This window comes from Podarcis melisellensis (assembly GCF_964234715.1).
Source record: "Podarcis melisellensis genome assembly, chromosome: 14".
Taxonomy (NCBI): Eukaryota; Metazoa; Chordata; class Lepidosauria; order Squamata; family Lacertidae; genus Podarcis; species Podarcis melisellensis.
Window position 1 is genome coordinate 43,708,537 of NC_138546.1, and position 576,716 is coordinate 44,285,252.

Below are 576,716 nucleotides of genomic sequence, written 5' to 3' on the forward strand. Positions count from 1 at the left end.
CTGTAACATTTTCTTAAAAAATAATTAAAACTGAACTAAAAACAAACTGCAGAGCTCAGAACAAAGCAAACTGTCTCACTGCTTTCTGCTTATGATAAATACCGTAATTATTGGCCTGTAGAAGAGGCGAGCTGACAGCAAAGGATTAACTCGGGGTCGGCAAGGTATACCTCACCTGGGCCGGTTCAATCAGTGGCGTAGCGTGGGGGGTGCAGGGGGGACCGGGTGCAACATCTGGGGGGTCGCACTCGCAGCTCTCTGCCCCTATCTGGCTCACTCACTCTCACTGCAGTGCTGGCTGTGCGAATCCGATCCGAACCGCTGGGTCACCGGCCACTGTGGAGGGGGTGGGTGCCAGGCGTGCGGTGCGGAGAGAGAGTGAGGGACTATCTGGGGGAGGGACAGTGTAGCGGCTGCCCAGCGCAGCGCTGAGCGCGGAAGAGAACCACACCAGACCAGACCAGGCAGCAGCAAGAAGAAGCTGGCAGCGGCAGCAGGTTAGGGGTTAGGGGGCGCAAATTACTTGCCTTGCCCCGGGTGCTGACAACCCACGCTACGCCGCTGGGTTCAATCCAGCGGAGATCCCTCCGTGGGCTAGATCATGGGGGTGTGTGAGTGCTTGCGATTACCTGCATCTGCTCAGACACAATTTCCGGTGCCGCGGAAGCAAGTTGCTGCGCTGCGCTGCACCACTTTAGCGCAGCGTGTGGGAACTCGCCAAGCAGGCCGCTCGGTTTGGGGGTGGCTCGTGGGCCGGTTAAACGACCCCTGGGGGCCGCTGGTTGCCGACCCCTGGATTAAGGCAGGACCAATCGGAAACGATTTGATCTTCCTGAAGGGGCAAATGTGGGATGGGCAATGGATGGGATTTTTACCTTTTGCAATAGGCTGCATTCCAGACAGGTTTCTAAACACACCCCAAGCAAGAAGCTGTATGCCCTTCTGAGTTCTCTCTGACAGGCCATTCCTTCTGTGAAAGAATAAATGATCGCAAATCTAACATTAGAAATGGCAGCACCCAAAAGCAAGTAGGGGGAACATTTCTACCTTCCAGGAGACACTATATGATCTAAAAGTAGCCACCCTAGGACAAAGTGTAGCCTTATGAGGCTTTGCCCTCGGGTGGGAAAAATATTGCGCCTGGGAAAGGGAAGTGGGAGTCAACAGACACTCAAGGAATAGTTTCGGAGAAAAGGCTTTTATTTCTACCATCCATGAACTGGTAGAAGGAGCAAGTGTGATAGTTCACAAAAAGCATGCACAAGTTCACAGTGATGTGCACAGAGTTTATATACCCATTCCAGTTCCCTCCCCCTTTCTCCTCCTTTTCCCAGGAGTCCTGCCCCATGAGTTCCTCTGAGCATGCACAGAAAGCTGTCTTGGGACTCTTGGACTCTTGGCACCCTTCCCAGGAAAAGGGGAATGAGAGTGGTTCAGCATGTCCAAGAAGTTGCAACTAGAATGAGTTAAGATTCATTTCTCAAGCCTGCTGTGAACAGAGCCTATACATTAGCCTTTAAAAGTAACATTTTGCCTATGCACAGCATCTTGTGAGAATAAGCAGAGACAAGCAGAGAAAAGCTGTTTTGGATTTTTAGAAGACAAAAGGAGTTTTGGACAGTTTTGAGGCCTGGGGTGATTATTGAAGCCTGGGGTGATTTCAGACAGGATTTGGGTATCCTGTCCCTTCAAAAGGAACATCAAAGGAAGACAGCAATGTGAAATTGCTGTGTGCTTGTGTATATATACACCTATTACTCAGGATCATCTGATGAACCAGACTGTAGACCATGAAATGTTATACCATAATAAATGTGTTAGCCTTTAAGGTGTTATAAGACTCGTTTTAACACACCATATAACCCACAAAAGCATATTCTGGGCCAACATCTACAGTTCCAGAGTGGAGAAGGAATCAAACTGATAGTAAACAACTGATTTTACCAAATAAATATGTTTTTCGAACACCTTATCACATGCAAGGCAAAAGTGGATTTTTTTCTGCATACATCAGTAATTATTGACCATGGAGAAGCATACATCAGTAATTATTGACTATGGATACCATGTGAGAGATATTTCTGGTTATACAGCATAAAGGAATTGGACAGCAACGCTGAGGAAAGAATAAAAACAGGCCTGTTTTGATGGAAGTTAAGCTTTGATCTCATCTGCAGAGCCTGGTGGCTGGATCTGAGAGCAAATAATTTCACTGGAACACAGATGGAATCTTCTGGAAGAGGAAAACAGTTGGTGAGTGGCAGTTATCAGCCAGGACGGCAAAGCTGTCTAATGAGATAGGGTGGAAGAGAAACAATAGCTCCTTGAAACACATTGTTTCTGGGAAAGAGGTGAGTTGGGAATAAATCGCTTAGAAAAATGATGGCAACAGGAAGCTATTTTAATATAAAATGCCACTCTCAATCTGTCAGTAATTTTGAAAGGGAGATCCAGAGCAGGAAAGTGGTATTGATACTGACAAAAGCTATTTTCCACAAACAACAATTCCTGGCGATACTGTGTATGTATTGAGTAAACCATACGCCTTGTGTGAAGAGGCTATATTCATCCCAGCAGCAGTAACCTTATTGCTGGCACCTGTCCTGTCTTGAGAGTAATGGAGTGTGCCTCCAGGGTGAAATCAAACTGCAAGCCTGGGCAATGTGGATGGATGTCCTGGGCTGCCCAGACGACGACGACCTTCTGGGCCCTAGAGCCCAGCCTGGTCTTGCCACAGTGCCCCTGACCCACTCACCGAATGGCTGCCCACCCAACGTTGGAGGGATGCGCCCACCAAAGGCTGCATTGACTTGCCAGCTGGACCTCCCCCTGCGTGGGCAGGCAGGCAGGCAGGTGGCGCATCGCAAGCCCCATGAACCCTCTGTGCCCCACACTTACCTGGCAGCATTAGCGGTGACCGTTACCAGACCCAAGGTGAACACTACACTGGTTGCCCATATGCTTCCGAGCCCCATTAAAAGTGCTGTTTTTGACCTTGAAAGCTCTTTACGGCTCAGGACCCCAGTATCTTCTAGAACATCTCTCCTGATACAAACCTACCTGGACCCTTCGACCAGGCATAGGCAAACTCGGTCCTCCAGATGTTTTGGGACTACAATTCCCATCATCCATAGTTAACAAGACCAGTGGTCAGGGATGATGGGAACTGTAGTCTCAAAACATCTGGAGGGCCGAGTTTGCTTATGCCTGCCTTAGACCTTCCTCTGAGGTTCTTCTCCAGGGACTCCTTCTGAGGGAGGCTTGGATAGTGGTGACATGGAAGAGGGTCTTTTCAGTTGTGACTCCCTATTGGTGCTATGTGCCTGGTACCTTTCGTGACATCTTTTCAGCATCATTTAAAGACTTATATTTCCCCCCAGGCTTTTGATTGACTAAGACAATACTGTTTGTTATTACTATGCCCCAAAGCTTCCTGTGGCTGCTATAGGAGTTGTCTTGTTCCTTTTGCTTTAAGTCACTTGGAGTTAATTGGGTAACACATGGCAAACTAAATAATAATAATAATAATAATAATAATAATAATAATTTATTATTTATACCCCTGGCTGAGTTTCCCCAGCCACTCTGGGCGGCTTCCAATCAAGTGTTAAAAACAATACAGCATTAAATATTAAAAACTTCCCTAAACAGGGCTGCCTTCAGATGTCTTTTAAAGAGAAGATAGCTGCTTATTTCCTTCACATCTGAAGGGAGGGTGTTCCACATGGCGGGCGCCACTACCAAAAAGGCCCTCTGTCTTGTTCCCTGTAACCTCACTTCCCGCAAGGAGGGAACCGCCAGAAGGCCCTTGGTGCTGGATCTCAGTGTCCAGGCAGAACAATGGGGGTGGAGACGCTTCTTCAGGTATACAGGACCAAGGCTGTTTAGAGCTTTAAAGGTCAGCACCAACACTTTGAATTGTTTTCGGAAACAAATAGCAATGATATTGCCCTGGGAGGGAAGACTCTACTGAAAGATCTCACATCGAGTAGAGTTTTGCCACAGTGCAGGATGTCCTCACATAACTGCCGCCCAGCCTTGATTATTATGCTTTATGATAAGCTCATTTAACTCCTTTTTCATCTGACAGGATGGCCCTATCTTGACTGCTGCCTTAGGGCATGTCTTTCTGCTATAATGTCCACACCCGCAAGCAAAAACCCTTCAACTACCTCATTTACTACAACTGAAAAAGAAGCCCAACCTGCCGGCGCCAGTTCTTCTGAAACCTCTTGGGAGATACATGCAGATGATTTCACCAAGGAGTTATCCTGTGCTATATGTCTAGAGCTGTTTAAGGAGCCTGTCATTCTGCCCTGCGGCCATAACTTCTGCAAAAATTGTCTCGAGGCAGTATGGGGGAAAAAGGGAGTCTTCTGTCCACAATGCCACGCGAGCGTTCCAGAGCGAAAGTTCATAGCAAACAAAACGCTGGAGAAAATGGCGGAAAGGATTAAGACCTTTCATGTGGGGTGCCAGCAACAGAAGTGCATAGAACACAGCGAGCCCTACACCCTCTACTGGAAGCCGCAAGAAAAGCTAGCCTGCTTCAGCTGCCGAGAAACTCAACAACCCAAAGAACAAAGCACCCAGTTTCTCCTTATCCCAGATGCCGTCCAGATTTATACGGTAACCATTTTACCAAGGCCGGATCAAAACATGGGAAATGATCCAGCCAAACTCAAGTAGCAGTATTCAATGCTAGTCCTACTCAGAGCAGGCCCACTGGAGTTAATGGACACTACTAACTTGGATTTCTCAATTTCAGTGGGTCAACTCGGAGTAGGGCTCTGGGCTGAATTGCACTTACCTTTTTGACCCAGGCACTGTTCTGTGCTTTAAAGCTCTGTGTCAAGCGTTTTATTTTCGCCCCAGATTTCCCTGCGAAAACCTGCGCTTTGGTGCTCAGTTGGAGGAGCAAATGGCAATTTCAGGCTTTCTGCAGGTTGCCATTTGCTCTGATTCAGCTTTAATGAGCGGGTTTTTGAGGGGAAATCTCAGGAACAAAAGAAGAAGAAGAAGAGGTGCTCAACACTGAGTTTTAAAGTGGATGCGCCCCTACCTGGAAAGAGTGGAGGAAAGGTAAGTGTGGACAAGCCCTTAGCTAAATACAACCCAAGCTTTTTAAAACTATGCTGGTTTCAAAGGGAAACACCTAAGTACCTACTTATCAGGTCCATTGAAATCAAAGGTGTGTATATATGTTTTAAAGCTAGCTGGGCGTTGCTAAGGACTTAAAAGTACCTACCTGTGACACACATTTTCATGAATGTATAGTGTTCCTCTGGGGAAATGAAGATGGGTGATTGAGGTCCCATCAGCACCTTACTTTGCAGGATGTTCAGCTGCCCTATAAGCATTGTTTTAAACGTTTTTGCTTTGTTTTTTAAGGTGGAAGGGTCAGGAAATTGGGGGCCCAGCTCAAAAGATCCAGTTTTTGGGTCACCTGCTCCCTGCACCCACAACCTCCTGGCTGGTTGGATAATGTTTTAACAATGGATGGAGATGATCCTGCACAAACATTTTAAAATGCTTCCATTCAGTAAGCAGGCCTCTAGCTCAAATAGACTTTTCTGCTAACTGGATGCAGCATAGAGCCTTACAAAACAAACAAACAAACAAACAAACAAACAAACAAACAAACAAACAAACAGCTTTATCACACACAAGTGGCACAGATTAGTTGCTTCATGGACTGCTTTTCTCATGGTTGCATTTTGTGCAGAAGGAAAATTCCATGTACCCAGGACAGCCTATTGCCACTCATGATGATGTATCAACTGCAACTGTGGCTGCCCTGTGGAGAATAGTGTGGAGTATCACAAACACATGTTGGTTAGCACCCATGTCACTCCTGATGATGAGCAAAACAGCATCTGTGTCAGAAAACATATTTTTTTCTATTTTAAAATATTTCTAAAAAGAATTTCTCCTCTTTTTTTAAATACGTGGACGAATCTGTCAAATATGATTATTCCAGTTGCAAATTTAGTTTGCCATATATCTGCATCAGTTTGCAATGAATATTCGTCAGCATTTTAGTGCACATTTCTCCGGATACACACATTTTTTGTCTAGTCTATGTATTTTTGCAACCAATTTTCTTTAGTACCATGCATTTTTGTACGTTATTTTGACTAAATTTTGTTTATGCTTTCCCCATATATGCACATATTTTTACACCGTTTTGGGTTGTAGAACTTTATCACAACACTTGAAGAAGTTGAGGGTTCAAGTTCCCACGTTGGGGGAAAATATTCCTGTGTTAGGGGGTTGGACTAGATGGCCCTTGTGGTCCCTTCCTATGATTCTTCCCCTCCCTATGGTTCTAGGACTTTCTAGGACTTCAGTTCAATTTTTTCTGCGGGGGTGAATGGATGACATGTGAGTTAAAGTTGCCCTCTAGTGCATGAAGATGGGAAATGCTGGTCTTGCCCAATCCTGTGCATATATTTACAGTACTTGGAAGTTGGCTTACGTAGTATTGCAATTTAAGTGGTTTTAGTTGCAGATGGCATTACTATTACATCAAAGAATCTCAGCCATGAAGCAAAGATACTTCCTGATTGGCACAGCTCAAAAAGAACAGAGATGGTGCCAACATAACAGCTTGCATCCTGCCAATGATTTTCTAAATTTCTAGCTGTACTAAAAGTAACACTTTTCCAGATTAACTCATCTGCCAAGGAATGTCTGCCTCTCTGTCATGGACTCCTTGCATGTTGCAGAGAGTTATAGGAAGCACATATTTACAGTATATGCCTACCCAGTGCTTTTTTTCTGGGGGTACACAGGGGTACACATACCTCTAAACATTTTGTGAATCTAAGTTTGGCCTCATTGAGGGTCAGGGGTACCTTTACCTTTTTATTTCAATATGAGTAGGAAAAAGAGAGTACCCCTAAACATTTTTTTTTAAAAAAGCACTGTGCCTATCTATATAGCAATATGCTTGTGAAAGATGTGAAATGCAGTGACAACCATGGAAAAGTTTCACGCAACTCTGGTAATGCGGCTAGCAAACTTAAATGGGACTGATCACCTTCCTTGGATATAGAATGACTGAATTATTTTTTATAATTATAGAATTATTCTGTGGATTATAGAATTATTCCTATCCCCCTCCAGGAAAAACTGCTCATGATGAGAATGCAGCTGAGGTCCATCATGATGAAACTCGAGATGTTGAAAAATGCTCAGGAGGAGAAGATTTCCAATCATAAAGTGAGTAGCATTAATTTGTGTTTAAGAATAGCAGCAGTGAAATTACTTTGTCTATACACCAGAATGTTAATGCTCACGTGGGTCTCACAGATCCGATTTTTTCCTTGTAGCTTTGGTGCATGTTTGTCCACACACGAGCTCTTTCAATTGATTTCTGTCTGAATGCTTTCCCATCCACACTTGTGGGTGGTGTTTGATGATGTCTGTTTGCATTATGAGCTTCCGACTTCTCCTTTCAGTTAACACTTCCCAACCCTCCCAGAGTTCTGGAAGCCTGAGGACCATAGTGGGCATGCCTTCATGTATTTGTTTACCTGTGCATGACCTATTTTTTATTTTTGAGGTACAAGTCATCAGATATACCAGACTTGCACAAAAGAGGCAAACAATTTCAGACCCTCCGTGTCCCTATTTAACAGGGGCATCCTTGATTTAGAGAAGCTGTCCCGGTATCTGATTTGATCATGAAATGTCCCGCTTTTCCTTAGGATGTCCCTATTTTCACTGGAGAAATGTTGGAGGGTATGGAGCTGTCTGAAGACAACACTGTATAGGGAAGGGGTTTTTTTTTAATGGTTAATGTTTTGTTTTATTATATATTGAAAGCCACCTAGAGTGGCTGGGGCAACCCAGTAAGATGAATGATGTATAAATAGTAAAATGGTCATTATGGAATGGGACGTACCTATTTTCATCGGAGAAATGTTGGGGGCTATGCAATTTTTTAAATGTACATGTGAGCCTAGCCACGCCAGTAGTAGGCCATTAAGGAGTGCCTCACCATTGGACATAGTGGTTTGTGGAAATAGATGGGACCAAGAAAAATGTCATACATGTAAAAAATGCCCCACTCGGCCACCCATCTGCAAAGTGAACTGCAGTACACCCACAATTGGGTAACACGAGATTTTATATTAGATTCCACCCCACCGCTTCACCGCTTAATCCATAGTTCAGGAAAATTCAAATTATAATTAGGGAAAGTATAGGCTGCCCCTTGGATGAGGATAACATTGTGTGAAAAACAGGCACACATGGAATGCACTGAATCCACTTTAAACTGGATAATAATAATAATAATAATAATAATAATAATAATAATAATTTATTATTTATACCCCGCCCATCTGGCTGGGCTTCCCCAGCCACTCTGGGCGGCTTCCCAAAAAAATATTAAAATACTGTAATACATCAAACATTAAAAGCTTCCCTAAACAGGGCTGCCTTCAGATGTCTTCTAAAAGTCTGGTAGTTGTTGTTCTCTTTGATATCTGGTGGGAGGGCGTTCCACAGGGAGGGTGCCACTACCGAGAAGGCCCTCTGCCTGGTTCCCTGTAACTTGGCTTCTCACAGTGAGGGAACTGCCAGAAGGCCCTCGGAGCTGGACCTCAGTGTCCAGGTAGAATGATGGGGGTCGAGACGCTCCTTCAGGTATACTGGACCGAAGCCGTTTAGGGCTTTAAAGGTCAGCACCAACACTTTGAATTGTTCTTGGAAACGTACTGGGAGCCAATGTAGGTCTTTCAAGACCGGTGTTATGTGGTCTCGGCGGCTGCTCCCAGTCACTAGTGTTTTCCATACCTACATTAAATCAATTGAATGAAGGAAGCTAACTAACTAACTAACTAGAATGCTGTGCACATACTTCAGTTTACTCTGAACCCAATGTGCTCCCACCACTGGTTTGTGAAACCATATACACATGCTGTTAGTCACAATCCACATCTGTTCTGTAGTTTCTTGAGAGGTTTTGTGTTTTGATGCATTTCCCCCCAAAGTACCTTCAATCTTATTTGAACAATATCAAGACGCCTGCAACGTCTCTCCATCCAATGGTGTCAACAGACACCAGGCTACTTAGAAACACATCCAGCCATACTGAGGCACTTAACAATATGTAATGGAATTATCACCATCATCATTATTATAATTATCAATGATGTGCAAATGCCATTTGAAACCCAGTGGAGGGGAAAGGCCCAAGCTAACTTAGCCCAAGCTAACTGAGCTCTGTTCAGTTCTGGTACTGAAAACAAATTCTAATATCAGGATGTACTCAGAGATACACCTTGTTCTTTAATTGCACAAGGTCTGGTTGACAGATCCTGTGATTTTAGTAATAAATAAATAAAATAAATTTGACATGCCTGAAGTCTGCAAACCCCTGATATAAAAGTAAGCTTGTCTGGAGTTGTAACTCGATGCACTTCGAATTTGCTCTAGATTGCCTATTATTAAAGAGGAAAAGAAAATCTAGAGAATCCCCCCAACAATAATGTTGCTATTTTAATAATTGTGTGCTTCCAGATGGGGTCTTAATACTGCGAAAGGGTCACTGAAATATTACAAAGCAGTAATAGACAACAGTTTTCAAAAAAAGAGAAGATCTTACTTATTTATAAAAATACTTATATCAGCTACTAGAGTACCCTTTGCTTTGTCTGATAAATTATTTTTTTCCAGGAGAACAGATTGCAATTTCAGTACCACATTTCCTTGGAATTTCTAAAACTGCACCAGTTTCTTCATGGCAAGGAGAAAATGTACATCAATCAGTTAAAAGAAGAGGGTGAAATTCTCCTCCAAGAAATGGAGGCAAATCTAAACAAACTCCAGGACCAAACACAGAGCGCTAAGGATACCCTGGTCTGCATCCAGGCCCGTCTGTACCAGCAGAATTCTGCTGGCTTCCTGAAAGTAAGGAATTTGGACCTAACTGTACAGCATTGTTTGGGTTATTGTCCATGGGTTATTTCAGAGATTTCTAGCCCAGTCACTGTGTGCTTAGTATAAGGAAACAGCCCATAGTAATAAGGGATATGTTAATGAAAAAGGGAGTTTTCCAGCTCCAGGAAATGATGCTCTGAGTTGCATTACCCTGTGTTTCCCCTTGACTGCATCACTTGAGCTCTGAAGGTCCTGACCAGGGAGATGCAAAATGTCCAGCAATTTGTGGCACAGGAAGAAGCCCTAAATTTCTATGAGCTAAAGCACAAATCGTATTTGGGCCCTCTTACATGGAGGTGAGGCAGGAAGCCAGTCAGCCAAGCTAATAGTGAGGTGAGCAGTGGCCTTGAGTGTGTGTGTGTTGTGTGCCAATTCACTACTCCACAATGCCTGCTGCCAGAAGGCTTTGATACTCAGGCCTTAACACCTATGCTAGCCTGGAGCTGATAATAGCAAAGATTTAGGAGGAAATTCACGCTAGTTGGCCAGTAGGATTTAGGATGCGACAGTTAATCTACTGCTTTTCTTCCTCCCTGTCCCCACATAGAGTTGTTTTGCCCCTTTAGTAATGGAAGCTGAAAATAGAAGAAGGGAATATGGGATACAGCAACAACAATATGTTTTTATAGCCTCGCAAAGAGATTTGGTGAAAGCAGCTTTTTAGATCACCTTGAACATCTGCGAGAAAAGAAACACCTTCTGGGAGAGGAGACAGGCAGGCTGTGAGGGGCATCGATTGGTTTCCGGCGCAATGAACCACCTGTCCTGTTTGGGTTTGCTAGGTTCCACATATGCTGAAAGTGTGTCCCAAAGACCATTAGTAAATAACTATTTTTTCCCCTCTCTCTCCTTTCCTCTGACAGGGAATAAAAGCTTTCATGGAAAAGTAAGTGTGAGTCTGTGAGCAAGTGTTATCGAAACAGTAAGGCAGGCTTTCTTTAATCAGTCAGGGGACAAGCCTTATTCAGGTGTGGGTACCAAATGTGAGTGTGATAGGGTGGGTAGCAGGAATGAGCATACTAGCCATGCCCTTGAAAGTTGGCATATGTTCCAGTGGCAGGATGTTCTCCATGGGACCAGGCTATGCATTCTTGATACCTTGGTTCTTGGTATCTTGCATGGATGCTAAATAGCTAAATAGGACTAAATATTGTAAGTTTCACCATATGTAATTAAGGGCTATATTTCATATTACAGAAGAGTAGGGCCTGGTTCAGACATAACACTATACAGGTAACTCATAACTTATGCCTATTTAACTTGTGAACATTGAGGCTTGGGTTCCAGGCACACAAACACATAGTGGGTAGGAAGTGGGTGATGTTTTTTTTTTGGGGAAACCTTTGGCAATTTCCCCCACCATTGCACCCAATGTCTTTTGACTATACTCAATTTTTGCAATGTGTGCTGTGTCCGGAACGTAAGCGTCACATAAGTGGAGAGCTGCCTGTAGCATAATTTAATCTTATAGGAATGATGTAGCATGAGCCTTTGGCTCAAGTGTGCCCTTCTCTTCTGCTGGCATATGTCAGAGTGTAGGGATGGAAGAGAAATTTGATTTTGTTTGCATTTTGAGGAGAGTCTACCTCCGTATTTCACATTTTATGAAACAGTTTCTGAACTGAAACACAGCTAGCTGTCAAAATTTACACTACTCTGAATTTTTCAGTGCAGTTCTGCATCCAAATTAAACATACATTTTAGTTAAAATAACATGCAAAATAGCATTATATTAGGGGCCATTAATTGCAAAAATATGTACATTTGTCAAAACTGCATACAAATGTGTGCTTAGTAGGAGAAATGCACCCAAAAATGCTGGCAAATTTTAAAGAACTTTTTTAGGGGGCGGGGGGATGGACAGAATATTAAATTGCTATAGAAATGTGGAGAACTGAATTTAATATTCGGAATATGAGAAACATAGTGAACTTATATTTTAATTGGTCACAAATGTATCTTCAGGCAAATTATGGCTTAATGTGAACATGAAGCATACTAGTACACGCTGCTGAAATTTTATCTTTCCGTTCCTCCCTTGCTCCAACTACTGCTGCACCATTATTGTTATTGTTATTTTTATTCATTTATAGGGTCCTATTGTAGCCATTTCTGCAATCCCTCTTACAGTTTTTAATCACTGTCAACAATACTGAATATAGTAATGCATTATCTTATACAAACATGTTTTAATTATATTTTGAGCAGTGCATCCCACATTGTCATTATACTTTTGAATGCTTTGATGGCCTTTGGCTAAGCAATGAAGATTTGTTTTGATATGTGAACCACTACAGTGGTTGTTTACAGAACCTTTTTTTCAGGCAGTATCACTGCCTGCTAACTGGAATGTGAATTCATGATTTGTGCAGGATGGAACAGAAAACAGAAAATTCATCTCTGGGTGAACTAGTGATCGGAACTCTGAATGCAGGGGACTACAAAGGGCCCATACATTATGCCGTATGGAAGGAAATGAAATCCATCCTCAGCCCAGGTAAAGCTGTGTCCTGTACCACTTAAAGTAAAGGTAAAGGGACCCCTGACCATTAGGTCCAGTTGCGGACGACTCTGGGGTTGCGGCGCTCATCTCGCTTTATTGGCCGAGGGAGCCGGCATACAGCTTCCGGGTCATGTGGCTAGCATGACTAAGCAGCTTCTGGTGAACCAGAACAGCGCACGGAAACGCTGTTTACCTTCCCTCTGGAGCGATACCTATTTATCTACTTACACTTTGACGTGCTTTTGAACTGCTAGGTTGGCATGAGCAGGGACCGAGCAACGGGAGCTCACCCCATTGTGGGGATTCGAACTGCCAACCTTCTGATCGGCAAGTCCTAGGCTCTGTGGTTTAACCCACAGCGCCACCCACTTACTCATCTTTAAATCAAACAAAAGCTGCAGCTCTGTACACACATGGGAGTAAGCCCCACTGAACTAACTTCTGAGTAATTCTAAAGATACTGCAGCAAGGCATTAGAAAATTTGGCACTGCATTGTGGTCAAAGGCAAGAAAGGCACCATAAATTTGTATAGGACCGTGCTGTAAAATGGTTTAAGAGAAAAGACAGGCAGTCACTGAGCTTCACATAAGTGTTCTGATTCCTCTTTCTCACCACAATAAGGGCTTGCAGGATCATTTGTTGTTGTCTCCTGTTAGTCTCCCACAACACAGGAATATAATTTAAGAGAGTGCAAACATCTACCAATCAGTTTCCTCAAAACAAAGTTAACATGAACAATAATTTCTAACCTAAAAGAAGATACCTCAAAGAGGTGTTTTCAGTGTTACATCACCAGCATCTGCCTGAACTAGCAAATTCCTTTCTCTAAAAGTGTTGTGGAGTCCAATATACATGGAACATCATTTTTTGCTGAATTAATCTCCGTTTTAAATCTCTGCTTCATCACTACATATAGATGCTGAAGCAACTTTTCAGTGAATAGAGGTGAATGGAATGCTCTATTCATTCATCAACAAGTTTCTGAAAATCCAATTTACAACATTTCCAAAAACATTTCTCAACAACCATTACACAAATATCCAACTATTTCCTTTAGCAATATTGGAGATATCTAGTTACTCAATGCCTACAGTCTATAAATAGACACTAAAAGGTGCTGTAGCTGAAGATACTGCCGTTCAGCATTAGTGAGTTAAGTGGCATTTGGACTGCAAACTTTAAAATGAAAGTGGCAAAATTTAAAATGACATTGTATTACTTTTTTGTTGGGACAGGGAATGCAGGTTTTCATGAATAACTTGCATATCTTTACATCTAGAAAAAAGTTTTTTTTTAATGTTTTTAATGTATTTATATCTCATTTTTCTTCCACTATGGAACTTAAGACAGCCTTAACAGAATTATTAGTGGTTTCCAAACTCAACATTCACCAAACCCAGACTTGCTTAGCTTCAGCAAAGCTGTTGAATTAAGACCTTAGCTGGTGCATTAAAGAGAACATCATACATTGAGGAATCAATTTTTTTGCATAACACATTCTGACAGTAGGGTCTTATTTATTGGGTGTATTTACACTTTTACAATTGTCCTTAAATGTCTCCAATGCTACAATAGTCATGTTTTTCTTGCTCCCACCAGACATTTCCTTCCTGACTCTGGACCCCAAAACCGCACATCCAAACTTGGTTCTCTCCGACAGGATGACCTGCGTGAGACATACTGACACAAAGCTAGTTTTGCCGGACATTCCAGAGAGATTTGACTGCAGCGTTTCTGTCCTGGCGGCTGAAGGGTTCACCACTGGGAGACACTACTGGGAAGTGGAGACATGGAACAAGACCAAATGGACCTTGGGGGTTGTGAGAGAGAGCATTAACCGTAAAGGGAACTACCCACTGTCCCCCAAAGAGGGGCACTGGCTTATAAAGCTAAGGAATAAGAATGAGTTTAAAGCTATAGACATGGAATCAAAACCTCTGGCCCTGTCCAAAATTCCCTCTAGAATTGGGGTGTTCTTGGATTATGAGGGTGGTCAGGTATCCTTTTATAATGCAGACAATATGTCTCACATCTACACTTTCATGGACAATTTTGCAGAGAAACTCTACCCATACCTTTGTCCATGTCTGAACGATGCAGGACAAAACAGTGAGCCCCTGAGACTTGTTGCTTTTCACTTATAGAGCCAGGGTGAGAAGGAGCACCTAGTGTAAAATAGATCTCTTTCACCCTGAGCTATTAGATACAGACTCATATGATCCAGTGCTAAGATCCCATTGTCAATGAAAGGGGACGGCAGGTGCCCCTGGACTTCTTTTGGGACTTAACTCTGGCCCTATCATTGGGACCTGCTCTGGTAGCTATCCTGGCCCTTCCTGTGGTCCAGCTTCAATTATGCTACACAGCCCTGCCATGTCTGAAAAGTTAGCAGGATCCCACGTAGGTCCCTAAAAGTGGCATCGCAGTTGAGGCCTACGGCATTCTTACACTAACCACTTCTAATTGTAAACTTGTAAGGAGAGATTAATTATATATTTTTCCCCTGAAAGGCAAAAAATTAAAATTATTATTAATTTTTTTAAAAACCCTCTCAAGTTCACAATGTAGCACAAGTTTAGCACATGTATAAAATTGTCCACATGTATATTTATTAGAAAAATATTCAGCTTCGAAATGGCAATGAGAAGAAGCAAAGGTTAATAAGTAATAACTCTGGGATAAAACTTGTTCCCCAACAAAAATGTTTTGGTGTGTCCTTTTGTATTTGTTTGATGAAATCCAATAAAAAGAATACTCATATCAATTTCACAGTGTGTTGCTGGGCTCTTGAATAAAGTTCAAATAATAGTCTTAATAAAGGGTAAATGTTTGTGTCTGTAGACCATTATTATCTGGCTTACACAGGTTTTGCACTCATTACACTACCCTACTGCAGGGCTAGCTGGGATTGAAGGGTGCTATTTTTAAGGAGAAAGTCATACAAAAATGCTGATCAATTTCTATAAGGATTTTTTAAAATAAAAAACCTAAAACATTTCCTGCAAAAATGTGGAAAATTGAATGTAAGATTGGAAAAACGAGAAACTGGGGAAACTGGCCGATTCATGCATCCCTTATTGTGATAGATGTACATAACTGTCGGTGGAAAATCAAGTCCCTAATTTCACCATGACCCCATGTTGTAAGATGTTTTCAAGTAGGCTTTCCGTTTTATTGCCCTTTATGCTACCAAGACGGGCACTAGCAACCAAAATATATCAGAAATCCTCTTTCACACAATTGCAACCTGCCATAGCTGGGCAGTCCCAGCAAGGCCCACCAACAGAGCAGGGGCCTAGCAATGGAGACTTTGCGCACAAGCCTTCAAAACCTAGATTTGGCCTTGTTCGCGATTAATTGGTAGATTTGAATTCTGACAGGAATGCTGGAAAGTCAGTAGCATCGAAATAGCCTATATTGGGGTGGGGGCAGAGACTGCCTGGGACACCCTCTGTGTGCAAAACGCCAAGAACTCCTGTGAGGAAAAATGCAATATTTTTTGTGGGTTTTCTCTCGCTTGTGTTCATTACACTGTGGAAAACGTGTGCACGTATTGGTCAAATGTAGTTGTGGAAAGAGGGTGGAGGCATATTCCTCCCTCCTTCGCTCTGCAGGATTTTGGTTTCACTGTATCAAATAAAAAAGGCGGGAAAGTGGAGGCCTGTCAGGACCACCCTTTACCTCACAACAGGATGTTCAGGGGCTGCAGCGCTTGGTTTTCTCAAAGCGTCAGCCATGAGCTCCATGGCCTTTGGGGTGAGGGGAAATCACGACACTCTGAGGAAGGAAAGGGGGAGATTTTATATCCCTCAGCCTGAGGAGAAGGTTGAGGGTGAAAGTCAAACTCTGTGTTTTCACTGAGGGCAGAGAATTGGCAGGGGTGCCAAATTGAATAAAATGGTTTTTCTGTGGGGGCAAGTAAGCCCTGACTTGCAAAACCAATCCCATGTCACGGAGCACTCACATCATTTGAAATGACAATGCCCATATACTTTTTTGGGGTAGGGGGCAGCCCCCTCAAATATTTTATTTTGGCTCCTATGGGAAATGGGATCGAGAGGGGTTGGTGGGAGCAGCTAGCTTTGAAGGGAAGGAGAGCTCCAGCACAGCAAACATTTATCTATCTTTCTATCTATCTATTGGTATAGAAAAAATAGGGGTGGTTGGCTTTTGCTGCCCAAGGGACTGAGTCCCCTAAGTCTATGATCGGTCAGAGATGAATGGATGAAGGCAGGAGGCCAAAAAAGCATGGCAGATCATTATTTTTTTTCTGTTGCAACCGAGTTTTCTCCCCTCCTAGCAAGGAGGCAAGAGAGACTATACCAGTGCAAAATGTCGGCCCCGCAACCCTCAATATAAACTATGAACCTTTTGAGTTATCTCTTCACCTTGGACTCTGTCAAGAAACGCCCTGTAAAGAAATTCCTGTGAAGATAACATAAAGGAGAAAGTATTAAGAATACCATTATGTTTCGTTATTTTTTTTAAGAAATATTTATTGAAGGTTTACAAAAACATAAGTACAAAAACACATGAAAAAAGAAGAAAGAAAAATAAAAGTACAACATACAAAGGGCAAAAAGAAAATAAGAAAAAATTAAAAACAATTCCGTTTTTCATAACTTTAAACTCATTTGCTTGTTTCTTTGACCTCCTCACACCTCCCCTTCTTGTATTCCCATTTACATAATCAAATCAGCAAATCCTTACCCTCTTTCATTTATCTTAACTCTATATCTTAACATTTTATAACTCTATATTTTCATCCATTATCAATTCATTTTTGCATATTCTTATTAACTTTGCCTTAAGCCTGTTATGCTAATAACTCACCCCTTGATTCTGATTTGCTTCATTTTTAATTTGCATCTTCAAAAAAGTTTAATAAAGAATTAGTAAACAACAATAGTTTGATGCAAGGGATGCATGTTTGCAAATTTCAAAACCCATATTTAAAGGAGTAAGTATATTTTGAAGAAGAAAGATTATTCCCTTGTGGCATTTTTCTGCAGTTGCCGAAGGAGGAGTGATCACAAACCAGGATGCTGCTGATTATCTATTCAGCAGTGATGCTTCCCACCCTGACACAAAAAGGTATATTTTGTAGCTGGCTTTATAGCTCAGTTTTTATCAATACCATACATGGTCTGAGGTCTGGGCATTGTACACTAGAAGCTTCTGCTTCTACTGCTTAATTTCTGGAAAGAGAAGTGTTGGGAAGTAAATCAGCTTTAAAATATCCTTCTGTATTGGAAATGCAAGAGGTATCTCACAGATATTTAATAGCTTGGGGATGGAGGATATGCATATATTGTGGATTATATTGCCTATTTACCTGAGAATGGAGATGATGTAAGGCTGTGGTTCCCAAACTCTCTCCCCCCCCCCCACTAGCACATGAAAATTGCTGAGGCTTTTAGTGGACCACTTAAGGATTTTTCTGGATTACTGTAGCAATTGTCATGTGCTGCCTGTGCTAGATGCTATATCGTTTTATGTATTTTATAGTATTACAATTTGAATTCCATTATCTTCAAATTGGAAAACTGTTAAATACAGTGTGGGAAATAAACAATGCAAATGCAATTAAAACTCAATATGAATATTTAATGTGCTGGATGCGCCGGTCTCCAACCACAAATCCACATACGGGCTGCAGAACACCTGAATGAAGCTCATGGACCACAGTTTGGGAACTCCTGATCTAAGGCATTTTGCTGCCAAGGCAAAATATCCTAGCAGCACTCCCTTGTGGTGGTAAAAAATATAGCAACAAACAAACTAATTCTATTTAAGGATGCCTCCAAATCCTCTCTAACTTGGCTGATTTTTGGAGGAATTCGTCCTGCTTGAGAGTTAATTGACAGCTGTAATTAAAACAATTGTTTGGATGTTTCATATTCATTTCTGTAACCCCCTTCCTTTTCCTCTAGAATACACCAGAGCTTAGATTATCTAGAAGACAGAGTCACTGTTTTTCATTCTTCTTATCTTACGGCATGTGTCAACTCTGAAACAAAAAACTCAACAGCATTAGGGCACTTCCTCCTTCTACCTGCCTGCTTGCAGCAAGGTGTGTGGGCACAAGTATTCCCCCCCCCATTTCAATATTAAACTTGTTTTTTAAGACAGGGATGGAAACCTTGGGCATGGTGTGTGTGTATGTGTGAAAAGCAGTCCTTCAGTTTTCTCTGTCCAACCCTTGGCACTCTCACCAGGCCACACATCCCTCACCAACCCAGCTGAGCACCTGCCTCAAGTGCTTTTGCCTGACTAAAATGGGTCCTTGAAGTACTTCAAAGGCAAAGATTGTTAGTTAAGTGATGGCCATTACATTGCATCAAATGATAAAGCTGCACTGAAAGCCTGATTCTCTTTCCTTTTGTAATCCCGACAGAAATTAGAGGAAAAAATGGCAGCTTCATATGGGAGCAGATTTCCAACCCTCTGAAGTTGCAGGTAAGAAGAATATCGAATGTACATTACATGATTTTGATTTTAATTTAGTTATCTGTTTTGGTCTGTAACTTTTTTATTTTAGATTTTCACATACAGCATTTGTATGTACAGTATGGAATAGTACTCCAAAATGAAATAATTGAAATTTGCTGAAAGCATGAACTTGGTATGTAGTTTCCTCCTTCCTTTAGAGCTGCCATTTTTTTATATCCACAGCCCAGTCAACCTGTTGATGTAAAGTGCCACAGGGTGGAAGAAGAGACAAAGGCCCAGAGAGGGTTGGATAAAAGGTATATTTTGTATCAGATGATATTGTTGGATGTCTGTAGTTTTATGCAGTAGCTAAAATACACTGGTGGTGGCATGTGTTCAGTGATAGTGTCGATTAGCTAAAGTCAGTTCTCACAGATAGTTCTCAATTCTTAATTTTTTATTGGAAATGTCCAATATCATTATCACTCCACCAACAGTAATTTTATCAACAATGCCCAGAGTTGTATCCAGAGTTAATCATCACTGGAATTAATCAACATGATTAACTTAAGTCTATTAATTTCAGTGAGTCTACTCTAAGTTGAGCTTGGATACCCGATATGAAAGCATTAATTAGCTCCCCTCACAGAAGGGAAGTAATTTGAACCAAAGAATGTTAGTCTGCCCAACTGAGCTCCCACAGCCAGAAAAGATGTCTACATCAGGTTACTTAATGCATCTTGTTCCATTGCCTTGGCCTATTATTTTATTTATTTATTGAATTTATATACTGCCTGGAGGTCTCAGGGCAGTGCATACTAGAAGTCATACAGGGCGGTCTCTACTAGAAGTCAGTTATATTGGTTTTATTTTATTTATTTATTTATGACTGGCAGAATCCGAGACCTGGGAGAAGAGAGGGTTGAAGAAGATTGGAAGAAATTTAAGATATACCTACAAAAACATTGTAACTTGGTTGAATGTTAAGAAGGATGCTGATCATAAATAACTGTCCACCACTAAATTAGATTTTAATTTGACGATAAGTGAGATTTAAGAAGATTACATATTCTCTTTTGTTAGAGAACTGTTAGATTGTATTAAAATGAAGGGATATAAGATGCTAAATAAGATGATAATTTGTTTGAAAAAATTTATTTACGATGTAAGTGGGTGCGGGAGACGTGAGGGAGTCCAAATAAGTGATGAAAGTATGTTATGTAAATGAAGTTGGTTGTTATTTATGCATTTTGTATTTTTAAAAAAACCTTAATAAATTTTCTTTAAAAAAAAATATATTGGTTTTATTCCACTTTATCATATGGTGCTTCTGGACAGGTTTTGTTTGTGGGAATAGTGCTCCTCATGAATGCAGGTTTGTTGTTTTTTGTTTTTCTGTATCTGCAAGATGTTATTGGCATCAAAATGCCAGCTTGTATGCTCCCCCACTTCATCTTGATTTTCCCATTTTGGGGGAAATCCTGTAAGTTAAAAAATCTGTTTCTGGCAACACATTTAGAATATATCGCTGGTTGTGTACACCGGTGATATATATTGGCATGTGACTGCCCAAAAGACTCATAGGAACTGCAGTTTACGTCAGAACTACAATTCAAAGCCCTCTTAACAAACCACAGTTCCCAGCATTTGTTGGGGAAATTATGTGCTTTCAGTGTATGTTCCATATGAAGTCACAACCTGTTCACAGTAGTAAGCTCCCATGACTTTCAACCAAAGTAATTCCAGGGAATTGACAGTTCCAAGAATCTTTATGAAGAGAGGATGCCTTTTAAAAGTTTGAACCTGTTTGCTTCATTAATATAAATGTCTGATGAATCATAGCTGGAGGCTGGGTCTAGATAACACAAAGCAGCACAAGTTAAAAATTATGCTCTTATAAATCTCTTTCTTCAGGGCAGTGCACAGATTCTTGTCCCTTGAGTAGCAAGCTGATGGAAAACAAAAATAATAATCTGGAATTAAAAGACTTCTCTGATGTTATATTGATTGTTGTAAAAAACAAAATGCTTTTGAAAGTGTAAATAATAGCAAAATTTCTGTCTGAAATTACAGTGAAGACAATCAAATCCCAGGGACAGTAGAAACAGTGAAGATGGCATATATTCCACTACAAGATTATCCAGCAAGCAATATGGTGATAGGTAAGAACAAAGCGTAGTTTAGGATTTATCACTATTAGGATTTATCACTACAGTATTATGCACATGGCCTCAGTTTTAAGGACAGCATAAAGCCAATACAATAAAACACAAAACAAAGATTAAAAGCAGCACATTTTAATCTGATCTTCATCAATGAATGGCAAACTATAACTTGCTCAGCTAGATAAGTTAAAAAATCTATTTAAAACCCTGGTTCAACAACTGTGGTTTCCCTAGAGACACAGGCTCTATACACAGTACAGACCATACATTTAAAGCAAATTGAAAGGACATTCTTTCTCCCAGAAAATTCTGAGAACTGTGCTTAATGGCTCACAGAGCTACAATTCCCAGCACCCTCCACAAACTACACTATAGGTATGCATCCTTAAGTGCATTTGAATAGAACTGGTGGGAGATATGGGACAGCCTGGCTTAGAGAAATGGCAGAAGACCAGAGTCCTTTGTGACAGCTACTTCTTTATGAATTCAGGTCTCAATTTAGTTAGATAAAATTCAGCATCTTGAATTGGGCCCAGGAAAGAAGGCAAAGAATTAACCTTTTTAGAACTGGTGTAATGTGGGTGAATTTTCTACTAACTGAAGCTCCCAAACCTCCTGCAAGGGTGGTCCCACATAACTCACATTGCAATAATCCAACCATTGCAATAATCCAACCATCACTCTAGCCAGATTATTGCTGTCCAGAAGTGGTCATAGCTGGCAAGCCAGACATTTCTGGTAAAATGCACTCCATGCCACAGAGGCAACCTCTATCTCTAGTGACAAGACTGGACCTCAGTGAAGTGGTTTAAACTGTGAAGTGTGGGTTTAATTAGTCTGATTCAATTCATTTCATTTCATCTGTTTTGCCAACAGTTTCTGACAGGGCTGAAGTGAATTTGTTATTGATTTCAGATATTAAAATTGAATTGGATTTACAATCCAGAAGCAATCCTTTTCATCCAGTTTTAATAGTTTTTAAAAATCTGCAGTCAAAATAATATTACATTTATTCATGCAAATACACACATTTAAATTAATGATCTCTCTCTCTCTCCATATTTCTGTCCTTGGGTTATGACATCAGATCATAGAACTGTAGAGTTGGAAGTGACCCAGCCAGATCATCTAGTCCAACCCCCTGCAATGCAGGAATATGCAGCTGTCCCATATGGGGATCAGGACAAAATGAAATATGACACTGGAGAGTTATCCCTGAATTTTCTGTCTCTCTTTGAAAATTTCATTATTTTAAGAGCAGGTGTGTGTAGGATTGGATTGTTGGGCTAGTGGAGGACTTTTTAAAAACTCTTTCCCTGTTCCTCTGTGCTGTTTAAATCACCTTCTCTCAAGTTGCTAATTGTGTCCCATTAGTGGAAACACAAGGGTTCCCAAGCCAACAAAAAAAATTGCTTTGTAATTAAGCAATTTTTAAGGCCTTCCAATATTTCTTTCTGTGCTTTGCAACATTTATTTCTGTGTTTTTTAAAACAATATTGAGATTGTGAAATGTGTACCTTTTAACCTTTACTTCACAGGTTATCCTTCTGCTAAAGAGATGAACAAATTCCTTGGAGAAATACAGGATTTCATTCCTGGCTGCTCTGATTACTTGGCATACTGGATTCCAAATGAAACAAGTATTTTCTCTGATCGGAAATCAAAATTAAAACGGAAGTTATAAGTAACATTTAACAAACACTCCCTGCCTCTGAATATTCTTCCTTGTGATCCTCATTCTTAATTTTGCCAGATGTGCTTTACTCTGAATTTTATCCTGAAAGGATTGCCAAGTTTACATTAGAACATTTTGTCCTGCACGATACCTTATAATTTGAACAGTTAAATTCTGTAAATAATTTATAATTTCAGAACTACAAAGATTTTATTTGATTTCTGTTCTATTACTAGAACTTACTTAAGCCAAATAGCAATGGTTTCAGTACTACTACTTCTGCATAGATGTGTGTGTCTACTTTTCAATGAAGCTGCTTTGGTTGCTTGCAAAGGTCATCTAGATTACAAGGAGAAGCATTCTGAATTGCAGGGTGATAAGTTTTAGCAGCCCAATCTTAGGTCCTGCTTTCAGGCTTCCCACTTGCATCTGGTTGGCCACTTTGAGAACAGGCTGGTTGACTAGATGGGCCGGCAGCCTGATCCAGCAGACCCTTACATTCTCATTCCTGGTACAGCTTGTGAGGTAGAAATATGCAGTTGACAACACATCCAAATGTGATAGTAGAACACATATTTCCATAGAGAGTGTGAAAAGTTTGCACCTTGGCACCTTTCACTAGGGCTGGGAAAAGGTCTCTGTCTCAGATCCTGTAGATCCACTGCCACATGTGGTGCTTACAGATTGAAGTTTACTGTGGAATCGGAGCTGCTCATGGATGTAAGTTTGTCACACTGTCTACATCAGGGGTCAGCAAACATTTTCAGCAGGGGGCCGGTCCACTGTCCCTTAGACCTTGTGGGGGGCCGGACTATATTTTTTGGGGAAAAAGAACAAATTCCTATGGCCCAGAAATAACCCAGAGATGCATTTTAAACAAAAGCACACATTCTACTCATGTAAAAACACACTGATTCCCAGACCATCCGCAGGCCGGATTTAGAAGGCGATTGGGCCTGATCTGGCCCCCGGGCCTTAGTTTGCCTACCCATGGTCTACATGGTTGTAATCAGCCTGTTTGCTAAATCTACCCCAGGTTTTTTTGTTTTTGTTTTTAAATCAGACTCAATTTCTGTAGACATAAAAAACATAAGCAGGATAAAGAATGGATATTCAGCTTTAGTTTAGCCTTTCTGAAGATTGCCTGAATGGAGTTCATGGACTTCCAGTGGTCTGCAGACCACAGTTTGACAACTCTTTGCTTTATGTATGCCTGAGTTTGGACTGTATTTCCACTCTGAGCTGCAAAGTTTTGGTTAAGTTGAACAGATGCATGTTTTTCTTCAGATTCATAGTAGTGCTCTTTAGATGGTAACATATGCCCATAGGCAGCTGGGCTAGGTTCAAGGCCGTTGTGTCACTGTACAAAGCCTGGGACAACCTGGGTCCAGGATACCTTAAGGACCACCTGAACCCTTAAATCTCAATCTTGTAACAGAGATAAGCGCTGTTAGTTGTCCCTTGTGTTATAGAGTCCTGACCAGCCTCAACCAGAAGCTGGGCATTTAGTGTTGCTGGTCCCATGTTGTGGAACACTCTTCCAGCAGAGATGTGGCAGGCCCCCTCACTTTTGATTTCCAGGTGTCTCTTGAACAGGTGTTTTATTTTTAATATAATGTTGGCAGGCTTATGCAGCTTTTAAAACATTCAAACCTTGTTTAAAGTTCACCATTTTCTTAAGTGGCCGGTCATTTTAATGAGTGTTCTGTACTGATCTTAATGTGTATGTTTTCTAAAAATAATGCGCTTATATTGCTGATATTTTACGAGAGGGCATGGTTTTATAAATAAATGTGCACGTCAGAATGCGCTAAGCCAGCCCTTCTGCTTGGAGGGGGCCTGCTCATTCCGCTGAAGAGGCCCTGAAGCCTGGTACTGTAGGCACCAGCAGCCTCGCATCTCCTCCGCCTTGCATCCTGGCTCCTCCTCTCCGGCTGCTCGCCGCACCCAGAGACGTTTCAGCACCGGGGACAGCGGCAGCACCTCCGCCTCCGCCCCGCCCCTCTCTCATCCGCCGGAGCCACCCAGCCCTGGGTGCGTGCGGGGCGGGGGGAGGAGAAGGAGGATCGGAGGAGCCTCGCGAGAGCTGCGGCCGCTGCAGCAGGAGGCGCCGGTGGGCGCTGCGGGTCAGGATCCGGGGGAGACGTTCGGCGGGGCCCGAGGACCGGGGCAGCGAAGCGGTGAGTCCTAAAAGCGGGGGATGGAGAAGGGCGGAGGCTTCTCCCGTTGGACGCCCGGGCAAAGAGGCCTCCTCCTCCCAGTCCGCTGCCCTCCCCGCGCTATGTTAGCGTGGTGCCTTCGGGGTTGTGCCTATCTTTCCCCGGGGCCGAGCAATGTGGCCTTCAGTGCGATTTCCTGGAGAGGATACGTGCAATGGAGCCTTTCCCCGGCGCGTCTCTTCCCCTCATTCTCCGCACTCCACCCTTGCAAAAAAAAAAGGGGGGGACCGTGGATCAGGGGAGCCACCTCTTGGCTTTCCCTTTTCTCTCCGAACCTTTGCAAGATGCATGCATTGGACCCCGCTCCCTCCCCCAACAGGAGCGCCGTGCAAAAAGGAAAAAGGGATTAGAGGCAAAAGACTGTGCAGGTTCCATCCGCAAGCTGTTGACATTGATGGTGCTGGTGGGGAGCGCGGGTTCCTGCATTTTGAGGCCTTCCGGTAGATACGTGTCTGTGGTTAGTGTGTGTAAACTGTTCTGCTCTATATGGGTTATATTTATGTAAAACGGTAAGTTCCTTCTCTTCCCACCCCTCCTTCAATGAGTGCATGAGTGTGCAAAGATATTCCAAAAGAGACAAAATGTGTTTGCTGAGTGACCTCAGCTATGGTATTGTAGAACCAAGGGCTTTGCTGAACTCCATCCAATCAGCATCTTCCCTAGGGCAGTTGTCCTCTTCCACGGTTAACCCTGAACATTCCAAATTTTGTGGGTTACATCTCCACTATGCTATAACCAATTGACTGCCAGTTAACGCCACAGAAATAAGCAAGATTTACTTTCAATAGGTAGATAATAGGATGGCGCTGTCAGAGAGTTTAAGGGCAGGTTTGTGTTGGGAAGGAGTTATATTCATGTAAGAAGGCCTTAGTAAGTGTGTGTGATCTAATGATCTTGGTTGAACATTAGGAGGAACTTCTTGATGGTAAGAGCAGTTGACCAATGAAAGCAATGACCTGGGCAGGTGTGTTCTCCATGGCTGGAGGTCTTCAAGCAGAGGCAGAACAGTCATCTGCTGGAGATGCTTCAGCTCTGGATTCTTTAACTGAGCAGGAAGTTGTATAAGATCATCTAGATTCTGTATTATCCAGAGTCACAGCTCAGTGATGGAGCTTCAGCTTTGCATACAGAAATTTGCAGGTTCAGCCCCTGGCATCTCCAGGTAGGTCAAGAAGACATCCCTGCCTGAAACCTTGGAGAACCTCTGCCAGTCTCATAGGGAATATGGAGCTGGGTGGACCAATGGTTGACTCAGGGCTCACCCAGACTCCCTTTTGTGCCATGTTTCTAGGCACAGGTCCGGACTTTAAAGCTCAATGTCCAAGTGGTATTTTTTTTGTCCTGGTGTTTTCCTTGGGAAAATTCACATTTTGGCACTGAATTGAAGCAAACAGCACTCAAATTTTATGTGGATTGCCATTTGGTCTGATTCAGTGGTAAAATGTGAGGTTCCCTGGGGAAAGTGTTGGGACAAAAAATAACAACAAAACCCTGGTCAGACACAGAGCTTTAAAGCACGGACCTGTTCTTGGAAAGCACAGTGCAAAAGGAAGTCAGGATGAGCCCTCAGTATAAGGCAGCATCCTACACCATACCTTTAAAATACATTCAAAGCACATCTCCTGTCCTCGGGAATCCTGGGGATTGTGGTTTACCCTTCACTGTGCTATAATTCCTAGCACCCTTAACAAACTACAGTTCTCAGGATTCTTTGTGATGTGTGTGCTTCAGATGTGCTTTAAAGGTCTGGTGTGTACACAGCCTGTGTTGACCTTCTCTTATGCATCATTTCTCGCTTGGAATCTTGGCTGCAAATGCATCCAAAGCCAGGGACTTGATACATAATCTTGTCGCCTTTATGATGTGGCTGCTCAAGTACGAGGTTCATTTCTTTCAAGCTGATTCTTCTGTTTTGCTAACAGAGGCCTAGGATCTGTGGCTAACCTAAACATATTGTTGTTCAAGGCAAGCCTATCCAGATGCTTAGAAATGCTTATGTGAATTTTGATCTGTTTTAGTATTTTAACTTTCTGTCTGTTTATAGCATTGTATTTCCCCCCCCCTTGATTTTCTTGTTTTTATCTTTTTGTAAACCACTTTGAGACTTGTTTGGTTTGTCACAATCAAGCAGTGTACAAAATTTATGAAATAAATAAATATAATTAATGATATATAGTGGTACCTCGGGTTAAGTACTTAATTTGTTCTGGAGGTCCGTTCTTAACCTGAAACTGTTCTTAACCTGAAGCACCACTTTAGCTAATGGGGCCTCCTGCTGCTGCCACGCCACCGGAGCACGATTTCTGTTCTCATCCTGAAGCAAAGTTCTTAACCTGAAGCACTATTTCTGGGTTAGCGGAGTCTGTAACCTGAAGCATATGTAACCTGAAGCGTATGTAATCCGAGGTACCACTGTAACTGTTTAACAGTGTTATTTAGTACAGACTTGAACACGCCAGCTAGTACAGGTCACTAAACCTACGTAGCTGCCTTGTGTTGAATCAAGCATTGGCACTTCTAACACAAGGCTTACCTGCACTTACATCTCCTTACTTTCTAGGCATGGTCTATGCTTATAGCTCCCATTTCCAAGCAACATTTGCAGGGCACCAGGTTGGGGAAGGTTAGTGTAGGATGATGTTTTCTTTGGGAAAGTCATTCAGATGGACCCATTCTCACAAAAGTATAAACAATTGTTTCCTGGGGACTTCAAAAATTGACTTGAGAATCAATGTACTTGTGTATATGTAGAAAGAAAACAAAAATGGCATTGTTTTATAACTAGATTTTATCTCCCAGAAATATGGGCATTTATTTGCATTAGAAAGAGAGATAGTAATAAGCAGAGAGCAACCCTCAGAGAGAGAAACAACCATAAACTCCTTAGGGTAGATGTTCAGGCTCCATTCATCTGCAAATGGCAGATAATGTTTTGCATGAAGATGGGACTTCTATTATTTATAAGGTCAAAAGTGTTGGGTCCAACCAATGCTGAAATATCTGCTTGGGTTGGACTGAAGTCCTAAAATATACACAAGCTCTTCAGTCCAATCCTTTGCATGTTTACTTGTCCTCCTGAGATGAACGGCCGTTGAGTGTGCATCAGTCAGTTTGAAACCCAGCCTAGGGGTATTGCATTTGGAAATTAGGTAGCAGCAGAGTCTGTCTTTCTCAGCTGGAAAATGAAATGCCTTTTCTTATTATTTCTCTGACACAAGGCTACCAGGGGTTCCTTCACATTCCTCAAAATAGGGTCTACTCCCAGTGGTGCAGCTGGCATTTTAGACCCTAGAAGACTTGGGTGTGGGTGGGTGCTCTTTAAGTGGCAATATGTATTACTTCACTAATTTCAAAATACAGTAAACCAGTTCTGCTGCATTTGCACCCCCCTTGCTTATTCTGTTGGACAGGCCCTGGACGTGTTTCTGCCCCAAAGTCCTTCCTTGGTGGCACCATCTCAGGCAAAGCGCCATAGCTTCTTCATAGAGCATTTAGATGACCTGAGGTTCAATCCCTGGCATCTCCGGATAGGGCCACGAAAGACTGCTGTCTGAAACCCTGGAGAGCCACCGTCAGGATGGACGGTACTGAGCTAAGTGGATCAGTGGACTTACTGTTCAATGCAGCTTCCTCTGTTCCCAATCCAGTGACCTGGCTGGAAGCAGAGAGGCTGCTGTCACCTGTAATATGAGAACAGCAGAATTTGTGGGCATTTGCAGATTATTGTCTTACACTTTCGACTGGTGGCAAATGTATGTGGAAGTTTCTATGCTGTAGCTATTGTAGAGCTGGAAGAGGTGCAGAAATCACAATCCAAATGATTAAGATGGCAGAACATGTTTCCAGTTAGGCAAGCTGAGACTTTCCAGCTTAAAGAGAAAGAATATTAAGTGGAATATGACTATGGTTTACAAAGTTATGAGTTATGAGAAAGAAAACTTAACTCTCGTTCCATAACATCCATAAAATTAATGAGTGGAAATTGCAGGGAAGCCAACTTTTGCTAAATTCCAGGAGAAACTTCCTTAGGAAAGGGATGTAGCCACCTGTCTTGCATACAGGAAATCCCAGGTTCAATCAATTCCCAGCATCTCTAAGTCGGGCTGGGAAAGATTCCTTACCTGAAACCCTGGAGAGCCAATACTGAGCTAGATGGACCAATTGGTCTGACTCACTATAAGGCAGCTTCTTATGGACAGAGTTGATTTCAGAGTTGGAGGCAAAGGGGCAGGAGATAGTTTTGTTGTCAAGAACCAGGCACCCCTTTCCTTGGTGGGATTAGATGCACCCACTCAGAACAGATACGTGCACACTCAGCAGCCTCGTATGACAAGAGTCCCCCCTGAGTGAGCTCACCCCATCCTTTCTTTAATAACTTGACACAAGGGATGTGTCAACTCTTGGGACATCGGTGTAGTTTCCATTTGGTTATGAACCACTTGCCTTGTTTGTGCATCTTGGAACCTTGACCTCTGGACCCCCTGCTTCCTGCTGAGCTTTTACGACTATTAGCCTGAGAAGTTATCTCTTCCTCACTTACAACACTTACAATTAAGAGTCGTTGCCATCCATGTTTTGGGATAAGAACCTGCCACTGATTTGTTATAAGGCAGCTTTCCTATGCAGCTTGTATAACTGTGCCTGAATCATTCACATTTTAAGATTCTGAAAATGCCCATTTGCACAAGGCTTGGTATTTATTCCAGCCTTTCCCAACCTGGTGTCCTCTATATGTTGTTGGATTCCTGAACCCATCAGTTGCAGCAAGCAGGGCTAATGGTCACAAGGGATCAGTTCTAATAGTGACGTGGGGAAGAAAATTTCACAGTGCTTTTATTTTTCCTTGGTACCTCGGGTTAAGTACTTAATTCGTTCCAGAGGTCCGTTCTTAATCTGAAACTGTTCTTAACCTGAGGTACCACTTTAGCCAATGGGGCCTCTTGCTGCTGCTGTGCCGCCGGAGCACGATTTCTGTTCTCATCCTGAAGCAAAGTTCTTAACCCGAGGTATTATTTCTGGGTTAGCAGAGTCTGTAACCTGAAGCGTATGTAACCTGAAGTGTATGTAACCCGAGGTACCACTGTATTAGTAACAGTGAATGGATTCTAAGTGAAAATACCTTGTTAGACAAACTTGGCAGTTTCAAAGTGTTTAGCTTTGTTTACTAAATGCCGTTTGAATAGACATGCTAGATTAGATCATTCCTTTGGGCAGCACTGAGGAACCTCCAACCTATTGGCCTAATTATACCCAGCAAAGGTCACAGTTGGGTCCCCCAGGCCATTTCCCCTTAACCACACTCACCTGCCCCACACCTTACATATGTGATGCCAGGTGTGGGGCAGGTAAATATTTGGCTGCAAATGAGCAATTGGGAACTTAAACTTTCCTCCTGATCATGTCTTGTTTTGAATTGATTTAACACCTGTATTCCATTTCTTGGTGAGTGGCACTGATCTGTGAGACCTGCTGGGATTGGCTGCACTAGGGAGTTTCCTACTGGGAACTTTCTAGCACAGCTGATGGGAGTTACTCTTGGTGCTGCCCAGCACATGAAAGTTTTTACAACTGCCAGTTTGGGGAGGAAAAATGTCCATTTGCAAGAGCATTTTGATACAAATCACCCCTGTAAGCTGACATTAAAAGGGCATACCGTAACTGCCAGTCAGCTGCTTCGGGGTTACAGCAAGCCTCACTGAATGCATTCTCTCAACCCAAATAAGCTGATTAGCCATCTTCAAAGGGGTCCAATCAGTTGGTTAGTGAGTCCCTCTAAAGTTGTCACCTAATAAGATGATTGGAGGTGATTGACAGGGCTGCAGCCCAATCCATCTTCTAAAGGTGGCCTGGGGATCTGCCCCACTGGTCAGATTCAGTTCCCACCCCTGCTCAGAATCATTTCCTGCAAACTGAAAATTCTCCTATGCAACTTTGACATTTTTCAGAAAAGACACATCACTTGGGTTCTAGTCCAAAACACTCGGCTGGTATCAGGTTGGGACAGCCTCCCATGTTGCATTTATGGAACACTCTCCCCAAGAAAGCTTCCCTGGCACTGAATTTAAAATCCTTTTGCCACCAAGAGAAGACCTTGTTTGCTCTGGCTTTTTTAAAAAGCCACTTAATGCTAATTTTGTTTTTGTTTTCGCTTATTGTTTTGTGCTAGCTTTAATATGGTTGTCATTAGTTTTTAAGTGTTAATTGCAAAGTAGGGTGTGACATTAAAACATTTAAGTAAATAAATGAAATGGAAACATTAGTTCTCAGAAAGATCTGTAAATGGTTTTTCATGCTAATCAATGTAATGTATAAGTTCAAATCTGAGAACCAGTTCTGAAAACATTTAGTATGGGATAAGCACATATAAGTACCATATTTTTCCGTGCATAAGACTAGGGTTTTTTTTGCCAAAAAATTAGGTTTAAATTTGGGGCTCGTCTTATACACGGGTAGTGCTGAGGGGTGTTTTCTTAATTTGGAGTCCCCTTAATTTGGAGTCTTATACATGGAAAAAATACAGGATTTGCATATTTTGGTTCTGTCATCCCCCTCTCCCCCACAGTATCTTCTTTTCTTCTGGTGTATATTTTGGAAAGTTGCTGTTTGCCCCTCTGTCTATTCTCTATACATTCAGTCACCTCTTGAGGTGTATTCAAACCGTGGTTTGCAATCCTGGTTTGTGCTGACCTTGTGCAGAAGACTCTAAGCTTAGCATAGGTGTGTCCGTGCACCATACATTTAAAGCACATACAATAGTTCCAACAAAGAATCCTGGGAACTGTAGTTTGTTCAGGAAGTGCTAGGCATTGTGGCTCTATGTGGGTAAACTACAGTTCCCAATATTCTCTGGAGGAAGCCACATGCTTTAAGTATATGGTGCGTATGCAGCTATAGAGTCACCTGCTCTAAGTCCTTGGGAATGCACCAAACCAATCCCTGCAAGAAAACAGGGAGATAATCCTCTATGAGGAACAATGCATTCTGCTGTATTTTCATCTGGATGTCATAAGGCAGAAGCTTGGATTTTTTGGATACATCCTTCAGAAAACATGAGCCAAAGACTGGGACTGTAGTGCCACTACAGTCAAGCTGGCTGTCCTTGTAGATCTATTCTGGCTCTTCCTGTCCAGGTCTGCATCTGTGGATTACAGAGTAGTGTGGGTCAATGTAGGTCACTCATAGGTTACTCAGGAAGAGCCAGAGGCTAAGTATGTCTGTCCTACATTGTCGAACCTTTTTTAACTTCTTAGGCTAAAGCTGGTTTGTTTAGCAACACAGGCTTCTGCTGGATGCTGGCTATGGATGCCTCTAACAGCTTTGCCTGTCTGTTGCTAGTCAGATCTTGTGCATTTCCAATTTATCTACCTAGGAAAGGGATTCTAATTGACTGGGAAAGAATAGGAAGATGAGCACAATTATTCTTGTACTGTTAAATGTATATTCCCCCTGCCTGTTTCTCCCAAAGGAGCCCAGGGCGGCAAATACATCAGGCTTAAAATAGCTAAGAAGGCCTTACTCTTTATATAATGGTTTGGAAATAAATGTGGCCTTCCAGGCTTCTATATCTGGTTCCCTGGGAATTCTCTCCATGCTGTATCCCTTAATGGTCCTCCTTTGCCCCCCAAGTGTTTTTGCATGGTTGGAATATGTCCTTTGAATAATGCCTCTTGTTTGTCTGGAAACTAGAGAGGAGTGTGTGTACAAACTATAAACTTTGCATTCATTTCTCCACCCACATTTGTGTCTGGCCCTGTCCACCACTGGCCTGTGACTCTAAGAAGCTTGCCCAGAAGGTAACGTGGCCCTCACGTTCCCCACCCCTTATTTACATTGTTCTTATGTTTACTGAGGTGGTGATGCTTTTGTTTCGAGTGGTGCCAAGACACTACAAATGTTCCCTTGGATTTTGAGCCAGCAAAGGAAGCAAATTGCATGATTAGGCCTGGTCTATCAGAAGTGGAAAGGCTTGCATGTCAAGGACATGTTTATCTCATGTGTCTTCCTTTAACATCATATCTGTTGTCATTGAAGTCTTGAGAGCACACACAAGTCATAAAGCTAGCCCAGTACTTGATTGTTTCTCTCAAACAAGCAGGAAGTGCGTGGCTCCAAACAGATACAAACAGTGTCATCTGGTGGCAAAACTATATAATTATGCTATCCACATAACTGTTCCCTGATTTCTTTCAGCTTTATTGGTGGTGTGACAAGTTCTTCTGTCTATCTGTGGAATAAAGACTGGGCGACATCATGGGAGGTAAGATTTCCTTGTGTGAGGAAAAGCTTTCATTGTGTGAGGAATTGATGCTCTGAGCAAAGCCTGATTCTATCAACACTTTTATCCTGGGACAGTAGTTTGTATATTCCCATGTTCCAGGGTGAACTGGGAGGCTGAAGTGAGTCAAGACTTGATGACAAGATCCGTACTCCTGAGATGCCTGTGTTTGACACAGCAACAACTTTTGATGGACAGAGCTCCCACTTTCATAGCAATTCACAGTGTTGATCTGTCAGTGGTCTTCCAAAGGCCAAAGATAGACAGCAATAAGTGGGACCAGACTAGAGATGCCCATCTGTTGCTTCACAGAAACCTCCAGTCACAACTTCTTGTACCCATCAAAGGTATCTGGACTTTGAAAAGAATACGTAGTGGAGATTATTGGCCCCATATGAATGCAAACCATTTTGGTATTCCACTAGGATTTTTCAATTTAGCTAAATAATCAATGAAGCCTGACCAAATGGTGCAAAACTTGGCTTCTTTGATTTGATCATAAATGTATTTTCTTGGAAGTTAAGCCAAATCTGCTATTAGGCAGAAGGGCTGTTGACTCAGACCTGGGATATCATTGTCATTCATTTAATTTATTATTGGATTTTTACTGCTGGGAGGTGATGGCATGAAACAGTGCCATTTAGATTTTATATCTAAAGTGCTGAATTGTCTTGGGCAGGCCCTTCTTAGGAATAAATCCTCTTTCCACAAGTTCACCTCCAGGCAAATGTTCTTAGGATTGCATATTGAACTGCTCCTGTTCACCTCAAGCAAATTGTCACAAATAAGATGCACAGCTCATTGTCTGGGGATTCTGAATAATTAATTTAGTCATCGCAACCAGTAATGGTTTGTTAGAATTCTCTCTGCTCCCCCACTGTCTGGGGCATCAGCTTCTGTGTTATCTTTGTCACAGAACAGGTGCATAGGAGGCTGCTAACTTTATCTGTATGTAAAGTGTGCATTGGGGATGGGGGACAGACCAAAAGAGAAGTATTTAAATTATTAATGGAACTGTCCTTGGGAGCAGAATGGGCAGTACTTTTTAAAAAATGCAGTCACTTCTGAACCACATTTCAAACTACTGTACATTTACGCTCACATTCTCATGGACAAAGTAAGTTCAGAGGGTCTGCAATATGGCTAGTTGAAAGTTGCAATGCTGTAATGTTCAAGAGTCTCAGCTGTACACCAGGAAGTCCCTCAGTCTGAACATATGAAATCACTGAGTGACTCAAGGCAAGCTGTTCTATCTCTGCTTTTTGCTTATAACAGGGCTTGGGAACTTGGCACTCTATATATTGTTGGACTCCAACACCATTTGTCCCCAGCATGGTCAGTGGCCAAGGACCATGTGAATGCTAGTTCAGCAACATATGGGAAGCCACAGAATGCCCAGCCCTTGCCTATAGTATTTTCACAGTAGGGTTGTTACGAGGGTGGCAGAGATATATGCTGGGTTCAGACATAATGGCAATACCATGGTTTGTTTTTGCTAAGCCATTGTTGTTTAATATGGTTAGCGCAAGCCATGGTTTTGTGCTGAACCATTCAGAAACGTCCCTGCTTAAATACTGAATATTACTTGCGGAGGGAAATGGAAAAGAAACAACTTGCCTTCTGTTTTTCTTGCAGAAAGAATGAACAATTTCCCTCCTCTCCCTCATTTCATCCCATTGAAACCGTGCTTTTACCAGGATTTTGATGAGGAAATCCCACCCCTACACCGAACCACAGTCAAACGTCTTTACTACCTCTGGATGTGTAAGTTGTGGAGGTTGGAGGGTTAAAAGGGCAAGCCAGCATTCCAGTGGGTGTAAGTGGGGAAGCATGGACCAGAAGTAGTAAGGGACCCACTCTTTCATTTCCCTTTCCACAAATCTGAATTTAAAATTTTAATTTATTTTCAACATTGATAGATTGTTTTGGCCAGAGAGGCAGAATTAGGCTCACAATGTGGAATGTGGGGCTCCTGGCAGATATGAGCCAATCTTAGCCTTGGCTCCAACAGATATACCCTGAAAGACCCTGGATATTGAAGGCATCAGGTGGTCCTAAAGGCATCCTGGATTCAAGTTGTTAAAGGTTTTGTAAATTAAGACAAGAACTTGACATTGGCCTGGTAACATATGGGCAGTCTGCAAGATTTTAAGCACTGGAGTGATGTGGTGTCAATAGTCTCTCTGCCATTTGCTATTTAATTGCTATTTAAGAAAAGGGCCACAATGGCTGAAGAAAAGGGACATCAGACATTAAAAACTTCCCTAAATAGAGTTGCCTTCAGATGTCTTCTAAAAGTCAGATAGTTGTTTATTTCCTTGACATCTGATGGGACGGCATTCCACAGGGTGGGGGCCACTACCAAGAAGGCCCTCTGCCTGGTTCCCTGTAACTTCACTTCTCACAGTGAGGGAACTGCCAGAAGGCCCTCAGAGCTGGACCTCAGTGTCCGGGCTGAACGATGGGGGTGGAGACGCTCCTTCAGGTATACTGGGTCAAGGCAACAACTTTTGTGTCTGGATTTACACCCTTTGAAATATGGCAATCCTAGGTTATTATTTGTAGACATACGTGTGGAACCAAGTCCAGATAGAATCTTAATTCTTCAGATCTGGACAAAAGGTTTTGGCCAGCATGAAACAGTTTTCCAGTCCCAGCCTTCATCTTTGTTCCTGGTTTCTGTTTCCATTAAGGGCCAACTCAGTCGTCAGTGTAGTCTCAAAATATTTAATAAAAACAATTTAAAACAACAATAGTGTAGGTAGTTGTTGACTGTTAAGAGGGTAGATTTATTTGGTTCCTTTTTGTTGTTCTACTCCTTGGCTCTCTTCCTTGCCTTTCCCAAAGGGAACATGAGAAACCTGACTAGGGGCACTTCCAGACGATGTGTGTTTGTAGAACTGATTTGTTTGTAAAAGGTTTGGGAGGCTAGGTTCCTGTCATTTTGGAGAAGTGGGTTTGTTGGGCAAGGCCTCTAACTCAGCTTTAATTGCGTAACCTGAATTTGCCAGCATGTGGTTGAATCATACCTGAAAATAGCTATGGTCTGGAAACACCCCTGGAAAATCGTGGAGGTGGCACTTATTATTCTTCATTGAAGCTCTGAACTCGTTTATCTTTCCCATTCTCAGCTTGTCCAGCTCTTCCTTTGTGATCTGCTACTTTTGCTCCTCTCTCTGTGTGTCTCTTTCGATAAATGTGTTTGCAGTGAATAGCATCACCTTGGCAGTGAATCTGATTGGTTGCCTTGCGTGGATGATCGGAGGTGGTGGAGCAGTTAACTTTGGACTGGCAATTCTCTGGCTCATTCTCTTTACGCCTTGCTCCTATGTCTGCTGGTTTAGACCCATTTACAAAGCCTTCAAGTAAGTGATAGGCACAGCTTCTATCTTTCTCTCTCTCTCTCTCATTCTCCAGCCCCACCCCAGTGTGCTCCTCAGTTCTTTTGGCTAGGTCCTACTGCACAGATGGGAAATCCTTGGCTTCCACTTGCTGTTGGACTCTCAACTCCCATCAGCTCCAGCTAGCCTGATCAACAGTGTGAGATGATGGGCATTATAGTCCGGCAACATCTGGAAGGCCACAGGTTTCCCACCCCTTTGCTACTGCGTTCAGTAACCCCTCCATATCCACCCATTTCTTAGTTGCTGTTTTATTCTCCTGTGCACAGACAATAACCGATGGTGGTCTCCAGCTTCTACCACACATTTCTGCTTCTGTAGTTCTCACCTGCGAATCACATCACCCTTCCTTCACTTACCCCCGCCCATGACTTTAAGCCATGTGTCTGATCACTATCACTATAAGGAAAGGCAGTGTGGCAGTATGTCCTCTCCGTTTCCAAGCAGTCCTAGTCATCTTCAGTGTGTGTTCGATGTTCTTAGGCATGCAGAAATGGGGGGAAGCTTTTTAAAATTAGCACTGCAGCTTAATGCTAGCTTGGCCATCCTTTCTCTGTTCAGCCATCAATAAATAGGTGCTTTCCCTCCTGTCTTTTCCTGGAGGCTGCTTACATCCTAGCTGGGTCATCTTGTTTGGTGACAGGTCTCTTTTCAAAGTACGGGAGAGCACTCTCTCTTTCTTTTTAAGTCTTGACTGCTGGTGGGAGACCTGCCTAGTGATTGGACTGGTTGTCAGTAACAGCAGTGGAGAAAACAACAATGATGGGCTCTTTTCTTTTGTAGGACAGACAGCTCCTTCAGCTTCATGGCTTTCTTCTTCACCTTCATGGCTCAGCTGGTGATCAGCATCATCCAGGCAGTCGGGATCCCCGGCTGGGGAGTCTGGTAAGTTGGACATCTAAGGTGTTAACAAGAGCAGCCATTCACTTAAAATAAATATTTAGGCAATTAACTGTATGGCCTAGATCAGGGATAGGGAACTGCCCTATGATCACATTAGCTGGAGATGCCGGGGATTGAATGCCCTTTCTGTCCTTCATACCTGCTGTGTAGGAGAGGGGAAGGTGGCTGCTGAATGCTTGAGGCAGGGTTTTGAGCTCTAAGGTCAACTGTAAGGCAAGTTTCTGCTCTATAACCAACCCATAGCATTTGTTTTTATCCGCTCTTCCATTTTATTTCTTAACACCTTTTAGTGCTTCGTTTTGTTGTTTTAATTTATTGTTTTATCCCATTGTTTTATTGTTCTAACTCCCCTAAACTGTGAGGCTGCATGAAGCTGGAGCACTTTGCTAGACTGTGCCAAATGCAAGGTTGAGCCAAAGTTTACAAAGTTTACCTTGGGTTACAGACACTTCAGGTTACAGACGCTTCAGGTTACAGACTCCGCTAACCCAGAAATAGTACCTCGGGTTAAGAACTTTGCTTCAGGATGAGAAGAGAAATTGTGTGAAGACGGCAGTGGGAGGCCCCATTAGCTAAAGTGGTGCTTCAGGTTAAGAACAGTTTCAGGTTAAGAACGGACCTCCGGAACGAATTAAGTTCTTAACCCGAGGTACCACTGTACTAGTTATAAATTAAGGAAGAGAAACATATTGATTATCAGAACTGTTGGATGAGCGAGCCCAGGTGGCAGCTGCAGAGAGTCTCCAAAATGCTTCCTTCTGCTGGATGGCACTGACGCCGAACTCATAAATTCAAGGCCACCACATATGGAGATAATTGACTTCTGCAAACTGCCGAAGAATAATCATAATTATTATGGTACTTACTAGAAAGAACTGCAAAGTTCTGGGAATTATGCCAGATTTGTTAATCAGCTCCCCAGAACCCTGAAGGAGACAGAGCAAAATCACACATTATTTTCTCCGAAAGGAGGGGGGTAAGAGGGGGCTGAATGAGTTAATTCTAGATGAGGCCATTCCTCCTCCTTCCACTCTTCTGGATTGGTCAACTCATCTTAAAGGGCTCCAACAAGATTCTGAAAATATTAACTACCCAACAAGCTTGGCTCAAGAACTGGCCTTAGCTGAGAAATCCTATAAGGCAAATATAACTGATATAACGACCTAGAGGCCACCTTCTGAGCTTGGAACCTGGGACCTTCTGCATGCAAAGCAGGCTCTCTGCCGCTGCACTGTGACCTTTCTCCAGGTTATGACTCAAAGGAGTGGTTCTGAGTGGTGGCAGTAGTAGCACCATAGCTTCCTCACAATGTTTCCTCTCACTCGCATTGTTTCTCTGCAGTGGCTGGATTGCAGCAATATCTTTCTTTGGGACGAACGTGGGGTCGGCTGTCGTGATGCTCATCCCCACCATCATGTTCACAGCCATGTCTGTCTTCTCCTTCATTGCCCTCAGTATGGTAAGATGTGGGAAAGGTTTTGCATGGGGATGCTACATAGATATATCTCACACTCTATTGGCTGAGAATGCCCAGGAGACTCCTGTTGGCTGATCCTTCTGTTTCCAAAGGCCAGAGTTGACATGACTGTGTTCACACGTGACGTGCAGTATGCATGGATTTTGATTGGTGTATATCAGTCACCAAGAAGCTGCTTTTACATTTTTTTCTGTGTGCACCTCACACTTATATATTTAATGTTTGCCTCAGAAGTATCTATCCACGTACTTGGAGAATCTTGGGCAGCCACCAGCAAGATTCAGGTCAGATAAAAGAAAGAACTTTTTCACATGTTGTACAGTTAAACTATGGATGATCACCAACTTGAATTAAAAGAGTATTATACAGTTTCATGGAGAATAAAGGCTTATCAATGGGTACTCAGAATACTAGTTACTTGGATTCAGAAGTGGGGAGAGTGCTGATGCACTCAGGTCCTGCTTGCAGGCTTCCCATGGGGGTCTGGTGAAAGCAGGGTTCTGAACTAGAGGGACCCTTGGCCTGATCACGCAGAGCTCTTCTGATGTTAGATGGCTACATGATTTCCCCAAAGAAACAACTGTGAGCTTGACTCCTTTGTTTGTCCTTCCAAGGCTCAACTGAGAAAGGTGATGAACGACCCTGTTTTTCTTTCCCCCATTCCAGGTCCATAAATTTTACCGGGGAAGCGGTGGGAGTATCAGCAAAGCGCAAGAGGAGTGGACGACGGGAGCCTGGAAGAACCCCCACGTGCAGCAGGCAGCTCAGAATGTGGCGGTCGGTGCTGCCCAGGGAGCCATGATGCCACACGAGACGCAGTATTCGGCCACTCCTAACTATAACTACCCCAATGACATGTGAGGTGTGACCTTCCCCACCCAACTAGAACTTCCCGAGTGAGATGTGAACCTGAGAGGGTTGTGACTTGAAGTGGGCAGGAAGAACTGGAGGAGAGCGTGTGTGTTTCTCTGTGTATGTAAATTCCACTGTATAGGAGGGTTGGCGCAGGGCTGGCTGTATAATAGCCTCCTTGATGGGATGGAGGCATGTCAAAATTGTTATTCTTCCTCCACCCTTTGACTTTGTTCTAGGATAATTGTCCTTGGAGATAATTTGTTCTCTCTCTCCCACTCCCCCCAATCTGAAGAAGCTGTTGCGTTGACATGCAGGACTATTGTGCCGTGCTGTAGTGACTGTACATGTGTGTGCTGGTCTCCCTCCCCCTTTTGTGAAACTATGTACAGTGGTGGTTTTTAAATTTTACTGTGGTGGTAGATGATATTATAGCTGCATCAGCCGGGGTGAGCGTGGAGAGCCCAAACATTCAAGAGCTACTAAAGGGACACTCTGGGGGTTTCATGAATAACCCAGTTCACAATAGCTGCCTGTTGCAAGAACTTTGTCGGGTTCATTCTGTCTCAGCTATTTGCAACTTATACTGTATAGAACAGGGTTAGGGAGCCTGTGACCCATTGGGTGTTAAGGTCTCCAGCTCCCATCAGCCCTGGCCAGCATGGTCAGAGATGATGGGCGTAGTAATCCAACACCTGGGGGGGGGCTGCATGTTTCTGACGTAGGGCATTGCTGGCTTTTTAGCGTTTAAACCCTGCTCTTTTTCACACTCTTTCTCCACTCTCAAAACCAGAGCTCAACCTTTTCATTCCATGCTGATCCACCAGAGGTTACCACTTACCTTAATGTGCGGTATTATAAACAAGTCCATTTACTCTTCCAATGTATCGATAGGAAGGCAGTGCTAGTGTGTGGCTTAAAAAACAAAGTTATGAGCAGTGCTGTAGAGCTGCCCTGTTTGAACTGGAGCAGACCTCTGTGTTCAGTGTGAACCACATTCCACATTCCAAACATGCCCCCAACCCCAGAAGCCCCATACCTAGAATTATGGAGAGGATCTTGTTCCCTTCTGGACAAGCTTTCGAGGGCCATGTGTGGAGGTGTGCAGGGCCAGAGGCAAAACCAAGTGGAGCTATGAATGCCTGTGTTACTTTTGTACAGCAGGCTAGTTTCTCTCTGCCTTCCATCTAGACAAGCAAGAGTTCAATCAGAGTTCAAGACACATTCCAGCCAGGCAAAATCATGAAAAGTGTGTGTGTGTGTGTGTGTAAGTAACAGGGTCAAGTGAGGGGTGTTGCCTGGGGGAAGGGCCAAAAGGCCTGAGGTTCCCCACCCCTGTTGTGTGGGCCATATAGTTCCCACCCCTGCTTGATGCCACAAACCCAGATGTAGAGCATCACCAACTGGTGGTTGTTCAACTTGTTCTCGAAGACCTCTGGTCAGCGAGAGCCTCCCCCCAACCAGGCAATTGGTTCCATAATTTTACGGAGACTGAGAGGAGATATGATAGCCATATTCAAATATCTGAAGAACTATTGTGTGGAAGATGGAGCAAGCTTGTTTTCTCCTGCTCTGGTGGGTAGGACTTAAACAATTGGATTCAAGTTACATGAAAGGAAATTCCGACTACACATCAAGAAAAACTTTCTGTCAGCAAGAGCTGTGTGACAGGTCTCCCGCAGGAGGTTGTGGACTGTCCTTTCTTGGAGGTTTTTAGGCAGAGGTTGGATGGCCATCAGTCATGGATGCTTTAGCAGTTATTCCTACATTGCAGGGGATTGGACTAGAGGGCCCTTGGCATCCTTCAAACACTACAATTCTATGAGAGCCAGTGTGGTGTAGTGGTTAAGAGCGGTAGACTCGTAATCTGGTGAACCGGGTTCGCGTCTCCGCTCCTCCAAATGCAGCTGCTGGGTGACCTTGGGCTAGTCACACTTCTCTGAAGTCTCTCAGCCCCACTCACCTCACAGAGTGTTTGTTGTGGGGGAGGAAGGGAAAGGAGAATGTTAGCTGCTTTGAGACTCCTTCGGGTAGTGATAAAGCGGGATATCAAATCCAAACTCCTCTTCTTCTATGAACAACGTTCCAAATTCCATTGGCTCACTGATACATGGCAATTCTCAACTAAATATAAAGAATGGAGTTTTTTCTTTCCTTGGCCGAAACATTGTAGTACAATTCCTAATGTTTCTGAATTGTCTGGTAGTGGCAGAAGGCCCAGCATCCAGTAATTGTATTTTCATTGATTTGTATCAGTGTTTCCACAGAGCCGCAAGGCTGCTTTATCGATTTTTGTTTTTTAAAAAAACATGCAGGCACAGAAGGTGCTTCTGTATAGGAATTAAGGTGAAGCTTGTCTATAACAGGCTGTCTTGTGTGAAGAGCCACCACACACGGACAAACGCTTTTCGGAACATGGAAGCCTCTACTTCATCCTGAGCAGACTTTCACTTCAACCTCCAATGCTTTTTCTTGATCTGAGTATGGATCTTGTATTTTATCTTGTATTTTAACTCACCCTGAGATCTATGGAGGAAGGGCAGCATGTAAATTTAATTAATAAAAATAAAATAACCAATAATATGGCAACTCATTCTGGTTTCCTTGGCCAACACACCCTCTTCCCCATCATATCCAACATCAGAACATAGGAAGCTGGTTCATACCAAGTCAGGCCATTGGTTCACTGGCTCAGTATAGCCCACACTGACTGGCAGCCACTCCCAGTCTCCAAGGTATCAGCTAGGAGTCTCTCCCAGCCCTACTGGGAGATGCTGGGGGTTCAACCTGGGACCTTCTGCATGCAAAGCAGATGTTCTGCCACACTCATGGTCCTTCCCATGGTGAAATACAGTGCTACACCTGAACAGGAAATATAACCCAGGTAGGAGGCAGGGGGTCATGTGTGCAGGCCCTGCTCCCGATGCCCCCCATGGACCCTGCCTCTCCTCCCCATGGTTCCCAACCTTTGCATGTTGAGCTGAAAAGGTCTGGGGGGGTGACTTCTACTTGCATTTGTCTCCTCCTGATCTTTCCAGGTCAATGCAGGAAGAATGTAGGGACTGGATGGATAAGGATGGAGTTTTTGGGAGATGGGTTCACCATATTCACCCCCTTGCTCATTAAGTGGGTTGGTACCCATGGTGCTTGAACAGGGCTATTGTTTGTTTGCTTTATAGGATTGTGTGCTTTGAATAAGAGAATGTGATATTCCCTGGTGTTCAAGTGGCTGTGAAGTATGTTTATGCCTTCCTCTGTCCCTGCATCTTACCTTGCTGTGTTCTCTGTCACTAGATCATTACTGTTCGGCCTCACAAGTGTGTGTGTGCGCGCATTCAGGGTTTATTAAAGATTGGCAGTTCCACTGAATCAGAGACACTTAAAAGAGTCTTGTCTGCCTTCAGAACTTAATGTAGACTTTTGGCAAGAGTACATTATTTTCACCTTAATTTTGGTGGGTCCTCCAGAATGGAGTTATTGTATGGGCAGCCATTCTCTTTGGCTACCTGCAGCAACTTCTTCCTCTGTTGTGTTAGATCTAATAAAAGTGGGCTAATCCCATAGGATTAGAGACCCCCAAAGAAGAATGCTTTCAAAACTTGTTCAGGTTGGTGGCGTGCTTTTCCTCCCTTCTTGAATCTTTTTACTTCCTTTTCTCCCCTCACCTCCATCACCTGCAATTTCCTCCTCCTGCTTCACAAGAGCATATTTCCTGCTCCTGTGTTGGTTCTGTGAAATGGGTTAATGTATGTATTGGTGGGGCAGGGGTAGGGAAGCAGCAAGGGTTTTTAAACTCTGCTATTTTTAAGCATCCCTGTAGAAGTCCACCCACCTTCTCAGTGCATGCCTGTTTCTCTCGTTAAAAACTGCAAAGGCCGGCCTGTTCTCAAAGATGGCAAGCCAGCTTTGTCATTCTGAGCAGATGGAATCAGTTAGAACAGCTTGGCCTCTGTTCATCTCGCTCATCAGTCGGAGGAGTCAGACTTGAGAAATTCAGGGAGCCCTGCTTTCAAATGCAGCAACAAGAAGGGGGGAACTTGCTTCCCATTGAGTGTGCCTGGCAGTGCTCTGTAATGATCCTTGAAGCTCTGGGATTAGAGAAGTTGGTCGAATCTGTGAAGGGAATGGGGGGGACAATGGTTTGAAGATGATCTGTAGCTCTTGATCCCTAAGAGAGAAAATGCCCTTCAGGTATACATAATGAGCAATTCTCTCTGCAATGGTGAATTTGTGTTGGGGAAGTATTACTTCAGCTTGCACGTAAGGGCTCATAAGCTTGAATCTTGAATGGTAGAATCATAAGGAGTTATAAGGGACCTCAAAATCAAGTAGTTCAGCCTTCTGCCATTATTATTATTATTGTGGATAGCTCAGCTGGTAGAGCATGAGACTCTTACACTCAGGGTCGTGGATTTGAGCCCCACATTGGGCAAAAGATCCCTGCATTGCAGGGGGTGGGATTAGAAGACCCTCGTGGCCCCTTCCAACTCTACTATTCTGTGATTCTATTATTTTTACATGACTATCTCTCACTTCCTCACTTCCTCTCTGCAGCGCAAGGTGGCACACACAGTTCTCCTCTCCATTTTAATCCTCACAACAACCCTGTGAGGTAGGATAGGTTGAGAGACTGTGACTGGCCCGAGGTCACTCAGTGAACTTCATGGCTGAGTAGGGAATTTGAACCCTGGTCTCCCAGCCCCCAGCCCAATACTCTAACCAGCACAGTATTTGAAGATGGCTATCACATCACCTCTTAATTGTCTCTTATCCAGCTAGAGATGTCCAACTCCTTCGAACTTTCTTTGAAGGACTTGGTCTCCAGGCCTCTAGCCATCTTTCTTGCCCACCTTTGGACATGCTCTGTTTATCAGTATCCTCTGCAGTATCTAGAACTGAACACAGTACTTCAGATTCAGGTAGGTAGCCATGTTGGTCTGATGTAGTAAAAAAAAATTAATTAAATATGCTACTTTTAATAAATTAATTAAATTAAATTGTGAGAGCCAGTGTGGTGTAGTAGTTAAGAGTGGTAGACTCGTAATCTGGTGAACCGGGTTCGTGTGTCCGCTCCTCCACATGCAGCTGCTGGTTGACCTTGGGCCAGTCACACTTCTCTGAAGTCTCTCAGCCCCACTCACCTCACAGAGTGTTTGTTTTGGGGGAGGAAGGGAAAGGAGAACGTTAGCCGCTTTGAGACTCCTTCGGGTAGTGATAAAGCGGGATATCAAATCCAAACTCTTCTTCTACTGGACAATTTTTTATTACCCCCCCCCCGACAGTACTTCAGGCAAATGTTCCTCCTTTAAAAAAAGAAAAAAATCCCTGTACACAGAAAGCAAGCAGTGAGAAGGCTAAGCTAGATTTTATCTCCCTGATGTGCTGGTTTTCTTCATGTAGGGATGTTGTTGTTTTTGAATCATGTGAAATCCCACCCGCAGCTGGAAGTAATACAGTCCCATCCCAGGTTGACCAGCTTGGTGATAACAGGACCCAAATGATATCAGCTCTAGGGTGTGTGTGTGTTAGCATCTATCCTCCCTTGTTCACAGGTTTTGTTGTAAGCCAAAACGGCAGGCGCGTTTTTAGTACAGATAAATCTTGTGCCCGAACTGCATCTCACGGATTCTAGGCTAGATATTTTGTTCATTCTCTGTGCCCCTCCCAAATGGAGACCATGCAAGTGGGGAATGACTGTGGGCTCTGTGCCTGCCAGCTTGCTGTTTGCAGGGATTGGGGAATGCCTCCTTGAGATGGTTTGGAGAAGAGGTGCGTGGAGCTGAACCAGAAAGGATACCCCAGAGACAATGTAACTGTGAATAACAGTTGCTGGGGAACAAGAGTGAGTGAGTTCTGTTGTATTCATGTCTTGCTATTGGGGTTTTCATATGCATCTGGCCTTGTCGCTGTGAGAGCAGGATGCTGGACTTGATGGGCCTTTGGTCTCATCCAGCAGGGCTCTTCTGCTTGTGGTGTCCTATCACCTGCAATTATATATTGTTCCATTGCTTGCTGTCATCTCCCAGCACCTATGGTAAGCCATAGATGTCTTCTGCTAGATTCACAAACCTCATGCACCAAACCTCACGGTTACCAGCACCAGCTTCTGTTCATCTGTCCTGACGTTTAGCTTCCCATTGCTTTTTCCTCCTTAGTTGGGTTTTGGCTTCTTGTCCCTCAAGGCCATCTTGCAGCTGCATTTCCAGCGTCCACTGTGTGCTGAAATGGTAGCACCAATAGGCCTTGAATCTTAGCCTGGATGTAGTGGGTGTTGCTTATGGGCTGCCACTTGAGACAGTAACGTCTTAGAAGGGTTTTCATTTGCTGGATGCTGATGGCTGGACTGAGTTACTCATGGAAAAAAATTCAATCTGATAGGGAACAATTGTGGGCTGAATGCATTTGTAATAATTTATTTTTCAAAAAGGGAATATAATGGCTTCTAATCATTGTGCATTGAATTCTTGTGAGTTTCCCTTGCTCAGGCAGAGCAGAGGTTTCTCCTCCGCTGAGCTCCTGTTTGGTAAAGAAGAGAGAGACACTGGCGATCCTGTTCTGCATTTCTTTTCAGAGACTCCTCAAATAGCTGTGGTGCCATAAGTAATCATCTCAATGTATCTAATTCACAACAGAGTTTTTAAACAAATGTTATATAGAGAACAAATGGGAAAAGCAAGGGGTGGGGTTTTTAAATATGGGGACCACTTGTGATTATTCAGTCATTCCATGTCTGTCCCTGATGAAATGGTGTCAACCTGGAGACTAATTAATAAAACAAATTATATCAAAGGTTGTGCTTTTGGTTTGGTTTTGTATTGTGATGGTGCAGCACCACAAAAAAATAAAAAAATGTGTGCATCGTTGGAGAAGAATTCCTCGGAAAGAAAATGGCAAGAGAAAAGAAGAGTCAGATGCAGAGATGGTGAAGAGGAATACAAAAATGTTCGAGAAGCTGATATAAGAGAGAGGGAGAGACTGCCAGATAGCTGTGACAGACAGGCAAGAAAGTGGGTGGATATAGATTCTTGCATGGGTTGCTAATTGGGTGAGCAAGTGTATGGTTGCAGGGCTGGGGGAAGGGGTTTTTTATAGTGTGCAGTTGGAAAGCTGATAATGTGCAGTTTGAAAAATGGGGGAATTAGACACATTAGGTTTATGTGTTTATTAAGCACTTAAAAACAGGCAACATCAGGAACAGCATGTACACAAATTACATAAGGGTAGTATGCCTTCAGTATCCATTCTTAAAACAAAATACCTTGGCAATATTGAAACACCTTAATTTAGACCATCTTCATTTTCAAACAGGTAATCCTCTGCATCTTCATAAATACTTTTAAAATACTCCATGCCTTTTAGTTACTTAACTAACACAGTTTCCTAAACTAATCATCACTGAGTATTAGATTAGTTCACAAGTTTATTGTTCTAGCCAAAGGCCATGACATACTTGTAGCAATAGTACCAATAAAAACAATACAGAACATATACCCATAACATAAGCCAACATCCATTATGTAAGAGAGTGAAGACACAGAGAAACCAATTTGCCAAAATCTAGCTTGATTTCAGATTAAACCTCCAAATCACTGCAACAATTTACAGTGATTTTAGCTAACTCCTTTTTCCTGAAGTTTTTTTTTTGCGGTTTTCGCATAGAGTCACTGTGTGTTACAAAGCTATTATTGTCACTCAAAAAACCCTGAACCATTTCTGCCAAGGTGTGCCTGCCTGCTTGTGTGAACAAAGGTTTCAGAAAGCGATCTTTGGGATCTCTATATAAGGGGCAGGTTAACAGATAATGATGTATTCCACCCAAGGTTAACCACAAATACAAAGTCTGCCTGCATACAGGACCTTGTAGCAGCCATCCAAGACTGCAGTGGACATCACTTGGAAATGCAGCTCAATAAAGACAGTTCTTCAGGGAATGTAAGTTTGTTCAGATAACTAGCACTAAAATGCTCTGTTCTCAGTAGTGCTCTTTTTTTTAGAAAAAATGGTGCCGGAACTCATCATGAACACCTCCCTCCTTCTCTTAGAATGGCAATGGCACCCATCAGAGGTGCCAAAACTCAACTGAGAGATGCTGGGACCGAGTTCTGCTGAGTTCCCCCTGAAAAAAAACTTGCCTTGATGGAGGATGGAGAAATTGTTGGAGCTTCTGTGTGTTTAACTTGTAACTTGTGTGTGACTGAAATGTAGCCTATTGCCCAAATGTAAGAGACATGTCTGCTGCTCTGCCCATTCTTTTTTTTGGGGGGGGGGCCTGCTCAATGTTGGCATTGGGGTCCAAAGAAGCTTGGCTATTCAGGGAATGTGGCCCCTTGCAGAATTCCAAAGTCCATAGTAGCTCAGTACCTTTATTGGGCTAATTAAAATGTCACAAAATAGTGAACAAATGTCTTGAGTTCTCATCATCAAAGCCTGGTGTTAAGCAAGGTGTTGAGGGCAGGAGTGGAGACTGGTTTGGCGTTAAAGCCATAAAGTCTGCATTGGTCTCAGTCTTAAGATGGATTGTGAGCAGCAACAGAATTAATAGGCATTTGGAGGGCTTATAGTAACTTAAGATGTATGTACTGATGATTATTGCATTCAGCTTGTGAATAGATGATTGCTATGTTTTTTGTTATTATTAGCAGTATTTAAATAATATTTTTAATTTTATTTCTGTTTCTTTGTTAAATTTGCGAATAAAAAAATCAGTAACTAACTAAAAATAGTTGTGGGATTTCCTATGTCCTATGCAGGCTGCCCTTAGAGATGCTGGGATTAAGAGATACAACACCTGGCTGATTTGTTTTTTTCTTTCCTTTTTTAAAAAAAGCATCTCCTAAATCCTTGAATCATCCATTAAATGCCATGAGCATCTGCTGCTTCCTCTATTCTGGGGGGGTGGGGGGGAATGGAGGAGTAAAAGTTGACGCTTGCGCGCCACTCTACTTTTAAGTCTATGGTTACATTCGTTCGAGAAAGGAACCGGAAGTTGAGCCGCACCGTTCGTCATTCTGTCCAGTAAGTCTATGGAAGGAAGCGGAAGTGGTTTTCCGAGTACCGCTCAAATAAATGCGCCTGCAACAGCCGTCTAGGAAGCGGAAGGTCCGTTCCCATTAGTGTCCGTGCTCCTGCGCCCCTCGCTGGAAGGTTCCGAGGACGGGTCGTTCCCTCAGGTGAGTTTGGGGGAAGGGAAGGTCGAGAGTCGCTGCTTATTTATATGCTTTTTAATGCTAGTTGCATTTCCTCCAGGAGGCTGAGGGCATCGTACCCCGTTCTCTCCTCGCAACCCCCACCTCCCGTTTTAGGTTGCAGTCCTAACAACGTCTCCTTGAATTCAGTGGGACTGACTCCCAGAGAAGCGCGGTTAGGATTGCATTCTGGGATTCACGAAAAACAGCCCTGTGAGGTGGGCCAGAGTGAGAAAGGGAGGGATCGGGCCAAGATAATGGTTCCCTGCGGATTTGATCCATCCTCGGATCAAACACGCCCTGACATGCATATATACATACACATGTATACCTCGCCGTGTGCACATGGCGTGGCTGCTGAAAGGCGTAATAACAATTTTATTTTAATAACAATTTTATTTATACGCTGCCCATCTGGCTGGGTTTCTCCAGCCACCCTGGGCGGCTTACAGCACATTAAAAAAATGGTAAACCATTAGACATAAAAAAATTCCCCATCCAGGGCTCCCTTCAGATGTCTTTTAAAAGTGAGTTGATTATTTCCTTGGTATCTGAAGGGAAGGCGTTGCACAGGGCGGGTGCCACTACTGAGAAGGCCTGGTTCCTCTCTTCTCCTGTAGGAGTGAAGAGGCTTTAAGGAGAGTGGCACTTTTACCTGTAATCCTCACCCTGTCTTCCTAAGAGTAAGCCACTCTGAATTCATTGGGAATTATTTCTGAGTTGACATGGTTTGCATCCTTCGTTGGCTGATTTGCAAGGCAATGTTCCCATGCTGAAAAGATAATTCAACCACAGTCTATCTTGCCCCCAAATGACAACTAGACATCCTTTTGGTGCCTAGCTTATATTTCTGAGTTTCTAACACTGCCACACATTCTAGAAAATATGGGGGTTAGAATTCCCTTTAGTTGCACAAATGTGGCATGCCAGCTTTTGTCCATTCTCTGGAGTACCATGCTTCAATGTTCAAGCCTGATGTGTACATTCATCAGGTATGTATTTTTGTTTGTATGTCTTTAATGAGCTGGATATTATCCTACTTATGGAGTTATTGGAATGGACTAGAAAGATTGAATGGAAAGATTTAAAAGAGAGCAGCCAAAAATTCCTGATCGTTCAGCAGATTACATGGAGAGGTCCTGCAGTCCCATCACTCTCCTTCTCCTATACACACCTGCCATTTCAGAGATTGTTTAGCCTGTGTTTGGTCCTGAATTGGCATTTTCTGTAGGAAAGTAGACTAGTAAGTCATTGTGCATTGAATCCACTGTTGTCCCTGGGCTGGTAAACTGCAGGTTGTATTTTGGCAGTGTGCTGTATGTGGGGCTGCCTTTGAGGTTGGCCCAGAAGCTGCGGCTAGTGCAGAATGCAGTGCCTGAACTGCTCACTTGGGCTGACTATCATCATTGTGCTATACTGCTGTTGAAAGAATTGCACTGGCTGCCAATTAGTTACCAAGCTAAGTTTGAGCCGTTAGTTCTGGTACACAAAGCGGTATACAGTTTGGGACCAGGATACCTAAAAGATCAGCTCACCCCTTATATATCCAATAGATTACTATGCTCTTCAGGATATAATCTCACCAGGAGGTCCATTCCATACAATATAGGAATTGGGCCTTTAGCGTGGTAGTACATACCCTTTGGGACTCCCTCCAGACAGGCACTGTCTCTATTGTCTTTTCAGTCCCTACTGAAGACCATCCTTTTTCAACAGGTAAGTGGAAACCTTTATGCCACTGTGTTGGAACTTGTCCTTACATATGGAATTGCTTTTAGTTGTAAATGTGGAGTTATTTTTTCATATGGAATTGTTTTTGTTGTTGATGTGCTTACTGAAAATAAAATATCCTTTCATATATTTTATGCGAAGCGATTCATACACGGAATCAAGGAAATAAATAAATCTGGCCCTACACAGATTCCTGAAATGATGTTTGAAAGCAACAAGTCCCATGTTTTCCTTGTTTGCATACAGAATGTGATGGTTCCCAAGATTGAAATGGATCCCATGCAGAAGAACACTCACATCCTTGTTGGTGTTACTGGAAGTGTGGCTGCTTTAAAGTTGCCTATTCTTGTATCAGAGCTTCTAAAGATACCTGGGGTGAGTAGTTGTTACCTGGGCTGATGTGAGTAAATTGCTGGCTTTTGTATTTACAATGGGTCATTGCTTCTTTTTCTTTGTCTCCTTTTGCATTGGGCACAAACTGACTTAATAATTAGGCAAAGAGTTTCTCAAAGCACGATGTAAAAGAACATAACACGCCGCAGCAAAAATATATTTCCTATATTTCTAGGCTACCTTTATCCAATTCATCTACCTATTGTTCTTGATTAGTGCCTGTAACATGTCTAAAATTGTTGGAAGTGTTATGTAGAGTTTAAAATATAAAGATAGTCCCCTACTTGCAGACTCACTAACATGATACAAAATAAATGGAGAAGGAAGAGGAAAGCAAGCAAATTCAGCCACCAGTAACCTCAGCAGGATCCTCTGATCTGGACTAGTGACCTTCTTCCTTTTAAGTACACATGCAAGGCAGTCCATAGACCACAGGCTCTTTACCCTGACTTTTGAAACTTTAGATGTATATTTTAGGACCCACTTGATTTCCTGTGATTGTAAGTTGTTTTAAACTGTTTTTAATGTTGTGTTTTAATTGTTGTAACCAGCCCTGGGACCTCAGGGTGAAGGGCAGGTAATTGATAATAATGGCAGAGGCCAGAGATCATATCCCAGTGACAGAACAGGGTCTCTGATGTTGATCAGAAGGCACAGGCTAAAGCAACCCTTAAGGCAGGGGTCAGCAAACTTTTTCAGCAGGGGACTGGTCCACTGTCCCTCAGACTTTGTTGGGGGCCGGTCTATATTTTGAAAATAAAAATGAACGAATTCGCATGTCCCACAAATAACCCAGAGATGCATTTTAAATAAAAGCACACATTTTACCCATGTAAAAACAAGCTGATTCCCGGACCGTCTGCGGGCCAGATTTAGAAGGCAATTGGGCTAGATCCGGCCCCCCGACCTTAGTTTGCCTACCCATGCCTTAAGGTATCCAAATCCCAGGATTTTCTGTCAAGTTACACCTCATACAGTTCAGGGTTTGGAAGGCTACTCTGAATAGAGTTGGGAGGTTTCATGGGAATAATAATAATAATAATAATAACAATAATAATAATAATTTATTTGTACCCCGCCCATCTGGCTGCTTGCCGCTATATACCGTATTTTTCGTCCCATAGGACGCTCTGTCCCATAGGACGCACCTAGTTTTTTTGGGGGGAAAAATTTTTTCCCTTTACTTCCCCCCCAAAAGCAGGTCGGGGAAACCAAACCAGGTCGAGGAAGGGCGCTGCACCTCCCTGAGCTTGTGGGGCTGGCCGATGTCTGCCTCAGGCGGCAGGCTGCTATCCGCAGCGTGGGGAGCCCTGCGGGGAACTCCTGCAGGGCTCCCCACGCTGCGGATGTCTGTCCGGCGCGCGGGGCGCTCTGCTTCAGGGTGCTCTGCCCGCCCGGCGGCAGGCTGCTATCCGCGGTGTGGGGAGCCCTGCGGGGAACCCCTGCAGGGCTCCCCACGCTGCGGATGTCTGCCCGGCGCACGGGGCGCTCTGCTTCAGGGCGCCCCACCCGCCCGGCGGCAGGCTGCTATCCACAGCGTGGGGAGCCCTGCGGTGAACCCCCGCAGGTCTCCCCACGCTGCGGATGTCTGTCCGGCGCACGGGGCGCTGTGCTTCAGGGTGCTCCGCCCGCCCGGCGGCAGGCTGCTATCCGCGGTGTGGGGAGCCCTGCGGGGAACCCCTGCAGGGCTCCCCACGCTGCGGATGTCTGCCCGGCGCACGGGGCGCTCTGCTTCAGGGCGCCCCACCCGCCCGGCGGCAGGCTGCTATCCACAGCGTGGGGAGCCCTGCGGTGAACCCCCGCAGGGCTCCCCACGCTGCGGATGTCTGTCCGGCGCACGGGGCGCTGTGCTTCTGGGTGCTCCGCCCGCCCGGCGGCAGGCTGCTATCCGCGGTGTGGGGAGCCCTGCGGGGAACTCCTGCAGGGCTCCCCACGCTGCGGATGTCTGCCCGGCGCACGGGGCGCTCTGCTTCAGGGCGCCCCGCCCGACCGGCGGCAGGCTGCTATCCGCAGCGTGGGGAGCCCTGCGGGGAACCCCTGCAGGGCTCCCCACGCTGCGGATGTCTGCCCGGCGCACGGGGTGCTGTGCTTCAGGGTGCTCCGCCCGCCCGGCAGCAGGCTGCTATCCGCAGCGTGGAGAGCCCTGCGGAGAACTCCCACAGGGCTGCCCAGGCTGCGGATGCGCTCCCGATGCGCTGGGCGCTCTACTTTCAGGGTGCCCGATGCTCCGGGAAGCAGGCTGCTATCCGCAGCCTAGACAGCCCTGCTGGACCTCCTGCAGGGCTGCCCGGGCTGCGGATGTCTTCCTGAAGCCTGGAGAGCGAGAGGGGGCGGTGCGCACGCACCCCTCTCGCTCTCCAAGCTTCAGCGAAAGCCTGCATTCGCCCCATAGGACGCACCCAGATTTCCCCTTCATTTTTGGAGGGGAAAAAGTGCGTCTTATGGGGCGAAAAATACGGTAATCCCAGAACAGACATGCTTGCGGCTATATCATCCCTTGAGCTGTTGTATGTAGTAATGCCTCTGATCGGTAGATGTCACTGTTAGCCAAGGCTGAGTGAGTTTAATAAGATGTGTTTTTCCCCCTCTTTAGGCTCAGGTTACAGCCCTGGATTTTGCAGTAACCTGCAAACCTATTTATGCCCATCTAAGATGATTTGCGTTCCATTTGAATGGATGCTAGACTGCATCTTTTGAAAGAGGTGTACTGTACATCCTCTGAGAAATTTCATTGCTCTCCTGGTGCCTTTGTGGTAATATAACAAAATCCTTTGCTAATTTCAATTACTAGAGATGCCTGAATTCATGGCTGACAACTGTAGCTCATGAGACTTGGTTCATGAGTTACTACTCCAAATATTTGCTTGAAATACAGTGGTACCTTGGGTTAAGTACTTAATTCATTCCGGAGGTCTGTTCTTAACCTGAAACTGTTCTTAACCTGAAGCACCACTTTAGCTAATGGGGCTTCCTGCTGCTGCTGCGCCGCCACTCCACGATTTCTGTTCTCATCCTGAAGCAAAGTTCTTAACCCGAGGTAATATTTCTGGGTTAGCGGAGTCTGTAACCCGAAGCGTATGTAACCTGAAGTGTATGTAACCCAAGGTACCACTGTACAACCCTCAACTAGCACACACACAAAAGTCTAATGGCACCTTAAGCACTATAAAAAATGTATTGTTTGCCTAGGAAGCTGGCTTACCCCAGTCCAAGCAATTTGTGTCCCTTGTGTCTCCAGGATCTCATGCAGAGAAAGTGTTTCCCATCATTTGCTAACTGATCCTTTCACCAGGAATGAACCTGAGACCTTCTTCATGTAAAACAAGCTATGGCCCTTCCACTGAGGTGTGACCTGTCTTTACTCCAGGGCCTTAAAAACATAAGATGACCCTGCTGGATCAGGCCAACCTAGTCCCCTATCCAGTTCTCACTGTCAGCAGCCAGAGGCCTGTGGGAAGTCTGCAAGCTAGGCAAGAAAGCCATTTTTCCTAGTGGCAGCTGGTAGCCTTGTTCTTTCCTTCATGCACGTGTCTTTTCTTTTAAAAGCCTTGTTTATTAACTGAACACAGGACACTTTGCATCCAACAGGAGAATTGTGCCGTTAAACCCAGAGGTGTATAAGATTCCAGCTTGGTACTGATGTAAAAATTGGGGTTTGGCGATTGCTGCCCAACTCCCCATGGGACTCGGAGTCCCCTAAGTCCATGATCGGTCAGAGAAAAATAAATGGAAGTAGGATCCAGTGGAAAGCAAGGCAGATATTTATTTTTCTGTTGCAACAGAGTTCCCTCTCCTCCTTCCAAGGAGGGAGAGATCCTGAACAAAAGTATGCAGGAACCTTTAAAGACTTTTGACTTTGCCCAACCCCCTTAGCCAAAGACGACCCTAAAATCATCATCATACATACATCATAGGAGGCATCTACAGCAGAAATAGCTGGGATAGCAGGCTTGTTGGTTTTTGAATGTCTGATGTAGATTTTTTCAATTTTGTTGTTCTGTATGAGACAATGACAATAAAGATTATCTTATTTATGGTATTTAAACCCTGTCTGCCAGGATACTTGATAATGTTCGCTGGGCAGCCTGGCCATTCTTTTGTGATGGATACTTTAGTTCCTAAATCCAGGTCACAGGGTCACCCTATTCATACACAAATATGCCCTTAAGACAGGATTTGTAAGTGAAAAGACAATGGGAAGGCTGTCCCCATTTGCCTCCCTTACTGCAGAGGAATATTTGAGGTCATTAGGAGAGTCAAAATGGCTTCAGGATTGCTCTCCTGTACTGTTATGTGTGTATTCATGCATATTTATGTTATTTTTGAGAACTTAGAATTCTTATAACAGTGCAAAAGACATACACTTAGAATCAAAGATTTCTGACGCTTAGAAACTGTGTCTAAGAGCCAGAATTGAATGGCACTCAGTGGTCTTCCACACAAAAACTTATTTGTGGTTATTATTATTATTTTATTATTATTTATTATTTATACCCCGCCCATCTGGCTGAGTTTCCCCAGCCACTCTGGGCGGCTCCCAATCAGTGTTAAAAACAGTACAGCATTACATATTAAAAACTTCCCTGAACAGGGCTGCCTTAAGATGTCTTCTGAATGTCAGGTAATTCTTTATCTCTTTGACATCTGATGGGAGGGTGTTCCACAGGACGGGTGCCATCACCGAGAAGGCCCTCTGTCTGGTTCCCTGTAGCCTCACTTCTCGCAATGAGGGAACCGCCAGCAGGCCCTCGGCGCTGGATCTCAGTGTCCGGGCTGAACGATGGGGGTGGAGACGCTCCTTCAGGTATACAGGACCGAGGTTGCCCCTTGTAGCAGACCCACCACTTAATACCACCAATTAATAATGCAGCGGATGTGCTCCCGCTAACTTCCCCCAATTAAATATAGTGCACCCACCTCATGGTACACCAATTGCACAAATTTATACAATTTACCACAGATTATCTAGTGGGGACTTGTGTGATGGAAAACTTAATTTTAAAAAGTAATGAAAGCTCAGAGTCTGGGACATCTGCCCAGGGACACCAGTGAAATCCTTTGTGGCATTGTGAACCCCTGCTCTTAAAAATACTTTCACAGTCCGAAGAAGGTATAATAGTTAGCTTGTTAGTTAATACATGCAAACCATGTTTCACTAAAAGCTCCCATCCCCCCATTTAATATGGCAACAAAATTTCATTTTTAAAAGTTATTTTGAAGACAAGTACAGTACTTATTCCATTCCGAAGGAAATCAGGCCTGAGTGCTCACTGGAAGGACAGATCGTGAAGCTGAGGCTCCAATACCTTGGCCACCTCATGAGAAGAGAAGACTCCCTGGAAAAGACCCTGATGTTGGGAAAGATGGAGGGCAGAAGGAGAAGGGGACGACAGAGGCCGAGATGGTTGGACAGTGTTCTCGAAGCTACCAGCATGAGTTTGACCAAACTGCGGGAGGCAGTGGAAGACAGGAGTGCCTGGTGAGCTCTAGTCCATGGGGTCACGAAGAGCCGGACACGACTAAACAACAACAACAGCAGTACTTATAAAACAGCAGGTGGCAAGCATTATCTTAGAAGAGGCATTCATTCCTGTAAGAGTGAGAATGGGGAATAGCTATTCTGAGATGGTACCTCCTAATACACCTGTGTGCATCATCTCAAACTCCCTCTTTCCCTCACCTCCCAGATAATACACCAGAAGACACATAAAGCTCATTTCCTAGATAAATGAGAAGGGTTTTTTTGTTTGAGAAGGAAGCAGGAGAGAGATTTTTCTAAATGAAGCCCTTTTTCTGCTTATGCTAGCATAAAACATCCTTAGCCAACTTGGTGCCCTCCAAAAATTTTGGACCACAATTCCCATCAGCCCCAGTCACCGTGTGCTGGTTGGAACTGATGGGAGTTGTACAGTGGTATCTCGGGTTACAGACGCTTCAGGTTACAGACTCTGCTAACCCAGAAATAGTACCTCAGGTTAAGAACTTTGCTTCAGGATGAGAACAGAAACCGTGCAGCGGTGGCAGGAGGTCCCATTAGCTAAAGTGGTACCTCAGGTTAACAACAGTTTCAGGTTGAGAACGGACCTCCAGAAAGAATTAAGTTCTTAACCCGAGGTACCACTGTAGTCTGAAATAATCTGGACAGTGTCGGGTTGGCAAAGACTAGCATAAACTTTTGCAGTTAAAGACTGATGGGGAAACCAAATACAGTGTTAGTTGATTCAAGATGGCTCCTGTTGAGCTATGATTCCAGTGGCTGCTTAATTTGTTACTGCCTGCAGACACGGGATAAATTTTCATGCATACAAAATATACCTCAAGAAATGCCTTAATCCAGGGATTAGAACCTGCAACCCTCCTGAAGTTGTTGAATTCCAACTGTTGTCACCTCCAGCCTGCCTGACCAATGGCCTGGGGTTATGGAAGTTGTAGTCCAATTATACGTGGAGTGCCACAGTTTTTTCATCCCTGCCTTAATGTGCCATCAGACTCCTTGATTTGCAATCCGGGGGTGCCCCCCCCTCTCCACAATATAAAGACTATTTGTATATAGGATTGCAGTCTAAGAAAGTCCATCTGGTTCTTTCGATTCTGGCGTACTGGGAAGAAAAAAGGCTTCCTTCATCCAGAGTTTATTCTGAACCAGAATGTTGCTCATCAACAGTCATGATTACATTCCAGCTTGGATAGCAGAACTGAGCCTCCCTCGACCTTGATGCTGGAATGCAAGGGAGGCTGATTAATGGCTTTAATTGGCCCTGTTCCGCCATTAAATAATGGACTAGGATGAACAACAACAGCAATGTTGTACATTCTCTTTGGTCAGCAGCAGCTGGGAAATCTTCGTGGCTTTGGCCTGGAATGTTTCCCTGATAAGACACCTATAATGTGCCGGTCTCCCTGCTTTAAGCAAACAAAGGGAAACTTGTCCAATTCAGTTTCCCCCCAGCCCTGTGGTCTCCAGATACTGTTGAGTAACAACTCCTATCATTCCTGGCCATTGATCTTGCTGTCTGGGGTTGGTGGGGGTTCTAGTCCAGCAGCGCCCGAAGGGCCGGAGGGTGAAGAAGCCTGGTCTAAATGATGTTGCAAAATTGTCATAGCCTGGCAATTGAGCTGTAAATGTTGGACTACAACTCTCATCATCCCTGATCGTTGGCTGTGCTAGCTGGGGCTGATGGGAGTTGGAGTCCAGCCACAGCTTCCCCAACTCTGATCTATACAGAAATGAATTTTAATTGGGAAAGTGACTTATGGGAGGGTTGAGAAAGATAGACAAAGGAAAGTATAGAAAAGGAGAAGTCATTTATTCACCAGATCTCACTTTGTTTTTAAGGCAGTTGTGGGGAGGGTCTTTTTGGACTCCATTTTTTTTGCCATTTCTCTTACAGAGGAGAAAGGGGCTTCAAGTTTTGATTTTCCCTCTTGCTTATTATACATGCCCCGGGTAATGTTTACACTGGAGTAGTTCTTGGAAAGCTTCTGTTTTCTAGGACTGAATGTTTTGTTTCTTTTTTCCCTCCAGTCCTTATTGCTTCCTTTTTGGCATTCCATTTCCTTCTGATTCTTTGAAATGAGACCTGTTTTCAGATTTTTACTAGTTTTCACCAGAGGACCACTTCTATGTTCCACTACTTCTTACCTGAGACCCACATGAATCTTTCTCCTCCTTCTTTAGGTCTTGAATGGTAGCTATACATTTCTCTTGATATTTATGTTAAAATGACGGGCTGTTAGAACAACTAGGAATTTATAGTGTGATGTTATACATGCATACTCAGAGAAATAAGTCTCATTCACCTTATTGGGACTTACTCCCAAGTAACCGTGGGAGCCTTAGAAAGATTCTGTACCAGTATAGGAGGTGGCAATGAAGGATGGCAGTATTCAACTTGTTGCTGTTTTTGGAAAATATGCTGTGCTGTCCTGTCCCTCAATTCCCTGTTCTTTCTGCATTATGCAATCCTATGCATTCTTAATTGTATATATTAGTCATATTCATCTTATGCTTTAGTACAGTGTAGTCTTTCATATACAGTGGTACCTCTGGATACGAACGGGATCCGTTCTGGAGCCCCGTTAGTATTCAGAAGCAAACGCAATGTTCGTCTGCGCATGTCACAATTCGCCACTTCTGCGCATGCACGTGACTTCATTTTGACCATCTGCGTGAGCGGCGAAACCCGGAAGTAACATGTTCTGTTACTTCCGGGTCGCCGCGGAGTGCAACCCGAAAGTGCTCAACCTGAAGCACATTTAAGCCGAGGTATGACTGTACTTATTTCATCTTTCATGGACATATTATTCTTTTGTGCTACGTTTCTATCATGGTCACAAGCTTATACATATTTGCCATTTGTCTACAGGGGGAACCTCAGCCCAGGGGCCAAATCCTGCCCTCCAGACATCTCTGTTGGGCTTCTAGGACTCTCCCTACCAAACACTTTCCTCAGCCACCTTCCTTTCTGGCTTTGCTTTTCACCCTCCTTTACTGCTGGAATGTGTCCTCAAACTCTGTTCACGCTTCTTGCTTGTCTGGGTGTTAGGTGGAAAATGTTGAGACTAGCCTACCGTACAAAGATAAAGCCAACACTCACACTTGTCTCTGTGCCTATTTTCACCTCTGGTCTTCTTCGCTACTGGCACGTGGCCCCCAGAAGGTATGAAAATGGTTCTCTAACCCTGGCCCGCCGTGATTTCAATCCGCCTTGGAACCAAGTCCACAGAAGTGACTTAGCCTGCAGAGAAATGTTCTCGTCTGCTGGGGACTATCTGAAGAGGCATGGAGAATGCCATCCCTTCGTCAGCAGCCCTTTGCAGTTCTTTGCTGTGCACAGAGGGAGGGTTGGGGTGCTGCTCCATTGCTCCTCCTTCAGCCTGCTCCCTCACCTGAATGCCAGTTCCTTTTCACCTACCTAGTCAGGCAAGTGCTTAATTGCAAGGCTGATGGGAATTAACTTTTCAGGTGTGTTTCGCTTGGAATCTGGTTCTGTGGCCCTATCTGACTACACCTCCACTAGCTCAGTGGAGTACAAATAAGACTTAAGTTTCAAAAGAGTTAAACTCTTTATCTAAACGGCCTTGGTCCAGTATATCTGAAGGAGCGTCTCCACCCCCATCATTCTACCCAGACATGGAGGTCCAGCACCGAGGGCCTTCCGGCGGTTCCCTCACTGCAAGAAGCCAAGTTACAGGGAACCAGGCAGAGCGCCTTCTTGGTAGTGGTGCCCGCCCTGTGGAACGCCCTCCCATCAGATGTCAAAGAGAACAACCACTACCAGACTTTTAGATGACATCTGAAGGCAGCCCTATTTAGGGAAGCTTTTAATGTTTGATCTATTACAGTATTTTGATTTTTTTTTTGAAGCTGCCCAGAGTGGCTGGGGAGGGTATGTATGTATGTATGAATGAATGAATAAATAAATAACTATCTTGAATGGCTTCTTTTCTTTCCTCCTTCTCCGTGCTTTCCCCACCCCCGCTTTTTTTCTTTCCAGGTGGAAGTGCGGGTGGTGACTACTGAGAACGCAAAGCACTTCTATAACCCCCAGGAAGTCCCTGTGACCCTCTACAGCGATTCTGATGAATGGCAGGTTGGTGTTCAATGCCACTTAACTTTTCAGTTAGGAACATAGAAAGCTGTCCTATACTGAGTCAGACCACTGGTCTCCATTTAACTTAGTATTGCCTACTCTGACCGGCAGCAGCTCTGCAAGATTTCAAGCAAGATTCTCTCCCAGTCTTACCTGGAGATGTCAGCATGTGTAGGGCGAAGCACATGCTCTACAGCACCTCTCCCAAATCAGCATCCTTTTTTAAAAATGAAGCATACTGGTTTTTTTAAGCGTGTGGAGGGAAGTAGAGAAAATGAGGCTGTCAATTCATTCCTGTCCATCCCCAAAAGGCTGCTCAGAAGCTCCTTGCCACACTCTTCATGCCAGCCTTTGCAGGGCTGCGAGTGTCCTGCCTGGACACCTTTGCTCTTGTAAAGAGCAAAGTGTTGCTTGCGTCTTCAGGTGTTCAAGCCTCGCATGATGAGTGAGAGAGAGGAGAGGAGCCCATTGCCTCTACGCTCTTGATTGCATCCCTTTCTTGGGTTTAAGCATCTTGCCATATTGAAAGGACATCCCTTTGCAGCGGGCAACCCTTTCCGTGTGTGGAGATTCCCTGCATGATTGAGGACCCTAGAAGTTCAGAGTTGCAAATCACCTGAGAATCCTCTACCGGTAGGGCAGTCTCCCTACAATTAGCCCTCCAACTCTTGGAGGGCGACAGGGTCAGCATTTATATGCAAGTCTGCATTTATATGCAAGTTGTTCACACGTTGCGAGTTTGTATAAGTCTTCAATCATACTGTAGAAGAGAGCTGCATTTTTATTTTTCCAATTCATCAGTATCAGTCTTTTTGTTGTGATAAGGGCACGGAGAGTCTACTTGTATTGTCCTTTTGTCTCTGTTCTGCATTTTTCTAAGGTGAGAATTTCCCTTGCCCCTAAACATTCCAAATAACCTTCAGATATCTTGCAAGGTGCAGTGGGGCTTAGTGTCTGTTAGTGTGTTGTACCTATACATACCAGGTGATTTCACTGATTTGAGGGTATTTTCTGCAGCTGTGGAAAAAGCGTGAGGATCCTGTGCTGCATATTGACCTGAGGCGCTGGGCTGACCTTCTGCTGGTGGCTCCTCTGGATGCAAACACCCTGGCCAAAATGGCCAATGGCCTCTGCGACAACTTACTGGTGAGTTTCTGCAAGCTTCGTCTGATGCTTCATGCAGATGTCCCCATCACTGATACCTGCCTGTATCTGCCAAGCTTCTGTTTCTGTCCATTTGCTTGAGGCTCAGGTTTACACTCTCTTGTATTGAACTGGAAATCCTAGAATGTGTTGCAAAGAAACTAAATACCGTATTTTTCACTCTATAAGACGCACCAGACCATAAGACGCACCTAGTTTTTCGAGGAGGAAAACAAGAAAAAAATATTCTGAATCTCAGAAGTCAGAACAGCAAGAGCGATCACTGCGCAGTGAAAGCAGCAATCCCTCTTGCTGTTCTGGCTTCTGGGATAGCTGCGCAGCCTGCATTCGCTCCATAAGACGCACACACATTTCCCCTTACTTTTTAGAAGGGAAAAAGTGAGTCTTATAGAGCAAAAAATACGGTAATTTGCTTCAGATTCATACCTCCATGCCTTTGTTCTTTGCCTGTGTGCCCATTTCATCATTTTTGGTGGAATAAAGCTACTTAATTTCCTTTAATGCAAATAATATTTTGCTAAATTTATATTCCGCCCTTCCCAGAGGTGCTCAGGAGGGTAAACAACAAGAGATAAAACAGCAAAAACATATTGAAAAACATTTCCAATACAGGTGCAGACTAGGAAAGATCTCTACTTAAAAGGCTTGTTGAAAGAGGAAAGTATTCTGTAGGTACTGGAGAGGCAATAGATATGGTGCCTTTTTAAGGGGAGGGTATTCCAAAGGTATGTGGGTGGCGCTATGGGTTAAACCACAGAGCCTAGGACTTGCCGATCAGAAGGTTGGCGGTTTGAATCCCCGTGACGGGGTGAGCTCCCGTTGCTCGGTCCCTGCTCCTGCCAAGCTAGCAGTTCAAAAGCATGTCAAAGTGCAAGTAGATAAATAGGTACCGCTCTGGTGGGAAGGTAAACGGCGTTTCCGTGCACTGCTCTGGTTCGCCAGAAGCGGCTTAGTCATGTTGGCCACATGAGCCGGAAGCTGTACACCAGCTCCCTTGGCCAATGAAGTGAGATGAGCGCCGCAACCCCAGAGTCGGTCACAACTGGACCTAATGGTCAGGGGTCCCTTTACCTTTTTATTCCAAAGGGAAGGGGCCACCATAGTACAGGCCCAGTTCCTACATTGTGTGGAAAGCACTTCCTGATTAGATGGAATCTGCAGGAGACCCTCTTCTACAGAGAGCAGCGATCAATTGGGTATATATGGGGTGAGACAATCTTTCGGGTACTAATGATTACATGATGATTATGAGTAGTGTTCAGCTAAGTTTGACTCCAAGTAGATCCACTGAAATGAATGAACGTTGCTAAGTTAGAGCCATTAATTTCAGTAGGTCTAGTGTAGTTGAATTCCATCCTGTGAGTTTAATACCATGTTTCTAAGCAATACTTCCAAGTTCTTGTTTTGACCCTTAAAAGCCCCAAGCCTGCCCTCCCCAACCAGGTGCTCTCCAGATGTTTTGGTCTTCAACTCCCATCAGTACCAGCCAGCACAGTACCTGCATCAGTACCTGCCTGCACTTTGGTTGTATCCAGCGTTTGTCATCCTCAGGGTAGACACATTGAAATTAATGGGCATGGCTAACGTAACACCATTATTTTCAGTGGGTCTACTCTGAGTCACACTAAGATGAAGATGACTCTGGGGTGGGGGCTATTCCGGACAGGGCCTTTTCTGTGGTGACACCCAAGCTCTGGGACTGCCATGTCCCAGGTGCCTACATTTGTTGGCTTTTAGACGCCAGTCGAAAACTTTGCTTTAATTTCTCAAGCTTTTCAGGGAGATATGTCCCAACTAAGCTCTGTTACTTCCTTCTTGGCTGCATTCAGATACTCAACTCACATTTCAGATTTCATTCTTGTTTTGCTCTTTCTCTCCCCCCCCATTATGAATTGTTTTCAGCTATTGTCGTGAGCCAATTTATTAATATGGTGTTCATCGCTTTGGGGGTCTTTGGGCCCCGAAGCCCCAGCGAACAGTAGCATGACTCATCTGTGGTCGTTTCTAGTTTGTCAGCCAAGGAATGGGATGGGTCATTCCTTCCTTGCTTGCATTTGTGCAGATGCACTACCCATGTGGCAAGAGAGGCTGTCCAATGCTTTGCCTGCCTTTGCAGACATGCGTCATCCGCGCCTGGGATCTAAGCAAGCCGCTGCTCTTCTGCCCCGCCATGAACACCGCCATGTGGGAGCACCCCATCACTGCTCAGCAGGTGGATCGGCTCAAGAGCTTTGGCTATGTGGAAATTCCTTGCATTGTGAAGAAACTCGTCTGTGGAGATGAAGGTTGGTAGATAGCCAGCACACTTTCCCTTCGTCCTTCCTTCCCTTTAAATGAAATTATGGGGATGGCAGGAGGTATGCCCTGTGGGCTGGTTCCCATGCTGCGTTTCAAAGATGCTGCTGGGCTCCTTTGAGTCACTCCAGGAACATCCAGAAATTGCTACACATTCTTTGGAAGAAAGCTTCCAATATTTACAGTGCAATCTTACACGCATATACCTCTGAGTAAGTCCCCTTGAACCCTGCAGAGCAGACATGTCTAAGATTGCACTGCCAGTCACTGGAGCAAGATGGTTGGAGCATATTAAACCTATCCTGGTCCGACTGCACTAGCTACCAATTAAGCTTCTGGGTCCAATGCAAAGTGCTGGTTTTGCCCTATAAAGCCTTAAACGGCTCAGGACCGCAATTTCTCAAGGACTGCCTTTTTCCATATGAACCGACACAGACCCTGAAATCATCTTCTGAGGCCCTTCTTCGTGTGCCGCCTCTTTGAGTGATCCAGAGGATGGCAACATGAGAACGGGGTCTTCTCTGCAGTGGCTCCCCATCTGTGGAATGCTCTGCCCAAGGAAGTTCGCCTGGCGCTTTATTATACACCTTTAGGTGCCAGGCAAAAACGTTCCTTTTTAACCAGGCCTTTGGTTGATTTGATCCTATGTCCTTTTAAAACATGGTGGGTTGTTTTGGTGGGGGCGTGTTATTGGGTTGTTGTTTTTATTCTGATTGTATATGTTGCGATCTTTTCTGTGAACTGCCCTGAGACCTCCAGGTATAGGGCGGTATATAAGCTCATTTAATCATCACCATCATCACCACCATCAGTTTGATTATCTGATTAATAATTTCAAAGGTGGTCCTTCAGTTGTTGTTCAGCTCCTATCATCCTTGATGATTAGCCATGCTGGCTGGGGTTGATGGGAGTTGGAGTTCAGCAACATCTCGAGGGCTATGGTTGCCCAGCCCTGGTCAAAAGGAAGGTGTATTCAGCCTTGGAGATCAGAGCTGGAGGAGAGAACCATCTCTCCCTGTGAAGGAGCTTGGCCTCACCCTGCTTCTGTCCTCGCTTTACAGGTCGTGGCGCCATGGCAGAAGTGCCAACCATTGTGGCGAAAGTAAAGGCGATCCTGTCAGAGCGGGGCCTGTTGGCACACAGCTGATCCCCAGGAACGGACAGCATTTCTTTCTCCTTCTGGGGACTATGAAGGTAGAAAGAGCAGGGAGGGAAAGTGAAGACCACAAAAACTGGATCCTTACTGGCAGCTGTCTCTGCATGGTTGGAGACCTCCTGCACTTGAACTTGAGAGTTTTGATTGGGTGGGCGGAATCCTCTGTAATTCCTTTTCTGCAACCCCAGTGTTTGTTCCAGCTTAAAGAGGGAGTTGTAAACTCACAATATGCCAGGCAGTTTTAATGGTGTGGCATTTACCTTGCAGACAAGAGAGGGTGTTCATAAAAAGTCAGGAGAGCAGCTGTAGTAGAGGTTCATAACGGTTTCTTAGGTCTAGCCTTTGTACCAGGGATTTCACAAGATTAGAATGGGAGCTGTTTCACAACTTTCCTGGGGTTTGGCTTCCATCAGTAAGTCTGCTTAGGGGCCCTATGACTTTAGCTTTTGCTGCTCCCCATGTCCGCTGATGCTCAGGAATGCTGACATCAAAGACACAAGGAAACAGACCCTCTGCAGGAGAGGTCTTGTCAAGTTCGCTACCGCTGTGTAGTGCTTTCGGCACCTTGATTCGGGGCGGGCGATGGCCTGGGAATTTCTTTGCTGAGAAACGGGCTAAACAAACACTCACAATTGATTAACAGCTTTGTTACACAAGAGTTGGGGTGGTGCAGTCCGGGATTGGATGGTGGGAAGAGATCCATTCCAGGCCCGTCTCTATCCCTTTGATCCCTGCCGGTGGGCCAATGTCAGGTGGGGTCGGTGGACTGGCCTGCCTGGTCAGTGGCCTGTCACATAAACACAGCAGAGTTTGCTCTCGTGTCCTTAGAGTGCATTTAAAACCAAAGCTGGTTCCGCACAAACAGGAGTGGTTGGTACAAAACGTACATGGCGCATGAAGGGCAAACTTTGAACTGCTACGCACAAGAGAAACATTGGATCCTTGTCAGTCTCCTACAGATAAAAAGCTCTTTGTAGTTTTCCCACCTTGCCTTCCAGCTTGTCGCAGGGGCACTACTTCCTGCGTGGGGATGGAGGACTGGGGTTAAGGGCATGAGATTCACCATAGGTCATCATCTCTCGGAGACGGAGCACAAACTTTGCGCCCAGAAAGAGCCTCTGGTTTCTCAAGTCGGCAGCTTGGCAGGGGTGGCCTTGAGAGAGCCATGACCAGTTGGAGTTAGATGGAACAATGGAGGGTGATTTCTTGCCCTCAATCTTTGGTTCTCAGACTGCAGGGATGGCATAGCTGAAGACGGCAGGGAATTCCAGGGAGAATGGGTTCTTTGCTCTGAAGCATACAGTGCCTTTTCCCCTCCACCAGCCGAAACCTGGGGGGCTTGAACCCCTGACTGAGGACCCTCACTGATCCACATTGAACTTGTGGGGGCAAAAGTATCATCATTGCCCTATCACCCCACCCAGCTGCTCTTGGAAGAGCTGCTGCTTTGCCTTAACTAGGAGAGGACAAAAAATGCCCTGGTGTACAGTGGTACCTTGGGTTACAGATGCTTCAGGTTACAGACTCCGCTAACCCAGAAATAGTAAATCGGATCAAGAACTTTGCTTCAGGATGAGAACAGAAATCGTGTGGCGGCAGCGGGAGGCTCCATTAGCTAAAGTGGTACCTCAGGTTAAGGACAGTTTCAGGTTAAGAATGGACCTCCAGAACGAATTAATCTGTATTCTAAATTTGCTGCTGGATTAATTCCCCAATTCACTGCAGCAATTGGAAGCTGACCCGTAGACACAACTTTCTTTGCCTATACAGGCCATATATTTCTTTGTGCTTTTGGGGACAAAACGGTTGGATGGAGTCTCCCTCTGGAAGACAACCTCTGATTTTGACTGGAGCAATGGCATGGCAAGGGGTGTCAACCAGTTTTCTCTTCATGATCACCTCCCTGTCCTCCCTCCATTGAGCCAACCCAGTGCCTGCATTGTGTCCGTATTCTCCCCCAACCACCAAAGTGGTGCTAGTAGCTTGGGGAGTAAGACAGTTTTGATCAGGAAATGGGAGAAAAGACCAGACACATTTCCTATTAGTTCAGTAGGTAGAGTAAGTATTTTGCATACAAAGAGTCCCTGTTTCTAATTCCTGGCACCTTCAATGAAAGGGATCTTGGACAAAAAGGGTGATGGGAAAGTCCTGTCTCCTGGGGAGAATCTGCCTGTCAAGGAAGATGGACGAATAGTCTCACCTGGTATAAAACAATTCCTCTCTCCCTATGTACATGCGTGTTTTGCTTTTAAGCCAAACCAGCCATGGACTTTCTGTGCCAGAATTGGCTGGACCAACGGTGTTTCCAGCAGCGCTGCTGCCGTCAGTTTATCTAACGTGAGCCGCCGAAGAGGGTTTTTATAGGCATTGTGCAATGGCTGCCGTCCAAAGCTCAGGGCCAGGGGAAGGCGGTGCTTTCTGACAATTTGCATGCGCAGCATCGATGTTTGCAAACTGGCCTTGCAGATTGGCGACCAGCTGCATTTATAAACATTGACAGAAGCTTGCTTGCCTCACTATGCCCAGCGAGGCCAAGCAGATAAAAGTCCTGGGAGACTCCTCTGCTTTGCATGTTGCATGGCAGTACAGACACAGCATGCAGCTGTGCACTTTTACTCGGGCTTCGTCACTGAGGGATTCTATGCCCCGTGGTGTCTGCCCTCCTGCCACCGACGGTGGAGGCCTGGCAACCTCCAAAAATAAATTTTGTCCAGTCCACACAAAAAAATCCCACATCTGCAAAACTCCCAAGTTAACATCTGAGATTGATCTTTAATGCGATTGCTCTTGTACGTTTTCCATGGAAGTGTCTACCACTCGTATCCGTTGTATGAGTTGAATTGTTCAAAAGTGCAATCCTGCGCATGTTTGCTCAGAAATAAGCCCCTCTGGGCATCATTGGGGCTTACTCTCGTGTAAGTGTGCATTGGGCTGCAGTCTCTAGTTCAGGCATAGGCAAACTCGGCCCTCCAGATGTTTTGGGACTACAACTCCCAGCATCCCTAGCTAACAGGACCAGTGGTCAGGGATGATGGGAGTTGTAGTCCCAAAACATCTGGAGGGCTGAGTTCGCCTATGCCTGCTCTAGTTGCTCTCTTCTCTGCCTTTTCCAAGAGAGGCTCTTGTGCAGGGTCACATGATGTGGGTTGACCACTTGTGCTCTGTCATGTGACTTGAAGACCCATTTAGATGAAGTGTTTCAGCTGATAAACCGGTTCCAGACTAACCCCACTAAGCAGGTGGGTGTGACTCCAGGTACATTCTGTTTGGCTGACAACCCAGCAACTCAGAGAAGAAAATGTTGCAAGATATCGCTGTAGAACAGACAGAACAGGTAGCTTAGAGTTCCTTAATTGAATTGCTTCTTAGCAAAGGATGGGATAGAAATACTCCCCTATGGTACTTTTCACCATCATAAACAAAAGGGGCAGAGGCTTTCTTTTTTATTTTCAGTGAAAGCTGAACATTCAGGGAAAGGTCCTGGTATGTCCTTAAGGTTCTCAGGCCTCCACTGGGAGCTTTGGCTTTGCCATCCAAACAGTCTACAGTGGTACCTGGGGTACATACGCTTCAGGTTACAAACTCCGCTAACCCAGAAATAGTACCTCGGGTTAAGAACCTTGCTTCAGAATGAGAACAGAAATTGTGCTCTGGTGGCGCAGCAGCAGTAGGAGCCCCATTAGCTAAAGTGGTGCTTCAGGTTAAGAACAGTTTCAGGTTAAGAACGGACTTCCGGAACAAATTAAGTACTTAACCCGAGGTACCACTGTACAGTGATCTGTTGGACTGGTTGCCTGTTAAGGGTATAACATGCTGTAAATTTTAATTCCTTTTCCCACAACCTTAATTCCTTTTCCCACAACCTTTCCCATGCACTCAGTTCTATATTATGTCTCGTGTCTCTCACCTAGTTAAGCTTAACCATCGACTTAACCATCTCGTCCTTTGTCTCCCACTCCAACAATAATTTATACATCCTGGAAATTAACTTTTATGACAATTCTATAAGCTCCCTTTCAAATTGTGAACTTTGTGTCACAAACCCATTTTTCTTGTCTTTAACTTTAAACAAGGTTAAAGGAGTAGATAATGTTGAAGAATGCACACATTTTAGATCTTGAAGGACACGATATAAAATTTGGCTGGCATGCATGTCTATGGTATGATAAAGCTGAAATATATAAGAGCTGCTTGAATCATGTAGTCAGGAAGAATTTGTTTAGAGTATGGGATAAATACAAAAACCTGCTTGAAAGGAAAACATGGCGCTCACCCGCGGACGCAGAATCCTTGAGAATATCGCCAATGGATAACATATAGAGATTTACTGGACTTTTCACAATAAGAGATCAGATTGAAGAAGCTGGAAGATGTTAGTTATGTGGTAATGGACTGCTTACAATATTATCAAGTCAATGAAATTTATTATTTGCCTTTAATTTGTAAGCTGCCTTGACCATATTTTATATTGAAAGAAGGGATGAAAGAAATAATACATTTAAATGAGTGGAACTAAAAATTGACTGGTGTTCTAAATAAATATTAGAGTCTTTCTCATGCTGTGATGGCCCGGGGCAGGGTTATGATGGCTAATTTGTTATGGAAGCTCATGATAATTAAGGAAGTGATTAATTTATTATTATTATTGCACTATCATCACTGGAGAAGATGATGTATCTGTCAAGGGTATGTGGACTTCACATTTGGTACATGGTAATGAATAGCTGGCCGCATCTCCCCCCGGGGTTGACCTTTATGTATATGGGAAAAAGCCGAGTTTTAATTAATGCATTGCCCGGCCTCCTGTCCTGCTTTGCTAAGGACAAATTAAGTCTTTGAACAGAGCTTGGGAGTTCTGTCTTTTATGTTGTGAGAACACAGAACTGAGTCAGCAGCATCGTCCTAGAATAATAACCCACAAACCCCAGAGGCTCTCTGGCTTCTAGTCCACCCAGGTCTTGAATGCATGCAAGGCAGCAACCTTGCTGAAGCTGAAGAGGCCTGGGTCTGGTCAGCACCTGTGTAGGAAAGTACCTGGGCGCCCTCTTTACCCTGCCCTGAGTTGCGTTGCTGTGGAACAAATGGTAGTGGAGAGCTTTTCACTGAATGTCATGCTGGCCAAATATTTTGTTGCTCATTAGAAGAAGAGCTATGCACCCAAATGAACATCAGGATATGTGTGTGCATGGTTTTTGCACCTTCGATATTAATAGTTTTTATTAAGTTTTCTGTTTTACAATTTAAGATACTCATTTTACATCCTTAAGAAATCAATGATTTCCCTTCTTCTCTTTCCATGGTTCATTTTGCATATCTTATATCCCTGCATATTTTACAAAAAACTATACCAATCATTTTCCATTATTGCATCCATCAAAACTTATTTACACTGTTGAATTTATCTTAATGCCACCAGCATTTTCAGCTGTGCACAATTATTTTCCATATATTCAATAAACGTTTTTCAATCTTCTTTAAACGTATGCTCTTGTTCTCTTATTCTATATGTTAAGTCTGTGAGTTGTGCATACTCTGTCAACTTAAGTTGCCAGTCTTCTTTGGTTGGGACCATGCTTGCTTTCCATTTTGGGGCTAGCAAAACACAGGCCGCAATAGTGGCATACATAAATAACCTTTTTTGACACCTGGGAATTTAGTTAATAGTTATTATACATTTTTCCAATACATGGGGGAAAAACCCCCAGAACCCTCAACATCCTCCCCCACTTTAATATATATGCCACCCTGCCCCCTCCTCCCAAATAGATACCGGTAAGTCCCTCTACCCATCAAAGCTCACAGGCACTTGGTGCCTTTTCATGTTTGCATGCTTATACTAAAAGTCCAAATTTCCAATTTGTAAGATTTATTGCCGTTTTTAGCGACACTGATAGTGGTGTCATACCTAAAGGATGGAGGAGGAGTTCAGTTCAGTTCACATTTAAAGCTGAATCCATCACATTCGGATGGAATGTGTGAATTGAAACACAGTTACCCCTCCAGCGTTTGCACATTTCCGATCATTTTGATGCAGTTCCCCAGCCAACATTTGCAAAACAATGCCTGTATTGGGGAGGGTGTGTGTAAAAAATGAATCTTTTAGTGAAAATAGCATACCAAAATCCATTATATAATTTGATTGCGTGCACTTTGTGTACAAACGTGTACACTTCACATAAAAATGTTAGTTAGGAGGCATTTACTGATGAATTTTCATGAGGATTTTTTTTTTAAAAAAACACCATTATGCAATTTGCTGCAAAATGTGGAGAACTGGAAACTTCCATCCCATAGCATACCTGTGGAAAGTCTTGCTGGGGGTTGGCTCCTCCCTTGGATGGATTTTGCTGGCTACCTTGAGGAACAGGATGTGTGGACTGGATGCAACTCTTTTTTTTTTAAAAAAATAATGTTTATTATCATTTCTAAAAGGTACAAATAGTAAAACTGAAAAACATAAAAAGCACACAACATCCAAGAAAACAAAACAAACACAACAAAGAACAAAAAAGAGAGAAAAAAACCACAGAAATTCCACCTTTTAAATCTCATTTTCAGTAACTTCTTTTCTTGACTTCCCCACACCTCCCCTTCTTGTATTCCGCTTCCCATATTTGTTCAGCAAGTTTTTACCTTAGTGGATGCAACTTTGATCAACTCTATCTGGAGTGTTCATATTTCCTCCTTTAGATGTCGTTCATCAACGAAACACGCGATTCCAAGCTTGCGGCAAAAACAATACTGATAAAGAAAACAAGAAGAGAAGATAAAGGACTTGGCCGTTGGCAGCCTAATTCTTAGGAACACCCTTAGATGCTCTTGTAAGATGCAGGCACGTGTGGGTGGGTGTCTTGTGGGCACAGCCAGGAAGCGCAAGAATAGAAGTGGTTTGAGGCACTTGGGCCTTGCGGGTTGGAAAGGGCGATCGAAGAGGAACTGAAACAAGATCTTGCAGCCCTGTGCACCTTTCCTCAGGAGCAAGTCCTGCTGAACTTGGGGGGACCGAATTCTGAATAAACAGACAGAAATGTTGAGCTGTCGGATTTCACAAGCCGGAACGAATGCGTGGGGCGGAAGTGAAACTGACTGTGATTACAGACAACTCCGGCGACGTGGAAGAAAGGAGAAGGCTGGGTTGCACTTGTTGACCCTCTGATCTCAATCTTCCGTTGCTGTGGTTGCCTGCCAAGCCTCTCTCTCTTTTTATTTAAGAGCACAAACCACTCAGATCTAGGGCAGCACCCAGTTTCTCACAGGAAGCCCTGGTGCAGGTGATAACCCTACTCTACTGTTGCTTCCCAAAGACTGGTATTTGGAGATAACACTGTCTCAGAACATGGAGAGTAGCCTTTTGGCTATCATCACCATCGGTTTGTTTAGCATGAGCATTTTCTTCCATCCCACTCTTCAGCCTCAAGAAGGGGCTCCCGAAGTAGCCAGAAACTAACAAAAAGTCAAGACCTTGCCCTCAGACTCGCAATCTGAGGGACAATCTCAGGTGTGACTTTTTAGGTACAGAGATATTGTGGTGAGAACCAGAAATGGTAAAATTTTGGAGAGGAGCCAAAAGTTGCTGTTTTTCAGCAGAGACAGTGGTGAGGTCCTGCAGTGCCAGCTCCCCCTCCCCCATCTGATGGAATGGCTGCCAAGGGTAACAGTTGAGGGAGGAGCACGATGCAACACGTCTGTGCCACTGATAGGCATGTTCTCTGCATTTATCTAATCCCGTTGAAATCTAGTGATGCCACCTGGAAGTGTGGTCAAAGATAGCCCAGCTATCAGTAGCAGCAGGACTCGTGGGGAACTTGTGGTCCTTCAGACGTTGGCAGACTCCACCTCGCATGTCCAGTCGCCAGGGATGCTGGGAGTCCAGCCATATCTTGAGAACAATGGGTTCCACCATCCATGGGTTACAGAATCTGGGTCTGAAGCACTTTTTTGAGTAACCAAGCTGGGTCTGAGCTGTGACAAGATGCTCTCACAGACGTGGAATTCCACTGGAATGCATGGAATGCCGTACTGAAAGGGAAATGCAAAATCTCAAAGCTTGCATAGCTTTGCATAAGCGTTTCCCAAACTTGGGTGTTTTTGGACTACCGTTCTCATCATCCCTGACCACTGGTCCTGCTAGCTGTGGATGATGGGAGTTGTAGTCCCAAAATAGCTGGAGACCCAAGTTTGGGAAACACTGGTTTAGATGAACTGGGAGTTTTGCCTGCTTAGAAATCTTCCTATTAACTACACAGAAAAAAACAAATAGCCATCTCTGCTGATTCTAGAATTTAATGTTTGGGTGCCTCATATCTCTCTCTCTGGTGTTCTTCCTACTTCTGGAGTTAGAATTCCACCCTTTGCTACCTCATTGAAAAAACAATACCACGTTTTTGCATTTGCAGAGCTGCACCCTAGTGAAATGGGGAAACTTGAGAGGGGAGGGAGGAAGTGAAAGTACCAGTGCATATACCACAGGCTGCTCCTTAAATCTACTTGCCTGTGTCTGCAGCTCATTTTACCACCACCACCCATGTTGCCCTTTCCTGTGGAGTGAGGAGTAGAAAGTTGGCATCCGTACCACCTTCTCCCATAGTTGGAGAAAGGTGGTGGCAGTCTCTGAGATTCAGAGAGAGGTAGGGTGACTTCACATAGCTGCAATTCCCAGGAAAGAAGAATTGGCTGTAAACAACTCTGAGAAATGTATCTTTATGAAGGGAGCAGGGATCTCCTATCAACTTTCAGCAGCCTTGACAGACTACAGTTCCCAGGATCCTTTGGGGGAGGTGATGACTATTTTAGAGTGGTATGGTACTGCTTTAAATGTCTAGTGCAGATGGGGCCTATATCTGGTCTTTATTGAGCATTCCTCCTTATGTGTTTATAGGATGGTTATATGATGAGTGCATTTATCCTGATTTACTTATGGGGTGTTTACTTGCCTTCGCCTTAGTCATTTTTTCTTTACACAGTAATGAGTGGTAGCTTCATTCTGCTTTCTTAGTTGCTCTGTGACGCTTCTCCAAACGTTACTGCACCCCTTGCACTAATTTCATGATGAAAGTTGGACAACCTACCCCAACCAAACAGTTCCGGTAAGAAAGTTTTGGTAAGGTTACCAGACGTCCCCGTTTCCCAGGGACTGTCGCCAGATTTACAAATCGGTCCCCAGACAAAATCCATCCATTCCGACTGAAGTTGAAAAGTCCCTGGATTCATTGATTTTTTTTTTTGCTAACCTTAGGTTACTGGATTTTGGCAGGAAGTTATGGGATATGCAGATTGGAAATGAAGCAGTTTTGACCAATGTAAACAGTACTGAAAGCAGGATCGTGTATGACTGCCCCATTGGCACCACAAGCACAAATCATCGTGAATGTGCAATAGAAAGGTTGCTAGGTAAAGGTAAAGCTACCCTGACAATCTGCATTCAATTTCCTGTATCTTTCACTATCCCTCACATTTTGCTTGCCTTCTCTCCCCCGCTATTTGTAAGGCCTCGTTGGACAGCCACTTTGCTTTCTTGCATTTCCTTTTCATTGGGATGGTTTTGTTGCTGCCTCCTGTATAATGTTGCGAGCCTCCATCCATAGTTCTTCAGGCACTCTGTCCACCAAATCTGAATCCTTAAACCTGTTCCTCACTTCCACTGTGTATTCATAAGGGATTTGGTTTAGATTGTATCTTACCGGCCCAGTGGTTTTTCCTACTTTCTTCAGTTTAAGCTTGAATTTTGCTATAAGAAGCTGATGATCTGAGCCACAGTCAGCTCCAGGTCTTGTTTTTGCTGACTGTATAGAGCTTCTCCATCTTTGGCTGCAGAGAATATAATCAATCTGATTTCGATGCTGCCCATCTGGTGATGTCCATGTGTAGAGTCGTCTCTTGTGTTGTTGGAAAAGCATGTTTGTGATGACCAGCTTGTTCTCTTGGCAGAACTCTATTAGCCTTTGCCCTGCTTCGTTTTGATCTCGAAGGCCAAACTTGCCAGTTTTTCCTTTTATCTCTTAATTCCCTACTTTAGCATTCCAATCCCCTATAATGAGAAGAACATCCTTCTTTGGTGTCACTTCTATAAGGTGTTGTAAGTCTTCATAGAATTGGTCAATTTCAGTTTCTTCAGCACCAGTAGTTGGTGCATAAACTTGGATTACTGTGATGTTAAAAGGTCTGCCTTGGATTCGTATCGAGATCATTCTATCATTTTTGAGTTTGCATCCCAGTACAGCTTTCGCCACTCTTTTGTTGACTATGAGGGCCACTCATAAGCGCCATTCTTATATAAGGGCCATTCTTAAATGAGCATTGTAAAGAAATAGAGGGAAACAACAGAATGGGAAGAACCAGAGACCTATTCAAGAAAATTGGAGATATGAAAGGAACATTTCGTACAAAGATTACCATAATAAAGGACAAAAGTGGTAAGGACCTAAGAGAAGCAGAAGACATCAAGAAGAGGTGGCAAGAATACGCAGAGGAATCATACCAGAAATATATGGATGGCTCGTACACCCCAAGTAGTGTGGTTGCTGACCTTGAGCCAGACATCCTGGAGAGTGAAGTCAAATGGGCCTTAGAAAGCACTGCAAATAACAAGGCCAGTGGAAGTGATGGTATTCCAGCTGAACTATTTAAAATTTTAAAAGATGATGCTGTTAAGGTGCTACACTCAATATGCCAGCAAGTTTGGAAAACTCAGCAGTGGCCAGAGGATTGGAGAACATCAGTCTACATCCCAATCCCAAAGAAGGGCAGTGCCATAGAATGCTCAAGCTACCGCACAATTGCACTCATTTCACACGCTAGCAAGGTTATGCTTAAAATTCTATAAGGAAGGCTCAAGCAGTATGTGGACCGAGAACTCCCAGAAGTGCAAGCTGGATTTAGAAGAGGCAGAAGAACCAGAGACCAAATTGCAAACATGCGCTGGATTATGGAGAAAGCTAGAGAGTTCCAGAAAGACATCTACTTCTGCTTCATTGACTATGCAAAAGCCTTTGATTGTGTCAACCACCGCAAACTATGGCAAGTTCTTAAAGAAATGGGAGTGCCTGATCACCTCATCTGTCTGCTGAGAAATCTCTATGTGGGACAAGAAGCTACAGTTAGAACAGGATATGGAACAACTGATTGGTTCAAAATTGGGAAAGGAGTACGACAAGGCTGTATATTGTCTCCCTGCTTATTTAACTTACCATACTGCCAGATCTTAATTGAATTCTAGCACCTATAAATCTGTAACAATACTAAGAGGCAGCCCTTCTTCCATAGGGGTCAGTCAGGCATGGGTGGTGCAGCTCAGCCATTTCCTTGTTCCAAAGCACATGTCCCCAAGGAGCTTCTCCACCGCCACCACTGGGTTTTAAAGGTTGGGCAAAGGTTGGTTGGTGCTGGAGGAGACTCTTGAGAGTCCCATGGACTGCAAGAAGATCAAACCGATCCATTCTGAAGGAAATGAGCCCTGAGTGCTCACTGGAAGGACAGATCCTGAAGCCGAGGCTCCAATACTTTGGCCACCTCATGAGAAGAGAAGACTCCCTGGAAAAGACCCTGATGTTGGGAAAGATGGAGGGCAGAAGGAGAAGGGGACGACAGAGGCCGAGATGGTTGGACAGTGTTCTCAAAGCTACCAGCATGAGTTTGACCAAACTGCGGGAGGCAGTGGAAGAAAGGAGTGCCTGGCGTGCTCTGGTCCATGGGGTCACGAAGAGTCGGACACGACTAAATGACTAAACAGCAACAACAATGTTGGGAGAAATTACTTCAGGGGGAAGGTGGCAGGGAAAGAGGTTATTTACGGCAAGGAAATGTGCCTCTTCCTCCTCTCCCACCAGGGCCAGATTTAGGTTTGATGAGGCCTAAGCTACTGTAGTGAATGCCATGTTTATATGGGCCGCAAGATGGCCCATACAAAATGGATGCTGTGTTGATCAAAGAGCTACTGGAATGTGCATGTTGTGGCCAAGTGAACGGCGCATGCAAAGCAGCGTAAAGACTGGCTATGCAATGCTAGGCTCAAACAATGAGTGTTGTAACATGCTACAAAGTACAGAACATCAGGTTCGAACAATGAGAGTTGTGATATGCCAAGAACATGCTAAGGACAAAGGACTGCCAAGAACATGCCAAAGACAGTCAGAAATGCTAGGATTCAGATGAACACCCAAAATATATAAGATGAGACTTTTCAGATAGGTCTGTGTGCCGGACATACGACAGCGCTGCCGTCTGCCACCCATAACTCTTGCTGGAAACTGATCAATTCCAGTGAAGAGTGGTGAGTATGGATGAGTGGTTGTGTGTGTAACTAAGTGCATGTTCCCTGTCTTGGTATATATTTGTTTGTTAATAATAAATTTTGTTGTAGAGAAATTCCAATATATATTGGTTGTCTGTGCTTACTTGCGTTTTCCCTGGAGCATGTTGAGTCTCATTTATGCTAAACACCTAAACAGATTAAAAGGACCTATATTTTATTGATAACATATTTGGTACCAGGAGTGGGGTACCAAAGGTAATGGGGCACTTTATATATCCAGCTGTCCTTTGTCAACAACAACAGGTATCTAAAGCCATTTGCACCTGTTGCCGTGCAATTAGTCCATGCAGAATGTAGGTACCCTATATATAGAAATGAACAAACCAGTGATATTTTAGGGAGCCGGCTAGCAGGCGGGGACCATTACTTACATCATAGGAGCCTACACAACACAAAACACTGCTGCTGTATGTAGGTTTTATTGTATTTGTTTTTTTATCTTATATTTTGGAAATGTACATCCAGTTTCCCCCCTTTAATTTTTTGGGGGGTCCCCAAGAGAGTGGGGCCCTAAGCTATAGCTTTTTTAAGCTTATAAATAAATCTGGCACTGCCCTCTACCTGTGCTGGACACTGGTACAAACAATTCACTTTGGCCTTTTCTGCCAGAAGTTGCTTTTTCCCATCCAAATGGCCATTGGGCACAAGTTCTTTTCTTTTGTTGTTGTTGTTGTTTATAATTTTTATTAAATTTTCTGTTCTACAATTTAAAATACAGTCATACCTTGGAAGTCGAATGGAATCTGTTCTGGAAGTCCGTTCGACTTCCAAAACATTTGGAAACCAAAGTGTGTTTTTCTGATTGGCTGCAGGAAGCGCCTGCAGCCAATTGGAAGCCCCATCAGACGTTTGGCTTCCCAAAATAGTTCACAAACTGGAACAGTCACTTCCGGGTTTGTGGCATTCAGAAGCCAAAACATTTGAGAACTAAGCTGTTCGAAAACCAAGGTATGACTGTATTCATTTTTACATCCTTAAGATATTAAGGACTTCCCTTCTTCTCTTTCTATGGTTCATTTTACATATCATAAATCCCTGCCTATTTTACAAAACCTAAACCATTCAGGATTCCATTATTGCATCCGTCAAAACTCATTTACAGTGTTGAATTTATCTTAATGCTGCCAATGTTTTCAGCTGTACACATGTTTGTGGCACAAGTTATTTTTGTATTATTCCTTATTAGTTGCTTCCCACAAAGCACCCTGAAGTGATTTACAATTCAATAAAAACATGCACAGAACATTTGCACATAAAAAACAACAATTATACCTCTAAAGACAATATAAAACACCACACCATGTAATTCGCATGCAATACTGGTGCCAGATGTGTCCACCGAGAAGGCTTGCTGAAAGAGAAATGTTTTCATCAGCTGCCAAAAATAGAGACTGCACCTGTTTCATATCCAGTGGGAGGGAGTTCCAAAGGGTAGGCTCTGCCACACAAAAGGCATGATTCCAACATTGTGCAGAACAGATCTCCTGACAGAATGATCTCTGCAGGCTGCCTTCTGCAGAACATAGTCATGGACTGGGTGTATAGGGGATGGAAAAATATTTTAGGTATTCTGGTCCCAAGCTGTATAGGGCTTTGTGCAGCCAGTGGCGTAGCGTGGGGGGTGCAGGGGGGGCCGGCCGCACCGGGTGCAACATCGGGGGGGGGCGCTCGCACTCGCAGCTCTCTGCCCCTACCTGGCTCACTCTCTCTCACTGCAGTGTTGGCTGTGCGAATCCGATCCGAGCTGCCGGGTTGCCGCCCACTGTGGGGGGGTGGTGGTGCCAGGCATGCTTTGCGTGTTAGGGGGCGCAAATCCATGGGTTAGGGGGTGCAAATTACTTGCCTTGCCCCGGGTGCTGACAACCCACGCTATGCAGCAGTACCTGCACTTTGAACTTGGTAATGTTAGATATGTGGACATGTAAAGTCTGGGCCTACGAGTCATTTTGGCTATGCCATGTCTGGCATGGTACAGTCCTCTCACGGGATTACCATATTTTTTGCTCGATAAGATGCACCAGACACAAGATGCACATAGTTTTTGAAGGAAAGCAAGAAAAAAATATATTCTGAATCTCAGAAGCCAGAACAGCAAGAGGGATCTCTGCGCAGTGAAAGCAGCGATCCTTCTTGCTGTTCTGGCTTCTGGGATAGCTGCGCAGCCTGCATTCGCTCCATAAGATGCACACACATTTCCCCTTACTTTTTAGGAGGGAAAAAGTGAGTCTTATAGAGCAAAAAATACGGTATATCCCCTCAGGCTGAACATGGGAGGCAGTCTATGTGAAAACAGCAAGGCATAGTCCAAGCCATGGGTAGGCAAACTAAGGCCCGGGGGCTGAATCCAGCCCAAACACCTTCTAAATCCGGCCTGCATACGCTCCGGGAATCCGCGTGTTCTTACATGAGTAGAATGCGTGCTTTTGTTTAAAATGCATCTCTGGGTTATTTGTGGGGCATAGGAATTTGTTTATATCCCCCCCCCAATATTGTCTGGCCCCCCACAAGGTCTGAGGGACAGTGGACTGGCCCCTGCTGAAAAAGTTTGCTGACCCCTGGCCAAGTGTTCCCACCTAAGAAGACTGGATAAGCAAATTAATGGACTATGCAGAACTGGCAAAATTAACAGCAAAATTAAAAAAATCTAATGATCAGTGTTTTATGGAAGAATGGATGCCTTTTTTGGACTACAGTGGTACCTCGGGTTACAGACGCTTCAAGTTATAGATGCTTCAGGTTACAGACTCTGCTAACCCAGAAATAGTAGCTTGGGTCAAGAAATTTGCTTCAGGATGAGAACAGAAATCGGCTGGCAGCGGTGCGGCGGCAGCGGGAGGCCCCATTAGCTAAAGTGGTACCTCAGGTTAAGAACAGTTTCAGGTTAAGAATGGACCTCCAGAACGAATTAAGTTCCCGAGGTACCACTGTACTTTTTTTTATTATTTATTTTATTTTTAATTTTTTTAAAAATTATTTATTTATACAACAAAGAAAAAAACCACACACAAAAACACAAATACCAAATTACACACAAATTACACATAAATTACAAAAATAACCATAGAAACATAATTTTCTTGGCAAACAATAAAACATCTATCTTTAGTGTTAAGACCAATAGATGAGGTACCACTGTACTTGAATAAATATTATAGTATGATGAACTTGAGAGCAGGATTTGAGCTATGGGCAACAGAAGTAAGTAGATCATAGTATTGTGGTTTTGATTTGTTTATTATTTTTCTTTATTTATTTATTGAATTTATATACCACCCTATACCTGGTGGTCTCAGGGCAGTTCACAGAACAAGATCAGCATAGGATATAGTTTGAGTTCCTCACTTGCAGTTTTACAAATCATTTAATGTGTCAACACAAATAGAAGTTATTAATATTGCAGTTGTTGTATAAGGGATTATTATGATGACCGGAATGCAATGGAAATTAGTAAGATTTTGGAATGTAGAAATGAAACAAATAATCAAGCCATCAATTCTAGCATGTGAGAGGGCCACCTTATCTAAATTATATAATTTGGTATTTGAACTATTCGTGTTAATAATTGTATTATAAATTGGTATTGTTATAATGAGGCTATTATTGGATTGTAATTGAAAACTAATAAAAATTATTATTAAAAAACCCAGAACAAGATCAGCATAAAAACCACAATATATAAAATCAAAATATTTAACAGATAGAAGGTAGGGTGTAGCAGAAGGGGAAGAAAAACAACCGCTTGGAAAAAAGGATTGGGAAGTCGATAAAATAAGAGAAAGAGAAAAGAGAGAGAGAGAGAATAGCAATTCTTAGTCCAAGATATCCTCATCTAAATGGACTATCATTTTTGTCCGGTTTGAATGCTAGAGGCATACTGATCCTGGCTTGTTACCAACTAAATCCTCCTTAGAGCTGACTCTCTGAAATTAACAGGCCTTTTTTTAGCCATGCCCATCAATGGGGCTCCTCTAAGTAACATTGCACACAACCCTCTGACATGGCACCAGCCGTGGGGCCCTTTGAGATTGGTAGGGCAGGAAGCAGAAGGCCAACTTTAGGTGGAGCCAGAGCCAATGGCAGGCAGGGGCTGTCTGCGGGCTTCTTTTCCCCCGATCCCTTGTAACAGAGTAAGATTGTCTTCCATAAACAGTTTTAACAAGGAGTCCGTAAGTGACCGTGTAAGCCAATTCTGGATCCACACGTCCTTCCACAGTGGGGACATAGGTTTCCGGGCAGGAGTTGATCACGGTGTGTATTTGCCAAATGTGCCTTCCTTTTAGCACGTTTCTCCCTTTCGTCCTGAGTTCGAGTGTCTTCAAAGCCCATGACACCTTTGGTAAAGGCTGTTCTCCAATTGGAGTTCTTGCAGGCAAGCGTTTCCCAATTGCTGGTGTTTATACAACATTTTTTAAAATTTGCCTTAAGACAGTCTTTAAACCTCTTTTGTTGACCACCAGCATTACGCTTTCCATTTTTAAGTTCGGAATAGAGTACTGGTAGTTGCTTTGGAAGATGATAATCAGGCATCCACACATGACCAGTCCAATGAAGTTGATGTTGAAGAATCATTGCTTCAACACTGGTGATCTTTGCTTCTTCCAGTACACTGGTATTAGTTCGCCTGTTTTCCCGAGTGATGTGTACAAAATTTTGGAGACACCTTTGATGGAATCTTTTGAGGAGTTGGAGATGGCGTTTATAAGTGGTCCATGTTTCACAAGCATACAGTAAGGTTGGTAGTACAATAGCTTTGTAAACAAGCATTTTAGTTTCCCTGCAAATGTCCCGGTTGTCAAACACTCTGCACTTCAATCGGGAGAAAGCCGCACTCACATAGCTCAGGTGATGCTGGATTTCGGCATCAGTGTCGGCCCTTGTGGAAAGATAACTGCCCAGGTAGGAGAAGTGATTGACATTTTCAACGTTACACCATTGAGTTGGATTTGTGGAGCTGCAGAGGGGTTATTTTGTACTTGTTAGTGCAGCACTTTGGGTTTTTTTGATGTTTGTGGATGGTGGGGCTGTGACCCGCTTGCCCTATCAGACCAGCTTCCACAGAGTGGTACAGTCCTCACATTGACCTGTGTTGTCCCAGGATGAGCACAGGGGAATGGATGGTTTGAGATGAACCAAAGTATACCAAGGATCTGTGGAGTTCGGTGTGCTGCGCTTCTTAAATCCTCCCATTTGTACTCAGTTTCAAGGAGCTATATTCGAAGCCTGGTCCTTTGGGCTGATTAATTATAGGCACACCTTGGCTGCCTGGCAGGGGCGGGATGGCAATTAGAGGTGGAGAACTCTGCCAGCCTGCCGGCCTTGTGGGATTGTGTATTATTTTCCCCAAAGACTTGCCACCTCGTGGCAAATTCCAGAAGGGCAAGCAACTGGCTTGCAGGGTTTCATCAGCCATTAACCCCTTAGAAAGGCGCTATAGTCTGTCAAGAGCAGAGCCCAATATATGCAAGCGGTACAGCAAGATGCAGAAAGTGATTTTTTAAAAAATTAAAAAAGCAACTAAACTCTGAGCTAATATATTTTGATGATATTAACTTTAAAAAAAGTAATAACCTTCCATGTGGTATGGCAGCACTCTTTTTAGAATAAAGTTTTGTTTTTCGGATAATATTTTTTATTAGTTTTCAATTACAATAATCCAATAATAGCCTTATTATAACAATGCAAATTATAATACAGTTACTAATACCAATCATTCAGATGCCAAATTATATAATTTAGGTGCCCCCCCCCCGCATGCTAGAATTGATGGTTTGAAGATTTACTTTATTTCTGCGTTCTAAAATCTTATTAGTTTCAATTATACGCCAGTCAAAATAACAACCTCTTATACAACTGCAGTTTTAACGACCTCCATTTGTATTGACGCATTAAATGATTTATAAACCTACAGGTAAAGCATTCAAACTATATCCAGATACCATGATGGCAAAATAAAGTTTTGTTGAGACATTTATAATTCATTACAACAGAAAAATCAACTAATCTAAACAAGAACATAAAAAAGAAAGAGATGAGAGTGCAATGTCCTCTTTTACAGGTATATCTTAACTTGTCCCATACAGAGAACAGTCCCTTATATAATGGGTCAAGGGAAAAGTTCTTTTTTTTTAATAGATATTTATTAAAGTTTCAAAAATTATATTAAAAACAAAACATAACAACAATACAAACAAACACAAACAAAAAACAAGTATAATTTCATTCCCTTATTTTCTTGTACCTTACTTCCCCGACTTCCTCATACCTCCCCTTTCTGTATTCCAATTTCTAGTTATTAATTCAGCAAATCCTCACCCTTATTTTTCATCTAGTTTTTAACCTTTCTTTTCTATTTACTTAAACCATTACAGCTGGAAACCACATAATTTCTAAACCAACGTCATTCTAGCATTCATTGATTTTGCAATGTTTCCTAAGATAGTCCTTAAATTTCTTCCAATCTTCTTCCGCTGTCTCTCTTCCCTGGTCTCGGATTCTGTCAGTCATTTCTGCCAGTCCCATATAGTCTATCACCTTCATCTGCCATTCTTCCAAGGTGGGTAGATCTTGTGTCTTCCAATACTTTGCGATGAGTATTCTTGCTGCTGCTGTTGCATACATAAAGAATGTTCTATCCTTCTTTGACACCAATTGGCCGACCATACCCAGGAGAAAGGCCTCTGGTTTCTTCAAGAAGGTATATTTAAATACCTTTTTCATTTCATTATATATCATTTCCCAGAAAGCCTTAATCCTTGGGCACGTCCACCAAAGGTGAAAGAATGTACCTTCAGTCTCTTTACATTTCCAACATTTATTATCAGATAAGTGGTAAATTTTTGCAAGCTTGACTGGGGTCATGTACCACCTGTAAATCATTTTCATAATATTCTCTCTTAGCGCATTACATGCCGTAAATTTCATTCCGGTGGTCCACAACTTTTCCCAGTCAGCAAACATAATGTTATGACCAATATCTTGTGCCCACTTAATCATGGCTGATTTCACCGTTTCATCCTGCGTATTCCATTTCAACAGCAAGTTACACATTTTTGACAAATTCTTAGTATTGGATTCTAACAATTCTGTTTCCAATTTTGATTTTTCCACCTGGAAGCCAATTTTCCTGTCCAACAAGGGAAAAGTTCTTAGGACAATTGCAGCTCCCCCTTTAAAACAGGGATGGTGGCTCTCCATACTCCAACTCCCATCAGCTTCCGCTAGCATGGCTAGTTGTCAGGGATCATGGGAGTTGTATTCTGGCTAATGTCTGAAGACCCACAGGATCCCCAATCCTGATTTAAAATGACAATCTCTTCCAATCAAGAATTCCAATTTTATTTTATCTTTAGAAGATTTTGGCCTTTTTGTGGCTGTTAAGGTAATAAATCAGTGGCAATTCACTTCTAACATTAGATTAGTGATAGGGAACCTGTGGCTACCTAAACGTTGCACATAATATCTGAATGCTGTGATGGGATTTGGAGGACCATAACTTCCCTATCCCTGCTGTATCTTCCCCCACCCGGTAACTATTGGGAAAGAAAGTTCTTAATTCTTGGGGGAGAGATTTCCACATGTTAGGGATGCTAGTTAGCAGAAAGCTCTGTTTGCTTATCTTTTTTGGTTATGAATTTGAATACTGCTCTCCATGGTAAAATTCTTGTTTCCACTCCTCATCAGTTGATGTGACTTGTTGGGCTGCAAGATTCAGCTGGACTTTATCTGGTTTTTTTGCAGACAGAAGTGGTTTAGTCATGCTGGCCACATGACCCAGAAGCTGTACGCCGGCTCCCTTGGCCAGTAAAGCGAGATGAGCACCACAACCCCAGAGTCAGCCACAACTGGACCTAATGGTCAGGGGTCCCTTTACCCTTTACCTTTATTCTCAAATTAATTTGGGTAACTTTAATCACTTCTTCTCCTGTTAAGGTGATAGATTCATCACAAATATTTTTTAGGACAAGAGGATATGTATTGCATTAAAACTGCACTTTTATAAAATTCAAAATTTGAATGCTATGATTATGATTATATTAATTAGATTGAGGCACAAATTGTAATTAATATATTGGTTTTCTTCTTTTCTCTTCGTCTTTTTCCTTGCCTATGTAGATTATTATATGAAATCAAATAAATATAAGGGTTTTTTTCCTGACAAAAAATGCCCCATCCCAGCCAGCCAGTTCCTGCAGCCACGGTCAGCAACTACTTTTTCATTGGAACAAATGAGAAATCAGGCCAAGTCCCTTCTCCCTTTCTGTTCCCAGATTCAGGTACTGTCCTCTCCTCCCTCTTCATTATCTACATAGGTTTTCCCAAGAGTTTTTGTATTCCCAGTGCAGTTAGTTTCTTCTTTTCTTAGAGCAGAGCTCCCATGTCACATCACAGAGAACTTTGAAAAAACTCTGTCAAGTTTTCCAATGCAGTTTGCTGTCCTGTTGCTGTCCCTTGGGCAAAGCTGCTGTTTAAGAGCTGCAAGTTCAAAGTCTTTCTTGGCACGTGGAACTAGTTGCTCAGTTGGCTGAGTTTTTGGATTAAAAAAAAAAGTTTGGATTTGATATCCTGCTTTATCATTACCCGAAGGAGTCTCAAAGCGGCTAACATTCTCCTTTCCCTTCCTCCCCCACAACAAACACTCTGTGAGGTGAGTGGGGCTGAGAGACTTCAGAGAAGTGTGACTGGCCCAAGGTCACCCAGCAGCTGCATGTGGAGTAGCGGAGACGCGAACCCGGTTCACCAGATTACAAGTCTACCGCTCCTAACCACTACACCACACTGGATACCTTTCTTCTCTCAGAATGAACGCTGTCAGCACTGAAGCTTTTGTGGGGGGCAGGGAGGGGAAATCTCTGAGACGTGAATAAACTCCCAAATCAGCACCTATATCAGGAAACATTTTATCCAATTTTATCCATTAATGACAGGTTACACTGTGTTATACCTATTTTGGGAGCAGCAACAAAAAGCTGCTGTGCTTGTTCTCTGCCCCAGCCAGTCAGCTATTCTTCCTCCATATTATTCCAGTCCATTCTCTCTTCCACCCTACCTGACACCAGCCACTCCATCTCAGTCAGCCCACGTCCTATGGCCCCCTAAACACTTCTGGGGAAGGGCCATAATTCAATGTCAAAATAGTTAGGTCATTTATGTATGCAACAACTGCGGCCCGTGTTTTGTTAGCCCCAAAATGGAAAATGAGCGAGGTCCCAAGAAGACTGTCAACTTAAGTTGACAGAATATACAACTACAGTGCTACATCAGGTTACATATGCGTCAGGTTATATACGCTTCAGGTTACACACTCCGCTAACCCAGAAATAGTGCTTCAGGATAAGAACAGATATCGGGCTCTGGCAGCGTGGCAGCAGCAGGAGGCCACATTAGCTAAAGTGGTGCTTCAGGTTAAGAACAGTTTCAGGTTAAGAACGGACCTCTGGAATGAATTAAGTACTTAACCCGAGGTACCACTGTACAACTAATCCGGAATGCGGCAGGTAGACTGGTGTCTGTGAGTGGCCACCGAGACGATATAACACCGGTTTTGAAAGACCTACATTGGTTCTCAGTACGTTTCCGAGCACAATTCAAAATGTTGGAGGAAGGGAAGGAGAATGTTAGCCGCTTTGAGACTCCTTTGGGTAGTGATAAAGCGGGATATCAAATCCAAACTCTTCTTCTTCATTGCGTCCAAGCACATGCATAGAGACACACTAACCACATTATCAAGGGATCTGACAGCAAAATGCTCAGGGTCCCACAGGAATATCCCTAGGAATAGTGATTTGGAGTCCTTACCTAAAAATAATGTGCGACCTTTAAATGTTCTGAAGCACTGAGATGCACTGCCATTCGTCCATTATTAAGGCTCCCATGGTGGTTTGCAATATGCAATTTTTGCCGCACAATTCGTATGCACCCCAGATTTTCCGAGATACATGTGTAAGAGAGTTAGGTAAGGAACTTCTTTGTTAGAAATGTTGCTGCTGACTCTCTCCCGATACTTTTCTAAACACCCTGGTTTTCCCTGGAGCCTGCAGAATGGGTGAGGGAAGTGGGAGACGACTATCTGTGGGAGGGAATGAAGAAAAACTGCCCAGCATCTGTTGGTTTGACCTGGCTGTTATCCCTGCGAATGCCTTCTCCCAAGATGGAATGTCAGGTGGGAACTACTGGTATTTGCTGGAGACAAATGAGTCAGGAACTGGAAAGGGGGACAGATCGCTTTTCACAAACCCAGGGAAGTCAGAAAGGAACAGCCAGGAGGAATCTTGAAAAGAAAGGAGGATGGTGAAACTAGTCTCACCCTCTGTGGATTTTGGCTGGAATCCTGGGACAGAGGCATCCTTAGTACAGACTGAAATGAAGGGGAAGAGAAAAGAGCGAGACAGACAGGAAGCAAGAGAAGAGAAATAGCTTGAATGTGGGAGAGACAAGGAAAGGCGCAATAAGGTTGATGAGTCAAAAACCAGAGTCTAGGAGGCAATAAATTACAACCCACTGAAGACTGAATCAGCACAAAGGTTATTTTTAAAAATTGCATTGTATGTGAATTAGCTTTTCAATGCCAGGATGTCCATGGTATCAATAAATTGGGTTTGTGTTGTGAACGGCCACTGTTAATAATGCAGTTATCACCATCGGGACTTTCTGCTTTTCATTTTCTGCTGCTTATAATTCTCCACCCCCAACCCAGGGTCCTCTCTGGGGAGGGGACTAGGGGAAACTGCCCCAGGGCCCATGCTTTGGGCACCCACCCACCCCAGGCGCAGTGATGCTGGTGTCTATGACTTCTTCCAGCAGCTGTTCTGCATCTCACCACCTGGTAAGGATCTTCACCTTTTGCCTTTGTAGATAGACACCGAGGGAGAAGGGGAAGGGCTCCTTTGGGGCTGGCACTGCTAAAACAATGGCAAACGGGGGAAGGAGTATGTCAGAGGGATGGGAGAGAGGTCGCCAACATTAAAGACAGATCAAAACAACAACAAAAAGTAAGCTGGGTGAGGCGCCATCGACATGAGGAAGAGGAGTGGCAGCGATGAGAAGGGGGTGGATGAAAGCAATGGGAGGGAATACACAGTGGGATTTGCCCCAGGCCCTGTGCCACCCTAGGGGCAACCCTGCTCCAAGTAGTGTGGTGCAGTGGTTAGAGCATCAGATTAGGACTTGGGAGGCTAGGGTTCAAGCTGCCACTCAGCCATCAACCTCACTGGGTGACCCTGGGCTGGTCACTGTGTCATGGCCTAGCCCAACTCACAGGGTTGTTCTTAGTTTTTAATATTTTTTATTAGGAATTTTAACAAAACATTTTATCAAAAAACATATATTCCTTAATTCCCCCTATTTCTCCCTCCCCGCTCCCCATAAAGTAACCCCTCCCCTCCCCCCACAGACTTCCCTCAGCATCTCTCTGGTTTATCAAATGTTATTCTCTGCATGTTACAAAATTGTATAGATCCTTAATTTATCTGACTGGCTATTATCACAAGGTTGTTCTTCGGATAAAACAGGGAAACGGAGAACTGTGTGTGCAGTGACGGACCTTGGGATCTAAGAATTTCAGCAGCACCCTATGTGATGCCAAAATTTGGATCCCACCCTCACCTCTTGCCTTCCATTCTGCATCATAATTGGGGCGTCCCCTGAAGGTCTGCGCCCAGTGCACCCGAACTGGTAACGCTACCCCTAAACATGTCTCTGATGTTTGCCACCTTGAGCTAATTGAGGAAGGTGGCATATAAATGCCGTCATTGTCCCATAACTGAGAATAACACTTCCTGCATTTGATGGACTGTGGCCAATTCGTCCAGGAGTCTCATTCGAATGGTTGGTAGTGTACCTGTGGATTTGTGGTTGAAAACGTCAGGTGGCACATCTGTCAAAAGTTAAATATCCGTACTGATTTTTAAATGCATATTACTTGCTTCTTTCATCTATTATGTTGCATTTTGTTATATCATGATTTGAATTCTACGGAGTGCAGAAAAAAACACAATTTATAAGAAGTAAAAGAAGCAATAAAAATGCAATTAAAAATAAATCATACAGCCTCTGGCACAGTGCATTATGACTGAGCTTGACAGACAGCATAGGCGCCTAATCTTAGGGGCCAAGGGCCCTTTGCCCCCCCCATAAAATATTTGAGGGCCTCTGCCCCCAAAATTGATGGCAATTGCCATTCAAATGGTGTGCATGTGCCGTGTCTTGCGATCGATTTTGCAGGTTGGGGTTTACCTGCCCCATATATTTTATTCGAGTTTGCACCCCTTTCAGCCATTTTAAAGCGGTCAGTGGTGAAAAGGGTTTGGGAACACTTCCATAATAAATTGGGTAGACTTTCAGGTGCCACTGGACCCTTTGTTCTTTCTCCTGCCACAGGCAACCTCGAGTCTCTCTCTGGAAATGAGGGATACAGTCTCTGAGAGGCGGCCGGGCAAATAATCAGAGGTGGAGGGTGAACGATCTCATCCTTGCAGAACACAATCGCTTTGTGTCTCCCCACCCTGTCCCTGAACAGGAAGTTCCTGGGTACTGGTGGTTGCAAATGCGATGTGTATATACAAGGAATTCATTTGATCCTCTTGGCTCACAGAGCAAAAATGACACAGATGTCTTGGAGCTACGAGATCAAAGGGCCATTGTGCCTGGCATCTCAGTGAACCCTGGCGGAAGATGGGCAGGCCGTGTGCTTTACCCAAAGACACAGGAATGTGAGCCGCAGAGCTCTCCCGCGCCAGGGGAAAACCTGTGGCATCCAGGGAAGGCCCAGGAAAGTCGTGCTCATGTCAGATAATTTGAACCCCACCTTCCCTTATCAAATCAGACCAGGGCAGTTTACAAAGAACATTTGGAAACGAAGGAAGCATAACGTTCCTGTTACAAGAGACAAATATCGAAATGGCAGGGCAATTTCCTTCTTCATCACCACCCTGCAAAGGAAACTGAACAAAGCTTCAGTCAATCTTGGCATAAATCAGTCTGTTATTATTTGTTCACTTATTTATTTTCATTACTCTTGCCCTGCCCCCATTGCAAGATTCCAGAGGTGCATTGCGCGTCTCTTTGAAATTATAGTAATTATTTCCAAATGGCTTCTACCCATATAAAATAGCGTATTTGACATTTTCTTTCAACCCGCACCGTGCCCCCCCCCCCGCACTGGCGAAATGCCCCCTCCAGGAGATGCCAATCTTGCCAATGTTTCAGTGCCAGGCAAAAATGCTTTTGTTTTCCTGGGCATTTTCCTGGGCAGCACTAGGGAATTGAATTGTTTGTTAGCTCTATTTTTTTTTTAACACATTTCTCATAATTGTATTTTTCTAACTTGGTATTAAATTGTTTTGGGACCTTTTTGTGGGAAATGATATATAAATGCAATAGAACAAGCCTAACTCTTCTTCAAAACTCTGTCTTCTATTTTTGCAATGCCTAAGTGGCCACACAAAACTCAGTGTGTTGGGAAGAATGAGCTGATTTATGATCAGCTTATAAGTAAGCTCAGGCCAACTTCTTCTTGCTCTCCTGTCCCCAAACTTACCCACCAGGAGGGCACAAGTCAAAGAGCTGCTCCTCAGACCTTTATGAGTTTCCAAAGCCTTACCAATGGGTAGTTCTCTGCGCAAAAATCCTTGTGAATTGAAGTTTGCCAGAATTTCAGGGTCCTTAAACTTGGCAGCCTGGACAAACTTCAGTTCCCAGACATCTTTGCACTGGGATATTTTGTTGGTAAACCTTTGATGCCTAATGAAAGCCCAAGGAACTTATCTCCCTTTCACAATCCAGTCACCACTACTCAGAGAGCAGGGATGGAGGAGAAATTTGATTCAGTTCGCATCTAAAGATGAACATACTCAATTTGCACTTTCTGAAACAATATGCAAACTGAAGCACTGCCTTCTCCCAATTTGCACTTTTCCAAATTTTGCAATACAAAAAGTGCACACTCTAGGTTAAATAAATGCACATACGATTAAATAAGGTAAAGGTCAAGGGACCCCTGACCATTAGGTCCAGTTGTGACCGATTCTGAGGTTGCAGCGTTCATCTCGCTTTATTGGCCGAGGGAGCCGGTGTACAGCTTCCGGTTCATGCGGCTAGCATGACTAAACCGCTTCTGGCGAACCAGATCAGTGCACGGAAACGCCGTTTACCTTCCCGCCAGAGCGCTACCTATTTATCTACTTGCACTTTGACGTGCTTTCGAACTGCAGATTGGCAGGAGCAGGGACCGAGCAACGGGAGCTCACCCCGTCACGGGGATTTGAACGCCGACCTTCTGATCGGCAAGTCCTGGGCTTTGTGGTTTAACCCACAGCGCTACCCGCGTCCCTTATGATTGAATACAACATGTAAAAAAATGTATAATATTCAGGAAAATTCTGGTGAATTTTCATGAGGACTTAATTTTTTCCGCAAACTGATATGGAAATTGGAGAACTGAATTTATGACTGGAAAAAATGAGAAATAGAGAGAAGCAAAAATTGACCACACTTATAACACCAGTGTTGCAGGTTTGATCCCTGTATGGGAAAGCAGCATATTCATGAACTGCAGGTGGTTGCACTAGATCAGGCATGGGCAACTCCCAAGAAACTGTAATCTAATCTACCCATTGGATTGACCAACATAGTTGAGCTTTTTTTTTGGGGTGGGGTGGGGGGTGGAATCAACCAGGAACCAGGGATGCTCCAAGATCGACCGGTAGATCACAATTGACCTGTTGGACATCCCTGCACTAGATGATCCTCAGGATCCCTTCCAACTCTAGAATTCTATGATTCTCTGACATATTCTCCCATCCCTGTGGAGGTACAGTTTCCAAAGGCAAGGAGGGGATGGGATCAAGGGGAAATTTGGGGTCCCAGGTAGATGGAAAGCAGTAGAGGGCTGGCAGGGCAGAATTGGAAGAGTGCAAAGCTCTCAGTAAAACCCTGCACTTTCCCTGATATTTCTCCAAAAAAGTTTGGCACGAACGAGACAGTTCTGAATCAAGTCATTTCAGATTCCCTGTCATTCTGAACTCAGCTAGTTCAGATTCTTATCCACTTCCCCAGTCACTGCTGTGGCCCTTCTTGCCAAGCAGAACTTTGGGCAAAACATGTCTGCTTTGAACAGGACCCCAAACACTGCATGCCAAAGTGTTACTGAGGTCAAGATGCCTAGAACAGATTTCTATCCAGCCAGTTGCACAAGAGGCTGCCAGCAGCGACTTGCTACCAGCTGGTCTTTAGTGAGCAAGTTTATGAAATGGGTTGGCTTCAGAAAAACAGATGTTAAGGCTGTCGCAATCCAGCAATACTCCAAAGGCATTTTTAGGCATGATGGAATGACGGGTGGGGGAGCCAAGTGCGGAAGGCTAGAGCAGCTTCCTCCTCAACATACGTGGCTGTCACGGCCACCCAGGACGGGTCCCAGCTCACAAGAGACCTCACTCCGTTGCAGTTTATTTACAGGAAAAGTTTATTGAAGATTTCTGCTTCTCGTACAGTTCAGCATCGTGGCCGTACGTCTGTCACGTTAGACCGCTGAAGTCCCCTCTGACTCCTCCCCTCTTCCACACCAACTTAATAGCCTGGCTCTAGACCACCTCTTCCTCTCCTTTCTTTTCCGCAGGGTCTTCCTGCCCCCCTGGGTTCCCTCTCTCCGTGACTCGCCTGAGGCTGAATCCTCTGCCGCCTCTTCCCCCCTCCTTCTGGCTTTAGGGCCGGGCTCCTCCCCTGAGCTCTCTCCACTTCCGCGCGCCTCTACGTTTGAACTTGGCGCGCGTACGTTGCTGCTGACCTTTCTTTCGACCGCTACACCACCCCTTGTTCTGCTCTCCACCCTTTCCGGCTGAACACCTTGCTCCAACCCCCTTTCTCTGTTCTCTCCTAATCCTGCTCCCTCCGAGAGGCTGACGACTCCACCCCCTTTACTCCGTTCCGGCTGAGACGCCTCTTGCTGCGTCTGTCTTCCACTGGGCTCCTCTCCGCTTCTCCCTTCTCCTCCCTTTTGCTTGATTAAGGTAACCCCCTTTTGAGAATCCTCTGACTCGCTGCTCAGACTCGTGGATTCCCTCAGAATTCCGTCATCTTCTTCCTCATCCTTCTGCCCCTCCTCCCACTCGCTCTCCGTCTCCTCTGTCATCTCCTCCTCTCTCCCAGAAACCCTGACAGTGGCTCTTTCAGAAGATAACATAAAGGAGAAGTTAGCCAAAGAGGATTTGTTCTTGGTTTTTGGCTTGTAGCTTAAACCTGAACTGGTAAATCCCTGCTGAGTAAGCGAGCAGCATGGGTGAAAATGGCAACTCTATAGGAGCTGGCGTGTCAGAGGCAGACTTGGGTATTAATCAACATGATTAATCTATCATAATTTAAGTGGGTCTACACTGAGTACAACTTAGCTGGCTGTAACCCAACTCCTCATTTTGACCTGGCAATATATTGCGAATCATTATGTGTGTGTGTCAAAAATCACATTATGGGAAAAACTGTGAAGCCAGTCAATGCCTCTACAGAGCTCCATCCTTATTTCAGACATTGTGATATATCAGTGTATCGCAATGTTTAGCTGGTGATGTATCACGATGTTGAAAACCGGATATCGGCCAGCCCTGCATGATCCTAGCTCATGTTGTAACTAGCTTGAACTATCTTGGAGAAGAAGCAGGAAATTTAAAGCTTGAAAGGAAGTGATCTGCTTTACCAACCAGTAGTTAATTTAGGAGGTTTGGGTAAGTGATTGCAAGTTTTGCTCCTGATAAGGTCACTGTGCGTCCTGCCTGCATTCCAGGCCCATCTGTGCTTGTCCAAAACAATATGGCACCATCCCTCAGAGGGCTGGCTTCTGTTGGAAAGGCACCAAGACTTGCTGGAAGAGCGTCAAAACCAGTTGGAAAGGAGTCAAAGCTATATAGAAGAAGGATTGCTCTATTGTTAAGGCCTAATCGGGCTAATTAATTGGGGACTGAATCATTTGTATAAGGAAAGGTATATAAAGGGAAAAGACTTTCTTTGTGGCAGGCACTAAATTTTGGGATTCCCTCCTTACAGAGATGCAACTAACACTTTTTTTGTGCAGCTTCTGTTGTGTGCTGAAGGAGTACCTCTGTTCCCTGACCTTGGGCAGTTTACGGGACCCACCATGTCTCTTTTGTTGAATCTATACTCTGCTGCTTTTGTCTGAATTGTTTCACTTGTTTTTCTAATTGCATATAGGAATAGAAGGGTTTGTCCATTTCTGTTCTCTCTGTTACTCACTTTCCCCCAGCCCTTAAATTCATCTCTCCACATTTCTGCAGCAAAAACCTAGAGAGCCATTGCCAGTTAGTGTAGACAGCACTGAGCCAAACTGATCAGATTTGAATTCCTATGTTCCCTCTGTATTCACATAATCTGGGGGTGGCAGGGGGGAGGAACATGAATTCAGTTTATATTGATGGGGATTAGTGACTGACTACATAAAAGTGAGATGAGCACTTCAACCCCAGAGTCGTCCATGACTGGACCTAACGGTCAGGGGGTCCTTTACACAAAAGCCTTCCTGCAGATCACGGCTGATCACTTCCCAGACTCTGAGCCAGGCTGGACACAACAGTGGTTGCAGTGTGTGTTTTTTTCCTGCTCCGGCTTGGCTGGCTGGAGGAAATGCTCTTCAAGCTGCAGCCTGTCTGCCAGACAGGTTGCAACCTGAACCTTGCTGAGATAATAGAGACCAAGAGGGTCAAAGCCTCCAGCTGCCCCTCTGGGTCCCGTATTTATACAAGGGCACCTTTCCTTCCAGCGCTCAACAGAGGCAGCATCCTCTTACTGGAATGCAGAACAACAACAGCAAGTGTTGAAAGAGAAGCACTCTGCAACCCACTCACCTGCTTTGGGATCATTTGGGATTAGTCTGAGCACAGCCCCACAGCGTTTGGGTCACAAGGTGGCCCCGAAGGAAGAGCCCTGCATTCCCCCCAGCTTCCCAAAGCATGAAAGAAAGCAAGAGTCCATAGGCAGCTGCCCCATACTGCAGACTTCCACAACTGCCCTGATTTTACCGGGACATCCTGGATTCACAAAACCATTTCCAGATTTGGATCTGGGAATGTCCTGCTTTCCCCCTCCAGAACAGCTGTTGAGCTCTGGGAGTAGGATGAACCTGTTGAGCCTCTCCATGGCCGCTGCTGCCCTTTTGCAGCTCATAGCGGTTGCTGGAGAATGGGCGGAAGACGATAGGCTGCCATTGTGAAGCCCAGTGCCCAGTGACTGCAGCTCTGGCCCACCTGCTGCAGGAGCCACGGGCATGGCAGGTGCTGCAAGGGTTATCTCCCTACAGAGGCTGTCCGTACCTCCCCTCACACACCAGAGCCCAGCGGAGGAGAGATGCTCCTTCTCCCCTTTGCTTCCTGTCAGTTTGCATTTCTTAGTACAGAAAGTATTGATCTGATACTTGTAGAGAACCTTCTGCTTGGTTCAAGAGTATATTGGAACGTTTGGAAAGTTTCCTATGTGAAAGAAACAGGCAGACGTTTCTTGTTTTGGTTACTCCTTCTGAGAAGCTGAGTGCAGCTGGTTTAAATCAATTCTGTTATCTTTCTGCCAAGGTCATGCTGGATATAATAAGAGGCCAGGGGGGTTCTGGGTCTTTTACTTTCTCTTTCTGTCTCTTTGATCTGGTGTTCTGTATGCTACAGTGTTAAGTTTAAGTCTTATTATAAGCATTGTAAGTTTTATTGTAAGTGCTGCAACTGGATTTCTTATGGACAGTGCCAATCCTGAACGTATTGGATTTGTGACCATTATGCTCATTTGCTTTCAGTAGCAGTAAAGCTCTGCTGGATGAAGTACAATTGCCTCTGGTCTATTTTGTGGGGAACTCTGCAACATGTGTTTAAGTTTAAGTTTAAGAGAGCCAGCGTGGTGTAGTGGTTAAGAGCGGTGGACTCGTAATCTGGGGAACCGGGTTCACATCTCTGCTCCTCCACATGCAGCTGCTGGGTGACCTTGGGCCAGTCCCACTTCTCTGAAGTCTCTCAGCCCCACTCACCTCACAGAGTGTTTGTTGTGGGGAGGAAGGGAAAGGAGATTATGAGCTGCTTTGAGACTCCTTCGGGTAGTGATAAAGCGGGATATCAAATCCAAACTCTTCTTCTTCTTCTTTTTCCTCCTCCAGAGATGGCATGTCAGTTCCGCCCCATTGATGTCCCAAGTGAGAAGGTTTGCAGGTTTGAAATGGACCATTGGTCAGTATTGTGTACACTGACTGGCAGAGGCTCCCCATGGATAAGGAGTCTCTCCCAGTCCTATATGAAGATGCCAGGGATTGAAACTGGGGCTGTCGGCGCATGAAGTAGATGCTCTACCATGGAGCTACGACCATCCCCCACTGAGATGCTTTCGAGTATTCTCAGAATTTCACATACATTATCTTGTAAACCTCAGAGTAACCCTGTAAGGTAGATTGGGATCAGTTATCTCCATCCTGCAGACGGAGGGCTGCGGTGGAGAGATTGACGCTTGCCTCGGAGTCGCCACGTGACTTCCTGCCTGCGTCGTCGACAGGGCTCTCCGTCTATGTCCGCCAGCAGTTTTAAAATATTTTCACTGGGCCCGCCTTGACTATAAAGGAACGTGAAAGCCCGGGCTTCAGGCGTCAGTCTCAGCGAGTGGAAACCTTTCGACATTTGCCTTGTTTGCCACCTGCCAGAAAAGAGGGAGGACAAAGGCTGCCCACCCAAACTGATTTATGGATTAGCACACTTTGCAGCCAAGTGCCTGCAGGCATTGTTAAGGAAAACAAACAAGGTCCACAGAATGGATGAAAGCTATTTGCTTTAGAGCTGTGGATTGCTATGCTGCCCAACCCAGTATGTAAATCACGGGTGGGGACTGGGGACCAAATGAGGCCCTCCAGGTAATAATAATAATGATGATGATGACGGTTTTATTATTTGTACCCCACCCATCTGAGCGGGTTTCCCCAGCCACTCTGGGCAGCTTCCAGAATATCCAGAAACATAATGAAACACTGAACATTAAAACAGGGCTACCTTCAGAAATTTACATAAAGTCGTATAATTGACATCTGACAGGAGGGCGATCCACAGGCCTGGTGCCACTACTGAGAAGGCCCTCTGCCAGGTCCCCTGTAACTTCACTTCTCGCAGTGAGGGAACCACCAGAAGGCCCTTAGAGCTGGATCTCAGTGTCTGAGCTCTATGTGGCCCTTGTTCCTCTGTCCAGGCAAACACCTGTTCTCGGCACCCTCCTCTGGTGGTCTTGCCTGGCTGGAATGTGCCTTGAACTCTGATAACATCTCTTGTTTGTTTCAGTTGAGGATGGAGGTGTGTCTGTCTGTCCGTGGACACTTTTGCTACCCCTACCATAGCTACCAGTGTGCCCCCTCCCCCTGCAACCCAAAGCATTGCGCAGCACAAACCCTTCAAGTTTCCCTATTTTCCAGGGACGTCCCTGATTTAGAGAAGCCATCCTGGTTTCCTGTTTTGATCCTCGAATGTCCCGCTTTTCCTTAGGGTGTCTATTTCCTATTTTCATTGGAGAAATGTTGGAGGGTATGGAGTTTTCCGACGCCCGAGCTCTCTGAAGGCAATCCTGTATAGGGAAGGGTTTCCCCTCCCCATAATGTTTAATGTTTTTATATATGTTGGAAGCCGTCCAGAGTTGCTGGGGCAGCCCAGTATGCTGTGTGGGGTATAAATAGTAAAATTATCATTATCAAATGAGACGTCCCTATTTTCATTGGAGAAATGTTGAAGGGTATGTATGCCACCTGGGAACATGGTCCTTCAGATAGAAATGATTTCCCACACTTGGTACACAAAGCACCATTCACCAGTTGCTTCAGAAGACTTGCAAAGACATAACTTCTTTGCCCAGGCTTTCCCCTGACTCATAAGACTGGGCCCTGTTTTCACGGAACTTTTTGTTTTTAATCTGATTTTGAAAGACCGTTGGGGTGACGTTTGTATCTCTGTTGTTAGGAAACGGTTGTGTTGTTTTTCCCATGTTGTGTTCTTGGATGCCTCTTAAAGATATTTTTTTTATTAATTTTTTAAAAAAATATGAAGCGGTTTGGTAATGCTTTTAAATAAATAAATAACTGAGCTCAAGCTATGACTGCCAGCAGGTCCCAGAAAGATCTCATAGCCCACAAATTATGAACCACACAGTGCCTGTAGTCTATACGTTCATGGTGTGCCTACCTGTCCGAACCCCTTGAGAGAGAGTCATTGCAGACAATATTGAGCAATGGTTCCCTATGTTCCTAACCTGAAGCACCATAATTTATTTACTCAATTTCAAGCTGCACCCGAATATAAGCCGCACCTTTAAAATTGGAGGGGGGGCAAAGAAAAAAATGACCCCCCAATTTTAACCGCTCCATTCCTCGCTGCTCCTGGGGGGGGGGGAGCTGTGCTGTGTTGCCTACGGCCTTTCCCCTTCCTTGCTCTCTCCCTTCCTGGCTTAAGACAGCCCTGGTTCCCACAGAACGGCAGACTTCGCATATGGGGGGTGCTGCTTTGCTGCGTTCCTGGTGCTGTTCTCCCCACGCTCCTGGCTGCAAACTGTAAGGTCGCGAATATAAGCCGCACTTTAACTTTTCACAGTCGGAATTTGGGGGGAAAGTGAGGCTTATATTCAGGCCAATACAGTATGTAAGAAATGCTTAAAGTCATAATAATAATTTGCTCGTTGGCACACCGCATTCCAAATTGACGCTGAAAGGAAAGCCAACTAAAACTAGGCCAAATATTTCACATGCTGGGAGCGTTTGCCACTGTGATGTCCCAATCCTGCTCTCATTCCCTGTTCTTCTGGCCTTCCTGTTCTCCTGAATCAGCAGCTCTTAACTTTTGATGTTGGTTCCACAGAGAAGCCTCTGGTCTTAGACGCCCTTTCTTGAGTTTTGGGGAATTGACCACAATGTTCTCTTTACCTCCCACTAGGCAATGCCAGGGCCCAAAACGTGATGGTGGAGGCAGCAGAAAGTCGTGTCTGGCAATTGCTTGGCACTTTGTGTAGCCCTGGTATTCTGGACAATTGCCTTGAAGTGAAGGCAGTGATAGGAATGGAGATATAAACTGAATTGTTGTTGTTGTTCTTCTTGTTAATCATTACCGTCGTCTTATTTATTTATAAACCGCCAGCTCATTAAAAACATTGTTGTGGTGTGCTGTGAAATAATTGAAACTTTGTAAGATTGTAAATAAATAAAAAACAGAACAAATGACTAACACCCTATCAAATAAATTAATAATAGCATGTTGCTATTTATGTATTAGATGACCCCAATTAAATTCATGAGACTCGTGTTATGGATGGCATTAAAATATTGTGGTGCGGAAGGAATTTATTTGCAGCATCTGTGCCACTGATGAGATTAATGCGAGTTGAAATATTTACGTGCCATTATTAAAAAGGTATTTAATTATGTTATTTTTGTGCTGCACTTGTCATTTATATGAATGATAGTAATTGAGGTATTGAGGTTTTCTACAATCAAGCAGTGTATACATCTTATGAAATGATAGATATAGATAGATAGATAGATGATAGATAGATAGATAGATAGATATAGATACAGTTGTTGCTATGGTATAATATTTGACATGGGGATATGAGCACTTGTTGGTTTGTATTTTGTGTAACTATAAATGTGTTTTGTGCCCCATGTATTCTAGGGAGCCATTTTGAATCAAGATGGCGGATCCAAATGTGACTTTGGCTTGACTTCACACGACTTTTGGCTTGACAGGTCCAAACTCACAAATTACTCTCTCTCTCTCTCTATATATATATATATATGTGTGTGTGTGTGTGTGTCACATTCCCCTCCCCCCATAAAATACCTGGGCAGCACCTGGCACTACCTGGTTGTGTGTGTATGTTTGTGTCTACACCCACACCCATGTGCTTGGTAGGGTTGCCCGCTTTCTTCTGGTAAGGCATGGAGATAAGTACGCTGGGGAAGCTTCATCTGTTGAATTTCCGACCGGCACGCTACCATTAACGGCATTCTTTGGAACCTGGCCAGGGTTTCCCCTTCTTCTTCTGAAGGCGGCAGCTCTAGTGCAGAGCAACATGAAAAGAACCAAATTACACATGAAGCCACAGCCTGGTACAAGGAGATCTCAAGTGGGTCAAGGACAGGGCGATGGAGGAGCTGAATCGTGCTCTGAGATACAGCTTCTGCTGATAGGCTGGCCTGGCAGGCTTCCAGCACTTATTACTTTGCTACAGTGCCCGTGATTAAAAGCTTTCTTATCACTGGAAAATGACTCAGAGACCGATTCTGGTTTGATTCATTTCCTCCCTTTGTAACAAAGGCATTGAGTGCCTTTGATTCTCCTGAGATGGTGGGGATTCCCACGTCTCCTCGGGCTCCTTATCTTGTTTCAGCTACCGCTCTTGACACCTGCACACTGGTTTCAGCTTCTTCTACAAGTGCCCAGCTCAGCTTGATGTCAAGAAAAGATGTGCGGCCCCCACTTGCGGTTGCTCTTTGAGATCTGCTTTGCAGAAATATACAGGATCCGTCGTTTTTGCTTTTATTCGTTTTCATTGCAGAAATTGGACGGTCTGAGAACTGTCGTCGTTCAGAAAGACTCTTTGCGGGTTGCTGTGAATGGGCAGAGGGGCATGCAATGAATGTAAGATTTCTCATAATGACTGCGCTGGTGATCACAAATGCTCCTAAATGTCCTGGCAAGGCCTTATGCTTTTGAATTCTGGTGCTGGAGGAGACTCTGGAGAGTCCCATGGACTGCAAGAAGATCAAACCTATCCATTCTGAAGGAAATCAGCCCTGAGTGCTCACTGGAAGGACAGATCCTGAAGCTGAGACTCCAGTACTTTGGCCACCTCATGAGAAGAGAAGACTCCCTGGAAAAGACCCTGATGTTGGGAAAGATGGAGGGCACAAGGAGAAGGGGACGACAGAGGATGAGATGGCTGGACAGTGTTCTCAAAGCTACCAGCATGAGTTTGACCAAACTGCGGGAGGCAGTGGAAGACAGGAGTGCCTGGCGTGCTCTGGTCCCAGGGGTCACGAAGAGTCGGACACGACTAAACGACTAAACAACAACAACAACTAAGCCTTTGAGATTTATGGCAATGCCAAGCATATTTCATTAGGCATTTGTGAAATCAGATTGACTGGTGGACCCAAGGCAAGGCCCTGTTGGTGATGGTGCCCCCAGAAACCACCCGGTTGGCGTTGACCCAGGACAGGGGCTTTTTGGTGGCAGATTCCCCACCTGTGGAACGCTTTGCCTGGTAATTATGCAGTATCTTCCTCATCCTAACATTCCTGTTAACGTAAGGACCCACAAAGGGGAGGAGGGAAGTTGATGGGAATTTATGGAATTCTCTTTTTGTTTTGGTCGCTTGACGATTGTAAGTTTCAAAATCTGAAAATTAAATAAATGTATAAATAAATAAATAAATAAATAAATAAAATTCTGTTCACCTGGGCATTTGATGGCTGAATGATATTGTTCTTGGCAACTTTAAAATCACGGGTGGAAATATATTATTATTATTATTGTTATTACTACCACTATTATTATTATTATTTATTGAATTTATATACTGCCCTATACCTGGAGGTCTCAGGGCAGTTCACAAAATAAATAAAATACGGTTTCTAACTGTTTTTAGAATGTCCTTAACTGGTTTTGGAATGTTTTTAAGTACTGATACGTTTGCTGCCCTGAGCTCCTTTGGGGAAAAAGGCAGAATATAATTTGAATAATAATAATAATAATAATAATAATAATAATATGAATATGAATATGAATATGAAAATGAATATACCATGCTTATTCTTATTTGTGGTTGGTTGCAAGTTGCTTTGGGTTGCTCAGGGCAAGGCGACTAACAAATGTATTAAATACAGTGGTACCTCGGGTTAAGTACTTAATTTGTTCCAGTGGTCTGTTCTTAACCTGAGACTGTTCTTAACCTGAAGCACCACTTTAGCTAATGGGGCCTCCTGCTGCTCTCGCGTCGCCGGAGCACGATTTCTGTTCTCATCCTGAAGCAAAGTTCTTAACATGAGGTACTATTTCTGAGTTAGTGGAGTCTGTAACCTGAAGCGTATGTAACCCGAGGTACCACTGTAAATAATTCCTATCAGTGCTATTTTGCTAGAAAAATAGGTGCCAGAACTCACTATGAATGCCTTCCTTGTTCTCTTATAATGAGAATGGCGCCCACCTGAGAGGTTCCGGAATGGAGTTACAGCAAGTTACGGCAGGAAAAAAGCCCTGATTCCTTCTACATCAAAGTTCAGGAGAGTGTGTGGATCTTCATGTAGATAAAACTATTATCCATAAACAAAAAGGTGGCATTGATTTACTTAGGGGGAACTTCAGGGTTTGCAGAAGTCGAAAAAAAAAATATTTAGAAGCACAACTGTGCTAGACCAGAAACAGCTCAATAAGTAGTGGACATGAAATGTTGGAGGGGTGCAATAGAAAATGGGTATGGAGCATTGGAACAAACACTTGACAGGGTACATACCATACTTTTAAAGCATATGACTTCCCCCCAAAGAATCTTGGGAACTGTAGTTAGCACCTCACAGAGCTATAATTTCTGGCACCCTTAACAAACGACAGTTCCCAGGATTATGTGGGGGAAGACATGTGCTTTGACTATGTGGCACGCATGCACATAGCCAGTGTGGTGTAGTGGTTAAGAGCGGTAGACTCATAATCTGGGGAACCGGGTTCGCGTCTCCCCTCCTCCACATGCAGCTGCTGGGTGACCTTGGGCCAGTCACACTTCATTGAAGTCTCTCAGCCCCACTCACCTCACAGAGTGTTTGTTGTGGGGGAGGAAGGGAAAGGAGAATGTTAGCCGCTTTGAGACTCCTTAAAGGGAGTGAAAGGCGGGATATCAAATCCAAACTCTTCTTCTTCTTCTTCTTATCCTGGAATAGGACTTAACTGCCTGACTGGAACCCTGAACAGGATTCTGTGCAGCTTCCATATCTGAGTCCCACATGGCCTTCTTATAATGGTTGTTACAGGGCAGAGGAGGTCCGTGTTTGTGACCTACCAGAACATCCTAACAAGACCAATCACTAGAGAAAGAAAAAAGGAGAAGTAAGCTCTCATTGCTGTTTTACCACATAACCAGCAAAATTTTGTGACCTGACCTTTTGGTTAGATATTTCGATGAATGGAATTCCCAGAAGTGCAAGTAGTTAGCAAGATGTACTCAAGATACATCAAGGACTTGGGGAGTCTTGATTAAAACAGAGCTTCCCACGAGCCTTCTACTAAACAAGTGACTCAGGAATTTTGTTCAGGAATGGAGGCTGGGCAACAGAAATTGTCTTATCAGAAACCGTCACAGACCTGGGTGTGTTTCAGCCATAACAGCCTGGAAGCTTCAAGGTCAGGATGCAGATTCCCAAGGATGTTTCCCAGCAAGTTGGGACATGTTGTGAAAGCAGGCTTTGAAAATGGAACTGCACATTTTGCATCGGTACTTATTATAGATAACCCCATGCGATTCTGCCCAGCAGTTGAGGTCATTGTCCAAGCTGTGAGGGTGATGTGCTCAGCGACAGAACACATGAATTGCATGCAGAAGGTCCTGAATTCCATCTCTGACGTCCTTACTGACATGCCGGTCAGTGTAGACAAGGGACAGCCAACATGGCGCCCTTCAGATGTTGTTGGATCTCACCACCCATCACTCTTAGCCATTGACTATGCTGGCTTGGGCTAATGGGAGTTGAAGGCCAAGAACAGCTGGAGGGCACCACGTTGGCTACTCCAGGTGCGAACAATGCTGAGCTAGATGGAGCAGTGGCCTGACTCATATAAGGCAGCTTGCTGTGTTCCTATCACCCATCTCTGGGTGCCCTTGCCTGCAGAGGCTGGGTGGGTGACAACCAGATTGAATATGTTTTCTGTAGTTCTTCTCCAAGTGGTGCTGTCCCTCCCAAGAGATATCTGCCAGGAACCTTCATTATAATACTTTAGGAACTGGCAACACCTGCCCTCGTGACTGCTAGCCTTCAGTGGAACTTCTGTGTTTGTTTGCTGGCTCTTTGGGCAACCAGGGATGTGAGGAGGCGTTTATTTCCTTTCCAGGCTGTGTTCACTGCATGCAGCACTGTTTCTGTTCTGCTGCATTTTGGCTTCCAACCAAAAAAATGCCATTACAGTGGTACCTCGGGTTACATACGCTTCAGGTTACAGACACTTCAGGTTACAGACTCTGCTAACCCAGAAATAGTACCTCGGGTTAAGAACTTTGCTTCAGGATGAGAACAGAAATCGTGCGCTGGCGGCGCGGCGGCAGCAGGAGGCCCCATTAGCTAAAGTGGTGCTTCAGGTTAAGAACAGTTTCAGGTTAAGAACAGACCTCCAGAACGAATTAAGTTCTTTTTTAATGTATATAATTTTTTATTGGTTTTTTTCAACACAGATTTAAAAACAAAACAACACACAATACATAAACAAACAAACAAAACATATAAACAAGTATAATTTCAAACATCTTTTTCATAACCTTACTTCTCAGACTTCCCCTTTTCTGCATCCCTGTTTTAAGATTTTTTCAACAACTCCTCACACCAATTGTCTAATTACTTATTTTCTTTTTTAGCTTCATCTCATACTTAATCAATTACAGCTATAATTCAATATTTTCTTTTCCCTTGACATTTTAGCACTCTTCAATTTTACAACAATTCTTAAGATATACTTTAAATTTCTTCCAGTCTTCTTCCACCGTCTCTTTTTCTTGGTCACAGATTCTGCCGGTCATCTCCGCAAGTCCCATATAGTCAATCACCTTCGTCTGCCATTCTTCCAATGTGGGTAGTTCTTGTGTCTTCCAATACTTTGCTAAAAGAATTCTTGCTGCTGTAGTAGCATACATAAAAAACGTCCTGTCCTTCTTAGACACCAGTTGGCCGACCATGCCCAGGAGAAATGCCTCTGGTTTCTTATGAAAAGTACATTTAAGTACCTTCTTAATTTCATTATAAATCATTTCCCAGAAGGCCTTAATCCTCGGGCAAGTCCACCAAAGGTGGTAGAAAGTACCTTCAGTCTCATTACATTTCCAACAAGAACGAATTAAGTTCTTAACCCGAGGTACCACTGTAGTCTCATGATCCTGTGTGGCAGAATTTCGCACCATTAATTGCACCGTTATTACATTATTCCACAACGCATTGTTAAATGCCACCCCAATCAGTGCGCAAGACTTTGAGGATTCCTGGCACTCACCCAGGACTTGTGTTTCCTTTGGAAGATTAGGCACAATGGCGACTGTGGTGTCTTCATGATATTTGGTTTATTTACACATGTATACAAGCTGAGCCTGCTTATGGAGCGTCATACAGCAGCAGTACCCAAAAACACACCAGCTTATGCCATCGCAGCAGCAACAATAAGCCCAGCACCATTTTTTCTCTGCAGGGCACAATACAACTTTCTGGTTACATCACTCCAGCCCTAACCCCACAACTTCTCCCCCTAGTCAAAATTCTTGTCTCATAACCCAGGGGAAGTTCCCTCCTTTGACGTGCTAAAGCTCATTACCTCACAGGAGATTAGCTTTTCATACCTATTCACACTTAGCCCTTTCAATGCTTTGAACATTAAATGGTTTATCTCCACAGGAGGTTCCTTCAGGAGGAAATTAGTCTTTTGAGTTAACACTTTTTTATATTGGATTATTTACTTTTTTATACTGGAAACTTTTCATTTACCAAGAAGGATGATGCCATCATACTTCTGCTGGAACCAACGGATGGCTTCCTCCTTGCTGATTCGGCGCTGGACCCCAATGCTACCAGTTCGGTGCTTCTTGTCAGCAAGGCCTGCCCAGAACCAACACTAGGATCGTATTTCATCCCTAGATCAACGTGCTCCTGGATTCCAAAGCCAAAGTTGCCGGTGTCAGAAGAGTTATTCCTCCTCAGCTCGTATTCTCGCACCTTCAGCCCTTTCTCTAAGATCTCCTCAGCTTTGGCCCCCAGCATATAGTGCAGTGAATGGCTATCTTCTCATTTCTCCTGATCCCAAAGGACCTGGCTGTGTATCAGGCTTTTGAGAAAACAGGAGTCTGGCCTATGAGCTGCTCCAGCACTTTGGCTGCCCGGCTGAGCCTGTCTCCACTTTCCCCAACACAGATGTTCAGGCAAAGTTTGTGGGTGTGCATTTCCCGCATGGGTTTCTCCTTCTCCCCCGGTCTTGTTGCGCCATCTTGGAGGCGTGGAAGAGATCATGACAGCCCCAGAACCGAGTTAAAACTTGTTGATTGGCTAGGATTACTGTCCTAATATAGTGGTACCTCTGGTTACGAACTTAATTCGTTCCGGAGGTCCGTTCTTAAGCTGAAACCATTCTTAACCTGAGGTACCACTTTAGCTAATGGGGCCTCCCACTGCTGCCGGTGTGCAATTTCTGTTCTCATGCTGAGGTAATGTTCTTAACCTGAGGTACTACTTCCAGGTTAGCGGAGTCTGTAACCCGAAGTGTTTGTAACCTGAGGTGTTTGTAACCCAAGGTACCACTGTACACAACTTCAGAAATCTGCCTAATTTAATTTGTGTTTATGCATGCTAATTACTGATTCTTATCAGTGGGTCAAGCACACTTCCTACTACCCCTAGTACACACCTGAGTGTGCCTACTTCTCAGATTCGACTCTAATTAAATCCTAACATTTATGAAACCCAAGCGTTTAGTAAGGGTCATTGCAAGTGCCGTTCTTTTCAATGGTAAAGAAACACAATGAAAATGGGGAAATTGTAAATATGTACAATTTTTCTGGCAAAGGGTGTTTAAGGAGATAACAGAAGTCCCTGGGCTAAAGCTAACCAAAAGTGGCATTATTATCAATTCACGATGGGGTGGAAGGTTAGCAGGCTATGAATGACTTTCTCACAAATTTATTAACACTAGAAAAATGCAACCTGTGCTGTTGATAGACGCAGTACGACTCATGCAACACGTTGGCAACTAATATACACACAATAATTATACATTCTTTATCAATTTTCTGAGAAAAATACAAAACCTTGTGCAAAGACACAGAGACTTATGAACTACTCAACCAAAGATGAGCTTATAACGTCTGGTTTCAATGGATTTTTCAAATGCTTAACTCAGTCTTTTGTTTTCATTATCTTTTTAGGTAAGTTCATGAAGATACCAACAAAGGGTAAGTTCGGTGTTGTTCACAATACTGAGAGATGCTAGTGAAGTTGTAGATGGATGTTAGTGAAGTTGTGACAGGGTGCCGGCGTTTTGCACCTGTTTCGCCCTGGCAGTCCAAGTAAGGCTGTTGTTTGCCCCCGATGGGGCCTTTTTACTGGGGCTTGAAGGTAGCACACTCCCAAGGTAGTTTTCCGGGCTTCTTCAGTGGTCTAATCTCAAAGCCTTGATACGTATATTGATATTCAATTTCATAAAGAATACTATTTCTTGGCGTAAGCTTAAGAGACTGATTTGCACGCATTATTATAGCTAGGAAGTGGAAGGGGCAAGCAAAATATAAAAAGGAAGAAAGGTACAGTGGTACCTCGCAAGACGAATGCCTCGCAAGACGAAAAACGCGCAAGACGAAAGAGTTTTCCGTTTTTTGAGTCGTTCCGCAAGACGAATTTCCCTATGGGCTTGCTTCGCAAGATGAAACGTCTTGTGAGTTCTTGCGAGTTTGTTTCCTTTTTCTTAAAGCCGCTAAGCCGTTAATAGCCGCTAGGCCGCTAAGCCGTTAAGCCGTTAATAGCCGCTAAGCCGCTAATAGCTGTTCTTCGCAAGACGAAAAAACCACAAGACGAAGAGACTCGCGGAACGGATTAATTTTGTCTTGCGAGGCACCACTGTATAAAGAGGTGTGGGATATAGCTATTAATGATAAATTAACATGTGCCATTAAGGTAAGACGGGGAAATATGCAGGAGAAATGATTCTGAGGAAATATGGAGGGTGTTTGTAGATTTGTACTGTTAAAAGGGAAAGGGGGTCAAACCATCGCAAGAGGTGTTGAAATTTTGGGAGGCTGGATAATTACACTGGAATGGTCTCGGTGGTGGGGCGCACATTTTTATTCTTAGTTACTGGTATGTAAAGAAAATTTTAAAAAAGAAAAAAGAAAATGGGGAAAAGTCATGGATCAAGTATTCCTTGCAAGCCAGTAACCACTGCAGTACACACTGATCATATTTACTGGATTCCAGAGATAGCACAAATCAGCAAACACTGGAAATTCCTGTTCCTGTTTCCACTGGAATTCCCCAACATTCCAGGAGGGAGAGTGACTGCCCTCCTCCACCCACAAAGCAGATTGCCTCTCCTCCTCATTGCTGGACTCCAGTGATTTCTTAATATAAGAGGAGGCCAGCAGAATCAGACCAATGGCCCCTCTAGTCCAGCTCTCCCTGTTCTCACAGTGGCCAATCAGCTGCCTTTGGGAAACATGCAAGCAAGGACCTGAGCCTAATAGCACTCTGCCCACCTGCAATTCCCAACAACTGGTATTCATAGAATCATAAAATCGTAGAGCTATAGAGTTGGAAGGGAGCCCTTGCAATGCAGGAACCTCAACTCAAGAATTCAAGATATGCATTACAGTAGAAGCAATTGCTTACAATACCGTGTGCATGAGTCCAAACTGCATGTAAAAATGTGTTTATTAGGAGAAATCCACACTAAAATGCTGGTGAATTTTCAGGAAGGTTTTAAACACACACACACACACACACACACACTGTAGAATGGTAGAGAAACAAATTTTAAATGGGGAAAAATGAGAAACTGAAGTTGGCAGATCCATCTCTTCATCCCACCAGCAAATCAGGGTGAATTCAGGTTGAGGACTTGTTGTTGTAGAAATCATAATTGCCGCTGCAAAAAATAATAAGAACAAATGCTCAGTAAAGACCAGATATAATCCATCTAATCTCCATGTCACTTTGTTCCAAGCAATTCAAGGTGAATGCTCAATATATTTCGTGGAAGAACTAGGGGAGGGCCAGAGGGCAGAGGATGTATTTAACCCTAGGTCTACTACCTCTTAATTATTTTACTGCATGGTACTCATACTGGTAACCTGCCTCAAGACCTTTGATTACTGGACTCCAGAAAAACACGATGCTCCACGTGTTGGGGGAGAAAATGAGCTGCATTTGTTGCTGAAGGAAGAACTCAGTGCCAATGAGCAGCAGCACCAGGAGGCGAAGAAGTTGATGCCGTGCCTTCGCTGCAACCTCCTGCAAGCCTCGCTGAGAGTTTCATCATGGCCCTCGTTATCAAGAGGCTGGAGAATTCCCAAGGTCCCTTCCTTGTTGTTCCTTATTTGTCAAGAGAAGGATATCGAGCTCTGTAAAAGGCTCCCCTCAGGGACACTTTGGGAGCTGTTTTGATTATTGTTTTTCTTCACCGCCTGGTGCTACCTTCTAACAAGGCCATGTGCAGAATTAATTTCATCTACATTTATTACATTTCTCCGTCTCGGGCACCAGGAAGAAAGCAACCAACAGTGTGTTCTTGTAACAAAAATTCGCCCGTCCAGAGAAGCTGCAGAAACTCAAAACTGCTGTCAGATCATCAATGTATGTGTGTGTGTGTGTGTAAAAATATATAATGACTGATGATCTGAAAATCTATCATCTATCTATATCTATCTATCTATCTATCTATCTATCTATCTATCTATCTATCTATCTATCATCTATCTATCTATCTATCTATCATCTATCTATATCTATCTATCTATCTATCTATCTATCTATCTATCTATCTATCTATCTATCTATCTATCTATCATCTATCTATCTATCTATCATCTATCTATCTATATCTATCATCTATCTCTATCTATCTATCATCATCTATCTATCTATTATCATCTATCTATTATCTATCTATCATCTATCTATCATCTATCTATCTATCATCTGTCTCTATCTATCTATCTATCTATCTATCTATCTATCTATCTATCTATCTATCTATCTATCTATCATCTATCTATCTATCTTTCTATCATCTATCTATCTATCTATCTATCTATCTATCGTCTGTCTATCTATCTATCTATCTATCTATCTATCTATCTATCTATCTATCTATCATCTATCTATCTATCATCTATCTATCATCTATCTATCTATCTATCTATCATCTATCTATCATCTATCTATCTATCTATCTATCTATCTATCTATCTATCATCTATCTATCTATCTATATCTATCATCTATCTATCTATCATCTATCTATCTATCTATCTATCTATCTATCTATCTATCTATCTATCTATCTATCTATCTATCATCTATCTATCTATCTATCTATCTATCTATCTATCTATCTATATCTATCTATCATCTATCTATCTATCTATCTATCTATCTATCTATCTATCTATCTATCTATCTATCATCTATCTATCTATCTATTTTTATAATAATTTTTTATTAGTTTTCCAATACAAAATAAAAAAACAAAACAATACAACATACACACATAAACAAACAAAAACATATAAATATGTATAATTTCAAATCCATTTTTCATGAACCTTATTTCTCAGACTTCCCCTTACCTCCCCATCTCTGCATCCCTATTTTAAATTTTTCCAGCAAACCTTCGCACCAATTAGATAATTACTTATTTTCTTTTTAGATTTCTTCTCATAATTAATCAATCAAATACAGCTGTAATTCTATATTTTCCTTTCCCTTGACATTTTAGCACTCATCAATTTTACAGCAATTCTTAAGATATACTTTGAATTTCTTCCAATCTTCTTCCACCGTCTCTTTCTCTTGGTCCCGGATTCTGCCAGTCATCTCCGCCAATCCCATAAAGTCACCTTCGTCTGCCATTCTTCCAGCGTGGGTAGTTCTTGTGTATTCCAATACTTTGCTAAGAGGATCCTTGCTGCTGTAGTGGCATACATAAAAAATGTCCTATCCTTCCTTGACACCAGTTGACCGACCAGTTGACCGGTCGGCTATCTATATCTATATCTATCTATCTATCTATCTATCTATCTATCTATCTATCTATCATCTATCATCTATCTCTATGATTTTCAGGTTTATACATTTCAATAATTTTACAGTCATTCTAACATTTCAAAACTCGACTTCCTTCCTCCTCTTTCTGCGGTTCCTGAAATTTATTTTTTAATATTTTCTGCATGTCCAAATTAACAATTTGTTCATTTAGTCATCTACTTTAACTATATCCTCTTGTGAAACTGCAGGTTATTACAATTATCCTGCCAATGTTCTTATCTGTTTACAGTTTGCTTGTAAATATTCCATAAACCATTTCCATTCTTTTATAAAAAGTTTATGATCTTTATTTCTTATTTTTCCGGTAAATTTCGCCATTTCTGTGTATCCCATTCTTATTTCGCTGGGACTTCTTCTTCTTTCCATTTTTTGGCAAGTAACATTCTTGCCGCTGTAGTCGCAAAACTTCACCCATCCAGAGAAGCTGCAGAACCTCAAAACTGCTGTCAGATCATCAGTCATGGTCACGGTCAAAACCTTCTGTTGTTTTTCAAAAGCATCTGCTGAGAGTCAGGCAGTATAAAAAGTCCTGGTTGTATCCAAGGTCAGTCCTTCTCTTAGGAGACTCACTGAGCTTAACAGACACACTACCGGTATCTCGGGTCCTTTAACGTCAACAGGTCAACTCTAAATATGGCATAGTTGGGTACACTGGGAACCTTTGCTAGTCTGCTGATAGGACCTATATTTTATCTGCTGCCCACTGAAATGAGTTTTATTATGATGTTGCTATTTTGTGAATTGATTCCTATGAAGAATCCTGAAATTTTGCAACACAATACAGTGGTACCGCGGGTTACAGATGCTTCAGGTTACAGACGCTTCAGGTTACAGACGCTGCTAACCCAGAAATAGTACCTCGGGTTAAGAACTTTGCTTCAGGATGAGAACAGAAATTGCACGGCGGCGGCTCGGTGGCAGCGGGAGGCCCCATTAGCTAAAGTGGTGCTTCAGGTTAAGAACAGTTTCAGGTTAAGAACGGACCTCCAGAACGAATTAAGTTCTTAACCCGAGGTACCACTGTAATATATATATATTACTAGGGATTGGACCCCTAACTCACTATGTACACCAACCCCTGTACCATTCCCCCCACATTAACCCCCTAGAATTTCCCTTCAACATGTGCTGTCCCCCACTTTCTCCCCCCCCCCTAAATCCAGAGATTCCCTATACAGTGGTACCTCGGGTTACATACGCTTCAGGTTACATACGCTTCAGGTTACCGACTCCGCTAACCCAGAAATCGTGCTTCAGGTTAAGAACTTTGCTTCAGGATGAGAACAGAAATTGGGCTCCGGCGGCGCGGCAGCAGCAGTAGGCCCCCATTAGCGAAAGTAGTGCTTCAGGTTAAGAACAGTTTCAGGTTAAGAACTGACCTCCAGAACGAATTAAGTACTTAACCTGAGGTACCACTGTACAATCAATGTAGTTCTCCTATTCAGATTTTCAAAGCATAGGGGATCTCTGGATTCAGTGAGGAGCAAGTGGGGGGCAACAGCAGTTGGAGGAGAACAGGGCATGGATGAGGGGGAATCCAAGGAGGTGGCGGGTGTGGACAGGATTCCTGCATTTCAGGGGATTGGACTAGATGCCCCTCGGGATCCCTTCCAACTCTACAATTCTATGAATCTAAGGTGTTCATGATCCACATGAAGCCATGGTATGGACAGGCCCTGAGTCGTATACATGTGCCACTGGCAGATGTTTTGCACCAATGTAAAGTAGTTTCATAAGCAAGTTGTTGGTAACTTTGTTGCACAACAGATTACACCACCCGTTGTACAAAAGAGTTGCCGCTCGCACAACATGAAAGCATTAAAGCACACCTAGGGTTGCCATATGTCCAGATTTCCCCATACATAAGTGTCCGGGCAGAAATCAGATAAATGTCCAGGAATATCCGGATGTATGGCTGTTTTTCAAAAAAATAAAAATGAAATAAAAAAAAAATAAATCTCAAAACCAGCATTTTTTAAAGTGTACTTGTCCGAAAAGCTCAACAACCTTGGGTAAAACTTCAGAAAGCTTAACAACTTTGCTGAAAAAAGCTCAACAACTTTTCCGTCCGGATTTTCACTGTTTGAAATATGGCAACCCTGAGCACACCTGCTTTGTGAAATTTGCTTTGGGCTAGCAGACAGCAGTGGCGTAGCGTGGGGGGTGCAGGGGGGGGCGGCCGCACCGGGTGCAACATCTGGGGGTTAGGGTTAGGGGGCGCAAATCCACGGGTTTGGGGGGCACAAATCCATGGGTTAGGGGGCGCAAATTACTTGCCGTGCCCCGGGTGCTGACAACCCACGCTATGCCACTGGCAGACAGAGAACATTGAATGCAAACCCAAATACACAAAGGGAGAAAAAAGAAACCAATTTGAATAGGATATTTAAATAATATTACTGATTTAACTAATCTATTTAGAAATCTACAGGTTGAGCCTTATAGGGTCCTGATGCCAGTACATGGCTTGCATCAAGGTGAGTCAGCACTTGCCTGTCAGTGTTTGTATCAAGGTGAACCCAACACATTAAAGTAAAAAAAATCACCCTTCGCCCTCCCCCTCCGCCAGGCAAAACTTTTAGCCCCCCCCTTGCAGGCTGCTATGATGCAAGGGATGAATAGCTGATTGTGCCCATTGACTCCTACGAGATAATGATGCGATGCCTGGTTTGTAGAGGAAGCTGTTTGCCCAATTTGCATTAACGGGGCAGCGTGGTTAATAATACTGTTAGATTAAATCTTTATGCATGCATGAGCATGAAATGCTTGTTCAAACAGAAGAGCCTTACATTACCCCTAGAAGGTATTCAAGGTTTTTGGCAAACCTCAAGGGGAAGGAAGGTTCCAAGCTGGTGAGCAACTACCAGGAACACCTCACTTTGTACCCATTTTGTTTGCATAGGTAGAAAGCAGCAAGAATCACAATTAGCCTCAACTTTGGGTAGAAACTGAACGCCGGGACAGTATTGGCTTTTATGGGCATCACTCAGCCTTGGCACTGAGGAATATAGGAAGTTGCTTTACACAGAGTCAGACCATTGATTCATATCGCGCAGGGTTGTCAACACAGAGTGGCAGTGGCTTCTGTAGGGTTTAAGACAGGCAACATTTCCAGCCCCGCCTGGAAAAGGCAGGGATTGAATGTGGGCCCTTCTGCATGCAAAGTCAATGCTCCACTACTGACCTTCCCTAAATTCATGATACATAGGAGCAAAAGAAGACGCCTTATGCTCAATAGCGGTCTCCCAAGCTGTGGTCTTTCTATTGTGAAAATGATTTGGACTTTGTGTGGATAATCCGAGTGGACAATCAGTTCAGTTTTATTTCGTTATTCGTAGTATAGTGGTACCTCGGGTTAAGAACTTAATTTGTTCTGGAGGTCCATTCTTAACCTGAAACTGTTCTTAACCTGAGGTACCACTTTAGCTAATGGGGCCTCCCACTCCCTTTCCCCCCTAATGGCCATTGACTCATGGAAAAAACCAACCAGGGAGTCAGAGCTGTTGGTGAGTGAAGCTCATATCTCCCTCCTTGCACCACCCTATTCCTTCTCCACTTCTTGGGTACATGCACAGTTCAGAGAGCAAGTGTGGGCCTGCAGTATCCTGAGAGTCAGATGATGCTGAGGGCCAAAAGAAATTGGGTTGAGGTCCACCTATGGCCCTTGAGCTGCAGGTTCCTCACCCCAGAACCAGAGCCTGAGTTGAAGTGGCCTAGTCTGTGATAGGATGCAACCATCTTCCTCTCTTTGACTTGATGCATTGGGGTTCTGATTTCTGTGGCTGACCTGCATTATCACTGACCTGTGTTTTTGTTCAGGGGAGGCAAAATGCAGAACCTGCTGAGACTGGAGCCCAATCTACACGTCTAGAAAAAGCTTGTGGGGCAACCACCCCTGTGATTGTGCCATCCTGGAGTGTCACCTGGCAATCATATAGTAAAATAGACCTACACATCGCACATTGCAGATGGAAGGCTAACATATTGGGGAGAAGAGTTATTGCACAGCAGGAGGGGGGTTAGATTGGGATCTACTGGTAGATCTGTTTGGTAATTTGCAGTACGTCAGCAAGGATTTATGATGCCCAATTGCTTAACAACAAACATGGCCTTTTCCACTCTCTCCTTCTAAATGAGGCTGTTGAGATCAAGGGTTTAAGGGCGGGGACCAGGAATAGATTTTTGTGTGACAGGCATGTGAACTCAGTTTTGGTACTGAAAACAAATTCTTGGGTTGAGCATGTGCTTAGAGGGATAACCAATGTGGTGACTTCAAGATCTTGGCCTGCAGTTCTCATCATCCTTTGTTCATTGGCTAAGCTGGTTCCAGCTGATGGGAGTTGTAGTTCAACAGCATCTAGAGAGTACCACCTTCTCTTTCCTGGGCTGAAAGGCAGCCTGGTCCTTAATTCTATGTTATGCCCTCCCCCCCCCATTCCCCGAGCCTAATTTTGCACCTGGCTCTGGTCAGTGGATCTTGAAATTTCAAATCTGAAAAACTGGGCATGGTTCAAAAGTATCCTGAAGAGGAGGCCACACAGAGACTGCACAAACACACACAACTTTCATACAAATGGTTTGCAGAAGGAAAACCCAAGCTTCAGGCTGCTGCTTGTCATACATAAACGAAACTGAAAGCAGAGTGTCCAATAGTTGACTTGGGTAGTTTTTAGAATGTCATGCCAGGAGGGTCAATACACTAAGTTATTATTATTATTATCATCATCATCATCATCATCATCATCATCATGAGGCATCTGATCAAGGCCTGTATTTTAAAATGAGCTTAAAGATATATTTGCAAATGTTTGTATGTTTCATGCCAGGCAGAAAGCAGCTGGCTAAGTACTTTGGCAGTTGTTTATCCTCCTGAAAAGCCCCCCCCCCCCGATTTATAGCAGTAGCAGGAGACAAGTTTCTCAAAGCTGTAAAAGGGAATTACAGGCTGGGACCAAAGGTTATACTGACCCTACATATTACAGAATACAATCTCTGTTTAGATAGAATTTAATACCACAAGCCATTTGTTTTAGCCATTTGTTTTGGAATGCAGGGGCAACAGGGGCAAAAGGTGATCTGGTAATTAAGGTGCCTTGTTGAGGCAAATGTAAGATATATGGCTACTTGTCTGCCATTTATGGATAGAAGGAAATATAGCTCTTTGTCTCCCATAAAAGGTAATAGGAAATGGGTGTATCTTTTATGATTGGTTCTAGCAAACAGCCAATAGGAATTTCAACCAGGCTGATTGGACAGAGGCAGCCAAAGGAGGAGCAAGGGGGCTGGGCTGAGGAAATATAAGTGCTGACAATCAGGGCTGGAGTGGGCAGAGCTTTGGTAACCATATACCACTGTGCCTATCATTTATTTGTCTGATAAATAAATTATTATTTTAATTTCTCTATTGCTGCGTTGAATATTTCATTCCAGCTAAGCGTTAACCACAAGCAGGGTGCTACAATCACTATCATCATCACCATCATACGTACTACCCTTTATCAGAAGATCCCTGGGTGGTGTACAACATTAAAAACACATTACAGAACATCAGTGATAAAAAACATTAAGGTGTGAAGGTCATCTGGGTGTCTTGGCAGGAGGAACATCATTCACCTGCTCAGGGAAGTTTTCAGTGTTGGATGTTTCCAATGTTTGATGTTTTATTGTGTTTTTAATATTCAGTATACCTGAAGGAGCATCTCCACCCCCATCGTTCAACATGGACACTGAGGTCCAGCACCGAGGGCTTTCTGGTGGTTCCCTCACTGCGAGAAGCCAAGTTACAGGGAACCAGGCAGAGGGCCTTCTTGGTTGTGACACCCTCCCTGTGGAATGCCCTCCCACCAGCTGTCAAGGAAATAAACAACTATCTGACGTTTAGAAGACATCTGAAGGCAGCCCGGTTTAGGGAAGTGTTTAATGACTGATGTTTTCATGTACTTTTAATCTTTTGTTCGAAGCCACCCAGAGTGGCTGTGGAAACCCAGCCAGATGGGCGGGGTATAAATAAATGGTTGTTGTTGTTGTTGTTGTTGTTATTTTGGGAGCTGCCCAGAGTGGCTGGGGCAACACAGTCAGATAGGCGGCAAGTAAATTATTTATTTATTTATTTGTTTATTTATTATTATTATTATTATTATTATTATTCATAAAAAATAATAAAACACAATGACAGACAGCCTAATAGTAATACAATCATCGTAATACCAGTCCGCTTCCCCGCACTTTCACAGGCCATAGATTATTTAATAGCCATAGTCCTGGGTAAAGAGGAATGTTTTTGCCTGGCACCTAAAGACATGCAGTGATGGCGCCAGGACATGCTCTCTCTGGGGAGACCATTTCACAAATGGGGAGCCATCACAGAAAAGGCCCATTCACTTGTTGCCACCCTCTGAACTTTTCTGAGAGGGTACACATAGAGTAGAGTCTCAGTTGACCAGCGCAACGTCCAGGTCAGTTCATATGTGGAGAAGCGATCCTTAAGTTATTGATGTCCTGAGCTATTTAAGGCTTTATAGGTGAACCACCAGCACTTTGAATTGGACCTGGAAACTATTAAGCAGCCAGTGCAGTTGTAAAGTATACAAAACAGGGATGTCCTAAGGAAAAGTGGGACATTCTGGGATCAAATCAGAAACCAGAATGGCTTCTCTAAATCAGGGGCACCCCTGGAAAATGGGGACATTTGAGGGTTTGAGGTGGGCAATGCTCCGGGCTGTGGGAGGAGGGGATGCACTGATAGTAATGGTAGGGGTGGCGAAAGTGTCTTCTCTAAATCAGGGATGTCCCTGGAAAATAGGGCATTGTAGGAGATGATATCAATAGACAGGATTGTAAGTTGTTTTTATATGCAACGACAGCATATATCAGAATTTATTGGCACAAAAATGGAAGCAATTTTATTGGCAGAATTTATTGGCACAAAAATGGAAGCAAGAAGAACTACCGATGAAAGAAGAATGGAGGATGAAGTTGATGGACTACGCAGAATTAGAGAAATTAACAGGAAGGATTCTAAACCTGCGGGATCAGAGATTCTTAGAAGACTGGAGTAAATATATGAACTATTTGAAAAGTAACTGTGATGAACCGATTACGCTAGTAGGACTGCAAGAAGTTTTGTAAGGTGAATTATTTGAAACATTGCAAGAAAGACTATGAAGGGAATTATTAGTTAAGGATAATTAAATGTAATATAGAAATTAAGAAATGCATAATAAGTGATAAAGAACAGAAAATCATCAGAGGTGTTGATGGAAGTCTAGAAATATTGTATAAGATGAGAAGTTATGTTGTATGACTGTTGGAACTGATATGTTTAAAAATTAATAAAAATGTGTATATATATATATATATATATATATATATATATATATATATATATAAAGGAAAATAGGGACACTTTCAGGGTCTGTGGCTCATCCTGTTCTGACAGTGGCCCACAAGATGCCTGTGAGCCAGCAAGCAGAATTTGAATGTATTATTGCCTCCTTCTCCATGTGCTTCCTCCTGGGCCATTATCAGAGTGTTGATATTGCCACATATTTTGCACCAACGGTTGTGGCATTCCAGAAATTGCTGAGAATATTACCTGGAAACTCAGCTGCTCCTCCTACTTCAGCAAAAAGACAGAAAATGTCATGTGTTCTCTACTGCAAACTACAGGCAGCCGGAAATGGTACTTAAGAAGCAGTTTAGCATCTTGAAATTTGCATAGATGAAAAGATTGACTGTTAAAGGAAGGTGCTAGGTGCCATTCCAAACAAGTTCTGGACAAAGAGCAATATAAAAGGAGGGAACGTTGGGCAGTAAAACTTTATTGCTCAAGATTAAAAGGTTTTCCTGAAGTTTGCTTATCTGTGAATGATCAGTAAATAATATTGTGTAAGGGAAATGTTTATAAACTATAAAATTGATATATCCTCCTGTTAAGATAATGGTATTGCTGAATTAAGGCCTGTCTTATCTCTTCTAGAAGAAGAAATGCAGAAGTTAATTTAGAATTTATATGTGACAGTCTCCTTCCTTATGTTTAATCTCATAGGAGTTTTCGGCAACAATAAAATAATTGCGATTATTTATGGGGCAGATGATTTAGGGGACAGTTAAGCTATGTCATCAACATGATGTACTTTTAAAAACAGAAAGGGTACAAAAATGCTGTGCTTTCAAGGTTAAGTAGCTCTTTGACATCCGAGTTCTCTCGCTTTGTGAACCAGCCAGCTGGATCAGCCTTTTGCAAAAGTGGCGTAAGATTTCTGGTATTTCCTTTTGAAATTTTGAGTTTTGTATAAATAAATCTACAGGGGTGAGGGAACCTGTGGCCCGGAAGATGCAGATGGACACTGTCAGTCCCAGCAGGGATGCCCAGGGGGATGATGGGAATTGCAGACCAGCCCTCAGCCATATGGAACTAAAAAAACTCAGACTAAAAATAAATAAAACTAAGGAAACACATGTCCTTAACAAGATGCAGAAATCTGCTGGGGACCCTGCCTATAGCATAAACCTAAATGCTATAACTTGCTAGCTCCTAGTAGCAGGTCATCTATAGATGCAGTTGTATATACAGTGGTACCTCGCAAGACGAAATTAATTCGTTCTGCGAGTTTTTTCGTCTTGCGAGTTTTTTCGTCTTGCGAAGCACAGATCCTGTGCTGAATTTCTTCCTCAGTCGCTCAGGCTCCCCCCCCCCCGCTTCTACGTGGGCAAAAAGTCCGCCGCGCTGCTGGCGCTGCTCTTGGCGCTGCTGGTGCTGGCTAAGGAAACAAACTTGCAAGACGTTTTCGTCTTGTGAAGCAAGCCCATAGGGAAATTCGTCTTGCGAAGCAACTCAAAAAATGAAAAACTCTTTCGTCTTGCGAGTTTTTCGTCTTACAAGGCATTCGTCTTGCGAGGTACCACTGTACATCCAACCAGCATTTTCTTCATTTTAATATCTTGCCCAGGCTGTCTGTGAATCTTCCTAGTTTCTCTTTTATTCTCTTTTATATGTTTTCTTTTCTGTGATGCTGTTTTACTGGTTTTAGGTTGTGCTCTTGTTTTATGAATATATTTGAGGTTTCTTCTAGACTTTGCAGCCCTTAAGAGTTTATTAAACTATTACACGGCATATAATTGATTTTAAATAAAGAAGAGTTTGGATTTGATATCCCGCCTTATCACTACCCGAAGGAGTCTCAAAGCGGCTAACATTCTCCTTTCCCTTCCTCCCCCACAACAAACACTCTGTGAGGTGAGTGGGGCTGAGAGACTTCAGAGAAGTATGACTGGCCCAAGGTCACCCAGCAGCTGCATGTGGAGGAGCGGAGACACAAAGCCGGTTCCCCAGATTACGAGTCTATCGCTCTTATGCAGGATTCTGTTCCTTGTAGGGTGTCCAGGACAGGGCTATCCCAGACCTCTGAGATTTCAGGACCTAAACCTGAGGGTCAGGCTCTGGCGATGTCAGTAAGCATAACACATTAAGCATTAACCACAGACCCTCCAAGGTGTCCCTATTTTCCAGGGACAGTCTTGGATTTACACCCCCATTTCTGATTTGATCCTGGATTGTCCCGCTTTTCCTTAGAACGTCCCTATTTTCACCCGACAAATGTTGGAGGGTGTGGAGGTATGTGAGCCCTGAGCCTAGGAGATAAGTAGCTATACAACCTTTAGAAGACAGCCCTGTATAGGGAAGTTGTTTAATGTTTTATTGTGTTTTTATATGTGTTGGAAGCTGCCCAGAGTGGCTGGGGCAACCCAGTCAGACGGGTGGGGTATTATGATGATGATGATGATGATGATTATTATTATTATTAAATATGGCGTCCCTATTTTCATCGGAGAAATGTTGGAGGGTATGCGTCGCTGAGCATATGTCATTCAAATGACAAACACAAAGCCTAACAGATGAGCCAATGTGTCACTGGTATGAAATCACAATTGAAACCTTAGCCTAAACGGCCTCTGCCCAGTATACCTGAAGGAGCATCTCCACCCCCATCGTTCTGCCCGGACACTGAGGTCCAGCACCGAGGGCCTTCTGGCGGTTCCCTCACTGCGAGAAGCAAAGCTACAGGGAACCAGGCAGAGGGCCTTCTTGGTAGTGGCACCCGCCCTGTGGAATGCCCTCCCATCAGATGTCAAAGAGATAAACAACTACTCGACATTTAGAAGACATCTGAAGGCAGCCCTGTTCAGGGAAGTTTTAATGTGTGACATTTTAATGTATTTTTAATCTTTGTTGGAAGCCACCCAGAGTGGCTGGGGAAACCCAGCCAGATGGGCGGGGTACAAATATTATTATTATTATTATTATTATTATTATTATTATTATTATTATTATTGCAGGAGGAGCTGTTTCCAGGTCCAGCTGCAGGAAGGGGATCATTCCTTTCTACCTGCTTAGAGATACTGGGTGGAGAAGGCTTTCCTGCCCACCTGGAGACTTAAGCCCTCCTCCAGCCACCTGGGAGAAGGCGGAAGAAACCTGGAGATTTCAGGGTGGCCCTGGGGGTACGGCAACCCTAGCTCCCCACATGAGCCACATCAGATAAGACATGGCTGTGCATCATATTTTAAAATGTTTCAAAAACCACCCATGTTCGTGTGTGTGTGTGGTGGTTTTTAATTTAGACTGGGTGCTGGGAGAAGCGGGGTTTAGTACTGGGGCGGAATGAGGTTTCAATAAAAACCACTTAGCAAATGGACTTTGAAGCAAGAGCAGCCGTCTGCTTCACACTTGATGTCGGGGCAGGGCAGGTTGGTGTAAGTTTTTTTGGGGGGGGGTGAGGAAAAATGGCCTCTGTGCTCCCTGCTTTACAAGGGGCTCAGATTGTGCTTCTTTAACAGTATCTTTGGACTGGCAACACGATGACAGAACCTCGTAGTCATTAAAGACATACTTCTCACCAGATTCCACCAGATTCGCTGTCTGATTAAATTCTGCTGGCTTCTGCAAGGTCAAAACATATGAATACACACTGAGGTTTCAAAACCCATGGCCTAGATCATGGGTAGGCAAACTAAGGCCCTGGGGCAGGATCCAGCCCAATCACCTCTAAATCCGGTTTGCAGACAGTCCGGGAATCAGTGTGTTTTTACATGAGTATAATCTGTCCTTTTATTTAAAATGCATCTCTGGGTTATTTGTGGGGCATAGAAATTTGTTTATTTCCCCCCCAAAATATAGTCTGGCCCCCCACATGATCTGAGGGACAGTGGACTGGCCCCCTGCTGAAAAAGTTTGCTGACCCCTGATAATGCATCAGGGGGAAAAGGTCATCTTTCCTGTTCATTACCCCAAACTTTCTAGCCTTGTTTCCAGGATATTTGGTTTCCTCTAATGAATCACTATATACACAAGTAATTTATAATAATCACTTCATAATGAAAAACACCTGACCTTTCCCCCCTTACCATTGTCACACTGCTCCATTTATTATCCAGCTCCCAGGAGCAGTCTAAAAGTACTTAAGGTTTTAAATGCTCTGTGCTAAAGTTCAGTTTCAGAATGGAAGCCCTTGTAGGGCACATATGGCTACCAGACCGAAGCTAAATTATAATGCAGATCATGATAGAAAATGTATCTTGCTTTTAACATGTTGCAAAATCCCTTATAGAGTAAGAGACCATGCCCTTATGTCGATGCTGGAAAAACTGTAGATTTGTCGCACGTGCTGTGGGATTGCGAACTTATTTTGTCCGTCAGAAACCAGATCTCACCTTCCTTTGCAGTCAAACTCCTGCTTCCATCAGAGACTTGTGTAAGAAGCTAGGAGGAGTCTTGCGGGTTCATCAAACCCAGGTCTTTGTTTCCTACAGAGGCCAATCTCAACGATGCAGTTGAAGCACTTTTATATTTTGGATTGAATGGTCTGGTCTTTAGATGTTGGTCTTTAGATTTACTTAAAAGCATTTATATACGACTTAGGGATAATCAAAGAAAATTGTTAAAATAATGCCATATCAGAGAGGTGCAAGACTAAAAAAATCAAGGAAAGAGAGAAAAATAAATAGATGATCCAGAGTCTTGAAACCAAGCCTTATGGGGAACAGTTGAGGGAGTTAGCCTGGAGGAATTAAAGAACCTCTTAATGAGGGTGAAAGAGGAGAGTGCAAAATATGGTCTGAAGCTCAACATCAAAAAAACGAAGATCATGGCCACTGGTCCCATCACCTCCTGGCAAATAGAAGGGGAAGAAATGGGGGCAGTGAGAGATTTTACTTTCTTGCGCTCCATGAGCACTGCAGATGGTGACAGCAGCCACGAAATTAAAAGACGCCTGCTTCTTTAGAGAAAAGTGATGACAAACCTAGGCAGCATCTTAAAAAGCAGAGACATCACCTTGCTGACAAAGATCCGTATAGTTAAAGCTATGGTTTTCCCAGTAGAGATGTATGGAAGTGAGAGCTGGACCATAAAGAAGGCTGATCACCAAAGAATTGATGCTTTTGAATTATGGTGCTGGAGGAGACTCTTGAGAGATTCTTTAGATTCCGACTAAATATCAGGAAGAACTTTCTGGTATTAAGAGCTGTTCAACAGTGGAATGAACTTCCTTGGAAGGCTGTGCATCTTTGTATGATTATCTTCACTAATATATGCATTTTTGCTTGCACATTTCACTAATATACACACTTCTTGCACACATTCATTGGTTGGAAAACTGCATCACAAAATTTGGAGTGCGCAGATTTTGAAAAAAAGCTATATTTTGGTTTGCATATTGGTTCAGGAATTCACTGGCAATGCTTAACCTGCAAACCTTTTAGGGGGGCAATATTAACAAGGTTCCTGTAAGTTACAGATACAGCCTTGAAATATTGAAGAGTCAATGTTGCATGTTCTTTTTTTAAATGTAGGGTTGTTTTCTTTTTAGGAGAGGACGAGAGAAACTGATATACCCTGTTCCACAGTCTCCAGGATGATTTTCAGAGTCTCTGTTGACAATTTTGTCCGAGGTCTTTAATTATTTAACCACCAAGCAGGCTGCAAAATTTCTAAACTTTCTCATTTACATTGACAGTTGTCCTATGTTTCTTACAAGGATCAACAACATTCCATTCCATTTTTGCTAGGCAGTTCAGAAACTTCCTTCCTTCCTTCCTTCCTTCCTTCCTTCCTTCCTTCCTTCCTTCCTTCCTTCCTTCCTTCCTTCCTTCCTTCCTTCCTTCCTTCCTCCCTCCCTCCCTCCCTCCCTCCCTTCCTCCCTTCCTCCCTTCCTCCCTTTCTGTTTTCCATTGACACAAGGTGACATTGCTAGGCCATTTGACGTACTATCTTCCCAAGGTTCTTGGCTGATAAGCATTTCCCCTTAACTTTTAATTTTGTTTTATTTAGGAGATTTGTATCCTCCACTATCTCTCTCAAAAGTTACTGATGTCAGTTTGAAAGACAAGAAATTCACCAACAATTAAAACAATGAAACCGTAACAAATGGCTGTTAAACGGAAACAGCAGATAAGAGAAACCATATGTTCTATGAGAGCATAAAACATAAAACAGCAATCCAGAAAGCTTGTCTAGCCCAGCATCCTGTTCCCACAGTGACCACCCAGAGGCCTGTGTGGAGCCTGAAAGACGGACTCTTCTCATTGCCGGTCCCAGGAAAGCATATGAGCCTCTTGGGTTCAAATCCCTGTGATGGGTTGAGCTCCCGTTGCTCTGTCCCAGCTCCTGCCAAACTAGCAGTTCGAAAACACGCCAGTGCAAGTAGATAAATAGGTAGCACTGTGGCAGGAAGATAAACAGCGTTTCTGTGCACTCTGGTTTCCGTCATGGTGTCCTGTTGTGCCAGAAGCAGTTTAGTCCTGCTGGCCACATGACCCAGAATTCTGTCTGTGGACAAACACCAGCACTCTCGGCCTGAAAAGCGAGATTAGCACCGCAACCCCATACTTGCCTTTGACTGGACTTAACCATCCAGAGGTCCTTTACCTTGACCTTTTTTTATTATTGCCTCTGATATTGGAGTAAGGACACATACCCTCCAACATTTCTTCAAAGAAAATATGGGTGTCCTATATAATAATAATAATAATAATAATAATAATAATAATAATAATAGTAATAATAATAATAATACTTGTATTGTTTATACGCATGAGTTTGACCAAACTGCAGGAGGCAGTGGAAGACAGGAGTGCCTGGTGTGCTCTGGTCCATGGGGTCATGAAGAGTCGGACACGACTAAACGACTAAACAACAACAATTATTTATACCCCGCTCATCTGACTCCGTTGCCCCAGCCATTGCTGTTGAGAAACTTCCAACATATATTAAAAACATAACAAAACATTAAACATTTATTTTTTTTAAAAAAAATCCTAGACAGGGCTCCCTTCAGATGTCAAGGATCTACTCAGACTGAGTAATCCTGCCCTCACTTTTTTGGGGAGCAACTCTGCAAGACTTATGCCTGAGTGAGCATCCCTCAGACTCTCACATACACAGGCAAACATGTTCCAGTAGGTTCATATGCAATATGAAGATAGGCAAACTAATGCCATTGTACTGGAAGAAGCAAAGATCACCAGTGTCGAAGCAATGGTTCTTCAACATCAACTTCTTTCGACTGGTCATGTTGTTTGGATGCCTGATTATCATCTTCCAAAGCAACTACTGTACTCTATTCTGAATTTAAAAATGGAAAGTGTAATGCTGGTGGTCAACAAAAGAGGTTTAAAGACTCTCTCAAGGGAAATCTAAAAATATGTAGTATAAACACTCACAACTGGGAAACACTGGCCTGTGAGTGCTCCAGTTGGAGAACAGCCTTTACCAAAGTTGTCATGGGCTTTGAAGACGCTCGAACTCAGGACGAAAGGGAGAATTGTGCTAAGAGGATCAGCTCCTGTTCAGAAACCAATATCCCCACTGTGGAAGGACGTGTGGATCCAGAATTGGCCTCCACAGTCACTTACGAACTCACTGTTAAAACTGTGTTCATGGAAGACAATCTTACTCTGCTACAAGGGATCGACAAAGAAGAAGAAGAAGAAGAAGAAGAAGAAGCAGCAGCGATATGAAAACACACAGGTGACAGCGCGGAATGGTTTGTACAAAATTTTCCTGGAGTGGCAATCATCGGAGCGTAAGCTAACAAGCCAGGTCAGCTCAGTTTACAAGGAAGGTACTCGGAGAATGCCTGCAAGGCAGGTGACTCCATCTGACATTACCTGCCCTCCCCAAGCGGGCGGAGAATGGTGTCTGGTATCTGAGTCAGTTCCCCCAGGGTAGCTGTACAGGTGGGGAGACGTCAGCCTGCAGCTTGTTTGTCTTCTGCCTGGTGCCTTCCAAGAGAAGCGTGCTGCTTTCTCTGCGGAGGAGGGTGGGCCAAGGCGGGGACATAGCAAGGGTTTATGGCTTTAAAAGAACAGCATTCTTGCGGCAGGCGAAAAGGAGGTGTGGTTGGTGCCCATCTCCCCGACTGAAGGCCAATGGAAGCAGCCCAGCAGGTCGACTTCTCTGCACCTTCTTAAAGGAATGACATTGCAGGCATCTCTTCGTCTGCTAGCAAAATGGCCTTTGGTGGCTGGTGGCCTCTAGCACCCACCTGCCCCCCAACCAACACTCCCCACACCCACCCTACTGGCTGGGGTAGAGTCTGAAGAACTACCAGAAGTGGGGGGAAAACCCTCTGGGCTTTGCATCTGACCAGGAAAGAGGTCTCTGTGGCGATCACACAGGGTCCCCGGACGTTTGACGGTCTATTGATCCCTGTGCCGCCACTGTGATTGCTTCCCCACTGCCACCAACCCGTTTCTCTCAGGTACACACAGAGTCCAGACAGTTGTTAACATTAAATCAAATAAGCAAGTTTATTTTATAATCATTAACAAGTTTATGGTTTCAGATAATTCTTCTTGTCAGTTTCTTAAGCTTAGTTTCTTTACCGGCCTCTACCTTCCTAATAACTTCTAACTGATTATCCCAACTTTCTCTCCTAACAGTTTCTCTCACTCTCTCACATCAAAACTAGACCAACCCACAGACTTATCTTCCCTCTTCCTTCTCCAACTCCCAACTGACTTCTAAAAACTCCAACTCCTCCCCTTGGGTTCCCACTGGCCAATCACTTCACACTCATTTAACCCTTTCCTTATGACCCACCTAGGAGGGCAAACGCCACAGTCTCTTGACGTCATTCTGCTTGCCTTGAGGGAAACTCTTGTTGCTTCCGCTATCTCTAGATAGTTTCTAGGACCTTCAAAAGCAGATATTAGAACAACAATGATGCATCAGATTCTGTGATCTTTTTGCGTCACAGGGAAACCTGCCCTGCCAAATCTTCCAGAGGGTTATTTTCTGGATTTAAGAGATTCTTAGCCTTCTCAAAGCAGTTTACAGCCATATATCCCATGCAAATTCATGAGGTAGGTCGTGTTTGCCCACAGCAGCAAAACAGTAAAAGGGCTCTGTGGTGCCTCTTTTGAGGCATAATGTACTTCTTGTGGCATATGAGTTTGTACGCCACAATATGTAAGCTGCAGCGTTTAGATATTTCTCAGGCAAATTGCTTCCCTCTGTGGCAGATTGTATGCAAAGTGGGGGAGATCTCTGTGGCAAATTGGATGCAAATCACCCCCTCTCTACTCATGAGATTCATCAAGTAAAAAGTGTTGAGAGGCGAACCATGATCTGCATGGATGAGCTGGAGGCTGGACTGTGCTTAATTCACACTTCCTGAAACGATGCATGAACCAGAATGCAGCTGTCCCTCAAAATCCCCAATTCTCAGAATTTTGCAATGCAGTTCTCAAACTAGAAGAATAAATAAAAGTGTGTGAAAAAGTGTATGTCAGCATGCATAAAAATGCATATATTAATGAAAATGCATTTTAGTAAAGCACTTTGAGGTCTTCTTTTTGCAATCAAGCACTGTATAATTTTTATTTAAAAAATAAATATTAGGAGGAGCTACTTCCAAAGGTGTATGTATTGGGCAAAACAGCATACAGAAACTGAGTATGTTAAGAGACATACAGACTCAGATGCTGACAGATTTCCATAAGGACTTTTTTTTTCCATTTAGAAAATGGCAAAGCGATGCCAGAATGTGACACACTTAACTCAAGAGGGCGAAAAAAATGAGAATCCAAAACTGACAGATTCGTCAACCTGTAATACCCATTTTTGGTGACACCAATCAAGGGGTAAAGTGTTTTTGTATTTTTGCAATGACTTTTCAAAAGGTTCGTGTTTTATTTCTTTATTTTGTTGCTGACATTATTTGTTTTTGCCGTGTTATGGTGTTCAGGGTAGCGACTCTGTTTTATACTGTACATCACCCTGAGAGCCAAGAACACCTAATAAATGTTTATAACATCAGTGATGATCTCCTTAGGACAGAGAACTGTTTTATTGATGTTGCTTTGAAGAGCACCCTGTATTTTCCCCGCATTGAAGAAAATAACAACAAGCACTATAATTCCCCTCTAATAGCAAACTTAGACGTGAGTGCTGACAGCTATGCAGCCCAAAAGGGAGGGATTGGCATATTTGAGGAGACATAGTATAGGAAGTATGGGACGCAGGTGGCGCGGGACACGGGTGGCGCTGTGGGTTAAACCACAGAGCCTAGGACTTGCTGATCAGAAGGTTGGCGGTTCAAATACCTGCAACAGGGTGAGCTCCCGTTGCTCGGTCCCTGCTCCTGCCAACCTAGCAGTTCGAAAGCACGTCAAACTGCAAGTACAGTGGTACCTCGGGTTACATACGCTTCAGGTTACATACGCTTCAGGTTACAGACTCCGCTAACCCAGAAATATTATCTTGGGTTAAGAACTTTGCTTAAGGATGAGAACAGAAATCGTGCTCCGGCGGCGCGGAGGCAGCCGGAGGCCCCATTAGCTAAAGTGGTGCTTCAGGTTAAGAACAGTTTCAGGTTAAGAACGGACCTCCGGAACGAATTAAGTACTTAACCCGAGGCACCACTGTAGATAAATAGGTACCGCTCCGGCTGGAAGGTAAACGGCGTTTCGGTGCGCTGCTCTGGTTTTCCAGAAGCAGCTTAGTCATGTTGGCCACATGACCTGGAAGCTGTACGCTGGCTTCCTTGGCCAATAAAGCGAGATGAGCGCCACAACCCCAGAGTCGGCCATGACTGGACCTAATGGTCAGGGGTCCCTTTACCTTTACCTAGTATAGGAAGAGGCCATATGTTAAGTCAGACCATTGGTTCATCTAGCTTGGTATTATCTGATATTTCACCTTCCAACTGGGATAGCTCAATCAGTTGAGCAGGAGACTCTTAATCTCAAGGTTGTGGGTTTGAGCCCTTCGTTGAACAAAAGATTCCTGCATTGCAGGGGGTTGGACTAAATAACCCTCTGGATCCCTACGAACTCCAAAATCCTATTATTCTATGACTGGCAGCGGCTAAGCAGGAGTTAAGGCACTGGACTGCTCCCAAGTCTACCTGGAGAAACTGGGGATCAAACCTGGGACTGATGTTCTGCCACTGAGCTATGGCCCTCCTCCAAGTTTGCAAGAAATCTTTAAGGGAAAATCTCTTACGGCAGCCCCCTCCCTTCAGAACTATCCCAGTGTCTTAAGGTACCGTATTTTTTGCTCTATAAGACTCACTTTTTCCCTCCTAAAAAGTAAGGGGAAATGTGTGTGCATCTTATGGAGCGAATGCAGGCTGCGCGGCCATCCCAGAAGCCAGAACAGCAAGAGGGATTGCTGCTTTCACCGCGTAGCGATCCCTCTTGCTGTTCTGGCTTCTGAGATTCAGAATATTTTTTTCTTGTTTTCCTCCTCCCAAAACTAGGTTCGTCTTGTGGTCTGGTGCGTCTTATAGAGCGAAAAATACGGTAATTCCTGTAATTTCCAGCTGAACTTGAATGTGAATTAAGTTTCTTTTGGCGTGGGATGTCATCTTAATCTTTTTAAGTATATGATGAAAAATCTAACTTGTTGCATTAGACTTTGAGAACATAATTATAGAGACAGTGTTGGTTTTTATTTGTTTTGTTTCGTTTTTACTTTATCATAGTGGAGTTAGTTCACTGACTGTTGTAGTTTTATACCAAATACCTCCAAATCTTAACTATGGATTTTCAGTACCTTGAGCTGAGGAAAGCTGAGTTTAGAAAAGGCATCTCAACAACGCTTTCTTTAAATTTTTGGTTTGATTGTATTGTTGGCAAGATAACCACAAAATAGTTTTGAAAAAAGAATATTTTCAACTTCGGCACAGGACCTTATTGAATGTCGGTTTCCATTCTTGTTTTTTCTCTGACGATCATTCAGATGTACATACATGAAGTAAACTCCCTATGAAACAAACTAGTTCATTTTGTCAAAGGACAAACATAAATTGGAGATGGTTCTCATTGGGACGTGTTGAACTATATCTAGTTCCTCCTCAGAATGAACTTTCTAAGCTCTGCCAGGAACCACAGGATGTTGAGGATCATCTGGAAAAGAAGAACAGAAAACTGGAGGGGGGGGGGGAGCTGAAACACGCATCCCAGAGGAGCACATGACTGGCTTGGCTGTCGCACTGAACAAGAGCTCTCTTATTAAGAGACAAGGACATTATACTGTTGCATTCTGCTGCAGATCCCACTGATACAAGAAGCTTTCATTATTATGCGGCAAGACTTCTGTGCAAAAAATAGGTGTTTTTCCACATCACCTTTTTTTTTTAAAAAAAATCTCAATTATAAATGGAGGAGGAAAACAGGTGCCTGGTTTTGAAAGGGAAGGAATAGTGCAATGCCCATTGCGCTCGACGACTTGCAGGTAGAGAAGCAATGGATTTTGAGGAGCAGCTACTAAATGAGAGGACATCTGTCTGCACCTCCCTTTCACTGGTAGCTATTTGAAAGCTTTGTCTTCCCCACATGCTTTGAGAGGACCTGGGGGCGCCTGCTGTGTGCTTAAGAGACCCCCTGCCGCCGCTTGGTGACTTTATCAGGGTGAATCTTAGCCTAGACCTTTCTGTGACCCCTTGGTAATGACACCAAAGGGAGTTCATTAGGAGCAGGCACCCTCAATGCCTCTGCAAACCAGTAATTGTGCCCCCTGTGGTCTGGGAGCATTGCTCAGCAGACGCAATTCCTTTTTTTTTCTAGGCTGATTGCTAGCAAGGGCTCTGTAATGCTCTGCTATGAACATCAGCTTTGGGTGACTGAATCCCGCCTTGCTCCCTGCGATAATCAGGTTGAGATAAAGGGATGCATCCTGTTTGTTTTATCCTCTGTGTACACATGCCCTTCCAACGGCAGGCATCTCACAAATTGGGGATGTGACTTTCACTTCACTCCCTCCCTGCATGGGCCTTGAATGGTAGGTGGAGCAACTCCTATGAGGAGAGGTTACAGCATTTGGGGCTTTCTATTTCTTTTTTTAAAAAAATTATTTGCATTTTCAAAAACAGGAACAGAGAACATATTTAACCCCCTCCCCTCCCCCTGTCCCACTTACAACTTCGTACCAAATAAAGCATGTACACATACACTATAGGACTTCCCTTCCACACTCTTCCTGGTTCCTTTGCTTTTGTGCTACTCCGCGTAATCCACATCTTCCAAATTATTACATCGCTCCAATCATATATATCAGGGATTTTTTGTTACACGTTTTCTTCTTAACTTCCTGTCCCTCCTTCCCTGATTTTTTAAAATCCCTCCTTAATAGCTTAATTAAAACAAAAGCTTAATTAAAACAATAGCTTAATTAAAACAATAGCTTAATTATAATATCCCTGATAGGTCTTGCCCCATGGATCAGTGGCTGAGACCAACAGATCCTGCCTGCCCACAGCTGTCTAAGTTTCCACCTCTCTAGGGCTTTCTCCCAGCAATCGGAGACTATACCTGTGTGAAGTCAACCTCTTCTGTGCGCTTTTCATGCCTCTTCTGGTTCTGGGAGATGAGTGGGGTGGGGAGCTTGTTGCAGCAGGAAGGGGAGACACCTGCGACTCTTCACCAGTCAGATTCATCTCTGCCTCTTGGCCTCCCTCCTACTTTAGATTCTGCCTCTGATTCTGGATTCTCTCTGCCGCAGACTCTCCCAGCTCACTAAGCCCTGTTACATCTTCAGTTTCTGACGCTTCCTCTTCCCTCTGCCCATTCATCATTGCTCCACCACCACTCTCTCGGCTCTGAGCCTTCTTCCCTTGACGGTTCCCCAGCTGGTTCCTCCCAGTATTCTGCTGTGTCTAACCAGTCCATGACAATGATGAAGATGCTCTTTGCGTTTCCTATCCGTCCAGCCTTGCTGCTTACAAATTCCCATTCCAACTGTGTGAAAACTTAGGATGATACTTTGTGCATCTCATGAGGTGGACTCCAGCCCAGAAAAGCTTATCCATCAAATAAATGTGTTTGTCTTTTAAATTGCCCCGGTACTCTTTGATGCTTTTGCCGCAACAAACGCAACTAGACTCCTGAAAATTCTTCCCTATTTCAACACTCAAAAGGACAGGACATATTGAACCAGATCAGGATAACCAAGTGCATTGGGACATCGTAAATATTAACTATTTTAAATATGCATATTAATCAGCACTGCTTGGCACATGCCTGCCTTAGGGTTGCCAGCTGACTAGGAAATAACTGGTCAAGCCTGATCCTGCAAATTTAACACATGCTTAATATGCAGAAATCAGCCATGGAACGAGGAGGGGGAAAGTGTTGCATTGCACTGAGCCACAAAGAATCCATCACTTCCTAGTCCCTGTAGTCAAAGAGCAGCTAATGCCTGGTGCCCTCCAGGTATTCTGGACTCCAGCTTCCATTAGCTCTGGCCAACATTGCCAATGGTCAGCAATGATGGGAGTTGTGGTTCTGACAACACCTGGGCTACAGGTTCCCTGCCCACTTGAGTTAAGTTCCTTGCCACCTGGTTCCAAAGCCAGCAGGCCTCGGTTGGTTCCCACGTGGCATTCATTTGGGATCTTGAGCTTCAGTGGGAAAGAACCTGAATCTGATTGGCGGATGTGTTTGTTTGAGCACTTAAGGCTTCAATGGGACTAGGAACATGCATGAAACAATTTGGTAAGGGCCTCTTCAGCTGCAGCTCCCCACTTGTGGAATATTTTTGAGGGCTGCCTGGCATGATCATTAACATCTTCTTGGCACTAGGAAAACACTTTTTTCTTCTCCCAGACATCTGACGAATTGGGATGGTTTTGCTATTTATTTATTTTTTTAAATAAATTTTTATTAAAGTTTTTCCATAAAAAACACTAAACATATCCATTTACATATCACATGTTTTACCTTATTGGACCTCCCTCAACTTCTCTGACAATCATTCGTAGTTCAAATCCTATCTTCACATTCCTTAATTTTAATATTGCCATTAGATATTATATTTCTGTCCTTGCTTGCCTTTTGGCAATATTCCTTATATTTTCACAAAGCTTCTTTAAAACACACTAGCGTTGTACAGTCCTCACATATATTTTTCAAATACTCCGTGAATTTCCCCCAGTCCTCAAAAAACCTGTAGTCCTTTTGGTATCTAATTTTCCCAGTTAATTTGTCCAGTTCTGCGTATAAGTATATCTACTTATATCCATTCTTGTTATTCCCAACAGGAAGGTTTCTGGTTTCTTAACAAAGCTATATTTTAGCATTTTCTTTAGTTCATTGTATATCATCTCCCAGAACCCCCTTACTTTCTTACAATCCCACCACATATGCATAAATGTACCTTCTTTCTCCTTACATCTCCAACATTTATTACACTTTTTTTGCTATTTATTGATTGTATGTTTTTCTGCAGAAGCTTTTGCTGCTGGTTTTTTTGCGTGCATTTTATAGATCTTTGCATTTCTTTATTGAAAAGTGTTATTCTTTTTTATTTTTATGTTACACTTTATGGTCTTAACATTTTGTAAGTCTCTTGGAGGCTCTTTGGGTGGTGAGTGGCTAATAATAATAATAATAATAATAATAATAATAATAATAATAATTTTATGACTTATATGCTGCCCATCTTACTGGCTTTCCCTGGTCACTCTGGGCACCTCCCAACAGATAATTAAAAACACAATAAAACATCCAACGTTAAAAGCTTTCCTATAGAGGGCTGCCTTCAGATGTCTTCTAAAATGGTTTTATTTCCTCAACATCTAAAGGGAGGGCATTCCACAGGGTGGGTGCCACTAGCAAGAAGGCCCTCTGCTTGGTTCCCTGTAACTTCACTTCTCACAGTGAGGGAACCGCTGGAGGCCTGCAAGCTAGACCTCAATGTCTGGGCTGAACCATGGGGGTGGAGATGTTCCTTTAGATATACTCGGCTGAAACTGTTTAGGACTGTTAAGGTCAGCACCAACACTTTGAATTGTGCTTGGAAATGTACTGGTAGCCATTGCAGGTCTTTCAGGACTGGTGTTATATGGTCCCAGCAGCCACTCCCAGCCACCAGTCTAGCTACCGCATTCCGGCTTAGTTGTAGTTTCTGAGTCACGAAGTATTGTTTACGGCAGAAGCTCTGCATGGTGGTCTTGGGTAGGCGATACAAGGGATTGAATTTAGGGGGGCTTGTTGCCCCCACCGAAGCCTCCATTAATCTGGCTGGTGTGGTGGCGCTTGCCAAGTTGCGACAACAACGACTGGTTCTGGCAAGATCTCGCTGGAAATGCTGAGGCTACCAATGCTGTTTCTCCACCAGCATTGGAGGTGCTGGGCTTCCGCTGCCCAAGGCAGCTGCCTCAGCCTGCCTCATGACTGGGCCAGCCCTGGTCAGAGGTGCATACAGATGATCCACCATGTGCTTTTTTTTGTTGCAGCACGGTTGTGTCTTGTAAACTGCCTTGAATTCGCTTTTAAAAAGAAAAGAAAAGGGCAGGGTGTAAGTCTTTCAAACAGAATAAATAACGTATTACAAAACACCAGGAAGCCTCCAGGGCTTCCTTCAACAGGAAACGAAATCAAGGTAAGCCCCTGCCCTTCCCCCACTGCCTGGAGAAGTGGATAGGGCATAACAATGGACTTCTTCGCACATTACTCTGAACTCAGGCACAACACTCATGCAAAGGTTTGTGCGAGAGTGTACACTTCTTGATTTGTACAGCTCAGCAGTTGCACACACAGGGACTACACTCACTAAATATTACATGTGAATAATTTTACAGGTGTACAGCTCAACTGCTCTGAACACAGATAGTATATTTGTTGAATGTAATGTGGAATCACCCCCATCATCAAAATCTTTCTTTGGTTTATATCCTGTTTTCCCTCCCAAAGGATCCCAGGGTGGAATGTGAAATTCAGAAAGAATTCTCTGGATAAAACAACATGCTGATACATATAGATGCATTACAGCTTACTTAATTTGCTTTAACGAATTGTTTTGGGAGGTTCCTGCAAGCCCCGTGGCTTTGTACATCGTATGCTTTTTCAGATTTAGATAATCTGAGATAAACCATCAGTGCTTTGCATCCAAACGATCAGTCTCCCATTCAACGCCTCCGTAACAGCGCAAGCGAAATAATATAGCATGTCTTGGGAAAGATCTTGGATTACTCACAGAGCTTTTAGTTAGTTTGAACTCTCTGGTTGCCCTTCCAAGGAATTGAGAGGGCATTGTTTGACATCACAGTGGAAGGAAGGCAGAGAGGTTGCAGGCGTGAAACATGTAAGGGCAAACACACAATTGCCCTGAAAAAGGAGGAAATGAGGAAACCCAGATTAAATTACACAATGCTCAAAAGAGTTTATCAAGATTGTTTCTTCTGGCCCAGTATGGCCAATGGAGCTCTTCAAACCTTTTACACAAACCTAGATTTCCAGTATGCTCTTGAATCCCTCCCACAAAACACTGACAATCAGGAAGCACCCATTTCTGCCCATGGTAGTTGCTTTTAGACCAGGGGTGCTCAAACTTTTTTCAGAGAGGGCCAGATTTGATGAAGTGAACATGCATGAGGGCCGACCAAAGTTGTTGACCTTTTTTTAGGATTGAAGTTGAGTATTATTTTTTTGCTGCTTTTTTTACAATTTTACCCCCCAAAGGATTGAAGTTGTCATTGAGCTTTATTGGAGATTTTACCCCCAGGAAATAAACTTCCACAGGGGCTAGATTAAACCAACTGGTGGGTCGGATATGGCCCCCCAAACAGACTTTGGACATGCCTGTTTTAGACAGATCAAATGTTTGGTAGAATGAGGGGGAAAGTCTTTGATACCCTCCTAAAACTCAAGAGAAGGGAAGCAATTGTGCAATCCAAGCGCCACAACTGAGAAGGCCTTGCACTAAGCCAAAACCCAACCTCCCGACTCAGTGGCCATGTAACTTGTGAAGACCTTCCCTTAATTTTCCCAACCTGGTGCCCTCCAAATTCCAGCACCCACCTGTTCCGACCTTGCTGGCGAAGACTGGTGGCAACTGGAAGTCTTGTGCGGGCGCATGGCAGAATTTATAGCTTGTTCAATAAAACAATACAGTGCAGAAGTAGTGCTAGCGGAAGCTTTTCATACAACAGCTTGACTATGGTCATGCAATCCATTGTGCTGCAATCATGGATAACGTACTTGCATTTTTCCTTGCACAACAGCATTTCACAAGCATAACAGGGGGACCACAAAGTCACTTTAATTTGGCGGGATGTTGGATGCAGTCCAATAATAATGACAAGATCTGTTGTGTTTTTGTTTGAATTACAGTACAGTGGTACCTCGGGTTACATATGCTTCAGGTTACATACGCTTCAGGTTACACAATCCGCTAACCCAGAAATAGTGCTTCAGATTAAGAACTTTGCTTCAGGATAAGAACAGAAATCGTGCTCTGGTGGTGCCGTGGCAGCAGGAGGCCCCATTAGCTAAAGTGGTGCTTCAGGTTAAGAACAGTTTCAGGTTTCAGGTTAAGAACGGACCTCCGGAACGAATTAAGTACTTAACCCGAGGTACCACTGTAACTGCTTCTTAATATGTTGCTATGTGTTTGAGGTGTTAAGATGGGTGCTAGACCCCTCTAATCCCAGCAAGTGTTATAATTTAATCTTGGAATAGCCATTTTAGTCTCCTGGTGAGTTGACAGTCTGGGTGATGAGCCATTAAGGGAGACTAAGGGGCATGGTGCGAAGAGGCAAATGGGTGGTTCCCCCTCCCTCAACAGAGAAAGCCAGAGTTTGCAGTTGGAGGTGGGTGTGAGAGAGAGAGCGTCAGAGCAATGTTTGATTTTTGCTTAGATCCAACTTTGCACCTATGGGAGAAAAAAGACCCTCTTGGGTTCCTTATGATAGGAACCCCTCCCTCTGCCTGGATGCTGTTGGCGGCTCCCAGTCAGTTGCCCAGGAAAATATAAAGACAAGGAAAGGTTTCTTACTGTCCATTTTATTTCAATCTTTACAGAGAGAGGCTATAAAACCCAGCCTCTTGGATAACGACTTCGTCCCGAGTGAATCTCCACCCCCGTCTCTCCCACTTCCTCATTCGTTTCCTCTATGGGTGCTGCTACGTGCCCTCTGCCTTTGAGCTCTTTGCTTTCCTACTTTTAAGGCTCACCGGGTTCTGGGAGATGGAGTCTGGGATGCTTTCTAATGACAACGTGTCAGCCGGGTGTTGCTCTGGCTCTCCCATGATTTCCCAGCTTTCCCCCTCATCTGCCTCTGAGCTGCTACCTCCGTCAAACCCCTGTTGTCAATCCATCCGGCCTTCCTCTTCCTCCTCCCTGGAAAGGTCAGGATGGGGAGGCGGTCTCAACCATCCCTCCTCTGCCCAGTCCCTGACACCATCATAGGCTCAGCTTGCATAAAAAAATATGTTAATGATCTGTGTAAATAAACCATGTATAATAAAGACGCCACAGTCTCTGTTGTGCCTCAGTGCCAAAGGGAAATACAAGCCCTAGATAAGCGCCTGGAACGAGGTGGTGTGCAACAGTACATAAAAATTAGCATGCACACATTTTATGCAGATCTGTGTCCTCTTTTGTTTCATTTTTTGTGGGGGAGGGATGTGTTGTGTGAGCGACCACTTTGCCTGTCTACGCTGTCCCGGTCGCACTGGGGAGGGGGAGGCTGCCCCCCTCTGCTCTCCCGAGAGCTACAGGACATTGAATGCCTTTCATTCTCTATCTAAATCATCAGAGTATCCGCCCACCTCGGTCAAAGCAAATGAAATCTCATTGATTCAACAGCGATCCTGTTCCAAAGCAAACTAAATAGCTCCAGCAGGTAATTGCCTACACATCCTGATAGTCTTGGATTCAGAGCTCTGGTTTCAGGGATGGCTGGCTCAGGCAGATTCCAGTTAGGCTCCTGGAAACTGACGTCCCACCCTGAAAGATCAACAACTTCCAGTTGTTTTATAGCTGCTTCCAGAAAGGTTGGCTCACCTTACCGGACTATATTTTGGGAGCCATCAAAGCTTGTTTTTGAACTGTGAAGAGTTTTTATCTGAGTTGGTCATTATAAGAATCTTGTAAGATTTGGCACCTGAGCTGACTTGGTTTTCCTCTTCCCTTCCCATCCCCTTTTCGTTTTGTGTTATGACTTTTTAGATTGTAAGCCTGAAGTGGGGAATGTTCTATTTCTTTTCTGATTGGTATGTAAGCCACCCCAGGAGTGGGGTATAAATGCTCTGAATTCATGATCCTGAGACTCTAGACCACCGAATGCTCATAGAGCTAAGCTCATGAATGACTTTTATACTACTTTGATAAATGACGCTGATATCTAGAGGCTGTAATTCAAAAGTTGTTTCCATGTTGTGGTCTAATGGGGCATCTGAGACAAGGCATGGAGGGATGGATGTGGCAATTTCAATTTCTCAGTTTTCCGGTTTTACATTCACTGGAATGTATATATTTATATTTCTGCTGTATATGTATCTTAAGCATTCCTGCTACGAAAACAGTCAGAATGCATCTGAGGTCAGGGCAAGAGCAGACATGCACCCAAGGAAGGAAGGAAAGAGGGTTAGGAAGGATAAGAGCAAGCCATGGCTACATGGTGCAACAGTCAAAGGAACATTAGATGCTTTCATACATCATGAGCAGGTTTCGATTTGATGAAGCCCTAAGCTATTGAAGGTAATGGGGCCCTTTATATGTCCAGCTGTCCTTTGTCAACAACAAATTCTCGCTGTTTTTTGTGCTGAGTATATGCTATATGGTAATTTATGGACCTAATAGGCATCCAAAGCCATTTGCACATAACAAATAGGAGTCTAAACAACACAAAACACTGTTGCTGTATGTAGGTTTTGTTTTATTTGTTTTTTATATTTTGGAAATGTATATCCAATTTTTTCCCCTTTACATTTTTGGGGCCCCCAAGAGAGTGGGGCCCTAAGCTATAGCTTGTTTAGCTTATATGTAAATCCGGCACTGATCATGAGTATTATTCTTTCAAAAAATGAACTTACGGATTGCAAGGCTCAATAAAGCCTTCAGCGAAAGATTTATACGATCTGAAGAGAAACCAGAGAGCACAGCCAACCATCAGGGATGCTGGCAGCTGGAGTTGAAGAACATCTGGAGGCCTAGAGGTTCTCCATTCCTAAGGTAATGAGGTTTAATATCCTTCACCTATCCCAACTGTATCAGGGACAGGGCATGTTTTCTGGTTCCTGCTCTTAGCTGATACAGTGGTACCTCAGGTTAGGTACTTAATTCGTTCCGGAGGTCCGTACTTAACCTGAAACTGTTCTTAACCAGAAGCACCACTTTAGCTAATGGGGCCTCCTGCTGCCGCCACGCCGCTGGAGCACGATTTCTGTTCTCATCCTGAAGCAAAGTTCTTAACCTGAAGCACTATTTCTGGCTTAGCGGAGTCTGTAACCTGAAGCGTATGTAACCCGAGGTACCACTGTATAGAAATTGCACACACATCCACGTGCAAATTATTCCTAAGGACACATGCAGATAAATGTGCTCCAGCAGCCATTCAGAGGGTCCAACACAGTCAACAGTCACAGCTCCCCCCCCCCCCCAGCCAAATGGTGCAAATGTCTTGGCAGGCCTGTGAACAGCATCTTGCTAGCTGAGATGACCCCGGGACTGATTGGTGGAAGATGTAAAATGAGATCATATTTGCTTGCTTTGAAGCTTTGAAGTTTTGAGTTTTGGTTTTAGTTGGGAAAGGGGAGGCTTCTCACTGCCTGCCAGCAACTACTCCCTATCTGAGAGATGGATGGGAATGTCAAACAGGCCTTTAAGCCAGGAGTGGTTAATTGGGCTATTGTTGCCAGCTAATTTAGTTTGCTTTTCGTATAAGCAACACTTAACATATTAGCTTCTCATGGGCAGTCCTGACGAATGCTTGCTGTTTTGGTGTCTGAGTCTGTAACTGGCACTGCATCACAGGTTTTTGCCTTTTCATAACAAAGCACTAGGATTAATCACTCTGCCATTTTCGACATCTTTCTTTGGAACCCCTGCACCAAACCAGTCGCACAACCCCTCCTTTCGGCCCCTGGATCAGGATCATACAGAGGTGCGGTCCCTCCCCTTCACACCTAGCCTGGGGCCCCATTATCACAGCTGGAGGAGCAGAGATCATGAGCAGTGATATGTTGTTTAGTCGTGTCTGACTCTTCGTGACCCCATGGACCAGAGCATGCCAGGCACTCCTGTCTTCCACTGCCTCCCGCAGTTTGGTCAAACCCATGCTGGTAGCTTCAAGAACACTATCCAACCATCTCGTCCTCTGTCATCCCCTTAGCTTTGTGCCCTCCATCTTTCCCAACATCAGGGTCTTTTCCAGGGAGTCTTCTCTTCTCATGAGGTGGCCAAAGTATTGGAGTCTCAGCTTCAGGATCTGTCCTTCCAGTGATCACTCAGGGCTGATTTCCTTCAGAATGGATAGGTTTGATCTTCTTGCAGTCCATGGGACTCTCAAGAGAGCAGAGCAGCGATACAAAGGTAAAGGGACCCCTGACCATTAGGTCCAGTCATGTGGCCAGCATGACTTAGCTGCTTCTGGCGAACCAGAGCAGCGCACGGAAATGCCGTTTACCTTCCCGCCGGGAATACCTATTTATATACTTGCACTTTTGTGCTTTCGAACTGCTAGCTTGGCAGGAGCAGGGACTGAGCAACGGGAGCTCACCCCGTCACGGGGATTCGAACTGCCGACCTTCTGATTGGCAAGTCTTAGGCTCTGTGGTTTAACCCACAGCGCCACCCACATCCCTATGAGCAGCAATATATTGGGGTATAAAAGCAGAGAGTTAAGTGATTGTGGCAGAGAGGTGAAGAGTGGCAGTGAAGGTAAGGACTAGGGTTTGGAGGGTCAAGAAGCCAGATTTATTTATTAAGACAATTCCTACCATGCCGGTTTACAATTGTTTGCAATAGTATTCCACCCTCTCGCATGCATGCACAAACCCACACCCCTGCTGATGGGTGAGGCTAGAAATTTTCAGGGAATTTCCTGGAAATTCTCATTCCATGGCACAGAACGGTACAGTCCCATGGATGAGAACACAGCAAGCTGTCTTATATTGAGTCACACCATCTACCTCAGTGTTCTTCACACTGCAGTAGTTCTCTGTGGTTTCAGAGTGGGAATATTCCTAGGCTTACCTGAAAATGCCAGGGACTGAATCGGGGACGTTCTGCATTCAAAGCAGATGTTCTACCACTGAGCTGCCCCCCCCTAAAACTGCAGCCCTCCCCAGGTCAGCTGGAGGGAGGTGGCATGCTCCCAGCAGCTGTTCCTTCTCTGACTGATGGATGGGAACAAGCAGGTCTCCCACATGTACCTCCTAAGAGGAAAGAGGTGCTCTCTCCCAAGGGTTGATGGCAAAGGCCGAATTGTGCTTCCCTGCTGCTCTGAGCTCCCAGGGCAAAATTGATTTCATTCTCCAAGCGAGCCAACTAATGTTCCATTTAATTAAATGTTCTGTTTAATTGTTGCATTGCAACACACGGATAAAATTGCACTGCACTGCAGCAAGTTATTTCCTGGAGTGGCGGGTGGGCACATCTTGTCTCTAGTACAGGGGTGGGGCTGCATTCCCCACTGGGCAACGTTCGGGGTGGGCGCATGCCAGGGGCAAAAGTGGGCAAAGCAATAAATGTGAATTTTACCATTGGGCAGGAGGCGAGTTTCTACATTCGCTCACCCTGGCCCCATCTTCCGTCCTGACAAGCAAGAGTCATTGTCTGCTTTCAAGGGCACCTTTCAGCCAGGCACAAAGAAGATGTGAAGTTGTGCCCATGTATCAAGAGGCTGGGAACCTTAAAAGGAGAAACCCCATAATTACGCTCTATGGAAAGACCTCCGGGTGACTTAATGTATCGGACGAAAAATCCAGTGAAGGGGAAAAGTGATAACACATGTCAGAAATGCTGACCCTTTCAGGGAGAAAACTCATTATAAGGAGGGGGACTAGGAATGAAGTTATAGCTGACATAGTGTAGGTTAAGCAAAGTGTGAAAGTGTTAAGTAGATGACAGCAGAAATATTATATTGCTATGAGTTTGGGGTGTCGGCTTGCATGCCATCCATGGGGTGGGGGGCAGCCTTCCAGGCCTGAGAGTCTGTATCCAGTAAGGGTTAGAATCTAGTAGAAGCAGCTGCTGAAACAGTCAAACCAGTCATTTCATAAGGTCATGGCCTTTGCTGGCCAGTAAAGTCCTTTCATTTGCATTATAAAGTGTGAGCTAAGTGGTGGTGTTCTCTCATAGCTGCCAACATTTCTCCAGTGAAAATAGGGTAGTAATAATAATAATAATAATAATAATAATAATAATAATAATAATAATATCTTACCATACCCCACCCATCTGGTCAGGTTGCCCTAGCCATAAACATTAAAAACTTCCCTTTACAGGGCTGCCTTCAGATGCCTTCTAAAGGTTGTATAGTTGCTTATCTTCTTGGCTTTGGGGTTGCATGACTCCATGCCCTCCAACACTTCTCTGATGAAAATAGGGACGTCCTAAGGAAAAGCGGGTGGCGCTGTGGGTTAAACCACAGGACTTGCTGATCAGAAGGTCGGTGGTTCGAATCCCCACAATAGGCCACAACTGGACCTAATGGTCAGGGGTCCCTTTACCTAAGGAAAAGCAGGACATTCTGGGATCAAATCAGGAACTGGGGTGGCTTCTGTAAATCTGGGACAGTCCCTGGAAAATAGGGACACTTGGAGGGTCTGTTCTCTGAGAAGGTGGTAGGCATGTCCTTACTACTATTCCTCACCTGGCTAGATGCAACAACATCCTAGGCTGGGGAACAAGAGGCCAAGGAGGTTTTGTGTGTGTGTGAATGTGTGAATTTGGCTGACACTGGAAGTGGGAGAGACAGAGGCATGTCTTGCTCTGTGCTGTATACAAAGCTGAGACTTGGGGTTTTCCTGGATCTCTAATGGGAAGGCAAGATCTGTGTGAATGCTGTGAGCCCCTTCATCCCACTAGCAAGGACAAGGGACATTTGATAATTCATTAACAAGCAAAGTTGTATTTCTTACTTGAGCAAGGTTACAGCAAGCAATTGGGGACTCGATTAGAGAGTGTAACCTTGACCTTTGTGTCCACCCAGTGGCAATACAGTTCAGACACCCGGAGGTATGGTCTAACTGTCACCCTAACCACAAAGGCAGGTGTTTTCACACTTGAGCAATAGTATCTAGGCATTTTCCTGTTTATACCTCCAAAGGATACATCCATAATTCCCTTTATACACAAATCTGTTCTTTATTTGTTCGTCTCTTTCGTTTGTGTTACAGCATGATTAAAACAAAAATTATGTTACACCAAAATGGTGTCTGCTTGGTTCAGGATGGCGTTAGTCTGGCTTTCAAGCCATAACAGTGTACTCAGATTGTATGTATGTGTAAAGAAATCCACCAGAATGTCCATTTGCGTGTCGAGGTCCCCAGGTCCACCCCAATAACTCACACATCACACAGAATTTTTGTTTAAGATTTTTGGCATAATTTTGGCCACAACTTTATTAAAATACAAACATGTGAGTGGTTGCTTAGGCATTGGTTGCGACTATCTGCCCCCACCATGGGGGACAGACTGACATTCTGCACGATGCGAAAGTCAGAATGGGAGAATACACTTGGGGGTTACGCGGAGCAGGGAACCTGCCCTCACCCCAAATGCAACCAGGAGCTCATTGCTATGGCCCGAACCCCCTTGACAGAGTGGACAAGCAATAGTTAGCCCCCAATTCCTTTAACGGAATCCCTTGCAGCAGCAGCATTAGAGGGGCAGGCACAGCCAATCCATGCCCCTCAACCAACCAAACCATAAACCAATGCCTAACCGCAACCTTACAAGTCGTGAGGATTTGCTACGCAGTAGGCAAAAACCAAATGGCCCCAGCCAATCAGCCAGATGGACAAAATTCCTACCAGGCCCCCGCTCCAAAGCAGACGACCCCATGACAGGCATAGCAAGGTCAAAGCGAACAACCCTATTCTAGGGAGGGAGGGAGGGACGGGCAATCCGCTGCACGGGCGAAAAGAGGAAGCCCTAGCCTCGTGCAAGGAGTTTTAGTATTTCTGGCTGTCAATCAATAAATGGCAACATTAACTTCTTCCCAACAACAAGGGAAGCCCCAATCGCATCAGTGGCCAACGATCAGTTAGCCCGCCCCCAACTTTGGAGTGTCCTGGCGGCCCCCACCACAACACGTGCTCTCCATGAAGGAGAACAGCGCTTTGTCTTCATTCCAAGAAAACCAAACCCTGGGTGAGCACTGCAACTCCTGGAATCTCTTGCTTGGGTGCGCGCGCAATGTTGTTAGGCTTCTTAGCATTTATTAGTTGCGTTTTTCACGTAAGCTAAGTGAAATGTCTCAAGAGAATACTGAGTGACATAGAAGAGCAAAAACATTGTATCAAGGCTGGGCACATTTGGAGACAAAATCATAGCAAGGCATACTGTGTGTCGGCCATGGTGAGAGCTGGAAGGCATGGGTTGATCACAAGGGTCCGGCACACCATGATCTAGACTTAAGGTGAGGCCCACCTGATCATTTTGGCATGGAATTTGGCAAGCTGCCAAGGAATTTGGCAAGCTAGCCTGGACAACCGAGCCTAGTAAGGTTCGTGCTGGATTAGAATGGGAGCATATCAACTCTTTGCTTAGTGTATTAGAACAGGATGTGTGTGGGATGAAATTAGGAATGGAAGGATCTGTCCATTTCGGAGCTCTCAGGTTCTCGTTTTTCCAATTTTAAATTCAATTCTTTTCTGCAGCAATTAGTGATTAAATAATATCTCGTGGCAATTCATCAGTGTTTCAGTGCAATTTTTTCTTAATAAACAAATGGCAAGAAACCAATCTTTTAGTGTACCTTAGAACTCCCTGCATATTGGCATCTGTTGATTACAGTGGTACCTCGGGTTACAGATGCTTCAGGTTACAGACGCTTCAGGTTACAGACTCCGCTAACCCAGAAATAGTACCTTGGGTTAAGAACTTTGTTTCAGGATGAGAACAGAAATCGTGCTCCAGCAGCAGCGGGAGGCCCCATTAGCTAAAGTGGTGCTTCAGGTTAAGAATAGTTTCAGATTAAGAACAGACCTCCAGAATGAATTAAGTTCTTAACCCGAGGTACCACTGTACTATATATTGGTTTCCTCAAATCTTGTAAGTTTTTCAAGGTTAGTGTGCCTGATCATGCTAAATGAGGATGTTTTTCAGCCACCAGTCACTACTAGTATTTCTTTTTATGAATGGATGAGATGAGAGACACATAATGCCTTTTCTATGCTTTATTCACTCTTTCGTTTGTCAGTACATACAACTTATATATGTAGTGAATCATTTCAGTTAGGGAAGGGAAATAAAATTGGTTCTGTTCTCATTTAAAGGAAAATCTATCAAATTTGCACTTGGTGAAACAATGCGACAACCAAAACACAACCACCCTTCAAATATCTTATCCAGATTTTGAGGTGTGGTTTTCCAATCAAGCAGTCTTTATTAATGCACATATCAGAGGGAAGGGTGCATAAAAGAAAGCTACTAGTGAAAAATGCATTATATTAAGGGAAATTGCAAAAATGTGCATCTTAGTCAGAATGACATACCGTGTGTGCCTTCTTGGGGTCCTTGGGCCAAAGGCATGCAAATAAAAAATGCAATAAATAAATAAAACTGACAGTCGATGTATAGCAGAGCTGCTTTGGTGTAGAAATTGCACAGGAACCCTTAGCCACAGGAATGGAGATAACTACAGCTGCAAATGCAGCTGTTTCATTAACCTGATCCCGACTGATTTCAAAAGCGAAAGCTGGAGTGCTCCCACACAAGGCATTTTTCTACAGAACTTGCGGTTTCTACAGGCAGATTTGATGCCTTATCACAGACAAGATCTGAGGCTTGTCTCACATGACATGAAGCTAACCGAATTGCAGTTCTGCTGGGCTGATGCAGCGATAAGGGGGTCATCCTTAGGATCTTAGCAACGACTGCTGTACTCACATAAACAATGCTAGGTGGTTTTTGTTTCCAATTAGAAACTGCTCCCACTAAAAATAGGTGCACTGATTTCTACACAAACGCAAAACCGTTTCTCAGGACCTCAGGACCAAGGGCCAAATATGGCCCCCATCACAGTCATTTCTCTGGCCCTCAGGTTCTCCTCAGGACACATTCTTCCCTGGGCTCTGCACCATCCTCAAGTGCTTTTGCCTGGCCACAAATGTGTGTTTGGATTGCGTGGCGAGTTTCCGCCCCCCACCAGGATAAATAAACACACAAGACACCATAATTAAGGTTAATTGGGCGAATTAGGCCACAACTTTATTGAATTCAGGAATGAGAGGCATTGGCTTAGGCATTGGTCCTATTGACTATCCGGCTCCAGCCCATTTGCTGGAGACACGGGGAAGGGTTAACACTATATCGGGGGAGTCTCCTGCCAAGGCACGTCGACTAGGAGCTCCCCCGGGTCACCGCTCTGGGGCGTGCCTTTGGCCCACACCTCCATAGGCTTCGGACAGGGCCACGCCCCCCGGAGTCCTTTAAGGGACCACCCTTCACTCACTGGGGGGAGGTGATGGCGTTCCTCCCCCCCACATCCTCTTAACCCCTTCTTACCAATGCCTACCGCCAATGCCGAAAAGTTGTGACGAGTTGCTACGAGGTAGGCAAAAAACCAAAAGGCTGTAAATTGCCAATTGGGAAAAATTCCTACCATGCCCCTTGTGGCGATAGACCGAAGTCCATAGCAAAGTCAGATACCTGCCTAAAGCCCAACTAAAGGGAGGGAGGGTGGGAAAACGTGGGGGGCTAGCCGGCAAAGAGAGGGCGAGCCCCCTCCGTGCCGGCCCTAAATAGGGCAGGCCACGCCCCCCCAAGCCAGCCGATTGGCTGGCTGGGGGGTGGGGGCGGCCGGGATTACCCTGTTCTCGTGGGGGCTGAAGCCAGCCCCCAGCTCACATGGGGTGGGCGTGAAGCCTGCAACCCCACCTCCTGGGCAGGCCGGAAGTGGCTTTGTGATAATGTGTCAGGGTAGGTGTCAGGAACAGGTCAGCGGTAACTGACATGGTGCCAGTGAAGTTAACTCTCTTTACTCAAAGAAACCAAACAGCTCAGGAGCTTAGTGAGCACAGCAACCCTTCCCGGTAGATCTTGCCCCAATGATGTAGTTGTGAGGACTGAAGGCCCCTGCTTTCCCACAGCTCCTTAAGTCCCTGGCTCCTTCCCAAGCAGTCTGAGGCTCCTTTGTCTTGTCTGTCTTTGCTCCTCACTCTTCATACCTCTTCTGGTTCTGGGAGACAAGGGAGATGGGGAGCTTGTCACAGCAGAAGGGGGAGACACTTGTGCCACTTGGTCTCGGTCATCCTACTCACTTGCTTCAGCTTCAGCTCCAGCTCAAAACTTCTCTGACACAGACTCTCCCTGCTCACTAAGCTCTGCTACCTCTTCAGCGTCTGATGCCTCCTCCTCCCAGTCTGCTCCCTCTTCTCCCTCTGTCCACTCATTGTCATCCCACCACCAATCCCCTGACACAGAGCCTTCATTCCTTGGGTGTTCCACAGCTGGTGTCGCCCATCACTCCTCTGAATCCAACCATTCCATGACATAATGCCTCTTGCTCTCCTGGATGAAGATGAAGGCATGTGGAAACTTCTGACTTTTGCATACACACAATCAGCATATTACTCTGATTGCTTTTGCATTGGCCCTGCCCACCACTGCCATGGAAGGTTTCCCATGAGGGAATGTGGCTTTCTGGCTGAAAAACCTTCCCCACAATTGCAAAAGGCAAATAATAAGCAGAACCCATTTCTTAAAAAGCACATCTACTGTCACCCTGAACTATAGTTAAGGGCTTACTATGGACACAGAGATGGTTCCTTCCTCCACTTGTTCAACATGGAGGACTACCGATGGCGGCACTATGCCACCAAAGTTGGAAGCTGCAGTGCTTGCGAATACCAGTTGCTGAAGGGGGAGAGGTCTCTTATGCTCAAATCCTGCTTCCCCTGGTTTCCCAAAGGCATCTGTTTTGTCACTGTGAGAACAGGATACTGGACTAGAATCCTGGGAGCTATAGTTAGCTAAGGATACTTGGAATTGTTAGGAGAGCCTTATTTCTCTCACAGAGCTGCCATTCCTGGAGTTCTCCAGGAAGAAGGATTGATGGCTAAACCACTGTAGCTCTGTGAGGGGAACAGGAGTCTTCTGACTATGCCCAGAACCCGTAACTGCAATTCTCAGGATTCTTTGGTGACTATTTAAAGTGGTATGATAGCACTTTAAACATATGGTGGAGATGGGACCGATGTTGTTTTTGCATTGTTGTTGTTGTTTAGTCGCTTAGTCATGTCCTACTCTTCGTGACCCCATGGACCAGAGAACGCCAGGCACCTCTGTCCTCCACTGCCTCCCGCAGTTTGGTCAAACTCATGCTGGTAACCTCGAAAACACTATCCAACCATCTCGTCCTCTGTCGCCCCCTTCTCCTTGTGCCCTCCATCTTTCCCAACATCAGGGTCTTCTCCAGGGAGTCTTCTCTTCTCATGAGGTGGCCAAAGTACTGGAGCCTCAGCTTCAGGATCTGTCCTTCCAGTGAGCACTCATGGCTGATTTCCTTCAGAATGGAGAGGTTTGATCTTCTTGCAGTCCATGGGACTCTCAAGAGTCTCCTCCAGCACCATAATTCAAAAGCATCAATTCTTTGGCGATCAGCCTTCTTTATGGTCCAGCTCTCACTTCCATACATCACTACTGGGAAAACCATAGCTTGAACTATACGAACCTTTGTTGGCAAGGTGATGTCTCTACTTCTCAAGATGCTGTGTTTTTGCATTAGTCAAAACTAACTAGAGCAGGAGTGCTGAACCTTTCCAGTCTTTTGTGGGTGGCCTTGGAGGGGGTTGCATGCTAGGTTAGGCCAAAGCCAAAATGGGCAGGGAAAGGGCCCAAGCTAAGGCAGAGTGCTGGATGGATTCTGACCTTCCTATGGCAGTTTGCATCCTACTATGCAAAAGTCACTGGTTTCTCCGGACACACCCCTTTCCCCTACTCAGGAATGCAAGAGGCAATATCACAGCTGAAGAACTCATTCTGTTATCATTTGAAATAATTCCCGGAGGGCACACCCTGGTACCGCAACCCACTAGTCCACTTACCCAACTCCCATTAGCCCTAGCCAGAATGACAAATAATCAGGAATGAAGGGAGACTTCGTCCAACAACGTTCAGAGGGCCTCAGGCTCCCTATCCCAGATTTAAATCAAGCATCACCATAATCCACTTGTCTCTTGTTTATTCTGCTATAACTACATTGCAGCTCAGGTTTATATTATTTCATTCATTCTGCAGGTATGTGTGCTCCAAAATTCTTTATTTGGCTTATGCTTTGCTCTTCCCCTTTATAGGGTAAGGACAGTTAGGGGATGGAAAGTATGCAAGCACTGGTTAACTAAGCCTTTTCTGGAAGTGAGCAATTGTGTCAATAATGGAGAGGTATTCAGTAAAGAGAAATCACTTGACATCCCTTAACTGCCAATGCATATTTTGGAACAATGATTCTATTTTCATACAAAATGAGGTCGTTTGCCTAGTTTTTGGAGAAGGCCTTTGCATGCAAAACAAGGTCGGAAATACAAGCAGGTGACTCCTCTGTCCCTCCTTCCCCAAGGCCTTGGGGCTTTGCTTTTAATAATTGCATGGACGGCCATCATTCAACAAATGCAGCTTTTTTCAACCGAAAGATGAGAGGACCTGCTCCTTGTTTGTTTCATCTTATCACACAGCTGCCAAGGATCTTACCTGCCAAGGTAAGAAAAGAAGACAATAGGCAGGGTGGAGGCCATTGAAGATGTACATCAGGATAATCAGGGATGCTTCCAAGACAAAGATCAAAAGCTGAATGATACACATTGCAGATACGGGGGGGGGGGGGTAACCTCTGGCCCTCAGGGTGTTGTTGGATTCTCAACTCTCATCAACTCGAGCCAGCATGACCAATGGTCAGGGATGATGGAAACTGTATTTCAACAGCAGTCCCAGGACCACAAATTCCTCATCCCTGGTGCAGCAGTTCCAGTTTCACAAGAGGCCCAGGTTCAAATTCCTGATCAACTGTGAGACTGATCTTGGGCCAGCTCCGCCCACTAAGCCCAGGTTACCTCCCAGGGTTGATGGCCAATGGAATCATGTGTGCTGCCTTCTTTGAAAGGTAGGATACAGTACATATCTAATACATTTAATTAGCACTTGTATTTTTATAGGTGAGGGATCTTAAGGCCGAAAAACAACTTTGAGCAACTGGAGCAAGGCAGGCTCTAGCAGAGCTCATTTGGTCTCAACTTGCAGTTATGGTTGCTATTGACAAAAAGCCTTGCTGACCTTCTAGTTAAGCTTACTAATCTGTTTATGCATGAAGCTCTCTGGGTAACCTTGGGATGGTTGCCTCCTTTCAGGTTAGCTTCCTTCAGAGAGGAAAGGAAAATGTTTCAGCAAAAGGGCCATAGATCAGTAGTAGAGAATATGCTTTGAGGGGGAAATGTTCCAGGTTCAACCCCCGACATTTCCAGGTATGGCTGAGGAAGAGCCTTCCATGAAACCCTTGAGAGCCAGTGCTAGTATTCATTGCAGAGCAAGACAAGAGAACCTGGGGCCTTCCAGATCCTGCTGGACTACAATGTCCATCATCCTAACCATTTGCAACACTGGCTTGGACTGATGGGAGTTCGAGTCCAACATCTGCAGGGCTCAGCTCTGCTCTAGCAGGGATGCCCTTTCAGCCCATCACTGCAAATGGAGGCAGGAGTTAGATTAAGCCAGTTGATTTCAACAGGCTCTGGTAGGCAATAGGCTAGGGTTGGGCTGCTAGGGAAATGCTCCTGAAGGAGAATCGTAGAATTGTAGAGAGTTGGCAGACACGCTGAGGATCATCTAGTCCAATGCAGGAATCTCAACTAAAGCATCCTTGACAGATGGCCATCCAACCTCTACTTAAAAACCTCCAAGAAAGGAAAGCCCACAGCCTTATGGGAGACCGTTCCACTGTTGAACAGCTCTTAGAGAAGAGCTGTTGATGGTTCTCTTCTCCACTCAAGGCATAAAAACCTAGATATCTGGTCATCCTCTCTCTCTCTCGGCTTTGTGGAGGTGTTTTGCTTGCTTCTGTTCAGGCTTTCACGCTTTCCCTACCCATGGGTCTTGTTAGGTGAAACTTTCCACTCTGAGCTGGCAGCTCATCAAAAGCCAGAAGGTTCTTGCATCATTCACTGAAGTCTCCCTTGTTGTCAAAGGTTGGCAAGGGGAGGGGAGGAAGGAAGGAAGGAAGAAAGGAAGGATGGAAGGAATGAAGGAAGGAAGGGGAGGGAAGGAGGAACAAGAGGAGAGGAAGGGGAATGCCTTATTTTCCAGTTTGGCTGGCTGAATTTTCTTTCAAAGAGCATCTGGTGGAAAGATGAGTCAGTCTCTCTCCCTCTCCCTCTCTCCTTCTCTCTGATAAAGTCTGGAATCCAGGAGTGGGGAAGCTCAGGCCCTGATGGGCCTCCCCAGGCTACACTTGATCCCCAGTTGCACCTTCCTCAAGTATTTTTGCTAGGCAGGAGATGCTAGGGACTCAACCTGCGATCTTCTGCATTCAAGGCAGGTGCCCTAACCACTGAGAAACAGCCCTTCTCAAAGACTCAAGTCTTATCTCGATGTCTAGATGAGCTTCACCACCCAGACAAACAGAACCAGGCTTCAGGGGGCCCTGGCAGTATGTCCTCCGGTGAGCTCCCTCCTCTATCCATGGGCCCTGATGGACTTCCCAGGTTGTGATGGCAGCACTGGGAAGGAGGTTTTGGCCATCCCTTTCAATTTCCCACAATGCCCTGGAAGTCAGGATGCATAGATCTAGTTGCCTACCTATGCTTGAAGCACCAAGCTGGGGAAAAATAATATAAAATATAAAATATAAAATATAAAATATAAAATATAAAATATAAAATATAAAATATAAAATATAAAATATAAAATATAAAATATAAAATATAAAATATAAAATATAAAATATAAAATATAAAATATAAAATATAAAATATAAAATATAATATAAAATAATATAAAATATAAAATGGCCTCAGGCAAGCATGAGCAGTTGGCCCTGCAGGATACTGAGGCCCAGGCAAGGATGACAGATGTTGATACCAGCCTTGAGATCAACCCTCTGTTGAAAATCTACAGATTCAGACTGACTCTTCCTCTTTTTCTGGCAATTTGGCAATCAGGGAGAATGACTGTGCCTTTGTGAGGCCTCTTCCTTATTTAAAGTTGGCTTCTTAGAAATTTCCTAAAGCGCGCAGGGAAAGAGTTGTGCAGAAAAGGACAATGAACATGACTGAGGACCTGGAACAACTCCTGCAATGAGGAACGGTCACAGAGTTTGGGGCTTTTAAGGTAGCAGTCTGCGTCTTTATTGGATTTGCAATTGTTTTCAAATATGAAATTGTTTTAATAGTTTGTGTATATGGAGTTGTTTCTAACTGCTGATGTTTTTATTGTGAATCCCTTCAGGTTATTCTGTGGAAAGTGATTCATAACCAGGATCAAATCAATCAATCAATCAATCAATCAATCAATCAATCGTGTGTGGGGTGGAGAAAGGGCATAGCGGGAAGTTTTTACCTTTCCCTCATAATATTAGAACCAAGGGTCTCTCAATGAAGCTGAAGGGTAGGAGATGCAGGACAGGCCAAAGGAAGGACTGCACAATAGTGCACTGCGGAATATGGAATTCTCTCCAAAGGGATGCAATGGTGGCCACCAATTTGAGCACTTTAAAAGGAGATTAGGCAGAATTATGGAGGATTAGGCTACTGCAGGCAGAACCTCAAAGCAGGAAGCCAATGTGGCCCTCTGGGAATCTCTGTCTGGCCCTTCAAACTCTCAATACATCCCTCACTGACCTTACTTCCCACCCACTTTGGATATTTGTGGCTGGCTGGAAGGTTTCCTTGAACTCCTACAATGACTCTGGTTTGCCTGGCTGGGAGACAGAGAGGGGTGCCCGAGTGCCTGTAGAGCAGCTGAGCCTCAGGATCTCAAGTAAAACTCATATCTGTTACTCTACTCACTTTTGCTTCTGGCTTTGTGCACCATGGGCACGTGGCCCCTGGCAGGTTTCCCAGAAGCAATGTGGCCCTTGGGTTTAAAAAGTATGGTACTCCCCTTCCTAGACAATTCAAAGGACTCATTTTGACCCTTCAAGTTCTAAGAGTTTGGATGTGGTTATTGAAAGCACCACCTCTCTGCCCTCAATATGAACCTGCTGCTGTCATGCATTGCTTGTCAGAGGAGGCCCAGATCCACGCTCCATTGCCATGCAATTTGCCAATCCAGATCTAAACATGTGGCCGTAAAATACGAAAATGTGTTATGTAGTGTACAGAGAAATGTCATTGCATGTGAATATGTTCAGAGGGCTGAAAATGTTGCTGACATATTTGCAAAACCGTTGTCGTTTGTAAAGAACAAGCAAATGTGTGAAAGCTTGGGTTTGCAGAACAAAGTTGGGTAAAATACTCTGTATGTGCTCAGAAGTTAGCTGCACTGTGTGAGAGCTGTGAGGGGGTCTTGGGAAACTGTGTACGTGCAGCTACTCACACAGAGTCAATTAAGGTTTGGCAGACAGCCAGAAGGTCGTGTGAAGGAGTACCATAAGTCTGCCTGGTGATAACAGAGGCATGGATACAGCTCTCTGACTGGTCAAGCTCTCTCAAGGGAGTGATAATTAATGGCCCACTAACTGGAATGTGTTAGTTCAGAGTTCGTGAGTTCAGAGTTCTGTGTCAGTGTAGGAATTGTGAGTTGTGTGAGGGAGAGCTAGCTAAAGATCCGTGTTCTGTTCCTGTAAATAGTCCACTGGATATAATAAACACCTAACTACAAGTTCCTGGTTCCTGCTTTGTCTATCCTGTCTGCAGCCAAGTCGCCAATTGCTTCCGTGGATTCTGCGTTGACTCTGCTAGGTCTGGGTAAGGTCCTGCAACTAGTCAGAAAGTCGCGAAACGTCAAATTGGTTTTGCCAATAAGTCACACTTCTCTGAAGTCTCTTGCTCACTCACCTCACAGAGTGTTTGTTGTGGGGGAGGAAGGGAAAGGAGATTGTTAGCCACTTTGAGACTCCTTCGGGTAGGGATAAAGCGGGATATCAAATCCAAACTCTTCTTCCATTTAATGGGCAATGCCGTCAGTGGTTAATTCCTGGCTTCTGTTTTTATAGTTCGTGTTTTATTGTCTTGATGTCAGATGTTATCGCCTGTGGCTTTCTTCCTTTAGGATGGAAAGGCAGGATATACCTATTTTTAAGAAATAGATAAGACGCAAGGACAAATGTACACTTATTACACAATCAACTGATCATCTAGAAATATGTGATGATGTAGAACAGGCAATGACTTCTCAGAAGGGAGGACTCTGGGGAAATTTTCAAAGAGGAATTTAAGGGATAGCATGCCCCCCATGTTCTTTTAATTATTAGACAGTTGCCGTACTTATGTTCTGACCCCCCCCTTAATGGAGAGGAGTTCTTAAAGCTGTAACAACTGAATTCTGATGTCATTCTAACCCATGTTTCGCAAAGTTTCGCTGGGGCTGGTTGTGAGCTCCCAGCTGGCAAACTGCGATATAAAGCTATGACCTTGCACATGCATATCTGGAAATAAAGGTGAGATTCGACCCTCTATGGTCTGCTTTGGGACCTGAGGTGTTACAGTGGAAGCACTTGCATGTCTCATTGTCTTCAGTGGGGCTTACTCTCAGGAGGAACTAACAAGGACTGCAGCCTCAGAGTAGGGAGACCTGCTTAGACAAAGCCAGGATTTTTTTTGGGGGGGGGCAGGACATCCACCTGATGTCATCTGCCTAGCAGATTCAGAATAAAATGTCTCAACCACAGTTGATTTAAATTACTTTCTTTTGACCCCGAGTGCTCAGAAAAACCTGTCAAAATCTTCCTACAATTTCTACTTTTCGTTAAGTATTTTTATTTATTTACTTGGGTGGTTTTTTTGGGAGGGAGGGAGCAGCTTGCCCCCCCCTGGCTATGCCCATGACCTCCAGTACCTATATCACAGGACAGGAACCCTGCTTCCTTGAGAGAGTAAGGTAAAGGTAAAGGGACCCCTGAACATTAGGTCCACTCATGACTGACTCTGGGGTTGTGGTGCTCATCTCGCTTTATTGGCCGAGGGAGCCGGCGTACAGCTTCCGGGTCATGTGGCCAGCATGACTAAGCCGCTTCTGGCAAACCAGAACAGTGCACGGAAACGCCGTTTACCTTCCCGCCAGAGCGGTACCTATTTATCTACTTGACTTTGACGTGCTTTCGAACTGCTAGGTTGGCAGGAGCTGGAACCGAGCAATGGGAGCTCACTGTGACCTTCTGATCAGGAAGTCCTAGGCTTTGTGGTTTAACCCACAGACCCCACTGAATTCAGTAGCACTACTTCCAGCTGGTTAGGATCGCATTCTTAGCTCCTGCTTTCCAAAACCTAAAGGCTGGGGAGACAGCTGGGCCTTTTTTCTCCCATTCCAAGAACTGGCTACCTGACAGGGTTGTTGTGAGAATAAGTATGTATGTTCCTTCGAGTTGAGCTGTGATTCTTGCATTCTGGGGGTTGGGCTAGAATATGATGCCCCTTTCTAGCTCCATGATTCTATGAACTCATTGTTGAAAGGAATTGAATGAGCAACAACAAGAAGTAAATCAAAAAGGGTAAAAGGTAATAAGAATGATGATGATGAAGATGCACAGGACTTGGCTCCACGCGCATGCTCTTGATCTTGCTGGCTTCTTTTCTATCTTTGCGAACTTTCTAGCCTCTTTCTTTTCCGCCTGTTGATGCAACCTCTCCGCGTGGGATCCGATTGGCTCGTCCCGAATCCGGATTACGCGGAAGGTTGCCATCACATTTCAGCCTCTCCGGCTCCTCCCTTCCCCCTCGCGCGCCCTCATCCTCCGGACTCCCCTTCGCTCCTTTCCTCCTCCCGCGAGGCGGGGAGGGACCGGAGAGACACACGCACACACAGAGATCCTTTCAGATGACTGAAGCAGCAGCGGCGGCTCCGGATCAAGCTCTCGTCGCTTCCTTTCTGCAAAGTGGTTTTTGTTTGTGTTTTTTTTGGTTGGCGCGTGGAGAGAACCAACGGGGGACGGCGGGGAAAAAGAAGTCCAGACAGAGTTTTTAGGCCTGGGCAACTCGGATGTGAGTTTTCCCTTTTTTAAAAAAGGAGAAGAAGCGAAATCAGTCCGGATCAGCGCTCGCTACGGATCTGGATCCTCTATTTGCTGCCTGCCTCTTTTAGGCACCCGGAGTTCGTTCGGCCGGCTCGGATCCGAGTGCGCCCTGCGTTTGCAACTTTTGCCTTTTTCTATTTCTTTTTTCTTTTTTCAAATAGAGAAACCATCTCGTCCTCCGCTACCACTTGCTCCCCCGCCCCGATCCTCCCGGAGCGATTCCCCACCCTACCGGGGGACTAAGATGCGCTTCTGGGGGGCAGCCTTACCTGCGGGGAGCGACGGAGTCCGACCCCGGCAGCTCCAGGTAAGATCGGTTCCTCTCCGCGCAAGATTCAAGCCCGCTTTCCAGCGATGGAGAGACGGCGGATGCCTCAAACCAGCCCTTTGAAGGCGCGCTGGAAGCGTAACATTGTAGTGTTGGAAAGGGGTCCCGGGTACATCTAGTCCAACGCCGTGCAATGAAGGAATCTCAACTCGCTCATACATGGGGGATCGTGGCTTAATAATAATAATAATAATAATAATAATAATAATAATAATAATAATAATATAATAAAAGAATTTATATACCGCCCTAGACCCGGAGGTCTCAGGGTGGTTCACAGAAAATAAATAATTTTATTATTTATACCCTGCACATCTGGCTGGGTTTCACTCTCTGGGCGGCTTAGAGCACATTAAAAATGGTAAAACATTAGACACAATTTTTCCCCTGAACCAGGGTTGCCTTCAGATGTTGCCTTCTAAAAGTTGTTTGTTTCCATATACTGAGAGAGAGATGATATATATATATAACTATATATAAAAATATGACTTCCCCTCTCTCCCTCCCTCCCTCCTTCCCTGCAACTTACCAGAGGCATGTTTACTCGGGAGTAAGCCGCGCTACGCCCACTAAATTAAGTCAGTCTTTGTCAGGGTGGTAGCCCCGGGCTGCACCCCTGTCAAAGGATGGGAGTAGGAGCCGCGTGGAGTTTGCGTGGGTCCTACTCGCGAGTAAACACGGAGGTTCGGGAAGGAGGTATACGAGCGTGCGGGCGTGTGTTGGGGAGGGCTGCCTGCCCCCCTGTCTGAAACGGCCTTTTGTTAACCTGGCCTCCCCAATGTAGACAGAGGTAAGCCAGAACAAAACCCGGAATGATAAGCATGGCGATTGCATCACTTTGCTGGCCTGGGGAGGCGGCCAGGGCGCATTTCCAAAAGCACCCAGGTGTTCAGCTGTGCGGAGGGGAGGGGGGTGTTTGGGTTGGTGTCTGGCGGAGAAGCGTCTCCTCCAAGATAAACAGAGAGCCTTAAAAAAAAAGAAAGAAAAAGAAGGAAGAAAGGAAGGAAGGAAGGAAGGAAGGAAGGAAGGAAGGAAGGAAGGAAGGAAGGAAGGAAGGAAGGGGGAGAGCAAGCAAGCGTTGTTTAGTCTCTTGGTGCGTTTGGAAGGGTGCCCAAACGCGCTTTGCGGACTCGATCCCAAGAAGGGATCCTACGTTGGATGCCAGGGACCAGTTCTCGCTCTACCAAGCAGAGTTCTCTTGGAACCATGCAGGAGATTGTGCTGGCTTATTTTTTTTAATCACAGGGCAGTCTAGTCTGTTTAAAAGAAAGAAAACACAATTTTTTAAATTGTTATTCAAAACGAGAGTTGCCTACCACTTAGGTTTCCTTGGAGACTTCTAATACAGAGGCTGGTTGCAAAGCACTCTGCACATGAGTGGAGGAACTCTGTTCCTCTGTTGTTATTTTTCTGTTTGTGTGTGCCCTGTCCTGTTTTCCCTAAGACAGGAGCATTTAGGAAAGTTAAGGCTTCAATCTTTAGCTGTGTGGAGGCTTCATTGAAGACAGGGGTTAAGTTCTGGGTGGGTGGGTGGGGTGTGGAGGTAGCATGCCTTCAATTGTGGGTCGCAAACCCCCAAGGTGGTTTTTCTCAGATTTGCTGCCTGCTTACAAGAGCTAAGGAAGTAAGTAAAGCGTGGGCTTTCTCTTTCAGCAGCAGGAGGAGGTAACATAATCCCACCCCCCTAGAGGAGGGCTGACAAAAGTGTGCTGTGTTTTTCTATCCTGACACTCCTCCTCTCTTTCTCTCTCCCCCCCTCTCTCCCTTCTCATTTGCTAAAGGGTGGGATTTTTCCTTTGACGAAAACCCCAACAACTTGTTCCCACAAGATCATCTGTTTCTTGTTGGATGCTTATGAAAATATAAGGGCCTTGAGGCTCTGGTTAGGGCCTTCGTGACCATTTATGGATTGCCTAAGTTGTGTGTGTAGTTTATAGGAGTGCTTGCATGCACACACATGTCCGGGGCTGGAGACTGCTGCTCTGCAGGCACGTGGTCAGCTCAGCCATGCGTTGCGGCAATGGATCTGTGGGCACCGCCTCTGTTCCAAAAGCTCGTGTTTGCGGTAACTATAGTGCTCGTGTACACAAATGCGCTCAGTGGGCAGAGTTTAGGAAATGCCATTGGTGTGAGTGAGTGTGTGATGCTTGGAGCAGAGGCATGGAGGAACGGTTTGGCTCCGTTTTCTCTGCAGATGCCCAGAATGAAGTAAGAAAGTCCGGCGACAAAGAAAGGGATGTGTGTGTGTGTGTGAGTGAGTGAGTGAGAAAGGATGTCTCTTAGTTGCACCAAACCAGGGTTGCACCAAACCAGGGAATGTGCTTCCCTCCAGATGTTGCTGGACCCCAACTCCCACAGTGATGTGTGGCGATTTTTTGTTGTTATAGGGAGATAGTTAGAGCCAGAGGCACCAGCTTGCGAAGGCGATTTGGGGGGCAGGGAGTTGTTTATGTGAGCATCGCAACTCCCTCCCTGAGCCAGGCAGAAGCTTCCCAGGCTTGGAAAGGAGGTGCCAGGGGAACATTTAGGGGGCCTAGTCCCCCTTGTAACGAGTTTTGTTGCATCAATAAAGATCAGGCCTTCTGGCTGCTGGTTTGCTTCAATTTCATGGCTGTAGTCTTGTTTGACCTTCCAGCCTAAGCCTGCGGAACTCACTGCTGAACCCTACTCCACTGACCACATGCCGCTGAACTCCCATCAGCATGGTTGATGGTTGGGGAGCTATAGCACAACTGCCAGCTGGAAGGCCACAGGTTCTCCGATTCCACCACTGGTTTCGGTTGGGTGTTTAATGCCTCTGAAGGAATATATTGTGGGGGGACCCTACTTGGAAGTAGGCCCCCTGCCAAGTTCAGTTGGGTTTATTATTCTCAGTTCAGTGTCCATGGATTTCCATCTTTTGCATGCCAAGACATGCGCTGTGCTGCTAAGCTACGGCCTTTGTCCAGCGCACTTTGCCCGTTTACCCCAACCTATGCGTCCTTATCCTTGCGCTTCCTTTCCCCGTGTCACATTTTGGATTGTAAGCTCTCTGAGACAGGGACCCCCTCCCCCTTGTACTCTAGGAAGCACCATTCACACTAATGGCACCATCTCTTCTTCTTTGGTGATCCCTCGTAGCCAAGTAAGATTGTCTTCCATGAAGACGGTTTTAACAGTGAGTCCATAAGTGACTGTGGAGGACAATTCTGGATCCACATGTCCTTCCCCAGTGGGGACATAGGTTTCCGGGTGGGAGTTGATCACGGTGAGCATGCCTTCCTCTTAGCACGATTCTCCCTTTTGTCCTGAGTTCGAGTGTCTTCAAAGCCCATGACACCTTTGGTAAAGGCTGTTCTCCAACTGGAGCAGTGGCGTAGCGTGGGGGGTGCAGGGGGGGCCGGCCGCACCGGGCGCAACATCTAGGGGTTAGGGTTAGGGGGCGCAAATCCACGGGTTAGGGGGCGCAAATTACTTGCTTTGCCCCGGGTGCTGACAACCCACGCTACGCCACTGAACTGGAGCGCTCGTAGGCCAGTGTTTCCCAGTTGTCTGTGTATATACTACATTTTTTAAGATTTCCCTTGAGAGACTCTTTAAACTCTTTTGTTGACCACCAGCACTACGCTTTCCATTTTTTAAAGTTCGGAATAGAGTACCGGAAGTTTCTAATGGCACTAGATAGATAACAATAACAATATTTAACCAGAACTTTCTCTCTGTGTTCCATGGGGCTGTCCCAGGTAAGTCATAGCTGTCATCCTAGGTGCACTTAGGAAGTTAGCCCTGTTGACCACAGGCAAGCTTACTCATTAGCAGTGCTTTTTTCTGGCAGTACTCAAGGGTACCATGTTAAAAGTGTGGCACTTACTGTGACAACTTCATAGTGAGCACTGGTATTTTTTCCCTTTAAAAAAGTGCCGCTCATTAGAAAATATGCACAGGATTGTGCTGTTAGAGTGATACACACACACAGCTGTATTCAACTAATTGAAATTAACAAATCTTAATTAGTTTTGTTGGCTGATTTCAAAGGGCCTAATGGATAGGACTGACATTGGATGCAGCTACCCCCTCCTAGATTGAAGGTTGATTTTATTGCCCCCACCTGTCGCCTCCTGCAACCTGTGTTTTCAACTGAGACGTTGATGACTTAGCGATTGTGTTGTGATCTGAGGATGTAGGGAAGGGTAAAAATAGCTCAAATAAATTGTCACTCATAATAACCAGAAGCACTGTCTGGTTACAGATAAAGAAGGCAGGTAACTATGTTGGCCCATCAGGAAAAATCCGACCAGTGTTATTTGTAATGTTTCTGTTTGCCTATGAGTGGATATCAAACGTGGCAGAATGTTATGCCAGTGGTATTTGGTGTATTTTGAGTTATTCCCCTATCATCAGTGGTAGTTACATCCTTCTGGACTCCCTAGTAATTATGACTATGGTTATGCCTAGCTGTGTGTATTTTGTCAATGCTGGTGGAGTATTGTGAGCTACAGTCAGCAAGAGAGTGGCACGTTTCTAGCAGCCTGGAAATGCTTGTGAGTGCTGGAACCATATAGACGTTGTCACTTTGATGTTAAGAGGAACCTCAAGTAAAATGGATGATATGCTGTGTGCACCTTAATCTAGTTTGGGATTGAACAACACAGTTGTTCGGAGACAAAAGGGAACTCTCAAGCAAGGCAACATTAATGGAGTCGCAAGCCAGTAGAGTTCCCCTGACAAAGGGTGTCTTTTTAAATTAAAAAAAAGTGCTTTATAAGTTGGACGCCTGCATTTGTATAATATGCAACAGAATGGCCATGAAACTGGAGGAAGGCATTTTCGATTTATGTTGTACTCAGCTCTTGTAAGACTGAAAATCAGTATCACGAGGTGACGGGTGGCTTTCTAGAAAGTCTTATCAAATGTGTGGTCTTTAAGGTGCTACTGGAAGGAATTTTTTTTTGTTTTGACTATGGCAGACCAACACGGCTACCTATCTGTAACTTATCAAATGTGTGTTTCTCTGAGACTGAAACTTTTTGGCTTGCTTTGTCAGGGTTTATAAAATGTGGGTAGGTCTCACTATTCAGGCCTGTGATGGGAAGCTGGACTTTGTGGAAAGGCAATGTATTACAGTGGTACCTCGGGTTACAGACGCTTCAGGTTACAGACTCTGCTAACCCAGAAATAGTACCTCACGTTAAGAACTTTGCTTCAGGATGAGAACAGAAATCGTGCTCCGGCAGCAGCGGGAGGCCCCAAGTGGTGCTTCAGGTTAAGAATAGTTTCAGGTTAAGAACGGACCTCCAGAACGAATTAAGTTCTTAACCCGAGGTACCACTGTACTAAAATCTTGTGAAGGATAAGCTGTCGACACTGTACCTGCTATATTTTTAACATGTGCATGGGACAAAACTTAAAATTTTGGCACAGCAAATCCCTCTGATTGATACAGGTGCACATGCCACGGAAAAGGGTTTGGCCATAGGTTTTCACACAGCATGGACATATGGACCCTATTTAAAGCAGTATTATATCACTTTGCACTGCCATTGCTTCCCCCAGGGAATCTGGGATTTGTGGTTCAAGGGTGCTGAGAGTTGTTAAGAGGCCCCTGGTCCCTTCACGGAGCTACAATTCCTGGAGTGGTTTTACCAATCAGCCTTTCTTCCCAGGGAACCTTGGACCCCCCCTCTACATGCAGGAAACTCTGCTCTCCTTTCAACACCTCTGATACAACCTGTTAGACCAGCCTCCTCCAACCTGGCTCTTGCTGGATTACATCACCCATCATTCCCGACCCTTGGCTGGTGCTGATGGGATTTGTAGTCCAAGAAAAATATCTTGGCCGCACTAGGCTGGCAAAGGCCGTGTTCGACAGAAGATTCTGGCCCAAGCAAACAGCAGCTAGGAGGCAAACTTCTGAATCTTTCTTGTGCTCAGGATGGAGTCACTTGTCCAATGATCTATCTATATCTATATCTATCTATCATCTATCTATCTATCTATCTATCATCTATCTATCTATCTATCTATCTATCTATCTATCTATCTATCTATCTATCTATCTATCTATCTATCTATCATCTATCTATCATATCTATCTATCTATCTATCTATCTATCTATCTATCTATCTATCTATCTATCTATCTATCTATCTATCTATCTATCTATCTATCTATCATCTATCTATCTATCTATCTATCTATCTATCTATCTATCTATCTATCTATCTATCTATCTATCTATCTATCTATCTATCTATCTATCTATCTATCTATCATCTATCTATCTATTTGGAGTGGGGAATGAACGAATTCCTGTGCCCCACAAATAATCCAGAGATGCATTTTAAATAAAAGGACACATTCGATTCACGTGAAAACACGCTGATTCCTGGACCATCCACGGGCCAGATTGAGAAGGTGATTGGGCTTGAATCCGGCCCGTGGGCCTTAGTTTGTCTACCCATAATCTAGATCAAAACTGGCAGCGGCTACTGACTCCAGGGTTTCAGACAGGAGCCTTTTCTGATTCTGCTTGGAGATGCTAGGAATAAATTGTGAGACCTTTTGCATATGCAAAGCCATATGCTCTACCATAATGTAAATCTAGGCATGCTTGCGGAATTTGATCTTTGCAAATTCCTATAGGAGGTGACCTCTTGGAATAATGTGCAGATAGACTCCTAAAGTTGGAAGAGACCCCAAGGATCATCTAGTCCAACCCCCTACAATCCTGGCATCTTGACTAAAGCATCCACGCCAGATGGCCATCTAACTGCTGCTTCAAAAACCTCCCATGAAATCCTTTCTCACTGCTTTTTCTATGATTGAATGCATGGTTTACATCAATCATCAATCTCATTGAGATGACTTTTTGTACACACGGACTGTGTCTGTTAAACTGTTCATTTAAATTAGGATTGATAGATGATTCATGCTAACCTCATTGTAGAACAGCCATTCCCAAACATCATTTACAAACTTCCAGTTTTGGCTCTTGGAAATGCAAACAGAGTTGTTCTGATTTCCCAAACACAGCAATGCTTAACTCGCACCCCTTTAATAAAACTATCAGTTGTGTCATATTACTGTTGTGACAAACTTTAAACCTGAACACCACCAGAACCAATGATTTTTTTGGGGAGATGATTTTGGTAGTGCAAAGTTTCAGCCATATGGTATTAAAATCTCAGTGATGACAGTAATGGATCCAGACTTTTGCCTTGCATGTGGGTAGAGCAACTAAGCCATGTTTGAGATCCACGTACAATATTTTCAGTATGTTTGTTTCACAACTGCCAATACTAGGAGAAACAGAAGCAGAATAGAACTGTGCCTTAAATAATCCATTCTAGAGGAAAACCCCATGAAAAGAGTGCCTTTTTTTTCACTGATTGATTAGAAAAACGGGCTCAGCTGCCATTACACGTGCGCAACCACTTTGTATACTAGGAATGAAAAAGGCTTGAAATTTTTCCAAAGTACTACAGAGTGGCTTTGGAGTACATTTCTTAGAGGCTGGTTTTCGCCCACACTTAAATACTCCTCTCTATCCAGGCAAGCAGAAAGCACGATTGTAGCACCCTGTTTGTGGTTAACGCTTAGCTGGAATGAAATATTCAACGCAGCAATAGAGAGATTAAAATAATAATTTATTTGTCAGACAAATAAATGATAGGCACAGTGGTATATGGTTACCAAAGCTCTGCCCACTCCAGCCCTGATGGTCAGCACTTATATTTCCTCAGCCCAGCCCCCTTGCTCCTCCTTTGGCTGCCTCTGTTCAATCAGCCTGGTTGAAATTCCTATTGGCTGTTTGCTAGAACCAATAATAAAAGATACACCCATTTCCTATTACCTTTTATGAGAGACAAAGAGCTATATTTCCTTCTATCTATAAATGGCAAACAAGTAGCCATATATCTTACATTTGCCTCAACAAGGCACCTTAATTACCAGATCACCTCTTGCCCTTCTTGCCCTTTTGTCCTCCAAAACAGATGGTTAATGGTTTTAAATTTTTATCTTAAATAGAGGTCAGAGATCTTGGGTTCACATTCTCACACACCATCAATGAAAGATCTCCTTCTTTGGAGGTCTTTAAGCAGAGGCTTGACAACCATATGTCAGGAGTGCTCTGATGGTGTTTCCTGCTTGGCAGGGGGTTGGACTCGATGGCCCTTGTGGTCTCTTCCAACTCTATGATTCTATGAAATAAGAATCTAACATAAGAATCTAACATTTCTTACTTTCTAAATCCTTTGCACAATTACATTTAAGCCAATATATTTCATACATAACATATATAGATTTTTAGAAGCAAAAGCCTTTTCATAGTAAAACTTCTTCAGTTTACAACCCCCTTTCCTGGCCAGCTGCTTTTCCCATTAGCTCTTGCCCTTTAACCTTAGGAATATGTGGCTAAAGTCTCTAATGGGAGACACGTGGTATTATATTTTGTTAAACAATGAATCCTACTATTTACCAACTCTTAATTAGTGGTTTTGCAGCTTGATTGTATTCTGTAGGGTCAGTAACCTAGTAACCTTTGCTCTCAGCCTGTAATTCCCTTTTTACAACTTTGAGAATTTTGGCTCCTGCTATAAATAAATCAGGGGGGCCTTTGTCCAGGAAGATAAACATATGTCAAAGCCAGCTGGTCTTCTGCCTGGCATAAAAACACACAAGCATCTGCAAATATATATATATATATATATATATATATATATATATATATATATATATATATATATAAAAGCTCATTTTAAAATACAAGTCTTGATCAGATGCCTCATGATCAGAGTACAAGGACACATTCCAGCCAGAGAAAGAAACTTGAGGAGGGTGCAAAGTGGGGCTGGCAAGGGATTTGGCTTGTGGAAGAGGAGTGTGCGGTTTGGGAGACCTCCAAGGGCCAGATGGAGAGGTATGGAAGGCCGCATTTGTCCCTGGGTCCTGAGGTTCCTATCTCTGGTTCACTCATGTGGCGGTGTTTAAGAGGGGGCTGTTGTGCACCACCACAGATGCTGTCTTTCGGCCTCCCTGCCTTGTCGGCTGTCTGTCTAACCATACCGCATACTGTTGTGGAATCTGGACGTAGGGTTGCCATATTTCGAAAAATAAAAACCAGGACCTCCCAAAATTGTTGCGCTTTCCCAAAGTTGTTGAGGTTTTCTTTTTGATTGACTTGCCTGAGATTCAGGACAAAGCTTTTCAGAAATTTCCCCCCAGATGTCAGTTACGCCATTGAAGTACTGGTGATGTCTGGATGTATGGCAGCTGTAATTTCGAGCAGCCGCAGGCTTTGCGTTTGGCATTGACAGAATGGCATCATAGTTACAGTATGTACCCACTTTGCGGCTTCCTGAAATTCTGGTTTAGTGCCGAGAAAATATCTCTCTCTCTCTCTCTCTCTTCTGGTTTAGTGCCGAGAAAATATCTCTCTCTCTCTCTCTCTCTCTTCTGGTTTAGTGCCGAGAAAATATCTCTCTCTCTCTCTCTCTCTCTCTCTCACACACACACACACACACACACACACACACACACACACACACACACTTTCCTGGACACAATATATGTCTGCGATGCTAAGCTTCATTTTCCAGGAAAATTCTACAGAATGAGGGACATGAACTTCCCAGTAAACATGCTCAAGAGTGCCAGACAGTTCATCAAGTGTCGCTGGGCTGGCTGGCCGTCTGAAAAAAGATTGAAACTTCGTTGTAATGTTTAACATTAGCCTATTTTGGATACGTGCCTCTGAGAAGGCTGGCTGGGGGCGTTTTATTTTACAAAATGGCTTTCTCCCTCGATGGCTTCCTCATCCTTCCTGTGTAATCATGACTCTTTCTGTGGCCTGCCTCGTAATCTTTTGAAAGTGCCACCAAGCCACGGTGTGGCTTTCAAACATCAGAGAAACATTGCCTGCACCTGAGCGCACTCGCTCTGAATCGGTCCAAGTCGTGAATGCCATCAGTGGAAAACTCAACAGAGATTCAGCAGGGCGCCTTCTGTTTTAACTTTTCCTTGTTTGCTGAAAACTTCTCTATGCTGCCAAACCTCCGTAGAGAATTGGGAAAGCCTCTTCTGTAATAGCCAGCTGCTGATCTCTGATGCTCTTACGTGGTTTTTATGGCGTGTATGCACAGTCGTTGCAAACGTGTATAGTTTTTAATGAGATTGTCATATAGAAGTATTTTCATAAATAAACAGACTTGGGACACAATCTGCCCAGAAACTTGTGGTGTCTTGCTGCTCTTGTTAAGTGTTCTCACACCCTCAATAACTTCCTTTGTGAACCTACTTGGGTCCTAGGTTGGCTGCAGCAGCCCGGGGCAACTAAGGCTGATAAGCTGGCAGGTGTAAGAAACAGGGGCTTTTCATAGAAATCATAAAATCGTATGGACTACAAAGGTCATCTAGTCCAACCCCTGCAGTGCAGCAGTCTAAAAGACTTGGCCCCACATCTTGAATTCTCTTTCCCTTAGAACTTTTCCACCCCTCTTTTTTTTTAAGAAAAAGAATCCATTAAGCCGTTTATTGAGTTTTAAACCGCTTACCCCCATATACCTAAAAGAGTACCTTCTGCAATTTCAACCATGTTAGATTCTACGATTGGAGGGGATAGGCCTTGTTGGTGGCGTTGCCACTGGGGGCTTCCTGGTTGGCGTTGACCCACCCCCAGACAGGGCCTTCTCAGTGGTTGTTCCCTGTTGGTTGAATGCCCCCTCCGGTGAGGTATGCCTGTCTCATTAGTTACTTTAAGAAGACATTTCAGAGCATTCTTATTTACATAGGCATTTGATGGCTGAAGAGCACCATGCATAAAATAAGTCTTTATAAGTTTTTAGTTTTTAAAAAATGTTGTTGATGATAATGATAACAACAACAACAACGAACAACAACGATGCATTCGCCACTCTGGGCTCATTTGGGAGGAAAGGTTGGCTATGAATTGCATGCATGCATGAATAAATAAATAAATAAATTGTTTTATGCTGCTGCTCCTGAGAGATATATTGATGGCCTCAACCTGAATGGATTGGCTCTAAAGGACAATTAGATAAATTAATAGAGGAGAAGGGAATCAATGGCCACTAGCCGTAATAGGGCCACATCAGTAGGGAGAGTGCTCTTGCACTCGGGACATGACCTGGCAATATATCATGAAGCATGATGCGTGTTTGTGTGCTAAGCAGAAATCACAATGTGGTAAGAACCGTGATACCAGCCGATGGCTCTACATAGTTCCATCCTTATTGCAGACATTGTGATTCATCAGTATATCACAGTGTTTTAACTGGTTCTTTATCAAGTTGAAAACCACAAATCACCCAGCCCTGCTGTTTGCTTCTACATAGTTCCATCCTTATTTTAGATATCGTGCTATAGCTAGTTGAAAACCAGATATCGCCCAGCCCTATCCTTCTTACCATATTATTTATTTTGCGTGTTCAGACCCAGAGACCTCCCCCCTAAATAAATTCACACTTGACTCAAAATTTTGGTTTGGTTTTTGGCAGAATTTAGGCCACAACTTTATTGATTACAGAAAGTGACTGGTTGCATAGGCTCTGGTTTGACTAGCTCCCTGCCATGCAGGTAGCGCTGACCCAGGGTTCCAGCATAGGTCAGCCAAGGGTGAACACCTGGATAAGCGGAAAGCCGGGAACGGGCTCACTCTGCCACCCAAATGTCCCCCTGGACTCAGGCACGGGCACAACAGCTAAAGAATTCTGGGAACTAGTTTGTTAAGGGTGCTGGGAGTTGTTAGGAGACCCTTGTTCACTTCCCAGAGCAGTTTATCAGCCATTCCCTCTTCCCAGAGAACTCAGAGAAACAGTGTGGGGTAGTGGGTAGAGTCTTGGACTGTGACCCTGGGAGACCAGGGTTGAAATCCCTGCTTATCCACGAAGCTTTCTCTCTCTAATTTTTTTTAATGATTTTTAATATTATATATTTCAATAATTTTATAATCATTTTAACATTTCAAAACTCTACTTCCTTCCCCCTCTTTCTGCGGTTCCTTAAATTATTTTTTAATATTTTCTGCATATTCCAAATTAACTTAATTTGCTCATTTATTCATCTACTTTAAGCATACACTCTTATAAAACTGCAGGTTATTTCAATAATCTTGCCAAGTTTCTTACCTGTTTACAATTTCTCTGTAAATATTCAACAAACCACTTCCATTCCTTTATAAAATGTTTGTTATCTTGATTTCTTATTTTTTCCTGTATGTTTTACCATTTCTGCGTATCCCACAAGTTTTTGTATCCATTCTTCGTTTGCTGGGACTTCTTCTTCTTTCCAGTTTTGGGTCAGTCACTCTCAGCTGAAACTACCTCACAGGGTTGTTGGGAAGGATAAAATGGGGAAGGAATTCCATGCCAGCCTGAGCTCCATGCAGGAAAGGTGGGTTATACATGAAATAAATATAAATGAATGAATAAAAAGGTAAAGGACCCCTGACAGTTAAGTCCAGTTGCGAACGACTCTGGGATTGCGGCGCTCATCTTGCTTTACTGGCCGAGGGAGACGACTTTTGTCCACAGACAGTTTTTTCTGGGTCATGTGGCCAGCATGACTAAGCCGCTTCTGGCGAAACCAGAGCAGCGCATGGAAACGCCGTTCACCTTCCCGCCGGAGTGGTACCTGTTTATCTACTTGCACTTTGACATGCTTTTGAACTGCTAGGTTGGCAGGAGCCTGAGACTGAGCAACGGGAGCTCACCCCGTCGTGGGGATTTGAACCGCAGACCTTCTGATCGGCAAGCCGTAGGCTCTGTGGTTTAGACCATAACCCCCTGTGAATTGTAGTTCTTTGAGCCCTGTGCATCACCCTTTGCAAGCTCAAATAATCAGCTGGTGGTGAGGGCCTTGCTTACTTTAGCTTGTAAAGGGCAGGATGAGGAATGACACCTCCCCCCCTCCCCCGTCTAAATTTGTTGCTGATGTGGAGGAAGTCTGGCCTCATCTGTGCCAAGGCCTCGTGACTGCCAGGCTTCTGAGGGCTGAAGTGATGCTAGACAGTCACTTTGTTGACCTCAACAAGTGACAGTACCATTGCGAAAGGACTTCCTAGTTCACGGTTGCTGGCTCGGGTGATTTTCTATGTGTGGCGTGTTTTTTTAAAAGGTTTTCTTGTACTGGGGTGGGAAGCAGGAAGGCGGTGAAAACATCTCCCCCCCATCCCTGGCCTTTGTGACTCTCGGTGCCCCCAGATAACCCCGGGCTGCAATTGGCAAATATTGAGCCTTTTGTGATTTGGCCTGTGGCTCACGCAGCCTCTTGTTTGGTTCTGAAGAGCAGCTGCTTGCTCCCTCCCCTTTGGTGCTTCTGGGAAAATCCCATCTAAAAACAGGAACAAGTCTTTATTTACCTAAGCAGCGAGGTTTCGAGATCGCTCACAGAGAACTTTGCACGTGTTGAAATACCGGCAAGAGTTTTGCCTTCTTTTTCAGCATCCCTTCCCACCTCGCTACACCTTTCCTCCTTGCTCAGCAAAGTGATGACAGTGTCTATCCTGCCCTTCATTTTTAGTAAGAAACAAGAGGGGGAAACGGAGGTGGGTGGGTTGGTGGGGGACGCTTTCTGAGTCAGAGAGCCACATTCTCTTCTGAGCAGACTTTTGAAGCCACATTCTGGTGGTGGGTGGTGGTGCAGAGGCAACGTGGGCAGAGCAACAAATGAAAATTTCACTTTTGTACAGTAGGCAGTTCCTACGCACACTCTTGCTGCCCCTGTCCTCCAGCCAAGGAACAGACATTCTAGGAGCACTCGAGCCGGGCAAAAATGCTCAAGATGCAAAGCATGGAGGATTTTGCCTGGGGAGAATTCCAGGGGCCAGGAATTTCATCCTTGGGAAACCTCCACCCCTTGCAGCTCCCCCACACCCCTCCAGCTTCTTTGCGGATATATCGATATACAGTGGTACCTTGGTACTCAAAAGGCTTGGCTCCCGAATAAATCAGATCCCGAACGCCGCAAACCCGGAAGTGAGCGTTCCGGTTTGCGAACATTTTTCGGAAGCCAAACGTCCGATACGGCTTCCATGGCTTCCGAATGAGTGCAGGAAGCTCCTGCAGCCAATCGGAAGCTGTGCCTTGGTTTTCAAACTGTTTCGGGAGTTGGACGGACTCCTGGAATGGATTACGTTTGACAACCAAGGTACCAATGTATTGTCCAAAACTGATTTGGAGTCAGTATTGTGGTGTCGGTTTCATAATTTTTGACCTGACAATACACCATGGAACATGGTGTGTGTGTGTGCACGCTATGCAAAAATCACATTTCCCGTTGCTGAATTGCCATTTCAGGAAAAAAGACTGCTGATTTTTGACCATATTGTACAGTATTTGCTCAGGAGCCTGGCACTGTGTGTGTGTGTGTTGTGTTGTGTTACGTTGATAATGCTATTCTGAGTAAAGTTGCATTGCCCTGGCCTGGGGAAGAGGCTTCTTTTGAAGCTGTTTTTTACTGAGTTCCTTTTTACTTTGCAAAGGCCTTTTCTTCTAAAAAGCTATCTATGTTATGTATGAGATTTGTTGGCTTAATGTAATTAGACAAAGGATTTAGAAAGTAAGAAATGTTAGATATCTGAAGAAGTGTGCATGCACACGAAAGCTCATACCAAGAACTAACTTAGTTGGTCTTTAAGGTGCTACTGGAAGGAATTTTTTTTTGTTTAGATTCTTACGTTAGATTCTTATTTCATTGATGGTGTGTGAGAATGTGAACCCAAGATCTCTGTTTAGATAGAATTTAATACCACGAGCCATTTGTTTTAGCCATTTGTTTTGGAATGCAGGGGCAACAGGGGCAAAAGGTGATCTGGTAATTAAGGTGCCTTGTCAAGGCAAATGTAAGATATATGGCTACTTGTCTGCCATTTATGGATAGAAGGAAATATAGCTCTTTGTCTCCCATAAAAGGTAATAGGAAATGGGTGTATCTTTTATGGTTGGTTCTAGCAAACAGCCAATAGGAATTTCAACCAGGCTGATTGGACAGAGGCAGCCAAAGGAGGAGCAAGGGGGCTGGGCTCAGGAAATATAAGTGCTGACCATCAGGGCTGGAGGGGGCAGAGCTTTGGTAACCATATACCACTGTGCCTATCATTTATTTGTCTGACAAATAAATTATTATTTTAATTTCTCTATTGCTGCGTTGAATATTTCATTCCAGCTAAGCGTTAACCACAAGCAGGGTGCTACAATGCCAAATCACAATACAATAAAAAAGCCAATTAATCAGTTCTGAATTCAATGTTTTTGGATGACTTCCCGTGCTCTGGTTATCTGGAGCTGATGTTAATCCTCGGTCCTGCTCCAATTCTCTTAATTAGTCCAAATTCCACAATTCCAGTCTTAATCCTTTGTTTTAAGCAGCCACTGGTGTGATGACTTTTGTTTGTATTTAATAAATCCATATCCATTAACTTGCAGAGGGAATTTATATCCTGTAGTTTCTGTGTGAAATATTTGTTTACCTTCTTCTTTTCCTTCATGTTGTAATTAATCAATTTTCTTCAACATTGCCCCTCCTTCGAAAACTCATTTCTAAGTACGCCACAACTGCTTTTTGCATCTCCAAAACCGAAAGCACTCCAGCGTCCGGCCGCAACTCCTGGCTTACTTTCCAGCACTTATCTCCTTTCCTCCTTTCCAACCTTCTAACGAGCTGGTGTCTTGCCAAAACGATAATAAATCAAAATTAGATTTCTCTGGGACAAAAAGATCCTTGAGCCTGCTCCACTGGGTGGGCAGCTATGAACTTAAGATAAAATAACTGGACCATTCAGAATGGGGAAGAAATGCTTGGTGCTTTGAACTGGATGGGCTGCGGGGAATTGTAGCAGGGAGGTGCAGGTTGAGGATTCTTGGTGCAAGAGATGAGTGGGCAAGGTGTAGAGGAAGAGGCAGTCCAGGGAGCTACTGCTTGGACATGGGCTTTCAGCAGGTTCCTGACCAGGCTTCCCCAGTGATGCTGGCCCTGGCAATTAATGACGTTGGCAGCCAGGGAAGTTTAATTAAGAGATGGGGGCTTCTTGCACCTGCAGAATGGGGATTGGTGCTGGCTCCAGGATTTGGTGATGACCTCACTGGGCCTCCTACGTCTTCATGGTTCTTGCTGCTGCCCATTGCTTGCCTGATTAGGTTAAAGGGAATGTGGCTTTAAAACGGTGGATTTGATTTAAATCAAATCAATTTCAATCACGATTTCAATCACTAGTAAGACTTGATTTAAATCATTTTTATTTTTTTTTACAGAAAGACTCATTCTTGCTGGTATAATCTTAATATTGACAACCAGATGAAGGTTTCATTTTTGGAATAGTAAATTTTCAGAGTAGTTTTTACTGTACAGTTATATCAAAAATTAACTGATTTGGTTATACTATTAGAAATACATAGATAATTATGAAATTATTGTGAGGTTGAATAAGTTAACTGTTTATATTTGGACAACGTTTCTGCTGTACATTATTGGAAGGAGAAAAATAATCATTTCCTTAGGAACAATTTATTTAACTTAAACAATAACATTATAGCATATGTATCCATGTTTGTTAACTGATGTGGTTAAACAATTTTGGGAAACAAAATGTCACTTAAGAGAAGGATCTGAAATATTTTCCTTGAAGCTTGCATTTGTTGTACTGTGGATTGTCTGATTTGATGTTTTAATGTGTTGTAAACCACTTTGAGATTTGCTCTTTAAAATATAAAGTGGTATTGAAATGGAATGAATCACCGTCTTCATTGTCATCATCTCTGTTGCACAAAAAAGCCACAGCACTTAGACGTCTCGTGGTGGTGACTGCAACCTAGGTTTAAGGTGCCATTTGGCAATTAGAATATATATGTGAGTTTCTAAAACTGCTGATGAGGCCAACAGCCGAAGTCAGCCCTGGCTGCGATTTGAGAAGAACTATGAAACGTTTTTTTGTTCTCTGAAGATTGCCTCCTTGTTTGTATGGGTGTGTTCTCTACAATAGAGACACCTGGTTCTCCTTAAAGTGCTTTATCATAGCAGAGCCTGCCAGCTTAAAAAGTTGGCAGTCTTCAGGGGAAAAGAGCTTTATTCTTTGCGTATGAACCAGATCAAGATCTGCACTGAAAAAAAGGAAGGCGAGTGAGAGGCACTCAGTTGCTTGTTTTTGCCATGCTCACAAACCCAGATTCTTTGTGAGCAAATGGATCATAGGTAACAGTGAGCCACTTTTCCTGGGTCACGCCCAAGAATTTATGAAACACTCACTTCTCATTTGCCCACAAAGACCACACAGATGCATTTCTATTATTATCTCATGATAACAGAGCCTAGGGCTTGCCGATCAGAAGGTTGGCGGTTCGAATCCCTGCGACGGGGTGAGCTCCCGTTGCTCAGTCCCAGCTCCTGCCAACCTAGCAGTTCGAAAGCACGTCAAAGTGCAAGTAGATAAATAGGTACCGCTCCAGCGGGAAGGTAAACGGCATTTCCGTGCGCTGCTCTGGTTCGCCAGAAGCGGCTTAGTCATGCTGGCCACATGACCCGGAAGCTGTACACTGGCTCCCTCGGCCAAGAAAGTGAGATGAGCGCCGCAACCCCAGAGTCGGTCACGATTGGACCTAATGGTCAGGGGTCCCTGTCCTTTTACCTTAACGTAGACCAAAGAGCCACGTAGACAAACATATTTCCCTCTGGGACCAGTCGGATGCCTCCAGGAAGCCTGCAATCAGTGCTTGAAACCAATTGCCCCAGCAGCTGTTGCTCCCCAGAAATTGAAATTCAGAGGTAGACTGGCCCTGAAAACAGAGGTTCTGTTCTCAGCTATTGTAATGCTGGGGAGTCCAGTCCATGGTTTATGTGTGTTTCAGTTCACCAGGGTCTGGAGCAGTTACAGACTAGGTCTTACACACCAGCTCTAGAGACACCAGGCCCTGAAGCAGCTGAATTTGTAGATTTCTGGTGGGCTTTTTCTCATGCCTCATGTTTGTTATAAAGAAAGTATTTTGGTCACTGTCATCTGTGCCAAGAATATGGCAACAAGAGATTTACGAACTCACATGGATTTTGGGATGCTGGCTGAGGTCTACTTCACAGACAAAAGCCTCCATATACCTGCTCATAAGTTAATAATAATAATAATAATAACAACAACAACAACAACAACAACAACAACAACAATAATAATAATAATAATAATTTATTGTTTATACCCCGCCCATCTGGCTGAGTTTCCCCAGCCACTCTGGGCAGCTCCCAATCGAGTGTTAAAAACAATACATTAAATATTAAAAACTTCCCTAAACAGGGCTGCCTTCAGATGTTTTTAAAAAATAGGATAGCTGCTTATTTCCTTGACATCTGATGGGAGGGCGTTCCACAGGGCGGGTGCCACTACCGAGAAGGCCCCTTGCCTGGTTCCTGTAACTTCACTTCTTGCAATGAGGGAACCGCCAGAAGGCCCTCAGAGCTGGATCTCAGTTTCTGGGCTGAATGATGGGGGTAGAGACACTCCTTCAGGTACACAGGTGTGCATAAATGTGTATAAATAGGTGTGTAAATGTCCTTTTGTCTTCCTGCTTTGTATAAGATGGAAAATAGAAAACCAAACCTGCTATGGCTGCTCCCTCTGACTTTCCCTCAACTGATGCTCATGTTTCCCACACAACCGTAGGTAGGGCTCTATTGGGATGGATGGAGCCACAGACTGGAAATTTTGTTCCTTGCTATGGTAATGGAATGCAACACAATGGAATATGCTCTCCTTCTGCTCTGTGCTACAGAGTGTGTGACATCTTTACCATCCTCCCAGTTGCAGGAGATGGTGATGGCTACATGAAAGCGAAGAATGCAATAGCAAAGTACTATGGTCCAAAGAAGAACATAGATTTTGAGATGTATAAGTTATGCCAGGACGTGGGTGGTGCTGTGGTCTAAACCACAGAGCCTAGGGCTTGCCGATCAGAAGGTTGGCGGTTTGAATCCCCGCGATGCGGTGATCTCCCGTTGTTTGGTCCCAGCTCCTGCCCACCTAGCAGTTTGAAAGCATGTCAAAGTGCAAGAAGATAAATAGGTACTGCTCCGGCGGGAAGGTAAATGGCGTTTCCGTGTGCTGTTCTGGTTCGCCAGAAGTGGCTTAATCAAGCTGGCCACATGACCTGGAAAAACTGTCTGCGGACAAACGCGAGCTCCCTTGGCCCGTAAAGCGAGATGAGTGCTCAACCCCAGAGTCGTCCTCAACGGGACCTAACAGTCAGGGGTACCTTTACCTTTAAGTTATGTCAGACCACACACAAGCAAGGAGAATGCAGGGATGAGCTTCATGCATGTCTGAGAAACCAAGCTGTTTTCTCTGAATTCAGCAATATTGTCAGTGAGGGGAAAGCTGAGATATTCTAAGGTTTTCCCCAGCGACTGTACTTTTTGGATGTCTGATGCCAGAACTTACAGTTCCAGCTCAGCATGGCAGGATTGGGATGCAAGACATGCCAGCCAAAAGAAAAATAAATGGAGAATACTGAGAAGCACAGAACCCTATGACAGCCAACCATGCAAGCAGGAGATTAACCCTTGGTGAAAAATTTGGTGATCGCAAGGCAAACTTTCTCTGTCTTATATACCAAAGCCATACAAGGTCATAAGCATTTGAGGAACTATGATTCCAGCACAGCAAAAACATAATAAAGTCACCCCAAATGTATCCCACTTTGGACTCCTAACGAGACTCTATCCTGGGCCTCTGGACGAGGTGGAACTACCGGATCAGAATGCACCAGGGATGGTACCCAACTTCCCATGTCACCAGCTCCAGAGCCAGGTTTTCAAAGTAGCGGAGGAGCCTCAAGCTATCCACAGGGGACACATGGAGGTTGTAGAGAGTGTTTCAGAGATGATGGGTGATGTTCAACTAAGTTTTGTTCGGAGTACACCCTTGAAATTAAGTAAGGTCCGTCTATTTTGAATAACACGTCTTGAATACCACCCAATGTTATGATGCTGCATTATAGAGACTGTTATGCAAAGACAATTCTCTTTCCCCCCATTTTGTGTGCATATATATATATATATATAAATTTACAATTTAGAGTATTCATTTAAACAACCTTAAAATATCAAATGACTTCTCTTTCCATTGTTCATTTTGCATAACATAAATCCCTGCATATTTTACATAAACTAAACCCTTCAGTATTCCATTATTACATCCATCAAACTTATTTACACTGTTGAATTTATCTTAATGCAGCCAACGTTTTCAAGTGTACACAATTTCCCCCCATATATTCAATAAACATTTTCCAATCTTCTCTCAACGTATGTTCTTCTTGTTCTCTATTCTATATGTTAGATCTGCAAGCTGTGCATATTCCATCAGTTTAAGTTGCCATTCTTCTTTAGTTGGGACCTAGCTCGTTTTCTATTTTTGGGCCAACAAAACACCGGCCACGGTTGTGGCATATATAAATAAACTTTTTTAACACCTGGGAATTTCCGTCTGAATTATCCACAACAAAAATGACTCTGGGTTGTTGTTGTTTTTTTGGAGAAGTGCTTTTAGACATTTTTTTCAATTCATTGTGAATTACTGCCCAATACTCTTTTAACCCTTTACAGGGTAAATATGAATGAACGTACGTTCTTGCAAAGACAACGCTCAGGCTTCAGGTGCAGATTGATGCAAGATGGAGTTTTTCAGTCCTGTTTGAGTGGAATAAAATATTGGGGGAGGGGGCAGGTAAGCCATACCTTGCATAACCAATCATATGACTCAGTGCATGCACATCATTTGAATGGCAATGCCCATCTAACAACAGCTACGGTTAGCATGCGTATCTAAATTATGATAAATCTAAAGTGCATAAAGGTTTCATTATTAATTACTGCCCAATACTCATTTACCCCTTTACAGGTCTTTACATAGTAAGAAATGCCTTATTTAAGGTATGGGGAAAATACTAAAGACTGATGGAACCTAAGACCCCTTGATGGATATCTCCATTAGAGGCTAAGGCCGTAAAGAAGAAAAATATGAGAGGAAACTGGCTAACATATAAGTCACTACTGATAGAAGATGGTAGCCAAATTAAGATTAGAAAATATGAGGAAATTAAAGATCAGCTCTCAGGAGGGCTAGAATATCAACAATTCCATGAGACGTTTAGACAGGATAAAAAGAACGGATTTACTAATGAGCCCTCGAGATTTGAAAAGGAATAAGTAAACACTGTAATAATGTTAAGATAATATCAAGGATGTACAAACTCTTCCTTGACTGGTAAATCACGGAGGAGGAGGTTAAGGTAGTTATGATCAGATGGGCTCAGGATATAGGGAGCCCTATACTGCTGAGTGGATGGGAAAGTCTTTGGAATACATCTATGAGGTTTACTGCGTGTTACAACATCAAAGAAAATATGCTAAAGATGCAATATAGATGGTATCTTACACCATCAAAGCTCTCAAAGATGTACAAAAACATAGCGAACAACTGTTGGAGGTGTGGCGAAAGCATGTGGTGGTCATACAGAAAGATCAGAGTTTTGGTGTCTCTTCTATGAAGAGCTGAAAAAAATTATGGGGCTAACATTCTTAAAAAAGCCAGAAGCCTTTCTGTTAAGTTTTCTAGGCAATGATGTACCAAATTTTTTAAGAGAGCTCTTCCTTTATGCCGTGGCTGCAGCTCGAATGCTGGTAGCAATGAACTGGAAAGGGCAAAATGTCCCAACTATATCAGATTGGCAAAGTAAGTTGCAGGAATTTGTAGAAATGGCACAAATGGCTAATAGTTTGAGAGGCAACTCTAGGCAAGTACCGTATTTTTTGCTCTATAAGACTCACTTTTTCCCTCCTAAAAAGTAAGGGGAAATGTGTGTGCGTCTTATGGAGCGAATGCAGACTGCGCAGCTATCACAGATGCCAGAACAGCAAGAGAGATTGCTGCTTTCACTGCACAGCGATCCCTCTTGCTGTTCTGGCTTCTGAGATTCAGAATATTTTTTTCCTTGTTTTCCTCCTCCAAAAACTAGGTGCGTCTTGTGGTCTGGTGCATCTTATAGAGCAAAAAATACGGTATTTGTTCAAAAATGGGATAAATATAAGAAATATTTACAAAAAAATAACAGAAGCATAATGTCTATGGGAGCATTTGAATGACCCTTGTTTAAAGACAAATATGAGGGGGTGGGAAGACAAAAGGTACAAATTGCTGTAGGAATGTGTTAGAAAAAACAAAAAGAATATGATAATAATGATATGTACATGCACTATTAGAATGAGAATATACATCGGGAAATGATAGGAAGTCTAATTTTTAGTTTATTTCATTTAATCTATGTTACTAATCAGGTAAGACATTTAATCTTATGTGAGTAATTAGATAAGAATACAAGAGATACTACAAATACAACCTAAGTTTAAGTTCTGTAAATATGTGGAATATTATTTGTATATGGATTTTGTTTATTCAGTTGTTTTCTTTTTGTATATTCAAGATGATGTACATCACATATGCTATACATGTTATATGAGATCCTCAATAAAGCATGGAAAAAAAGAAAGAATGGCAATACCCATCAACTTGGGGTGCTTGTGTGTGGCCCTCTCAAATATTTTATCAGGGGGCGGGTGAAGACCCCTCAGCCCCTAGGACTTGGCTCCTATGGCAGGAGGTTTTGTTTAGCAGTAAGAAAAGAAGGATGTGATGTTGGGGAGGTCAGTCCATGGTTATGCATGTTCCAGTATGCCAGGTTCTGGAGCAGCTCCTGCCTGGGTCTTCCACGCAAGCTCTAAAGAGGCCAGGCCCTGAGGGAGCTTGAGGATGTAGCTTTCTGATGAGTGTATTTCTCATGCCAAATGTTTATTTGAGTTTGTTATAAAGCAGCCTTTCTCAACCTTGGGTCCCCAGATGTTTCTGGCCTACAACTCCCATGATCCCTAGCTCACAGGACCAGTGATCAGGGATGATGGGAATTGTAGGACAAAAGCATCTGGGGACCCAAGGTTGAGAAAGGCTGTTTATAAAGTATTTTGGTCACCATCCTTGGTGCCAAGAGTACATCTTGCAGCTATCATGATTTCGGACATCTGGGTGGACCAAAACGTTTTGTCTTCTCCTTCGCAAGAAAATAAGAAAAGCTTTGCTGGGTGAGGGCAAAGACCCACCTAGTTCCTCATCTTGTTTCACACTGTGGCTGATCAGGTGCTTAGGAGAAGCCCACAACCAGGATATGAAGGTATTTCTAGAGGAAGGTGCAAGGAACCGCCTCATAAACCTGAGCGTAATGGTGCTAGCCAAGGGAGATCATTGCTAGCTTCAATCTTTCAGGGCTTGATGTCGGGCCACTATGTACTGGCAGCTTGGGCAAAAATACCTTTTGTATGAGCTCAGTAGGTACTGTGCCTACTTATCTCCCTGTGCATATTAAGTGTGTACAGCCTGCTGCCATGCCATGGGCTTGCCTCATTGCATAACAGGCTGGTGGCGCAACTGTGTTCTCATAATGAGTTGCCTCCTGAGAAATGTGTGGTCCAAAGTTACGCCACGAGCAAAACCATTTAAATAAAGTTGCGGTTATCAACGCATTTTTCAATGCATGCAGGACTGCAGCAGGAAAGGGGACTGCCAAAATAAGTGGCCCCATGAGTTCTGACACTGAGAGTGGATGATCTATGGGGTGGGTGGAGTAAACAGGAAAAGTGGATTCCTATGAAAGCATCCCAGGACTTCTGGCTATAGCATGATAGGTTTCTGTTTGCAGGCAATGGATAAAAGCAGTGAGGCATCTGATCAAGGCCTGTATTTTAAAATGAGCTTAAAGATATATTTGCAAATGTTTTTATGCCAGGCAGAAGACCAGCTGGTTAAGGACTTTGGCAGATGTTTATCCTCCTGGACAAGGGCCCCCCTGATTTATAGCAGGAGCCAAAATTCTCAAAGTTGTAAAAGGGAATTATAGGCTGGGAGCAAAAAGGTTACACTGACCCCACATATTACAGAATACAATCAAGCTGCAAAAACACTAACTAAGTAAATAGTAGGATTTATTGTTTAACAAAATATAATACCATGTGCCTCCCATTAGAGACTTTAGCCACATTTTCCTAAGGTTAAAGGGCAAGAGCTAATGGGAAAAGCAGCTGGCCAGGAAAGGGGGGTGTAAATTGAAGAGGTTTTACTTTAAAAAGCTATCTATGTTAATGTATGAGATTTGTTGGCTTAAATGTAATGATGCAAAGGATTTAGAAAGTAAGAAATGTTAGATTCCTATGTTAGATTCTTATTTCATTGATGGTGTGTGAGAATGTGAACCCAAGATCTCTGTTTTAAGACAAAATGTAAGACAGAATGAGCCATCTGTTTTAGTCATCTATTTTGGAATGGGGGGCAAGAAGGGCAAAAGGTGATCTGGTAATTAAGGTGCCTTGTTGAGGCAAACGTAAGATATATGGCTACTTGTTTGCCATTTATGGATAGAAGGAAATATAGCTCTTTGTCTCCCATAAAAGGTAATAGGAAATGGGTGTATCTTTTATGATTGGTTCTAGCAAACAGCCAATAGGAACTTCAACCAGGCTGATTGGAGCAACCAGGCTGATTGGAGCAAGGGGGCTGGGCTGAGGAAATATAAGTGCTGGCCATCAGGGCTGGAGTGGGCAGAGCTTTAGTAACCATATACCACTGTGCCTATCATTTATATGTCTGACAAATAAATTATTATTTTAATTTCTCTATTGCTGCGTTGAATATTTCATTCCAGCTAAGCGTTAACCACAAGGAGGGTGCTACAGCAGGGGTAGGCAACCTAAGGCTCAGGGGCTGGATGAGGCCCAATCGCCTTCTAAATCTGGCCTGTGGGTGGTCCGGGAATCAGTGTGTTTTTACATGAGTAGAATGTGTGCTTGTATTTAAAATGCATCTCTGGGTTATTTGTGGGGCATAGGAATTCGTTCTCCCCCCAAAAAAAATATAGTCCACCCCCCCACAAGGTCTGAGGGATGGTGGACCGGCCCACGGTTGAAAAAGGTTGCTGACCCCTGGACTACAGATATTGTATGTCACACTTAACCCAGGCTGAAAGCCAGTGTGGTATTGTGGTTTGAGTGTTGGGACTAGGAGCTGGGAAGCCAAGGTTCAAAGCTCCATGAAGCCATTAAGTTTGCTGGGTGACACCAAGCCAGTTCCTGGCTGCATTCAGACCGCACTTTATTCCATTTTGATAATAATTTTTATTAGTTTTCAATTGCAATCCAGTAATGGCCACATTATAACAATACCAATTTATAATACAATTATTAATGCCAATAGTTCAAATACCAAATTAAATAATTTAGATAAGGTGGCTCCCCCACGTGTTAGAATTGATGGCTTGATTATTTGCTGTACAGTGGTACCTCGGGTTACATACACTTCAGGTTACAGACTCCACTAACCCAGAAATAGTATCTCAGGTTAAGAACTTTGCTTCAGGATGAGAACAGAAATTGTGCGGCGGTGGCAGCAGGAGGCCCCATTAGCTAAAGTGGTGCTTCAGGTTAAGAACAGCTTCAGGTTAAGAACGGACTTCCAGAATGAATTAAGTTCTTAACCTGAGGTACCACTTTATTTCTGCATTCCAAAATCTGATTAACTTCCATTACATTCCAGTCATCATAATAATCCCTTGGACAACAACTGCAATATTAATAACTTCTATTCGTGTTGACACATTAAATGATTTATAAAACCATGAGTGAGGAACTCAAACTATATCCTTCTTCTTCCTATGTGTGGCAATTATTCTGTCCGTGGTGCTTCTTCCTGTACTTTATTCCATTTTGGTGACATTTCCTCATCTGAGAAGTTCCATGTTTCACGTGATCTTTCTCACGATGCAAAAGTCGCTTCTGGAAACCTAGCAAAACCGAGTTTTGCATTTATTTCTATCTTATTTGCTTACGGAAAACGTACGTTTGCAACCCAGCCGACCTGGAAAATTGCAAGAGTTTTGAAAATGGCAATTTATTGTAATTCCATACTATGAAATGTGGTGTGTTGGCATTCCAACGTACATTTTTTCGTGCCATTTAACATTTAGCAGTATGTTGATTTTTTTTTTTTTAAGCCAGAGTTCCAGAATGGAATGGCTAATGCTTTGTAAAAGGAGCCTTAGAATCTGGGATAGAAATGCTAGCATTATAATAGGAAAAACAAACTCAGTAATTCCTGTGTGTGAATGCGTTTCCTGTCTCTGTCAGCCTAGTCTATGTCACAGTGCTGCGTGAGGAGAAACACAACACATACCGTATTGGCCCGAATATAAGCCGCACCCGCAAATAAACCACATCTTTAAAATTCATGGGGGAAAAAAGACAATACCCGAATATAAGCCACTCCCTTTGAATTGGGTTACAGGTTGAAAATTGCTACGGTTGGTAGACTTGTAACTCCGAGCCAATTTTAGCCCAATCTTGCAAGCCTACTAAAGTTACCGTACAATCGCTAAAATCGCAAATTGCTCTTCAATTGCTACAATTCTGCAGGCACTCACACCCATAAATGACAAATGAACAGTATCAAGCTCGCAAATCGGCAATAAAACATTTTTTTGTTCCGTTTTACCGTACGTCTGTTTCAGCAGCGACATCATAAAAGCCCATTTATGTAAGGTCATGAATTTAAGCCATGCCTTAACTTTTCACGCTCGGAATTTGGGGAAAAAGTGAGGCTGATATTCAGGCCAGTATGATACAATCCTCCACGCTTTGTTCACCCCCTGCTAAAAAGCACATTCTGGTCCCTACCAGAGAAGAATGGCAGATTAAGTTGATGGACTATGCCAAAATGGCAAAATGACCGAAAGAATTAGAAATCAGGAAGACTAAAATTGTAATAAGGAATGGAGAAAGTATATACTGGTAACTTGCCTTAAAAATATGTAACTTACCTTAATGTGTAACTTACCTTAAAAACCATTGTAAACAATTAAAATTATTGGTAGGATTGGAATAACACTTATAGTTTAATGTTGAATTTTGGTTATAAAGGAGATTTAATAGATTTGGATTAATAGACAACATGCAGGAGAGAAAGGTTAATACAAAGACCCACAAAGGGGAGGAGGGAAGTCTAGGAGATTCTTCAGAGCTCTCTTTTTATGTTGTTTATGTTATTATTTTGTTGTAAATTTCAAAATCTGGAAAAACTAAATGAAATTTATAAAACACACACTCTGAAAGGGTTTCTCGGAGTATAAATAGAAAAGATGTGTGGGAAGATGAGAAGCATAGAGCTGGGAGGGTTAGTTTGTTGTGAAGTGAATTAACTCCACACTCTTGTATCGCTATTCCCCCCCCCCAACAGATATCTTTCCCCCTTCGTCTTCTGTTTCCTCTCTTGAGCTCAATATATGGCCATTATCTGGGCAGGGGGGCAGGATGGAATAGCAGAAAGAGCTGCACCTTTATTGATTGTGCAGAAGAATTTCACCTGCTGAAAGGCCTTTTGCACCTGGCTACCCCTTTCTATGGACACCTGTGTGTTTTCCCCATGGGACGAACAGCAGTGTGTGTGTGTGTGTGAGTGATGATTATAATTATCACCTTGCACAGATTCAGCATGCAGGTTTCCACTTCAACTCCCCAGATATATTTTTCAAACACACTGTTTTGCCGCAGTTAATAGTTCCAATCCGCGGCGCATACAGCTAATCTCGGTTTGTTCTTTGGAGAGAAGTATATAATTAGCATCTCCTTAGGGAGGTGGAAAAGAAAGATAGTTCGCATCCAGCTCTGAACTTTGGAATCCGAGTCTGTTGTACCTTGGCTTAGATGCTGACACAAATCTGGCTATGAATGTGGCCGCTGATTCTGACCTAATTGCGACTCCCTTTTTTAAACTGGGGTGCTGAAGAGGAAGGTCTCATGGGACCTTACTGTATTTTTCCTTTTTTTGCGGGGGGGGGGAGAAGAATGGGGGTGAGTTAAGGGTCAGAGAGAGTTGATGATCTCAAAGCGCCCGTGGCGCTGTGGGTTAAACCACAGAGCCTAGGGCTTGCTGATCAAAAGTTCGGCAGTTCAAATCCCCGCGACGGGGTGAGCTCCCGTTGCTCAGTCCCTGCTCCTGCCCACCTAGCAGTTCGAAAGCATGTCAAAGTGCAAGTAGATAAATAGCTACCACTCTGGCGGGAAGGTAAACAGCGTTTCCGTGTGCTGCTCTGCTTTGCCAGAAGCGGCTTAGTCACGCTGGCCACATGACCCGGAAGCTGTCTCTGGACAAACGCTGGCTCCCTCGGCCTATAGAGTAAGATGAGTGCGCAACCCCAGAGTCGTCTGCGACTGGACCTAATGGTCAGGGGTACCTTTACCTTTCAGAATTCAGTTGTGGCCAAAGTAAATAATCTGTGAATATTGTGTTACTAATTTATTTGGGAGAATGTAAAGCACACCTGCTAAGCAAATGCTTCAGGCGGTTGACAATTTAGGGACGGGGAGAAATTTGATTCATTGCCTAGCTAGCAGGACCAGTGGTTAGGGATAATGCTGTAGCCCCTACAGAACAATAAACAATTTGGGGAGGGACAATAAACAAATCTGTCCACAATAAACAAATTGCAATAGCAGAATGTTCTCAATTTTATATTTCTGCTTCCAAACATCTTTTGTCATGGGTGACCAAGTCGTGGGATAAGTTTAGAACTTGACTAAGATCCTAAGCAGACTTGCTTACTGTGGAATAAGCCTACTCGAGCTTATTCCCTAGTAAGCAAGTAAGTAGTAAATGGGACTTTACTTCTGTGTAGACATGCACAGGATTGCTCTGTCAAAGTAGTTTCTATCTAAGTTGTTTACATTCTGCAGACTCAGAGGCCTGGATGAGAGCAGGTGTTGACTGTAGCCTGGAGGAGAGCAGGTGTTTGAGGTCAGATTTGAAATTTCCAAGAAAAATAGAGGAACCTTTAAGAAGCGCCTCCTTCCTAATGTAAGAATCCCAAATCCCAAACAGTTTAGTGGTGACTCTGCATTTGCTGAGAAGCCTGAAATGTTTAGTTCCTAGACATTTTTGGCTCCTGCCAAGGAATCACGCAGGGACCTAGTGCTGTCTGACGGTTCCTTCTTAGTTGGTCGAATTGCTGACTTTCTGACTTAAGCGAATGTGTAACCGCGAAGATGCGAATGCAGGGGGACCACTTAAGTGATGCAAGATTTGAAACAGGAGCCAGCAGGGCTCAGAGCCTGTTTCTCTCTTAAGTCAGGCTCCCTTCTCCCTCCTCTTAACCCCCTCTGCAAAAGTTGTTGTCTGCTTTGAAAAATCAGAGTATGGACCAGTAGGATCACCAACAAAATGCATTAGTGTAGAATGCTCCTGTTATACATTCCAGCCAGCTCTATCCTTTTCTAGGATATTTCATTCTATTCTGCCTCCTCCCTGGTTTTCCATCTCCCCACCCCAAAAGTCAACCACTGTACCACGCCCACTGGGCATGTTCAGCCTTTTCTATTTTCCAAGAAGCAAGAGACACCATGAAGGTATCAAGGACACCTTCCAGCCAGGCAAAAACCCTCAATGTATGAATTTGTTCCTATGCAAATGATGGCAGTTTGAATCGGGAACCTTTTCACCAGAAAGTGAATTTAGCATGTTTATTTTATTTGTATTTAATCAACAAAGCTAGAAATGTCAAAACTGCCATGCTTCCCAAATATTGTATTGGGCAAGTATTGCATTTGTTCACTAAATACAAATAAAATAAACATGCTAAATTGGCCAGTTAGCATAGCACTCTGAGAATTTCCGCTTTCATTTTTTTTAAACCCAAGTTTCTAGTCCTTAAGACAGTGGATGTATCTTGAAAATGTGTGGATGATGCCAGATGAATCTGAGCAGGTTTACTGTAGGGGACCTTGTCGCCCTACTTAATACTTTTGCCCTTCGGGGGGCTATGGGAAAAAAAGCAGAATGAAATTATGAAAGATGAAATGAATGTGTACATTTATGATTGATCCCCCCCCCTTTTAAAAACTAACCTTCCTCGATAAATGTTTTCTATACAAAATACTTCCAGGTTAAAAAAACGACAGGAGCTTGGTAGATAGGCAAAGCAATTCCTATGTTATATTGTAGTGAAAAGGGGATTTCCTCTCTTAGTGCCTGAGTAGCTGGCTCTGTGTGCCCTCTGCTGGAAAGATGTCAGATCTATCTTCAACCTTTTCAGTTCAAAAGAATAAGAAGATGACTGGTGTATGAAATCTGGAATGGAGTGGGAAAAGTGCAAGAAAGAATTTTCTCCTTCTCTCATAATTTTCCCAGTTTGGTGACATAACCAGAGAACTCGATTTGCAATAGGCTATATACCCCCAATGTTTTACATACTCAAACAGGGAGACAACATAATCCCCTCTGTTTCTGAGGTTGAGGCTGTGAGTGCTGTTGCTTGTGTCTCTAAAATGGCATCACCCACTCGCAAGAGAGAAGCATCAGCTATGGAGGGATAGGTAATGCTGATGGCTTCCAAGAATTTTGGGGCTACAGCTCTCCTGGGCCCCAGCCAGCATGGCCAGGGATGAAGATGGGAATTGTGGTCCATCAACATCTGGAGAGCCTTGGTGTGCAGATGACTGCTGTTATGTACTGAAGTTCTCACCCTGGGCCAGCAGGGGGATACTGTAGATAGTTATGCAAATGAAGGATCGAAAGTGATGTTCAGTGATTGGATAGTTTTAGAAAGTTGCTACAGTAACGTTGTACTGGAGCTCTATATAAGCAGGCTGACTGAGCCCTTCAGTTCAGTTCTGTTCTGGCCTCTGAATAAACAAGAGCTGTTTGAAGAATCGCTGTGTCGTCTGATATGTTCGCCCACAACTTAACAACTGCCATGCGAGCAAATCTTTGCCTAGCAAGAAAACCGTGTGGTAGGCTTGGATCCCTGATTGTTTGCCTTTTCTTTTGTCCCTTTGCAGAGTATCCAGAGACCGGAGGTGGTGAGGGCAGCGTAATGGCTGAGAAGCGACGTTTGGAGCCACTCGGGGCCCTGAGTTGCAGCAAGCACCCTCGACTGGAGGTGGAGGCAGGCCATGTTCTCTCGTCGGGTTTGTGCAGGTCGAGCGCCCTGCCTGGCTACACCTCGGATAACCATTACAGCTACAAGGGATCGTGCTTTGCCTACCCACTGCAATGCCACGAAGGGCCCAAGTCTTTGTCTCCCTGGACTCCCACCGAGACCTACGCCCATTGCACGGGTGCCGCGGCCAGTCACCCCCCGAGGACAGACAAAGCCCTGTGCATGCTGTACAGACCGGAAACAGAAAGTTTTGGGGCACGGGGTCAAATTTCCGGGCACGAGAAGGCTGGCAGCAAGTGCATGGCTGCTCAGGAGAAGCTGGCCAACTACATGGGCCATACAGGACTCGCTCAGCAGGCCTGGGTGAACAGCTACCCGGCACAGCATTCCCCTCGAACGGCGGCAGGTTTCTCGACTCTGGCGGTGCCGAAACCTGTGTACCGGAACCACAGTTACTGTGGCGAGTCTGGCTACAGCCCAAAAGGTTCCCTAGCCTTGGGCATGCAGGTGGAGAGCATGCCCAAGCAGCCGGCGGGAGCAGAATGGGCTCTGCCACCGTCTGGACACCTGGTTCAAATGGAGAGGCCTGGTTGCGGCACGGCCATGCCCCCCAAATCGGTGGTTTCTGAATCGGGTTACCTGCCGCCCCACCAAGGGTCCAAAGACACTTCTGTGAGCCCTGCTGGCTTTTCGCCGTTCCGCAAAGTGTTTGAGAAATGCCAGGCCACATACCACAGCCCGCCGAATATTCCTGAGGCTCGTGGCGGAAGTCCTCTCAAACATGCCTGGTCAAAGCTACCTCCTGCTACCAGCCCACTGGCTAATCCCCAGAACCTGATGTATCAAGAGAGGTCACCTGCCTGTTACCCACTCACTTCCTACCCGCTGCCTTCACACGAACAGATGCTGTTGTACCACCAGAGCTGTGTGCAGTCGGAGAAACCCAATTCCCTCTTTGCTCTGCCAGCCTGCAAAGGCTTTGCCTCTCCGGGCTGCGAAGATCCCCAGCATCTCCCAGGATCTTACTTAACACCACAGAGTTATTATCCTAGTCACTTGGACAGCTATATCTACAGATCACTTGGTCCTCCTACTGCTGTGGCAACTCCGCCGACCCACCAGCCTTTTCGGGAACACGAGCCCCAACCAAACGCGAGGACCAAGGCGGACTTGGTGCACGAGGCTCCCATCTCCAGCTGCACCCTGTCGGAAAAGGCTTCATATTGTGGCTCTTTCCCCAGCAGAGATGGCCTTCCAGATTGTCGCGAGGGCGATCACATTGCCAAGCTAAGCAACGAGAGCATTCCGAGTCAATGGGCACCTCCTCAACGCCAGCCTTCGCAGATGCACCACCCTGCGGACAGATTGCCTGGCTTCCTTAGTAGGTTTCGGTCCATGCAAGAGGCTGCCTGCAGGGCGGGTCAGAGCCATTCGAAAGAGGCCAACACTAAGGGAGAGGAACTCTGTGACACACCCAGAAGGTCCACTTTAATACCCGAAGCCAAGAAAAGGAACTTCTGGGCTTGCAAAACTGAATCAGGAAAGTGCATAGTGATTTCGGACAGTCCAGTTGCGTCCCATGACTCCTGCCCTAAAGGAGATCTCCTCCAAAACATCCTTGAGGATTCCGGTTCCTCACTCCAAAGAATGCTGCAGCCATCAGAGGACAAAGGAAGGGGTGCTAAAAGACCCGAGGAACCCCTCCCCTCTTCTTCCCCTCCTATGCCTGTTATCAACAACGTCTTTAGCTTGGCGCCTTACCAACGTTACCTGGCTGATTCTGAGTCAGCGGAGATTTCGCTCTCTAAAAGCTGTCAAACCCAGGAGACTTCTTTTGGTAACTCAGGCAAATGCATGGAAGTTCAGAGCCCACCGCAGGCAGACCCTGTACGGTCAGGGGAAGTGTCTCAGGCACCGCTGCCCGGAAGGAAAGAAACCGCTCGTGATGTGATGGCAAAAGTTGTTGAAAGGGAGCCAAGCAGCAACTGTGCCGGGGTTGTGAGAGGGCGTGAAAATTATGCTGGGACTTGGGAGAGCTGCCGGGTCAAACGCTTGCCTCCCAGTGGGCCTGCGCCCAGTCACCAGGCCCCACCAGCTTGTATAAATGGCAGTGCTGGGGCCAGAGAAGACTATGCCCTGGATCTCAGCTTTAAAACAGAAGGCTTGGCAGAAGTGCCCAGTCTTCGGAGGTCACCTGGGAAGATGGAGGCTGTTGAAAGGGAAAGTTCAGAGAGCAAAGGGAAGGAGGTGAGCGAGACTTTGCCTAAGAGACAGGAGATTGTGCAGGAGGCTAATGTGCAAATGGCAGAGTTGGCCGGGAAAAGCGGCCCTGCGGGAAAGAGCAGTTTTCACAGCTCTTCGGCATTCTTGTACAAAAAATTCAAAATCCAAAAATCGCATGCAGCTGGGCGAGATTGTGTAGTGCAACAAGACTCTTCCTCCTTGCAGCCGAGCTCCCATGTGTTTGATAAGGCCAGTGATGTCTCTACATTGCGAGAAGGCTCTGGACAAGCAACAGATCTGCAAAGCAACCCACCAGTTCAACAAAGCCTCCCGCAAGTGGCGACCCAGCAAAACATGGCTTCGGTTCAGCAAAGCCTCCCACACGTGGCGACTCAGCAAAACACCCCTCCGGTTCAGCAAAGCCTCCCCTATGCAGCAACTCGGCAAAACACACCTCCAATTCAGCAAAGCCTCCCCTATGCGGCGACTCAGCAAAACACGTCTCCGGTTCATCAAAGCCTTCAGCAGGCGGTGACTCAGCCCGAAACTCAACTCTTGCCACAGAATTGCTTTAACGTTAAGCTGCCAGATGCTTCAAAAGCACCACCTCCTAGGGCACCTGCTGCGTCTCCTGCCCTGGAAGAGACCGGTGCCTCGCTTTCCACCAGCAGCGAATTGCCCGATAAGCAACATTCCCCCAGGCAGCATTTCACTGCCTTGCATACTTCGATCTGCGCCATCATTTCCTGCTCCGTGTCTACCTCCGCTCCAGAGCTACTCAAGGAGTGGCTGGAGAAGACCAAGTCCAAAGGGGATCGCCAAGGGAAGGCAGTAGGGTCGGCGAAGCACAAGAACGGCTCAAAGTTTTCTGAAGCTCTGATGCCTTCCAAGGGCAAGGAGATCTGGCTGGCTTTCAAGGACATGGCGCTGTTCCTTAACAAACTGCTGTCTCAGCTGGAGGCCATCCTGTTTACTCGCAGGTGCCCCTTTCCTCACGTGATCCGAGCGGGCACCATCTTCATCCCCATCCACGTGGTGAAGGAGACCCTCTTCCCCAACCTGTCCAGCTCCTCTGTTGACCACGTGCTGCAGGACCACAGGGTGGAGCTACGTCCCACAACCTTATCTGAGGAGAGGCTGCTGAGGGACCTGGAGCTAAAGAGCTGCACCTCCCGGATGTTGAAACTGCTGGCCTTGAAACAGCTGCCCGATATCTACCCGGACCTTCTGAACCTCCACTGGCACGACTGCGTCAAGCAACAGCTTGGTAAGTGCAGCTAACGATGGCATGCAACCTGCTTTTCAGCAAGGAGCTCTCTTCCCGCTCTACCCTGAAGCAAAATGATATCTCTGCTGTACTCTTGGGTTTTCGTGCCTGCGCTCAGCTGCTTCTCGTTTGGCATGGATGCTATTCTTGTGAAGTCTAGGCATTTGCATGACTGTGAGTGTGACATGTAGGTTGGGAGCTCTTGTCTAGTTCAGAATCTGGTGGGGTGCAAATATCTCGGACCATTCCAGCCTCTTGATTTGGATAGGGCAGAAAGGAGCTGGTTTAGGCTGCAGGGAGGTCGGCAGAAGGAAGGGTGAAATTGTTAGGGGGAGAGGGGGAAATCTCTCTCTGTGTGTGCATATGCATACGCACATCCTTGAGCTGGAAAAAATAGAAACAGGCCGAGGGAGCTGGCATTTGTCCACCGACAGCTTTCTGGGCCATGTGGCCAGCATGACTAAACCGCTTCTGTTGCAATGGAACACCATGACGGAAGCCAGAGTGCATGGAAACGCTGTTTACCTTCCCGCTGTAGAGGTATCTATTTATCTACTTGCACTGGCGTGCTTTTGAACTGCTAGGTTGGCAGGAGCTGGGACAGAGCAACAGGAGCTTACCTCGTCACAGGGATTTGAACCCCCAGCTTTCCGATCAGCAAACCCAAGAGGCTCAGTGGAGTTCCACAACCCCATAGTCACCTTTGACTGGACTTAACCATCCAGGGGTCCTTTACCTTACCTTTACCTAAACAGAAACATTTCTACCTGTCAGAATTATAGAACTATAGAATTGTAGATGGGGTTGGAAAGGACCCTGAGGCTCATCTAGTCGAATCCGGGGGACGCAGGTGGCGCTGTGGTCTAAACCACTGAGCCTCTTGGGCTTGCCGATTGGAAGGTCAGCAGTTTGAATCCCCGCGATAGAGGGAGTTCCTGTTGCTCTGTCCCAGCTCCTGCCAACCTAGCAGTTCGATAGCATACCAGTGCAAGTAGATAAACCTGTACTGCTGTGGCGGGAAGGTCCAGGGGTCCTTTACCTTTACCTTCTTTTTTTTTTAGTCCAATCCATGCAATGCAAGAATCTCCACTAAAGCATCCATGACAGATAGCTATCCAACCTCTGCTTAAAAACCACCTAGGAAAGTCCACCACCTTCTGAGGAAGCCAATGTGGTGTAGTGGTTAAGAGTGGTGGACTCGTAATCTGGTGAACTGGGTTCGCTTCCCCGCTCCTCCATCTGCAGCTGCCGGGTGACCTTGGGCCAGTCACACTTCTCTGAAGTCTCTCAGCCTCACTCACCTGACAGAGTGTTTGTTGTGGGGGAGGAAGGGAAAGGAGAATGTTAGCCGCTTTGAGACTCCTTCGGGTAGTGATAAAGCGGGATATCAAATCCAAACTCTTCTTCTTCTTCCTACAGTCAGAAAGTTATTGAATGCAACACCCACTGCACACCAGGATATTCCGTCTGCTCCCTAGCCTTGGGGATGCAGGTGAAAATCATGCCCAAGCAGCCTGCAGGGGCAGAATGGGCTCTGCCACTGTTGGGAGACCTGGTTCTCATGGAGAGCCCCGGTTGCAGCATGGCCGTGCCTCCCCCCCCCCCCCGCCAGTGGTTTCTGAATCTGTTTTCCTGCCATTACACCAAGGGTCCAAAGATGCCACCGTGAGCCCGGTGGGCTTTTTTGCCTTTCCGCAAAGTGTTGAATAATATCCCCAAGGCTCATGGCGGAGGTGCCTGGTTCAGTCCCCAGCCAAGGGATCAAAGAAGCGGCTGATAGGAAAGACATCTGCCTGAGCCCCTGGAGAGCTGCTGCCAGCCAGAGCAAGCAATACTGGGCTAAGTGGACAATCTGACCTTGTAAAAGGCAGCTGTCTATATCCATGTGTGTGGGGAGAGGGTATTAGGGGCTGGTGGCCATATTTGTGCTGCTCACCGATCCTAGCACCCCACATTACACTTCATGCGAACGCTGCATCCCTTAACAGCTCCTTTGGTCCCCCATAGCCTCACGGCTCTTCCAAGCCTGTTCCCCCTTCTCATGACAAATCCAGGCACTGCAACTCCTCACACAGCGGATGTGAAATGGCAGCCTAATGTGTGTACAGTGGAACCTCTGTTTACAAGGTTCTGGAAGACCGCTCGACTTCCGAAACATTTGAAAACCAAGGATCAATGGGTTGGCTGCAAAGTCAATGGGAAAAAAATATGAAAAATGCGCCTCGGAAGCTGTTCGACTTCCGAGGCACGTTTGAAAATGGAAGCAATTACTTCCGGGTTTTCGGCGTTCGGCTTCCGAGATGCTCAGAAACCGAGGTTCGACTGTATGTATATATTTGGAGAGAGAGAGGGCACAGTCTTCTTTTTGCAGAGGGGGTTGTCACCCTTAGATTAGCTCCAACCAAACACCCACTGCCAGCCAACTTTATGACCGACCCTTTCACTAACACACCAGATGATTTTGCGTAACTTTATTTTTTTCCAGGTCCCACTTCACAGGCTGTCCTGCATACCTCCAAGTAGGTATCTGTTCTTTGTGTGGGTTTATGTGGTGTGCAGCTGCTTATAGTGGTGGAGACCAGCTGGTGCCCCCGGCCTCTGGACCTCCAGGGGTGCTTGGACTCCCAACTCCCATAATCCCCAACCAGCAGGTATGCTGGCTGGAGCTCATGGGAATGGTGGGGTTTGTAGTTCAGCAACAACTGGAGGGCCAAATGTCCCCCCTGCACTTTCCCTAAGTAGTAGAGCCCATGCTTTGCTTGCTGAAGGACCCTGGCTTTGACCCCTAGCACTGGAATGGGGAAACTGGGTGCATTCTTAATGTTGCTAGATTCCAGCTCCCATTAGTCCCAGGCAGCATGATCCAATAGGCAGGGGTAGTGGGAAGTTTTAGCTTCAAAGGTAGTGAGTGCTGAAAAATACACACACACACACCCCAGTCCTAACACTGTAGTGATTCATCACTGATCAGAGTTAAATGGATTAGTGGCTGGGTTCAAGGCATCTTGGTTCAAGGTGTCAGAGAGAGAGAGAGAGAGAGAGAGAGAGAGAGAGAGAGAGAGAGAGAGAGAGAAGAGGGTTGGTGGAAGAAGTCAGAAAAGCAGATTCCTGTCTGCCTTTGGCCCCACCCTCTGCCAACCATCTGCCCTTGGCAGATTACTGTCAAGGCAATACAGCCCTTAACTGAAAGAAGTGCCCCACCGCCTGCCCTGGAATGAAGCTACTCTGGCGCTTTGTGAAATTTTGAATGGTAGTGCATAGCCAGCCTTGTTGTGGGGGTGTCCCTGAGCAGGCTGTGATGGGCTCTGTCCCAAGGGGCTGGGGCTGCGGCAGCTGTCCCAAGGTGCCAGATAACGATGCCAGCCTTGCTTGAAAACATACTTTGAACCTCACTGTTCCAGTGTGAATTGCCTGGAGCAGAGATGGTCGGCTTGCAGCCACCTCGGCATGTGTGCACCGGTCGCCTCATCGCTCAGCAAGCGAAGGGTGCTGAAGAAATCAATTGGAAAATGCAAGTGGTGATAAGCTGTCCTAAAGCATTAGATGTCAGGGACTGGCAGAGGAAGAATGGTGGAGATCGCCTTCCAAGCCTGTCCCTTCCAGAGAAGAAGAAGGCAGTTCAGAATTACAACAGGGGTTTGAGCGAGAACACAGCTCAGGGGCAAATGAGGAGGAAAGCTGGGAAATAGTGGGAGAGGAGGAGGAGGAGGAGGAGGAAGAAGAAGACCAAGTGGGGGCACAACAGCTGGTGGACACAGTCCTTTTGGAAAGCCTTCCTTACCCCCCCTCCCAGAACCTGGCAAGCATTGAAAGTAGGAGAGCAAAGAGCTCAAAGGCCGAGGGCTCTTTTCAGCACCTGTAGCGATGATGCATGTGTAAGTGGGAGAGACGGAAGGGTGGAGACTCACTCGGGACAACGCCATTATTCCAGGAGGCAGCATTCCTAAGCCTCTCTCTGTGAATGTTGAATAAAAAGCAGATGGTAAGAACTTTTGCTTGTCTTATTCTTTCCTGGCAATCTGCTGTGGGGGTTGGTTCCTCTGCCACCTGACATGAGCACTGCAAGTGTGGGCATCAACGGGTGCCACCTCTGTGATGGAGATTTCAAAAGGCTGCAGTGATGCTGTTATCGTGGAGTCTGCACTCTTGCTTACGAACGTGGATGGGGAATTAGTGGCCAACCCAGGTATTTGCTGGGCCACAACTCTCATCAAACCCTGACCATTGGCCAAGCTGGCTAGAGCTGTTGGGAGTGTGGAGTCCAGCAACATCTGGAGAGCTCCATGTTCCCCAGCTGTGTGCTCAAGAACAAGATTCACCTGGCCCCCAGTTTCTTTGCAAGGAAACCAGTATTCCATTGCAAATTATCCAGTGGACTCCAGTTGACCTTCTTCCCTCTGCATGGCTTAAGAGGAGGAGCTAGATCAGGTGTACAGTCCCACCTAGGGACATGAGGGGGCACTGTGGTCTAAACCACTGAGCCTCTTGGGCTTCCCGATTAGAAGGTCAGTGGTTCGAATCTCTGTGACGGGGTGAGCTCCCGTTGTTCTGTCCCAGCTCCTGCCAACCTAGCAGTTCGAAAGCATGCCAGTGCAAGTAGATAAATAGGTACCGCTGCGGCGGGAAGGTAAATGGCGTTTCCATGCGCTCTGGCTTCTGTCACGGTGTTCCATTAGGCCAGAAGCAGTTTTAGTCATGCTGGCCACATGACCCGGAAAGCTGTCTGTGGACAAACTGTCTCCCTCGGCCTGAAAGCGAGATGAGCGCCGCAATCCCATGGTCACCTTTGACTGGACTTAACCATCCAGGGGTCTTTTACCTTTTTATCTACAGTCCCACCTACTGGGGGAGTCCAGGTGAGAGTCTGTTGCATCTTCTGAGTGAAGGCTGTGTACCGGTATTTTCTGATCAGGTTATAGGACTGCGATGGATGGTTGTCTGTTGAGGGCGCAGGCACTAATTTGGCTGAACGTTTATTATTAATTTTCTGTTTCCACAGGTGATCTTGCAGAGGAGAGCCCAAAGATCGACACTGAAGCTTTATCACCAGACGGCTTGAAGTCAACAGATGCAACCAGATGTTTACAGGGCATGACAGCCCAGTCTCTCACCCAACACTTCGCAAGGAAGCATAAGCTAGGCAAAAAATATAGATTGGCTTCTTGTTTGCCCTCCAAGACCCGCCATCAAATAGATGATGATATGTCTCAGGGACCCTCCTCACCTTCTATCCAAAGGGACACTGCATTAAAGGGAGCAAAGTTGCAGCCTGAGAAAGACTCTGCCTCTGTGGCCTTGAAGACCAAAGGACTGCCGCTTCACCCTAAAACTGCGGAGCAGCTTTTGCCAGCCCTTAAACTCCCTGGGGCTCTTAAGGTGAAGCTGGCCAAATCGGATGACAGGAAAACAGCCAGTACTTCAAAGGATCTCCATCACTGTCAGAAATCTATGGTCCACATCAAATTCCAGAACGCCCTTCGAGATATCCAGGGGCCACCGGCCCCAAAAGCTGCCCGCAAGAAGAGGAGAAAGCAGCCTTCAGTGCTCCTGAAGAGGTTCAGGCACCGGGCGCTGGGTGGTACGAAGGCCTACGCTTTGCCCCCTCAGTATCCGGACCTTGTTGGCAAGCGGATCAGGCACTTGTACGAGGAGAAGGACAAGACAGAAGCGTGGTACCCAGGATTGGTGCTGCGGATTCACAAATACCACAAGAACCCTCTGAAGACAGTTTTTGCGGTGCAATATGACAGTGAGCCTGATTGGCAATATTACCTCGAGATTTTGCAGGACTATAAGAAAGGCTGGTTGGAGGTGGATGAGTAAGTGAGAGTGTGTGTGTGTTTGGTGTGGGTGGGGAGAGTGAGATCATGTCCAATTGGGTCATCCTGCTGGCAGATTGGAACCCCATTAGCAAGGTGCCTGAAAGCATAGCTATGTTCCATGGTCCTGGGCATCTCCCAGGCCTAATCTCCATGCATTTTGAAGAGGCTGATGAGGACTCTCTCCAGATGTTCCTCTGGTGGCGTGGAGCCCGCCAAATGCCACAGGGCTCCACATGTCTTCAGGAAACCTTGGCATATTGCGGTAGTTTGTGGTGGCAGCCATGTCAAAGGAGGAACATGGGAACAGGACCTAGAGTTCACAAGATGGCTTCTGTGCTCTTCCTCCCAGCACCAAAGCACACTACGCTTGCTGCTGAATGAGGCAGCTGGCTACTGGTCTTTTAAAACTCCTCCGTTCAGGGTTGAGGTCCAGGTTTGAGGATGCCCTTGGTCTGTTTACCACTGGTGGGCCTCCTCTTGAGTTGGTGGGCACTGGCAAGTATAGCTGGCCGCTGTGACAGACAGCTGTCACCCTTTAAATTTCCCACAGTGCTCCAGAGTGACAGCAGGTCAGGGGCATTGTGGGAAAGGAAAAGCTGCCTGGCACTGCTCAGAGGGCCAGTGAGAAAAAAAGGTGTGGATCCCTGGATCCCTTGCAAACCACGAGACTTCCATATATTCTGAAATGATCCAAACACAATTCTTAAGCAATTGCCAGTTTGGGTGCTGGAGAGGAAAGATTTTGCTTGGCAGTTTGTAGATCATTCTCCTTCCTGCTGCCTCCACACCCATGACAAAAAGAGAGAATCCAGCATTACTGGTCCAGGGGCATCAGAGGGCAATGAACTTCATCTGTGACCACTGGCCCTATTTGCTCACCCTGGTGAACAATAGCTAATGGTTCATTGTGAACACATTGATTTTAGCTGCTCTGCTACCCCTTGGCTGTTGCAAGGAGAGAAACAAACCATGATCCCTGGCTCAGCATTCTTGCCAACTAAGTCAGAGTAGATCCATTGAAATAAATGGACTTAAGTCCATTAATTTCAGTGGGTTGGCTTTGAATTGGACTAGCACTGGATCCAAGCCTATGTCCACGTCAAGAACCATGGTTTGTTTTGTTCAAAAACCAACCAACCATGCTCAGCACCTGAGGTTTGTTCATGGCTTACCTCTCGGGGGTTTGCTTGAGTGGAAAAAAGACCGCTATTCCATAGATTGAGACATAATGCTATGCCCAGAATCATCAGTTTGTTTCTCCCAATGGGGTGGAAGAAAGCAGCCCAGATCATCACGTTCGCAGTAAAAGCCATTCACCCTGGTTTGCCACAAAGTGTGGATTGGGCCTGCAGTTCAGTTGATTTGCTTGTTGAGGCAGCAGTCAAGACTGGTGGGTGGGTGAAAGAGAGGAACGGATCCTTGCAGCATGGAGGCAGGAGCTGTTGCTGTACTAGCAGCAGCTTCTTCCTTTCTTGAGGCCTCCAAAAAGAGATGAGCAGCACCTTTCGGGAGTCCTGCCTCCCCTACTGGCATTACAGAAAGGGCTGCATTTCATGGGTTTCCTTTTCCTGTAGATGAATTTCACTCATGGGAGATGCCATGCTACCTACCTGACTGGGGTTCTTTTTCTTTTTTTGATGCCTCTTTTGCCAAATTCACTTGTTCAAACCATGCAGGTGAGGTGGAAGCCCAGTTTTCTGAGTTACTGAATACGCCTTCCATACAACAATACGTATGGATGCAAAGTTTCACCGCACGTAGAAAGCTAGCAGGCCAGGGTTCTATTTCCCCCTGATGTGCTACTTTTCTAAGTGCGGCAGGTTTTTCCTTTTCTTTTTGAGGCTGGAGATTTGTGAAGCATTCAGTCTTGGTGGCCTCCACCTGTCACCATCAGAAGATAATCAGCCTGGGAATAACTTCACCATTTCACCTGCTTTCTGTGATAACAGTGACCCATGCTTAATTCTAATGGGGACCACTTGATACATTTTTTTTTAAAGGCAGTTTCTCTCCTGTGTATGTATTTAAAAAAAGGGAAGACAGCTTTGAAAAGTCCTGGTTTCTCCATAATGTCAGTGGGGACATGACTCCTGTACTTAAATGTTTGGTTTTTTGTGGCTTAAACTACCACATTTTAGAAATGTGACAGCTTGGCCTTTATAAGGAGTTGCTGCTGTGTTCAGATCTATTTTTTATTTTATTAAAGGCTTCAAATTTGGTACTTTATTTTTGTGCAGGTTTTCAAAGCAGCTCTTGGTACTGTTTGTGGACTTAAGATCATTTATTTTTTTAAAGAAGCTCTTGTGTATATTAAAGGGAATCGGAAAGGAAAGTATGAATGACAGATTAGCTCTGTCATGTGCAAATCGTCCAAGACACCTGAAGATGTGTTTGTGCCGGTGGCAAAATTACTGTTCTGAAAAAGAGATGTGAGGCAGTATGGAAGATAGTTTTAAGGCAGGACTGTGGTGCTGCCCAGATGTTCTTGGGCTGCAACTCCCATCCGTCCCTGGCCATTGGCCATTCTATGAGAGTTGGGTGTCTAACAGCAGTTGGCCCTCTCCCTGCCACACATTGAAACTTGCAGCAGACTGGAAGGCTTTGAATATGACAAAGTCCCTTTCCAGCAAGCTCCAGACAGAATTCAGAGACTAGATGTGTGTACAGAACACAGCACCGCAAGCTGGGTCACAGAGGAAGCAATTTATCTTAAGCAAATCTTGGGTGAGGGATGCATCACGACCCCCCTTGCTCTCATGTGATAGTATCTAGAGGCAGCACCGCTTGCCATTTTCTCCTCGTTATTGTTGTTGTTGCTATTGTTATTAATATTATTATTTCCATGGTGCACTGAGTGTGCAGATCGGTTTGGAAAGGGGTGGGGGAAAGCCTGCTATTTCCCCACCTTGCAGTCCTGCCAGACAATTTAAAAAGGGGTCTTTTCTCTGCCTCATTTAAGTACTGTGCAACCATTTGGAAACAAGTGTTTGATACTGTATATTTTGTACAGAGTTCCAACGAGAGCACCTTGGCCTTTTTATTTAAATAAAAAAAAGTTTTGTAAGGATACAATTTCTAAGAGGTGCTTCACCAAGATTAAAATGTTTGTTTTGGAACTGGTGTGTTGCGGTCTTCTCTTTGTGTGTTCATTCATCATTCTGTTTAATAGCAGACCGTGGTGACTTGTCATTTTTGGAAGTGCAATGGAACCACCCCAAAATACAGCAGTGCTTTCAATGCACACCAGTGACTCTCTAGTCTAGTGCAAGTCTACACATTATTTTTTTTAAAATCCCCCAAATGGCCTGGCAAGAACTTGAATGCTTCCAGGACAAATAGAACATTGGAGAGTCCATTAGTTTGTGACAAACTGGGTCTTTGACCCGGGTGAAATAAAGCCCTATCGTTTCTTAATTTCTAGGATTTAGGGGGTGGGTCCCCCCAAACATATAACATTATGAATAAAAAGAACACAACTGGCTTGTCTAGAACAGGGTTTCCCAAACTTGGGTCTCCAGCTAGACTACAGTTCCCATCATCCCTGACCACTGGTCCGACTAGCTAGGGATGATGGGAATTGTAGTCCAACTGTTTTTGGAGACCCAAGTTTGAGAAACCCTGGTCTAGAAATCCTTGAACAACTGGCAGGTAAAGTAGGGGAAGGAGAGCTTTTTCAGCCCAAAGACTGAACCCCCTTGCAGAAACATTTATAAATGTGTGCGTTGGGGAGGGGGCAAGAAACAATAGTGGGTGGAGGAAGTTGGACCTGGGGGACCAGGGTTCATATCCCCACTGAGCCATGAAGCTCACTACTTGGCCTAAAATGCAAACCATGTACAGCACCTTGAGCCCCTTTGGAGGAAAGGAGGGATAGAGATGCAACAAACAAGCAAATAAACAAAACACTGCTTTTTACTCTGTTTTACTGGCGCTGTGGGTTAAACCACAGAGCCTAGGACTTGCCAATCAGAAGGTTGGCGGTTTGAATCCCTGTGACGGGGTGAGCTCCCGTTGCTCAGTCCCAGATCCTGCCCATGTAGCAGTTCAAAAGCACATCAAAGTGCAAGTAGATAAATAGGTAGCGCTCTGGCGGGAAGGTAAACGGTGTTTCTGTGCGCTGCTCTGGTTCTCCAGAAGCGGCTTAGTCATGCTGGCCACATGACGCGGAAGCTGTACGCCAGCTCTTTTGGCCAATAAAGCGAGATGAGCGCTGCGACCCCAGAGTCATCCACGACTGGACCTAATGGTCAGGGGTCCCTTTACCTTTACCTTTTATATACATAACCAACCTGTTAAAAACAAAACCAGCATGCTAAAAGAAAAGCTTTTCAACACTATTCCCTTCCTGCAGGACAGAAACAAAACGTTTGCAGAAAACAAGTCTTGCATGAGGAACTGGCAATGCACTAAAATGATAGCACCATTCACATCTGATGTATATAACAGCCAGGGGAAGGATCCCATTGGCAGGTCTTGGCACTTCTGGAAACACATTCCTAAAGGGAAGGCGGACCCATATTTAAAATTTACTTTGGTCTTGTTTTTTTAGCTCTGTTTGGTTGGGGATTTCCCCCTCTTTGTTCTCTTGGCAGATTGGGGATAAGGTAGCTTCCAGTGTCACTAAGAGAATACATTTGCAAAGAGCTTGGAGAGTCACACCAATTATAAAATCCACCTTTATTAGGGCAACCAAAACAGTGACAATGTAAGTGTGCACACATTCAGATTTTCTTCTCTTTTTAAAATTTTTATTTAGTTTTTCAGATTTTAGAAATTTACAAACCATTATCCAATAACCAACATAAAAAGAGAATTTCAAAGAATCTCCTGAACTTCCCTCCTCCCCTTTGTGGGTCCCTATATTAACCTTTTCCTCCTGCATCTTGTCTATTAATCCAAATCTACATGCTGTATAATAACCAAAAGTCAACATTAAACTACAAGTGTTATTCCACTCCTACTACTAATAATTTTAATTGTTTACAATGGTTTTTAAGGTGTTATATACTTTCCCCATTCCATATTAACATTTTGGTCTTCCCGATTTCTGATTCTTCTGGTCATTTTTGCCATTTCTGCATAGTCCATCAACTTAATTTGCCATTCTTCTCTGGTAGGGACTCTCTCTTCTTTCCATCTCTGGGCTATTAACATCCAGGCACCTTCACTGTAAAAGTTTGGGTATATGGGTGGTAAACAATACAAAGGGTTGGGTGTGGGTGGTGGTGGTGGGATGGCTGATATTGGAGCCATAGAGCAGGGGTCAGCAAACTTTTTCAGCAGGGGGCCGGTCCACTGTCCCTCAGACCTTGTGGGAGGCCAGACTATTTTTTTTTGGGGGGGGGAGAACGAATTCCTATGCCCCACAGATAACCCAGCGATGCATTTTAAATAAAAGCACACATTCTACTCATGTTAAAACACCAGGCAGGCCCCACCAATAACCCAGGGATGCATTTAAAATAAAAGGACACATACTACTCATGTAAAAACACGCTGATTCCTTGACCATCCAAGGGCCGGATTTAGAAGGCGATTGGGCCGGATCTGGCCCCCGGGCCTTAGTTTGCCTACCCATGACATAGAGGGAATTTGCATTCACACACAGTCTTAAGGTGGAATGCAGGGGTGGGGTGGGGTGGGGTGGAAAACACCTCACAGAGCTTCATTGAAATGTGACATTGTCCCCCCCCCCATTTCTGTTGTCTCTCTTGTCCAATGAAGCATTCTGGGAAACTCAAAAGCTTGCACACTTTATTTTGTAACAGCTTGGTTTGGAATTCGGAGTTTTTCTACATGGGCTGAAACAGGTACAGTTGCTTTTGGGTGACAAAAACCAGAAGCAACCATACTGGTCTGGGGGCAAAACACACTCTATTATAAAATTTACAAACAGGGTCTCTTCCATACCTAGTGTGAGAGCCAGTGTGGTGTAGCATTTAGTGTGTTGGATCTGGAACCTGGGAGGCCAGGGTTCAAATCCCCCACTCAGCCGTAAAACTCACTAGGTGACCTTGGCCCAGTCACGTCTCTCAGTCTAACCCACCTCCATGGTCGCTGTGAAGATAAAATGAAGAGGAAGCGAACCATCTTTGCCACCTTCGGTTCCTTGAAGGAAAGGTAGGATATAAATGCAAGAAAAATAGATACAAATTATTAAGCAACATATTTTAAATACAAAACAATGCAAGATACAATGAAAATGTGATCGACATACAAACTTTACAACTTTGTAACATGCTCCCTACCTTGATACAACAGGCATGTCATTTACTGCTCTGGAATAGCTTAGTTGGTGGGCAAAAGATTCCTGCATGGCGGCGGGGGGTGGGTGTTGGACTAATACTTGGCCCAGTATACCTGAAGGAGCGTCTCCACCCCCATCATTCTGCCCGGACGCTGAGGTCCAGCGCCGAGGGCCTTCTGGCGGTTCCCTCATTGCGAGAAGCAAAGCTACAGGGAACCAGGCAGAGGGCCTTCTCAGTAGTGGCGCCCACCCTGTGGAACGCCCTTCCAGCAGATGTCAAAGCGATAAACAACTACCTGACATTCAGAAGACCTCTTAAGGCAGCCCGGTTCAGGGAAGTTTTTAACGTGTGATATTTTACTGTATTTTTGGTTTTTATGGAAGCCACCCAGAGTAGCTGGGGAGGCCCAGCCAGATGGGTGGGGTATAAATAAATTATTATTATTATTATTATTATTATTATTATTATTATTATTATTATAGAACCCTAGTGGTCCCTTTCAACACTATGATTCTGTTTACCCAGCTTTTGGTAAATGTGTGAAATGATTATAACATTCCAACACAAATTTTTTTGTGGGGGGCATTCTAACTTTTTCTCTGAAACTTTAGTTTTTGATTAAAAAAATGTACTCAATACCAGAATTATTATTTTTTAATGTGTTCAAGACTAGGATCTTTAAAAATGTGGCAAACTGCTTAGATATTGTTGCTAAAAGATAAGTGGCCCGCAAACTGTTGCTATCAAGTAAAATATTCATTTGTGAAGGAAGTTATTTTATTTATTAAAAAATCTGTGTATACTACTCACTGACAGAAAATATCAAGATGGTGTACATCAGAATATACATATAAAATGAGATAAACACATTTTTCTCCAAAGCAACCTTCCCTTTCTTTTGGATTTAACACCCTGGAATGTCTAGCAAGGAAGAAAGCTAGCTTGACTTGGTAAAATACAGTATGCTGAAAGACACATGTTATTGTTGCATCCAAACAGCCTTTTTCTCTTTGTCTTGCAGTTTCCCCCATAAAAGACCTGTAGCAATGACTTTCCTTAAGGCTATGAACCTTGGAATCCTTCCTTGAGGCTGTTCTTTTAACAGGAGTGCCATTTGCAGCAATTATCAGGTGATCTGCATTTTTTATTTGGTTCCATATTACACCTCTAAACATCACCTTTTACTTAAAGGCACAGGAGCCATATCCCACAGGAGCCCTATCCTGTTAATACATGGTCCCCCAGCCAGGTTTGCTCAATAGAAGTCCTAGGAGGAAATGTGTGGCAAAGTCTACTCTAAACATCTGAAGGGCACTAGGTCAGAAAAGGCTGTGGTTAGCAAGTTAGACCTGGTAGATCCTCACTCGACCATGAAGCTCATTGGCTGACATTGGGCTAGTTATTCTCTCTCAGCCTAACCTACCACATAGGGTTGTTGTGGGGGAAATTAAATTAAAGCCCTTGGTGTAAGAGAAAGATAAAATTGCAAAATCCATCTCCTTGGCTGATTTAATTATTTGTGAAAGTACTCTGCAATAGGCATCGAGGAAGCCCACAGAGAAGTCAGTGCTTGCTCCCGCTGCTTAAAAACACAGCAGCGGGAGCAAGCAGGTTTTTTAAAAAACCAGAAGCATTTTTACTTGTTATTATAGGTCAGGACATTAATAGGCAAGATGTTAAATTATTTTTATATGCAACAACTGCAGCAAGAGTATTGTTAGCCCAGAAATGGAAACAAGAAGAAAGTCCAACGAAAGAAGAATGGCAGATGAAATTAATGGACTATGCAGAATTGGACAAAATGACAGGAAGGATTCGAAACCTGCGGGACCGGAGATTTACAGAAGATTGGAAGAAGCATATGAATTATTTGAACAGCAACTGTAATCAACAAATTACGCTAGTAGGACTACAAGGAAGTTTTGTAAGGAGAAATATACAAAGTGTTACAAAGCAGAAAAAGATAGAGATATTGGTTACGAGTTTGAAATCTAATAGGGCAGATAAGAAATGCATACTGAGAGATTAGATTGGAAAATTTTCAGACGGGATTGATGGAAGTCAAAAATTTGAATAAGATGCAAAAGTATGTTTAATTACTGTTGAAAATGACATGTTAAAAATAATAAAAATATTTAAAAAACAAAACACAGCAGCACAAAAGTTGGCAACACTGTACTGTTCTTACATTTACGCATATGTTCTGTTACAGTGTTGCTGTTGTGATGGTTTTGCAACCCGCATGTTGCTTTTCAGTACCAAAGTTTCAAGGCGGTTTACAGCAGCTTTTTTTGGAAGACTGGAGCACACCAAAACGTGCCTGGCTCCTCTTCCTCCTCATGAGTAAAACTTGCTCAGACAGCCGGGGAGGCGTCAACACCAGGGAAAAAAAGACGACCCGCCGGGTGGCCGCGATTGTTTTGCAAAACCTTTGTTGAGATGGGCCCACCTTAGGCCTGGAGGCGATTATCCCCTGCAAAAAGGTGTTAATTGGGTTTGCAACCTGAAGCAGGCACTGGGTTTCTGGGAAATCTCAGTCTCCGCCCCTCCAGGGGCAAATGCAATAACAGGAGGCGCGGAGGAGCAGGCTGGGGTGCAAGTCTTCGTTTCTGTGCCTAGATTAGTTCCTTGCAGGTAAGAAAACGGCGGCGGTGTTTTCTGTGAAATGGGTCGAGGGGAGCGAGCAGGCGGCCTGGTTTGCCCTAGCCCTGTCTCAAGAGCTCTCTCTTCCCAATCTGCTCCCCCTTCTAATAATAACTATAATAAATGAAGGACGATGATGGTCTGCAGTTTAATGCTGTGCTGTCGTTGGAGCAGTATTGATCTGGGCTGAATTGCCCGTATCTTTTTAACGGGTGGTGGTGGTAGAGGAATATTCTAAGTCAGTGAACAAGCCGGCAAATGCAAACTCCTTGCCACGCCTGTAGGACTGCCCAGAGAGATGGTCCAGAGACAAATCGCGAGGTAAGGAGTGCGAGGTTCAGATCCCGCGCTCAACTGGGTAAAGGCGTGTTGGAAATTTGCTTCTCGGCCTAAAGGGTTGTTGGGAACTGAGGAAGGAGGACGGGCACCATCTGGACATGTTGTCTTGAGCTTTTTTGGAAGACTGGAGCACACCAAAACATACCTGGCTCCTCTTCCTCCTCCATTGAAGGTTAGGGCTCGCACTTGCCATGCAATTGTTGTAGAAAAATATGGGATTGGCTTTTGCAGGGCAGGCCATTGTTCTTTTCTCTCCTCCTATTAAAAAAAAGGGGGGGAGGACTCTGTTTGCAACAGGAAAATAAAGATCTTCCTGGCTTTCCTTCTACTGGTTCCTGCCTCCATCTATACTTTAACCCATCACAGACTTAGGAGACCTCGAGTCCCCTGGGCTGTTGGGCAGCAAAAGCCAACCTCAGTTGTTTCTACAGCAATTCCTAGGATTCAATGAATGCCAAGCTTTGAAAGCCTTGATGGGTCTCCCGCTCCTCATCTCTTCACCTTCTTCCTTCTATCCAACTTGTCTTTGCTATAGGTTGGTTTGTGAGCCACAATGTTCTAACTTGGAGACGATATCTAAATGTATATGGACTACAACTCCCATCAGCTTCTGTTGCCAGGATCAGTGGTCTGGGATGATGGGGTTTGCAGGAGGGCACCACGTTGGCCAACCCTGCCAAAGATGGGGCATCTGGGCCTGAGATATGTTGGCCTCCCATCATCCTTGACCATGGTTCTTGCTGATGGCAGGATCTGGTAACATCTGGAGGGCAAGGGTTGAGGCTGGTCTGCCACAAGGGGCCTTAAGGCTGGGTACAGAGTGTTGGCTGGATGGGATCCTTTGTGTGAAACAGAGAAGGGAGGATGAGGTCAACACACACACACACACACACACACACACACACACACACACGAGTGTGAAGGCACTTCCTTGCATAAGCAAAAGGGGGGACAAAAAATATTGAGCCTAATATTTGCACAAACTTTGTACTATCTCATAAATTGGTGTATGGACTGTACCAGCTTAAGTCTGTATTTGCATGATTTTGTGTGCTTGTATGCAGGGTTGGATTAACCAGTAAGCGAAATAAGCACATGGTTAGGGCATCAAGGGAAGGGAAGCACTCCAGAAATTTTCCATTGCCAGATTTACCATAGACTGGATGGTGCAGCTGAACAAAGATAAACATTATTTATAGAAATATAAACTTTCTTTTCCATCTTGCTGTAGGTTTTGCTTCATTTTGAAAAAGAAAATTTTATTTTACGATTTCTTATTGTTTATATTTTGAATTGGATATCTGTGGGCCCCCCAAAATCTTTTAAGTACAGGCAGGCATAGGCAAACTCAGCCCTCCAGATGTTTTGGGACTACAACTTCCATCATCCCTAGCTAACAGGACCAGTGGTCAGGGATGATGGGAATTGTAGTCCCAAAACATCTGGAGGGCCGAGTTTGCCTATGCCTAACTTAGGGCCTCTAAAGGTCTTCATCCAGCCCTGCCTGTATGCCCTAAATAAATTCTGCCAGGGTGAGCCCTACTCTAGCCTTTTGCCTTCCTATGTGTAGGGAGTCTTCTCCCCCTCCCCCCGCCACCCCAATTTTATCAGTCTGCAGGGTGCTTCCAAGTCAGCAAAGGGAGAGCCACATCAAATAGTGCTTTAGTATTTGTATTGCGCTTATTCAAGTTTCCGAAAGTGCCACACAAGCTTTGCTCTGGCTGCCATCCTGCCAACAGCTCTAATGATTATTCTTCTCCTGACTCCATATTGTAGATGGAGGGATCTGAGGCTGAGAGCAGTTTTCTTCAAAGAGCTCCTGGTGGACAGCAGATTTGAGCCAGGGAATTCTGATTCTTAGGTCAGGCGTTTTATTCGTGTGTTTTTTTAAATATTTAATTTTCCAAATTTTGACATATACAATAGTCAAACAACCAAAACAAAAAGAGAATTCAATAAATTCCTATGGAATTTTGTGGATTCTTACGTTACCCCCCCATTTTCTCTATTAATACAATTCTATTAAATCTCCATTAGAACCATAGCCCAATGTTCAACTCCAAGTATCATTCCAATCCTACTGATAATTTTAATTATCAGTTTACTGTGATTTTTAAGATAAATTATGTATTTCCCCCATTCCTTATTAAAATTCTGGTCTTCCTGATTCCTAATTCTTCCAGTCATTTTTGTTATTTTGGCCTAGCCCATCAATTTAATCTGCCATTCTTCTCTGGTAGGGGCTCTGTTTTCCCTGGGCAGCTGTGGGCACATACATAAATAGTCTCTTTTTGTTCCTTGGTATTTTGGCACCTAGAATTCTTAGAAGAAAAGCTTCAGGTTTTTGTTTTGTTTTAGAAAAAGTTATTTTAAACATTTTTTTTCCAGTTCATTATTATCATCTCCCAAAATTCTTTTACTACCTTACAAGTCTACCACGTGGTAAAAGGTGCCTTTTCTTCTTCTTACATTCCCAGCATGTATTTGACCTTGCTTTATACATTTTAGCACATTTGCTAGGGGTTAAATACGAGCGATACATCATTCTTATATAATTTTCTTTCAGAGTATAACATACTGTAAACTTTAAATCCCAGTTCCATAACCTCTCCCGTGCTGCAAGTTGTATATTATGTCCAAAGTCCCTTGCCCAGTGTATCATAACTGATTTGACCTGTTCGACTTTCGCATGCCATTCTAATACTAATTTATACATTTTAGAAAGCAATTTAGTCCTATTTTCTAACAGCTCTTTTTCAAATTTAGAGGTTTCATTAGAAAAGCCATTCCTTTTGTCCATCTTAAAGATATCATTAAGCTGATGGTATTGTAACCGATAAGTTAATAGTCCTCTTATATCTTCCAACCTCTTTAATTTTAATTCATGTTCTACTTCCATTAATAATTCTTTATCAGTTGCCCGGTCAGTTCTCTCCCTCTTTTAAGGGAGATATCACCTCCAGTGGGGAAGCCACCATGGCGTTTTTTGTTCTAATAAGGTTAGGCGTTTAAAACAGTGCATCATCTCAGCTTTTCATTAGGTAGCTAACTAGAAATGGCTGGCATCCATTTGCCTCATCTTCAAATAGTGTGATTAATAAAGCATGATTTGGTGCCAATGCCATTAGCGCATATAGAATGGAGGTTGTCTGATGGGGAACTTGGTCTTGCAGAGAGTTAATCCCTCTCATTGAGGGATGTTTAGAGCAGGGGTCAGCAAACCTTTTCCACAGGGGGCCGGTCCACTGTCCCTCAGACCTTATGGAGGGCCAGACTATCTATCTATCTATCTATCTATCTATCTATCTATCTATCTATCTATCTATCTTCTATCTATCATCTATCTATCTATATCTATATCTATCTATCTATCTATCTCTCTATCTCTCTATCTCTCTATCTCTCTATCTCTCTATCTCTCTATCTATCTATCTATCTATCTATCTATCTATCTATCTATCTATCATCTCTATCTATCTATCTATCTATCTATCTATCTATCTATCTATCTATCTATCTATCTATCTATCTATCTATCATCTATCTCTATCATGTATCTATCCATCTGAACTTCTATGCACACTGTGAGAGGGGCAAGTAGTCCTCCTCACCCAGCCCCGGCCCCCTTCTTGGTTTCCTGCCAGCCTCATTCGCTGAAGCCTGGTGGCAGTGGCGCGAAACGGGCTTCCTCCCTGCCTAGAGGAAGAAATAATAATAATAATAATAATAATAATAATAATAATAATAATAATAATAATAAATTTTTTATTTATACCCCACCCATCTGGCTGAGTTTTCAAGGCAGCTCCCAATCAAGTGTTAAAAACAGTAAAGCGTTAAATATTAAAATCTTCCCTAAACAGGGCTGCCATCAGATGTCTTTTAAAGATAGGACAGCTGCTTATTTACTTCACATCTGAAGGGAGGGTGTTCCACAGGGCGGGCGCCACTACCGAGAAGGCCCTCTGTCTGGTTCCCTGTAACCTCACTTCTCGCAATGAGGGAACCACCAGAAGGCCCTCGGTGCTGGATCTCAGCGTCTGGGCAGAACGATGGGGGTGGAGATGCTCCTTCAGGTATACAGGACTGAGGCCGTGCTGTGCTTACCTTCTCAGGGGCTGCTGCTGCCACCACCGCTGCTGCGTCTTCTTTTCATGAAGCAGGTAGACAGAGTGAGCTTTTCTGCTCCGCTTTCTGGCCCACAGGAGCACCAGGGTGGTGACGGCGATGGGAGGAAGAGGCTGAGTGGCGGTGGCTCTGCCAATCAAATGCCATGCCTGGTTTACCTCAGCTCAGCACGGGGATGTCTCTGCCAATCAAATGCCACTGAGGTAAACCAGGCGCAGCGTTTGATTGACAGAGCCACCGCCGCTCAGCCTCTTCCTCCCGTTGCCATCGCCGGGAGTCTCAGCTTCGTGATGGGTTCTGGTTTTGTGGTGCGGGCCGTATTTAGGACCCAGGTGGGCCTGATCCTGCCCGGGGGGGTCATAGTTTGCCAACCCCTGGTTTAGAGTAAATAGTAGCTGAGGGCCCACCCTACAACTTTAATGGCTTGCTCATGGTTGCATGTGGGCAAGCCCTCAGAATGCAAGTCTAGAACGGTGTTTCCCAAATTTGGGTCTTCAGCTGTTTTTGGACTACAACTCCCATCATTCCTAGCTAGCAGGACCAGTGGTCAGGGATGATGGGAACTGTAGTCTCAAGACAGCTGGAGACTCAAGTTTGGGAAACGGGGGTCTAGAAGAACTTGAGGAGGTAGTTGTAATATCTTGTGATGAGGAAGAACTGTTCCTTGAAGCCTTGTTGTATCTTCAGCAGTCTGTGGTAGGGATGGGGAAACGGGATGGGCAGTGGGGGAGCTCAGGACCCAATCCGTTGGCCTGCATTGTTGTTTCCAGTCCCCTCGGGCAACCCCTTCCCCTAAGTACACCTCAGTTGCTTTGAAGAGGTCCTTTGCCTCTGGGTCTTGGTGTGAGCAGCAGGGCATAAGCTGAGGGGCAGCTGTCATCCAAAACATCTGGGGGGCACTAGGGTTGGGGGAAAAGCTGCTTAAAGGGGAGTTGGGTGTCCTGCACAGAGTCAGATCATCCACCCCTCTCACTTAGCATGATCTATACCATCTGACAGTAGCTGGGATTTTAGATGGGGGTCTCTCCTAGCCCTACCTGCAATGCTGGGGATTGAACCTTCTTCATGCAAAGTAGATGCTCTGTCACCCATTCCCCAAGTGTGCTATGGCCTTGGCTGTCACTTCATGTTTGTGGGTGTGCAATTTGGATTGGGGAAAACTAGGCGGGTCCCATTTGGTCAGGGGTGGGCAACTTGTGGCTCTCCAGATGTTGTTGGGTTGCAGCTCCCATCTTCTCTGATCGCTGACCATGCTGGGTGGGTTTGGTGGGAGTCCAGCAAAATCTGGAGGGCCAGAGGGAGCTGTCTTATTCCAACTTTGCACTTTAGTATGTGCTTAGTAGCAATGGGTGACCAGGAATTGCATGTAGACGGGTGAGCAGGCTGGCACAGCATGGATGAAGCATTGCATCCATCCTTTGTGCTTTGCATAGAAATCAAATGGGCTTCTAGAAGAGGGAAGTCCTCTTCTGCTCAGACTATTATTTTTTAAATCTATCCTGCCTTTCTTCCAAGGAGCCCAAGGCGGCATATATGTGGTTCTCCCTCCACTCCCCATTTTAGCATCACAGCCCCTGAGAGGTAAGTTGGACTGGGAGACAGTGACTGGTTTGAGGTCACCTAGTGAGCTTCATGGTTGAGTGGGGGTTTGAACCGTTGTCTCCTAGGTTCTAATCCAGTGCTCTAACCCAGGATTTCCAAAACTTGGCTCTCTTAGCTCTTTTTGGACTACAATTCCCATCATCCCTGACCACTGGTCTTGGTGGCTAGGGATAATCAGAGTTGAGTTTCCAGCTGTTTTTGAACTACAAGTTTGGGAAACCCTACTCTAACCACTGCTCAACACTGGCTTTTATGAGTGGGCAGGGCTGGTGTCCTGGTCCCTTGGCCCATTCACACAATTTACCCCATATTCTAAAATGATGGGGAATGTGCTTAAAAAATCCATTTTAATGAGCCTTTTTTCCATGGTGCACAGGTGTTGCTGCCATCCAAAGTAAGGTGAATGGCCAGCAGAGAGACTTCTCAGTGATGGCACCCATCTGCAGAATCCCTTGCATGGCTGGTGCTGTTCTGGCTACATAATGTGAATCCTTATTAGCCTATAGGATTTATAATTTAGGAGAACTACTGTTCTCATACTTTTATTTCTGTTTAAATAAATCATCTCTTCCTTCCAGTTCACAGCCAAGCAACCATGATGGGTTTTTTTATGATAAGTCAAACAACAGGACCACCTGGTGGCAAACTGGCCCCTTCTGGAAGCTCAAGTAAAGCCAGGAGAACATCCTCATGCTTTAATTTGGGTTTGGCAACAACTGCCCAAAGACAGACATGGCAAACTGTCTTGTCCATCATTCCTCTTCTTTTTGCCAGCACTGCTGCTTATAACGAAAGCTATTTAGCTGCGACTTACCAGACTCCACCTGGCACAAAACCAGGGTCTTCAGATTCCTTGCCTTTCCAGAACGTTACTGATGGGCAGCAGTTGACTAGGCAAGACTTGCAAGATTGGTCTGACAGTGGCCGACCACGTTTTCCTGCTACAGGGAGAGATCTGTACACTGCAAACTTATCAGCCAGCACAGCTGGCACTGTTGACTGGTCCTTTGTTGCAAATACCCAATGGGATTCAAACAATGTCTCTGGAAATACGGAATTAAACTTTAGTGAGCACGGACCCCCGAGTGTTGACTCCACTGTCTTGAAGATGGACGAGAACAGTTCTAATGTTCTGGACTTTGCAACTTCACTCGCGCCTGATTCTACAAGCATTTCTCTTAAGCTTGCTTCTAAAGGGATTGAGCAGCTAGAAATTACCACGGCACCTCTGTCTCTCATATCACAAGCAGTAGGAACTGAAAAAATGGAGACTGCTTACACCAGAAGGGTAACTCCTACATTTTCCCCAATATTGCCTCTTCTAGACATGAGCAGCTCCTTGCCGTTGGATCCAAATGCAACACACCAGTCTGCACCTGCTTTCCAAAATACTGCTGCTACTGATCAGCCAACTGCTGCTGACACTGTGATCTTAACTTCAAGAAGCCCACTTGCTCTGGAACACATCACCAGGGATGCGCAGGGACTACATGAAACGTTGTTGTCTTCAACCAAAATGGTCTACAAAACCAGTATAAGTAGGATAATGTCTGAGTATGCTGGCACAGCTACTTCTACACATAGGGACTTCCTCAGTGAGCAGTACAGGAAGAAAGAAGGGTCCTACCTAACATCTGTAGGTTCTGAGACACAGCATACCAGTCATCAAGATTCGATGACCTCTTCATTTGGAACAACTCCTCCTGGAACCACTAATACAAGGATGAAATTTCTCCACCCAAGTGGTGGGCATGCATCCCATAGTTCTCTGGCTTCCACGCTGCACACTCCTGCCAATACCTTGCCTGGTTCTTTTTCACAGTCTTCTGGTGCAAGTTCACACAAGGCTGACTCTGAGCTGAAAATTGTGTCCAGTGGCCAGAAACTTGATACCACTGAATCAGTGAGTAAAGAGCTCCCTGCAGCTGTTCCTGTAACTTTGTCCCAGTCTTCCCTCTGGCCCTCACTTGGTCATTCAAATGAAGCTTTGCCAGCTGTTACTTTACCCGCTTTTACAACTTTGGCAGGCTCCACAGGCTCTAGAAAGTCCAGAAGGTTTCCCACTCTGCAGCAGCTTGAACTTCTAAGCACTGGCTTTTCTCCACATAGACCTATCCCCATGACTACAGAGTCTCCTTTTGTGTCTTCACTGTCGGCTGCCACTGATGGAGCCCATGTCAATCCAGAGAACTACACTGAGGTCCCTCTCAATTCGGTCTTCCCTTATTGGGAGGGTAAGGGCACAATCCCGCCCACCCATAGCTTACCATCTACAGCTGCTCTGACTAGCTCTTCAAGCCAACCAACCATGACAGAGTCCACCATGAACAGGTCCCCGTGGTCCAAAGCTAGAAATCCTACTTTACCTGTTTCTCATAGTTTGACAGCAGAGTCTTCTGCTGATGTGGCTCATGGCAGTGTTAACAAGCTGGCTTTGGAGACTACTACACATATTCCTCATTCATCAGCAGATGGGGAGGCAGCGTTCAGCCTTTCTCTTGCCACTATGTCACTCGGCCTTGGCACTCATGCAGCAACTGGCCTGTCTGTTGGATCCCAGAGTTCTTGGATGAAAGAGCAGGTCACATCTCTGCCGCCATCTCCTAGTACTACCGAAGAGGACTCTTTAGCCACTGTTGGGGTGATAAGCACTTCTGCAGGCGAAGAAGCTAGGCTGGAATTTAAGGAAGATCCCTCTCCTGTACCACAGGAGCTTATTGGTTTCAATGAGGCCTCGACACATGGCACCATCTCAAACAGCAAAAGTGGCATGACCAGCTTTGGCATAAGTTCCCCACCCTGGCAAGCTTCAAGTTCTTCACTTGGCACATTGCATGCTGGGGATGCTGAAACAGGATATAATGTTGGTCCACTGGAAGGTGTAACCAACACTGCTAGTTACAGGGAGCCCCATAAAATAACTGCTGCTGCTCAACTGATGCCTATGTTCTCCTCGGAGGTCCCACTGATGGCTTCAGGAGGTACTCCAGCTGAAGACTTGGTCTTTAGCTTAACTTCTGCAGAGTCCCCAGTTCAGCTGACAGATGAGCACCATGCTTTGCCCAGGAGGAGGAGTGGATCGATGCCAACCCCTTCTCCAAATTCTACCTCTCTTGCCACATCGAGGGTTGTGCTGAAGTCCAAGGAGCCTTCTGAGCGAGAGACTCTAACAGTGTCCTCGACCACAAAGATGGCTAATGATTCCACTGTGCACACATTTACAGCAAGAAATGACACTATGCACCTCTCTAGCCCATACCTAGAAACAGCAGAGGCTACCCTGCCAAATAGAGATGTTTCTGATGGTACGGTACATGTTGATCTCTCTACAGGAGATGCTACAACCAGGTCTGCAGCAGAATTTCTCAGTGTGACTTCCCAGGGATGGAAGCTTGCGATTCCAATGTCATCTCATGCCACAGCTTCACATGGAAACATAACAGAATCAGGAAGATTTTTGGTCATTCCAACCCGTGGGTCTGTATCTACAAGCTTTATCTCAATGGGCTCCTCTAGAAGCAGCATTGCTGAGTCAATTTTGAAGATAAATGATGAGGCTACTGAGGGCCCAATGAGCAGGTGGAAAGAGCAGGGGACACCTACCAACACAATGCTGCCTGTTGCGTCCAGTGCAGAAGCATGGACACATGATTTGAAAGCCATCACTTCTTCTCAAACAGCAGCTAACACTACAGATACAACCACACTTTTGCCTACAAGGGCCTCTGAGGTTGACTTCAATGTCTCTGCTGTAGCAACTACACTGGGGACCATACTAGGATACAAGATCACAGATGCCTTTACTGCAGCTGTCCCACAAGTAGTTAGCACAATGGCTTTGCACATTGGCAGCTCAGGGTATGAAAGTTCCACTGCCTCTCAAGGCCCTGCATATCTGTCTCTCCCAGAGACCACATCTACCCAGGCTGTCCCTGTGTCATCTGTTACAACAGATCTGCCGACTAGCCCAAGAATTCTTCCTGGTGAGTTGTCAAGAGCAGTTTGCAGGAATGCCCCTTGTACAGTGAGCACCATCCCAGCATCTTTCACTCCGTCTCAAGGTGCATCAACTCAGATTCTCACTACTACCCAAGCACTCACGACTAGAAAGCTTTTAGTTACTCTACTGGGGTCAACAGATGCCATGAAGAATGGGGCCAGTGCAGTTCTTGGCACCAAGAAGATCAGCCCTGAGCATCTGATAAGCACAACTACACAAATGGTGTCTGGAAACCAAGACAGCAACACTCCAAAGCAGCCAGTGTCAAAGTTCAAGGCTCCAGCACTGAGCCAGTTCACCAGGAAGGAGAGTTTGACCTGGAGAACATCTACGCCACCTGTTCTGGCTGTGCATAATCTGCCTCTGCAGTTCCGTCTCATTGGAATTGATTATGAAGAATCCTTGCAGAACAAGTCCTCTCAAAGCTACAAGAAGCTGGAGAAAGAAGTAAAGTTGACCGTAAGTATTCTAGACAATGGTTTCAAAACACACACACCACCACACCTATTTAACAGACTTTGGATCAGATTTTGGCGCACTTTTGACATTATCACTGTGGTAATCTACCCTTCCACCACTTTGTCCTACAGGATTGTTGGTGGTGGGCCCTCTATCCATGGGTGAGGCCAACTCTAGGAGTCTGTACTATTATTTTTATCCCTCTTGAGTCAATTACTTGTACAGTTGTACAGCAGATCTGCAATTTACGTGCATTTAACTTGCGCCCACTCAGCTTTATGCTCTTGGCAATTACCGTATTTTTCGTCCCATAGGACGCACCTAGTTTTTTTGGGGGGAAATAAAGGAAATTTCCCCCCTTTATTTCCCCCCCAAAACCAGGTCGGGGAAACCAAACCAGGTCGGGGAACAGCGGGATGGCGGCGCTGCGCTTCCCTGCTGTCCCGCGAGCTTGTGGGGCTGGCCGATGTCTGCCCGAAGCGCAGGGCGCTCTGCTTCAGGGCGCCCTGCGTGCCGGGTGGCAGGCTGCTATCCGCAGCCTAGGGAGCCCTGCGGGAACTCCCGCAGGGCTCCCCAGGCCTGCGGATAGCTTCCTGAAGCCTGGAGAGTGAGAGGGGTCGGTGCACCCCAACCCCTCTCGCTCTCCAAGCTTCAGCAAAAGCCTGTATTTGCCCCATAGGATGCACACAGATTTCCCCTTCACTTTTGGAGGGGGAAAAGTACATCCTATAGGGTGAAAAATACGGTATTTTTTTTTAAAGAGGGCCAGAAAGCCTACTGTACAACTATAACATCTACACTTGTTGCTCTTCTCTCTTTGTGCTCTGGCTCTTCTGAAACTGGCAAGTGGCCCCTGGAAAATTGCCTAGGAGGGAATGTCCCCCTTGGACTGAAAAAGGTTCTCCACCCCTGCAGTTAAGGCAAAAACAGCATCATTATGTGTCTGGTCCAATTTGTCTCTTGCTGTCCTGGAAGAGCAAACACTGAGCTTCATCTCCATCTGCATATTTGTTCTGTGGAACTCTGCATTCTAAATGTTCTTCTGCGCAAACAGTCCCTGCACAAATAAGCATCTTTGTGTTCTGCTTTCAGTTAAACAAGATGCTGTCTACCTATGAGACCTTTCTTCAAGCAAACATTCTCCGTTTCTTGTAAGTTACTCTTTATCGACTGCACTGTTGTGTTTCCAGAGAGAAAAAGGTTGGCCTGTTCAGAAAGTACCTGGCTTTCATTTCTTGAGCATTATCACACATCACTTAGCTGTGAACTTAGGATTCACCTTCAATATAGAAAAAGGCCTTTTTTTGAGGTGCACTTCAAGCTGAGAGAAAGAGAGAACTAATTTATTCCTCATCCATGTTTCTTGGTGCAACTTGACCTACACTCTTCAGCAGGTCACTGCTATGCATTTCAAACCGTAGCCTAGCCTACCACTTTAAACACCCGCAGCTTCCCACAAAGAATCCTGGGAATCCATTTGTTAAGAGTGCTGTGAGATGTTCAGAGACCCTCTTCCCCTCATTGAGTTACAATTCCAAGAGATTCCTGGGAAGAGGGCTTGATTGATACGCCACTCTAGGAACTGCAACATGGCGAGGGGAAGAGGGATTTGCTAACCACTCTCAACGCCCATAACAAACGACAGTTCCCAGAATTCTTTGGGGGAGGGGAAAATCACATCTGTATTAAGTAATTCATTATTGCTTTGAGTGTATAGTGCAGGTGGGTCTTCACCACCAGCGTGCCTGTGAATTACCGCCAAATACCACTGGGTGGCTTGGAAATGCGAGTGGCACCAAGACATGGAGTATCTGAACCAGACTTTCTCACCCAGATACTGCTGGATTGCACCTCCAGTCAGCCTTGACCATTGCCCACATTGGCTTGGCTGATGGGAGCTGCAGTTCAAAACACCTGGAGGGGCACCAGATCTAAACAGAGGAGGACGAATGGAGGAGACCCATGCCTACAAGCTCCATCCTAACCGTCACACATTCAATGGGGAAGCCTCAATCTTCTCATTCAGTTGACCAGGCGTAGAGTTCTCTCAAAGTTCGAGAGAATGCATAACGGGAAGAGTCTATCTATAAATAACAGAATCAGATAAGTGCTGGAAGTGCAGAGGTGGCAGGAACGTTCTTTCATATGTGCTGGACATGTAAAAAGGTAAAAGAGTATAGGAAAATGATTTATAATGAATTGAAAAAAAAATGTTTAAAATTACTCCCCCCCCCTCCCCAAAACAGAGTCCTTTCTGTTCGGAATAACCCAAACTGAAATTCCCAGGTGTCAGAAAAGGTTAGTTATGTATGCCACTACTGTGACCTGTGTTTTGTTAGTCCAAAAATGGAAAATAAGCGAGGTCCCAATTAAAGAAGAATGGCAACTTAAGCTGACAGAATATGCGCAACTTGCAGACTTAATATATAGAATAAGAACAAGAACATACGTTTAGAGAAATATATGGAAAAAAAATGTGTACACTTGAAAACGTTGGCAGCATTAAGATAAATTCAACAGTGTAAACAAGTTTTGATGGATGCAATAATGGAATACTGAATGGTTTAGTTTTTGTAAAATGTGCAGGAGTTTATGATATGCAAAATGAACTATGGAAAGAGAAGAATGGAAGTCATTGATACTTTAAGGATGTTTAAATGAGTATTTTAATGGGAACATTCCAGGGCCCATTTCCTCCTGGCATTATGAGAATGCATGGAGGCCAAACCTTTGCTCTCAGTAGAGTTTAAAATGGTTAGTCACAGCACGTCATCCCAAACTTGCTTTTCTAGGAACAAGGGATCATATTGATCAATTTGATGGCACTCCAGAGGCTGGTGGATTCTTTCCTCCTTGCAATGGGGTTATGCTAGGAGGTCTACTAGAGGTGGCCAAATACATCATGGTTCCGGCTTCTCCACAGGAATGGCTCTGTGATCGCTGAGGCTGTGGCTGTGTTCCAGGCTGGAGCCCCTGTTCCCACACCCTCGGACATCATCCGTACAATTGTCACAGAGGTGGAGAGGCGGGAAATGGACACCTTCTTTGGCTGGAGGGTGGATCTGAAATCTCTTCAGTCAAAAGGTGAGCTCTGTTGGAATATCTGAAAGCCATCATAAAGACAAGGAGGATCTGGAAGTTGCAACAGCTATGATCACTGCAGCCAGACCAGTCATAGCAAGAAACTGGAAATGTGATAAAGCATTTGACGTCTTACAATGGAATAAAACTATATGGGATGTAGCATAGTTGACACAACCTGTGTATTATATAGATGAGTAATTGAAGGACGTGTAGCAAATGAATTTACTGGGGGGGGGGGAAATAGTAATTGTTGAATATTGGAACAACTACAGTATGTTCAGCCTTATATTAACAGTATGAGGCCAGTTTACTTGTAAGATAGCTGTATACCATATTTGCCCACTCAAGCGCTTTGATATGTTACCTGTGCACTGTAATACTTGCTTTGCAAGTATTTTAGTTGTGTGCATGGTCTCTCTTTTACACACACAATGTTGCAAAATTTAGGCAGTGGTACCCACTTATGTGGAGACAAAGGATTGACAGACACAGCAATTTGGAGAAAAAGGTGAAGTTTATTGCTGAGCAATAATGGACCCAGTTGGAATCCTTTCCAAAAGACTGGGACCCCAAAGAATTTGAGTTAGAATCATAGAATCATAGAGTTGGAAGAGACCACAAGGGCCATCGAGTCCAACCCCCTGCCAAGCAGGAAACACCATCAGAGCACTCCTGACATATGGCTGTCAAGCCTCTGCTTAAAGACCTCCAAAGAAGGAGACTCCACCACACTCCTTGGCAGCAAATTCCACTGTCGAACAGCTCTTATTGTCAGGAAGTTCTTCCTAATGTTTAGGTGGAATCTTCTTTCTTGTAGTTTAGATCCATTGCTCCGTGTCTGCTTCTCTGGAGCAGCAGAAAACAACCTTTCTCCCTCCTCTATGTGACATCCTTTTATATATTTGAACATGGCTATCATATCACCCCTTAACCACCTCTTCTCCAGGCTAAACATGCCCAGCTCCCTTAGCCGTTCCTCATAAGGCATCGTTTCCAGGCCTTTGACCATTTTGGTTACCCTCTTCTGGACACGTTCCAGTTTGCCAGTGTCCTTCTTGAACTGTGGTGCCCAGAACTGGACACAGTACTCCAGGTGAGGTCTGACCAGAGCAGAATACAGTGGCACTATTACTTCCCTTGATCTAGATGCTATACTCCTATTGATGCAGCCCAGAATCACATTAGCTTTTTTAGCTGCCGCGTCACACTGTTGGCTCATGTCAAGTTTGTGGTCAGCCAAGACTCCTAGATCCTTTTCACATGTACTGCTCTCAAGCCAGGTGCCACCCATCTTGTATTTGTGTCTCTCATTTTTTTTGCCCAAGTGCAATACTTTACATTTCTCCCTGTTAAAATTCATCTTGTTTGTTTTGGCCCAGTTCTCTAATCTGTCAAGGTTGTTTTGAAGTGTGATCCTGTCCTCTGGGGTGTTAGCCACCCCTCCCAGTTTGGTGTCATCTGCAAATTTGATCAGGATGCCCTTGAGTCCATCATCCAAGTCGTTGATAAAGATGTTGAATAAGACTGGGCCCAAGACAGAACCCTGTGGCACCCCACTAGTCACTCTTCTCCAGGATGAAGAGGAACCATTGATGAGCACCCTTTGGGTTCGGTCAGTCAGCCCGTTTCAAATCCACTGAGTGGTAGCATAGTCAAGACCGCATTTTACCAGCTTCTTTACAAGAATATCATGGGGCACCTTGTCAAATGCCTAGCTGAAATCAAGGTAGGCTACATCCACTGCATTCCCTTCATCTACCAGGCTTGTAATTCTGTCAAAAAACTAGATCAGGTTAGTCTGACATGACTTATTTTTCAGAAATCCATGCTGACTATTGGTGATCACAGCATTCCTTTCTAGGTGCTCACAGACTGTTTGCTTAATGATCTGCTCCAGAATCTTCCCTGGTATTGATGTCAGACTGACTGGGCGGTAATTATTTGGGTCCTCTCTTTCCCCCTTTTTGAAAATAGGGACAACATTTGCCCCCCTCCAATCTGCCGGGACTTCGCCTGTTCTCCAGGAATTCTCAAAGATGACTACCAGTGGTTCTGAGATCACATCTGCCAGTTCTTTTAATACTCTTGGATGCAGTTCATCTGGCCCTGGAGACTTGAATACATCTAAACTAGCCAAGTATTCTTGTACTATCTCCTTAGTTATTCTGGGCTGTGTTTCCTCTGCTGAATCATTTGCTCCAAATTCTTCAGGTCGGGCATTGTTTTCTTTATCGGAGAAGACTGAAGCAAAGAAGGCATTGAGGAGTTCAGCCCTTTCTGTGTCCCCTGTTTGCATTTCACCATCTTCTCTTCTGAGTGACCCCACTGTTTCTTTGTTCTTCCTTTTGCTACGAACATACCCACAAAAGCCTTTTTTGTTGCTTTTAACCTCTCTAGCAAGCCTGAGTTCATTCTGTGCTTTAGCTTTTCTGACTTTGTGTCTACACGTGCTGGCTATGTGTTTGAATTCCTCTTTGGTGGTTTCCCCCCCTTTCCATTTTTTGTACACATACTTTTAAAATCTTAACTCAGTTAAAAGTTCTTTAGATAGCCACCCTGGCTTCTTTAGGCACCTTCCATGTTTCCGTCTCATTGGTATTGCCTGAAGTTGTGCTTTTACTATCTCCCTCTTAACAAACTCCCAGCCATCATGAACTCCCTTTCCTTTTAGTATTACTGTCCATGGGATCTCACTCAGCACTTCCCTAAGTTTTATGAAGTCGGCTTTCTTAAAGTCAAGAAATTGTGTCCTAGTATGCTTGGCTGCTCCTTTCCTCTGTATAGTAAACTTCAGAAGAGCATGATCACTTGCGCCTAATGATCCTTCCACTTCTACCCCACTAACCAGGTCATCAACATTGGTTAGGACCAGATCTAAAATGGCTGTTCCTTTTGTTGTTTCTCCCACTTTCTGGACAATGAAGTTGTCTGCAAGGCCAGTGAGGAATCTGTTTGACCTTATGCTCTTGGCTGAGTTTGACATCCAACAAATATCCGGGTAATTGAAGTCTCCCTTCCTTTTGCATGCTTGGCCATCTGTTCCAGGAAGGTATCATCTATGTCCTCCGTTTGGCTTGGGGATCTATAGTAAACTCCCACAATGAGGTCACTGTTATTCTTCTCTCCCTTAATTTTGACCCAAATGCTCTCACTTTGGCTTTGAGGTTCTAAATCTTGGATCTCTTCACAGGTATACACATCCCTGACATATAACGCCACTCCTCCTCCTTTCTTGTCTGGTCTGTTTCTCTGAAATAGATTGTATCCCTCCATTATTACATTCCAATCGTGGGACTTATCCCACCAGGTTTCAGTGATGCCTATTATGTCATATTTAGTTTGCTGTACCAAGAGCTCAAGCTCATCTTGTTTATTTTCCATGCTTTGTTCAGGAGTTATATACCTGAGTGCAGCATCACAGATCATGAGACAATCACGAACGACAGCGAAAAATAACCAATGAGCGCGCATTCTGCCATGCTCTTGACCGTGCGCAGAGTACAACTCCCAACTTCTGCTTTCCTTTGTCTGTACAGTCTGACCTTTTCCCTAGTTGATGGAACAGGGAATTGAAACTTTGGCTAGGAGGGGATCTCCTGACGATAACTCCCCTGTGCATCTGTTCATGTAGGGGCATTGTGGTCAGCCCTTCCTGTTTCGTGTACAATTTTAGTCTGGACTAGAGGGAGAGAGTTGTACCAGCATCTTCTGATTTATAGCTTCCCCTTTCTCTAGGGTGCAAGAAAGCACTGGGGGAAAGGTCCATCTCTGAACTTGCGGTTTCAAGCAGTTTGCTGTTAGACTAGGCAAAGCTTTTATGATTCAAATGGATTATAAAAATCACTGTAAAACTCTGGTTATATGTGGGCATATGTGAATATATTGATAACTGATTATATGAAAAGCTGATTATATGAAAAGCCTAAGGATAATAATCCTCTAGGGTCCTGCTTCAACAACAGCCCTGCAGCTTAGATTTTGTTGGGACAGTGCCTGCCCAAGGTCAGCTCTGTGACTGAGTAGGGGGTTTGAACCCAGGTCTCTACTTCAGTTTTCTCCCTAAACACACACACACACACACACACACACACACACACACACACACACTTGCTGTCTCAAGATCAACTGCCTATACTGTATATTTAAAGAAGATGAATAAATGAGTAAATTAGGTTAATTTGGATATGCAGAACAACATGATTGTAAAATTGGTGAAATGTATAAAAATTAGTGAAATGTATAAACCTGAAAAGTATAAATAATTTATTTTTTTTAAAAAACCGCAGTCTATACATCAGTAATAGCAGTCATTGGATAAGCTAGAGGAGGGAGGGAGGAAGAAAAAAAAGCATGTTCCTTTTTCTATTAATTATAAAACAAATCAAAAACATTAGAAATAAAAGCAATTATTATTAATTGCTATGTCCCTTGAATGTTAACGGTATCTCCACTAGGGTTCAGCTTGAAAAACCTAGAACCAGAGAAGCTGGCTGTATCATTCACTGTTCTGGGGCTGGGATCTTCAGCATGGCATGATGAACTTGATGGCATGATGAACTTGGAACATATGGAAAAGCTAAGACGCAAGGTAATTTGGGGGTGAAAGGCCCTTTGGCTTCAGGTGTGGGAGACTTAACGTCTGGAAGATGCTGCCCTCCTAGTGAGTTGGTTGCAATAATTCTCTTTTTACCTTTCTCATTCTCAGATGTAGTTTGGTGGCTGTAGCAGTGTAGCCTAATCTTTTAAGAGTGGCTGACACATCCTGCCTAAGCTTACTGGTGCTGGTGACACTTAGAAAACTGATCCTCCCTTACTCACAATAGCTCTCAACCCTGCTTTTAGTGAATTGCAAGCCACCTAAGAATACCAGATGGGAGCAAAAGGCAGAAAAAAAGAGTGCAGAATAAAAGGAAGGTATAGATTGCAGATAATAATAAAGTTTTGTAAGCAGTGCATTGGGTTGCTTGGCATCTGTGGTGTTGAAGAAGCCCGGAAGTCATGTCTAAAGCAGTGATGGGAAACCTGCAGTCTCAAAAGTTAGGAGGATCACAGCTTCCATCATACCTGACCATCAGCCAGGCCGTCTGGGGCCAATGGGATCTGGGAGTCAAAACATAATCTCTTGGGCAGCTGCTCCTGATCTAGAGGAAAGTACATAGCTGACCTTTAAAGCCCTAAATGGCCTTGGTCCTGTATACCAGAAGGAGTGTCTCCACCCCCATTGTTCAGCCCGGACACTGAGGTCCAGTGCCGAGGGCCTTCCAGCAGTTCCCTCTCTGCGAGAAGTGAGGTTACAGGGAACCAGGCAGAGGGCCTTCTTGGTAGTGGCGCCTGCCCTGTGGAACACCCTCCCAGCAGATGTCAAGGTAATAAGCAACTATTTTACTTTTAAAAGACAACTGAAGGTGGCCCTGTTTAGGGAAGTTTTTAATGTTTGATGCTGTGTTGTTTTTAATATTTGGTTGGAAGCCAACCAGAGTGGCTGGGGAAGCTTGGCCACATGGGCGGGGTATAAATAAATTATTAATATTATTATTAATTAATGGCATGTCACCATAGAGGAGGCCCCCTCTGACTGGCAGCTGCCTAACCTCCACAAGTGGCAGCATCTGAGAAGGCCTTCAAATGGATGAATGGGCAAGTTCACCTGGAGTCAGGTGCTGCTTTTACATACCATGGTCAGGTCTTGCCCTCATTAGGAAGCAAAGGAGGACGTGGCTGGAATGGCTTTGGGGAAGATTCCTGTCTTATCTCTTTGTGGGTCCCAAGTGCCTTCAGAACCCCGTGTCTGCTCTTTCCCCTTATTCCTGCTTCAGTCAGCACCTTGCTCTCATCTCTTGTTACTTGCCCTGTTCTCGCCCCTGTTTACTCCCTGCATCTCTGCTTGTTCCTCCTCCATTTCATGCTTCCTTACACATTCCCACTTTCTCCCCATTCTCCCTTCACTTAGTGGCTGGGATCCACACCCAATGTATCTCTCATCCCACCGTTATCCTCTCTTAGGCTCCCCCCGCTTTATCCTTTCCTGTCCAACTGGCTCACCTTCCAGCTGAACCACCAACGCTGTGGCTCATTGAAGAGGAATCTCCCCCAAGCTCTGCTCACAGGGTTCTTGTGGACTCATCTTGCCTTGTTTTCCATTGAAACCCTAAGCTCTGCTAAGCATGAGACTCAATCTCAGGGTCATGGATTCAAACCTTCCAACTCTACAATTCTATGATTCTGTCCGGCGGTGATGGCTCCAGCTTTGAGGTTTAACATCTGCATGCTGATGAATTCTGAGTAAGAACAACATTGACTTTTGTCTGTAGGTGTTCCTGTTGCTTGGAACTCGGTACACAGTCCAGAATATCTCTCTTAATCAAGTCGGGTATGTACATGAGTTAATCTCTTTTAGGGGCTGGGCAGTGGTGCTGTTGGTCAGCTTACAAGTGTCTGCTTCTGTTTTGTGTCCTAGTGGGAAGGAACCATTCTTGAAGAAGGTAAATCTCTGGTCATGGCATCTCCTATACTAGATTTGTACTGGCTCAAGCAAACAGCTTGTATCTCAGCAAAGCTGTATAATGGGGAAAGGGGAACCTGCGGTCCTCAATGTTGGACTACAACTCCCATCAGTCCAGGCCAGCATAGCCAATGGTTGGGACTTGTAGTCTGGCAATATTTTGGATGCTTTCATGGGTTCCTCTTCCCTACTTTATAATCTGAACCTTAGAAAGTGCTGGTGTATACTTTTTGAGCTGGAGGTATGAGCTATCTAGTACCTAAATGCCTAGGCTGGTTAAAACCGGATAACCTTCCCTTGGTTGTAGTCTTGGTGTGCATTGACGGAACCTTTAGACTTGACTAGGAATAAAATGCTTTTCACCAGTAACTTTGAGGAGGACCTCAAAGACCTCTGATTGGGTGCCTGATCAAAACCAATCCCAAGTATTAAAACAGTCAATGTTTTTCAACATGTTTGGCCAGGTGCCTGCTTAATAACAATTTTATTATTTATACCCCACCCATCTGGCTGGGTTCCTTAGGGTGTATTGTAGCACCACTTGGGGGTAGGTAGGGATACTCTTATGTGCACAGGGTAACACAACTTCTGTTGCTTCCAGATACAGCCAAGGTGGTGTCGATATAAATGGAGATGTCTATATTGAGACCAATGCTCATGTGGACATTGACTGGGCTCTAAAAGCACTGATGGGGCTTAGAAACTACTCTGTGGACCTCACATCTCTCTCCATCAATGGTCAGTAGCCGCTCTCCGTCTGGCTTGCTTTTAGGGATGATGATGGCAGTAGGTGGGAAGCTTAATTCTCTGCTCCTAACCCCATGCTTTCTGCTTACAGGGTCACGCCTAAGTCTCCAGGTCTTTCCAGTGTCTTTCTTGGTAACCAACAGGATATTCAATGAGAGAATGATGGATCGTTCTTCTGTAGAGCATCAGAACATTGCCAAGGATATATCTGATGTGGTAGGCATGAGATGTTAATACTAAACGTTAATGGTTGGTAGGGTCTCTAATACAAGGACAGGGGATCTCCAGCCCATAGGCTGGATGTGGCCCTTCAGACCTCTCTGTCTGGCCCTTCAACTCTCACTAGCCCCATTCCATCCTGCCCTCTAAAGACACATTCCAGATAGGTAAAAGCACTTGAACTGCTGCTTTAACAACAACAAGGGATGTAAGATGGAATTGCTTGAAGGAGCAGGAAACCACTGGATGATGAAAAAAGATGCAACATAAACATCTATTATTATTATTATTATTATTATTATTATTATTATTATTATTATTATTATTACTGTTATTATTCCAGCTAACACATATTCTGGGGAAGTACAAAAACCTCCTGCAAGTGGCAATCCGAGACATCACGTAAGTAATTCTGTCTTGATTTTCACTTGCTCTAATGCAGACTAGGCACTGAAAGACTAGACTCACAGTTGAGTCTTTCTTTCATTTGCAAAACCTGCACAGCCTTTTTAACCTAGGTAAACTGGACTTGTTTTTTAAAGGCTAAGCTTATCTCTTTTAAAACCAAGGTGACTCTCCCACTAGCTGTGCCTCTTATTGTGTGACCCCTTCTCCACAATTGTAAGTTTGCCTGGTTTGCCCCTTCTTCACAACTGGGAATTTAGCCAAGTTTCTCCACTAGGGTAGTGTTGAAAACTCAGTTCCTACAGGTTCCTATCCTTAAGCCTATCTCTTTGTCCTGACTGCAGCGGTGGATCCCTGATATGTCATGGAGATGTGATATTCCAGCACCCAGCTCCAACAAGCAAGGATGTCCTACAGACGCTCGCTCTTTCAGTTGGCCCAAAGGATTATCTGGACTCCTCAGATCTCCAAGTGGACCCATTCTCCTTTACTGTAGCAGGTATGCCAGTATAAGTTTCAGAAAGGGGCCTTAAAGGGAAAGCATTGCAGTAATCTAATCTTGAGGTTACCATAGCATAGACAATAGTAGTTAGGCTATCCTCATCCAGATAGGGGCATAGCTGGGCCACCAGCCGAAGCTGATGGAAGGTACTCCTGAGGCCACCTGAGCCTCAAGTGAGAGCGAAGGATCCAGGAGTTACCCCCAAGCTACAAACCTGCTCCTTCAGAGGAACTATAACGCCATCTGAAGCTGGACCAATAAAGCACTTCTGAATTATAATCTGCTTTCTCCCCCTGCAGTTAGCAGTGGGTGGTGGATGATGAACTTCCTAAATGAACTTCTAGGAACCATCCAACTCGATGATTCCGTGACTGCTCTTCATTTTAAATATTTATTTAGGTGATGGGCTGGAGCCTCCCGTTATACATCGAGGTGTCCCTGGCTATGTGGTAGCCATCATTGTGCTCTGTGTCCTTGCAATAGTTGCTCTTCCTATCCTGGCTCTGCTGGTAAGTATCTCATATGAACCATGCAATCATTCTTTTTTGCATTGCTTTTGCCCCCTGTAAGGGTTCTGGTTTTGTCTTGCCCTAGATCAGCATTTCCCAAACTTGGGTCTCCATCCAGCTGGTTTTGGACCACAACTCCCATCATCCCCAAGTAGCAGGACCCCAGTCAGGGAAGATGGGAACTGTAGTTCAAAACAGCTGGAGACTCGAGATTATGAAACACTACCCTAGTTAAAGAGCATCTCCCTCCCTGCGCCCCAATCAGAACCAACGTGACAATGTCCAATGGGTCAAGGCAGGTCCTGCTATTCAGTTTTTCCCTTAGGCAGCTGACCTGATGGCAGTTAGAATGCCCCCCCCCCAAGCCAGGTGGGAGCTTGATGGAGTTCCCCTCCTCCCTCACCCACGTCAGGAATCAGTTTTTATATCACAAAATGTTTTTGATTGTTTCCTTCTGAGTCTGGCATGTAGAAGGCAAAGTGTGCTGAAAATAAGGTTCTTGAGCAAACTGCAAGACAGAGGTGCAGAACCTGATCTGGACAGAAGGCCAAATCTTTTTCTCCTCTGTGCCTCACTGGTCAGTGCCACCCACCTGATACGTGGGTGGTGCTGTGGTCTAAACCACTGAGCCTCTTGAGCTTGCTGATCAGAAGGTTGGCGGTTCGAATCTGCGCAACAGGTGAGCTCCTGTTGCTCTGTCCCAGCTCCTGCCAACCTAGCAGTTCGAAAGCACGTCAAAGTGCAAGTAGATAAATAGGTACCACTCTGGTGGGAAGGTAAACTGCATTTCTGTGCACTCTGGTTTCTGTCACAGTGTCCTGTTGCGCCAGAAGTGGGTTAGTCATGCTGGCCACATGACCTGGAAACCTGTCTGTGGACAAACACCAGCTCCTTTGGCCTGAAAGCGAGTTGAGCACCACACTCCATAGTCACCTTTGACTGGACTTTACTATCCAAGGCTCCTTTACCTTTTAGCTGAGCACAGCACAGGCCTATCGGCTGGTGCACTATCACTTGAATCCTGCCTTCTGTAGGGATTGGCCATGCAAGGCTGGGAGACCTGTGGCTGTCCTCTCACCATCAGTCCCAGCCAGTGTGGTCAATGGTCCGGGGACAAGAGATGTAGTTCAGCAACATCTTGGGGAGCACCCAACTGGCACCCCTGGTCTACAGGCAGAATGTGGTTTGGTAAAGCACTAAAGGCTTAATCTTGTATTAGGAGAGATCGTCAGATGATCTCTATGATGTAGGAATGATGTACATCTTTGGTAGGGTCATGCTTGCTCCAGACTTCTGGAAGCAGCTTTCTTTTGTACTATGAGCAGCCTATTCCATTGAGCGCCACTTAGTTTGAAAGTCTGGGTGGCTCAGTTGGTTGGAGCATGGTGCTGATAATGCAAGGTTGCAGGTTTGATCCCCATATGGGACAGCTGCATATTCCTGCATTGCAGGGGGTTGAACCACGGTCCCTTCCAACTTTACAGTTCTATTATTCTAACTGGCAACTTGCTAGGCTACAGTCCCTTAACCAGCTCTACTAACTTCTCCTAAGCGAAAGGTGCGTGGCCGGAGAGACAAGATTATTATCAACAGGTGGCGTGACCATGAAGCGTGTGTGGAGACATTTGAACTAGATAACCCAGGATTCTACCCAACTCCGGATGAGGTATACTCCAGACTGTCAGAACATATGGAAAAATGTGAGTGTGCAGCCAGCTCCAAAGGAGTTGAAAGTTCCCCAAACTGGCCTTTGAAGAATCTAGAAATCTTTGGTATTTTGGTTATATGGCACTACATGCCTTGGTTTTTTTGGGGGGGGGGCAGGGGGAGAAGGGACAAAGGCTTCTGCCATGAAAAAACTTCTTTGTGCATTGCCAAAGCACAACATCTGAATTGGCAGTGTGCTGATAACTGAATATACTAATCAAGGCACCGCCTTTCCTTTTTATGAGCAGAGTACATCAGGCTTTCATGCTTCTGAATAAAAACAAAATAATTTGTGAAGACACACTCTCTTGATGTAGCTTAGATTTTTAAATTCTAGCAGATTAGAAATGTTGAAATAGTGATGGGGGATTTCAGTGCGTCCAGCATTGAAAGTCTCCCAGTTCACGGGCTTCTGGAGTTGACAGCGATCTGTTTTGCCTTTTGTCCACAGGATGGTGCCAGATGCTCTTAGTCTTCTACAAAATCACTCGACTAGAAGAATCAAAGGCTTGGGATGAAGATGGGATGTTTTCATACTATCTGAGTTGGGCCTTTTTGTCTGCTGATGTGATACCAAACGGTGTCTGAGCCAGAGCGGCGGAGGATGCAGGAAGGTGTCGACCGGTGATTGGTCATAAGAAGAAGAAATGCAAATACTGATCTCAATGCAAAATTTCTGCATAGTGTCTTGAATAGAATTGGGAAGGGGGATGTGGAAGCAACAAAATTTTTTTTTAAAAAGAGGGGAGTGTGTAATGGCTTCCCTTTATAAAATCCACATTTGATTTACTGGGCATCTCTTTAAAACTAGAAGTGAGGTTTTAATGCCAGGAAAGGCAAATGGTCCAGAACGAGAGTGCAAGGCAGTAGCTGGTTGTGTTCTGTAGCTTTGAGGAAGGGTGGCCCCAGAACTTAAGCCCACAGGTCAAAAGGTTTATGATACCTTTCCCTTGTGCCCATGCTTGAGGCCTTCATTGTAAAGTTCTCTCCTCCCAAACCAGCAAAGCAGTCTCGTATTTTTTTTATGACTCAGCTGATCTTTTATGTATGTCTTTAAAACATTTCTTATTACTTTGTATGTTTAGGGCATAGAAGCTAGTTTCTGTTAGTTTTTCCTGATTGGATGTTTACTGTTCCTGACCAGATCTTGGTGGGATAAGAACTCAAGGTGTGTTGGGGTGGGGGGGTAGGCAGATTTGGGGTGGGGGCAGATAGAGCCCTGGGTGTATCTGATGGTAACAGTCTCTCTTGAAGAACCTGCAGACGTGGAAGCTCTGAACACACCTCTCTTTTGAGAATATGTGCCTCTTTGCTGCTATTCCTCCAAATTTCTGCAGAACCCAGGTGGTTTCTATAGCATGAGGAATTTGAGAGGCGCTTTTAGTTCAATTTTCTAGCTAGGATGTCACAAGGGTGAAACTGATACAGACTGCCAGTGATCCCAAAGAGTCAACTTGTTATAACATGCATTTCAGCAGCCCAGCTTGGGATCCAAAAGATTTTATTTGTAGGTGCACTAATTTCCAGGTGAGATCTTTAGCTTCAGTTTTGCTACTGCAGGAATCTGGTTCTTTCAGTAGCTTTGAGGAAGATGTCTATCCCTGGCTTCACACGTTTGCTAACGGAGGTGTCTTATGTCTGTATTTTTTGAATGTCTCGTTTAAACTGGGAGTGGGGTTGGACTCCAACTCCCATCAGCCTGAGCCAGCATTGCCAATGGTTGGGGATGATGGGAGATGTAGTCTATCCATATCTGGAGGGCCACAGGTTCCCTGCCTCTGGTTTAAAAGGTCCCTCCTGAGGAAACGCAGTATCTTTTGCTCACATTGCCTTTCCAAGGGAGCATCAGTTTTTACCTCATTTTGGCTTTTATCCCTGGCAAATGGTTTTCCCCTCCAAATCACTTGGCAGAAGTGCCTTTCTTTTAAAGTAATTAAGTTGAACCTGGTTAGTAAACACAATATACTTTCTCCCCTCTCCCCTCGGGCTCATTGCCATTATTTCCAAAGAATGATGTTATGTATTAAAATATAGTTCTGAATAAAATGCAACAGCTTTTTTTTTGAAGCCTGTCTTGGAAAGGTCTTTGTGGGGTATGTTGGGAGAGAATCCTGCTCAAAATGCTGGAGTGTTGCTGCTAGTGTGGATACGAAACACTGCTGAACTAGATGCAGCAGTGGTGTGGGGTTAAAGCAGCTTCATAATATTCCCCCCCCCATTGGTAGAAGCTCCATGAGAAGGCACCATGCTGACTACACCATAGCTTTTCTTTAGGAAATAGCAAAAATAAGCAGGTTACTTAAGATTCTTCTGAAAGCCTTTAAAACGAGAATAAAACAAGAGAACACATAATGTGTAACTCCTGGGATCCCTGACCACTGGCTGCCCTTGCTGAGACTGAATTGGGAGACTGTTCCCAACCCTGCTCTAGTTTTCATTTGCATCAGCCAGCAATAAATCACAGCTTGTGAGTTGGAGTTAACCCTTTATTATCTAAAACACGATCGATATAGGAGTGTCAGGCCTAATGCGCACAGCAACTCCTCTCCAGTAGCTCTTGCCCTGATGAAAGGTAAAAAAAGGTAAAGGACCCCTGGACGGTTAAGTCCAGTGAAAGGCAACTACAGTGGTACCTCGCGTTACAGATGCTTCAGGTTTTGCGATTTTGGGTTGCACACTGCGCCGAACCTAGAAGTACCAGAATGGGTTACTTCTGGGTTTCGGTGGTAGCGCATGCGCAGAGCACCAAATCGTGACCCGTGTGTGCGCAGACACAGTGCTGTGGGTTGCGAACACTGAGGGTTGCAAATGTGCCTCCTGCATGAATCATGTTCGCAACCCGAGGTTCCACTGTATAGGGTTGTGGCGCTCATCTCGCTTCAGGCCAAGGGAGCTGGCATTTGTCCACAGGCAGCTTTCTGGGTCATGTGGCCAGCATGGCTTAACCGCTTCTGGCGCAACGGGACACCGTGATGGAAACCAGAGTGTGCGAAAACACCATTTACCTTCCCGCCACAGTGGTACCTCTTTATCTACTTGCACGGGCGTGCTTTTGAACTGCTAGGTTGGCAGGAGCTAGGAAAGAGCAACGGGAGTTCACCCTGTCACAGGGATTCGAACCACCAACTTTCTGATAGGCAAGCCCAAGAGGCTCATTGGTTTAGACCCCAGTGCCCCAATGAAGCAGTTTCTGAGGCTGAAGGTTCCTGCTTCCCACAGATGCCTAAGCCCCCTCCTGTCCAGTTCCGCCCCACCCAAGCAATTGGAGATTGCGCCTGCATGTCGCCCATCTCTTCTCTGCCCTTTTCATGCCTCTTCTGGTTCTGAGAGACAAGTGAGGAGGGGAGCTTGTGCTTCTTCACCAGCCTGACTCATCTCAGCCGCTTGCCGTCTCTCCTCTCCTACTTCAACTTCTGCCTCAGATTCTAGACTTCTCTCTGCTACAGAGTCCCTCAGCTCACTAAGCCCTGTTACCTTCTCAGCTTCCAACACCTCCTCTTCCCAGTCTTCTCCCTGTGACCACTCATCGTTGTCCCACCATCACTCTCTGGGCTCTGAGCCTTCCACCCTTTGGAGTTTCCCACCTGGTACCTCTCACCAGGTCTGCGTCTAACCAGTCCATGGCATCACCATTCACAAGTTTGCTTCTTTGCCTCTAAGGCAGCCTTTCTCAACCTGTGGGTCTCCAGATGTTGTTGAACTACAACTCCCATCACCCCTAGCTAGCAAGGCCAGAGCTCAGGGATGATGGGAGTTGTAGTCCAACAACATCTGGGGACCCGCAAGTTGAGAACCGCTGCTAGTCTAAGGCCACCACACCCCTTCTGACATGACAGATCTCCATAAAACTATGCATGGCATGGAGAAAGTGGAGAGGGAAAGGTTATCTTTGTCGCGAATTCCTCGCGGCGCTTTTTAGTGAAACGCTCAGAGTCCCAGGTTTCTTTTCAGTGCAGTCTTTTTAATGTGAGCTATATACAAGTATTTACAAAAACAGTCCATACAGAGTACCTGCTCCTTAAGGCAAACGAATACTCTCCACCACAGCACCACCATACCACAGCACAACCACCACACTTAGTGTTAAACAGGCTTTTCTTTTAAAACAGGTGATAGCCAATCACATTAATCACATTCCTGCTGAATCACTCTGACCCAGCACTTCACAGAGTATTGCATCAGCCTGTTGAAGCCTGCAGACTTACTCAGTATCCTGCGAATCCCAACAATCTTCCCTCATACAACACTAGCATTTTTAGACATCCAGTGAAGCTGCATGTTGGAGGAGTCACAACAGAAGGAAGTTCTTGAGTTCTAGTTTAACTGTGGAACCTGCTCCCACAGAAAGTAAAGGTAAAGGGACCCCTGACCATTAGGTCCAGCCGTGGCTGACTCTGAGGTTGCGACGCTCATCTCGCTTTATTGGCCAAGGGAGCTGGCATGCAGCTTCCGGGTCATGTGGCCAGCATGACTAAGCCGCTTCTGGCAAACCAGAGCAGCACACGGAAACGCTGTTTACCTTCCCGCCGGAGCGGTACCTATTTATCTACTTGCACATTGACGTGCTTTCGAACTGCTAGGTGGGCAGGAGCAGGGACCGAGCAACGGGAGCTCACTCCATCGCAGGGATTCGAACCGCCGACCTTCTGATTGGCAAGTCCTAGGCTCTGTGGTTTAACCCACAGCACCACCCGTGTCCCCCCAAGGAAGGTCAACCCCCCCAATTATTTTATGATTGTCAGTTTTCTACATTTAAGTTTTTTATAATCATTTTAACATTTTAAAACTCGACTTCCTTTGCCCTCTTTCTGTGATTCCTTAAATTTGTCTTTTGTATTTTCTGCATATTCCAAATTGTGGTGGTGGTCAGCTTTAAAAGAGGATTAAGCAAATTCATGGAATTCCTTTTGGGGATAATAGGGACAGAACTACCCAAACTGTATAGAAATCTATTCATGTATGCGACTACAGCGGCAGGAATGTTACTCGCCCAGAAATGGAAAGAAGAAGTCCCAGCGAAAGAAGAATGGATACAAAAATGCAGAAATGGCAAAACTTACTGGGAAAATAAGAAATCAAGATAACAAACTTCTAATAAAAGAATGAAAACCGTTTATGGAATATTTACAAACTGTTAATGGATAAGATCATTGGCAGGATTATTGTAAATAAATTAGCAAATTAAGTTAATTTGGATATGCAGAAAATATTAAAAATAAATTTAAGGAACCGCAAAAAGGTGGGGGGGGGGGAGGAAGTCGAGTTGTGAAATGTTAAAATGATTGTAAAATTATTGAAATGTATAAAACTGAAAATCATAAAAAAGGCAAATTCGTGGAAGACCAGGCTATGTCTTTCCTCCACTGTCAGAAGTGCTATGCCCCTGAATATCAGTTTCCACAGGTATCTGGTCAGCCACTGTGAGAACAGGAAGTTGGAGTAGTTGGTTCATTGGCCAAATCTGGCAGAATCATCTTATGTGGGAGGGGTCACCTCAAGCTGTGTGCTGCCATGCCTTCTATGCTTCCTCTGATGTGATCTTGTCAGATGGGTGGTGTCAGGGGTTCAGGAGCAGAGGCAAAGGAGAGGGAGGAAATGGAGAGCGATGGGGAGGAATCCGAAGGGAGCGTAAGCGATGACAGTGGTCCGAGGTCCCTGAGTCTTTCCAGCGAATCGGAAGATTCACAGAAGGGGGCGCCCATGGTCAGAGCAAGGGGGGTGCCTAGGGGGACACCCCAGGAAGAAGGGGCCAGAGGGGACTCAGAGAGCAGCAGTTGGAAATCAGGACCAGCTTCCCCACCAGAGCGCAGTGGGGGGGAGGAGTCCCAGGTATCGGGATCAGGCTGCTCACCACCAGCGGGAGGAGATGAGTCAGGATTGACAACGCCTCCATCGGAGAGCGCGGAAACGGTCAAGAGGAAAGTTGGAGGCTGGGCGCGCGCGCCAAGTTCAAATGTACAGGCGAGCGGCACAGCAGGTAGCCCGGATAGGGAGCCAGGTCCTAAAGCCCGCCGAAAGGAGGGACAAGAGTCAGGGGGGTCAGCGTCAGAAGAGTCCAGAAAGGAGGAGACCCCGGGGGGCAGAAGGACCCAGAGGAGGAAATAGCAATGGAAGAGGTGGAGTAAGGCTAGAGTCTTAAACTGGTGTACAGGGGGTGGAGACTCAGACGGAGCTTCGCCGATCTAGGTTCTAAGACGTAGAGCTGCACGTTGCGGCTTGGAAATGGAAACTGAACTTCAATAAAGACTTTTGTACATTATTACTGACTAGCGTTGGTCCTCTGTGAGCTGGGACCTAGAGGCAGCTCTGACAGGTGGTAACATAAATGATGTTCTGTACTGTACATGGTTTCCCTTTAAGGGGCATGTAAGTGTGTTGGTGGTAGTGGGGCATTATAATGGGGCTAGAGGGCCTTCTTGGTAATGGCGCCCACCCTGTGGAATGCCCTCCCATCAGATGTCAAGGAAATAAACAACTACCTGACTTTTAGAAGATATCTGAAGGCAACCCTGTATCAGGAAATTTTTAATATCGAATGTTTTACCATTTTTTATGTGCTGTAAGCCACCCAGGGTGGCTGGGGAAACCCAGCCAGATGGGCAGGGCATAAATAATAAAATTATTATTATAAAAATTATAGTAAATCCATGCATTTTGTTGATGAAAGGATTTCTAATATCAAAGGGTTTCTAATATAAACCTTAGTAGTAAGATAAAATGTACTTCTCTAAAGCACCACGTTGACTCTGCTTCCAGCAATGATTTGCTTGGTTGTGAAAACAGTTGAATGAACAGCAATTTATGGCAGTCGCAGTCCAATAAAAGTCAATACAAGCACAGTGGACTGCATAATGAAAGTTCAAACTGTGGGAGTGGAAAATAGATCCGAGCCGTGTGTGGGCAATTAACAAAAGAATCAGCTAAGCATCTAGATTCAAAACACGGGGCACTGCACACTCTTTGGTGGGAGAGCTTTTCCAGCAAAGTTAAAAACACTATTATAGAGTTAACCAGCAGTATAGTGTGGAATACAAGTTGTTAAACACTTTTGCAGATCCTGTTTAGTCTGCTTTATAGGTCTTGCCCCTGCTCTCTACCCCTCTAGCAAAGCACAGGCCACCCACAGTTGAGTAAGTTTTAAAAGTTTTACTTACTAAATCAAAAGCTCTTGTTCATGGGTTATTCCTTGCAGCAACATGGAGAACACAGGTAGATTATTATTGGGTGTGAAATACACAATATAGTTCAACTATGCAGTCTGAATCATTGTATCATAAATTGTAGAGTTGGAAGGGACTCCAAGGGTCAGCTAGTCCAACCCCCTGAACTCCACCTGCTCTGTGCCTGTGTGATCAGAGTCCTCACCTTTTGGAGAGTCTATTCAGAGCTATGTACTAATGTATGGCAGTTGAGCGTAAAAGCATCTGGAAGCACCCTTGGGCTAAGTCAGGGGTCAGCAAACTTTTTCAGCAGGGGGACGGTCCACTGTCCCTCAGACCTTGTGGGAGGGCAGATGATATTTTGAAAAATAAATAAATGAACAAATTCCTATGCCCCTCAAATAAGCCAGAGATGCATTTTAAATAAAAGGGCACATTCTACTCATGTAAAAACACGCTGATTCCCAGTCTGTCTGCAAGCCAGATTGAGAAGGCGATTGCGCCGGATCCGGCCCCTGGGCCTTAGTTTGCCTACCCATGGGCTAATTGTTTTCAGGATAAAGTACCTTCTACAATTGGATTGAAGACTTGTACACAAACTTGCAAAATATGAACAACTTACATATAAACGCAGACTTGCCGTGGACAAATTCACTGATATGTGGAATCCATTCTTACAAATACTGTAATAGGTTAAGATCTGGTGAATGACAATACAGCGGTACCTTGGGTTACATACGCTTCAGGTTACAGACTCCGCTAACCCAGAAATATTACCTCAGGTTAAGAACTTTGCTTCAGGATGAGAACAGAAATTGTGCTCCGGTGGCACGGCAGCAGTGGGAGGCCCCATTAGCTAAAGTGGTGCTTCAGGTTAAGAACAGTTTCAGGTTAAGAGCAGACCTCCAGAATGAATTAAGTTCTTAACCCGAGGTACCACTGTAACAACCTTGTAAAATACAGAGTTTTGGGTTCCCCTCCCCCCTTTATTTACCCTTCTACATGGGTTCTGTTTCTCTCTCTCTTTTTCTCTCTTTTATTTACATCTCACCATGTTTAGTGCCCATATAATTATGTGCTTTTGCACTTTCAATAAGGATTTTTTTTTAAAAAAAAGACAGGATAAAGTCCCAGCGAGTCAAACTGCATTGTCTCCAGCTGAGGCTCATTGCTCTTATTCCTTCTCTACAGCTGGCAGGGGAGGCAAGGCTGCTTGGAATGTAAGGCAGCTGTGAAAGGGCTGGTTCTGCAGCATTTAAAGCCTTCCTCTCCTGCCCTGGCCCTCTTTGGGGCACAGTGGGTGGTGGGTTAATTTTGCAGTCAGAATGGGGCTGTTAGCTTCTGTTAGCGGTGTGCTGTTGTTGTGTGTAGTAATTAGTGTGGTGGACATCGCAGGCCCTTGGGAGTTGTCTGGGGATGATCTAGTTTGGAGATCTCCTTCCAGGACTGTCCCTCCAGTGGGACAGCCTCGTGGCTCAGTCTTGTCTCAGTCTTCCCCCTGGGCTTGGGTGGACGTTCCCCAGCTGAGGGCTTTATCCCTCCTGACTCCCGTGACTGTGCATTGCATGGAGGCTCAGGTGGTGGTAACTGTGAACAGGGACCTGTTTGGGACAAGGAGGCTCATCCAAGCTGAGGACTTGATCCTGGGTTCTCTTGGGTGCCCATACACCTCCCTCAACAATGCAGAGAATTTGGTGGTCTTTGAAGCTGGGCTCCATGAGTGTGGCAGCATCTTACAGGTAAGGCTCCCAGTACATTTCCGAGCACAATTCAAAGTGTTGGTGCCGACCTTTAAAGCCCTAAATGGCCTCGGTCCAGTATATCTGAAGGAGCGTCTCCGCCCCCATCGTTCTGCCCAGACGCTGAGGTCCAGCGCCGAGGGCCTTCTGGCGGTTCCCTCATTGCGAGAAGCAAAGCTACAGGGAACCAGGCAGAGGGCCTTCTCGGTAGTGGCGCCCACCCTGTGGAACGCCCTCCCACCAGATGTCAAAGCGATAAACAACTACCTGACATTCAGAAGACATCTTAAGGCAGCCCTGTTCAGGGAAGTTTTTAACGTGTGATATTTTAGTGTATTTTTGGTTTCTATGGAAGCTGCCCAGAGTGGCTGGGGAGGCCCAGCCAGATGGGCGGGGTATAAATAATAAATTATTATTATTATTACTATTATTATTAAGGCGGACTTATGAAATGCACGTGCTTCTTGAGTTCCTTGAGCTTCTTTTAGTTGTTGTAAAGTAACAAGAAAAGCCTAATGGCTGAAGAAGTAAAATGGGGGTGGAAAGACTCCTCATATTTCTGATGTTCCAGCTGTGGCTACTGTTTGTTTGTGTGGTTAAAAAGATACTGCCCGTGCATGATTGGGAGGTGTTGATGGCTTTGGGGGAACCCTAATATTGGACACGGGTGAGCCTTGGGCTTGCCGATCGAAAGGTTGGTGGTTCGAATCCCTGCGGTGGGGTGAGCTCCTGTTGCTCGGTCCCAGCTCCTGCCCACCTAGCAGTTCGAAAGCATGTCAAAGTGCAAGTAGATAAATAGGTACCGCTCTGGCGGTAAGGTAAACGGCATTTTCGTGCGCTGCTCTGGTTTGCCACATGACCCAGAAGCTGTCTGAGGACAAACGCTGGCTCCCTCAGCCAGTAAAGTGAGATGAGCGCCGCAACCCCAGAGTCGTTCACGACTGGACTTAACTGTCAGGGATCCTTTACCTTTTTAAATATTTGCAGAAATATAAATGCTTTAACAAACCCTGGAACTGTAAAATGCTTGGTAATGTGTTGTTTTTTAATAGGGCAGGTAAAGATGAGAAAAGGGATGTGGGTGGTCCTAGGTTCTTTGTGTCCATGTGCTAAGCCCTGCGCAAGGCCACCTCTGCATGGTCCCTCACTATCCTCCTACATTATAACAGACGATGGAGAGGACATCCCTCTGGGGTGATTGCACCTCCCTAGACTTAATAGGGAATATATATTGAAACTAGCAATGGAATGATAATAGAATTGCAGAGTTGGGAGAGAGCCAAGGGTCAAGTCCATATTTTTAAGATGGCATTTATTTTTAGGAATATGATGTGTTTATATGAACCAACAATAGTTTGAGCAGCCTTCTCTACCCTGGTGCCCTCCAGATGTGGTGGACTCCCAACTCCCATCAGCCCCAACTAGAGCAGATGATGGGAATTGGAGTCCATAACGTCTGGAGAGCACCAGGTTGATAAAGCCTGTTGTGAATCTATATTTGCCACTACTCTTCTCCTTCCAGATGACTCCAGACTCCCTTGTCTATAGCATAAGCCTCTACTATAGTCCAAAACTTGGAAGAAACTCTCAAATCATCAGGACCAGCCCAGCTGAAGTTCCTATTGAATGTCACTATCCAAGGTGAGTGGCTCTTTGTTCTCTGATCACACCTTCCCAATGACTGTTCCTTGGAGAACTGGTTGATCAGTGAAGACTGTCCCTTTCAGGAAAGACAATGTGAGCAGCAAGTCCATCAGGCCAACGTGGATTCCTTTCAGCTCTACCATTTCTGCAGAAGCAAGGTTGGCCTTCTCATTGCGTCTGATGAACGGTAGGTGGCAGCCTTGGGGAAAATACTGTCTACTTTGTAAGTTGGGACGGGGAACCTTTTTTTTAGTCCAAGGGCTTCAAGGGCTGTATGTCGGTGATGGGTGAGGCTAGAGGAAAAGGTGTGGAGTAACGAATATAAATCTTAACTTTTGTACAGTAGGCTATCCCAATCTCTGAGCGATGCAAGATTTCAGGTGCTTGCATAGGGCACTTGTATTATCCCATCCCTGTATTAAGATAAGGCTTGCCTTCTAGATGACTGGAGTGCAGAGAGAACCATTAACAGGTATCAGTTGGGAGATGCCATGCACATCCAGGCTGATGTCAACACTGAGAACCACGTGGTTCTGAAGCTCTTCATTGACAACTGTGTGGCCACGCTGAGCCCAGACAGAGACTCTTCTCCCAGTTATGCTATAATTGACTTCAATGGGTAAGTTTGTCTTTCTTGCCAGGATCTCTGGGTTGCATTTATTTGGCTGCCAACTACTGGGACACTGTTGGTAACCATGTGCTTTGTCTTAGGTGCCTGGTTGATGGGAGATCAGATGACTCCAGTTCAGCCTTTGTGTCCCCAAGACACAGACAAGATTCTCTCCAGTTCACAGTTGATGCCTTCCAGTTTGCAGGAGATAATGAAGGCTTGGTGAGACATTACTGAACACAGCAAGCTTCCTGATCTGGCACATTTTGCAGCAATTGGCATTTTAAAAAAAATCCCCATGAAAGTTCACCAGCATTTTAGTGTGAATTGAGTGTAATAAATACATTTTATATGCAGTTTTGACTAATGTATACATTCTTGCAAGGACACCCCCTTTTGTGTATGTTGTTTTCATTAATATCTTGGTTTTTTTAGAATCCACTTCCCTTAATGTGTGCAATTTTGTAATTATTGTCAGCTGGGATAGCTCAGTTGGTAGAGTAGGAGACTCTTAAACTCAGGGTTGTGGGTTTGAGCCCCACATTGGGGAAAAAATTCCTGCATTGCAGGGGGTTGGACTAGATGACCCTTGTGGTTCCTTCCAGCGCTACAGTTCTATGTTTCTAGGAGAACTGCATTGCAAACTTTCAAATCGGTGCAGATTTTGAAGGCTAGCTGCATTTCAGTTCTCATATTATTTAGGGACGTGCAAATTTGGAAGATTTGCCTTTGAATGTGTATAGAATTGAATTTCTCCTCCATCCCTAACTACAGGAAAAGCAGGGCATGGATGAAAGGGACTTTGCAGGTAATGCCAGTCAGCTGACTGTCAATGCCTGCAAAAGCCCCTTGCACAGTGCTTCCCAAGGGCAAACTACTGGCCTCCTGTTCTTTGATGGCTAGAAAGGCTGCATTGTACACTATGGATTCAAGATATATCTACACGCTGTGTTTAGCCTTTTATTGGGCTGTTGTTTTTATTCTGATTATATATTTTGTGCTTTTATATTTTGATTTTGTTCTGTGAACTACCCCGAGACCTCTGGGAATAGGGTGGTCTATAAATTCAATACTGTATATAAATAAAATAATAGAACTAGCTTGTTGGACTTGGTAAAGCCACTGTGACAGAATTGTTTGAGCATGAGTGTGGGGCAATCTGTGGTTCTCCAGAAACGGATGGACTAGAACTCTCATTATCCCTGACCTTTGGTCATGCTGGCTGGGGCTGATGGGACTTGGAACCCAATGACATTTGGAGAGCATTGAGTTGCTCCATAGGCTGCAATGCAGGAAAGTCCAATGGTCTTTCTTTGGGGTCCCCCCCTCACTTTCTCCAGGTCTACATTACTTGCCACTTGAAAGTCACAGTAGCTGATCAGCCTCTTGGTCCTCTGAACAAGGCTTGCTCTTTCAACAAAGCAAGGAACAGGTGAGGGAAGCAGCTGAGAACTGCGGAGGGTGGGGCTGTCTGGGAAGCTGAGAGCAGCATGGGATGAGTGATTCCTGTACCCCCCTTTTGCTGCAGCTGGACTCCCATTGAAGGTGCTGCAGACATCTGCAGCTGCTGTGAGAGGAGGAACTGTATGCCACCTGGAGGCCGGTCTGGAAGGATGGATCCCTGGTGGAGAGAGACGAGAGGACGCTTCCAGAGAGATGCTCCTGTTATTGTGCATGGTAAATTCTGTGTCCAGAGCGACTTATGGAACAGGGGTGGTGACTCCAGGACATGAGGCCTTGCTTCCTAAATAACAATTAGAGAGCCAGTGTGGTGGTGTGGTTAAGAGCGGTAGTCTCATAATCTGGGGAACCGGGTTCGAGTCTCCGCTCCTCCACATGCAGCTGCTGGGTGACCTTGGGCCAGTCACACTTCTTTGAAGTCTCTCAGCCCCACTCACCTCACAGACTGTTTGTTGTGGGGGAGGAAGGGAAAGGAGAATGTTAGCCGCTTTGAGACTCCTTAAAGGGAGTGAAAGGCGGGATATCAAATCCAATCTCTTCTTCTTCAATTAGGCATGGGTCAAAAAAGCTTCCTATTGGCTCCAATTTTTCAGAGGACGAAAAGGCAACTGGTTCCAATCAACTGCTCTTGCCATCCAATGTGTTTCTCCCTAATGTTCAGCCAATGACTACCCTCCTCCTGGGACTTAACCCCATTAGAGCTCATTCTGTTCCCACCACCACCTGCTGTCACCAACCCCTCTGCATTGTCAGTGTCTAGATTGGCTATAATTGTCCCATAGGAGGAAATGTGTTAAAAGGAGCTTAACTCGAACCTGATGAAAATAAGTTTCTAGGCTTTCATGTTTTTGCAGGTGACCCTTCGGTGGGAAGAGCAGAGGCTGACGTGGTGATAGGACCTGTTGTCCTGGGTGTTCCAAAGAGTTTGGGGCATCTTCCTGAAAACCAAAGAACCATAGGGGCAATGGAAGAAGGTAAGGCTGCAGTTTTGGGTGGCATTTTTTGCATGCAGAAAGTCTGCTGTTCAACCCCTTGCGTCTCTAGGTAGGGCTAAAAAAGACCTCTGCCTGACACTTAGAGAGCTGGCAGTCATAGAATCATAGAATTAGAGTCATCTAATTCAACTCCCTGCAATCTTTTTGCCGATGGCAGGTGATAGTAAAGGGACATGGGTGGCGCTGTGGGTTAAATCACAGAGCCTAGGGCTTGCTGATCAGAAGGTCGGCGGTTCGAATCCCCGCGACGGGGTGAGCTCCCGTTGCTCGGTCCCTGCTCCTGCCAACCTAGCAGTTCGAAAGCACGTCAAAGTGCAAGTAGATAAATAGGTACCGCTCCGGTGGGAAGATAAACGGCGTTTCCATGTGCTGCTCTGGTTCGCCAGAAGCGGCTTAGTCATGCTGGCCACATGACCCGGAAGCTGCACGCCGGCTCCCTTGGCCAATAAAGTGAGATGAGCGCCGCAACCCCAGAGCCGTTCGCAACTGGACCTAATGGTCAGAGGTCCCTTTACCTTTACCTATTTACCTGAAGACACGGGTGGCACTGTTGTCTAAACCATTTAGCCTACGGCTTGCCGATCAGAAGGTCAACGGTTCGAATCCCTGCAATGGGGTGAGTTCCCGTTGCTGGGTCCCTGCTCCTGCCAAGCTAGCAGTTCAAAAGCATGTCAAAGTGCAAGTAGATAAATAGGTACTGCTCCGGTGGGAAGGTAAACGGCGTTTCCATGTGCTGCTCTGGTTCGCCAGAAGTGGCTTGGTCATGCTGGCCACATGACCTGGAAGCTGTACGCCGGCTCCCTCGGCCAGTAAAGTGAGATGAGCGCTGCAACTCCAAAGTCGTCCGTGACTGGACCTAATGGTCAGGGGTCCCTTTACCTTTACTTAGGTAATAGTAGGCCAGATAAATAGTCTGGCTTTGTATAAGGCATCATACAGTGCAATTCTAACCATGTCTACTTAGAAGTCAATCCCATGGAGCTCATTGGAGTGTACTTCCAGCTAACTGTGGTTAGGATTGTAGCCTTGGATGGACTCCTAGTTCCAAGGTGACCTGAAGCAGCTGTGTATGTTCTAAGGCAGCTACATTAACCATAGTAAATTGCTTTGACAGTTGTACCTAGCCAGGAGAGTAAGCAGGTTTGGCCTTGTGAGTCTTGGGGGGGGGGGACTGCAGCTGCCTGGAGTTGTAAATCAGTTGGCCTCCAATGGAATGACTTCTTTCTGGGAAGGGAGAAGGTGTGGCCCTTGACCACCTGTCTTCACCATGTGGTGGGTGAATGTGGCCTGTCCAGGTCATGTAACATCAGATCCAGAAGGACTGTCCTCAATGATGGGCTGCAATGTGCAATTGGATGATAGTGAAGGTCCTCCTGGCAAATGACATTTCCATGAGCGGAAACATGTAAATTGCATAGCTGTATGGTAGTGCACAGGATGCGGGTGGCGCTGTGGCTTAAACCACAGAGCCTAGGACTTGCCGATCAGAGGGTCAGCAGTTCGAATCCCCACAACAGGGTGAGCTCCCGTTGCTCGGTCCCTGCTCCTGCCAACCTAGCAGTTCGAAAGCACGTCAAAGTGCAAGTAGATAAATAGGTACTGCTCCGACAGGAAGGTAAACAGTGTTTTCCGTGTGCTGCTCTGGTTCGCCAGAAGCGGCTTAGTCATGCTGGCCACATTACAGCAGTACGCCGGCTCCCTCGGCCAATAAAGTGAGATGAGCGCTGCAACCCCAGAGCCGGCAACGACTGGACCTAATGGTCAAGGGTCCCTTTACCTTTACCTCATGCTCTAAACACAGAAGGGCCCATATTCAATCTCCACTTCTCTTTCTCAGGTACCCATGAGATGTCTCTGTTGACAATGGCAGGACTGTCCATAGCAACTGCCTTCCTAGCTTTGACATTGGGGATTCTTGGATATCTCATTGCCTGCAAGAAAAATAGCCGCTCCAATTCTACTCCAATCTCAGAGCTTTCTGGAAAAGCTGTGTAAAATAAAATAAAAATAAAAATGGGTGAACTGGACTGTGACTTGCACTCTTCTTCTGTAATGGAAAGGGGAGTATGTAATTGGAGTAGCCAATGGGATGGTGCCCTCCAAGAAGCCGTTGGTCTACAGTGCCCATCAGCCCCAGCCAGCATGATCAATAGTTGGAGATGATGGGAGGTGCATTCTAGGGACACCTGGGAGGCCACTGGTTCCCCACTCTTGAATTAAATTGCTCAGTGTACTCATGATGGCTTTATTTTACATGTTGGTTTATTCAATTTCTCTGAAGCTTCCTCAGCTGTTAATTTCCACATGATATTTGAGCTTTCAAGCGATGTCCAAATGTAATGCTAAGAGTTGCATGGGCATCTGTGCCATGTCTAAAAAGTGTGTGGTAGCCCTGACAACTTCCTCCCCTCCCTAAATAACACTGTGCTAACTCCATTCTCTAGAGTCTACAAATGCAGTAACATGACTTGATGGCTGGAGTCACTAGATCCAAGTATCTATGGCAGAGCTTTATTTTGTTCACCTTGAAAGGATGCAAGGATGAGAATCTATCCACCTCAGTGTTGTCCAACCTAGGGGACCTCTTGAATGGGTAGGCTTGTAGTTTAAACAGTGTCCAAGTGATCTCTGGGGGTAGCTGAAATAAGAAATGATAGTTAAATCGAGAATGAGCAAAAGGAGAGGGGATTATTCTCTTTCTACTATCATAAGAGGGTAATATTTTTCCAAGATGCACCCCTGGAACAGGTGTGGGGGAACCTTTGGCCCTCCATAGTTTTCTGAGCAAAGGTTATTTATGGATTTAGAACACAGTGAACACACAGATTAGGTGAAAGCTGAATATATTGTTAATAGCTGAAAGAAAGCTAAAAAAGCTTTATTTTCTTGCTGCCTTTCCTTTGGTTGCTGGGGCCCCCGAGAGCAATGGACTCTTGAAGCTGTGGCCAGCACACATCACTTTCCAAATCTAGCCTGCACTCAGGTTCTACCTGACAGAGTTGTTCTTCAGACTTATATACTGTTAGGTTTACATAAACCACACCTGCTATTCAGGTTATTGTTCAGCAGCCTGATGTTTATGCATTCTTGTAAGGCAAAGGACTACTTTGCACTTGGCATGTAGCCCACATAAATCTCTCAAGTTCATCCATATGCTTTATGCCAGGTGGGACTGTAAGACCCTGCTAGGGGCTTATCCGAGAGATTAAAATTCCCAGGTGCTGCCATCTTGATATGTAAGTAACGTTGAGAGAATAGCATTTTATATAACGAGAGAAACAGAATTAACTACTTAAAGGTCGCAGGTGCCACAAGATATCTAGGCATGAAGGAGCATTGCTGTGTGTCACCTAAAACTCCTCAAGCCCATAATGGTCTTCTGTGGTTTGCCCAACCACAAGGTTGAATTGCAACAACTAACATACCTGGCCATTGACCATGCTTGGTAGGGCTGATCAGAATTGTAGTTCGGCAGCATCCCTATTTAGAGATTTCTAAATTCTCCTTTCCCTCCATGGGTCATATTGTCAACCTTTTCAACTGCATATTATTCAGTAATCTATATTTTATGCCAGTCCATCTTGTCCATAATATTTGCTACATAACAAGTGTTAATGTTTTCATCTGCTTACAGTGGTCTCCCAGATAAGTTATAATCCTGCTCTAGAACTACTCTCTGAACTTAAACTTTGGGAACCAGAGCTCTTGCCCCTTTATCTTTTCAGTGGAATCTACACAAGTTTTCCTTCCACTGCTGAAGTGCTGAAAGCCAAGGTCATATTGGTTGCCATTCTTCCATGGGCACTTGTTTGTGTTGATAATTGCCTATAGCGCAATACTAGAATAACATATACTACATATGGTTGATAAATCAATCAACCAACTTAAAGGGGGAAAAAGTTTATATAATGCCTACAATAGAATCGTAGCTAAAAAAGTTAGTACTTGCAAAACAAGCAAAAGTGACACAGAAGTGATTATGCATGGGTAAGATCTTTCTTTTAAAAAATCGTTGAGCATAGGTTTTTAGCAGCAGATATGCTTTATCAGGTTTCTTTTCTTTTTTGCAGGACAGTTAGACAAATGGCCAAATTAAAAGAGAAAAGGGGAAGAAGGGGAGTTAAACGTGATGTACTGCAGAGGCACTCAGTTGTGCCCAAGATTGCAAGGGCCCCTCAAAGGATTGTGCCAGATCTTTGGCACTCTGGCATGACCTCTGATGAGATGGGAAAGTGTGCTGGGTTCATACACAGGGTCATGCCAAAGTGCTGGACTTTTGGCACTCTGGTGCAACCCTGCTGATAAGCCCAGAGTGCCAGTATCAGACTGGAAAGCACACTGGACTTGTCAGCAGGTTTGTGCCAGAATGCCAAAGGTCCAGCACTCCACCATTTGAAGAGCCCAGCATACCAGTGCCCCCCCTCTCTCCCCCCCTGTGTGTGTGTGTTTGTATGTATGTGTGACATCACATATTGAGGAGGTCCAGCCCCTTGCCCAAAGATTTCAAGGGGGCTAATGGAGGGCCACTTTCAGCTTTTGGGCATTATGTTCCTCACCCCAGTTTTATTATGTGTTTTAAACATGGATGTTCTTTTAAAAAGTTTGCCCAACTGCTTTATGTACTTTGTAACCACTTATATACCTCTGATGAGATGAGAAAGTGTGCTGGGTTCATACACAGGGTCACTCCAAAGTGCTGGACTTTTGGCACTCTGGTGTGACCCTGCTGATGAACCTAGAGTGCCAGTGTCAGACAGGAAGGTGAACTGGACTTGTCAGCAGGGTTGTGCCAGAATGCCAAAGGTCCAGCACTCCACCATTTGAAGAGCCCAGCATACCAGTGGTGTGTGTGTGTGACATCACATATTGAGGAGGTCCAGCCCCTTGCCCATAGATTTCAAGGGGGCTAAAGACATGGCCGCCTGGAGTTGGCGTGCCCGATGTACTGTATTGGAAGACAAAATCTGCTTATGATTATATATATATATATATATATATATATATATATATATAATCTTATTGAATAAGGGACACGGGTGGTGCTGTGGGTTAAACCACAGAGCCTAGGACTTGCGATCAGAAGGTCGGCGGTTCGAATCCCTGCGACGGGGGTGAGCTTCCATTGTTCGGTCCCAGCTCCTGCCAACCTAGCAGTTCAAAAGCACATCAAAGTGCAAGTAGATAAATAGGTACTGCTCCGGTGGGAAGTTAAATGGCGTTTCTGTGCGCTGTTCTGGTTCACCAGAAGTGGCTTAGTCATGCTGGCCACACGCCGGTTCCCTTGGCCATTAAAGCGAGATGAGCGCCACAACCCCAGAGTCGGTCACGACTGGACCTAATGATCAGGGGTCCCTTTACCTTTTATCTTATTGAATATTGTATGATCTAAACAGTACAATAAAGCAAATACAGTGGTACCTCTGGATATGAATGGGATCTGTTCCGGATCCCCGTTCGCATCCTGGAGCGAACGGAACCCATGTCTGCACATGCACGGGTCGTGATTCGCCACTTCCGCGCATGTACGTGACGTCATTTTGACTGTCTGCACATGCGTGAGCGGCGAAACCCGGAAGTAATGCGTTCTGTTACTTCCGGGTCACTGCGGAGCGCACCTGGAAAGCGCTCAACCTGAAGCATATTTAACACGGTCTGTTGTGACTTGTTCCATAAACTAGTGCCTACACAGGGAAGAAAGAATCAAGGAATGGAAATGAAGTAAGAGTCTAGGGCAAAGAGCTAGACGCGGTGGAACTCTGCCCTAAATCTGCCTCTGGCCCTGCCAAATCCCTACCCTAGTTCAAGTGTCTGGGCTGGCATCCCTTCCGAGTGGCTCACAGCTGCTGGCTGTGCGCTCTCTTTGGCTGCCAGTTCTGCAGGCTAGAGCAGAACATCAGCAGATAAAGCTCTTCATGAGAAATGAATCCTGGTGCCAGGGCAAACCGCATGGTGAATTCCTGCTGGGCATGTGGCTCTTGAAGGCACAAGGGTTGCCAGGAAAAGAGCTGGCATGTTTACAATGCCCTGGGACGTCCAGTACTACCCATCCTCTGAAGTATTGATGTACAAAAGCGACAATCTGTCTGGAAAGGAAAATAAAAACTTTTGATATGCAGATCTGTCTCCTGTTTGCTTAAGTTGGTGGAAGTGACTCCTTTTTGCCAAATGAATGGCATAATCTATTTTCTTGCATTGGAGGGCAATACCGTATTTTTCGCTCCATAAGATGCACCTGATAAGACGCACCTAGTTTTTAGAGGAGGAAAACAAGAACAAAAATATTCTGAATGAAACAGTGGATAGATGATTTTTGTGGTTCATGCTGTGGCCCCAGACATGATGTGTGATTTGATGGTGTGTTTGGGGTAGCCCAATGCAAAAATCCTGAGGATCCATGTGGATCCATGCTTTGTAACTACGTTTTTACACCATTGCGGCCCCACGCAACAGTGGGTGTGTGATTTTTTTTTGGGTGCAGGCTGTAGCCATGGACATGCTATGTGATCTGATGGTGAATTTGGGGTGACCCAATGCAAAAATCCTGAGGATCCATGGGCTTTTCCCTCCCCCCTCCCAGGCAGCCTCTTTTATCACTAGCCTCCCTTATCTCCCTCCTGATCACAATCAGCTGCTTCCTTTCAACACCCCCTTCCCTCTTGTTTGCCTTAGTGTCTTTTCCTTAGCTGGAGCAGTTTTTTGCTCCTCCTTTTCTTCTAATTTCTCTCCTTGTTGCTTGTTTTTAGTATATCTGTCTCTTCTCCTTGCAAGTTACCTCCCCCCTCCCCTGGTAGCCTCCTTTACCAGCAGCCTTATCTCCCTCCCGATCGCTTGCTGATCAGCGGCTTTGTTTCAACACTCACTTCCCTCTTTCTAAAATAAAAAAAGCATGATCTCCTTTTCGCCCCTGGGCAATTCGGCTCCAAGGACCAGACATTCACTCCATAACATGCACAGACATTTCCCCTTACTTTTTAGGAGGAAAAAAGTGTGTCTTGTGGAGCGAAAAATATGGTATTTTTCAGCGCAGGGACCACATTCCATTCTCCGCAACCTTTGGAAGGCCAAAGTGGGTGGAACAACTAATGTAAATTTTCCCTTGCACACTAGAGTAGTTTCTGTGCATGCTGTCTATCCTCCATGCAGGCAAGCAAGAGGCATGATCAGAGTTCAAGGGCACCTTCCAGCCGGGCAAAAACACACAAGGAGGGTGTGAAGCAGGGCTGGTGATGAGGGTGTGGCCTGGGGGGAGAGGGTGGGGTGGTAAGGAGAGTTTTCTGGGGGCCAGATAAGAATGGAGAGCCACTTTCAGCTTTTGGGCATTATGTTCCTCACCCCAGTTTTATTGTGTATTTTAAACATGGATGTTCTTTTTAAAATGTTTGCCCAACTGCTTTTTGTACTTTGTAACCACTTACTGTATTTTTCTCTCTATAACACTCACATTTTTTCTCCTAAAAAGTAAGGGGAAATGTCTGTGCGTGTTATCGAGCGAATGTGTGGTCCCTGGAGCCGACTGGCCCGAGTACAGGGGCAAAAACCAGGCAAAAATCAGATCGCGTGGAGGAGGGAAGGCTAAAGAGAGGAGGTTGCTGCTTTCCTGCATTCTGCCTCAGGGTCTTACTGCCCACCCTCTTCTGTTTTCGGTTGCTGTGTTTGCTCAAACGCAACAAAGAGCAGGGAAATCCCCTGCCCTCCTGGCAAGCACAGGGGAAAGGAAAGGATCGCGTCCTTCCTTCTAATTCCTTCCTAGTCACACTGCACGCAGGCTCCAGCCCACCCGGCTCAGGTTCCGTCAGCTAGGAGAGCAGCCGACAGCCACCACCTCCTCCTCTCCGTGCTCCGGTGCTGCTGCTGCGTCCAGCATTATAGGGACTCGCAGGCAGCCGGAAAACATGCAGGTGGGAGAGAGAGAGAGAGAGAGAGAGGGCTGGCTTGGGTGGGTGGGGGAAAACTTTTGCCTTCCTTTCCTCCCTCCCGTTAAACCCCTCTCCTGCATTGTTAGCCAGCTGCTTCTCCGCACACCCCTCTCGTGCTCCTTGTCCCTTCTGTGTTTTTCCTTCCCTCCCCACTTAAAACGTGGTTACAAAGCACGGATCCACATAGATCCTCAGGATCTTTGCATTGGGTCACCCTAAATTCACCATCTGATCACATAGCATGTCCATGGCTACAGCCTGCACCAAAAAAATCACGCACCAACTGTTGCCTGGGGCTGCAATGGTGCAAAAGGTGGTTACAAAGCACAGATCCACATGGATTCTCAGGATTTTTGCATTGGGCTACCCCAAACTCACATGTCTGTGGCCACAGCATGAAGCACAAAAATGATACATCCACTGTTTCATTCAGATTTTTTTTTCTTGTTTTCCTCCTCTAAAAACTATGTGCGTGTTACGGTCAGGTTCGTGTTATCGAGCGAAAAATACGGTATATACTGGCATTAAGCAGCGAAATGATAATGATAATTGATAATTTTAAAATGTAATATGATGTAAAACAGCTGGAGGACATCAGGTTCCTCATCTTTTACTCACGCTTATCATTTGTAGAACTCAAACACAACTTACACAGCTCAAACACAACTTACACAGCTTTATGAACCCTTAAAAGGGGCAGATAGGACATGAACCCAACAGCAATCTCTTGGTTTCAGTTTTCCAAGCGACATTAATCCCAAGTATTGCTTCTGGAAACCATTTTGGGGTTCTATTTCCTGAACTGCGCAGGACAAAAACAAAGCAGACTTACCTTTACAGGCTTGTTGTAAGGATTGCAACACAACGTTGTCTGCAAAGCAATGTGAGCGCCTAAAATGACTGCGGAAGTCTCTTCGGTTGCTGCTGATGCTTCAAAGAGGCTTCTGGGGGGTCAGCGTATAATGAATCACATGTTGGGCCTGTTGCGGGACACTTGGGATGGTTTTTATCCAGTAATGTTTATCCACCTTCCATTAAGCTAAGAGGTTCTCCTGCCTTCCTGCTAGAATAGCTGCTGTTTAACAAATCAACTAAATTGCCTGCGATAGCTTGTCCTTGACTGCCACTTAGCGGTAGTTTGGAGTTTATTAGATTAGCCAAGCTCCTGTTTTCTACCGGGAGGCTGTCTCATGTGTGGGATTCCAGTGTACGCACTGTGACTGGAAGGCGTAGGAAGTTAACTTATACTGGTTTGTCCAGCTCAATATTGTCTTTTCAAAAAAAATTTGTTTATTTGGTTTTCAGATCAATGTTTTACAATCACATATTCAATATACAACATAAAAACAAGATTCCAAAGAATCTCTTGGACTTCCCTCCTCCCCTTTGTGGGTCCTATTACGAATCATTTCCTCCTGCATCTTTTATAAAAATCCATATCTTTTATCTCTCCATTATGTCCGAAATTCACCATTAAACTACAAGTGTTATTCCAGTCCCACTAATGGTTTTAACCAGTGCTTTTTTTCTTTAAAAAATGTTTAGGGGTACTCTCATTCTTCTACTCATATTGGCCCCTCAATAAGGCCAAACTGAAATGTTTGACAAAATGTTTAGGGGTATGCATCCCCCCAGAAAAAAACACTGGTTTTAACTGTTTGCATTGGTTTTTAAGACAATTTATAAATTTCCCTCATTTCTTATTAAAATTTTGGTCTTCCTGATTTCTGATTCTTCCAGCCATTTTTGCCAATTTGGCATAATCCATCAATTTAATCTGCCATTCTTCTCTGGTAGGGACTTTATCTTCTTTCCATCTCTGGGCCAATAATATCCTTGCAGCCGTGGTCACATACATAAATAGTCTTTTCTGCTCCCTTGGGATTTCGGCACCTAGAATTCCTAAAAGAAAAGCTTCAGGTTTTTTAGACAAAGTTATTTTAAACATTTTTTCAACTCTTTATAAATAATTTCCCAAGATTCTTTTACTACCTTAAATGTCCACTACAGCTGATAAAAGGTGCCTTCTTTTCCCTTACATTTCCAACAAGCATTTGATCCTGTTTTATACATATTTGCTAAAAAAAACTTCCAATGAAGGAGGGTCTACCACCTTCCAAGAGAGTCTATTCCGTGGCTGAACAGCTCCTACTGCCTTAAAGTTCTTCCTAATGTTTAGTTGGGTTTCCCAGTAGTGATGTACGGAAGTGAGAGCTGGACCATAAAGAAGGCTGATCGCGAAAGAATTGATGCTTTCGAATTATGGTGCTGGGGGAGACTCTTGAGAGTCCCATGGACTGCAAGAAGATCAAACCTCTCCATTCTTAAGGAAATCAGCCATGAGTGCTCACTGGAAGGACAGATCGTGAAGCTGAGGCTCCAATACTTTGGCCACCTCATGAGAAGAGAAGACTCCCTGGAAAAGACCCTGATGTTGGGAAAGATGGAGGGCACAAGGAGAAGGGGGCGACAGAGGACGAGATGGTTGGACAGTGTTCTCGAAGCTACCAGCATGAGTTTGACCAAACTGTGGGAGGCAGTGGAAGACAGGAATGCCTGGTGTGCTCTGGTCCATGGGGTCACAAAGAGTCCGACACGACTAAACGACTAAACAACAACAACATTTAGTCAGAATCTCTTTTCTTGCAACTTGAAGCCATTGATTCAAGTCCTACCCTCTGGAGTAACAGGAACATGCTTGTTCCATCTTCCACATGATGGTTGATGAGCAATTTTAAGGCCCCACCTGCTCTCCTTTCTCGCTTGATCTTCAGACTGGGCTTGAATCTGGCTGCCTTTCCAATGGAGGGCTGTCTTCCACAAAGAAGAACACCTGACAAGGAACAGATCCCTCATTGAGTTTAGAAGTACAGTCGTACCTCGGGTTATTAATTCCTTCTGGAGGTCCGTTCTTAACCTGAAACTGTTCTTAACCTGAGGTACCACTTTAGCTAATGGGGCCTCCTGCTGCTGCCGCGCCACCGGAGCACGATTTCTGTTCTCATCCTGAAGCAGAGTTCTTAACCCATGGCACTATTTCTGGGTTAGCGGAGTCTGTAACCTGAAGCGTCTGTAACCCGAGGTAGCACTGTACGTGCAAAATGCAGCCTGGGTGTATTTCTGTCTGTAAGTTAAACAGACTGGAATAGGTACGTGTGACTTTATTTAGTTGCGGAGAAAGAACCTTGCACCTGCCGCTTTGGGGCTCGGCAGGCTTTGCTTGCCGTTGCCAAAGGTGCTTTGCAAGTTCTTTGATCTGCCTGCACGCTCTCGCCACAGCCATTTCCTCACCATATTTACCCGCTTTCCCCTGTGGCTTGAATGTCTTTTCATGTTCAAAGCGCTTTCTGCTTGGAACTCAGAGGCAGTAAGGAGGCCGTCTGAGTTTAGTATGGGGCAGGGCGGATCCTCTCTGGCTAAGTGTCTCTGTAGTGCTTTGGAAGTCAAAGGGCATCAACACCCTGATGTGCTCAACTGCCTGTGATGAGCCCTCATTTTAAATACAGTGGTACCTCAGGTTACAGACGCTTCAGGTTACAGACTCCACTAACCCAGAAATAGTACCTCAGGTTAAGAACTTTGCTTCAGAATGAGAACAGAAATCGCGTGGCAGCAGCGGGAGGCCCCATTAGCTAAAGTGGTACCTCAGTTTAAGAACAGTTTCAGGTTAAGAACGGACTTCCAGAACGAATTGGGAGTTTTAGTCTGAATTATCCCCAACAGGAAGGACTCCGGGTTTTTTTGGAAAGTACTTTTAAACTCCCCCCTCCCCAATTCATTACAGATCATTTCCCAAAACTCTTTTACCCATTTACAAGTCCACCACATATGAAAGAACGTTCCCTCCAATGTATGACTCACTTCCATAAAGCAGTGTGCTTACCACGCAAGCCTGGTAGACCACCTACCTGGTCATTAGCATCAAATCTTCCCATACCATTTTAGAGAGGCAAGACAAATTCACAGAGAATAAAGCTGTCAGTGCCTACTAGTCATGATGGGTACAATCCAGCTCCAGTAGGAGGTCTCTAAACAACAGTTGCTGAGAAGCACATGTGGGGAGAATGCTGTTGTGCTCGTATCCTGCTTGTGGGCTTCCCAGAAGAGGCATCTGGTTGGCCACTCTGGGAATGGGGCCTGATCCAGCAGTCGGCCTCTTTTGAAATCCTTAGTGACCATGCTGCTGGGGATTCATCTGAGTTGGGAGTTCTGCTGCACCTGTACATATTTTGCATATAGCCCACAAATTCTCAATGGGATTTACGTCCGGGGAATTCCTTGGCCAATCAAGTACCTGTATTTGCTGCTCTGTCACGAATTTCTTCACCACTTTTGATGTGTGAAAGAGGGCTAGGACCTGCTGCAATATCCCAGTACCACCAAGATACCGTATTTTTCGCTCTATTAGATGCACCGGACGATAAGATGCACCTAGTTTTTAGGGGAGGAAAACAAGAATTAAGAAAGTAACGCAAAACATCCTGAGCTAAGAGGGAGCGCTCCTCCATCTTCGCTCAGGAGGCTACCCCTGAAGCAAGGAGAGCAAGTGGGATTGGTGTGCACTTGCCCTCCTGGCTTCAGCGAAAGGAAGCCTACTGGCTTTCCTCCAACAAGAGCCACACGCTCTTTAAAGGGAGTGCGGCTCTTGGGGGCTTTTCTGGGAGGTGGGGGAAGGGACAGAGCCATGCGCTAAGCCAGAAGCTAGAACAGCCAGGATCCCGTTCGCTGTTCTGGCTTCTTCTTTAGCCGCGTGCAGCCTCTCCCGGGCAAGGGGAGCCTTCATCCCCTGCCCGGGAGAGGCTTCGTGCGGCTAAGGCTCCCCCAAGAGCTGCACTCCCTTTAAAGAGCGTGCGGAGTGGGGGGAAAAGCCCCCAAGAGCCGCACACATGCTCCACGTGACAGTGCCTCCCACCTGCATTCGCTCCATAAGACGCACACACATTTCCCCTTCCTTTTTAGGAGGGGGAAAGTGCATCTTATACAGCGAAAAATACGGTACCTCTTTTCCAGCTCTGGAATAACTCTCTTTCGTAGAACCTCAATATATTGTGGTGAGCGCATCATTCCTTCTATTGGCTGCAGGCTTCTGACACCATAACAACTGAAGCACCCCCAAAACATCTTTTGTGGGTGCTTGACAGACTCATTGATGTGGCAATCACGAAGCTTCTCTCCCTGTGACCTTCGAACATGCCGACTTTATTTCAATTAATTTGCACAAGGTTGTAGGGACACAGAGATCCCTCATTGCTGTCCTAAAACATTCAGTTACAGAGGTCTGGCTTTGGAGATTATGCATAAAACCAGAGTTGTGTCCTCTCCTGCTTCTTTCAAGGGGTTAACTCCGAGAGGAATGTGCTGAATCGGCCACTGCATTCTACTCATTCCTGACTGTCTCTGCCCTGACCTGCTTTCCCAGGCCCTGCAGCTTGGGAACTTGGCTGCTCTTTCTTGGGGAGGGCGGGGAGAGGATTACTGTCTAATCTCAGGAGCGCTAGATGAATGGAAATCATGTAGAATGGCCTGGCGGGCTTCCGAATGTGACATCTACAAAACGTAATTGAAGGTGCCTCCTAGGGAGGAGCAAACCTCTCCATTTCGGTTCTCTCAGATTCTCATCTTTCCAGTCTTCAGATCTTCACATTTCCACACCAGTTTGCTGCTATTATTATTATTCTTATTCTTATTATTATTATACCTTGGTTTACAACCATAATCCATTCTGGAGGTCCGTTTGTAAGCCAAAACAGGTTGTAAGCCGAGGTGCGCTTTCGCCAATGGGGCCTCCCAAAAAATTTGTTCGTAATAAAAAAAAATAATGGTTGTAATCCAATAAAAGGTTGCAAACCAGGACACGCACTTCCAGGTTTGACGTGTTTGTAATCCAAAACGTATGCAAACCAAGACGTATGCAAACCAATTATTATGAAAAATTCAGTGGCATTTCAATGCAAATTCCTCCCAATATGCACATTGTTGGATGCGATTTTGCATTTTGGGATGCTGTTTTCACACAGCATCTCCTCTCCTGCCCCTCCCCCCACTGTTAGTTTAATCAGTGTTTTAAAATTATGAACATTAGTAAAGGTAAAGTTAAAGTTAAAGGGACCCCTGACCATTAGGTCCAGCCGTGACCGACTCTGGGGTTGCGGCGCTCATCTCACTTTATTGGCCGAGGGAACCGGTGTACAGCCTCCAGGTCATGTGGCCAGCATGACTAAGCCACTTCTGACGAACCAGAGCAGCGCACGGAAACGCCATTTACCTTCCTGCTGGGGCGGTACCTATTTATCTACTTGCACTCTGACATGCTTTCAAACTGCTAGGTTGGCAGGAGCTGGGATCGAGCAACGGGAGCTCACCATGTCACAGGGATTTGAACCGCCGACCTTCTGATCGGCAAGTCCTAGGCTCTGTGGTTTAACCCACAGCACCACCCGTGTCCCATGAACATTAGTACCACCCTCTTAATTGATTCAGGCCAGATCCACGGTGGGGATGGGGGGGTCCCTGGGCTGGCCCGGGCAAGAGTTGATCTGATCAGGGATATAGTCAGGGGGTCGTGCATAGCCCTATTAATCAGTGGCAGCACCCTGTTTAAGGACCTCCCTCCCCAAAGAGGCTTGTCTGGTCTTGGCACTCACTTTGCTGTCATCTTTTTTTTAGTGCCAGAAGTAGACCTTTCTGTTCTTCTGGGCATTTTGAGCTTTTAAGCTCTGAGCCTGAACTTCAATTTCCAGTGTAATCCTATTAAGGCTTGCTCGAAAGTAAATGTTGCTGTGTTCTGTTGAACTTAACTCCCCTAGTAATCGGGCATAGATTTGCAACCTTAATCAGCTGCTCTTGGGCTGCTGTCCTATGCACACTTACCTGGGAGCAAGTCCAGTTGAAACCAATGGGGCTTACTCTTGAGTATTTATTCTGTTTTTATTCATTTGCTGCATTTCTTCCCTGCACTTCATTTATTTATATATTTATATATATTTTTATTAAAGATTTCTCCGTTCGCAAAAAATACATGCATTGTCTCTTTTTTCAAGTTCTGTTTTTTACAGATCAGTTTCATTCCTTGCGAGACATTAGTCTTGTGTGCAGTATTAGGTTGGGAAGAAAAGAGAGGGGAAGAGGGGGGATGGTGACTGGGGTGGTGTGGGGTGGTTATGCTTCTATTCTTCTGCTTAGTGTATGTGTGGGGTTTTCTGTCAGCGTCACTTGTATTGGTTCTCTTACAATTCGCTTGTTGTGTTTCCATGGCTGTCAATGGGTGGATCTGTTGGTTGCCATTCTGGCAGAGAATCGAGTCTGAGGTTCTCCAATAGTTGCAGGGCTTCAGGTATGTTGGTAGCTGTGTTGGTGATTACAATGAGGTGAAAGGAGAAGCCCATTAGTACTTGATTCCTGCTTGTTGAAGACATTGGGTACATGGGTCTTTCCTCTGGTTTAGGCTCTCTTGTGATTACCTGCTCTTCATTGCAGTTGTAATTTGAGAGAGGGTTACAGTTAAAACAAATGCATATTCATAGCACAATTATTAAAGAGCAAGGCAGATCACTTACAACTAGGCATATAAAATAAGCAGACATGGATAGAGCTGCCCTGTTCATTTCTGACTTTAATGAATTGGACCCAACAAAGTTCTACTCAGTCCTGAAATGAATGCATCTAAGTTAGCCATGTCCTTTAATTATACTGGTTCTACTTGGACTGTAAGAAGCCTGTTTTCCCCCCCAACTGTCCATTTATGTTTATACTGTTTTGTTTTTATTGTTTACCAGGTTGCTAACTGTCCTGAAAACCAGCTGGTATGCAAAAACAAAGCCAGCAAACAAACAAATGTGTTTCCTGATGACTTGCAGATGCCTTTTCAGTTGGCTGAAAAAGCTTAACATTGATTAATCAGTTATTAAAGGTTAGAACCTTAAAGAAACAAACGAACAGCAGGTTGAACAATGCCTGCAATTAGACTACCTTCTGTTGATGCAAGAGATGTCACTTTGGAGTTACAGTATACTGAGATCCTTGCCATCAGCCGGGGTGTAACGATGTGTTACAAATGCATCAGGTTTCCTTCAGATGGTCAATGCTGTTACAAGTCTGGATGAAACCACAGATTCCCTACCAAACTTGGGACCCTATATCTGTGAGGGCAAAGCTTGCCAAACCTGCTCCTTTGTCAAGCGTGGCTGGTTAAGTTCCACGATTCAGCATGAGCAAAGAATTTGCTCTGGATTCTAGCTGTGACATAAAACCAGAGCCGGAGTTGTGTGTGAGTGAGTTGGAAGGAGACTGGAAGCTAGAGACACAGAGACATATTTGCTCCATTCTGGGCTTTGGGGCTCCCCTGGAAACCTCATACAGATCCAAGATCTGTTGGGGTGTTAATGCTCCTACACTCAGGTTGTATATACAGTTAAACCTCGGTTGTTGAACGTAATCCGTTCTGGAAGCCTGTTCAACTTCTGAAATGTTCAACAATTGAGGCGTGGCTTTGATTGGTTGCAAGAGCTTCCTGCACTCAAGCAGAAGCTGCATCAGACGTTCGGCTTCCAAAAAATGTTCGAAAACCGGAGCATTTAGTTCCGGGTTTTCGGCATTTCGGTGAAACATTCCAAAACGGAGCCGTTCGGGAACCGAGGTTTGACTGCAAGTGGAAATAAAACCATGTATCCTAAAGACACCACATGAAGGAGAGACTCTATTTTATGTGAAGCAAGATGACTGTGCTGTAGAATCCACTGTGAACACTGCTAAGTTGAATCGAGTGTTGGAGTGATGGCCTGGGAATCAGATTCAGAGGCTGAACCTGAGGAATCCCAGCCTGCACAGGAGTCCCCGCCTCCAGGACCAGCTGAGCTGGGGCTGGGGCTTGAACTTGAAGGGCCCTCACCTGTGCCAAATCCTCAGGAGCAGACACCAGCTGAATCTGCTCTGGCTCCGGAGGTGATCCAGGACCCATTGCCTGCAGCTGCTTCACTCTCAGCCCCGTCAGGGGAAAGGTGAGGTTGCCTCTGGGTCCGGTAACCCTCTAGTCTCTCCAAAGCTGCAGAGGCTCGGGGCAGAGAGGCGGAGGGAACTAAGTTCTCGCAGGAGGAGTGCTCGCCTCCAGGCCAAGAGAGGCGAGTTACCTGTGGACCGGGGCCGCCCTATGCCTCAGGGCAGATAAAAGCCAGCCAGCCCCAGTTCCAAGTTGCGGGAGCAACATTGTTGGTAGCCTGTTCCTGCCGGCACCCTGTCCTGTTCTTCTGCCAGAGTTCCTGACCACACCCGATTCCTTGCCTTGGACCCCGCTTCAGCCTTGACGGACAACCTCCATACCAAACCCTCAACCAGTGTGAGAGAGAGCCAGTGTGGTGTAGTGGTTAGAGCGGTGGACTCGTAATCTGGTGAACTGGGTTCGCGTCTCCGCTCCTCCACATGCAGCTGCTGGGTGACCTTGGGCTAGTCACACTTCTCTGAAGTCTCTCAGCCCCACTCACCTCACAGAGTGTTTGTTGTGGGGGAGGAAGGGAAAGGAGAATGTTAGCCGCTTTGAGACTCCTTCGGGTAGTGATAAAGCGGGATATCAAATCCAAACTCTTCTTCTTCTTCAACCTTGGACTGGACATGGACCACGCCGCACGGGACCAGCACAGTTGGAGTGCTTCTTCTCTGCTTGAAAGAGAGCAAAGCTACAGTAGAAGATAAAGGGCCAATTAATTTACAGGGGCCCACACTGCCCAGGTCCAACATTATTGCTACTTATGGTGGCTGCTTGTAGTTTTGCTTGCTTACCATGGCAGGATTGTTAAGTTTTGTTGCTTATTGGACCTATTTATATAATTTTGTAATTTTCGCATACAATTTTCCCCGTTTATCTTATTGCTTTGTTCCCTGCTCTGGGATAGAAGATATTCAACTAAGAGCAGACTATTGTGTCCCATTCACACGTATCACATGCCCCCCCTCCAAATGACTGATGACCTTCACGCAAAACAGACACAGAGATTAAAGACAAAGGTATTTATAAAAGTATTTAAAGTGACAACTCTTTAACTTGTGTTCTCAAAACGAAGCAGTCGAACGGTTGTCCTCTCACGCAGATGCTGGTGGCGGTCAAGCCGTTTCCTCTGGGTGTGCTACCAGCTTAAGAGATGTTTGGATTTTGCAGGGTCTGGGGACAGGGGAAGAGTGAGGCCTCTACCATTCTACCACCCTGGTTGGAATCAAGACCTGTAAAAGGAAGAGTGAGGGAGAAAGGTCTAAGGCTATGGACAGCAACTGTACATCAGTTTTGTACTGGCAACTTCCTTGATGTTTGTGGATGCTCATTGTCAGGTGTCAGAGTCAAACCCCCAAGGTAGTTTGCCAGGAACAGAAGATAATAATAATAATAATAATAATAATAATAATAATAATAATAATAATAAAAATAAATAATAAATCTATACCCTGCCCATCTGGCTTACCAATGCAGCCTCTTGGAGTAATGACAGTGCTCCAAGTGAGTCTCCACCTCCCCTCTCTCTTCCATTATGCATCATCACCACGGGTGCTGAGATGTGCCCTCTGCCTCTGAGCTCTCTGCTCTCCTACTTTAAATGCTTGCTGGGTTCTGGGGGTCTGGAATGCTTTCTAAAGAAACTGTGTTCATCAGCTGTTCCCCCTCTGGTGTTTCTTCTTCCTCCTCTCCCATTATTTCCCAGCTTTCCCCCTCATCTGCCTCTGAGCTGTGACCTCCCTCAAACCCCTGCTGTAATTCGGAACTGTCTTCTTCTTCTCTGAAAGGGTCAGGCTGGGGAGGTGGTCTCCGCCATTCCTCCTCTGCCCAGTCCCTGACACTCACACACTTTTAAACTATATTCCTATGGTATGGAGATTAAGTGGGGTCTTGCATGAGTGGAACGGTGAGTTTTTTTATGTTGTGCAACAGAGGAATCCAACACAAAAGTTGTGCTAGCAGGAACCTGCTGCTATTGTGCCACAAAGCTACCAGCAACCTGCATGCGCATCCCCTTGCGCATTAATGTTCCACTGGAGCAAATCATTTGGTCAGTGGGACAAAGTAGACCTCTGAGTGACTTTAACTCAGAACTACATTGCTTACAACCCACTGGGGAGTTGATACAATTGGCAGCAGTTCAGCAGAGGGTGCATGGCTGAAGCAAAAACGGTTGAATACAGTGTCGCGCAGGTGTGTGTGTAAGCCAGTGGATGCTCCCATCTGTGCATGCCTTCGTCACACCTCTCGATTACAGTCTAAGGCAGCCTTTCTCAACCTGTGGGTCCCCAGATGTTGTTGAGCTACAACTCCCATCACCCCTAGCTAGCAAGGCCAGAGCTCAGGGATGATGGGAGTTGTAGTCCAACAAACATCTGGGGACCCACAGGTTGAGAACCGCTGGTCTAAGGCATGGCGTGCCACCCCTCCCAATGCTATGTTGGATTTAAATTCTTAAAGCAGCTTAGCTTCAACAGGAGAAGTCAGTGTTCCAAATGAGCCCAAGAAAGGTCCAGTTTTGAATACTCCGCCAGTTTGAGATGGCCTGCAGCAGGGTTTAGTGTGGATCCACTCCCATTCATCTTCCTTCCTTAACATTTAGGGAGCCAGAATCGGCACCCCTGCAAATCCAGGATTGTGGCTGCTCAAGGAACTCTGCTCTGAGCACAACCGTATCCCCAGGTCCAATCCTAATCCACCAGGGGCGTCTTCCTGCTTTTCCATTCAAAACCCAAGTTGGAGCAAAACACTAGAAATGCACTTTTTATGAGAATTTAAAGCTAGGAATGCATTTTTATGATTTTTTTTTTTTAAAGAGCAGCAATACAACTACATAATTTTAGGGGAAAACACTCCCTTCCTCTTCCTTTCCCCTCTCAGTTCCTTTGTCAAAATCAACAAGCATTGCAGTGCAGTTCTGGGAAGGCTCCTGTTTATACTGGCGGTCCAGCGAATGTGGTTAGGAGCATGAAAAGGCTTTAGAAGCATGAAAAAGCTGACTCTGGTCAGCCTCAGGAACCAAAACATGCAGAAAGGATGGGCTGGGCTGAGGAGGCCAAAGGAAAGATGAGAACTGCAGCTAGTGGTCAGGAGTGAAGTGATCGGAGGTGGGGACTTCGATTGCCACTAGCTCCTCTTGTTCTAAGCATCTGCAGGGACATAGTGACTTGGGCCCTATTTGAGCTATACATTCTAAAAAGTATTGTGCCACTTTATGCAGCCATGGCTTCCTCCAGAGAATCCTAGGGACCGTAGTTTGTCAAGAGTGCTGAGACACCACCCCGCTGTTCCCCTCACAGAGCTACAATTCTCAGATTGATTTAACTGTCAGTCCCTCTTCCCAGGGAACTCTGTGAGAGCTGTTCTGACAGTGGAAGAGACCTGCTTTGGGAGGTGCTTAAGGAAAAGGCTGGGTGGCCATCTGCCAGGGACGCTGCCATTCAGGGACGAGGATGCTGTGGACCAGTGGCGTAGCGTGGGTGGGACCACAGGGGCGGTTGCCCTGGGCGCAAAATTCTTAGGGGTGCAAAATGTCAAAAGTAAAGTAAAACAGTAATAACAAATTAAAAATAGTGTATCCTCATCTTCACACAAAAAATCTCCCAATGTTTGCACAGGTAGACTGAGAAGCAGATTTGGGCAGCGTCTGGTTGCTACGGCACCTTTCGCATGGGCTTTGGAAAGATGCCTGCTCCCGACCAATCCCCTGTCCTCCTCTCCGCCCTGCTCAATGCTCATAGGATGCTGTGGTTGTCACTCAGATAGGTCGCCACACATCTGCCCCTATTGGCGGGCAGTGCCTTGCCCCAGGCACTGACAACCCACGCTACACCACTGCTGTGGACCTCCAGATGATATTGGACTTTTGTACTGAAGCAGGAGGTTGGGCTAGATGACCTACAAGATCCCCTCTAGTCTCTAAAACACTGGGTCCCAGTTATCTAAGTACTGTCCCCCCCGTTTTTCCAAAGCCAAGTCATGGACTCTCTACTTTGATACCTCTATGGTAGTTTTTGTTATGTGAATGGTGCCATAGACCCCCTGTGTGGGTTACATGGACCCCTAGTTGGGAACCGCTGCTCTAAAATTCTAGGATTGCTCAGTCAGTTGACACTGGACTCCTAATCTCAGGGTCGTGGGTTCAAGTCATGGGCAAAGGATTCCTGCATTGCAGGGGGCTGGACTAGATTACCCTTGGGGTCCCTTCCAGCTCTATGATTCTCAGAACTCTTACTGGGAGATTTTGCAGTTTGTAGTGGCGACGTAGCGCCCGGTGTAGTGAACGTTGCATCTCACCACATTGTTGGTAAAGTCCGACTCCATCACAATATATTTGGGGTTCACCTGAACCTGCGGCAACAAAGCAGAAAGAACAAGTCAGACTCCAGGATGAAGAACTGGGTGTGCTGTATAGCCATCATTCATTTGAATAGTCAAATCCTTTAGAAATGTTATTTTATCTGGCAGCATCTATAAACAGGAAGACCTTCTGATTTTCTTTTTTTCCTGTCTCTGCCTCTTACATAGCTCTGCTTTATACCCAATTTATAATGTAATAATTGTATCCATTTTATTCGCTCCTGCTCCCCTCCCCTTTTCGGCTTTATTATCAAAAGCTCCTCATGCCTCTCTTATATTATTTTGTTCTTGGTTTTCTTTTCTTTGTGTGTATTGTCTGTTTTCGTTGCTCAATAAAATTCTAAAAAAGAAACTTAAAAATGTTCAAATTTCCTCCCAATCTGTGAAATGTTCTCTCCTTTAGAATGGAAACTGATAGATGGCAAATTTGGAGATAAGTGTTTTGGCTATGAAACATCCAAAATGCCAGCCAAAAAGCAGAATCTCTTCTACGAATATTACTGGCACAGCAGAATACAGAAATTGCTTTTCATTTTATGGCCAGCTCAGTTTTGTCCTGACAGATTTAGAAAGACAATGAAGAGGACGACTTACCTTTAGGATATAATTCCCAGGCTGAACATCTGTGATATCAATCCACTGGCAGTCGATGTCAGCATTGTAAGTGTCATAACAACCAGGGCTCAGACCCTAACACAGAAAACACAACTTTAATTTGGCGCCAAACACAAAGCCAGAGTGGTACATGCTCTGGTTATCTCCTGATTGGACTACTGCCATGCATTCTATGTGGGGCGACCTTTGAAGGAGACTCGGAAACTGCAACTAATCCAGAATATGGCAGCTAGACTGGTGACTGCCGCCGAGACCATATAACATCGGTCCTGAAGGATCTTCACTGGCTCCCAGTACATTCCCGAGCACAATTCAAAGTGTTGGTGCTGACCTTTAAAGCCCTCAACGGCCTCGGCCCAGGATACATGAAGGAACATCTCCACCCCCATTGTTCAGCCCGGACACTGAAATCCAGCTCCGAGGGCCTTCTTGTGGTTCCCTCACTGCGAGAAGCAAAGCTACAGGGAACCAGGCAAAGGGCCTTCTCGGTAGTGGTGCCTGCCCTGTGGAACGCCCTCCTGTCAGATGTCAAGGAAATAAACAACTATCTGACTTTTAGAAAACATTTGAAGTCAGCTCTGATTAGGGAAGTTTTTAATGTTTGATATTTTATTGCTTTATTATTATTATTATTATTATTATTATTATTATTATTAAGCTCAAACAGGGATGGGGTCCACCTAGGACCTACCCAGGTTGATCCCTGCTGAAAGCAAGACTGGCATCCATCAATCAACAGATTGACAATGATTGCCAGTCCTGTTTCCTTTGCCTGTGGGGTTTAACTTTGAACTGCACATGCAAAGGAAGTGTTTTGCTCAACGTGTCTTTTGCCTGTGTGGTTTGAAAAACCAGTGTGCAAAGGCAAATGCTCTACCTGATGCCATGGTAATGTCAGGTAACAGACAAATGGATGGCATCACGCTTCCATCCCGGTGGCCTTTGGTGGATGGGAATATCAGGAATTAGCCTCCTGGCAGGATCTTGTTCCCCATCCCTGGTCTTCACTTAACTGGCAGTGGCTGGCCAGGTTTTTATTCAGGATTTCCCCCTCAGACTACCTGAGAAACTGCCAGGAGTTGAACCGTGGACTTTCCAACATGTCTGCTTTAGTCTTAAGCATGAGGCCTTGGCATCGCTACTTGCATGCCTGTGACCAATAGTTCAGTAATATCCAAGGCAATACAATGATACAATATAAATATACACTGCTCCATAGCAATTGTTGTTATACTTTCCATTCAACATATAGATGGGTTTATGAAGCACTTCTGTATCCTTATGCTGTGCTGAAGAAGAATTCCACAAAACAGTGGGTATATCCGGAATCACTGTTCACAACGTCTGTTTGCAAACTACTTTGGCAGCATTGGACGCCATAAACAAAGCTTTACAGCCTGTTTTCCCCAGATAAGAATCTGATACATTTCTTCTTTCAGAGACTTGCATAGTCTTCAAAGACTTTCAGAGACTTATAAGACTTATGTTTATTTGGTTTTATGTTTTCAAGAGTGCATATTTTGTGACTTTCAGAGATTCATAAGTTTTCTGTTTATGTGATTTCATATATTTCATATTATATAAAGAGTGTGTGTTGATATCGTATCATTGTATTTGGTCATTGTGTTGCCTTGGATATTACTGACTATTGTTTGCAACACAGGGGTTAAATTGTTTCGTGAGCAACAGCTGGCAGAGGACCTGTCCCGAGGCAGAGGACCTCCCTCTCCCAGTCCTCACCTGGGTGTGCGATGTGCAGGCATAGCGCTTTAAGTTCCCGAAGTCACAGGTGGTGTCTTCCAGGCAAAAGCTTGCTTTGTGGCCCTCGGCCACTTTCTTGCCTGTGGCCGCATCTAGCAGGTCATAGTGGCTGAATTCATCCATGCTGTGGTAATGCCTGAGGATGATAGCAGGAGGATGGTAGCAGGAGGATACACACACAGATCTGCACAGATCTATGTATAAACAAAACAAGCTACAGCTTAGGGCCCCACTCTCTTGGGCCCCCCCCAAAAAATTAAAGGAAAACCCCACTGGATGTACATTTCCAAAATATAAGATAAAAACAGTGGCGTAGCGTGGGTTGTTCAGCACCCGGGGCAAGGCAAGTAATTTGTGCCCCCTAACCCCCAGATGTTGCGCCCGGTGTGGCCGGCCCCCCTGCACCCCCATGCTACACCACTGGATAAAAAACAAATAAAACCTACATACAGCAACAGTGTTTTGTTTTGTGTAGCCTCCTATGATGTAAGTAATGGGCCCTGCCTGCTAGCCTCCTCCCTGAAATATCACTGGTTTGTCAACAAGTTGTTGTTGACAAAGGACAGCTGGACATATAAAGGGCCCCATTACCTTCAGTAGCTTAGGGCCTCATCAAACCTAAATCCAGCCCTCGATCTGCAGCAGGAGTGCATGGGGTGAGCCTAGCACAGACACAACCCGTTTTTTTTTTGGGTTTTTTTGCAAATAGGGATGTACTTTGACCATCCAGATTCTAAAAATGGTGTCAAAAACCTTTGGCCAACAATTGCCGCTGAACTATAACTTCCATCACCCTTAGGAGGTCGAAAGTTTCCCCACATCTGCTCTAATGCTAGAGATCATTATATGAGCCACCTCTTCATGTTACTGTTCTGCATTAGAAAGGTAAAGGGACCCCAGACCAACTCTGGAGTTGTGGTGCTCATCTCGCTTTATTGGCCAAGGGAGCCGGTGTACAGCTTCCAGGTCACATGGCCAGCATGACTAAGCTGCTTCTGGCAAACCAGAGCAGTGCACGGAAACGCCATTTACCTTCCTGCCAAAGCGGTACTTATTTATCTACTTGCACTTTGACGTACTTTCGAACTGCTAGGTTGGCAGGAGCAGGGACCGAGCAACGGGAGTTCACCCCGTCGCGGGGATTTGAACCGCTGACCTTCTGATCGGCAAGCCCTAGGCTCTGTGGTTTAACCCACAGCGCCACCTGCGTCCCAGGTGTTCTACATTACCGAAGCCCTAAGAACAGGCCTGGTATAAGTACCGGCCACTCTCTAATAGGGATGTTAAAGAATCCCAGTGAAAATGGGAAAGGAAGTGGAAATGGCTCCAGTTTACAAGTTTGCTGCTGGTCCAGAACAAAAATCACCTAAGGGAATGCGATCTGTATTCATTCACGTTGTGTTGTTTTTAAGTCCACAAACAATACAGGCTTCTTTTATTTCCATATTTTGGTGTTCCCTTTACACAGAAATTAATGCATTTTATGTAAATAGTCATGTAAGTTATTTAACTTGCGTACTGTATGTTAAATAGTGGACAGGGAGATGGAAAACAGTTTTTGGCAGAAGCCGAATTGCAGCGAAATGGAAACAGCGTTGATTGTGATGAATGTAGGTAGGGGCGAAATTTGCTGCCTTGTTACATCCCTATTATTGGGCAGCTGTGCTGAGCTGTCATGTCTGCAAGCTGTCTTGGGTGGCCACTAATAAATCACCAAAGGGGAAAACCTACATGCTATTTTTTATGTATACATGCAAATTTGGGAACAATGGCTGTAATTTTAATAGAATTGCAATATATTTCTCCCTATAGTGGGAGAAATCCTTTAACTGGAATTGGACCAGACAGCATTTCAAACGGAGGACTTTCCTCTGACACCTCTTCAAATTGTTGTTGTTGTTGTTATTATTATTGTCCTCATCCTCATTGTTCCATCAATGTACATAGTTTTTCACAAAATTAAAAATGAATGAATAAGTAATAAAAATATTCTACCCCAAAGGGCACACAATCTAAAACAACAAATAATCGATGCAGTGAAAATCAAAAGTTTAAAATGTACAATTCACAAGCCGTTACATCAGGGCTAATAAAACTAGCTATTCAGACTCATGGCCTCAGGGGAAAAAAATGTTTTAAAGAGAGTTTTAAACACCAGGAAGAACTTTCTGACAGTAAGAACTATTTGACAGTGGAACGGACTCCCTTGGGAGGTTGTGGACTCTCCTTCCTTGGAGGTTTTTAAGCAGAGGTTGGATAGCCATCTGTCATGGATGCTTTAGTTGAGATTCCTGCATTGCAGGGGGTTGGACTAGATGTCCCTTGGGTCCCTCCCAACTCTAGGATTCTATGATTCGATACAAGGATTTCAAGCATGTGCAAGACAAACAGAATGAGGACATGAGAACACTGAGAGGATTGTGTTCTGTAAAGTAGGACTCATGCCCCTCTGAGGACTGCCTTCCAAAATTTCCCACTCCAGGGCATGGTGGGGAATTTAAAATTGCTGCCTGCAGCTTTTCCCACCAGCCAGATAAGCCTGTGATTTGTAGTCAACCAATGTAGTCCATCAGAAGGTATTTTGTCAAGCCGCTTCTCAAAAAAAATCTGAAGATGACTTGGGCTCAGAAGTCGCTTATTGAGTAAAAGAAAAATGCAAATATTATTATTAATAAAATTAGCAAGGAAGGGACCTGGGTCTTAGGGTGGTGGTTTTAGAATGTTGGACTAGGATCTGGAAGTTTGGGGTTCAAATTCCCACTGGGCTCACTTCTGGTGACATTTGGCCTTCCTCAAAGGCTTATTGTGAAGATAAAATAGGAAGTGGGGGCGGGAAAAGATTCATCCGTGCTACCTTGAGCTCCTTGGAGAACCGGTGAGATAAAAGTGTCATGAATAAATGAAAAACTGTTATTAAATCCCATGGAACAATGGGATTATACGGGGAACCCTGTTTATCGCCCAGCCCTTTCCCAGCCCCATTCAGAGAGTCCCATGAATAGCACCCCCTACTTACTGGTGGCAGCTGTGCCACTCCCAGGTGTGGCGGGCTCGGTTGGGCAGGAAGTCTGCTGTGCCCTGGTTCTTCACTCTTTGCGGGAAACGCAGGAGAACTCGGACGTCGTAGTCTGTTGCTTCAGGGGTGTAGGCGGTGCTGGAAGGACGTTAAAGCAGGTGGCAGGACAAGGTAAGAGGATTTCTGGGAATGGATCAGTCCTGGGTGCAAATGCAGAAGGACTGCCAGCTTTCGAAGTGCACCCAGTGTTTACTTCCATGCCATAAAATAGCACCCCCAGCTTTGGTTTTTTAAAAAATGCTTCTGAAAAAATCAGGATTCCCTGCTTCTTGTTCTTCAGTGGGCCTCATTGCTGTTGGCACTCACCACATGAGTTTGCTGTTAGAAGGACTGATGTATGTACTTCACACCTATTAGCATGGCTTGCTTAGTATTGTACAACCTAGGCTGTGATCCCAGGCATATTTACTTGGGAGTGAGTCGCTTTGGCCTCAGTGATGCTTATTCCCATGTAAGCGCTTGGAATCCTCTATGATTAGAGTTAAAATAATTTGAAATTAGTGTTAATATTGATATCATTTCCTTTTGCATTATAACTTGCATAGTGAATGAAGAGAGAGCTTGATTCGCCCATTGTTAAGAACTGGGAAGATTTTGGCCTTGTTTCTTCCATCTCATTAAGAGTTGCAATTATAATAATTATTAAGAATATTAAGAAGAAGAAGAGGAAGAAGATTCTGCAGTGCAGATTAGGAGTTATATTTTGTTCTCTTCTTTTTAAAAATGCACGTTTATCTATATTAAGATTTTAATTGTTATATCTAGTTGTATGATTTTAAATGTGTGCTTAATTTTATTGGTCGATGACCATAAGGAATAATTGATTCATATAATATTATCTTTCTGGAAAGGAAAGGGTGATAGAGAGGGAATTGAGGAAATGGGGGAAAAACAACACGAAGATGTTTCGAAATTTCTCTGTAACCACAAATGCTGGAGACATGCTGTTGAATAAATTGAACATCCAGATCCCAGGCTGGCTTAGGAACAAAGACAGCTGTTTTATACTAAGTCAGACCCTTGGTCTATCTAACTCAGTATTTTATACACAGATGGGCAGTGGGTCTCCCGGGTTTCAGGCTGGGTTTCCTTCAAGACCTGCCTGGAGATACCAGGGATTGTATCAGGGGTTCTTCTGCAAGCAAGGGAGATGTTCTACCACTGAGCTTGGCCCCTTCGCCAAGGTCATTCAAGCTCAGTGCCATCTTCTGCAGCCATGGAACAAACTCCCCATACTTATGCACACAGCACAGACCTTACTGGCAGGCTGTACCTGTGCATGAAGGCATCTTCCATCAAAATGCTCTTCTCTTTCTTTTCAGTGATCCTCTGGATGGTTAGTCGCCCTGGACTGGCGATCAAAAACACCCAGAGAAGCATTAAAAGTGAATTGCTGGTTTGCTAGCCTGTGGTCTGCAAGTCATGATATTGCTGTCGTGAAACATTGCTTCATCGATATAGAATTTCCCCAAACATCTGACAGATGAAACAAGGGCAGGTGTCGAGAGAAGAGATCCATTGTTTCCTAGCGAATTGGTTGCTATCCGTAACATACTCTGTTTAATGAGGAGTTGAGTAAGAAATAGTCTGATGAAAGAACCATGTACAACACATCTTCTCTCCTTAAGCTACTTTCTCCTTCTGCCTCATGTTTGGGTCTACCTCCTAAACTAGATAGTGAAAATGTCCTTAAAGGTATCATCGCATTTATCTTAACACTACCTTAGAGCCTAGAGGCAGGTAGGTTTTAAGACATGCATGCATTTAGGGTTTATCCACACTTACATTTTGCCCCACACTTTCCAGGGACAGTTCTGTGCTTTCCTAGTCCATGTCTGAGCACTTTGAGTCCCGCCTCCCCACATTGCTTTCCCCAGGAAAACCCACTCTTTACCCCTGAATCAGAACAAACAGCAATGTGGGTTTTCTATGTATTGCCGTTTGCTCCGGTTTAGCTGTAAAGAGTGGGTTTTTGCAGAGAAAGCGGTGGGGCAAAATAAAGGGAAAAAAGAAAAGAAGAAGAAAAAAAGAAGTTCTCCAACATAGATATGGAAAGCCCAGACCTGTGCCCAGAAATACAGAGCAAAGTTAAGTGTGGATGTAAGGAACTGACATTTCCAAATAGCACTGGGGGAGAGCCCTGCCTGAAATCATGGAGAGGCACTGCCAGATAGGTAAAGGTAAAGGCACGCCTGACCATTAGGTCCAGTCGTGACCAACTCTGGGGTTACGGCGCTCATCTTGCTTTATTGGCCGAGGGAGCCGGCGTACAGCTTCCAGGTCATGTGGCCAGCATGACTAAGCCGCTTCTGGCGAACCAGAGCAGCGCATGGAAACGCCGTTTACCTTCCCGCTGGAGTGGTACCTATTTATCTACTTGCACTCTGACGTGCTTTCAAACTGCTAGGTTGGCAGGAGCAGGGACCGAGCAACGGGAGCTCACCCCATCGCGGGGATTGGAACCACCGACCTTCTGATCGGCAAGTCCTAGGCTCTGTGGTTTAACCCACAGCGCCACCCGCGTCCCAGTCATAGTCTAGGCTATATTGAGCCAGAGGGATGTCTGACTCGGTATGAGATGGTTTCCTATGTTCCTACATTAGTGGTGAAAAAGTGGGCCCATCCGGGAAGGCCCTCCAAATGAGCTCAAACAGGCATCACAAGGATGTTTCCAGGGGCAACCTAAAATGGCAGATCTGATTATGAACAATGAGACAGATGAACCACACAGCAGAAAGTTGTTTCAGGGGTGGGGGGTTGCGGAATGGAGGCAGCCATGACAGGACTGTTCCGAAGGAAGGGACATTACCTTGCAAGACATTTCTCTTCAGCAGCGCAACGCAGGGAGTAGAGATGAGCCCTTTGGACGTAAGTGGAAGCTTGGACATAGTTTGGGTCGGGAACAAGGTCAGGGAGGCCTGTTGAGAGAGGCAGGAGTTAGTTAGTTAGCTGTGGTGATGTAGGTGCAAGAGCAGGGGTCGGCAAGGTTTACTTCACCTGGGCCAGTTCACTCCAGAGGAGATCCCTCTGTAGGCTGGATCGTGCGCGTGCATGAGCGCATGTGCACACGATTTCCGGTGCTGCGGAAGTGAGCCCCCGTGCCACGCAGTGCCAGTTTAGAGCAGTGCACAGGGACTCGCCGAGTGGGCGGCTTGGTTCGGGGGCAGCTCGGGGGCCGGTTAAATGACCCATGTGGGCCACTTGTGGCCCATGCGCCTTAGGTTGCCTACCCCTGTGCAAGAGCAACCAGCCAAAGATGGACTTATAAAAAATTTCAAAGCAGAAGACAGCTTTCATTTTTAGCTAAAGAGCCTGCCTGTCTAAGCCTGACCCTTTTTTAGTTTATTTTGTGTGTGTTGGCAAATGAAAAACATACCTTGTCCAAGACCACTTGGCTGTTCTTCTGGAGTTGATTAAATCAAGTGTTTTCATTCTGCTAGGCTGGCCCCATCCAGAGCATCTGTGGTGATTTTGCCCCTTGTAAGCTCAGAGTGGCCATGGGTCCTACTGTCACCATTCTCTCTAAGGTTAGAGGATTGTTAGATGACAGGCCCCTGTTTGAAGGAGTCCTCTGTCCCAAGGGCTCTCTCTGCTCATGTGTGGCTTGAAGAGAAGGAACCACAAGAAGGGCAAGTGGGGACCTCAGAGGCCTTATCACCTGCATAGTGGGTTGAGCAAGCCACCTAGTCCACCTGGACAAAGCCTTCTTCCTGGTATGGTGAGATCTACTATATTTCTGTTTAAACTTCCTCAAAAACACATGGACGGTGTTGACCCGTGTTTGGTGTAATGTGTGAACAAGCCTCAAGTGAACAGGCAATGACATCAAGCTAGGAGCAGCAGCCCAAGCAGCAGGCTCCAAGGGTTGGCAGAATGCCCTGCAAGATTGTGGACATTGGATTGTGGCCTCTCACTGATGCCAACCCTGAGCATAACCCTCAAAACATGGGAATTTGGGAAGGTAGGGCTGGGGAGATGACCACTAATAAAAGCTCGTGAGAAATTTCCCCTCCCTGCCTTGAATATTGTTGTTATTACCCCTGAAAATCCCCCACCCAATGTCTCAGTCTGCAAAGGGGGCCACCACACTGAGGGGGCCATTTTGGCCTAGCCCTATATTCATAGGAGATTTACTGATATTGGGTGCTTCCAGACCATGCTTATTTTCAACCAAATGAATCCAGGCTATGCAACTGAAGCTGATTGGATGCTCTTGGGGGAAGAAACCCTTCTCTCTCCCACTCCCTCAAAAGCATTGGGCTTTTTGCTGTAAGGAAAGTGATGGGGAAAATCTGATGGAATGTGTGGGATAACACTTGCTTTGAGATGTCATCCGACTGCCCCACAAACAAATTGAAGTGAATGTTTGTTAAATAGACAACATCATTTAACCTTAGGTTGAATGCTCGATGAGCATGTCACCTGGAAATGCCCTCAGAGGCGCACAATGGAGGGTCCTGCGGTTTTTGCCAGTAGTGTGAAGACATCCCACTGGTGACTCTGGGCTATGGTCATACCAGTGGTTTGCGAGGTTTTGCTTTGCAGTGCTTCAAGTCACATTCTGATGCCCGTTCCCTGATGTGTTTCCCTATTCCCTGAAGCTGTCTTCTGAGCATGCTCAATGGCTGCCTGAAATGTACACACCTCAACTTAACGGCAGCTTCTGCTTTCAAATCAGATGGAAGCTGGTTCGTAGGAAAGTGCATCAAACAGGAGTATTTCTCAAAAACCTATGGGATACCTATGGATCATGGCTAACGCCACTTGCCCCTACAAGTGGGAGCATGCTGGAGTCAGGGTAAGCAGCAATGTGCACACGACCTTAAACTCTGGTCGTAATGATCTTGTCTCCAACACCTACCTCTTAAGCTGATCATGTGTGGGCCGAGCCAGCTCTGTTGTGGTTGTCCCCCACCCCTCAGCAGCTCATTGTGCTGGGGTCCCCAGGCTTTTGCCCAATGTCCTTTCTTGATGCACTCTTGCTGTGTAAAATGTGAAACCTGCTAATGGGCCATGGAGATTCTGATTGAAAACGAATGCTGACTGTTCAAGGGGAAAGCCTGCTCTCCTCTGATCCAGATTTTAATGGGAGCACCATTGGCCCCTGATTTCATTTTTCACTTTTTCATTTTTACTTAGAGTGAAAAAGAACAATGCTTTCTTGTTTCATGGGCTGTTCTCCCCGGAGGAATCACATCACCACATTGGCTCTCGTTTCCTGCCTCTATGCTTAGTCATTTCTGCTGATGTAATCCCCATGGGATTCTCACATTAAGAGAAGACGGGGGGGGGGGAGGTGTTGTGGAGGGGGAGGGAAACGGTTTCTTTAACTGAGCTATTCCCTTCTTAAAAAGTGAAACGTGAGACTCGCCCCCCCCCCAATTCCTTGAGCTGATTGTCAGTGTTTAAGGAGAAGGGATCTTTATGACTCAGTGATTTAATACATTCATTAAGAGGGTGGGGGTGGGGAGAGATTTGTCATCATGCATATATATATATATATATATATATATATATATATATATATATATATACACACACACACACACTCCCCTTATTTGTAATAACTCAGGGATGAGGAAGCTATGGCTCTCCAGATGTTGCTGGACTCCAGCTTGCATCAATCCCAGTCAGCACAGCCAATGGTCAAGGCTGATGAGTCCAGCAACAACTTGGGCGATGAAAAGGTTGCCCATCCCTGGATTGGTGCCCCACCCTGCAGATCTTCACATTCAGCAGTGGGGTACAGTGCCCATATCCACCTGCAGAACATATGGGTGGCTTCGGACTACAAGTGCCATCTGTGTCGCAGTACTGAGCTAGATGATTCAAAACTTTTGAGAAACCATTCAGGGGCCAAGGCATAACCTCTGGTTTCCCATTCCTGTAATAAAAGGTTAGAAACAGAAGGCAGGAGAAAGCTGGATTCCTTTGCAGCATGCATGATATCTGAATGCCCTGCATTCTTCCTGGATTGGTATTGGAGCCATCAGTTCCTGTTTTTGCTTTGACAGCTTGGTAGCAATCAACCAGGACCCCCAACGTGTTACAGGTAAAAATGTGCTTATATAACAACCCTGGTCTTGAAGGAAGGATCAAACAACATGCCCTGGTTTGCTATTTCACCCTGCTATAGGCTGTATTCCACTATAATAATAATAATAATAATAATAATTTATTATTTATACCCCGCCCATCTGGCTGAGTTTCCCCAGCCACTCTGGGCGGCTCCCAATCAGTGTTAAAAACAGTACAGCATTACATATTAAAAACTTCCCTGAACAGGGCTGCCTTAAGATGTTTTCTGAATGTCAGGTAATTCTTTATCTCTTTGACATCTGATGGGAGGGCGTTCCACAGGGCGGGCGCCACTACCGAGAAGGCCCTCTGTCTGGTTCCCTGTAGCCTCACTTCTCGCAATGACGGAACCGCCAGAAGGCCCTCGGCACTGGATCTCAGTGTCCGGGCTGAACGATGGGGGTGGAGATGCTCCTTCAGGTATACAGGACCGAGGCCGTTTAGGGCTTTAAAGGTCAGCACCAACACTTTGAATCGTGCTCGGAAACGTACTGGGAGCCAGTGCAGATCTCTCAGAACCGGTGTTATGTGGTCCCGGCGGCCACTCCCAGTCACCAGTCTAGCTGCCGCATTCTGGATTAATTGCAGTTTCCGGGTCACCTTCAAAGGTAGCCCCACGTAGAGCGCGTTGCAGTAGTCCAAGCGTGAGATAACTAGAGCATGCACCACTCTGGCGAGACAGTCCGCGGGGAGGTAGGGTCTTAGCCTGCGTACCAGGTGGAGCTGGTAGACAGCTGCCCTGGACACAGAGTTAACCTGCGCCTCCATGGACAGCTGTGAGTCCAAAATGACTCCCAGGCTGCGCACCTGGTCCTTCAGGGGCACAGTTACCCCATTCAGGACCAGGGAATCCTCCACACCTGCCCGCCTCCTGTCCCCCAAAAACAGTACTTCTGTCTTGTCAGGATTCAACCTCAATCTGTTAGCCGCCATCCAACCTCCAACCGCCTCCAGGCACTCACACAGGACCTTCACCGCCTTCACTGGTTCTGATTTAAAGGAGAGGTAGAGCTGGGTGTCATCTGCATATTGATGAACACCCAGTCCAAACCCCCTGATGATCTCTCCCAGCGGCTTCATATAGATATTAAAAAGCATGGGGGAGAGGACAGAACCCTGAGGCACCCCACAAGTGAGAGCCCAGGGGTCTGAACACTCACCCCCCACCACCACTTTCTGGACACGGCCCAGGAGGAAGGAGCGGAACCACTGTATGACAGTGCCCCCAGCTCCCAGCCCCTCTAGACGGTCCAGAAGGATGTTATGGTCGATGGTGTCAAAGGCCGCTGAGAGATCCAGCAGAACTAGGAAACAGCTCTCACCTTTGTCCCTAGCCCGCCGGAGATCATCAACCAGCGCGACCAAGGCAGTTTCAGTCCCATGGTGAGGCCTGAATCCCGATTGGAAGGGTACTACTGTATGGTACACTGACATAGACTCTCTTCTGTTAATTTAAAAGCCCAGAGGGTACTCAGTTAAAACAGTGAAAACAGCACCAACCATGCCCATCGGTTGGGGGTTCCCCAAGGTTTTCAGGAGTACTGCTTTCGGGGGAACCTGCAAAAGCAGCCTAACAAAGACTGAGCATGGGCAGTTGCCACACAGTAGCACAAGAAGATGCCTTATATATAGACCATTGGTCCATTGTATTGTCTGGGCTTTCAGGAAAGGCTCTCTCCCTGCCTAGTCCATAGGCGCCGATGCCATGGGGCCTGAGGGGGCCCGAGCCCCCTCAAAAATTCGTTTGGGGGGGCTCTGCCCCCCAATAATTTAAGAAAATTATTAGTTATATTATGCTTTGTAAAATCACAAAATTATGTTGGTATTTTTTATTTTCCTTGTTTGACGATAGTTACCTTCTAAAATACATTCAGTAATGAGTTAAAACAAAGCCACTCCCGATCTAGAGAGGGGGTGGGGTTGCGGGCTCTCGACCCATCAACAATCTCGCGGGGCTGGCGTCAGCCCCGCGAGAAGCGGGGATTCCCCCTAGCTCATTAATATTCACCGTCCACAGCGGCAGCCAATCGGCTGCCGCAAAGGGCGGGCCCTCACAGGTTCACTTAAGGTCGGGGCAGCCCGGGGCTCGCCCCTTTCGTTCCCCCAGCAGCAGCGGTTTGGAGGTCTTGGGCCCCCCCAATATTTTTTATAAGTCGGTATGGGCCCCCGCCCCCCCAATATTTTTTATAAGTCGGCGCCCCTGCGCCCTACCTGCCAGGATTGGAACCTGGGACCTTCTGCATGCAAAGCAGATTCTCTGCCATTGAACCACGGTGCTTCCTCTAATGTCGACTGTTGATTTTTGGGGGAAATGGGAAACTGGGAGCAGGTAGGAATGGACTGGAGTCGGTGGATCTGGAAAAAGGAAGACCAGTGATGTGGGTTTTTGGGGTGGGAGGGAAGGATATGTAGATTTTTTTCGGGAAATTAGGCTAATTTAGACTAATTAGGCTAACTTGCACAGGGTGATTTGCATTGGAATAAATCTTACTATGCTACACGGACCAGTTGTCAGACTCTGCCTGTGCAAACACCATATGTTCAAAGCACATGACTTCCCCCCAAAAGCCCTGGGGATTGCTGTTTGCTTAGGGTGCTGGGAATTGTAGCTCTGCGAGGGATAAACTGCTGTTGCTGAGATTCTCTAGTGGAATGCATGTGCTCTAGATGGGCTTTAAATTTATGGTGTGTGTGCATCTTTATAAGGCAGTTTCTGATACTCTTTCAAGACAGGGGAGGCTTTTTTGTGGGAAGAGGGCCCTAAAAGCCAGTTTCTCTGGGCTCACTTAATGAGGCTTGGGCACTGTTGGGTTTCCTATACAGCCTGGGAACATCTGGGCATGTTGAGCCCAGCCCCTTCTTAAGTGGAATGGACAGCGCTTCTGTGTTAGCAGTGCTTTGCAAATATTGTTTATAGGAGAAGAAGTTCGGTAATTGGAACTGCCCGGGGAATTTCCGATAAGCCAGAAACGAATTACTCAGATGGAAAAGCGTCCAAGAGACGCAGATTCTGCCTCTCCCGCCTGCGAAAACTGTCAAGGAATCTTTCAGGGCACCCTGGGTCAGGACCTTGGTGTTACCTCTCAGCAGAAACCCAAGGAATCGCCATCCACTTTAAGTGAGCACCTGGGGAACAGGGAAGGAATGTAGGGACCTGGTTATCTTGCTGCCAGTATCCCAGGGTCTGAGATTCAGACCAACTTGCAAATGGGAAAAAGAGGGGGGGGGGGACACACAAAAACCACCCCAACGCCCACGCGGTGAATCAAAATCCCGGTGGGAATCCAAGACAAATATGCAAAGCCAAGCTGTTGCTAAGTGATCCTCGTACATATACGGAAATAAAATGAAAATAAATCTAATCAGAGGCATGTGGAGGCTGCAGAGTAGAAGGCAGGCAGCCTCAAGCAGAATGCCTCTGTTGGTCATTGGGTCAGGCTTGAATATAGAAGGCAAGTGTTTTCTTTTAAAATGGTAGATTACCACTGCAGGGCCTGGCCTAGGTTTTAGGTTGCTTTCGATCTGATCCACTGTCCCTGTGGCTTTGTGGTGTTTCTCTTTTTGTTTTTCCGAGGAAGCTGTTCCTGCAGGCTTACAGAATTAAGATCAGCTTTGCAAGAGCTAACTTGCTACATCAATCAAGAGCTCCTTGCAAGAGTTCAGCTCCTCAGGGGCCAGTTAATGGACACAAGGAAGAGAAAAACTTTAAAGAAAAATGCAACCACAGTAGGAGGACAAAAAAAAGCAGCAACAGCAACTTTGATCTGTAGATTAGCTCTGAGAGCTGAATTGCCATAATGGTGCTGGTTTTAATATGTTGTTAGGAATTTGTTTGAAGTATGCATGGACTGATTAGAGCCCTGCACAGATGACAGTTCTGGGGATAATTAATGTATGGAGGGATAGATAAACATCAAGCCCATTCTGGCCTCTGCCCAGTATACCTGAAGGAGCGTCTCCACCCACATCGTTCTGCCCAGATACTGAGGTCCTCCTCTGAGGGTCTTCTGACTGTTCCCCCACTGTGAGAAGTGAAGTTACAGGGAACGAGGCAGAGGGCCTTCTTGGTAGTGGCACCCGCCCTGTGGAACACCCTCCTTTCAGATGTCAAGGAAATAAACAACTATCTAAATTTTAGAAGACATCTGAAGGCAGCCCTGTATTGTGAAGTTTTTAATGTTCTACTATGTTTTATATGTGCTGTAAGATGCCCAGAGTTGCTGGGAAAACCCAGCTAGATGGGTGGGGTATACTAATACTAATACTAATACTAATAATTTTTCCCATATGTTGATAAGCTCATCTACCTATATACAGTCTACATCCACACATTTTGGACATGTGTTGACATCTCCATGCAATCTCTGTTCTGCACAGCTTCCTTCCTCAGCTGTCATCTACAATTTTTCATCTGTCGTGCAGTAGAGGCTGGTCCATTAGCAGAAAATGGGACGCTGCTTCACCAACTTCACTTTGCCCTCAGCCAGGCCCTACCTGCCTGCCTTCTTACTTACAGCCTGTCCAGGGGTTGCCCTGCCTGTTAACATCCTCCTCTTTGGCCTCCTAGATCTCAGTAGGAAGGAGGGAATGGACAAAATTAGAATTAGTTGTCTCTGCCTGTCATTGGCTCTGGCGCCACCAACTGGAGGGCTCCTTGTCTTCTGCTCTACCAGTCTCAATGGGTACCAGTCAACATGTTTACACTTTTATGAAGTGATTTTAAGCAGTGCTTTTAATTGTGCTGGCCAGATTGTTGGTTTTCCCCTCTGTGTTACCCAATTTGATGTTTAGACATTTGAAGATTATAATTTGGTTTGCTGCTGCATCCTATGTTTGCTACTTTGTGAGGAGATTCTGCTAAAAAACGCTTTCACATTTTTAAAATATTAAATAATCCTATTAAACAAATAAAATGATGCTTCTCATGGCAAAACACTGAATGTTTTTGACTCTTGGGCTATTGAATGTTACCAACGTGCAAGAGAATGTGGAAGAAACATCAAATGTATGTCCTGGCTGGTTTGAGCTTCCTGTGCTCTCAAGGTTTGAATGAAGGAACATTGCAAATGAAAGGAGCGGCGTGTGGATACTGTTGTTATATAGCTTAACCACTAGGTGGCCCTAGACGTAGTTATTTCTGGGTGGAGTCAGGAGTTTCCTGCTGCTATTCCGTCCCTGTCAGGGAGAAACAATTGTGTCCTGGTCTTGCTTCCTGTTTGCTGTCTCCCGTATAAGCCTTTCAAGATGGGCAGATTTCCCCTATTGCTTCGTAAGGTTGCATTTAATAACTTTTTCTTTTCATAGCCTCAAAAGTTCCATTGTTTGTTTGTTTGCTTTCTCCATGGTTCCTAAACTCTTTGGCAAGACGTCTAAGCTTGTTTTGATACGACCTGGCACACGATGAACAGGGGGTGGGGAAACTTTATTCTCCCCCCACCCCTGTCCAGCACTGCTCACCCCCCACCCCCGCTCTCTGTCTTCTATTGAAGACTGCATGCTGGCAGTGGGTGGTGCCAGAGTAAAAAATGGGCAGGGTTTGCAACGTTGCTGGATTGTAAAGCCCTCTCCCTCCTACAATGGTATCTCGGAGTTAAGAACTTAATTCGTTCTGGAGGTCCGTTCTTAACCTGAAACTGTTCTTAACCTGAAGCACCACCTTAGCTAATGGGGCCTCCTGCTGCCGCTGCGTGATTTCTGTTCTCATCCTGAAGCAAAGTTCTTAACCCGAGGTACTATTTCTGGGTTAGCGGAGTCTGTAACCTGAAGTGTCTGTAACCCGAGGTACCACTGTATTTGCCTCCTTGTCTCTGGAGTGCTTAAGATTCAGGCTGCCAGAAACTAGGCTGAGGGCTGTAGGTCCACACTTCCTACTAACCCACCCAGGCTGACCCACCACTGAACACAGGGTCCTGCCCCATCAACCTCAGCCTGCCTTTGATGTACATCTGGGGATGCCCAGCCAGATGGGAGGGGTATACTTATTATTATTATGATTATTATTATTATTATTATTATTATTATTATTATTATTATTATTCAGGGACAGGGCATAGGAGGAATGGTGGAGACTGCCTCTCCAGCCTGATCCCTCCAGGCAGGAGGAAGAGGAAGACAGTTTGCGGAGAGTTTGCGGAGGTTACAGCTCAGAGGCAGATGAGGGGAAAAGATGGGAAATAATGGGAGAGGAGGAGGAGGATGGGACATAAGCAGAGCGGCAGCTGATGGACACTGTGCCTTTAGAAATCATTCCAGATTCACCCTCTCCTAGAGCCCGGTGAGCCTTGAAAGTAGGAGAGCAAAGAGCTCAAAGACAGAGGGAACGTAGCAACACCCATAGAAGTGACGAATGAGGAAGTGGGAGAGACGGGGTTGGAGATTCACTCGGGACAGTGCCGTTATCCAGGAGGCTGGGTTCTAGAGCCTCTCTCTGTAATTATTGAATAAATTATACTTTTCTGGGCAACCAGCCGGGAACTGCTGGCAGAATCCTAACAACATCCAGTCCAGGGGGTGACTGTCAGCTTCCTGCTCCTTAGCCTCCGTGTTGACTCTGTAGACTTCAGCAGGGAGAAGGAGGACAGGAACAAAACTAGAATTCATTGACTCTGTGTGTCATTGGCTCTGGTGCCACCTCCTGTTGGACCTCCTGTCTCACCAGTTCCAGCAGGCACCACCCACCAAGAAAAAAAGAAAGAAAAAGGGGAGAGGCAGAGACGTTTGTGCCTATAGGTTCAGAACAGGAGGAATGGTTCAGGACCACAATACTCAAGGACTGCCTCTCACCATAGGAACCAGCCCTGAGATGATCATGTGAGGCCCTTCTTCATGTGCTTCCTCCACAAGTGGCCTGGAGGGTTGTGTTACGAGAATGGGCCATTTCTGCGGTGGCTCCCTGCTTGTGGAATGCCCTCCCCAGGGAGGCTCACCTGGCACCTTGGTTACATATCCTTGGGGCCTTTTCAGTATTGGCTCCCTGACTGTAGAACACTCTTCTCAGGGAGACATGCCTAGTGTGTACATTAAACAGAGTTTTAAAAGAAAAACCCCAGGCTTAAAAAAAGAAGAAGCACATTTATATTAGCAAAGTAATCTCTGCTTCTTGCTGTGGTTTTAGGACAGGGATGGAGAATATGTAGCCTTCTGGATGTTCACAGAATCATAGAATTGTAGAGTTGGAAGAGTCACTGAGGATCATCTAATCCAGGCGTTAGCAAGCTAAGGCCCATGGGCCGGAAGCGGCCTGCGGAGGTCATTTGACCGGCCCCCGAGCTGCCCCCGAACCAAGTTGCCTGCTTGTGCGCTGCGCGGGGACTCACTTCTGTGGCGCCAGAAATCGCGTGAAAATCGCGGGCGCACTGTGCTGGGCCTGGGGGTTAACCCGAGCAATGCGGTCAGGGTCCAGTACACTCTCCTTCTCTCAGACCTGAGTCTCTGCAGCTCGGGAGATGTCGGTGGGTTACTAGACCCAGAGGCCACCTCAGTCTCTCTTGACCCAACTGGTAGTGGAGCAGCCCAGCAGAGGGCAACGAGGTAATCCCTGCACCTGGAGCCAGCGTAGGCTCAGGCCCCTGACTCAGCCCAGCTGGTGCTTGTTGCAGGGGAACCTCTGCAGAGCGGGGCTCTTCAGGATCAGGCCCCAGACTTGGTTCAGATGCCACCTGAAGCAGAGGATCCGGCGCAGACCGAGACTCCTCCAGTTCCGAGCCTGAGTCCCAGGCCATCACTTGCACAAACTCACGCATGCCCGCAATCCGGCCCACAGAGGGATCTCTGTGGGACTGATCTGGCCTAGGCAAGATAAACCTTGCTGACCCCTGATCTAATCCAACCCGCTGCAATGTAGGGATCTTTTGCCCAACATGGGACTTGAACCCTCAACCCAGAGATTAAGAGTCTCATGATTTACTGGCTGAGCTACCACCTATCAGCCCCAGACAGCATGGCCAATGATCAGGGATGATGGGAATTGTGGTCCAGCAACTTTTGGAGGGCCACAGGCTGCACAACTCTGCTGTATGTTGTGTTTTAGCTCTGCATTAATGTTTTAGGACTCTTTGCATTGCATTATTAGGGCTAAGAAAGTCCCATAAGTTCAGGACATAAGAAAAGCCCTGCTGAATCAGGCTGCAATGGAATGAACTCTGCTCAGCTCTGGTTTGACAAAGGCTGGGTTTCTGAGCAGTGATCTGTCAATGTTTTATATTTGGGTCTGTTTATAACAAATGGTTCCATGTCCAGAGAAGCTTGGTGATGAGATGTCTGATAACGGTACAGTGGCACCTTGGTTTAAGAACAGCTTAGTTTATGAACGACTTGGATTAAGAACGCTGCAAACCCGGAAGTAGGTGTTTCGGTTTGTGAACTTTGCCTTGGAAGCAGAACATGTTTTGCTTCCTGTTGAGTGTGCTTCATTTGTAAATTGAGTCCCCCACTGCTATGGGAAAGCAAGGCTTGGTTTAAGAACACTTTGGTTTAAGAATGGACTTCTGGAATAGCTTAAGTTTGTAAACCAAGGTACCACTGTACCCAGTTAATTGATAATAAATAAATAAAATCCAGGGGCATTCAGGAATGCGGCTCATTGAAGACAGACCTGGCTTCACATCCTGTAATCTGAATTCTGCTGAACAGCTGAATTCTCCTCAGGGCTTGATTGAAGAGAAAGGTTTGTATCATCCCTAACTGGTGTGAGCTAATTTAGGGAGGTGAGTGCAAAGGGCAGTACCAGTGGAACGAAGGGGAGTAAAGTAGGAGTTTGTTTTTATTTTAGAGAAGCTAACATATGTCAGAGAGAGCTGACAAGGATATTCACACTCATGGCTCCCTTTAGCCTCTAGAGCTCTTGGAGCCAGGCCCAAATCAGATGAGGTCAAGCTAATGAAATTAGCCTTTTGTTCACTCTTGCTTGCACGAACCGTGGAGTGCACTCCGAGGAGGAGGTCTAATCTCAGGAACATGCTCGGAGCTTGGCATCCTCGTGGACCGCTGGGATTTCCCACCAGCCTGAGAGACAGTTTGTGACTCCGGTGCTAGGGGTTATCTAATCAGGAGGCACCAGGCCTTGGGAGAGAAAAAGAGAGCCAAAGGCTGGCCCTGCCATTACTCAAGCATAGTTCTGGCATGGTCTTGTTGCACTGTGAAAGGAATTCTCTCGGGTTCAGACGTAACAAGCCTGTTCTGGTAAACCTGGGGCCTTCCAAGGTACTTGTTCAATTTTGTTAGCTATAGCTGTCAATGTCCAAAGTCCAGCTCTGGTCTCAAGCGGTTAATGGTGCAATCATCTACATGTCTACTGAGATGTAAGCCCCATTGTATCCCATGGGACTTGTTCTAGATAAGGGTGAATTTGACTGGGTACATGGGTAAATGCAGAGTTGAGGAACCTGCGGCCCTCCAGATGTTCCCGGACTACAGCTCCCATCATCCCTGACTATTAGTCAAACTGGCTAGGTCTGTTGGGTGTTTTGGTTCAACAGCAACTGGAAGTAAAAGCTATGGTTTTCCCAGTAGTGATGTATGGAAGTGAGAGCTGGACCATAAAGAAGGCTGATCGCCGAAGGATTGATGCTTTTGAATTATGGTGCTGGAGGAGACTCTTGAGAGTCCCATGGACTGCAAGAAGATCCAACCTATCCATTCTTAAGGAAATCAGCCCTGAGTGCTCACTGGAAGGACAGATCATGAAGCTGAGGCTCCAATACTTTGGCCACCTCATGAGAAGAGAAGACTCCCTGGAAAAGACCCTGATGTTGGGAAAGATGGAGGGCACAAGGAGAAGGGGACGGCAGAGGACGAGATGGTTGGGCAGTGTTCTCGAAGCTACCAGCATGAGTTTGACCAAACAGTGGGAGGCAGTGGAAGACAGGAGTGCCTGGCGTGCTCTGGTCCATGGGGTCACGAAGAGTCGGACACAACTAAACAACAACAACAACAACAATGCATGCAAACTCTAAAGCTGCAAAACAGCCTTCTATGCACACTTCCCTGGGAATAAGTCCCATGGAACATAGTGGGCCTCACTTTTGAATAAGCTATATACATTTGTGCTGTAAGTCATCATGAAGTGCCTGACATTTTGCAAGCTGCAGCTACTGTGCTTCCAACCGATAATAATACACTGTAGGACAACCCTGGTTTCCTACTATATCTTTAACAAACCAAAGAAACATCACCCTCTTGGCTTTTAAAGAAGCAGAGGATGGAGTTATTGCAGAGGAAATGAATAGACCACATGCAAGATGGTGAAGGGCAGATCACTACCAAAACCCACAGATCTTCAGGCACAGCCTCAGGCTGTAGGCACATGTTCTTTGCACATTCCCCTGCAGAACAAGTAATTGGTGCTGGCTTTGCAGAGATAAGAAAGTTCCATAAGTTCGGGACACAAGAAAAGCCCTGCTGGACCCATCCGGACAAGTGTCCTGTTCTCACAGTGGCAAACCAAAAGCCTATGGGAAGTTCTGCGAGCAGGAGCTAAGCGAAAAAGCACACCCTCCATTTGTGACTCCTGGCAACCATGAGTGTAGCCAAGGGGGCGGGGGCGGCAGCTGCCCACCCTCTAAATCAAGTAAAACCATAGAAATACTTAAATAACTGACCAATCACATCGGTTCTGCCCCCCCCAAATCCTGGCTATGCCCATGCTGGCAACAGGGCATTCAGGGACATATTGACTCCAACAATAGGCTGATGTGATCCAAAGAAAAGCAGAGCGAGACGTTTGACACTAGCTGGGCTGCAGGAGTTGCCGAAAGGAGGTGTACAAGTTGCCGTCCAACTGCCTTAGGGACACTGGGGGAGGAAGAGGAGTGCGGGGGGAGTGTACTGCGCCTGGCAGCATGATCTCGGTGGGGTGCCATCGTGGCTGCCCCCCCGTGCTAGGCACCACGTCCCGCAGGCGGCGTGCCACATCTCCAGGACGCACACCGCGCCCCTGTGGGTGGCGTGTCATGTCTCCAGGATACACACCACACCCCTGTAGGTGGCGTGCCATGCCCCCAGGATGCGTGCCAGCCCTGCCCCCGCCTGCTCTCTGCCCTCTCCGATGCCAGAGCATGAAGCTCCACCACTGCTTAGGCACTCCACTCTGAAGTTGTGTTGGGTTTACGCCTTAATCTTTTCTCCTCCCAAAGATGGAATGAGTATAGCCACAAGGCAGCAGAGTTTTAGGACCAGCGTTTTCCTTTTCCTAGATGGGCTATTTTCCCAGGGTGATGAGCCCCATTTTGCCCTCATTTTCCTCTACAGCTCGTGCAGAAACTGCCTTCTTTGTGGCCAGGAAAGGGAGAAGGGTGGATTTTGTGTGTGTGTGTGTTATAGTGCTAAGGGTCTTAGCCCTCTTTGTTTTTCACAAGTCGGTTGGAGAAGCTTTTTAAACCCTAGGGTCACCTTCCCTTCTGGGCAACTTTTTTATTGGGGGGTCACTTATCAGTTGTAGGTGGAGACTAGGAATGGAAGGATCAGTCCGTTTTGGCTCTCTCTCTGTTTCTCATTTTTCCACTTCTCCAGATTTCTGCAACAACTTCTGTAAATCCTCCTGAAAATTCTCCCGGCCTTTTTGTGCAGATTTCTCCCAGTGAACACATTTTTTGCTTGCATTCTGAGGAATGTAATACAACCTAACACAGTGTCTTTTGTCTGTGACTCTCACTGACATATTTATTTTATGCACATTTCCACCCTGATAGAGTATGCATTTTTGTAAACTTTGGGCTGCAGAACCGCATTGCAGAATGTGGAGCACTGCTGATTTTGAAAGAGGGCTGTGCTTCAGGTCTCGAAAGTGCCAGTTTGATAAATTGGCTTTAAACGTAAACTGAATCTGATTACTCCCCCATCTCTAGTGGGACAGAGGCAAAGTGGACAGAGCAATCCAGGCAAATCTTACCTTTGTAGTGCGGGCCAGTTTCTTCACACTCACCCACCCCTCTCTACCTTCCCCATCTGGGCAAACAAGTAGCATGGTCGAAGTTTCAAGGAGATGCTCCAGCCAGGCAGAAATGCTCAAGCAAGGTGCAAAGCAGGGCAAGTGATGGGTGTGGCTCAGGTGTGCGGCTCAGGTGTGTGGATGTGTGGTCTGAGGAGCATCCCAAGGGCCAAACAGAGAAGCTCAGTTGGCCTCATTTGGTCCCCCAGGCCTGAGGTTCCCTAACCCAGTCCAGCCAGTTGCTTGACAGGCAGGGCAAGATTAAAAACGGCATCTTATCTGCCCCCCTCCCTATACCCAGTACAGGGGAAAGCTATGCCTGTTGAATTTCTGGCACATTCCCCACAGCATCAGACAGGCGTCTTCGCTATGCGCCTTTCAGCACCTGCTAAAAACATTTTTTGTTCAGACAAGCCTACCCAGGCATGTGGAATGCCTCTGCATGCTTTAATCTGATATTATTTTATTGCCATTTTTTAATGTTTTAAATAGTTGCTGATAATTTTATATTCTGATATACGGTATGCTGATCGTGTTATTGTCTTATTCTCTTTGTAAACCACTTTGAGGGTTTTTTTTTAAAAAAACCAACCACCACGCAAGTAGAAATAGTTATGAAAGAAATAAACAGCAATCCTAGCAATAGCAAATGTGTTTTCTCAGTTTGGATGTTGGAAACTGAAAACTGCAGCTAATGCGAAACAGGAAAGTGCAAGGGAAGTCACACATCAGAAATGAAGCGAGTAGGAAAAGTGTTCCTGCACTTGTGGCTTGTTTCTGATCTTATGAACCAGGGGTAGCCAATATCCCCTGCAAATTTTGTAGACTAAAACTCCCATCATCTGTGATGGCAATGATAGTTGAGGCTGATGGGAGTTGCCTAAACATTTGGAAGACACAACGTTTGCTTTCCCCTGGTCTTAACCATAGTATTCTGTTTGCCCAAATTGTCTCTCCAAATTTTGGGACTACAATTCCCATCATCCCTGACCACTGGTCCTGTAAGCTAGGGATGATGGGAGTTGTAGTCCCAAAACATCTGGAGGGCTGAGTTTGGGGATGCCTGTTCTAGGTGGTACTCTCTCCTATGCAAATCCCATACAAATTATTAGGAATTAGCTATCAGTTGCTTTTGCCCAGGGATAGAGAACCTGTGGCATTCCAGGTGTTGTTGGACTCCAATTCCCATTTACCCCAGCCAGCACGGCCTGTTGTCACAGGTGATGGAACTTGTAGTCCAACAATATCCAGAGGTCCGTCAGTTTCCCATCCCTGTTTTTGCCCAATTTGGTGTCATCCAAAGAGATTTCTATTAGCTGATTAGATTAACTTGGCAGGAGCCACCAACAAATGAGTAAGATAATGGCAATGGCACAGCCTCCATAGGGGAAGATGTGCAAGGCCCTGCACACCAACACAACTGTTTCACTCAGGAAGCAATGGCACAAATATGCCCCAGTGTGAAGTAGAATCTCTTCTCCTAGACCCTATAGCTACTATATGCAGCTCAAGTAGCTTTGCGGCTTATTGCTCATGCAGCTTTACCAGAAGATATGGGATTTCCTAGCTGGTCTCCTTAAGAAGAGTAGGAGGGATTCAAGCTAAGACAAGGTGCTGAAGGTTCTTTCTTGGACCGCCTCGTCCCTAGAGGTCTACAGAAAGGAATCACCCCACAACCCACTGCTTCCTCTCCTCCCCAGCACCCCTCCCACCAATCATTGGGGTCCGTGACTCACCCCGTCCATTCTGATTGGGCCGGTAGATGCTGCCCACGCTGACCCGGGCCTGGTTAACACCTTGGCTGTCTGGAATCTGTTGGGGAGGCTCAGCGTTCCGGATGGGAAGGTAGGGCTCTGGCCTAGGCACCCCATGGGGGTCTAAGGGCCGGAAAGGTGGCTGAGGTTCCACGTTGCGGGGAGGGACGTAGGGTTCTGCGGGCGCCTCTCCAAAGGGAGGGTACTGCCCTGCCCACGGCTCGTTCCCATACCTGGTCCCAGCACTCACGGGGGACCCCGAGTTGATGTGCAAGTTGTCTGCCACGGGCACCCCTTGCCCCACAGACTGCTGGTTCTGGGCATAAGGGTCCTGGACACTTTGGTCATAGCTAGTCCCAGTGTCATGGTAGAGGCTGTGCGAGTACCTTCGGTCTAAGCCGTCCGAGGGCTGTAGCTGTTGGGGCACAGGGACATAGGGTCTTTCCTGCGCAGGGTAGTATCCTTGGGCTCTGTAGGGGTTCTGCTCCTCGGCATGTTCCTCGTATCTCACCCTGGGCTGGAAAGGGTAGACGACCCCAGCGCTGGCTGCAGCTGCGGCGACAGCACCCCCTCCGGTTCCTGTGGCGCGGTAGTAGGTGTAGCTCTCGTCGTACGCACGGGGGACCTGCGGGTCGTAGGCCTCATATTGGTTGGCGAACGGTGGCTGTGGCTGGGGGTAAGAGGCCTGCGGGTAGAGCTGTCCAAACGAGGAATGTGCAAAGGAGGAAGAAGAGGAAGAGGAGCCCACCTGACGCTGCCGATAGGTGGGCGTCCAGGGACGTGGAGAGTTGGAGTGACCGTCCCCGGTGGCCCCATCCCGCCAGTTGTCAGGGACCTGGCCGAAGCCAAACGGATGCCGTGTTTGGCCCCGGATGGTATCGGATCCTGCCCGGACTGGCAAGGTGGGAGCCTGCCGCCGGGTGTTCCCCGGGACCCTTCTGCTGCCTTGGCTGGCGGCAGCATCAGCCAGCATGACCCTTGCGCTGCTGTCTGCCCTTGTGTGGCTGGCCGGGACATACTCGGAGCCTGAGTTCAGGAGGCTGTACACTCTCCCGTTGTTCTCCCACTGGATCATCTGCCTCCATCGACCGGCGTCTACGTTGCTGCCTTGTGGATGTTGCCCCCGGACCAGCAGGACAGCCCCAAAGCCCATCAAAGCCCACAGGTCCCAGAAGCTGAGAGGTGCCATGGTGATGAAAGGGATCAATGACCTTAATGGGTGTTTTTGACGGGAGGAAGTCGTGGAAGAGCAGCCTGGAGGGCCTGTGGCAACAGCTTGTCCCCTTTCTCTTTCTCCGCTGCCTTCTCCTCTTCTTTAGGTGAATCGGTCTCAACTCTGTCCATTCCCTGTTTGTTTGAAGCTGCTCCAGGGGTCTCCCGCAAGCTTCATGTTGAGCTTGTTGGAGGAGAAAGAGAAAGGGAGAGAGGAAGATGAACGAGTCTCTTGAGAACTCAGGAGAGCCTGGAAAGTTTTGTTCCTTGCGTATTACTTGCTCTTGGTCGTCGTCTTCACGTTGCTGCTTTGCCCATCGCAGGGGACGCCAGTTGATCCTGCTTACTCTTGGCTGAATGTCTTTGCTTCTGGTCTGAATGAATAAGCAACAGGCTCCGAAAAAATGCTGGGAAGTTTCAGGACTCTTTTGCGAGTGTCTGGTATGCAGGGTCCTAAAAGCCGCCCACTTTTATTTTGTTAGCTTCTCAGTGTTTCCCCACCCCCACTCTCAAAGCACCTCGACCAAACGGCTTCAGTTGAATGTTTCAAAGCAAACTCCGTCTTCAGGGATAACAGTGAACACCCCCAAAGAACTAGACAGAGCAACTGAAACATGTCCTTATGTTTTGCCAGGCCATGACAGAAGGGCAAAATGAAGCCCTCAGGATTATACATGAATGTGTACATGCACACACGCAACATACCCAGAAAACACAGCTGAGCGTGGGTTTTCCAGCATGGCAGGAAACTTTGCTCTTTATTTGACTCTTGTATTCAAGGTTTTTTCTTGGTTGGAGGTAAAGGGAAAGGGTTGAAGCATTGCTATGTAGGAGAGATTCGTTGCTGTGTCAGACAGCCATGGGGTACCTGTGGTCATTCAGACATTGGTGAACTCCAGCTTCCACCAGCCTTTTTGCCCTGATGACCAACGGCACATGCAACCTGTATAGATGGAATAGAGTAGATGCAGTTTCAGCAAGGGTTTAGGATTGCATCACAGGGAACAGGGTCCCATGCTGCCCTGGGTGGATGTGAATGGGGCCCTCACAACTGTGCATTATTTGTAGGCCACGGTCTCAAGACGTTAGTCTCTGCCTATGATTTTATCCCAGATTTGAAAGCATCACATTCTTAGTGCGTTGACGCTTCTCAGGATGGAAACCACCCAGTTGTGCACAGAAGAAATATTGCAACCAGGTGTGTGTTTTTGGTCGTCGAATTGAATTTGAAGATTGTACCTTGGGGATGGAGGAAACTATGGAAATCAGTCGTCGTGGAGGAATGAATCCGGCATCAATAAATATGCTGCTGTAGCCTGAGGGGAATTTGAGGGGCTGACATAGCTGGCTTGTTTATAGAATATTCATCTGGGAGGGTTGGCATTGGCCCAGATGTTCCTGAACATTATTACTAAGAGCCCAGATTCACAATTGACCTTCCCTTTCCTGACAGAGGCTGCTGAATCTTTAATGTCTGAGTAGGAAATGAATTGTACCGCCAGTTTCCTCCTTCTGTCAGGAAACCACCATCACCACTCAAGGCACTGGCAAAGGCTGGAATGGAGAAGATTTTTGCAGCCCAAGAGCCACATTCCTTCATGGAGAAACTTCCAGGAACCACATGCTGGTGATCAGTGGGACCAGAGGCAGAAGTGGGCAGAGTGATGGGCAGGGCACTTGTAGAATAGGCTGCTTTCCAGCCAAATAAAAGTTTGAGTTTTCTACAGCCTTGGTGTTATCAGCACCACCCTTGAAGAAATTGAGTCACCCAGGCCGCATGTATTCCCATGCAGAGGATGTGTGATGACACTGGGGTTTATATGAGCCATGCCCTGCTCATGCCTCCATCACATGCCATTTGGTAAGTAGTAACAGGCATCACTTGGCAAGGCTGAAGAACTGCAAGCAACAGGAGCCAGGAAGAGAGAAGGAAAGATTAGATACCTACCTCCTTTTGTTCAAAGCCTGAACAGCATGGGGGTAACTTATCTAAACAGTCATCTTCAGTCAAATAATTCTTCCCATATACAAAGATCTAGCTCAGGGGTCCTTCTTGGGAGCCCACCATTAAAGATCTAGAGGTTTCCCTGGGAAGCACAAGAGAGGCTTTCTCAGTGGTGGCCCCTTAACAATGGACACACCCCCTTTAATAAAATATAGTTTCCAGGATTCTTTGGAGAAGCCAGGACTGGTATAAGAGGGCTTTAAATGTATGGTGAAGTTGCTGGGCATTTTGCAAAGCACATTGCCAGTGAGATCTCCAACCATCCATTGCCTTAAATATGCACCTCTCTAGATATATAAATTAGCATATGCAGATTTATGTCAGGGGGCTGTACCCTGATTCTTTCAAGTACTTAGCCAACACCCCTGTGAGCAGGCTGCTGTCCACAAACCTGTTGGGCCACAGCTGTCCATACACTCTGACGTGAAAACTGGTTTCTGGTCTGGGATCTGCCCTCTAAGACCAACTGCTTGAAATGCCTTAATGCTTAATATATATATATTTCTTCCTCCTGGGAGGGTGGGGAGGAAGTTGGTTGGCTCAGGCTGAGATCTTGTTGGGAAGTGGCGCTGGGAGGGGAAGAGAATATAGATGGCAAAGAGAGGGACTGAAAAGGACTGGCTGGAGCCTGTGAGTTTATCCAAGATTTTATTTCTGGCGAGTGCTGCCTGCTCGTGACATCAGCTCTGGTATTTCCAATCCCTGAGGGGAGAAAGGGGGGAAGGGGAGAGGGGGGAAGAGAGAGGAGGAGGAGAGGAAGAGAGAGGGGGAGAGAATAAACAGGAAAATAGCACACAAGGGCACCAAGTTCTTTGGGGTCCTGAACGCTGAGCTGTTGTTTGGCCGAAGGATCTCATTGCCAGCAACCCACTCCAGGGTGTTAGGAAACCGGTGGCCTGACAAGGCCTTCCCAAATGCGCTCCATTTGGCCTCCAAACATCTCCCTCTTCCCTTTGCTTGAGCTGGCCCCATTCCCCCGCGCTCAAGCTGAGAATTGGAAGCAGCAGGGGGAAAATAAATTAAAACACGGTCAGAGTTTAAAGATACAAAATCCTCTTGTAACATTTTCTTTCAACAGCCGGGCTCCCCATGTAGTTACACAGGACACAAGGCTCAGTTGACTGCAAGTGAGCCTGAAGTTTGGGGACGGCAGGCAGGCAGAATTCCTGCCTCTGAGGCACCCCCCCCCAGCTGATGGAAATAAGGGCACGCTATAATGCCCCTTAGTCTCGTACTGCAGATCATTTTGTGAGCCAGATCTCCCATTCATGGATGTAGAACCTTCTTCGGTCCAAGGTCCGCTTTCCCTTCAGGGCAATTTTTCAGGGGCCACATGCAGGGGTCAGCAAACTTTCAGCAGGGGGCCGGTTCACTGTCCCTCAGACCTTGTGGAGGGCAGGACTATATTTTGAAAATAAAAATAAAAACGAACAAATTCCTATGCCCCACAAAGATGCCTTTTAAATAAAAGCACACATTCTACTCATGTAAAAACACCAGGCAGGCCCCACAAATAACCCAGAGATGCATTTTAAATAAAAGGACACATTCTACTCATGTAAAAACATGCTGATTCCTGGACCGCCCGCGGGCTGGATTTAGAAGGCGATTGGGCCGGATTCGGCCCCCGGCCCTTAGTTTGCCTACCCATGTGCTAGTGGCAGTAGGAAGGATCTAATATAGGTCTCTTAAGATCCAAAACAGTTACTATAAATATGGTCTTTCCTTTAGATCACAGATGGGCACTTTTTTCAGGGCCGCATTTGCATCTTACATTTGAAGCCCTTTAAAGACTGATGGCTTCCTCCAAAAAAAATGCAGTTTATTAAGGGTGCTGAGAATTTCCAGGAGAGCCATATCCCCCTGTTCCCTGGGAAGGGGGGTTGTACGTTAATCTGCTCTGGGAATCATAGTTCTGTGAAGCGTCGTCTGCCGAGCAAGACGAACATGGGGTGGCGGGTGGTGTCATTCCCTAGGCGAAGTTCTGACTCAGAGTAAGGCAGCGTCTTATGTTCCTAAGGAATGCGGACAGCTTGCTGACCTAATTTTGCTGACAGGAGAAACTCAGCCAAGAGAGTGAGCAAGGAGGTTCTTAGAAATGGGAGATTTGCCTCTGGGGAGCTGGATCTTTCAGACTGTGATGTGTGGAGTCCAAAGTGCTGGAGGAAGGGCTCCAAGCCACTGTGAAGTAAGTTATCAGGGGGAAAGGTGGAGTATAAATATGACAACAATGACAACAATAGGAACAACAACAACAACACGAGCCCTTCTGAATCATACCAAAGGCCTGGGGTGGACTTGAAATCTACAGCATGTTATTCTTTGCAGGAGAACTATTTGAAAATGATTCATAGGTGGTCTCTAACTGAGTAGGCTTGCTAAGATTAACAAGACTGAATCAGATAAGTGCTGGAAATGCAAAGAGGTGGAGTGAACATTCTTTCATATGTGGTGGCCATGTAGAAAGGTAAAAGGGTATTGGGAAATGATTTATAATGAATTGAAAAAAATGTTTAAAATTACTTTTCCCCCAACCCGCCCCCCCGAGTCCTTTCTGTTGGGGATAACTCAGACTGCAATCCCCAGGTGTCAGAAAATGTTATTTATATATGCAACAATTTGGGCTGTGTTTTATTAGCCCCAAAATGGAAAGTGAGTGAGGCCCCAACCAAAGAAGAATAAACAGCTTAAGTTGACAAAATATGTGCAACTTGCAGAGTTAACATGTGGAATAAGTGAGCAAGAAGAAATACGTTTAAAGAAGATTGGAAAACGTTAATTGGGTATACAGAAAATAACTGTGTACAGCTGAAAACGCTATAGTTAAAGCTATGGTTTTCCCAGTAGTGATGTATGGAAGTGAGAGCTGGACCATAAAGAAGGCTGATCGCCGAAGAATTGATGCTTTTGAATTATGGTGCTGGAGGAGACTCTTGAGAGACCCATGGACTGCAAGAAGATCCAACCTATCCATTCTTAAGGAAATCAGCCCTGAGTGCTCACTGGAAGGACAGACAGATCCTGAAGCTGAGGCTCCAATACTTTGGCCATCTCATGAGAAGAGAAGACTCCCTGGAAAAGACCCTGATGTTGGGAAAGATGGAGGGCACAAGGAGAAGGGGACGACAGAGGATGAGATGGTTGGACAGTGTTCTCGAAGCTACCAGCATGAGTTTGACCAAACTGCGGGAGGCAGTGGAAGACAGGAGTGCCTGGCGTGCTCTGGTCCATGGGGTCACGAAGAGTCGGACACGACTAAATGACTAAACAACAACAACAACAAAATAATAATGGAAAAGTGATTGGTGTATATACAGCCTGGGGTGGAAAAACCTTTTGAACCTGAAAGCTATATTCCCTTCTGGGCAACTTTCTGGAGGTCACATGCCAGTGATGGGTAAGGCAGGAGGCAAGAGTGGGTAGAGGCCGAAATGTGATTTGTAGCTTTCTACAGCAGGCTGGTTTCTACACACATGCATTCACACCTCTATCCTCCATCCATGCAAGCAGAAGGCATCATCAGAGTTCAAGGATGTGTTTCACCCAGAGGAAACCCCTTCCCCAATATTTTTTTTTTGGGGGGAAAGTGAGTATGAAGCAAGACCTGGGGAGGGTCTGAAGAGCCGGATAGAGAGGCTTGCAAGTCCCCATCTGCACCCGGGACCTGGGATTCTCCCTCGTTCCCCTGCCTGTGCTAAAACATCCTTGGTTCCGAATATGGACACTGACCATGTTGGAAAGGATGGTGCACTAGCTAGTGCCGTAATCCAACAGTTTAGTCCAGCTGGTTGAAAGATCCATCGATGAGAAAGCAATGGCTGCCTTTGACAGGGTGGGACTTCTTTGTTTCATCCTGGGCCTGCCCTGATAACATATCAAGCAAGCAGGAGGGGAATTTGAACAGGGAATCTGTGAAAGAGAGTGTCCTGATGGATGAGTGCCCTTTGTGGGAAGGTCTGCAGCTTGCACACTAGTTTGAAGTGCCCTGAGCGTGCAACCCTCCTTCTCCTTCTCCTAATAGCTGGCTTCCACACACAGAGAGGAAACGATGAGTTGCCTAACTTGGTTAAGAAGAAATAGATTAATTATATCTCCCTTTCCTTTTGTGAAAGGGTATGGAAGCTAGCAATCTGCCTGCCAGTCAAAGGATGCGGAAATGATTACCTTTCAGCTGACTTTGGGCAAGGTATCCATTATCCGTTGTTTACTTCTCAGAGACACAATGGCCTCCCCGCCATGGATGCCTACTTGAACTCGGCAGGAGCTGCCGTCAACACTCTGCTAAGGTATATGGCTGAGCATAATGATACCTTTGGCTCAGCTTTCTGTCACTTTGGAAATGAGTCCCGATGTTGCAACAGACGAAAAGTTATCTCCTTTTTGTTTGTTTGTGGGTGAGCCTATTTTCAAACAGAGGAGGTGGGGAGAGGGAGGAAAAGGTTGGGGTGCCATTGCTAAATGAGGAATTCTCTTTCTAGCTCATGTTGTAGTTTACAGCTGGGGTCTTGGCTATGTTGGCTAACAATCTGACACACACACACACACACACAAACACAAACAAATATATATACAGTGTTTGATCCAAATGAGAAGATTGAATTTGCACCCCAAAAACTGTCAATAGGTTTAAGCTGCAGTTGTTGTTGTTGTTGTTGTTCTTGTCTTCGTGACCCCATGGACCAGAGCACTCCAGGCACTCCTGCCTTCCACTGCCTCCCGCAGTTTGGTCAAACTCATGCTGGTAGCTTCGAGAACACTGTCCAACTATCTTGTCCTCTGTTGTCCCCTTCTCCTTGTGCCCTCCATCTTTCCCAACATCCCGGTCTTTTCCAGGGAGTCTTCTCTTCTCATGAGGTGGCCAAAGTATTGGAGCCTCAGCTTCAGGATCTGTCCTTCCAGTGAGCACTCAGGGCTGGTTTCCTTAAGAATGGATAGGTTTGATCTTCTTGCAGTCCATGGGACTCTCAAGTGTCTCCTCCAGCACCATAATTCAAAAGCATCAATTCTTCGGCGATCAGCCTTCTTTATGGTCCAGCTCTCAATAATAGGCAAATCAGTCCATTTCGGGTTTTTTCGGTTGCTCATTTGTTCCAATCCTAAATTCAGTTCCACATCTGATTTTTAATTTAGTGTGAACTGCATCCAATATACACCTTTTAAAATGCAACTTTGCCTAATATACATGTTTTGCAAGTGAATATAATATAATGCATTTATTGTATATTATCTTCACTAATATAAGCATTTTTGGTAAATAAAATTTTGTTGTATTTTCAGCAGGGACAGCATACCAAGAAAGAAAGAAAGAAAGAAAGAAAGAAAGAAAGAAAGAAAGAAAGAAAGAAAGAAAGAAAGAAAGAAAGAAAGAAAGAAAGAAAGAAGACAGTGAGAAGACAGCAGAGGAGAGCAAAATGGAAAAGGGAGAAAGAAGGAATGAAGGAAGAGAGAAAACCACATAAAACTAGATTAAGCGACTTCCCCTGTTCCTGGCATGCACACTATAAAACTCAAAGTAAAGCAGTAAACATCTGGATCACCACAATTTCAGTAAACACAGAAGAAAGGAAGCATGTAGACAGCATATGACATTCAGTGGGTGATTCCAAATATCCCAAGCCTGAGCAGATGGTTGTTGAAAGTTTCACTTTATACACACTTGACCCTAGTTATGCCTTTTTCTTCACATTACTTGGCTGGGGAACAGCACGGCAAAGTTCAGAGAAGTGTGAACCCAGGCAGCTCCCCATTTACACAGGGGTCACATTCCGAGGCCCCGCACATTTAAGGGACATCGCGTATATTTGAGACACCATTGGAAAACCCTGCAGACGCCCTCTAAGCCTCTGTTTGGCATCCTGTGTTTCATTTCTTGTCTTTTGTTCCATGCTGTTCTTTGTAAACTGCTATGACCTTTTCTGATCAAAAGTAGTATGTACGTCCTTTAAATAATAACAAAGAGGAGAAGACACAGTTCTTCTTTGGCGATCCCTCGTAGCTGAGCAAAATTGTCTTCCCTGAACACGGTTTTAACAGTGAGTCTGTAAGTGACTGTGGAGGCCAATTCTGGATCCACACGTCCTTCCACAGTGGGGACATAGGTTTCCGGGCAGGAGTTGATCACGGTGAGGGTTTGCCAAGCGTGCTTCCCTCTTAGCATGTTTCTCCCTTTCATCCTGAGTTTGTGCATCTTCAAAATCCATGACACTTTTGGTAAAGGCTGTTCTCCAACTGGAGCGCTCACAGGCCAGTGTTTCCCAGTTGTCGGTGTTTCTACTACATTTTTTTAGATTTGCCTTGAGAGAGTCTTTAAACCACTTTTGTTGACCACCAGCATTACACTTTCCATTTTTAAGTCTGGAGTAGAGTAGTTGCTTGGGAAGACGATAATCAGGCATCCACACAACATGACCAGTCCAATGAAGTTGATCTTGAAGAATTGTTGCTTCAATACTGGCGATCTATGCTTCTTCCAGTACACTGGCGTTGGTTCGCATTAGAACTGGCATTAGAAGACACAGTATGACGCCGAAGGTCAGCTGCTGGGAAGCAGCAATAGGGAGGGCTGTGTTGCTTCCATACCTCTCTTGTGACCTTCCCAGAGGTGTCCTGTTGACTGCTGATCAGGGTGAGGAACCTTTGAACCTCCATCCCATCATGCCTGACCATTGGCCATCCTAACTGGGGTTGATGGGAATTGGCATCCAACTACATCTGGAGGGCCAGAGATTCCTCACTTCTGGACTAAATTCTTACCCAGAAGGGCTCTTAAGACATTTTGGTGGGAGCATGTTGGTGTCAGCATCCTTAGGGCACCAAAATGCCAGCTGGTTAGCCCCCAGCTGGATCATGCCCTTCCAGCCATGATGATCCCCCGATCTCTGGTGCGACATAAATCAGCGACTCAGACTTCAAAAGCCTGAGCATGCTATATTAGCAGAGCATACTGAACAAACAGAACAGGCTTGAGGCTTTTGGAAACATACTAACAGCTAAAGATTTATTAAGCATAAATCAGGACAAAGAAAACATGTCGTCTCCCTTTCTTCTCCTCAGAGAGACAGAGAAAAGCAAAAGTTATACACACAATGGAAGTTCCCAGCAGACTGTGCTGGAATGTAAACAGACATGTCACACGTAATAATCCCATGTCTGCTCCTTAAGGTGGAATGGAAATTCTCAACAGATGGTACAGTAATTGTGTATCATCTCAATTATGATCCTTGGGCTCCCCTGCTTCTGAAAATTCAGCTTAGTTTGAGTTTGAGGATCTTAGCCAGTCCCCTCCCCAGGGGACAAGGAGCAGAATGAATTCCACCAGGGGTGAGTGTAAGTGCAAGCAGAGACGAGGCAGAAAAAGGTATTCCACTGTGCTTGTTATGTGTAATGGCTTTCCCCTATACAGCAACCTTTATAAAACGCAATTAAACTGGGTAATGAATTGAAACAAGGGTGGCAGGACCCTTGCCGCTAGCCCAGCGTTGATTTACTTGACTAGCAATATCCATGACTGCTAATGATTACGGATGAGGTTAGCAAAACCTGGTCATAGACGTGGTCTCTGTGGCTGAATTTGCCACAGCTGAGATAAGTCTCACAGTGCTTTTTCAAAGGAAGAGCAATTCTATACAGTGGTACGTCGGGTTACATACGCTTCTGGTTACAGACACTTCAGGTTACAGATGCTTTGGGTTACAGACTCCGCTAACCCAGAAATAGTACCCCAGGTTAAGAACTTTGCTTCAGGATGAGAACAGAAATCGTGCTCTGGCGGCGTGGCGGCAGCGGGAGGCCCCATTAGTTAAGTGGTGCTTCTTGTTAAGAACAGTTTCAGGTTAAGAACGGACCTCCAGAACAAATTAAGTACTTAACCCGAGGTACCACTGTAGTTCCTAATTTATTTATTTTTTTAAAATGGACATTTTCTTTTCTCAGTTTTAAAATGCATGCATCGACAACTGGATAAAATGGATAGCTTGAAAGCATTACAAACCAAGAGTCCTGTGTCCCCTTAAGAAGTGGTAGATTTTATTATGGCATAAGCCAGCCTTAGGGATGCGGGTGGCGCTGTGGGTTAAACCACAGAGCCTAGGACTTGCCAATTAGAAGGTCAGCGGTTAGAATCCCCACGATGGGGTGAGCTCATGTTGCTCTGTCCCTGCTCTTGCCCACCTAGCAGTTCGAAAGCACGTCAAAGTGCAAGTAGATAAATAGGTACCGCTCTGGCGGGAAGGTAAATGGCGTTTCCGTGCGCTGTTCTGGTTCGCCAGAAGCAGCTTAGTCCTGCTGGCCACATGACCCAGAAGCTGTACGCCGGCTCCCTTGGCCAATAAAGTGAGATGAGCGCCGCAACCCCAGAGTCGGCCACGACTGGACCTAATGGTCAGGGGTCCCTTTACCTTTTAAGCCAGTCTTTGCCTACTGGGTGCTCACCAAATGTTATGGATTGCAGTTCTCATCAGCTCCAGCTGGTATAGTTCAAAACATCAGGAGGGCACCAGGTTGGCATAAGGTTCCATGGCCACTTCAGTGGACTGTAAACTGTAAAAGCTTATGCCACGATAACTTTTGTTAGGTTTTAAGGGGTATTCAGTCTTTTGGTTGATTTTGCTGCAATGCACTACTGGGAAAAAAAAAAAACTTTCATTCATTCCAGAAGCTCAAGGTTGCATTCATGAATTTCATGGGGTTGGACTAGAGGAATATTAGGGTGCATTCCAGCTCTACACTTCCATGATTCTATGGTTCTTCCATTCCCCATCTTATCCTCACAGCAACCGTGTGAAGTAGGTTAGGTTGAGAGACAGTAACTGGCCCAAGGTCACCCAGTGCCTGACTGGGGATTTGAACCCTGGACTACCAGGTCCTAGTCTGAAACGCTAACCACTACACCATACAGGCTCCAAATGTCACACACATGTGGAAATTTTAATACAGGGTACATGGATAAATCTTTGATTTTGCATAAGTCAAATATCTATATTTTCCACTGATTCCCCCCCCCCATCCTTAGCATTCCTCTTAAGATTGTCATTAATTTTAATCTGCAGCTGAATTTATTTGTAATAAGCTATAAATGCAACTTTATTGCTCAAATGCAGCCCTGTTTAGTGAAGAACTGATGTTTATCTGTTATAAATTGGTTCTGACTGCAAATAAAGGGTCATTAGAGATTAGAAGTTTAGTCAGAAAGTAGTGGTCAGTTCCAGCTAATTAGTACAGTATCAAAATACTATATATATATAGTATTGTGCGCCCATCTCACTTAAGAGGCCAGGGGCCAGCGCTGTCCGGAGACACTTCCGGGTCACGTGGCCAGCGTGACATCGCTGCTCTGGCGAGCCAGAGCCGCACACGGAAACGCCGTTTACCTTCCCGCTGGTAAGCGGTCCCTATTTATCTACTTGCACCCGGAGGTGCTTTCGAACTGCTAGGTTGGCAGGCGCTGGGACCGAGCAGCGGGAGCGCACCCCGCCGCAGGGATTCGAACCGCCGACCTTTCAATCGGCAAGTCCTAGGCGCTGAGGCTTTAACCCACAGCGCCACCTGCGTCCCAAGGAATATATATATATAGCCAGAAATAGTATCCATGCCTCTCTTCAAAAGCATTGGCTATTCTTCTACAATTCTCCATGACATATCCATATCATGAGCATGGATTTTCAACTCTGACAAATATGAAAGACCAGAGAAGAGAAAGGCTTCTTTGTGTTGATGAGAAGAAAGTCTGTTTATCTCAAATTAGACCTAATATAAACGAGATTACCCTGCAAAAGCAAGCTCATGCCCCTCACTGAGTTTGCATGCATACCTAAGGTGCATACGTAAGAGGCTCATTTATAATTATATTTTGGGAGTGATTCACGTTCTTATGTTGCTGCATTGTTTTATACTTTCTGGGTGTCCCACGATCGTATTATAAAATAGCTGTGTTCGATGTTATAAACCAGGCACTGCTAGGAGTTGTTTCTGTTCGTTTTTCAATAAAAAAAATGGTGTGGCACAAGCAAATTTTCATTCTGAGAGTGTGGCCCAGAGGAAAACAGTTTGAGATCCACAGGCCTAGGGAGAGTCCTGAGGGCCAGATGGAGCAGTTTAGAAGATTGCATTTGACTCCTAAGTTTGAGGTCCCCTGGCTCTGCTTTCTATTATTAGGGCTGGCATTTAGGGTTGGTGTTGTTTGGCATCTGCTACTGTCTCCCAGAGAGGGATGAGGGTGGCGCTGTGGTCTAAACCACAGTGCCTAGGGCTTGCCAATCAGAGGGTTGGCGGTTTGAATCCCTGCAACAGGGTGAGCTCCCGTTGCTCGGTCCCTGCTCCTGCCAACCTAGCAGTTCAAAGGCATGAAGTGAAAGTAGATAAATAGGTACCGCTCCAGCAGGAAAGTAAACAGCATTTCCGTGCACTGCTCTGGTTCGCCAGAAGTGGCTTAGTCATGCTGGCCACATGACCCAGAAGCTGTACCCCGGCTCCCTTGGCCAATAAAGTGAGATGAGCGCCGCAACCCCAGAGTCGGTCATGACTGGACCTAATGGGCAGGGGATATATCGATGGTATCTAACACTGAGTAAATTGGCTTAGGGCCTAGGGCTTGCCGATCAGAGGGTCGGCAGTTTGAATCCCCGCAATGGGGTGAGCTCCCATTGCTCGGTCCCTGCTCCTGCCAACCTAGCAGTTCGAAAGCACTTCAAAGTGCAAGTAGATAAATAGGTACCACTCCGGCGGGAAGGTAAACGGTATTTCCGTGTGCTGCTCTGGTTCACCAGAAGCGGCTTAGTCATGCTGGCCACATGACCCGGAAGCTGTACGCCAGCTCCCTTGGCCAGTAAAGTGAGATGAGCGCCGCAACCCCACAGTCGTCTGTGACTGGACCTAATGGCCAGGGGTCCCTTTACCTTTTACTGTCTCCCAGATCTCTTGGGGTTGGTTTCACTCTACCTGATGATAGGGGTCAGCCTCGCCTCTTGCCTAACTGTGGTTTCGAGTATTTTTAAATGGATTAGGCAAACTCGTGAAGCTGTGAAGATGGCAGGTTCAAAGGATGTAGGCCATTGACAATTAGCTGTTGGAGGCAAGAGCAGGAGAGGACACTGGTCTTCACTCATATCCTGCCTGTCCCATTAAACTTTAATTAGTTTAATGTAAATGCCCAGTGCACTTCCTTCTTTAAAAGTCTCACCACGGCAGAGGATTTCGCGCAGCAGCTAAGAAGGGCAGGAGAGGCAGCATCTTCCCAAAAAGGAGTCCTGGAGCATGCGGTTTGTAAATCAAAAATAAGGTTTATTTACAAAACACCAAAAAACAATCCTGGCGACGAACCACACATCTCAGCAAAACACACACCCAAAAGGAGAAGGGGAAGAACAAACAAACAGGGGGACTATTTATACAGACTCATGTTCCTGGAAGCCTAATGACCTCCAGCTGCTCAGTGATTAGAGCGTTTCTGCTACTCTTTTAACCCTTTGATAGCAACACCCCCTCTCGCTCGTAACACTGAGCTGTACCAACCTTAATACAAATTTAAACCTGAACAGAAACATTTATGAGATTGCGGACTCAAAGCTTTTGTAAAACCGTCTGCGAGATTTTCTTGGCTTGGACAATACTTTAGTTCAATTAAACCTTGTTTTACACTTTGGCATACATTTTGATAACGGATATCCAAGTGTTTTGTGTGCGCCTTGAATTGACCTGATTTAGCTAGTTTAATACAAGGTTGATTGTCTTCCCACACTCTGATAGGTAGGGAACATTCTCCAAACAATTCTTGTACCAGTTGCTTATAAAATTCCAGTTCTCTACATATATCTGATAACGCATTGAACTCAGATTCAGTTGAACTTAAAGCTATAAGTGATTGTTTTCTTGATCTCCAACCAATTAGTGCATTTCCAAATTTTATCGCCATTCCTGACACTGATTTTCTATCTGGTCCAGCATCTGCCCAACTGCTGTCGGCCCAACATTCAAGTTGTGTGCTGCCCTCTGCTGATAGTTTTAAGCGAAAGCTTTTGGTAGTTTGGAGATACCTTAAAACTCTTTTTACTCCTTGCCAAGCATGCATTGATGGTTTTTCAGCTTGTCTACACAGCATGTTGACAGCATATGTTATATCGGGCCGAGTCCACTGTGCAATGTGGAGTAGACTGCCTATCGCTGACTGGTAAACCCCGGGATTACAGAACTCTGCCTTTTGCTCAATTTGAGCATCCTTTGTGTAACTTAACTCCATTGGGGTTTTAACACCAGCACAGTTGTTCATTTTAAACCTTTCCAGCAACTGCTGGATTTTAGCTTCTTGGCTAAGCCAATAGTTACCATTTTCATCTTGCTGAATTTTAACTCCTAGATAAACAGATACATTGCCTAGTGATTTTATCTGAAACCTTTCTCCAAGCTTTGTGGCAAATTGTTGTGCAAGTTTATCATCCTTTCCACTGTATAATAAATCGTCAACAAATATCAAAACTGCTTCTTGTTCACATCCCGAGCCTTTTAGATAAAGACACGCATCTGCTGCGCTCTTTCTGAACCCCATGCTCTCTAGAGCATCGTTTTAGCAGGAATTCCAATTACGGGCGGACTGTTTCAACCCATAAATGGATTTGTGTAGGCGCCAGACCTGGTTTGGCTTGTCTCCTTCAAAACCTGGTGGTGGTGTCATATAGACTTCCTCCTGTAAGTCTGCATTTAAATAAGCCACATTGACATCAAAATGAAACAGCTTATTTCCCTTCTTAGCTGAAGAGGCTAGAAGCATTCTTAATGACTCCGATCTTGAAGTAGGGGCATAGATTTGAGAATAGTGAACACCTTTGCGCTGCGAAAACCCTTTTGCAACTAGCCGGGCTTTATATTGCAACTCTTCAGTAGTTGTGGGCTTTAAACGATATACCCATCGACAACCTACAGCTTGTTGCCCTTTCGGAAGCTCTGTACTTGTAAACACACCGAGAGACTTCATTGAAGCCATCTCTTTTTCCATTGCTTCCTGCCACTTTACGGCTTCTGAGCTTGGAAGCTGTTGTACTTCCATATAGCTTTCTGGCTCACACTGTGCCATATTTACGTATACACTTGTCACCTTAAACCGCTCTGGCGGCTTGCCCTTCGTGGCGCGTTTTGGCCTGCGCAATTGCTCCTCTTGTGCCCCCTCTGACCGTTGGCTGTCAGAATCTGTCTCAGACTTTATGTCTGGACGTGCCTCTAGGGATAAAGACCTCCGTTTAGATACCTCCCTTGGGCTTGGTGTTGCAGGTGACCTGCTTTGCTTTTGCTGTCTGCTAGGCCTACTGACTGGCGAAGTTGGAGCACTCCTAGATTCTGGCTTTTCTACCTTAGGAGAAGAACCTCGTGCCTGATCAGAATCTGCATCTGAACCATGTGCACCATCCCCTTCTGGCTCATCACTCTCTGGACTTTCTTTCTCAGCATGAATGCCTAAATCATCTCTCAAAATGTCAGGGTTAGCGTGTAAGTGAGTCCATCCGGACTGCTCACAAAAATCAGCGCTCCTACTGAGGACCACTCTTGTAGTATCCCCACCTGGGTCCACAAACCTCCAAGATTTGGCATGTGGTTCGTACCCGCAAAAGATGAGTTTCCTAGCCCTTGGACTTCCCTTTTTCCTTAACGCTTTTGGGATAAGTACATAGGCTTGAGATCCAAACACCCGAAAGTAATTAACTTTGGGCTTCTTCCCATATAAAGCAAAATAAGGCGTAGTATCAATTACCGAATTATATACTCGGTTCAGAATATGAGTAGCCGCCTGCCAGGCTTCCGCCCAGTAACTCTGAGGAAGTTTAGCATCAAACAACATAGAGTTTGCCAACTCTTGCAGAACCCTATTTTTACGTTCGGCCACGCCTCCTTCTTGGGGGGAATAAGGTGTAGACAGACGATGCTTAATTCCCTTTTTCTTAAAGAAATTCTGCAACACAGACCCGGTAAATTCTGACCCTCTGTCTGTCTGAAAAGCAAGTACTCTAGTACCGAATTCAAGTTCTACCGCATGAACCCAATTTTTAACTGTTTCTGCAGTATCTGCTTTTGTTTTGAGAGGAAAAAACCATGTAACCTTTGTTTTGTCATCCGAGAGACACAGTGCATACTTCGAACCTCCCATGCTAGCAACAGGCATTGGGCCACATAGGTCCATATGCACAAGTTGGAATACTTTGTCAGATTTCCTATCTGAACTGGGATAGCTGCATCTATGAACCTTCGCACTTTTGCATGCAGTACAATCCAAATACTTAGTACATTTGTTCAATTTGCACCCTTCTGATAATTCAGGTTGCCTTTTAACATACTGAAAATTAATATGCCCTAAACGGCGGTGCCATAAATGAACACAAGAATTATGGGTAGGCGTGTTCACACAACCAGCATGAACCTGTTCAACTTCATCTGGACTTGTCTCAAAATAATATAACCCATTTCTGCATTCCACCTGCAAAAGAGATACGTTATTCTTTGAAATAGTGCAAACCCCATTTTCAAACACAGTTTTAAACCCATTTCTATCAAGTTCTGACACAGACAAAATACACCCCTTCAGTCCCTTTAGCACGTAGGCATCAATTTCTGTTTGCAAACAATTTAAGAACACTGTGCCTACAGTCTCTAAGGAACGTTTAGTTGAATCTGCCATTGTCACAACTTTAGGGGTTAGCAAATGTCTGCAATTCTGCAAACGTACACTAGATGGCGCCACCAGGTGGTGAGATGCACCACTGTCGATCAACCAGCGTAGATTGCTGCCTTGGCCACACCCTTGCATCAACGCCATTGCTGAAGCCATGTGCTGTGTGCTGTGGGAGTAGCCACGACCTCCTCCTCTTCTTCGACGTCCCCTGGAACTCCTTGTCTGGTAACTAGGGGTAACGGCCTTGTTGCTGTCTTGACCAGGTTCACATGTGCAATTCCTGATTAGGTGGGAAGGGGAACCACAGCGAAAACAGTGTCTAGCTGCAAAAGCATTTACTGTGTGCTCAAACTCAGCATCAACGCTCTTAGGCACAGCATAACTCCCCTTTAAAGACAAACCTCTTTCTCTTTGCCTTTTATCCTGTTCATCCGCAAGCCGAGAAGAAATGTATTCAAGGGTTAATTCAGTTGAAGGCATAGCTTCCAAAGTTAGAGCTAGAGTCTCATAGCTTTTATCAAGAGAAGACAACAATATGTATGACTGCTGCTCCATAGAGAAAGGAATGCCCAGCTGTCTTAGTTGATTAAAGGCAGACACCATTTTGGCAATATGTTCTTTCACACACGCTCCCGGATGGAGACGTAAATCAAACAAACATCTTGTAGCATGGATCTTGGCCCCCGCAGTGTTTCTGGAATTTAACCGCTGCAGAACCGTCCAGACCTCATGCGTGTTCTTTAACTCAGAAACATAAGGCATTTGCTCTGGTCCCACTGCCAAAACTAGTAGACCTTGGGCTTTCCTGTCGCGTTTCTGTGAAGCTGCTGCTGCTGCTTTGGCTTCTGCAGACGTGTCTGCAGCTGCCTGTAAAGGCGGTGCTTCAGTACAGCTCCACAACTCTTTTGCTTGCAACCAAACCCTTACTCTAGCCTTCCAATCTTGCCAATTTTTCCCATTGAGTCGCGTAAACGGGACAGTAAAACTTTCCTGGGACTCTGCCATCCTCCCTGGGGCTTAGGAACGATACTCACACACCTGTAGACCGTCTCCCAGCTGCTGAGGTGGCTCCTTGAGGAATCAGACGTCTTCCAGCGAGTACAAACTGCGCAGTGCCTCTTTAAAACTTTTCTAGGCACGTTGCAGGACTCAAGCTGCTTTGAAGGCTTTCGTTGTCGGCAACCGCTTCTGTCTTCACTCCAGTCCTTGCATAAATCACTCTGAACTGCTCTCCTTATCTCCTTCTTGACGTACAAACAACCATAACCTGTCCCATTAAACTTTAATTAGTTTAATGTAAATGCCCAGTGCACTTCCTTCTTTAAAAGTCTCACCACGGCAGAGGATTTCGCGCAGCAGCTAAGAAGGGCAGGAGAGGCAGCATCTTCCCAAAAAGGAGTCCTGGAGCATGCGGTTTGTAAATCAAAAATAAGGTTTATTTACAAAACACCAAAAAACAATCCGGGCGACGAACCACACATCTCAGCAAAACACACACCCAAAAGGAGAAGGGGAAGAACAAACAAACAGGGGGACTATTTATACAGACTCATGTTCCTGGAAGCCTAATGACCTCCAGCTGCTCAGTGATTAGAGCGTTTCTGCTACTCTTTTAACCCTTTGATAGCAACATGCCTGTGGGATTTGCTATGCTCCTAGCTTTTAATGTCATCGCAGAAAGGAAAGGAGTCACTTCATAATGACACCTTGAGAGGTTCATAAGGCCACTGTGATAGGGCCTACATCCATGATGCCGTTAGTCAAGACAATGCTATTGCAAACTTGGGGGAATGGTAATTTATTAATGGATGAATGGATGATATGGGTAAGGACATGGCTCCATTTTCCTCCCCACACTTGAATGGAACAGGGTTTGTAACAATAGCAATAGTCATGTTTCAACACCCAGCAGCTCTTCCATGGTCTTGTCATCTGCTGAGCTGTGGGCCAGGCCCCACGGTCTCATTTGCCGAAGGTCTTAGCAAGAAACATCCGTCCCTCATGACCTCTGGGAGCAATCTACTACTCTGGAGTCTTCTATGCCTTGAGCTGACTGAGATGCATAGGCCAGACAGATGAGAATGAAATTCGCTGAGCTGCTGCTTGCGGTGGGTCAGGTTCATGGGTGGAGGTTGTGTCCTTCCAGGGCCTCTGAAATCTTCCAGCACCAGTAAACACCTTTGCAAAAACTGAATGAAAGGAATGGAGAAAAAGACACGAAGACTATCTCATGCACTCCTGTCTAAGTACTGGTGTAGAAAAAGAAGAAGCTGAAAATCAAGACCAAATAAACCAAATGAAGACAACCTAAGATATATATATATAAACCTTGGTCTGAATTTTGCCTTTTAGTTTGCTCTCCTTTTAATTTGCTTCTCCCATTATTCCCCTCCTTCAAATCCCTTCTTTCCTTTCTGTCAAATACAGTGCTACCTTGGGTTACAGATGCTTCAGGTTACAGACTCCGCTAACCCAGAAATAGTACCTCGGGTTAAGAACTTTGCTTCAGGATGAGAACAGAAATCGCGCGGTGGTGGTGCGGCAGCAGCAGGAGGCCCCATTAGCTAAAGTGGTGCTTCAGCTTAAGAACAGTTTCAGGTTAAGAATGGACCTCCAGAACGAATTAAGTTCTTAACCTGAGGTACCACTGTAAAGCATTTTTCTTTCTTCCCTTCACTGCCTATTACCCTATTTCCTGAATTTACCCTATTTCTATTTTAATAATTGTATCCAAGTATTCTTTTGTAATTGTATCCAGGTAATTTTAAATTGTATCTAGGTATTTTTCTCAAAATTCTGTCTTTGTAAATGTGAATCCCTAAGGTGACCCTTTTGCAATTGTTACATTTGGCGTCTTTGCAAATGGAACTGACCCCTTTGTATCCTTGTGCCTTATCAGTATTCGTTCGACTTCTCAATGAATGTAACTACTTTCAGGAAAATAAGAACTGGAACCCATGTATTCAAATTGCACCACTTTATTGCAACCATGAAAGGATAAATGTTCTTTTTAGCCTCAAACTAATCACTTCCACTCAGCTCCCCTTCCTTCTTCGGTAAAGTGCCAGAGGACCAGATCCATTTCCTTTGACCCTGTAGGGAGAAAAATCCAACTGTTGGATGACACTCTCATCCCTATTGCTAATCTTGAAAAACGGATTACCATATCATTTGCCATCTCTTCCTGGATTTCTAGGTATTACCTAACTCATGTGGATAGGATTTGCCCCCCACCTTGAATCTTGCACCCCCCTTTGTACCCTGCACCCATGTACCTCCCCCTTACCTTGTAATGTGACGAATCTGTGACAAATATGTTATAAGAATTTAAGGTCTCAAATATATACAGTATAAACCACATGTCTGAAAACAGTACAGGAAATCAGTCCTGAAACCATTTTGACTCTCCCTGTTGTTGTTTAGTCGTGTCCGACTCTTCGTGACCCCATGGACCAGTGCGTCCTACAGAGCGAAAAATACGGTAGTTTCTCTCTAATTGACCTCAAATGTTTCGAAATGGGAAAACCTCCCCATTGTCTCTTTGCTCACAAATCCTGTCTTAAGGGCGTATCTGTGTATGAATTGGGTGAGCCTGTGACCTGGATTCAGGAACTGAGTATTTACCATCACAAAAGAGTAGCCAGACTGCCTAGTTAAAAGCAATCAGTGACCATTATCAGGTACCCTGGCAAACATGATTTCTGCTGTAGACCGCCTCCTTCTGTGATGTATGTATGATGTTTCGGGGGGGGGGGGTGGTCTTGGGCTACAGGGTGGGAAATTTCAAAAGTCTATATAAGAGCTTGCACACCAATGTTCTGGGTCCCTCCTGCCTCCACTGTGTGGTTGAGAGCACCCTGTTGCAACAGTTAATAAAGATCAGGCTTACTAGCTGCTTTGCTTCTCAATATTCTCTGGTTGTCCCCTGTTATTTTCTCCTACTGATAGGGAACCTACATAAGGTCTCTATACGGGCTCTTGGGTACCCCACAAGGGAAAAGGAGCAAGTTTTTTCTTATAAGAAATAAGACCACCCACAATTGTGACTGTATAAAATTCTGGACTTACCTTTGGGCGGGGTTCCTTGTACCTTTTATCACCTTCACATAGGGAATTTGGTGGCAACTGAATAAAGGAACTTTGCTTTTAAAAAGCTGTTTGCTTCTTTCTCTCCCTGTTTGGACATCACCTGTCTTCTCTGATTGTAGCGGACCCCAAACCAAAACCCTAAGTTTTTTACATCAGTACTGCTTGTCTTTAGTCATGCTCCCAAATATCCTGTCCCCACCTTATTCTAGTTACTATATTTTTATCCTGCAAGGAGCTCAGTCTGATGTATTATTGGGGGCTCAAAGGGACCCCTTAGAGTTGGAACCAGTGAGCTGAGGGATCACCACTCAACCCTAAAGCTCACTGGGAGACTTTGGGGCAGCCATACTCTCTCAGCCTAGCCTGCCTCACAAATCTTACCAACCTGAAGATGCTGCTGCTGCTGCTGTTATATAAAAAGACATCTCAGGGCTTTCTTACTCCTGTGATTATCATCTGTTGCATCTTTCTTCTCATTTTTAAATTTTAAATTGTTGCAGCCTCCTCTGGGACTTTGCAGGTAGTAGTTGTAGTAGCAATAATTAGAATAATATGAAGACATAAAACAATAGAATTGTAGAGTTGGAAGCGATCTTGTGGAGCTATCTGATCAAATTCTTTTCTCGGCGCAGCAATCTTGCAACTCCAGCATCCCTAGCAGGTGGCAGTTTAAATATCTAGATGTGGTTGACAGTACCACACAGTTTTTTTCTGGGTAAGATTAGAAGCTATCATTTTCTCTCTACACCCTGACACTTTCAAAGGGAGAGAAAAACTCATGACCTACCTTGCCGTTGTGCCATCAATAACTTAATGGTCAGGCTGTTCTTACAATTGAGCCTGCAAATAGAATAATTACATTTTAGCTCTTTTGCAATTTTGGCCAACCACCGTCTCTTCATCACCTCAGCAATGTCCGACTATCTATCTTCTTCTTCTTTAATCTGTGCCCCCTCCCTATATCGTTTTCCTAATCTTTACCTCATCCACTATTTTCCATTAAACAATCTAAGCCATTTGTATCTGGCCCCATTTATGCTCAGTCAAAGTGGACTGGTGGAGTGTTGGATCTCTGAAATCATTTCTTAAAGAGTTAGTTTGAATGGCTATTATTTCCTAAATGTTCTGGGAAAATCAAGCGACGGGCCTTTTGGGGAAGGGATGTGACTCAGTGCTAGAGCATCTGCTCTGTATGCAGAATGTATTAGGTTCAATCCCTGGTGGTGCTGTGGTCTGAACCACTGAGCCTCTTGGGCTTGCTAATCAGAAGGTTGGCGGTTCAAATCCCCACAACGGGGTGAGCTCCTGTTGCTCAGACCCAGCTCCTGCCAACCTAGCAGTTCAAAAGCACACCAGTGCAAGTAGATAAATAGGTAGCACTGTGGCAAGAAGATAAACAGCGTTTCTGTGCCCTCTGGCTTCCATCATGGTGTTCTGTTGTGCCAGAAGCAGTTTATTTCTGCTGGCCACATGACCTGGAAAGCTATCTGTGGACAAACACCGGCTCCCTCAATCTGAAAGTGAGATGAGTGCCACAACCCTATAGTCACCTTTGACTGGACTTAACTGTCCAGGGGTCCTTTACCTTTACCTTCAGTTAAGACTAGGAATGTCCCTATGCCCTTTTAAAACGTGGCTCTTTTTTGGGCAGGGGTGCTATTGGGTTGTTGTTTTCATTTTGATTATATATATTGTGATTTAATGTTGGTCTTTTCTGTGAACTGCCCTGAGACCTCTGGGTATAGGGTGGTATATAAATTCAAATAATAATAATAATAGTAATAATAATAATAATAATAATAATAATAATAATAATGTCCTCTGTTTGAGACCTGGAGGTCTGCTGTCCGTTAGTGCAGGCAACCATTGAGCTAAATGGACCAATGGTCTGACTTGGTGTCAGGCAGCTTCCTCTGTTCCCTAAGGAATGTGAGACGTGGAAACGAAAGGTAGTCATCATTTAACATTTACTCAGAATAGGACCTATTGGGAATTGATTGCCATACATTTGTCATGGCATGTGGGTGGCACTGTGGTCTAAACCACTGAGCCTCTTGGCCTTGCCGATTGGAAGGTCAGCGGGTCAAATCCTTGAGACTGGGTCAGCTCCTGTTGCTCTGTCCCAGCTCCTGCCAACCTAGCAGTTCGAAAGCACGCCAGTGCAAGTAGATAAATAGGTACCACTGTGACAAGCAGGTAAACGGCGTTTCCGTGCGCTCTGGTTTCCATCACGGTGTTCCATTGCGCCAGAAGCGGTTTAGTCCTGCTGGCCACATGACCAGGAAAGCTGTCTGTGGACAAACGCCAGCTCCCTTGGCCTGAAGCGAGATGAGCGCCACAACCCTATGAGCACCACTGACTGGACTTAACCGTCCAGGGGTCCTTTACCATGGCCATTAATTTCAGTGTGTTGGCTCTGAATTAAACTTGGTTTAATACAACTCCAAGGCCGCACTTGAACCTTACATTTAAAGTATCATTATACCACTTGTAAGTTATGGCTTTCGCATAGATTCCTGGGAACTGTAGCTTGCTAAGGTGCCGCAAGTTGCTAGCAGACCCCGCCATTTCCTTCACAGAGCTACAGTTCACACAGCATGTTAGGAATCAGTCCTTCTTCCAGGGAACTGAACTTATTATGTATATATATAACTTATAACTTTCTAACTTTTATAAGTTATTGTAAGTTTAAGTTAAGTCTGCTGCAACTGGATTTCTTATGGGCAGTGCCAATCTTGAATGTATTGGATTTGTGACCATTATGCTCATTTGTCTTCAGTAGCAGTAAAGCTCTGCTGGATGAAATATAATTGCCTTTGGTCTATTTTTTGGGTAACACATTTAAGTTTTTACACTGCTAACTATACACCCTGTGGAACACCCTCCCATCAGATGTCAAAGAAATAAACAACTATCTGAAGTTTAGAAGCCATCTGAAGGCAGCCCTGTTTAGAGAAGTTTTTAATGACTGATGTTTTAATGTATTTTAAATATTTTGTTGGAAGCCGCCCAGAGTGGCTGGGAAAACCCAGCCAGATGGGCAGGGTATAAATTATTATTATTATTATTATTATTATTATTATTATTATTATTATTAATTGGAATCTGCTCTGGATCAATATTGAGTAGAATCAGGGGTGTCTTACCCATAGATGTTAGTGGTGCAGGGCGCCAGATTTTGAAGGGCGCCACAAGCTGAGTGTCAGGGAAGGAGATTAGGTGTGTGCTCCCTTCCGTGCAGTGGGGTCAGTGGCGTAGCGTGGGGGGTGCAGGGGAGGCCAGCCGCACCGGGCGCAACATCTGGGGGTTAGGGTTAGGGGGCGCAAATCCACGGGTTAGGGGGCGCAAATCCATGGGTTAGGGGGTGCAAATTACTTGCCTTGCCCCCGGGTGCTGACAACCCACGCTACGCCACTGTCTGGGGTAGCCCACTCCTCTCCTCTCAACCACCCATTGGGGCATGCTGCATCTGGCTCAGGGAATCCCCTTCACGTCCCCTCCCACTGGGGCTGCCTGGGTGCCTGACAGGCGCGATTGGGGGCGGGCACGGGGCACCCCTCTCTGGCTATGTCGTTGCCTGCGTGCCTCCCTGCAGAGTCTGCGAGCAGAGCGATCCCGGTGCTGCGCGATCCCGGTGCCGAGCAAGTATGGCACAGCCGGGAAGCCACCTGATCTGCTTGCTGGCCCTCATGTGGCACAGACTTCCCCGGATGGGGGCAGGTAAGGGGCACTAGGCACTTAGAGGGAGGCTTCATGGAAGGCCATCTGGGCTGCGATCCCGGAGGCCATAGCTGTCAACTTTCAGATTTGAAAATAAGGGATCAGCAGCCTCACCTGTTCCGGGGACAGTCTACAGGATATCTAACAATCCGGGATAGCAGCGGGAAGCAGTGGGAAATGGTGCTGGAATAAGGGAATTTCCCACAAAAAAAGGGAAGGTTGACAGCTATGATCCGGGCGCCTCTTACTTACGTGCCACGCTGAGTGTGCGCTGGACCACATGATGTAAACAAGCTGGACATGATGTAAACAAGTCCCCCCCCCGCCACTTAAAAAAACTCTGGGAAATGGGGAGTGTGCCAGAGAGATATTTGCACCACGGTGCTGGATATGCTAAAGATGGCCCTGAGTAGAATTCAAAGACATACACACACATCTCCATAAGTGGTGCAGCCTGGCCAGGTTGGCGTCCTCAGTCTCATCTCCACCCATCTTTCTGTGACTGACCTGTGGGCGCTCCCTGGGTCGCCATGGCCTGGCTTGGTTGATCTTCAGTACCGATTCCCCGCTTGGGCCCAGCCAGGTTCTGCGGTGCACTTTTCGGCCGAGGAAGGGCAGTGGTAGCAGTTGCCTAAACTGCCAGCCCAAAGCCCACCACAGGTACCGCCGCTTCACCATATCCCCACGACACGTGGTCCAAGGCATGCTTCTCTGTCCTCTCGGTGTGCTCTCCTCACTCGCGCCTCCTTCTTTTCTTGCTCCCTTGAGCTCCCTATGGCCACCTGGAGCTGGAACAGAGGGGCTTCTGTGGAAAATATATATCCGGCAGTTGGGAACACACAGAACACTTTAGAACATTCTGGAACCCCCACCCCCTATTTGGCTGTGTTGAGAGTGCACAAAAAACTCACAGTTTTTTTTCCAACTTCAGATGAATTTATTCTAAGTTAAACTACTAATAACTTTTTTTAAAAAATCCTAGTCAATATCTGTACTGAACTTAAAGTCATTTTTACAGAATCAATTTTTAAAAACTGTTTATGCCACCACACTTATGCTGACCACTAAGAAAATATCTTCTGTAATAGTTAGCGGATCGTCTGATTTTTTTACATGGTTTTTGGGCTGTGTGTGTGTATGTGAATAATCATATTACAGTGGCTAACAAAACCTGAATGCTAAACTGTTATAGCAAAACATTCCAGCTTCTGCCTTTGTCAATTGCTCTGATCAAAATGATGCTAAAACAAAAAAAAAATTCCTTCCAGTAGCACCTTAAAGACCAACTAAGTTATTTCTTGGTATGAGCTTTCGTGTGCATGCACACTTCTTCAGATGCATCTGAAGAATTTAAGGTGCTACTGGAAGGAATTTTTTTTGTTTTGACTATGGCAGACCAACACGGCTACCTATCTGCAAAATGATGCTGTATCTAAGGTGGCCTTTCTAGAGCTTTCATTACTATCTGTCTTATCTGTGGCCACATACATTTAAAACACCACAATAGACAGTCATGACTTTCCCCAAAGAATTCTGGGAGTTATAATTTTTTAAGGGTGTTGAGAGTTGTTGGGAGACTTCCCACATTGAGCTGCAATTCCCAGTGTGGTTTAATAACCAATCTCTCTTCCAAGGGGACTTGTAGCTCAGAGAGGGGTTTAAGGATGCTCAACTCTCCTTACAATGAATGCTCACATTATTTAAGTGATGTTGCTAACAATGATAAGTGAGGAGAGAGCTTAGCCATGAGCCCAGGTTCAGACAACAAATATGCTAAGCTAAACCAAGAGAGGAGCAAAATGGCTGTAGATTCCAAGAGTTTGCATGTTTGTACAGTCCTGGCAAGCCGTTGTTTGGCTTATCATCTCGTGCAAAGCAGGCATTATGTGTGTGCTTTCACTTGGAAAAAACAAAAATGACTTAAAAAGCAAAACATAATCCAGAGTAGTAAGTAAAATCAGTTTTTTTAAAAAAACGCACAGTAGTAAAAAACCAAAACAAAACTATAGGTGTAGTATCATGACACCTGCATTTGTTCAAAAAGCAAAACCCTGGAGACATTTTTCCAGGTGCATACCACCAGGTAAAAGTGCGTGATGATCAAACTGTGATCAGGCAGCCTTTCCGTTTGACTGACAGCTTCTGATAAATTAAAGTAATTGCTGGTGTTTTGCATTCCTTTACATCAGAAGTGATTCAATTACTTAGCAAGTTAACTGCCTAAATATTTTGAAGTAATTTGCAATAACTAGTCAGGCGAGTAATTGGATATCATGTTATCAAATTACTAGGGGTTTTTGTAGAGTCAAATGTATGAAGCAATAATAATTAATAATGATGATACCAGCAAGGAGACCATGATGGTGTTTGGACTGTAATATGGAGCATTACAAACTAGAATATCACCTTGCAGATATCTTGACCGCAGGAAACAAGCAGGGATAAAGGCTGAAAATACACAAGGCTTTCTGAATGTCATCACTGCAAGGGAGACGAGGCCAAACAAAATGGTGGTGCAGAGGATCTTTGAATAGGATCTCCCACTTTCTTTTCTTTGATGAGCTAATTCAGGGGTTGCCAACCTTTTGTGGCCAGTGGAGACATTTGCAATTTCGAGAAAGTGCTATGGGTTCCAGACACAAAATGGCTGCTTTGGAGGGTGGGGCGGTATATTTCTCTCCATTAGACACAAGTGGCCAACAGTTAGATATACAGTGGTACCTCAGGTTACAGACGCTTCAGGTTACGGACGCCTCAGGTTACAGACTCCACTAACCCAGAAATAGTACCTCAGGTTAAGAACTTTGCTTCAGGATGAGAACAGAAATCGTGTGGCGGTGGCGCGGTGGCAGTGGGAGGCCCCATTAGCTAAAGTGGTACCTCAGGTTAAGAACAGTTTCAGGTTAAGAACGGACCTCCAGAATGAATTAAGTTCTTAATCTGAGGTACCACTGTACTGCGGCCCATGTTTAGTTAGCCCCAAAATGGAAAATGAGTGAGGTCCTAACTAAGGAAGAATGGCAACATAAGTAGACAGAATATGCACAGCTCACAGACTTAACATATAGAATAAGAGACCTACGTTTAAAGAAGATTGGAAAATGTTAATTGGATATATGGGAAATAATTGTGTACAGCTGAAAAAGCCGGCAGCATTAAGATAAATTCAGCAGTGTAAATAAGTTTTGATGGATGCAATAATGGAATAAAGAATGGTATCGTTTTTGTAAAATATGCAGGGATTGATGATATGTAAAATGAACCATGGAAAGATAAGAAGGGAAGTCACTGATATCTTAAGGATGTAAAATGAGTATTTTAAATTACACAGTTCAATTTATCTTCATCTTGCTTTGCCTTGGGGTGTGTGTGTGTGTGTGTGTGTGTCACACATGCCAGGTGCAGGCCAGAGAAGCAACAAATGCAACTCTGACCTTTGTTTCCACACAGACTCACACAGACCTCCCCATTCTTCCTCCAGGCACGCAAGCAGCATGATCAGAGATCAAGGATACATTACAACCAGGCAACACAACAACAACAAACATTTTGGGTTGAAAACAGAGTCAGTGAAAGGTGTGGAGCATTCTGAGGGCCAGACAGAGAGTCACGGAGGGCCGCATTCGCCCCCCTGCCTTACTTTTTCCATTGCTCTGATCTTCCCTGCCTCGGTTCTGAAAGAACCAACCTCAATCATCAAAAGCAGTCGAAAGAAACCGCAATCAAGATTAAAAGAAAATAAAACCCCCCGAATTTTCTCCACTTCCTTCTGATCCATTTAATTCTCGAGATATGCTACCGCAGAACAATTTCATGGAGAATTACTCAGAGAAAGGGCAGCTTTGTTTCCCGCTTCAGCAGTCCTGCCATTCTACTTCCAGCCCCCTCCCGATTTATTTGTGTCTCCCTTTGAAGTCCCAAATAAACCCACAGAAGGAAAAAATAACGATGATTTGTGGCATAGTATTGTGGTATCGCGTATAAGTCTCACATGGGGTGAGGCAAGCTGGGCTTAAATTTAACCCATCCTCACCACCCTTCTCGAAATAGGTTTGTCTACCTCAGTGTTTTTCAACCTTTTTTGGGCAAAGGCACACTTGTTTCATGAAAAAAATCACGAGGCACACCACCATTAGAAAATGTTAAAAAAATTAACTCTGTGCCTATATTGACTATATATAAAGTAATTCTCTTGAATAGGAATCAAATAAACACAAAGAATGTATTTTATAATTACTTTATTATGAAATAGTAAGTAAACAGAAATATGAAAAATTATAAAACACTTTATTTTTAAATCTTTTGAATTTTTCAATTTTTCCCACGGCACACCAGGCAACATCTCGCGGCGCACTAGTGTGCCGCGGAACAGTGGTTGAAAAACACTGGTCTACCTGATGTGCAGAATTCAACTAAGAAGCCGCCTGAAACAAGGATGGGGAACATGTGGTCCTTCAGATATTGTAGGACTCCATCTCCCATCACTCCTGACCCTTGCCATGCTGGCTGGGGCTGACGGAAACTGGGGCCACTTAAGCTGATAAAATATGCACAGCTTGCAGATCTAACATATAGAATAAGAGAACAAGAAGAACATACATTTAGAGAAGGCTGGAAAATGTTTATTGAATATATCTGGGGAAATTGTGTCCACTTGAAAACATTGGCAGCATTAAGATAAATTCAACAGTGTAAATAAGTTTTGATGGATGTAGTAATGGAATACTGAATGGTTTAGTTTTTGTAAAATATGCAGGGATTTAGGATATGCAAAATGAACCACGGAAAGAGAGGAAGGGAAGTCGTTGATATTTTAAGGACGTTTAAATGCGTATTCCAAATTGTAAAATTTAATTACACACACACACACACACACACACACACACACACGTGAAAATCTCTCAACCTTACTTTGAAACACACCAAAGTTAAAATGCTAAATTAGATTAAAATTACCTTAATGTTCTAAGCATCTGCATAGGCTTGTCTAAACAGGAATGTTTTTTGCAGGCGCCAGAAAGAGTACTGTGAAAGTGCCTGTTTGATCTCAATAGGCAGGGAGTTTCAAAATGTAGGTGCTGTCACACTAAAATGATTGAGTTCTTACCGCTGTGGAACGGGTATTATGTGTCACCTGTAGTAGTGCCAGTTATGCCAATCAAAGCAGTTGTGTGGGCACATGTGGGGTAAGGTGATTTTGTAGGCCATCAAGGGCTTTATAAACTACCGTATTTTTCGCTCTATAAGACGCACCATACCACAAGACGCACCTAGTTTTTGGAGGAGGAAAACAAGAAAAAAAATATTCTGAATCTCAGAAGCCAGAACAGCAAGAGGGATCGCTGCACTGTGAAAGCAGTGATCCCTCTTGCTGTTCTGGCTTCTGGGATAGCTGCGCAGCCTGCATTCGCCCTATAAGACGCACACACATTTCCCTTACTTTTTAGGAGGGAAAAAGTGAGTCTTACAGAGCAAAAAATACGGTAATTGCACCGCCTTGCATTTGGCCCGGTAGCAAATCAGCAGCCAGTGCAGATCTCTGAGCACCGGTGCCACATACAGTGGTACCTCGGGTTACAGACGCTTCAGGTTACAGACTACGCTAACCTAGAAATAGTACCTCAGGTTAAGAGATTTGCTTCAGGATGAAAACAGAAATCGTGCTCTGGCAGTGCGGTGGCAGCTGGAGGCCCCATTAGCTAAAGTGGTGCTTCAGGTTAAGAACATTTTCAGGTTGAAAACAGACCTCCAGAGCGAATTTAGTTCTTAACCCGAGGTACCACTGTGCTGACAAGACCTCACCCCTGTCAGCAATTGTGCTGCAGCATTCTTAACTACGGTAACTGCAGCTTCCGGATCAAGCACAAGGGAAGCCCCACATAAAGCGCCTTGCAGTTATCCATTCTTGTAGTAATCAATGCACGAACTACTGTGGCTTTCCCAGTGCAGGAATGGTTGTCATTGTCAAACCAGCCTCAGTTCATAAAAGGCATTTCTAGCCAGATGGGCGGAGTATAAATATGATGATGATGATGATGATGATGATGATAATAATTGCCACTGAGCAGCGGCGGGTCTTGTCCTCTCAATTTCAGTGGCGCCCTGGGCGATGCCAAAATCCAGTGCCCTCCATCTCTCGCTTTCCATTGGATTTCATAGTTGCTTCAGTGCCCCCAAAGCTCCATGCGTGCTGCGATGGAACTGGTTGCGCTCCTATAGATCTGCCTTTGCATTGAGGCTACCTCAGATTCCAGTGACAGATCTGGATCCAGAAGCATCCCCACAACTATGAAACTGCTCCTTCTGGGGGAGTGCGACCCCATCCAGGGTAGGCAACTGACCAATTTCTTGGACACTGGAACGACTCACCCACAGGGCCTCTGTCTTTTCAGGATTCAAGCTCATATTGTTTTCCCCCATCCATTTCACCACTGCTTCTTCTTTCTTCTTTGGCGATCCCTTGTAGCCAAGTAAGATTGTCTTCCATGAACACACTTTCAACAGTGAGTCCGTAAGTGACTGTGGAGGCCAATTCTGGATCCACATGTCCTTCCACAGTGGGGACATAGGTTTCCGGGTGGAGTTGATCACGGTGAGGGTTTGTCAAGCGTGCCTTCCTCTTAGCATGTTTCTCCCTTTTGTCCTGAGTTCGAGTGTCTTCAAAGTCCATGACACCTTTGGGAAAGGCTGTTCTCCAATTGGAGCACTCACAGGCCAGTGTTTCCCAGTTGTCAGTGTTTATACTACATTTTTTTGAAATTTGCCTTGAGAGAGTCTCTAAACCTCTTTTGTTGACCACCAGCATTACGCTTTCCATTTTTAAGTTGGCCACTGCATCCAGACATGGCCCAGGGACTGCACAGCCTCACCTGGTTCAGACATTATGGAGGAACAGAGCTGTGTCATCGGCATATTGAAGGCACCTGGAGTTGCTGTGCTCATTAGGCCTGATATTCCAACAGGTCTGGACAGATCATGTTGGTTTTTTTGCTAATAAAGAGTTAACTCTAACTTGCACTGTGTGATTTATTGCTGGCTCGCTTCTTGGGAGAAATGTGATTTTGTTTCCATTTTCATGAGCAATTGCCCCATTTGCACTTCTTGAGCCAATGCATGAACCGAAACACAGCTGTTCTTCAAAATCTGCACGTTTCCAAATTTGTGGTGAGACAGTTGTACAAAAATGCATATATTATGGATAAAAAAACATGTAGTCATGCAAAATGTATCGTATTCAGGGAAATCACTTGCAAAAATGTGCACGTTACCCAAAGCTGCATACAAAAATGTTTTTATTGGGAGAACTTTGTACTAGCATGCCGGCAAATGTTTATGAGGATTTTAAAATGGAAGAAAATCTCAGATTGTGAAATGTGAGAAACTGGCGGATTCATCCAGCCCTAGTTTGGCCTAATGGTGTGTGTGAACTTGATCAATATCCGAAGACCCACATGCTCCCCAGCCCCTCTCCAAGGATTCAGACAAGGCCTAACTGGGGATGATGATCATTGCCTTCCTTCTGGGGGCATGAATGCCATCTCAGGCCAGCCATGTGCTACCCCATTAACTCTTCCTATTGGAAAGACAATGGGGAAATATGACTTGTAACGATTTCTTGCGAGAAAATCATTATGGTAAGGCAAGGCTTCCCTATTTCTCAGCTCTACACACCAGCCGTGGCAGCCGGTAAGTGTTTTCAGCAGGGCAATGTATTTTCAACCTCATTTGTGTGTCGGCCTAAATGGAACACACTTTATTACCTTTATCCCTGCATCTCAATAAAGGGGGGAAAATGTTTGCCAGTTCAGTGGAAATACAACCAGCACCCTTTCAGTGCCATGTGCTCTTACGTAGGTCACTCCTGGACATCTGCTTTATTGAGCAGTTTGCAGGAAGGATAGATGAGCCTTCCTTCTGTTTTTTTTTTTGTACAGGTGTTAGACAATGTTGTGTCAAGCAAGGGGATCTCCCAGAGTTTCCAGTGCAGTTTCCCCTTGCTTTCCATATTACACAAAGTCAGATTTCACATGTGTGGTTGTTGTTGTTGTGGTGGTGGGCTGAATTTGCTGCACAATCCACTTCAGTTGCCTAATCTGAATTTGCTGGTTTGTCATTGAATCCCACCTGAAAATAGCAACTGTCTGGAAGTACCTACAGACACACTCCCCCAAATTGAATTTCCTAGGACAGAGCCATAGGAAGCCACAAATCAGCAGGGCTCTCAAATTTCATCTTCGGAAATATATTAATATGGCTTGGAAAACGACTGGCTTAATCTCTCACCAGGTCTATGTTTGACTGCCCTCTGTTGGAAAAAAATCTCTAAGGCACACACACACAATTTTAGGCAGCTGAGAATGCTTTGGAAGAGGGATCACATCTCATTGATGCCCATCCCAGTTTGTATTTTTGGTTTTATTTGTGTGTCTTGTTTCATTTTTGGTTTTCATTGTATGTCTTGTTTCATTTGTCAGCTTGGGCACCTCCATTTTGCAGGGGGAGAATTGGGACAGACAGACAGACAAACAGACACACACAGAGAGAGAGAGAGAGAGAGAAATATATACAGTGGTACCTTGGGTTACAGACACTTCAGGTTACAGGCACTTCAGGTTACAGCTTCCATGAACCCAGAACTAGTACCTCGGGTTAAGAACTTTGCTTCAGGCTGAGAACAGAAATCGCGTGGCGGAAGCGGGAGGCCCCATTAGCTAAAGTGGTGTCTCAGGTTAAGAACAGTTTCAGTTAAGAACGGACCTCCAGAACAAATAAAATTCTTAACCTGAGGTACCACTGCATTACCAAATAAATAGGCTTGGGAGCAGGTCAGTCTCAAGACATTTTTCTGCCTGAGGCAGAAATGTCGAAGGCTATGGAGTTATGTGACCCCCGAGCCAAGGAGATAAGTAACTATACAACCTTTAGAAGACATCTGAAGGCAGCCCTGTATAGGGAAGTTTTTTAGTGCTTTATTATGTTTTTATATATGTTGGAAGCCTTGGCTCGGGGATCACATAACTCCATACCCTCTAACATTTCTCCAATGAAAATAGGGCTGTCCTAAGCCGGGATCAAATCACAAACTGGGATGCCTTCTGTAAATCTGGGACTGTCCCTGGAAAACAGGGGCACTTGGAGGGTCTGCGTTTAGACTCCGGGAGACATGCAAGTGCCTGTGCCACAATTCTACCTTAAAGTTTCCTACCTCCTCCTCCCCCCAACCCCATCGTTGAATATATAATTTGTTTTAAATTCTTTCTGAGACTAATGGGATTTAGCTCGGCCTTGAAGCCACATTTAAGAGGAGCACTTTTAATGGAAGAAGCTGGAAGTGGCACGGCAGAGCCCTGCAAAGCAAAACGACTCTTTGTACTGCTTTTGCTGGAGGTTCCTCTCAGCTCTTGTAAATTTAATAAAGATGTCACCCTAATATAAATGGTTCTGCTTGAGAAACATCCCTTCCCTTATCTCCACCAAACTTCCTGCCTCAGGTTTTCGGCCTCCAAGGGGCTGCTTTAATGTTCTTGCAATACAACGCAGCTCTTAGGAAAGGGAGCCAAGGGAATGCACCAGATCCAACTCAACTGGCCGCCGCATTTGGAGGCCAAGAAGACGCTTCAGTGAAAGAACTGAAGTTCTAGAACTGAAGTATAAGGACACCTGTCCTCTGGAACCCAAGCAGAGAGGGAAAGGCTGATGCTGGCCATTTTTTTGTTTATTTAGCTATTCTGTTATTTAAAAGAATGAAGAATTTATTTTATTAGATTATGCGTTCTTCACAACAAGGTTCCAGGGCGGTTTACAGCAATAAAATATACAGTGAGAAAAAGGAAAACATCATTTAAAAACAATAAAACAGGTGTAAAACAACTAAAAACAGAGGTGTGTGTGTGTGTGTGTATCTCAAAATGGTTCTAATACAGATGCAAATGGCTACAGTGGTACCTCAGGTTAAGTACTTAATTCGTTCCGGAGGTCCGTTCTTAACCTGAAACTGTTCTTAACCTGCAGCACCACTTTAGCCAATGGGGCCTCCCGCTGCTGCCGCACCGCTGGAGCACGGTTTCTGTTCTCATCCTGAAGCAAAGTTCTTAACCCGAGGTAATATTTCTGGGTTAGCGTAGTCTGTATCCTGAAGCGTATGTAACCTGAAGCGTATGTAACCTGAGGTACCACTGTATTAGCCATTACTCCATGGTCATTGGCAGTAATGCTTCTGAATGCCAGGTGCTGAAAACAGCAGCAGAGGAAAGAGTTCTCGTGGTTGAATCCTGCTTACAGGTTTCCCACAGGCATCTGGTTGGCCACTGCAGAACAGGATGCTGCACTCAATGGGCCATTGGCCTGATCCAGCAGGCTCTTCTTATGTTCTTAGATGCAGACTGGGATGAAGATTTCTATTGAAAAGGCTTGTTGAAAGAGGACAGTCTTCCCCACCTTTCAGCAAAAGCATGCAATCACCGCACACACTTTGATGGGCAGACAGGGCAAGGCAGCCACTGTGGGAATGTTCAGGGTGGCAGGAGAGGATATATTGTTTATTAATATCCTCCCTAACTTGTTCTAGCAAGTTTCTTTTTGTAGCAGAGTCACAATCCCCTTTCTTACATGCACAGCAGATAACTGGTTGCAGGCTTGTGTAAGTCTCTCACTGTTATACAATTCAGTCTGTATCAGATCAAATTGTACGTTCCTGGTAAATTCCCTTTAATCCCTCTTAAAAGAATAAAAACACGACAACCTTATTCAAAGTCAATAAAAGAAGTTTACTCACATCAGTTCACGGTTGGATTCCTTAAATACAAATATGTACATGTGGATCTAACCCATATGGGGGAATAATCCCAGTGCTTCGGCTAGCTGAGAAGCTAGCAGAGCATTCCTAGCTAAAAGCTGGTCAAACAAAGAAAGAAGTGAAAAAAGAGAGAGGTGTGCTGTGTGACTCATCCTTTTGTTACCTGGACAGGTAAGGTCACAATCACCTTCTATCACATGGAACAAAAGAATGCTGCAGCCAGGTGGAACAGGAAGTTTTGACTGGCTGGACCAAACATTCCCCCACATGTCTTCTCTAGCATTATAAGGAATGTTGTACTTGACTGCTCTCAGCGGATTACATCAGGTTGCTGGAGGCCATATACACCTGGACATGAGTTGCTGAGAATCACAAGTGGGGAGAGTGCTGCTGCGCTCAGGTCTTCCTTGTGAGTTTCCCATGGACATGTGGGAGAATAAAATAGCCTTCACTTGACACCTAGAATCTAGGAGAAAGGACATTAGATGCCGGCATTTGGTCTGAACTCCACTAAACTACCCAGATCCAAATCACACTGATGCAAACACTCCTTGAGTGTTTTCGTCTGGCTGGAATGTTCATGATCTGTCTCCCAGTATGTTTCTGAGCACAATTCAAAGTGTTGGTGCTGACCTTTAACACCCTAAATGGCCTCAGTCTAGTATACCTGAAGGAGCGTCTCCACCCCCATCATTCTGCCCAGACACTGAGGTCCAGCACCAAGGGCCTTCTGGCGGTTCCCTCACTGTGAGAAGCCAAGTTACAGGGAACCAGGCAGAGGGCCTTCTCGGTAGTGGCGCCCGCCCTGTGGAATGCCCTTCCACCAGATGTCAAAGAGAAGGGAAGCTTTTAATATTTAATAAATTATTGCATTTTAGTGTTTTGTTGGAAGCTGCCCAGAGTGGCTGGGGAAACTAATATATATAATATAAATAATAATATTTATCTAAATAATAAATTATTTATAATTTATATAAATAATAAATTATTATTATTATTATTATTAATCTCTGATCATGCCTCTTGCTTGCCTGAATTGATGATAGAGGGGGATGGGGAGGAGAGTATTTATAGAAACTAGCCTACTGGTGGACAAGGCTAAAATGTGCATTTGCTGCTCTGACTGCTTTTCTTTTTGAGCCCCACTTGCCCCGGCATGTGGCCCCCAGAAGGTTTCTGAAAAGTGAATGTGGCCCTGGGCTGAAAAATGTTTCCAATCCTTGCTCTAATTGGAGACCATTATCTGAATGGGTAATACTAAGATCGATGATACCAAAACACCCTGAAAGTTGTTGAGCTTTTTCTAAGGGAGGCCCCCAAATTGTTGAGCTGCTTTTTAGGAAACCACCAAAATGGTTGAGCTTTTTTTAAAGGAAAACCGACAGTTGTTGAGCTTTCTTTTACAAAACTGCCAACCCCCCCCATACAATTTTCCAATTGACTTGCCTAAGATCCAGGACAAAGCACCACCTTTCAGAATTTTACCCCCGGACGTCAATTCCGCCTTTGAAATCCTGGCAGCCCTAATGATACTGAAGGAATGGCAGAACTTCAGGAATTCACACCTCAGGGATGGGAAGCTGAACTAAAAACTGAATTTTGCCTGCAGATGTTTTTTGCTCTCACCTGCGATAATCTCTCTCCACACCCCAATAAGTCATAGATGAAGTGGAGTTAGATTCCTGAGAAACAAAGTTGACTGTTGCAAACTCCTTGTTGCGCCGACGTCTCCAGCCGATCCAATCTCACGTCGGGAGCAGCCAGGCTGCCTTGGGCTGGGTGTGTTTGTCTAAACTTTGGGGTAATAAAAAAGGATGCTACAGATTCATCAAGAGTTAGGGAACTGTCACTGGAAAGAGACATACCCTGTGCAATGGGGAGAAATCCATACCCTGCTCTAATGAGCACAGCGAACAGCAGAACAAAGCTATTTAGATCCTGTCACATTTTATCTCTTCTGCTCCCCAGTTTTATCAGGTTAATGCAGCAGAGAATACACTGGGAGAGCAATAGCGAAAAGAGGCAAAGGAGCCAGCCTGGGCGAGTCTCAAAGCTGGGCCCTGAGTAGGGAAGGGGGAGAAATCTGATTCAGTTCCCTTCTGAAGATGCATTTACCCAATTTGCACTTTCCAAAACCACAGACAAACCGAAATCCATCCATCGGAATTTGCATTCCTCTGAATTTTTCAAATTGGTTCTCCAGCTAAGCATAGGTAGAGGTAAAGGGACCCCTGACCATTAGGTCCAGTCGTGACCGACTCTGGGGTTGTGGTGCTCATCTCGCTTTATTGGCCGACGGAGCCGGCGTACAGCTTCTGGGTCATGTGGCCAGCGTGACTTCCGTGCTTCTGGCGAACCAGAGCAGCGCACGGAAATGCCGTTTACCTTCCTGCCAGAGTGGTACCTATTTATCTACTTGCACTTGATGTGCTTTCGAACCGCTAGGTTGGCAGGAGCTGGGACCGAGCAACGGGAGCTCACCCCATCGCAGGGATTTGAACCGCCGACCTTCTGATCGGCAAGTCTTAGGCTCTGTGGTTTGGTTTAACCCACAGCGCCACCTGTGTCCCTCCAGCTAAGCATAGTGTACAAAAATGTGTGGCACCCCGCCCCCCATGGTGGATCTGTTGCACCAGGGCAACTGATGGATTTAATCCACTTTTAAATACACAGACCTAAAGTTCTGGCATGTGCTTGAATCCTCCCACAAAATACTGGCAGTCCAGAGGCCTCTGGAGTTTGCCTCCCTCCTCCCACTCAGCCGCCCTACAGCTGGGGGGGGGAGGCAGCGGGCGGACCATTTGGGCAGCACGAAGCCTGTGCATACACAAGCTACCGCGTCTCTCCCAGGAGAGATGTGTGGGTCGGGTGCGCTGCAGATGCCTTGGTGAGTGCTGCCTGGCATTTTGTCACCCCACTCTGTAGTGACACGGGGGGCGGCCTGCAGCCAAGGAAACGGGGACAAATGGCTGGCCCCCAGCTGGCTCCAACCCACCGGCCGGTGTGCCAGACGATCTGTGGTCCTGGGTGCAGCATCAGTGACCCCAGCTTCAGAAGCTGGAGCACGCTCTAATCAGCAGAGTAAACGCTACGCAACAGAAGTGGCAGGGAGAGGCTGTGATGAGCATATTTACAAGCAGTTTATTCAGCATACATCAGGACAAGAGGAAAACATGTCTTCTCTCCTTCGTGTCCAAGCAGGCAAGCATAAGCAAAAGCAATTTGTTGTTGTTTAGTCATTTAGTCGTGTCCGACTCTTTGTTACCCCATGGACCAGAGCATGCCAGACACTCCTGTCTTCCACTGCCTCCTGCAGTTTGATCAAACTCATGCTGGTTGCTTTGAGAACACTGTCCAACCATCTCATCCTCTGTTGTCCCCTTCTCCTTGTGCTCTCAATCTTTCCCAACATCAGGGTCTTTTCCAGGAAGTCTTCTCTTCTCATGAGGTGGCCAAAGTATTGGAGCCTCAGCTTCAGGATCTCTCCTTCCAGTGAGCACTCAGGGCTGATTTCCTTCAGAATGGATAGGTTTGATCTTTTTGCAGTCCATGGGACTCTCAAGAGTCTCCTCAAGCACCATAATTCAAAAGCATCAAACGGAGGTTCCCAGCAAGCTGTGCTGGAGTGTAAACAGGCATGTGACACACAACAGTCATGCCTGTACTTAAGGTGGAACGGAATATCCTAATACTGCACCCCCCTTCCTCCGCCCCTGCCAGAGGCACCCACAGAACCACTAAGGGAGAAAGGCCCATGGAGGTCATTGATTAACAAAGGAAGGCAGGGGCCTGGAAGGGGCCTAACTCGGAGCTGCCAGAGAGTTTTAGTGTGCCAGCATGCATGCATGTTGAAAGAGTTCTACCTATCTGAGGACCTGAAGAATAGTTATCACTGATGAAACATCAGCTTAGAGATTGTGGACTATTAACCACCAATCTGCTTAATAAGAAATGCTTGCCAGGGCCCCTAACAACTTACTACCCCGTAGTCTTGCTTTGAGCAGGCCATCTGGGATTTACAGAAGCTGCTGGGGCAATGGTGGTGGCGGGCGAGGGGTGGTGGCAGAGGCATGGTGTGTGTGTGTGTGTGTGGGGGAAACACCCTGGATTTGGGTGGGAAAATGTTGGAAGGTATGTAAAAATATTAGACTGGCGCCAATTGTCACTTACTGTTAGTATCAACATAGTGGCCAAATGACACAGAAGATAACGCACACATCGTGGAGGAAACTGAGATGCCCATTTAGTGTTTGGGGTGAGATGTGTGCCCTGGTTTTGCCCTGGCAATGCCAGGTTTGTTTTTTTGCTGCTGCAGCCAAGATTCCAGTGTTGGAAACAGAGGAGGGCTCATTCACATGCAAAGGAGGTTGTTTTCATTATTCCTGCAGCCCATTTCCTAGGCATTCCAGAAGCAGCAAGGTGTGGTTGGAGCTAATTAGGTGAACCATTACCTCCCATTATTCACTCTTGGGGGTGTAACATCCCCCCTTGTCCCCCCTTTTTTCTTTTTGCAGGGAGGCTATTTTGAGCTAGGGCTCAGGCTATGCATATTTGAAATCCACAAGAAGCTACAAGTGTCTAGCGTGCCATGTCCGGTAAACCAAGCAGTGGGCTGACAAAGCGTGATGTTCATTTATTTTATTTATTTATTACTTGAATTATTGATATGCCACTTAATGCCATTGTAGGCTTCTAAGTGGTTTCCAAGTATAGAAACAGTTGACACAAACACCGAAATATTAACACCCATCATCAAACGACGCAGTAAACAGACCCTATTAAAAACATTTAAATATAAACACCCGTAATTAAAATATGCAACCAAACAATCCCGCTAAAGCAATGTAGGAATTAAAAGCAGGATTGAATAGATGGCAAATTAATGAGGTTTCCCATTTTGTGCTCGGGGCCATGGTTTCCCCTCAAATAAATGGACATCAGACAAATTCTGGGCCAGAGAGTTGTGCTTTAAAATCATAAAATGGAGCTGGCCTTCCAGATGTTGTTGGGCTCCATCACCTCTGATCTTTCAGGATGCAGGTTGAGCTGATGGAAATTGGAGCCCAACAGTATTTGGAGGGACACAGGTCTTCTAGCCCAGATTTTGTGACATTCCCTTATTTTGGATGCTAGTAACACCCTTTCTAAGGGACGCGGGTGGCGTTGTGGGTTAAACCACAGAGCCTAGGACTTGCTGATCAGAAGGTTGGCGGTTCGAATCCACTTGACAGGGTGAGCTCCCGTTGCTCAGTCCCTGCTCCTGCCAACCTAGCAGTTCGAAAGCACATCAAAGTGCAAGTAGATAAATAGGTACCACTCTGGTGGGAAGGTAAACGGCATTTCCGTGTGCTGCTCTGGTTCGCCATGCTGGCCACATGACCCGGAAGCTGTACACTGGCTCCCTCAGCCAATAAAGTGAGATGAGCGCCGCAACCCCAGAGTTGGCCACGACTTTAAAACCCTTTCTGATACAATGTAAATTGGTGGACATGCTCGAAGGGCTCACCCAGATTTCATTCTGTGCTGCATTTCTTGGCACAGATCTCTGCTTATCCAAGCCCCCACCTTTCCTCTCTTTGTTTTTGCCCTGGTGCTTTCCCTGCAAAAGCTCGCTCTTTAGCGTTGAATTGTAGTGAAACCCCCCAACAATCCTGGACATCACCTGGGGTGTGTTCACAGGGCTACAAAGAGAGGCTTGAAAGCCCAGAGGCTCATCGCTCCTGCCCTGAACCTCCTTTGGCCCTCGTTTCCTTGTGCATTTCAGAGCACCGCATGAATCTGCCCTGATTTATTGGACGTCTTCTGTTGGGATTCTTTAGCAGTGGACTTCTCATAAAGGGCTTTTGCCTTCCTGAGCTGTCCAGCTGCTCATCGGTACATGGTCCTCAGGGTGCTGTATGGTTTTCTTTTTTAATGCGTTGCGTCCAGCAAGCTCACATTTGAGATGCCAATTACGAGCCGGTCTCCAATATGGCTGTGTTTTAACAAGCCCCAGAGTTGCCGTGTGCCGCGAACCTGTACATGCTGTTAACAAAAGGCCACAGTGCCTTCCCTTTCCCCAGGCTTTCTTCTGCACACGTATAAAAACAAAAAGATTTCCAAGGTTAACTTTGGACTCATAGCAATAATCCAAGTTGACTTGCCATTGGCTTTCGCCATCATTCACCCTGTCAAGTCTTGAACAGAGGCAAACTTTTGCATTCGTCCACTGAAAAGGCATCTCAGGGTAATAAAAAGGTCCCCTGGGGAAGAAGGCATTGCAGCCTGGGAGAATGATCCTCAGAGATGACGGGGGGAGTGCTTTCAATGAACTGCAGAAAACGAACCGCAGCACAACGGAAGCAGCACTGCATGCAGTGCATATAGGACAGCATGGAAAAAGATGACCTTCTCGGATTACCTAGGATTTCTGCCCATGCCACGCACCCTTCTCAGGCACCCCCTCTATCCCCAGGCCATGGAACATGCAAGAAGGGAGCCACATGATCTTGTTCCTGCAGATTCCAAACCCTCTGGGCATTCTGCACCAACCATCCCTGCCTGGGAAGTGTCAGCTGAAGCCTCGCCTCCTGAAGATGGAGCGGTTTGAAGGAAATACGAGCCCTAAGAAGCAAGAAGAGGCTTACATTGGTGTCTTCCTATCCCATTTTTAAACAAAGTTTTATTAAGACATTACAATAAAAAATTAACCTTAAAAAAAGGAAAGGAAAGAGAAAAAGAATACAAGACAATGTTTTACAGATAAATCTTGACTTGTCCCGTGCAGAGAAAGGCTGTGTTACTTTTATTGTTGTTAGCCGCTCTGAGCCTGGCTTTGCCTGGGGAGGGCGGGATATAAATAAATTATTATTATTATTATTATTATTATTATTATTATTATTATTATTATTAACCCTTCCAGCTCTCACCTGGAAGCTGGCCTTTCTTTTCCCACCCTCCCACCCTGGGAGATCTTCTCTTCCCTGCCTCTTACACAGGGTCTTTTTAATCAAGAGTCCACCATAGTTCTTCCTTTTTCCATAGTTCTTCCAGCAGGGCTGGGGCATGTCCATGGGCCACACAAAGCCCTCCGAACTTTCTATCTAGAGCTAGGCACTGTCCCCAGGACAACACTTCCTGGTGTGAGCAGAGGATCCCAGTGTCGGCAGCAAACCGCTATGTACAGCGCATGTGCGGTGTCGCACGCATGCGCTGTACGTAGCGATGCCGCACATGCAGTGTACATAGCGGTTTGCTGCTGGCGCCACTCAAGTTCCATATGGATGGCGCTTGGATCCCTCGATCGCTGCTACAGCCACATGTAGAGGGCCCTCCATTCTCGGCTGTAGTGGCGATGGAGGGATCCCAGCACTGGCCGTATGGCGCTGGAGTGGCGCAGCTGGCAAACCGCTATGTACAGCGCATGTGCGGCATCGCTACATACAGCGCATGCCACACATGCACCCTACGTAGTGATGCCCCGCCCCGGGTGTCACGACGCCTTCGTTCGCCCCTGATAATACCCTTGTTTAGTTAGTCACTGTAATCTGTGTATATTAAGGAGAAATGTGTCCTATGTAGCAGCTGTTCAGGATTTCAGTCAGGGAACATTCCTCGTCCTACTTGGAGGTCCCTTTGACCTTGTGCATGCAGTGCAGATGGTGTCTGGTCGTGGTGGTTCAATACCTCTGGCTGATTATCTCCACGAGGTCCCATAGCAGTGTATTTTAAAGCCTACCTGAAATTCCATGGAACAATAGTTCCTTTGCAACAGGCCTTCTGCCGGGTTTCTCTCCATCTTGCCAGATGGTTCACTTGCCCTTTCTGCTGCCCCGTGCTGTTCACAAGAGTTCCAGACTCTTTAAAAATGGATCTGCAGTTTTATAGTCCTCTTGAAAAATTAATACAGGTGCTTCATGCTAGGCTGAGAGGAGGAAGATGAAAAGGCAGGCATGCATGTGGTCTGCCCATTACAGGGTCATTTCTATTGCTATTAGTAATATTATTTATTGGTCTACTCCATAGACAACAACCTGAGGCCCCGTTTCAGCACAAGGGTACCCTTTCTTCATTTCCCTGCCCCAAACAAGGCAGCAAAATGGGCCATCTCAGGAAAGATCTCTCTGCCTGAGCCCTTGAGAAGTGCAGCGTGGCGTAGTGGTTAGACTGTTGGACTACGACGTGGGAGACCAGGGTTCAAATCCCCACTTGGCCATGTAGTTCACTGGGTGAGCTTGGACCAATCACAGTCTCTCAGCCTAACCTACCTCACTTTCATGGACTCGTTGGACACATAGCAATGGTGGGAGGAACCAGCTGGGAAACATCAAGGGGAGAAGGCTCAGAGCTCGGGGATTGGTGGTGGGATGATGATGAGTGGTTGGCAGGAGAAGACTGTGGGGGGTGGAGAGAGGAGATTTCAGAAGCTAAAGAGGTAAACAGGGCTTAGAGAGCTGGGAGAGTCTGTGGCAGAGAAGTCCAGAATCAGAAGCAGGAGAGGAAGGCGCCCAAGAGGCAGAGGGTCTGGCTGGTGAAGAGGCACAGGTGTCTCCTGCTGCTGCGACAACCTTCTCTCCTCACTGGTCCCCAGAACCCACAGAGGCATGAAGCGGGAGGAGCAGAGGACAGGCATGCTGGCGCAGTCTCAGATTGCTTGCAGAAACCCTGGGAGAGGAGGGCACTTAGGCAGGGATCTTCCAACTGCCTCATAGGGGCAAGACCTACCAGAGAGAGTTGCTGTGCTCATTAGGGCTGACACTCCTGTGCCGATCCTGATTTTTCTAATGAAGAGTTAGCTTCACTTAACTCTGTGTCATTTACTGCTAGCTGGCTCCTGACACCAACAGCACTGTTGCAGGGATTAAAGGTAAAGGTAAAGGACCCCTGGACGGTTCAGTCCAGTCAAAGGCAACTATCGGGTCGTGGTGCTCATTTTGCTATGGGCCAGGGAGGGCGGCGTTTGTCCAGAGACAGCTTTTTGGGTCATGTGGCCAGCAGGACTAAACTGCAACGGAACACCCTGATGGAAACCGGAGTGCACGGAAATGCTGTTTACCTTCCCGCCGCAGCAGTACCTATTTATCTACTTGCACTGGTGTGCTTTCAAACTGTTAGGTTGGCAGAAGCCGGGACAGAGCAATGGGGGCTCACTCCGTCACAGGGATTTGAACTGCCAACCTTGTGATCGGCTATGAGGAGGGGGAAACCCATGTAAGATGCCCTGTTATGCTCCTTAGAGAAAATGGTGAGATAGAAATGAAATGAATGAATAAACAAACAAGGACTCCCTTTCCCACCCTTGGGCTGGTTGGACGAGTGGCCTGACTCAACAGAAAGCAACTTCTTGCCTTCATCTGTCAGCACTGCTCATTCGGGGAGGTTGCTGTTACAAAATCTGTTGGAGTGCCAGAGTGCTTGGCCTCCATCATTTGTTTGTTTGTTGCCAAGATCCATTAATGAGCGGAGAAAGAGGAGGGAAGTCTTCACAGGGAAAGAAAACACACCTCCAGAACATCGTGTTCCTGGGCCATGTGCAGACTCCATGCTGCGTCTAGGAAATAACTTATTTATAGGTGAACGGTTAACATGCAACGGCTCTGCATATTTCATAAGCTCTGGCACTGAATGGAGATTAATTAAACCAAGGCATGGCAAAGCAAAAGGTTGTGGGGAAATGTAGGCTCTGTGGCAATGGGATGCGCAAGCGTGTGACACTGCAAAACCGGCACACGCCCCAGGCCTCTTGTACTCCCTCCTTGGGAGCTAAATTAAATTCAATAATTAATAGAGCTTTATTAGTCTCCCTCCCTCCAACGGCAGCCGTTTCCTATTAATCAACGGGTGTTTACATGAGCAACGGGGGGAGAAGATAGGAGGCAGCTTCATACTGAGTCAAGCCAATGGGCCATCTGGACCAGAATCGGGGAGCATTTTTGGCCCAGTGGGGCAGATTATTATCCACCCCACCCCGGCCACAGACCAACTTTGTCCTGCCCACCTGTCAAAGTTGGCCCATGGGCTATTTGGGCAGGGGGAGATAGCGATGAAGCAGGACTGAGCTCCCCTCACAAATAAATAAATAAATAAATAAATAAATAAATAAGAATTACTTAATTCTATCAGCCCTGCGGGACTGTTTCCAGGCCACTGCTCCTACATAGCCTCCAATATTTCTGATGAAAATAGGGACCTCCTATTTAACAACAATAATAACAATAGTAACAATAATAACTGTCGTCATCATCATCATCATCATCATCATACTATTTATACCTAACTGGGTTGCCCCAGCCACTCTGGGCTGCTTCCAACTTATTAAAAAAAATAAGAAAACATTAAACATTTTTTAAAAATTGCCTGTACAGTGGTACATCAGGTTACAGACACTTCAAGTTACAGACTCAACTAACCCAGAAATAGTACCTCGGGTTAAGAACTTTGCTTCAGGATGAGAACAGAAATTGCGTGGCGGCGGTGGGAGGCCCCATTAGCTAAAGTGGTACCTCAGGTTAAGAACAGTTTCAGGTTAAGAAAGGACCTCCAGAACGAATTACGTTCTTAACCCGAGGTACCACTGCAAAACTGTCAAAACTGTCAGACCGCCGGCTCCCCCTCAGCTGTAGGGCAGCAGGGAGACACGCAATATCTGCAAAAAAAGCTCAACAAGTCAGGCTCCCCATAAAAAGCTCAGCAACTCTGGCTCCCCCCCCAAAAAAATATGAAATAAAGTCAAACCATTTTTACAGGCAATAAAATAAAATAGAATTCAATGTGTGTGTGTGGCAAGAAATTTTCCCGCCGGGTACCACTTGACCTTGCTATGCCACTGGCATGGGCTCCAGGAGGCTTCAGAGAGTACTTTTTACAGCAGGGCAGCAACAATACTGCTTTATTCCAGTGCTGTTTCGAGGACTGCCCACGAGATGGCAAACTCGAGGCAAGGTGGGCCTCTTCCAGGCAGGAAAATTTTCTCCCTAGCAGTGCGGAATGCTAAAGCAAAGGGGTTTTGGGTGCGCCCAGGTTTAGCAGCAATTTCCACATTGACAGGAGAGACAAGCCAGACACGTTACCAGGAACAAGGCTCGCAAGTGCATTTGCAGCATCCCTCCCCCCCCCCCCGGATAAACATGCCCAAGGTGCTTTGATGAGCATCCTTTCCCATTATGCCCCCCACCTGCTGCCTTAACCTTTTGAATGTCAAAATAGACGGAGTCGCCTCCTTTGCATTTTGCCCCGACGTCTTTCTGAGACCCCCCCACCCGCCCCCGCCTGCTTGCGTCCTGCCGAAATGGAAGAGAAGAACTCATTAGCAAGGCAAAGTAGATAATTACATGTTTTAAATTTGCCTGCAACGTGTTTCCCACGGAGGAGCTTATTTATAGGGAGCCGGCTACAATTTTACAAATCAGGCTCGAAACTTTATAGTAAGTTGCTCTGGGCTGTCCCCAAGCGCAGCATATTTTCATGGCTGAAGGCAAGTATCAAATAAGATACAAGAAAGTTGCCTGAATCTCACAGCCCTCTAAAATTGGGTTTAGAATTTATTACATGTTCTTTCAAGAAACTCAGGGCGGTACACATGGTTCTCTCTCCGCCCCCCCAAACCCCTCACATGATAATACTGCCATGAGGCAAGTGCACACCTGCCCAGTTCAAACAGAAAAAGTGATGGAAGCATGAATTTTGTGGTGTCAAAAACTTATTGCAGATAAGCTTGATAAGAGTCCCTATGCAACTTCCCTAGACAGCATCTTAAAAAGCAGAGACATCACCTTGCCAACAAAGGTCCGTATAGTTAAAGCTATGGTTTTCCCAGTAGTGATGTATGGAAGTGAGAGCTGGACCATAGGGAAGGCTGATCGCCGAAGAATTGATGCTTTTGAATTTTGGTGCTGGAGGAGGCTCTTGAGAGTCCCATGGACTGCAAGAAGATCCAAACTATCCATTCTTAAGGAAATCAGCCCTGAGTGCTCACAGGAAGGACAGATCCTGAAGCTGAGGCTCCAATACTTTGGCCACCTCATGAGAAGAGAAGACTCCCTGGAAAAGACCCTGATGTTGGGAAAGATGGAGGGCAGAAGGAGAAGGGGACAACAGAGGATGAGATGGTTGGATAGTGTTCTCAAAGCTACCAGCATGAGTTTGACTAAACTGCGGGAGGCAGTGGAAGACAGAAGTGCCTGGCGTGCTCTGGTCCATGGGGTCACGAAGAGTCGGACACGACTAAACGACTAAACAACAACAACAACAATGCAACTTCCCCCCGTTTGGTGCTTTCCTGATGCTTTGGACTTGTAGTCTAACAGCATGGCAAAGGCTAGGAAAAGCTGGTCTATAGCAGCAGCACTATAGGGCAGGGGTCAGCAAACTTTTTCACCAGGGGGCCGGTCCACTGTCCCTCAGACCTTGAAGGGGGGGCCAGGCTAGATTTTGAAAAAATAAATAAAAAATGAACGGATTCCTATGCCCCACAAATAACCCAGAGATGCATTTTAAATAAAAGCACACCTTCTACTCATGTAAAAACATGCTGATTCCTGGATCGTCTGCAGGCTGGATTTAGAAGGCAATTGGGCTAGATCTGGACTCCGGGCCTTAGTTTGCCTACCCATGCAATAGGGTTTCAGAGAGGTGAGTTTTCAGATTCTACTTTGAGATGCCAAACATTGAACCCAGGGTATTTTTAATAAAATAATAACATTTTATTTATATCCCGCCCTCCCCAACTGAAGCCGGGCTCAGAGCGGCTAACAACAGTAAAAGTAATACAGCATTCTAAAATCAATTCAAAATCAAATTAATGGCAACCATTGGGCTAGAGTTCTATGAGGATTACCAAAGGAGGGGGTCAGGCTGTGCCTTGGCCAAAGGCCTGGTGGAACAGCTCTGTCTTACAGGTCCTGTGGAAAGATGTCAAGTCCCTCAGGGCCCTGGTCTCTTGTGACATATTTTTGTATGCAAAACACATGCTCTTCCATTAAGCTATGGCCCTTCTCTGTGGGTCATGGAATGGGAACCTGCAGCCCTCCAGATGGTGTTGGACTGTGGCTTCTGCCAGGTTCAGACAGCATGGCTATTGGTCAGCAACGATGGGTGTTGCGGTTCACAACATCTGCAGTGCCAGGTTGGGAAAGCATATCTTTTGCTAGAAACAAAATACCAGTCACCCGTGGGCTTTCAGATCAGTGAAGGATGGAGCTATTGCATCGAGAAGCAAGACAGAGTGGAGCCACAGAGCTGAAGGAGACCTTGTCTGCCATGTAGTCCAAATCCCAGCTCAGTGCTGAAAATCCTGAGTTAGAGCATCTCCAACAGATGGCTTCCGTTGAACCAGGCATTCCCAAAAGGCAAACACAGGCACAATGATTTGCTAAACAGGGACAAAAGGAGCACATTGAATTGTTGCAGCAGACTTACCTTCTTTTGCCTAGGCTTTCCTTGTCCCATGAGACTGCACACTGTTTTATGGGTCTGAACCCCCAAATCTCTGTTTAATTTGTTTTAATTTGCTGTTTTATTGGTTTCAGGTTGCATGTTTGCTTTAACGGGTATTGTTTTTATATTGTACACAGTGTACGCTGCTTAGAGAATTTTGAAATAGGAAGCTTCCGTGAACCTGACTATCGCACTATCCCACATGGTTCAAAAGCCACTCACTGTCTGCAAAGTGTTCCATGCTGCTGCCTTAAATAGGCAGGATGAGGCCTCTTTGCAAGAGGATTAATTTCTGCTGAATATTAGGAGAAACATGATGAGTAAGGAGGGGTCTGACGATGCAACCAATGGTCTGGAGCAGGGTTTCCCAAACTTGGGTCTCCAGCTGTATTGGACTACAATTCCCATCATCTCTCACCACTGGTCCTGCTAGCTAGGGATGATGGGAGCTGTAGTCCAAAAACATCTGGAGACCCAAGTTTGGGAAACCTTGGTGCAGAGCAGCGGTTCTCAACCTGTGGGTCCCCACAGGTTGGACTACAACTCCCATCATCCTTGAGCTCTGGCCTTGCTAGCTAGGGGTGATGGGAGTTGTAGTTCAACATCTGGGGACCCACAGGTTGAGAAAGGCTGGTCTAGAGTGATGGTGGGCTCTCCTCCAGTGGTGGTCTTTAGAAAGAGGCAGTGGAACGTTCTGCTGAGGATGCTCCCATTTTGGGTTTTCTACACCAAGCAGCAAGCTGGCTCCAAATCTCAAGAACCTGTGTGGCTTTCTGACCTTCTCCACCTGGCCCTCAGGACTGCCCAGGCCATGCTCCTTCCCCAAGCCACTGCCTCATTGCTCCATGACATCCTCTAGCAATTTTTCCTTGCTTGAAGGCATCATTGAACTGCGAACCTTCTGCTTGCCTGCATGGAGGATGGGGAGTGGTGTGGGTCAGGCCACATCCACTTTTCCACACCCACTACTGGTATGAAGTCCCCAGTGAATTGCCATCGAGGGTATGTGGTCTTCAGGCTGAAACAAATGTGTCCCGACCCCTTATTCTGCGATTCTAAAAAGATGTCAGGAGTTTTGGTTGCAGAACTATCACATCAGTCAAAGCAAGAGATTAATATTTCCCTGGATCCTGACCAGTAGATGGAAATATATAGAAACTCCAGCAGATGCAAAATGCCACGGCAAGACTCCTTACAGGGTCCTCACCGTGGGATCACATTCACCCGGTGCTATACCAGCTGCACTGGCTCCTGGTGGAGTACAGGATCAGGTTTAAGGTGCTGGTTTTAACCTTTAACGCCCTATATGGCCTAGGACCCTCGTCCCTATGGGACTGCCTCTTCTGGTATGCCCCATGGAGGACCTTACGGTCTGCTAACAACAACACCCTGAAGATCCCAGGCCCCAGGGAAATTAGACTGTCCTCGACTAGAACCAGGGCCTTTTTGGCCATGGCCCTGGCCTGGTGGAATGTGCTCCCACAAGAGACCAGGGCCCTGCAGGATTTGACATCTTTCTGCAGGGCCTGCAAGACGGAGCTGTTCTGCCAGGCCTTTGAGCAGGAGCAGGACATGACCTTAGAGAAGGATCATAGCTCAGTGCAGGGCCAGCTGGAGGCACCTGAGGCAAGAGCGCTCACTGCTACATTTGGGCCCATGCCCAAGCATGCTGCTTGGGGCTGGTTGCCTCAGATCACTTCATTGGTGCTCTGGCCAAGCTAGCTCAGAGCAGATCACATGGCACAGCTTTTTAGCCACTTTCCGCTCCCTGGAATTTGCCGCCCAAGGCAGCTGCCTCACTCTGCCTCATAGGAGGACTGGCTCCGGTTCAGTGGCAGAGTATGTGCTTTGCATGCTGTTACAAAAGTTGGATGCCATCCCCTCTCTCTGAGACATGGTGGAGACTGTCGTAGCTTTAAGAAATATGATTTATTCACCTAGTTTTGCCTTCAGTCTTCCTGGAGAGAGTCCAGATCTTACAGCATGCTCATTTCAAGAGGGTCTTGTCCCCCACAGCAGTGCAGCCCTGGAGTCTGAGGCATCTCTCCCAGCCAGCCTTCAGCCAACCTGCCCAAGATGGATTGCTTTCTTCTTCCTCCTCCTTCTTCTTCCCAGCAACCCTTGCTCAAGACTCTCTTTTCCTGTCACCTCACACCCAGTTACCCTCCCAAATCCCCAGTATGTTCATACCTCAGGGCAAGGGGGAAGGACAGTTCTCTTGCATTGCCAATGGCCCTGTATGGATTCTTAAAGGCCCTAGCTTGGCCATGTCTTTTTTTGCATAGGCTAGCTCAGGAATTCCAATGCAGGAATTCCAATCTCCAATAATTAAAATCCAACCAGTTGTTAATCTCTAGGGTGTTTTGTGTGTGTGTGTGTCTTCCTCCCAAATCTATAACAATACAGAAAGTCCCTGCCTCAACCCCCAGCATCACCAAGAACAATTGCTAAGAACAACCCCTGTCTGAAACTCTGAAGAGCCTCTGCCAGTCAGAGTCAAGAATACCAAGTGAGGTGAACCCAAGGCTTGACTTGCATAAATCAGCTTCCTCTGTTCCTGCTTTTCATGACCCGAACCTCTGCATCTCCTTTTCTGCAACCCTTTCCAAAGTGGTGCAGTCAGGCTCAATTTCCAAGTCAAATGGAGAGGCTTAGCCTTCCGTTTTGGCGATCGAAAGAGACGCAGAATGTCAAAAAGAGTTTTGGAAGCCAGAGCTCAGCAAACGGTGAGCATAAGCAGTCAGGATTTGATTGCTGGAGGAGTCTCTCCCCCCCGCATTCACTTCCTCGGATGGGTTTAAGGTTGCGATAACAAAAACAGAGGGTGAAATGATCTGATCAGATGACGCTAAGAAGAAAGTAAATGATGTGGCAAAGACGCGGGCTGGGGAAGAATATTGATGACTTGGGGGGCTCTCAGAGCATACGGGGCTGTGGCAATGTTTATGGATAAAGAGCCAGGCAGTAGCAAAAGCTGACAGGCTGGCAAACACGGCTGCGGAAGTGGGAGAACGGAGGCTTAGCAACAGAGCGGAGGAGAGAACAACGGGGCAAGCGTCAGGATTTATGGCAGAGAATCACAGAATGGCAGAGTTGGAAGGGACCTGAAGGGCCATCTAGTTTATCCCCCTGCAATGTAGGAGTCGCAGCTCAATAATCCCTGAAAACCTCTGTTTTAAAATATGGTTACAGTAGTGGCAATGGGGAGGCAAAAGATAATAATAATAATAATAATAATAATAATAATAATAATAATAATAATAATAATAATTTATTATTCATACCCCGCCCATCTGGCTGAGTTTCCCCAGCCACTCTGGGCGGCTCCCAATCAAGTGTTAAAAATAATAAAGCATTAAATATTGAAAACTTCCCTGAACTGGGCTGCCTTCAGATGTCTTTTAAAGATAGGATAGCTGCTTATTTCCTCCACATCTGATGGGAGGGCGTTCCACAGGGTGGGTGCCACTACCGAGAAGGCCCTCTGTCTGGTCCCCTGTAACCTCACTTCTTGCAATGAGGGAACCACCAGAAGGCCCTCGGTGCTTGATCTCAGTGTCTGGGCTGAACGATGGGGGTGGAGACGTTCCTTCAGGTATACAGGACCGAGATCCTGGGCTCAAGCACACATGCATATTGTATAAAGGTGCAAAGCCCTTCTTTCATACCCTGTGAAACATAAATGCGCAGTTTTAAAAAAAACACGCCCGTGACTCCCGAGCCTCCCCCAATCAGTCAAAACAAAGGGGGAAGGGGGCAGGAGATCTGTACCGCCGGACGTCCCCGGTTGCCCTTTGGCAGTAGCGGCAGCAGCAGCAGTCAGAAGTCCGGAGCCAGCCTGCTAGAACAGTTGGCTCTGGCTGGCTTCAGGAAAAATGGTGGGCGCCACGGCAGCGAGCAGCTCCTGAAGCCAGCCAGAGCCAACTGCGCTACCAGGCTGGCTCCGGGCTGCTGAGGCTGCCACTGCCACATTTCCCAGGGACAGATTTGCAAATCCAGGGACATCCCGGGGACGGAATTTCTCTGGGGACAGATTTGCAAATCCGGGGAGTGTCCCCGGGAACTGGGGACGTCTGGTAATCCTATTTTAAAACCCTCTAGGAAGGCGAGCCTACCAGCTTCTGAGGTAGCCCATTCCACAGTCAAATAGCTCTTATAATGAGAAAGTTTTTCCTAACATTTAGCTGAAATCATCTTGCAGTTTGAACCCGTTGGTTCGGGTCCTTGGAGAAAATAAGCTTGCTCCACCTTCTATGCGACGGCCTTTCAGGTACTTAAAGATGACTATCGGTCTCCTCCCAGTCTTCTCGTCTCCAGGCTAAAGATGCCAACTTTTCCTTGTAAGACTTGGTTCTGAGACCCTCTATCATCTTGGTCACCCTTCTTTGCACACATTCTGGTTTGTCACCACCACCACCATCATCATTATTAATATACCACCCAATACCAGGAGGTCTCTGGGTGGTTCACAGAAAAGTTCAACATAAAAACCACAATATATATGATCAAAACAACAATAACAACCCAATAATACCTGCCAAACTTTGGTGCTTAGAACTGGACATGGTACTCCAGGTAGGATCTGACCAAGGTAGAACTTTTCGATTTCAAGAGCAAAAGCTTATATATATATATATATATATATATGCAGGTTTTGGTGTCCTCGGGTGTCTTCCCGTGTAAAAGTTGGGGTGTCTAGGCGACGTTTCGACGAGGTCTCACTCGTCATCTTCAGGCTGGTGCTTTCGGCTTCTTGTTACTGGAACAGAGCAGGATCTCAGTGTTTGAGTTCCTATAAATACTGTTGAGGGGGTGTGGTGTATAGCCTCCAATGTTCTGGGCAGAGAGGAAGTTCCCAGGCTAGAGAACTTCCTCTCTGCCCAGAACATTGGAGGCTATACACCACACCCCCTCAACAGTATTTATAGGAACTCAAACACTGAGATCCTGCTCTGTTCCAGTAACAAGAAGCCGAAAGCACCAGCCTGAAGATGACGAGTGAGACCTCGTCGAAACGTCGCCTAGACACCCCAACTTTTACACGGGAAGACACCCGAGGACACCAAAACCTGCATTCCTGTACCCGTGAAAATCTACGAAAGCATATATATATATATATATATATATATGCTTTCGTAGATTTTCACGGGTACAGGAATGCAGGTTTTGGTGTCCTCGGGTGTCTTCCCGTGTAAAAGTTGGGGTGTCTAGGCGACGTCTACGGGGAGGAAACCTTCCAGCTGACAAGAACCTACGAGAAACTAGAAGTCCGAAGAGCCACCATCTTATGTGATCTCTTGTTCCTACGCAACTGCCGAGACAACAACTTAATTCCCACATGCTTCCAACTTAAATTCCATTCTAAAACCCCAGCTACCGAAAGGATCCTGAAACGAACTGAACTATCCCTAATCAGAAACGAACTACACAAGAAAAGATACCTACTAAACCAAACCAACAAAGATCTGCTCACTCTTCACCTCAAACTCTGTAACAAAATCCACCCTGCACTCTGGGACAAATGCAAACAACTAGCCGTCTGGAGAGCTGAAACGGAGACCTCACATAAGACAGACACACACACCAACAAACTCCACAAACTAGAGAAACGCCAGAAGCCCAGCCACCCTCCACAACAACCCATGAAACAAACAGTACATAACATATCAGACAGGATCCTCACCACAACTGAAACCAAAGTACTCTCCAAAGGTTTCAACTTTGCAGTCGCCCCGAGACGCATCCCCACGGAAAACATCATATGCGGAGTCGAAGCTAGCCTAACCAAAATCAACCCAGATGAAGCCAATAAAATCAGACTTGAAGTCACCAACATCCTCTGCTCCAGCAAACCACCCAGAAGCAATTTACACAAAGAAGAACAGAAAGCACTCACCAACCTGAGGAAAGACAACAACATAATCATTCTCCCAGCAGACAAAGGCAATGCCACTGTTGTGATGAACACATCGGACTACCAAGCAAAACTATCAAATCTACTCCAAGATCCTACCTACCAACCTATAAAAACAGATCCCACCACCTATCTGGAAAAAACCACCAAATCCAAAATAAAAGCCTCTCCTATCAGTGAAGAAATCCAGCTAAGAATCATCCCCAGAGAAAAATCATCCAGATGCCCCAAACTCTACGGCCTCCCCAAGATACACAAAGAAGGAACACCACTCAGACCAATAGTCAGCTCCATAGGCTCACCTCTACAAAATCTCGCTAAATTTCTCGCCAAGCAACTTCAGCCCTATGCAGAATCCATCTCTTCACACGTTCCAAACTCCTTCCAGTTCATAGAAACAATAAAGAAGCAAAACCTACATCCTAATGACCTACTTGTGAGCTTCGATGTTGTATCTCTCTTCACACAAGTGCCCATTAATGAAGCCTTGACAGCCATTCAAAACAAATACAATCCCCCCGAATACATCTTGGACCTGACCAACCACTGCCTAACCAACACGTACTTCATCCACAATGGACAAAGATACAAACAGATAGAAGGAGCACCTATGGGATCACCCCTCTCACCGGTCATCGCAAACCGGTACATGGAACACTTTGAAACCAATGCTTTAGACAAGTCAGAACACAAACCCAAACTTTGGCTCAGATATGTTGACGACACCTTTGTAATTTGGCCACACGGGAAGGAAAAACTGGATAGCTTCCTCACACATCTCAACAGCCTACACCCCAAAATACAATTCACTATGGAAATAGAAGCCAACAACCAACTTCCCTTCCTTGACGTCCTAATCTACAAAAAACCTGATGGCTCCCTAGGACACACTATCTACCGGAAAAAAACACACACCAACCGCTACTTACATGCACAATCACACCACCACCCTGCACAAATAAACTCCGTAGCCAAGACTCTCATCTCCAGAACCAAACGCCTGGCTGACCAAGACCACTTGACAACTGAGTTACAGAATCTCTCAAATGTGTTAATTGCCAATGGATACCAGCAAAACAGGGTTACGAAGCTAATCCAAAAAGAAACACCCCCCAAAAACCAAGACACAGAAGAAAACAATGGCATGGCCCTCCTTCCTTATATCAAGGGCACTACAGATAAAATTAGCAAAATCCTCCATAAACACAATATCAAAACAGCCTTTTGCACCAACCAAAAAATAGCCAATATCCTCAGAAACCCCAAGGATAAAATCCAGTTGGAAAACCAAGGGGTCTATGAAATACCCTGCAAAGTCTGCCCAGCCACGTACATTGGACAAACAAACAGACGAATAAATGCACGTATCGCAGAACACAAGAATGCCGTCAAAAAAGAAGAAAAAACTTCCTCTCTTTTCCAACACATGAAAGAAACAGGACACGAAATTAATTTTGCAGATTCCAAATTGCTCTTTAACATGGAACATCACCACAAGAGAATAATCATGGAAGCCATCGAGATAGAGAAACACCCCCACAACATGAACAAGCGTGACGACACATCCCGCTTGCCAGACATCTGGAAATTAGCCCTCCCCACAAAAACTGACACCAGATCCAGAGGCACACAGAACGCCATCACCAATCAACCACACCAGACCCAAACCCAGACCCTCTCCACAGATAAATTACAGACACCATCCAGTAGCCAAACCATGGTGGCACCTCCGGATGCTGCACCCCCCTGCAATCCCTACACAGATCTGGCTGACACAGGCCACAAAACCACAGCTCGCCCCTATACACGAAGCCAAGCCAGAGCACAACTAAGTGCAGTACAGCCATCTTCTCAGAAAAACTCTTCACAAAGTTCAAGAGGTCAAGACACAAAGACTTTAGCAACTAATCCACACCTAATGACCCACCTAAGTGGTACTCAGGATATCACTCAAGAAATCACTCAAGATATCCCTCAAGTAATTAAGGAACAAAAGAAGAAAAGGCACACTAGCCTGGGAACTTCCTCTCTGCCCAGAACATTGGAGGCTATACACCACACCCCCTCAACAGTATTTATAGGAACTCAAACACTGAGATCCTGCTCTGTTCCAGTAACAAGAAGCCGAAAGCACCAGCCTGAAGATGACGAGTGAGACCTCGTCGAAACGTCGCCTAGACACCCCAACTTTTACACGGGAAGACACCCGAGGACACCAAAACCTGCATATATATATATATATATATATATATGAGAGAATAGGACACTTTATTTTCTATTCTTTTAGCACATACCAAAAGCAGCTCAGCTGCTTTCCCCCACCTGCCCAGAGCAGGAATCATGCTGCAAATCTTACCACCCACCCAAGATACTGTACACCCCCAGGGCTCTTCAGATTCAATTGCCCTTCGTGCTTAAGTGATCTCAGAGAAAACGACAAGAGCGCCACTAATACTAAAAGTCCTCTTAGCTAATCCAACTAAGGGTGGGCAAGGCAGGGTGTTCCAAGGAGAAAAAGGCTAACTTCAGGAAGCGATTATTTATTTAAGAAATGTGTTTATTATAAGCGCTTGCTTCAGCCTCCAGATCCCCCTATGGCATTAACCACACATGTAATTGCTTTAGAACTATTTGAAAATCATTTGGCTATTTTCACCATGTACTTTATATTTCATGATTCTCGATCTAGGTCACCTTGTGATATAAGGCACACACACACACACACACACACACACACCCTCATTGTTCTACCCTTGTTCCATCTTCACCCCTCTCACCCACCCAACACGTTTCTCATTCCATGATTACATTTCCCATCACTTGATGTCCCTTTTATTTTTTTATTTCATGCTTTTATTGTTTGTGTTAAGATTTTTTATTAAAGTCCCCCCCCCACAATGCACTAAAACAGCTGCAAAAAGTAAAAATAGAATAAAGAGTCCTCTCCTAAAGGGGTGTGTGTGTGTGTTTGTGTGTGTGTATAAATTTCTGCCGTACACTTTAGAAATTCATTTAAACAACCTTAAAATCTCAATGACTTCCCTTCTTCTCTTTCCATGGTTCTTTTTGCATATCACAAATCCCTGCATATTTTACATAAACTAAACCATTCAGTATTCCATTATTACATCCACCAAAACTTGTTTACACTGTTGAATTTATCTTAATGCTGCCAACGTTTTCAAGTGTACATTTGTTCCCCCCATATATTCAAATTTCAAGTGTTCCCCCCATATATTCTTTAAACGTATGTTCTTCTTGTTCTCTTATTCTATATGTTAGGTCCGCAAGCTGCACATATTCCATCAGTTTAAGTTGCCAATCTTCTTTAGTTGGGACCACACACATTTTCCATTTTGGGGCTAACAAAACACGGGCCGCAGCAGTGGCATACACAAATAACCTTTTTGACACCTGGGATTGTCCATCTGAATTATCCCCAACAAAAAGGACTTTGTTGGGTTTTTTTTGTGTGTGTGTGGGGGAGTACTTTTAAACATTTTTTTCAATTCGTTATGAATTATTTCCCAATACTCTTTTACCCGTTTACAGGTCCACCACATATGAAAGAAAGTACCCTCAGCCTCATTGCATCTCCAGCACTTATCTGATTCAGTCTTATACATCTTAGCAAACCTGTTGTTGTTGCTGTTGTTTAGTCGTTTAGTCATGTCCAACTCTTCGTGACTCCATGGACCAGAGCACGCCAGGCACTCCTGTCTTCCACTGCCTCCCGCAGTTTGGTCAAACTCATGCTGGTAGCTTTGAGAACACTGTCCAACCATCTCGTCCTCTGTCGTCCCCTTCTCCTTGTGCCCTCCATCTTTCCCAACATCAGGGGCTTTTCCAGGGAGTCTTCTCTTCTCATGAAGTGGCCAAAGTACTGGAGCCTCAGCTTCAGGATCTGTCCTTCTAGTGAGCACTCAGGACTGATTTCCTTAAGAATGGATAGGTTTGATCTTCTTGCAGTCCATGGGACTCTCAAGAGTCTCCTCCAGCACCATAATTCAAAAGTACCAATTCTTCGGCGATCAGCCTTCTTTATGGTCCAGCTCTCACTTCCATACATCTCTACTGGGAAAACCATAGCTTTAACTATACGGACCTTTGTTGGCAAGGTGATGTCTCTGCTTTTTAGGATGCTGAATTTTACCATACAAAGGTAAAATCAGTATTTGGGGCTCTGCCTACCACTGTGGCATGTGGACTGGATAAAGTTGCCCACCACGGAATAGAGTCTTCGGAAATGAGTGGCGGGTACAAATGATGGAGTATCTGCAGTTGGCTATGGTGACAGGGAGAGTAAGAGGGTATCCAATACAGATAGTACAGAAAGAATGGAAAATTTTTAAAGAGTATTTGAAAAATTATTGTAACACCAACCATCTCCTGGCAGAACTCAAATGATTATTGTGAAATAAAAAGTATAGACAACTCCTTTTTGTGATAAGAACAAAGAAAATAATAAATGGTAATTTGAAACTGTGCGTGAAACAATAATAGGAACAACAATACAATGAGTCTAATCAGAAGTCAAGTTTATTTATTTTTTCCCCATTTATCCTATATTTTTTATTTTTTCTCTCTTTTCCCTTTTTTTCTTCTTTTTTTCCTTTTTCCTTTTTTCTTCTTCTTTCTTCTTTGTTATGTAAAATAGATAAAGTTAAAACATATATGGAATGTCAATCCAGTTGTTGTGACGTTTTGTAATACTATGTATTATTAAGGATGGTTGAATGTAGTGAATAGTGAATGTTGTGTTATCTATTGTTTGGAGGTCTTGAAGCAGAGGCTTGACAACCATATGTCAGGAGTGCTCTGATGGTGTTTCCTGCTTGGCAGGGGGTTGGACTCGATGGCCCTTGTGGTCTCTTCCAACTCTATGATTCTATGATTCTAAATAACAAGTTAAAAAAGAAAAGAAAGGAATAGAGTCTTCAGGCTGAAAAATATCCCCCAACCCTGTGTTAAGTCAAACCATGGCTTAACACAAATGTGGGAGCATGTGAGCTCCCAGAGAGGAGATTGCAGCCACTTTGCTCCTCTCTGGTCATTGTTGTGCTCTGCTTAGCTAACCTAATATGTAGTTCGGCTTAATTTGTTGACCAAATGTAGGCCAAGGGTTTCACTCTCCTGAACAAACCATGAGCCATAAACCATAGGCCAAACCTTGGAAACAGCTCATACTTTGGACTCAGCTACTAAAAAAATTTAAAACACTTTGAATGTGTTATAAACATGCAACACCTGATGGCGCTGTAGAGCAAAAGAAAATTATGCGATTTTTACATAGCGTTTTTTTCTCCCTTAACTATTTAATTTCTGACTTATTTATAGTGGGGGGGGGTGTTCCTGCACCCCTAGTCTGGAAAGAGCTAAACCAAGTTCAGATGACACATTGGCTGAGCACAACACAGGAGCAGAATGACCTGCAAAGACCAATCTGCTCCTCTGGAGAATATATATAGGTAAAAGGTAAAGGTAAAGGACCCCTAGACAGTTAAGTCCAATCAAAGGCGACTATGGGGTTGCGGCGCTCATCTCGCTTTCAAGTCAAGGGAGCCGGCGTTTGTCCACAGATAGCTTTCCAGGTCATATGGCCAGCAGGACTAAACTGCTTTTGGCACAACAGAACAACGTGATGGAAACCAGAGCACACCGAAACGCTGTTTACCTTCCCACCATAGTGGTACCTATTTATCTATTTGCACTGGTGTGCTTTCGAACTGCTAGGTTGGCAGGATCTGGGACAGAGCAATGGGAGCTCACCCCGTCACGGGGATTCGAACCACCAACCTTCTCATCAGCAAGCCCAAGAGCCTCAGTGGTTTAGACCACAGCACCACCCTGCTGTATACTCAAACATGTACACTAAGCTATGGTTTGGCTGAGTGTGGTGTGCAATAAGGCCATCGTCTTCTCCTCAGCCACCGCCCAGTGATGAGGCAGAGTGAGGTGCTTGCATCAAATTGCACACCCTCATTAAGATGTATCTGCATTTTAGTAGAAAAAACAACAACATTTTTCTATACTGTTTTGACCAATTTCAAAGCACTTTTCCCTAATGGAATGCATTTTGCATGCTGTTTTTCACGAATATATGCATCTTGGCCCCTAGAGGACCTGCCCCCTGCCTTGCAGGCCCTTTCCCACCTGACCTGGAAGAGTGAGGCCCTAACTGATTCCAGCTACAAAAGCTGAAGCTGCTGAAGAGGCCAGAGACCATCTTGAGACTTGGGTCATCAAAGCTGAGCTTCCACCGTCACTGCCTGCCATGAGAAACCATTGGCAGGATTGGCAGCAACAGCAGCAATTATGCTCTGTGCTTAAGAAAAAAAAATATATTCCCTTGCTAATTATGATGTTTTAAATTAGCATGTTTTTTTAACTTCCTTTAGTAATGTTTTCTATTGAAATGTTTAAGATTTTTAAAAAGTTAACTTGGCTGTGTTAAATGTGTATTTTGCAGTTGACCTCCTTTGTAACGTTTTATTTTGAAATCTTTATGATAACATTTCAGCTTCCTGTTAATTACGTTGCTTTGAACGCATACTTTATATTTGATTTTATTCAGTGATGTTTTACTCTGGGTTGTTTCAAAGTAGGTTGTAAACGGCTTTGAGATTATTATTATTTTCTGAAAAATATAAAGTGGTATTAAAATGAAATGAATGATGGTGGTGATATTTTTATTCATGCTTTACACACACATTTTTGTAAACAAGACTTGGCTGGAGAAGTCCATTGCAAAATTTAGAGGAGTACAAAGTCCCAAGGGAGATTGTGTTTTGGTTCACATGTTATTTTGGAAAGCAAAATTTCGCTAAGTTCACCTTTAGATGAGAATGGAATTGAATTTCCCTACTTGTGGGAAAGGCGGGAAAGTTTTAAAGGAAATAAAAGAGGCAGAATCACACAGGTATTCCGGGAGGCAGTTTTGAGGTGGTCTGAATGGGAAATGAAGTTGTCCTTTGCTTGGGGCCTTTATTAGGGTCCAGTGACTTCACACTCATGGGGGCAGTAGATGGTTGGGGGAGGGTCTCTGTTGGCCTCCCAAGGTGAGAGGATGAGAGGAGAAAGGAAAGATCCCAGGTGAGAGCTGGGAGGGACCACTGCCTTCCGTTGCAGCATGCTATTCTTTGACGGAGAACTACTTGAAAATGATTTATAGGTGGTATTTCGCACAGTCCTCTCTACCCTCCATCTAAGCAAGGAAGAAGTACCCTCAGGGTTCAAGGACAAATGCCAGCCAGGCAAAATCCGTGTGGGGCTGTAGCCTGGAGAGAAAGAGTATGGTCTGGGGAGAATTCTGAATGAGGCTGATGCATATCTGCAGCTAAAAGGCAGAACGAGGACAGAAATAATAACAACAAAGAACTGTGAAAGCTGAGGACAAATTGTAGCGATGCAGCCGGGATGGTGAGATATGGGGCATCTCTCTCAGGACAAAAAAGTGCACGCATTCATTTTCCTGAGAGCTGCTGCGAGAAGCTACAATGCCTGCAGCCTTGATGAATGTTGCTTTTGTCTTGATCCCCGCGCAGAATATATAATGTCCGGATTGCAGTGGGTGTTTATACAGGGCGGGAGGTATATAAATACGGAGGGAGTTTAAATGAATAGTTTTGTTTGTTCTGCACTTATCTAATTCAATAGCTTCTGGGTGAGCAATGACTCTCCGTAACAAGAGCGCAAAAGCAGCATTAGGATAATTGGCTGCATCTCCCCCTGCCCTGTGGTGCATAATGCAAGCTCCAAACACCAGCAAGTGCTCTTCAAATAGGCTCCTCTGTACCGGGTTCCTAAAAGCAGGAAGCAATCATGCCTCATCTTGCTCCCCACCTGCACAAGCCCCGGGAGAAAGAGGAGCAGGTTGCTTGTTCAATGGTTGTGCTGATAAGGTGGAAGAGGAAGGAGTGGGTGTGTTGCTTCGGGTGGTGGTGGGGAGACTTCTGCTACCGTCCGGAGGTTTCAGTGGCAAGAAGTGCATTCCACCCGCTTTGGCTGGTGGTCCAGCTATGCAACAATCTGGGCAAGGACAGCCTAACTTCTGTGAGCTCTGCCATGGCAACGTCTGGGATTAGATGACAGCAATGCATTGTGCGTGGGGCTGCCTTTGAAGCCTGCCTGGGCAGAAACTGCAGCTGGGGCAGAATTCAGTGGCCAGTTTGCTCACCGGGGCAATACAATCTGAGCTTGACTGTGTTGGCTGCTGATTAGTTTCCAGGTTCAATTCAAAGTGCTGTTTTCACCTAGAAAGTCTTATGCGTCTCAGGATCCCAATTCTTCCATGATTACCTCTACAGTGGTACCTTGGGTTATATACGCTTCAGGTTACAGACTCCGCTAACCCAGAAATATTACCTCGGGTTAAGAACTTTGCTTCAGGATGAGAACAGAAATTGTGCAGTGGCAGTGCAGCAGCAGCAGGAGGCCCCATTAAGCTAAAGGTTAAGAACAGCTTCAGGTTAAGAACAGACCTCCAGAACGAATTAAGTTCTTAACCTGGGGTACCACTGTACTCACATGAATCAACCGACCTTGTGTTCATCATCTGAGGCCCTTTTGGAGGGTGGTGACAACAGAATGGGCCTTCCTTGTAGTGGCTCCCTGTTACGCCTGGTGCCACCACTGCCTGTTTTTAGGTGACAGGCAAAAACATTTTTATTTATACCCAGGCTTGTGGCTCTTAATTTGGGGAATACCACAGAACCTAGGGCTTGCTGATCAGAAGGTCGGCGGTTCAAATCCCCGCGACGGGGTGAGCTCCCGTTGCTCGGTCCCTGCTCCTGCCAACCTAGCAGTTCGAAAGCACAGCAAAGTGCAAGTAGATAAACTGTAATTTCCATGCGCTGCTCTGGTTCACCAGAAGCGGCTTAGTCATGCTGGCCACATGACCCGGAAGCTGTCTGTGGACAAACGCTGGCTCCCTCAGCCTATAGAGCGAGATGAGTGCCGCAACCCCAGAGTTGTTCGCGACTAGACCTAACAGTCAGGGGGTTCTTTTACCTTTACCTTTACCTTTAGATATGCTTGTGGTCTCTTCTTCCACTCATCATTTCAGTGGGGTGGGTTGAGTGAGATCTACCATCGTCATCTCTCTCTCTTTCCATATATATATAACATATAACAGATATATAATATAGCAAATGGGTATTTTAGATTCTTATTTTATTTTCATTCTTATAATAGAATTGTAGAATTGGAAGGGACCCTTCCATCTGGCTCTCAGACCTGACTCTGTGTTTCCATCTTCTACCTTATTCCAGACTGCTGCCCACAAGCCCAGCTCTCTGTAGATCTCGTTGGACTCCAGTTCCCATCATCCTTGAACCATTGGCCATGATGCCTCGGGGCTGATGGGAGTTTGAGTCGAACAACATCTGGAAGGTCATAGGTTCCCCATCCTTGGCTTACTCAAGTGTAAGAAGCAAGGTGCTGCAGTTGATTGACGGTTGGTTTGATCCAACGGGGAATATGCTTACGAGCTGCTGTTTTTCCAAAGCAAGCTTGTGCGACGAATATAGAGAGAGACAGCCTGTTTTGAAAAGATGCTGAAGCTGAGACTTATTTCCAGGAAGAAGCCTTTGCAGCCTTAATTATAGCATTCTCTTCACAGCGAATGCTGGATCCTCTCTGGAGGGGCTGAAGTAGCAGGGGAGTCTTTGGAAAGAGCTGCTTTATCCTGCAATAATCTGTTTCCCCTGTTATTACTGACAGAATTAGTGTTTGCTTATCGGTGCCTTCTTTTACGATTCAGCAGCTGCTGCTTAATCCCACCGTGAACATGTAATCTTCCTTTTCAGGCGACCCAAGTCGCCGGTCCAGATTAAAGAATAACATCCCCAACCCTTGTCACCTTTCCCAAGTTACATGCTCAGCTGCTGCGACATGGAGCGCTAATCCGGAGATCACAGGCAAAGCCGAGTTCCACGATCACGGGAAGGTGACAGCACGAGGTGTATCATAAATAATTCTTCTCCAGGGGGTGGAGGCAGGAAGGGAATTAGTAAAAACCCTCAATCAGAGGCATAGATCCAGGTGTGCCAAAAGAACCAGCACTCTCTCTCTCTCTCTCTCTCTCTCTCTCCCTCCCTCTCTCCCTCCCTCTCTCTCTCTCTCTTCTCTCTCTCTCTTAAATCCCACCTTTTCCTCCAGGAGTCTAAAATGACATACACCACTCTTCTGTGCCCTGTTTTAATCTTGTGAGGTGGGCTTGTCTGAGAGGTCAGGGGGTCAGGGTTGTCCAGTGATCTACATGGTAGAGTGGTGTTTTGAACTCTGGGGGTGGCAGTGTGGGTTAAACCACAGAGCCTAGGACTTGCCAATCAGAAGGTCGGTGGTTTGAATCCCCATGACGGGGTGAGCTCCCGTTGCTCAGTCCCAGCTCCTGCCAACCTAGCAGTTCGAAAGCATGTCAAAATGCAAGTAGATAAATAGGTACCACTCTGGCAGGAAGGTAAACAGCGTTTCCATGCGCTGCTCAGGTTCGCCAGAAGCGGCTTAGTCATGCTGGCCACATGATCCAGAAGCTATATGTTGGCTCCCTCGGCCAATAAAGCAAGATGAGCGCTGCAACCCCAGAGTCGGCCACGACTGGACCTAATGGTCAGGGGTCCTTTACCTTTACCTCCCAGTTCCTAGTCCGATACTCTAACCACCACACCAGTTAGCTGAAGTTAGAACCATAGATGTGTAGAGTTGGGGTCCACAGGGTCATCTAGTCCAACCCCCTGCAATGAAGGAATCTCAGCTAAACATCCATGACAGGTGGCCATCCAACCTCTGATTAAAAACCTTCATGGAAGGAGAGTCCACAACCTCCCGTTTCCTTGTCGAACAGCTCTTACTGCCAGAAAGTTCTTCCTGATGTTTAGTCAGAATCTCCTTTCTTGTAGCTTGTGTGTGGCTTGAGCCAGTCATCTCGTGCAAGGCTGGGGGGGGAGACTGGACATGATCTACTGCCTGATCTCTGGGGGACTTGAAGTAGAAAAGCAAAGATTTCTAACTGCCAATTGTTTAATGAGAACAAGAGCAAAACAGCTTCTTCCCCCAGCACCCAAAATTATATCGCTGAAAGGAAGAAAGCCAGAACAAGGTAACTAGGAATGCTTTTGAGTGAGGAAGGGCTATGAGCCTCTTTCCATTCTGGTACTCAAAACAGATTCCTGGGAGCAGAATTCTTTCATCCTGGCTGTAGCTCTTTTGCACCTGTCTCTGGCTGGTGGCTCTTAGGATTCCAGTAAAAAAGCAAAAGCAATAGGGATGTGGGTGGCACTGTGGGTTAAACCACAGAGCCTAGGACTTGCCAATCAGGTCGGCGGTTCAAATCCCCGCGACGGGGTGCGCTCCCGTTGCTCTGTCCCTGCTCCTGCCAACCCAGCAGTTCGAAAGCACGTCAAAGTGCAAGTAGATAAATAGGTACTGCTCTGGTGGGAAGGTAAACGGCGTTTCCGTGCGCTGCTCTAGTTCACCAGAAGCGGCTTCGTCATGCTGGCCACATGACCGGGAAGCTGTATGCCGGCTCCCTCGGCCAATAAAGCAAGATGAGCACCGCAACCCCAGAGTCGGCCATGACTGGACCTAATGGTCAAGGGTCCCTTTACCTTTACCTTTACTGGCTGGTGGTTCTTAGGGTTCTAGTAAAAAAGCAACAACAACATAGACCCTAGAAGCTTAAATTTTGCCCATTCCTGATCTAGAGGCAGATTTAGGTGAGTGTGACCGGTCCTGTTGCAATGGGCACCAAGTTTTGGGTGTGCTGAGGGGGACACTTGTGTGGTGTAGTGGTTAGAGCAGGAATGGCACAAGGACCACCTTAAAGATGGCCTAACCCTCTGTGGGCCACACCCTCTCTCTCATGTGCTCCCATATTCATGCACCATACATTCAACACACACAAACTCACAGGTGCAGACCAGACCGAAACACCAGCAAACACAACACTCTCTTTCTCTCTCTCTCACACACATCTATGTGTGCAGGCACAAACCACACCCATCCTCACTGCACCATTTCAAATGGCAGTTGCTGAGAATCACGGGTGGGGAGAGTTGAGCTCCGGTCCACCTCATGAGTTTCCCATAGGGATCTGCTTGGCCACCGTGAGAACAGGGATGTGGTGCTAGATGGGATTTGTCTGATCCGGCAGGGCTGCCATTCATAGCGTCCCCTCTTTGCTCTTGCTGATATCCAACAGCACACTCCAGATTTGGGTTGGATACCGATGCCACAGATGACGCACGGAGACGCGAGAGGTGGCAGGTCAGCGATGTAGGCTGTGGGCAAACGCGGCGTATCTGGGAGGGATTGCATAAAACATTCCGCTTGAGGCTGAGCTGACCTCGGCGGCCTGGGAAGTGTAGCAAAATGGTCCTGAAATGCAAATCCACGGTTGTTATCTTGTGCAGAAATAGAGTTCATAGCGACTTCTGCCTCCCTGCCTCCAGCAATTACACAGGCGTCGGAGGAGAGAGGTGTCTGTTTTGCCTCTGGGATATCGCAGGAGAGGGGGATGGTATGCGCATTGAACTTTTGAACCAAGAGCAAAACCTTGTTAATTCTCACACCGCTTTCTGGGAGAGCTTTTATAAAACCACAAGTAACCTACTAAATGGGGGATGCACCAGCGGTGGGTCATTTAACTACTTTAGCTACTTACCTACCGCATTGCGCTCTATGTGGAGCTGTCTTCGCAGATGGAAAACTACAGTGATGTGTGAAACTATGCCCTGTGCCAGCATAAGGCTCCACAGGGCTGCTTTCAGGGCCCCCGTTAAAACTGCTTGCCTGCCCTGGGCTCCCTTTGAAAGATTTCTTTCTGCTGCTCGGATCAGCATTGGGCAGCAGGATCTGGTAGCTGCCATTTTTATTTCCCACAATGCCCCTTGTGGCATTGGGGGGCGTTGTGGAAGAAGCAAAATGGCTGATCCCAGCTGATCAGAGTGTTACTGCTTCTGCCACTACCTGGGCACCAGAGCCATGAGTGGGCGTGTTGGACAGCTGGCTAAGAGACCCCTCAAACCCATGCCTGCCCTACTGCAGAAGGCAGAGGTCCACTCCTTGAAGTGTGTGTGTGTTGGGGCATGTGTGGAGGAGCAGGAGTGCAGCATCGCCACCTGGAGGTCCTGTACTTTGATTTTATACCCATCAGGACAGGATGCTGTCAGCGGCTCCTGGCTGGTTGCCCAGGAAAGTATAAAGACAAGGGGAAATTTCTTACCCTCCTTTCTTATTTCAGTCTTTACAGAGAGAGGTTCTAGAACCCAGCCTCTTGGATAATAGCTTTGTCCCAAGTGAATTTCCACCCCCCGTCTCTCCCACTTCCTCATTCATCTCTTCTACTGGCGCTGCTACGTGCCCTCTGCCTTTGAGCTCTTTGCTCTCCTACTTTTAAGGCTCGCCGGATTCTGGGAGATGGAGGATCTGGGATCCTTTCTAATGACAACGTGTCAGCCGGTTGTTGTTCTGGCTCTCCCATGGTTTCTCAGCTTTCCCCTTCATCTGCCTCTGAGCTGCTACCTCCCTCAATTCCCTGCTGTCAATCTATACAGTGGTGCCTCGCAAGACGAAATTAATTCGTTCCGCAAGTCTCTTCGTCTTGCGAGTTTTTCGTCTTGCGATGCACGGTTTTCCATAGGAATGCATTGAAAATCAATTAATGCGTTCCTATGGAAACCGCCTTCCCCCGACCTCTTCTGGCGGGCGGCATTTTAAAATCGCCCGGGACAGCGGAGGACTTCTCCGCTGTCCGGGGCGATTTAAAAGCCCCTGGGAAGGCAAGCAGGGGGGACAAAGACTTTTGCCCCCCGCCTGCCTTCAGAAGAGGTCCAGGACAGGCTTCGCGGACCTCTCCGCAAGCAGCGGGAGCGCTCCTTGCGGAGAGTTGCCAGCGCGCCCAGGCTTCGCGGCCCCGCCGCCCGGTTTCGGGACATCTTCCGAAGCCGGGCGGCGGGGGGAGGCTTTCTCGCCCCGCCGCCCGGCTTCGGGACGATGCCCCGAAGCCGTGCGGCGGGGGGAGGCGTTCCTGCCCCGCCGCCCGGCATCGGGACGATGCCCCGAAGCCGGGCGGCGGGGGGAGGCTTTCCCGCCCCGCCGCCCAGCTTCGGGACATCGTTCCGATGCCGGGCGGCGGGGGGAGGCTTCAAAAGCCGTCCGGGGGCTTTTAAATCGCCCCGGACAGTCCCGGGGCGATTTAAAAGCCCCCGGTTAGGCAGGCAGGGGGGGGCAAAGACTTTTGCCCCCCCCGCCCGCCTTCAGAAGAGGTCCAGGACCTCTTCCCAAGGCGGGCGGGGGGCAAAAGTCTTTGCCCCCCCTGCCTGCCTTCAAAAGCCGTCCGGGATAGCGAGAAGCGCTTCCCTGCTATCCCAGACCGCTTTTAAAATGCTGGCGGTGGGGAGCAAAGCCTTTCGCCCCCGCCGGCCTTCCTGGACCTCTTCTGAAGTCCGGAGGGGGGGGAAAGGCTTTGCTCCCCACCGCCGGCATTTAAAAAAAGGTCCCCGAGATTTCCCTATGGGCTTTTGTCTTGCGATGCAAGTCCATAGGGAAAATCGTCTAGCGAAGCGTCGCAAAAACCGAAAAACCCTTTCGTCTTGCAGGTTTTTCGTCTTGCGAGGCATTCGTCTTGCGGGGCACCACTGTACTGTCTTCCTCTTCCTCCAGTCCCTGACATTATCTTGCACAAGTCCAAATGATAGTGGGATTCAGATGAGATTTCAATACTGTATTCAGGGCATACTCAGGTGGGTTACGGCCCCACTGAGCATGTTTTTCTAAAAAAATTGCTTTTATTAAAGATTATCTTGGTTTACAAAAGTACATCAATTGTCTCTGTTTTCAGATCATTAAGTCTGTTCTACAGGTCAGTTATATTTGATGTGAGACATTAATGTTGTAGACAATACAAGGCTGTGGCAGTAAACTTTCATTCTTTTACATAGTGTATGTGCAAGGTTTTTGTGTCAGTGTCACGTGTTATTCATCTGTTAGTTTTCATTGGCAATGAGAGAGGTTCTGGGGGTCGGGCTCAGGGCCTGGTTGGTTGCTCTCAGTTGTCTGCATTGAAGTTTGTTTCATGTGTGAGGGGGGTGGTTTTTGGGTCAAGTTAGTCATATTGATTTGTATGCTGTTGGTGGGTTCTTTTTGTGGTCTTGTTGGGCTGTGTGTGTAATAAAGGGGAGCCACACTGGGCACTCAGCTAAATTAGTCCAAAAACAGTGTTTTTAATGTATTATAAACATGCAACACCAGATGGTGCCGGAGAGCAAAAAATAATAATCCTAAGTGATTTTCCATAGTCTCTATTTATAGAGGGTTTTTTCCCTGTGGGTAGATCCATCCTGGGTGAAGATGTCTTCTTTTATTTGTCCCCATGCTAGTCCCCAATCTCCACATGTGGTGGGAGTCCCCGCAAACCCAACCCTTTTGGATATCAGTCCTATAAGAAAGATGCAGAATAACTAGACAGGTATTAGAAGCCACCTCAGAACTAGCCCTATTGAATATTTTCCAAGACAACAATGCATACTCGCACTACAAAGAACTCATAAGCCACCCACTCTCAGCAGCCATGAGCATCATAGCTAGACAGGAGGGACCTATCAGGAGTGAACATGGACCACTGGTAGCAAACCATATAGGAAACAGCCCCACTGGGCATGTTCTGAGGAATTTGGCAAAGTAGGTCCCTTGGCTTGGTCTAGAGCAGGGGTGAAGAACCTCAGGCCAGATGCCCTCCATGCCTCTCTGTCTGGCCCTTGGCACCATCTTCACCCCACACTCTGTCTCCATCCTTCAGGTATGAGATCTGGCCATGGAGAAAAGGCAGGCCTGCTGTTCTGGTGACGTATACATCAAATCTGCCATGTGAACTGTCTTTGGGAACAGTCAGACTTCCTTGGGGGTGGGCTTCATTTTTACGCACCATTTCGCCAGCCAAGCATCATGTCACGTTTCACTGATGCTTCCCTTGACAGACAACAGCCTATGGCGTGGTTGTTCCATACATTCTCTTTAAAAACCTGCTGGTTTTGCTTTGCTGAGCCTGATTGACTGAGAAAAGCTCATTAAAAGGCTTGATCAAATAGCAGTGCTGGTCAACTCTACACCTGGCTGTCAAAGACAAGTCTGATTTACTGTTTGTTTGTCGGATGGGAAACTGGAGGGAAAGTAACAGGACAACTCAACAAAAGAGATTCAGATGCTGGTGTTTGATCCCGGCTGGTGGAGCTGTACTCTGCAGTTATTTAACTTGGAGACAGCCAAACTGGTGCCCTCAACATTGCTGAACTCCGGCTTCCATCATCCCTGACCACTGGCCATGTTGGCTGAGGTCAATGGAAGTTGTGGTCCAATAACACCTGGAGGGGCTTAGCCTCATTATTCCTGATTTAACTTTCCTAGCTCACCTGCCTCACCTAAAGACTCCAAGCCATCAAATGTCAATGCGGATCGAAAATTCTGAACACTGATTCACTTACTGAGCCCTCCTATCATCTAATGTGCAGTCTAGCCAAAGGTTTATTAAAGGGCATTTGCAGGATCTATTGGCCAAACGGGATACGGAAAACAGCGAAGGTATCTAGATTCTCCACCACCTATCCTGTCATAAAATCTGAGTTTGGAATAGAGAAATATCTGGTTGCCTTTGCATGGAGTTTGCAGGCTTGAGGTTGCAGACAATGAAAACCAACTTCCTGGAAGGGCGATATAAAAATATCCCCAGAGAACTATTGGTTTCTTTAAGTATTTAGCCCTCAGAATTTCTTATAGCTTACAGTACAACATACAGGGTGAGTGTTTTAAAAGAGGCCCTGTAGAACATGTGTACTCAGTATCCATGGGGCCTCTTTTAAAGGACTCATCCTGTATAAGGATTGGTGTCTGCAGCTGACTGACATCCACAGATACAGAGGCGCCGTTCTGGTTTTTTTTTTTTTTTACAAACATTATTTTAAACATCCTTTTCAATTCATTATATATCATTTCCCAATAAGCTTTAACCTTACTACAAGACCACCACTTACATTTACATTTCTAACACTTATTTGATTTAGATTTATACATTTTTGCCAATTTACTCAGTGTTAGATACCATTGATATATCATTTTCATATAATTTTGTCTTAGACCATAAAAAGGTAAAGGGTATAGGGACCCCTGACCATTAGGTCCAGTCATGACCGACTCTGGGGTTGTGGCGCTCATCTTGCTTTATTGGCCGAGGGAGCCGGCATACAGCTTCCGGGTCATGTGGCCAGCATGACTAAGCCACTTCTGGCGAACCGGAGCAGTGCACGGAAATGCTGTTTACTTTCCTGCTGGAGCGGTACCTACCGTATTTATCTACTTGCACTTCATGCTTTGGAACTGCTAGGTTGGCAGGAGCAGGGACTGAGCAATAGGAGCTCAACCCGTCATGGGGCTTTGAACCGCTGACCTTCTGATCGGCAAGTCCTAGGCTTTGTAGTTTAACCAACAGCACCACCCACGTCCCCTTCTTAGACCATAACATACTGTAAATTTTATATCCATATTCCACAATCGTTCCCAGGCTTCCATGTCTATATTATGACCAATATCTAGTGCCCAATGTCTCATTGAAGATTTTACTTGCTCATCCTTTGTCTCCCATTCCAATGACAAACATTTTAGACAGCACTTTGACATTGCATTCCAACAGGTCTCTCTCCAGTTGTGATATTTGTTCCCCAAATCAGCCCTGCCCTGATTCTAGAATGGCAGCATGGTGTGCTCAAATCTGCTTTGTCCCAGAAGCTCACCAGGCAACCTTGGGTAATTCTATCCCTATCAGTTTAAGCCTCCTTGCTAGGTTCTTGTGAGGATAAAATGCTGGGGAAGGACAGAAAAGTGGCTGCTTCCTTGATCAGGATATACATGCTGGTGGCACTGAGCTCTAAACCACTGAGCCTCTTGGGGTTGCCGATTAGAAGGTTGGCGGTTTGAATGCCTGCAACGGGGTGAGCTCCTGTTGCTCTGTCCCAGCTCCTGCAGTTTGAAAGCACACCAGTGCAAGCAGATAAATAGATAGCGCAGCGGCGGGAAGGTAAACAGCGTTTTCATGCACTCTGGTTTCCATCATGGTGTTCTGATGCACCAGAAGCCATTTAGTCCTGCTGGCCACATGATCCGGAAAGGTGTCTGTGGACAAGCACCAGCTCCCTTGGCCTGAAAGCGAGATGAGCGTCACAACCCCAGAGTCACCTTTGACTGGACTGAACCATCCAGGGGTCCTTTACCTTTTTACCTTTTACATCAATGAACAAAGAAGCTTGTGTTAAAGGTAAAGATAAAGGGACCCCTGACCATTAGGTCCAGTCGTGGCCAACTCTGGGGTTGCAGCACTCATCTCGCTTTATCGGCCGAGGGAGCCAGCATGACTGAGCCGCTTCTGGCGAACCACAGCAGCGCACGGAAACGCCGTTTACCTTCCTGCCAGAGTGGTACCTATTTATCTACTTGCACTTTGACGTGCTTTCGAATTGCTAGGTTGGCAGGAGCAGGGACTGCGCAATGGGAGCTCACCCCGTCGCGGGGATTCGAACTGCCGACCTTCTGATCGGCAAGTCCTAGGCTCTGCGGTTTAACCCACAGCGCCACCCACATCCCAGAAGCTTGTGTTAGGCGAGAATAAATTATTGTCACACCTCCTCCCCCTCCCCTTGGCCCGGATTCATGAAGCCATTGCAGGGTAGTTCCCTGAACAGGAGACTGCATCTTCCTCTTCTGTTTGTGTTACCTTTCTGGAATAGAGGAGTCTTGTTGCTATGGCGGCAGGTGCTTGGAAAATAAAAAAAGAAGGGAAAAAAATCTGCCCAAATCCAGGCCGTCTCTGCTGCTTGCCTTTTGCAATATCAAAATGGGAAGAGTCCCTTTTAAATTTACACTCGATGGCAATCTGGATGATTAGGTATAAGAGCACGCATATCCGAGGGAGGCTCGGGAGGGAGAAATTGCACAGTGCTGTCATGTATGCCTCGCAGTTTTCCGGGGAAAAGGCCCAAGGTAATCACTCAGATTAACATCTCCTCTCTGGCTCCTTACCTGTGGAACTGTTTACTTCACCCCCTCCAGTTCCACAGTGGGTGTGAAATCAGAAATCCTGGCTTGCTGAATTATGCATGAGCCCTCGGTGAATAATGGCACCTCGGCTCAGAGTGGGCCCGCTTCGCCTCCACGTTCACCTCCTCCCCGATTTCACGGGGAATGTTTGATGCAAAACACCAGCAAGGGCCCTTGAAAGCATTGAGTGGGCTGGGAGAGGGGCTTCAGGGGCTCAGTGACATTCTCCATGCAGGACAGAGGCATATATGAAGAAGCTCACAACTGCCATCTAGCACACTATTGCCCACACGGGTGGGCAGCAGAGTCAGTGTGGTGTGGTGGTTAAGAGCGGTAGACTCGTAATCTGGTGAACTGGGTTCGTGTCTCCGCTCCTCCACATACAGCTGCTGGGTGACCTTGGGCCAGTCATACTTCTCTGAAGTCTCTCAGCCCCACTCACCTCACAGAGTGTTTGTTGTGGGGGAGGAAGGGAAAGGAGAATGTTAGCCGCTTTGAGACTCGTTTGGGTAGTGATAAAGCGGGATATCAAATCCAAACTCTTCTTCTTCTCCTTCTTCTCCAAGGTTTCAGACAGGGTGCCTTTTTCCAGGCTTACCAGGAGATGTTGGGGATTGAACTTGAGACCTTCTGTACGCAAAGCAGATGCTCTACCCCTGAGTTATAGGCTGAGTTAAGGTCCTGGTCAAAGGGGTCCTTCATTTGCATCCCCTTCCCTCTCCAAAAGCAAATGAAGGTCGTATCAAGGTCCACAGAGGCATCTGGTCAATGTTGGAGAGGGTATTTTGGAGCAGATGGAGCCACAAATAAATCTTTATGTTCCAATATTGTAATGGTTATAGGGGTTGCTCGTGCATAAGTTGCCACCACTCCTGGCTAGGTTGCCTGGTTAAACCTTTTCTGTCTGGACAGCCCTTCACTTCGTGGCTGTTTCAGTCGCTAGCAGAATCCGTCAGTGGGCGTTTCTTGAACCTCTTCCAGCAAAGAAGTTCTTTGACGCCAAGTCTCCGCCTACTCTCCCTGCACGGAAGTCTTCTGCGCAGGGTGGGTGTGGGCAGCGGAGGACCCCTACTCTCCCCACTGGTCTCCGGCGAGGAGTCCTGGAGCCCCCTCGCCGATTCCCCCATCTGCCCCCCTTTACCCCTGGTGTTATGCTGATTTCCTTCCCCAGCCGATGAGCTCCCTCTCTCCCTGCTGGCCCCTTCTCCAGCATCGCTTGGGAGCCTTGCCTCCGCCTCTGGCTCCGATGGCAGTTCCCTGACAAATATGAAAAGCAAACAAGCCACAAATTTCCAAGTTGATCAGAACATAAGGAAAAGAGCAAGCCCTCCACTGATCAACTTGTGCAGCATCCTACTTCCCATGGCGATCAAACAGATCTCTCCGGGATCTGTCATAATGGAAATTGTCAGCAGGCAACAGGCCATATAAGTAATTGTCCTCCTCATGCTACCCGACAGTTCTTGCTATTTGGAGGGAAACTGCCTTTGAACATGGATGTTCTACTCCACTACTGTGATTAATTGGCATGGCTGCAACTATCTTCTGTGAATTTGACTAATCCTCTTCTAAAGCCATATAACATGGGTAGGCAAACTAAATCCTGGATCTGGCCCAATCGCCTTCTAAATCTGGTCTGTGGGCGGTCCGGGAATCAGCATGTTTTTACACGAGTAGAATGTGCCCTTTTGTTTAAAATGCATCTCTGGGTTATTTGTGGGGCATAGGAATTTGTTCTCTCCCCCCCGACAAATATAGTCCGGCCCCCCACAAGGTCTGAGGGACAGTGGACCTGCCCCCTGCTGAAAAAGTTTGCTGAGCCCTGTATAAAGAAACGAATGCAAATAGTAATGTAAATGTATGTGTAGAAACCCGCTTCCTTCACAAAAACATCATTTGCATTTCCCACTCCACCCACTATGCGGCCCTCAGAATGTTGCCCAGATGGGAATACGGCCCTCACCCTGGAAAAGCCTCCTGTCATCTGGTCAGAACTCAGAACCTTGCCTTTGCTTGCATCCTTTTTTATTATTATTTCTCTCCTCTCCCTCACCTGGGTCCCTTACATCACTTCCAGCCCTGGTTGCTGCCAGCAGAATTGGTCCCCTCTTCATCTGAAGCCTCCGTCAGACTCTAGACGGAGTTGGCCCTCCTGGGGGATGACGCAGGAGGGTGAAGGAAACACAACTGGCATATTTGAATCCTGGTGTTTCTCAGAGTCCTAGCCCAAGACTCTAAGCACTATGCATACTGCTCTCTCCCCCTCTCTCCTGAAACACTAAAAAAAATGTGCCGAAAGCAATGCGACGCTTCCCACTGTTGTTGTTGTTTGGTCAAACTCGTATTTGTAGCTTTGAGAACACTGTCCAACCATCTTGTCCTCTGTCGTCCCCTTCTCCTTGTGCCCTCCATCTTTCCCAACATCAGGGTCTTTTCCAGGGAGTCTTCTCTGCTCATGAGGTGGCCAAAGGGCTAGTTGGCTAAATTAGTCCTATTTGGGCCAGCAAGGAGACCAGGGGAGAATTAGCTGTGGGATCCCAGAACGGGTAATCTTCATAAAAAGGGGAGGAGAGGGAAGGAAGGAGAATAAAAGATCAGGCTAAGTTCAAATTGAAAGCCAAGCAGAATAGCTTACAGGCTCTGCGGAAGGAAGTTGGTTCCCATTGTTTCCCCCCCTCAAAATAATAATAATAATAATAATAATAATAATAATAATAATAATAATAATAATAATAATTTATTATTTGTACCCCGCCCATCTGGCTGGGTTTCCCCCAGCCACCCTGGGCGGCTTCCAACAAAGATGAAAGATACACTAAAATGTCACATATTAAAAACTTTCCTGAACAGGGCTGCCTTCAGATGTCTTCTAAATGTCGGGTAGTTGTTTATCTCTTTGACATCTGATGGGAGGGCGTTCCACAGGGCGGGCGCCACTACCAAGAAGGCCCTCTGCCTGGTTCCCTGTAACTTGGCCTCTCGCAGTGAGGGAACCGCCAGAAGGCCCTCGGAGCTGGACCTCAGTGTCCGGGCAGAACGATGGGGGAGGAGATGCTCCTTCAGATATACTGGACTCAAAAAACACAAATGACCTGCTATAAAAGTTGAATATCTGTCTATCAGTTAAAGATGCATCGACTCCTTAGCTGGCATTTTTTTGGTCAGGGAGGAAGAGAATTCAGTTTCTCCCCCTTGATATGCCTTTGGCCACTGACGAAGAGGGGACATTGCCGTGATAAGCGACACTTTGTCAAAAAGCCCATTTGCCAGTAGCAGGTTAAGAGTTAACCCTAGCGTGAAGAAAAGAGAAGAAGTGTTGATGGATTTTGGAATAAACTCTTCGCCCTGTCCCTGTCACGCAGCAGGAAAAGGGCATTCTGAGTAAGCGGCTGATCAAAAGGAATTATGCTGCGGCGGAGTAATCTATATTAGCACCAGTTATTCACAGGCTCCAAGATCTGACAGTGGAAAATTAAAGAGAGCACTCTAAATGGTCTCGGACTACCTCAGATTCTTTTAACTACAGATGCTGAGGGCTAAATCTCGTATCATGTATAACACATGTTCTTCCTGTGATCTTGCAGTCCCTCGCTTGACATCATCAACAGGGAGATGGGAGAGAGAGCAGGCCAACTCAACAAGATGCTGCCATCTTGCTCGGGGCTGTGAGACTAGAAGAAGAGGCCTGCTGGATCAGACCCAAAGTCCATCGAGTCTAACTTTCTGTGAGTCTAACTTCCTAGCAGAGTCTTCTGGGGAACCCGGCTAAAAGGGCTTGAAGGTAGGTGAAATATACTCGGAGTCGAGAGTGGATTTCATGCTCTTTATTCAGCTCATAGTGGTGAGGAGGGAATGAATGTCCCCTCAAAGTATCTGCTTTATATACATTATTTACACAATGGGCTGCACGTGATTGGCTAATTCCGGGATTCTCCTGTAGGCCAATCAGGTTGTGGATTCACTTCCATTTGGAGCTGGATTGGGTGGCTCCTGCAGACCAATCATACTGCTGCATTGTTCTGGGACCAATCAGACTGCTGCATTCTGAATCCTATTGTTCTGGGACCAATCAGACTGCTGCATTTTGGATCCTATTGTTTTAGGACCAATCAGACTACTGCATTTTGGATCCTATTCAACTCAGTACATAACAGTAGGGAGGAGGGATGAATTTGTTTGCATTTAAAGGTGCAGCTAGAATTTTGCTGGCCAAAAATTGGAAATCACAAGAAGTACCAACAGTGGAGGAATGACAGATGAAGATGATGGATTTTTCAGACCTAGCTGACCTGACCGGAAGAGTCTGTGACCAGAAGGAGAAGGAGTATCAAGAGGAATGGAAGAAATTCAAAGATTGTTTAGTTAAATATGTTAAGATAAATCAAATAGAATTGCTTGCGAGTATCAGATTGGCCTAGGATTTAAATATGTGATGTTGTAGAATACAGTGGTACCTCGGGCTAAGCACTTAATTTGTTCCAGAGGTCTGTTCTTAACTTGAAACTGTTCTTAACCTGAAGCACCACTTTAGCTAATGGGGCCTCCTGCTGCAGCTGTGCCACCGCTGCACGATTTCTGTTCTCATCCTGAAGCAAAGTTCTTAACCCGAGGTAATATTTCTGGGTTAGCGGAGTCTGTAACCTGAAGCATATGTAACCCGAGGTACCACTGTACTATGGATAAAAGTTAAAATGATAAGAAATAACGAGGTTAGTGGATCAAGTAAATTTTATGTGAAACTAGTTTTGGAAAACTGCTACAATGATTTATATGGAAACTCAGCCAGGGGGATTCGAGGAAGTCACCCAACAATGATAACAAAAGTGGAATTTTTACAATTAGGATATATGTTTGTTTGCTTTTTGATGTTTTTTGTTTATGTATGTTATAAATTTGGAAAATATATTTTTTTTGGAAAAATAAAAATAAAGGTGAGCTTGCTGAATTCACGTTTTCGGAAACAACCTGGGAACTGAAACACAGCCACTCTCTGCAATTTGCCCTTCTCCAAATGATGGAATGCAGTTCTCTAGCGTGTACAAGAATGCATATGCCAGGGAGAAGTGTGCACCTAGTGAAAGGGACTGACAAAAATGCCTTTTCAATGCTGACAAATTTTCACAAGGACTTGGGAAGAAAATTGCAAACGAATGTGGAGAACTGAGCTCAAGATCGGAAAGTTGAGAAATGGAGAGAAGCCAAAATTGATAATCACCCATCCCTACTTGATGGCAGTGACTCCCACAGTTACATTCCAGCAACTGGGATCCAATGGCACACCAGTTGAAGACTCCAGCCCCTCCAGCCCCCCATCTCCATTTCCCCCCTGAAGCATAGCGATGGACTCACCTGTGCTCCAACAAAGTTATGTCACCTTTTAAAATTTCTCCATTGAGGCCTGTGGGTTCCCATCCTGGGAGCATAGGGCATTTTAAAAAACCTCCAGACAATGGGAGGGTTCTGTCTACTCTTCATCATTCCTTGTCCAGTTATTTCTTTCTGTTCCTCCTCCCACCCCATTGTCAATATTTTGTTCTCAGTCTACCAACATTCAATGCCATTGAGTTATCATAGGGATTTTTTTTTTTGGGGGGGGTATTTTTCTTAAGCTTTTTCACATCCCTGCAAATCTCAGGGTCACCCAGAGTCTTCTGACACCTCCCTCCTGTGCATGGGTGGTACAGTTTTGGCTGTATTTGCACAGGACAACTAGAAATCAGCAGTAGAAGGAATAACATTGCCCCTTAAACTGGGACGAATACAGGATACAACCCAATATTACTAAATTGCCATATATATGTACAAAGCAGCAGGTGCAAATTTTACACCTCCTCTTTTCTGGTACTTTGTAAGACTTTTTGAATAATAAAAAAATGTTTTTCAAAATGGCAATTTAACAAAGAAAAACTGAAAAAACATGGTGAAGAAAAAGAAAGATATACGTCAGCTCACATTAAGATACAATAACCATCGGTACACCCATCTTAACTGAAACATACTGATGAATATAAGCCATCCAAATTTCCAGATAGGTATCTACACAAATGAACACTATCATTTAAAAGCCATGCACCTCTCAGTAATGAGGAATAAAACGGTGACTAGTCAACCTGTGTGCTTGCTTGAGGTGCTGTTGGTGGGCAACTTCAAGGTCGCCAAAGCCCTCTCATCTTATTATTCTTTATATTTAAACCACACTGTTGGTGGGCAGCCTTTCAAATGGAGGACTACTGCAAAGAGATGACTATCCTTTGTAGAGTAAGACACACAGCCATCCTAAGTCAGGCTATTTTTCCATCTTGCTATCTACTCCAGGTGGTGGAGGCTGATCAAGAAAGACAAATGGGGCTCTGCCCCACCAACCTCAGCCAGCCCACCCACCCACCTTCTTAATCACAATGAGTCCAGAGGATGACATCCTCCACAGGAAGGATGATGGGGTTAAAACTGGAATCAGTTGAATCTCCCTATCATTGGCTCTGGCTCCACCTATTATTGGGCCTGCCTGTCTTCTGTCCAAGGAGTCTCAAGAGGCACCAACCACCACTGGCTAGTCATGGAGAACCTAAGGTCCTCCAGATGTTGTTGGACTACAACTTCCATCATCCTTGGCCACTGGCATTGGTGACTGGGGCTGATGGGAGTTGGAGTCAACAATGTTTGGAGGGACACAAGTTTCCAACCCTTGATTTTCTTTGACGGGAGATCAGTCTGGAGCAATGAACCATGGGTCTTTTCCATGTTCTAAATCTGAGCCATGATGGTCTCTCCTCAAGTAAATCTGAGATGAGAGAGTAATTGTGGGAGCACATCATGCACATTCACCATGAAGTTGCACAAAGACCCTGTGAATCGAGCAAAGCACTCAGGCACATGTCTGCGCAAGCAGAGAACATGAGCACAGGAATGTTGTTAGTCTAATACCCAGTTTTTAATTGCCAGGGTCTCCAACAGCTCACTCTAATGATACCCAAGTCACCATGTCAATTGTTCTGGCCTGGACGTTTTATAAATGAAAGATTTTTTTTTCAAAATAAACTGCTTCAGCTCTGCCTACTGTACAGCCACCCCGAGGCCAAGTCATTAAAATCAGCTTCAATGGTAACACAATGACCTTTCATTAAAGAAACAGCGTCGTCTGACTCACCACCCGCATTTGCAAGATTAATGGAAGACATGCGCTTCCTCTTTCTCACGTCGGAGATCTGCTGTTTTCTAATTAGAAAAGAGATGAAATCATCACTGCTATTACTAATAAACTGTACCCCCCTTCCCTGTTTTGCTGAGACAATGCTTCCCTCCAGGTATGCGCAGAATCCATTAGCTCGAAATCCACATTTGGAAAATTGACCCACATTTTCCAATCTGGACAACTTTCCATTTTAGCTGTTAAGAAGTGGAGGACACCGATTTTGTTCTGCCTTGTTCAGTGACCCTTTGGGCTGAGAGTTGTTAGGAGACCTCTGTTCCTCTCCCAGAGTGGTTTAAGAAGCAACCCCTCTTCCCAAGGAACTCTGGGAATGGCACCTCTGTGTGAGGGGACTCTGGGGGCGTCTCCTAACACCTCTCAGCCTCCTGAGCAAACTACAGCTCTCAGGATTCTTTTGGGGAAGCCATGACTGTTTAAAGTAGTACAATCCCACCTTACATCAAGTCTATGCTTCCAGGCGCCATAAGAAAGCTGCAGAGATAGCGCAGGATAGTACGCACCCCGGAAACAATCTCTTTCAGCTTCTGCCTTCTGGAAGAAGATATAGGGTTATAAAGACCAGGACTAGCCGTGTGTGAAACAGTTTCTACGCAAATGCAATTCTGGTTCTAAACACAGCATAAGGAGTCTCTATAGTATATTGTATTTTAAAATGGGGTTTCAGAGTTTTTAAGGGTTTTTGAATGTTTTATGTAGATTTTCAATTTCATTGTTCTGTATGGGATGGTGACAATAAAGATATCGTATCGTATCCTGCTTTAAATGCATAGTGCAGATGGGGCCAAGGATTGTTGTCCGCTTCACAGGTTGTGTAGCGGCTTCCTTTTAGCTATGGCACATCCCTTTTCTTATCTGGTCTATGTGTGTGACTGGCATAGAGGAAGTTTGGATGGTAGGTAACCTTCTACCAGAGAAGAAAGAGAGAGAGAAACAGAAATACCAGAATGATCTGTCCTGCGTCCAGATGAAACCTGCAAGAGGAGGCCAATCTTCCGTCGTCTCCCCCCTTGCACTTTCCGCTCCTTCTCCCAGCTGTTCCCTAGTTCAGAAAATCCACTGCCCTCATTTCCAATTCTGATTTAAATCCAATGAATATTTTAATATCAAACTGTTATTTCGCAAGGGAAGGCAAAGCTTCTCTTCCTAGCATTTCTTTTGCTCCTTTGTAATCTTCCGGTAACTTTCTGGGGGCTTCTCCTTCAGCTGGGTTTTCAATTTTCAAGGTGGATTTGGGAAGCAAGCTAGGTTTCAGGCTGAAGCAAAGTATTTGGGCCTGAAAAATGCATATCCCCTTTGTGTCTGGTTCAAAATTTGAGACGGCCCTCAGTAAAGGACCGTCTCCCAGGGACGGTCAAATATGTCAATTTCAGCTTCTCATCCCACCCCACCCCAGTATTAAGTTCAGTTCTCTGCATTTCAACATCAGGTTGGCAAATTCATCATCATCATCATCATCATCATCATCATCATCATCATCAATAATCCTTAAAATTAGTCAGCATTTTAGTGCAACGTTCTCCTGATATAAAAATTGTTGCTTGCAGTTTTGCCTAATGTATACCTTTTTGCCAGAATCGTTCAAAGAAAGAGGAAGTGGGTCTTGAAATTGCCCCTGGACCACGTGGACATGAGTTTGAGCAGACTCTCACCTCCGTTGGTTCATGATTTTTCCACTGTGGCGAGTTGTATTGCATTTCTGTTTAAATGGAAATGCATTGCAATTCTGCTTCTAAATTTGAGTCTATATCAGTGGCAGCTGGTACACATTGGAACTGGTAAAGCAGAAGGCAGGGAGGCCCAAACACAAGGTGGAGATAGAGTCAAGGAAAAGGCAGATCCAACTGAGGACTCAGCTAAGGTAAAGGTAAAGGGAACCCTAACCATTAGGTCCAGTCGTGACTGACTCTGGGGTTGCGGCGCTCATTTCGCTTTACTGGCCATGGGAGCCGGGGTACAACTTCTGGGTCATGTGGCCAGCATGACTAAGCCACTTCTGGAGAACCAGAGCAGCACACGGAAATGCCGTTTACCTTCCCACCAGAGCGGTACCTATTTATCTCCTTGCACTTTGGCATGCTTTCGAACTGCTAGGTTGGCAGGAGCAGGGACCGAGCAACAGGAGCTCACCCCATCGCAGGGATTTGAACCGCCGACCTTCTGATCGGCAAGCTCAAGGTTCAGTGGTTTAGACCACAGCGCCACCCGCGTCCCGAGGACTCAGCTCTACGCCTGCAAATAAAACATTCTAAGTTGTTTTAAGTTCAATATACAATGTGACACTAGATGACGATGGTGAGCCTTATGGAAAAGTCAATGTATTTGTTCAATTGCTTTTTTAAAAAGTGGTTTTTTATATGTGTCTAGATTCCACCTAAGCCTTGTATTGTCCCCATCTTCCTTTTCCCTGCTGAGTTCTATCGGGGGAACACTATCACTCAGGAGCACAGGAGACAACTCCTATGAGCTGTGGGGGCTTTGGCCCCCACATATTTGAGGGGGCCGGGCTGCCACAAAGTTGATGGGCGTTCGCATTCAAATGGCGTGTGTGCACTGCATCATGTGATTGATTGTGCACGGGGGGGGGCTTACCTGGGCCCCCGCAACATTTTATTCAAGTTGGCACCCCTGCTCAGGAGGAGGAGAAGGAAGAGGAAGATGCCAGCTAGGTAGGCAGGTAGATGCAAGCTGGCGAAGAACTGACTGAGGTTGGTGTAGCAATGCTCCATTCACCCTAATGCACTGGATATAAATGGGCACAATATGCAAATCTTTATCCTTTCCTAAGTGTCCACCCACCAAATTCCCATTTCCGGCAGCAATCAGGCGAAGGGCTTTCATCAGTGTCATATTAAGCAGACTTCACACACCTAATGAGTCCGAGCGTTTTGTGACTGCGCTTGTGTATTCATGCATATTATGTTAATCTTTACAATATTGCTATTTTTTAAAAATGCAATCAATTACATTATGGCGGAGAAGGATTCATCGACTGGATGATTGATTACTTGGAACATGAGCTCTGCAAGGTTGCCAAAAGGGGTGGGGAACCGGGTTACTGGTGGCAATAAACAGGACTTTTGCTTATTATCAACATTCCTCGGAACTGTCACATTTCGGGATGGTTGTGCCAATTTGCATAGAGACACCCTCATAAGGCCGGAGATGATGTCCTATTGTCACATGGTCCTTCCAATCCCAAAGGATTAGTCTGTAATCCTGAGCAAAGAGCAATGGAGGGTGGTCTTTTAGGACAAATGGGGCAATGACCCACCAATCTCAGTCTGCTGTCAGCTAACCCCCAGCTGCTCGCCTTCTTATTTACGTGCAGTCCTGGGGTTGGCACTGGATGTCAGTTTCCTCCTTAGTCATTGCCTTTAGAGAACCCAGCAGGGAAGAAGATGTGGACAAAACGAGGCTTAGGCTGGATCTACACTGACCTTATAAACATTATTTAAAATGTTGAGACCTACCTGATCGCGGACTGTCTTGCCAGAGTGGGGCATGCTCTGGTTATCTCCCGATTGGACTACTGCAATGTGCTCTACGTGGGGTTACCTTTGAAGGTGACTTGGAAAATGCAATTAATTCAGAATGCGACAGCTAGACTGGTGACTGGGAGTGGCTGCTGGGGCCACATAACACTGGTCCTGAGAGATCTGCATTGGCTCCCAGTATGTTTCCGAGCACAATTCAAAGTGTTGGTGCTGACCTTTAAAACCCTAAACGGCCTCGGTCCTGTATACCTGAAGGAGGGTCTCCACCCCCATTGTTCAGCCTGGACACTGAGATCCAGCGCCGAGAGCCTTCTGGCGGTTCCCTCATTGCGAGAAGTGAGGTTACACGGAACCAGGCAGAGGGCCTTCTTGGTAGTGGTGCCCGCCCTGTGGTACGCCCTCCCTTCAGATATCAAGGAAATAAGCAGCTATCTTATTTTTAAAAGACATCTGAAGGCAGCCCTGTTTAGGGAAGTTTCTAATATTTAATGCTGTATTATTTTAAACACTCGATTGAGAGCCGCCCAGAGTGGCTGGGGAAACTCAGCCAGATGGGTGGGGTATAAATAATAAATTATTTTTATTATATTATATTATTAGAATGATATTAAACCACATATTACACCGATTCTGATCCGACTGTTGTTGTTGTTGTTGTTTAGTCGTTTAGTCGTGTCCGACTCTTCGTGACCCCATGGATCAGAGAACGCCAGGCACCTCTGTCCTCTACTGCCTCCCGCGGTTTGGTCAAACTCATGCTGGTAGCCTCGAAAACACTATCCAACCATCTCGTCCTCTGTCACCCCCTTCTCCTTGTGCCCTCCATCTTTCCCAACATCAGGGTCTTCTCCAGGGAGTCTTCTCTTCTCATGAGGTGGCCAAAGTACTGGAGCCTCAGCTTCACAATCTGTCCTTCCAGTGAGCACTCAGGGTTGATTTCCTTCAGTATGGAGAGGTTTGATCTTCTTGCAGTCCATGGGACTCTCAAGAGTCTCCTCCAGCACCATAATTCAAAAGCATCAATTCTTCGGCGATCAGCCTTCTTTATGGTCCAGCTCTCACTTCCATACATCACTACTGGGAAAACCATAGCTTTAACTATACGAACCTTTGTTGGCAAGGTGATGTCTCTACTTCTCAAGATGCTGTCTAGGCCTGTCATTGCCCTTCTCCCAAGAAGCAGGCGTCTTTTAATTTCATGGCTGCTGTCACCATCTGCAGTGATCCGACTGTACTGGCTACCAATTAGTTTCTGGGCCCAATTCAAAGTGCTGGTTTTGACCTATAAAGCCTTAAACAGCTCAGGACTGCAATACCTCAAGGACCGCCTCTTTCCATATGAACATACCTGCACCCTGAGATCATCCTCTGAGGCCCTTCTTCTGAGAGGTCTGGAGGGTGGCAACACGAGAACGGGGCCTTCTCTGCAGTGGCTCCCCATCTGTGGAATGCTCTCCCCAGGGAAGTTCGCCTGGCACCTTCATTATACACCTTCAGGCGCCAGGCAAAAACATTCCTTTTTAACCAGGCCTTTGGTTGATCTGATGAACATCCTATGCCCTATTAAAATGTGGCTTTTTGTGGGGGCTGTCATTGGGTTGTTGCTTTTATTTTGATTATATATATTGTGGTTTTATATGTTGATCTTATTCTGTGAGCCACCCTGAGACCTCTGGGTATAGGGCAGTATATAAATTAAATTAAATAATATTATCCTAAAACGTCACAGCGCATACTGGTAAATTAAAAAATGTTCCTTACCTTTGACTACAGTTTCCCTATTGCTGGTTGCTCTGCAGCACCCTCTGTTGTCACATATTAATAACACATCATTAATAACACATTGGACGCGAGTGGCGCTGTGGGTTAAACCACAGAGCCCAGGACTTGCCGATCAGAAGGTTGGCAGTTCGAATCCCCGTGACGGGATGAGCTCCCGTTGCTCGGTCCCTGCTTCTGCCAACCTAGCAGTTTGAAAGCACGTCAAAGTGCTAGTAGATAAATAGGTACCGCTCCAGTGGGAAGGTAAACGGCGTTTCCATGGGCTGCTCTGGTTCACCAGAAGCGACCTAGTCATGCTGGCCACATGACCTGGAAGCTGTATGCCGGCTCCCTCGGCCAATAAAGCAAGATGAGCGCTGCAGATAAGGAGATAAATAGGTAAAGCTCCAGTGGGAAGGTAAACGGCGTTTCCATGGGCTGCTCTGGTTCACCAGAAGTGGCTTAGTCATGCTGGCCACATGCTGGCCACATGTACACAGCTGTACGCCAGCTCCCTTGGCCAATAAAGTGAGATGAGTGCTGCAACCCCAGAGTCGGTCACGACTGGACCTAATGGTCAGGGGTCCCTTTACCTTTACTACAGAACACAACCGCCACTGTTCAACGTTCTTTTTGCATCAAAGAACAGCACTTTATGTTCCAGTAGAAGTCACCCTCTCCCTCTGCCTGATCATGTGACTCAACTCAGAAGTATATTGGTTGAGGACTAGAACAGGGGTCAGCAAATTTTTTCAGCAGGGGGCCGGTACACTGTCCCTCAGAGCTTGTGGGGGGGGGGCGGACTATATTTTGAAAAAAAAAAGATATGAATGAATTTCTGTGCCCCACAAATAACCCAGAGATGCATTTTAAATAAAAGGACATATTCTACTCATGTAATAACACGCTGATTCCCAGACCATCTGCGGGCCAGATTTAGGAGGCGATTGGTCCAGATCCGGCCCCTGGGCCTTAGTTTGCCTACCCATGGACTAAAATGATCAGTCCCATATAAAGAGACTGAAAATCAATGCCCTGCATTTAAGAAGTGCATAAACAAAGCATTTGGGTATCCAAAACAAGAGCAGTATTGTTGCACCTTCTGCTTGTGGTTAACGCTTAGCTGGAATGAAATATTCAACACAGCAATAGAGAAATTAAAATAATAATTTATTTGTCAGACAAATAAATGAGAGGCTCAGTGGTATATGGTTACCAAGCTCTGGCCTGGCCTCCTGCCATTCTGGCCAGCACTTATATTCCCTTAATCCAGCCCCCTTTGCTCCTCCTGTGGCTGCCTCTGTCCAATCAGCCTGGTTGAAATTCCTATTGGTTGTTTGCTAGAACCAATCACAATAGATACACCCATATCCTCCTGTCCTTATATGGAACACAAAGAGCTATATATTGTTACATCTATAAATGACAAATAAGTAATAATATATCTTACATGGAATCTTAATTACCAGCTCACCTCTTGCCCTCCTTGCCCTATTGCCTTCTAAAACAAATGGTTAATCTTAAATTTTTATCTTCAACAGATGTCAAGGATCTTGAGTTCACATCAACATTGAAAGATCTCCTTCATTGAAGGTTTCTAAACAAATGCCTGACAACTATATATCAGGAGTGCTCGATGGCGTCTCCTGTCTGGCAGGAGGCTGGGCTCATTTGCCCCTCTGGTCTCCTATTGCAATATGACTCTATGAAATAAGAATCTAGCATTTCTTAAATCCTTTGCATAATTACATTTAAGCCAATATATTTAAGCTAATATATTTCATACATTATCATAGGTAGCCTTTTAAAAGGAATGAGGCCTTTGTAAAGTAAAAAGGAACTCAGTAAAAAAACAGCTTTAAAAGAAGCCTCTTTAGTTTACACCCCTCCTTTCACCCCTCCTTTCCCAGCCTCAAAATAAAATAGAAAGAAGCTTCTTCTTCTCCAGCCAAGCCAGTTGCCTTTTTCACTGCTCTTGGCCTTAGAAAATACAATTCAAGTTTTAATGAGAGGCCCATGGTATCATTTTACTATTTGCCCATTCCTAATTGTGTTTTCTCAGCCTTTTTTATCTTCTGTAACATGCAGGATCAGTGTCCTTGCTCTCAGTCTGTAATTTCCTCTTTTACGACTTTGAGAATTGTTTATTCTTCTGCTGTAAATCAGGGGGGCCCCTTGTCTTGGAGGAATTGCCAAGGTTCTTTCTAAGCAGCTGGTCTTCTGCCTGGCATGAAACATTTGAAAATCTTTTTTTTTTTTTTAAGCTCATTTTAAAATACAAGCCTTGATTGAAATATATAAGCTTTGATAAAAATGCAGGCTTATGATTAGATGCCTCAGTATCAACGTAGCTAACTTTAAACTTAAATTTAATAAGAACGCTGCTGAATTTTTATTATGGTACTACCGTCCATGAGTGAGATGGGCGCACAACCCCAGAGTCTGGCAAGACTGGCCCGTACGGGCAGGGGTACCTTTACCTTTACCTTTTTACCGTCCATGAGTAAGCAGTGGGGAAAGATGTTGTTTTTAAACAGGTAAAAAGGAAAGGCTTCCCTTCAAAATAAAAGCATTCAGGGGGCCAGTTATGCGTTCCCATGCTTCCATTAAAGCTCAGGGGACATTTTCATTAAGTAACTCCTTCCATGGGGCTTTTCAGCTCAGGAAGCGCAGACAATCACGGAGGCTGCTGAGTGCTGGGGGGAAAAATTAATGGAAGAGGAGAGAGAAAACACCATTCTTGGCTACCTTGCAGTGACAAGGTACCAGCCAAGTCATGTGCAGAAAATTGCTTATACTAGGGTAAAGTGTGCATAAATAATAATAATAATATAATATTTTTTTATTTATACCCCACCCTTCCTGTTTCAGAAAACCGGACTCAGGGCAGCTAACAATAAATTTAAAACATTTAATTGATGCAACAAAAAGCAGCATAAAATACAGTATAAAATGTGAATAACAATAAATTCAAAATTCAAAAATCAATTTAGGGGGGAAATCCATCCAATAAACATTAGATGGTCACCAGGGCTGGCTGGTGAAATTAGTCCTATTTGAGCCAGTGAGGAGACCAGGTGAGAATTTCGGTAGCTGTGGGAACCCATAGCGGGTAATCTTCATAAAAAGGGGAGGGGGAGGGAAGGAATGGGAATAAAAGATCAGGCTAAATTCAAGTTGAAAGCCAGGCAGAATAGCTCTGTCTTACAGGCCCTGAGGAATGAAGTTAAATCCTGCAGGGCCCTGGTCTCATGGCACAGAGCATTCCACCAAGCTGGAGCCATCACTGAGAAGGCCCTGGCCCTGGTGGAGGATAATCTGAGTTCCTTAGGGCCCGGGACCTCTAAACTATGATTATTCAGAGACCTTAAGGTCCTCTGCAGGGCATACCAAGAGAGGCAGTCCCATAAATATGAGGGCCCTAAGCCACAAAAGGCTTTAAAGGTCAAAACCAGCACCTTAAACCTGACCCAATATTCCACCGGGAGCCAGTGCAGCTGGGAAAGCACTGGGTGAATATGTTCCCATGGCAGAGACCCCGTGAGGAGCCTCATCCCATCATGGGGATTCGAACCGCCAACCTTCTGATCGGCAAGCCCTTGGCTATGTGGTTTAACCCACAGTGACACCCACGTCCCTTGTGGTTCTATGATAAGGGTAGACAAAATTCATAGAAAAAGTCCTTCAGGCTGAGCAGAGGAAGAGCTCGCTGTCTAAATCCTGCCATATTTTTTTAAACTGTGGCTGCTATCACCTATACTATAGCTATACTTAAAAGCAACGCTAGTGAGGATCTCTCTCTCTTCAAGAGGGAGAAATGCCTTCTTTTTCTTTCTGACACTTAAAAAACGACTGCAAAACATTGCACCTGAAAGAATATCACCTCAAGGAGGGATCAAGTGTGGAACAGCAAATTTTGCCTCTATGTTATTTTCAGAATCGTATGATCAGGGAAAATCTGAAGTTGGCCTTTGCTAGCTTTTGGTTATTCTGGATCGAGTGAACCAGACTTTGGGTTCAGTCCTGCTGAATTCAGATCAATGAGCGTTTTTGCCAGCAACTTCAAAGAGTGGGGAACATTTGAAGAAAAAGTGCTTTGACATAAGAAGCACACTGAGGGACGTCAAACTCTGCATCTATTTTTTATTTTTTTTAAAGAAATGTGGCTCCATGGTTGGAGCTTTCTGGGATATGGGTTCCTTAGGGTGATTTCAGGAAAGTCTCTTAGAATGTGGATGCCCATGTAATAAAAGGAACCTGGGAAGTTGTGGCAAATGTACTAATTTTCAAAAATGGTTTAATTTCATGTATTCATAAGCTCTTTATCACACAACGCATCAGCACATGTTCTGCTGGAATATAATTGTCATTATATTGGTGGTCTTTGCCACCAAATGGCTGTGTCTTCAAAGTTTTTATACGTTCTACCAGTTCTGGTTCAGGTGAATAGCTGGGTTGATCTGTCATAGTCATAACAGAAAGATGAATTTTCATCTTTCATCATGTTATTTATTATGACTACCAGTTCTGGTTGGTGCCCGTTGGCAAGGTAGAAACAGGGAGACCAATAGTAGGTGGAGGCAGAGCCTATGGAAGGTAGAGCCGACTAAGGGTAGATCTACACTTGTGGTTTATAATATTAAGGAAGGGTTAAGGAATGAATTTCACAATGTAATGTATTGTGAATAATGTGCTATTAAAGGTAAAGGGGCCCCTGACCATTAGGTCCAGTCATGACCGACTCTGGGATTGCAGCACTCATCTCGCTTTATTGGCCAAGGGAGCCGGCGTACAGCTGTGTACATGTGGCCAGCATGTGGCCAGCATGACTAAGCCGCTTCTGGTGAACCAGAGCAGCCCATGGAAACGCCGTTTACCTTCCCACTGGAGCGGTACCTATTTATCTACTTATCTGCAGCACTCATCTTGCTTTATTGGCCGAGGGAGCCGGCATACAGCTTGCAGGTCATGTGGCCAGCATGACTAGGTCACTTCTGGCGAACCAGAGCAGCGCACGGAAATGCTGTTTAGCTTCCCACCGGAGTGGTACCTATTTATCTACATGCACTTTGACGTGCTTTTGAACTGCTAGGTTGGCAGGAGCAGGGACCGAGCAACGGGAGCTCACCCCGTTGCGGGGATTCGAACCGCCAACCTTCTGATTGGCAAGCCCTAGGCTCTGTGGTTTAACCCACAGCGCCACCCATGTCCCTTGTGTTCAGTAGTAGCTGGGGAGTAATTCTCACAATCACCCTTCATTAATGGAAATATAACCCCAAGATCATATTGGAAAATGCCCCCCCCAACTAGAAAATGGAAACACTGAACTGAGAAATTGATATTTGGCATGTTTGTGTAGGATGGCAGCAGTCCCAAAATGCAGGGACTGGAGCTGTGCTTTCCCCCCCTGGAAAAAATAGATGCTGGTACTCACCATGAAGTTGTTACAGTAAGTGTCACACTTAGCCCCCGAGGGATAGCCCCATTGATCCTGTGCGATCAATTCTGGCAGACTGCAGTCCTGAACACCCTTCAGAAACTGGGTTTTGCCCCTCAAGCCCTTCTAAGTCTGGGGTTGGGCCAGGCAAAAGCTATAGTCAGGCAAAGAATATTAGACACCGAGAGACAACAGGACTGTGCAAGGTGCCCCAACTATAAAATTGGAGAAATCGAGAGAGATATAGCCGCACCGGCAGCATATCTCTTCTTTCTCATATCTAGAAATGCAAGAAGGGCCTTTACACTTACCAGAAGCTCAGCTCTTCCCTTGCCAGTCCTGGATGGAGCTTTTAGAAAAGTCCCCTATGCTCAGAGACTTTGCACCTGTCCATTGGGAGAGATAGGAAGCCCAGAACACTTGTTCTTTAGATGTCCCTTTTTGCAGAGCCAAAGTCGTTGAGGTTTTTTTTTTCTTCACAGCCAGAGTTCTTGAGCTTTTTTGGGAGAGCCAAAGTTGTTGAGCGCCAAAGCCTCTCTCACACTGCTGCACACCTCGAAGGTGACACCCGAGGCGGTCTGCACTCACCACACCCACCAAGCTCCGCCTCTGCATTCAATGTTTTGCAGTCGTTTTTTAAGTGTCAGAAAGAAAAAGAAGGCATTTCTCCCTCTTGAAGACATTTGCTTTGAAGTATAGCTATAGTATAGCAGCCACAGTTTAAAAAAATTCTGGCACGATTTAGACAGCGAGCTCTTCTTCTGCTCAGCCTGAAGGACTTTTTCTTTGAATTTTGTCTACCTTACCATAGAATCCCAGAATTGAAGAGTTGGAAGCATGGCCCCACTAAAGCAGGGGTGGGGCTTGTGGTACCCCTCAGGTTGTTCAGTTGCAGCTCCCATCATCTCTGACCCATACCCTCCAACATTTCTTCGATGAAAGTAAGGTAAAGGTAAAGGTAAGGGGACACCTGACCATTAGGTCTAGTCGCGGACGACTCTGGTGTTGCAGCACTCCTCTCGCTTTACTGGCCGAGGGAGCCGGTGTACAGCTTCCGGGTCATGTGGCCAGAATGACTAAGCTGCTTCTGGCGAACCAGAGCAGCACACGGAAACGCCGTTTACCTTCCCACCGGAGTGGTACCTATTTATATACTTGCACTTTGACGTGCTTTCGAACTGCTAGGTTGGCAGGAGTCGATGAAAGTAGGGACATCCTATTCCATAACAATAACAATAATTTTATTATTTATACCCCACCCACCTGACTAGGTTGCCCCAGCCTCTCTGGGCAGCTTCCAACATATATTAAAACCTAACAAAACATGAAACATTCAAAAACTTCCCTATACAGGGCTGCCTTCAGATGTCTTCTCAAGGCCGACAGTTACTTATCTCCTTGGCTCAGGGTTTGGATAACTCTTTACCAGGCATAGGCAACCTTGGCCCTCCAGATGTTTTGGGACTACAATTCCCACCATCCCTAGCTAACAGGACCAGTGGTCAGGGATGATGGGAGCTGTAGTCCCAAAACAGCCGGAGGGCCGAGTTTGCCTATGCCTGCTCTATACCCTCCATCATCAAATCAGAAACTGGAGCGGTTTCTGTAAATCCGGGACTGTCCCTGGAAAACAGGGGCACTTGGAGGGGCTGCTGGCCTATGCTGGCGGGGGCTGATGGGAGCTGCAGTTCAATGCCCTGTGGGGGGGCACAGGTTCCCCACCCCTGATCTAAAGATAAGAGCAAATAAGAGCCGAGTCTAAAATTATACAACTGCCCCGCTGAAAGCCATGCCGAACAGCATAAGGTATCACTGCAGAGCCAATTGCGCAGGGTGTGTCTGTGCATGCATGCCCACCTTTCACTTTTGCTCTGTTCCCCACACCTTCGAGCCCTTGCTGCTGGCAGCTGGGAAAGCCTTTGCAAAAGCAGCTGCCAGTCGCCTTCGACAAGGCAGGCAGGGAGGCCGTGCACATTCCTCCTGCTGCCCACACTCCGGCAGCATTTGCGACGTGTTCTGCCGCTTAATTGCCTGCAATGGTCTTGATTTACTCTGATGGCATCCAGACGAAGGGCCTTGATGGAACGCGCCTCATTAACCATTCTGCAAAGCACTTTGTATCTTATCAGTCGGCAATGAAGCTGCCCGAACACCAGGCAGATTTGCAGCGTTATAAGGACATGAATAGCTGCGATCTTACAAGATGGTTGCGGGGAGGTGGAGAACAAAAAGGGACTCTACATAGTGCTTTTTTTTTTTTTAAAAAAAAAGATTCACCTTGGCTGATCCGAAGGAAGAGAAACATCGGTGTTTTTGATGAGCTCTTCTCGCTTGAAATGGATTAGCCCCAAATAACCCATCAATTCCCCGTCAAAGTCAGGAAATAGCTTGGGTTATTTCCACAGCAACTTTCCTCCCTCCTCCAAACTGCTTTCTCCTCTCTTGTAGAGGAACAGCAAACAAATTAGCAGGTGGAAAGAAAGAACCGAACTCAGGGGGGTCATTCCCAGACTGTTGGAATCAGAGCCTGGGAACAACAAACTTCAGCAACATCTTAATGGACCTGGGCCTTAAGCCATGTCTTCTCTTTTGGGTTTGGGGGCAAATCGTGCTTCATCTGATTTGCAAAGTGTGGCAAGCTATGGTTACTGTGAACCAGGGAGAGCACACCAGGGAGGGAGGAGAGGTGAAGGAGCATGTGTGCAAGCTCATTGCTTGTTCTAGTTGGCCAGATCATGATTTGGATGTAACATGTCAACTGGGCCAAGGGCTGCTTCCAGGTGACCAAAGATTCAATCGCACACCAGCAAAATCAGGTTGTGCAATTAAAGGTGACTTGGAGCTCTTCTACAACAAGCTAATTTCCGCTCCCCCACCCAAATTGACATTTTGCAATATGGAAAGTGGTGGGGAAATGGAAAAAGTGGGATAACACTTCCTTGATACCCCGCCCATCTGGCTGAGTTTCCCCAGCCACTCTGGGCGGCTCCCAATCAAATGTTAAAAACAGTACAGCATTAAAAACTTCCCTGAACAGGGCTGCCTTCAGATGCCTTTTAAAAATAAGATAGCTGCTTATTTCCTTCACATCTGAAGGGAGGGTGTTCCACAGGGTGGGCGCCACTACCGAGAAGGCCCTCTGCCTGGTTCCCTGTAATCTCACTTCTCGCAATGAGGGAACCGCCAGAAGGCCCTCGGCGCTGAATCTCAGTTTCTGGGCTGAACAATGGGGGTGGAGACGCTCCTTCAGGTATACTGGACCGAGGCCGTTTAGGGCTTTAAAGGTCAACACCAACACTTTGAATTGTGCTCGGAAACATACTGGGAGCCAATGTAGGTCTTTCAAGACCAGTATTATGTGGTCCCGGCGTCCAGTCCCAGTCACCAGTCTAGCTGCATTCTGGATTAATTGCAGTTTCCGGGTCACCTTCAAAGGTAGCCCCACGTAGAGTGCATTGCAGTAGAGAAGACATCCCCAGTCCTACCTGGAGATACCAGGGTTTGAACTTGCGACCTTCTGCATGCAGAGCAGTTGCTCCACCACTGAGCTACTTCCCTTCCCTGCAAACAAATCAGAATGAATGCTCAGTCAATAGCTGATGTCGTCTAACCTCCCTGCAAACAAATTGGAACGAGGGCTCAATTAACAGCTCATCTGGATGGAGCCGAAGTCTTGGCACTTCCTTTTCCTACTTGCCAGTTCCTGCTGGAAGGGTTACCGATTTCATAACAACAAAAATAACATCAACAATAGACTCAGTTCTCATTGAACTGTTTTTGGAGGTCCTGTAGAGGATTCCCCAAATATTTTTTTGGGTGTTTCTGAGTATGATAGAACCTTCCTCTTGTGAGCGGGTGGTACCATTTAGGCTACATAAGGAATGACATTCAGAGATTTGAGTTTGCTTCTTAATAAATATAAATATATGACATTTTCTCCAGGGAAGTCAAGGCAGCATCTAAGATTCTCCCTCTCCTCAGTTTTATCTTCCCAGCTGGGACTGGATTTTCGTTGTTCAGGAGATGAGATGAAAGGCTCTTTGAAGGGGAACTGCAATCAGAGTCAGTCCCAGAGGCAAGTCGGCAGGATGAGCTCATGGTTTCTGTGTCCTTTGTATCCAAGGATGTTCTGCTGCAACCCTCTGACTCCGAGAACCCTATTGCAGCGGCCCTCCGTGAAGTCAGAGTCTCCTTTGCTCAGTCAGAACAAAATATTGCCGGAACTTACCTATCAGGTTTAGTCCTGATAGGTATGACCCAGAAAGCTATCTGCGGACAAACACCAGCTCCCTTGGCCTGAAACAAGATGAGCACCATACCCCATAGTCAAATTTGACTGGTCTTACCTTTTTATCTTTACTTATCAGTAAAGGTGGAGTTTACAGTGGAAGCAGATCTGCTGCTCCGGAGACCTTCAGCCAAAGGCCACATTTACACCATACATGTAAAGTCCTGTCATACCTTCTTAAGGAGTCTTGGCTTTGCCTAAAGAATTCTGTGAGATGTAGTTTGTTAAGGGTGTTGAGAATTGTTAGGACATTCTGCTCTCCCCCTCACGGAGCTACAATTCCCAGGGTGGTTTAACAATCAACCCTTATTCCCAGGGAATTCTGGGAACTGTAACTCCATAAGGGGAATAGGAGTCTCCTAAGAACTATCAACACCCTTAATGAACTACAGCTCCCAGGGTTCCTTGGGGGAAGCCACGACTCCTTGAAGTGGTATCATAGCCTTTCAAATGCATGGTGTGAATGTTGCTGAACAATAGGAGAGTGCTATTTCCTTATAGCTCTTGCATGCAACCATAGCACCAAGAACCCTGTGAGGTGAGTTAGGCAGAGAGAGAGAGAGAGAGAGAGAGCGCCCAAGATCACCCTGTGGGCTTCAAGGATGAGCATGGATTTGACCTGGAGTCCACTATACCACTCTGGCCTTACTACTTACAGTTGTTGCTGCTGTCGGATGACGGAGACTGCAGTCAATTCTGGCAAAGCTTTGCAAGCAAATAGTGTATGGCCGGTGTCAGGCTTCAGGGAATCCCCCTCCGTCATGGCAGGCTGCCAGTAATGGAAAAAAACAAGAAACTCTTACCAAGGTAAAGGTAAAGGTAAAGGGACCCCTGACCATTAGGTCCAGTCGTGGCCGACTCTGGGGTTGGGGCACTTATCTCGCTTTATTGGCCGAGGGAGCCGGCGTACAGCATGTCTAAGCCATTTCTGGTGAACCAGAGCAGCTCACAGAAACGCTGTTTACCTTCCCACCGGAGTGGTACCTATTTATCTACTTGCACTTTGATGTGCTTTCAAACTGCTAGGTTGCCAGGAGCAGGGACCGAGCAACAGGATCTCACCCTGTTGTGGGGATTTGAACTGCCGACCCTAGGCTCTGTGGTTTAACCCACAGCGCCACCCGCGTCCCTCTTACCAAGGTATTTTATTCAATATTCACAGAGATAGACATAGGAAGCAGTCTTTCAGATAATGGCGTTGCTGCGAGTAAAGTCCCACCCCCGTCTCTCCTATTGTATGTCATCCCTGTGTCAATTGATCTGTGCTTTCTGCCTCTTAGCTTTCTGTTCTCTTACTTTCAATGCCCGCCAGATACTGTGGGGGTGGGGAGTCAGGAACGCTTTCTAAAGACACAGCCTGTCAGCTGTCTCTTCCCTGGTTCTTCTTTCTGCTGCTCTCCCAATATTTCCCAGATTCTCCCTTCTGCAGCCTCTGAACTTCTGCAAATCACTGTTGTAAATCTATACTGTCCTCTCCTCGGGAAGGTTCAGGAGAAAGGGGGGCAGACCCCACCTTTCCTCCTTAGGACAGTCCCTAACATCTGGACACATTTCTAAACCTTTCTTCTGCCCCTGCATGAATTTGCAATGTTCGGATTTCAGGCGACAACAATATATTTCCCCCCTTCGACAGTCTCACACCTGTTCATTTTTCAACTTTCATGCAGTTGTTACACACTGCTCAATTCTGCTTACAAGTTAGGAGAGCTGGGGGAAAAACCATTCTTATCCATTGATTTTTTTTTAAAAAAGAAAACCTCTAACACACCAGAATTTCTCTTTTTTTCTCTCCTCTCTCTCTCTCTTTTTTTAAAAAAGCAAAGCAGGGCTGCTCAGACAGAATAATCTTGTTAAAAAATCTCAGCGGGGATTGAACATAATTAATATGAGCAAATTCTTTTTGGAACAATCCCTCATTCACCTGCAAAATAAATCCACAGCTGTCACACAGTTCATTTCTCAATCACAAAGGGTGAGATTGCACATACTGAAAAAAACCCCACAATAAATCAGGGCCATTTCCCTCCAATGCTGCCAGGCCAGATACAATTAACACAGACAAAAACTGCAAGTACAATAAATCCTCCCTGATCCCAACAGGTCATTGTGAGGCTGTTTGCTGGGAGGAGGTGGTGGAGGTGGGAAAAAAGGATTTTCTCCCTTGTCAGAGCTATTCGTTGTTCCGAAAGAGCAGCGATGGGCAGCCATTTAAAGCCCAACCTGTCCTTTGTGATAGTTACTTCTTCCGTTGAATGAAGTTGCGCCACAGCTGCCTGACCCTCTCTGTTGCTTCACAGATGAAAAGCAGGTTAAAAATAAAGGTAAAGGACCCCTGGACGGTTAAGTCCAGTCAAAGGCGACTATGGGGTTGTGGCACTCGTCTTGCTTTCAGGCCGAGGGAGCCAACGTTTGTCCACAGACAGCTTTCCAGGTCATGTGGCCAGCAGGACTGCTTCTGGCACAACGGGACACTGTGACAGACGCCAGAGTGCACGGAAACGCCATTTACCTTCCCGCCACAGCTGTACCTATTTATCTACTTGCACTGGCGTGCTTTCGAACTGCTAGGTTGGCAGGAGATGAGGCAGAACAACGGGAGCTCACCCTGTCATGGGGATTCAAACCGCTGACCTTCCAGTCAGCAAGCCCAAGAGGTTCAGTGGTTGAAACCATAGCACCACCTGCATCCCTTTTAAATGAAAATATAAATCTGCTCATAACATGCCTCTTTTTCTCCCACGGATCATGATGTGCATTGCCACCTCCATAATCACACATTGCCGAAGGCTTCACTCCACGTCTGTTTTGCTGCACATTGGGAAGAGGACAGTGGCGGCTGGTCCATCAGAGCCCAGCAGGTGGCGCAAGCAGTCAGCTTCCTCTTCCTTAGTCTCCATGTTGTCATTATGGAGCTCAGTAGGGAGGATGATGGAGACAACACAAGAATTAGTGGGCTCCACCTATCAGTAGCTCTGGTGCCACCTACTGTTGGCCTCCCTGGGGCCCGTTGCAGCCACAGAAGAGGTTGGCAGGGCCGGCTGTGGCTGTGGGTAGGCCTGGTGAGGCCTGTCACAAGTTCTGGAATACTGAGGGGGCCCGACCACTCCTTGAAAATTTTGGGGTGCCTCAGCCCCTTGGCCTTCCCTTTGATGGTGTGCCTGCTGCCTGCCCTGCCAGACCACTATCAACCCTGATTTCTGGCGAGATCTTGTGCAATTTTGGTGAATTGAAGCTGTTTCTCTTCCAGTGGCAATGGCAGGTTGTGTGGGTCACCCATAGGGGAGGGATTCCCCACACCTAATGGCTGGGCGCCATCCGCCACTGGGTGTGGAACCTTTTTGCAACTCCTTTCTGAGCATAACTCCATAACTGCCAACACACCTGGTGAAAATAGGGATGTCCTAAGGAAAAGCAGGATATTCTGGGATCAAATCAGAAACCAGGACGGCTCCTGTAAATGTGGGACTGTCCCTGGAAAATAGGGACACTTGGAGGGTCAGAAATTGCCACACTTGTCCACGTTAATTAGGCCACCCGTACAGTTAAACTGCACCTCTTGAATATTTGCATACCACGCAAAACAGAAGCCACCGAGAAGGAAAAAGGCGATTCTCAGTGCTGCAAAAGAAGACAGAAAGAAAGAAATCGTCCTGATATTGAGTAATCGCCCCAACAGGGAAAAGTAATCAATCAACCATGTGACAGATCTATTATGTACACAACACATCTTGTTATAAGTACATCTTATAATATATTGCAGGGTGATAAAACCATGATATATAAAAGACAGAGCTATGGCAGTGTAGTTATAGCGCGCATATAATTGATCTGTCACAAGGGTTATTTTAATTTATTTTTCTCCTGTTTGGGTGATTCTTCAAAATCAGAACCAGGGCCTGCTCTCCAAAATGCAGAAGACCAGCTAGAAGAATAAGGGGATAAGTATAAAAGGGCCATAAAACACAAAGCGAAAACCATATTGGTGCCAAGCGCAGAAAGTTAAGGAACCCCTTGGGGGTTCCAGCAAGGGAGTCTGCGAAGAGATCTAGGATGGTGTGATAACTAAGAGTGCCAGATCTAGGGGTAGATGTAGCTGTCCCCATCTTTTGACCTGACCTACCTCACTGGGTTGTTGGGAAGATGGAAGGGGAGACTCATGGACCTACATGTCTGGGGAGAAGGAGAAAGAGAGATTCTGACAGCCCTCTTGCCAGCAGTTTATTATTTGCAATATTGCACTATGAAAGCAGCACACAGCTTCCCTGCTGACATCTGGTACTGATTTGTTGGTACTGAATGCCAGGCCTTTTTTCAGGTTTCCTCCCTGAGTTCACAGGAACTCAGTTCCGGCACCTCTCAGGTGGGTTTGGGTACCTCTCAGGTGGGCACCATTGCCATTCAAAAAGAACAAGGGAGGTGTTTATAGTGGGCCCTGGCACCTCTTTTTCTAGAAAAATAGCACTGCCGAATGCCACATACAGTGGTACCTCGGGTTACATACGCATCAGGTTACATACGCTTCAGGTTACAGACTCCGCTAACCCAGAAATATTATCTTGGGTTAAGAACTTTGCTTCAGGATGAGAACAGAAATCGCGCGGTGGTGGTTCGGCGGCAGCGGGAGGCCCCATTAGCTAAAGTGGTACCTCAGGTTAAGAACAGTTTCAGGTTAAGAACAGAGCTCTGGAACGAATTAAGTTCTTAACCCGAGGTACCACTGTATATTTGTGCATGTTGATGTTTCATTGTGATAGCTTTCTTGCTTTTTCCCCCTGAGCCAAGGAGATAAGTAACTATACAACCTTTAGAAGACATCTGAAGGCAGCCCTATATAGATTCCGGCCCCAGAAAAAGTCCTTTTTTGGTGGGAAATCGTGGTGTGAAATCTCATGAGATCATGGCATCAAAAATGGCCGCTGTTCTTTTGTGAGAAAAAACGGGATGTCCCTTTTTTTCCAGGACACCTGCAGGATATGTGAAGCCTGAGAAACCATTGCTGCAGCTCGAGAACTCACCAGTTCTGCAGAAAACCCTCTCCTGCCTGACAGAGGTAATGGCACAAAGTAGCAGTATTCAATTGCTTGAGTCCAAGGTGTGTGTTTGGAGTAAGCAAGCCTGAAATGCTTGCGCGTCTGGTGCCATTTTTACTCTTACTCTGGCTGTATATCGTAAAAGCAGTTATACCTATTAATTGTTGGCTGATTTTTATCATATGTGGTGGGACTGCAGTAAGATTAGAAAATTTTGGGAAATGATATACAGTATAATGAGTTGAAGAAAATGTTCCAATTAACATTTGTTAAAAAACCGGAAGCATTCTGGTTAGGGATTGTTGGGAAAGACCTGCCAAGGAAATTTAAGAATATCTTTATGTATACGACAACTGCGGCAAGAGTCTTAATAGCACAAGGATGGAAGAATGAAGAAACCCCGACGAAAGAACTGTGACAAGAGAAACTGATGGATTACGTGGAACTGGCGAAATTGACACACAGACTGCGGGACGAGGACAACTATGACTTTAAAGAAGAATGGGAACCTTTTACAAAGTACTTAAAGAAACAACAAGCTGAATTGCACTCCTTGGCAGGTTTTGAATAAAGACTTGCAAATTTAATATTAATAATACATAGACAGATAAGTTAAGGATCTTTACAATTTTACAATATACAGAGAATTATAAGTATGGAAAAATCAGAGAGAGGAGCTGAAGGAAGTCCGGGGGGGAGGGAAGGATGGGTTTTTTGGGGGAGGGAAAAATTAGGGGGGAACTTTTGAGTGATATGTTTTATTGTTAAAATATGTTGTTATGCTCAATAAAATTCTTTTTAAAAAAATTGTTGGCTGATAAAGGCAGCGGAACCCATGCTAGAAAACAAGGTGGTCACCTGAGTCGTTCCCTCATTCCCAGTGGCTGTGCATGGTCTTTTGCTACAAGAGCAAGAGATGGGAGTGATGGCATTGTGATGCTCAGGGGCGAGGGGAGAATGGTTTTCGTTAGGGTGAGCCCATTACTAAAGTGGTCCTGGATGCTTTGCAACAATTAATGAGCATCTGAGGAATGCTGGGATGGAGATAGACAGGGGTGAGACTGGTGTGTGCATGCAGAAATCCAAATCTATCTCTTGGATGGACTTATAGAGAATCTCCTAGCAAAGCTGTTTTTCCTTGTCAGGATTGGACTCCTTCAAAAATTCACTTTGGTATATCCCTCTTGTCTATCCCACAGTGGATTTGGTGTGTGTGTGTGTGTGTGTGTTGTGGGGAGGGCAAAGGGAGGAGAGAGACAAGGAACCCCCTGTTGAGATCTTAAAGAGTTACATTCATTAAAATCTTTCTCCCATGGATGCCAAACAGCTGGAGAAGCAGGTTTTAATTACAGAAACAAAGGGTCGGACTGCACAGAGATTTCAAGTGCTTTTTTGGTTCGGGGACAGTCTGTTTGCCTGGAATTTTCCAAACAGAAAACTGCTGTGAACAAACCACCACCGCTTTAAAAATATTTACATTTACTTTCTTTAGCAATTTATACTGCTACCTTTCCTAATCATTTGAGGCAGCAAACAATCAAGGGAGAGACAGACAAGATCTTTCTCTCACACACAAAAATATTCAGGAATGTGCATACAAAGTATTAGTGGCTAAAATAATAAAGAAAAGTGGCAGGAAACATTCCCTGTCAACAGAAGGAGTGGCAGCCACTGCTAGACCTACTTGAATTTAACCCATTGAAGTTGATGAACACAACTATCTTTGGCTCATGCATTTCTATTGGTCTACTCTGAGTAGAACTAGCATTGAAGAGCACTGATGGTGAACTGCAACTCCTGTCACCCCTGGTCATTGGCCATGCTTGCTAAAGCTGATGGGAGTTGCAGTTCAGCAAAATCTGGAGGGCCAAAGTTTCCCCATACCTGTTCTAATGAGATCAAAGACCTACCTAGTCTAGTATGTTTCCCACAATGGTAACCAGCATCCTGTGGGGAACTCTTCTGAGCCCAAGGGCTGCATTCTCTTATTGCAACAAGCCACTGGTGGGTGGAGCTAGAGGCAAAACATGCAGACTTTACCTTTGTACAGTCACCTGGTTTCTGCGTAGACTCACCTGGCCCTCTCTGGCCTCCACCCAAGCAAGCAAGAGGCAATTTCAGAGTTCAAGGATACAACCAAACCAGGCTAAATCACTTGAGGAGAGTGCAAAGAATGGCTTGGAAAAAGAGGGTCTACCTGGGGTGTAACATAAAGAAGGCTGATCGCCGAAGAATTGATGCTTTTGAATTCTGGTGCTGGAGGAGACTCTTGAGAGTCCCATGGACTGCAAGAAGATCAAACCTCTCATTCTTAAGGAAATCAGCACTGAGTGCTCACTGGAAGGACAGGTCCTGAAGCTGAGGCTCCAATACTTTGGCCACCTCATGAGAAGAGAAGACTCCCTGGAAAAGACCCTGATGTTGGGAAAGATGGAGGGCACAAGGAGAAGGGGACAACAGAGGACGAGATGGTTGGACAGTGTCCTCGAAGCTACCAGCATGAGTTTGGCCAAACTGCGGGAGGCAGTGGAAGACAGAAGTGCCTGGCGTGCTCTGGTCCATCGGGTCACGAAGAGTCGGACACGACTAAACGACTCAACAACAACAAACCTGGGGTGTGTTCTTGGGGGAGCACATAGGTGGCACTGTGGTCTAAACTACTGAGCCTCTTGGACTTGCCGATCAGAAGGTCATCGGTTCAAATCCCTGCAATGGGGTGAGCTCCCTTTGCTTGGTCCGAGCTCCTGCCAACCTAGCAGTTCGAAAGCATGCCAGTGCAAGTAGATAAATAGGTACTGCTGAGACGGGAAGGTAAACAGCATTTGTGTGTGCTCTGGTTTCTGTCACGAAGTTCCATTGTGCCAGAAATGTTTTAGTCCTGCTGGCCACATGACCTCGAAAGCTATCTGTGGACAAATGCCAGCTCTCCCTGAAAGCGATATGAGTGCCACAACCCCAGAGTTGCCTTTGACTGGACTTAACTGTCCAGGAGTCCTTTACCTTTTTATCCTCTTGGGGGAGAGTCTCGAGGGTCTGATGGAGAGGCTTGGAGGACTGTATTTGGCCTCCAGGTTTGAGGTCCCCCAACCCCAGCCATAAACAGAGCATGGAGACAAAAGCTACTCCTAGTTTTGCACCCCAGAAGCTGGTATTCAGTGGTGCACTGCCTAATTTAATTAAAACCCCAATTAAGCATGTGGTCAGGAGGGGAAGGAGGAGAAAACAATGTTGACGGCTGCATCTTTAATTAGGGACTTTGTATGGCCCCTCAATTTTGTCTGAGGCCCAGATCAGTCCACGTCAGAATGGAGCTTGCAGTGGAGAGACTGAACTCCTGGACTCTCTAGTGAACTGGAGGTGCTTAACCACAAACCTGCTCATAACCCCATCCAACGACACGTTTGGTAACTTGCACAGCAACCCCCTCAAAAAGCCCTGTGATGCATGAAGGGCCAAAATAATGGGGACACTAATTTGCCAAAGGTAGAAGATGAAACAGATACTCTCCCTGGTAAATAGAGACATTTGGAGTATATGGAGTGGCTATCCAAGGTCTTTTGCCCAACCCTGGAGTTGAATGTGACGGATCCTCTGTCCTGGGGGAGTTTCCTGTTCCTGCCTCTTTCCCCTCTCAACTTGTATTGTCTTCTAGATGAAATGTGTCAGGCTGTATTAGCAGAGACTCCCCTGATTCCCACCCAGGGAGCTTCCGTTGCAAAACAAATAGTCCGGCATCAGCAAAATGTCCGGAATAATAAAAGCCAGTTGCCAGAAAAAGGAAGATGTAACTCTATATTAATGTTCACTGGACACCTTCATAGCTTATTAGTGGCTCTGAATATGATATCGGCAGTTTTTCTGTTCTGTCTGCCACACTGCAAGGATTTCCCTGAGAGGATTTGCGATAGCAAGAGATGGGAAAGGCAAGAGACCCTGGGAAGCCGCTGCCTCTCTGAGTAGATGGGGGAAGCCGAGATGGTGCCCTCTGGATTTTGTTGTAGTGTTTCTCTCATCAATGGTCTGACAAATATAATTGCAGTACATTGAAATGGAAAAATGGGTCTGAATGAGTATTGCTAAAGGGAACATTGGAGAAATTCCATTGAGTTAGAGAGCTCTCTGAGCACCTAAGGGGTTGATGATTAACTGTTAGAATATATCTCTGCTCTGCTCTGTCACGTGGTGTTTAACTTTAGATCACCTGAGTAATGTTTTCAGTTGCAAATCGCCATTGAGAGAGTCTTTGTTCTTCAGTTTCTGTAGAAGAAGGATGTGCTAATGTCTCTCCCAAAGAGAAAACAGCTCCAGGCTGTAATGGAGCCTGTGGAGAGAGACTCACCTTTGATTTCAAGTCTGTTTGGAGTTATTGTAAGAAGCTGAGTCTGTGCTTGGACATGTATATGATTTTATGCAATGATTTGGATGTATCATTTATTGTTTTAAGTCTGTTTGAAGAAAGTTCTATTGGCAAAGCTTTGAAACCATATTTGGTTCCAAGAGGAGTCAGTTTTTATTCATCCTATTGCTTCAAGCTGAACAATATTAATATCTGCAATAGAATTGGTAGGAATGGGTATGTCAAAAGGAAGGCTTTGTGTTTTATGGAGGGCAGCCTCCTTTTTGAGGGGAATATTTAGCCTGGAGAAGAGAAGACTGAGAGGTGATATGATAGCCATCTTCAAATATCTGGAGGGCTGTCCATGAAAGATGGAGCAAGCTTGTTTTCTGCTGCTCCAGTGGGCAGGAACCAAAGCAATGGATTCAAGTTGCAAAAAGGAGATTTCAGCTAAACATTAGGAAGAACTTTCTGACACTAAGAGCTGCTTTGCTTACAGGCTACTTTGGAAGGTGGTGGGGCCTCTTTCATTGGAGGTTTATAAATAGAGGTTGGATGGTCAATTGTCGGGAATTCTTTAGGTGTGATTCCTGCATCGCAGGGAGTTGAACTAGATGACCCTTGGAGTTTTTTTACAACTCTGCAATTCCATGATTCTATGAAGAGGACAGTTCTCCATGTAAAGGAGTCTTCTATTTGAAGGGCTGGCTGATTCAAGTCTGGGTTAAAGGAAAAGAACTGAGAAGAGAGTGCAGGAGGGGCCTTGAAGTTGCTCATTGACAGGGACTCTGGACTGAGCAGGCAAAGAGGCCACCTGGTCATGCAGTCTTCCCTCATATGAGATGGATTGTGTTTCTATTAAAATCATAGTGATTGTTTCTCATTATACATCCATGCACATGTATGAGCTCCTTTGGGAGGAAGGGAGGGATATAGATTTAACAAGAAGAAATTTATACATAAAATTAGTATTTGTAAATTACCGTATTTTTTGCTCTATAAGACTCACTTTTTCCCTCCTAAAAAGTAAGGGGAAATGTGTGTGCGTCTTATGGAGCGAATGCAGGCTGCACAGCTATCCCAGAAGCCAGAACAGCAAGAGGGATCGCTGCTTTCTCTGCTTCTGGGATTCAGAATATTTTTTTTCTTGTTTTCCTCCTACAAAAACTAGGTGCGTCGTATGGTCTGGTGTGTCTTATAGAGCAAAAAATACGGTATGCAAATTGTACAGACTTATGCTGATGGGTAAATAGCAACCCTAGGGAAGGCTTTGACTCCCAGGAAGGAGAACAAAAAGTAGCAACGGATGTGTTGAATGGAAGGTAAGAGCAGAGGTGAATTATCTGGTTGAGTCTGCCTTCGCAAGATGCAACATGGGACTCATAACACTATTCAGAGCTGGGGATTACTCTGGGTGCAGTATTTTATTTATTTAGATAAAATCTTGGACCACTTTCCCAGCTTGCTTAAGAGTTCTTAAAGTGACATGCAAAAACCTTTTCCCCTGGAAATTTTTTAAAGCATCCATTAAAACAGAAAACTCTTAAAACTGCTGAATGGCAAATTAAAATAACAGCAGTCAGCAAAGGGGAAAGAAACCATACACAACCCCTTTTAAAAACACAGTGTTAATCAATGGAGAGAAGTGGAAGCTTTTCCTCTATTATGTACTAAGCACTCTGAGTATATTTCATCCTCCCTCCCTCCTTTAAAGAAGGGTCTTAAGTATTGCAGGAACAGAAATAGCAGCCCAGCCCAGCTCTTTGAATGGGCTTATTTCACTTACACACTTATTTTCAGCTTGGGTACACAATGGCTACTCATCTGCTCCCCTACCCCCCTCTTTTGGTGCCTCCTTGGGACTACTAAGTTGCTCAATGGCATAGAGGTTGGGTCAAATGTGTGAAGGATACTGGGGCTGCCTGGAATGTACCACATAGAACAGTGGTAGGTAATACGGCGCCTCTCCAATTATTGTTGGGTTCCGAATTCCATCAGCCCCAGCAAGCACAGCCAATTGTCAAAGATGATGGGAGCTGGAGTCCAAGAACATCTGAAAGGCCACCGGCTCCCCATCCCGGGTGCACACTGAACCCAGGATCTCAGCTGAGATGCTTGTATGTGTACATAAGGAGCACTGGAGCATCTGGAGAAGACATGTATGCAATAGATGTGCTGAATTCACACAAGGGTCAGGAAATATGGCTGGAGATCATGAAGAAAGATAAATTAGCTCTGCTCAGTACAGCATCTCCCTTTGAAGAGCATCCCCCAGCACATGTTCAAACATCCCTCCACAACTACGAGGAAACATTTTTCAACAAACAAATGGATAAACAAGCAGTAAAGTTAAGAATCTCACCAATTAAAATTCTGTACCAGATACTCGATTCCACATGGAATTCCATGCTTGCAGAATCACGTAAGATGAACAGCTTCACTAATAGGCAATGGCACAGCCGCCAGCTGTTTGTTCATAGAGGTGGTCTTTCATGTACGATGCACCAGGATATAGGATTCAGAACACCTGCCTGCATGTCTCAAAAAGTCATTTTAATTATGAAGGGGTTCCCTCTCTGCTTTACTGGTTCCAGGACTGGCCCAAGGCAATTTTCTATCTGAGGCTAAAGACAAGATGGAACTGTTTTCCTCACCTTCCACTTACAGAAGCTGACCAGAATGTCAGTTGAATCTTACTTTTTGACGCCCGCCACAGTGCTGTGTCTTCTTTAGGGGATCTGGCTTAATGTAGGTGGGGCACACAGGTCTGTTGTCCAATGCGCCATTGCTACTTGACATCTGCCACCTGAGATAGTTCCTTTGTTCTGCCTAATGATAGGGCTGGCGCTGCACTTTTATAGCCAGCTGGTCAACACTTCTAGCAAGCTCCTTGGGATTGGTGCTCCCTATTGGGTAATCGAGTCCCGGCTTAGTTTCACCTCCATTAGTCCTAGTCCCAGATGTCATGTGAGGGAAAGCGACCTCATGGTTCTTAATCAATTCAGTTAGGGTGGTAAGCAGGTTCAAGCTTTCTGAAAGGAAATTTTTAATTGGCTCAAGTTCTTTGCTTATCTGTGTGAAATGAGTTTTGAGTAACTCTTCAAACATCCCTGACAAGTAGAAGATAAAGTTGTCCGGGTACTGTAACCTTAAGCTGTCTCAATCGGTTCAGTCGGGGAAGGGCACCTTAAATTCTCTCCTGATAGGGAGGGGAAAGGAGGCTCGTTTAACATGGCTTCTGGGTTTTCCAGGAATAGCTCCTGTTCTAAACTTGCTTCATGTCCCCCTTTGGCTAGCTCAGCTTGTTTTAGTTCTGTTGCCAGGTCCACTCCCTCACTTCCAACGTTAGTTTTTTCCTCCCTTCTAATCCAGGTGTGGTCAATAGACCACTCATGAGAATGGAGATTTCCTGGATTATTTGCTTCATCAGCCTTGGGATGGAAGTAGGTTGAAATTTTGGCTTATTTTTTTCTTTGGGGGAGTTGTTGCGGGTTGTAAAGGTGTAATCTCCAGTTCTTTGCAACATTGTCTTGTAAGTACCATCTTCATACTCGGAGATAAATAGGGCTATTTTATCCAGCCCACAGCTTTATGGGTTTTTCAATGGAGGTGGTTCAAAGTTGATTTAAGTAGCTTTGAAAGGGTGGTGAGGTTTAAAAGTTCACCCAACAGCTCCCAGAGTCTTTTACTGATAAAAGTTGGCCCTCTCTATTGGGTACTCCATAGCACAGCCGATGCCTGCCTAAAGTGGGACTGGTGGGAAATGCCCATGTTGATTGGCTGTTATTTCAAGCCCACAGAGTTCCTCATTTAAGCCTGCTCAAAGCATGGCTTGGGGTAAGTTGCAATGTAAGAAGGCCTTGTTTCCTGTCCTGCCCTGTATCCGCCACATGCAGCACCATTTCCATTCTGCTGCAGTCTGCCCTCTGCCAAAAACAACATTATTCGTCTCACTGTCTGTGGTGGCAAAATTACAGCAACTTACATACGTAATTGGGACGTGGGTGGTGCTGTGGGTTAAACCACAGAGCCTAGGACTTGCCAATCAGAAGGTCGGCAGTTCGAATGCCTGTCACAGAGTGAGCTCCCGTTCCTTGGTCCCTGCTCCTGCCAACCTAGCAGTTCAAAAGCACGTCAAAGTGCAAGTTGATAAATAGGTACCACTCTGGCGGGAAGGTAAACGGTGTTTCCGTGCACTGCTCTGGTTCTCCAGAAGCAGCTTAGTCATGCTAGCCACATGACCCGGAAGCTGTACTCCAGCTCCCTCGGCCAATAAAGTGAGATGAGCGCCGCAACCCCAGAGTTGGCTACGAGTGGACCTAATGCTCAGGGGTCCCTTTACCCTTTACATACATAATTAATCACATAAATTATGTAAGTTACATTGTGATCACCTCCTTCGGCCCTTGGAATTTTAGTGCAAAGGGGGAAATGATGCAAATTGGGGGGGGGAAGCCCACCACGACTCATTAAGTATCGTTTGTCGATTGAAAGCAGCAACAACAGGAAATACTAATTGGATTCGCCAGATTGAATTCTGTTCTGGAGAAGGGGCGAATAAGGGAACATTGTCAATTTCCACTCTGGTTTCTTTTTTCATCAGAATTCCCCAACATCCCTTGCTGTAAGCTGGAATTCCTGTTGGCAGTCCAAAGGATCTTCAGCTACATAAAAAATAAGCTTGGGTCATATAGTGTCACGGTGAGAGCCAATGTGGTGTAGTGGTTAAGAGCGGTAGAGTCGTAATCTGGTGAACCGGGTTTGCTTCCCCGCTCCTCCGCATGCAGCTGCTGGGTGACCTTGGGCTAGTCACACTTCTCTGAAGTCTCTCAGCCTCACTCACCTCACAGAGTGTTTGTTGTGGGGGAAGAAGGGAAATGAGATTGTTAGCTGCTTTGAGACTCCTTAGGGTAGTGATAAAGCGGGATATCAAACCCAAAAAACTCCCCAAACTCCAAAAGACGGTGGCCCAACCCACCTGCCAAAATGGCCCCCTGGCCAGAGTCTGCTTTGCATCCCTCTCCTGTAGAGCCTTAGACTGCTGGGGAAGGAACCGGATTGAGAGCGCTTGGGAGGGCAGGGACCTTCAGTCCTGGCAACTGCTTCATTAGTAGGCAAGACCTACTGGGGAGAGTTGCTGTGCTCAGTAGGCCTGTGCTGTTTTGATTTCTTTGAATAAAGTGTTAACTTCACTGACACTGGTGTTTTTTATTGACCTACTCCTGACTCCAGCTGAGATCTGTTAACCAAATAAGCCAAGGATTAAACTGGGTGTATCCTCTACATGCAAAACATGCGCTCTGTCACTGAGTAATGTCTGCTTTGCACAAAACAGACATCAGCAGGAGTACCTTAGCTGCTGACACATCACTAAAAAACAGGGAATGCATAGGGGGGAAAACACCACCAAAGAGGAAAGAGATTTGCATAAAATTTGCACAAGTTAATTCATATGTATAGCTACAAATTTAGAAGCAATTGTTATAATTCATTTAGGAATTCAGTGTATCTCACTGTTGTGCAGAAGACTGGCCTGTGTGCCTGCCTCCTCCATTTGCTGTCCAGGTTCTAACTGTGGACTGGCAACTTCAAGGCCTCTGATCTCACCTTTTGCAGTTGCTTATTGTCAAACCAGACTTGGATCAGATAGTCCTTCAAATAGAAAGAACCCACTGCTTGACAAATGGTGGGGAACTTCCAGCCTGAGGGTCTAACTGGGCCCAGCAGGGATCTTAATTGACCTGCAAGGCCATTTTCCCCAAACCATGTCCTCCTGCCACACACCTGGCATCATCTATGACATCTGGCATGCAGCAGGTAAAGGTGCAGCTACAAAGGAACAACTGGGAATTTGGAGCCTGCTCTTGATTAGTCATCTGCAAGCTGGATTCACTGACAGTGCTGATCAGCTGATTGACGATGACAGTGAACCACACTTCAAACTAAGCCTGCGAATGGACATTTCTCCTCTGCTGATAGCTTTGCCAGCTTGCAGATAGAAAATTCCCACTTCTAGGCATTGTGTGAATCCCAACCACGCTTGCAAAAGGACAAAGAAGGGCTCACTGTCAGCGCCAATCAGCTGATTGGTGCTGGCAGTGAGCCCCTTTGAAGTTGCCACCTGATGCCATAATGATATCAGGTAATTGATAGGTGGGCGGGCCTGATCACCTGTCAAAGTGGTCCACAGGGGTTGGGGGTTATCAGGATCCACCCTGCTGACCAAATCTAATTGCTCACCTCTGAAACAGAGGGCTGTATCCTGAAAAGCAGGATGCGTCTTCATTGTAAGCAAAGCAACAACAACAAGCAAAGCCACAGCCCATTTCTGTAACCAGAAATCCCACCAGCATCCTAAGACACACTGAGTTACTGCAGCTCTAGAGCTGAGCAAGTCCTGGGGGGAATGTTGAGAAGGTGCCCCTCCCTTTCCTCCTGCTGCGTCTCCCTCTGTCGCATTTGATAAGTGTCAAATCAAGGTTCTACCGAGTCTGTCAAGGTCACTTTCAACATGTCACAGTTCGGCGGGCAGCCTCGCTCCACTTCGTTTGCAATTTTCTTCCTTTCGTGTTTGTTTATTTGGCTTTTAAGTAGCCAGGCGCCCACGGAAACCTATGCCTGCGCTTCCAGCTCGAGGAGAGGCTAGCAGGGCAGGAGGAAAGAGCGGGCTGGGGGTGAGGAGGCCAATGGAAACATTTACTCGGCAAGGACCTGCTCCCATCTCCCCATCTCCCTTCAAATGAAAGTGCATGTGACGGAGTCGGTTGGTGTTTCGTGCTACTTGAGAGCCGGAAAGTCTCAAAAGAAGTGCTGAAGTTTTTGTCCAGAGGACGGAAGCAGCTTGAATTGGGAAGCCACTTTTTGCCATGCTGCACCATTTTTTGGGGACAGGGGGCAGGCAGGTGTGGGGGATTCCCTGGTCCTGAATGGGGTAACTGTGCCCATGAAGGACCAGGTGCACAGCCTGGGAGTCATTTTGGACTCATAGGTGTCCATGGAAGTGCATGTTAATTCTGTGTCCACAGCAGCTGTCTGCCAGCTCCCCCTGGTACGTAGGCTGAGACCCTACCTGCCTGTGGACTGTCTTGCCAGAGTGGTGCATGCTCTAGTTATCTCCCGCTTGGACTACTGCAATGCACTCTACGTGGGGCTACCTTTGAAGGTGACCCAGAAACTGCAATTAATCCAGAATGCGGCAGCTAGACTGGTGACTGGGAGCGGCCGCCAGGACCACATAACACTGGTCCTGAGAGATTTGCACTGGCTCCCAGTACGTTTCCGAGCACAATTCAAAGTGTTGGTGCTGACCTTTAAAGCCTTAAATGGCCTTGGTCCTGTATACCTGAAGGAGCGTCTCCACCCCCATTGTTCAGCCCAGAAACTGAGATCCAGTGCCGAAGGCCTTCTGCCGGTTCCCCCATTGCAAGAAGTGAGGTTACAGGGAACCAGACAGAGGGCCTTCTCGGTAGTGGCGCCCACCCTGTGGAACCACCTCCCTTCAGATGCGAAGGAAATAAGCAGCTATCCTATCTTTAAAAGACATCTGAAGGCAGCCCTGTTTTTAATATTTAATGCTGTATTGTTTTTAACACTCGATTGGGAGCCGCCCAGAATGGCTGGGGATACTCAGCCAGATGGGGGGGGGTTAATTATTATTATTATTATTATTATTATTAGACCCATTGGCTCAGCATTGGAGGTGTGGAATCTGTGGCCAAGTGTTATTGGATTCCAGCTCCCATCATCTCTGAGGCTGATGGGACTTGGAGTCCAATGACATCTGGAAAATCACAGTTTCCTCATCCCCGGTCTATATTGACAGGAACAGCTCTCTGGGGGCTCAGGCAGAGATGGGTCCTTTCCACCACCTCATCCCTTTCTCAAAAGGAGGTCTGTTAACGTATTTCCAGGTTATCCTGCCATGGGGAAATGTGAAACAGAATCTTAAATAAAGTGGTGCAGAGGAACAGAGGAAGCTGCTCTACCAGACCATTGGAGCAGCCACCTTAGTGTTGTCCACTGTGACTGTCTGCCATCCTACCCGGAGAAGCAAGGGATTGAATCTGGGGCCTTCTGCATGTGCAGAGTTACTCTGCCTCTGAACTCTGCCCATTCCTTATGCTTGGTAATGTGCAGTAGGGGAGCCAGCCCCATCACAGCTTCAACCATCTTTATGAACATGGTATCCTCTTAAGGATGGAATCTTTCTCACCGTCTGTGGATCTGGTCTGGCTTCAACTAGCTTGATGCTCCATTTGGTTCTAAGGCAACAGTGCATTCAGTTAGTCAACCTTTCTTGCTCTGACACACGTCAATAGGAGCAGAGAGAGGACATCTGCCCCCAGTTGATTTCCATTCTGTGTCACTAACCCCACTCAGTCCACGTGACTCTTTCGACTTTTATACCAACGCACCTTTATTACAGTGACAGACCAAAGAACTCCTTGAACTCATTCGGAACCTGAGGACAAATGGAGGACACATCAGCAATATATATAACAAAGAGAATATATCATTGTTCACCTCCCAACACCCTTTATTTAACTAGGGAAACTGCCTGAAGTGGCAGGGAACAAATGACCTCACAAAGGTCAACAGGGGTTTTTGCACCAGCTGTACCCCCAACAGTGACATTTCTCAGGCTTTTGCCTGATTAGTAACAAAGTCTAGTTGTGTTTGAGTTTCAGCTGCCTTTGTTTGTTATTGTGAGGACAGGCTTTTTTTTTTTTAAGAAAAAGCTTAAGCCTGTGTATGGAATCCTTCTCCGAACCCAGAAATATGATATTGGAAGGAGAGTTCCAGTCCCCCCGCCTTACCTTATCTTTATATTTCAGGAGAACCTCATATGTGTTACAGGATTTGGAGATCAATTCATCGGCATCCAGGTCTACGATGTTATTGCACAGCTGTAACAGAGAAGAAAAGTGACAGCTTATCAGTCACCCAGGCTTGCTGTTTCACAGATTATATTGCCATTTTGGTTTGGTTGCAAATGTATTTTAGTCTCTGATATGAAAATATTAAAATATAAGAATAATGTTGAGTGATCAGTCGGCTCTAGCACCAGTGGGAAGCATCACTGGTGATGTTCACCAGTCCTGCAGGATGGCACCGCCAACCCCTGGAGCCTCCCGACTCTGCTATTACTCTTCCTTGCTTTCATTGAGTCTCGTTCACGCATGACACCAAACACAGGTCCATGTGTTTGCATAAAAGGGCTAGACTTGTTGATTTGTATTACTCAACTATTGTGTGTCCAGACTGTGCACTCATTGATTGTTATATCTGAATTAAACTCAGAGCTTAGAAAGCTATTATTTAGGGACTAGTTTTCAAAATGTTTAAAAAGGAACTAATATTGGTTCCTTCACAAAATGAACTAGTCCATTCACATTCAGTTCACAGTTCAATTCAAGTTCATCCAAATGATCTTTGGCATTTTCCCCAGGATCCAGGCTGTTACAATCTGCTGGGCTGATGTATAAAGCGTATTTAAGAATATTAATAAAACATTAAAACACATACACAGTGGAATGTGATCTGTTAATTTCCCCCAACTATTACAAACTTCACAGAACAATAAAATTGTAGAAGTGGAAGGGGCCATGAGTATCGTCTAGTTTAACTCCCCACAATGAAGGAATCTTTTTTGCCCAATATAGTCTAAAGAGTAAAAAAGCACATGTAAGAGAATGAACTTGAAGATGATATTGAAGGTGACTTTTATCATGAGAGTAACCAATTGGCAGCAGCAGAGAGCAAGAATCTGTGGCCCTCAAGATGTAGCTCAGGGTTCAGCAACCTTTTTCAGCCATACACCAGTCCACCGTCCCTCAGACTATGTGGTGGGCCGGACTATATTTTTGGGGAAAAAATGAACAAATTCCTATGCCCCACAAATAACCCAGAGATGCATTTTAAGTAAAATCACACATTCTACTCATGTAAAAACACCAGGCAGGCCCCACAAATAACCAGAGATGCATTTTAAATAAAAGGACACATTCTACTCATGTAAAAACACGCTGATTCCAGGACCATCCACGGGCCGGATTTAGAAGGCAATTGGGCCTGATCCAGCCCCCGGGCCTTAGTTTGTCTACACCTGATGTAGCTGGACAACAATTCCCATCATCCCTAACCATTGACCAGGCTGGCTGGGGCTGATGGGTATTAGAGGTCAATAATATCCAGAGGGTTACAGGTTTCCTACCCCTTGTTTATAGCATGGTTGCTGAATACGGTTAGGTCGGATTGATGCATTATCATCTCTGTGGCAGGCAGCAGCAAAAATCTAGAAGTTCCCTAGGTATGCTCCGTTGCTTTCCTTCCAACACTACAACTTCACCATTCAGCATTCATTCATTCATTCATTCATTCATTCATTCATTCATTCATTCATTCATTCATTTATAAGGGTATGTGTATGCCACTGTATCGTAAAATATCAGGGCAGCATACAATGTTCACCAAGATTTTTGTAGGTAGCTTGCCTATGTGGGAATTCCAGGGTACCCTGGATTATAGTCCTGGTGCTTAAATCACATCTCATGTAACTTTTAGGTGTCCTGATAGTCTGACTCACCATTAAAATGTCGTCTCCATTCATGTCTTCTCTGAGGATCTGATCTCTCACTGTCTGCAACATTGTGTAGGCTACAATCACTTGAAAGTTTCTGCAAGGCAGCCCAGTCAGAAACACCTTGGAGGAGACCAACACAAGCTAGAATTAGGGGTGAACGGATCAGTCTATTCCCATCCTGTGTGTGCTCATTCATACATCTGTTCAATCTCTGCATTCATCTGAGATTTTTTTCATTAAAAAAATCTGAACTCTAATTTTGTATGGACAGAGATTTTTTTTAAAAAAAAGTTAAAAGAAAAGTAAAATACCATCATTATAAATATTCTGGAGGGTGTTGTAACAAATGTTGCTTACACATGATCTATTGTTCTTGTGTGAACTATACATTTTGAATATTATCTTCAACATATTTTGTTGTTATATAGTATAACATCTAAAACAGCTTGTCCTGTGTTTGTGTATTTACTATGACATTTAAAATTTAGCTTATGCCACAGTTTTAACAAATCTTTGCACTTATTTAACAATCGTTCCCATATTTTCATATAATGGGATACATTATACCATAGAATTCTGTGCCAAATTCCTGGTCCCCATTCTTTTATAGAAGAAGAAGAAGATGAAGAAGAAGAAGAAGAAGAAGAAGAAGAAGAGTAGTAGTAGTAGTAGTTTGGATTTGACACCCCGCTTTATCACTACCCGAAGGAGTCTCAAAGCGGCTAACATTCTCCTTTCCCTTCCTCCCCCACAACAAACACTCTGTGAGGTGAGTGGGGCTGAGAGACTTCAGAGAAGTGTGACTAGCCCAAGGTCACCCAGCAGCTGCATGTGGAGGAGCAGAGATGCGAACCCGGTTCACCAGATTACGAGTCCACCGCTCTTAACCACTACACCACGCTGGCTTGTCCCCCCACCCCAACAAGAACATATGGAGAACCTGCAGGATCAGGTCAATAGCCCATTGAGTCCAGCATCCTGTTCTCACAGGGACCAACCAGATGCCTGTGGGAAACCCATATGCAGAACCTGAGTATAAGACCACTCTCCCTTGCTGTGGTCTCCAGCAATTGGTATTCAGAAAGGCCTTCGACCCTGGAGCCAGGGCACAAAAGAAGGAAGGAAGGAAGGAAGGAGGTAAAGGACCCCTGGACGCTTCAGTCCAGTCAAAGGCAACTACGGGGTTGCGGCTCTCATCTCCCTTTCAGGCCGAGGGAGATGCTGTCTGTCCACAGACAGCTTTCCAGGTCATGTGGCCAGCAACACTAAACCGCTTCTGGCACAACAGAACCCCATGATGGAAACCAGAGCACTTGGAAACACTGTTTATCTTCCCAACGCAGCTGTACCTATTTATCTACTTGCACTGGTGTGCTTTCGAACTGCTAGGTTGGCAGGAGCTGGGGCAGAGCAATGGGGGCTCACCCCGTCGCGGGGATTTGAACAGCCGACCTTCTTATTGGCAAGCCCAAGAGGCTCAGTGGTTTAGACCACAGTGACAAAGCTAAAGGGGTAAAAGGGCTTGGTGAGCTGGGAGAGTCTGTGGCGGAGAGAAGTCCAGAATCAGAAGCAGGAGAGGAAGGAGTCGAAGAGGCAGAGAGTCTGGCTGGTGAAGAGGCACAGGTGTCTCCTGCTGCTGCGACAGCCTCCTCTCCTCGCTGGTCTCCCAGAACCCGCAGAGGCATGAAGTGGGAGGAGCAGAGGACAGGCATGCTGGCGCAGTCTCAGATTGCTTGCAGAAACCCTGGGAGGGGAGGGCACTTAGGCAGCTGTGTGAAGGCAGGGACCTCCAGCCTCCACAACTGCCTCATAGGGGCAAGACCTACCAGAGAGAGTTGCTGTGCTCATTAGGCCTGACACTCCTGTGCCGATCCTGATTTTTCTAATGAAGAGTTAGCTTCACTTAACTCTGTGTCATTTACTGCTGGCTGGCTTCTGACACCACAAACAACACAAGCAACACGAAGACCAGTATACTAGATAGCACTGCAATTCTTATTGCATAATATACAACAAAAACAAATTGTGTACACTTGTAAATTCCAGCGAAACAGTCAGATTATCCAGGATCACTGTCCTACGTTGTTATTCAATTACTACTTCAGCACTATGAACGCCTAAAATGTTTTACCGCTTAGCCCACAGGATAGCATCTATTACTTTGTTTCAACTATAGACTTATTATACTTCTACGGACTTTCAAAGATTGACAGATTTGTGTTCATTTGATTTCAAATATATTGGAAAATTTACAAGTGTACACAATTTGTTTTTGTTGTATATTATGCAATAAGAATTGCAGTGCTATCTAGTATACTGGTCTTCGTGTTGCTTGTGTTGTTTGTTGTGTTAAGTTTGCAACACAGGGGTTTGTTGTTCTGTATCGGCTCCTGACACCGACAGGGTTTTTGCAGGGGTTAAATGAGGAGCAGGAGACCCATGTAAGGAGCCACCTCAGTGGTTTAGACCACAGCACCACCTGTATCCATTATGGCTAGTAGGCATTGATTGGCCTGATCTTCCATGAAATTGTCTAATCCTCTTTTAAAGCCATCCAAGTTAGCGGCCTCACTGCCTCCTGTGCGAGTAAGTTCTAGAGTTTAACTGTGTTGCACTGTGTGAAGAAGTCCTTTCTTTTCTCTGTCCTGAATCTTTCATCATTCAGGTTAGTTGTTGTTGTTTAGTCGTGTCCGACTCTTCATGACTCCATGGACCAGAGTACGTCAGGCATTCCTGTCTTCCTCCCGCAGTTTGGTCAAACTCATGTTAGTACAGTGGTGCCTTGCAAGACGAAAAGAATCCGTTCCGCGAGTCTCTTCATCTTGCGGTTTTTTCGTCTTGCGAAGCAAGCCCATTGACGGCTTAGCGGATTAGCGCTATTAGCGGCTTAGCGGGCTTAGCGGATCAGCTGATAAGCGGCTTAGCGGCTTAGCGGCTTAGCGGTTCAGCTGTTAAGCGGCTTAGCGGCTTATCTGATAAGCGGCTTAGCGGCTTAGCAGATCAGCTGTTAAGCAGCTTAGCGGATCAGCTGTTAAGGGGCTTAGCGGATCAGCTGATAAGCGGCTTAGCGGCTTAGCGGCTTAGCGGCTCAGCTGTTAAGTGGCTTAGCGGCTTAGCTGATAAGCGGCTTAGCGGCTTAGCGGATCAGCTGCTAAGCGGCTTAGCGGCTTGGGGAAAAGGGGGGGAAAGGAAAAAAAACCCTGCAGGAACTCGCAAGACATTTTCGTCTTGCGAGGCAAGCCCATAGGAAATTTGTTTTGCGAAGCACCCCCAAAACGGAAAACCCTTTCGTCTAGCGGGTTTTCCGTCTTGTGAGGCATTCGTCTTGCGGGGCACCACTGTAGCTTCGAGGACACTGTCCAACCATCTCATCCTCTGCCGTCCCCTTCTCCTTGTGCCCTCCATCTTTCCCAGCATCAGGATCTTTTTCAGGGAGTCTTCTCTTCTCATGAGGTGGCCAAAGTACTGAAGCCTCAGCTTCACAATCTGTCCTTCCAGTGAGCACTCAGGGCTGATTTCCTTCAGAATGGATAGGTTTGTTCTTCTTGCAGTCCATGGGACTCTCAAGTCTCCTCCAGCACCAGAATTCAAAAGCATCAATTCTTCGGCGATCAGCCTTCTTTATGGTCCAGCTTTCACTTCCATACATCACTACTGGGAAAACCATAGCTTTAACTATACGGACCATTGTTGGCAAGATGATGTTTCTACTTTTTAAGATGCTGTGTTGGTTTGTCATTGCTTTTCTCCCAAGAAGCAGCAATCTTTTAATTTCGTGGCTGCTGTCACCATCTGCAGTGATCATGGAGCCCAAGAAAGTAAAATCTCTCACCGCCTCCATTTCTTCCCCTTCTATTTGCCAGGAGGTGATGGGCCCAGTGGCCATGATCTTTGTTTTTTTGATGTCGAGCTTCAGACCATATTTTGCGCTCTCCTCTTTCACCCTCATTAAAAGGTTCTTTAATTCCTCCTCACTTTTTGCCATCAAGGTTGTGTCATCTGCATATCTGAGGTTGTTGATATTTCTTTCGGCAATCTTAATTCCGGCTAGGGATTCATCCAGCCCAGCCTTTCGCACGATGAATTCTGCATATAAGTTAAATAAGCAGGGAGACAATATACAGCCTTGTCGTACTCCTTTCCCAATTTTGAACCAATCAGTTGTTCCATATCCAGTTCTAACTGTAGCTTCTTGTCCCACATAGAGATTTCTCAGGAGACAGTTGAGGTGATCAGGCACTCCCATTTCTTTAAGAACTTGCCATAGTTCTAGTGTTGTGAGAGAGGGAGAAAACCTTTCTCTCTCCACTTTCTCAATGCGACGCATAATTCCATCAATTTAGCATGTCACCCTTTCCTTGCCTGTTCTCTAATCTCGAATGCCCCAAATGCTTTAACCTCTTCTCGTAGATGAGTCACTGCAATCCCTGGATTATTTTGATTGTCCTTTTCTGAATATGTGGCTACTAAAATGCTCCCTGCAACCCAAATATTTGCCACTTGCTGGTTGTTGTTGTTGTTTTAAAAAAAGATCTGGACAAAAGTTTTTATTTAAGTATGTGTTCTTTATCACTGTACATATTTTAACACATTTCTGCAATTTTGGGCACACTTTGCTACATTTTGAGCTGAAAATTGTACCGAAAGATTCAGAGAAGAGTAAGATCTGAAGGATTATTCCATCTCACTCAGCACATTGGTCTGGGAGCTGCTGCAGATCAGATCAATTTGCACCGGAATGCACAGAAACTGAATTCTTCCAGCGTACCTCACTAGAATCAGTGGATGTGATGGGGAAGCGGGCGAGGGAGAGGGCTGAACCGCTTGAAATCTCTGCTTAGCATTTATTCTACTTTCTCTTCCCCATCAGTCATTTTAGGTTGACAGCAATGTGTGCACCCAAGTGTTGTTTTGTGTAAGACATGCACTATGTCTGAAGGAGAAAGGATGACAACAAGGTGATATGAGCCACACTGCGATGCCCGGTTATTATAGAAGATGCCTGTTTTGTAACACCAGAAGATCACACTGCAAAGAATCTTATCCCTGACTTCTCAGGATCTGTATAGGAGTAGTTCAGCACACCATTAAAGGAAGTGTCTAGTCTGACACATAGCTGGGTGCCAGCAGGAACCACAAGACAACCAAGAGCCTTAGAAAGGAGTCAATTTCCTCTGTAACTTCCTTTGTTTTTCTCCTGATTTGTTTTGCTCTGCGTGCCACTCATCCCAGATTCTGGTTTAACTAGGAAAATGGCAAACAACAATTTCAGAATTGGAGCATGCCTCGTTCACAGCTTTCCGTTCCTTCAGAGAATTTGCATCTCTTGACAAAACACTGCAAAATGGCTCTCTTGGTGTGGTTGCACATCAAGAATGTTTTTTTTTTTTGGGGGGGGGCTTTGGTCTTGTGCATTAGTAAAACACCACACCCAAAGCATCTTCATTAGTTATTGCATTGCAACACAGAATTAGGTGTGGAAGGTGCAGCTCTTTACCCACACTTTTGCCATGTGGGATGTATATTTTAAGAACTCACCTTATTTCTAGGATGCAATATGTTTTAAACTGCTTTTAATTTTATGTTTTAATTGTTGTAACCTCCCCATGGACCTTAGGATGAAGGACAGTTTATTTATTATTGTTGTTATTAATAGGCTTTATTGTTCCACCTTTTATCTAGGCTTGCGTGTGAATTACCGTATTTTTTTGCTCTATAAAACTCACTTTTTCCCTCCTAAAAAGTAAGGGGAAATGTATGTGCGTCTTATGGAGCGAATGCAGGCTGCACAGCTATCACAGAAGCCAGAACAGCAAGAGGGATTGCTGCTTTCACTGCTCAGCGATCCCTCTTGCTGTTCTGGCTTCTGAGACTCAGAATTTTTTTCTTCTTGTTTTCCTCCTCCAAAAACTAAGTGCGTCTTGGCCGATGATGCCCAAAAGTGTTAAAGAAGGACCGAACATTCTTTATGTATGCAACAACAGCAGCAAGGATACTTGTCGCCAAGCACTGGAAAACCAAGATTTCCCCACACTGGAAGAATGGCAGATGCAACTGATAGACTATATGGAGCTAGCAGAAATGACTGGCAGAATCCGAGACCTGGGAGAAGAGGCTGTGGAGGAGGACTGGAAGAAATTTAAGGATTATTTACAAAAATATTGCAAATTGTATGAATGTTAAGAAAGATGTAAGATTATTAACAATATGGCACCATTAAGCTAGTTAAAAGGAATATGAAGATAAATGAAAATATGAGAAAAGATAAATTTTGGATAAATATCATGCTAAAATTAAGCTTTTAAGGTTTGGGTAAAACTATCTAAAATTAGGGACACAATATTGGAATATTATAATATAAGAATTGAAACAAGGTGATAAATTGCTGGGTAAAGCTCGAAAAACTTGGAACGCAGGAACGAGAGATGTGAGGAAGTCCAAGGAAGTGAAGAAAATATGGCTATTGTAAAATTATATGTCATTTTGTTTGTTTTTGCTATTGTATTGAGAAAATCTTTAATAAATATTAAAAATAAAAAATAAAAAACAAAACAAAAACTAAGTGCGTCTTGTGGTCTGGTGCGTCTTATAGAGCGAAAAATACGGTAACCATGAAGGTTGGGGAGGAAGATGTGAATGCAACAGAGTCGCCAAAAGTTATAGCAGAATGTGCATGCGGTGTGTGGCATATGCAACGTTTGGAGAGTTTAAAAACCAAGAAAAATTGAGAATTCTTAATGCATTGAATCTACTTTGGAAGCAAAGCCAGGCAATTCCAGAACTCTAAAATGCAGCGACAAAATTGGAAGATGAGAATCCTAGGTGTGGCTGTGACCGTTGTGGGTTTATCCTGCCACAATGAGGCCCACCTTCAAGATGTGGAGGAGACCAGATAACTTACTGTTCAGGTGATTTCCCTTCCCCATATTTTCCTTTCCCACTCCATGCCCTGCCAAAGATTAGGATACTGAGTCACTCCAGCCTTCAGGAGGTGAAGCAAAGCCCTTTATGAACAGAAAATCTCAGATTTCCTGTGGAGCACAGATTGATCTGGGCTGAAAAGTTTTTTCCGCATGCATATTTTTAAATAGAGCTTAGCTAAATCCAATTCTGCCACGTAGCCAGTACAACAGAGAAGGTGACCTTTGGTTATTTCTTAAGCAAGACAGAGGTAAGCTAAACCAGTGCAGGGAAAACTAATGTGGCATGGAGGAAAGAGGGCAGGGACAAACAAATGTGGCATTGGGTGGAGGAAAGAGGGCAGGGACAAGGTTGCTTCTAAGGTAGGCTTCCTCAAACTCAGCCCTCCAGATGTTTGTGGCCTACAGCTCCCATGATCCCTAGCTGGCAGGACCAGTGGTCAGGGATGATGGGAATTGTAGTCTCAAACAATTCCTGAGGGCTGAGTTTGAGGAAGCCTGTACTAAGGTCTCCTGTGGCTCAGGGGACGGATGGTCTCAGCTGGTGCAGAAGGGGGGGAAGCTGTTAGGGGAGGGGTGGAGCCTAGTGACACTTTCAGGAACATCTGGATTGGTGTGATGAACTACTGGACTGCAGGTGGTAGCTTCTCAGTAGATTCTTCATGCTCTGGATTGGCTCTGTCCATTCAGGCTGGTCATTGGATTTTGGGCAGGAGACAGTATAAAAGGACTCCTGTTCCAGATGAGCTTTATTTGAGCAGGAATGTCTTCTTGTGCTCTAGCGTGTCCATGTTTCTTTGGTGGTTGTTTGGTTCTGGCTTGCTCCTCAACTCTGCTTTCCAGTGAGTCCTTCAACCCTGATTACTGGCTGGTTCCATGGCATAGCTGTCAACTTTTCCCTTTTCTTGTGAGGAATCCTATTCGGAATAAGGGAATTTCCCTTTAAAAAAGGGAAACGTTGACAGCTATGTTCCATGGTTATTAATTCAAGGTTCCTGGCTCATCCCAGACTTCTGCCTGTAACCCAACTATGACCAGCCCTGTCTTTAGCATATGCACCGCTAGGGTGCAAAGATCCACCCAGAACCCCCAAATTAACTTTTATTATGCTTATGTCAGACACCACGCTTATGCCTTATCTCTTGTTGTGAATGACAAGCGCCGTCATTGAGTCTGACAAACGCTGCCGTTGTGAATGACAAGCGTAGTGCGTCTTTGGTAAATGAGCACAAAAAGTTGAAAGTCCTTTAGTGAAACAAGCCTGACTTAAGGCATGTAGGAAGCTCAGTATTTGTCTGCACTGATTGGCAGAGAGACCTTTTACATGCAAAGCATGTCACGGCTAAAAATTAGCCACTGTTTCTTTAATACAAAAGGAACTGAGTCAGCGGCCTACAATGAATCGGCAAAGCCTGCATAACTCATACAACCTTTCACCTGCGTGTGCCTGTATATATAGAGTGGTCATTGATGGTGTGTGTGGTGGGTTGGTTGGATGGTAGAACCTGGTTGCGTTTGATATGTATAAAGCTGTTGGTTGTGGTTGTAGAAGATGACTTTTAAGAATAAAAGCAGCATTCTGCAAAGTACTCTTTCTCAAAGACCAGGCAAAGTGTTATGTACTGAGTTGAATAGGATCCAAAATGCAGCAGTCTGATTGGTCCCAGAACAATAGGATTCAGAATGCAGCAGTCTGGTTGGTCCTAGAACAATAGGGTCCAGAATGCAGCAGTCTGATTGGTCCACAGGAGCCACCCAATCCAGTTCCAGGTGGAAGTGAATCCACAACCTGATTGGCCTACAGGAGAATCCTGGAATTAGCCAATCATGTGGGGCCCATTGTGTAAATAATGTATATAAAGCAGACATTCTGGGGGAACTTCCATTCCTCCTCACCACTATGAGCTGAGTAAAGAGCATGAAATCCACTCTCGACTCTGAGTATATTTCACAAAGGAGGTCAGAACCTTTTCCTTTTCAAACATTGACAAAGCAGATGCCCCACCACTGGTCCACAGTCCTTCCTTTGCTTGGTTTCTTGGTGATAGAGACTGACAGACATATGAGAAGAGGGGATTACAAAAGAAAAAAAAGAAACCCCTTAAGCCATAAGAAAATGAGCTTGTCCCTTTGATTCTGACCCTTCAACCTGAAATTTTACTCCTCTCACTAGACACCCATAGAAGAACCCTGAAACATTAAAAGATCAGGTCAAACTCTGAGGTCTGGCAACTGTAGGAAGGATATGCAGCATTTGCAATAAACTGCTTGAAGCCCAAAGACCCCTAGAGGAACTGGCTAGGAGACCAACCTGCTACAACAATAACACCAACGCAAATCCTAATGGCCTGGATTAATTGAGCTTCTTTGGAGATAGCGAAGAACTTTCCTTTCCCAACCCAGATGGAGCTTTGCCCTTTCACCTCCCTTCCGCATAATTACCGGCAAACGGCTGGTGTGCAGAAGCCGACTCAGCAGGAAGGACAAACACAAGGGAAAAATTCTCTGCACATATTAATTGAAATAATAAAAGGCGCCGGGGTACAGGAGGGGCGGCTGAGGCTGCTAAACAAATGGCTGCTGTTTGGCGGGGTCAGAACATCCTGCTACAGCAGCAGTCCTGGCCTCCATTTGGGATTCGACTTAAAAAGGCAAAAAAAGAAAAAAGGCTTTAAGAGGAGCTGTGGCGCAACCACTAATGCGCACCAGCTGTGTAGCTGGCAGGAATCACTGGCCAGCATCAGGGAGGCAACTGGCACAGCACCATGGCGAGGCTGCTTCTCGTCTGGCAAAGCTGCCAAGCCCCCTAATTTTTGCCCAGAGAGTCAACAAAACGGAGAGAACTGCCAGCCGTAGTGAAACAGATTTTGCATTTAAAATCCACTGTGGCATCCGCTGCACGGAAAAGATTTTGCTCACTGGAATCTGAATGCAGGTTTCCAGGACTGTGCTGAGAATCTCCCTCTCCCTCTCCCCCCTTCTCTCTCTAGATATATATTCTCATTTAATTATGCATTTGCTTTAGGAACTGCCTCTCTATCACTGTTGCTCTTAGGAATGACATGTGGAAGCAATCTAAATCCAGTTAGCCAGCATGGTAGCAAGCAAAATATGCCAATGCATTAAGATGCGCAGATGAAGCTGCCTTATGCCAGGCAAGACGATTTGTCCATTTAGTCACCCAAACAGGTACAGAGGGGTGTTTTATATCCAGCATCTCTTCAGGAGCATAAACTTCCAGCCGTGTACATAGCAAAAACCACTCACCTCCCAAAGTCTCCAGACATCGTCAAAAGACTTGAAAACTCGCTGGAAAAACAGGCAGAACCAAGGGAACAAGGACTGTACCACTCGACCTTTCTCTTCTAGAAATATTAAGGAAATGGAAGTTTAGAACCCACGAATCCTATCTCAACCAAGAGGGACTGGCTGATTGCCCTAACAGAAGAAATAGGTACCTTTAAGCTCATCCAGTTCAACTTCCTGATCCATGTAGGATCTGCAGTGCAGTGCAGGATGCAACAACAATATCCCTGATAGGATGCCTTGCCAGTCGGCATCTGCTTAAGTCCTGACAGAGAACCCACCACCCCTGGGAATGCCTGCCTATTGTTGTTTTGTGAATCAATGATGCTGATGGCATCTTGGAACAGTGAGGTACAAGACTTCCTGTCCTGCTGTCTTCTGTGTTGAGGACAGAAGGTAGAAACATAGAATCATGTAGGTCATCTGCTTAAGCTTCCTGCTCTATGCAGGAAATCCAGAGCTACAGTATTCTCAACAGGTGGCTGTCCAGCCTTGGCTTGAAGACCTTCAACCTTTTAGGCAAATTATTCCATTATCCAATTGCTCTTAGCGTGAACACATCTGTCTGTAGCTTTCCTTTGGGGAATTATAGGGACAGAACTACCCAAATTGTATAGAAATTTATTCGTGTTTGCAACTACAGCGGCAAGAATGTTACTTGCCCAAAAATGGAAAGAAGAAGAAGTCCCAGTGAAAGAAGAATGGATACAAAAACTTATGGAATATGCAGAAATGGCGAAACTTACCGGAAAAATAAGAAATCAAGATAACAAACTTGTTAAAAAAGAATGGAAATGGTTCATGGAATACAGTGGTACCTCTAGTTACTAACTTAATTTTTTCCGGAGGTCCGTTCTTAACCTGAAACTTTTCTTAACTAGAGGCGTTCTTTCGCTAATGAGGCCTCTTGCTGCTGCTGCACCGCCGGCACACGATTTCTGTTCTCATTCTGGGGCAAAGTTCTCAACTCAAGGTAATTCTTCCAGGTTAGCGGAGTTTGTAACCTGAAGAGTTTGTAACCTGAGGCGTTTGTAACTTGAGTTACCACTGTATCTACAAATAAACTGTAAACAGATAAGAACGTTGGCAGGATTGTTGTAATAACCTGCAGTTTTATATATTTAAAGTAGATGAATATATGAGTAAATTAAATTAATTTGGAATATGCAGAAAATATATATAACAATTTAAGGAACCACAGAAAGAGGGTCAAGGAAGTTGAGTTTTGAAATGTTAAAATGATTGTAAAATTATTGAAATGTATAAAACTGAAAATAACAAATAAAAGAAAAGCAGGAAAAGAATCTGTCTCTGTAACTAAATATCAGTAATAGGGACTCTTTGCACACATATCTTGGCCTGTATAACTTCTGGCCCTTAAAGCCAACAATACTTTTTACTACCCATATACTGTGGCCTGCTAGAGTGGTTGGCAAGCCCAAAACTTTTGCAGGCATGCTGATGTGGCGTGATATCTGAAGAAACTGGGCAGGTGGCAGAACTTACCCAAATGCTTTGCAAAGGTTGGATCCATAAATGCAATCAAGGCTCTAAGCATGATCAGGTTTTTCTCCACCCCAACGTTCATAATGCAGCTATTCTCCTGGAAAACAAGAATCCTGGGCTGTGAAAATATTCAAAGGAGCATGATGAGACCAGATGGTGCGGGCTGGCTGCGTCCTGATCTTGCATAGGTCAGTCCACATGATGGGAATAAGTCCTCCCCAAGACACCCAGGAAACCGAAATATATAGTTGTTCCAGGGACACTTTTGTACTCTGCCCAGACCTGTATGGGAGGAGTCCCTATTGTGGATATCTAGCAAAATGCACACTTGTGCCTCTGCTTCAACAGAAAGTCCTTTGCCTCATTGCTCCAAGAGATTGTAACTGGAGATGTGCATTGCCCCGTGTCTTCTATTTTGTTTTATAAAGAAAATCTCCAGCATTTATTTGGAATTCAGAGACCTTCCTACATCAAGCAAATGCACTCTTTAAAAAGACTTCCACCCCAAGCTTCCCATCCATCAGGGCCCACAAGATGGCTTAACAAATATATAAATGAGTTAGAGCACATGAACCTTGTTGTATCAGAATACATGTCTATCGATAGGATCCAGCTTGCTGTTTCACACAGTGGCTTGGCTTGTGGAAGTCCACAAGCAGGGTATAAGCACAATTGCCTTGCTGCTCATCAACATACTGGTATTAAGTGGGATACTGTCTTCAAATAGCTGAAGGGTGGCTGTTGTTGTTATTAGAACTGATATACGGAGGCAGTTCACAAGCAATAAAAGCACACAGCCAAATAATGAGTATCAAACCAATTATAAAAATACAGCTACCTGTAATTAAAATAAATAGTAAAACAACCACATTAAAACATCTATAATTAAAATACATTAACAAAGAAGCCAATTAAAATACATAGTAAAGAAGCCTATTAAAACAGTGTAACAGCAAAAACCACAACCAAAGCCAGGAATTCCAGCCAGGAGGTCAGGAGAATGCTTGTGTAAACATGTGTATTCAAGAGCCGGTGGAATGCCAATACTGATGGGGCCTCTCATATTTCAGCATGCAGTAGAAGATGGAATGGACTTATTATCAGCTGTTCCAGGACTAGAACTGAGGAGTAGAACTGGCTAGGAAGTCATTTTCAGCAAATCTTCCTAATAGTAAGAGCTTTCTACCAGGGGAATGGATTGCATTAAGTGGGGATGGGAGCTCCCCATTGGTGCAAGCATTTAAACAGAGGCTGGATAGTCATCTCTCAGGGATTCTGTAGAATCCTGCACTGCAGACCATGCATTGAGCAGAGGGTTGAGTACAAATTCCAAAGTCCCTACCAGCTCTAAAGTGTTTTAATTCTGGAGACTGTGTGGACCCATAATGGCTAACAGTACCTGATAGAAACCATATCTCTGAATACCAGATGCTGGAGATCACAAGTGGAGAAAGCCCTGTTGCACCTGGGCCCTGCTTGTGGGCTTTCCAGAAGGTTAAAACAGAATCCTGGACTAGATCCAGCAGCACTCTTCTTGTTTTCTTACCAGCTGTTGTACAGTTGGTGAGAAACAAGGAGAAAGGTCTTCTGCACAACAGCATACAGACTGCGGAACTCTGCCACCAAATGCACTATCACTGATGGTCTTTACAGAATGTACTTTTCAGCAAGCATTTAGCATTCTGTTTGAGTCTTTAGTCTCCCTGCTGTATTTTGATTTCTTCTGCTGGTGAGTTCTTTTATGGGCTCCATTCTGATTTTTGCACATTTCTCGAATAGCTAAAAATATTGCAACCTGCTTTGAACACTTCTTTTTGCAAAGGCAAGGTGCAAATCAACCAACCAACCAACCAACCAACCAACTAACTTACTTACTGTTTTTTGGAGGAAGAACTGGAAGAGCCAGTAGATCTCATGCTCCTTCTCCACAAGTAGGCGGAAAAGCAAAAGCATCTCATGGAAGCCTTGCTGATATTCTGCCACAGAGCAGAAAGAGTGTGGGATGGGGAGAGAGAGATGAAACTTTCTGCCCATCACTCTTGTTCTATAATTATTCTAGTTCCTTATTTTTCTAACCAGATAATTCATTGTTACAGCTTGTCCGCAGTTACAACCCACACGCAAGCACCACTGATGTGGTGCCTCTTATTGTCCTTCCAGGCCAGAGGACACTGCTGTACCAGCCTCCTTTGATTCTGAAGACTTCCTCCCAGGAGAGCCCACATCACTCCCATGCCACAAGTGTGGGATAACCAGTCTCATATAACCAACAAGCTTAAGTCTAATTAATGCATGAAGGGGTTAAGACCATAGAGTAAGCTGTCCTGCCAACAAGCTTAAGTCTAATTAATGCATGAAGGGGTTAAGACCATAGAGTAAGCTGTCCTGCCAGACTTAGCCCAGGTCAACCAACCAGGAAATTTTAAACTAAGGGTATGGTAGCCTTAAAAACAAAACAAAAAAATCAACAGTCTACCATGAGACAAGTTGGAAATATAATTGTATTTAAACAACAACTGCATATGCCAGAAATCTGGTCTGGGGAAAATGGGAGGAAAACCAGAAAAAAACTAAAATAGCGTGGGTTGGGAATGGCATCAGAATTAACCTCTACAAAGGCCAGATATGATGGGATTTTCTGTTCATCTACTTACCAGCTTTCACATTGCACACATAGTTCAGCAGAAGGATCTTTTCCAGCTGGCTTTTGTCTACAAGTGTGTTGCCCTGTGCATCTTTGATGTAAAGCCTCTGAACATCAGATTCTGTGGGAAAAGAAATGGCCAAATGGAGCTATTGCCACAAACCAAGCCAGAGTACGAGGAGAGAAAGGTGCTTCAACCCCTCTGAGTGATATTGCCAGCTTGCTGCAAGCAAAGACCTGGATTCAATCTCAACCATTCTAATTTATGCTGTAGTAGATGCCAGTGAGCCAGGCAGTACATTCACTTGCTGATTGGTCTCACAGCATGCATTAAAACATCTCATTTGCACATTAGTATCGGCTCTTTCTCCTTCTAATTCATTCCAACAGTCTCCTTTTAATCTTTGGATCTTTTCATGAATGTCACCTACTGTTAATTTCAATAGTGGCCCCAGGGTATTTTGTTTTTTGTTTGTGGGGTAAGACAAGCTTCTCTCAGTGCCCCCCTTTTTTTGAGTGCCCTCCCTGCTGTTGCAATTGCTCAGGAGGCTCCCAGATTGACAATGGACCCAAGTGAGGTGTGGGTCTTGGTAGGTTCCATACAGCTCCAACTCCAAATGCCCATATATTGACTAGGTTTTAGTACATTCTCCAGTCATTATGCACAATCCCCAACCAGGGCTTGGGGTAATATGCATATATTGACTGAATTTTGTTCCTCATCTGGCCATTATATATGACCGCCAAGAGGCTTTGGGGAATGACACATCTCAACTGCATTTTGTGCATTCTCTGGGCGATAGGCACACTCTTCAGCCAGAATGCACAGTCTCTAAGAAACATGGTCTTTTCTATTTCTTTCTTTTTTTTTTTTAATAAATATTTATTAAGATTTTTAAAGAAAAAAAAAGTACATTAATAATAAACAGTATTGTTTTGCTTTAACAAAGTTTCATGTCATCTTTGAACTTCCTCACGCCTCCCGCTCCCATTTACATCATTAATAAATTTTTGTCAAGCAAATTATCATCTTATTTCCAACTTGTGTACCAATAAAATACATTAAAATAATTCTCCTTCAACTTTGTTTCTCTTAATCTCTCTTATCATCATTTCCTGATCTATTTTAGTGATGGCCAATTGTTTATAACCAAGCATCTTTTTTAACATTCCATTAAATCACAATATTTTTGTAAATAAGTCTTAAATTTCTTCCAGTCCTCTTCCATCCTTTCTTCTCCCAGGTCTCGGATTCTGCCAGTCATCTCCGCCAGCTGCATATAGTCCATCAGTTGCATCTGCCATTCTTCCAGTGTGGGTAGATCTTGAGTTTTCCAATTCTTAGCAAGTAGTATCCTTGCTGCTGTTGTCGCATATTTTCTATTTCTTTTTCAGAAGTGTGAAATTTGTACTCCCTAAACTGCATCTAGCCCACTGTACAATCTGTGTCTCAGTCAGCTGAACAGCCCAAGAGGGACTGCAGGGAGAATCTGGCCTTAGGTCCCCCACCTCTGGACTGTTGCACTGAGAAGGAGCAGCAGAACCGATGGCACTGCCTCTGCCTCTGCTGACATGGGCCACTCTGGACCCACCAGCACAATGCATAGCTGTCAATTTTTCCCTTTTTAAAGGAAAATTCCCTTATTCCAAATAGGATTCCTCACAAGAAAAGGGAAAAGTTGACAGCTATGCACAATGTCAAAGGCAGAATCATAGGAGTTCTACATTATCGTGCAGAGGTCTTAGTCAAGTGGCATGCCTACTCATGTTCAGCTGAAACGAAAACTTACCTTTTGAAATTAACAAATAAACTTTACTTTGGAAAATACAAACTAGCTCCTCCTCCTCCTTTCATGTGCACCACAAAGCACATCCCCAGGGCTGGATTTAAGTTTGATGAGGCCCTAAACTACTCAAGGTAATGGGGCCCTTTATATGTCCAGCTGTCCTTTGCCAACAACAAATTGTAGCTGTTTTTTGTGTTGAATATATGCTATATGGTAATTGATGGACCTAATAGGTATCTAAAGCCATTTGCACATAACAAATATGTATTTTATCAAAGTAATTGTTGAACTGAAATACAATTAAGAAGAAGAGTATTAATAGTGGAATACAATTAAGCAGAAGTATAGTAATAGTGAAATAATTATTACCGTCTAAGTTAAAATGATTTTTTATTCATAACAAACTTAATAATGCAAACACATGCAACCAGTCCATGCAGAATGTAGGCACCCTATATATAGAAATGAGCAAAGCAGTGATATTTTAGGGAGCAGGCTAGCAGGCGGGGCCCATTACCTACATCACAGGCACCTACACAACACAAAACACTGTTGCTGTATGTAGGTTTTATTTTATTTGTTTTTTATCTTATATTTTGGAAATGTACATCCAGGTTTTTTCCCCGTTAAATTTTTATGGGCCCCCAAGATAGTCGGGCCCTAAGCTATAGCTTGTTTAGCTTATACGTAAATCCGGCACTGCTCATCCCCTCAGACTGCTCTCCATGAAAGGTGTTGAGTAGAGCTCTGATAGAGACAGAGCCATGAGACAGAGATAGATTTAGGGAGAAGAAAAAGGCTGGAATGGAACTGCGGCTACTACAGCCAGAAGTCCTTCTCCCTTACTGCTACGGTTGAAGCTGATCGCCCTACTGCCACTTCCAGAGACAGACACAGGCAAAAGCGGCAGATTCATTCCAGATCCATTCCAGCTGGGTTGCAACTCTCTATTCCTTCCTCACCATGATTCCCAGTTAGTCAGTTTGCTTTAAAAAACACATTAGCACATGGCTATGTTAGGGACACAGGTGGCACTGTGGGTTAAACCACAGAACCTAGGACTTGCCGATCAGAAGGTTGGCAGTTCGAATCCCCGCGACGGGGTGAGGTCCCATTGCTCGGTCCCTGCTCCTGCCCACCTAGCAGTTCGAAAGCACGTCAAAGTGCAAGTAGATAAATAGGTTCTGCTCCAGCGGGAAGGTAAATGGCATTTCCGTGCGCTGCTCTGGTTCACCAGAAGCAGCTTAGTCATGCTGGCCACATGACCCAGAAGCTGTACGCCGGCTCCCTCGGCCAATAAAGCAAGATGAGCGCCGCAACCCCAGAGTCAGCCACGACTGGACCTAATGGTCAAGGGTTCCTTTACCCTTTACCTATGTTATATATGGGACGTGGGTGGCGTTATAGGTTAAACCACAGAGCCTAGGACTTGCCAATCAGAAGGTCGGCAGTTCGAATCCCCACGACGGGGTGAGCTCCCATTGCTCGGTCCCTGCTCCTGCCCACCTAGCAGTTCAAAAACACATCAAAGTGCAAGTAGATGAATAGGTACCGCTTTGGCAGAAAGGTAAACAGCGTTTCCGTGTGCTGCTCTGGTTCGCCAGAAGCAACTTAGTCATGCTGGCCACATGACCCAGAAAAACTGTCTGTGGACAAATGTCGGCTCACTTGGCCAATAAAGCGAGATGAGCGCCACAATCCCAGAGTCGGCCACGACTGGACCTAATGGTCAGGGGTCCCTTTACCTTTATACGTTAGCAACCAATAGAGTTGCTGTCTTTCTCAGGAAAGCAAGAGAAGTTAAAAACGCTCATTTATGTATGCTAATTCATCCACACATCTAGAGGTTAAAGAGTTCATAGTCAAGTGAAGAAACTGATTGTAAAAAAGGGGAGATCTAAAATAAAAAGCAGTGAGGCGATTTAAAACAAGACAGGAAATTTCAAAAATCTAATGGTGAAGGTGAGATGTCTTGAAGCCCCGAGTGCCCTTGAAGTGCGCATCGTTGAGGAACTGCTATCTAACACGTTATCTTTTTCTATAAAAGTGGGAAATGATTTCATTTTAGACCAATTCCTGGGAGAACGAAGGGCAGTAATAAAGGGGAACATTTCCCTGGGTATGTGACCTGCTTAAGGAATCCTCTGCCGAGATGGAATATCTATTACCTCTGAAGGTCCCGCCTGGGTCCCACCTAAGCTGTAAATCTTTCTCTAGGCTCACTTGGCCAGATTTATGACCATTACATTGATTTGTAACATTAATTCTGCGGTATCGTTTAATATTCTTTTTGTTATACAACTGGGAGACGCTTGCATGGGAATCTGAATATAATCATAATAATCACTTACACGCTGCCTTCCTGTCATTTGTGAGAAAATATACTCTTTGGTGCTTTGGTGGCCTTGGACTTTGGGAACATCATTTTCTAACTCTGACCCCACCTGCACTATGCATTTAAAGCAGTACCATACCAATTTAAACAGTCATGGGTTACCCCAAAGAATCCTGGGAGCTGAGAGTTGATTGGAGACCCCTATTTCCCTTACAGAGCTACAATTCCCTGGGAAGAGGGGACTGGCGGTCAAATGACTCTGAGAACTGTAGTTTTGTGAGAAGACTATGGGGAGTCTCCTAACCACTTTCAGCACCCTGAACTGCAGTTCCCAGGGGTTTTTTTGAGGCGGGGGGAGCCATGCCATTGTGTTACAATGCTGCTTTAAATGCACAGTGTAGGTGGACTCTCTCTCTATCTCAGATATGTGTGCATTAAAAAGGTAATGGTAAAGGGGCCCCTGACCGTTAGGTCCAGTTGTGGACGACTCTGGGGTTGCGGCGCTCATCTTGCTTTACTGGCCGAGGGAGCCGGCATACAGCTTCTGGGTCATGTGGCCAGCAGGACTAAGCCGCTTCTGCCGAACCAGAGCAGCGCACAGAAATGCCGTTTACCTTCCCACTGGAGTGATACCTATTTATCTACTTGCACTTTGACGTGCTTTCGAGCTGCTAGGTTGGCAGGAGCAGGGACCGAGCAACGGGAGCTCACCCCATTGATCGGCAGCACCACCTGCGTCCTTTATGTGTGCATTACATTTGTATAATTACATTTTGTTAACCCTTTCCTGCCCCTTACCAAGCTCCGGGTGTTCTATTTCAGGTATGGGCAAGCGAAACAGCCTTATGCACACAAAACACAAAGGAGAAGTAGCCCAAGAATGAGGGAGAAAAGAAACAAAGCCACACTGCTGATACTCATGTGTGAAATATCACTGCAAAACATCGAGAGGCCCCAGGGCAGCTGCCCCAGGATTAGGTGGTTGGAGGTGGCCAGAGATACTTTCCAATTTAACAGACCTTTCTTAGAAAGCTTTAAAAACACAAAGGGTAAATAAAAGCATGTTTATGCTAGACCTACAAGAGATGTGGCTGGGGAAGGGCCATAGTTCAGTGGTAGAATCTGTACTTTGTCTAGGGGTCAGTCTCCAGCAGCTCCAGTTAGAAAGGTTCAGATAGCAGGTCATGAGAAGGACCTCTGCCAAAGATTTGCTGCCAGTCAAATAACATCACCATTGTCACCATGATCAATTTATTATCTATACCCTGCCCATCTGGCTGGGTTTCCCCAGCCACTCTGGGCAGATCCCAGCAGAATATTAAAAACACGATAAAACATTCAAACATTAAAAACTTTCCTAAACAGGGCTGCCTTCTAGTGGGCTAGATCTGGGGTAGGCAAAGGATGCCTGCCATATCTTGCTGACCACAACTCCCATCATCCCTGACTATTGGCTGAGGCTGATGGGATTTGAAGTTCAACAACATCTGGATTGGAGGGCGTCATGTTCATTACCCCCAGCCTAGATGGAGCAACAGTTTAACCTAGAATCAGTCGGTTTCCTAATGCCCATTGATTGCATTTAAGCCACCTAGGTAAAAACCCAGATCCCATTTATTGTGAAAGTTCCCTTCATTTTGATCGCTACACTCCTGACTACTCACTGATGATGTTTCGCACCTCCATGAAATCCCTGTGTTCTGTCTCCAGCAGAGGTTGGATCTTTTCACACATGTTGCACAAAGATTCGTAACTTTTCCTGCAAGGAGGGGAGGAAATAGTCACGCACAGAACAGAATATAAGCCAGTGCCCTCTGGTGGACCCCTCCTCTGTTTGAACTTCCTACAGTGCCCAGATTGAAGTAATGTTGTGGGGGCATTGTGGGGATATTAAAAAGGCTGCCACTATCAGCCAGACCTGCAGCTGGGACTTCTGCCACCGCCTTGGTGAATTAAGTGCTGCCACTGGGTTTGCTTGTTCCTTCTTCTGTTTTCCCAAGACACACTTCTTTGGCCTCCTGTGGGCAAAGGCAGCAACAGGGGCAGAACCATAGCTATCAACTTATAGATTTGAAAATAAGGGACCAGAAGCCTTGAAAATAAGGGATCAGCAGCCAAAATAAGGGATTTCGGAGCACAGGTTTGTTCAACTTCTGAGCCTCTCCAAGCCAAAGGCAGAAAGCCCAGCCAGCAGCCAAACAAAGCCTCAAGCGGTGGTTCCCACAGCGCAGCAACCCGGCAAAGGGGATGCAGCAAGGAAAACCACTGTCACCTCTCCGCTGGGAAGCGCTGAGCAAAGGCGAGTCCCCAGGCAATGTGGCCGATTTGATCGCCTCAAGGCATGCAAGCTCCACCCCCCAGTCGTTCTTAGACACCTTATTGGGTGAGCAACGCAGACAAGCAACACAGTTGGAGCCTCCCTCCTCCCTGGCTGGTAGGGAGGGAGGGAGAGGAGCTGCTTCCTTTGAAACCCGGGAAATTTAAGGGACATCATCAATAAGGGACAGCAGCGGGACACGGTGCTGGGATAAGGGACTTTCCCACCAAATAAGGGACGGATGACAGCTATGGGCAGAACAGGAGGCTGGACGATCATCATAGGTGCATCTCTTTCCCCCAGTGCCTTAAAACTTTTAAAAGCAGACACATTCCTCCCCTGTACAAAGGTCTGTCAAACTGAATGCAACACTCCTTAGGAAAGGAGTCGATCTGGATGCTTTAGTTGAGATCGCTGCATTGCAGGCAATTGTATTGCAGGGGCCCTTCCAACTCCACAATTGTACGATTCTGTGATTCTAACTCAGCATGCTCTCTGATTTTATTGCTCATGGGATATTTTGGATTTTTGTTGATATGAAGTTCTTTTGAGGACTGCCCCAAGTTCATATGTGAAGCAGTGGTTGGTGACCATTCGTTGGTGGGGCAGAAGGCAGGGAGACCAATGGTAAGTGGAGCCAGATCCAAGGACAGGCAGAGCCACACCCTGATTGGCTGTAGGTAAGAAGACAGGCTGGTGGGCGTGGCTGAGGGAAGAGTCAGACATTGCTCCATTTGCCCTAATGGACCAATCTGTGCTACGTGTGTGTGTGTTTATGTGTGTGTGTGTGTGTGTGTGTGTGTGTGTGTGGTGGGGGAGAACAGACCTGTTTCATGTTCTTACTGTCATCTAAGACAGGACTCTACACAAGAACTTTATAGTCTCCTTCCAGGGAGGAGACAACAACCACAGGAAGCTCCTGCCTCCACCCAGCCACAACTAAGTCTAGTGCCATCTAGTGACTAAACTGTATATTGACATTATCCACATACCGCCTCATGCTGTCAACTGTCAGTCTCTCGTCACAGGAACTCCTCCAGGAGTAATAGCCTGTGAGAAACTTCCATGCTTCTGATCTCACAGAGGGATCCAAACCCTACAACAACAACAAAAGGAGGCGGTGAGGCAAAAAAAGGTGTGTCAGGTAGCTTACTCATCCATCTCCCCCACCTCCCACCAACAACAAGGGTCTATAGCAGGTATCCCCAAACTCAGCCCTCCTGGTGTTTTGGGACTACAACTCCCATCATCCCTAGCTAACAGGACCGGTGGCCAGGGTTGATGGGAATTGTAGTCCCAAAACATCTGGAGGGCCGAGTTTGGGGGTGCCTGGTCTATAGTCTGGGCAAGAAGTGAAAGTCTATGTAAGAGGTTGAATCCTGATAAGACAGAGGTGCTGTGGCTGAGGTAGTTCCTGTGTCCAAAAATTAGGTGGATGACCTTTCCTGGGAGGGCTTGCATTCCCCCTGAAGGAAACAGCTTCATAGTCTGAGACTACAGCTGGATCCCCCCATTTTATTGGGATGAAATGTCAGAGAATTCCAATGAAAACAGAAACAGGAAATTGTCAATGTTCATTTATTTGTCCTATATTTGCAATATAAATCAACCCAGCTAATGCACTGGGTATTCACTGTTGTTGCATTTAGTCTGCAAATGATTACATCCTGCCCACCCTTTGCATTGTGTTTCCTTTGTGCTGGCATGAATGAGTTGGAATAATAAAATAACAATGTAAATTACGTCGTGTAAATTGTGTTGCTATCAAAGGGTTAAAAGAGTAGCAGAAACGCTCTAATCACTGAGCAGCTGGAGGTCATTAGGCTTCCAGGAACATGAGTCTGTATAAATAGTCCCCCTGTTTGTTTGTTCTCCCCCTTCTCCCTTTTGGGTGTGTGTTTTTGCTGAGATGTGTGGTTCGTCGCCAGGATTGTTTTTTGGTGTTTTGTAAATAAACCTTATTTTTGATTTACAAACCGCATGCTCCAGGACTCCTTTTTGGGAAGATGCTGCCTCTCCTGCCCTTCTTAGCTGCTGCGCGAAATCCTCTGCCGTGGTGAGACTTTTAAAGAAGGAAGTGCACTGGGCATTTACATTAAACTAATTAAAGTTTAATGGGACAGGTTATGGATGTTTGTACGTCAAGAAGGAGATAAGGAGAGCAGTTCAGAGTGATTTATGCAAGGACTGGAGTGAAGACAGAAGCGGTTGCCGACAACGAAAGCCTCCAAAGCAGCTTGAGTCCTGCAACGTGCCTAGAAAAGTTTTAAAGAGGCACTGCGCAGTTTGTACTCGCTGGAAGACGTCTGATTCCTCAAGGAGCCACCTCAGCAGCTGGGAGACGGTCTACAGGTGTGTGAGTATCGTTCCTAAGCCCCAGGGAGGATGGCAGAGTCCCAGGAAAGTTTTACTGTCCCGTTTACGCGACTCAATGGGAAAAATTGGCAAGATTGGAAGGCTAGAGTAAGGGTTTGGTTGCAAGCAAAAGAGTTGTGGAGCTGTACTGAAGCACCGCCTTTACAGGCAGCTGCAGACGCGTCTGCAGAAGCCAAAGCAGCAGCAGCAGCTTCACAGAAACGCGACAGGAAAGCCCAAGGTCTACTAGTTTTGGCAGTGGGACCAGAGCAAATGCCTTATGTTTCTGAGTTAAAGAACACGCATGAGGTCTGGACGGTTCTGCAGCGGTTAAATTCCAGAAACACTGCGGGGGCCAAGATCCATGCTACAAGATGTTTGTTTGATTTACGTCTCCAACCGGGAGCGTGTGTGAAAGAACATATTGCCAAAATGGTGTCTGCCTTTAATCAACTAAGACAGCTGGGCATTCCTTTCTCTATGGAGCAGCAGTCATACATATTGTTGTCTTCTCTTGATAAAAGCTATGAGACTCTAGCTCTAACTTTGGAAGCTATGCCTTCAACTGAATTAACCCTTGAATACATTTCTTCTCGGCTTGCGGATGAACAGGATAAAAGGCAAAGAGAAAGAGGTTTGTCTTTAAAGGGGAGTTATGCTGTGCCTAAGAGTGTTGATGCTGAGTTTGAGCACACAGTAAATGCTTTTGCAGCTAGACACTGTTTTCGCTGTGGTTCCCCTTCCCATCTAATCAGGAATTGCACACGTGAACCTGGTCAAGACAGCAACAAGGCCGTTACCCCTAGTTACCAGACAAGGAGTTCCAGGGGACGTCGAAGAAGAGGAGGAGGTCGTGGCTACTCCCACAGCACACAGCACATGGCTTCAGCAATGGCGTTGATGCAAGGGCGTGGCCAAGGCAGCAATCTACGCTGGTTGATCGACAGTGGTGCATCTCACCACCTGGTGGCGCCATCTAGTGTACGTTTGCAGAATTGCAGACATTTGCTAACCCCTAAAGTTGTGACAATGGCAGATTCAACTAAACGTTCCTTAGAGACTGTAGGCACAGTGTTCTTGAATTGTTTGCAAACAGAAATTGATGCCTACGTGCTAAAGGGACTGAAGGGGTGTATTTTGTCTGTGTCAGAACTTGATAGAAATGGGTTTAAAACTGTGTTTGAAAATGGGGTTTGCACTATTTCAAAGAATAACGTATCTCTTTTGCAGGTGGAATGCAGAAATGGGTTATATTATTTTGAGACAAGTCCAGATGAAGTTGAACAGGTTCATGCTGGTTGTGTGAACACGCCTACCCATAATTCTTGTGTTCATTTATGGCACCGCCGTTTAGGGCATATTAATTTTCAGTATGTTAAAAGGCAACCTGAATTATCAGAAGGGTGCAAATTGAACAAATGTACTAAGTATTTGGATTGTACTGCATGCAAAAGTGCGAAGGTTCATAGATGCAGCTATCCCAGTTCAGATAGGAAATCTGACAAAGTATTCCAACTTGTGCATATGGACCTATGTGGCCCAATGCCTGTTGCTAGCATGGGAGGTTCGAAGTATGCACTGTGTCTCTCGGATGACAAAACAAAGGTTACATGGTTTTTTCCTCTCAAAACAAAAGCAGATACTGCAGAAACAGTTAAAAATTGGGTTCATGCGGTAGAACTTGAATTCGGTACTAGAGTACTTGCTTTTCAGACAGACAGAGGGTCAGAATTTACCGGGTCTGTGTTGCAGAATTTCTTTAAGAAAAAGGGAATTAAGCATCGTCTGTCTACACCTTATTCCCCCCAAGAAGGAGGCGTGGCCGAACGTAAAAATAGGGTTCTGCAAGAGTTGGCAAACTCTATGTTGTTTGATGCTAAACTTCCTCAAAGTTACTGGGCGGAAGCCTGGCAGGCGGCTACTCATATTCTGAACCGAGTATATAATTCGGTAATTGATACTACGCCTTATTTTGCTTTATATGGGAAGAAGCCCAAAGTGAATTACTTTCGGGTGTTTGGATCTCAAGCCTATGTACTTATCCCAAAAGCGTTAAGGAAAAAGGGAAGTCCAAGGGCTAGGAAACTCATCTTTTGCGGGTACGAACCACATGCCAAATCTTGGAGGTTTGTGGACCCAGGTGGGGATACTACAAGAGTGGTCCTCAGTAGGAGCGCTGATTTTTGTGAGCAGTCCGGATGGACTCACTTACACGCTAACCCTGACATTTTGAGAGATGATTTAGGCATTCATGCTGAGAAAGAAAGTCCAGAGAGTGATGAGCCAGAAGGGGATGGTGCACATGGTTCAGATGCAGATTCTGATCAGGCACGGGGTTCTTCTCCTAAGGTAGAAAAGCCAGAATCTAGGAGTGCTCCAACTTCGCCAGTCAGTAGGCCTAGCAGACAGCAAAAGCAAAGCAGGTCACCTGCAACACCAAGCCCAAGGGAGGTATCTAAACGGAGGTCTTTATCCCTAGAGGCACGTCCAGACATAAAGTCTGAGACAGATTCTGACAGCCAACGGTCAGAGGGGGCACAAGAGGAGCAATTGCGCAGGTCAAAACGCGCCACGAAGGGCAAGCCGCCAGAGCGGTTTAAGGTGACAAGTGTATACGTAAATATGGCACAGTGTGAGCCAGAAAGCTATATGGAAGTACAACAGCTTCCAAGCTCAGAAGCCGTAAAGTGGCAGGAAGCAATGGAAAAAGAGATGGCTTCAATGAAGTCTCTCGGTGTGTTTACAAGTACAGAGCTTCCGAAAGGGCAACAAGCTGTAGGTTGTCGATGGGTATATCGTTTAAAGCCCACAACTACTGAAGAGTTGCAATATAAAGCCCGGCTAGTTGCAAAAGGGTTTTCGCAGCGCAAAGGTGTTCACTATTCTCAAATCTATGCCCCTACTTCAAGATCGGAGTCATTAAGAATGCTTCTAGCCTCTTCAGCTAAGAAGGGTAATAAGCTGTTTCATTTTGATGTCAATGTGGCTTATTTAAATGCAGACTTACAGGAGGAAGTCTATATGACACCACCACCAGGTTTTGAAGGAGACAAGCCAAACCAGGTCTGGCGCCTACACAAATCCATTTATGGGTTGAAACAGTCCGCCCGTAATTGGAATTCCTGCTTAAACGATGCTCTAGAGAGCATGGGGTTCAGAAAGAGCGCAGCAGATGCGTGTCTTTATCTAAAAGGCTCGGGATGTGAACAAGAAGCAGTTTTGATATTTGTTGACGATTTATTATACAGTGGAAAGGATGATAAACTTGCACAACAATTTGCCACAAAGCTTGGAGAAAGGTTTCAGATAAAATCACTAGGCAATGTATCTGTTTATCTAGGAGTTAAAATTCAGCAAGATGAAAATGGTAACTATTGGCTTAGCCAAGAAGCTAAAATCCAGCAGTTGCTGGAAAGGTTTAAAATGAACAACTGTGCTGGTGTTAAAACCCCAATGGAGTTAAGTTACACAAAGGATGCTCAAATTGAGCAAAAGGCAGAGTTCTGTAATCCCGGGGTTTACCAGTCAGCGATAGGCAGTCTACTCCACATTGCACAGTGGACTCGGCCCGATATAACATATGCTGTCAACATGCTGTGTAGACAAGCTGAAAAACCATCAATGCATGCTTGGCAAGGAGTAAAAAGAGTTTTAAGGTATCTCCAAACTACCAAAAGCTTTCGCTTAAAACTATCAGCAGAGGGCAGCACACAACTTGAATGTTGGGCCGACAGCAGTTGGGCAGATGCTGGACCAGATAGAAAATCAGTGTCAGGAATGGCGATAAAATTTGGAAATGCACTAATTGGTTGGAGATCAAGAAAACAATCACTTATAGCTTTAAGTTCAACTGAATCTGAGTTCAATGCGTTATCAGATATATGTAGAGAACTGGAATTTTATAAGCAACTGGTACAAGAATTGTTTGGAGAATGTTCCCTACCTATCAGAGTGTGGGAAGACAATCAACCTTGTATTAAACTAGCTAAATCAGGTCAATTCAAGGTGCACACAAAACACTTGGATATCCGTTATCAAAATGTATGCCAAAGTGTAAAACAAGGTTTAATTGAACTAAAGTATTGTCCAAGCCAAGAAAATCTCGCAGACGGTTTTACAAAAGCTTTGAGTCCGCAATCTCATAAATGTTTCTGTTCAGGTTTAAATTTGTATTAAGGTTGGTACAGCTCAGTGTTACGAGCGAGAGGGGGTGTTGCTATCAAAGGGTTAAAAGAGTAGCAGAAACGCTCTAATCACTGAGCAGCTGGAGGTCATTAGGCTTCCAGGAACATGAGTCTGTATAAATAGTCCCCCTGTTTGTTTGTTCTCCCCCTTCTCCCTTTTGGGTGTGTGTTTTTGCTGAGATGTGTGGTTCGTCGCCAGGATTGTTTTTTGGTGTTTTGTAAATAAACCTTATTTTTGATTTACAAACCGCATGCTCCAGGACTCCTTTTTGGGAAGATGCTGCCTCTCCTGCCCTTCTTAGCTGCTGCGCGAAATCCTCTGCTGTGGTGAGACTTTTAAAGAAGGAAGTGCACTGGGCATTTACATTAAACTAATTAAAGTTTAATGGGACAGGTTATGGATGTTTGTACGTCAAGAAGGAGATAAGGAGAGCAGTTCAGAGTGATTTATGCAAGGACTGGAGTGAAGACAGAAGCGGTTGCCGACAACGAAAGCCTCCAAAGCAGCTTGAGTCCTGCAACGTGCCTAGAAAAGTTTTAAAGAGGCACTGCACAGTTTGTACTCGCTGGAAGACGTCTGATTCCTCAAGGAGCCACCTCAGCAGCTGGGAGACGGTCTACAGGTGTGTGAGTATCGTTCCTAAGCCCCAGGGAGGATGGCAGAGTCCCAGGAAAGTTTTACTGTCCCGTTTACGCGACTCAATGGGAAAAATTGGCAAGATTGGAAGGCTAGAGTAAGGGTTTGGTTGCAAGCAAAAGAGTTGTGGAGCTGTACTGAAGCACCGCCTTTACAGGCAGCTGCAGACGCGTCTGCAGAAGCCAAAGCAGCAGCAGCAGCTTCACAGAAACGCGACAGGAAAGCCCAAGGTCTACTAGTTTTGGCAGTGGGACCAGAGCAAATGCCTTATGTTTCTGAGTTAAAGAACACGCATGAGGTCTGGACGGTTCTGCAGCGGTTAAATTCCAGAAACACTGCGGGGGCCAAGATCCATGCTACAAGATGTTTGTTTGATTTACGTCTCCAACCGGGAGCGTGTGTGAAAGAACATATTGCCAAAATGGTGTCTGCCTTTAATCAACTAAGACAGCTGGGCATTCCTTTCTCTATGGAGCAGCAGTCATACATATTGTTGTCTTCTCTTGATAAAAGCTATGAGACTCTAGCTCTAACTTTGGAAGCTATGCCTTCAACTGAATTAACCCTTGAATACATTTCTTCTCGGCTTGCGGATGAACAGGATAAAAGGCAAAGAGAAAGAGGTTTGTCTTTAAAGGGGAGTTATGCTGTGCCTAAGAGTGTTGATGCTGAGTTTGAGCACACAGTAAATGCTTTTGCAGCTAGACACTGTTTTCGCTGTGGTTCCCCTTCCCATCTAATCAGGAATTGCACACGTGAACCTGGTCAAGACAGCAACAAGGCCGTTACCCCTAGTTACCAGACAAGGAGTTCCAGGGGACGTCGAAGAAGAGGAGGAGGTCGTGGCTACTCCCACAGCACACAGCACATGGCTTCAGCAATGGCGTTGATGCAAGGGCGTGGCCAAGGCAGCAATCTATGCTGGTTGATCGACAGTGGTGCATCTCACCACCTGGTGGCGCCATCTAGTGTACGTTTGCAGAATTGCAGACATTTGCTAACCCCTAAAGTTGTGACAATGGCAGATTCAACTAAACGTTCCTTAGAGACTGTAGGCACAGTGTTCTTGAATTGTTTGCAAACAGAAATTGATGCCTACGTGCTAAAGGGACTGAAGGGGTGTATTTTGTCTGTGTCAGAACTTGATAGAAATGGGTTTAAAACTGTGTTTGAAAATGGGGTTTGCACTATTTCAAAGAATAACGTATCTCTTTTGCAGGTGGAATGCAGAAATGGGTTATATTATTTTGAGACAAGTCCAGATGAAGTTGAACAGGTTCATGCTGGTTGTGTGAACACGCCTACCCATAATTCTTGTGTTCATTTATGGCACCGCCGTTTAGGGCATATTAATTTTCAGTATGTTAAAAGGCAACCTGAATTATCAGAAGGGTGCAAATTGAACAAATGTACTAAGTATTTGGATTGTACTGCATGCAAAAGTGCGAAGGTTCATAGATGCAGCTATCCCAGTTCAGATAGGAAATCTGACAAAGTATTCCAACTTGTGCATATGGACCTATGTGGCCCAATGCCTGTTGCTAGCATGGGAGGTTCGAAGTATGCACTGTGTCTCTCGGATGACAAAACAAAGGTTACATGGTTTTTTCCTCTCAAAACAAAAGCAGATACTGCAGAAACAGTTAAAAATTGGGTTCATGCGGTAGAACTTGAATTCGGTACTAGAGTACTTGCTTTTCAGACAGACAGAGGGTCAGAATTTACCGGGTCTGTGTTGCAGAATTTCTTTAAGAAAAAGGGAATTAAGCATCGTCTGTCTACACCTTATTCCCCCCAAGAAGGAGGCGTGGCCGAACGTAAAAATAGGGTTCTGCAAGAGTTGGCAAACTCTATGTTGTTTGATGCTAAACTTCCTCAAAGTTACTGGGCGGAAGCCTGGCAGGCGGCTACTCATATTCTGAACCGAGTATATAATTCGGTAATTGATACTACGCCTTATTTTGCTTTATATGGGAAGAAGCCCAAAGTGAATTACTTTCGGGTGTTTGGATCTCAAGCCTATGTACTTATCCCAAAAGCGTTAAGGAAAAAGGGAAGTCCAAGGGCTAGGAAACTCATCTTTTGCGGGTACGAACCACATGCCAAATCTTGGAGGTTTGTGGACCCAGGTGGGGATACTACAAGAGTGGTCCTCAGTAGGAGCGCTGATTTTTGTGAGCAGTCCGGATGGACTCACTTACACGCTAACCCTGACATTTTGAGAGATGATTTAGGCATTCATGCTGAGAAAGAAAGTCCAGAGAGTGATGAGCCAGAAGGGGATGGTGCACATGGTTCAGATGCAGATTCTGATCAGGCACGGGGTTCTTCTCCTAAGGTAGAAAAGCCAGAATCTAGGAGTGCTCCAACTTCGCCAGTCAGTAGGCCTAGCAGACAGCAAAAGCAAAGCAGGTCACCTGCAACACCAAGCCCAAGGGAGGTATCTAAACGGAGGTCTTTATCCCTAGAGGCACGTCCAGACATAAAGTCTGAGACAGATTCTGACAGCCAACGGTCAGAGGGGGCACAAGAGGAGCAATTGCGCAGGTCAAAACGCGCCACGAAGGGCAAGCCGCCAGAGCGGTTTAAGGTGACAAGTGTATACGTAAATATGGCACAGTGTGAGCCAGAAAGCTATATGGAAGTACAACAGCTTCCAAGCTCAGAAGCCGTAAAGTGGCAGGAAGCAATGGAAAAAGAGATGGCTTCAATGAAGTCTCTCGGTGTGTTTACAAGTACAGAGCTTCCGAAAGGGCAACAAGCTGTAGGTTGTCGATGGGTATATCGTTTAAAGCCCACAACTACTGAAGAGTTGCAATATAAAGCCCGGCTAGTTGCAAAAGGGTTTTCGCAGCGCAAAGGTGTTCACTATTCTCAAATCTATGCCCCTACTTCAAGATCGGAGTCATTAAGAATGCTTCTAGCCTCTTCAGCTAAGAAGGGTAATAAGCTGTTTCATTTTGATGTCAATGTGGCTTATTTAAATGCAGACTTACAGGAGGAAGTCTATATGACACCACCACCAGGTTTTGAAGGAGACAAGCCAAACCAGGTCTGGCGCCTACACAAATCCATTTATGGGTTGAAACAGTCCGCCCGTAATTGGAATTCCTGCTTAAACGATGCTCTAGAGAGCATGGGGTTCAGAAAGAGCGCAGCAGATGCGTGTCTTTATCTAAAAGGCTCGGGATGTGAACAAGAAGCAGTTTTGATATTTGTTGACGATTTATTATACAGTGGAAAGGATGATAAACTTGCACAACAATTTGCCACAAAGCTTGGAGAAAGGTTTCAGATAAAATCACTAGGCAATGTATCTGTTTATCTAGGAGTTAAAATTCAGCAAGATGAAAATGGTAACTATTGGCTTAGCCAAGAAGCTAAAATCCAGCAGTTGCTGGAAAGGTTTAAAATGAACAACTGTGCTGGTGTTAAAACCCCAATGGAGTTAAGTTACACAAAGGATGCTCAAATTGAGCAAAAGGCAGAGTTCTGTAATCCCGGGGTTTACCAGTCAGCGATAGGCAGTCTACTCCACATTGCACAGTGGACTCGGCCCGATATAACATATGCTGTCAACATGCTGTGTAGACAAGCTGAAAAACCATCAATGCATGCTTGGCAAGGAGTAAAAAGAGTTTTAAGGTATCTCCAAACTACCAAAAGCTTTCGCTTAAAACTATCAGCAGAGGGCAGCACACAACTTGAATGTTGGGCTGACAGCAGTTGGGCAGATGCTGGACCAGATAGAAAATCAGTGTCAGGAATGGCGATAAAATTTGGAAATGCACTAATTGGTTGGAGATCAAGAAAACAATCACTTATAGCTTTAAGTTCAACTGAATCTGAGTTCAATGCGTTATCAGATATATGTAGAGAACTGGAATTTTATAAGCAACTGGTACAAGAATTGTTTGGAGAATGTTCCCTACCTATCAGAGTGTGGGAAGACAATCAACCTTGTATTAAACTAGCTAAATCAGGTCAATTCAAGGTGCACACAAAACACTTGGATATCCGTTATCAAAATGTATGCCAAAGTGTAAAACAAGGTTTAATTGAACTAAAGTATTGTCCAAGCCAAGAAAATCTCGCAGACGGTTTTACAAAAGCTTTGAGTCCGCAATCTCATAAATGTTTCTGTTCAGGTTTAAATTTGTATTAAGGTTGGTACAGCTCAGTGTTACGAGCGAGAGGGGGTGTTGCTATCAAAGGGTTAAAAGAGTAGCAGAAACGCTCTAATCACTGAGCAGCTGGAGGTCATTAGGCTTCCAGGAACATGAGTCTGTATAAATAGTCCCCCTGTTTGTTTGTTCTCCCCCTTCTCCCTTTTGGGTGTGTGTTTTTGCTGAGATGTGTGGTTCGTCGCCAGGATTGTTTTTTGGTGTTTTGTAAATAAACCTTATTTTTGATTTACAAACCGCATGCTCCAGGACTCCTTTTTGGGAAGATGCTGCCTCTCCTGCCCTTCTTAGCTGCTGCGCGAAATCCTCTGCTGTGGTGAGACTTTTAAAGAAGGAAGTGCACTGGGCATTTACATTAAACTAATTAAAGTTTAATGGGACAGGTTATGGATGTTTGTACGTCAAGAAGGAGATAAGGAGAGCAGTTCAGAGTGATTTATGCAAGGACTGGAGTGAAGACAGAAGCGGTTGCCGACAACGAAAGCCTCCAAAGCAGCTTGAGTCCTGCAACGTGCCTAGAAAAGTTTTAAAGAGGCACTGCACAGTTTGTACTCGCTGGAAGACGTCTGATTCCTCAAGGAGCCACCTCAGCAGCTGGGAGACGGTCTACAGGTGTGTGAGTATCGTTCCTAAGCCCCAGGGAGGATGGCAGAGTCCCAGGAAAGTTTTACTGTCCCGTTTACGCGACTCAATGGGAAAAATTGGCAAGATTGGAAGGCTAGAGTAAGGGTTTGGTTGCAAGCAAAAGAGTTGTGGAGCTGTACTGAAGCACCGCCTTTACAGGCAGCTGCAGACGCGTCTGCAGAAGCCAAAGCAGCAGCAGCAGCTTCACAGAAACGCGACAGGAAAGCCCAAGGTCTACTAGTTTTGGCAGTGGGACCAGAGCAAATGCCTTATGTTTCTGAGTTAAAGAACACGCATGAGGTCTGGACGGTTCTGCAGCGGTTAAATTCCAGAAACACTGCGGGGGCCAAGATCCATGCTACAAGATGTTTGTTTGATTTACGTCTCCAACCGGGAGCGTGTGTGAAAGAACATATTGCCAAAATGGTGTCTGCCTTTAATCAACTAAGACAGCTGGGCATTCCTTTCTCTATGGAGCAGCAGTCATACATATTGTTGTCTTCTCTTGATAAAAGCTATGAGACTCTAGCTCTAACTTTGGAAGCTATGCCTTCAACTGAATTAACCCTTGAATACATTTCTTCTCGGCTTGCGGATGAACAGGATAAAAGGCAAAGAGAAAGAGGTTTGTCTTTAAAGGGGAGTTATGCTGTGCCTAAGAGTGTTGATGCTGAGTTTGAGCACACAGTAAATGCTTTTGCAGCTAGACACTGTTTTCGCTGTGGTTCCCCTTCCCATCTAATCAGGAATTGCACACGTGAACCTGGTCAAGACAGCAACAAGGCCGTTACCCCTAGTTACCAGACAAGGAGTTCCAGGGGACGTCGAAGAAGAGGAGGAGGTCGTGGCTACTCCCACAGCACACAGCACATGGCTTCAGCAATGGCGTTGATGCAAGGGCGTGGCCAAGGCAGCAATCTATGCTGGTTGATCGACAGTGGTGCATCTCACCACCTGGTGGCGCCATCTAGTGTACGTTTGCAGAATTGCAGACATTTGCTAACCCCTAAAGTTGTGACAATGGCAGATTCAACTAAACGTTCCTTAGAGACTGTAGGCACAGTGTTCTTGAATTGTTTGCAAACAGAAATTGATGCCTACGTGCTAAAGGGACTGAAGGGGTGTATTTTGTCTGTGTCAGAACTTGATAGAAATGGGTTTAAAACTGTGTTTGAAAATGGGGTTTGCACTATTTCAAAGAATAACGTATCTCTTTTGCAGGTGGAATGCAGAAATGGGTTATATTATTTTGAGACAAGTCCAGATGAAGTTGAACAGGTTCATGCTGGTTGTGTGAACACGCCTACCCATAATTCTTGTGTTCATTTATGGCACCGCCGTTTAGGGCATATTAATTTTCAGTATGTTAAAAGGCAACCTGAATTATCAGAAGGGTGCAAATTGAACAAATGTACTAAGTATTTGGATTGTACTGCATGCAAAAGTGCGAAGGTTCATAGATGCAGCTATCCCAGTTCAGATAGGAAATCTGACAAAGTATTCCAACTTGTGCATATGGACCTATGTGGCCCAATGCCTGTTGCTAGCATGGGAGGTTCGAAGTATGCACTGTGTCTCTCGGATGACAAAACAAAGGTTACATGGTTTTTTCCTCTCAAAACAAAAGCAGATACTGCAGAAACAGTTAAAAATTGGGTTCATGCGGTAGAACTTGAATTCGGTACTAGAGTACTTGCTTTTCAGACAGACAGAGGGTCAGAATTTACCGGGTCTGTGTTGCAGAATTTCTTTAAGAAAAAGGGAATTAAGCATCGTCTGTCTACACCTTATTCCCCCCAAGAAGGAGGCGTGGCCGAACGTAAAAATAGGGTTCTGCAAGAGTTGGCAAACTCTATGTTGTTTGATGCTAAACTTCCTCAAAGTTACTGGGCGGAAGCCTGGCAGGCGGCTACTCATATTCTGAACCGAGTATATAATTCGGTAATTGATACTACGCCTTATTTTGCTTTATATGGGAAGAAGCCCAAAGTGAATTACTTTCGGGTGTTTGGATCTCAAGCCTATGTACTTATCCCAAAAGCGTTAAGGAAAAAGGGAAGTCCAAGGGCTAGGAAACTCATCTTTTGCGGGTACGAACCACATGCCAAATCTTGGAGGTTTGTGGACCCAGGTGGGGATACTACAAGAGTGGTCCTCAGTAGGAGCGCTGATTTTTGTGAGCAGTCCGGATGGACTCACTTACACGCTAACCCTGACATTTTGAGAGATGATTTAGGCATTCATGCTGAGAAAGAAAGTCCAGAGAGTGATGAGCCAGAAGGGGATGGTGCACATGGTTCAGATGCAGATTCTGATCAGGCACGGGGTTCTTCTCCTAAGGTAGAAAAGCCAGAATCTAGGAGTGCTCCAACTTCGCCAGTCAGTAGGCCTAGCAGACAGCAAAAGCAAAGCAGGTCACCTGCAACACCAAGCCCAAGGGAGGTATCTAAACGGAGGTCTTTATCCCTAGAGGCACGTCCAGACATAAAGTCTGAGACAGATTCTGACAGCCAACGGTCAGAGGGGGCACAAGAGGAGCAATTGCGCAGGTCAAAACGCGCCACGAAGGGCAAGCCGCCAGAGCGGTTTAAGGTGACAAGTGTATACGTAAATATGGCACAGTGTGAGCCAGAAAGCTATATGGAAGTACAACAGCTTCCAAGCTCAGAAGCCGTAAAGTGGCAGGAAGCAATGGAAAAAGAGATGGCTTCAATGAAGTCTCTCGGTGTGTTTACAAGTACAGAGCTTCCGAAAGGGCAACAAGCTGTAGGTTGTCGATGGGTATATCGTTTAAAGCCCACAACTACTGAAGAGTTGCAATATAAAGCCCGGCTAGTTGCAAAAGGGTTTTCGCAGCGCAAAGGTGTTCACTATTCTCAAATCTATGCCCCTACTTCAAGATCGGAGTCATTAAGAATGCTTCTAGCCTCTTCAGCTAAGAAGGGTAATAAGCTGTTTCATTTTGATGTCAATGTGGCTTATTTAAATGCAGACTTACAGGAGGAAGTCTATATGACACCACCACCAGGTTTTGAAGGAGACAAGCCAAACCAGGTCTGGCGCCTACACAAATCCATTTATGGGTTGAAACAGTCCGCCCGTAATTGGAATTCCTGCTTAAACGATGCTCTAGAGAGCATGGGGTTCAGAAAGAGCGCAGCAGATGCGTGTCTTTATCTAAAAGGCTCGGGATGTGAACAAGAAGCAGTTTTGATATTTGTTGACGATTTATTATACAGTGGAAAGGATGATAAACTTGCACAACAATTTGCCACAAAGCTTGGAGAAAGGTTTCAGATAAAATCACTAGGCAATGTATCTGTTTATCTAGGAGTTAAAATTCAGCAAGATGAAAATGGTAACTATTGGCTTAGCCAAGAAGCTAAAATCCAGCAGTTGCTGGAAAGGTTTAAAATGAACAACTGTGCTGGTGTTAAAACCCCAATGGAGTTAAGTTACACAAAGGATGCTCAAATTGAGCAAAAGGCAGAGTTCTGTAATCCCGGGGTTTACCAGTCAGCGATAGGCAGTCTACTCCACATTGCACAGTGGACTCGGCCCGATATAACATATGCTGTCAACATGCTGTGTAGACAAGCTGAAAAACCATCAATGCATGCTTGGCAAGGAGTAAAAAGAGTTTTAAGGTATCTCCAAACTACCAAAAGCTTTCGCTTAAAACTATCAGCAGAGGGCAGCACACAACTTGAATGTTGGGCCGACAGCAGTTGGGCAGATGCTGGACCAGATAGAAAATCAGTGTCAGGAATGGCGATAAAATTTGGAAATGCACTAATTGGTTGGAGATCAAGAAAACAATCACTTATAGCTTTAAGTTCAACTGAATCTGAGTTCAATGCGTTATCAGATATATGTAGAGAACTGGAATTTTATAAGCAACTGGTACAAGAATTGTTTGGAGAATGTTCCCTACCTATCAGAGTGTGGGAAGACAATCAACCTTGTATTAAACTAGCTAAATCAGGTCAATTCAAGGTGCACACAAAACACTTGGATATCCGTTATCAAAATGTATGCCAAAGTGTAAAACAAGGTTTAATTGAACTAAAGTATTGTCCAAGCCAAGAAAATCTCGCAGACGGTTTTACAAAAGCTTTGAGTCCGCAATCTCATAAATGTTTCTGTTCAGGTTTAAATTTGTATTAAGGTTGGTACAGCTCAGTGTTACGAGCGAGAGGGGGTGTTGCTATCAAAGGGTTAAAAGAGTAGCAGAAACGCTCTAATCACTGAGCAGCTGGAGGTCATTAGGCTTCCAGGAACATGAGTCTGTATAAATAGTCCCCCTGTTTGTTTGTTCTCCCCCTTCTCCCTTTTGGGTGTGTGTTTTTGCTGAGATGTGTGGTTCGTCGCCAGGATTGTTTTTTGGTGTTTTGTAAATAAACCTTATTTTTGATTTACAAACCGCATGCTCCAGGACTCCTTTTTGGGAAGATGCTGCCTCTCCTGCCCTTCTTAGCTGCTGCGCGAAATCCTCTGCCGTGGTGAGACTTTTAAAGAAGGAAGTGCACTGGGCATTTACATTAAACTAATTAAAGTTTAATGGGACAAATTGCACCATAGCAGTCGGTGAAAAAATAACGTCCTTTCCAGTGAGAGGTGAACTGCAGTGGAATGGAAACAGTGCTGCATGTACTGAATAAAGGGTGGAATGGAAAATGATGCCTTCTTGCATCCATACCCTCAACAGCTTAGCTGTGTTTTGATGCCAGCAGAAACTCACCAATAGAATACTTTCACCCAAAGCCAAATTAAAAGCGCTAGAGAATAATTAAACTTGAGTAAGCAATCAGTGGCAATCAAACTGCTTTTCCAGGTAGAAAAGCAACAAGTTCAGAGGTTGAGAATAAGCACTCTCCAAGTCCCAAAGACAGATGCTGTGGTTTAGATGAGAAGGGAAAAGCATGCAGATGTGGAATAACTTGGCAATTTTGATAAAATTACACGAGAGACAAATGGGATCTGCCAAGGTCATGGCACTGGCTAAATTTATCAAGGCAAAGACTAACATTTGTGACAGACTGTGGAGCTCTTGAGGGGGGAGAGAGAACATTTTCACAGCTCTCTTCAGAAGTGCTAGGTTTCCCTGGGTTCATCTGGGCTTTGGTGGCTGTCTCTTTCCCTCCAATGAAGGTGGAAAAGCACTTCTCACCGACTGAAGAAACAACTTCAGAACATGTAGACTGCTTGAAAAACCCCTTGCATGATGGGTGAAACTAATTTGCCAAAGACGTGATAGGGAGATGCAAAATGTTCAAGCTTTTCATCGGATTAATTGGCAGATGGATTGGTTGGAGATTACACTGTTGGATCTCCCATCGTTCCTGGCCATTGGCTTATGCTGGCTGGACTTTATGGGAGCTGAAGTCCAACAACATGTAGAAAGCACTTACTTGGAAGCACATCTCACTGTCTTTAATGTGAATTATTTCAAGGCAATGTGTAGAGGGTTGGATTGCAAAGGTTTTGACCACACCTAGGGTTCTCCATATAAGTTATTTAACTTATATGCAGAATTTAACTTATTATTTAACTTATATGCAGAATTCATCATGCGAAAGGCTGGGCTGGATGAATCCGAAGCTGGAATTAAGATTGCCGGAAGAAATATCAACAACCTCAGATATGCAGATGACACAACCTTGATGGCAGAAAGTGAGGAGGAATTAAAGAACCTTTTATTGAGGGTGAAAGAGGAGAGCGCAAAATATGGTCTGAAGCTCAACATCAAAAAAACCGAAGATCATGGCCACTGGTCCCATCACCTCCTGGCAAATAGAAGGGGAAGAAATGGGGGCAGTGAGAGATTTTACTTTCTTGGGCTGCATGATCACTGCAGATGGTGACAGCAGCCACGAAATTAAGAGACGCCTGCTTCTTGGGAGGAAAGCAATGACAAACCTAGACAGCATCTTAAAAAGTAGGGACATCACCTTGCCAACAAAGGTCCGTATAGTAAAAGCTATGGTTTTCCCAGTAGTGATGTATGGAAGTGAGAGCTGGACCATAAAGAAGGCAGATCGCCGAAGAATTGATGCTTTTGAATTATGGTGCTGGAGGAGACTCTTGAGAGTTCCATGGACTGCAAGAAGAACAAACCGATCCATTCTTAAAGAAATCAGCCCTGAGTGCTCACTGGAAGGACAGATCGTGAAGCTGAGGCTCCAATACTTTGGCCACCTCATGAGAAGAGAAGACTCCCTGGAAAAGACCCTGATGTTGGGAAAGATGGAGGGCACAAGGAGAAGGGGACGACAGAGAATGAGATGGTTGGATAGTGTCTTCGAAGCTACAAACATGAGTCTGACCAAGCTGCGGGAGGCAGTGGAAGACAGAAGTGCCTGGCGTGCTCTGGTCCATGGGGTCACGAAGAGTCGGACATGACTAAATGACTAAACAACAAAAAGGGTTCTCCAGATGCTGTTGGAATTCAGCCCCATGAGCCACAACCAGGGGTCACAGGCAAAGATTACAGGAGCTGAAGGAGTTCAACAACCATCCATGGTGTTCTCTCTCTCTCTCTCTCTCTCTCTCTCTCTCTCTCTCTCTCTCTCTCTCTCTCTCTCTCTCTCTCTAATTTTTATTATCTTTTCTGTTTTACAATTTAAAATACCCATTTAAACATCCTTAAAATATCAGTGGCTTCCCTTCTTCTCTTTCCATGGTTCATTTTACATATCTTAAATCCCTGCATATTTTACAAAAACTAAACCATTCAATATTCCATTACAGTGGTACCTCTGGTTAAGAACTTAATTAGTTCTGGAGGTCCATTCTTAACCTGAAACTGTTCTTAACCTGAGGTACCACTTTAGCTAATGGGGCCTCCCGCTGCCACTGCACTGCCGCTGCACGATTTCTGTTCTCATCCTGAAGCAAAGTTCTTAACCCGAGATACTATTTCTGGGTTAGCAGAGTCTGTAACCTGAAGCATCTGTAGCCTGAAGCGTCTGTAACCTAAGGTACCACTGTATTACATTCATCAAAACTTATTTACACTTACATTAAATTATCTTAATGCTGCCAACATTTTCAGGTGTACACAATTTCCCCCCATGTATTCAATAAACATTTTCTAATCTTCTCTAAACGTATGTTCTTCTTGTTCTCTTATTTTTTATGTTAAGTTTGCAAGTTGTGCATATTCTGTCAGCTTAAGTTGCTACTCTTCTTTGGTTGGGACCCCGCTCGATTTTCATTTTGGGGCTAACAAAACATGGGCCACAGTAGTGGCATACATAAATAATCTTTTTTCTCTCCTGCGAATTTCCGTCTGGATTATCCCCACAAAAAGGACTCTGTTTTCTTTTTTGGGTTTTTTTTTTTTGGAAATGTACTTTTAAACATTTTTTTTCAATTCATTATGGATTATTTCCCAATACTCTTTTACCCTTATACAAGTCCACCACATGTGAAAGAACCATCCATGGTTTACACTGTGTGCCTGTGGACAAGACTCATGCTGCTTAAAACGTTTGTGGAGCGTCTGCATGATGATTTCTCATATTTCCAAAGTTTAGACCAGGGGTCAGCAAACTTTTTCAGCAGGGGGCTGGTCCACTGTCCCTCAGACCTTGTGGGGGGCCGGACTATATTTCAAAAAAATAATAATGAACGAATTCCTATGCCCCACAAATAACCCAGAGATGCATTTTAAATAAAATCACACATTCTATTCATGTAAAAACACACTGATTGGCGGACCATCCGCGGGCCGGATTTAGAAGGCGATTGGGCCGCATCCAGCCCCCGGGCCTTAGTTTGCCTACCCATAGTTTAGACTATGAGTGCCATAGTTTATGTAGGCAAAACAGTATCACCCATGAACAAGAGGGAAATCTCTACGGGCTTCAGGAAACCAAGGGCTTTTTTGAAGTAGAAAGAAACATTACTGTGCCAGGGGGAACATAAGGGAAGGGGAACTCCTCCTCCCAAAACTCAAGTCTAATTAGGAATGAGCATACTCAGTGGGCAAGGAATGTTGAGTGACTGTTGGGGTGGGGAAGAAAATGTGGTGGGGGGAAATGGGAGGGAATGGCAGGGATCCTAAAAAAGGACCACTCCACACCGCTCCCATATGTTATTTAGTTGGTTTAAAGCCTAGCTGTTTAATCCAAGTTTAATGGGTTGGCAGCTCTGCAACACTGATGATTATCATCCCCCAAGGTGGATTTCTCCAGTTCTCTCTAGGTTCTGCTGGAACGCCAGTGAACGGAAAATCCTTCTGACCCCAAAACCACATCTGCTGGGCAAGACCGCTTCCATTGCCACGAGAAGAAACTTCCCTGGAGAAGAATCCTTTTCCGAAGCTGCCGGGGCTTCTGATTACCATGGCAACCTCACCTTGGCTCTGGAGATGTGCTAAATGAGCTAGCGGAAGGAAAGTCACAAATCTTTCACATGTATTAGATGCTCATAGACAGCTTAGTCCCACTCGGCCATTCAGGGATGTAGAAACAAGGCCATCGTGTCCTTGCCCCAGTGATGCCTCTAAAAGGCTTATTTCCCCTCCTTATAGGAAAAACCTGAAGCGATGAATCATGTAACAATACTCCCAGGGAACCACTCCACTCTCCCATGTCAGCGTCATTATATTTCTTACCTTCCTTCTGGGTATTATTCTGCATGTTTGCAAAATAAAAATAAATAAATAAATGCAGGGCTGTAGCATTTGCATGTGCTTTGGGAGTCTGCTTTATTGAGCACAACTTGGTTGGTTGGTCCAAGTCTGGTTTAAAGATCAAGAACCTGAAGAAGAGAGAGTAGTACAGGCCTTGAGGTTGACTGAGCAGTCCAACAGGCAGAGATGGAGAAATCTGACAGTTGCAGTTCTCTGCGGTTCACATTTTCCCAGTCTTAAATGTTAAGAGTAATTGTTTAATTGACATTTGTCACGGCCACCCAGGACGGGTCCCAGCTCACAAGAGACCTCACTCCGTTGCAGTTTATTTACAGGAAAAGTTTATTGAAGATTTCTGCTTCTCGTACAGTTCAGCATCGTGGCCGTACGTCTGTCACGTTAGACCGCTGAAGTCCCCTCTGACTCCTCCCCTCTTCCACACCAACTTAATAGCCTGGCTCTAGACCACCTCTTCCTCTCCTTTCTTTTCCGCAGGGTCTTCCTGCCCCCCTGGGTTCCCTCTCTCCGTGACTCGCCTGAGGCTGAATCCTCTGCCGCCTCTTCCCCCCTCCTTCTGGCTTTAGGGCCGGGCTCCTCCCCTGAGCTCTCTCCATTTCCGCGCGCCTCTACGTTTGAACTTGGCGCGCGTACGTTGCTGCTGACCTTTCTTTCGACCGCTACACCACCCCTTGTTCTGCTCTCCACCCTTTCCGGCTGAACACCTTGCTCCAACCCCCTTTCTCTGTTCTCTCCTAATCCTGCTCCCTCCGAGAGGCTGACGACTCCACCCCCTTTTCTCCGTTCCGGCTGAGACGCCTCTTGCTGCGTCTGTCTTCCACTGGGCTCCTCTCCGCTTCTCCCTTCTCCTCCCTTTTGCTTGATTAAGGTAACCCCCTTTTGAGAATCCTCTGACTCGCTGCTCAGACTCGTGGATTCCCTCAGAATTCCGTCATCTTCTTCCTCATCCTTCTGCCCCTCCTCCCACTCGCTCTCCGTCTCCTCTGTCATCTCCTCCTCTCTCCCAGAAACCCTGACAACATTGAATTGGGAAATAACTCTTGATGTGTTTGAATGTGTGTTGCTGAAGGTTTAACATGGAAAATCCATTGAATCTAAGAAGAGATCTCTGGGAATCTTATCAGTTACTAATAAACTGTTAATATATTTGCTCTGCTACCTCTCACGTGGTGCTTAACTTTAGATCATGTGAGAGGGTTCTTCAGTTGCAAATTGTCATTTTGACGAGTGTGTCTTTCTCTGAAAGCCACCGAAGACAAAGGTGTGCTAATGAAGTCTCTCCTGAAGACAAAATAGCTGCAGGCTAATGGAGGTTGGGTGGAGAGACAGACCTTTGATTTTAGGTCTGTTTGGAGTTATTTCAAATTTGTAAGAAAATGAACCTGTGTTAGATATGCACATGATTCAATGGGGAGTGTGACTTTTTAAATCCTAGCTTTCCTTCAAGAAACTCAACACTGTGTACATGGTTCCACCCTTTATCTTCCTAACAGCCCTGTGAGGTAGGTTTGGCTGAGAGAATGTGACGGGCCCAAGGTCACCCAGTGAGAGCTTCATTGCTGAGTGGGGATTTCAACCCAGGCCCTGCCAGCTGCTATTCAACATGCTAACCAATGCCCCATATTGACCCAGAGTAAAAACAGCAGCTTCCAAGAGAAAAGGCACACCATCAGCATTGCAAGGGAACATTTAAAGGTTAGATCTAATATTGGATGTAACTAATGGCAAATGATAACAACAAGCATGAGAATGGAAACTGCCTCATCACCTCCAGTCTGTATCCATTGCGCGTACGAAACTGCAGTCTTGTATCTTTATTTATTTAGAAGATTTACAAACTACTTAGGTAAAGGGGGGACCCCTGACCATTAGGTCCAGTCTTAGACGACTGTGAGGTTGCAGCGCTCATCTCGCTTTATTGGCCAAGGGAGCCAGCGTACAGCTTCCGGGTCATGTGGCCAGCATGACTAAGCCGCTTCTGGCGAACCAGAGCAGCGCACGGAAATGCCGCTTACCTTCCCGCCGGAGCGGTACCTATTTATCTACTTACACTTTGACGTGCTTTCGAACTGCTAGGTGGTCAGGAGCAGGGACCGAGCAACGGGAGCTCACCCCGTCGCAGGGATTCAAACTGCCAGGCTTCTGATCCCACAGCGCCACCCGCATCCACTTACTTGATAAAAAAAAGCTCTCCAAGTGATGTGCAAATAAAATGAGAAATGAAACACAACTAAGCCCACAGTGCAAATAAAAAACACCACACACACATTACAAGCAAAGGTTCCCAGCTACTACTCACCCTCTCCAGGATTTTGGCTGAAATGAACTCTCTTGACTTGAGTAACTGGCCGCTCTCATCAAAATAACTTTGCCATTCTGAACTGTCAATGGGCAACTTCTTCATACTCTGGAAACAAGTCAAGAGATTACCGTTCACCAGGATGCAATGCAAAAGGACTTCAGGATATCCCACCCCATGATGTGGATACCAAACAGGTAGGGATGCCAATATTGGGGGAAGGTGTGTACAGCCACATTCTTTCTTTTTTAAAAATAATATTTTATTGAGTTTTCCAATTTAATAATCCAATAAAAACCACAGTATGACATTCCAAAATACAATACAATAAAAAAAAGAAAAGAAGACTTCCCATGCCCTGAATTTCGCAGAATGCTAATCATCTAATATCACATCGCATTTCTTAATTAGTCTTAATTAGTCAATAAACCATTCCGATGTCAATCCTTCACTTAGTTTTCATTTAAGTTTGCAACCACTGGTCTATTCAAACTTTCGTCTTCATAGTTCTGGTGAAATATTTTCCCCTAATATTGTCCACTTCCAGCAATTCCATTTTTGGTTTCTGCCTACAGGAGCCATAATACGCCAGATCCCAGACAAAAATACATCATTTGCTCCGGGCAGCTGTCCAGAATATCCCTCCATAGTCTCGCACCATCTCCCAACTCCCAAGGACAAAGTACCGTATTTTTTGCTCTATAAGACTCACCTTTTCCCTCCTAAAAAGTAAGGGGAAATGTGTGTGTGTCTTATGAAGCTAATGCAGGCTGTACAGCTATCCCAGAAGCCAGAACAGCAAGAGGGATCACTGCTTTCACTGCGCAGCAATCCCTCTTGCTGTTCTGGCTTCTGAGATTCAGAATATTTTTTTTCTTGTTTTCCTCCTCCAAATACTAGGTGCGTCTTGTGGTCTGGTGCGTCTTATAGAGCAAAAAATACGGTAACTCCAATCCAATATTTTTTCCTTCCTTCCACCGAGGAAACAGCAGCAATGTTCTTTTCAAACCCACTTGCGTGTTTCAAATTGTTGCTTTTCGGGGGAGGTTTACCCAGTAAAACTGCAAATACATATATATCAAAAGAGAATAAAAAAGGCTCACCTTCCCCTGGGGTGTACAGCCACCTTCTAATCATACAATTAAAGTGCTATGATGCCACTGTAAAAAGTCACAGCTTCCGACAAATAAATCTGAGAGATGCGGTTTAAGGGTGCTGAGAGTCGCTAGGAGACTCCCCATAGTCTTGCACAGAGCTACCCAGAGTGGGTGAGCAATGCCAGAGGTAGCTCCTTGTGGGGAATAGGGGTCACTGTGGGAAATTAAAATGGCAGCTTCCCATTGTTCCTAGCATTTCAATTTCTCACAGTGCCTTGGAGCAATGCTACATTGGGGACACTGCAGAATTAAAATGGTATTTCACCACCCAGGGTTAATTCATGGTCCCAAATGTAGCCATTGCCTGAGGATGTCGCTGGGAGGTACTGGCACTGAAGACAGCAATTATATGTCGCGGAAAGAAGGGTTTGGACAAAAAATTCTTAGGATGAGAAGGATGTTAAGAGAGTGTGAAGTATTAGAAGGTGTGCTGCATAGGTGGCCATGTGTCCTACTTAACAGAGGACAGTTATCTGTGTGAAAGAGTTCTCTATTTGTTTTGCAGCTGTTGTATTGCAATTTTTTAAATTCTCGATTCTGTGCATTAAAACCAAAATATAAATAAATGATAAGTAAATGGTTTCTAGCAGACTGAAATAAACACAATTAAAAGACATGACCTGGCATTTATATCCTTTTCAGAAGGAATCTGTTAAATTAACAAATATTCAAACACACACAGGCATTTTATGCCCATTTGTTTTTAGCGCTTGCTTTTATCAGTATTTTTTATTTTAATGAATATTTGAATTGTTCTTTGTAAACTGCTTAGAGGCTTTCTGTGGAGTATGTGGCATATGGCTTCTGTTAAATAAAAAACATATCAAATTAGGGCAGGTAAAATACAGATTTAAAACCTACAGTGTAAAACCTGACAGGGGACTTATTGTACTTATTCAGCTATAACTTGTGTAGAGGCATATAAAATTCACAAATGCAAATTGTATGCCAATTTGTGTCTACTTTTTGTGGCAATTAATGTGTGGCCACACAAACCATTCTTGCCTTGAGCATTGCTTTAAATCCTTCCACAGGGTGATCCTCACCATTTATTGACCGATCTATTGGTATTGCAAAAGCTTTCAGCGTTCCAAATGGGCCGTGTCATTTTCTACAGTGCACTGCAAAACTGTCAAAGAAGAAGTTTGCTGTGGAGTCAGATAATAGCCTCAAATATATTTTATTCCCCATGTGGTTTAATGTCTATATGAAGCCTCTGAGTGGAGTCATAAGGAGTTTGGGAGTATGTTGTCAGCAGTGTGCTGATGACACACAACTCTGCTTCTCCTTTACATCTGCAGGTGAGGCAGTAGATATGCTGGACTGCTGTCTTGCCTCAGGTAATGGACTGAATGAGAGCCAACAAACTGAAACTTAAATCAAATAAGACAGAGGCACTGTTAGTAGGTGGCTCCTTAGACCAGATTGTCAGGTACTGGGCAGAGGAGGAATGGCAGAGACTGCCTCCCCATCCTGACCCTTCCAGGGAGGAGAAAGAGGAAGACAGTATAGATTGACAACAGCGGTTTGAGGTAGCTCAGAGGGAGATGAGGGGGAAAGCTGGGAAATCATGGGAGAGCCAGAACACAACCCAGCTCACACGTTGTCATTAGAAAGCATCCCAGACCCTCCATCTCCCAGAACTTGGCGAGCCTTAAAAGTAGGAGAGCAAAGAGCTCAAAGGCAGAGGGTATGTAGAGGAGATGGTGAGAATGACGAACAAGGAAGTGGGGGAGATGACGGGTAGAGATTCATTCGGGACAACGCCATTATCCAAGAGGCTGGGTTCTATAGCCTCTCCCTGTAAGACTGAAATAAAAAAGGGTGGTAATAAATTTTCCCTTGTCTTTATACTTTCCTGGGCAACTATCTGGAAGCCGCTGACAGCATCCTGACAAGATGGATGGTAGGTTTCCTGCTCTTGAGGAGGTTTCACTCCCTCTTAAGGAGAAGGTACATATCTTGAGTATGACCCTGGATCCATTACTGTCACTAGAGGCCCAAGTGGCCTCAGTGGCATGGAGTGCCTTCTGTCAGCTTCAGCTGGTGGCCCAGCTACGCCCCTATCTGGACAGAGATAGCCTAACCTCTGTGGTCTACGCTCTGGTAACCTCTAGGTTGGATTACTGCAGTGTGTTCTATGTGGGGCTGCCTCTGAGGATGGTTCAGAAACTGCAGCTGCTGCAAAATTTGACAGCCAGGTTGTTCAACAGAGCAACATGGTTTGAACATATCACACTGATCCTGGTCTGACTGCATTGGCTGCCAAATAGTTTCCAGGCCCAGTTCAAAGAGCTGGTGCTAACCTATAAAGGCTTACATGGCTCAGGACCTCAATACCTTAAGGACTGCCTCTTCCTATATGAACTAACCAGGACCCTGCACTTGTCATCCAAGGTCTGGAGGGTGACAGCACGAGAATGGGCCTTTTCTGTGGTGGCTGCCTGTCTATGGAATGCTCTCCCTAGAGAGGCTGTTCTGGTGCCATAATTACCTCTCTTTAGGTGCCAGGTGAAAACATTCCTCTTTACCCAGGTCTTCAGCCATTAAATAATCTATGGCTTGTTAAATGTGGTGTGGAGGGCCTGTTATTATTATTATTTTATTATGCTGTATTAAGTTTTTATTATGCTGTGTAAATTATGATCTTAATTTTGTACACTCCGCTGGGATGTTTGGATAAAGGGTGGTATATAAATCAATCAATCAATCAATCAATCAAACAAACAAATAAAATGTTTATATGACTGCTCTGAGGTTTTATTACAATCAAATAGTATATAAACCTTGTGTGCGTATATATCTCTTCTCACTTCCTTCTCAAATGGCACATTTTCCAATTGGGAAACCTGAGCTGGGATATTTGTACTTAGGTTTAGTTACAAAGGAGCTTCAAGACTGAATGTGTAATTAGTTACAAACAACCTGAAGAGAGGGACTGAGGAAATAAAATCAATGACATCGGGCAGAGGGGGCCATTTAAGCAAATCTCATCAGAATCACAGAAGCTCTGCGGCCTATGGAATTGAAAAAGAAATTATGGGATTTTCAAGGCACAGGAATCTCTTTGGGTCGAAAAATCATTGACGGGGAAATTGAGAGCTGGCCAAACTCTTCTAGGAGAGAATGCTATATTTATACCTACTGATAACTTGATAGCCTTGCAAGGTATTTGCAAGGCTTCCCATGATGACAATGCAAATCCAACAGGTGAGCACACAAATAGGAGGGGGGAGGGTTGTCAACGTCAAACAGGAAGTCCTTGCTGGCACCATCACCATTACATATACTTGCACTGAGTCGGACTGCTGGTCCATTTGGCTTATTATGGTTTACACCATGGGTAGACAACATCTTGCTGGGCATCTCTGGCCAATGGTCAGGGAAGTTTCTCTTGATGTTTACCCAAAATATGCTTCCCTGCCATTCCCACCCCTTGGTTCCATCTGCAGCACCACAGAACACAGCTTGATCCATCTTCTTGCATGACACCCCTTCAGATATTTGAAGACAGTTATCATGCCTTATCATGATTTTCCCTTCACCAGCTCTTCCAATTGGTCCTCATTATGCTAATGGAGGGGAACTCACCAGTAGAGTTGAGATAGAAGCCCTGAGTCCTACAATATTTTCTTCAGAGGACGTCGGGCCTTCAACCTTTTCTGCAGAAATCCCTTTCCTCATTGTCCCACAAAAATAGTCTTATATCACTCCAAACCAAACAGATCTGAATTCCCTTTACACTTCTTAGAGAAGCCAAAGGCTCCCTTGATCTTCTCCTTTGTCTTTCCATCAAATGAATGAGACTCATGGAGATGAAGTCAACTGTTTCCCCCTGCAGAACTGAAAGTGGTTACCATAGTAGCATGAGGTCACAGAGGCATGAGGTCACTGGATGAAGAAAGGATTTGCAGAATGGATGTTCTCTCAAAGGGCAAGGGCATTTGGAGATACTTAGTGTGAGAGATGTTTCTATATTTCTAGAATGGGGTTGGGAAACCTGTGGCCTGATGTTGCTTGACTTCAGCTCTCACCATCCCTGACCACTGACTATGTTGGCTGGGGCTAATGGGAAATGGAGTCCAATAACACCTGGATGGCCACAGGTTATCCATCTCTGCTCTAGAAAATGGGCAGAAGTGGCTTACTGGTGGGATGAGTCACTGTCCTTAAGACAAACTAGCTGGTGTAACATCAACCCTACCTCCACCAGGTGCAAAGTCTTCTGCAGGCTTGCTTTACCTGGCTGGTGGTGACTGATGCTCTTGCACATGCAGAGAGTGTGTATCTTGGGCATGTTGAGTTGTACAAGTGGGCCCTGCAACAAAATGTTAGAGGGTTCCTGTCCCAGCTTGCCATGTCATCTTCCAAGATTCCCTCCGCCCAATGCCACTACCAATCTTCAGGAGGGGGGGGGTTGTGGGCTCACGACCCCGCCCACACTCCTGCGGGGCTGGCGTCAGCCTCGCGGTAAGCAGGGATTCCCTTCATTTGCATTACCCACGGCGCCAGCAGGCGGCGAGCCGGCTGAGACGGCTCGGGTGGCGGTAGGCATTGGCCGGGGTATTGTCATGCAAATTAGATCGGGGGGGGAGGAACGCCATCACCTCCCCCAATGCTTGAAGGGTAGTTCGTTAAAGGACTCCGAGGGGCGTCGCCTCGTCCGAAACCTACGGAGGCTAGGGCCTAAAGCGCCCCCCCGAGTGGTAACCCCTCGGGGAGCGCCTAGGGATATGCATCTCGGGTGGCTCCCCCTGTTGGTGTTTAACCCTTCCCGGTTAGACCGAATAGTCGGTTAGGGGCCAATGCCTAAAGCCAATACCTCTCTTACCTGTAATCAATAAAGTTGTGGCCATTTCCGCCCATTAACTATAATACTTGTGTCCAGTGTCTTTATTTATTCCACCTGTGGGGGGGGGAGGGAGTAGCCACGCAATGCCACTACCGATTTCAGGAGGGGGGGTTGCGGGCTCACGACCCCGCCCACACTCCCGCGGGGCTGGCATTAGCCTCGCGGGAAGCAGGGATTTCCTTCATTTGCATTACCCGCGGCGCCAGCCAATCGGCTGGCGGCAGGGGCGGGCCTACCAGAGGCCACTTAAGGTCGGGCAGCCCTGGGCTTGCCCCTTTTCTCCCTTGCAGCTGACGCGGTTTCCCACCCACCCTTTTAGGTTCTGCCATTTGACTTTGCTATGGGCTTCGGCTGGTCGCCGCAAGGGGCCTGGTAGGAGTTTTTCCATTTGGCTAATTGGCTGGTTTTGGAGCCACTTGGTTTTTTCGCCTACCTCGTAGCAAATTGTCACAACTCCCTTGGTTTTGGCGGTAGGCATTGGCCGGGGTATTGTCATGCAAATTAGATCGGGGGGAGGAACGCCATCACCTCCCCCAATGCTTGAAGGGTAGTTCGTTAAAGGACTCCGAGGGGCGTCGCCTCGTCCGAAACCTACGGAGGCTAGGGCCTAAAGCGCGCCCCCGAGCGGTAACCCCTCGGGGAGCGCCTAGGGATATGCATCTCGGGTGGCTCCCCCTGTTGGTGTTTAACCCTTCCCGGTTAGACCGGATAGTCGGTTAGGGGCCAATGCCTAAAGCCAATACCTCTCTTACCTGTAATCAATAAAGTTGTGGCCATTTCCGCCCATTAACTATAATACTTGTGTCCAGTGTCTTTATTTATTCCACCTGTGGGGGGGGGAGGGAGTAGCCACGCAACACACACACAGCATTGCATGGCAACCAAGAATGCTCAGTCTTCATGATTCTGCTTTCTTTCTTTTAATGGAGTGCCCTTTAGGTTTTCTCTCCTAATTTTTTTTCCATACTTCTGCAAACATTGAGGCTCCACATCCTACAAACACACAGATTTGGTTTGTAGCCTTTTGTTTTTCAGTTTCGCACACAATCTTCTTGCCACTCTCCATCTGACTATATTTTAGAATCCTGTCTTTGCTGTGAGATCAGGTTCATTGCTGCTGGATCCTTGCGAGTCTCCTGGATGTAGGTATCAATAGATATTCCAGCAGATATGCACGTGTGAGAGGCAGTATGCCGCTGAATAGTAGTTGCTGAGAATAGCAGCTACTGTACTCAGGTTCTGATCACATGCCACCCTCAAGCACCTGGTTGGCCACTAGATGGGCCATTGGCTTAATCCAGCAGAGTCATCTTATGTTCTTATGGATCATAGAATAGTCTATAGTGACTCGCTTCCTTTGGAAACTGGTAAAAATGACAACATGGGTAAGTACAGATTGTGTGTGAGTTGTGGTCCACACATGCCTATTTGTGTGCCCTTTGGTTGCCACATCTATTGAGGATACTGACACAAAGGTAAATGTTAATACTTTGCAAAAGGGATTCAAGTGCAAAGCAGGAAGTTTAGATTTGTGCAACTGAAGTCTTGTTGGTGCTGTGGGTTAAACCACAGAGCCTAGGGCTTGCCGATCAGAAGGTCTGAGGTTTGAATTCCCGCAACGATGTGAGCTCCCGTTGCTCGGACCCTGCTCCTGCCAATCTAGCAGTTCAAAATCACGTCAAAGTGCAAGTAGATAAATAGGTACCACTCCGGCGGGAAGGTAAACGGTGTTTCCGTGCGCTGCTCTGGTTCGCCAGAAGCAGTTTAGTCATGACCTGGAAGCTGTACGCTGGCTCCCTTGGCCAATAAAGCGAGATGAGCGCTGCAACCCCAGAGTCGGCCACAACTGGACCTAGTGGTCAGGGATCCCTTTACCTTTACCTCATCCAAGCACAACCAACTTTTTGTGTGTCAGGGACTGGGCAGAGGAGGAATGGTGGAGACCACCTCCCCAGCCTGACCCTTCCAGAGAAGAAGACAGTTCAGAATTACAGCAGGGGTTTGAGGGAGGTCACAGCTCAGAGGCAGATGAGGGGGAAAGCAGGGAAATAATGGGACAGGAGGAGGAGGAGGAAGCACCTGGAGGGCAACAGCTGATGGACACAGTGTCTTTAGAAAGCATTCCAGACCCTCCATCCCCCAGAACCCATCAAGCACTGAAGGAGAACAAAGAGCTCAAAGGCAGAAGGAACTTTTCAGCACCCATCTCAATGACGCATGAGGAAGTGGGAGAGACGGGAGGGCGGAGACTCACTCAGGACAACACCATTATTCCAAGAGGCTGCATTCCCAAGCCTCTCTTTGTGATTATTTAATAAAGAGCAGATGCCAGGGGCTTTTCCTTGTCTTATCTGCTCCTGGCAAGCTGCTGTGGGGGTTGGATCCTCTGCTGCCTGACTCTGTGGTTAGGGAAGCCATGGGGAAATGCTTTGAGGAGTATGGAAGGAATGGTAGGTATTTATACAGGTAGATGCATAAATACCTCACAAGCAAATCAGGATGAGTGTATAATGAAGCAGAATGAATGCTCAATAAAGCCAAGATATAATGTAACTTGTGCATAAACTTTGTGGAAGCAAATTAGGATGATTGCTCAATAAGTGCTCATAAATGAAATAAATAATAAGTGGTTCATTTGAGGGAGCCCTAAAAGGAGGCTGATAATGGTTCATTGATGCTTATGAACCCCAAACCCATCAGATTAGATGATGATGCCATCACCAGTGAAGCTTTTAGGGCTTCAGGAAGCTTCAGTGGTGAAGTTTTGCTGATACCCTTGCCATAGAAGCTGAAAGAAATTGCAAATGGGTTGGAAGAGTATGAAATGAAGAGGAAATGAAGAAGAAAAGAGGAAAAACAGCAGAAGCAGAGGACCTCTTTAAACTCTGGAGACAGTTAATGGAGAAGGCAGCGTTGCTTGTTGGTTAATTACCTGCCCTGAAAGTGATACACTAGAAAATGAATTTTTAATGGAAAAATAATGCACTTTGCTAGTAATGTTCATTTCAAGAAAGCAAAATGGGAGAGGATACTAGACCTCCACAGGCTCCACTGGCGCTTCGATCACTGGGTTGCAAACAATACGGGGGAGGGGACGATGATGAAGAAACAGAAAATAGTAATATGCTTGCAGATTTAGGCAAGGGAAAACTTCAAGGGAATCATGGTGATAGCTCATTGTCCTTTAACTGAGTTGGATCATTTGTCCATCTAGCTCAGTACTCTATTCATTTGACTAACAGCAGCACTCTAGGGTTTTCAGTCCTGCCTGGATATGCCAGGGATTGAATTTGGGACCATCTTCACCCCAAACACATGGTATACCCTTTCCAATAGGGCTTCAGTTTCTTTCTAAAACTAAACACCCAATTTGCTCCCAAAGCTCTCTCTTCAGTTTTCCACCAGGAACACTGATGTCATATAGTCACTGGGAATTCTCCGAATATTCAAATATTTGATGTGAATACATCCCAAATGCTCAATATCAGATGTACAACGAGCTTTCATTTGAGGTTGATATATGACTTGAAGGGCAATTAGGACCTGCCTGTCTTTGATAGCAGACATGAAATAGCATTTAATGCTCAGGTTTGATCCACGCAATGGTATGGACACTATTTGATGGTTGGTGGCATGTCAGGCTTCATAAACAGCACCTGACAAAATCAGAGTAGACAGCTGTCAGCTAAAGCCAAAGCACTTCATTTAAGACTTTCCAGATCATCTTTGGAGAGACCTGTTGGGACAAGGGGAAAAATCACAGAGATTAATAACCTTGTGGCGGCTTGCAATTGACTATGACTTCCTAATGTAGGTACAGTGGTATCTCAGGTTAGGTATTTAATTCGTTCCGTAGGTCCATACTTAACCTGAAACTGTTCTTAACCTGAAGCACCACTTTAGCTAATGGGGCCTCCTGCTACCGCCGCGCCACCAGAGCCCAATTTCTGTTCCCAACATGAAGCAAAGTTCTTAACCTGAAGCACTATTTCTGGGTTAGCGGAGTCTGTAACCTGAAGCGTATGTAACCTGAAGCGTACCACTGTACAGTGAAATAGATATGGGGACATGCTTCACATATGATGGTGCAAATTGTGCTTCCCTGACATCAAGTAGGGTTGGGAATATCCCTTGCCTGAATTCCTGAAGAGCTGCTGTCAGTCTCAGTCAATACTGAGCAAAATGGGCCAATATAAGGCAGCTTCCAACGTTCCCAGTTCCCATTCTTGTAGGATTCAATGTCTGACCAAAGAAAACAACTTGCAAAGGAACTAGCTGCCCAGATGTCATGAAAACAATGAAGCCATGGACCAAGGAGAATATTGCCACCAGGTAAAAGGGGAGGTGGTGCTGGTGAGTTTCTTATTGCAAGTTCATGGATCCAGCATATTCATAATAACTCTTTTAGCTTCTCTGACAGCCTCGTCCATCTTGAATGGATGGAAGGCGGTGAGTATTCCTTTCCCTGCCTGTATTTTCAAAAACCTCTTATCCTTAAAAAACAAAACAAAAAACTGCTCTATCAAAGAGATCTATGAAAGGCTCAGTTCTCAGCTGCTGAGCCATCTATTTAAAGTTTACATACCCAGCAACACTCTGGAAGATGCATTAATGGGAAATTGCCAAAGAAGTCTCTGCCCACAGGTTTGCACAGAACGAAAACGGAGCCATCAAAGTTTAATGTTCCCCAGTTAACAAAATTTAATGTTCTCTCGTAACTCTTCTCCTTCCACTTTTAAATGCTTGAGAGAATTGTTTGGTTATTTAGTGCCCGCAAGAGGCGAGTGGAACGGGGAGGGACTTGTGCGCTTCATCCAGGCACCGAGGGCCAAGCAGCTAACCGCTGCTATCAATGCACAGCTTTGCTGCTGCAAAACTGATAAGCAATTCATTTGCTCCCTGCCTGCAAAAAGTGTCCTAAAGAAAAGCCCGCCGAAGGATTTGGCACAAATCTGATTTCCTTCTGTTTTGACCGTTTTTATCCTAATGTTCTTCCCAAGCAATGCTCTGATTTTGGTTCAGCATTGTAAATAGAGTGCCAGGTTATTCTCAATATGTATTTTGAAGCCTAACACTGACATTCAGATTGTAGCCGGTGTTAATCCTACTCAGATTAAACCCATGGAAATTAATGGATGTGCCTGGTCGGCGTTGACTCATGACGGGGTCTTTTCGGTAGTGGTCCCTTGTTTGTTGGAATGCCCTCCCTGGTGAGGCACGTGTCTCTATTATTAATGACTTTCAGAAGGAATTTGAAAACATCCCTGTTTACCTGGGAGTTTAATGTCTGAAGTACACTGGTCCGGGCAACAATGAGACCACTGGGTGAGAGAATGTGCACTAAAATCCCAACCATGCAGAGGGCCTTCTCAGTGGTGGCACCCGCCCTGTGGAACGCCCTCCCACCAGATGTCAAAGAGAAAAATAACTACCAAACTTTTAGAAGACATCTAAAGGCAGCCCTGTTTATGGAAGCTTTTAATGTTTAATAGGTTATTGTATTTTAGTGTTTTGTTGGAAGCTGCCCAGAGTGGCTGGGGAAACCCAGCCAGATGGGCGGGGTATAAATTATTATTATTATAACAAATTTTCAAGAGGGATTTCCTTTTTCAAAAAAATGACAGCGGATGCAGAGATATGGCTAACTGAACCGAAGACTGGAAAAATGAAAAATGGAGAGAACCAAAACTTGACAAATTCACTACTCCCTAACTTTGGCCTAAATGTGGCTCAGACAGATCATTGTGCACTTTTATGCCATGTTTGTCCGCTGGTCTTATTCAGTTCTAGCAAAACCACTGAAACTCAGCACCTTAATATGATTCCCATTGAAGTCACATCCACTTGAAACACATTTAATGCACATGGCTCCCTCCAAAGAATTATGGGAACTGTAGTTTACCCCATCACAGCAACCCAATTCTCAGAACCTTTAACAAGCAACAGTTCCAATGGTTCTTGGGTGGGGATGCCATGTGCTTTAAATCTACAGTGTGCATACTAAGGATGAAGAAGTCAAATCAGTAATGATAAAATGGGCACAAGACATTGGGCACAATATTCAATTTTCATCTTGGGAAAAATTATGGAGGGAAGACTTAAAATTTACAACCTGCTGTGCGTTGAAGGAAAACTATATGAAAATGATGTATCAGTGGTATTTGACACCTGCAAAACTAGCAAGAATGTATAGAGCTGCTTCCAATGTTTGCTGGAAATGTAAGGAGAAAGAAGGCACCTTCTACCATATGTGGTAGACATGCAAGATAACAAAAGCCTTCTGGGGAATGATTTACAAGGAGTTGAAAAAAATGTTTAAAATGACATTTGTGGGGGAAAACAGGGTTTTTTGCTAGGCATTTTAGGTTCAGAGATTCCAAGGGAGCAGAAATGACTATTCATGTAAACGATGACAGCAGTGAGGATATTACTGGCCCAGAGATGGAAAGAAGACAAAGTTCCAACCAGAGAGGAATGGCTGATGAAGATGATGGGCTATGCCAAAATGGCAAAACTGACTGGGAAAATCAGAAACCAGGAAGAGAGGAATTTCAAGAAGGAATGGGGAAAAATTACAATGTACTTAAGAGAACACTGTAAACAACAAAAAACTTTGGTAGGATTTGAGTAATGCTTGTAATGTACATGGAAAAACCATGGAAAAATGGATTATTACAGTGGTACCTCTGGATGCGAACAGGATCCGTTTTGGAGCCCTGGTCGCATCCTGAGTTGAACGTAACACGCGTCTGCACGTCTGCGCATGTGCGGATCGCGTTTTGCCACTTCCGAGCATGTGCGTGACGTCATTTTGAGAGTCTGTGCATGCACAAGCGGCGAAACCCGGAAGTAACGTGTTCTGTTACTTCCGGGTTGCCACGGAGTGTAACCTGAAAATGCTCCACCTGAAGCATATTCAACCCGAGGTATGACTGTATTTCTTTAACAAATTAGAGAAAAGAAGAAAAGCAGTTGAAAAAAAGATTGATAACAGTAACCATGGAAGGGTGGAGGGAAGCAAAAGGATTCAGAGAATCCGAAATGAAGAGGTGAATGATGTGTTTGAATTTAAATTTGTTATGTAAAAGTTAAAAAAGCAATGTAAAAGTTAAAAAGCAGAGACATCACCTTGCCAACAAAGCTCCATATAGTAAAAGCTATGGTTTTCCCAGTAGTGATGTATGGAAGTGAGAGCTGGACCATAAAGAAGGCTGATCGCCAAAGAATTGATGCTTTTGAATTATGGTGCTGGAGGAGACTCTTGAGAGTCCCATGGACTGCAAGAAGATCAAACCTATCCATTCTGAAGGAAATCAGCCCTGAGTGCTCACTGGAAGCTGAGGCTCCAATACTTTGGCCACCTCATGAGAAGAGAAGACTGTGTTGGGAAAGATTGAGGGCACAAGGAGAAGGGGACGATAAAGGACGAGATGGTTGGACAGTGTTCTCGAAGCTACCAGCATGGGTTTGACTCCACTGCGGGAGGCAGTGGAAGACAGGGGTGCCTGGCGTGCTCTGGTCCATGGGGTCACGAAGAGTCGGACATGACTAAACGACTAAACAACAACATGTAAAAGTTAAATTTAAAATTTTTTAAAAATAAATGTACGGTGTGGGTGCGACCAGAGGCTTTGCTGTTGGTTGGGGTTCTGTTGAGCTGCAAATGCTGGCAGTGAGTCATTGAGCTTATTTCTTCGAAGCAGACCTGAAGGAATATGAAGAGTGGGGGGGGGGGAGCCTGCTTTTTCTTTGTAATAAAGCTGTCATTGTTACAAAGGCTGACATGCAGTCTCTCTGGGTGAATGTTCTCTGATGGATTCTTTGTCCCCCCCCACCTCCCATCCCCAACTCTTGCAAAGCCCCCAACTGCTTGCTCATTTGCCATCCACGGCGGAGGAATCCAAAGGGAAATCCCTTCAGTCACCAGCCCAGCAAATGCATCACAGGTGTCTACTGACGCTGCAGCTGCTGAGGGACGGGCATGCTCTTCAGAAGAGATGTGCCCGTGCCTGTTACATCTCATTTTTGATTTAAGGTACAGAAAAGGAAAAGGAGGAGGAGGATCCATAAGAAACAACAGCTGCAACACCTGCAGCAGTAGACATCAATGGTAGTGATCGCAGCAGATGAGACAAGACAGATGGGAACGCCAAGCATCCTCTTAACATGTGTAAAGAAGAACAAGGCTGTTCTTTATTGTGGGCCTGAAGGACCTCAGGTCTAGAGGCTGAATGCAAACCTCCAGGCATGGCCCTCAGGACTCTGCCTAGCTACACCCCCATCCCAGAAGACGCACCCACTTTCTCCAGGCCACACTCCTCACTGTGTCTGCTCCACTGGCTGGAATGTGTCCTTGAAGGGCAGTGATGCTTCTGGATCAACCATAGGGAAATGTGTTTGGAGGAGCTGCAGCCCTTTACATGAAGTCTGATTCACATCCATTGCTCTTCCCGCTTTTTGGTCTCACACACCAATGTTACCCCCCCCCCGCACCCGAAGGTTGTCCATATTGGAACGTGGTCTTTGAGCTGAAAATGTTTCCCCATCCCTGCCTATGACAAAGGAACAGGGGGCAATCCCAAGTCCTGAAGACCCCCCAATCATTTGTAGTGGAGAGATGCTCTAATTGTGACAAAGTGATTATAATGCAGTTGATGTGTCATTCACAAACAATGGCAGAATGGGCCTGCACTTCTGGTGTGGTTTACCAGAGAACAGTTCAGAAAGAGAATCAGAAAGCATATTTTGTCTGTAATATATGCTATGTTCTCATTGCCCGTTACCTGCGACCTCATTGGCTTGACTGCTGCTATGTCATGGAATGTTCACTAACATAACAGTTGAGGTGCAAGTGTCATTTATCCTCCCATTAACTATTTTCTAGCAGTCCCAGGACAGGGGGCGGGCTGGTGTGGAGGACTCCCTGGTCCTGAATGGGGTAACTGTGCCCCTGAAGGACCAGGTGTGCAGCCTGGGAGTCATTTTGGACTCACAGCTGTCCATGGAGGTGCAGGTTAATTCTGTGTCCAGGGCAGCTGTCTACCAGCTCCATCTGGTATGCAGGCTGAGACCCTACCTGCCCGCAGACTGGTGCATGCTCTAGTAATCTCCCACTTGGACTACTGCAATGTGCTCTACATGGGCCTACCGTTGAAGGTGACTCAGAAACTGCAATTACTTCAGAATGCGGCAGCTAGACTGGTGACTGGGAGTGGCCGCCGAGACCATATAACACCGGTCCTGAAAGAACTTCATTGGCTCTCAGTACGTTTCTGAGCACAATTCAAAGTGTTGGTGCTGACCTCTGTCCTGTACACCTGAAGGTGCGTATCCACCCCCATCGTTCAGCCCGGTCACTGAGCTCCAGTGCCATGGGCCTTCTGGCGGTTCCGTTGCTGTGAGAAGTGAGGTTACAGGGAACTAGGCAAGGGCCTTCTCAGTAGTGGAACACCCTCCCATCAGATGTCAAAGAAATAAGCAACTATTTTACTTTTAAAAGACAACTGAAGGTGGCCCTGTTTAGGGAGGTTTTTAATGTTTGATGCTGTGTTGGTTTTAATATTCGGCTGGAAGCCGCCCAGAGTGGCTGGGGACACCCAGCCAGATGGGCGGGGTATAAATAATAAATTATTATTATTATTATTATTATTATTATTATTATTATTATTATTATATCCCATGTTATCAAGGGGTTCTCTCAGGACCCCACCCTATGAATGAATGAGAAAGGATTAGTTAGGGCAGAGATGATTTTTAAGGAGTAAACTATTTCATACCAAAATTAAAAAAAAATCCTTCCAGTAGCACCTTAGAGACCAACTAAGTTTGTTATCGGTATGAGCTTTCGTGTGCATGAACACTTCTTATTTCACACCAGTTCACTCTTCTTCACTGTGCTTCTTGGCACCTTGCCTTCTTCCTTTTGTTGATCATATAAGCCATCTAATCACAGATCACAAAGCTACCATGATGATATCAGTTTATTGTCCCAAAACCAAACTGGAGTGTGGCCAATGCTTCCTGCCTTCCCTCTGAAAGGGCGAAGGGTTTCACCTCATTTTGTGAGACTGCCAAACTATCTCCATAGTGGGGAAAGAAGTTTTCATCTTGCAGCAGGTGGAGTTTTTCAAGATGCATGCTCCTCTTTTTTTCATGTCAACTCTCAGTCAAAACTAAGACAGAAAACAAAGTGGGATCGGGAAGAGAAAGAGAGGGAGGTGGTGGTGCAGAGAGTTGTTCCACTCACTTTATTGACAGGAAAAGCTTTATCTTTTCAACACGACTGTGCATCAATTTTAAACAACACTCCTTGTCATTGCAGAGAATAGGGAAGCCCATCCACACCAGGATTTAGACTGGCCAGCAGCATCTCCCTGAATATCTGTGGCTGGGAATCTCAGGTGGAGAGAACACTGTTGCTTTCAGGTCCTGCTTGCAGGCTTCCCATAGGTTTAGCCCCTATGAGAACAAGGTGCTGGACTAGATGGACCTTGGACCTGACTTGGCAGAGTTCTTCTTACATTCTTATCTGTGTCCTTGGCTTCTGAATCCCCTTGGTCACCTTTAGCCGAAGCACAAAGCGAGCCTTCCCTGAGATAGCTCTGCTCCTTTGTCATACCCTTTTATGGGCCCATAAATTGTTTTAAAGCCTTTTTATTTAGTTATTTCTCCATCAGCACCCAAGTCAATTTCCTTACATTTATAAAAGAAGCAAAGGTAAAGCCAGAGTTTTATATCCGTGCAGTAAAAGTCAAATCCAAGTGAATTCTTCACACCTTTCAGTTTGGGGGGCTGTTTTGTTTTGTTTTGGCTGGGGACACACGTAAGCTGTCCAGGAACAAAAATGGAAGCTCCTTTAGAGTAATTATGGTGCTATCAATGTGATTACGCCGGAGAAAGTGTCTTAAATTTTCAGGTTGCTAGGGATGAAAGTCAACAAACAGTGGGCAACATTGCTGTTGACCTTTGTTCAGCCTATAGCCTAGGAATCTTCGTAGAAGGCGGATGGCTAACTTGTGGCCCAAATAGATAGGTTTCTGGTCTACAACTCCCATCTTTTGCTGGCTATTGGTTATGCTGTGAATTGGAGTCCAGCAGCACCTAGAGGGCCCCATATTATCCTGCTGTTAAAATGAAGATCAACATATTATATTAAAACATTCCAATGTAGCTACTAAAATGCAGATTTCCTGGTGTCTTTTGTGTCCTTGTGGACCATCTTTTTATAGCTAATTAATAAATACTCTAAGGGACATGGGTGGCACTGTGGGTTAAACCACAGAGCCTAGGGCCACTAAAGTTCCTTGGCTACTAAAGTGAGATAAGGTCGGCAGTTTGAATCCCCATGACGGGGTGAGCTCCCGTTGCTCGGTCCCTGCTCCTGCCAACCTAGCAGTTTGAAAGCACGTCAAAGTGCAAGTAGAAAAATAGGTACTGCTCCGGCGGGAAGGTAAACGGCGTTTCCGTGCGCTGCTCTGGTTCGCCAGAAGCGGCTTAGTTATGCTGAAAGCAGGCGCATGACCAGGTAGGGGCCCAATTGATAGGGGTCCCTATTTGGATCGAGACCATACTGTTTGGGGGAGGAGGTCTGTTCCACTGTTCGACAGTGGAATTTGCTACCAAGGAGTGTGGTGGAGTCTCCTTCTTTGGAGGTCTTTAAGCAGAGGCTTGACAACCATATGTCAGGAGTGCTCTGATGGTGTTTCCTGCTTGGCAGGGGGTTGGACTCGATGGCCCTTGTGGTCTCTTCCAACTCTATGATTCTATGATTCTAGGTCTAAACTTTCCCCTTTGCAATTTGGCCCTAGTCTGAATCACCTCCCTAGATGGGAAAACATACAGGCACACTGAGTTTTACTATCAGCACCTAAGATTGTCTCCAGGAGAACGGTTTTGGATTGCAATGCTAGAGGGAGAAGAGTGTTGGAACCCCTCTTATTTGGGATCAGAGCTCTGATACCAGTTAGGGTTTCACAAAGCTTTTTTTAAGTGCAGGGGAGCCTCAGACATGGGCAGTGCCAGATTTATGTATAAGTTAAAAAAGCTATAACTTAGGGCCCCACTCTCTTGAGGGCCCCAAGAAAATTTAAAGGAAAAAACACCTGGATGTACATTTCCAAAATATAAGATGAAAAACAAATAAAATAAAACCTACATACAGCAACATTTAATCATACTTTTAATTTAATATTTAATGTACTTATTCTTAATTGTACTTCACTATTAATATACTTCTTCTTAATTGTATTTCAGTTCAACAATTACTTTGATAATATATATATTTTGTTATGTGCAAATGGCTTTAGATACCTATTAGGTCCATAAATTACCATATAGCATATATTCAACAACAACAACAAAAAGCGGCAATTTGTTGTTGACAAAAGACAGCTGGACATATAAAGGGCCCCATCAGCAGCTTAGGGCCTCATCAAACCTAAATCTGGCCCTGGACATGGGAGCCAAAAATGGTCTTCTCTAAGACCAGGAATAGCTCGGTTAGTTAAAGCATGGTGCTGATCTGCCCTCCCCTCTCTCTCTGGCCCTCAAAACTCCCCACTCACTCCTTACCTCCTCTCCTGAAGGCACCACGCTCCCCATCAGAGCTGCTTCAAAATCTCCTTGAGTATTTTGGCTGATTGGAAGGTATCTTTGAACTCTGATAATACCACTTGCCTGCCTGGGTAGAGGCTAGAGAGGGGTGTGTGCAGAAGCCAGCCTACTGCACAAAAAGAGGTCTTGGTTTGGGTCTGGATCCTTGCCTCCCCCACAGCCAGAACGGCCCAAGGCATTTTGGCCCTTAGGTCCACATTAAGGTTATTTTCATATAGTTAAAGCCATGGTTTTCCTAGTAGTGATGTATGGAAGTGAGAGCTGGACCATAAAGAAGGTGGTATGTGGTATGTGGCCTTCAGGCTGAAACAAATGTGTCCCAACCCCTTATTCTGCAATTCTAAGAAGATGTCAGGAGTTTTAGTTGCAGAACTATCACATCAGTCAAAGCAAGAGATTAATATTGCCCTGGATCCTGACCAGTAGATGGAAATATATAGAAACTCCAGTGGGTGCAGAATGCCACGGTGAGACTCCTTACAGGGTCCTCGCTGCGGGATCACATTCACTTGGTGCTTGACCATAAAGAAGGCTGATCGCCGAAAAATTTATGCTTTTGAATTCTGGTGCTGGAGGAGACTCTTGAGAGTCCCATGGACTGCAAGAAGACCAAACCTTTCCATTCTGAAGGAAATCAGCCCTGAGTGCTCACTAGAAGGACAGATCCTGAAGCTGAGGCTCTCGTGACCACCTCACGAGAAAAGAAGACTTCCTGGAAAAGACCCTGATGTTGGGAAAGATGGAGGGCACAAGGAGAAGGGGACGACAGAGGACGAGATGGTTGGACAGTGTTCTCGAAGCTACCAGCATGAGTTTGGCCAAAGTGCGGGAGGCAGTGGAAGACAGGAGGGCCTGGCGTGCTCTGGTCCATGGGGCACAAAGAGTCGGACACGACTAAACGACTAAACAACAACAACAACAAAGGTTATTTTAATTTAAAAAAACACAAAAACTTTTTTGCTATCACTGTCTAAAGTAGAGCGGGTGTTATGTGGGCAGATCAGCTTTATCTACTCTTGCTAAGTTTGTTCCTCTAGTCTATACTCTCTCCCAGCCTCCCTCACCCCCATTCCTGCACATTTCCTAGTAACACCTGAACAAGCTGGTGGCAAGTTTGAGAGAGAATATGAAAGATTAATGGAGCTTCATGTCCAAAGACTGGAAATTAGGCTGTTCCAGAATTTTAAGTTTTTCCACTTTCCCTGTTGCTGATTTGGCACATTAAGCCTTGAAGAAACTTGCTTTTCCGAGCAGTTTTGACCACGGTGAGAGATGCAGCAGCAGGGAACCTTGTGCAAGAGCCAAAAACGGGCGGGGAGTGAGTTTGCTGAAGTTTTGTCATTTCTTGAGGTTCACTTCTGCTTGTAGGATATACACTGATAACCTCCTAGAATCGGGGCCAGACTTAATGGGATGTGGGATGCGAGAGCAGTGATTATGTATCCCCGCATCTTCTTATATTGCTAAAACTGGGGTGGGGAAGCTCTTTTAATCCTACGGGCCATATTTCCTTCTGGGCAAGCTTCTGGGGGCTGCATGCCAGTCACGGAGAAGGCTAGAGACAGAAAAGGATGGTGTAGTAAATATAGTTTTTGCCTTTTCCCAGTGTTTGGTAGAATTCAATTATCAAATAGCTGTGGAGGTGAATGAGGCACTAGTCCACCAACCTCTGCCCAGTGGCTCTGGGTTGCCCCCAAGACTGGAGGGGTTGGTGCGTGGTGTACTTATGTGACATCAGACAGATAGTGAGTGATGTGTCATGTCGCCCGGCACCATGCAGGCTGGTGCAGCCTTCTGCGAGGCCGCACCAGTTTCGGCAGTGTTGGGGAACACAGCGGGGACTGGTGCAGTCCATCGGAAGGCTGCAAAGGCCTGTGAGGTGATGGGAGACATGGTGCAGGCCGGTGCAACCTTCAGCTAGCTGCGCCAGTCCCCCAGTATCAGGGAACGCACGATGTTGCGACAGGCCCCCTGAATATTGGAATGGGAGCTGGGCCCCCTTCACACAAATGTAAAGTTGGTGTGCCTGCCTCTGCTTTCTTACAACCAGTCTGAGGAGTGGAGAGATCAGCTCCATCCCCCATAGTCTCTTCTTTGCCTTCATAGGCTCCACCAGGGAGGAGGATGGAGACAAAGCTAGAATTACTGTATTTTTCGCTCTATAAGACACGCCCGACCATAAGATGCACCTAGTTTTTAGAGGAGGAAAACAAGAAAGCAACGCAAAGCGTCTTGCGCGAAGAGGCAGGAGCGCTCCCGCTGCGCTCAAGAGGCTTTGCATTCACTCCATAAGACGCACATACATTTCCCCTTACTTTTTAGGAGGGAAAAAGTGTATCTTATAGAGTGAAAAATACGGTAGTCAACAGTGCCAATAATCATCAGCTCTGGCTCCACCTACATTTCCAATAACACCCAGCCACCACCATCACATAGTCAGATTATAATCTCTAAATTGTCCTCTACGTTTTTCTCCATTTTTGCAGCAGTTCCCATCAATGTGGGCTTCATTTCCATAAAATTCCTGTAGTTAAAAGAAGAAGAAGGTCGCCCTCAGTTAACCTTCTAAGGGAGCTGCTGGATGTGGCCCAAAAAGTTAAGAAAGACAAGTGATGAAAATCAAGAGGGAGGATGATTTTTTTCCCATTGATTTTTTTTTTTTTTTTTTACAAAAATAATAAACGTGGAGCTTCTCAAATTGCTGCTTCGGCATCAGTCATGTTGAAAGACTTGAAGGGGTCTAGTGGACAGATTGAGCCAAGGCTCCGAGAGGAAGCTCTAAATGAGACCTTTTCTTCCTGACATCAGCAACCTACTTTTTTCCCAATGCTGTAGCATCAAGAAACTTGTTTTTGCATCGAGCTGGACGTTGAGATGGCTGTACATTTATCTCCTGAGGCTGCACCAAAAATAACGTTTGAAATACTGCTCTTTGGGCAGCAAGCTTTTTTATATTATTATTATTAAAGCAATAGGTTAATCAACTGTAGTCTAACCCCCCCCCCCGATTGATATGATTCATTGGTGGGTTTTGAATAAAGGCCACATTCCTATTTAGTTTCATGGATAGCCACTGTAGAACAACTCACATCTATAATATTAATAATAATAATAATAATAATAATAATAATAATAATAATAATAATATGGCCGGGCTCAGAGCAGCTAACATCATAAATACAACACAAAATATTACTTTAAAATAAGCAACCTACATCACAAAAGTAACATTCAAGAATCATTAGGATAGTATAAAATAATAATAATATCAACATATAAAAGTTAAACAGAAATCCACTCAGCAGTTACAATAAATAATTTCTAAACTATAATCAATACAACAATGGCAAGCCACTGTACATAAAAAAATACAATACAAATTGGGAAGCAGAGACTAGAGGGTGGAGCAAGGCAGGTGGAAGGAGCCCTTCCTGACAAAATCTCTCCCCTCACAGTTCTTCCTCCAGGAACTTTACCAACACACCTGTGATGGCCTGGGAATCCGATTCAGAGGCTGAACTGGAGGAATCCCAGCCTGCACAGGAGTCTCCGCCTCCAGGGCCGGCTGAGCTGGGGCAGGGCCTTGATTCTGAAGTGCCTGCACCTGTGCTGGATCCTCAGGAGCAGTCACCAGGTGAATCCACTCTGGCTCCGGAGGTGGTTGAGGACTCAGTGCCTACAGGTGAGTCTCCCCCTGGGCCCAGTCACCCTTCGGCCTCTCCTGAACTGCAGAGGCTCAGGGCAGAGAGGCGAAGGGAACTGGTTTCTCCCAGGAGGAGTGCTTGCCTTAAGGCCAGGAGAGGCGGGTCTCCTGGGGGCCGGGACCGCCCCTGGCCTCAGAGAAGATAAAGGCCAGTCAGCCCGGTCCCAGGTTGCAGGAGCAACATCGTTGATGAGCTGTTTCGGCCAGCATCCAGTCCTGTTTCCCCCAGAGTTCCTGTCCTTGCCTGGCTTCCCACTGTGGACCTCGCTTCACCCGAGGAGGACTGTCTGCTGACCCTCAACTCAGGTTCTGGACCTCGCCCCACGGTAACCTCCCCCCCGGACCAGCACAACACCTGTGATGTCATTTAGGTGGAGGGAGAGAGGGGCTCACCTGAGGCTACTATCCTGTCCTAGTGCATAGTTAAGCTATGGAATTCACTGTCACACAAGGCTGTGATGGCTACCAACTTGGCCACCAGTTTCAAAAGAGGATTAGACAGATTGATGGGAGATACGGCTATGAATGGCTTCAAGTCATGATGGCTACGCTCTGTCTCCACTGTTGGAGGCAATATCTTTCTGGATGACAGTTGCTGGAAATCACAGCAGCGGAGAGTGCTCTTGTGTTCCTGTTCCGCTTGTGGGCTTCCCACAGGCATCTGTCAGCCAGCAGAGGAAGCAGCTCCCACAGCAGGTTGCCAGGAATGGATAAAATAAGGAAAAGTCCTTACCACCTGCTTTTTATTCAATAGAGAGAGGGTTGGAACACAGCCTCTTGGAATAATGGCATTGTCTCAAATGACTGCCCTTTTTCTCCCTCTTCCTCATTGGTTATAATCTCCCCAATGGGTGGCGCTTTGCGCCTGAGCCCTTTGCTCTACTACTTTCAAGGCTCGCCAGGTTCTGGGAAGGGGGGTCTGGAATGCTTTCTAAAGACACTGTGTCTGTCAGCTGTGGCCCTACTGGTGGTTCCTCCTCCTCCTCCTCCTCCTCTCCTCCTCCTCCTCCTCCTCCTCCTCCTCTCCCATTATTTCCCAGCTTTTCTCCTCATCTTCCTCTGAGCTGTGACCTCCCTCAAACCCCTGTTGTAATTCTGAACTGTCTTCTTCTTCTTCTTCTTCTTCTTCTTCTTCTTCTTCTTCTTCTTCTTCTTCTTCTTCTTCTTCTTCTTCTTCTTCTTCTTCTCTGGAAGGGTCAGGCTGGGGAGGTGGTCTCCACCATTCGTCTTCTGCCTGCCCTGACAGCATCTGGTTGGCCTCTGTGAGAACAGAATGCTGGACTAGAAGTGCCATTGGCCTGATCCAGCAGGTTCTTCTCAGGTTCTTATCCATAAGCTTTGCAGCAGAGCAAAATTCTGCACCACTGCCTCTCTGGTCTCAAGCCAACACTCTGACCATACCAAGAACATGAGAAGAGCCTGTAGCCTTATTAGACTTTACCGACTGGTGGGGTATGCGTTGCTCCCGGGAGGGAGGAAGGAAGTCAAATGACTCCGAGGTTGATTCAGAGAAAGAGTTGAGCAGAGTTATTCTGCTCTCCGGATAGCAGAAGGCACTTGCGTGGTCAGTCCACAGCAAGTCCAAAGAAATGAGAAATTTCATGCAGTATATATATCCTCCAGGCACCCTCTCCCCCGTTCCCCAGGAATCCAGCCACGTCAGCCTATGTACAGGTTGACATCACATATGTTCCTGCTCTGGTACTCTTAACCATAAAAGGGTTTTCCTCTTCCTGTACTCTTGACTATAAAAGGTTGTTCCTGTTCCTATACTCTTATCTTGGGGCAGGAGGTCACCAACTCCTGGCGCTGTTCCCGGGTCTCTTGTCAGACCTGACAAGGTCTGTGCGTCTTTGTGGTCTTTGTGGTCAGGATGTAAGATAAGACCCAGACGCGTCATCCCTACTCTACTGGAACTGGCAAGGCCACTCATTGCCGTCACGGACTGATAAGGGAGAGAGCTTTGAGCACTTGTTTATACAGGTGGGTTTTGGATCAAGAGCTCAAGTTAGAGCATTTTAGAAATGCTTCCTTGGAGGAGGAAAAATGGGGATTTGGGGTCAGTTTCAAACTGACTGCACAGAAACCCACTCCTTCAAGTCCTGTTGGATCAGACCAATGGTCCATTTAGTCTAGCATCCTACTCTTACAATGGCCTAACAGATGCCTCTGGGAAGCCCACAAGCAGAGTTTGAGCATTCTCTTGCTTCCTTGCCATTGGGGACAACCTGGTGGTGAAAGAAACAGACTTTGTCTTGATCTACTTCTTCAGATCTTTGATTCCTAAACCCAGGGACACGTTTTCCTAGAAACGGGGCAGCTTGCTTTTCATCCAAGATTAATGAGTAAATAACAATAATAATTCATGTACATTTTGACAGCACTTTTCATCTGGAGTATCTCAAAAGTATTTTCATATCTACCTTCTAAGGAAGAAACTGAAGCACAGAAGGCTGAAATGATTTGCCTAGGGATCCAAGCTGTGTTATTGACAGTGCCAAAGAATGGGAAGTTTGGGTTTGGAGTCCCTGCCTCTTTCAGGGGGAGAAATAGTTGCCCTCGAACAGGAATAATAACAATAACAATAACAATAACAACAACAACAACAACAACAACAACAACAACAACAATAATAATAATAATAATAATAATAATACTTTTAATATTTGTGCCCCACCCATCTGACCTGGTTGCCCCAGCCACTCTGGGCGGCTTCTAGCATATACAAAAACGTAATAAGACATTAAGTATTAAAAAGCTTCCCTATACAGGGCTGCCTTCAGATGTTTTCTAAAGTTTATATGGTAACTTGTGTCCTTCTGATATGTTGGCACATCATACCAACGTTGACCAAGAGTGCAAATTATGTGTGCAAGAATGCAAATGCTTACACTTTGTCAAAGGGTAAGGTTGTCTCTAGGGATGAAAGAAGCTGCCTATTTTGGTTTCTCTGTTTCTCATTTTCTTTCCAGTCATAAGTTCAGCTCACCACATTCTTCCATCACTTTCACATTTATTTATTTTTAAACACAAGCCTTTTAGTGGGCAGTTCTCCTAACACACAATTTTTTGCAAGCAACTTTCTTGAATATAATGCAATTTTGTACAATACTTTCAGTAACATGAGCATTTTTTTAAACATATCCTCTCCCCTCAAAGTTCTGCACACTTTTTTTTGAATGAAGAATTTTATTGCAAATTTCAGTGAAATGTGAATTTGACAGGATATCTGCATTTTGGTTCCTGTATTGTTTCAGAAAGTGGGTAAATTCACATTAAAATGTGAACTGGACCAAATTTCTATCCTGACTTCTTTTTGTATAATAAGGCATTGGTCTATTCTTGTGTTGATTTAAGACATGATATTTTAAAAGATTATGTAAAAAATGTGAACCATCTCCTGTTCTAAAAGGTTCCATTGTTATTGTGGACAAAGCTCCCTATGTGAACAGTGAATGGATACAGATGGCCATTTAAATTGCAACGTCCCAGTGTTCATGTCACCCCAGCTCCTGGGGACAGTCCTCAGATTTGCAAATCTGTCCCCGGACAAATTCCTTCCCCGGAATGTCCCCAGATTTGCAAATCTGTCCCTGGGAAACATGTCAGCGGCAGCCTCAGCAGCCCAGAGCCAGCCCGGTAGCGCAGTTGGCTCTGGCTGGCTTCAGGAGCTGCTCGCTGCCCACCATTTTCCCTTGCCAGCAGTCCCCATATGATGTGTCTTGTGCGCATATGATGTGTCTTGTGCAATCTCCTGCCCCCTCCCCCTTTGTTTTGACTGATCGGGGGAGGCTCGGGAGTTGCGGGCAGGTGGGCGTTGCCCGGTTTTTTAAACAACTCTGTGCATTTATGTTTCACAGGGTGCGAAAGAAGGGGTTTGCACCTTTATACAATATGCATGTGTGCTTGGGCCCAGGGTCTTTTGCCTCACCATCACCACTACTGACTCCCTGTTGCTACTCAGCTTCAAAAAAAAAAAAAAGTCCCCAGATTCATTGAAAAAAATCTGGTAACCATAGGCTAACTGAAGTGTGGATGAGAAAACACAGTGTTCCTGATCACAGGGGTGGGTCACCTGTGGTTCTTCTGATGCCATTGGACTCCAGCTCCCATTCTCCCTAAATGAAAACAAACAAACAAACTGTGCTTCAAAGCCCCCTTTGTTGGAAGGGAGAGAAAGAAAGCACACTTGTAGCATTGATGTTATTAAAGCATCCTTGCTGTAGAGGCCACAGCCCATCAGACATAGTTCCATTCCTTTACTGTTTTATCCCTTCTTACTCCCACCTGCACTGAAACGGAGTCTTGTTTGACTTTTCCTCGTAAGTTTCTTTTCTAAAGCTCGACGGTGCAGGGAAACTGATCTTGCTTTCCCTTTCAGATGCCATGCTGAGTGGCATGTTCTCAGTTCTCCCTCCTTTATCGTCATCTCAAATGTGATCTTCCTATCAGATGCTGATCAGAGCTGTGTGCGCAGGGACGGGTGAGGGACGTCTCTCGGTGTGCGCTGTCAACATCAAGGTCCCGTAGATTGTCGTTCAGAAAGATGTGGGGCGGCTGCAGCAGCAGCAAAGTGACGCAGACAAAACTTCTCAAGGATCTTAAAGTTATTTCTCTCCCCACTCCCATCCTTCTATTCTTTTGCAGGCTAGGGCTTCTCACTCATCACTCCCTCTATAGCAGCTCCTCCTCCAGTCAAATCGGGTGAAGTGAAGGAGTTGCTTGTTGGCATCAGTAGGAATTAAATGCTGCGCTGAATCTTGCTCTCACATTTCTAGATACTGGTTGGTAGCCAGGGATGGGGGAGAGAAATTCAATTCAGTTTGCATTTAAAGGTGAATCTAGCAAGGTTATGCTTAAAATTCTGCAAGGAAGGCTCAAGCAGTGTGTGGACCGAGAACTCCCAGAGGTGCAAGCTGGATTTCGAAGGGGCAGAGGAACCAGAGACCAAATTGCAAACATGCGCTGGATTATGGAGAAAGCTAGAGAGTTCCAGAAAGACATCTACTTCTGCAGATGACACAACCTTGATGGCAGAAAGTGAGGAGGAATTAAAGAACCTTTTAATGAGGGTGAAAGAGGAGAGCGCAAAATATGGTATGAAGCTCAACATCAAAAAAACGAAGATCATGGCCACTGGTCCCATCACCTCCTGGCAAATAGAAGGGGAAGAAATGGAGGCAGTGAGAGATTTTACTTTCTTGGGCTCTATGATCACTGTAGATGGTGAGAAAAGCAATGACAAACCTAGACAGCATCTTAAAAAGTAGAGACATCACCTTGCCAACAAAGGTCCGTATAGTAAAAGCTATGGTTTTCCCAGTAGTGATGTATGGAAGTGAGAGCTGGACCATAAAGAAGGCTGATCGCTGAAGAATTGATGCTTTTGAATTATGGTGCTGGAGGAGACTCTTGAGAGTTCCATGGACTGCAAGAAGATCAAAGTATCCATTCTTAAGGAAATCAGCCCTGAGTGCTCACTGGAAGGACAGATCTTGAAGCTGAGGCTCCAGTACTTTGGCCACCTCATGAGAAGAGAAGACTCCCTGGAAAAGACCCTGATGTTGGGAAAGATGGAGGGCACAAGGAGAAGGGGATGACAGAGGACGAGATGGTTGGACAGTGTTCTCGAAGCTACCAGCATGAGTTTGACCAAACTGCGGGAGGCAGTGGAAGACAGGAGTGCCTGGCATGCTCTGGTCCATGGAGTCACGAAGAGTCGGACACGACTAAACGACTAAACAACAACAACAAAGCCAATCTCATATTTCTGAAGATATATGAGAACTGAAACACAGCCATCCTTTGAAATTCTCACTCCACCAGATTTTGCGGCGCAGTTGTCCAGCCAGGTAATCTGTACAAAATTGCATATGTTGAGTGAAATGGTTCATGAAAATGCATTCTTTAGAGAAAACGGCATACAAAAATACATCACACTGGGAAAAATTGGTTTGAGAAAAGTGTATGTTAAGGAAAAGATACACTAAAATGCTGGTGAATTTTCAGGAGGAGTAAAAAACCCACAAAAGTGATGGAGAAAATTGGAAGATTGGAAAGTTGAGAAACTCATTTTCCCAGTCTTCAATTTAGTTCTGAATACTTCTGCAGCAATCTGCATTCTTTTTTTAAAAAAATCCTTGTACAAATTATCTGCATTTGAGTGCAAATTTATAAGCTCATTTTTTCTATGGGGTTTTAACAAAAATGCCAATTTCTCAAGGCAATTTCCCTTAATATACTGTTTTGTTTTATTTTCTCTAATATATACATTTTTATTCACGTTTTACCCAAGTATATGCACTTTTGCAAACATTACTTGGCAGCAGAACAGCACTGCAAAATTCAGAGAAGCGGGCAATTTGAAGGATGACAGCATTTTGCTTCACGTATTGTTTCAGAAAGTGCAAAGTTTGCCTTTAAATGAGAATTGAATTTCCCCCGCATCCCTCCTCCTAACATTTATCACCTGCAATGGACAGACAAAAACAATAGCACCCCCCCCCATCGTGGTTCCCTACATGAACATCTTTGTGATTATTTATGTGTGGTTTGTGCAAAGGGCTCTTCTGACATTAATTATGTGTTTAGCGTTAATGCTCAGCTTTGACTGCAGAGTGTTCCACAAAAGGAAGGGTTTGACAATGATACTATGTGATGGTGGTGACAACCATCAATACTCCCCTGCTTTCTTAGACTGTTAATAAGCTAATGTTCATCATTAATATTCTGACAATAACTCACTGGATGCTTATGCAACACCAGTGCCAAAGAACTGACTTGAACACTGTGCCAATGCAAGGTCTATTTATCAGTAGGTGGTGGGTTCTCCTTCACTGGAGGTTTCAAACAGAGGTTGGATGGCCATCTGTCAGGAATTCTTCAGCTGTGATTGTAGAGGGTTGGACTAGATGATCCTTGGCATCCCCATCAATTTTACAATGTGATGAATCTATTATCGTTCTATCCCATTAATACTAGGTGTTATAGATTTAGGTTAGGTTCAGTTTATTAAGTTTGTTTATAGCTTCCCACTAAAAAGTTCCAAAGTAATGTACCAGCAGGTAAAAAATAATAATACAATAACAACATTGTAAAAACAGATGATAGGTGAAAAATGTAAAGGACTCCTGGATGGTTAAGTCCAGTCAAAGACGACTATGGGGTGTGGCGCTCATCTTGCTTCAGGCTGAGGGAGCTGGTGTTTGTCCACAGACAGCTTTCTGGGTCATGTGGCCAGCATGACTAAACCACTTCTGGTGCAACGAAACACCGTGACAGAAACCAGAAACCAGGAAACACTTTTTACCTTCCTGCCACAGCGGTACCTATTTATCTACTTGCACTGGTGTGCTTTCAAACTGTTAGGTTGGCAGGAGCTGGGACAGAGCAATGGGAGCTCACCCCGTTGTGGGGATTTGAACTGTTGACCTTCTGATCGGCAAGCACAAAGAGGCTCAGTGGTTTAGACTACAGCGCCACCTGCGTCCCAGAGTTGACTATATAATATGTTATCACTGGTGCTGCCTAAATGCTGAGGAAAGCCTAAATGTCTGCCTGGTGCCAAAATGATTCCAAGGCTTTTTGTTCATAAACAGAGAAGATCCAATATAAAAATGCAACATGAAAATCGGTTGAAGGATTTAGCTAATTTTGAAGAGCTGGTAAGAGGTGGAAGGACAATCAATAATTTTTTTTAATGAATTAATTCTGCAGGAGGTTGTGTGAAATATGTGCTCAGCCTATTGGCCAAGGTGGAACTCTTGAGAGTCTTGCACACCACTCAGGGTTGAGTTAGGGACCCTGCAAATACTTTAAGGAAACTGTAGTCCCTGTTCATGCTGGACACATAACAGCAAACTAGAAAGACCAGCAGCCTTATGAAACAGCCTTACAAAGAACGGTTGATTTGGATCACGAGTGTTGCTTGCTAATAACTGCATCTCCCTGCATCAGTCTGGAGCCATTGTTTTTGGCTGTCGCTCCCATCAGCCCCAACCAGCACATCTGGAGGGCACCTGATTGGCAAAGGCTTCCTGTTGGGAGGGCACCGTGGTAGCTGCTGCTTTCAGAGTTATTTCTCTCCCTGCTAGCTCAGTTGATGAAACAGGTGAGCCAGAGTTGACGTGATGTGATGGCAAAAGCTGTGAAGCATCATCCAGACACTCACAGCAGCTGCTTAAGAAGCAGGAGGCAGGAACTTCAGGGAGAGGTCCCAGGAATGGATTGTCTATCTATCCATCCATCCATGATAAGTGGATATTTTAGGCATTTATCAAACAAGGACAGTGGACAGGTTACAGAGAAAGGAAAGCAAAACAGAGAGATTAGGAGAGGAGTCAGGTTATGAGATGAGATCAAAGTACAGGGAAAGCCAAGGAAACAGACCTGGGTTAGTAAGCCCAAAGGTGAGCTAGGAGAGTTAAAGTGAAAGGCTGGGGGAAGGAAAGGCCGGCCCACCCATAAGGCAACACGAGGCAACAGCCTCAGGTGGCAAGATCCGCAGCAGCAGCAGATCCTTATTTCCGCTCATGTTCCTGATGTAGATCTTCACTCACACCTTCTTTCCTGGCAGGAAGGAGGGAACCATTTTGTGGTTCACCTTAGGTGCCAAAATGTCTTGGGCCGGCCCTGGAGGAAGGAGATGACTGCCATGGAGAAAACCTTAGCAGCTGTATGTAGGAAGTGGTACACTATGGGAAACAATGTTGCAGGTCCTGTTGTGAGAAGGGCACCCAGGTCTAACTGGTGAAGGACCCACCAGTTAGTTTCTGAAAGGAAAAAAACAACAGAGGCCTCTGCGGATCCTGTGGACTTTAAGGAGCACAATTCTGGCACTTCCCTTTATCTTATTTGCCTCCTCAAATATAGTTGCTGTAAATGTAGAAACATCTCTTGCAGAGATCTATTGGGGGCAAGGAAAAATAGGCACAAATAGAGGCCAGTTCCCCTGAATGTGAAAATTTAATTTTAAGGCAAGTACTCTTTGGTAAGAGAACCCCAGCAATCACAAAATATGAAGCAAAGTAAAGCTGCTCCCAGTCACCAGTCTAGCTGCCACATTCTGGATTAATTGCAGTTTCTGGGTCACCTTCAAAGGTAGCCCCAGGTAGAGCACATTGCAGTAGTCCAAGCAGGAGATAACTAGAGCATGCACCACTCTGGCGAGACAGTCCACAGGCAGGTAGGGTCTCAACCCGCGTAGCAGATGGAGCTGGTAAACTGCTGCCCTGGACACAGTACTGACCTGCGTCTCCATGGACAGCTGCAAGTCCAAAATGACTCCCAGGCTGCGCACCTGGTCCTTCAGGGGCACAGTTACCCCATTCAGGACCAGGGATGTCAACAATTTTAAGAATTTATTGACTCAGGATATGAACACTGAGAACATGTGATTTCCTTTGAAGGAGAAAAATAGGGTGAGCATAATGAACCCCCCAATCCCTTTCTGACTCAGATTTTAATTTGAGTCAGTGAAGAAAGAACAATAAGAAACTTGCTGGATCAGGACCAAATCCCACAGGGAATGTGCTGCAAAGCAGCACCCAGCAGGACTGAACCCTCTCTTCACCAGCTGATGAGCAGAGATGAAAGAGGTTACCCACCGCGGCAGAAGAGAGAGATCCAATGTTTCCTATGGTCTCTGGGATGCTCTCCCAAGGACCTGAGGCTTGCAGGGTAAGATTAACTGGGTGACAGACCTCATTTCATGGCCACCCACTGGGTGAAAGAATATAATTGGAAGAAAGGCAAGCTTCAAATTGAACTGGTAAAGCTTATTCTTCTGGAATAAAAGTTACAAGAAGCCCAATGCTTTCTCTTTTCTTTTCTTAAATCTTCCTTGGGATCATTTCTCTCTGGGGAGAAAAAGAGAGTTCTCTTTTCAGAAAAAAGCAGATACTTCCCTTGAGGAAGAATTTAAATCAAAGGACAGCAGGCTTCTCACAATTCTTATTCCACAAGGGCGGGGTACACAAGTGCAAGCTTGAGAGTTGCCTCACTTCTCATCCCTCCCTTCTTTTCTTTTTCATTTTTTCTGGCGCTTCTTTGTGATGGATAAATTCCCTTTGGCGCTGCTTGGAAGAAGGTTCAGTGAGCAGAGTTATTTCCCCCCAAATACCTCCATATCTCTTGTGGATTTCTGCTTCTGCTGTGACCTAGTACTGAAATGTGGATATCTGTTGCAATCCTGACAACATCTTCAGAAAACAGGCCCCAGGCTCAGTCCTTGGCGTCTTCGCCTTAAATGGATCAGATAGCAGGGGATGGAGAAGACTGCTGGCTGAGACTTTGGAGACCTGCTGCCAGTCAGAGTAGACCGTATTGGGTCTGACCTGGTATAAGGCAGCTTTGGAAATTCCAACCAGGACCGGTTTGTGTGGCCTGAAAAAAACCCAGCTGCCTCGTTGCAAGTTCATTAGACATCCTTCAAAGGAAACTGTGAGGAAATGTACATCAAAAAGCAATCACACATACACAGAGAGAGAGAGAGATCTTGAAACTCGCTTGGTAATTCACGGAGGTCGTTTGATCTTCGGCACTGACCCCGCGACGTGAAGCCTTTGATGACTAATCCTGCCTCCACTTGCCAGCCTTCTGGTGGGATCCTTAGTCACTTTCACAGTTCCAGTGGCTGCAGAGCCAGCTGCTCCCACCATGCTGTGCTCTTCCCAGCTTCTGTACAGCAACACTTGAGAGCTTTTTGACACTGGATAAATTGCTACAGGCATGGAATCACTTTCTAATTGTATCTTATTTCAGTGGCAGCCAGAATATTTCCATGTTCAGATAGGAAGTCCCCAAATGACAATAAAATAAAATGCTTTATGCCTGGCCAGTAGTTGGTGTGTGAATAATCCCATCGTGCCGTATCAAAGAATTTTGTAATTTGCTTAAGCTGAACTAAACACACAGCTAGGCCACGCTAATGTCCACAGGCATGACTATCTCTCCCCCTCTGTTCCTTTGCAGAGAAGCCAAGGAAAAGCTGCCTTCAGTTTAGGTGAGGCAAAATGCCATTGCATCCAACACTCTGATTCCTTATTTGACATGTCCTACGGCTTCTCCCAAAGGATATTGGGAACTGGGAGATTTAATGGAAGGCCTGTAATTCAATGATGGAGCATCTGCATTACATGTAGAAAATGCTAGGTGCAATTCTCAACATCCTCAGGTAGGGCTGGGAATGTCACCCACCTGGAACCCTGGCAACGTCCCTTACCTAAGAGCTGCTTCCAGCCTGGGTAGATACTACTAAACTAGATGGACCAGTAGTCTGAGTCAGGATAAGGCTGGCGTTCTTCAGAAGGTCCTTGTTGAAGATTTCCACTGTCCTCACAGAATTATGGGCCCAAGAATTCCTTTGCTAGCAAATGTGAGTTAAATGAGCTTGAGATTGGTTGCTAAATCTATCATGTGGGCATGAAGGTGCCTGGGAATAGGAATAAGGGAGAGATTTGTTTGGTTCACATCTTAATGCAAACCTACCTAATCCTCACTTCCCAAGAAAGGGAAAAGGCTGAGTTGTGCTTAAACTGCATAGTAAAATTAGTAAACTGCATAGTAAAATTACTTCTGCTTCATTGACTATGCAAAAGCCTTTGACTGTGTCGACCACGGCAAACTATGGCAAGTTCTTAAAGAAATGGGAGTGCCAGATCACCTCATCTGTCTCCCGAGAAATCTCTATGTGGGACAAGAAGCTACAGTTAGAACTGGATATGGAACAACTGATTGGTTCAAAATTGGGAAAGGAGTACGGCAAGGCTGTATTTTGTCTCCCTGCTTATTTAACTTATATGCAGAATTCATCATGCGAAAGGCTGGGCTGGATGAATCCCTAGCCAGAATTAAGATTGCTGGAAGAAATATCAACAACCTCAGATATGCAGATGACACAACCTTGATGGCAGAAAGTGAGGAGGAATTAAAGAACCTTTTAATGAGGGTGAAAGAGGAGAGCGCAAAATATGGTCTGAAGCTCAACATCAAAAAAACGAAGATCATGGCCACTGGTCCCATCACTTCCTGGCAAATAGAAGGGGAAGAAATGGAGGTAGTGAGAGATTTTACTTTCTTGGGCTCCATGATCACTGCAGATGGTGACAGCAGCCACGAAATTAAAAGACGCCTGCTTCTTGGGAGAAGGGCAATGACAGGCCTAGACAGCATCTTGAGAAGTAGAGACATCAGCTTGCCAACAAAGGTTCGTATAGTTAAAGCTATGGTTTTCCCAGTAGTGATGTATGGAAGTGAGAGCTGGACCATAAAGAAGACTGATCGCCGAAGAATTGATGCTTTTGAATTATGGTGCTGGAGGAGACTCTTGAGAGTTCCATGGACTGCAAGAAGATCAAACTTCTCCATACTGAAGGAAATCAGCCCTGAGTGCTCACTGGAAGGACAGATTGTGAAGCTGAGGCTCCAGTACTTTGGCTACCTCATGAGAAGAGAAGACTCCCTGGAGAAGACCCTGATGTTGGGAAAGATGGAGGGCACAAGGAGAAGGGGGCGACAGAGGACGAGATGGTTGGATAGTGTTTTCGAGGTTACCAGCATGAGTTTGACCAACTGCGGGAGGCAGTGGAGGACAGAGGTGCCTGGCGTTCTCTGGTCCATGGGGTCACGAAGAGTCGGACACGACTAAACGACTAAACAACAAAATTAGTATATGTTGACCCCATGCTCCTTTCATATGTCCAGTGCTGCTTGGAAGTGGCGACAGCCACTGAATAAACACTTTGGGAGTCACCATCATTTCCCCATAATGCCTTGTGAAGGATGCTAGAATCATTCACAAGGAAATTCACAAGGACTAATAGGAGGCCTTTTTTGGCAATGGTGGGGGGGAGGGGCAGAATATCCCAATGAATTGCTTATTTATAAAATAATTTCTACCCCACTTTTTGGCCCCCAGAGGAACCCACAAGGCAGTTAATTTCATCAATTTAAACCATTATTCAATCATTGTAATAAAACAATCACAGCTAGATTAGGGAGATCCTCTCCCAAAATCACTATTTTACCTTTAAATCTGGAAGATGGGTTGGGAGCTGAAGCATTCGGGGGCATGACATTTACCATGGCAATTCTCGGCAGTGGCACCCGCCCTGTGGAACTTCCTCCCACCAGATGTCAAAGAGAAAAACAACTACCAGACTTTTAGAAGACACCTAAAGGCAGCCCTGTTTAGGGAAGCTTTTAATGTTTAATAGACTATTGTATTTTAATATTTTGTTGGAAGACGGCCAGAGTGGCTGGGGAAACCCAGCCAGATGGGTGGGGTATGTATGTATAAATAAATAAATAAATAAATAAATACGGCAGTAGCTTAAACATCAGGAACAGCACTACTGCCACTGCAATCACATTTGCTCCTACAGTGGCCAAGGAATCACTCTAGCATTGCCACACTGGTACCATTTCGGGCAGGGGTGGGACACAGTCACAAACAGAGCTCTGTGCCTGCTGCTGCTGCTGCCACTGCTGAAACCACAGGCAGAGCTGGCAATCTTTAACCTTCAGGTAAGTCTGGTCCTTTTGCTGAAGAGACTTTGCCTTCCATAGCTCAGCCAGCTCAGGCTGTTGGGAGCTGCCCATGGTCCTGAACTGTCTGGTCTGACTTTGCGTGGGAAGATGCTCAACTAATTGCTACCACTTCCTTTCCAAGCCCCAGCAGAAGAGGATATCGAACATCTTGAAACACGAAAAATCTTGGAGCTGCATTGTGCTCGGGGGCAGTCTGGCAACTCACAGGTCCCCATGGCCACCTTGCAAAATGATTCACAATAAAGTGAAAACTCAACTTGCCCCCTTAAAGAAGAATTTTGCTGGTCAGCCCCACCTCAGAGCTAAAACTAGTAAATCAGGCACCCCAAATTCACCAACTCCTGAAAATAGGATGGCAAATTTGGGTGGGGCATTTCTTTTCAGCTCATAGAACACTGTCTGAACCTTGGCAAAAGAGCTATGTCTTTGTCAGGTGCAGAAAAAAAACGGATGGGCTATACTGTGTGAGGACATAGCATCTCTTACATGGACATTAAGAAGGGGAAATGGTTGCAGTTAACTGGTGTCTGCAGAGATAATTAATTCACAGGGAGTCTTCCCACACCGGAATTACAAAAAGCCCCTCGACTTTGCCACCTATGACTGGAATATATGTGTGGAGGGAGGGAGTACCTTGTGGTTCATTCCTAAATGTAATCAGGTTCCAGTTCATAAAACGAAGCACAACATATGCAACTCTATATCTTAATTTACTTAATCTGCCCAATGTGTTTGCATTGCAGAATTTGGTTTTCATTGACACAAGACCAGGGTGACTTTGGGATAGAGTGTCGTGCTTTTTCTCAGCACAGCCAAGTCACAGCCCTGTCTGAGAGGCATCTCAGGCATGGATCATATGCTTCAGGCACCTGGATTTGTGTTTGCTGGTGGGATTCCTTGCCCGAGAAGCACCTGCGTCATATAACACATTTTGCTCATTTCCCCCGTCTGCTAGGGATGAAATGAATATCCCTGATTTTAATTGTTTGAGAACATCACATTATTCGCAGCTGCAGATCAGTACCTAGAATATAGGGAAAGATTTCCAAACAGCTCTGGCAGACAGATCTGTGAAAAGAGAAGGGAGGGGGCCTTATTGCACTAGACATTGTATGATGAGGCTGGTCTGCTGAGCAATAGCCGGCAATTTGTGCAATATGTTGGTCAAGACCTCAAACAGGGAACTAAATGAAGACCAGGAAGCTGTCTAGCACTTCAGATGCTCATTCAAGCCACTTTTCTTCCAGGTGGATAGCAGGCTTTTAAAAAACAAATAACATATACTGTATTTTTTGCTCTTAAGACTCACTTTTTCCCTCCTAAAAAGTTAGGGGAAATGTGTGTGCGTCTTATGGAGCAAATGCAGGCTGCGCAGCTATCCCAGAAGCCAGAACAGCAAGACGGATTGCTGCTTTCGCTGTGCAGCTATCCGTCTTGCTGTTCTGGCTTCTGGGATTCAGAATAATTTTTTCTTGTTTTCCTCCTCCAAAAACTAGGTGCGACTTATAGAGCGAAAAATACGGTATATGCCTATGTAAATAGGTCTCTCTGTTTGGCTCTTGTGCTCGGTTTGTGCTTGAAGATTTCCCACAAACACCTGGTTGGCTACTGTGACAAGAGGAGGTTGGATCCAGTTTAAAGAGTTGGGGATCTTTTTTTCTGGAAAAGAGAAGATTAAGGAAAGACATGATACCTGGCTTCAAATGTCTGAAAAAATGGCTCATGGGAAGATGTAGCAGGCAGTATTCTCTGTTACACCAGAGGCCAGGATTGGAATCGATTGATGTAAGCTGCAGGGAAGGAACTTTCAGCTAAATAATACCGAGTTTGTCCTAATGGTATGAGCTTCTCAACAAAGAAACTGCATACTTTGGTGAGTGGTGGGCTGTGTTTCTCTGGAACAATTTAAGCAGAGGTTGGATGGCCTTCTGTTAGGATGTTATAACTGCAGGATTCCTGCACAGAATATGAGGTTAGGCTTAAGGACCTCTGAAGACCCATCTGTGCTGGTCCAGGGGGGAGGTTACCGTGGGGCGAGGTCCAGGACCTGAGTTGAGGGTCAGCAGACAGTCCTCCTCGGGCGAAGCGGGGTCCACAGCGGGAAGCCGGGCAAGGACAGGAACTCTGGGGGAAACAGGACTGGATGCTGGCCGAAACAGCTCATCAACGACGTTGCTCCCGCAACCTGGGACCGGGCTGACTGGCCTTTATCTTCTCTGAGGCCAGGGGCGGCCCCGGCCCCCAGGAGACCCGCCTCTCCTGGCCTTAAGGCGAGCAGTCCTCCTGGGAGAAACCAGTTCCCTCTGCCTCTCTGCCCTGAGCCTCTGCAGTTCAGGAGAGGCTGAAGGGTTACTGGGCCCAGGGGGAGACTCACCTGTAGGCACTGAGTCCTCAACCACCTCTGGAGCCAGAGTGGATTCACCTGGTGCCTGCTCCTGAGGATCCGGCACAGGTGCAGGTGCTTCAGAATCAAGGCCCTGCCCCAGTTCAGCCGGCCCTGGAGGCGGGGACTCCTGTGCAAGCTGGGATTCCTCCTGTTCAGCCTCTGAATCGGATTCCCAGGCCATCACACCATCCAAATTCTGCAGTCCTTGGCTTCCTTTCTCAGGCTCATGGCTTTCCCTTCTCCACATGGTGGCGCTGCTGCCGAACTGGTACATCCTCTTCAGGGGCCCATTATGGCTCTTTCAAGGGCATGTTACAATTATATAAAAATGAGATGATTCACCAAGGGCCAGCAAAATGAATGGTTAATCAATGCACAATTGGCTGCTGTTCAGAAACCGCTAAGACAGGAAATGGGATAACACCAATACACAAAATAAAAAGGTGTAAAAAATCATTAGCTGGCCTGTATCAGATGAAATTGGATGTGGACTCAACAGCACCAGAGCCATGAATCCTAAGCATGGCCAACAGAGGGGTGCAAGAGATGTTGTTCATTTCATACGTTCATTCATTCATTGTGCTATTACTCTTTTATTAAAATAACACTCATTATTCCACTAGGTAAGATCAACGTTGACTGGTTTGGGGCATTATTTGCATGCTTTTCAGTGATACCTGTGGCAGTGGCCATAGTGGAAGCTCTCTTGGTGGTTGCCTCCCAGTGGCTCCCAGTCAGGTGGTGAAGAAATTCAGTGATATCACTACTCAGTAGCCCTGCAGCAGGCAAGAGTAAATATGTCCATTTCCATTCCCCCCATTGTCTTATTTTTCCAGCCTTAAGTTTAGTTCTCTACATTTCCATATCATATGAAAATTAATCAGCATTCATGTGAATTTCTCCTGATATACAGTCATACCTTGGTTGATGAATGCCTTGCGACTCAAATGTTTTGGCTCCTGAATGCTGCAAATCCAGAAGTGAGTGTTCCGGTTTGTGAACGTTCTTTGGAACCCGAACGTCAGGCGTGGCTTCTGCGGCTTCCAATTGGCTGCAGGAGCTTCCTGCAGCCAATCGGAAGCTGTGCCTTGGTTTCCAAATGTTTTAGAAGTCAAATGGACTTCCGAAACAGATTCTATTAGACTTCTGAGGTACCATTGTACACATTTTTGCATGCACTTTTGATTAATAAATACCAATTTTCTGTTGCAAAGTATATTTTCCTAATATACTTTGGAATCTGTTTCAGTCCGAGATTCTGGAGTACTGCATATTTTTCTGACAAATAAATTGGTTGCTTTATATACCCTTTGGACTAGTACACACATTTTCACACACCTTACTTAGCTGGTGAACTGGATTGCAAAATTCAGAAAAGTACAGATTTTGAAGACTGGAACCACTTTGATTTGTGTACTGTTTCAGAACGTGCAAATTAGGCAAGATCATCTTTAAATGAAAAGGGGACAAATTCCCCCCTCCATCCCTACCCTGCAGCAGGGATGGGTGAATCTGTCCTTTCCTGTTTTCTCTTAAATTCCATTCTCCATCTTCACAGCAATTTGGAATTCACAGCAATCTGTGAATTCCTTTAAAAAAAAATATTGTCAAAATTTATCAGCACATCAGTGCAAATTTTTCATTTAAAAATCTCTGTATGCAGCTTTGACTAATATGCACAATTTTACAAATGGATTTTTGCTAATATAAAGCATTTTTGTATGTTACTTTCACCAAGTGCATGCACTTTTGTACACCTTGTTTGGTTAGGAAAGCTGCATTGCAAAATTGGGAGAAGCGAAAATTTCAAAGGACAGCTGTGTATTGGCTTGATAAGTGAATTAGGGGGTTTCCCATCAAACATGCAGGTGGCGCTGTGGGTTAAACCACAGAGCCTAGGACTTGCCAATCAGAAGGTCGGCGGTTCAAATCCCCATGACGGGGTGAGCTCCCGTTGCTCGGTCCCAGCTCCTGCCAACCTAGCAGTTCGAAAGCACGTTAAAGTGCAAGTAGATAAATAGATACCGCTCTGGCGGGAAGGTAAACGGCATTTCCGTGCGCTGCTCTGGTTCGCCAGAAGCGGTTTAGTCATGCTGGCCACATAACCCAGAAGCTGTACACTGGCTCCCTCAGCCAGTAAAGCGAGATGAGCGCCGTAACCCCAGAGTCGGCCACGACTGGACCTAATGGTCAGGGGTCCCTTTACCTTTACTTCACCAAGTGCATGCACTTTTGTACACCTTGTTTAGTTAGGAAAGCTGCATTGCAAAATTGGGAGAAGTGAAAATTTCAAAGGACAGCCGTGTATTGGCTCGATAAGTGAATTAGGGGGTTTCTCATCAAACACAATCAAGCACAATCAAATTTCTCACCCATCCCGGCTTCGCAGGGTTGCTGCTGCTGTTTTTAAAGAGGGATATTTGAACTCACAAATAATATTTGCCAGCCTGGGTATAGCCAGGGTATGCGTGCCCATCTTTTTGCATCATATGCAAGCCAGCAAGGATTGCCAAGATTGAAGAGATTGGGATTGAACAAGCAGAGAGAGGCTCTGGGGACAGATGCAGCCTGGCATTTGGAGGTGAGGATACATTAGAAGAGGAACGGAGCCTGGCTATCATTCAAGAACATATTGAAGCAGCAGATGTGGCCAATATCACTAACAATGTGACATTTTTATAGGGGCGCATAGTTAACCACTTTAATAAGGAACTTTTGCTCCCCAGCAGGGGAGGTACTATCTCAGTGTATGCCATTGGCAGCAAGCTCGGCTTCCCTTTTTGGAGTAGCGCTGCTACCCAGCCATGCTTTTCTCTCACCCTCTGGACTTCCTCCCTGCAGGGCAGCCAAGATGCTGCAGTCATTCTTTATATTCCAAGGCCCCAGCACAAATCAAGGTCATTTTCTTCCATGCACTGGAAAGCTAAATAATGAAACAGTTCCCCACTATCCTCAACTACTCTTGGTTTTAGCAAGAGTATAAGATATCAAAATGCCTGCTGTTTCAGCAGGAGGCGCGTTACTCATTGAGGCAAATGCTTCTGGAACGGGTGCCCAGAGTCAGAGGGAGGGACAGCTTCGCTGGTTTCAAGGGAAATAATAGTACCACTCTATTCTGCCTTGGTAAGACCACAACTGGAATACTATGTCCGATTCTGGGCAGCATAATTTAGGAAGGATGTTGACAAGCTGGAATGTGTGCCAAGGAGGGCAGCTTAGATGATCGCAGGTCTAGAAGCCAAGCCTTATGAGGAACAGTTGAAGGAGCCGGGTATGTTTAGCCTGGAAAAGAGGAGCCTGAAATAAGATATGATAGCCATCTATCATATGCCCCATGGAGGACCTTAAGGTCCATAAATAGCAACACCCTAGTGGTCCCGGGCCCTAAGGAAGTTAGATTAGCTTCAACCAGAGCCAGGGCCTTTTCAGCTCTGGCTCTGGGCTGGTGGAACGCTCTGTCTCATGAGACCAGGGCCCTGCAGGATCTGATTTCTTTCCGCAGGGCCTGTAAGCCAGAGTTGTTCTGCCTGGCCTTTGGCTTGGAGCCAATTTGATTACCTCCCCCTCTTTCTTTTTCCTTTCTCCTCCTGTGATGAGGCTGCATTTTAATATTTTAATGTTTCAATATTTTAATGTTGTATTTTAATCTTGTTTTTAAGTTGCATTTATTCAACTTGTTTTTATTATTGCTTGTTAGCACCCTGAGCCCGGCCTTGGCTGGGGAGGGTGGGGTAAAAATAAAAATTATTATTATTATTATTATTATTATTATTATTATTATTATTATCATCAAATATCTCAAGGGCTGTCACATAGTAGATGGAGCAAGCTTGTTTTTTCCTACTCTGGAGGGCAAGACTCAAACCAATGGTTTCAAGATACAAGAAAGGGGATTCTGACTAAACATCAGGGAAAACCTTCTTCGACAGTGGAACGGTCTCCCTTGGGGGGTTGTGGACTCTCCTTCCTGGGAGGCTTTTAAGCAGAGGTTGGATGGCCATCAGTCATGGATGCTATAGCTGAGTTTCCTGCATTGCAGGGGGTTGGACTAGATTACCCATGAGGTCCCTTCCAACTCTACAATTCCAGGATTTTGTGACAAAAATGTATTTTGTCTATTTAAAAAAATTAAATTTTCATACTACATAAAAGAAAAGGCTAAGATACCCTTGCAATGCAAAAGAAAAAAACACATAAACATATTTTAACCTATACAGTGGTACCTCGGGTTAAGAATTTTTTTAAATAACTTTTTATTCAAAATTAAAACAAAACATATTATCCAGAAATATATCATCCTTATTCCCCCCATTTTCCTGCCCCTCCCTCCCTCCACAATACCAGCCCACCCCCACCCCCCGACTTCCCTTAGTTCCAGTCTTTGATTTCTCTAAAAATGCTGCTTTCTGCATGTTACACAGTTGTATACATCCTCAAGCTATTTAGCTGATTATTAATCAATAAAAAGTTTGTGAATGTTTATTCAAAAGCAGCCAAGGAGTCCAGTTTGTTTGTTGTGTCTTCAAATACTTTGTAAATACTTTGATGGAGTATTTGGTCTCCCTAACTCCATATGATACAATAGACCAAAGCTCTCCCAACAAACCTGGTGTTTGTTTTGGGGCTTATTATGGACTCAAAATATCTGTGAACTCCCAGAATGGGAATTACAGTGGTACCTCAGGTTAAGAAATTAATTCATTCTGGAGGTCCGTTCTTAACCTGAAACTGTTCTTAATCTGAGACACCATTTTAGCTAATGGGGCCTCCTGCTGCTGCCACGCTGCCGGAGCCCAATTTCTATTCTCATCCTGAAGCAAAGTTCTTAACCCGAGGTACTATTTCTGGGTTAGCGGAGTCTGTAACCTGAAGCGTCTGTAACCTGGAGCGTCTGTAACCTGAAGTGTCTGTAACCTGAGGTACCACTGTATCCTTTCACCCATCATGAATTCCCATCACCCCACCCTATCACTCTCTTCCACCACACCTCGATTTCCTTAACTTTTTAAATTTCACTACTCTCATTGCAGTCTTTATCTTATCTTATTTTGTCTATTTTTATCCCATTTATTTCACAAGATTTATATACAGCTTGATTGTAACCAAAACTCAAATCCGTTTACTCAAATCCCTCCTTAAATCAGGGGAACTGCTGGCCCTCCAGATATTGTTGGAATACAAATTCTATTGTAACCTTACTGGAGTTCACCGATTGGGTCTGCGTTGCTCCGGGACAGGAGGAAGGAAGTCAAATGACACCAAGGTTGGTTCAAAGAAAGAGTTTATTCTGCTCTCTGGATAGCAGAAGGCACTTGCGTGGTGAGTCCACAGCAAGTCCAAAGAAATGAGAAGTTTCATGCAGTATATATATCCTCCAGGCACCCTCTCCCCCTTCCCCAGGAATCCAGCCACGTCAGCCTATGTACATAGGTTGACATCACATATGTTCCTGCTCTGGTATTCTTGACCATAAAAGGATATTCCTTCCTATACTTCTGACCATAAAAGGATCTTCCTCTTCCTACTCTTATCTTGGAGGAAGAGGTCACCATCTCCGAGAACTCACTCTGGTGCTGTTCCCGGACTTAGGTCTGTGCGTCAGGCTTGTGGTAAGATAAGACCTAGAGTGTCATCCATGTTCTACTTTGGAGTGGACAAGGCCATCCTTATAATCACAGACTGATAAAGGAGAGAGCCTTGTTTATACAGCTGTGTTCTTGTTATGCATTTGCTCAACAGCTCAAGTTAAAGCATTTTAGAAATGCTAAGAAGAAAAGGGGGGGTGAGTCAGTTTTAAACTGACTGCACATAAACCCATTCCTTCACTATTAGCCTTCCAAGCATGGGCAAGTATAATGTACAATGGGAGTTGGAGTCCAAAAGCATCTAGGGGCCATAGCTTAGCCAATGGTGCTTAGGGCTCTCAAATTTCAGCAGTGCCCTGTGCAACGCTAAAATTTGGCACGCACCCCACCTCTCACACTGTTCTACAGCATTGTTTTGGTGCCCCCTGCAGTGTGGGGCCCACTGTAACTTCCCCAGTCGTGCCACCCTAAAACCACCTCTGGCTTAGCCACCCACTGCTCTAGAGATCACAGATTGCCATACTGAATAGTCAATTGGGTGACTTTGCACTAGGTCTCAAAAAAAGAGAGGCTTATCCTAGAGGTGCTATCAGTCTATCCAGTCATTATATCTCCTACCCCAGCAATGATGAGGACTAGACACTTAGAAAAACCAACAGGGCAGTTTTGATTAGCTGAATATGAACAGGTGTTGCAAATTGCGTAAACATTCCTAGGGGAATGCTTATGGCAGGAATAGGCAGACTTGGCCCTCCAGATGTTTTGAGACTACAACTCCCATCATCCCTGACCACTGGTCCTGTTAGCTAGGGATGATGGGAGCTGTAGTTCCAAAACATCTGGAGGGCCGAGTTTACCTATGCCTGGCTTATGGCTTTCATGTTGTACCACTAATCTCTGGGTTCTATGGCTCATCCTCTTTTAGCAGGTTTCTGTCTTCCGTGGGGTGCTTTTCATTGCCATCCTGGCCTCTCAGATCCTCTTGAAGCCTCGGAAGAGTCCCCAGGTGTTACACCAGCCAAGAGAGAGAATGCCCATTCTTTCGCAGACATCTCACTGGACAGACCACACCTCTCCATTTCTGAAAGCAAATAGCTATCGATCTCTCAGGCAGTTGATGTAAAGAAGGGAATAAAGCATTGATCTCAACAAAGTACAGGGACGCCGTGTATAAATAAAGAGAATTGGCTTTCAGTGCCTCATGGAGACATCACTCCTGATCCAGAGAGGGAGGAATTGATGAATTAGCTCTATAGGGAGAAACAAAGCACACACGTTGCAATCTCCATCTACTTTTCATATACCCAGAAAGGCACTGCCCATCATTTTCAGGACTATTGACATCTTTCCAGGGACTCGAAGGCTAGACATTAGTGGCATGTTGCATTTACCCATGCTGTTCAGAAGATTCAATGCTTGCCTAATTTCACATACTTTAGAATTAGATTGGGGAATAGTTCCCAAGCACAGAGAGTGAGCCAAATATGCATGGTCTTCAGACCATCTAATTTCTGCCTCCATTGAAACCACTAGAGCAGGACCAGGGAACCTGTAGCTCTCCAGTTGTTGCTGGGCTCCACCTCCCGGAAACCCTAGCCAGCATGGCTAATGGTCGGGGATTTCGGCAGCTGCAGTCCAAGAACTTTAGAAGGGTCACAGGCTCCCCAAACCTGCAGCAGAAGGAAGCTTTGTCACTTTCCCACAAACAGTAAATTACTATCACAATATGCCTCCTCCAACTTTTCATGGAAATGTCTGATGAGCACAGCTTAGATGAGTAAGAGGCAGCTAAGAATCTTTCATGCAAAGGGGCTAAGATACCAGGTGATGAAAAGCCATGGGCTAGATGAACTGGGAACTCTGGGACCAGCCAGTAGTCAGGACTAAAGAATGTCAAGATCAACAGACAAACCAGAATCAGAACTGGAGAGTTGGAAAATACCCTCAAGGGTCATGTAGTCCAACTTCCTGCAATGCAGGAATCACAGCTAAATAATCCCTTACAGGTGGCTAGGCAACCTCTGTTTAAAAACTCCTATGAAGGAGGGTTCCAGACCTTCCAAGTGTCTCTATTTTCCCGGGACAGTCCTGGATTAACAGAAGCTATCCCAGTTTCTGATTTGATCCCAGAATGTCCTGCTTTTCCTTAGCACATCCCTATTTCACTGGAGAAATGTTGGAGGTATGGAGTTATGAGACCCCCAAGTCAAGGAGATAAGTAGCTGTATGTGGGATGTGAAACACAGAGCAGTCAAGTACAACATCCATAGAGTGGACATGGGGATGTCTGGACCAGCTAGTCGGAACTTCCTGTTTCCTCCTAGGCTGGGACAAACTTCTTCTACATGTGACCAGAGATGGGCGTGGCCTCACCTGTGCAGGTAACAAAAGCATAGGACTGGCCTCCATCTCTCTCTCTCTGACTACATTCGTCAAATAAGCAACATCTGCTTAGCCTAAGATGCTCTCTTGGCTTCCTATCTCCTTATGGGATAGATTCCAGGTATATTACTTTTGTAACTTAAGTCTGCCTTCTGGGATCCATCTGTGAACAGAATGAGTGAGTGAGTAAACTCTTTTTATACTTTTATAGAAGACTGCGTCGTGTCTATTTCTTTTATGAGGGACTAAAGGGGATATTACCAGGTAACTTATTTTCGAGGCTTTAGCAAGCCTGAGCAAACACACCTGCTGTGAAAGTTTAAAAAGGTGAATGTTACTCTGCTAAACTGTAGAACTTGTTAACACAAGCTGGAAAGGATATAATCAAACAATATATCCTCTCCTGCATGCCTGAATATTCCCACACTATACACCCTTTAGAAGACATCTGAAAGCAGCCCTGTTTAGGGAAGTTTTTTCTTTTGTTTAATATTTTATTATGTTTTCATATATGTTGGAAGCTGCCCATAGTGGCTGGCGCAACCAAGTCAAATGGACGGGGTAGAAATAATAACATTTGTTATTGTTATTGAATAGGACGTCCCTATTTTCATCAGAGAAATGTGGAAGGTATGGAGTCACCACTTTCCAAAGTAGTCTGTTCTGCTGTCAAGCAGTTCTTACCATCAGGAGGCAGGATTGACGAATGGCCACCAAGGATATAGGGATATGAGAGAGCTCAGAATGACCTTGATGCTCAAGCAAGGCTCAAGTGGAACAGGAAGTATTTTTTCTATTTCTGCCTGTCCAGAAGGATCCAATGGCCAGCCTGAGTGGGTGGATTCAGTCCAGGGCCTTGAGCATCCACCAGTAGCTCACCACTAGGCGCAGCTATCTACAGATCTCTGCAGGTCCTCAAAGGGACTATTCCCTTGTTTGTGAGCTTTGTGGGATGAGAAATCTGTGATTCTGCAGATGTTGCTGGACGTAAGAGCCCATCATCCCTCCACACTGCCAATGCTGGCTGATACTAATGGAGTCCATCAGGAGGACTTCTGGTCTCCTGCCCTGATTCACACTAAAGTGAATAGATCTTGGATCTAATCCAACAGCATTATTTTCCTCATGCTTTTATTAAATCTTTAATTTTGGTGCCCAATTTGTGAATCACTGGACCTCTCATTTTCCCCATTTTAAGATCTTGTTATCTTTTCTACACACACAAAAAAAATTCAAACAGGATTCCATATGATATTGAGTTATACTCTAGTAAGTATTAGGCGGTGGGGAAGGGGGCAATTTTTAATGGATTTTGATGGCTTTTTCCTTCAAATGCTGGGCTGATTCATATGTTATCAGAATTTTTGCTAATTCTGTTTTAAAGTTGTTTGCAAGTTGTTTCTTTTTCTTTTTTTAATGCTGTGACCTTAGGGTGAAGGGTAATAACTAACTAACTAGCAACTAAATTTAATAATAATAATTCCCTATGGCTGGCCTGCTATGCCAAGCTACTCTAGTGGTATGGGAATCAGCCTACAAGTTTTAAAAAGCAGGATAGGAATTTTCCCTGCGCTGGTATTTTTTTTAAGTGTCTGGAAGATTCAACATACAGAAAATGCATCTGTATGCCCCCACTTACTTCATAAAAATTCACCATGGCAACAATTCAAAGACATACCTCTACTCCAGAGTCAGATATAAAAGCAGACGAAAGGAACAAAAGAACCCAAATGGAAAAGGAAGTACAGATGGAAGCTGGGGTGGTGGTGAAAGAGGGATATGAAAGAGATAAACATTTAAAAAACAAAACACTCATGTCACAAATAGCAACCAGGGACTCTATGCTCCTCTCTCCCCATCGCAAGGAAAAACGAGGGTGGGTTTTTGTAAAACCAACAAACCCAAAGCTATTATTTTATAGATAGAGAACGGCCGCTGAAAGGCTGGAGATATACAGCTGGAGTGTCTTATCCACTCTCTCAGCCCTCCTAGGAAGAGATGCCATAGGATTCGGTGTGATGTGTTCAATTTAGATAAGCATAATAAGCTTTGGAGAGGTGAACAGAGAGTTCGTTTAGATTTAAACTTTCCAACATGGGGGAACAAAAGCAGTTTTAACTGCTGCACTGTTAAGAGTATTCATCACCACCCCTCTTTTTGTTTTGTTTTGTTAATACCGAAATGCTCCTGGTTTTTTTGGGTGTGTGTGTGTGGTTATTTACTTATTTAAAACATCGAAACCCCAATTTTCTTCATGTATTTCTAGATACAGGTAGGTAGCCGTGTTGGTCTGCCGTAGTCGAAACAAAATAAAAAAAATTCCTTCCAGTAGCACCTTAGAGACCAACTAAGTTTGTTATGGGTATGAGCTTTTGTGTGCATGCAGGAATTTCTTCATGTAGTTCCAGAAGGCTTACAAAAATACCATAGTTTGATGGTGATGGTGCCACCTCTTATTCTCTCCCCTTCCAAGAACTGGAAGGCCCTAAATAGAAAAGAAGGGACGTGGGTGATGCTGTGGGTTAAACCACAGAGCCTAGGACTTGCCGATCAGAAGGTCAACGGTTCGAATCCCCGCAATAGGGTGAGCTCCCGTTGCTCGGTCCCTGCTCCTGCCAATTTAGCAGTTTGAAAGCATGACAAAGTAGATAAATAGGTACCGCTCCAGTGGGAAGGTAAATGGCGTTTCCGTGTGCTGCTCTGGTTCACCAGAAGCAGCTTAGTCATGCTGGCCACATGACCCTGAAGCTGTACGCCGGCTCCCTCGGCCAATGAAGTGAGATGAGCACTGCAACCCCAGAGTCGGCCACGACTGGACCTAATGGTCAGGGGTCCCTTTACCTTTAAATAGAAAAGAAGAAGGACTCAATCCCAGCAAATGAGCATGTTTACGTTATCAACGCTCTGTCACTAGAGACTAGGGCCCTGCGGGACTTGACATCTTTCCGCAGGGCCTGCAAGACAGAGCTGTTCCACCAGGCCTTTGGCCAGGGCACAGCCTGACTCCCTCCCTCGGCAATCTTCGTGGAGCTCTGGCACAATGGTTGCCAGTGGCCTGATTTGAATCAATTTTATAATGAACTATTTTAGAGTGTTGCTTGTACTGTACTTTTGTACTGTTTTATTTTTGTTAGCCGCCCTGAGCCCGGCTTTGGCTGGGGAGGGCGGGATATAAATAAAATTTATTATTATTATTATTATTATTAATAAAGATCTTTAGCATATGTGGTGCAAAGATCTGCCCAGAGCCCCCAAATTTAGTTTAGCCCCCAAATTAACTTTTATTAAGCTTATGTCAGACCCCACGCTTACGCCTCATCTCTTGTTTACAAAAGAAGGGAGGAAAAGGAAACAAACTTTTTTATTTGCTCATTTATTTACAATACACGTATACTTAAATATATAAAACGGCCACACTTAAACTTATAAGTATTGTTTAGGCACCTACTTAGGAGAAACATTGGTAGCGGTTGCATTTTAATGATCAGTCGTGTCAAAGGTGCCGCTGACCTTGCTGCCGCAGGGCAGCTCAAAACAATACGATACATAACATAATATTTCGATGTAAGAGTTAATTTCATGTGCATGGCACCATTGAGAATGACAAGCGCCGTCATTGAGTCTGATGTCTTTGGTAAATGAGCGCACAAAGTCGAAAGTCCTTTAGTGAAACAGTAGGTATACATTTCGGTAATACCTAGGTATATATGTATTTTGCTTTTCTAGCTTGATCAAAACTATTTATTATTTCATAGCAGGTAGATGCTTAGGACTTAGGTGGCTTCAGCAGCAGGCACCTGGTGCCTCCAGAATTTGGCACCCGGGTTCCCCGCACCCATTGCACCCCAGGGTAAAGACGGCCCTGAATATAGAAAAATAGCATTTCAATGTCAGGGCTTCTTGTAAGATGGTCCTACAACTAAAATGGCAGAATGGCACGCTGTTTAAAAAACCCCAAGGTCTCAACATGGAAATGAGGCAATAGAAATACGAGAACAAAGCTTTACTTTGAATTGTCTACATTTCAATATTTTACAGAACAATCCAAACCTAAGATCTGATGGGATGACAGATCTTGATCCCCACCTGGCCTTGAAGCTCACTGGGTGATGTTGGGCCAGTCACTCTCTCTCAGCCTAAGTTCTGTCACAGGGGTGATGCGAGGATTAAATTATTGTTATTATTCCTTATTCTTTAATAAATTTGTATGCTGCTCTTTATCCATAGATTGCAGGGTGGTTCACAGCATAAAAACGCAATATGAAAAACACAAAATGTGGAGGGAGAAAGCTTTGCTCCATGGGGTACAAATTCAATAAGTGAATGAATAAACAGTGGCCACATAGCCATATTTTACTCTGTGAGTTATGCAGACACAGCTCCTTCTTTAAAGCAGAAGGAAGGATGAGGGAAAGAGAGAAGCCCTGAAACAATTGTGTGTGTGTGTGGGGGGGGGGAACCTTAACAAGCACAGAAAATTCTTATGAGATCATTACCCCACTCTTACTTACCATCCCAGGCCGCCCATCTGAGGCCACATTGTTCTTTCTTTTATCAGATCAAAATGATCAGACAACAGCAAAGGTTGCTAGGTTTATCGAGGGTGCGATGAGATAAGGGCCACTATCTGAATGATAAACTTGACCAATTGATTGACCTTTTTACCCATTGCTGTCTTATATATATTGCTTATTGAAATATACATAAGCAGTATGTATATATTGCTGTTTTATGTTGCTATGGCCGTTGGCTAATGCGAATAAAGTTTGTCTTATCTTATGATGATCAGTATCCTGGTTCCTCACAGTGGTTTAGATGTGGTCAGCGTGGCCAGAGTCAAAGAGTGGGTAGATAGCAGGATTTTAAATTAGCAGGATTTAAAGCCCACTTGTAATGTAACAAATACCATGGACAATATGGATAGATACAAAACATAGACTACAGTGGTACCTCGGGTGACATACACTTCAGGTTACAGACTCCAGAAATATTACCTTGGGTTAAGAACTTTGCTTCAGGATGAGAACAGAAATCACACAATGGCGGCGCAGCAGCGGGAGGCCGCATTAGCTAAAATGGTCTTCAGGTTAAGAACAGTTTCAGGTTAAGAACGGACCTCCAAAATGAATTAAGTTCTTAACCCGAGGTACCACTGTATGAAATAATATGCAGTTGGAAATGCTGACAATAGGACCCATTGAGGGCATGGGGGGGGGGGAAGTCTCGAGATCCAGAGATATCTCATTTTATGGATAAGTATTTGGTGTTGTAATTAATTTAAATTTGGTAAAATCAAATAAAACTGTTTCAAAAAACAAACAAAACCAAAAACCAAAAGTGGGTGGAGCAGCAGGTGTGACTCATAAAGAAGGTTTCTTTCAAGCTGTGCACTGTTCAGAGGTTCCTATGCACAGTGGTGGAGCTTCATGCTCCGGCACTGAGGGGCGGAGAGCAGGTGGGGTTGGGGTTGGTGCGCGACCCATGGGTGGGACGCGCTGCCCGCAGGGGCAGGACACACATCCTGGGGGCAGGACATACCACCTGCGGGGACGGGAGGCCAGCCGCGATGGCACCCTGGGGATCGCGCTGCCAGGGGCGGTGTGCTCCCGCCGCACTCCTCTTCCTTCGCCAGTGCCTATGCACAGCTCTCTCTAACCAGACAAGCAAGAAGCATTGCCGCAGTTCAAAGACGCATTCCAGCTGGGCAGAAGTGCTCTATGAGGGGGCGGATCTGGGCCAGTGAGGGGTGTGGCCTGGGGGTAGTCGCGAGGGCCAGATGGAGAGCTGTTGTGGGGCCACATTTTGCCCCTAGTCAGGAGGTTTCCTAACCCTGCTCCTGGGCCTATGATGGAATTGATGCTCTGTTGCAACGAGCTGCTATGCACTTGCGCACTGAGCACATCGGAGTAAACTGAGGTATAAATCTTCCAGAAATCTTTTGACTCCTAACTGAGAAGTGCATGGTCTTTTTGATAGAGTGCACTTTTGCTTGGCCCCCCTCCCGATCTCCCAGAATTCACGGCAGCGCCAGAAGCCCAGTGCAATCCATCCTAGCTGGCCCCTGCCTCCCCAGCCCCACACAAAGGGAGGGTCCTTTCGCTGAGCCAATTCTTCATTTGCCTGGCCTATTCAGCAGAAAGTGTTATTGCTAATTCTCCACTCTTGGTGCTCTAGGGGAAGAGGTTGCAGGGGAGAAACAAGGCACAGAGAAAGATATAATTGCGGTCCGGAAATAGCCGTCACTGCTGTGCCAGCAAAGCAGCCTGACAGAAGCCTTTAACAGAGGGCTCGCTTCAAACATTTCCCAGCTACTGCGTGCTTTATGAAAGAGCAGACCCACAATGAACTAAAATTCTGCTGTCCAGGCTTGTCATAGCAGTACAGTGGTACCTCGGGTTACAGACGCTTCAGGTTACATACGCTTCAGGTTACAGACTCTGCTAACCCTTAAATAGTACCTCGGGTTAAGAACTTTGCTTCAGGATGAGAACAGAAATTGCATGGTGGTGGCGCGGCAGCAGTGGGAGGCCCCATTAGCTAAAGTGGTACTTCAGGTTAAGAACAGTTTCAGGTTAAGAACGGACCTCCAGAACGAATTAAGTACATAACCAGAGGTACCACTGTACTGTGACACAAGTTTACCTGGACTCACAAATTCAAAAGTTTTGCTTGTCTTGTTTTTGAGGGTCTCTAGATAGGTTCAAACAGTTTAATAATAATAATAATAATAATAATAATAATAATAATAATAATAATAATAATAATAATTTATACCCCACCCTCTCCAGCCAAGGCCGGGCTCAGGGCAGCTAACAAGCAATAATAAAAACAAGTTGAATGAATACAACTTAAAAACAAGATTAAAACACAACATTAAAATATTGAAACAGTAAAATATTAAAATGCAGCCTCATCACAGGAGGCGAAAGGAAAAAGAAAGAGGGGGAGGGAATCAAATTGGCTCCAAGCCAAAGGCCAGGCGGAACAGCTCTGTCTTACAGGCCCTGCAGAAAGAAATCAGATCCTGCAGGGCCCTGGTCTCATGAGACAGAGTGTTCCACCAGGCCGGGGCCAGTGCTGAAAAGGCCCTGGCTCTGGTTGAGTTTTGTTTTTTAAGAAAACAACAGCTGCGATGTCTTTTTAAAAGGGCGGGCAAGCAAATTCTTAGGATCCAGGGCAACACAGCAGATTTTGCAACATTGTTGTGCAAATCCAGTTTACTACCTGAATAAATCCATTGGGGAGCCTTGAACCCGCTTGCAATCCCACAAACAAGGAGGTCGGGCGAGTTTCGCTCAGCATCCGATGCAACTGCTTGATTTCCATCTGGTGCTGCTGCCAATCAGCGTGAAATTTAATTTGCATCAAATTGGCCTGAGATGGAGGGAGTGTGAAATTAACTTCAACTGATCTACAGTGCAGAGACAAAACAGCATGTGGCCTCCCCGTGCCACCTCCCCTATCCAGACGGAACACACAGGATGCAGGGTTGGAAAAGGAACGCCCCCCCCCAGGAGCAAGCATTTAATTGAAGGGGACAGAATGCATCCCTCAGGCTTAAGAGATCCTGCCAGGTAGGAGAAAGATGAGGGAAGCTTGCCCATCAAGGTGAATGCCCTACCAATTTAAGCCAGACGCAGAAGATAGAGGCAAAGCTAGAAATAAGCCTCATTTGCAATAACAGTATCATTACCATTTTGCACACACCCCACCCAGGAATCCCCTCTCAGAGATACAATTTGCAGAGTTGTTGTTGTTGTTGTTGTTGGTGTTCTTCTTCTTCTTCTTCTTCTTCTTCTTCTTCTTCTTCTTCTTCTTCTTCTTCTTCTTCTTCTTCTTCTTCTTCTTCTTCTTCTTCTTCTTCTTCTTCTTCTTCATCATCACAGAAATGGCTTCTTTATTTCTTTGCCCCAGGTATTATTATCATTACAGTGGTACCTCAGGTTACATACACTTCGGACTACATATGCTTCAGGTTACAGACTCTGCTAACCCAGAAATAGTGCTTCAGATTAAGAACTTTGCTTCAGGATGAGAACATAAATAATGCTCCGGTGGTGCAGCGGCAGCAGGAGGCCCCATTAGCTAAAGTGGTGCTTCAGGTTAAGAACAGTTTCAGGTTAAGAACAGACCTCCGGAACGAATTAAGTACTTAACTCGAGGTACCACTGTATTACAGTGGTACCTTGGGTTACAGAAGCTTCAGGTTACAGACTCCGCTAACCCAGAAATAGGACCTCGGGTTAAGAACTTTGCTTCAGGATGAGAACAGAAATCGCGTGACGGTGACAGCGGGAGGCCCCATTAGCTAAAGTGGTGCTTCAGGTTAAGAACAGTTTCAGGTTAAGAACGGACCTCCAGAATGAATTAAGTTCTTAACCCAAGGTACCACTGTATTATTATTATTACTTCACACTATTTGTCTTAGTTCTTCAGATCCCTTTTCTAAGAAATATTAGTTTGGTCATGGGAAACAGTCACTGAGTTAGGTGAGGGAGTGATTTGGCGTGGAACAGTTAAGCAGCACCCCTTCCTAAAGTTTCTCTTTCTTGCTAGACAACAAATTCTGCTGCTCTGCTTTTGGCACTCTTTCCTTCCTTCCTTTTTCTTTTTTCAAAAAGGTCTGTTTTTATGATTTTCTCCTGAATCAACATATTAATTATTGATAACAACTAGCAAAGGAAGAAAACAGTGAACCCTCCAGTGCCTTTCAAAACGATGAGCTGGTTTCCCTTCAAGTAAGGCTGAGGGGGGAAGGGACCCGGACCAGAACAGAGGCAAAGCAGGCAAGGGTGGAAAGGGCCAAATGAGGGGAATAAGATGTTGCTTGGTATGGGGGGGGGGACCCACCGAATATAAAAGGAGAATTCCTGGATGCCAAGATCTAAGTTTGAAGCAAGTATTCTTTGGTGAGAGAACCTCAGCAGAGATTTAAAATCACAAAACATGCAGCAAAATAAATTGTGGGGATATAGGCTGTGAGACCTTTAATATATGCCCTCATGAGTTCCAAAATAGTTTCCTCTCCCCCAAGCAAAGAAAAAGAGCAAACGTTTGATAAGTTAAAATTGATTTACTTACTAACTCTCCAAAGGTCAGATTCATGTGCTTTTCCATACAGCATTCAGAAAACACTGGCAGCACAACTTGGCTTAGTTACAGTGGTGAAAGTTCCTAAATTATTGGTATAGGAACTCAATAATGGCTTGCAAAAGCCATGCAGTCTGAACTTGGAGCAACCAGTTCAGACCTCAGACTTTGAGCTTCTCAGGTAGTCTGAAGTACAACAATAGGCTTGATAGCCTTCCTCTCTGGGTGAAGGGAAGTGACCTAGCTAGCCCTGGGAGAACAGCCTGCTCTATGGCATTAATCCCTTCATGCATTAATTAGACTTAAGCATGCTGGTTATATGAGGCTGGAAATCCCACAGAAGGGATCACAGAGGGCCATTTAAACTCATGCACTCTCTCAGATCTACCGTAGCCTAACATAGCAGCCAAACTGTAACCCTCACCATTATGCCAGCTTATGGTAGCTACATCTCCTTTCCTCTCTGTTTCTCTGTCTTTCTGTCATGTGTGTGGTAATATGATTACCTTAGTGTTTTCTAATATAACTTTAGCACAAGCAAATTATATTCCCATCCATGAAACTGCGTAGACATTGGTGTACTGCACAAAGGTAAGATCCACATTCATTGCTCCGCTTACTTTTGCCTCCAGCCCTGTTGGGAGAATCAACAACATTTGCAATAAGCTACCTGAACATTTAGGGACACAGGTGGCGCTGTGGGTTAAAGCCTCAGTGCCTAGGACTTGCCAATCGAAAGGTCGGCGGTTCGAATCCCTGCTGCGGGGTGCGCTCCCGCTGCTCGGTCCCAGCGCCTGCCAACCTAGCAGTTCGAAAGCACCTCCGGGTGCAAGTAGATAAATAGGGACCGCTTTCTAGCGGGAAGGTAAACGGCGTTTCCGTGTGCGGCTCTGGCTCGCCAGAGCAGCGATGTCACGCTGGCCACGTGACCCGGAAGTGTCTCCGGACAGCGCTGGCCCCTGGCCTCTTAAGTGAGATGGGCGCACAACCCCAGAGTCTGGCAAGACTGGCCCGTACGGGCAGGGGTACCTTTACCTTTACCTTTACCTGAACGTTGTTGTTGTTGTTTAGTTGTTTAGTCGTGTGCGACTCTTTGTGACCCCATGGACCAGAGCACACCAGGCACTCCTGTCTTCCACTGCCTCCCACAGTTTGGTCAAACTCATGCTGGTAGCTTTGAGAACACTGTCCAACCATCTCGTCCTCTGCCGTCCCCTTCTCCTTGTGCCCTCTATCATTCCCAACATCAGGGTCTTTTCCAGGGAGTCTTCTCTTCTCATGAGGTGGCCAAAGTATTGGAGCCTCAGCTTCAGGATCTGTCCTTCCAGTGAGCACTCAGGGCTTATTTCCTTCAGAATGGATAGGTTTGATCTTCTTGCAGTCCATGGGACTCTCAAGAGTCTCCTCCAGCACCAGAATTCAAAAGCATCAATTCTTCGGCGATCAGCCTTCTTTATGGTCCAGCTCTCACTTCCATACATCACTACTGGGAAAACCGTAGCTTTAACTATAGGCGGCGATAAACAGGCATCCTGTTGTTCTTCCTCTGCAAGTCCTTCTTTTTCAGTAACTACTTGTTGTCAAAGTTGATCACAGCCTTTCAGGCTTTACTACCTTCCTGTTTCTTCTCCAAATTCAGTTAATACAAACCATGTATTAGTATTAACTTACTGGCTCCTTCCTCGGCATATGTAAAGACTGATACCTGAAATGGCTTTGTTTCCCAGGTGTAATAAACAGCAGCTTTCTTTCATGCCTGCAACCATCAGTCTTACCAGACGATTTCTTTTAGCACACTGTTGCAATATATTTACCAAACACCAGAATAATAGAATCACTGAATTGTAGAGTTGGAAGGGACCCTGAGAGAGAGACCCTCTAGTCCAACCCCCTGCCATGCAGGAATCTCAACTACAGCATCCATGACCGATGGCCACCCAACCTCTGCTTAAAAACCTCCCAGGAAGGAGAGTCCACAACCTCCCAAGGGAGTCTGTTCCACTGTCAAACACCTCTTACTGTCAGAAAGTTTTTTCCACATGTTTAGTCGGAATCTCCTTTCTCGTAACTTGAAGCCATTGATTCGAGTCCTACCCTCTGTGATAGGAATTTTGAAGTCTTAGATATATGTTAAATGTTCATAAGTGTACCAACCAAGCAGGTACCTAAATCAGCAGAGGAAGACCCACCTGAAGCCATTTTTGATTCCCATTGTCTACTGACCAAATGTTTTCTCTGCAAGGAGGGAGGGGGTCAGGGAGCCTTCCCATTGTCTCAGGAATTGAGTAATCAGCATTTTAATGGGCAACAGACTATCAGGAAAGGCAATCAGATAACCTGGCAGACAGGAAAAACAACATTCAATTTTCTGTTTTAGACCACCTTTTCTGTGATGTAGGTATGATGTTTGTGGGGGTGGTGGTCTTGGGTTACACCCCTTCTGTGATGTATATATGATGTATGGAGGGGTGGTCTTGAGCTCCAGGGCAGGGAATTTAAAATGTCTATATAAGAGCAGGCACACTTTTGTTCTGGGTTCCTCCTCCCTCCTACGTGTGGTGAGTGAGGACCCTGTTGCAACAGATCAATAAAGATCAGGCTGCTTTGCTTCTCAATATTCTCTGGTTGACCTCTGTTGTTTTCTCCTACCAATAGGGAACCTACGTAAGGACTCTATATGGGCTCTTGGATACACCATAAGGGAAAAAGGGCAGATTTTTTGTTTACAACACCTCCAGAGCAGGAGAAAACAAGTTTGCTCTATCCTCCATTTGACAGCCCTTGAGATATCTGAACATGACTATCATATCTCCTCTCAGTCTCCTCTTTTCCAGGCCAAACATACCCAGCTCCTTCAACTGTTCCTCATAAGGCTTGATTTCCAGACCCTTGAACATCTTGATTGCATGGAAGGGAATGAAAAAGGTTCTCCACCTTCAGCTTAAGAGACAGAGCAGACTAGCCCCCTTCTCCCCACAAGCCAGTTGGCTACTGTATTGCCCGCAATGGAGAAGGGCAAAGGTTTCTGGTGGGTGATCTTCTGCAGACAGTTTTCATTAGCCCCCGGGTAGGCTAAGCCATTACATTTGTTTGCAAGAGATTAACATTTCTCACCGGTTGCCATTGATTTCTTAACATAAAGTTAACAAACAGATTTCGTTGTCCTAGACCAGACTCACACAATTGCTAGGTCCGCCTTTGCCAACCTGGTTGTTATGCTATTCATCTCAAACTCATCCCTTCCTAAATGCCGGGAGTGCAAAAAGGTGGTGATGAAAAGGACATTCTTTTCTTTAGAAGCGGGGAGGGAAACCCTGCACATTTCCAAAGCGTGATGCAGTCCTTAAAAAAAAAATCAATCAGGATTATGATTGGTGAGCCATTTTCCTTTCTGAAAACTGCCAGTATCTCTTCTGAATTAAATCACCCCAACACCTTCCTGCTGTTCTGCATCTTAGCATTTCCTCTCTTTCTCTTTTTATCTTTTTAAAAAATTGCTTCTTGTAAATGAAGCAATGACAAACAGAAATGAGCTGCTGCTTTGCAGCCTCTGCTTGCTTTTGTGCAAATCTCTAGGGGTGGGTAATGGGGAAGGGGAAGAAAGCATTAGGAGAAGAGGGGATATGAATATATGCATTTATTTATTTGATTTTGCGCTGTTTCTGAACCCAGTTCATGGTGCTCTCGTACCTCCAAAATCCACTGCACATTAATACTGCAATCCTATTCACACTCGTGAGGGAATAAATCCCACCGAATTAAATGAGATTTTCTTCTGAGTAGACGTATATATCTTCATATCAAAAGGCAATCTCGGTAGGCTGGTCTCTGAAGCTCATTTAAATCTGCCAATATTCTAAATTTGACAGACCTTAATTTGACAGGCAGCTGGCTCCGTAATACGGGGGTGGGGCTCATCAACGAGAATACCCGCTCCATATCTAATACAGGTTTTTTGTTTTAGTTTTAAAGACATTATTATGAAGTTAAAATGACAATCCAGTAAGAAATATGAAATAGAATAAAAGAGAAGAGGGGGTAAACTCCTGCACACACCTGGGAGTGTAGAATTGTAGTGTTAAGTTGTGGGTGAACATATCAGATGACACAGCAATTCTTCAAACAGCTCTTGTTTATTCACAGGCCAGAACAGAACTGAACTGAAGGGTTCAGCCAGCCTGCTTATATAGAGCTCCACTAGAACGCAACAGTAACCATTTTCTGTAACTATCCAGTCGCTGAATGTCACTTTTGATCCCTTATTTGCATATGTGGACCTGAACTATCTACAGTATCTCCCTGCTGTCCCAGGGTGAGAACTTCAGTACATAACATGTAGAGTGGAGGGTCTTCTACTGCAACCCCATGTGATGAAAGAGTCTCAACTAAATCATACATGACAGATAGCCATCCAATTCTGCTGAAAAATTTCCAGTGAAGGAGAGTCTGCCACCTCTCACAGAAGTCTGTTCTATTGCCAAATAGCTCTTACTATCAGAAAGTTCTTCCTGAGGTTTAGTCAGAATCTCCCTTCTTGTACCTTGAAGCCAATGGTTCGGGTCACTGGAGCAGTGGAAAACAAGCTTGCTCCATCTTCCCTGTGACAGCCCTTGAGATATTTGAAGATGGCTATTGATAGGGACGCGGGTGGCGCTGTGGGTTAAACCACAGAGCCTAGGACTTGCCGATCAGAACGTCAGTGGTTTGAATCCCCATGATGGGGTGAGCTCCCGTTGCTCGGTCCCTGCTCTTGCCAACCTAGCAGTTTGAAAGCACGTCAAAGTGCAAGTAGATAAATAGGTACCACTCCAGCAGGAAGGTAAACGGCGCTTCTGTGCGCTGCTCTGGTTCGCCAGAAGCAGCTTAGTCATGCTGGCCACATGACCCGGAAGCTGTCTGCGGACAAATGCCGGCTCCCTCGGCCAATAAAGCGAGATGAGCGCCGCAACCCCAGAGTCGGTCACGACTGGACCTAATGGTCAGGGGTCCCTTTACCCTTACCTTATTGTCAGGGAACTGCCATCAGCTCAGGGGCGAGAGGTGGAAGGGCAGTTGTGTTATAGGGAGCCTCTGAAAATCTTGCGAAGCAGTTCCTCCTCTGGCGAGGAGGAAAGCCCAACCTCCAGTGGAGAGGAGGTGCAGGGACCAGGGGATTCTAGGGAGAGCCTCAACACTGAGCCTGAGCAAACTGGAGAGGAGGGAAGTACCCCTTTGCCAGCACCCATTCTGCGCAGAAGGCTTCGGTGCAGGGAGGGGCAGAAAAGGCTGGGGCTGATGCGACTTTTATGCTGGGGGAGGTACAAAGACTGACCACTCCTAGGTTCTGCTAGCGGTTGAGCCAGACATGAACTTACGACCCTCTTCACTGTAAATAGTTTGCACCAAGAATAAACGCTGGAAAAGACGGGTCGGAGTCTTGCCTGTTTACTCTCGAGCAACCACACCCACACCTGACAGCTATCATATCTCCTTTCAGACTCCTCTTTACCATGCTAAATAAACCTAACCCAGCTCCCTGAACCGTTCCTCATAAGCCATGGTTTCCAAACCCTTTATCATTTTGGTTGCCTTCCTCTGTGCACATTCTAGCTTGTCAATATCCTTCTTAAATTGTGGTGCCTAGAACCGGACTCAGTGCTATTGCTTCTGTCAACACTTGACTTACGTTGATGCCATTTAAAATAGCATTAGCTTTTCAAGTCAGGGCAAAATGAGACTTCCCCGCCAGGATAAAGTTCCATCATCTTGGGGTGCTGAATCCTTGCCCTCCATGCCTCCGACAGAGGAGGTACACATAGGCAGGGCCCAATACAGAATAGTTAGGGACCAGATTACCTGAAGGACAAGCCTGCATGAGCTTTGAGATTGGTTTCTGAGCCCTTGCTCTTTCCTCTGCTGATGAGCGATGTGTTGATTAGAGAGCAACAGGGTCAGGATATTTTTCTGTGGTGGCTCCACACATCTTTGAAACAATCTCTTCAAGAAATGCATGTGGCCCACTCTTTGCTGGCCTTTTAGAGGATTTTCAAGACTTTTTAAAAATCCCAGATTGCCTTGGGTTGATTCTAGAGCACCGTGCTTTGAATGAAGTTTTGATCTGCCATTGCTGTCTTGTTTCTTATTTTAATGAGATCGTTTATGGGTTTTATGGTTTGATTATTCTATTTTTATTAGTTAGTTAGTTAAATTCAAACATTCTTACACATGAAAAGAAAGTAATGCATAACAATGCAATTAAATACATAAATCAAATGTACAAGTATCAAGTAAGCTTATACATTCTTATATTTAAAGCTAGCAACTCAATTAACAAAATAATATAAATGAATACATTACAGAAATAAACAATAGATATAACACTTTTAAAAAAGTCAAAACCATTGTGGGCTTTGGGGAGGCAATACTTCTTGTGACAAAATTGCATTTCTCTAAATTTCTTGTTTTCAACTGCGGTTGTTTTGGCTCTTAAGTAGCATGTTAATTTTATCGTAAAGGTGGTTGTACTCTGGAAAGCAGGCTAGATATCTGTGAAATGCATAAATAAAAATTAAATTCTAAAAGTAACACTTTTAGGCTTGTGTGCTTGACATTTTGTGGGGGAGGGGGGGCGTGTATGCTGGCTATCAAATACGTGAGAAGCATTGTTTCAGTGTTCATAATTCCTTTTCTTTTCTTTTCCTTTTAAAAGCAACCCTTGCTACCCAGAGCAGAGGTTGCTGAAGTGAAATTGCCAAAGGGAGCAAAATTAACAAAGCCTAAATAAAAATTAACCTACTGCTGACAGGTTGACAACCTAAGAAGCTAATTACTGCATGGATACCACAATCAGCACGGAGAAAATGAGAAAAGTTGTTTGCAGAGTTGGCAAACCGAATGGGTTTAAAAAGACACTGCATTTATTCTGTTTGGTAGGCACATCTGCATTTTTGTGTATTAGTGGGAAATGAACAGTATGAGCTGTTTAATGGTGGAATTAGCTACCTTGGGAGAATGTGGACTCTCCTTCCTTAGAGGTCTTTAACCAGAGGGTGGGTGGCCATTTTCCAAGGATGCTTTAGTTGAGATTCCTGCATTGGAGGAGGTTAAACTAGATGATCCCCTGGGCCCTTCCAACCTAATTTACAATTCTATGACTCTATGATTTCTCTCTTCTGCTCCCCAACTAAAACACCACCACCAACATATAGAGTTGCCAGTATCAGTTCTATTAAACAAGGATAAACATCAGAAAAAGCACTTTTCAAAAGTAAGCCAATCTCAGTGCAGATGGACTTACTTCAAGGGAAGGGAGCACAAAATTGCAACCTAAAACGAACAAAAAGTTCAAATCCCAATCCAATCTCAATTCTCCAGACACTGGTCCTCATGGAGACAAAATGGCGCCATTCACACCCAAAAGGGTACGGTTCACAATATGACTTTTGTTGTGGTTTGTGCTGCTTAGTTTTAAACCACCTAGTTTCTAACAAGATAAGGAAAGTGGTCCCATTTCCTGTTCCAAAAGCTTTCAACTTTAATAATCCCGAAGCATAGCCTTAATGGAAGAAGAGATTTACCTTCTTTCTGTTGGCCATAAAGCTTCATGAGATCCTGCCTTGTGGTGTTGTTATAAGAATTTTAAGGATATATATATATATATATATATATATATATATATATATATATATGCAGGTTTTGGTGTCCTCGGGTGTCTTCCCGTGTAAAAGTTGGGGTGTCTAGGCGACGTTTCGACGAGGTCTCACTCGTCATCTTCAGGCTGGTGCTTTCGGCTTCTTGTTACTGGAACAGAGCAGGATCTCAGTGTTTGAGTTCCTATAAATACTGTTGAGGGGGTGTGGTGTATAGCCTCCAATGTTCTGGGCAGAGAGGAAGTTCCCAGGCTAGTGTGCCTTTTCTTCTTTTGTTCCTTAATTACTTGAGGGATATCTTGAGTGATTTCTTGAGTGATATCCTGAGTACCACTTAGGTGGGTAATTAGGTGTGGATTAGTTGCTAAAGTCTTTGTGTCTTGACCTCTTGAACTTTGTGAAGAGTTTTTCTGAGAAGATGGCTGTACTGCACTTAGTTGTGCTCTGGCTTGGCTTCGTGTATAGGGGCGAGCTGTGGTTTTGTGGCCTGTGTCAGCCAGATCTGTGTAGGGATTGCAGGGGGGTGCAGCATCCGGAGGTGCCACCATGGTTTGGCTACTGGATGGTGTCTGTAATTTATCTGTGGAGAGGGTCTGGGTTTGGGTCTGGTGTGGTTGATTGGTGATGGCGTTCTGTGTGCCTCTGGATCTGGTGTCAGTTTTTGTGGGGAGGGCTAATTTCCAGATGTCTGGCAAGCGGGATGTGTCGTCACGCTTGTTCATGTTGTGAGGGTGTTTCTCTATCTCGATGGCTTCCATGATTATTCTCTTGTGGTGATGTTCCATGTTAAAGAGCAATTTGGAATCTGCAAAATTAATTTCGTGTCCTGTTTCTTTCATGTGTTGGAACAAAAGAAGAAAAGGCACACTAGCCTGGGAACTTCCTCTCTGCCCAGAACATTGGAGGCTATACACCACACCCCCTCAACAGTATTTATAGGAACTCAAACACTGAGATCCTGCTCTGTTCCAGTAACAAGAAGCCGAAAGCACCAGCCTGAAGATGACGAGTGAGACCTCGTCGAAACGTCGCCTAGACACCCCAACTTTTACACGGGAAGACACCCGAGGACACCAAAACCTGCATTCCTGTACCCGTGAAAATCTACGAAAGCATATATATATATATATATATATTTGAACTCAAATATTTCTCTGCAAGGTCAAAGTGGGAAGCCTCCCCATTGTCTCTTTCCTCAAAAATCCTGTCCTCACAAATCTTGTTTTAAGGGCACATGCAAGATATGAACAGGGTGTGAACCTGTGACTTAGATTCAGCTAACCTGCCAGACAGGAAGAAACAACACACCCAGATTTCTGCTCCTTCTCTGATGTATTAAGGGGGTGGTCTGGGCTACACCCCTTCTGTGATGTATTCTGTGATGTATTTATGATGCTTCAGGGGCTGGTCTTGTTCTCCAGGGTGGGCAATTTCAAATGTCTATGTAAGGCAGCCTTTCTCAACCTGTGGGTCCCCATATGTTGTTGAACTACAACTCCTATCACCCCTAGCTAGCAAGGCCAGAGCTTAGGGATGATGGGAGTTGTAGTCCAATAACATCTGGGGACCCAGAGGTTGAGAACCGCTGATATAAGGGCTTGCTTGCACACCTTTGTCCACCCCGTCCTCCTGTGTGTGGGGGGAGCACCCTGTTGCAACAGCTTTAATAAAGTTCAGGCTTACTAGCTGCCTTGCTTCTCAATATTTTCTGGTTGGCCTCTGTTATTTTCTCCTACCGATAGAGAACCAAAAAAGAGGACTCTATATGGGCTCTTGGGTTAAGGTTACCAGATTTTTTCCCCCAATGAATCTGGGGAATAATTCTGGATTTTGTATGGGGACTGATTTGTAAATCTAGGGACTGTCCCTGGGAAATGGGGACATCTGGTAACCTTATCTTGGGTACCCCATAAAGGAAAAAGAGCAGGTTTTCTTTCTTATAACAGTGTTGTGCAGCGATAATTTTAGTCATCCAGGAAAAACAAATACCTGGTCACCTCAAATGCCCTCTGGAAGAGAAGCACCTTGGTCTGGTATCTAAAAGGTAGTAATTTTGTTTCTGCAAACTGATTTAATTGCTTCCTCTGTCGTGTGCCCTACACATTAGGGATGGGCCAGGCAGACTTGATGTATCGCGTTTCAGTCTCTTTGTCATTGAGACACAACTCTGTTCTGCCCTGCTTTGCGCAGATCTCTTTCTTGAAAGAATCCTGTAGTATTGTGGAGCACCCACCCTGCTGAAATATGAGTGTCTTCATCCATAGTAGCATTCTGCTGGTTCTTGTTTAGGTAAGTGTTCCCCTGAATTTGAACATCTTGATTTAGTATATATATCTTGAAAAACATTTCATTGTTGTTGTAATGTTTAATAATTGGTTTGTTTTATAGTATAATTTAATTAAGGATGCTTTTGATGCTTTGATGGAACTGTTTTATTGCATATTTTAAGGGTGTGTGGATTTTATAACTGCTTTTGTACAGGGCATTTAGGCCAGTTTTCGAAACCCCCATTGTCCTAGGCGCATTTTGCGACAGGGAATTTCATTAATACAAGCAGTTTCTGAGCTTTGGGCGCAGTACTGCGCCTAAGATTTCAGATTAAGACTGCCACTGCTGGAAGAAAAGGAGGACCTTTTTCTGCCTCCCCACCTCCAGCCACTCTCTGAAGACAGGAGAAGGGGTCAGCAAACTTTTTCAGCAGGGGGCCAGTCCACTGTCCCTCAGACCATGTGGTGTGCCGGACTATATTTTGAAAAAATAATAATGAACGAATTCCTATGCCTCTCAAATAACCCAGAGATGCATTTTAAATAAAAGCACACTTTCTACTCATGTAAAAACACCAGGCAGGCCCCACAAATAACCCAGAGATGCATTTTAAATAAAGGGACACATTCTACTCATGTAAAAACATGCTGATTCCCAGACCATCCGTGAGCCGGATTGAGAAGGCAGTTGGGCCGGATCCAGCCCCCGGGCCTTAGTTTGCCTACCCATGGACTAGACCATGTGAAAAACGAACATAAGGTTTTAGCTGCAGTTCATTCATTTTCAGCTTTGTATTCTTGTTATAAAAAAGCACGCCTAAACACTCCATTGTGGCACCCATAACCTAGCTTTAAGGGGCCATTTAGCTCCTAGCTTCCATATCTCAGTTTCTAACACTGATTTTGGCCATGTAAGCAGTATATAAATAAATAATATTAATTTAAATCATATGCATTTTGTATGTACCTTTTTCATAATATACACACCTATAGCCCACAGGCCAAATTAGGTCTGGCAAAGGCCCCAATTTGACTGATGAGGCCATTTCCCCCAAACCATGCCTCACCTGACATCAAGTGTGAAGGCATGTGGGGGGCACATAGAAGCATGGCTGAAAAGGAGCAATTAGGACCCTGAAAGCATTCTCCTTATTGTTACTTGGTGGGAAAACAGTTCCTGATTGGCGACTCCAAAAGAGTATAAGCAAAGCCCTGCTAGATCAGGCCGAAGGCTCATCTACTACAGCATCCTGTTGTCACTGTGGCAACCAGATGGTGATGAGAAGCTCACAAGAGGATCTCAAGCACAGTTGTGATTGAACTGTCATTCAGAGGCATACTGCCTCCAACAGCAGAGGTAGACCGTAGCCACTGTGACTAGCTGACAGCTTTATCCTCCCTGAATTTCCCTAATCAGCTGTGGTGCAGCTGATCCCTGCCAAAGCAGGGCTTGCTGTCAGTGCCAATCAGCTGATACCACATAATGCAATATTTTTTTGTCTGCACTGAAATTGCCTTGCAAAATCCGGAAAAGTGTGTAATCCAACTGGGAGCTGTGCTCCAAACCACAAGCCAGTTTGGGAGCATCCAAATGGGCCCGGTGTGCTGTGAAAAGTGGACCAAGGAAATTCCTATTCCCAGTCCTACCATGCCTCTTCCTTCTGCTCTTTTTGTGTGGGGAGCTCAACATCTTTCATGGCTTTCAAAGCAAATTCTGCTTACTGCAGCCCTGTTCCCTTGGTGCCTTTGAGCATTCGCCCTAAATCCTTTGGAAGTCTGCTAGGCCTTACAACATCTAAAAAGGCCCCTTTGTCAGATGCAGCCGTGCAGCTATGGAGACAATTTCTTTTCCCCAACAGCTCCCAAGGGACATCAAGCAAGGAAACAAAGCAAACCTCACTGAAAAGATTTCAGGAATGTAAGCTATTAGCATGTGGAATTCTCATTAAAAAGCAGAGCCTTTAAAACATTTTGTTGCAGTTTTTCCCCTCCTTTTTTTTTTTAATGATGTGCTCTGCTATGCAAATGTGAAGTCAAGAAACGCTTGCCAAATAATTATATTAAACGAAAAGTATTGCTGTAGAAGACAATGATATAGTACGTGGACGGCTCACGAAGGGACTCGTAATCCTTCTGCAGTTCCTATTACTTCCAGGGCTATCACGGTTTCAATTGCACCATTATTGAACTAAGGAGCTTGATGTGCTGAAATCTTCTTTATTTCAGAAGCAAAAGTAGAATCTGTGGGGTTCTCTGGGGACACAATCTGATTGAAATGCAAGGGTTGCGGTGACTCTCAAATGACATCGAATTTCAAAATGTGTCCAGGGAACATCTAGTCCATCCCCTTATAGTTTGTTTCCCCACTTCCTTGTCATGCCCTCGGGAGGCAGCAGCCAAGTCATGCTGATTTCTTGTGGGGTTTTGTGTGTGTCGCATTAAGATGGCTGTAATATATGTTTTGTGATGTGATTTCATTGTATTCGTAAGGTGGTATTAGTTTGTTTTGTTGTTCAAATCTCCCAAATGGCTTGGTTGAGTGGAATGTATAGACAGAATTCATTCATTCATTCATTCATTCATTTGTTCATTTAACACATTTATATGGTGGTGTTCTAACAATTGCTTCCAAGCAAACTCTACAATTCTATGATTCTTTAGACAACAAAAATCACATTAAATATCAAAGAATGCATAATAATAATAGTGATAGCAGCAGTAAAATATTTTATTTCTTTTAATCCATGGGTAATGAACTAGAGACCCTCCAAGATCTTGTTAGACAGCAACTCCCCTCACCCCTGACCACTGGCCATTCTGGCTGGGGCTGATAGGTGAAGTGAAGGACATGAGGCAGGAGTTGGTAATGAAGGCGAGCTGCACACAGGTGAGCTGCAAGCAAGCTGCTGGCCAGCTCTGTGGAGGCTCCTTTTATTGACACAATATGCAAACCCAGGCAGATACATTTTGGGCTGTGACCTTTACACATCTTCCAGTCCCAAGATCGTAGGGTGGTACAAAGTTATTTTGGCACCTGCTTCCACCACGTCATTTTCCCCTTGCACAATGTATGACGAAGGAGACAAAGGTCTCAGAGACAAAGGTCACAGACAGGACACCGCAGACTACTGAGACCACAAAAGATTAGACAGAGGGCAAGATGTTCATTCAGACAGATGTGGCTTTATCTGTGAGGGGGAGTGTGCTCCGCACTCAGTGATCTTCCCTACAGATGGGAGTCCAACAACATTTGGAAGGTCAAAGGTTCCTAGTCCCTGTAAAATGACTTCTAATCCAGTTCTGTCTGCCCGCAATAAAAACATAAGCCCCTACCTCTTATGCAACTTCCACAAACCCAATAATAAGGATTAATATATTTAGAGCCTGCTTAAATAACAGCAAGTCAGGAGCTGGTCGTACCTCTTAGAGTTCCACAGCTGTATGGACTGCAAGCCGGAGGTTGCCCATCAGTGGGCTAGATAGACAAATAGATGTACTCAGTGTATGGCAGCTTCTTACGGCCTCTTTCTCTCTAAAGCAGGAATGCTGAAGTTGTAGCCTCCCAGATGCTGTTGGACTTCAACTCCCGTCAGCCCCAGCCAGATCAGGTAGTCAGGTGGTGGTGGTTTTAGTCTAGCAACATCTGGAGAGCCAGAAGCTCCCCATCCCTGCTGTAGAGCTGGCACTTGTTGTCCTGCCAGAAGAAAGGTGTGTGTGGAGCTGGGCAGTCCATGAGGAGCATCATTTTCAAAATGCGTCAGGCAATTTCCAAGTAACCATAAATTGCTATTTCCAAGCACCAGTCTGAGGGGTTCCTCCCCCTACTTTTCCTGTTTCTTGTCCTGACCTAGTTAAGATTTAAAATGAATTGAAAAACAATTTCAAAGTTGTCTTGCGCATCCATTGATGACCGTCTATGGTGTTTTATTCCTGGACAAACAGGATGGTGGCTGCCTTGGCCACCAGATGAGTCTTTGGGCAAGAGCCTCTGCACTGCTTGGGCTGACCCTGTGGATCAGTAGTTTGCCTGTGGGTGCCTAATTAAGTGTCCTTAATCAAAGCTCCCCTCCCTTCCCCGCCACCCCCCACAACCACAATACATTCCCATAACAGGCTTTGAAATGTGCTCTGCAAGCTGTGAGGTTTTCTTTCGCAATCCAGCTCTCATCGTACTCCCAACCTGGCAGCACTCAGCAAGTGCAGAGCACCCCAGCGGGAGGCTTGCTTCTTGAAGTCCGCTCACACAGTTAATGGGGGCAGGAAAGCCCGTTCAGCATCCCCGCTTAGCAAAAAAGCAAAAAGGAAAAGGAAAGAAAAAAGGTTTCCGTAATTGGCTTCATAGAAGCTGACAGATTCTTTTTCCGCTGGCGTCTTGCTAGCCAAAGTCCCACCAGGTGCTCCATTATAGCACTTACTAGAGGGAGAAATGGTTTCTTCACACCTCTTGAAGGCTGTTGAGTTGCTAATTTAAAACCGCTTACTCAATGACGGTACCAGACACAGAACATCCTGGTGCTTTCTAATCCAGGGAACGTCTTCATATACGTTCCTTACCATGTTCCGTCCTGTGTTCCTTTGCTGTCACAGATGTACACCCCTGAACCTCATATGTGACTGGAAGAAGCAGCTCCCTCTGAGTGAAGGAATGGGTTTCTGTGCAGTCAGTTTAAAACTGACTCGAACCCCCCCTTTCTTCTTAGCATTTCTAAAATGCATAAACTTGAGCTCTTGAGCCAAAAGGCTCAGCTGTATAAACAAATGCTTTATCACTTTGTGACGGCAAGCAAAGCCTTGACTGTACCAGTAGAACAGAGAAGACACGTCTGTGCCTTATCTTACGTTCTGACCAAAAAAATGCACAGACCCAGTCTGGGAACAGCACCAGAGTGTGTTCTCAGAGATGATGACCTCTTGCTCCAAGATAAGAGTAGGAACAAGAAGATCCTTTTATGGAAAGAAGTAAAGGAAGGAATACCCTTTTATGGTTAAGAATGCCAGAGCAGGAACATATGTGATGTCAACCTGCATACATAGGCTGACGTGGTTGGATTCCTGGGGAAGGAGGGAGAGGGTGCCTGGAGGATATATATACTGCATGAAACTTCTCATTTCTTTGGACTTGCTGTGGACTGACCACGCAAGTGCCTTCTGCTATCCAGAGAGCAGAATAAACTCTTTCTCTGAACCAACCCTTGGTGTCATTTGACTTCCTTCCTCCTGTCCGGGAGCAACGCAGACCCAATCGGTGAACTCCAATAAGGCTACATGAGCACCAAAGTTGCCCAAGAAAGTAGTAGCTCTGAGGTCGTCAGTTAGTCTGATGACATTCGTTCAGAAGAAGATGGAGAAACTGAAGAGGGTGCAGAGAGCAGCAGAGATGGTCAGAGGTAAGGAAAGCAAGTCCTGTGATGGACTGGGGAACTGGATCTGAGTTCATCTCCTCTCTCCCTTTGCATGGGCCAAATTTGACAGATGGGCAGGGCCACTGTCAATCACTTGATGTCACAAGGACATCAGGGGATACGGTGCTTTGATGCCCTGATAACCAGCAGATTGTTGGGACTTCAAAGGGGTGCACAGGGCTTGCAAAGTGTCCCACACAGCCCTTTGAAGTTCCTTCAGCAGCCAGGTGTTCAGCGTTTCTGAAGCATTGTCAATCAGCTGATCAGGGGCACTTCCAAAACCCCTTTTGGCCCAATCCAGTCAGCATTTCACCTGCTCACACTTGCCATAATATATGATGCCAGGAGATTGGTAGGTGGACATGGCCAAAATCCATCTCTGGGGGGCACCAACCCATTATTAGCAAGACTCTGAATAAGTCTCTGGGGGCGTCAACCCATTATAAGCAACACTACTTTCATCCTCTGAAACCGGGGGCCATGGGGCTGTGTTCTTAATATCAATGAAAATTACTGGTAAACACCAAAGAACATAAGAACGATCACTAAATCCATACCAGAATAATTGAATCCGGGTAACTCACATCTTACACTTACCTTACATATGTGATCACAGTTGTGCACAGGTGGGTGGGTGGGTGGGAATAAATAAATAAATTGAGAGTGGAGAAACCCCACTCTCAATTTATTTCCCCCCTCCACCTGTGCAAAGCTGTGATTGCAGGCTTGCTTGGCTTTGGGAAGGGGGCACAAAGGTTCTGGCAGCATCCCAGAGCCCTCACACTACTTTCCTGAAGCCCAGGTAAGCAGCCTTTTGTGGGGTGCAGTACTGGGGGTTCCTGGCATAATGTGTTTTTGCATATACATGTGGACCCATAGAACTGAACCCTCACATAAGCTGTGAGAAACCTGTATATTGTAAAGTGCTTTCTGCTGCAAGGCTGACTGCTGTGCTTTGATGGAGCATTTGGTCTCCCTAATTCCATATGATACAATAGACCAATGCTCTCCCAACAAACCTGGTGTTTGTTTTGGGGCTTATTATGGACTCAAAATATCTTGAACTCCCAGAATGGGAATTACAGTGGTACCTCAGGTCAAGAACTTAATTCGTTCTGGAGGTCTGTTCTTAACCTGAAACTGTTCTTAACCTGCGGTACCACTTTAGCTAATGGGGCCTCCCGCTGCCGCTGCGCGATTTCGGTTCTCATCCAGAAGCAAAGTTCTTAACCTAAGGTACTATTTCTGGGTTAGCGGAGTCTGTAACCCGAAGTGTCTGTAACCTGAAGCATCTGTAACCCGAGGTACCACTGTATTTTCAAACTATTTAAAAAGACAACAAAAGGATTTGGACTCCTTGACAGGTTTTGAATAAACATCCACAAATTTATTAGTAGAACATTTGAGAGACAAGGTAATGATAGGTACAATTTCACAACATGCAGAGAATAATATGTATGAACAAATCAGAGAGGGGAGCTGAGGGAAGTCTCTGGAGGGTGGGAAAGGGAGGGAGAAAATGTAATTGGTTATATTTAATTTATAATTTGATTTGTTAAAACTGTTAAATTTTATATATATATTTATATATATATATATATGTAAACTCCCTTACAGGATCCAAAAATTCCAGAAGGTTCCTAGACCCTGGTTCCCCTCCCCCCTAATTACATTCTCAGGAGGATGCCAAGTTCTAGAGGCCTTGGAGCTTGCCACTGTTTGCCTTCATGATGCCAATCATTTATGAATGACAGGGCAATTAAGAGCACACAATGTGTTCCAAGAGAGGAAGTGAAAACTCAAACACTAGTAGACCTTGTGCCTCCCAGGAAAGCCCTCAGGAGTGCAATGAGGATTATAAACCTTTTGGATCAATTGGCGCCTATTTTGAGGCCCAGAGCCTCCGCCTGAACTCCAAAATGCCCGTGTAAAATATGGACACCCACAAATCCAATCATAAGGGATGTCTCTCCCTGGCTGGAAAATGATTCCTTATCAGGCACCCTGACTGGTGAAGGCCTGAAGAAAGTAAACTGTGGTCAGAAGTGAGCAAAATGAATCTGAGATGCCTGCGACAAGCCTTTTTGAGCTCATCCCCCGACTTAAAGGAACCTTGAACGTTTCTAATAGCAAATAATATGATGTGGTGAACAGAGTTCTCTGCATACATTTCAAAGCAACACTAGATGTCAGTTAGAATACACAGTTTATTATGGGCTTGTTATGAAACTGGATCATTACATTTGCAGTTTGGAAGTTGCTTAACATTAATACTTTTATGACTTGAGTTCCTTCTGTGTCTTATTACTGTTATGCACCTTTGTGATGTGTTTAAGTACTTGCGACTAAGGAACTAAGTAGGGATGAAGGAATTATGGTTTCTCTCAGTTTCTCACTTTTTTCATCTTTAATTAATTAATTAATATACTCCCCTTCATCCGAGGATCACAGGGTGGTTTACCACATAAAAACACAAAAAACAAAACCTATCAACAACGCAAAAAACAATATCTCCACAGTTTAAAAGGCCATAGCTAATCTTTGCAGTTCTCCATATTTGCACAGCAATTTTCAATTTCTTTTCTTTTCAATCTTTTTTTAAAAAATCATGACAATTTCTCAGTGTCTGTGTGTTTCTCTGTGTGGTATTGTTTCTTATTTCCCCAAGTTGTGAGAACTTGTCCAGAGGAAAAAGTGAGGGGTCTTATTTCCTTTGGATGAGAATGCACAGGAGATTTACAGGCTGTAAAAAATTGAGCTGCGCCTCTGGACAATCTCTAGACTAATTAGGCTGGTTCAGCTTAAACGGAGGTTTGTCCAGAGTGGGTGTCATGGCAGCCCCTGATCACTGTGGGTTGGGTTCAGCAGAGTGATCCAGAGTGGTCAAAAGTGGGGAAGATTGGGTGGTGAGCAGAGGGAAGAATGAGATCATGTTGGGAGAGTCCCTTGCCTGCATTACCAGTACCTCCTCCTTCCTCCCCCTCCCTGCTGTCCACATGCTTTAATAATGCGCCAGCTCATTTTCCCCAGAAGAGAACCTTCAGTACCTTTGTCCGTGGCATCCAAGTTGGAGGACATTGCCTTACCACCACCCACTGATGCCAGCAACCTCTCTATCTCCTAGACCTTGCAGAAAACAAAGCGTAGGAAACCTGACAAGGGTTTGCCTCCTTAAAAGATGTGTGGCCTAATGGAGAACAGGCTGTTGTTGACTTCAGCGCCTTGTTAAGGTGAACTCTTTCCATAGCTCAGCCAACAGGGCTTAATTGGAGCTATCCGTGGTCCTGATTTCTGCCTGAAGAGGCCTGCCTTGAATTGACATACTCAGCAGAGACTTGGCCTAACTGTGCCCACTTCCCTTGCGAACCCCAAGTTCCAGCTGACCAGGACATATTCCCTGGCAGCAACGGCATGGATTCTCACAGCACCCCAATAACTTTCAGGCTAGCTAATCTCAGGTAAAAGTTCCCAGATTTCTGCTCCCAAATTCATGCGGTAGAGTAGCTGAAGGAGTCACCTTCGCAAGTTCCGGTGGGAATTTCACCCCAACACCTGTAGACGTATTTCTCACTATCAAGTAATGTGACAGTTCTTTTCTTAAAGCCCTTGGCCTTTCTTTCATCAGATGACAGGCCCATTCACAGTCATCAAGATGGCTAAACTCACAATAGTATTTCCCCCCAGATATTTTTTTTCAGCCGGACTGTAATATAAATGCAGAGAGAATGATACAAGCAAGAAGGCAGAGACAGTTCAAAGGAGCCAGCTAGAAAGCAAAGGATATTATAGTAAGATTAATGGTGTTACAGAGGGCAAGGGAGATAATTGAGAGAGAGGGAGAAAGAGAGATAGATAAAGAAGTTGGGAACTGGCAGATAGATGAAAAGATATAAACACATTAGACCAGAGGGGTGAGAGCAGGAATGAGTTGTGAGCTTTATTTTCGAAAGAAATCTTGAGCTTCTATTTCACCTTTTGGTTTGCAAACAGAAAATGTGCTGCCTTTGACAGATGGAGCTGGAGGGATCATAGAAAGTTCCTCACCTGTTCTTCCATCTCTGCTAATAATGCTGCCAATGGTTTATGTTCAGTAACAGGGATGTGTCTGTGGATGAAGGATGTAGCGTTGGCAAAAGCAGCCTGGCTCCAATACCTTTCTCTCTCCTGGTAAAGAAGGAATTTTAAAAGGTTTGCCAAGATTTACACATGATATTTTAGTTGCTACGTACTGAAAGAACTGTGTGCCTCTATAGACATCCTATGTATGTATGAATTTCCTTGTACATGCTTCTCAAGGCAATTTACAAACATGCCATTAAAAGAGCTAAAATTAATTTTTTAAAACTAAAGATAAGTTGGAAAACAATGCAAAATGAACACATAAGGCAGAGACAGAAATTGGACTCTTGTCATATCTCACCAGGGATGGCGTTCCAGAAAACAGGAGCAGTCACACTGAAAGCCCTGCTTTGAGTTACTTTGGAGCAGTATTCTGATATTTTTGAGACTTTAAGGAGAAATTTTAACAATAACCAATGTCCTATTCGATATCCATGGGATAAGGCCATCTGCCAAGTAACCTGAGGCCCTGAGCTTTATAGGGCCTTATATTAACATATAAAATCATATCTGGACACCTCTTCGTCTATAGTCTTTCCCATACAATTTGTGAATGCATTGTGTGTGGGGTGGAGCAGAATGCAGGCAGATCCTTCTTCCCAATCCTCATGCATTCTTTCAAGGCTGGAACATACATACACACTTTGCTGTGCACATGCAGGCTTTTCCCCACAGGATTGAGAATCCTGAAAAAGCTGGGCTCCTGATCGTAGAGAGAGCGAGAAAAGGAGGTGCATAAGTAGCCATATCCATGAGGTTTCTATTCTAACATCAAAGTGAAAGTGCCTACATTAAGAGTTGGGTCAGCGAATAGCTTCCCCATTTGCATTCAGCCTGCACACAAGTGAAGAGGGCTTATGTGGGGTTTCTACTGCTTCCAATACGTATAATTTTCTGCTACTTTACATTTACTTCACATGGGGGGTTTGCAAGAGATGCTGTGCAGAAAATAGAAAGGCTCGTGGCATGTGCATGGTTGGCACACTGGAATTCCATCAATCTACTGCCATGGAGAGTTGCAGCTTCTTGCATGGCAATTGAAAAAGAGGCAAAAGCTGAATACGGTAACATCCCTCGAGGTAGATGGGAAACTTATTAGTAAACCAAATGAGATCAGCAATTGCTTTCAAAGTTTTTTCAAAAAACTGTTTGCACAAGGGCCAAAGAATGAACAAGAGATTGAAGACTTTATTAAAAAATATGGACTTTCAAAAATTACGGAAAATAATAAAAGGATTTTGAATGAGAAAATCACAGAGCAAGAAATAGAGGGTGCCATCCAGGGTATGCAACTGGGAAAATCACCAGGACCAGATGGGCTGACCGCGAGATACTATAAAGCACTGAAGGAATGGCTAATACAACCATTGAAAGAAGTGTGCAATCAAATTTTGGAGGGGAAAAAGGCTCCCGAATCGTGGAAGGAAGCATTCATCTCACTTATACCGAAAACAGAAACTGAGAAACATCAAGTTAAGAACTACCGCCCTATTTCACTTTTAAATGTGGATTATAAAATTTTTGCAGACATTCTAGCAAAAAGATTTTAAAAAGTGCTATTGGATGAGATTCATAAAGATCAAACAGGCTTTCTCCCAGGGAGACATATGTCAGACAATGTGAGGAATATTGTAGACATTTTGGAACTCCTAGAGACGAACATAAACAGAAAAGCAGTTTTGATTTTTGTGGACGCGGAGAAAGCCTTTGACAATATTTGTTGGAGTTTCATGAAGAAGAATCTCCAAGGGATGGGGGTAGGCCAAAAATTTGAAAACGGTATAGGTGCAATATATTTTGAGCAAAAGGCTAAATTAATTGTGAATGGTATGGTCATGGACGAGATTCCAATAGAAAAAGGGACACGACAGAGATGCCCAATATCCCCTCTACTGTTTATATCGGTCCTGGAGGTATTGTTAAATATGATTAGAAGAGACCAGCCGGTTGAAGGGATACAGCTCGGAGCTAAACAGTATAAATTAAGAGCATTTGCAGATGATTTAGTTTTGACTTTGCAAAAACCAGAAGCCAGTACAAAAAGGGTATTAGAACTTATTGAAAAATTTGGCCAAGTGGCAGGTTTTAAATTAAACAAACAGAAGACAAAGGTGCTGGGAAAAAATTTAACGATGGGGGAAAAAGATAGTTTTCAAAGGGAAACGGGTTTGGAAATAACAAAAAAAGTGAAATATTTGGGGGTGAATTTAACATCTAAAAATGTGAATTTGTTTAAGGATAATTATGAGAAATGTTGGTTGGAAGTGAAGAAAGATCTTGACATATGGTCTAGGTTGAGACTCTCCTTGTTAGGCCGAATTGCTGTTATTAAGATGAACGTACTGCCGAGATTGTTGTTTTTGTTCCAGACACTGCAAATTTTGGACAAGATGGACTGTTTCAAGAGGTGGCAGAAAGATATATCCAAGTTTGTCTGGCAGGGCAAAAAACCCAGAATAAAATTTAAGATTTTAACTGATGCAAAGGATAGAGGGGGCTTTGCCCTGCCGGACTTAAGACTTTATTATGAGGCAGCAGCTTTTTGCTGGCTGAAACAATGGCTACTTCTTGAGAATACAGATATTTTGGATTTGGAGGGATACGATAACAGCTTCGGCTGGCATGCATATTTATGGTATGACAAGGTAAAGGTTCACAGAGGATTTAAAAACCATATTGTCAGAAAAGCACTATATAATGTTTGGAACCGTTACAAAGACTTGTTGGAAAATAAAACCCCTAGATGGCTGTCACCTATGGAAGCCAGGGCGGTAAAAAAACTCAATATGGACTCAGAATGGCCAAAATATCATGAAATTATAGAATATGATGGTGAAAAGCTCAAATTACAGAGTTTTGAGAAATTAAAATCTAAAGTCCGAGATTGGTTACATTACCGTCAGATTAATGAGACGTTTAAGCAGGACAGGAAACTAGGATTTCAGAAGGAGAGGTCGAAGTTAGAAACAGAATTATTGGAACCCAATACTAAGAATCTGTCTAGAATGTATAATTTGCTGCTGAAATGGAACACTCAAGATGAAACAGTAAAGTCAGCAATGATTAAGTGGGCACAAGATATTGGACATGATATTATGTTTGCGGACTGGGAACGGTTGTGGACCACAGGTATTAAATTTACGGCATGTAGTGCCTTAAAAGAGAATATAATGAAAATGATCTACAGGTGGTACATGACCCCAGTCAAGCTTGCAAAGATATATCACCTGCCCAATGACAAGTGCTGGAAATGTAATGAATGTGATGGAACTTTCTATCATCTCTGGTGGACCTGCCCAAGAATTAAGGCCTACTGGGAAATGATCTATAATGAAATTAAGAAAGTCCTTAAGTGGACATTCGTAAAGAAGCCGGAGGCCTTTCTTCTGGGCATGGTCGACCAAACGATTCCAAAGAAAGATAGAACTTTTTTTATGTATGCAACCACGGCAGCAAGAATTCTTCTAGCAAAGTATTGGAAGACTCAAGAACTACCTACTCTGGAAGACTGGCAGACCAAGGTGATTGAATTCATGGGACTAGCAGAGATGACCGGCAGAATCCGTGACCAGAGGAGAGAGACGGTGGAAGAGGACTGGGAAAAATTTAAGGTTTATCTTAAGAATTTTTGCAAAATTTCGGAAAGTTAAGATGTCTAGGGTTATGAAATCAGAGATTTATAGTTTTTAAAGTTTTAATTCAGGAAAATTTAAAGAAAATTGTTTTAGTAAAATTGAAAGAAGGATTGCTAAAAGTTATTTCAAAAATTAGGGTGCAGTGAGGGGAAGGTTTGGGGAAGTCGTGTATGTTTTTTTTGTATGTTTTTTCTATTGTTTTTTCTTTGTCTTTTCTTGGTTATGTTCTAATTCTTAATGTTGTTAAAACCAATAAAAATCTATTTAAAAAAAAAAAGAGAGAGTTGCAGCTTCTTGGAATGCTAATAAATAAGGCAAATATTACAAAGCCACCAGAAGATTCCAGAGCTCCCTCATCAGTGCACAGATCCAGAAGCATCTCTGCCTAAGTGCTGCTCCCCGCAACCTGGTGCCCTTCAGATGTTTTGGTCTACAACACCCATCTTCTCTGGCCATTGGCCATGCTAGCTCAGACTGATGAGAATCAACCAGCTCAGGCTGATAGTCCAACCCATCTGGAGGGCACCAGACTAGGGGAGGCTGCCCTAGTGGCTTACCACAGGGAGCCATATTGCACTGAACTGGGACTCCTGCTCTTCTCCTTGCCAGCCTTTGACAATGACTCCTTGGCTTGTCCCTTTGGGATCCTCTGGTTACCATTCTCTGCCTCTGGAGGGTCGTTCTTGACACCAAGCATGCAGTAGTTGGGTCCGAAGGTCTTCAACCCTAAATTGGTGATACCACCCCCCCCCCCAATGCCAACAGGGAGGAGCATCTGTCTTGTTGGTTTTCTCTTCCCGCATTCAGGCGGATACTTGGAGAGAAAGTCATTACCTCTTGCAAGGTAGAAACTTTAAATGAATACAAATCTGTATTTGCCTCTTTGATTTATCCCTCTATTTCCTCCCTGATGCATTCCGTCCATCATGTTTATAGCTCCTGTGCAGAATAGATGGGGACAGATGCTTGGCAGGATTGGGGCTGATGTCTCTTTCAGCATTTAGAGGCTCTTCGATCGCTTGGGGGACAAAGAAGGGACAGCAGGTACAAAGAAAAGAAATGAAAGGGCTGCACGGGGCCCCCTCTTGGTGACTGAACATTGCTCCTTTGCCCCAGCACATGGCCAGGATTAAATGCAACAACAGAGGCTGCAGCATCCTAGAGATTAGCCAAAAATCCAGAGAAGAGAATTTTCTGCTGGCAGCTGGAAAGGCAGCAAAATTCACTCCCAGAAAGAGAACATTTTTAATGCAATATTCTTGGAGTATTCCTTTGAAGTGGGGTGGAGCCATTACCAGTGGTGGCATGGCTTCTTTGTAATATTTTCATGCCCTCCAAGTGTGGTAAAGCTCCTAAGTTAGTGGCCCAGGCAGCATTTTACTGTCCATCACAATATCTTACATGTAGTGTCACTCCAAGACAATCTTCTCCAATAACTTGCAGACTAACTCATATGGTCTCTGACCGCTGGCCATTGTTGCTGGAACTGGTGAGAGTTGGAGTTCAACAACATAGGCATGCAGTCCAAGAATATCTACACCAGGTTTCTCGTCTTGGCATTAGTTGGAGACACTAGGGATTCAACATGGAAACTTTGCACAACTTCTGATGCTGCCGAAAGCTGGGAATAGGAGTCTCTGACCACTGGGCATGATGTCTTTAACTCATGGGAACTGGAGTCATCCAGAGGGCCAAAGGTTAGGGAAGGATGCTTCAAGGCACAGGTGTGTGTGTGTAAAAACACACACCATTTGTTGGCACATTGCATTGTTGAACCAGCTCAATGTGACAAATCAGCTGTGTGCACTTGCAACAACAGCCATTCACACAGCATAATGTGTATAATGCGTACTCTGGGCGGCCTCCAATCGAATATCAAAAACACAATACAGCATCAAACATTAAAAACTTCCCTAAACAGGGCCACCTTCAGTTGTCTTTTAAAAGTAAAATAGTTGCTTATTGCCTTGACATCTGCTGGGAGGGCGTACCACAGGGCAGGTGCCACTACCGAGAAGACCCTGTGCCTGGTTCCCTGTAACCTCACTTCTCACAGTGAGGGAACCGCCAGAAGGCCCTCAGAGCTGGACGATGCTCCTTCAGGTTATACAGGACCGAGGCTGTTTAGGGCTTTAAAGGTTAACACCAACACTTTGAATTGTGCTTAGAAGCGTACTGGGAGCCAATGCAGATCTCTCAGGACCGGAGTTATATGGTCTCGGCGGACGCTCCCAGTCACCAGTCTAGCTGCCACATTCTGAATTAATTGCAATTTCCGAGTCACCTTCAAAGGTAGCCCCACATAGAGCACATTGCAGTAGTCCAAGCAGGAGATAACTAGAGCGTGCACCACTCTGGAAAGACAGTCTGCAAATAAGACAATATCAGCAAAAAAAAGGGAGTCAATACATAAAATGCTACATGTGCAAACAGATCAACTGAGCAGCCAGGTCACATTCACCTGTCACCCACACCAGGCCAAGCTCAAGGGGCTACCATTGCCAAATAGTACTCCTCCCATACGGGACACAGGTGGCGCTGTGGGTTAAAGCCTCAGCGCCTAGGACTTGCTGATCGAAAGGTCGGCGGTTCGAATCCCTGCTGCGGGGTGCGCTCCCGCTGCTCTGTCCCAGCGCCTGCCAACCTAGCAGTTTGAAAGCACCTCCGGGTGCAAGTAGATAAATAGGGACCGCTTACCAGCGGGAATGTAAACGGCGTTTCCGTGTGCAGCTCTGGCTCGCCAGAGCAGCGATGTCACACTGGCCATGTGACCCGGAAGTGTCTCCGGACAGCGCTGCCCCCTGGCCTCTTAAGTGAGATGGGCGCACAACCCCAGAGTCTGTCAAGACTGGCCCGTACGGGCAGGGGTACCTTTACCTTTACCTTTTTACTCCTCCCACACTTGTAAGAAGCTGCTCTTTTAGCGTGGCAACATCCATACTACAGAACTCCCTGCTGATTGACATAGAATCATAGAATTGTAGAGTTGGAAGGGACCCTGAGGATCATCTAGTCCAACCCCTGCAATGTAGGAATATGCAGCTGTCCCATATGGGGATCGAACCTGCAACCTAAGCGTTATCAGCACCATGTTCTAACCAGCAGAGCTATACATAGTGAGGCAGACACCGTCACCATGCTCTTTTCAGTGCCTGCTAAAAAGTTTTCCACGCATGCGGAAGTCATCATCTGTTTCAATCTCTGCTTAATTTATTGTGGATTTTAATATTTCCCTTTAATGTTTTAAATACTTGTTTTACAACACTTTTTTTTTTACTGATTATTCTGTTTTGTTATTTTTGACAACCCGCTTTGAGTTTTTATTACAATCAAGTGGGATGTAAATGTTGTGAAAGAAATAACCAAACAAAATAATTGCCATTCCACCATAGCCACAACAAGTAGGAAATTAACATGGTTCCAAAGCATTTTCTGTCCCCCCCCTCCTTGTTTTGCTTTTTAAAATAAATGAAAAGCTGGCTACAAAACTAGCTGCAGGCAGAAACAGGTTAGATCTATGCCTCTCACACCAAGATGTATATTTGAAGTAAAGATGATTGATTTTCAGAGCCAGAGAGGGATGGATGCCCTACCAGGCTTATGAAACAATTCCCTGTGTTTGTGCCAGCCAGTCCTTGCATGGCAGCAATGGAAGAGGGAGGCATCAGAACAGACCATTCCAAGAGGTCATCACATTGGCATCAAAGTCTTTACAATCTATCCACATGTAACAGAACTTTTACCATTAAACTGGGGTGGGGAGGGGGGAGTTCTGAGCAGTTAAAAGGCCTGGATTCTGAAGAAAAAATACTGAAAGATAAGAAGTGAATTGCGATGTATGTGTGCATTTTTCAAACTAGAAGGGTACATATTGCTAGTGCGGAAGGTTTCTGCTTCTACTCTGGCTAGCCATTGGATCATCCTAGACAGGAAGAGGGCGCCTTGTTGCTTCATCAACAAGACCTAGGGGAAGGGCCATAGCCTAGGGTGGTTCATCTACTTGGCATGTGGAAGGTCCTGGATTCATTCTCCAGCATCTCCAAATAGGCCTGGGAGAGAACTGTGTCTGAAATCACGGAGATCTGCTGCTAATAAGCCAGTGGTTTGACAGGGTATAAGAAAGCTTTTTAAGCTTGTATCTTCCTGAGCATTTCTGTATCTTTAGTTGTTGTTTTTTGGTTCAGACTTCTGCCTTGCTCCTTGACTCTGCCTCCTGGGATGCCATCCTGTCCTGACTCGCTGCTGAGTTCCATGGCTCCTGAATAACCTTAGCCTGCTGCCCACAACACAGTCTTGACACACACATCCATTGCTCAGGGGCTTCCTGTGCAGAACCAATGGATACACAACCTCAGGCTAACCTCTTCCTTTCATCTGGGACTCACCACTGATGGAGGTGAGTCAGGGTAAGGAGGCCGCTGCCCCCACCCCCTGGAATTTTCTGCGGCAGGCTTGCTCCGGTACTGATAATATATTTGAGAGCAACCCAACCAGACCCCACCACTCCAGAGAATACATTCGGGGAGAAAGCTGGGCAATCATTCCTCATAATGAAAACAAAATCCTCTTGTAAAGCTTGCCGGAAAACCAAAGTGTAAAAAAGACAAAAGGCTGACAAGGGGATACATGTCAATAAAGGGAGTTTTATGGAAATTCACTACTTCTGCACAGCAGCTGACATTCAATAAATCTCCATGGCCAATCCGAAGAGTGGTGTGTGTTAGTCTGATGGGGAAAGAACCAATTTCTCACACATTCTTTTCTGTTGCACTCCTCATAAAAATGGGCAAAGTTTAAAACAAACAAGAGCTAAAAAGTTTTATCTAGTGGGGAGGTCTCATAGATCTCACTCTCTTCGGATTCCTTGGATTTTTATGTAGTTGAAATACCACACATTGCCTGACATGAATCTTTCTAACTTACAGCATGACCTCATCCTCCAGTTTTACCAGCTGAGTAGTTCAGGCTGGAGATTAAGTCTTCCTGCAATCATGTTTCGTTATGGCAGCATAGTTGCATTGCAATGGTGTTGGGGGAAGGACTAGCTCAGTGGTAGAGCATCTGTTTTGCATGCAGGAAGTCCTGGGTTCAATCCCCAGTCCCTCCAGGTAGGGCTGGGATAAGCCCCAATCTGAAACCCACTGCTCATCAGTGTAGACAATGTTGAGTCAGAGGAACCAATGGCTTGAGGTGGCTTCCTTGATTCCTTTGTGCTGTGGTAGCATCCCTCCTGCTGCAACAGAGAACTGAAAGACCACACTACCTCACACAGGTGAGCAAAAAGGGATAATGCAGTTGTCCCCCTCCCGCCAACCAATGTTTTCCAATTGTCCCAGCATAGTAGGAAGTAAAAAATAGAGTCCTCTTGGGTGCAGTGGGTGTGCCAAGGGTAGATGCCAGACATCAAGTGTTCAGGACCATGGATAGTTCTATGTGGAGCTAGATACAAGATCAAAGAGCTCTTCACGCATGATAACCATCATATGCAAGGGAGAGAGGAGGGGCAAAATAGCCCCACAATCTCCTTATTGTCTCCACTGCTATTCCTGCACCCCTCTGCCTCTATATGTTGAGGGCTAACTGCAGTGCAGAAAGTCTTGACCAATGGACAGGTCCACCATAAGTGCCATACCACAAGGTGCTGTACCATAATGCTCCTTTATGATGTGTTTCCCCTCAAGCCAGGTTCCCTCTTATTTGAAAAAGGAAGCCACAGTTCAGCTGAGGTGTGTACATTTCAGGCAGCCATTGCACATGCTCAGATGAGAGCATCAGCAAACTGGAGCTTGGTGTGGGGAAACAAACCGCTGTTCTGCACAGCAATGTAAGAATGCAACTTGAAATTCAGCGGTGTAGTGTGGAGCAACAACCTTGCTTCATTTCAGGCTGTTAACATGTGCCTCGTCTAAGTGGAAGCAGTGCGGCCAGCTGTGGTTTGAGCCCATGCTAAGACCTTCTCACAAAGCCACTTAAGAATGGGCACAAAATCGCAGGTGTGGGTGGTGAGGATTACATAGGTCAGCAGGAGCAAAATGGTCCCAAGAGTCAATCTAAATCTAGTTTTGGTCTGGTTCTTTGCCTCCATTTTCCAGCCATTGAACATCTAATGAGAATTCCTGCAGAGCCCAGCCCAGCCCAGCTTTTGCTTTGTGGACCTCTGAATATTGCCTAAACATGCCTGGCTATGCAAGGCACTCTCCGCCAGCTGAAGCGTGGCTGTGGGCCATCGCTGTTTGCTTAGACAGATGCGAGAGGACTAAAAATATCCCAGGCATGCATATGCTTTATTTATAACAATCTGATGAGGATTTAGCCAGTGAGATGTAGGGGGTATGGGCACTTTGCTCTACCAGGCTGTGTTAATTTCTTCCATGCCCATTTTTCCCTGAGAGGATTCAGAGCCTCAAATGTTTGCTCTCCTTAGTTGAGCACATTGCTGGGAGTTGGGGTCCAGCAAAATCTGGAGGGTCACAGGTTCCTCATCCCTCAGGCACACATCTACACACACACACGCACACACATTTTATTTTCACAGTTGTGTCAGGTAAGCTAGGCTGAGCAAGACACTGGCCTGGCATCTACCTGCTAAGTTTCTTGGCTGAGGGGATTTGAACCCGAGGCCTATTCTGAATGGGACTCTAATATAGCTTCTAACATTTCATAGGTAAAGGTAAAGGTAAAGGTACCCCTGCCCGTACGGGCCAGTCTTGACAGACTCTGGGGTTGTGCGCCCATCTCACTTAAGAGGCCAGGGGCCAGCGCTGTCCGGAGACACTTCCGGGTCACATGGCCAGTGTGACATCGCTGCTCTGGCGAGCCAGAGCTGCACACGGAAACGCCGTTTACCTTCCCGCTGGTAAGCGGTCCCTATTTATCTACTTGCACCCGGATGTGCTTTCGAACTGCTAGGTTGGCAGGCGCTGGGACCGAGCAGCGGGAGCGCACCCCGCAGCAGGGATTCGAACCGCTGACCTTTCGATCAGCAAGTCCTAGGCGCTGAGGCTTTAACCCACAGCGCCACCTGTGTCCCTTAACATTTCATACATGGAAACAAAAGTACCCACTTTTAAACAGTAAGAACCTGATACCCAAGTTTGTCAGAAGCTGCTTGAATCTGTGGACAGCAGCCTCATGTTGTGAGCCACTGAACTGCAGGTGGCTGTTTCTAAATGAGGTTTGGGACTTATTCCGCCCACCCAGGTTGGCCACTGAGTTTTCCTGGCCAGGATGGTCTGTAAGAGGTCATCCTGCTCCATTTGCTTGAGAATCAAGGCCTTCCTGGGCTCTGATGTGTTCCTGTGCCCATGTTTGTTCTTTGCTCCTGACTTCTGACTTCCTCTTTGCCCCTGTCTCTGGGTTGTCCTTCCATCCTAACTTGCTCTTGAGTCCGGACTGTCATCTCAAAAAGGAAGTGGGAGGCAGTAGCAGCGGCACTATGCTCACCAGGGCAAGGATAGGAGTGGGGAACATTTCTCAGTCCTTATTCTCTTCTGGGCAACCTTCTGTGAGTCATGTGTCAGTGGTGGGCAAAGTGAGAGGCAGATGTGGGCAGAACAAGTAATGTATATGTTATCTCTGCACTGGAGGCCACATTCTCACACACACCTCTCTGTCACCCATGCAGGCAAGCAAGAGGCATTACCAGAGTTCAAAGATGTATTCCTTTCATGCAAAAATGCTCAGGGGAGGAGAAAGCAGTGAGGGGTGTGTCCTAGGAACAAGGGGTGGAGCCTGGGAGAGTTCCAGGGGTCAGACAGAGAGGGGCTAGGAAGAATGCTTTTGGGCCCAGGGCCTGAGATTCTCCATCCATACTTAAACCACAAAGCCACCCTGACTCTCAAGAAGCAGAAAGCAGAAACAAAGCGAGCACATTCTCGACAGGAGCAGTGCTTTGTTGGAAGTACTGCAATTCCACTGGTTGTTGGGGTAGCCATGGAGAGCTCTAGCACATGTTTGAATGCAGATGAGAAACTGGCACAGTTTCTCCCTGTCTCTATCTCTGAAAGAGTCAGGTATTTTTAGAGGACAGATGGAGCTGGGTTGTACTGGGAGGGAAAGGAGGCAAACTGTCTGGAGGGGAAAACCACACCATTTGTGTGTGTGTGTGTGTGTGTGTGTGTGTGTGTGTGTGTGTGCAGATATATTAGTCTGGCCAGCAAATGTGAAACTGCAGCTGGAGGAAATGTGTCGATGACAAGCCTTTCAATCTAGAAAGGGAGAATGTTGGTGCAGGATCTCACCCCACTCCCCACATTACTGAAGCCCCCAAATGCAGGGGAAAGTCCAGGCTGGAAGGCTGAGGGGGAGGGGGAAATAACAGCTGCCCTGTCATGGAAGCAGCAGGCAAGTGGCTTCTCCATCCTCTCTCCCACTTGAGCTGGAAAGGCCGTCTCATGACTAACAGCCTGGTTGGAATGGTGGAGAATTTTGTTCAGTCTCCATTTTTAAAGGGAACTGACCTACTTCATAGTTCTGTGCACTTCTCTGAAGTTTGCAATGCAGCTTTGGCTAACCCCCAACCCCAACCCACACAGATGCATATTTTTATGGGGAAAATGTATACAGAAATATCTATTTTGCCCTCTGGGACCTTGCTTGGGGGAGCCTCCTTGGAGCAACATATCTTGCTGGGTGGGAGAGTGAGGAAGGGAGGTTCTTAGGTAAAGGGGTAAAGGGGACCCCTGACCATTAGGTCCAGTCGTGGCCAACTCTGGGGTTTTAGTGCTCATCTCGCTTTATTGGCCGAGGGAGCCGGCGTACAGCTTCCACTTCTGGCAAACCAGAGCAGCACACAGAAACGCTGTTTACCTTCCCACCGGAGCAGTACCTATTTATCTACTTGCACTTTGACATGCTTTTGAACTGCTAGGTTGGCAGGAGCAGGGACCGAGCAACGGGAGCTCACCCCGTCGTGGGGATTTGAACTGCCGACCTTCTGATCGGCAAGTCCTAGGCTCTGTGGTTTAACCCACAGTGCCACCCGCGTCTTAGCTGGCATTATTGGGGGAAGAGCCCACAAGAATGATGGCCATTAGGCCTCTCTTGCATAGAAGCCAGAGTGGGAGACGGAGTGCACTACCTGGGTACCCCAGGTGTGAGGTGAGGTAGGACCCTTGAATGCTGAAGATAGAGTCTTGGAACCAAACCATAGGATACAGGTGCTCCATCTGGAACTTGGTGAGCCACTGCCTCTCAACCTAAACTCCCTTACAGCTTAATCACGATGCTTCATTTCAGTGGGTCTGCTCCAGGTACAATGTAGTTGAAAACCACCCATAGAACTTAATTTTGGAACAATTAGCAGCAAACACTTCTCTAGGCTCTAGCTCCTGTCCCCTTCATATCAAAAGGAACATCTCCAGTGGCACTGCCTGTTAGAACCCAATAAATACCTCAAAAGACATTGGCTTGCTATTTATTTATTTTTAAACGCAAGGTCCTCAAAGTTAATTCCTACTTTTCAAAAGTGTCAGAGATTTAGGGAAAAGACAGGGGATCGGTGAGGCAAAACAGAAACAACATTCATCTTCCTTCTTTCGGAGATTAGAAGGGAAAGATTCACGGTGAGCCCATCACTATCCATTTTGTTGACAGGATCCGTCTTCATCAGCTGGGCTGCCAAGTGCATCATCTGATGGGAGCTGAGTCTCCAAGAAGCAATCATGGCTGGCCAGTGAGCTGTGCTGGCAGGTGTGCAGCCATAAGCAGAATGCTCAGTTTGAGATTTTGAGGCTTGGTGGGGGAAATGGGGGCACAGAATTGTCCCCTGCTTAGCTTTTTTTGTACTGCCACCTATTTCACAGGTCCGTATAGTTAAAGCTATGGTTTTCCCAGTAGTGATGTATGGAAGTGAGAGCTGGACCACAAAGAAGGCTGATCACCGAAGAATTGATGCTTTTGAATTATGGTGCTGGAGGAGACTCTTGAGAGTCCCATGGACTGCAAGAAGATCAAACCGATCCATTCTTAAGGAAACCATCCCTGAGTGCTCACTGGAAGGACAGATCGTGAAGCTGAGGCTCCAATACTTGGGCCACCTCGTGAGAAGAGAAGACTCCCTGGAAAAGACCCTGAGGTTGGGAAAGATGGAGGGCACAAGGAGAAGGAGACGACAGAGGACGAGATGGTTGGCTAGTGTTCTTGAAGCTACCAGCATGAGTTTGACCAAACTGCGGGAGGCAGTGGAAGACAGGAGTGCCTGGCATGCTCTGGTCCATGGGGTCACGAAGAGTCGGACACGACTAAACGACAGCAACATTTCACAGCACCAGCATTCTTCCTGATGGTAGATAGTCATCCCCCCTGCCTTCCACTCCATTTGCAAGAGCAGGGATGGGGAACTTCAGCCCTCTAGTCTTCAATATTTGGCTCTTTGCTGCAGAAAAGCCACCTTGACATGTTTGTTGTGAAGGTGATTATCAGTATTCTCTGTAAGTGGTGTTCTACCTGTGCTCAGCAGGTCATGTGTGCAGCAGTAGATTTAGGGGTGGTCTGAGCAACTTAATTCCACCTTACTTCAGTTTTGCTGGTGCTCAATTATAGGTTTGTTCTGTGCTGTTTTCTGCAGGGTTTTTCCGACACACAAAAAGCCTTCGTTTTTAAAAAAATCTCAGCCTGTCTACACTCGTTTTGTTTCCCTACATGAAATTGTTTACACTGTAGATTGTATCAAACATAGCCCTACTCAGAGTAAATCCATTGAAATCAATTTACCAATGTTAGCCATGTCCATTAGTCTGAATGTGTCTACTCTGAGTAGGACTCAGCCCTGGGTTTAGATATGGAGCTGTTCTGTTGCTGCTGTTTCTGTTAACTGATTTGAGATATTTCACAGAAAGTGATCCATAAATGAAACAAAGTAAATGATTTTATATATATATATATATATATATATATACACACACACACACACACACACCACACAAAAAACTAGGCATTGCAGGCACTTTATGTAATACACACTTTTTCAAAAAATTCACATTTTCACTGCTTTTTTAATTGTAAAATACACATTTTGTATGGATTGTAAACTTCTTTTAAAAAGTTTGTGCTCACCCCCCCCATGAAACAGCATCACAACCTCAAGAAAAATGTGTACAGTGGTGCCTCGCAAGACGAAATTACGTAATCCGTTCCGTGAGGCTCTTCGTATAGCGGTTTTTTCGTCTTGCGAAGCAAGCCCATTGACAGCTTAGCGGATTAGCGCTACAGCTGTCAAGCGGCTTCCGGCGATCAGCTGTTAAGCGGCTTATCAGCGGAACAGCTGATAAGCGGCTTAGCAGCTTTAAAAAAGGAAGAAAAAAGCGAAAAAAACCCGCGGGGGGACGCAAGATTTTTTTCGTCTTGCGAAGCAACCCCATAGGGGAATTCGTTTTACGAAGCGCCTCCAAAACGGAAAACCCTTTCGTCTAGCGGGTTTTTCGTCTTGCGAGGCGTTCGTCTTGCGGGGCACCACTGTAATCTCAATGGGAGTTGCATTCCAATCCACAGTTAAGTTTGGGAGCATTGAGTCAGGTCAGTTGGCTGCAAAAAGTGGACCAAATACCTCTTCGAGCCCCATGTAAACTCCACACAGAAAGCATTTTGAAGCAGTCACAGTGTGATCATGTTGAGGTGGCTGTTTCACGGTGTTCTGTCAATGCACAGAAGTGCACATTTGTATTCATAAAGAGCTGCACAAAAAGAATGCAGCTGCATACTCAAATGGAGCGAATCCAGGGGCAAACTGAGCATGCAACCATTCTGGAACCCATTTTGAAATTTCTTCTCCTTGAAAGGCAGGGCAGAGCAAACTCTTGGAACACCAACACCATAGGACAGTGGGGGATTAGCTATGGAAATTGTCAATTACCTTTATATACTACATAGCTCAGTCTAGGTCTTCCAGGAGATTACCCATTATACCATAGTTCTTCAAATATTCAGTAACTGTGCGGTAAAAGTGTATTTAACAGATAACATACAATGAGAATTCTTTTTTAAAACCTCAACTACTTTTTCTTCTTCTTTATTTTTATATTTTTATTTTTCCCCTTTCCTTTTCTTTTTCCTTCTTTTTCCATAATTTTTTTCCATAAATTTTCATAAATTGTAGTGTCATGTGTATTGTGAAGTATACAAAGCATCTTTGCTTCAGTTGCCATCATTTTCTTTTTTGTCACAAGCAAAAACAGAGAGTGTTGTATAAATGTTGTATAAATGTATATTTTAAAAAATAGTAAAGACTGAATAATTTAAAAAAGGACAGTGGGGGATTAGCTTATCTGTATAGAGTGGTACCTCAGGTTAAGATCTTAATTCGTTCCGGAGGTCCATTCTTAACCTGAAACTGTTCTTAACCTGAAGCACCACTTTAGTTAATGGGGCCTCCTGCTGCCGCACCGCCAGAGCACAATTTCTGTTCTCATCCTGAAGCAAAGTTCTTAACCTGAGGTACTATTTCTGGGTTAGCAGAGTTTGTAACCTGAAGTGTCTGTAACCTGAAGCATCTGTAACCTGAGGTACCACTGTATATCAGCACCTCTGCTGGAGATCAGAACCACACTGGATGCCTCTGTCATTCCTAAGCTAGAAGAATGTTCTTAGCTACTTCCCTGGTCTTCTCAGAAGACCCCCCCCCCCGCCCAATATTTAGTGCTTCGGCAAACTGTTTCATAACCACACAGAGATATTTCCAGTATGAAAGCATCCACCTAACCCCTGGCAGTAGAAGAATGTATTTTGCAAGTTTAGTAGCATAATGTATAAATTTTTGAAGAGCTGCTGCTGTTGCCAGTGAGGGAGATCAATGTCTCTAAGTAAGATCGTCAGGCTACTGACAAAATCGAGTCTGTCAGCAATTTACAAATGTGCATTCGCTGTTGCTGCATGGCACCACAAGCCTGTGTGTTTCAGCAGCATTGTGTTCACTGCCAGGCCATGTCATGCACCCCTCCTCCATGTGTTTCCTAAGTCGCTAAAATTGAGGGCACAGCCCTTGCGAGGTGGTGTGCAAAAAGGTGGATGGAATCACATCCGATCAAATAAACCGTTGACAAAAAACCACCCCCACCAGGGAGCACATGCAGCAGCCTACATCAAGAATAATAGAAAGGCCTTCTAGGTCTTCTTAAAAGGCAGTAGCACTGGCGTCGTGGGGGAGGGGATTCCAAAGAGGTGGGCCACCACTGAAAAGACCCTGTTTCTAGCTAACATGTTTGCCTCACATATTTCTGAGTCCTGCACAGAGCTGGTTGCTGCTCCTTTGGGAGTAGAAGATTGTTTATAATCGGCTAACGTCACGTGCAGAGAAGCCACTCAAGCACTGTGCAGGATCCAATCCTTAACAGCTCTTAAGTGGGAGGAGTTGATCCTGTGTGGTGCTGAGGCACCTCCTCTCGACCTTATTTTTAAAACCTATTTTAACTGTACACTAAAACAGGGTTTACAAAACTCTTCAAATTGCTTTGGAGATGGTTGCAGGATTGGGATGGGTGGCCTACAGGGTGAGTCAGCCCAATCTGGGGGCCACAGATTGGGGCCACAGGATGTGGGTATCTGTTCGGATTTTGCCTATGTGCAGCTTTACACAGAGACAATGAAGAGTTGGCTGAAGGCCAAGAAGACTGAGCAGAGGGAGTTATTCTGCCCAGAGATATGGGACCTTGGATACAACTCTATGATTGGTTAAGGTCTCCACACAGGCATGATGACTCGTGACCTTCCTGACTGGATAGTGTGTTGGTCAGTGTGGTGTTCTGAGAGTCGTTTGGAGTTTGTTAAGGGAGCTAGTTAAAATCTGCATCTGCTCTTGTATATAGTAATTTGTAGAGTCTGTTGTAAATATAAACACCTCTAGGTAATCAAGTTACTGGTAGCAGCGCCTTGTTCCTGCTCCTTCCTTCCGGCAACTGATTGCTTCTGGAAATCTGTGTATGCTTGGCTATGTTCAACTGGGTCTGGCTGGGAACCTGCAACAGGTCAAAGTTGCAAAACACCAATAGTATCTCTGTGTTGTTGTTTAGTCATTTAGTCATGTCCGACTCTTTGTGACCCCATGGACCAGAGCACGCCAGGCACTCCTGTCTTCCACTGCCTCCCGCAGTTTGGTCAAACTCATGCTGGTAGCTTTGAGAACACTGTCCAACCATCTCGTCCTCTGTCGTCCCCTTCTCCTTGTGCCCTCCATCTTTCCCAACATCAGGGTCTTTCCCAGGGAGTCTTCTCTTCTCATGAGGTGGCCAAAGTATTGGAGTCTCAGCTTCAGGATCTGTCCTTCCAGTGAGCACTCAGGGCTGGTTTCCTTCAGAATGGATCGGTTGATCTTCTTGCGGTCCATTGGACTCTCAAGAGTCTCCTCCAGCACCAGAATTCAAAAGCATCTATTCTTCGGCGATCAGCCTTTATGGTCCAGGTCTCACTTCCATACATCACTACTGGGAAAACCATAGCTTTAACTATACAGACCTTTGTTGGCAAGGTGATGTCTCTGCTTTTTAGGATGCTGTCTAGGTTTGTCATAGCTTTTCTCCCAAGAAGCAGGCGTCTTTTAATTTTGTGACTGTTGTCACCATCTGCAGCCAAAGAAAGTATCTATGCACAGCCCTACTAAATGCACCAAAGGTCTGACTTGGTATATGACAACTTCCTCTGTTCCTGTGAATCAGTGAAAAGGAGTATTAGAAGAACTCTTGGAGCTTTTCAAAGTTCAGCCATCCAGCTGAGCTGTTTGTTTAGTGCAATGCAGAATGATGGATTGCTATGTTCAAGGATGACTCTCTCCCCCCCCCATTCAAATAGGATTCCCTCCTCCTCCTCTTACCTAATAATCCTGGCACAGCTGGAATTCTGCACATTCTGTACATAGCCCTGCTCTCTGGGGTTTCATCGTTTTGGTGTGTGCGTTTGTGTGTAAGCGAGTGAGAGAGAGCATTTTTTCTCCCTTCTTTGCCATGAATACAAGCCCATTAGAGAAGAATGGGAGTGCTGTACCTTCATGGCCCATGTTTGGCTTTTGTATTCCCAAGTATCTCTGAGCAGACTACAAAGCAATGAGTCAGAAAACAGCTACACCGTGATTGTATTGGCAAAAGCAGCAGGCGTAAAATCTCACACGTATATCAAAGAGAATAAAAAAACCAAAAAACCAACCCTGCTCCTGCAGAGAAGAGACCACTAGGTGGCACTCTCTCTTCTTCCTCAAAGGATAGGCAAAGGGGATGAAGTAACTCCGAATGGCGCCAGGAATGCACTAGCTCTGCTAAAGGTAAAATGAGATTACGGCAAGACAAGGACCTAAGAAGAGCCCTGTTGGATCAACATCCTGTTCTCACAATGGCCAGCCAAACGCCCATGACAAACTTGAAAGCAGGAACTGAGTGCAACAGCACTGTCCTCACTTGTGAGTCCCATCAAATTGTATTCAGAAGGATACCAAACAGCCACCAGCAGCCTCTCTGTCAGGGAACTGCCATTGGAGCCAGAGGCGGAGGCAAGGCTCCAGAGCGATGCTGGAGAGGGGCCCAGCAGGGAGAGAGGCAGCCCATCTGCTGGGGAAGGAAATCAGCGTAACACCAGGGGTGAAGGGGGGCAGATGGGGGAATCGGCGAGGGGGCTCCAGGACTCCTCACCGGAGACCAGCGGGGAGAGCACGGGTCCTCCGCTGCCCACACCCTACCTGCGCGGAAGACTTCCGCGCAGGGAGAGTAGGCGGAGACTTGGCGTCAAAGAACTTATTTGCTGGAAGAAGTTCAAGAAATGCCCACTGACGGATTCTGCCAGCGACTGAAACAGCCACGAAGTGAAGGGCTGTCCAGACAGAAAGGGTTCAACCAGGTGACCTAGCTAGGAGTGGCGGCAACTTACGCACGAGCAACCCCTATAACCATTACACTCTCCTCCATACATCTGTCTAATCCAATTTGGTGGCCATCTTGAGGAAGCGAATTCTGTAGCTTATGCGCAGTGCGAAAAGTAATTTCTTTCTCTTGAATATTTCAGGATTTAGCTTCCTTGGATCTCCCTGAATAGTACTGTCATGAGAGAGGAAAACTTTTCTTCTCTTTCCTTTATCCACAACAGGTCTAATTTTTTATTTTTTAAAAAAACTTTTATTGATAAATGCAATACTTACAAACACAACCCAGAACACTAAACAAACTTATTATACATAGATACATACACCTCTCAAATTAGATTACAAAAAAAGAATACAAACATACAAACTAAACATAAATTTTGACTTCCCTCCACCTATATGTGTCTTCCTTTGTGTCTTTTCTTCTTTTCACTGTGTTATCAATATTATTTTTTACTATCTCATCTTATACCCATTTCTTCTTAATTTTTTACTCTATAAGTTTCATTCATTTCATATTAATATATTAATACCGGAACAATGTTTTTTAAAAAAATACTTTTTATTGATTTTCAAAAACAAAACAAAATTAAATAAAACATAAACTTTTACATTCAACATTTAGTATCTTCTTATTTACCCTGCACAATTTCTCTTCGGACTTCCTTCCTTCCTTCCCTGCTTCGGTTTCCCCAATTTGCAAGCTTACTTACAGATTCTTATTTACACTCTATCCACGTCACAAGATTTATGTTAGCCCTGCTACAGTTTTTAATTATTGCGTATATACACAACAAATTTACTCCACTCCTCTTCAAACTTTGTCACTTTTTGGTATAGAATTTTATAGGTCATTTTCAGCAATTCTACATATTCAAACAGTTTCGTCTGCCACTCCATTAAAGTTGGAAGAGCTGAAGGAGTTAAGACTCACAGAGTTTCTGGTTGCTAGAGAGGGCACTGTGTGAGGTCACTTCCCTTGAGTTCTCTGGTGAGAAAAAGACAACAGGGTTTAAACGTTCCTCCTTCTCCTTGCCTCAGAGCTCGGCCTCCTTTTTGTCATGATTCTGAGGCAGACAGATGTCTGTCTGGTCTCCGTTTGAAATGGAGACTTCATTTTGAGCTCAACTATTTATTTTGTAATCTAGTAGTAATCTAGAAGTAGTATTTGCCAGCCTTGTTTTCATCACTGTTACTGCTGGAATCAAATGAATTTTTTTATGTAAGTGAACACTATTTTTATGCTTAATCTACAGCCTGCTCCATGATTGGTTTAATTAAAAAGGAAAAGGCAAAAATCCAATCTGTTACCAAAGCCTGGATAACTTGCAACAAGGCTACAAAGCCTAGTCCCAAAGTTTCCACTTTGATGCCGCAAAGGATGGTGTTTTAGAACAGTGCTAACGAATTGTTTCAAGTTTAAACATTCTGCTGATACACGAGTAATAGGAAGGATAAATTGTAAAAGATATCCTATCCTGCCTATAAAATCCATCCAATAGTCCTCAGGGGTGACTTGGTTAGCCTCCTCAATATGCAAGGAGGGGGATGCAAAGGTCCAAATAAATAAATTAAAATCCTTTTGCTGTTTGGGCAGTTGGATGCGAGTGAGGCCCGATACACCAGCTTTGAGCCATTTGGCCAATTGTCTATCAGACATGCAAAATGATCGTCCCAAGATTGCCAGTAGTTTCCCCTCCCTGCTCCTTAACAGGGTAGTGCTCAGCCCCTCTATCTGCCCAAAAGGGCCCCCAACATGGTAACCTGCCCTGGGCCAACTATTCCAACCTGGATCAAGTTCTGAATTAGTTCAAGGGGCTAATCTTTCATTAGGTTTTTAAAAATCCCCAATTAAACATATAGCCAGAGGAGGAGAGGGGGAATGTCCCATCTCCTCCCCGGCACTCATGACTGACAGCCTGGTGGATCAATTCTGCAGGTTGCTCCTTTGGAAACAGTTTCACTGCAGGGAAGCCATTTGCAAAGGAGTACCCTGAGCTACTGTGATGGCCTGGGAATCCGATTCAGAGGCTGAACTGGAGGAATCCCAGCCTGCACAGGAGTCCCCGCCTCCAGGGCCGGCTGAACTGGGGCAGGGCCTTGATTCTGAAGTGCCTGCACCTGTGCCGGATCCTCAGGAGCAGGCACCAGGTGAGTCCACTCTGGCTCCAGAGGTGGTTGAGGACTCAGTGCCTACAGGTGAGTCTCCCCCTGGGCCCAGTAACCCTTCAGCCTCTCCTGAACTGCAGAGGCTCAGGGCAGAGAGGCGGAGGGAACTGGTTTCTCCCAGGAGGAGTGCTCGCCTTAAGGCCAGGAGAGGCGGGTCTCCTGGGGGCCGGGGCCGCCCCTGGCCTCAGAGAAGATAAAGGCCAGTCAGCCCAGTCCCAGGTTGCGGGAGCAACGTCATTGTGGAGTACCGGTTCCTGCCCGGACCCAGACCTGACCCTCCAGTGTTCCTGTCCCCGCCCGGCTTCCGGCTTCGGACCTCGCCCCGCTACTTGTGAACTGTTTCCAGGCTAGTGACCCAGGACCAGACTTTGACTACTCCAACGGTAACCTTCCCCCCGGGGCCAGCACAGCTACATAGGATCAATGCCTCTGCCGACAGAGCCACCAATCCTGTATGGTTTGTTCCTTCAAGGATGGGCCTCCAGTAGGAAGGAGAGTCAGGTGGTAGATGGCCCCCTTTCTCCAGGAATATGCAGCCAGCAGTCAGGTTAGATCTCAAAGTTTTCCTCTGAGGTTTCCAACCCAATGTCTACTTCTCCTTACTGCCTGATGCCCTGCCCTTGGACAGCCATGCCTGCTCTGGGCCATTCAACCCAACACATGGCTGTCCCTACCCAAGTTGTCTGATGCCCGAGTCCCTCCAGACTTGCCCAATTTGGTTTGGGCCTCAGCCACTTCCAATACACAGCCCTACTCCTCCAAAATGCAAGGAGGAGTCATAAATCACAGTTCACTCCTAAAGTTCTGGACTTGGCAAAGGTGCTGCCTACAGATTCTCTCACGAGATTCAAAAATGTAGGGAGTTTGAGCAACCTGTAACTGCAAAACAAGTAAAACAAAGAAGCCCATCTTATTAAATATCACTTGTAATTTAACAGTGCATTTTCACCTCAAAAATTGCAGGGGAAATGAATATGGTGTCTTGTAAATTTCAATAGTTATTCATACTAAGTTGTTGAAGCTAGTCCTTCACCAAGGGTAGAATCACAGCGAGAAGGAATGATCACAGATAACTTTGAGGTCATTTTTCAACATGACACTTTTCTGTTTTGGAGAGGGCATCACAAGTACATCTTCCCGACTGAATGGTCAGAGCAGAAAGTGCAATTTGGCTAGAGATGGACATGCGACACATCAAAGCAGGACAAAGCCGAAGGATCTTGGGTCCAAGAGTAGGACCCTAGCATTAGGAAAAACTCAGTGGCCACCTCAGTCATTTGACCTGAGCTGTCTTGAAATGGCAATGCGGTATTGATTTTTTTAATGTATTACATCATTAACACCATCATATTGCTTAGTGCAAAAAAAGGACTTTTAGCAGTTTACTAGGGGTTGTATCCAAAGACAGAAATGTGGAAGACTGTCAGGGACTGGGCAGAGGAGGAATGGCGGAGACCGCCTCCCCATCCTGACCCTTCCAGGGAGGAGGAAGAGGAAGACAGTATAGCTTTACTATAGGGGTTTGGGGGAGGTAGCAGCTCAGAGGCAGATGAGAGGAAAAGTTGGGAAATCATGGGAGAGCCAGAACAACAATTGGCTGACATGTTGTCACTAGAAAGCATTCCAGACCCTCCATCTCCCAGAACCCGGCAAGCCTTAAAAGTAGGAGAGCAAAGAGCTCAAAGACAGAGGGCATGTAGCAGCACCCATAGAAGTGATGAATGAGGAAGTGGGAGAGACAATGCCATTATCCAAGAGGCTGGGTTCTAGAACCTCTCTCTGTAAAGATTGAAATAAAATAAGGATGGTAAGAAACTTTTCCTTGTCTTTATAATTCCTGGGCAACCAGCCAGGAGTCACTGACAAAGACCTTTGTATTGGGAGGAGTTAGTGGTGTACAGCAGTGACTCCTCTCATGCCCACCCTGTCTTTTACTTTGGTGGGGGGAGTCTGGGACCCTTTAATTAGCCAACCCCATTTCTTAACTTGTGCTTGGGCATCTGCTGAAAAGATGGCTAACTGATTATCTATGGCTGGGTCATGGTCAGTTCTTGAAAGGGATTCAAGGTAAGCCACTTTTTATAGGAGCACTGGTGTCTAGTCACTTAGGCCTCATCCAGACTTCTATTTTGTGCCATGCTATCCAGGCCCAGGCCCACACTTTAAAACTCTGTGTCCGAGCAGGGTGTTGTTTTCCCCCGTTCCAGTGCCTTCCCTGGTGAAACTCATGATTTACTGCTGAATCAGAGCAAACAGCAATCTGCAGAAAACTGCACGAACACAGAACTTTGGGGCCCAGAACTTAACATGGTACAAAAGGAAGCCTGGATGAGCCCTCGGTTCCTGAGAACGTCTATGTTTGCAACATACAAAAGGGGCTTGAAAATTATCTCCCATGACCCTCAGCATAGACCCTTAGACAGTGGGAAGGCAAACTAAGGCCCAGGGGCCAGATCCGGCCCAATTGCCTTCTAAATCCGGCCTGCGGACAGTCCGGGAATCAGCATGTTTTTACATGAATAGAATGTGTCCTTTTATTTAAAATGCATTTCTGAGTTATTTGTGGGGCATAGGAATCGATTCATTATTATTTTTTCAAGGTCTGAGGGACAGTGGATCGGCCCCCTGCTGAACAAGTTTGCTGACCCCTGCCTTAGACCATGAAACTGGCCATTACAGGAGTCCATTCCATTGCTGTTACGAGAAGATGCTCACTGACCAAAGGGATGCAAGCTACCTAGCTTTTGGTTTGCTCCTTTTTTTGTGTTCTCATCCTGCCTGTATATAAAATTTTGTTTCTTAAGGAACAGGCCTGGTAGACTCTTTGCCTTGTCTGAATGCAAAAAGTGCCCCTGCTTTTGGCAGAACAAACATCCTCTCCACCTCAAGAGCCATTGTGCTAGTAAATGCAGTAAATGAATCCAAGGCAACAGTTGTGCTAGTGGAAGCTTGTTGCACAACAGGCGATTCTTGTTGTGCGACATTCTTTGAAAGGGACATGGCTGGCTAGCTGCAACCCCAAACCCCATCAAAAGTGTAACATTTTGATGCAGGCCCCACTTGTATGTGCTGCATATTGATAAAGTCTCTTCTGTGGGGGAGAATGTTTGGAACAAAATACATTTCTTCTGTAGCATTCTGCTAGTACATACTGCGGGTGTGTCTGAAATTATTCTTAAAGGTAAAGGTAAAGGGACCCCTGACCATTAGGTCCAGTCGTGACCGACTCTGGAGTTGCGGCACTCATCTCGCTTTATTGGCTGAGGGAGTCATGTGGCCAGCATGACTAAGCCGCTTCTGGCAAACCAGAGCAGCGCACGGAAATGCCGTTTACCTTCCCACCAGAGCGGTACCTATTTATCTACTTGCACTTTGACGTGCTTTGGAACTGCTAGGTTGGCAGGAGCTGGGACTGAGCAATGGGAGCTCACCCCGTCATGGGAATTTGAACTGCCAACCTTCTGATCGGCAAGTCCTAAGGCTCTGTGGTTTAACCCACAGTGCCACCTGCGTCCCTTCAAAATTATTCTTACTATTTATTAAATGTATATACCACCCTTCATCTGAAGGTGAAAAAGAGCTGTTTCTCTCTCTTTCCAAACTCAGGGTGTGAAACCTGTGCCAGCCCATTAACCAGCTGTCCATCAGAGTGTAAGACAAGGCACAGAAGGTAGGCTGGGATCCATGGCTGCAGGGATTCTTAAAAAGAAAGAAAGAAGCTTTGAATTGGGAAAGTAAAGGGATCACAGTGGCACCCAGGAGTGTGTACGTGCTTGGAGAAGTTGAACTTTAAATCTTTGCTAGCAGAAACATATGTTAACTGGCTAGATTTGATACTCCAGCCTTCTCCCTGAATAGAAGAAAAAGAAAGAACGAAGGAATCCCGCAGTTTCTGCCATGGAAGGAACTGCAATGCTGCTGATGGTGAAATAAAGTTATCTGCCAGGCATCCATGGTTCTTGCCAGCAGCATAAACAACCCTTTCAAATAAATATTGATGAAAAATATGTCTATGAATATATCAGTGTGTAGAAGAGGAGGAGGAAGAGGAGGAAAATAGTCAAGCAAGTATTAGCTGGTCACTAGCTGCACTTAAGGTTCCCAGATCTCTCTCATATGGGGAATATCTTTCCTGGGACCATAGCTCATTTCTTCCATTGTACTTTTGTTCTGGTTTTGTGTAGCATGTACCTAACCTTGGAAGTCTTGGAAGACAAACCTCAGAAAACGTTTGTGTGACACGCAAACAAAAAGTTGGCACTTTAATAGAATGTATGGTAGTGATGTATGGAAGTGAGAGCTGGACCATAAAAAAGGCTGATCGCCGAAGAATTGATGCTTTTGAATTATGTTGCTGGAGGAGACTCTTGAGAGTCCCATGGACTGCAAGAAGATCAAAACTATCTGTTCTTAAGGAAATCAGCCCTGAGTGCTCACTGGAAGGACAGATCCTGAAGCTCCAATACTTTGGCCACCTCATGAGAAGAGAAGACTCCCTGGAAAAGACCCTGATGTTGGAAAAGATGTAGGGCAGAAGGAGAAGGGAACAACAGAGGATGAGATGGTTGGACAGTGTTCTCGAAGCTACCAGCATGAGTTTGACCAAACTGCGGGAGGCAGTGGAAGACAGGAGTGCCTGGCGTGCTCTGGTCCATGGGGTCACGAAGAGTCGGACACGACTAAATGACTAAACAACAACAACAACAACAACAACATGATAGATAAGGCAATGATATGTCTAATTTTTAACATGTAGAGAATGATATGTGCAAACAAACCAGAGAGGGGAGCTGAGGGAAGTCCTCCGTAGGGATGAAGGGAAAAAATAATGTAATTGATTATTTGGACTGATAATTCGTTATGTTGAAATTGTCTAATAAAATATTTTTTAAAAAGAAAAGAAAAAGAAAGAACAAAAAAAATGGCCCTTACCTTAACTGAAATTCATAAGAAAACTTTAGCTGCAATCCTAAACCCACTGACCTGGTCATAGGCCCCACTGAATTCAACAGGACATCTGAGTGTTCCTGCTTGCAACATTGGCTACAGTGGGATTAAAGTATGACTAGTGTTTAGAGCTGCCATTTGTCCTGGGGGGGGGGGATTTCCTAAAGACGATGCTTCATCCTGGATCTTAGACAAGCCAATTGAAAAATAACTTCTGGGGGGGGGGGGTTGTAAAAAACAACAACTTCGGGGTGTTCTAGTTTTTACTTTTTGAAATATGGCAACCCTATGTTGGTTGGATCTCTGTGTGTGCTTGATATCTAAAAGAAATTTAGATTATAATCAAGTTTATCTTCTTCTTTAATTGTTTGGAAAGAGATTACACGTTTATGGTCCATATTTCCTCCCCCCCCACCTGCACTTTATGCTGGATTGTTGGGTATATTATTGTTCTGAGTCCGGCAGCTATTCCACATAAGTCCACAAAACAAATTTGGTAATAAACGTAAAACAAGGGAGCTTGGTTTGTTTGTTTATATTTTTTTTGTTTTTTTTAAATGAGATTTCTGGAAAATTACTTCTGGCAGCACAAGGAAAAAGAAACAAGGAACATTTCTCTTCTTGGCCCAGAAGCACAGAACAGAAACAAAATTCCATTTACATGAAAAGGAGGCAGCACGAGGAGGGGAAAGGAAACCTTTTGAACTAGGTATATGCTAAAGTGAAATGGGGGTGGGCTTCTGCTTTCAGTGTTTTCTCTCTCCCTCCACCCCCTTGCAGGTATATAGCCCTTGTTCAAGAGGAAAGTGGGTTTACCAGCTCTTGGGAATCGCAGGTGGGTAAAGTACTGCTGTACTTAGATTCTGCTTGCAGGCTTTCCAGGGACAATGATAAACAGTTTAGCAGGAGTGGGGCTTCTGTATCCTGTAGTAAGAGGCTTTGTCTGTTCTATTAAGTCCAGTCGTGGCTGACTCTGGGTTTGCGGTGCTCATCTCGCTTTACTGGCTGAGGGAGCTGGTGTACAGCTTCCAGGTCATGTGGCCAGCATGACTAAGCCACTTCTGGTGGACCAGAGCAGCACACGGAAATGCCGTTTACCTTCCCGCCGGAGCAGTATCTATTTATCTACTTGCACTTTGACATGCTTTCGAACTGCTAGGTTGGCAGGAGCTGGGACCGAACAATGGGAGCTCACCCCTCATGGGGATTCGAACCTCCGACCTTCTGATCGGCAAGCACAGGAGGCTCAGCAGTTTAGACCACAGTGCCACCCGCGTCCCTCTCCCCTCCCTATAGAGGAGCTGTAAATCATGAGAACTCACACCTGCACTCTGAAATGCTAACACCAAGGCATTTGCTGGCCAAATGAAAGCATCCATTTCCCTGCACAAATACATAGTCTCGGTTTCGTGCTAATATAAACCCATTAAACTCTTTCAGTTTGCAGCAAATAGCATTTTCATTTCCTCGTTTTGCTGAGGATTAGAGGTTCTTCCTCTATTTGCTCATTCCAACTTCTCTCTGCCCCCTCCACCTTTCTCAGTTTTGGGTGATTTTTCTCCATCCATTCTTGTTCGTCTCTTCCTTTGCCCCTTTAATATTCATCATGATCCTTCCATCTATTCCTACCCCGTTCCCCTCCCATTGCTCTCTTCCTTGCTTTGTGTTTTATCATGTTTTGATTGCTCCGATCCATCTTTATGCCGGTCCCCCTCCCTTCTTTACATCCTGCTCAAATTCCCCCGACTCTCCAAATGCAAGCATCAAATTGAATGCTATTTTTACAGATGGATAATGAACTGAACGATGTATTTATTAATGGCATGAGGATATGATCTTTCCCCTTGCTTGTTAACTTTTTTGCAGTAGCGGTGGTTCATGGTTGGAGATAGGGATGTGGGGGGGGAGTTCATTTGGTTTGCTTTTCAACGTGAGCCCCTCTAATATCTACTTCCAGAACCGCTGCACAAACTGAAATACAGCTGCTAGTTGAAGTTTTTCACTTTTGCAAATTTCTCAACCCTGTTCTCCAACCAAAAACTGTATGGCACACTATGTATAGTATTATTTCGTTTTATATATTTCATAAAATTTATATGCTGAAATGAGGTTTAGTAGTAAAAAAATTAAATGTATTAAAATGTATTATATAAGGGAGAAATGCTTGTCCGGACTGTGTATTAGGCAATAATTGCATCTATAAGAGGAAATGTGTTTCAAAATGTATACAGGTTTTTTTGAGGTGAGGAGGTTTCAAACCCATATGGAAATGGGGCCCACTGAATATGAAAAAAGAGAAAAGCTAAATGGAAATGACATTGACTTATTTGTCTCTCCCTAGCTGGAAGAAATGGAGGCAGTAAGAGATTTTACTTTCTTGGGCTCCATGATCACTGCAGATGGTGACAGCAGCCACAAAATTAAAAGACCCCTGCTTCTTGGGAGAAAAGCAATGACAAACCTAGAGAGCATCTTAAAAAGCAGAGATATCACCTTGCCAACAAAGGTCCGTATAGTTAAAGCTATGGTTTTCCCTGTAGTGATGTATGGAAGTGAGAGCTGGACCACAAAGAAGGCTGATTGCCAAAGAATTGATGCTTTTGAATTATGGTGCTGGAGGAGACTCTTGAGAGTCCTATGGACTGCAAGAAGATCAAGCCTATCCACTCTGAAGGAAATCAGCCCTGAGTGCTCACTGGAAGGACAGATCCTGAAGCTGAGGCTCCAATACTTTGGCCATCTCATGAGAAGATAAGACTCCCTGGAAAAGAACCTGATGTTGGGAAAGATAGAGGGCACAAGGAGAAGGGGATGACAGAGGACGAGATGGTTGGACAGTGTTCTCAAAGCTACCAACATGAGTTTGACTAAACTGCAGGAGGCAGTGGAAGACAGGAGTGCCTGGAGTGCTCTGGTCTATGGGGTCACGAAGAGTCGGACATGACTAAACGACTAAACAACAACAACAACAACAAGCTGGAAGTCCACAGGAAATATTGAAACTGCACCTCGAGAAGGGCAGGAATATTTCTAAATTGGACTGACTGACTAAGCAAACATGGATGACCCTGGTACTATTTTTCTGCACTAACTCATACAAAACCCATATGAGGCCTCCTCAGAGTAGCAGCCCTGGCACATATTGCATACTGATGGAGACAGACAACTGCCGGAACATGTCAGCTGCGCCATTCAAGGTTTTTGTATAAATGTACAAAGCCATTAAAAACTTGGGTCCCAGTGCCTTCAGGACTTCCTGGTCCCTTGTACCTCTGCCTGATCTTCAGGGGGATCACTGTTCTTATCCTGATGGTGTCAGGCGTGGAGAGTCCTCCCCTCCCTTCGGTAATGTCACAGATAAGAGTTAAATGCGCAGTTGACAGATTTATAGTCCTTTTATTACAGCACAAATACACAGCTCTCCGCAATGAGGGCAGTTGCCTAGTCTAATCATCTTTCCAATTTCCGCAGCATTTTGGGTGCCAACGAGAAGTTCCTCCCTCCCTCTGACTCCTTTGATCTCTGATATGTTCAGACCTCCAAGTCCGAGGGGAGGGGGGGTCCTTCATGCTCTCCAGTGGATAATAATAATAATAATAATAATAATAATAATAATAATAATAATAATAATTTATTTATTTATATCCCGCCTTCCCCAGCCAAAGCCAGGCTCAGAGAAGCTAACAACAATAAAAGTAACACAGTTTACATAAAATCACAATCAATCAATTGAAATGCATTCTAAAATCAATTCATTCTAAAATCAATTCAAAATCAAATTAATGGCAACCATTGGGCTAGAGTTCTATGTGGATTGCCGAAGGAGGGGGTCAAACTGTGCCCTGGCTAAAGGCCTGGTGGAACAGGTCTGTCTTGCAGGTCCTGCGGAAAGATGTCAAGTCCCGCAGGGCCCTAGTCTCTTGTGACAGAGTGTTCCACCAGATTGGGGCCATGGCCAAAAAAGCCCTGGCTCTGGTTGAGGCCAGCCTAACCTCCCTGTGGCCCGGGATCTCCAAGATGTTTTTATTTGAAGACCGTAAAATCCTCCATGGGACATACTAGCTGTGCCCTCCCTTCTGGTTCTGTCATCATTATCTTGTAACTGGGCAACTCCCCCCTAAGCTGTTTAGCTTCTGCCTCTCTCTCTGCTTCTGAACATGCTGTGGACAAGGAGTGTGTGTGTGATTCTTCCCCCTCCAGCTCTCCATCAGAGAAAAGTTGGTCTGCCATAGAATGCATTCCCCGGTCCTCGTCTTCAGACCATTCCCTGATCGATGGACAGCTTGAGGCTGCCACTCCAGGAGACAAACCACATGGGGAGACATTAGAGTTCAGGTGATCCATTGTGTGTGCCTTCTAGTAACAACTTAGCAGCTGGAAGACCTGCCTTCACATTTCTCCAGGACCCTAAACTTCTTGTAACACCCATTAACAACAAAAATATCCTCAGGAATCCAAGTTCTGCAATAAATGAGGCCGGATTTATTTACAGTCATACCTCAGCTTACAGACGCTTCAGGTTGCATTTTTTCAGGTTGCGGACCGTTGACACCCGGAAGTACTGGAATGGGTTGCTTCCGGGTTTTGGAGGTCGCGCATGCACAGAAGCACTAAATCGCACTTTGTGCATGTGCAGAAGCGTCAAATCCATAGCTGTCAACTTACAGATTTGAAAATAAGGGACCAGCAGCCTTGAAAATAAGGGACCTGCAGCCTCACCTGTTCCAAGCACTCCAGTCTTCCTGTCCTCCTGCAGTCTGGTCAAACTCATGCTAATAGCTTCGTGAACACTGTCCAACCAACTTTGTAACCAGAGGTTCAACTGAATAGAATCTCAATCACATGTACCACAAGGCCTATGCAGCCTCAACTTAAGATGGCTCCCCGGCCTGGCTTTGCACTGCAAAGTTTGCAGCAGCACGTGCAACAAAATGGCGTCCAGCATTCAAAACCCTCCTCAGCTTGCATTAACTAGCCACACACACACAGCCTCCCCCCCAACCACGAGATCGCCAGTCACCCACCATTTTAGTCAACCAGCTCCTTTCTTTCCCCCCATAAGTCAATCGAAGGAGCCTCCAAAACAAATTCAAAAGTCCCCCCTCCCACAAGATCTCCATTCCTTTTTCCCCACCATGTGCTCCCACTCCAGACAGACCTTTTCGCCGGCAAGGGTGAGTGGGCTGTCGATGACATATCCATCTGATCCCGATCCGAGCACTCAGCACAGGTATGTTCAACTTCTGAGCCCTTCTGAGCCAAAGGCAGAAAGCCCAGCCAGCAGCCAAACGAAGCCTCAAGGAAAACCACCATCACCTCTCTGCTGGGAAGCGCTGAGCAAAGGCAAGTCCCCAGGCAATGCAGCCAATTTGATCAGCACAAGGCATGCAAGCTCCACCCCCCAGTCATTCTTAGACTTCTTATTGGGTGAACAACACAGCGAAGCAACACAGTTGGAGCCTCCCTCCTCCCTGGCCGGCAGGGAGGGAGGAAGAGGAGCTGCTTCCTTTGAAATTTAAGGGACATCATTTAAGGGACATTTAAGGGACATCCATCAATAAGGGACAGCAGCAGGACATGGCGCTGGAATAAGGGACTGTCCCTCCAAATAAGGGACGCTTGCGTGCGCAGATGCAGGTTGCGAACACTGTGGGTTGCAAACGTGCATCCCGCATGGATCACGTTCGCAACCCGAGCATCCACTGTATTTATTTTTGCACACACTGAATAGCGGAATATGAGCGGACCCAGTGACATATGTCCTGGGTGCAAATCAGGTGGGGTTTACTTCAAATCAGACATGTGCATGAGCAGATAGTGTCCGCCGTTCAGCATCAACGTAGATTTAAAAAAATTAATTGTCAACCTACGGTAAACCATGACACACAATTCTGTATTTTTGTTCCGTCACCATAGTAACAACAAAGTAAAGAGCAAAGAAACATGCAAAGAGCAGAAGGGGTTGTTGTCAGTTTTCTCCACTGCTACAGCCTAACACCACCCCCAGCGCTTCCAACCCAGCTGAGACCACTATTAATGTGCTTCTTTAACAGGGCAATCAGACAGCAATCTTATGCACGTCAGAAGCATCGATAGGTGGGAAGCCTTTAGCCTTCCCGACCCCAGTCGCTCCTAATCCAGCAGAGACTGAACTGCCCTCCTGCTTGCTGCAATTGTGAATCATAGAGTGACTGGACAGTGATCTTTTGCATGTTAGGAACACGGGGAGCCTCTCCACACCCCGTATTTCCGATACAGCTGGGATAATTGTGACCCTGCTGTGAATCACAGCGTGATTGAACAGTGATCCTTGGCACATAGAGAGTGCTCTGGGCAAGTGGGGGGGTGGTGGTGAGTGGGACAACTGCCAGCTTCTGCATCAAAATCTGTTCATTCAGACTTTCTCTTGCTTTCAGGCACATGTAACTTATTCTTAAAGCCAGAGTAGGAAGGTCTTGTATGTAGTTAGGGTGTTGTTATTCGTTCATAGTGGGGACGTGGGTGGCGCTGTGGTCTAAACCACAAAGCTTCTTGGGGTTGCCGATCAGAAGGTCAGCGGTTCGAATCCCCACGACAGAGTGAGCTCCCATTGCTCTGTCCCAGCTCCTGCCAACCTAGCAGTTCAAAAGCATACCAGTGCAAGTAGATAAATAGGTACTGCTGTGGCGGGAAGGTAAATGGTGTTTCCATGTGCTCTGGCTACTGTCACAGTGTCCCATTGTGCCAGAAGTAGTTTATTCCTGCTGGCCACATGACCCGGAAAGCTGTCTGTGGACAAATGCAGGCTCCCTCGGCCTGAAAGAGAGTTGAGCTCCGCAACCCCATAGTCGCCTTTGACTGGACTTAACCATCCAGGGGTCCTTTTACCTTTTTATTCCTTCATAACTTAGAATGTAGTGGGGTAGCCTAGGAAACAAGATACTTCTGAAATTATCTTCTCCAGAAATTCTCACCAAATTTAGGAGTTTGGAATTAATTGCTTTTGTTTTGGTGGAAGAACCATTAAGAATGGACCATCGGGTTAATGGACTATGCAGAATTGAAGAAGATGACAGGAAGAATTCGAAACCAGTGGAACCAGAAATTCTTGAAAGATTGGAGTAAATATGCGAGTTATTTGAAAGACAATTGTACTCAACTTACTACGCTTGTAGGACTACAAGAAGTTTTGTAAGGAGAACTATATGAAATATTACAGAAAAGACATATGAGAAGGAATTAGAAGTTATGGACTATTAAAAGTAATAGTTAGGGCAATAAATGTAAGATTAAAATAGGAGGTTTGAAAATCATTAGACGTGGTTGATGGAAGCCTTAGGCTAAAATAGCCAAATGATGTATAAGATAAGATGTTCTGTTCTGTTTGGAAAATAAATGCAAAAACCAATAAAAATGTTTGTGTGTATGTATATATATATGTATGTACGTGTATATATGTGTGTGTGTGTGTGTGTGTGTGTGAATCAGGAACATCAGGAAGCTGCCTTATATTACATCAGAACATTAGTCAACGTAATTCAAGATTGCCTACTCTAAGTGGCAGCAACTTTCTAGGGGTTCAGGGAGGGAGTCTCTGTTAGAATTCCTGCTCCATGATTGCAGTCATGGGATTGTTGTCTATCACATGACGGTATATGTTTTGACTCCACAGAGTGGAAAGTGACGAAGACAGGATGTTTGTGTTACTGTGTTATGTGAAGTGGGATTATTGTCCTTTGTTTTTTCTCTCTTTGCTGTCCGATGCAATAGAGAGAAGGAGCCATGTTGCAGTGCTCCATGTGTGTTTATATGTAAATAAAGTAGATTAGCCCAAATGCTGAGTTGCTAAGGTCTGTTACGCAACTGCGCAAACTCTGTGGATCCCTAACTGTGCCGGTGTCGGTTGGCATCGGTCGCTGTGATGTTCAGGCTGAAGAAAGCTTCTGAAGCTCCCGAACGATCAACATGGAGGAAGAGAACATGCCAGTCAGGCATGTGTCTCTGCCAGGGTCCTACTCGAGTGTAGGCTGAACTCCGGACAGTCTCTCCTGGCCCTACCTAAAGATGCCAGGGATCAAACCTGCGACCTTCTGCATACAAGGTAGATGCCCAACCACTGAGCTACAGCCCTTCCCCAAAAGCCATGGTTCTTCCATGTGTTTCCACAAACTCTGTAGGTGGCACTGCGGGTATATTTCCTTTCCTCTTATCAGCAGTCTGCATTGCTGATGTGCAGGTGTGCATGAACTAAACTCCACACAGAGAGAGAGAGAAAATGTTGATGTGATTCTTCAGATGACTGGACCAAGGCTTTTCTCCAGTAGTGTTTTACTAATACAGTGGTACCTCGGGTTGCATACACTTCAGGTTACATACGCTTCAGGTTACAGACTCCGCTAACCCAGAAATAGTACCTTGGGTTAAGAACTTTGCTTCAGGATGGGAACAGAAATTGTGCTCTGATCGTGCGGCAGCAGGAGGCCCCATTAGCTAAAGTGGTGCTTCATGTTAAGAACAGTTTCAGGTTAATAACAGACCTCCGGAACGAATTAAGTACTTAACCTGAGGTACAGTGGTGCCTCGCAAGATGAAATTAATCCGTTCCGCGAGTCTCTTCGTCTTGAGGTTTTTTCGTCTTGCGAAGCACGGCTATTAGCGGCTTAGCGGCTATTAACGGCTTAGCGGCTTTAAGAAAAAGGAAACAAACTCGCAAGAACTCGCAAGACGTTTCATCTTGCGAAGCAAGCCCATAGGGAAATTCGTCTTGCGGAACAACTCAAAAAACGGAAAACTCTTTCATCTTGCGCGTTTTTCGTCTTGCGAGGCATTCATCTTGCGAGGTACCACTGTACCACTGTACACAGGTGCTTATGTGCACGGGTGAAACATTGGAAAAAGAACACTGAGATCATCCTAAGAAGATCACATTAGGGGGGGGGGGTTGAGCCAGAAAAAAACAAACTGATTTATGTACCTAACTACTATTTGATGGGTCATCACTACCCGCAATGCTCACACATTTTTGTTCTGCTGTGCTCTCTTCCCAAATGAGATCTTCAGATGTTCACTAAAGTCCAGATCGGGTTAAATTCCCGAACGCCACAAAGCAGGTTGCTTCATTCTTTCAGAATGAAGACACAAGCTGGCTGTTGCAGACACACCTGTTGTGTTACACCCACGACATCACTGGACCAAAGGAACACCTCCATCTGCACCATTAAAGCATTTTTGCATGCGCACACACACACACAAATATATATATATCATCTCTGTTTTTCTTTAGCAAGATGAAATTGATATGTTCTCTCTAAAAATATGATTTAAAAATAGTGCAAGGCTTAAAGCAAGCTTTGCCAGCTTTTCTCTTTAGCAAGATGAAATAGATATGTGAATCTCTGAAGAAAAAAAAGTGATTTAAAAATAGTGCAAGGCTACCCACTCACGCTCTCAACATTGCCCCATCATTGAAAGATAAGTTCCTTAATATTTTTTTTGCAACAGATTTTCTCTGCACAGAAGATGTGCAGCACCAAGCTACCATAAATATGTAAGAATCAGTGGGGGAAAGTGAGGAGAAAATAATCCAAGATAACCCTGGGGTTGTAAGCTTGGGGAAAAAAATAATGGAATGATCCACTAGAGGGGTGAGGAGCAGAAGAGTGAAACTAGCACATTTTTATCGGTGTTCATCTTTAAGATATGAGAAGCCTTCCTAGAGAAAGTTAAGAGAAAGGAGAAACAGGGATGGAAGCCAGTTTATTAGCGAGAACTGCTAGGTGCCACACTGGGTTAATCAAAGGAGGCAGGAGATGGATTTCTTCACCCCCTGTTTAATGTCCATGAGATGTTGGTGGCAGGAGGGGCACCCCAAACAGCACTGTGCAAATGTATGGTTGCTAATTGGCTAGCTGCTTTTGCTGACATCAGCACTGTGCAAGTACCGGTACGTGGTTGCTGATTGGCTAATCACCTACACCAGCCTTTTTCAACCTTGGGTCCCCAGATGTTTTTGGCCTACAACTCCCATCATCCCTGACCACTGGTCCTGTGAGCTACGGATTATGGGAGTTGTTGTTGTTTAGTCGTTTAGTCATGTCCGACTCTTCGTAATCTCATGGACCAGAGCACGCCAGGCACTCCTGTCTTCCACTGCCTCCCGCAGTTTGGTCAGACTCACGTTGGTAGCTTCGAGAACACTGTCCAACCATCTCGTCCTCTGTCGTCCCCTTCTCTTTCCCAACATCAGGGTCTTTTCCAGGGAGTCTTCTCTTCTCATGAGGTGGCCAAAGTATTGGAGCCTCAGCTTCAAGATCTGTCTTTCCAGTGAGCACTCAGGGCTGATTTCCTTAAGAATGGAGAGGTTTGATCTTCTTGCAGTCCATGGGACTCTCAAGAGTCTCCTCCAACACCATAATTCAAAAGCATCAATTCTTTGGCGATCAGCCTTCTTTATGGTCCAGCTCTCACTTCCATACATCACTACTGGGAAAACCATAGCTTTAACTATACTGACCTTTGTCAGCAAGGTGTTGTCTCTGCTTTTTAAGATGCTGTCTAGGTTTGTCGTTGCTTTTCTCCCAAGAAGCAGGCATCTTTTAATTTCGTGGCTGCTGTCACCATCTGCAGTGATCATGGAGCCCAAGAAAGTAAAATCACTCGCTGCCTCCATTTCTTCCCCTTCTATTTGCCAGGAGGTGATGGGACCAGTGGCCATGATCTTCCTTTTTTTGATGTTGAGCTTCATGCCATATTTTGCGCTCTCCTCTTTTCACCCTCATTAAAAGGTTCTTTAATTCCTCCTCACTTTCTGCCATCAAGGTTGTGTCATCTGCATATCTGAGGTTGTTGATATTTTTTCCGGCAATCTTAATTCCGGCTAGGGATTCATCCAGCCCAGCCTTGCGCATGATGAAATCTGCATATAAGTTAAATAAGCAGGGAGACAATATACAGCCTTGCCGTACTCCTTTCCCAATTTTGAACCAATCAGTTGTTCCATATCCAGTTCTAACTGTATCTTCTTCTCCCACATAGAGATTTCTCAGGAGACAGATGAGGTGATCAGGCACTCCCATTTCTTTAAGAACTTGTCATAGTTTGCTGTGGTCAACACAGTCAAAGGCTTTTGCATGGTCAATGAAGCAGAAGTAGATGTCTTTCTGGAACTCTCTAGCTTTCTTCATAATCCAGCGGATGTTTGCAGCTCAATTGGAGGAATGAGCTTTAACTGAAGTGCAGGTATCTGTTGAGGCTGGCTACCAAGCACTTGAGATGGTTGCACTTGCTGATTTTGTTTTTAAGTGAAATCCTTCATTTCATTTTTGTTTTTTAAAAATCAGTACTTATTTCTTTAAAAGCAAAAGCACTTCACTTGTCTCTCTTGTGCTGAAGACCAGCTGAAAAAATTATGTCTTTTGTCGGTTTGTTTTAAAGGAGGCATAGTCGCTACTTCACATGGGTGAGCAACAAAGATAGTAATTTCCCCCATTTTTCTTCCTCCACTGTCCAGTATAGTAGGAAGTCAAAACATACAGGATTTGCTCTGTATGGTCTTTCTGACTGACTGGATGTGGGAAGGGTATAGGTCAAGCACCAAATGATCAGGACCACGGAGAACTCTCTGTGGAGTAGGATGTGAGATCAAAACTTTATTAAGTCATTCCAATCCTCACACATGATTATCATCATGCAAAGGAGAGAGCAGAGACAAGTCTGTTGGCTGCACAACATCCCATGTGTCCCCACTGCTGGTCCTGCTGTCCCCTCCTCACATATTGAGGGCTGAATGTGTGCTTGAGGGAGCCAGCTTGACTCAGGTAGCTTCCTTACACAATTAAGAGCTCCTGAGCTTTGATTGAAGGCTGTGCCCACCCAAGAAGTCGGCGCAGTGCAGACCTTTGATGAGATCATCTGTAGAATGAAAGAAAGGGCACTCGTCAAACCCCTCAACTGCCAAAAAAAGTAAGGTAAGCACAGCAGAAACTCTGCATCTCACTCATGAGAATTCCAGCAATATTTACTTTCCCTGATGATCATTTCATAATGCAATTTATTTTCTCTGTAATTGATGAAGAATGATCTAAGACACGGAATAAATTTTCAGCACAATCAATGCGAGAGATGACAGAAAAGTGTGTGGGGAAATTCCCTGGGGGTTTCAAGTAGGGAGGCTCACACCAAATCCCCAATCCGTGAGGCTTTATTTAGTAATGCATTGCAGCACAGAGTTCCAAGAGTCTGCAAGAACTTTCCCTTAGGATACACAGTATATAGGAAAAATATATGCCAGCTGTTCATCCTATACCCAACCACTTTCTAAAATCCCAGCACCTCACCATCTCTCAACCAACCACAGCCCTTGAAATGCAACTTCTTGTTGTTGTTTAGTCATTTATTCGTGTCTGACTCTTCGTGACCCCATGGGCCAGAGCACGCCAGGCACTCCTGTCTTCCACTGCCTCCTGCAGTTTGGTCAAACTCATGCTGGTAGCTTCATGAACACTATCCAACCATCTCATCCTCTGTCGTCCCCTTCTCCTTGTGCCCTCCATCTTTCCCAGCATCTGGGTCTTTTCCAGGGAGTCTTCTCTTCTCATAAGGTGGCCAAAGTATTGGAGCCTCAGCTTCAGGATCTGTCCTTCCAGTGAGCACTCAGGGCTGATTTCCTTCAGAATGGAGAGGTTTGATCTTCTTGGAGTCCATGGGACTCTCCAGAGTCTCCTCCAGCACCATAATTCAAAAGCATCAATTCTTTGGCGATCAGCCTTCTTTATGATCCAGCTCTCACTTCCATACATCACTACTGGGAAAACCATAGCTTTTACTATACGGACCTTTGTTGGCAAGGTGATGTCTCTGCTTTTTAAGATGTTGTCTAGGTTTGTCATTGCTTTTCTCCCAAGAAGCGGGCGTCTTTTAATTCCGTGGCAACTTACTCAACCTATTTTTACTGTATGTATCAGAAACCTCCTTGTACCATATATGTAGTTTTTAAATATTCAGCCATTAGGTTCCTCCTCAACTGGTTCTTATTAGTTTTGTGGTCCGGTTGCATGTGACACTGATCCCACTGATAATGAGTTTAACAGAAATTACAAAAGCAGCCAGAGAAATTTAGAGAGCAGAGAGAAGAAGGTAAGGTATCAAAAGAGAAATCCAAGAGGAGGAAAAGATCAGCATGAGAGAAAGAGAGAGCGCTTGATATTTATCACCCAGAAGATAATCAGAAATCTAGGTGAGAGCTGTTTCCACTGAGTAAGCTGATGAAAATCCAAACTGACAGGGATCACGAAGAGAATTATCAGATAAAGACCGAAGGGCTTGAGAAGACACCACCAGATCGAGAACTAGAGGGAGAAGGAAGCAAAGAGATAAGATGATATTTGTTAGCAAGAAAAAAGGTCAAAGGCTTTAAAAGATTCACAGCAACAAGGGCAAACATTGTGCAAGAAGGCGAAGAGCTGAGCGCTAAGGAAAGATTTAAAGACCTGATCTGGAGAAGGCGGGATAGCTGGAGTGATAGATTCCAAGAAAGATGACAGAAAAGGGTTAAGAGTGCAAGCTGTTGAATGAGAAAGAGCTGAAATGTAGAACGTCCACAAGAGGAGAGGAAGAATAGGGTGAAGAGAGGATGAGAAAGCAGGGAAGGGGGCACAGATGGAAGCAAGGTAGAAACATGAGCAGCTGCCTTTTACTGAATCAGACTCTTGGTCCACCTAGCCCAGTATGGTCTACACTGATTGCTGGTAGGTCTCCAGATCGTTTCCACCCCTACATGGAGCTATTGGGGATTGAATCTGGAACATTATGCATGCAAAGCAGATGCTTTACCATTGAGCTATGGCCCTTCTCAGGTAGTCAGAAAACAAATGGGAAAAGACTTGGAGAAAGAACGAGGAGGAACTTGGTGAAAAAGAGAATGAATGAATGGAGCATGGATGGAGGAAAGCCATTTCGGAAGAGGAGAAGAATGCCTGGAATGCATACTACAAATGCAAGTGGTGGTCAAGTGATCGTTAAGTAGCATGCATATGTACTTAGTTTTAGCAGCAAGATCACCATGAGACACAGTTACTCTTGCCACAGCGTACTGATGATAGGCTTGTGGTGACATAGAATTGGGCTTTTCCACCTGTGGCAGTGGAGCTATGGAATGCCTACCCTGATGAATCACACATGGCCCCACTTGTATGGGCATTCAGTCACTCTTTGATGACATGTTTACCCAGCCATTCTCTTGATCCCTCCATCAGTTTCCATGGGATTCTTTTTCGGGATATTTTAATTATGGGTGTTCATATTTCAATGTTTTTTTTTTTTTTTATAAAATTTTTTATTCATTTTAAACAGTATAGAAAACAAAATAGACAACAAAATAGAAAAAGAAAAAGAAAAACATACAAACAAACATACATGACTTCCCCAAACCTTCCCATCACTGCACCCTTATTTTTTAAATTAGCTTTAAGCAATCCTTCTTTCAATTTTAAAAGAACAACTTTCTTTAAATTTTCTTAAGTTTAGATTTTAACAGCTATAAATTCTCTAATTTCATAGCCCTTGACATCTTCTCATTCCAAAATTTTACAAAAATTCTTAAGATACACTTTAAATTTTTTCCAGTCCTCTTCCACCGTCTCTCTCCTCTGGTCGCGGATTCTGCCGGTCATCTCTGCTAGTCCCATATATTCAATCACCTTGATCTGCCATTCTTCCAGAGTAGGTAGCTCTTGAGTCTTCCAATACTTTGCTAGAAGAATTCTTGCTGCCGTGGTTGCATACATGAAAAAAGTTCTATCTTTCTTTGGAATCGTTTGATCGACCATGCCCAGGAGAAAGGCCTCCGGCTTCTTTGCAAATGTCCACTTTAGGACCTTCTTAATTTCATTATAGATCATTTCCCAGTAGGCCTTAATTCTTGGACAGGTCCACCAAAGATGATAAAAGGTTCCTTCACATTCATTACACTTCCAGCACTTGTTATTGGGCAGATGATATATCTTTGCAAGCTTGACTGGGGTCATGTACCACCTATAGATCATTTTCATTATGTTCTCTTTTAAGGCACTACATGCCGTAAATTTGATGCCTGTGGTCCATAACTGTTCCCAGTCTGCAAACATAATATCATGTCCGATATCCTGTGCCCACTTAATCATTGCTGACTTTACTGTTTCATCTTGAGTGTTCCATTTCAGCAACAAATTATACATTTTAGACAAATTCTTAGTATTGGATTCCAATAGCTCTGTTTCTAACTTTGACCTCTCCTTCTGAAATCCTAGTCTCCTGTCTTGCTTAAATGTCTCATTAATCTGATGATAATGTAACCAGTCTCGAACTTTAGATTTTAGTTTCTCAAAGCTCTGTAATTTAGGCTTTTCACCATCGTATTCTATAATTTCATAATATTTTGGCCAATCTGATTCCATATTAAGTTTTTTTACCGCCTTGGCTTCCATGGGTGACAACCACCTGGGGGTTTTATTTTCCAACAAATCCTTATAACGAATCCATACATTATATAATGCTTTTCTGACAATGTGGTTTTTAAAGCCTCTATGAACCTTTACCTTGTCATACCACAAGTATGCATGCCAGCCGAAGTTATTATCATATCCCTCCAAATCCAAGACATCTGTATTCTCAAGAAGTAGCCATTGTTTCAGCCAGCAAAATGCTGCTGCCTCATAGTAAAGTCTTAAGTCCGGCAGAGCAAAGCCCCCTCTATCCTTTGAGTCAGTTAAAATCTTAAATTTTATTCTGGGTTTTTTGCCCTGCCAGACAAATTTAGATATATCTTTCTGCCACTTCTTGAAACAGTCCATCTTGTCCAAAATTTGTAGTGTCTGGAACAAAAACAACACTCTCGGCAATACGTTCATCTTAATAACAGCAATTCGGCCTAACAAGGAGAGTCTTAGTCTAGACCAAATGTCAAGATCTTTCTTCACTTCCAACCAACATTTCTCATAATTGTCCTTAAACAGATTCATATTCTTAGATGTTAAATTCACCCCCAGATATTTCACTTTTTTTGTTATTTCCAAACCCGTTTCCCTTTGGAAGCTATCTTTTTCCTCCATTGTTAAATTTTTTCCCAACACCTTTGTCTTCTGTTTGTTTAATTTAAAACCTGCCACTTGACCAAATTTTTCAATAAGTTCCAATACCCTTTTTGTACTGGCTTCTGGTTTTTGCAAAGTCAAAACTAAGTCATCTGCAAATGCTCTTAACTTATAATGTTTAGCTCCGAGCTGTATCCCTTCCACCAGCTGGTCTCTTCTAATCATGTTTAACAGTACCTCCAGGACCGATATAAACAATAGGGGGGATATTGGGCATCCCTGTCGTGTCCCTTTTTCTATCGGGATCTCATCCATCACCATACCATTCACAATTAATTTAGCCTTTTGCTCAGAGTATATTGCACCTATACCATTTTCAAATTTTTGGCCTACCCCCATCCCTTGCAGATTCTTCTTCATAAAGCTCCAACTAACGTTGTCAAAGGCTTTCTCCGCGTCCACAAAGATCAAAACTGCTTTTCTGTTTATGTTCGTCTCTAAAAGCTCCAAAATGTCTATAATGTTCCTCACATTGTCTGACATATGTCTCCCTGGGAGAAAGCCTGTTTGGTCTTTATGAATCTCATCCAATAACACTTTTTTCAATCTTTTTGCTAAAATGTCTGCAAAGATTTTATAATCCACATTTAATAGTGAGATAGGGCGGTAGTTCTTAACTTGGTGCTTCTCAGTTTCTGTTTTCGGTATGAGTGAGATAAATGCTTGCTTCCACGATTCAGGAGCCTTTTTCCCCTCCATGATTTGATTACACACTTCTTTCAACGGTTGTATTAGCCATTCCTTAAGTGCTTTGTAGTACCTCGCGGTCAATCCATCTGGTCCTGGTGATTTCCCCAATTGCATACCCTGAATGGCACCCTCTATTTCTTGGTCTGTAATTTTCTCATTCAAAATCCTTTTATTATTTTCACTAATCTTTGAAAGTCCATATTTTTTAATAAAATCTTCTATCTCTTGTTCATTCTTTGGCCCTTGTGCATATAATTTCTTAAAAAAACTTTGAAAACAATTACTGATCTCATTTGGTTTACTGATGAGTTTCCCCTCTACCTCGAGGGATGTTACCGTGTTCAGCTTTTGCCTCTTTTTCAATTGCCATGACAGCAGTTTCCCACATTTATCTGCTGACTCAAAAGTCTTTTGCCTCATTTGTTTTATTTTCCATTCTATTTCTTGATTTATCAGTTCCATATACTGGGTTTGTTGGTACTTTATTTCTCTTAAAATCTCTTGAGACTTGGGTTTAGATCTCAATTTCTTTTCTCCTTCTTTCATCTGTTCCCAAATTTTTTCTTTTCTCTCATTCTGTTTTTTCCTTTTTATAGAATTTTGTTGGATTAGGAAACCACGCATCACGGCCTTGCTAGCATCCCACACTATTCTTCTTTCCACATCTGATCTTAAATTCACCTCGAAGTAGTCTTTCAATGTCTTTTGGGCCTTTTTGTAAATAGCATCATCTCCAAATAGGGTGTCATTCATTCTCCATCTGAAGTTTCCAGCTGTTGTCAGTTTCATGTCCATCCTTATTGCGTTATGATCGGAGCAGGTTTTTGGGCAGATTTCTGTCTTTTTAACCCTTGGTGCCAGATTGCTAGAGATCCAAATTTGGTCAATCCTGGTCCAGGTCATCTTTGCTTCAGAGAAGAAGGTCCCCTCTCTTTCCAGGGGGTTCCTTGTTCTCCAAATATCAATCAAGTCCATGGTATCAGTCAGCTCGAAAAAGGTCTTTGGTAATCTCCCATCTTTAGAAATTATTTGTCTTTGCGCTTTGTCCATGTTTGTGGAGACGACTCCGTTCATATCGCCCATCATTATGATTTTAAAGTCCATATAGTCCATTAAAGTCTCATGCAACTTCTTAAAGAACTCTGCCTTCCCCTCGTTAGGTGCATAAACTCCTACAATCAAGATCTTTTCTCCATGTATTTGAATTTCCACTGCCAGATATCTTCCTTGTTCATCCTTAAAGATCATTTTTGGTTCTAATCTTTCTTTAACATACATCACTACCCCTCTTTTCTTAACTTTGTCTGACGAAATGAATTCCAATCCTAATCTCTTGTTTATCAGTAATTTTCTATGTATCCTGGCAATGTGGGTTTCTTGCAGACATATTACATCTAGATGTTCTTTCTTTAATATGTGAAATACTTGACCTCTTTTTCGGGGGTGGTTCAGACCATTACAATTCCAACTCAGAAGTTGCAGAGACATTTTGTTACTGGGCTTCTTTTCCACCGACTGCTCCAAGTGCTTGCTCCTCGTCTGTCGGTGCTGGGGTCAGGCCAAATGATAAGTTTGTTATATCCAATACCTCCCTCTCAGTCACGGTTCCTTTTTGGAAATCCTCAGCGTTTCTTTCGAGGAATTGATCTTTCTCATGGATTGTTTTGATTTTAATTTTCTTCCCTTTGAAGTTAAAGGACAACCCCTGTGGGAACTCCCACCTGAATCGGATGTTATTTGCTTTCAGTAGGTCCACTAGGTCTTTAAATTGGGCCCTAACTTCCAAAAAGTGTTTAGGGATATCTTTGAAGATCTGTATTTGGGAATTTTTGATGATCAAAGCCTTCTGGAAGTGAAGGTTCAATAATTTATCCCTTTCTTCTTTGGATCTCAACGTGATTAAACAGTCCCTTGGTTTCTTGCCTTGTTTCCTGCCAATCCGGAAGGCTGTGGTTATTGCAAATTCATCTTCCTCTCCTTCCAACTCATCCGTCCAGAATTCTTGGAATTTGTCTGTGAGAAATTCCCCAAGGTTGTCCTCTTCCTCCTCTGGTACCAATCTTAATTTCAGATTCTTGCTTTTTCTCTCCAATTCCAAAAGTGCCAAAGTAGCATCGTGTTCATGTACTTTCTTTGCAATAGGTGCAAATTTTCCCCTGGTTTCCTCGGCAGTGCTCCTAGCGGTCTCAGCTATTCTCCTTGTCTCAGTACTTTCCTGAATTAAACGGTTAATAGAGTCAGTATTTGAAGATATTGCTGTTGTGTTCAGGTCAAGTCTTGTTGTCAGCTCCGTCAGTTTCTTAGAGTTCTCTGTTGATTGCTTGGTAAGTGCTTCTAAGGATTGATTTATTCTGAGCAGAGCCTGTGTCATAGAATCCATTGATGCCGATGTGCCTTTTTCCTGTGCAGCTGTAGCTCCTGTTAAAGAGCCTCTTTTTTGAGCTTGCTTTTGAGCTTGTTTTGTTTTGCTTCTTGTTGATATCTCTTCCAGTGGAGTGCTCATCTCAAGGTCATTCACACAGGAAAGTTGTAAATGGAAAGTCCCACTTTCCTGCCTTGATTTTCTGTTTTAGTCCTCTAGAGGGAGAAGTTGTATCCAAATAACTGTAACAAAGAGACAGGGGAGCCAAAAGCCATGCAAAGTCCCAAAAGAAAAAGTTTATCCAACAGTCTTACTTTGTTGCTACTGAAAAGTTACAAATTTTGCCCTCTAAAGTCCCGATACTTTTGTTTCAAAAGAGATCTTACTTTGTATTTCAATGTTTTAATGGGATTGTTTTGTCACTTGTTTTAATTATGGACATTTAAAAACTCAATTTTAAAATTGCTATAAAACCAAGAGAAATAAAACCACAAACCTGACTGGCCACAAATATTGTTTGTTGTTTGTTTACTTACTTACTTACTAGCCAAAATGGCTTCAACCCAGATTTTCATTGGTTTCACCTTGCATGTACACAGGGCTATCACCAACAACTGGCCTTATAGGGCATCTGCTGAAACCCAATGCCCAGCAAAGGGGCCACTTGGTTCTACTCCTCCTATTTTGAGTTGCTGCCTGCCATCTCCACGTGCGCTTGCAGAGACAAGTGCAAGGAGGAGTGGCAACCTCTGTGCACCTGGCATTCCCCTTCTGGGCAGTGGTGTGGATCAGTCTAGAGCAGGACTGGAGACCCAGCAGCCCTCCAGGATCTGCTTGAGTCCAACTGCCAACAGGCCTCACAAATATCGACAAAGATCAGGGGAGATGGGTATTGTCCTCCAGTAACATCTGGAAGGTTACGGGCTCCCCAGCTCTGATCTGGATAGGACACATGAATGGACAGAGGGGGGCACCAAGAGCATCATGCCCATAGGACCCTCAGAATCTGGAAGTCACACTGCATGTAGCAGTGTTGGCGAGCAAGATCTAACCAACGTCCTTTCAAATGAAATTGTGGATTCCGGCAAGAGATTGCTTGCTGCTGCTGGCTCTAAGTCAAACCTCAATTTCCATTCAGCCTCGGCACCTCATCAGTGTAATAGTGCAAAAGTGAGGCCTGGTACGGGATAATGAAATGAGAGCACACATCCTGCAATCAGAGGGAATCTTGAAAAGCCATCATGTACTTGAAAAGTCCCTGGCTTACAGCTGAGACGGCTGAACTGCCACATTTAGTTAATCCTGAAACATGATCCATCTACTATATTTTGCAACCATCTATCTGTCTTAGCACCAGAATGAATTTTTCAATTGCCCATTGAAGGGGAAATCATGGCACTCCTCTCTTGCAATCTCTTCTCATTCATTCTATAAACAATCCTGCAGTTTAGGGAATCCCCATAGGTTTGTAATGCAGCAGAAGGTGAATAGCAGGAAGACAATCAACCACGGAATTTTGTCAGTGATCAACAACTTTGGATGTTTCTTTCATTGTGGATACAGCATTTCTTATTGCTTTCAGACTCTGGTATTTTCAATTCCCTTGGCTCTAAACAGAATACAGTAAATTCCACTGAACAATGGAACAGCAGGACATTTTGAAGAGGTCGGCCTCATTCAGGAGAGCCCCTCAAGTCCAGAAATGCTTTGTATCGATCCATTATTATATACCCAACTTCATGAGGGTCAACATGACTGCATCTGCCCTGTGCTTATTTTCCTGGGAGTAAGGGCTCTTGGATTCTGTAGTGCATACTTCAGATTGCATAGGTTCGACTTGTAAAACACAGTGAGCTTTAACAAAAGATCTCCAGAAAGCTAAAAGGCAACCTGTAGCTTTTAATTAAGAATGGAAACTTGGCAAGAAGTGTCACCTTTTAAACTGCTAATGGGATGTATGGACCTCATCAAAGAAAAATATCTGGCCTCCTCTAGATGTGTAATGTTTTATTATTTTTTTATATATGTTGGAGGCTGCCCAGAGTGGCTGGAGCAACCCAGTCAGAAGGGTGGGGTACAATAATCACCACCACCACCATCCTTATTCTTGGAAATTCCTTGTTTGCTATGCAGACTTGAAAGCCTCATTATCGCCTCATTCACTTGCCAATATCACCGTCAGTTACATCTGATAACACTGGTCAACAACAAATTTGTTGTCTGCGTTTTTTCAGTTGATTTAGGACAAATCTGATTCGCTGAATCCAAAAATCACATTGGTTTTGCTCAATCAGGTCAAGTTTTTGAGCTATGGCCACATGTCATTTTTTAACGTTTTTGTTCACATGTACGTTTGTGTGGAGCATTTTAGAAGAAGTTGGTGGGGGTAAAATGCCATGTCGAATAATTGTTTTGTCTGGAAATGATTATTTCAATGACAAGAAGTATTTAGGTCCGATAGTTCTGGGTGATTATGTCGAAAAGGGATCAGTTTGAAGTCATAAAACCTCAGAATCTTCCATAAATTGGTGCAGCCTCAAGTATCCTGATCTTCAATCAGCACGTTGTCCTGTAGCTCATTGTGATGAACTTCCAGTGCCTATCTTCGGAGAACTTCCTGACATTAGTGACGAAGATGCCTCCAGTGTTGAAGGACATGAAGAAGAAGAAGTGGTTCTTGAAGATGATGCTCCACATCCATTTTCCCAAAAGGAGTTGAATGATCTAGTTCGCGACCTCAGCTTGTCAAAGGACTCTGCCGAACTGTTGGCATCCAGACTGAAGGAAAAAAACCTCCTCTTTGACAGTGCTCGCATCAGCTTCTTCCGCAACAGGCATCAAAAGTACCTCCGTTTTTTCTTGGAAGAGAAGGACTTGGTGTACTGTGCAGATATTGCACAGCTTCTGCTCAAGCTTGGAGTGCCACAGTATGAACCCAAAGATTGGAGACTGTTCATTGACAGCAGCAAGCGATCACTGAAATGTGTTCTGCTACACAACGGCAACCAGTTTGCCTCTATACCCCTGGCTCACTCGACTACACCGAAGGAGAACTATGAAGCGGTGAGGTATGTGCTGGAGAAAATTGGTTATGATCATCATAAGTGGTTTATTTGTGTTAACCTGAAGATGGTGAACTTTTTGTTGGGACAACAGTCTGGCTTCACCAAGTACCCATGTTTTCTGTGCATGTGGGATAGTAGGGACCGTGCTCAGCATTACACAAAGAAGGACTGGACTGTGCGGGAGGAATTGGTGCCTTGCAGAAAAAGGAATGTCATCAACGACCCTCTGGTGGACAGAGACAGAATACTCTTCCCACCGCTGCACATCAAGCTCGGCTTAATCAAGCAGTTCACCAAGGCTCTAGACAAAGATGGTGACCGCTTCACTTACTTGTGCCAGGCTTTTCCAGGATTGACCATGGAGAAGTTGAAAGCTGGCATCTTTGGCAGTCCTCAGATCCGTCAGCTCATCAGAGATCCAGAGTTCGGAAACTCAATGAACGAAATAGAACTGGAAGCGTGGGAGGCATTTGTTCTGGTAGTGAAGAACTTTCTTGGCAACAATAAGGCCAGAAACTACGCAGAACTTGTCAACAACATGCTGACTGCTTTCAGAAACCTGGGCTGCAACATGAGCGTCAAGATGCACTACCTATTTTCACATATGGACCGGTTTCCTGAGAACCTGGGTTCAATGAGTGACGAGCAGGCAAATACCAAGGCAAATACCGTACTTTTCCGTGCATAAGACTGTTTTTTTCTTTAAAAATCATGCTAAAAAGTGGGGGTCGTCTTATACATGGGTAGTGCATAGGGTGGACGTTTGATTGGTAGCTGCCGCGGCTGGCAGCAGCTATTGTGTGTGTTATTGGTTGTTGTGTCAATGGGTGGTGTTGATTGGCTGATGCACTGGCAGTTGAGCAGGCGAATTGCAGCTTCTGCTGGTGATGGGACAGATGGTAGGCAGATTTTGCGACGCATATGGGTGAGCAATTTTTGACAATCCCACCCCCCAAAGCTCAACAACTCTATGCTATCTCTCCTCCCCCCCCATTTTCTTAAATTAGAGTCCTCAAAAATAGGGGGCATCTTATACTTGGGGGCGTCTTATAGACAGAAAAGTATGGTACAAGCAATGGGAACAGAGATGGCATCCAGCTTATGTGTTTCTCCTGGGGACCAAATAACATGCTTTCGTTTTCAAAAAATTCCACTGGAAAAACGGTTATGTCCCTGTGGAGATGGCAGTATGGAGAGAGTGGCTCATGTGCTTCTGGCTTGCACTTGTTACAAAGATTTGAGGAGTGAGGTTATTACCC

The 576,716-nt window shown here is 45.1% G+C and overlaps 9 protein-coding genes, 2 long non-coding RNA genes and 1 pseudogene across 21 annotated transcripts; 8 read left to right on the top strand and 4 right to left on the bottom strand.

Moving 5' to 3' along the window:
• The first annotated feature begins 2,214 nt into the window (after positions 1-2,214).
• Positions 2,215-15,219, top strand: TRIM69 (tripartite motif containing 69). The gene is made up of 7 exons (XM_081888926.1): positions 2,215-2,351; positions 4,091-4,629; positions 7,129-7,224; positions 9,688-9,921; positions 10,815-10,837; positions 12,324-12,448; positions 14,055-15,219. The coding sequence occupies exons 2-7, from the start codon at positions 4,138-4,140 to the stop codon at positions 14,597-14,599; spliced, it is 1,515 nt and encodes a 504-aa protein (XP_081745052.1). The 5' UTR covers positions 2,215-2,351; positions 4,091-4,137; the 3' UTR covers positions 14,600-15,219.
• Positions 15,220-15,521: 302 nt separating this feature from the next.
• On the top strand, positions 15,522-22,753 carry TERB2 (telomere repeat binding bouquet formation protein 2). Of its 5 annotated transcripts, none has more exons than XM_081888930.1 (7): positions 15,522-15,612; positions 17,468-17,549; positions 18,389-18,528; positions 18,853-18,914; positions 19,131-19,204; positions 20,961-21,049; positions 22,591-22,753. In XM_081888930.1, exons 1-7 carry the CDS (start codon positions 15,585-15,587, stop codon positions 22,734-22,736), a joined length of 621 nt encoding a protein of 206 aa, XP_081745056.1. In that variant the 5' UTR covers positions 15,522-15,584; the 3' UTR covers positions 22,737-22,753. The 5 variants fall into 5 exon arrangements, with proteins under 5 accessions (XP_081745056.1, XP_081745057.1, XP_081745053.1 ...); XM_081888931.1 differs by having other exon boundaries at positions 15,570-15,597; XM_081888927.1 differs by lacking the exon at positions 15,522-15,612 and adding an exon at positions 15,995-16,293.
• Positions 22,754-24,620: 1,867 nt separating this feature from the next.
• Positions 24,621-46,643, top strand: SCAMP5 (secretory carrier membrane protein 5). The gene is made up of 7 exons (XM_081887823.1): positions 24,621-24,907; positions 33,137-33,203; positions 34,857-34,985; positions 36,430-36,586; positions 37,406-37,507; positions 38,867-38,984; positions 39,669-46,643. Exons 2-7 carry the CDS (start codon positions 33,197-33,199, stop codon positions 39,861-39,863), a joined length of 708 nt encoding a protein of 235 aa, XP_081743949.1. The 5' UTR covers positions 24,621-24,907; positions 33,137-33,196; the 3' UTR covers positions 39,864-46,643.
• Positions 46,644-48,910: 2,267 nt separating this feature from the next.
• On the top strand, positions 48,911-65,600 carry PPCDC (phosphopantothenoylcysteine decarboxylase). 4 transcript variants are annotated; one of them, XM_081887826.1, is made up of 6 exons: positions 48,911-49,024; positions 51,017-51,145; positions 60,661-60,756; positions 61,774-61,902; positions 64,037-64,205; positions 65,277-65,600. In XM_081887826.1, the coding sequence occupies exons 2-6, from the start codon at positions 51,023-51,025 to the stop codon at positions 65,360-65,362; spliced, it is 603 nt and encodes a 200-aa protein (XP_081743952.1). In that variant the 5' UTR covers positions 48,911-49,024; positions 51,017-51,022; the 3' UTR covers positions 65,363-65,600. The 4 variants fall into 4 exon arrangements, with proteins under 4 accessions (XP_081743952.1, XP_081743954.1, XP_081743951.1 ...); XM_081887828.1 differs by lacking the exon at positions 48,911-49,024 and adding an exon at positions 49,153-49,257; XM_081887825.1 differs by lacking the exon at positions 48,911-49,024 and adding an exon at positions 49,948-50,031.
• A 154-nt stretch (positions 65,601-65,754) lies between these two features.
• Positions 65,755-317,658, bottom strand: LOC309356370. The gene is made up of 4 exons (XR_014162728.1): positions 317,331-317,658; positions 313,891-313,943; positions 311,448-312,107; positions 65,755-68,925 (listed from the first exon to the last, which is right to left on the bottom strand). It is a non-coding gene; the product is annotated as an uncharacterized lncRNA (long non-coding RNA).
• LOC309356360 (large ribosomal subunit protein uL5 pseudogene) lies at positions 106,372-106,912 on the bottom strand (annotated as a pseudogene). Its single transcript has one exon. The product of its transcript is annotated as a large ribosomal subunit protein uL5 pseudogene (transcript).
• Positions 188,500-201,098, top strand: LOC309356264 (uncharacterized protein C15orf39 homolog). Of its 2 annotated transcripts, XM_081887584.1 has the most exons (3): positions 188,500-192,160; positions 194,646-194,679; positions 197,160-197,301. In XM_081887584.1, exons 1-3 carry the CDS (start codon positions 188,605-188,607, stop codon positions 197,161-197,163), a joined length of 3,594 nt encoding a protein of 1,197 aa, XP_081743710.1. In that variant the 5' UTR covers positions 188,500-188,604; the 3' UTR covers positions 197,164-197,301. The 2 variants fall into 2 exon arrangements, with proteins under 2 accessions (XP_081743710.1, XP_081743709.1); XM_081887583.1 differs by lacking the exon at positions 194,646-194,679 and having other exon boundaries at positions 188,503-192,160; positions 197,160-201,098.
• Positions 220,227-232,231, top strand: LOC309356258 (uncharacterized protein). The gene is made up of 9 exons (XM_081887569.1): positions 220,227-220,485; positions 224,940-225,073; positions 226,797-226,855; positions 227,589-227,725; positions 227,826-227,950; positions 228,297-228,355; positions 228,703-228,857; positions 229,260-229,369; positions 230,922-232,231. Exons 1-9 carry the CDS (start codon positions 220,434-220,436, stop codon positions 231,282-231,284), a joined length of 1,194 nt encoding a protein of 397 aa, XP_081743695.1. The 5' UTR covers positions 220,227-220,433; the 3' UTR covers positions 231,285-232,231.
• LOC309356316 (zona pellucida sperm-binding protein 3-like) lies at positions 239,392-246,684 on the top strand. The gene is made up of 9 exons (XM_081887740.1): positions 239,392-239,975; positions 241,498-241,616; positions 241,703-241,806; positions 242,061-242,238; positions 242,331-242,451; positions 243,570-243,661; positions 243,758-243,906; positions 244,545-244,664; positions 246,523-246,684. The coding sequence occupies exons 1-9, from the start codon at positions 239,562-239,564 to the stop codon at positions 246,678-246,680; spliced, it is 1,455 nt and encodes a 484-aa protein (XP_081743866.1). The 5' UTR covers positions 239,392-239,561; the 3' UTR covers positions 246,681-246,684.
• LOXL1 (lysyl oxidase like 1) lies at positions 262,586-292,842 on the bottom strand. Of its 2 annotated transcripts, none has more exons than XM_081887691.1 (7): positions 291,130-292,842; positions 274,199-274,307; positions 271,330-271,467; positions 268,293-268,449; positions 266,532-266,627; positions 265,771-265,928; positions 262,586-262,810 (listed from the first exon to the last, which is right to left on the bottom strand). In XM_081887691.1, exons 1-6 carry the CDS (start codon positions 292,334-292,336, stop codon positions 265,809-265,811), a joined length of 1,827 nt encoding a protein of 608 aa, XP_081743817.1. In that variant the 5' UTR covers positions 292,337-292,842; the 3' UTR covers positions 262,586-262,810; positions 265,771-265,808. The 2 variants fall into 2 exon arrangements, with proteins under 2 accessions (XP_081743817.1, XP_081743816.1); XM_081887690.1 differs by having other exon boundaries at positions 265,813-265,928; positions 291,130-292,834.
• Positions 295,822-300,335, top strand: LOC309356391. Its single transcript, XR_014162753.1, has 3 exons — positions 295,822-296,552; positions 298,477-298,650; positions 299,642-300,335. It is a non-coding gene; the product is annotated as an uncharacterized lncRNA (long non-coding RNA).
• An 88,314-nt stretch (positions 317,659-405,972) lies between the features above and the next one.
• TBC1D21 (TBC1 domain family member 21) lies at positions 405,973-456,923 on the bottom strand. Its single transcript, XM_081887781.1, has 11 exons — positions 456,666-456,923; positions 451,918-452,025; positions 429,971-430,074; positions 428,326-428,420; positions 422,550-422,660; positions 421,771-421,871; positions 419,896-419,992; positions 418,351-418,448; positions 408,167-408,283; positions 406,398-406,487; positions 405,973-406,042 (listed from the first exon to the last, which is right to left on the bottom strand). Exons 1-11 carry the CDS (start codon positions 456,756-456,758, stop codon positions 406,001-406,003), a joined length of 1,056 nt encoding a protein of 351 aa, XP_081743907.1. The 5' UTR covers positions 456,759-456,923; the 3' UTR covers positions 405,973-406,000.
• Positions 456,924-576,716: the final 119,793 nt, after the last annotated feature.

Bases quoted from the DNA above. Each gene is read 5' to 3' on its own strand.
- TRIM69 (XM_081888926.1), top strand. From the start codon at position 4,138: ATGTCCACACCCGCAAGCAAAAACCCTTCAACTACCTCATTTACTACA. The intron at 4,630-7,128 runs GTAACCATTTTA...ATCCCCCTCCAG, and splicing joins ATGCCGTCCAGATTTATACG to GAAAAACTGCTCATGATGAG. The intron at 10,838-12,323 runs GTAAGTGTGAGT...TGATTTGTGCAG, and splicing joins ATAAAAGCTTTCATGGAAAA to GATGGAACAGAAAACAGAAA.
- TERB2 (XM_081888927.1), top strand. From the start codon at position 16,191: ATGAGCTCCATGGCCTTTGGGGTGAGGGGAAATCACGACACTCTGAGG. The intron at 16,294-17,467 runs GTCAAACTCTGT...ATTTTTCTGCAG, and splicing joins GGAGAAGGTTGAGGGTGAAA to TTGCCGAAGGAGGAGTGATC. The intron at 19,205-20,960 runs GTATATTTTGTA...CTGAAATTACAG, and splicing joins CAGAGAGGGTTGGATAAAAG to TGAAGACAATCAAATCCCAG.
- SCAMP5 (XM_081887823.1), top strand. The intron at 34,986-36,429 runs GTAAGTTGTGGA...ATGTGTTTGCAG, and splicing joins TCTTTACTACCTCTGGATGT to TGAATAGCATCACCTTGGCA. The intron at 37,508-38,866 runs GTAAGTTGGACA...GTTTCTCTGCAG, and splicing joins ATCCCCGGCTGGGGAGTCTG to TGGCTGGATTGCAGCAATAT.
- PPCDC (XM_081887825.1), top strand. From the start codon at position 49,963: ATGCCAGCTTTTGTCCATTCTCTGGAGTACCATGCTTCAATGTTCAAG. The intron at 61,903-64,036 runs GTGAGTTTCTGC...CTGCCTTTGCAG, and splicing joins GCCTCTGCGACAACTTACTG to ACATGCGTCATCCGCGCCTG. The intron at 64,206-65,276 runs GTTGGTAGATAG...CTCGCTTTACAG, and splicing joins ACTCGTCTGTGGAGATGAAG to GTCGTGGCGCCATGGCAGAA.
- LOC309356264 (XM_081887583.1), top strand. From the start codon at position 188,605: ATGGCTGAGAAGCGACGTTTGGAGCCACTCGGGGCCCTGAGTTGCAGC. The intron at 192,161-197,159 runs GTAAGTGCAGCT...CTGTTTCCACAG, and splicing joins CTGCGTCAAGCAACAGCTTG to GTGATCTTGCAGAGGAGAGC.
- LOC309356258 (XM_081887569.1), top strand. From the start codon at position 220,434: ATGGACACCTTCTTTGGCTGGAGGGTGGATCTGAAATCTCTTCAGTCA. The intron at 225,074-226,796 runs GTAATTTGGGGG...TTTTGTCTGTAG, and splicing joins TGGAAAAGCTAAGACGCAAG to GTGTTCCTGTTGCTTGGAAC. The intron at 228,356-228,702 runs GTAAGTAATTCT...TCCTGACTGCAG, and splicing joins GTGGCAATCCGAGACATCAC to CGGTGGATCCCTGATATGTC.
- LOC309356316 (XM_081887740.1), top strand. From the start codon at position 239,562: ATGGGGCTGTTAGCTTCTGTTAGCGGTGTGCTGTTGTTGTGTGTAGTA. The intron at 241,617-241,702 runs GTGAGTGGCTCT...TGTCCCTTTCAG, and splicing joins ATTGAATGTCACTATCCAAG to GAAAGACAATGTGAGCAGCA. The intron at 244,665-246,522 runs GTAAGGCTGCAG...TCTCTTTCTCAG, and splicing joins CATAGGGGCAATGGAAGAAG to GTACCCATGAGATGTCTCTG.
- LOXL1 (XM_081887690.1), bottom strand. From the start codon at position 292,336: ATGGCACCTCTCAGCTTCTGGGACCTGTGGGCTTTGATGGGCTTTGGG. The intron at 266,628-268,292 runs GTGAGGACTGGG...TTTCTGTGTTAG, and splicing joins CCTGCACATCGCACACCCAG to GGTCTGAGCCCTGGTTGTTA. The intron at 265,929-266,531 runs GTAAGTCGTCCT...TTGTTGCCGCAG, and splicing joins CTGGGAATTATATCCTAAAG to GTTCAGGTGAACCCCAAATA.
- TBC1D21 (XM_081887781.1), bottom strand. From the start codon at position 456,758: ATGAGGAAAGGGATTTCTGCAGAAAAGGTTGAAGGCCCGACGTCCTCT. The intron at 452,026-456,665 runs GTGAGTTCCCCT...ACTTGTTTCCAG, and splicing joins CTTCTATCTCAACTCTACTG to AGTATGAAGAAGTTGCCCAT. The intron at 422,661-428,325 runs GTGAGTAGTCAG...CTTTTCCCACAG, and splicing joins GGAGGTGCGAAACATCATCA to AATCTGATGTTCAGAGGCTT.